Raw genomic sequence first — 576,716 nt, 5'->3', positions numbered from 1 at the left:
ATCGGCAGGAAAAAAACAAAAAAAAGGCCAACTTGATAGCAGGTTGCCGCACTACGGCACGACACCGAGGTCCTGTTTGAACAGAGATAAGGCATAAGGCAAAAGGCAAAAGGCAACGTGCCGTGATCATTTATGGCCAAATACCCTATAGCGTCATGTTGCTTCACGAAGTAAAACACAAAGCCGTAAAGTTATACAAGCGCCGGCTCTGCCAAGGTGCTCTTATGAGGTTCCTTATTCGTGCCTTTTTGTACAAAATAAAACATTTAGCAATCCTTTAAACTGCCTGCAGATGTTGTAAAGGAATATTACCCACACATGCTCCCACACCCTGACACAGATAGGTGACAGATGTTGAGTAAGAGAAGGTCACCGGGTGCACCGTGTCATTGTCTGCTTGCTGCATTCGCTGCATTGTTCACATCGCCGCATAAATCATGGAAATTTCCTCTGGAATGAAAATTATGTCCGACTCCTTTTTTCTTGTTTTCTTTACGTCCCGCACACACGTGTACGCACACACTCTTTTCATATGTGCATCATCTAAAACAGGGGTCTCAAACATGCGGCCCGCGGGCCAAATGTGGCCCGCAGGACACTAGTTTGAGGCCCCTGTCTTGATATGAAAGTTTAATGTTAAGTTTGATATGGATGCTGTATGGTATCATGTACACAGAAAAAATTATTACGTTTAATTAATGTTCAGGGTGGCACGGTGGTCGAGTGGTTAGCGCAGAGACCTCACAGCTAGGAGACCAGGGTTCAATTCCACCCTCGGCCATCTCTGTGTGGAGTTTGCATGTTCTCCCCGTGCATGCGTGGGTTTTCTCCGGGTACTCCGGTTTCCTCCCACATTCTAAAAACATGCTAGGTTAATTAGCGACTCCAAATTGTCCATGAGTATGAATGTGAGTGTGAATGGTTGTTTGTCTATATGTGCCCTGTGATTGGCTGGCAAAGACAGCTGGGATAGGCTCCAGCACCCCCTGCGATCCTCATGAGGAAAAAGCGGTAGAAAATGAATGAATGATTAATGTTCATGTTAAAGGTTAAATAACTGTTCATAGTTATCCTCCCTATCCGTGTGGAAGTGGTAAGTTTTTGGCTATTTAAGTTTAAAGGAAATTAATGTTAGTGCGGCCCGCGCAAGTTTGATATGGATGCTGTATGGTATCATGTACCCAGAAAAAATTATTACGTTTGATTAATGTTCATGTTAAAGGTTAAATAACTGTTAATAGTTATCCTCCCTATCCGTGTGGAAGTGGTAAGTTTTTGGCTTTTTAAGTTTAAAGGAAATAAATTGAAGGCTACCGTTTAGGTCGCTAGCTCTCTAGTTTGCGAGTTAGCATGTGTCTCAAAACCCTGCAGTTGCGCAATATGTTGTAAATAAAAAGAGTATAAATGTGACTATAGTCGTGTTTTGTCATGTCTACAGGGCTCTAATAATGCTTTGTTCATTTTAATCTGAAAAAATTAATTTGTCTACCCACCAACTATATGTGGTTTCTTAAGTTTTTATTATTTGCTGTTTTATTGTTATTATTATATTTATTTATTTATTAGTGATTGATTGATTTTCTTTATTCTTGATTTGTTTATTTATTTTTCATCTTATTTTGTGCACTGAAAAAGCGACACTGTTCCACTCCTGATCACTGTAGATGTGATAATGAGTGGAAACGGGTTACATCAGGGGTCGCAAACTCAATTGTCTGGACCGCATCAAGTACTGGGAAAGGTGTGGGATAGGCTCCAGCTGCCTCTAAGTGTATCGTCTCTATTTTTGCCCATGCAGTCCAGTGCTGATGACTGATAATGTCAATGTTAGTAATCCTATTATTCCCAACCAAACTAATCCACCTGCAGGGATGCTAGCGGCTGCATGGACTCATTCATTCCACATACATGAATGACAACAGAAGGTGATACATAGATTTGAAATATAAATGATGTCAGATATGCAGGACTCACTGCTGCTGGGCTTAGAGGGCATCAGGAAGACCATCCAGCATGGAGGAACTGGACAACTCCCAAAGTTCATCACTGGTGCGAAGGTAAGAGATTTTCCATGAGATGTTCACACGGACGGTGAACGCTCAAAACCAGTTAGCATCTTAGAATATTAATTATCAAATGGATTTATGGCAAGTCATGAAGTGATTCGAAGCTCAAAGAAAGGTTCACTTTTTGAGGCATTAAATATGTTAATGCCTTTTTTAATTATACAGTAATTAGGGATGTCCCATAATTATCGGTACCGATAAATATTGGACCGATATCAGTATCACAATGTGTTATCGCTCGATATCGGTATCAGATTTGTTCCCTATCTTGGTATGAAAGTGAGTGTGAATGGTTGTTTGTCTATATGTGCCCTGTGATTGGCTGGCGACCAGTCCAGGGTGTACCCCGCCTCTCGCCCGAAGACAGCTGGGATAGGCTCCAGCACCCCCGCGACCCTTGTGAGGAAAGCGGTAGAAAATGAATGAATGAATTAATGAATAATTAGGGATGTCGCATAATTATCGGTACCAATAAATATTGGATCGATATCAATATCACAATGTGTTATCGGTTGATATCGGTATCAGATTTGTTCCCTATCTAGGTATGAATGTGAGTGTGAATGGTTGTTTGTCTATATGTGCCCTCTGATTGGCTTGTGACCAGTCCAGGGTGTTTCTCTCGCCCCAAGACAACTGGGATAGGCTCCAACATGACCCTCGTGAGGATAAGCAGCAGATGGATGGATGGATGAAAACGTTAAAAATGCAGTATAGGACACATATGTGTTTATTCCACCATAGGAGATATGTCATGTTTATACATATTGGTATCGACTGATATCGGTATCGGAAATTGGGAGTTGGACAATATCGATTTTCACCAAAAAAGCCAATATCGGGACATCTCTAATTATAATACAAGCTGAATTTATGATGCCTGAACCCATCGGGAAAAGCTGCATTTCACACTTAGAGCCACTAGAGGGCGACAGCTGCTATTTGCAAAGAATGTAAACATTAAATATCTATTTTGTAACATTTTCAGACTTGCCAAAGGAATAGTATGAGCCTCCCAGCAACCTAATGACTGTGGGACAGTTTTATATATTTGGACTATTTGTAAATAAAACAAAAAAAACTCCCTTTTTGTCACTTTTGCGTTTTTTATGTGCAGATGCCAAGAAAAAAAACACTCCACGGGGCCACATTTGAGACCCTCATAGAACCTAACTGACCCTAAGCTGTAAATAAGCTACGCCACAATATGCTGGCATGACTCTCCTGTCTTTTGTTTGTTTTGGCTAATTCTGCAACGATGTCAGCAGGAAGTCACAGCACGCTGCTCGTTTGATTTGTTCAGGTGACGTTTCACTTCCGCACCATGCTGTGTGACGATGAGCGCACCGTGATCGATGACAGTAAAGTGGTGGGCACCCCCATGGAGATCGTCATTGGCAACATGTTCAAACTGGACATCTGGGAGACTCTGCTGGCCTCCATGAGGATCGGTGAGGTGGCAGAGTTCTGGTGTGACACCATTGTGAGTAGAACCGTATCAGACCGCTTCTTTCCATGTGTGTGTGTTTTGGGAAACGATACACGCCTTCATAAAATCACTTTTAGCTGTGCTAATACAAAATGTTATTAAACATTTTGACATCATTAACTGTCATATAGGCTGCATGGCGGAAAAGTGGTTAGCACACAAGCCACACAGCTAGGAAACCCGAGTTTGATTCCAGTTTGCATGTTCTCCCCGTGCATGCGTGGGTTTTCTCCGGGTACTCCGGTTTCCTCCCACATTCCAAAAACATGCTAGGTTAATTGGCGACTCCAAATTGTCCATAGGTATGAGCTGCAACGGTGGACGAGTGGTTAGCACCCGGGCCTCACAGCTAGGAGACCCGAGTTCGATTCTCTCATCTCATCTCATCTCTGTGTGGAGTTTGCATGTTCTCCCCGTGCATGCGAGGTATGAATGTGAGTGTGAATGGTTGTTTGTCTATATGTGCCCTGTGATTGGCTGGCCACCAGTCCAGGGTGTACCCCGCCTCCTGCCCGAAGACAGCTGGGATAGGCTCCAGCACCCTCTGCGACCCTTGTGAGGAAAAGCGGTAGAAAATGAATGAATGAATAATTAATTTACATATTTCATCTTATTTATAACTACTAGCTACCAACTACTTAAATTACAAATAATATTTTTTCTGTGTGACCTCTTTCTATTTTAAAAGCTGCTGTCCCACACATTTCAAATATTTGGGTGGAGGTGTAATATTAGAATGTGTGTGTGTGTGAGAGAGAGAGAGAGAGAGAGAGAGACAGATGGGTGGAACAGTCATACTGTCATTAATCTGCACCAGTCTCACTTTTGTCTAATCGGCTCGAATTCCTGCTGAATCAGCACGATTGACTCCCCTCCACTCTGATTAGATTTGAAGGGGCTCAGAGCCTTTAGTCCCTCCTCTGCCCCCCCCCCCCCCCCCCCCCCACACACACACACACACACACACTGTGTGGCACAGTACAAAGTGGTGGAGGGCAAACATGTTGTTGTAATTGAACACTGCAGAAAGAGGTGCAAACTCTGGAAGATCTAGAAAGCTTATCGTGTGTAGCTGCTCTATAATGGTGGAAATAGTCAATGTTCTTTCACCTTTATAACGCTTTTCCACCCCTAAAGCACTCAAACAATATTCAACTGGGGGTTCAGTATCTTGCCCAAGGATACTTTGGCATGATTATGGAGGATCGAACCCGCAACCTTCAGGTTGGGAGACGACCAGGAGTCCCCTAGGAGTCCACAGCTCAATACACAGCGCTGAAAATGAGCATAATAGGTCCACTTTAATGAATACATCATGCTGTTTCACGGCTAAATACAGCCTATTATTGCTCAAAAATGTGCAGATTTAAGCAAATTTTATGCCTGAAAATTTCTAAATTACTATATAGTACTATATATATATATATTTATATATATATATATATAAACCTTTCCTGACACAGAGCACATCTGTTTAGCATGTAAGGGCATTTAGATCAACAATACTATCTGCCCCAATGGCTGGACGGGACACACACACAAAAAAAAAAATTAAGTACAATATAAATTTAACGCGTCAAAAGACTTGATCACCAGAACAACAGGCTTTTATTGCAGGTATGTATTCTTTCTAAACAGGCACTTCCTGTCCACCCCTCACTCTGCTGCCTCAGGTACACCTTTATAGCAACAAACACAAAGCATGAGTCTAATTTATGTCTTATATGTCTTATTATGTTTACTATATTGAGTAATACAAGTGTAGAGGTAATTATGGGGTGTTATTTCATGTCTAGAGAACTATAATAATAATAAGAAGAAAATCTGTATTTAGAAGGTCTTACGCAAGTTATAGCTTGATGTTGCTGAAGGATTTAAATGCCGCAAATAATTCATTCATTCATTTTCTACCGCTTTTTTCTCACGAAGGTAGCGGGGGTGCTGGAGCCTATCCCAGCTGTCTTCGGGCGAGAGTTGGGGTACACTCTGGACTGGTGGCCAGCCAATCACAGGGCACATGTAGACAAACAACCATTCACACTCACATTCATACCTATGGACAATTTGGAGTCGCCAATTAACCTAGCATGTTTTTGGAATGTGGGAGGAAACTGGAAACCGGAGTACCCGGAGAAAACATGCAAACTCCACACAGACATGGCCGAGGGTGGAATTGAACCTTGGTCTCCTCGCTGTGAGGTCTGCGCGCTAACCACTAGACCGCTGTGCTGCCCCAAATTGATATTATTTAATTTAATATGATCTAATTAAGATTTAGGGCGGCATGGTGGTCTAGTGGTTAGTGCGCAGACCTCACAGCTAGGAGACCAGGGTTCAATTCCACCCTCGGGCATCTCTGTGTGGCGTTTGCATGTTCTCCCCGGGTACTCCGGTTTCCTCCCACATTCCAAAAACATGCTAGCTTAATTGGTGACTCCAAATTGTCCATAGGTATGAATGTGAGTGTGAATGGTTGTTTGTCTATATGTGCCCTGTGATTGGCTGGCGACCAGTCCAGGGTGTACCCCGCCTCTCACCCGAAGACAGCTGGGATAGGCTCCAGCACCCCCGCGACCCTCGTGAGGAAAAAGCGGTAGAAAATGAATGAATGAATTAAGATTTAAGAATACATGTAAACATTATATATCCCGTACAAACATAGAAAATAGATATGAAAATGATTACAATATAAATCAATGTCAATAAATTATATTATTATTAGAGAGAAAAATGGAACCACTCTACTGTCTCCAAATGGAGGCCATTTAGGTCCCTTAACTATTAGAAGGGTTAAAATGATTTAAAAGCAATTGATAAGCGGAAATCGTGTTTAATTAACTAGTTGGTCCTTTGATTGGCACTTTGACTGCAATAAGCGTGAAAGGTCAAGATCACAGGCAAGCGGCGCCATGAATCACTACATAAACACAGTCCATCAATTCCATCGCTGCTCGCCAGTAAGTGAAGTGTAACGGCTCATTTAATCGCCCCTTTTTTTTTTCTTTTTGCTGTCTCCTCCACAGCACACTGGTGTTTATCCTCTGGTGTCCAAGAGCATGAGGCGCATCGCAGAAGGCAAAGACCCAGTGGACTGGCACATCCGTACATGCGGCATGGCCAACATGTTTGCCTACCACACCCTCGGATACGAAGACCTGGATGAACTGATGAAGGAGCCTAAGCCGCTTCTCTTCGTTCTAGAGCTGATCCAGGTTAGGAGCGGATACAACATGGGGACTTGGATGTTTGTAGGACAACGCGTACATGTCCATGTGACAGGTGCTGCAGCCCAGTGAGTACAACAGAGAGTCGTGGGCTCTGAGTGACGAGGAGAGGCTGAAGGTGGTGCCCGTGCTGCACGGTCAGGGCAACAAGCTCTACAAGCAGGGCCGCTACCAAGACGCCACTTTGAAATACAAGGAAGCCATCATTTGCATCAAGAACGTCCAGACAAAGGTGACCACACCTCCAGAACATGATCGTTAGAACCAATGTGACATGAAGATTGGGGGTGTTAGGAGAAAGCATGGGAGGCTCCATGGCTGAAGCTGGAGAAGATGGCCCACACCTTAACGCTCAACTACTGCCAGTGTCTTCTACGCATGGAGGAGTACTATGAGGTCATAGAGCACACCAGTGACATCATCAACCAGCACCCAGGTTGGACACACAAACACATTCACACACGTAATAATGATACGAGTTGTAGGACAATGTTACACCACTAGATGGTGCTGTTGTCCATTTTCTTATTTAATACAGCACCTTTTATATAGCAGCTAAGCCTGACATAACAGGTTGTTTTCTACAGTGCAGCTATTATGTAGTCTACAAATCTCTACCTGGCAACAAGTACAAGGCATATCTTCTGATGGGACAGCACGGTAGGAAGCAAATTAAATTTAGAGAAGTCAGTGTGCAGCTGGGAAAGCCATATGTATGAGTCAAACCATTATATCCATTATATATATCCATTATATATCCATTATACCATAAATCCTACCCCTCCATCTGGTACTTTTACAATCAGTAACTGTTACATTTGTTCACTTCCTGCTTTCCTAATATAGTTTAAGGTTTTGTTTTGTTTTTTTGTCACATACCGAAGTACAAGGTGATATGAGCATCCAATGCCATAATGGGTACCATAGTAAGTGTCAATATAGTGATATATATAGCACATCATGACTGGTTCAAGACTCTTCATCCTTGTATTTAGCAAACATCAACTGCTTGTATTGTTTCTTGAATTGGCTCATCGTTGTGCATTGTTTGAGTTCCTTACTCAATCCATTCCAAAGTTTGATTCCAGTATACCTCACAATGAACATGTGTGTTCTGGGCCACCCTTCATCTTCAGCTTCCTTAGCAAAACACTTGGATGTGTATTGTTTGTTCCTTATCATGCTGGAAAACATTTTCGTCATGTCACAGCACATGTTGGAAGTTTCCTGCAATTAACCACAGCTCACAGGGGTTGGCAGCACTCATGCAGCACTCACTACCACCACCATGTTTGGCACAATTATATTGGTACTCAATTGTGTTGCCTTATTTTCAGTGAATACTAAATATATACAAGCTGCACAATGACTACTCGAAAGTATATCCAGGTTTTATTTCTGTAGTATTGTCCAAATAGAAGATATACTATAAACAAAAATGGCTCCAAATGTATAAGCAAAACATGTACATGAATGAGGGGTTAAAAAGCAAGTATAGCACCACTATCATTTTCTATTGCAAGGAATTAAAGTGAAAGGAATCCAAACATTGGAAATTGTAAAATATCATTTTAGTCGCAGAAAGGCGGGGGTGTCAAAAGTACTGCAGTTTATGACCAAGAATGTCGTCTAAACACCTATGAGTGAAAACAACACCTTCCATAAAAGGTGTTTATATTGTTCCCCCTCAGGGGTAACAAAGGCCTTCTACCTGCGTGGAAAAGCCCACGTGGAGGTGTGGAACGAGGCCGAGGCCCGGCAGGACTTCAGCAAGGTTCTGGATCTGGAACCTGGCATGAAAAAGATGGTGAAGAAGGAACTGGCGGTGTTGAACATGCGGATGGAGGAGAAGAACCAGGAGGACAGGGTCAAATACAAGGGCATGTTTTGAGCTAAATATTCATTTTTTGTAAGTAGTACTGGATCTATCCGACTATGTGGGGTACATTTCTCTCTATTTTAGATATTGAACCTTTCCCTTTTTCCCCACAAGGTGGCACTAAATCCACATGTACTGTCTTGTCTCAGTGTGCTCTCAGCAGGGATTCTGCAGTTGAGTAATAAATCCAAGCTGCAGCACAACTTCCAGACTCCTGAGGCTCGTAAAAGGAAATCATGTGAGATGTAGCTACTGTTTGTCTGGCTACATTTGGTCTTCTGTTTTGGAGACAGGGGTGGGCTAACTGCGGCCTGCGGGCCACATCGAGCTCGCCAAAAGCATTTTAATCCGGCCTACTTGATGTTTTCCAAAAGTTTGTACAAAAAGGCCATCTAAACACAACACATGAACAAAGTAACCTATGTACTACACCATAAGGCAATACAAATATTTACACCAATAGAATATACCATGCCAAAAAATATAGTCCTAGCTTGTGGTACTCTTACATGTTTGATTGATTGCAAAATATGTTGAGGAAGTTGTGAAGTGAAGTAAATAAGGAGGAGTAAACATACTCTTGATTGCCAATTTTGTTCATAGTTCAAATTGTTGTTGCAGGTCTACTACCCAGCATGACTTGCGTCCATTTGGAAATAACAGTTTTAAGTTACATGTTATGTTTAGCGAGGTGCATTCCTACAATACTGCAAACCGTATTAACCGTATTAAATAACGTCATATTAAAAGATGATCTTTGTCGCTTACATTGAGGGAACCCCCACTGAGCAGCCCGTAGTGCAGAGAAGCATCACTCAGGGAAATGGGGCTCACTCTAATGCAGAAGTCTAATGATGACCAAAATCAATGGGAGTGCATCAGTGGGGGAAAAAAAAAAAAAGCAAAATGCAAGCCACCACCTTTGGGAAGACAGCCAAGCAATTAAAGGAGTTGCTGTCCATCCATATGTGGCTAAAATGTTTTATTTTGTCGTTTAAACATTTACGCCACCTATTTATCTGATGCAGACCGTTTGTGGTGCTGAGGATTGATGACATGCCATGGGACTGTGCCACTGGAACATGAACAGAAAGTCAATTCTGCACAGCAGCACAAAGCACTACTGGCTTCCCTCCATAAAATACTGGTGCTGATGCTGAGAAAGGGAGGGGAGCAGCAGTGTGTGTGTGTGTGTAGGAGAAAGGGAGGAACTCCCTGCTAGGCTGCCCTGCTCCATCGTGAGTAGCATCAAGTTAGACATAGAAATACAAAGGCATTGCAGACAGCAAAGGAAGTGAGGACTTCAAAATAAAACAGGGTGTGGTAGATGATACAAAAAAATGTCCCAAAAATGTAATTTCCAACTTTGCAAATAAAGAAAGCATAACGTGCAAAATGTTAAATTGTTACTGAAACTAATTCAAAGTCACAAACTACAATAATAAGAAAAATTAATGCTGTACTAAAAAAAATGCTTCTATATAAACACAAATGAATACAAATTCTGCTGAACAATAATTTTAAAAATAGCTATATAATTTTCTATAATGATATATAAGGTTTGTCTTTTATTACCAACATGTACTTTTTTTAATTTAATGAAAAAGTATTACTATTTTGTTTTGGTGCTTCTGCATTGCTATTCAATAATATAATAACAATAATAATAATACACCAGAATAATTCTTCCATGTATACTTGGTTTAGAAAATGAATTTAGGATATAAACATGCATTCATTTTCTTCAACTTGATGCTCTTATTTTGTTTCATGGCCGGAAACAGAAAGTGTTTAGTATGCGCCTCTTGATAGTAGTTGCAGCCAGTCTGTTACCAGCAGCAGAGTGCAGAGTGGAGGAGCAAGAAGGTGTGATGGAAGAGAGAAACTAAGTCTTATTATCAGAATAGGAGCAAAGAAAGACTTGAAGGAAGGAAGGATTTCATGGATCTCCTGTTGGGATCCGGGGCATCATCTCTGATCTTGGAGATGACTTGAATGGATGTGAATGAAGCAAAGTGATTGAAGAGGTGGAAGGAAAAAGACATTAACCGTTTTTCACTCACTAGAAAAAACTTGTGTCCATGTGAAAATGGCCCACAAGCAAGATTAAACTCGCCAAAATTGGTGTTTTTGGGGTTGGAACGCAACAAAGAGCATGGCCATCAACACGGACGTAGACTTCCTCAAGTCCAACCTGGGAGAAGGCGGAGAAGGGGGCGCCCAGCTGGCCGACTTCCAGGAGACCGAGAAGCTGCTGGCGGTGACCACCGAGCCCGGAGGACACGGGCTCAAGATGTCCTCCTCCTTCTCGGTCAACATGGACCACCAGGCCAAGGGTCTGGAGGGCGACCACAACGGCCACGGCATGAACGTGAGATCGGGCTCCGCCGGGCAGCTGGTGGCCGCCGCGCCCCTCTCCCCGTCCAAAGTCAGCCTGAGCCGCTCCTCCACCGGCAACGCTGCCGTGCAGGAGAGCCCCAAGCCCCGGGACTACCTGATCCTGGTCATCGTGTCCTGCTTCTTCCCCGTGTGGCCCGTCAGCATCGTGGCTCTGGTCTACTCCATCATGGTGAGTGACAGCTGAGCCCGCACATCTTCTCCAACGCGAAAATGCCACATAAGCAACTTTACAAGTCGGGTATCTCTCAATGCATATATTGTACAAGTACACAATATTGCATATGTCTTCCGTAAAAGTACATTATGATTCCTTTATCTTACTGGAAAAGTACATTATGATAATGGAATTTTACTGTAAAAGTACACTATAATGACTGCATCACATTGTAAAGGTACACTGATCTTACAATAAAAGATGAATGTACCTTACTGTAAAAGTATGCAGAGTACATCTCACTGTAAAAGTACAAAAAATGCATGCATCCTACTGCAAAAGTACACTGTAATGTAAAAATAGAAGAATGCATCATCACATAACTATAAAAGTACACTGTGATGAATACTGTATATCCTAGTATAAAAGTACACTATGATGAATATATCCTAGTGTAAATGTACACTAGGGTCTTACAGTAAAAGTACACCATGATGTATATATATCCTAGTATAAAAGTACACCATGATCTTACAGTAAAAGTACACTATGACGAATATATCGTAGTGTAAAAGTATACTGTGATCTTACAGTAAAAGTACACTATGATGAATATATCCTAGTGTAAAAGTACACCATGATCTTACAATAAAAGGTACACTATGACGAATATGTCCTTGTGTAAAAGTACACTATGATTTTACAGTAAAAGTACACTATGACAAATATATCCTAGTGTAAAAAGTACATCATGATCTTACAGTAAAAGTACACTATGACAAATATATCCTAGTGTAAAAAGTACACCATGATCTTACAGTAAAAGTACACTATGATGAAGATATCCTAGTGTAAAAGTACACCATGATCTTGCAGTAAAAGTACACTATGACGAATATATCCTAGTGTAAAAAGTACACCATGATCTTAGAGTAAAAGTACACTATGACGAATATATCCTAGTGTAAAAAGTACACCATGATCTTACAGCAAAAGTACACTATGATGAATATATCCTAGTGAAAAGTACACCATGATCTTACAGCCAAAGTACACTATGATGAATATATCCTAGTATAAAAGCACACTATATTACAGTAAAAATACGTGTATGTGCCTTACTGTAAAAAGTACATTATCATGAATATATTTTACTGTAAAAGTACACAGTAAAACAAGATTATTAAATAATAATTAGCATTCCCCTTCCCCTTCACTTTTATTTTGGTTTTGAGTCAATGTTGAAATGTTTTACTGCACTTCCTCTTCGCCTCCAGCGAAAACATCAGCTTTACAGATGCCACATCTGTTGAGCATGCGGCATCGTTGTAGTCATGTAGCTGACTTTCAAGCAGTAGGGGTAAAAATCATAAAATCATCACTTTTTTTATTTTATTTATTTTTTACAATGTGTAGTGTACTATATACCGACATCCCCCATGCGTTACTTGATGTAGTACCGGGACTGACCTGTGAGAGGCAGCAATGTGCTGTTGACCAGCTAGACTACTGTAAACTAAAAGTAATTAGCACTAGCTAGCCTATTGCTAATTCCATCACAGGGGAAATGTAATTTTTCTTTTCTTTGTTGTTTCTGTCCTTTGATGACATGATGAAGGGCTGGGAGCATAAATTCATGGTAATGACCAGAAAATCTGGTGTGCTGGCTACATTACATTACAAGCATCATCATCCAATGGAGAACCCACTGACATTCAGAAGTCAGATGTTTCTTACTAGCTGAGTGTGTGTGTGTGTGAGAGAGAGAGAGAGAGAGAGAGTGATTGAGGCACTGACAGAGAGCCGCTGGATGGAAAGTGAAGGAGAAGGAAACAAGATCGGGCCAGTAACTCAATAGAAGGTGAGAGAAGTCAATTTAGTTTCTGTGCTGCTGAGGGCAGATTGCAGCAGTTTGCAGGCAGCCGAGTACAAGCAACATTCCCTACAAGGGACAGACGGGCGGGCGGAGGAGGAACAGCAAATGGACCATGATGCAGTTCCTATCACAGGAATTGAATCAGATAACACAGTGGTGTCCGATCCAGTGAGGGAGAACACATGTTTACAACACTGCAAATCAGTACATCTAAAAGTAACGCGATTAGCGTAAAAAAGGGGCTCCAATTGCAGGTAGCACTGAATGGTCATGCAGGTGGAACACACTCACAGTGAGCATGAGTGCTCCATAGCATGAGTGCTCTATGCTCCATGGGCAAGGTATGTTGGCTCATGCACATGCACATGGATGTAGAACATAGGAAGGTTTATTTTCTTTCTCTGTAATTCGCTACATCCTACCTACATACTCCATAGTAGAAAAAAAACACAAGCCTGATCGGGCTTTACACAACCTAATATTAGAGCTTAATGGAAATGTAACCTGACAACATGACAGAAAGACCCCCCCCCCAAAAAGAACACAGACATCTGTGTTACATCTACTGGCAGCGGGACCACCAGCAAACGGCAACCTTGCATTGTTTCAGGCGGCAGACAGATGCTCTCTGGTGGTGAAGCTAACACTGAAGATGTGCAGCCAATTACAGGATTAGTGAGGCGGGGGTGATAGGTTTTAACTGCCAAGTCCAGCCTATCCCAATAATGGCAAGGGCCGAGCTGCAGTGGGGCGTTATTGCACGCTCTGCAGATTTTGCCGGTGAAATATGGCTTCAGTGGATAGATGTGTGTGTGTGTGTGTGTGAGAGAGAGAGAGAGAGAGAGAGAGAGTCTGTGTGTGCAAGTGCAGGTGAATGAGTTCTGAGATATTTTGAGGTGGCTAGAAAATATTCATTCATTCATTCATTCATTCATTTTCTACCGCTTATCCTCACGAGGGTCACGGTGGGTGCTGGAGCCTATCCCAGCTGCCGTCGGGCGAGAGGCGGGGTACACCCTGGACTGATCGCCAGCCAATCATAGGGCACATATAGACAAACAACCATTCACACTCACATTCATACCTATGGACAATTTGGAGTCGCTAATTAAGCTAGCATGTTTTTGGAATGTGGGAGGAAACCGGAGTACCCGGAGAAAACCCACGCATGCACGGGGAGAACATGCAAACACCACACAGAGATGGCCGAGGGTGGAATCGAACTCGGGTCTCCTAGCTGTGAGGCCAGAGTGGTAACCACTCTTCCACCGTGCAGCTCATACCTATGGACAATTTTGAGTCGCCAATTAACCTAGCATGTTTTTGGGATGTGGGAGGAAACTGGAGTCCCCGGAGAAAACCCACGCATGCACTTGGAGAACATGCAAACTCCACACAGAGATGGCCGAGGGTGGAATTGAACTCAGGTCTCCTAGCTGTGAGGCTAACCACTCGGCCGCCGTGCACCCATCCATCCCAACATATGCAAATAAATATACAATTGTTACTTTAGTGGCTACTTTTTGGCTTATCCATTCATTTTCGATGCCGCTTATCCTCACTAGTGTCGCATCATATATTGTAATCCAATTCAGTTCAGTTGCTTTTGTCGCCCATGATAACTTATAATGTACAATGATACGAGTTAAATGTAAGCTTATGTGCTTTCATCTAATTAAGATGTACTGCTGTCTGCACTTTGTTTCAACTTCTCAAATGAATCAGCCAAAGTTTCCCCGACAGAAGCTTCCTTTCCCCACATTAGTGTGACAAATGTGCTTTGTACTGTCAGATGCATTCTGTGGTTATTATGAGGACATTGCATTAGGTTACTGTGAAACGTGATCATCTAAACAAGCCTGCCTGACTCTTAAATTTGGTTGGTATGTTCCTACTGGAGTAAGGTTCCATCATAATTTACCATTAGGCTGACAATTAGCGGCCCACCCTATACAGACCTTAATGTTATGCAAAAGAGTTTTGGTTGCTTGAGTTTTTTTTTTTTATGGTAAAGTTGTGTGATTGTATGCGAGGAATAGGGTGTGGGGTCAGATGGAGAATGGATAGTATCCGGGGAGCAAATGGTGTGAATGGAGCTGACTCAGTCCCATCAATGCACCACAGTAAACTCTGAGTCCAATTATAATTTATGAGCTCCAATGCATTTTATTGCTCCCAAGAATGAGAGCGGTGCCATCGTGCGTCGAGCAGATTTGATCATCAGACCACAGAGTGGTTTGCAATTTTAATGGAGGTTTTAATGTAACAACAGTGAGCCTGAAAGCCCTGCTTGCGGCCCCTAAAGGCTTCTCAACACCCAGCCAGAGAAAATACGATAACCAACTTTGGGTGTTCCTCCAAGACTATATTTACATTATCTGTCCTTCAATAAACTGACAGCTGTTTTTTGTCCATAGAGTTTACTAACTTTCATAAACTATCTACACATTTAGACAGACATTTGCAGAATATATATGCCAATTGATTTAAAATCAAAACAGACCAAGCAGAAACAAACTAGCCTTTTGCTGTGTTCCTTCCCACTAACCAGGCTGCTGCTGGACTTCAATTATTAATGACAAGAGAGAAGAGGAACATTTACTCACTTAGCCGCCTCCCCCTGCTGCAGCCACATGACCGTGTGTGTGTGTGTGTGTGTGGGTGAGATGTGTCTAGATCAATACACACTCCTTTGGGACTGTCTTTGCACTGTTCATGTTGCACAACTGCAGGTGAGAGGTTCTGTGACTTTACAGAACGTCATACTTTTACTGCCCTACCTTCTTCCAAAATGCATCAATGATTCTGGGCCATAATAATACAAATATTGTGAAATGAATACTTACATATATTGTTGGAGTAGAGGTGCCAAACTAGTCCCCTCCTGGCAACAAAAGACCCCCAAGGACACACATACACACACCACAGACAAAATATGGAAACTTCGCCAAAAATGTAGAATTGAAAAAAAAGCATAAAAAAAGCATTTTGAAATGTCGGTGAAATGTATAAAAACAACAAAGTAGTCCAGTTGTCGCTCTTCAAATGTTGTGGACTACTATGACCTGGATTCCAGAGACTCTCTACAGACATATATAATGCATTTACTTTGATAATTCATCATTTCTTTTAAGCACCACGGACAGTTCCCGTAGTCTTGCATAACAGGTGTACTAAGCACATTAATGGGAGGATTACTGGTTTTCACATTGGGTTACTTAACTAGACAAATAAAATAAAGCTACTAAATCAATCAAATTTAATTACACAACATTTCACAACTATGTTTCCTGAACTTTTGCGATCATAGCATTGCTTGTTGTGGTAATACCTTGTGTTTTCATGTCTTACCAGTCCAGAAACAGTCTGCAAGCAGGGGACGTGGACGGGGCCAGGAGGCTTGGTCGACTGGCTCGTCTGCTCAGTATCGTTTCCATCGTGCTGGGTGTGGTCGCCATCATTGTCTACGTCTCACTTTCAGGTACAACAAGAGAAACAAAATAAAACATTTGGTGAGGCACAGTGGAAAATCTGTTACATGTGTAAAAATGTGGATAGCAATGAGTAAATAAATAATAGATTATAAATTGTGTATTCTCATGGAAGTTAAGTGATGACTGATTACTGAATGCCAGTTGACACTTTTTAACTTCAACGATCACAAATGTAAACATATAAAAACAATACATTACGTAGTCACCGTCAACTTGAATGACACGTGAGAGAGTCGCTTGTGTGATGTCAGAAGTTGAATGTCATAGATCAAATTTTGATCTGTAGTTCTTCAAGGCAAGAGGAGATTCCACTGTGCATGACGGATAGTTCCCAATGATGTATATGTTGGCACTCACAAAGCAAGTGTTGAACAACAAATGATAGCTGTTGCATTATGACAGCAGGGTGATATATGACCACCTTACAAGCATGTTTTTGTCAACTCAGCACGTTTTTTAAAGCTTGCAACGGTACGTGTGTGTGTATGTGTGATATTTGATTTATCACTGAGTAAGTGCAATGGGCTGAATGCGCAGTTGTTTTTAGTTAATCGCTGTTTTTCCCCTCTCTTTTCTTTTGACAGTTTTCCAGACCTGAGGGAAAACCAAAAACAGCCCAGTGAAGGCCAAAGCACGAATGCAACAAGAAGAAAAGCCCCTTACAAAAAATATATCCATAAAAGATGATTACTTCCTTTATTTCTACCATATTGTAATTATGACATCATGACGTTCCGGAAGCAATAGGCAACCAATGAGATTGATACTGCATGCATAACAATCCACTAACATTTGCTTGAGCCAAAAAAATGAAAACATAAAAAAAAGACTAATGCAACACTGTCAAGACGAGAAAAGACAAGATACTTCAGAAAAATAGGGGCACAGGATCTGATTTTGGATTCAACTCCTAAATGAAGCTGATGATGGATGAGACTTTTTCTACATCTGTGATGGAACACTTTCTGTTGGGACTTCAATATATGGACGGCAGCATATAATCCTCCTATATTCCTGCTGCATTCAAGTCATCTGAAACACGGACGCATTAGAGATGTACATTTTATAATGCGTTATGTCAAGTAGCGTCTGTTAAGATGACCGAGGTTGCCTGCGAAGGGGGAAGTGGACGATAAACCTGAAGGTGGACATTGAAAATTGATTGACATTGAATGAAAAGTCAGTTTTTCCTGAATGGCTGACTTGTTATCATCTCTATATTATTCTTGCTTTGTGCTTGCAAGGACACATGCACCATTGACTAGTTTTCACCTAAATTCTTTTCCAGCATACATGAGCTGCACCTAACACCATTTTCTTGCTCCACTTCTTCACCTTGTGCCCTTAATGTACGTTTATGACCTTTTTACTTGTCTTATATCACCACTGCTTTGTGTAATATTGTTACCATGGATGTACAACCATTACACTGAATGTTTTTCTTAGGTAGGTATGAAACCTATTCATAAGCGGGTAATATATACGCAATATGTATGCATGATGTATGTATTTTTTTTTTAAATGAATGGGTTTATAAGGTTTACCTTGATTTCAAAATTCCAATTCAAGAGATAGTGTGTTTTACATCACTTGGGACACACAAACACACACATACACACCATATGTACAACAAATAAAAGCACAGGGTCAGTCTTTGGTACACTCATATGCTTTCTCAGCAGGAATAATTATCTCAGATCCTTACAAATTCTATTTATAAAACTATGCAACCAATTCCAGAATGATAAGTTATGAAATACTGACTTTATAGCTATGTTAACTCCTGAATAGAACAGACTCCATTGCAATGTATTCTTAATGAAAACATCCATAAATAGCCTTAATCCAAAGATCCACTTTGTTTAGTGCAAAACGTATGGTATACATGAATCCTAAGTGGAATTTAAGCATTTCTAAGATCATATTGGTGGTGTTGTATTTGCACCGATGCAAATATTAATGCACTGGTAAAACATTTTTAGTTGTTTTTTTACATATATTACCTTTCCTCATGGTGTACTGATTGTGTCCGATTTCATCTTTGTGGTGTACATTTTGCATGTTTGGAATAAATGTTACCATGCATGGCTAATGTTCTCTGGCTTGGAGCTGTTGTGAAGCTATCAGAAGCTGTAACCTAAGTATAAAACTGAAATTCTTGTACTAATATAGTCCCAGCAATCTATAATCTTCATTTTGCAGTGAGTCACTGCTTACAATGCATGTGTATGTTTGTCCAATCAAAATGTGTTTCCATTGCAATGTAAAAGCCCTGCCCAGGGCTTTCAGAAACAGCAGTGCTGGCCCATGTCATGTAAACGCAATTATCAATTGACCTGTTTCTTTATCCAATCAGATTTCCGATTGGCTTCACGAGTGACATCAGCATTTTTCCATGCTCTGATTGGTTTATCTGCTTGTTCAGAATTCTGAAAGCGTATGCCTAACACTCAAAGTTACCAGTGCACTTGAAGGCATCATCACATGAACAGTGCAGTGCTTAATTGATTCTAGCCATGACACCCTCACTGCATTTTAGCCCACATATAATAATACTAGTATTTGGTGGAATCATTGTTGCCAACTACTAACCATATGATAAGACGGTTATACAGGAAACAAATCAGATTCTGTTCTTTTTGCCAAATTACAAGTTATAATTTATTGCCGTATTATACCCAGCAGCCATGAGAGCAATGTGTGTACTGCCGTCCTTTGTCACAATTAATTTATGGTCATCATCACATTTTTCCTCTTTGCCATCAGTGGTAAGGAATGGCAGTGATGGTGTTGTGAATGTCTCTGCATGTGTGATCTCCAGCTCACCCTACACAGTGAATGGGACAAATGGTATAGACAGTTGGAAGAATGGATGGAAAACTTCAACGACACTCATAATTAAGAGTGCATAACGGATAGGCAGATGCAACAGTTGACCAATCAACAAACATATGTGGTCCTGATTGATTTGTGTCATCTATGATGTGGCCCGAGGAACCCAGAACAGAATTTATGAAGTCTCTTTGAAAGTGACTGACCTTGCCATGTAACCTGTCACCTGGAGGATCTTCATCAACTCAGTGAACAGCTCCAAAAGAATAGCTGATACAGTATTTGTGACACTGTGACGACGTTATCTGGTAGAGTGGAGACAACTGGTTATTCAAATGGCACAAACATGCAGGAGATGATTTGTAAAAAGGGGAAGAAAATATAAACAAAAGGTTGTAAGGCACCTAAATGACTTCCTGTGACTGACAATGGATTCAGCGTGGAAGAAGTTTTGAATGTGTAGTCTTCAATAAAATGTAGGAACATAAAAATACTTGGTATAATGAATTATGATTGCAACATCCAACATTTTAGGTGATGGGTTTCACATAATGTTCAAAATAAGTGGATATGAATAATTTATTGAGTCACATTTAAAAGCCCAAAATGAGCTTTTCATCTTGCACCATCAATTAAAAAGGACCATTCAAATAAAAATAATCCCAATGTGAAAAAAAGAAAAAGAACACAATCGGATGTTTCCTCATTCATTTCTCAGTACAATGTCTCTTTGAGAGTGTTATTATAATATAAGTTTTTAAAATTAGTACTTTTGTTTCCCGTGTCTTGTTGCTGGGAATGATCCACCCAAAAGCCAGTAGTCCATCTGCCCCAAAGCTAGATACAAAGTTCAGTAGCTCCTGTTGGTGGAGTTTGGTGGTTGAATGAACCTACTGTCTTTGTGCTCAGGAGCCTCCAGGGTCCTCAACCACTGAGTCACTATCCTGGGAGGCCTACACTACAATGAACTGATCCGTCCTCTCTTTAATTATATTCAGTGAAATGCGTAGAGCAAGAGGAGAATGGTGCAGACGCCAATCACAGTGCCGAGGATGAGGGAGTCCCGTCTCTTCCGGAGGTTGATTCGCTGGATGAGATTGTTGATGGCTGGGAAACGGTCTTGGGGAGCAAGAATTAAGGACGATTTCGAATGATCACGTTAAAAACAAAACAAAAGCACAATTTCAGTTTCACATACATCCAATCATCATTTGAGCAGTTTTTTTAGCAAGGCAGCTCAGAGCATGTTATTCCTTGATGCTATGTTGATCATTAGTACATTGTACACGCTGTTTCTACTGACACCTAGTGGCCAGTAGACTACAGTTCATCAAAATCTTGAATTGCCTTAAATAGTTTTTGCATTTTTGTACTTTTTTTGTGCTTGAAAATGCTTAATTCAGGCCAAGACTATGTAACATTTGCTTAAATATGCATGTATTTTAACTAACAATGCACAGTACATAATCACAAAACATAATTTATTCATTAATAATTTTTTGAAACCCAATAGAGTGAGGGAGCAATTTTTGAACCGCACGACTGTACTCCAACTAACATAAAAATGCAGAGGTGATTCAAGCACTTGGAATTGGGAGTTGAATATTTTAATTCAGCCCCAGATTAAAAAAAATATATATATATTTATATATATATCAGGGGTGGGCAAACTACGGCCCGGGGGCCACATATATAATATTATTGTTATATTTGCATATTTTACATAATAATAATATAATAATTATTATTTAAATTTTATTGTAATTATTATAATATTTTATTATTTTTAAAATGTTTAAATATAAATATAAAATAATAAATAATAATAGCAGATTGCATGACAATTTTACAGATACAATAATACCAGGTGGACTGTTACGTGTAAAATATATAGTCTGCCCCCCCCCGTAAATTTTGTCATATCAATGCGGCCCGCGAGTCAAAAAGTTTGCCCACCCCTGATATATATGGAACTTGAGTCTCTACAGCATAAAAAGGATACTCGCAAGCGTGTTGACTCGGCTCTGTATGGACTTCAGCATGCCCCTTTGGGATGTCATATTCTCCTTGGTCGCCATGGCAATACTACCAAGAGAAATGCAAAAAAACATGAATTACTGTTAATCAAATAATATTCACTTTAGTTTATTTAGAAGCCAAAAGACAAAGACTTAGTCTAACAGTTTCACTACAGCTGTTTTGAATGCAAAGTGGACAGACAGTCAGCACTGAACACAGGGGACCAACTTCCACCCCAGCGAGGCGGCCTCCCCCAGGAAGCATTAAAACAAAGTCAAAGTAATCTTTACAGCGTTCAAGAGCAGCATGTCAAAAACAGTGGCAGTAACACCTGTGTCGTGTTGTGTTATGCAAGGTTGTGTATCTTCCTGAGGGTAGCAGCTGCTGAGGGGGACAGTAAAGTCCCCAGGCAATGTGAAGGAGGGGAGGGATCAGGTTTTCCTCAGTCAGGTAGTGACACTTGCTGACAGCAGCAACTTCCAACAGGATTTCTTTCAGTATGGACTGCCTCATTGAAATTGGAGCTGAAGCATGCTTTGATGGAATCAGTTACCACTTTGTTTTCAATGGGTACCGAAATCAATGCGTTCAATTTAAATTGCCATAATATATTGTTGTGAACTAACGGTTGGAAGGAATATGAAACGGTAAAAAGAAAAGTAACAAACATGTAAAAATCATTAAAATTTTAAGTGATTTTTGTAGAGATCTGTACAAAATGCAAAGTGCACTTTAACTTCCAACTGCACCATCTTCCAGCAACATGACCTATCAAACTATGTAGCCAAAAGAAATCAAATATTGATAGCTAGAGATACAGTATATAGTTAAATTGTTAAAAAATGATGTGCAGTGTGTGTGTGCGCTAGCAGTTTGCTATTTCAGTGACAAAAGCCACTAATCAAGACTGCTGTAGAACCGAGTCCCATAGGAGCCATCACTTCCAAGCTCCAATGTATTTGTAATTTGGGCAGGCCCGAGGGGAGGAGAAAGGAACGAGGACTGGGGGAGAAATTTATGATACCGCTACAAAAGTGAAATGACAGGAGCTATTTATTGTATCAAGATACAAGTAACATTCATTTTCAGCATAGACAACATAAGGGGGCCTGCATTTTGAGCACTTTGATAGTGGATGTGTATAAAAGCTTCCCGGCTCAGGATCCAGGTCTCAGTTGATTTCAAAAAATAAATAGCAGACTTGAACAATAATATAGGATTTGAGAGTTAATAGCATCGTGCTTAGGTCATGCAAACAAAATTTAAAATGCACCTGCATTGTTTTGAGACTCCGCTAAATTAAAAAAGTGTGTTTATCCAGTCCTGCCATTGTAGTTTTCTATGGTCAACTCAATATTGTGTATAATAAAGTTGTTTATACAAAAGCTAAGCCGTTTACTGCATCAAAAATGAACTAACTGTGACCTTAATGCTGGGGTAGGTACCAAACCATGAGGATACCCTACCGTTACGCCCCTACTTGTAGGTATGAAATACTGATGGACTCATCACTTACCTTATTGTGTCATCCATCAGTCTGTCCGAACTGCAGATGGAAGAGAAGACGTGTTAGTCATCAACAATAAGCAGAGTTATTTGTTTCCAGAGAATATGGCAATCCATGCATGTCCAAAAAAAGACCCAACTTTTGTGTTTCCAACAGTGGGTTTTGCCATTTTAGGTTGCTCAAAACAGTCTATAACCTAATTGGAATCTATTTAGGTCAAGTAAAACCAACATTGCACATATTGTATTACGTGGATGATCAGTAATTTGCATTTAACAACTCCTCGATGTCATGCTTAATGTGCAGTTCCTGTTACGCGTCTAATGTGATTTTGAGTGTAATTAAAGGCTGGAGACCTCTCCCATTTCTAAGTAACGACATTATTTCTATCCTACACCAAACATCTTTAACTTTTGACTTGAAAATTAAGAAGTCACTGTTGTACTGTTATCGTATGAAAATAAAGAACTGGCTAAACAGTTGTCTGTTTTGGAAGTCTACCAACATCATGGTTGGTTCCATGTTGATTTTTGAAATGGTCCCGCGGGTTGGATGAAGTAGCAGTCTGGCATGAACGTGGAACTTGACACCTGTGACATAACTGAACGTTTGGAATTACGACATAAAAGCCAACTTCAGTCATCCATCTCAGGGGGCAATTGTGCAACATATTGGAAGAATATGTAAAAAAAACAATGCTGGAAAACATGAATGTCCTCTTTTTGACAGGAAGTAGGACCACTATCATTAAGCTGTTCCGCCAGGAACCTTTAATGGACCTACCTCTTCTTCGCTCTGGTTTATTCATGAACACTAAGCTTTACAGCCAAGAGATGGAAAAACAGATACAAAGGACGGAAGCCATAGATGAGAATCACAGATTAAGGTACAAGGATAGACAGCACTTAGACTCAGTCTAATAAGTAAACACCACCACTATTGAAGTAAACGAGCGTGGGTGAATCTTACTTATACTTTTCTCCTGCTCTACATACACGTGAGACTGTTGTTCAGGCTAATACAATATTTTAGATATCATCTCTCCAGGCATTAGTTCCTGTATAATGGCATTAACAGGATCAATCAAGTGGAAATCAATCCGCATCTTCAATATCCTATTTCCTCTCCCCTCTATGGTCTGGGGAAGCCCTATAAGACTGGATGTGGTTCAATGACATCATTTTATTATCAGAACTCTGATACATTGTACTGGCACAAGAGTTTGGCCAATGGAAAAACTGTTGTATCATGATCAGAGGTTATAATACTTTTTTATGTGGTAGATTTGGCTGGGAAAACTTTACAGACATACACAATGAAATATGAATTCGGTTAGTAGACAGAATATCAATTTTGCAACACAAAATTATTTCCAGCGCCCCAAAACAATATTTTGAAAGAGTATCCAGTGGTTCCCCACACATTCATGGTCAGAAATATACAGCAACCCTCCAAAAATGGGTTGTTTTTCTAGCAGAACACAGATCTCATTCACCATAAGTTGGTAAAAAGTTCTTAAAACATGATAATTCAGGGAAAATACAGCTTGCACATTGACAGCTCACAATTTTGACATGTTTATGAATTTATGCTTCACTGAACCTGGTCAAGTGTTGAGTTTTCGCATTTTGTTCAGTGGTCCTTGAAAGCATCACAGTTGTGTGCTGTGACTGGCTACACCGTGACATTGTTCATCAATCTGTTAATCAATCATCTGTCATTACTAGGAGTGTCACAAGACACTCGGGTTACGAGACAAAACGATACATGAGATGATATATTAACATTATTTTTCAGAAAGGTACAATGAAAAAAATATAAAAATATATATATGACACTATTTATGTTACCTTGCATTGTGCCTCACAAGATAAAGAAACTGAAGGAGTGACAAAAGGGCTCACTCCGTTCTTGCCGTTGCTCTATGTAACAAACATGTCAAGGTGCTGAAACAAATGCAGTGAACTCTCTTCTTGCCGGTTTGGAGGTGGGAGATGAGGAGAACAGACACGCATACACATGACTAACTATCACGTTCATTTTCATTTATGGTGTGATAAATGCATTCATTATCACTCCAGGCCTAGTTTTTTTCTGCATTAAAAATCTTGTCACGTTTTTTAGAAAATCGGAACAAAAGCAAAGTTTAATAATTTTTCTGTTTTTAATAAATGCGTTTTATTTTATTTTTTTTGAAAACCTGATGCGGCCCAGCCTCGCCCAGACCCTAGCTCCAGTGGCCCCCAAGTAAATTGAGTTTGAGACCCCTGCTATAGTACATGGTGGGAACTTACTTTCTCAGGTGCTCGTGTTCCTTCAGAAACAGCTCTGTTCTTCTGTTGTTGACTCCAGAGCCACTTTTGTACATCCTAAAACGGAAGCAGACATATTAGACACATTTCTGTCATTTAAAAAAAAAGTAAAGACAAAGTCATTGCATGTCCTCTGAGTCAAAGACATTGAACAGATGTTTGAATCCCCAAACATCTCAAACAAGAGACTACCCAAGGACACATTAAGTTGACTGTGTGTGTGTGTGTGTCACTACTGAGAGTCGTTTCCTGTTGCCACTGCATGATGCTGTGAATAATTAAAGAAAGTGGCATGTGGATCTATTCCGTGTGGGGTCACTATTATACACAAGAAGTTTTGTGAAGATTTGACCTTGTGGAGCTTCCATTACAAATCCTCAAGTGTTCATGCCGGATAAAAAAGATCATATGTACTAGACAGCGGACACCTACAGCTTTATCTTACATTATCATTGTGACCTTTTCTTTTAACATCACTTAAACCATTCCTGACAAAAAAAAAAAAGAAGCCCTGGCATAACTGCTGCGTCGACCGGTTTCTATCAGATAGCAATCGGCGCCAATACCACTGCACTTCCTTGCATCTTCTTTTACAGTAAAAGGCTTCGAGTGGTTCACTGGTGACGCTTTAATGTGAAGCAGGGAGCAAGACCAAACGTCCACTTGCATTAGCAGTGACTTTAAACAAAAAAGGAGCAGGATTGAAAGAGATGCATTTCGAATGGCATTCCAATGGCAGTGCGGCACTAGTGCTTCAAATACTCACATGAGATTTGCTGAAACTGTGGAATGATGCTTTGCAGGCTGAAGCAATTTGTCGATATAGTCAACAACTTTGATTATAAAGATTAGTCGACAGAAATTTTTAATCGTCAATGTGTCTCTTCATAAAATTGACAGAACGCCATGGAGTCATTTGTTTATAAGAAAATGTATGAGGGCAAAAGGAAAGAAAAAAAATAGTGAGTCAGGAGCGAGAAGCGGAGTTACCAGAGATAAATAAGTAGTGGCAAGATTTTAATGAACATAAGCAAATCAGGTCAGTGACATGTAACTTTGCAAAGCTGAACTCGGGTTTGATGGCAGCACAACAGATTTGCATTAAAACGTGTTAAATAATAATAATAGTATTAATAAAAGTATTTTACAGGAACATATTTCACAAACCACCACTAGCAACTATTATATAGTTCTGGCAGCTGATGGAGATACTCACAAATACGGTGTTTTAATTGGTTGTTTGGGTACAAACTTTTAACAGGGCATGCAGGACAACAATGAGACTGTTGTTATAAAACAAAAAAGTCAAAATCCTCATAAAGTGAAGATATGGGATTTTTTTTATCATGTAGAGATAAAATTGTTAACAAGTCTGTGCCAAGCATAAAGAATGACCTCAGACCAAAACCGTTCAAATGTGCATTATCATCAGGAAAGGCATCACAGTAATCTGATTGGATTTCGCTAAGTGCTGTAATGGTCACCACATATTTTATATCGCTTTTTGCTGAGAAAGTTAGACACGTGTTTGGCTCGACATACATACTTTAAATCTTTCATATTAACACACAAGTGCTCTGTAAAAGAAAGTAGACGTGGATAAAAAAGGAATGATGGACAGAATAGTGCAGTTTTTCTGTGTGCACAACGGTACATCTCTGTTAACAAGATCACCCTGGTTTATATTCCCCTCATTATAATGATCCAAAGAATTTAAAACACTCATAAATAATAAATATGAGGCACAAAGGAGCACAGCCTTTAAATCAAATAGACACTGATTTTGCATATTACCCGTGAGCAGAAGATTAATACGGTTGAATTTTTTTCTTTTTATTATTGTCCTCCAAGAAAAAAATGCAAATCCATGAAAATAGTTACTACCACCATCGTGGATTAACATAAGGGGGGGGCTTACAATGGTGCAAATATTGTGAATGACGAACAGCGAACCAGACACACCCATTTCCATGATGCAACTCATCCATCAGCATCCAGCATCTAACTCATCCATTAAAAGCTGATAGGCACTACACTCTGATTGGTTTATGGTCATTTAAAGCAGGCCTACCCGCCTGCCAAATTAGAGCAAGACAAAAAGCAAGCAGAGAAAAAGGTGGTTTGGACGTGTGGCAAAAAAACAATTCTTTAAGTGGATACTGTACAGCAGGGGTCTCAAACTCAATTTACTTGGGGGGCCACTGGAGCTCGGGTCTGGGCGAGACTGGGCCGCATCAGGTTTTCCAAAAAATAAAAAAACGCATTTATTAAAAACAGAAAAATGAATAAACTTTGCTTTGGTTTCGATTTTCTACAAGAAAAGCTCTGATAAAACATTCCACTGTTCTCAAATATCTTACTTTTTATTTTTCTACACAAAATAAGATGAAAAATAAATAAACAAATCAAGAATAAAGAAAATCAATCAGTAATAAATACATAAATATAATAATATAATAAAACGGCAAATAATAAAAACTTAAGAAACCACATATAGTTGGTGGGTAGACTAATTATTTTTTCAGATTAAAATGAACAAAGCATTATTAGAGCCCTGTAGACATGACAAAATACAACTATAGTCACATTCATACTCTTTTCATTTACAACATATTGTGCAACTGCAGGGTCTTGAGACACATGCTAACTCGCAAACTAGAGCGTTAGCGACCTAAACGGTAGCCTTCAAGTTATTTCCTTTAAACTTAAATAGCCAAAAACTTACCACTCCCACACGGATAGGGAGGACAACATGAACATTAATCAAACGTAATAATTTTTTCTGGGTACATGATACCATACAGCATCCATATCAAACTTGCGCGGGCCGCACTAACATTAAACTTTCATATCAAGGCGGGGGCCTCAAACTAGCCGTGTGTTTGAGACCCCTGCTGTACAGCAATTGCATCCATTTCATTCCCAGCAAACCACCCAAAAAGGTTCTACTATTGTCGTACACTCACTGTAGTTGGGACATCCAACAAGCGGGACTGAAGCAAGGCTTCCTAAAAAGGGCAGCGATGCTGCCATTTAGACAGCAGCTACCCAGAATTCAGCTCTGCTTCATGCCGCTCTTATGAATGGAACAGCACGTGATTGATTTTGCTATTACAATCAGCCGTTGTCAGATGCGAAATACTGATGCAGTGTTTGCTAAACTGTCCAGCCGCTAGAATAAATGACACTGTGGCTGGTTTCTAAATCAATATTAGGTTGAACTGCTCTGATACCTAAAAGAAAGATTCCTGTGAAATGCATCTCTATTGCCATGATTTCTACTGCCCCCTGTCGAACAAAATAATAACTGCAGCAATAAAATTAAATACTGTCAATGCTGCCGCAGGAGTCCACATTTCTCACTCTTAATGTATCAGGCAGAGGTTTGAATATTTTGCTTGAGTTTTACTTAGTACATGAGCGGAAGACAACCTTAAAAAGAGCTCTACACAATCCTACACCGCCGCAAACTGAAACCACAATAATGAAAAATGCAGAATGATCATTACGTTAAAATGCCAGAGCTCATCTGATTGTGCCAGCGTCCCTATAGTTACCGCCAGTGCGCTTATAGGGTTTGTTTGTTAGCATCAGCCCACTACATTAGTCATCATTAGGCGGGAACACAAGCTCTTTTGTCTGCATTACATTCATAAGCGCTGACCTTATTAGCGGACTCTGTGGTACACCTCAGTAATGTCATTTAATGAGAATATCGAAGCATTGTATGTAGTGCTGACCTCGTGAGACGCCGTTAACGACCAGGTAGATTCTGATTGCTTGTGTGTATTGACCACCCATTAGCATGGACCGTGCGCTGATCAACAGTTTAATTACTTGTGTTGCAAACAGCGAGTCGACGTTACAATTTGGAATTATTTTGCATTAAGCCAGAGCAGGCGTGTCAGGCGGCTGCAGGAAGTCTGCATACTAAATGGATGGAGGCGATCGATAGGAATCCCGCAGTGTTCGCCGTATGTTCGCCACTGTGCCTTCCAGATCAATAAGCCATTACAAAGCAAATGACAAGAGTCATGGTCTGAGGGAACTCTCCAAACCATCACATTTCAATACACTCACTCACAACTGAGGCAATCTGGAGAGAGGACACGTTCTCAATACAAGGCCAGACTGAGTTGTGGGTTTCAGCGGGGGAAACATTCGTCAGGTGCACGCCTCCAGCAAGTAACATATGCAAGCACGAGGTAGCATCAGGGAGGAGGGTTAACTCACTTGGACATGTATCATATTTCCATCATTTCGACAAAAAGGCGGTGGAACTTTTACTTACTCGATGTCTTTTCTGACAGATCCTAAAAGGTCTTCTCTTTCCCGAATGGCTAAGAAGTTTCCTTTGGTTTTGTGGAATTCATGTGTGTAATCCTGTGTTGGGAAAATGAAGAGACATGGAATAAACATGAGTGAAAATTCAAGCATTGAATACATCCCACTTTACAAATGTCAAGGCCCTTGATTTGTGAATTTAATAGGCTGACAAACCTGTAGGATATCTCTGTGCCTCTGGAGTGTGTGCATTAGCGCAGCATTCAGGGACGCAGTGCCTGGGGCGTTAGTGTACTCCACCATCTTGTCATTTATTGCCGTCAGCTGACAAAAAAAATTAAATATGAACAGTTATGTAGTAATGTACCAATGCAAATGTTAAAGAACCATACAGAAAATTTGCATCAGGTAGCAGCAGATGTGCATTTTATACTAGCATCCCTATGCTTAAAAATGCTTAAAAATGCTAAATTCTGATCCAGTTCCCGAACTTTCACTTAGTAAAAAAGCTTGGGCAGAAATAACATGCTTATGAATAGTTGGGACTATGTAATGTATGACTGTGTATGATATGAATGTACTGTATTATACATAGCACGGCATATTACATCCCGCACACACATGTAGTAAGCTACACGTACAATGACATCGTGTCACATGCAATTACATTGCTAATGTGCTAATGTGTCCGTACGGCCAGCAAGTGTCTCTCATGGCAATTTTTACGTGTTTCAGTTTTTCCTGTTACTTTATGCTTTTTTGTTTCATTTTTCCACTGTAATTTTATATTTTTTTCCTACAGTGTGCTGTTCACGGGTCAATAAAAAATGCAGTCCACAAATGGCCCATGGGCCGCACTTTTTTCACCGTCAAGCAGGCTTCCACAGTGGACTCTTGTGATGACGAGTTGATGTGAACAAAGAATAGTTGCATGAGACTTGTATATTTATATACTGATGTGCCAAAATTACTCTCATTTTGTTCACTTTGTATGGACTTATTTCAGGAGCAAAGCAAAAATTTACACACCAGTGGTGCTTTTTTATTTTTCCTACTCGCAAAGTCCAATTTCTAGGCACATATGCAAGTGAATTAGTCACACTGTACAGCTCTGACATGAGATAAAAGTATAATGCGTGTAGGGGTAGTGTCCTCAATAGCCCAGTTTATCCCTGTTAAGGTTAATCTATGAGATTTTTCCCATGGAACGCTTCCAACTTGCCATGTTTTTTTTTTTTTTACATTACATTACTTTAATTATCATTTTCTAGCCTTCTACTTACCACAAATAATTCACTTACTTTAGCCAGCAGCTGCTCCATCTCCACTGACATAGTGTCAAACATCCTGTCCTGGGTAGAATTGTTGAGTAACGGTGTAGTATCAGATCTGGTAAAAGAAAGGTAAGACTAATAAAGAAAAATTGTAACTTTTATAACCTGTGATAAGTTATAATAAATCAGATCTCCTGTAAGCGCCCAATTAAATAACCACACTGTTACTTTTTTAGTAGATCCCATGTGAAACAATACAAACAAAATGCTATTGGATTATAAATGTGGATTCTACCAAACTAGGACTGGCAAATAAAATACAGCAGAACTGCGGTAAAGTGATGTTAAATGTTCATTTTTACATCCATCCATCCATTTTGTGTACCACTTAGCGTCACTAGGGTTGTGCTGCAGTCATTGTACATTTAAAACTGTAATTGTAAAACTATGATAAAGTGATTTGTATTAACATTTTTGACTATCTAGAACAAATTAACTGGATTGACATTATCCAGGTTTAGAGACAGCTACTTCCCCCTGGCCATCAGACTGCTGAATGCCAAATAAGCCCCTCTACCTGCCCACACGCAAAACTTAAATTATTGTTATTTATTCTAAATTATTTAAATTATTTGTACAAATTACTGTTTACACTGTACATTGTTCATAGTTGATGTCATCTATTTATTCTCCACATTATTATTTATTATTACATGGGAGCCAGGCAACGACATTCATTCATTCATTCATTTTCTACCGCTTTTCCTCACGAGGGTCGCGGGGGTGCTGGAGCCTATCCCAGCTGTCTTCGGGCATGAGGCGGGGTACACTCTGGACTGGTCACCAGCCAATCACAGGGCACATATAGACAAACAACCATTCACACTCACATTCATACCTATGGACAATTTGGAGTCGCCAGGCAACGACATTTTGTTGGCAATTTCACTGCTGTGTTATTGTGCAATGACAATAAAGAAAGTCTATATCTATGTCTATGTCTAAAATAACAGCAAAGGAAAGGAAACGACATGACAACTAAGGAAAACTAAAACTAAAACCAACTTAACATGCTTCACACCTCAGGAAAAATCATTGAGTCAAAAGCATAATTTTACAATTTTTTTGTAGAACTTGAATTGGTCTTATTTTGCACAAATAGTGTGTATTTGTAAAATGCATTCAGTAGAAGAAGCATTATATATTTATTGCACAACATTAGTTTGAGGCCGACATTGGTTTTGAGGACAATATCCATATGGGAGCCAATATCAAGCATCTCTACACATTAAACAAACGTCAAACAAAAATCCTTTGTCTATATTATAATATTATAATTATAATGTTATCCCCATCATCCATTGAACATCTCTGATCACCCTTTGGGACTTTGTATTCACATAACAACCTTGTTGAATATTCAGGGCCAAACACAGGCAATCATCCAAATGAGAGGAGCATCATCTTACGTGTCTCCTCGTCGTCCATCCCTGCAGCTGGTGTAGCTGGTGCACAGTTTGCTGAACGATACCAACTTCAGGTCCAGTTCGTTCTCCAACTGCCTGGCCTGTTTTCGTAGATCTGAAACACAAGACACCTACCGTTTGAAACTCGAAGATACTTCAACTAATAAGGTGTTGTTTTTATAAAACACATGCTATATGTTAGCTGATAGTCCGAATATCAAATCTGTTGATGCCCGAGTCTTTTATTCATTGACTGAAAAGAAATACGTTCAAGTTTTTTAGCGATTCGATTGCTAGCTTGTGGGCAGCAGCTATTGGAGACACGTAAGTTCGACATGTTAATACGCTAACACACAAAAATAAATGTTAATTCAATCGTGGGAGCGTTGATGGACTGTATACTTGAGTTTAAAGTCAAAATCAAATATCTTACCTTCCCAGTAGTTACTGCTTCCCATTCCTGCCATCTTTGTTTTTCTGAGACGTCATCAACTTCCGGATTTGTCATCAGAAGACAATTAAATAACTTATGCCGCCCTCTATCGACCATGTGTGGTAACACAGCCCTCCACTGAAAAAATGTACTTTCTTTTTGTAGTCAGAAAACAGTTTACTCAATATTTTTAATTTTGATGTTTATGATTTCGGGAATTGTTTTTTCATCATCTTTATATTCGATATATATATTTCTTTATACATATATACTGTATATACACAAACACACCTTGTAAAGGCTATATTAATATGTATTTAATTACCCAATCCATTTTTGTAGACAAGACTCCACAACCACTGCATATTGTGAGAGACGTTTTATTCATGTTCTATGAGGCTGAGTGCACATTGTCACACAGAACAACTGCCTCTGTTCCAATGGCGATTCCGGATTCACCTCAAATTGCATTTGATCATTTACAAGCGACCGACATTTAAATTAGTTTATATAAAAACTTCACACCGACACTGCATGACCGACTTGACCCAAGTTCACACATGCACGCATTCAGACATTGTAAGAAAAATATACAAAATCTCTCTGCACTTTACCAGCTTTACCATTACTAATGACAGCTGCATTTCTTTAGAGAAACTGGAAATTAAGGCAAGGTCTTAGCTTTAAAAAAAAAAAAAACTTTCCAGTTTAATAAAAGATTGTGAGAAACATTTCATTTTGGTTTTAGGCAACCTCCCAATTTCACTAAGTTTTACATGAGAAACTAATTGAACAATATTCAGATGTAATCAAATCACCACCTTGCACTGGACTCTTAAAATGGAAGTTAATGGGGGAAGCATAAAAACAGTGCTTAAAATAGGGAAAAAAATACATTCTTTTAAGTTTATTCATTAAATATTGTATTGTTCCTTGGCCAATGACATGAGGATTTTTTCCCCCTCCCAGTGCAAGTCAGCCAACAAAGTGGTGCACAGCCTGCAGAACCAGCTTAATTCTCACACATTTCAGCTCAACTTTCTTTAGCGTCTCTCCCATTGAGGAAAAACAAACATGAATTATTTATACAGAAAATGTGTAAGATGAGAACCGAGGAGCCTAATTAATTGGTATCACTCTTTTCCTGCCACCTGAGAATAGTATGGATCAAAATCTTGGCAAAAGCATGGCCCAATTGTTCTATTCACTACTTTTGCTGCTCTAGAGAAGCCAAGGCACAAAATTGGACGCACTCTCCAGAGGCGCCGGACGCTTTTATGCAGCAAAGCCACTGTAGAAGAAAAACATTCCACATCTTTGTTGAGCTCATGGAGTATTCACAGGGATTTATAATGAACTGGGAAGTGGGGAAATTGTGTTCTTGTGACTTTGGAACTTGAGTTAACACGGAAAGGGTTTGACTCAGGAAGGACAAGTTGGAGCAATCAAAACTTGCCGAGAGGCGAGGCGGGACGGGACGGACGAGTGGTCACAAAAGATTATGTGACTGATGAGGTCACTATGGGATTACAAGTTGAATTACTGGTGAGTGCTCAGAACACACAGCAAAAGAAATAGCCTTCCCCAGTTTTAGATCAGTCTGAACGAGGAAGATATATAATGCATCGAGTTCAAGTGCACTGGTATTGCTGTCCCTGGCTTATCGTTCCAACAGAAAATCCAAATAAAAGCTCAGATTTTGTTGGCGTACAACGTCTCCTCATCGCTTTCGCTTTCATCCTGAAACTCATGTGCGAGAAGAGACTTCTTAGATCCCATTGACGTGAGGTGGATCTCGTCGTCGTAATCGTCTCGGTGCTGGCGCAAACGGTGGAAGCCATCTTTCTGGTGATTTGACTTGGCAGCGCATACACACCAGATGATGCATGCAGTCACCACCAACGCCGTCATGGAGGCGGCTGCAGAACGGAGAAGTACAAGCAGTTGGGACATGAATGTCAAATCACATTTTTTTTTTTTTAACCAAATGTCCAAAGTATGAAATAGAGCTGTCCGATACTGGCATCAGTTCATAGCGGAATCAGGTTTTCTGATAATATAAAGCACGGGAGTGGTGACGCCAGCAACAAAGCTTGCTAGCCGAAAATGTCTAAAGTCTGGAATTATTGCTAAATTACAACAAGGGGAGTAAAGCATCATCCTTCAATATCACACCTCAGGTAGAATCACTGACTCGCATGGTGGAGCTAAGCTGAATGAGCACAGCTGACAATTTCACAAATTGCATAAATCTAGAGTTTCATACATCGCATTTTTTAATACAGATATTTGTGCCACCTTCTAATTGTAAAGTTAGAATTTTTACTACCCAGTTAAAGAAATTAGACTTAAAATGTGTTTACGACATAAAAAAAGTCGTAGTTTTATCTACACAAGGCACACTCTTCGGTCATTTTCATTGTTGAGGACTTACCTGCACTTGCCACCACAAATTCTCTTGGCAGACCAAAGATGCTATTGTCCATGTCAAACTCAATGATTACAGAGCTGGCAGCTTCATAAGACGACACCACCACCTGCGTAAAAGCAAAAGTGCTCATTCAGGGTGTGAAAACTCTCACATTGAACCATAATTCTCCAACTGTCAACACGCTCTTGTGTCATTGTCCGACAAAATGCCTTCCAATTAAGTCAAAAATTGCGACATGCACAGTACATTCGTGATGCTCTCCTCTCTTAGTTCTGTCAAATAAAACGAAAAACAACAAACAGACTTTGAAAACTTCCGCTCCATTCCTGCCTGCTCCTGCATCAAAGTGCACACCGAGCTCCTTAAAGAGCAAACGCAACCTCATTAACAAGCCTCCCCTGCAGGTGTGACTACTCAATATAATCCGCCGCAGGTTGCCTGGCGGGTCTGAAACAGGATTAGATCACCTGCTCATCAAAAAATGTAAATTCCTCAGCTTTTGAGATATGAATTTTCAGAGTCAGACTTCATCTGCTCTTTGTGGCTAATTCATTTTTCTGTGTCTCATTGGTTTAGACAAATACTATGGTGCAGTGAGGGCTTCCCATTGCAGAGTCTCAGTCTCAATTCAGTGATGCTGTCGGAATACACACTCCAAATGTTGTTTGTAAAACAGTAAGTGCACCTCTTGATCTTAAATTATCTGTATGGATGTCTAACGCATTTACAGTGATCCGTTTAAAAGAGGTATTGTTTTTAACTTCTAGAGATGCTGCATGTGAGATGAGTTCCTATGGCTTAAGGCGCCGTATTAGAGGCCCAAAGAAATATGGAGAAACGACAAAGGAAAGGATTCACATGCTAGCACCAAGTCATTTGGATGTGTTGAGTGAGCAGAAGGAAGTGGACTGTGCAGAGAGGAAGCTGGACGACCGATACATAAGGAACGCTGCAATTGTTCCAGAACTCTACGTGAACTTCTGTGAAAAAGCACAAAGTGACTCAAACAGTGTGTCGGTGCATCAGCCAGATCCAGGACCTTCATTGACAATCCATGGCTTTACAGTTGCAGAGTACCAACAGATGTATCATTCGGTGGTGGATCCGCTGCTGCTGAGTCCTTCCGGGAAGCTAAAAACCTACAGTCTGGAGCTGGGGCGCGCTATTAAGGAGCGTCTGTTTACAGAGCTGGCCTACCCGACAATTCAAATTTCTGAGCAGTCAACAGGAAAAGTGGAAGTGCTGGAGAGATTTTGCTTACTCCGCTCTACACCTTGCATAGATGTGGACTGTAATGGACACTTACCGTAATAAAATCATGCAGTCTTTTGTGTGTCAAATTATTGAAGGCATTTTTGCTTGATTACTTGTTTTACTGCTATGTATATTCAAGCATAGATGCTCCTAGTAGTATTCCAATGACTGGATGTACTTATTAGTGAGTGATTTAGGTGTACCTGATAAACTAATTGGTTCACTTCTTACCCCATCAAGCAGAAAAATACATTTCCATATCTACTGTATATACCTCTTGTCGTTGTTGCTGGTAGCCATCAGCAACTGCTTCAATGTTGTGGTTCCCTGGAGCCAGCAGCGCGTGAAAGTAGCCACCCTCTGCAGTGAACACTCTGGCTCCCCCATTCAGGATGATAATGGCGCCAACAATGGGCTTCCCGCTCTTATCCCTCACCACACCTCGTACCCCTTTATGGACCTAAAGTGAGTAACAAACATGGAGTGCGTATCATCTACACACCGTTTAATGCAATATATAAAAATCAAGTCAGCCTACCTCCACTAACATGCTTAGAAGAGGCTTCTTGTTCTCTGCCCAGAGTGTGGCCAGCTGATCAGCTGGGGGGAACACACAGCAGCCAGTGTATACGGTGATTTCCGGACAGTAGCCAAAGTCCATGCTGAAGTCCTGGAAGGCACATAAAAGAGCGTGAATCCAACATTTATTATTGGCTCACAGTCGCCAGGTTTATTTTCATCCTGAGCCACATCAGCAACGCCCATTCGTCCATTTTCTATACCACTATTTTATTGCCACCATAGGTAATAACTAAAAACCGACCTCTAGTGGCTTGATGCAATAATTGCACAAATCACTGCAGGGTATGTAGACAAGACAACATGGAAAAAAATCAGTTTTAAAGCTACCATGGGCTACATAAAATGACAGTCTAAGTTTTATGCCATTTTACTAAACATTTATGTGTAAATAAACATTTAAATAAAGAAAAAAAATGTCCAGATGGAGGCTATTACCTTCATGCTGCCCATGTGGCTCTGTCTCTCCGCTGCTCTCATCACTCCATCGGGAATGTTGCTTGCTGAGAGACGATAAATTCTCAGTTATTGTTATTATAGAGTGCCACCTCACAAAACGTTTGCCTCATTGTAACGAGTAGACATTTTGCAATTACAGATGAAGATCAAGAGAATATCCAAGGTGCATACTCTGCCCGTTAGTTGAACATCCGGTGTCACCGAGGTGCATCTTGGGATGGTTGTTGGCATAAACACTTGCCAGGTATTTCAGAGTGCCTTCATTCTCCACTGAAAGATGAATACAACACAAGAGAGTCGAGATGAGTACCATCCAGAAATAAACAACTTTCAGGTGGTATCTTTATCAGAGTCTTTCAGACTGGCTGTTACGTAACCTTCTGTTTTTAGCTTGTCAAGTCAATCTGTAGGCTGCGAGGACACGGTGACCCAGTTGCTAATATGACGTAACAAAAAAGGTCTAGAGTTCTGTTTGCGGCATCAGGAAACATCAGTAGAAATGACTATTAATTTGTGTTGAAGTGATAGAAATATTCAATGAATTGAGTTACTGAATCCAATCCAAGATCTGTCTGACAAATTGTCTCATCTATTGACAAATTTCCTCTGTGATGTAGTGAAGTGAACCTATTTTTACGCTCTTGTAAAATCACTAATAATATAGTAAGTCAGTGAATACATAAGCAATAGGATACAGTCACCTGATTGGACAGGCTTGTCGTATGGATAAGTAGCCACAAGGGAGCCTCCATCGAGGGCCACAGACAGAGTGTAACCTTTATCTAATATCATATCCATCATCGTTCTGGTCTCGGGCTGAGGCTCCACCACACGCTGCGATGCATTGCCTAGAAGTAGAGGCACTATAATACAAGTTTGTGTATCTCACATGTGTTACATTCAAACAAAACTGTACAACTGACCAAAGAAATCGGTGTCCAGGTCCTTGCCGTGAGCATTGGTGAAACCCTGGGTGGAGGTGCACTGTTTCTCCACTGCTTGTTCTCGTCCATCGGGGTTGATTGACGGCACAATCACAATTCTTGTCTCGTTGATGAGCTGATGGAGGAAAATGGAGAGACTATTTCCCAAAGGCACTACTTGTTTTATTTTTCCGTCAAGACGAGATTTTTAAGATTCATTCATTCATTTGTTTTCTACCGCTTTTCCTCACAAGGGTCGCGGGGTGTGCTGGAGCCTATCCCAGCTGTCTTCGGGCGAGAGGCGGGGTACACCCTGGACTGGTCGCCAGCCAATCACAGGGCACATATAGACAAACAACCATTCACACTCACATTCATAATAAATAAATAATAAGAAATAGTCCTACCCTTGTAATGGCTGGGTTCTTGCCATAGTTGATACATAAGAAGGCAGCAAACTCAAGCAAAAGCTCGGTGCCCACTGGGGCGTTACCATGGATCCCTGCCACAAAGCGGACTTTGGGCTCAGAGGGTTCAGCCTCTCCTGGGTTGTTGGAGATTTCCAGAGCCCAAATAGTTCTAAACTCAACACTTCGGCCCAAACTAAAAGAAAAATAAGGCAGATTACTTTTAGCATCTGTATGAACTAAAAGTTCCCAGTAGCATAAAATGGCTTGAACGCCACAAACCTGTGTAAGAACGTAATTTTGGGAAAGTTGAGTGTAAGACCTCGGAGGAACGCCGACAGCTCCTTGTACCCTCGGAATCTGAAGCTGTTCTCAGTGTCTGTGCTCCTGACCAACTGTTCTAAGCCCTGACCAAGAGAGAGGTCCTTGATTAAGTTCTCAAACTCCTCCTCAGACGGGTTTTGGGTCGGGTTGGTTCCAGACGGCAACTGGTTATTCAGGTCCGAGTGAACCCGTGTCAGTCTGAAGTCAACCACTTCTGCTCCGTTCTTGGACACTGTGGCGTATGTCCTCACGGGTTTGTATCTAAACATAGCAGGGGTGGGGTTAACTTCATGCTTGTGAAGGACTGGCCCTACTTGCCTTTGATATTCAGATCTTACCCATGAGCAAACGCAGTGATGGAATAGGTCCCTGGGACCAGCAGTCTCCAGTAATCACCAGTGAGACCAGTGGTAATGTTGTGGTCTATGTCCTGCACATGAATGGTGGCATTGGGTATCCCCACACCATCTCTTATATCGGAGACCGTACCTTTTATCCCAATGTGAACCTGCAGGAACAAAGAGTAAATTGTGATAACAAGGCAAAAATATATATATATCACAGATTTGATTGTTTGTGTGCTACCTGGTGGATAAACTGAAGCAAAGATTGTCGATTTTGCTCCCAGTAGTTTGGCAGATCCTTGGCCCAGGGGTACTTCACGCATCCCAACTCGATCGTCACCTCAAAGCAGTTGGTGTTTAAGTAGTTCCAGTCCTGCATGCCACCTGGCAAGAAAACAGATTTTAACATGTGTATGCATTACTATCATCAAATGAGTTCTTTACTGTATGATATTGTCACACTTTTATTATTTTAACATGAATTATTTAAATCAACCTACCAGCAACGTTGTACCAGCTGGCACCATTGGTGATGCCTTCCGCAAAGTATTCGTTAGGGTATAGTTTCACACAAGGGTGTCCGCTGTGCATCAGAGGGTTTTCCTGCAAACACATAAAGAAAAATTAACAGAATGCTAAACTAATGGACCCTTCCCTCATCAAATATTCCTTAGGGCCAGGGTGTTTCATTCCATGTACAAGGCTCCAGTTGAGGTACCTGAGAGTAGGTTCGAGCCAACTGCTGAAAAACCTTATCATCAGGAGACTTGCTGTACTTTGTTTTCCCCTCTTTGTCGTCATCGAAGGGATAGTTGACCACCAACGAACCTAAACTCAAATCAAAAACAGACAAATCTAAATACCTGACATAAGCAATTGGACGTAATCTTAAAGAATGGGACTTTGTACATGACAGCTAGAAATAAAAGAATACATTTTGAAAAAATAAATTGTCCGTGCCTCCGTGGAGGTTAGCTGACAGGACGAAAGGGTTGCTTTTCAGCCAGTTCATCACAGCAACCGTCTCTGGCTGCCTGGGATCTTTGATGGTGGCAAACTGGTCTGGGAAGTTGCGATTCAGGTCATAATTGTTGCTGTTGTTGCGCCCTCTGTAGCCTCGAACATCACCTGTGACGAAAAAAAAACCACTTGTGGTGATTTGTATGCATCTGCGAGAAGTAACAACACCATTGCAATCCAAACAATCTAATAACTATGGGCTTAATAAATTATACATTTGCGTCTTACCTTCACTGGCTACCTCGTAGCCGTCAGGGTTCATGGAAGGCATGATGTGAATACGTGTGTTGTTGATCAAATCTGTGACCTCGCGGTCGGTGCCGTAGTTAAGGCATAGGTACTCGATGAGGTTGAGCAATAACTCCCGGCCCACCACTTCATTGCCATGCATGTTGCCCACATATTTAAATTCTGGTTCACCTGGGAGAAGCAAATCAAAATCCAGATAATGCATAAGAGTACATGCTTGTTTATAAATAAACAAAAGCTGTTTTTACCATGTTCATGAATGGTCGGGTTGTCTGAGATGACCATTACATAGAGCTCTCTACCGACCACTGAGCGGCCAATGGAGTAAAGATGAGCAATAGACGGGAACTCGCTGCTGTACTTGCGTAAGAAGAGCTCCATGTCGGCATAGTTATGGTGTCGAAATTCCTGCGGTTGAATGGGCAGCGGTGGAGGTGGTAACACAGAGGAAGTGCTTTGAGTTTCTACTGAAGGCACCACCTGTGACGTTGTGGGTTCAGGGGTGTTAATGAAAGTGGAGGCATCGGAAGAGGCAGTGGTTGATGGCGTGAAGGACGTGGTCAGAGAGATGTTGCTTGCAAGATTTGGCTCGATGGCCAGTGGCTCTAATGTAAAATTCTGCGTGGCGGCTTTTCCTTCTAAGACCTGCACATTGTCGAAGGTCAATGGTGTGTACCTAAACAGAAAATAAAACAATCAACCTTTAAAATCATAGAAAAAAATACATGTATGAATAAAATGAGAAACACATTTTCCTGTTCTCATTACAGTGGAAACTCTACATTTATGGAAGACTCATAAAGAAGGAGGGGCTTTCTTTTGTTTCTTTGTTTTTTTTCCTTTTAATTTTAATTGTGGTAATTGTTTTAATTCTGTAAAGCACTTTGTGTTGCATGTCTTTGCAGGAAAAGTGCTATACAAATAAAGTTGATTTGATTTTGATTTGATTATGCATACCCGTTTCACTTTGTTTGATAAGGTCCTCAAGGTGGGCCAACTCAATGATGAAATTGCAGTGCAGGCTGGGCTCTTTCGTGCTAACCTGCTGCTAGCACTCAGCTAACAATCCACTCTAGCCAGCTGCTTTGTTCAGGTAATGTTATCATTACGCTGTACAAATATCATCAACTTGTTTTATTAGATGCATTGTATCAATCTGATCCTTGTTGTTCTGCATTTGCATTGCATAATAATTCACCAAGTAAGCAATCAACAACATTCTTTGGTTTTCCTCACCCTGCGGCCACAGCGGTAATGTTGTAGGCTCCTGGGAGCAGGAGTCTGTAGTAGTCTCCGTAGTTTCCGGTGGTCAGATTGTGGCGGATGCCTGCCACCACAATACTGACATTGGTGAGGGCCGAACCGCTGACGTTGTCCTTTACATAGCCACGAACGCCAATATGGACCTAGGAACAAACAATCTTATTAAACAGCAATTAATACAGTCTGATCAAAATATACAACATATTTCTGTCTTCATACGTTTAGAAAATTATATCATGCTCAAACTATCCCTGTTTGCTTAAGTATTTCAGAGTGTTTTTGTGTGTGGCGGTGTTGCGCAAATAATGTGTCACACCTCGTAATGAGGTCAGCCCCGCCTCCTTCCCAAGATAAAAGTTGATGTCTTTGCTTGGATTTGCTATGTTAGGAGCCCGTATAGATGCATTGAAGCTGCTCGTGAGCAAATACGATGTGTACCTTTTCCATGTAGGCCAATAGAGACTCTTTGTTTAGTTCCCATTCCTTACGGAGCTCAGTAGCAGGAGGATATTTGCAGCAGCTCAGCTCCATGGTGATCTCCAGACAGTTCTCATAGATGTAGTTGTAGTCCTGCATCCCTCCTGCAATAAACGAAATAATTATTTATTCACCATCTTTTTGTTTTCCTATTAGATTATCCCACTGGAACAAAGCAGGTATCAAGAGTCTCTTGACGCCTGAAGCGTTGTCATGACAGCTCGCTGTGGCTCATAAGAACCTTAAAAATGTCACCTTGTCCAACTAAGCAGGTGGGAAGGGCTATCGAAACCAAGCATCAACTGCGACCTCACCTTGGTGGTTCTTTTAAACATTAATATCACACAGTGCAGAGGGTGCACAAGTGTGCTCTAATGTGTCTTTGTAGTGAAACGCAGTCCAAACAGGGTGGGATTTAGAACCTCGGGGTGAAAAAGGATCATCTGACACAGAGTCACTGTTATTTTTAGAAGAAAAATATAGGACCTGACAATTTAACGGATAAGTCATGCTTCAAAAACCTCTTTAAATTGGCCAATTATTACGTTTCAAGCCCTATGGGCTCATTTTGATGTGCCAGAGCAAGTCGCCAGAGGTTTACCTTCATGTGAGGCAGCCAAGACAACAGGGTGCTATGTAAACCCAGCCAAACCTAAACTATGTCCTAAATGATGATCAAATAACAGTGGACTAACAATGTGGCAATTCAACCATGGTGGCCACCTGACAAAACTTTAATTGTTTGCCGGGTGTGAACAAATGTTTTAAATTGAATGGGGAGAGATTGTAAACAGATTAGGCAAAGTAAACATTCCTCCTGGAGGCTGACAGAGAGCTCTAATCTTAAATATCCCGTCTATGTACCGGATCCAGAGTCAAAAAAAAAGAAGAAAAGAAAACAGTGTGGATGAAATGTGTTTTCTGTGGATTAAAGGTATATTTATAATGATATAGATCAGTGGTTACCAAACTTTTTTTTTTTTGCAGCGCCCCCCTTTTGAAGATGAAATTATTTCCATTTCTGATCCTAGTGTCATGCTGATGATTTTATATATTCATTCATTCATTTTCAACTGCTTATCCTCACAAGGGTCGTGGGGGTTGCTGGAGCCTATCCCAGCTGTCTTCGGGCGAGAGGCGGGGTACACCCTGGACTGGTGGCCAGCCAATCACAGGGCACAGAGACAAACAACCATTCACACTCGCATTCATACCTATGGACAATTTGGAGTCGTCAATTAACCTAGCGGGCGGCACGGTGGTCTAGTGGTTAGCACGCAGACCTCACAGCTAGGAGACCAGGGTTCAATTCCACCCTCGGCCATCTCTGTGTGGAGTTTGCATGTTCTCCCCGTGCATGCGTGGGTTTTCTCAGGTTTCCTCCCACATTCCAAAAACATGCTAATGCTAATTGGCAATACCACCTACCATAGGTATGAATGTGAGTGTGAATGGTTGTTTGTCTATATGTGGCGACCAGTCCAGGGTGTACCGCGCCTCTCGCCCGAAGACACCTGGGATAGGCTCCAGCAACCCCCGCGACCCTCGTGAGGAAAAGCAGTAGAAAATGAATGAATGAATTAACCTAGCATGTTTTTGGAATGTGGGAGGAAATCCCACGCATGCACGGGGAGAACATGCAAACTCCACACAGAGATGGCCGAGGGTGGGACTGAACCCTTGTCTCTTAGCTGTGAGGTCATGATTTTATATATGATATAGATAATATTTAAACTTTAAAAATCATCAAATTTTGTGAATGCTCAATCATGAAAGTACAAGAATTCACTCTACACCAAAGTACCCAGGTTGAAAATTATGCAAGATTCTTCCCTCTGTGCATCATGGCGAGTATATAATGTTATACATTCTTACAGTTCTCCAACTGTAACATAACCCTGCATCACAATCTCCCAATGGAAAAAAAAGAACACTGTGCAGCTCAAGTTTCTTTGCAGTTGATGCAGTGCAAACCATAAAAAATATGATATACAGATTGACAGAATACAGATCCTTCAAATGCGTACTACACACATCCGCAAACACTAGTAAAATAAAACACTGAACCCGAGTGAGCACTCCAAATATTTAATCGAAGAACCCTAAGCTACAGTTCCGTTTGTGTGTTCTGCAGGAAACCAGATCAACCAGTTGGATAGACTTCAGAAATTAATTGTAGCAAATCAAACAATGTGTGTTTTGCCCTGCAGCATGTCACGTAAATACATTAAATCCTGGATTGGTTCAAAAATATACATATCTGCTTCCATTGATGATTTCCCTGGCTTCTTACCTGATACATCGTACCACTGTGCCCCATTAGTGATGCCATCTGTAAAGGTCTCTTCTGGGGAATTGGGACAGTTGGGCTGACCAGTCTTCATCACTGGGTGGTTCCCGGAGTACACCAGGGCCAGGTAGCGGAAAAGGCTGTCATCTGCCGATTGGCTGTAATGACCTTGTTGCTCGTGCGAGGCCGAGTCATCAAAAGGGTAACTGGCAACCACAGTTCCACCATGCAGGTTACCGGACAAAACAAACCTGTAAAGCCATTACAAGGATTATTCATTCATTGACTTTGTACCGTTTATCCTGTTCAGGGTCATAGGTGAACTGTCAGCCGACTTTGGGCCAGAGGTAGGGTTCACAATGGCCTGGTCAGCAAGGCTTAGTTTAATGTTCTTAAAAGGCTGCAGTGGAACCTTTTAGGTTAATGCCCCTGCAGCAATTCGGAATTCAAGTGAAATTTCAAAGAAATCTATAAAACCCCAAAATCCAAAGTCTCGGTTTTTACTGATACACACAAACCTCCAAAAGCTCAGTTTTTAAGGTTTACCTGTAGATAATAGCCCAAAACAAGTCTTCATTTGTGTAACAAAGCACTTATACAATATGTCATGGCCACAGATAGATTGCAATCATTTCACATGAACAATGTTCAATGTCAGAAGTTTTTTTCAAGGGACATTTTAACAGCTAAAGGGAAGACAATATTATTGTATCATTTCAATGTCAATGTGTACCGTGGCTGACCAAGACAAACGCGTAGCAGCATTCAAACCAAAACAGAGGTTTGCCAGGGGACCTAAAGAGGCCCGATTATGCTTTTTCAATTTTTCTGACCAATAGGTATTATTACAATGTTGTACTCTGGTGTGAAACGATACCAGAGCATCAGATAATGAGGTTTACGCATTTGGAAGCAAGCCCTGAAAGAAGTTGAAAAAGCTCGGTTATACCATTCATTCATTTTCTACCACATATCCTTACAAGGTGCACAGGGGTTGCTGGAGCCTATCCCAGCTGTCTCTGGGCAGGGTACACCCTGGACTGGTCGCCAGCCAATCACAGGGTACATATAGACAAACAACCATTCACACTCACATTCATACCTATGGACAATTTGGAGTCGCCAATTAACCTAGCATGTATTTGGAATGTGGGAGGAAACCGGAGTACCCGGAAAAGAAAACCCACACATGCACGGGGAGAACATGCAAACTCCACACAGAGATGGCCGAGGGTGGGATTGAACTCGGGTCTCCTAGCTGTGAGGTCTGCACGCTAAGCACTCGTCCGCCGTGCAGCCTCAGTTTTACCTAGTTTTTCTAACACTGAGTTCTACTGACATCAATGGGCTACAGGTTGCCAGAGTGTGACCAATCACAGTACAGTGGGCGTGTCTGAAGGCAGGCTGTGGGTGGAATAAATTAAACAGGTTCGGGTGGAGAGCAGCAAATCCATGGAAAGGCTGCAGAATCTGGAAGATCTAGAAAGCTTTCTGTGTGGGTTAGCATGTGTAGTCTTTGTAGACCGTTGCATTTGTTTGTGTTTGTTTTTGGGCGACTTCTGATGTTGGAGCTTTTGGACATCGGTGACTAACATTACAGCATTTTTTTTTAATTCTGGGATTATTCAAGGACTTTATTATGATTTCTCATGTGAGGAAAACTGAGGTAGCCACAGTCAAAATGAAATGCAAGACTATTAAGTGGGTTACTGAGTGACAGGAATGTCTCTCTACACTGAAGAACACAGATCTTGAGATCTATTAGTTTATGAATGTCACTTCAACCTCAGAGCTGTAAGACCTCAAAGTGTGGTGACCTGTGGAAATGTGTGTGTGTGTGTGTTACACTCACTTTTTGTCGTGCATCCATCTAATCACAGCCATGACTTCAGGGATGTTGTCCGTGTTTAGCAGTTTTTCACGTTCTCCATCATACTGGTCTGGAAAGCTCCTATTCAGGTCCATATTTTTAGCATTGTTCCTCCCCCCGGTGTGGCCAATGCAGTCTCCCTCCTTGGACGCCTCAAAACCATCAGGATTCATACTGGGCATGATGTATATGTCTGTGGTGTTCACCAGCTCCGTTATACGCGGTTCCTGGTCGTACTGAGTCAGTAAGTATTCCACCAGATAGACCAGAACCTGCCTGGAAACTGTCTCGTCACCGTGCATGTTGCCCACGTACTTGAACCTGGGTTTACCCGGTGAATCTACAAGGGGGTCCCTGGTGATCCGCATTACCCACAGCTCCCTGCCTTGCACGGATTGACCTACGCTCGACAGGTTTGCTATGTGGGAGTATTTCTCGGCTAACGACTGTAAACGACTAGTTAATTCTACATAGTTGTAGTATTTGTTGTAGTTCTCTACCGTTTCTTCCGTCGAGACGCTCCGTGTCCGGTGTAGCCTGGCGTCAGCGTCGCCGAGGTGGAACACAAGACAGACAAAAGAGACGAAAAGTGACACCCGTAAACTCTGCGTAGCAGACTCCCTCTTCCTCCTATGTTCCATGTTTCTATCTCTACAACATTCGGGTATTACAGAGAGAAATGAATGTTAGTTTTGGCTGCGATATAGAAGCTGTGTTTTCGTTGTCAGCTTCTCCGGCCTCCCTGTAGTCCACTTCATGAAGGAGGCGGGGCTTCACATCGAGGAAGCGTTTTTTTTAAGGTGGACCAGACGATTTCATTTTAAATTGACGTCAAATGATTTTACAAACTGTATTTATTACTTTATGTATTGTATTGTATGTATTGTATTGTATTGTATTGTATTTAAGGAGGCTGGCCGAACAAGAAAATTAATGTCAGTTAATTAATTAATTTAACAGTCACATATGTTAAACATTTGTTTGAGTAACTTTTGGGACTCAATAAAATACACTAGCGGTGTCCAAAGTGTGGCCCGGGGGCCATTTGATGCTCTCAGCTCGATTTTTATAATATTTATATAAATTTATATTTATAATAAATTTATAACTTTTATTAATTAATTTATATTTATATTATTTATTATATTTTATTCAACATGAAACATTAGAAAGGGAGATAATATAAATAAAAAGTGAATGGTAAAAATAAAATATTAAAAATACAAAAAATTAATAATCCCATAGTGGGCTCCACATCGTTTAGTTTTATTTCTACAATATGTCGCTAGCGAACAGAATATGTGTGTGTGTCCATATATTTCTATATGTACTGTATGTATATATGTATATAAAGTGTATATTTTAAGGTGTCCAAAACTGGGGCCCTTTGCAGTCTGAACTTTTTTTCTGCTGGTTCTCGACATATTGTAGAAATAACAAATAAAAATTATGTCGTGTGTATGTATGTAAGTATGATGCATGGTTAATACACTCAATACAAAACATTCATATGTGACTTTTACTCATCTGTATACACCATTCATCATTGCACTAAAATTAATATATCTGCAATATGTCTGCAATACATATCTGCTCCTGTGCAATATCATGTGTATATCTTAGATATCTTGTATATATCTTGTTAAACTGTTTTTTTTACAGTTGTTACTATTTCAGTTACTATTGCACTGAAAGGAGAAGCTCTCCAATCTTGTTGTACATCTTGTATAATGACAATAAAGGCCATTCTATTAAAGTTAAAATGTTTGGTTTGCATAATGCAGGTGTAGCTAATGTGTGTGTGGGAATGAACACCGTATTGAAATATACTTAACAAGCATGAACTTATAATCTTTATTTGGAGTTGTCCATTTTCTTGCCCTCATAACTTGACAAACATCTCAAGACACTTTCATTTTCGCTCTCAGTGGGTCACCAGTTTTTCTCCACTGCTGCTCTCTTTCTCTCTCTCACTCCAGTTCCATTCAATCCTGTCTTTTCATTTCCATCTCGCAACACAACAAATCAGTAGTAGACATCTTGGAAGAGAAGCATTGGGGAAGTGCTGGAATGATTATAAAGGAGGGATGAGGAGGAGGAGAAGGAGGAGGAAGACTTTTAAAGAAGAGGAGGTCTCATTGCTGTATGCGACGCAGCGACTGCACCTGAAATGACTGAGCATGGGAACCCCATTCTCTGTAATGTTTGTACTCGCCGCCATGCCGATCGCACTCCATGATGTATTGGTAACCACGATAACCAGGGAACTGGTAGCACACCCACCTGGAAGAAGAAGAAGATGAGGTAACTGGTGTTTGATATGTACCGTAGGCCTTACATCATCAACTTACGCCCCGCTCTGAACGTGCATGGATCCAATCTCATTGGTGCCCCAGCCCATAGCCTGCAGTGACGGGTAGTCGTCGCTTATCTCCCACTGGCGTCCCATGAAGTTCTCTTTCTCATACACCACCATCTTAGAACCCTTGTGGTTCTACACACACATGTATGGCTCATATTAGTAAACATCATAAAAAGGCCTATTTTTAGCGGTTCGCTCATCTCTAATGACAAGTGAGTCAGCTGTTTAATCTTTGAATCAACGGTATAGACTCACAGCAGAGCAGATGGGGCGGAAGGACATCATCCTCTCGGTGTGGTAGGCGTTGCTGCCACTCCATGATTCCCAGTGCGGATATTCGCCTCTCTCTAACACAAATTGCTGTCCACAGAAGCTGGAGTGCTCATATCCTGTCCAACTGCTCTCCACATGAAATGAATAGATATTAGGAGACAAAATTGCATCCAAAGTCAGCTGTGATAGGCTCTAGCTCAGGGGTCTCAAACTCAATTTACTTGGGGGCCACTGGAGCTAGGGTCTGGGCGAGACTTGGCCGCATCAGGTTTTCCAAAAAAAAAAAAAAACCCAGAAAAACGCATTTATTAAAAACAGAAAAATGAATAAACTTTGCTTTGGTTTCGATTTTCTACAAGAAAAGCTCTGATAAAACATTCCATTGTTCTCAAATATCTTACTTTTTATTTTTCTACACAAAATAAGATGAAAAATAAATAAACAAATCAAGAATGAAGAAAATCAATCAATCAGTAATAAATAAATAAATATAATAATAATAATAAAACGGCAAATAATAAAAACTTAAGAAACCACATATAGTTGGTGGGTAGACAAATTATTTTTTCAGATTATAATGAACAAAGCATTATTAGAGCCCTGTAGACATGACAAAACACGACTATCGTCACATTCATACTCTTTTTATTTACAACATATTGCGCAACTGCAGGGTCTTGAGACACATGCTAACTCGCACACTAGAGAGCTAGCGACCTAAACGGTAGCCTTCAAGTTATTTCCTTTAAACTTAAATAGCCAAAAACTTACCACTTCCACACAGATAGGGAGGTTATTTAACCTTTAACATTAATCAAACGTAATAATTTTTTTTGGGTACATGATACCATACAGCATCCATATCAAACTTGCGCGGGCCGCACTAACATTAAACTTTCATATCAAGGCGGGGGCCTCAAACTAGTGTCCTGCGGGCCACATTTGGCCCGCGGGCCGCATGTTTGAGACCCGTGCTCTAGCTCATCTTTGACCCTAATGAGGACAAGCGGTATCAAAAATGGATGCATGGATATTTATTACTCGTGACTTACGCTCCACATTCCACCTTCAGGGAGCGAATGTTGTCCATGCTGGACTCCATAATATTGGGACAGGAGGAGGTAAACTCCACCCGCTTCCCCTGGAAGTTTTCCTGGTCATAAACTGTGATCTAGGAGAGGACATAAATGCATACATGTCGTATGCACATGCATGTGCAGATACACACAACAGTGTAAAAAGTATAAAGGATTTAACACTGGTTAGCTATAAATCATTCATGAATATACTGTAGGTAGGTATGACTTACCTTCCATGGTCCCAGTAGGTTGGGATTATTCAGATCCATGCTATCGAGTCTTGTGGTTGGGATTTAGCTTCAAAACAGAGAAACAAAGGAATATTGTTATGTATGTTCAATAATATTGGTAATGGTAATGGTAATGGTTTTATTTCATTTGAACATGCATCAGATTACAATTGAATGCATCACATAATCAGTTCACAGTTCCACATGTCCAAAAGGAGTAGGAAGAAGCAAAGCTTATTAAATCCTACCCCTCCATCTGGTACTTTTATAATCAGTAACTGTTACATTTGTTCACTTCCTGCTTTCCTAATATATTAAAAAACATTTGTAACTTTGTTTTATTATTTTTTTTGGTCATGTACCAAAGTACAAGATGATATGACCATACAATGACATAATGAGTACCATAGTAACTGTAAATTTAGTGACATATATGTATGTATGTATAGCTTATTAAAGCTTATAGCTTATTAAATCCTACCCCTCTGTTACATTTGTTCACTTCCTGCTTTCCTAATATAATTTTTTTTTAACTTTTTAAAATTCTTATTATTTTTTTGTCACGTACCAAAGTACGAGGTGATATGACCATACAATGACATAATGGGTACCATAGTAACTGTCAATATAGTGATATATATATCTATATATATATAGAGAGATATAGGAAGCTAAATATTATATGTAGCCAAGAAATGTAATTATATACATATAATTAGAGTTAGATTGGGCTCAAGACTTGCATTTTTCTTGTCTACATACAGTATTTAGCTTCCTGTGTAGAAGGGAAGCTTGATCGATCCATTTCAAAGCCGATCACCTCTGACTCGTACTTTTGCAGCCTACAGCTTGTGCCGATCCCCGTTTGCAGCGTAGTGGCTTGTATAGTGGAATTATCCGACTTTAGCACTCATAAATCAATTTTAAAAAATGTATGCTTGATTCATGTCATCGGAATCGCCAGCATAAAACTCTGACTTTGATTGGCAGGACCCTGCTGTGTAGTACTAGTGAACAACGGCGACTGAATCGTCAGAGAGATATCAGTGAATAGTAATGCATACCATTTTATTGGTAACGGCACTGGAACATTTGAAATACTTACTAGAAGTAACTGGAAAGCAATATCAGCATTATTTCAGTACAGCTAATTCAATTGAATCCAATTCAAGAATTGCATCAATATTCAGCCTTTATATACACTACTGCTCAAACGTTTTACAACGCCCCAATTTTTCCAGTTATATAATGAAATTCAAGTCGCTTAAGAATTCTAAAAATACGGCCTGTTTCGAGGACCCCAAAATGGGTAAAAAATATAAAGCTGGAGGTACAGTTGGCTCTGGAGTACTTAGTACCGCCTCTGTCTGTGTAGAAACAGTGTTCGGAACACACTGTGGTACTTTTCCCGTGTTAACATCGGTTAGCAGCATTGTACTAATTAGTAGTAATTTGTTGCTATAAACTTTTGACCGGTAGTGTATGTACTGTGATTGTATATATTATTGCCATTGCACATACTGAAAGGTGATATTTTGGTTCCCTTAAAACACCAGAATGAGTGGCACAATTCTTCATGTTGCGGCTACGTAGCAAGAATTCTTTTTGCCAATGTATGGTGCATGTCTGACCTCACTTATACACGACATGTATGTGACTCAGCAGGAACAACAAAGACCGGACACACAAATGTAAAGCAACAATGCTCTGCTATAGTCTGAATGCACTGACAGGGAGGGCTTACCTGACCAGGCCCCAAAGAAAGACGAGGCGGTCTAGTGTTCACAGTGGGGGGCTCCACAAAAAAACCACGTCCTGACCCCAGAGCAAACAGGTCTATTTATACATGGCGGTGCTGAGAAGTAACGCTGCCTATGGGTCCGGACCACCGTCAGCACATTGCTGCTGCTACCATTGTTGGATGGTGAGCTGCTGGATTTTTATTTGCCACAGTGGACCGAGATGGAGGGCAATATGCCCAGTGCAGATAAGCACATGAGTTGCAAAAGAAAAGCAGCGCAAACACCGCATCGGCCAGAACACGAATCACCACCGTGGTGCATGTTCTTGGTGGTTAAGATGTAAGAACATGTCATTTAAAAACAACATTTACAGGGTCAGGCATAATGATCTGACATCTTTGTAGGTTAAATAAAAGCAAAATAAAGTAAAAAAAACAAAAAAGTGGTTTTATTTCTGATAAGTACATATAATGCCATTCTGTTTCATTATGTTTTAGACATTAAATCAGTTCAGTTCATTAAATCAGACGGTGTTTCGAGCTGGTACGGGATCATGTCTACCAAGATTGAAGTGCAAACGGAACGCTCGTTGTGTTGCAGTTACAGATTGGTTTGTTTTGATAAACGCTACTTTAATGAAAGCGCCATGCTCACCAGTCCAATACATGGAAGCAACTGAAAAAGAAACAAAAAACAATGAAGAAACAAAGCAAAATGGCATTATATGTACTTTTTGAAAATAATAACCCTTTTTTGTGTTTTTACTTTATTTGTCTTTTATTTAACCTACAAATTTTTGCCTGACACTGTATAAAACCTCTCCCATTAAGATCAAATGTTTCTCTAGACTCACAAAAAGCTTAAATGGTATTACAAGAATGCATACTTACTGGATCTGACTGAGTCTATTCCATCTCGGGTCCTTTCACCTCCTCTTTGTCACTTCTGTTTGCACACATGCTCCGTCATGCACATACATACACTATGGCGGACGGTGCATGCCATGCACACAAAGAAAGCCACTTACCTACACACAACCATTTACACAACTGACCTTGTCATATGACTCTGTGTGATGAATCGCTCAAAAACAGGAAAGATTCTATCACTTCACTATAACCTCACTTCAATGTGCAATATATGATGTATTGAACATGTACAAAGTTTGCACCTTCATGGAATTACAGCACTGGTTCTGTTCTTGTGTTGATATAACGAGTTTTAGAATACAATAATTGCTTTCTTCCAATTAACACCCCATTCACATTCGTTTTATTCCCCTGTTATAATTACAGCATCTACAGCAGCTATTTATGACTTTCACCTTTTTTTTAATGGACTCTCAGCACAATTTAAAAAACAATTAAACAAGGAAAAGCAAGAACAAAAATGAAAAAAGCAATAATTTTTACAAGAATAAAGACAAAATATTAGGATAATAAAGTCATAACATCAAGAGAAGAAGTAGCATTAATGTGTAATATTAATTATTTTTTTAAAAAGTACATATTTTAGTCTTTGATGATATATTATTATCATTATAATATTGTTTTTTTAATTAGAATGAGAAATAAACAAAACAAATAATATGCTGCAATTTGTGGATAAATGTGTATATAAATATTCAAATAATACTGTAATGTTATTATATTATACTATTGTAAGACTCATAATACACCGAAAACACAAAGCTGAGATGCAGGCTGTTTTATCCTTGAGGAATATACAAATATTTGTGCATATCTACATGGGTTGGTTTAGAAAATGTAAAAGTGGCCAATCACCATACCCTGTGGATCATAATGGCACAACCCGTCTGGCGCAAAAAGTTAGTTCTCGAGCCTTCACGAACCTGCTTTACCAAAAAGGGACCAAAAAAAAGACTGGAGATGAAGCCAAGAGATTAAAGTAGTGAAAAGATGCTGAACGTGACCGTGTGTGTGTGCGTGAGAGTATGTTTAACTTTATGCTGATGACAGTGAATGTCCGTTCTTCTAACAATAGAGCTGCACAACAAAACAGTCAGCCAAGTCAGCACGACTTGTCCGCCACAGATAAGCATGGTGACCTTTGACCCCTGATTGCAGGAGCGGCCAATGAGGACTGAGCAATCCTCCCTCTGTACTCTGGCAGTGGATGTAAATGTATATATATTACCCTCTCGCTCACACAGTGCCCATCACTTTCTCCATAGGTCGACCCATTTCTGCCTGCCTGTGTTACAGTAAGTTTTCACTGTGGAACCTGCAGAAAATAGCAAAAAGGATTAGTGCTGTTTTTTTCTTCTCATCAGCCTAGAGTGAGCAGATGGAATATTGTCATGGGTGTGATTTATTACACCGGGGACGTTTTGGCAAATAGGTTTTTCTCTGGCTGGACAAATTGGAGAGGTTATAACTGGAAACTGACTGAGAAGTCCATTAAGATGAAACCAAGATTAGATTGCATTGGTGATTTAAGCGTTAAAAACAAATAGCTTGTTTTTTTCAAGTAAAAGTGCATCCGGAATACTATTTAAGTGTATGTGTTTCTCCCTATTTCTCCGTAGATCTGATCATGTCTCACTCGGGTGCTCAAGGCAGCATTGGCAGCCACTCTGCCATGGGGCTGCGTAGTCACAAGGTAACTACGTAAAAGACACACAGATGAGGTCAGGGTGCAAGCTAAATATTCCAAAATAAATCCCTTGTATGCTTGTTTTTTTTCAACAGATACACCTCTTTGAATTTGAGAACTTCCAGGGTCGGAGGATGGACCTGTTTGGAGAGTGCAATAACCTGTGCGAGAAGGGTTTCGAGAGAATCGGCTCCATCCGGGTAGAGAATGGACCGTAAGTCATTAGAACTGCTGTCAAGATAGGATAGCAAACTGCAGTCAGAAAACGAAAATCACAGCCCACAAATGGCATCAGATGTGTGTTTACTTCCTACAAGCAGTTTCGGATCATTCCGGTTCACTGTCAACATCCGTTTTGTTCATTTTGGTCAATTTATCGTTAGCCTGTGATCTCCCCCTGTGTATAGACCCAGTCAGCCATATCGAGTCAGTCCGTTCACTCATGTTCACATTCGTTCCGCCTCAACAGTGCAACAACACGTGATGACGTACCGTGAAATCTGAAGTATTACGACCCTCCGGATCAGACCGTCTCAGCTCCCCAGTCCGGCGTTATGAAATTGACCGACAAATTGATGGACACACCGCTATTGCCTGTATTATCGTATACCAGTCATATTATTCAGTCAATTTGATATTGAAGATCTAAGAGTATGGCCCCAGGTCCTTAACTTTCTGAAAATTTGGATAGCAAAACAATTAGTGGTAAAGTACAGTCCGTTGTAGTAAAAATAGATGTCATATACGTGTTGTCTTGTATGTCTCCATGCAGTTGGGTGGGTTTTGAGCAGCAAAACATGAACGGTGAGATGTTCATCCTGGAGAAAGGAGAGTACCCCCGCTGGGACACCTGGTCCAACAGCTATAGGTGTGACCGCCTGATGTCAGTCAGGCCAGTCAAAATGGTAAGTTCAGGAGAAGTACCGGTACATACTGTACATATCTACAACATGTGCATTTCCAGACGCAGTCAACGATATGATACATTTAAGACAACTTAGCTTGGCTGAGAACTTGATTAGCACATTTTTTCACAGCCTGGGGGCTCTGGATTCAAATCTAAGTGTGGAATTTGAATGTTATCCTCTTGCTTGTGTAGGTTTTCCTCCCACGTTCCAAAAACATGCATGTTAAGTTATGGTTGAGACTCTAAAATGTCCATAGTTGTTACCGTGAGTCGGCCAGTCTAAGGTGAACCCAAAGTCAGCTATGACCCTGAACACGATGGATAGATTTTTGTTCTTTACGTATTCATGTTACATGACGTAAGACACACACTAAACCATGAAGTGTTGTGTGTGTTTTTAGGATCCTCAGGACCACAAAATTTGCCTGTATGAGTGCACAAACTTTGAAGGTCGGAAGATGGAGGTGTGTGATGAGGATATTCCAAGCCTTTGGTCTTACGGCTTCCAGGACCGCGTTGCTAGTATTCAGGTCACTGGTGGAATGTAAGTATTTTCTTTTCTAAATGTGTCTAACTATGAGAAAATGACGTGTAAAGATGAACAAATTGTTTCATGTAGAGTACACAGATTTTGTTAGGACTACAAATTTGTACTCTATTGACGCAAATATTGTATGAGACCACACTTCTTTTTCAAGATCACCTTTTTGGGAAAACAACTGATAGATTGTAATGGTAAAGGTAATGGTTTTATTTCATTTGAACATGCATCAGATTACAATTGAGTGCATCAATTGGTAGTCTGGTATCTGGTAGTCTCCATCTGGTAGTTTAACAATCCGTAGCTGTTACATTTGATCACTTCCTGCTTTCCTAATATATTTTAAGGTTTTTTTTTGTCACGTACCGAAGTATGAGGTGACATGACCATACAATGTCATAATGGGTACCATAGTAACTGTCAATATAGTGATATATATACATGTAGCATGACTGGTGCAAGACTCTTCATCCTTGTATTTAGCAAACATCAACTGCTTAACTTGTAACAAATAGAAAATCACAAACAACAGTTTTGCAAACTAGCCCAACATATCAGCCAGTTTTATTTTTATCCTGGTGGTCTCTGTGGCTTCAGGTGACCGGTGTGACAGGAGGAAAAGCTCTGCTTGTTTGGCGCCGCCAGTTGCTTTGCATGCATAAAACTCTAGATGATGAGTCTTTTTCAGTTTAATATTGGCACATATGTAAGGTGTTGATGTTTAATTTAAATCCATAAGTGTGTCACAACACCTCAGTGTGATGCACTGCAGTCAGCATGACTGATAACAACTATTTTATATTATTCTATTCTGATTTTATTTAATTTTCTTGACTTTCCTTTATGTAAAGGTGTATTTATGTTATGAGAAGCAATTGACATATTGATCTTCTTCATAGGTGGGTGGCTTACCAGTATCCTGGCTACCGTGGTTACCAGTATATATTGGAAATGGGCGCCTACAAGCACTGGAATGAGTGGGGAGCCCACCACCCTCAGATCCAGTCCATTCGCAGGGTGAAAGACATGCAAACGCACCGCAGAGGCTGCTTCGAGATGAGCGCATAGACTCGGACAGGCTTCCGTTGGCAAAAAAAAGGTCAAGCTTATCAACTAGCAGGACCTTTCAAATTCGTGACCACTTTCCTGCACAAGCAGATTGCTTCTGAATATTGTTACTGATTTTGTCAGCACAATTATGGGAGTATATGTGAAGTTCACAAACTTCCAGAGTAGCTGTACTATTGGTAAAAAAAAATTAGTAGGTGGCAAATGCTCTCTGTCTCCAGACCTCATCCGAAAAAGATCATGTTTTCTTCATAGTTAGCCGTTTGTGTTGAAAATATGTTTCGGGGCTATTTCAACCCTTTTATTGCATTTACTCACACCTCTGTGTTCCAGTTACAATGATGCCAGTCAGCTTTACACATCACAGCAGTCTCCCTTAGAAAAACATAGTATTTCATATCAACACTGGAGGTATCGTGTCATGACATCCACACAGGACCTCCGCTCCAATGACATGTCATCATTGAACAAGAGGAAGCGTGGATATGCAGGATTGTACTTCACGCAGACATGATCACCTTTTGGCTGGTCCACTTGAGCTCATCCATGGGCCCGTCAAGAAGATTTAGATTTACACCTTCTCAGGGATGCTGGCATCTGGAAACTTTCCAATGGAAATAAATACACATTTTAAACAGTACTGTTTTTTTTCTTCTTATTTTGTGTGATTCTGTTGCAGTGTGCAATTATTTATTTCCTTAAAATGTCATTCTATCATTGGCTTCACTATGTGAGTGAAATTACAGTCTCTTTTTCCCGTTGATAAAGTCTAGTGCAGGCTGCACGGCGGTCGAGTGGTTAGCGTGCAGGCCACGCTAGGAGACCCGAGTTCAATTCCACCCTCAGCCATCTCTGTGTGGAGTTTGCATGTTCTCCCCGTGCATGCGTGAGTTTTCTCCGGGTACTCCGGTTTCCTCCCACATTCCAAAAACATGCTAGGTTAATTGACTCTTAATTGTCAATAGGTATGAATGTGAGTGTGAATAGTTGTTTGTCTATATGTGCCCTGTGATTGGCTGGCCACCAGTCCAGGGTGTACCCCGCCTCTCGCCTGAAGACAGCTGGGATAGGCTCCAGCACCCCCGTGACCCTCGTGAGGAAAAAGCGGTAGAAAATGAATGAATGAATGAATAGTGCCCGTCTCACCTAACAATTACTGACACCTAGTGAATAACTAGGACTACTACATCCACGATATGAATTTTAGGCAATTTAGTTATTTTATGTTTAAAAATGTTTAATTTAGGCAAAATGTACATACAATTTACTTGTATGTGCATATATGTTTGAAAAAAATGAAAAAAAGCCGCAAACTTTGAACAAAAATGCGGCGAGCGATGACTGTAGAGCATTTAAGGTTCATTCTGATTTGTCAACCATAAGCCAAATATAAAATTGCTCAATAAAGTTGGTTTTAAAGGTAAACAACAGATGCAAAAATTTCACGAAAATAAAAATAAAGACTTTTGCACTGTATATATTGTATATACACTGTGTATACTGCATTACTAATAGATGAAATTGCTTATATGCTGTATGCTGTAATATCAATAACCAAAGGCACAAATTCCAAACAGTTAAAAAAAAACATCACAAAAATAATGACGCATGATATTTCCGAAACTTCAATTAGATAAACTCTTACGAATCAACATGTTTTGCTTTTTCTTTGTCTTTTTGCATATTCAAAATAGCGGCCCACGCTGCAGCCTCTAGACTTGTATGTGAATATATGAAAAACGTAAAAGCCGCAAACTTTGAACAAAAATGCGGCGAGCGACGACTGTAGAGCATTTAAGGTTAATTCTGATTTGTCAACCATAAGCCAAATATAAAATTGCTCAATAAAGTTGGATTTAAATGTAAATAACAAGTGCGAAAATATCACGAAAATAAAAATAAAGACTTTTGCATTGTATATACTTTATATACACTGCGTATACTGCATTACTAATAATGAAATTGCGTATATACTGTATATGATGTTAATACAGTATATTAAAAAGAAAGCTGAATAGCACCATCTGCCGGATTTAGTGGTGCACCGCCCCAGCAAAGTGTGTGCAGGTCAGATATTAAAGACATGTTTACCTGAGGAGCAGAGAAAGAGAGAGAGGGAGTGTGTAAAATGGTCACAGTGTTGACGAGACGAGTGCAGACTGCCAGGCGTGCTCAGTGCTCCCTCAAAGCTGCGGGATTTGGATTAAATAGCCTGTGAGAGAGCCGATGAGCCTTGAGCGAGTAAAGGAGGGAGGGAGCTAAGGGCTGATTGTGATCTTTTACCGGATCGAGAGGAGAAGGGGAGGTGCGAGACGCGGAGAATGGGCTATTTTGGACCGGGGCACTGAGCCTGTTCTCAGCACGGTGGCGGCGGTGGTGTTGTATTAAGGCAGCATTCGACGCAACCAAATCGCCTCCTGCGGCCACGACGACGCCGACGGCATCGCACGGCTCTCCACGCATCCTATCAGAAAAGCTCTTCGTTCCCGCCAGTGTGTTCCTGCTTCACGCGCAAGTGCTCCTCACCGGACATGAAAGTGCAGCAAGGCTGCAACTCATCAGACATGGGCATCCCTGTTACCACCGAGGAAGAACTGCGCAGAAACAGCGTCATCACGCCCGAGGATGTGCTTGGCTTACAAAAGATCACCAACAGTAAGTATAGTCTGTTCGAACCTGGCAACCTGGGACCTGCCGCTGCATGAAGATCAGTGGTGGCCATCTGTGACAGATATGATGCATTGTGCATTTATCCTGCAACATTTGCATTCAAATATGAATTCAGATGGTATGACAACAAAACTCTACACTTTTAGTATCCTACACAAACAGGACTAACAGCATATTGTACTTGAGTTCTATGTGACTTTACTTGTGCGTGGATCCTCTCCTCAAGACACTGTAACAGGTCCATAGACTAATAGATTAATCAATTACAGTATTAGAGGTCATCAAAAAGTCTGTGCAACCATTTGTTATTTTTTTCCTGACTTGAATCCCATATGCCTATTCATAGCGGTATTTATTGCTTTACTTATGTGTTTTAATATGGCTTATCCAGCCAACATAATAATTGACAACGGTTATTAGCTTATTAGCTTTGAAATGTTCACAAATTCTCATAAATATGTGTTCCACCTGACGAGGGGTACGTCATCTCCTCGGTGGAAAAGCTTTATCAGGGCTGTATCAGTGAGTTAATACTTAAATCAGTCATGATGGTGCAGTAATCTCTACTCATCACTAACGTGTAATCTGGATTACGTCAGGAGGTCTGAAACACCACGGACATGACACACCACAGGTACTTAATGCTTCCAGTGTCAAAATGTAGGACGTGAAATAAATAGTCAGTAAATTGGTCGGGATAGTTTTCACAACAATCGTCAGGGATGTTGATCCGTTTATGACCCGGGTAGTCACCCACAACAAGAAGGTCATAGTGGAGGGACCTGGCAGAGTAGTTTAAAAGTTCGAAAGACTCCAATGATGAGTGACAATTTTGGAAACAACCAACCACCACTTTGAGTAAGTTGGCTCAGTTGGTGGAGTAAGATGCTGGTTAGACCTGGCAGGCACTTAGCAGGAGCTTCAACCCTCACCTGGGGGACAGCCTTAACCATGTTGACATTGAGTCTGAGTGGGCCGTGTATTGTGCTTCTTTTGTTGAGGCTTTGTTGTGGTGCCTGTAGTGGCAGTAATCCCAGAACCAATTGGTAGTGAGGGATGCTGTCAAGTTGAAAAAGAAGTCCTAGTTGGACTTTTTGGTCCATGGGACTCTGGAGGTAGATGGCATTGGCAAAAAAACATGGACATGGAAGGAGTTTGGAGGAGCCATGGAGATGAACTTCAGAAAATCGTAACAGTTGATCAACAGAATGATCATTAGGTATGAGTGAGGGGGTACTCATGGTATGACAAAAGAGCTCCGGGGATACAAAGGTTGGGAAAAACTGGTCTGCAAACCAACAGGTGCCAGAAAGTCAGAGCTTTTCCTCTGGAGAGATGCAGTTGCGACACAAACACGCTGCCTTAAAAAACATTGTTCCAACAGGGTTCTTATTACAGTTGTCCCTCTTTTATCGTGGTTAACTGGTTCCAGACCCGACCACGATAAGCAAATTTCCCTGACATAGGATTGACTAAAAATAAAGTGAATATAAGCTACTGAGCTAACCAGTTAGCCTCCCCAATTCATTTATTATAAAGAAAGTGTTTCACACAAAGTGAGGAAGAAGGACAAGGAAGACAAAAACATACCACTTCCACACAGAATGGGAGGATAACCTTTTTTTTCATTCGATCTCAGCCATGGTCGGTTGGGCAATGTAATCTAATGTCATGTCTCAGAACATACTGATGTCTCGCGACCAGAATACTACATATAACTTCTCTTGCAATACTTTTTGACATGATTATTAATTAAGTTATTAATTTAGGAAAAACTGCGATATAGTGAGGGAGCAATATTACAACCCCGATATTATTATACTGTATTGTGGATTACCAATACCTTTCTAGTCTTACCATTGTTTTTTTTTTGGCTTTCGTTAGTTTTTCTACATTTTCGATTTAGGTTCCAAAGTACAATATACAGACAATTGGCCTTATTCAATAATAACTCTTTTTCTTCAGTTTGACATTCTTTGGAAAGTCAGCCAACCTCTGACCAATCACAACAGAGTAAGGGTGTTTGGAGGAGTAGGCTGTGAAGTGTTTTGGCCTAGAGGAGAATAATTTGTATATTTATGTAGTATTTATGTATCTCCCAGCATATTGCAGGTATGTGACACTTTATTTACAATGCAGATGAAAATTCTTAAGTACCCTTGTCACCAACTGTCACCAACAAAACCATCGAGTATTTTAGCCCCCCAAAGAAAGGCTATACATCTGGAACCGATGAACCGATCAGTATGCCTAAGCAAAGACATAATCAAATAATACTGGAAGTTTACTCAGAGATGCCTTATAATTTCAGTCCATCTAAAATATGCTTCTTCTGTATGAAAATTGTTATATTACAGAATACTATCAATAACCAAAGACACAAATTGCAAACAGTTCAAGAAAATATCACAAAAATAATGACGCATGACAATTTCACAAAACTTCAACTCAGCAGCATCAGAGGATTAACTCTGATGGATCAACATATGTTTTTCTTTTTCTTTGGCTTTTTGTGTACTTATTCAAATAGCGGTCCACTCGGCAGCCTCTTCGGGATTACGTCACATACAGTAGACTTCCCTAACGCTAGTCAATTTAATGTCCGAATGAAAAACAGCACGATCAGGACAGAATGTAGAAACATGATGTATCCTGGGAAAATAGGAAGTTCGGTCACCACTGAATGTGCGCTGTAGCATTTGATGGTCGCGTCATGATAATATTACCAGCTGCCCCAGACTATGGATTATTGTGACCTGCATTCAGAAGATGATGATGATGATAGGAGAGTCCGACAGAAGGGAATGTGTTATGTGAAGTCAATCCCTGCATCTGAAAGTCTGTAATTCTATGCTAATCTGTGGGATTAAAGCGCTATAAGTGGCATCGCACTTGCTCTTTAGGAGTGTCCCTTTGGTTACATCCTGTCGGTTTCTGCAAATCAAGTTATTTTTCCTCTCGAAAGGTGTCGGACAGTCTTTGCATGAAATGTATTGAAGTCAAATCCATTCATTCAGCAGATCATAACAATATATTGCATGCATTTGCTGCTAGCTAGTGCCAGGATAAAAAAGCTTGCTTTTTCTCTGTGGAAGGACGACAGTGACAAGCACCTTCCAGCTCACATACATCTCCACATTTCTGTATATTGTATTATCTGATCAGCAAGAATAATGATGCCACAATTACATTAACATTGCACAGGCTGTAAAAGATGTGGTGTATAATAAATGTTTCTGCAGCACCAGAATTCTGAATACTTAAAGTGTTTTTAAATGAGGGCCTGAAGTCTGAAGCACATGGCCATCACCATCTGGGGGGGTTATGGTGTGGGGTGTGGTGTTCTCACTTATGGCCTGAGTGAAACAGCTGTCCATGAAGTAGTGAGAGTAGAGCAGCAGTGAGTCTGTAGTTAGCGCTTTAACTCTTTCAAAAACATTGCTGCCTTACTGCACTTTAGATATACATAATTCTTACATCCAAAAAATGCTCACATGTCCAGTGAGTGCGCTGGTCATGCAAGAACTAGTACGGTTTCAGCTTCCAGGAATTGTATACTGAGTTTTGTAACATAGGGATGCATTATTATGCATTATCATTATTATGTGATGGTTGTGGCTCAATGGCACAACAATGGACCTCATGATCTTGTCAGAATATCTCCATGCATTCAGAAAAAAACTGCTTATAGCAGTCATTTATTCTCTTAATATTCATAATATAAAGAAATCTGGAGATTGCCTTGTGTTGTAAATGTCCATGTAAACACCTTCATCAACTCCTTGAAGTGAAACACCTCATTTCCATAGCCTCACTGCCTCCCTCGCCCGGAATTGCCTTTGATTTGCTGCTGCACACCAAGTTGAGCAGAGCAGCCAGGTGGATGAAGGCAAGGAAAAAGCTAATTCATCTGCCATACATATCATCAGGGTTGCTAGGTGACAACACTAAAGGAAACCAAGGAGCGCTTTTTCTTTGTATTAGTTTAGCATGACATATTTCTTCACCTTTATGCCAAGCGGTTGGTTGTGCATGTTAGAACACATACACCGCTTTCCGACCTTTAATACAAAAACTGTATCTAAAATTCTACACCTTTAAAAATGGTGCTGAGTATTGATCATTTGAAAAGAGGCTAATGGGGTAAAAGCATAGAAACGTCCAAACAATACAAAAACATAAACAGCTGGCCATAATGTTTTACAAAGTCAGCCAATTTTCTCTTGGGTATCCCACTCAGGTCTGACTCCCCTGGAAAAATTGATCATGAGGTGCGTGGTCTTGTATGTATATTTATCAGTTAGTATGCAAGATTCGGACTTCCTTCCGAGAAAGCATATCTTTTCCATGCTCCCAGCACAAACTGACTTATCAGTCAGTTTTTACATTGTGATACTTTTGTCGGCACACAGCACACATCTCATTTTGTAGCCACAAGCGACTGTGAAAAAAGAGCAGACCGTGGCTCCAAATGTCTAAGCTGTGACTACACTCCTGAACATTGAGTACATTGTTTCTTGGGTTTGCATTACACAATTAAAGCCAGGGAATTATGAACCATGTTTTTTTACTGGAAAATGTGTGGGTCACCAACCTCTAAGGGGGCCACTTTCATACTTTTTGTACCTTGACATCTTAGATTTTGTGTCATAAGTGACAAAGCAAATAACTAGTTAATAATTAATATAATTTCTGTTGGATGGACACCTATTTTGTAATGATTGCCGTGGAAAAGCTCATTAAAACAATAAAATGAGTGGTGGACTTTTGCATAGTACTACTGCTGAAACTACAGTTTCAGAACTAGCTATACATTAATTTGTTGGTGAAATTCCTAATAATCAAATATAGGTGCGATAATGTGATGATACGATGAGGAGGCTATTCATGCAAATGGATTATGGGGGCTGGATGAGGCCTGCGGAGTTCTAGGCACGGTGTTAAGAATAGAAGAGTCAGCAAAAGCTTATGATTTGGATTAGCGCCCCAAATTAAAAACACAGACACAAACATGATGCCGGCGTGTGATAGATATAACTTGCTTGATACCATTCTGTTTGAATACATATTTAACATATGCATTGGTATGTATTGTAGATGCTCTGTGTTGTCATGCAATGAATTCCGGTGTTTAGACTTGTGTGATGCTGCAGAAGACTAGACAGTGTAGTCTCATCAGTGGCGGGCGATGCATTTAGTACCTCGGTGATCAGTGATAAATTTGATGCTCAGCCAAATGTTACGAGTGTAAAAAGAACGCCTCTGTTATAAAGGGCTCAGACAAGTACGAGACTACAAAATGAACACTGTTGGGAATAAATTAGTACAATTTCATGGAACTAATACTACAATCTAAGTTATAAATGTAGGTCAGTGCTTTTGATAGTGTTTAGGCCAGCAGAGAAGGCCCGGACTGTACACCTCTGAGTCTCTTAGCTGGTAAGCTGCTCACATGCCCCCCTTCAAAAGTGTTGCAAGTCGGTGTTGTATTTAAGAGAGACCGCTCTTAAACCTCTTACAAAGTTTTTCAAGGCCAGAATAATAGAGACCTTGTGGGTTTAGGAGCAGAAACGAAAAAAATCAACATTCCATTGGAAGAAATACAGTATATTTTAAGTAGGCGTTCATAAACATGCATTAGTTATGTACTAATTATACTAATATTATATAAACATAAAATATTGCAATTGCTGCTAATGCAGTGGCATGCAAACACACATGTCCAATGTATTAGCCAAAATAGCTACCTTTAAATAGTCGGCTCTAAATAGCTACAGAATAGTGTGCTTTACTTTATTAAAACCTCTATAAATATCCTCAAGCAGGTGGCAAAATCCTATGTGGGCCATCTGCTCTCTAACCCCCCCACAAACAGTAGACCATGCAATGTGTGTGCATGTACACACAGGTGCACACACACTGTTGCTGCCCTGTGTGTTACACTTGTGTTTTGTATGTCTTTAAGTGTTGTGTGTTTAATTATTCATGTGGTCAAATGGATTACGTAACATTGGACTGGTAACATAGACTTTCCAAGGTGTGTGTGTGTGTGTGTGTGTGTGTGTCACTGGTCAGTCCATGTGATGGTAAAACACAATAAGCCTCTTACATTTAATCCTCCTCCCATGTTGACAAAGTAGCATCTCACACACATGTATACACACATAGTGTGGTTGTCAAAGAAGTTCATTCTAGATTTTTTTTTTTCCTGTGTAGATCAGAAAAACAGTCAATATGTGTGGGGTGACATGTGTCCTGTTTACATTTTTTGTGTTAATTGGGAACAATCAACACTCTGCATTACATTATTCTAGTGTATGTGAATACGGTCTTATTTCCTTTGTGTTTCAGACTACCTTTGTTCTCCAGAGGAAAACGTCCACATGATCGACTTCACCAGATTTAAAATCCGTGACATGGAGACGGGGACAGTCCTGTTTGAAATCACCAAACCTCCACTACCGGGTCAGCTCAAAACCTGCAAATCAGACCACAAAGGGAACATTTGTTTTGTGATGTTTCACTTTTTTTCCTTTTTTACATTGCATATAACGCCATGTATGACATATGACATGTTTTAAATTTTTAGTAAATGTATCAATTTAGAGAGGAAAACAGATTTGTACATATATAAGCCGCACATGTCCACGTCATAAAATGTCATTTTATGCCACACATGAGCTCTCAAGAAGGTCATTACTCATTATATAAAAACCTGGCTCACAGTGTCATCTTGCAAAAAAAACCCCGCTAAACTCATCACACTGCAACTTAACACTCAAAAGGTAGCCAAGAAATACACCAATAGTACCAATACGATATAAAACAACCTGCAATGCATTTTGTCCCAGCAAGACATTCAATTGGTAATGGCTGCCAGGGCACTGCAATGACATCGGCCTCCCTTGGGGGCAATGCAGTGGCCTGACAATTGCTTTGCTGGAACAAAATGCACTGTGGGGAAAAAGTTTCAATTGTTTATTTTTAAGCGGTATTGGTACTTGTATATTTCTTAGCTACCATTTGAGTGTTAAGTTGCTGTGTGATGATTTTAGCTTTCTTTTTAAGATGACACCGTAAGTCAGACTGACCTCTTGCGATTTCCAATGGGTTGACAAGCTCTTGTGAGTTCCCCTCTAGCTGGTGATCGGCTCGTAATTGGCTCCTGCCAAAGCACAGAATTTAAACGATTAGTAGTTACAAGTAAAGGAGATGTCACAAGATTAGAACAGTCATGAGTTAGCCACACCGCTAATTAAGGAGTATAAGGTATAAGCTTATACACCGGAAATTACTGTATATTTCTTGAAAATAATGGTGAACTGTATCTTTGGAAGCTCCATTGTTTATATAGTTAATCCTTCTTTAACTATGATTTCTTTCCTTTGCTTTTTAGCAGGGGGCAGAAAGCACTGTGACCCCAACGCTGGGCGCTTCGTACGATATCAGTTCACCCCAGCCTTCCTGCAGTTGCGGCAGGTCGGAGCCACGTAAGTCAGCGTTCAGTTCATGTGAGAAAAGATGGGAATAAAGAAGAAGAGTAAGGGAGAAAGAAATAAAAGCTGAATGATACACTCAGTCCTGCTGCTCCAAAGAAGAGTCAGACAGGATGTAGGAGGTTGTGTGGGCTGACAAGTGAGAACATACAGAACAGGCAAGCTGTCAATGTTGGTCAACGCAAAAAACAACTACAAGTTTTTAGCACACAATCACTGCCCGCAATATTAAATCCAGAATCCAGTACAAAAAAAACACCCACATGTAGGATGTCTGAGGAGATGAAAGTGGCTCTAGAATGGAGATAAAAGCATCCGTATGTTGATCTTCAACAAAATTGACCTAATGAGGGCTGTGCTTGCTCTTGCCTCATCAAGGTTTCCTCTTACCAGCAATAAACAGCACCACAGGGATAGAGTCAAAACTGGTCTGAATTAACAGAACACTCTAACCATACCGAAGCTAATCATGAAGTGTGGGCGAGATTGATTTTGGTATCAACCTGCAAATACAGGGCTAGCATTTCTTGTTTTTTAATTTTATTTGGGCTAATATATTAAACATTACAGTGCATTTCTTACATCAATCAAAATATAATTTTCCATTATTTACATTTGTATTCAACTATCTGATCACAAGCCCAAAAGGAGTAGGCTGAAGCAAAAGCTTATAAATGCTTTTTGCAAGATATAATCATGTTCATGCCACAGTCTTGTTTTCCCCTGTTATTATTATCATTGTAATATTATTATTGTTATTATCATTATTGTTACAATCTTTATCATTATTACCATTATTATTGTTATTATTATCACCATTATTATAATCATCATTAATATTACCATTTTCATCATTATAGTTGTAACAATTTTTGGATTTTTTTTATTATTATTTAATTTTACAGACTTCATTGCTTCTTGTAGAGTGCTGTATCATTCAACCTGTTGTTTTCTGAAATCCGCAGTATTTGTGCTTTTATTCTCAATTTATTAGCCTACTTTTTCCCCCTAAGTGTAACATTTAAATATCATTTTCTGGATTGCATGTGTCTAATCTTGTGCATTAAAAAACTTGAGACTGTGTCTGGACAGGTGACCAACTCAAACATCAGTTTCTTCTTGTTAAGCCCTACCTTGAAGTTTTTAGACGTGCTTTTAGTTTGTGTGTGTTAAAAAAAACAAGAACATTTTGATACTTGTCACAAGATTGTTGAAGGATTTTGTGGTTTTCCCTTGAATTTGTCAATCATGGGTGTCTCACAGACAAGTCGTTCTGGCTTTGAATTCAGCCTGGACTTATGTGGGGAACTACTCCATTTTCCTCCCACATCCCCAAAATATGCATATTAAGTTCACTAGAGACTCTAAATTGTCCTCAAGTGTGACTGGGATAGGCTCCAGTTCAGGATTAGTAGTACTAAATGACCAAATGAATGGAAATGCAATGGATTTAATGCCAAGCATTGAGCAGGTCCTCTTGTGCACGTATGTACAGGGTGGAGTTCACAGTGGGCGACACGCCCATCAACAACTTCCGTATGATCGAGAGACACTACTTCCGTGACCAGCTGCTCAAAAGCTTTGACTTTGAGTTTGGCTTCTGCATGCCCAGCAGCAAGAACACATGCGAGCACATCTACGAATTCCCGGCGCTGTCAGAGGACATCAGTAAGCACAGGCGCACACTTCACATGCATCTTTATCAAGATCCCATCGTGTAAATCCCAAATCTCTTGTGTTCTCTCTCCGAAGTGCATGAAATGATCCTACATCCTTATGAGACGCAGTCTGACAGCTTCTACTTCGTGGATAACAAGTTGGTGATGCACAACAAGGCAGACTATTCCTACAGCGGGGGGCCGTAGAACCGCCATTTTATCCTCGTCCTGCGTTAGACATTTCCCCACACAACTACAACTTCAGGATCACAAATGGAAGAACCCCAATGGACGGATCACTGGCATTAATCAGTCTCTTGTGTAGAAATATACATCGGTGTGTGTGCACGGTACACACGCAGCGTCCATACAGTACAGTACAGTACATATCAGTCAACCTCAGTGGGCTCCACTCGTTCATTAGATGGGCATTGTGTTTTATAGCCAATAATAGTGTTAGAGGCCATATTACTATTTGTCTTTACTGAGTCTAATATTTACTATATAGTTTGTACTACTGATGGATTCTATTTCTGATTGCACACTTGTGAGTGACTCAATTCAGAATGGCAGACAAATGTTGAATTTTTGTGTGTGTGTGTGCGTGTGTGAGTGTGTCATATTTTTTCTTTATTTTCAGGTTAATAGCGCTGCTGTGTCAAGAGTATTTTTCAAAGGAGTAGCCATTTTGAAGTGTCAGACAGCATACATACAGTATCAATTTTGATATTCAATACATGCACTATAGCACTGACCACTCTAAATACAGTTGCACTCAGAATTATACAATCCCCATTGTAAATTATTTTTATTTTGTTTTGAGTTTGCATTAAACAAACAAAATAAAGCAAAATTCACAATGAGGGCTTGATCAATTTCAAGTGCAACTGTATACATTTTAATTGCGATAAATGTAAGTAATTTATGTCAACAAATTTTGAAACTTCATCAATGCAATAAATATGGGACTTTTTTTCCGAAATTCTGTGTTTTTTATTCTCTTTCTCTTGCACAAACATTTACTTCAGTGGTTGCTGGAAGTATCCAACTAAATAAGAGTGTTTTGATTGCTGGACAAATGAGATGAAGCTGCACTGCACTGCACCCAATGAGCCTGTGCTGCCATCTTTTGTTCGAACTATTATACTGCAGTAATACCTCGTGTGTTTCCGTCTGCTACAATGAAAGCGAACGGATGATTTTCAGAATAAATCGAAGTTATTATTATAGTTTTCACTCAGTTCAGATGCATAAATAGTGTATGTATAGTGTAACACTATTGTGATAAGGGAACATAAAGTTATATTTCATTACATTTAATTGAGAAAAAGCGGTAGAAAATGAATGAATGTAAAGTGAAAATTGAGTCAAGATGGCCGCCCAGTAGATACAATTGATGAAACTCTGTACGTGTATCACCGATAGAGGAAAAAAAAACATATTCGGGTTATTACCATATTTCTCAGTATGTTACAGTCTTCTTTCAACTTGCTCTCACTTCCTAAGCCTCAAGCTTGAAAGTGTTTTCTGTAATTCCTCTTTTTTTAGCAGCTCACCTGTGTGGGTTGTTGTATGTCTTCCCCACTTCCTGCTTTTTGGTTGCACTTCCTGGTGCACTTCCTGGTTTCCAATGCTCTGTGGCTACTTGAATTTGGAACAGAAATTGTATGAGACAAACCCGATGAAAAATATGGGTAACAGTGTTCAATAATTATTATTATTAAATATTATTGCTTTGATTATACTATTTTATCAATATTGCCCATTAGTGTTTTATATGGCATTATTTTAATTTTTGGATAGAATGGACAACACATGCCAATTTTCTAAGAAAAGAATACAACAAATAATTCAAAATAATATACATAGGATTAAGTAAATATATATTAATAATAAGGGGGTTGCCAAATTAAAATATGACAAGATTTCTCATTCAGAAATTCATGTTCATGGGAACTAGGCCTGGGACAATAATAAAATGCTTCCGGAACACTAGTAGTGATATTTTTCTTGGTTTAGGTCACTAATTAAAAAAATGTAAGTCAGAAGTGCAGATTGGCAATAGTTTCCACAATACAGTATTGGGTCAAAATAGGATATTTATGAAAAATAAGGCAAAACCTGTACTTTATCGGAACGTCTTTAAGGTATTTCTTTTATTTCTTGACAGATAAAGAAGTGCAATTTAAATCTTTTCAAAATATAAATATAATTTTTAATCGGTTGTATAAACAGATGTGATTTTGTTGTAAAATAATATCATTAAATATCTTGAATACATGAGCTAACCAGCACATTAATGAATGAATCAAACAATAAATGTAAATGAACTGTCTGCTTTCATTTCCTGTCTCCGAACAGGAAGAGAGGGTTTCATCAGTTCCATAGAACAACAACAAGAAAGGAGTGAGCCCTTTTGTCAGTCATAGAGTCTCTTTGTTCCGGTGAGTGGAGGCAGGGCCGCTGGCACACAAACAGAGTGCCGAAAAGCGTAACATAGGAGAAATAAAATTATTATATCGCACCCCTACTAACTCTTTAGAAAATGTAGCCAATAAAAAATTACATCCCCTCAATATCCAGCTATACATAAGTCTTGATGATAAATTATATTTATATACTTTTCCCCAAAAGAAATTGTGATGTTGTTCACACTCGAGGTAACATTGATTTGAGGGATTCATGTACGTTTCATTCAAACCACAGTCATTTCTGAAGGGTCGGTAGAAGAAGAAGCAGAAGAAGAAGAAGAAGAAGTCTCTATGTTAAGGATGCGATGCAGCAAGTCAAAAGCACCAAATAGTCCAAATAAACTTCAGAATCTGATTCACTTGAAGAGCCTGATTGCATCCTCGTACTCCACTATACAATGACCAAACACAGCCACCGGTGAGGTAGCGGCGCTAACAGTAGGGCACGTCTACGTAGCTCGCCGAGACACAGGGCGCCTGCAGGACAGATGGGACGGTTGTCATCATGGGAAGTGTTGGCAGCTGTGATGTTAAACTGTCTTCTTGCAGCTCCTCCCACAGGTTACCTTGAAAACACAAAAGTGTACGGTAATAAACTGCAGTGAAGAATATTCAGATTAATACAGTAGAATCTCCTATAATGCGGAATGTTTTGTTTTTTTTTTACCATGTCTGGCATATTTAACATCTGTTGATATGTATCATAATATCAATATCACACATTCTCCTAACCTTCTGACTAAAACATCATTTTTTTGTAAATTTTGTTCATTTTTATATTCATATGGAGTAATTTGGCCCCGCAACTATACTTACTTTGCAGCTAGTTTGTGTTAAAATCCAAACAGAAGACGTTCAACGCGCTTCCCATGCTAATTAACGCGTGTGATGGCGTAGGACACGAAAGGTAATGATTGTTATCAGATATTCAAAATTCATGCATTTGCTCAGGTAGCAGAAATTGTGTATTTTGCAAACAACACATAAATAATGTAGGTATTTGCAGGTTTGGGGAACGTGTCATATATCATACATACAGTAGATACTGTGTGTACAGTACATCGCATATACTGTACTTATGGTAGATGCTGTGTCTACAGTACATAGCATATACTGTACTTATGGTAGATAGTAGATACTGTGTGTACAGTACATAGTATATACTGTACTTATGGTAGATATGGAAGTACATAGCTTGCCAGCGCCTACCTTGCAACTGCAGGTCAGTCAGACTGGGGTTGAGCACATCCACATCATAAGTGGCATCTCCGTCTAACAACAAGTCATGCAGGCTCTTTAGACCCACACTGAACTCGGCCTGTGGGGCGGCGCTGTAGGCTAGTGGAAGCTTCCCACTTGAATTAGAGTTTGGTTGGTCATCTGTGGATTGTTGACCGTGGGGTTGATGCAAGGAGAGGAAGGGCTGTGAAGGTGGATAATAAGTCTGTGAATACTGTGGACGGCGACTGGGTGCGCTGTGTGGTTGCTCCTGTGTTGCTTTGGTGCCATAAACATCTGCAGATCTGGTGTAGGATGGCATTGATCGCAACTTGTTGGGCCTCTCTCCAAGAAGACGATCGAGGTCCTCTGCAGAAAAGATAGCATGATTGGATTTGTGTTCTTTTCTTACCTGTCAAAATGGTAATGGTAATGGTAATGGTAATGGTAATGGTAATGGTAATGGTAATGGTAATGGTAATGGTTTATTTCATTTGAACATGCATCAGATTACAATTGAATGCATCCCATAATCAGTTCACAGTTCCACATGTCCAAAAGGAGTAGGAAGAAGCAAAGCTTATTAAATCTTACCCCTCCATCTGGTACTTTTACAATCAGTAACTGTTACATTTGTTCACTTCCTGCTTTCCTAATATAATAAAATATTAACTTTGCATTATTAATTTTTTTGTCACGTACCAAAGTACGAGATGATATGACTATACAATGACATAATGAGTACCATAGTAACTGTAAATTTAGTGACACATATATATATATATATATATATATATATATGCATGTATGTATAGCTTATTAAAGCTTATAGCTTATTAAATCATATCCTCTGTTACATTTGTTCACTTCCTGCTTTCCGAATATAATTTTTTTTTTTAAAACATAAAAAAAAAATGTAAAGTTTTTTTTACTTTATTTTACTTTTATTTAATTTTTTATCACATACGAGTACGAGTACAAAGTACGAGGTGATATGACCATCCAATGACATAATGGGTACCATAGTAAGTGTCAATATAGTGATATATATAGCACATCATGACTGGTTCAAGACTCTTCATCCTTGTATTTAGCAAACATCAACTGCTTGTATTGTTTCTTGAATTGGCTCATCGTTGTGCATTGTTTGAGTTCCTTACTCAATCCATTTCATAGTTTGATTCCACATACTGAAATGCTATGGCTTTTTAACGTAGTCCTAGCATATGAGTTTTTCAAATGTTTCTAGAAGTCACCTGGTCTTGCCATGCTCCTGCGAACAGTGATGGGATCTTTACGGCGCCACTTGTGGAGTTCCTCCTGCATCTTTTCCACTTTTGTGGGATTGAGAGCCCACAAACAACCTTTTCGGGAGGAGCTGCCATTTTTGCTCTCCACCTTCTCAAAACACTTGTTCAAGGAGAGGTTGTGTCGCACCGAGTTCTTCCATCCATCAGGGGCTGTCTGGAAAAATGGGGAGAACCATAATTGACTTATAGTGGGAATGTGTGGGAATGATTGTCACCCTGACATGGTCGCCCCTGGCCAAGCTGGGGCCCTAAACTGACATTAAAAGGGCTGCATGGCGGGCGAGTGGTTAGAGCGCGGTTCAATTCCACCCTCGCCCATCTCTGTGTGGAGTTTGCATGCGTGGGTTTTCTCCGGGTACTCCGGTTTCCTCCCACATTCCAAAAACATGCTAGGTTAATTGGCTACTCCAAATTGTCCATAGGTATGAATGTGAGTGTGAATGGTTTTTTGACTATATGTGCCCTGTGATTGGCTGGTGACCAGTCCACTCCAGCTGGGGTAGGCTCCAGCACCCCCTGCGACCCTTGTGAGGAAAAGCGGTAGAAAATGAATGAATGAATGAATGACATTAAAAGCTATGTTAGGGATTAAACCTGCACTCTCTTTCTTAAAGGGCAGCAGCTGTACCATTACACCAGCAGGAACGGACAGGTAAATGGCTTAAACCAATTATTGCAGCAGCGAGTGCAGTCTTAGATCACTTAGTCTTTTTTTTCTCTCCTGAGGCTTGGGATTAAACCTGCACTCTCTCTCTTAAAGGGCAGCAGCTATACCATTACACCAGCAGGAACGAACAGGTAAATGGCTTATGTCAATTATTGCAGCAACGAGTTACAGTCTTAGATCACTTAGTCTTTTTTTCTCGCCTGCCTCAGGCTGACATTTGCAAACAATGCGCAAAATGCTGCTTAGAATCATAATAATTTAACAATCACATTATCAAAGTTATTAGGTTCAAACCATAGTCACGGATTTTAGATCGGTGCATGTCATGTTTCATCTTAAAAGATTTATGCTCCTTATTAACTTCAGAATGATTATGAAGCACATGCAACTATTTTAATTGGAACTCTTTTCCCTGCAGGAAATATGAAAACATGTCATCGTCTGCCAAGACTACTATAGATATATACTGTCGAGTACATATCTATAGTATGCAGTTGCAGGTGTCCACTGGCCTGAACTGAACTGATATTAAGTATTTCAACGTATGTGCTAAAACTCCCAGACATGAAGAATACACCCGACAACCTGTTACTGAGCTTTCTCATTTTCTGGGCCTGCAGCTATTTGGAACACGGCCATTTAAGATGCAAAGTTCGCAGTAAATCTTTGAGCTCTTTCCATGTCTGAAACTGAAATGAGTTCTCAATCTGCAACAGGCTTTTTAAAAAGTCAGAAACTCTCATAACTTCCGGAAAAGGCCGTATGTTGTTTTTAACCGAGCCCTGCAACAACCCACTTATCCAACACACAAACAACCTTTATTAAAGCCTCCCAAAACAACCTTACCCAACGTCCCGAGTCTGTCTTTCAACCGTGAAATATCACTGCCTAAATCTCTCCAATGAGTCATGCATCATCATTACAGCACAAATGATTAGTGTCATGTGGAACATGGAGGCGGCAGATGATCTTTAAACTGCAAGAAAGCCTGGCTAAACCCGTATCCTGCAGAAAAACATTAGCTAATCAAATAAGAACAGTAGAATTCACGTGTTGGGTAATGCTTATATAAAGTCTTATAATCATCCCATCATCTTGCTCAGGGGTGGGTAAAATTTTGACTCGTGGGGGGCCAGGACATATATTTAACACACACACTATTTTATGCTTCTAATTAAGATCTAGATTAACAAGTCATCCTATTTAGTCATAATTACCAAAGCCTTAATACCTTACAGGCTGTCAATCATCAGTGGGCACTATTATCTCATTATTTATGACACAGCTACTTCTCGTTCAATTGGCAATTTTTGCCCATCAGACTGCTCAATGCCAAATAAGCCCCCTTATTTATTATTTATTATTTATTATTTATTATTTATTATTTATTATTTATTATTTATTATTTATTATTTATTATTTATTATTTATTATTTATTATTTATTATTTATTATTTATTATTTATTATTTATTATTTATTATTTATTATTTATTATTTATTATTTATTATTTATTATTTATTATTTATTATTACACGGGAGCCAGGCAACGACATTTCGTTGGCAATTTCACTGCTGTTAAATAAATAAATAAATATAGTAGAATAATAATTTAAATTATTTGTACAAATTACTGTTTACGCTGTACATTGTTCATATTTGATGTCATCTATTTATTGTCCTCATTATTTATTATTTATTATTTATTATTTATTATTTATTATTTATTATTTATTATTTATTATTTATTATTTATTATTTATTATTTATTATTTATTATTTATTATTTATTATTTATTATTACACGGGGGCCAGGCAGCGACATTTCGTTGGCAATTTCACTGCTGTGTTATTGTGCAATGACAATAAAGAAAGTCTATGTCTAAAAACAAATACTATTGAGAAAGTGGTATGTATTTATTCATCCGTACTGTACAGACTGAACTGATACTGAAAGCAGCAAAATGCAACAAAAAGCAAAGCAGTAAAGCGTATTGAAGCATCAAATAGCACGCCGAGTACGACAACCTCATACTGTACATGTTGGCATGTCTACAATGATATTGAAAGTCCACCCTGCCCCTCACCCGCCCCTGACGGGTCACCGCGCCACGACTTGAGAAGCAATGGTGTCGTGTGTACGTGTTGTACCTTAAAATAGGGGAAGTTTTCAGTCATGAAGCTGTAGATCTGACTGACAGGCAGACTTCCTGTTTTGCTATTCTTTAGGGCCATGAAGATGAGAATGCTGCAGGAAAAAAAGGAAAGGTTTCATTTGAAGTTTTCATAAGATTCCTCATGGAAAAGATGTGTGTTTCCACCACTTCACAAAGATAGCTTGGAGAAGAAAAAAAAAGCGGCCTTTGCTACACGTCTTAAAATAAAGACTGGAGCTCTGCCAGTTATCCTCCAGGCTAACCTAGCATGATGTAAACAAAATCAAATATGATTGCATCTTACTGTGTTGTATCAAAGAATGTAAAATCATATTGCATATTGTAGGGAACATACAGTGTAGTGGCTATTTGTGGCTATCTTAAACTATAATCAAAAGGTCACTGAAGGCACCACAGGTTGTGTTTTGTACGCAGGCAAAGTAATTCTCTATACAACCTTGTTCCGTTTCTTCTTATTTCTTTTTATTACCAAGCAAGCAAACAAAAAGAGAACAAAGTCTCCTGTTGCCTCTCTTGCTGTGGTACAAAAACCATAGGCCTGCCCCGGTGCATGCTGGTCCTGAGAGCACTGCCTACATAAATAGATTGCAGGTGCCCAGCGTGGTAGGGTGTTATCCAATGGAATAAACCCAAAATAAACTACTAATTAACCCCAAAGATAGATAGATAGATAGATAGATAGATAGATAGATAGATAGATAGATAGATAGATAGATAGATAGATAGATAGATAGATAGATAGATAGATAGATAGATAGATAGATAGATAGATAGATAGATAGATAGATAGATAGATAGATAGATAGATAGATAGATAGATAGATAGATAGATAGATAGATAGATAGATAGATAGATAGATAGATAGATAGATAGATAGATAGATAGATAGATAGATAGATAGATAGATAGATAGATAGATAGATAGATAGATAGATAGATAGATAGATAGATAGATAGATAGATAGATAGATAGATAGATAGATAGATAGATAGATAGATAGATAGATAGATAGATAGATAGATAGATAGATAGATAGATAGATAGATAGATAGATAGATAGATAGATAGATAGATAGATAGATAGATAGATAGATAGATAGATAGATAGATAGATAGATAGATAGATAGATAGATAGATAGATAGATAGATAGATAGATAGATAGATAGATAGATAGATAGATAGATAGATAGATAGATAGATAGATCGATAGATGGATAGATGGATGGATGGATGGATGGATGGATGGATGGATGGATGGATGGATGGGTGGGTGGGTGGGTGGGTGGATGGGTGGATGGATGGGTGGTTGGGTGGTTGGGTGGGTGGGTGGATGGGTGGGTGGGTGGATGGGTGGATGGGTGGATGGGTGGATGGGTGGATGGAAGGATGGATGGATGGATGGAAGGATGGAAGGATGGGTGGATGGGTGGTTGGGTGGATGGGTGGATGGGTGGAAGGATGAATGGATGAATGGGTGGATGGATGGATGGGTGGATGGGTGGATGGATGGATGGATGGATGGATGGGTGGATGGGTGGATGGGTGGATGGGTGGATGGGTGGTTGGGTGGATGGGTGGAAGGGTGGAAGGGTGGATGGGTGGATGGAAGGATGGAAGGATGGGTGGATGGGTGGATGGGTGGATGGGTGGTTGGGTGGATGGGTGGATGGGTGGATGGGTGGAAGGGTGGATGGGTGGATGGGTGGATGGAAGGATGGAAGGATGGGTGGATGGAAGGATGGAAGGATGGGTGGATGGGTGGTTGAGTGGATGGGTGGATGGGTGGATGGGTGGATGGGTGGATGGATGGATGGATGGATGGATGGAAGGAAGGAAGGAAGGATGGATGGATGGATGGATGGATGAATGGATGGAAGGATGGATGGATGGATGGATGGATGGATAGATAGATAGATGGATAATAAATGAACAGATATTATAAACCAAGGAACATACTACTAAATAGCTCCTCCATACAGTATTATGCTTGATGTATGGAGAAAGTGCATGTGTGTCACCTGTATGAGTAAATGGGCTTGGGAAAGAGGCTCTGTGAGGGGATCCTCTGATGAACATGAGAGGAGAAGCTCTGAAGAGAATGGACTGGCCTGTTTGGATGCTCCTCAGGTGTGTACAACCTAGATGTCACCTGCACAAAACATACAGTATGAACCACTGATATCCATCACTTTGTTTGTGTGAGCTTCTTCCACCTGGAAGCTGGTATCTAACCTCATGGACTGAAGTGAAGGATCGACCGCCCAGGGATGGGGAACAAGGACTCTCAGCGGGGGCGGCTGGTCGGTCTGGGTAGGAATACTTTGGAAATATCAAGGAAATGTCACTACTTCTGTGCAATACATTTGGAACCTGTATTGAATGTTTATTTTGCAAGCATCCAAAGCCACAATGTGTGGTACCATCACACTAAAGCCACTGTGCAGCCTTGGATTGCAGTTTTCTGTCGATGGAAATTACTTGATGCGTCATAACTCGGTAGATGAAGAATGAAAACGCATGCTGGGCCAGTAGTTGGTGATGTCACTTTATTCATTCATTCATTTTCTACCGCTTATCCTCACGAGGATTCCACCCTCGGCCATCTCTGTGTGGAGTTTGCATGTTCTCCCCGTGCATGCGTGGGTTTACTTTTCTCCAGGTACTCCGGTTTCCTCCCACATTCCAAAAACATGCTAGGTTAATTAGCGACTCCAAATTGTCCATAGGTATGAATGTGAGTGTGAATGGTTGTTTGTCTATATGTGCCCTGTGATTGGCTGGCAACCAGTCCAGGGTGTACCCCGCCTCTTGCAACATCCTCGTAAAGAGAGATAAAACTTTAGTCACCTGATTGCCGTCGCATTGTTCCCACGGCGTTGACACGTCGCTGCTCGAGCTGTTCGGAAGACAGCATGTTTGAGTCCCGCACGCCTCGAACAGGCCGCTGAAGGGAGACGAGGCATGTTGAAGACAAACTGGGTTTGCCGCCGCTGCCTCGCTGAAGCGTCGTTGATACGGGTGGAAACGAGAGGCTTCAACCAGGCCGTGTCCTGAAACTGAAGTGAGGGTCCCGTCCACGCTGTGCCTCCTGTTTACGGGGACGGTCCTGGTGCTGGTCCTTGAGCTGAAGGTGGTTCTGGATTGCAGGGTGAAGCAGATATCACTGCCGTCTTTTATCTGTGGACATGCAGTACTTCAGTACTTCAATTAGAATTGCAATTATATAAGAAATATGAAAGCTAAACTCCTCCAAAGTTGAGGTTTAAAACTCCGGTCAAGCATCAAAACACATGTTGACAGAAGGATTATCTGTTCATGTTTCACTTTCTCTTTGTTTTTGTTTATTTTTTGCAACACTTTCTTGAGAAGAACCGGACTCCCAGGACAGCATACACCCAAACCTTGATAGTCGACAAAAGTTTTCGCCCAAATGGTCTCTATTCTCCTACAATATTGAGCAAAACAAACGTATTCCAGTGCTGACTCACTGTCCATACATTTATTCTATTGCGTGCTAAATAACCCGCCATGGGGCCAAAAAAAAAAAATGTTGTGAGTGCCATAAATTTAGTAAAGAAGGTGAGGAACAAGTCTTCAATAAAGGTACAAATGATGTTTATCAATGTCATTGATCATTTATAGTTTTGTTATAGCATTGTTTCCTGCATTCATTCATTCATTTTCTACCGCTTATCTTCACAAGGGTCGCGGGGGTGTTGGAGCCTATCCCAACTGTCACCCTGGACTGGTGGCCAGCCAATCACAGGGCACATATAGACAAACAACCATTCACACTCACATTCATACCTATGGACAATTTGGAGTCGCTAATTAACCTAGCATGTTTTTGGAATGTGGGAGGAAACCGGAGTACCCGGAGAAAACCCACACATGCACGGGGAGAACATGCAAACTCCACACAGAGATGGCCGAGCGTGGAATTGAACCCTGGGTGTGAGGTCTGTGTGCTAACCACTCGACCTCCGTGCAGCCTGTTTTCTGCATTTAAAACTATAATTGTTATCTATAATTAAAAATTGTTAATATTTTGAGAGGGTGGCACGGCGTACGAGTGGTTAGCGCGTAGACCTCACAGCTAAGAGACCAGGGTTCAATTCCACCCTCGGCCATCTTTGTGTGGAGTTGTCCTCCCCGTGCATGTGTGGGTTTTCTCCGGGTACTCCGGTTTCCTCCCACATTCCAAAAACATGCTAGGTTAATTGGAGCCTATCCCAGCTGTCTTCGGGCGAGAGGCGGGGTACACCCTGGACTGGTGGCCAGCCAATCACAGGGCACATATAGACAAACAACCATTCACACTCACATTCATACCTATGGACAATTTGGAGTCGCCAATTAACCTAGCATGTTTTTGGAATGTGGGAGGAAACCGGAGAAATGTTTCCTTTGTTTTCTCAGGGAAAAATCATGTCAGAATCCAACAAACCAATCATCCTCAGTACCTGTGATTCTTCCACCTTATGTCGGGTGGAAGTCCCAAGGGGCTCACATGTGAGTGATTTGGCCTGGAGGGTGGATGCTTTACACTCTCTGGGTGAAAAGGACGGAGAGTCTGACATTCTGCACCAGGCGCTGCTCCTGAAATAAAAACATTGGCATTGCATCAACTTTAAAGCCACGGTTTGCTTATCTTGCTATCGGTGTGTTAAACCGGGAATGATAAGAGGTGACACAACCATCCGTGTGTTTTGACAAAGCATTTCTCGTCATGAAATGCAGCCAGGCGTGGAGAAGGCATTGGGTACATGTTCCAGAATGTGTATATAATATGCATTTAGTGGGAGCGGGTGTTCTTTTCACTGCCGGTAACTGAAGTTGTACAGGTGGGGCTTAGCGTGGAGTAAAAAGTGGACGGACGTGTTATCTGATCCCAGACTGGAGACACGTGGTCCATCCAGGTAACCTCACCCCTCACACGAAGCAAGCCCATTAAAAGTGGCAACAAACCATCATGTGATGCCAAATAATGCTGAGGCAGGCACAATGAAAGCGCTTTCTGTTCTCATTGCAGCAAGAGGTCAAAGTTCAAGCGGAGAAAGAAAGAAAAGTGAAACTAAAATAATAAACATAGCGTTGAACTAATAACGCTGACAGATTTAATACTGATCCAGAGTCAGCCTCAGCTGACTCGGAGCATCACCGACTCCACCCTGGGCTGCTTGCCAGTCAATCACAGGACTCATATAGTGGAGACACACATAGGAAAAGCACAATAAGCTGGTGTGTGCACACCCTATAATTAATACTTCAAGTGTCTATTATTCTTGGTGACAGCAGTCCGTCGTATTTGGGTAGGAGCCTATCAGCAAGGCACATCTTGACTCTATTCCAGGGGTCTCAAACTCAATTTACTTGGGGGCCACTGGAGCTCGGGTCTGGGTGACGCTGGGTCGCATCAGGTTTTCCAAAAAAAACACAAACAAAACTCATTTATTAAAAACAAAAAAATTAAAAAAAACTTCGCTTTGAAAAGCTCTGATAAAACATTCCACTGTTTTTATTTTTCTACACAAAATAAGATGAAAAATAAATAAACAAATCAAGAATAAAGAAAATCAATCAGTAATAAATAAATATAATAATAATAATAAAACGGCAAATAATAAAAACTTAAGAAACCACATATAGTTGGTGGGTAGACAAATTATTTTTTTCAGATTAAAATGAACAAAGCATTATTAGAGCCCTGTAGACATGACAAAACACGACTATAGTCACATTTATACTTTTTATTTACAACATATTGCGCAACTGCAGGGTCTTGAGACACATGCTAACTCCCAAACTAGAAAGCTAGCGACCTAAACGGTAGCCTTCAAGTTATTTCCTTTAAACTTAAATAGCCAAAAACTTACCACTTCCACATGGATAGGGAGGATAATTATTACCAGTTATTTAACCTTTAACATGAACATGAATCAAACGTAATAATTATTTCTGGGTACATGATACCATACAGCATCCATATCAAACTTACGTGGGCCGCACTAACATTAAACTTTCATATCAAGGCGGGGGCCTCAAACTAGTGCCCACGGGACGCGTGTTTGAGACCCCTGCTCTATTCCGCGAAAAGCCTTTTAACTCAGACTGAAAGTTGGTCTGTTGAGGTTTGGTTGATAGGAGAACAAAACACTGGGGTGCATTTTAACAGTCTGTAATCCCACCCTTTGTAGAATTCCATTAGTTTACTGCACAATTCATATTAACATTAATTTCATATTAATACCCCTCCTCTTGGAAAAGAATCAGCTTTACATGAAACGGAATCTTTATAGGGAAAGGAACGGTACAGTATGTGGAGTTGAACTTAAACCATTTGCATCACAATAAGTCTGTAGTTGGGAACTCCTCAGATAATGACAATAATGAATAAGTTATTATGTGTAATGAAAGAAAATTATATGGTATGGTAACAAGTATGCATGAAGTAACATGATGTAGTTTAATAACTATAATAATGAGAATTATTGATTAAAAATAATATCAAAATAATACAAAATAATTTTGTAAGACTTTTGTATATTTTATTTTTTATTATTTGTGTCATAATACAAATAAAAAATATATAATAACAAAAAATATTTATTTTTGCACACCTTTTTGAATCCAAAAGTTTTACACATTAGCTCATTATTATTTTATTTACAACAGTTTTTTAAATGAAAATGACATCAGTGGAATAGTTCCATTATTTCTTAATATGATTTTTTTCATTATAATAAAATAATTCATTTTTTTTACATTTTCTTGTCCTCAGTAGGGTAGCGATACAATGCTGGAGCCTATCCCAGCTAACTTCGGACAATAGGTCTTGGTCGCCAGCCAAGAATGAATGAATAATTCATTTGTAGTATTGTAAATAGTATTGTTATAAAATAAGATTAAATAAAATAAATAATTATAAAACACATTATAATATTTTTTTGTATTTTAATATAGTAAATTAATTTAAAAAATACTATTAAGAAAACCTGAGTCATAATGATGATGTAAAATGATGAGATCATTTTTGGATAGTCCTCTATAAAAGGGGTACCATACATATGAATATGTTGTTGTTTTGGGTTTAATACATTGATATAAATCAAAGTGTTCAGTGATTATGACAACAAGATGGTACTGCATAGTTAAGGAAAAATTGTACTTTTAATTATTTTGTTTACCTTTTTTTTTTTGCAGAAGCAGAGAAAGTCAGTTATTTGGTGTCTAGTCAATTTGACATGAGAAGACCACAGCTTTCGGCCATATTTGGTGACACGGATGCTACCCTGTGTCTCACTATTATTATTAAAGTAATAATTAAATGATAATGATTAAACACTTTCAAAAGGTTATTAAGCATTCAGTGTAATTATTCAAATTACGGACAATAACAAAGTAGAAGTATTAGAATGAGTGATCATTAAAGGGCAAGTAAAGAGAAGGCGTGCTCGAGCACCGCTGATACTGGTAAGTAAACACTCAACAGCACATAAGGTGATCACACAATCACGACATGCCCGAAAGAGCGTCACAAAGCACAATTCCAATCGGAAACTCACCCAAAATATGAACTCAGTGACCCTTTTTTCTGGCTTTACGGTTTCAAACCTCAACACATCCTTGAATCAGTTTCTCCTTCTTAGACGTGCGCTTCTGTGTTCAGATTTCTCCAAATGTGAATTGAAGCAGTTGATGGGCCGGTTTCAGATTTGACTGCACGGAATATCATCCTCATTCCGTGTGTGTGTGTGTATGTGTGTGTGTGTGTGTGTGTGTGTGTGTGTGTGACTGTGGCACTCGTCCAAGCAAAGACAGGAATGAGATAGAGAATAAGAAGAGAATACAACCTGCTGCGACAGGTTCTGATGGATGTAATAGTGCACACACTGGCGAGGCTTCCATCATTGTGTTGAATAGGATATAAGATACACGGAACAGTAGGATCACACGCAGCCAATGGGCGCTTTGTTGGTTTTTGGGTCCTACTGCAAAAACACCAGTCAAAGATCATCTATACTTTCTAGTTTTGTCAGTAATTACATAGAATTTATGTCAATGTGCATCTATTTTGGGCCAAAGACAGTTGAATATCTACGCTGGGAGTATGCAAATATGCAGTTGGACTTCTTAGTATTAGTTTCCCAATATGACTTTAGGAGTTCCATTGTACTCCCACACAAATAATCGACCTCGAACACACCGTGCCCTCGGCAGAACGACTTAAGAGAGACTAAAGGATTTAATGACACGTTGAATAAACGCTTGTGTTATTGAGGGAAGTCTCCTGCCCGTGGCTATTTTCTGCCAAATATTTCAAGACGGGGTGTAATGTGGGAAATGTCAGTGAAAGTGTCATTGTGTTCATACAGCGTTCACATATTAATAATAATTGCCCCATTTCACAAGTCTTTAAAGATTTTGCAAAAAATGTTGCTACAGGGTGTCTTTGTTTTCATGCATGTGTTTTTTGATATGTTATTTAAATATTCGCAAGAGGAGTTTATGGGCAAAAAAAAGGCAAAGGATTTGAATGAGAGATAATATAGTGAAATCGAGGTTTTGTAAGATTCGGTTTTCACCCTCGGTTTTCATACACTTTCTTGGTTATTGTACGGCATTGCATGTAACAAACTAGTTTTACTGCATTGTTCTGTGAAACTGGATGAGACCCCAAACAAAGCTTTCTATGCATTGCTGACTAACTGTCCGTGCCTTTTATACTCTAAATAACCCGCCATGGGGCCAAAGATAGTTGTAAACAGTGCAAGCGCTTTGAGAAAGAAGAAAAACACTATTGAGTTTGATCTCTCCAGTGCATCTCGAATAGTTGGGGGCGGGGGGGGTGATAGGCGTTCATTTTCAATGCAGACCTACCAACATGTACACATTTCTAGTACTCAACATGTACTAATTTGACTCTTTTAATATGCTTGTATGCTCACGATGTTGTTGCATTTTCCTGAGTGGGGGGGTGAAAGGCGTTCATTTTAATTTGAGGTGGGGGGGGTGAAAGGCAAGGCGTTCATTTCAACGTAGACCTACCAACATGTACACATTTTTAGTAGTCAACATGTATTAATTTGACTCTTTAATATGCTTGTATGCTCTCCATATTGTTGCATTTTCCGGGGGGGGGGGGGCAAAAAATGACATGAAAATAATTGTACAGGAAGTCCACATCAAAGATAATCCATCCATTTATCATTTATAATTATTTTGCATATAATTTTGCATAATTATTTTGCAAAGTAGGATACCTTATCAATAAATTGAATATTTTCATAGAACACAGAGTCTGGTTACAACCTTCTAAAGACAGATTTTAATCAGTTTTTAATTAGTCATCTTTATACTTGTATTTCCTAATATATACTTTACTTGCTTTTGTTTATTATGCTGATTTTCGGCTCCTGTATTGATTGTGGACCAGAAAGCTTTCTAGAGCTTCCAGATTCTGCACCTATTCTCACGGCATCCAATTGATGGCAACTGGTCAACAGGTTGGTCAGCAGGCTTCACCAATTCATGCTCAAACACTAGGTAGGACAGCTTGGTGTGAGATCCAAGGAGGAGGCAGGTCCAGACAGGAACGGTTGGCTTTTTAGTGGTGTCAAATGATTGCCGATCAGCCTGATAAATTGTTAAAAATGCCATTTTAGACATTAAACGGTGCTTTGAACTTGGACTTGAAAATGTCAACCTGGACCTGTCTTGTCTTGTCTTGGACGTTTTATACTTCAGACTTGATTCGAGACTTGCAAAACCCTGACTGATGCTTACAATTATGGAACAATTGAATAACAATGTTTGATGATGCTGATGATGAGTACAATTTAGACTTAGAAATGGAACTCTATATTTTATGTCATCACAAACATGTCTGGGTGTCTTTTCATGAAAGTATTCACAGTACCCCCCCCCATCACCCCCCCAGGCCAGATAGTGTATACTTGTCTTTTTGGCTGAGGGAGAATCGGGCTTATAAGAATTTTTCAATTACTTTCCTGTCCTAAGGGTATGTACTTGATGATAAAGACACAGCTGTCTACTCAAATGACGGTATGGTGTTCTTCTCATAGTCACCACGTCAGATAGATATATATATAATAGATTTCATTGACAAATTCTTATTTACTTCGAGTTATACAGGTCAAAAATTACACAAGAGAAAATGATGGAAAAGATGTGGTCTTACCTCAAATAACACACTTCCATTGCATCACTGATGTCACTCAGTCATCACCAGAAGGAGAATGACCTCCAAGATGAATCAAAGCTCTTTCAATTTCAGAACTATATTCTCATTTTGACCCCTGTATGATATTTGAACCCCACCCCCCCCTTGCATGTAGCAGCTCCATTGCCAAGGATGTCAATGAAATGATCCCAATCACTATATTCCATACCTAATTCCCATCCAATCAGTTTGTCTCCCATATTGACCTCTCTGAAGAGATTTACAAACTGACCAATGGCTCTTTTTAAACCAGTCCGAAAACTCTTGATCATAATCCTCAGGTTCCAGGTTTGGTTTTTGAGCTCAGCCAGAATTCATACGTGTGAGGATTCCTCTCTTACAACAAATATTTATTGTTTTGGAAACATAACAGACATGCAAACAAAAAAATGTTACAATCAACTTAGTCAGGACCACATTCCTCAAAATAGCAATTGTGTATATTGTCCCATACAGTCAAGTTGAGGGCCTCCGTAGATTATGGAACATACATACAGTAAACCCTCGTTTATCACTGTTAATTGCTTCCGACCGAGATATATGAATCAATATTTTTGTACTTACAAGCATCAAAAACATGTTGAAAACATTCTAAATACGCCATTTGACATTATTAGACATCCCATAATCACCAACAATAATAAACATAATACTCTACTGTATTGTAAGAGAAATGATGATGTCATTCCAATAAATAATATTAAAAGTAGCTCCAATAACTCCCCAATTAGGCGAGATTACCCATATTGTGTTGGTGTTGCTGGGCTAATGTGAGCAAATCAAGCGCTCCTTTATGCTCATTATATATAAACAATCATGGCATTGATCGTTCGGGGCTTATTTTCCCTATCAGCCACCTTGCTGTCTGGATAAGGACTTCGAACTACAGCCGTCCCTCGTTTATAGCGGTTAATTGGTTCCAGACCTGACCGCAATAAATGAATTCCCGTAATACAGGATTCAGTGTTGATAAATAGACACAGAAAACCTTTTTATGACTTTCTAACTGTGTTTTTAACATCATTAGAGCCCTGCAGACATGAAATAACATCCCTATAGACACATTTCTAAATTGTTTACATCATGCTGCGTAACTCTTTTGCAGCAGGGACTTGAGACAGCCGCTAGTTGGCGAGCTACCATCAAATTTCATTCTTGTCAACTTAAGCCTAACACTTACCACTTCCACACAAGATGGGAGGAGCACTTTTTTCCACTCTGTCGTGTTGGACGTGCCATGGCTAACATCACGACTTTATGTGGTGTTAAGGTAATGTGATGTCAGGTAATGCCATTACTGCCACCTAGTGGCCAGAATGCTACATATCCCTTGTATTTTAATAAGCTTGGACTAATAATGGACCACAGTCTACTGTAAAATCATTTATTAATTTTGAAAAAATGTGATAAAAATAAAAAAAACACCCATTTCTAGAAACATTATTACTTTTGTATTTGGTTCATGTCATAGTTAAGTAGGACAAATCTACTGGTAAAGTTGATCTAATCCACCTTTGACTTTCTTACTTCCAGGTGTGCAGAAATTACAGTTAAATCGACTTTTTTAAAAAATGCGAGCGATAAATAAGTCAAACGAAAAGCTATAAATAAGTTATCAGTTATCATATGGGTGTCGGCCTTGAGAGGAAAAACATTATCGGTTTGCAAAAAGTGTTTCTAACATTACGACCCTCACATGAAAACTAAGCAAATATAACACCTGTTAGCATGACAGTGCAGGGTCCCAACACAGAAAGCACAATAATAAACATACTGGTCAATCATATTTTTGGTAAAACTGTTCCTACCGTATTGGATCTCATGAGGTTGTGCAGGAGGAGCTCGGGAAGGTTGCATCAACGTGTGGTCGGAATACTCTACTTACATTTAATTTAAGACTTTAGTAGCATCAAGTTATGACCTGCAGATCCAATGAATTGAGCTCATTTGAGTGAAAAACGTTTGAAAACGGAGCTTCAGTGTTGACAGGCCAGCATGTCCATTTGGCTTTGAGTGGCCGCTGTCTTCAATAAGTTCTATTGATCACACATCGATCATCTATTCGCTGGTGTGGTTTTGTTCTCCGTGGTCGTATTTAAGGATTTTTCGTAACATTTGCCCAACTGGGGAATGTGTTGAGCTGGAACATGGCCACGCCCCATGTGTTAATACCAATGTTGATGGTGACGACTCCAAGCAAGTTGAGGATAAATCCAGCCTTGGCCTGAAAACAAACAATGAAGCTGAATGGGGAAAGCGTGTTGAATACTGGATTATTATTATACTATACTTATTATACTATTATTATTATTATTATACTCAACTATTCAGGACAGTCCTTCATTCATTCATTCATTCATTTTTGGGGGGTGCTGGAGCCTATCCCAGCTGTCTTCGAGCGAGAGGCGGGGTACACCCTGGACTGGTGGCCAGCCAACCACAGGGCACATATAGACAAACAACCATTCACACTCACAATCATACCTATGGACAATTTGGAGTCGCTAATTAACCTAGCATGTTTTTGGAATGTGGGAGGAAACCGGAGTACCCGGAGAAAACCCACGCATGCACGGAGAGAACATGCAAACTCCACACAGAGATGGCCGAGGGTGGAATTAAACTCGGTCTCCTAGCTATGTGGCCTGCACGCTAACCATTCGTCCAACGTGCAGCCCTATTCAGAACAATTTGTGTATAAAAATACATAATATGATATTATCAGACGTAGGATTAATATAAGCTGCTTATCTCCAAAATTGGATTCCGGATCCTTCCACAAGAGATTGGATGGATCAATCCCAATACCGATTATCATTATTGGATCAATACTACCGTGATGATATAGATGTTTTTAAGTTCTCTTTCGTTTTTGTGTTGTTCACATATCGTAAATGTTCTTTCATTTGTATTTATATATTGTTCTCCAATCGGTATTGGTGTCACCATCTGTATCGGTGATCCTGGCCTTGTTTTTAGCATTTGATCGTTCCACCTCTACGTTCCATGCAAAGCAGTGTGTGCTTGTCAATACACACACACAGTTAGACAATGTTGTGTAAGGTCTCACCATGTCCATGACTTTAAGGTTGCCGTAGGAGAAAGCAATAGCATTGGGGGGTGTTGCTACGGGCAGCATGAAAGCCAGGGAGGTGGCGATGGCGCAGGGGAACATCACGTACAGAGGATGGATCTTAATGGCTGTGGCCTAGAAAGCATACAGACAAGGAGTTGATGTTAAATACTGGCTTCACTAAACATGAATAAAATGTTGAGGTAAATAAAATATGAATTTATATACTATGAGTATTGGCTCTCACCATGGCGCCGAGTATTGGTAGAAACAGAGTGGCGGTGGCAGTGTTGCTGGAACATTCAGTGAACATGGCCACCAGCAGACACAGCACAATGGAGATGGCAAAGGGGGGGATGCTCTGCAGCGGGATGAGACTCTCCCCCAACCATTTGGATAGTCCAGACACCTTTAGCCAATGAGAAGAAAACACGAGTGAGCCCAAACATATGTAGACAGAATGATCGTACGTTCAGATCTTATCCGGCTTCCATTACCTCGCTGCCGTGGGCCAAAGCGAAGCCTCCTCCCAGGAGCAAGATGATGCCCCAAGGCATCTTTTCATGGACGATATCCCAGGTTAGCAGTGGCGATGGAGCTTCATCGAGCCCCTCTATTTTTACACAGAGATCATATAAAATATCTTAGATAAATATATCTAAATAACATGCATAGTTCATAAAAAGTCATAAACTAGTAAAAGATCAGCTAGCGTTGGAACATCACATGTGCTTGTATTTTTCTATTTTTTCCATTAACGCTCCATCTGATGTGGCGAAGCCCTGATTTATTCATTCATATACAGTAGAAGCCATTTCGTGTAAAGGAGCGGCGTGTACGGGTTGTCTAAACTTGACCTTGAAGATATCAGGCTACGAGTCAGGAAGGAGATCCGATAAGGGTTATTTGAAAACACGGAATCAGCTAAATGTCTTCTAACGGGCAGTAAAAGTTAGTGGCGATATCTTTATGTGTTATCATTCACTGAAGATGAGGAAAGACGATGACTGTAAAACTCCACACATCTTTCACGTGACCAAACCTGCTGGAAATGTCCCTCACCAGAATGATGAACCAGGATTAACTCATTTAACAGATTAATCACACAAAAAATATATATATATTACATACATTAGATAACATGGTTAGCATACCGTCATCAGATCTGCTGCCCCATCTGGGAAGTTTGGAGGGGATGCAGAAGAACAGTGATGACAATAACACGGCCACGGTGCCATCTGTCACGTACCTGATGAGTAAAAAAAGGGGAGGAAATATGCCCCATTATTAGTCTAGTCAACAAACTTTACATATTTACATAACATATATTTGTTTTTTTCAAGCACAATAATAGCTAAATGAACTAAAATACACATTGTACAATATATACGGCATTCAGAGGCATTGGGAATGATACGCAGGGGGCTACTGTTTGCCACCGTAACCCACGGCAAGCTGAAACTGAACTCTGAACTCTTGTCACTTCCTGTCCACCACCCACTTGTTTATAGCAACACACACATGCAGAAGTCTTAATTAATTAAAAGTTAATTAGATGTCTTAAATGTCTGATTTACTCTTTTTATGTCTGTAAACGTGACTATAGGGGTGTTAGTTCATGTCTAGAGGGCTCTAATAATGTTAAAAACTATATTTACGAGGTCATAACCAGCTTTCCTATGTTCTACCTGCAACATTTTGAAGAAATTCACTCATCAGGGTCGGTCTTAAATGGCTTATTTACTCTTACCATGTCTGTAAAGGTGACTATAGGGGTGTTAGTTCATGTCTAGAGAGCTTTAATGTTAAAAACTGTATTTATGATGTCATAAATAGGTTTCCTGTGTTCTACTAACCAAATTTGGCAGAAATTCACTTATCAGGGTCGCTCCTAAATGGCTTATTTTCTCTTACTATGTCTGTAAATTTCCCCACTGAGGGACGAATAAAGGCATATCTTAATCTTAAAGGCGACTATAGGGGTGTTAGTTCATGTCTACAGGGCTCTAATAATGTTGAAAACTATATTTATGAGGTCATAAACAGGTTTCCTATTTTCTACCTACAACATTTTGAAGAAATTCACATATCAGGGTCGATCCTAAATGGCTTATTTACTCTTTCTATGTCTGTAAAGGCGACTATAGGGGTGTTAGTTCATGTCTACAGGGCTCTAATAATGTTAAAAACTATTACGATCATAAACGGGTTTTTTGTCGTATGCTAATGGGTCCAGGTTCAGACTTTGGACAGCCCTGCCTCTAAGGTTCTGTTTTTGAAGATTGGCAGGTGGATTTTTGACCCTATAAAACTAGCAAGCACTTCCACTAAGTGCTGTGAAGTATCCCATGAAGACATTATTTCCAATCCTACTCACATTGTGGTTTGGTTGAAGAGAACAGTGGCCCAGCCTGGTATGAAGCCAGGCTCCCTGGTAAACCACAGAAGAACCAGCAGCGTGAAGATAACCAGCACACTGGCCTCAGCGAAGCTCATCTTGCCCAACTTTTTGTACTCATCTTTGATTACCTGGTAGGCCTCTTTGTCACCTGCACTTTTAGTTCCACATCCAAATGATTGTCTGAAGCTGGAAGAGGACGGTACGGTGACAATGAATGACTTTGCAACGGTCACACGGCTTATGAAAGACGACGAGGTGGTGGCTTACTTCAGGCCCAAAAACATCAGCTGCAGCCAAAGCCAAGCTAATGCTAGCATGAGAATCATGTTGGGGAATGCAAAGCCAAACCAGCTGGCAAAATTGATGATGCCACCATTATCTGGATATAGTCTGTGGATGAATACAGGAAATAACAGTTGAGAGTACATAACATACAGTATACGTATACACATAGAATATCATTTCACTCATTTCACAATGTGAAACCCATATATTATACACATTCATTACACATTTTTTTGATGATTGTGGCTTTTGGGAAAACCCAAAATGCAGTGTCTCAGAAAATTTGAATATTATGAAAATCATGCAGTCAAATAACCCTATCATAACTGGAATATTAGCAATAACCCGGTTGCACACCAATAACCCTTTTGGAAAAAACCCAATATGATCATATTCTGGGCTGCAAGGTGGAAAAAGTGGTTAGCACCCAGGCCCCACAGCTTGGAGACCCGAGTTCAATTCCACCCTGTGTGGAGTTTGCATGTTCTCCTCGTGCATGCGTGGGTTTTCTCCGGGTACTCCGGTTTCCTCCCACATTCCAAAAACATGCTAGGTTAATTGGCGACTCCAAATTGTCCATAGGAATGAATGTGAGTGTGAATGGTTGTTTGTCTATATGTGCCCTGTGATTGGCTGGCCACCAGTACAGGGTGTAACCCGCCTCTTGCGCGAAGAAGACCTTCGTGAGGATAAGCGGTAGAAAATGAATGAATGAATGTTCCATTAGAAAGGAATCTAGGATAATGAATTAAAGTATTGAAGTATTGAAATTGAAAACATGGTGGCAGGTTGTTCATTGTATGCCTTGCTGGTGTTTTTGTATACAGGAAGAAGAAGCGGAAATCAAATGCACTGCGTCTGGACGTTCTCTGTGTGTCACTGTTTTGATCAAGATATCCCGATTGTTTCTAATTACCATGTATACAGGAATAACTCTGTAAACGGATTATTCTGAATGTTTCAGAAACCGGAATATTGACTGTAATATTGTAAACTTAAGTGTCTGATCGCTTCCATGCCATGCTGGATTGATGCAGTAATTCCCCCAAAAGGAAATGAACATACTTCTCAGAATTTTGAGAAGTTGCAACAAAGAGGAACACAATAAAAAGCAACAGAGGAGATGTGGAGAATTTGCATATTGCATTATGCAAACACGTACTTATCAATCTGGCCCTTCAGGATGACATTGGGTGTGGTTCCGGTGAGAGTGGCTGTGCCTCCGATGCTTGCGGCGTAACACACACTCAGACTCATGCCTTTGGTCAGGTTCATGTACCTCTGCTCCCTCTTGATTCTACGCTGGTCCATTGTCTCTGGGATACTCGCACCACCCTCTGGAGGAAGACAGTGGAGAGTCAGAGGAAAAGTTCTTAAAAATAAATAAAAAAATCTGCATCTTTCCATCAATGGTGGACATGCTGTCTCTTGTTACATTTAAACAGTTACAGTTAAAGAATGAATAATTCAATACAGTAATGCATGTTTCCATGTGGCACAAACATCTGTAAGAACAAAGTGCAAAGTATGATTTTGGTGCAGGTACGTTACTCTTCGTGATTTTGTTGAAAAAATTCCAGATCATGGACATGCTGAGCTACCTAGCTTGTTGTGTGGAGTATACTATACATTAAAAAACAGTACAAATATTGGATGATAATAATATTTTCAGACATCTGTAATGCTAATAATTGAAGAAAAACAATCTCTACCGATGCCTGCCTCCAGGCCATAATTCCAAAACGAAATAAAAAACCTACTAGAAACATCGTTTTCTGCCTCATCCATGTCGACTACATCTAAAAAGACACCAAAAAAGAAGAGTATTACTGACCGATGACAAGTACTTTCTTTAGTAAACTTAGTGTGACGCTCACCCGTGTTGACGGTGCCGCCCTTTAGTTGGAGTTCCTTGCATTCATAACGGGGATGCATCTCAAATCCCTGGTTCTCCAGGCCATCCTTGGCATTGAATTCCTGAGCTCTCTCTTCGGCGTTCGCCTCAGAATCGTTGAGCTGCTGCAGCACGGCGTTGGCGATGGGCAGCATCATGGCCGTGGAGGCTGTGTTACTGATCCACATGGACAGGAAAGCCGTGGTGCCCATGAAGCCGATCATCAGGCTGGAAAAACCAATTCGTGGCTGCAGGTGAAACTGTACCGTACTTCCACTGTACTTTAGGACGACTGGTCTTACAGCGAAGGTTTCACCCCGACAAGAAGCAGAACCTGGAGGGCGATCCTTTTGTGCAGATTCCAGTGCTCCACAGCGATGGCTACCAGCAAACCACCAATGAAGAGCATGTTGGAGTCCTTTAAGTACTGGATACACACCTGGGTCAGAGGGAACACAGTGTTACCAAACTATGGATTCTTGGACGCAAGGGTTAGACTATTTAGAAGTAGAAATACCTCATCTGATTCCATGATCTTCATCATGGGGAAGAGAATGACTGGCAGCAGGGACGTAGCGGCCAGAGGGATGCACTCTGTACACCAGTACAGTGCCATCAAGATGATCACAAAGCCACATTTTGCCTCCTGTAATGATAACGATAACGATAACATCAACACTAGGGGTGCCTTGAAACAGTCACTTCAGTAGACGATACATGAGATTGGGTTTACAGTACAACAAAAATTGCAGGGGTGCTGGAGCCTATCCCAGCTATCTTCGGGTGAGAGACGCTGTACACCCTGAACTGGTTGCCAGCCAATCACAGGGCACATATAGACAAACAACCATTCACACTCACATTCATACCTATGGACAATTTGGAGTCGCTAATTAACCTAGCATGTTTTTGGAATGTGGGAGGAAACCGGAGTACCCGGAAAAAAACCCACGCATGCACGAGGAGAACATGCAAACTTTTCATCAATTCTCTGATGGCAACACCAGGTCCCATAGTTATTGTAAAAAAAAAACTAAAAAAAAAACTGGTGGAATCGAACTCAGATCTCCTAGCTGCGTGACCTTCACGCTAACCACTAGAACACCGTGCAGCCCAACAATATATTCTAACTTACTAATTTAATTTCTACTACATCACGTTGGATTCGCTCTGTGTGTATGCTAGCAGCCCTACCTCCACCCACCGAGACAAAACGACTAAATACGACTGACAAAAGGTCTCACTCCGTTCATGTCGTTGTTTTGTGGAACATACACACCGCAGTCCTGAAACTAATCCCAAGTGAACCCTATTCCTGCCCGTATGGAGGCAAGGATGTGTGATTAATTGATTATCATCTTGTCACGTTTTAATCTTGCTAGTTCATACCACCGCTAATAAATATTACATCATTCAATACAGCAATAAAACATGACCAACACCTGATCCCGAGGATAAACAACCACGTGGAAGAAAATCACTGAAATTACACGAGTCACATGAGGAAGCTGTCATTTTTAATTAGGTTAATAAAGGTAATTTGGTTAGCGCGCAGACCTCACAGCTAGGAGACCAGGGTTCAATTCCACCCTCGGCCATCTCTGTGTGGAGTTTGTATGTTCTCCCCGTGGGTTTTCTCCGGGTACTCCGGTTTCCTCCCACATTCCAAAAACATGCTAGGTTAATTGGCCACTCCAAATTTTCCATAGGTATGAATGTGAGTGTGAATGGTTGTTTGTCTATATTTGCCCTGTGATTGGCTGGCGACCGGTCCAGGGTGTACCCCGCCTCTCGCCCAGAGACGGCTGGGATGGGCTCCAACACCCTTGTGAGGAAAAGCGGTAGAAAATGAATGAATGAAAAAAAAAATAGTATTTGTATTCAAAGATGGCGCACTGCAGATTTATGTCAGACCTGCTGCTTGATCTGCTCAGACCATTTAGAACCAGTCATCAACTACAACCGGTTCCCTGTTATGTCTCCATTTTCTAAACTCCATAATAGTTATATTACCACTGGAGGGTGAAAGATGCATGCATGTTCAACTGTCACCATAAGTAACATGAGCATAATGTCATACACCTAAACCTCTACGGTAGCTGTTATCTTGGGAGATAATCTTAACTGTATACTGAAGCTACCAGAAATCGTATACAGCACAATTAGCACATTGTTTAGAATGTAACAATGATTGGATTTTTATTTTTATGACAACAATATATTGTATTTTAATCCAAAATGTGACAGACATCCTCTTACCGAAGTGGGGACGACAAGAGGCAGAGGCAGCAGTAGTAGAGGCGTGAGAACTATCACAATATAATTCCTATACCTCCACAACCATGAGAGAAATCCAGCCATGATGGAGAATCGGTGATACACATTCAAAGTATGGAACCAAGACAGCAGGCGAGAAAAAGATGAAAAATGAGTGACACCGCTGTTGTATGTAAAGGATGGTATTATATGAGGTCACGGTTTAAATAGCAGTACACTTCACCCTGAGAGACATTAAAAATTAACCCCAAAAGGACAGAGGCGGGTTGCGTGTGCTTCCATGTGTTTTCAGGTGATCAGATAAGGTGACAATAAAGTCCAGAAAACGAATCGTTATCTTGCGTCTTAGAAGTGGCCGCCGCAAAGTGTGTATCAATGCAAAAGAGGTGAGAAGATGTTTTATCAGCAATACGGCATCATACACACCGAGATGACTTAAGGAAATAAAAAGCCAAAATAAAGCTACTTGATAGTTATTGTTTTTTTGATAGTGACAAGTCGGAGGGAACATGTCAGGCCAAAGTACCATTAGATAGCAAGGTTGATGGCCTTGCGCATGCATGGCTGGTGTGGGTGTGACTTCCAAAAACAATGTTGTGATTCCCAGTCAATTCTGCACAAGGAAGAAATGCAGACAAACCAGATCCACTTCCTCCTTTGACACAGTCTGTGCATGCAGGTGAGAGCATAGGCAAGGCAACGATAAATGCTTTGTAATTATCTCTATAAACATTTAGCACACAATGACACTTTCCGACTAATGACTGAGAAAGTGTAACAATGAAGCGCTGACGCAGATTTGACTTGATTGCGCACCGGTTCAAAAACCGCTTAGGGTTTAATGAACGTTCACGTCGGTGAAATACTGTACATGCTTTGCACAACAAGTGAAAACGTGTTTTATTACGTGCAAAAACCCTGAGTTTGTATTTAATTGCTGTCAAGCTCAAAGTCCCTCACAGGTACATTGTAAAATATAATCACTTGCAGAAGTACATTTCCTCAATGAAACTTGGTTATGGCAAATGAATATAAAACTAGATACTATGTGACACTTGAGAGTAGTACTTCATTGTGATTGCATACAAAAACATGTGCTGGAGAGTCAAGCTGTCAAAGTGATGTTATGTGCAATTCTTGTGTGAGGGAGTGAGGTTTACCGGCATACTTTCGCACTTCAGGTTGTGCAGGGGTGTCAAACGGCGGATGGATAAGTGGAGATGTTGCTGGAGGCATCCCTCATGACTGTGTGGTAATGACTGGCTGCAGTTCACTTACGTCATTCATTTGGACCGTCCTGCATGTTGAGAACATTTTGTGGGTGGATGGCAAGGGAACTTTACAAAAATGCATGGACTAGGACATGAGTTTCGGAGAGTGCATGCCCTCCGTGAAGCCATCTTCACCAACTGGAGCAACCTGCTATGGGATGTTAAGCTCCAGTTGAAATGCAACGGTGTCACTATTAGCAATGGTTGAATAGTATGGAATATGCACTGTTTTGTAATCCCACATTTTCTTATCACTCCTTTTTTCCCCCTCAACTGTGCTGTGCTTTTCCACTGACCTCCTAACACTTTGCAACCTGCAAGAACGGTTAGATACTGTAGATAGGACTTACTGATTGCAGGCCAGAAAACCACAGTCAAGTAAATGTAGTATTATCGGAAGGCAGAGGATTCTAGTATTGTGCAATTGTACACATTCAGAAACTGTTGAAGTGAAGGACAGCCAAAGAACTAAGAGATTGTGTAGCAATCCAGTGACTTTTATGTACTCACTCTGCACACAAAACCAGCAGAAGCATAACAATAGTTAATGTCTGTTCCCATTGGTAATTACGCAATCATTAACTGGCCTGGTGTGAACAGGGCGTGTAAGCGCTTCAAGTTACAAATTACTGCATTCTAAAAAGGTGCTAGGAAAACACAGCCTTTGTTAAAACTCAATGATGCCGTCGTCGAGCCATCAAGTTGTTACTATATGAAGCTTGTTGACCTTTAATTGCATATATTTACAAATGCTTTACTATCATGTGTAAACACTTACCTTCAAGTTTGTGTTTCCTTCAGATGACCATTTGGCATTCACATCCAACTTGGTACCATCTATAAAATAAAAGGCAGGGATTAAATAAACACTAATTGCATTCAATCTGGTATTATCTTTGTTTTTGTTATGCCATTATATAATCCCCAGCCATAAAATACAATTTCTTGTCAAGGATTAAGGTAAGGAAATTTCAATTTGAGTTTTTTTTACAGGTTCAACACTACTGCATACTACCATAATTATCAGCATTAGTCATACAAACCAGCATACTGTCAATTAAAAAGTGATTAGTATATTATATAATTATGTATTATTGGTAATAACCATTGTAGTATAATAAGTCATTCCAAAAGCAAATATATATTAAAAAATATATATATATTAATAAAAATAAATAATATTTAATAAAAAATTATTAATAAATAAAAATAAAAATAATTAATCAAAATAAAACATTTGTTTCCCATTACCTCGTCATAGTATCAAATGTTATGGCTGACATATTGGTGTAATTCTCCCAATTGTCCAGTTGGTGTCGCCAGGCTGCCACTGACAGCTTTGCTTCCTGTTGAAGTGAGTCAAGCATTGAAGCCGTTTGAAAGATTTTCACCAACTTTTAACCATCAAAAACACAAATTGGCACCAAATAGCGTCGTTGTAATGTGTTAACAGAGCGGTTAGCAGCAAGTGAGTCGAGTTCACAGTTTTTTTTGTGTTTACTCGTTCCGCTTCAAGTCATGTTCGAGCCGGACACCGCAGCTATCCTTCCCGGTGACGAGGACACGAATTCTGGCGTGAATGAGAATGACGCCAAGGCCTCCTTCGGCGGAACAGAGGACTCATTACCGCCACTGACCACCGGAAGAGTGGGGCCACCATTTACATGCCCGCTGCCTGTGTCCGTGGAGCCTGTCATGTTCCTGTCTGTGTTTGCTGTGGTTCTCCAGGCACCGCTGTCCACTCAGTATCTGTGGGACAGAATCAGCGAGGACCTCGGCTACAACGCCTCCAAGAGGCCGGCGTGTGGAAACAGCTCTGCTGAAACAGACCCTCTTCAGAAGGTATACTTTTAATAGTCTATTTTATGGTTTAAAACAACCTTAAGTTCCGTTAGTTGCATATTTTGAGTCGTGCTGTGGTCAGACATTAAGCTAACATGCTAACCACGTGCACCACGTGATTCCAATTAACCTTAGTGGTACACATGCGCACGTGGACATGTATTGTTTATTTGCCTTTACAAAGATAACAATTCAGTGATATACAACTATACTGTAACATTCTAAGGTGTATTTCTACCTTAATTGGCAATAGAGGCAAAGTACAATGACTATTATATACATTAAATACAATTATTTGTGTGCTATAGTGCAATTATACACCACTTCCTCTTCCAGGAAGTGGAAACCCTGACAGCACACTGGAACCTCTACATCAGTCTTGCAGGCTTCTCTGTAGGCTTGCTGGTGGTCCCACTCCTGGGTTCGTGGAGCGACTTCGCAGGTCGCAGGCCAGTCCTCATCATCCCCAACTTGGGCCTGGCTGCTCAAGTGGTGGTGTACCTGGTGGTGATGTACCTGAAGCTGCCTGTGGTGTACTTCCTGGTGGGCAGACTTCTCAGTGGACTGCTGGGTGATTTCAATGCCGTCCTGGCTGCGTGCTTTGCGTATGTGGCAGATACCAGCGATAGAAGGACCCGCACTTTCAGAGTAGCAATCTTGGAGGCTTGTATCGGACTTTCAGGGATGTTTGCCAGCATTATTGGAGGACATTGGAGGCGGATGCAAGGGTAATTAGAATGTTATGTAAATGTTAGCATAGTTCATACACCATCTTGTTTTTTTTTACTGTTTGCAGCTACATCAACCCCTTCTGGTTGGCTTTGGCCACTAGCCTGGCATCGGCTTTGTACGCCTTCCTGTTCGTCCCTGAATCTGTTGTGAAAGACCCAAGCGCCAAGCTTCTAAGCCCTCGCCATCACAAGGCCGTGTGGTACATTTTCTCCACCGGAGGCAGTGAGGATGGTGGAAGGTTCCAGAGGTGCAAGCTGTGGCTCTATATGCTCTGTTTCTTCCTGGTGGTCACCGTGCACACGGGGAGTCGCGACCTGTTTGTTTTATACGAGCTGAGCCCGCCGCTGTGCTGGGGGTCGACCCTCATCGGCTACGGCTCTGCTGCTCTACACCTGGCCTACCTGAGCAGCCTGCTGGGGTTGAAGGTCATGCAGTATTGCCTGGAGGACTCATGGGTGGCTGTCATTGGGCTGGCCTCCAACATCGCCGGGCTGGTGGTTATCGTTGTAGCCGACACCACTCAACTCATGTTTGCAGGTTAGAAACCCTGAACCCAAACTTAGATCTGATCTACAATTCATAGTAATGGTTTAATTTCATTTGAACATGCATCAGATTACAATTGAATGCATCACATAATCAGTTCACAGTTCCACATGTCCAAAAGGAGTAGGAAGAAGCAAAACTTATTAAGTCCTACCCGTCCATCTGGTGCTTTTACAATCAGTAACTGTTACATAATTTTTGTTTAATTTTTTTTAATATTTATTTATTTATTTGTCACGTACCGAAGTACGAGGTGATATGACCATCCAATGACATAATGGGTACCATAGTAAGTGTCAATATAGTGATATATATATACGTATATAGCACATCATGACTGGTTCAAGACTCTTCATCCTTGTATTTAGCAAACATCAACTGCTTTGTATTGTTACTTCATCCATCAACAGGTTATGGTCTGCTGCTGTTCTTTGTGACTTCTACACCTGTGCTCCGGTCCAAGCTGTCCAAGTTGGTGAGCCAGTCCGAACAAGGTTAGTCTATAGTCACGAATCACGTGCTATAAATGCAGAATCTATGGTCAGATTATATACCAAGTTAAATTAGCTTTGTCACTTAATTGCACTCCATATTTGTTTTGGCTGTTGGTTGTTCATGCTGAAATGTGTGCTCTCTACCAGGTGCGCTCTTTTCCTCTGTGGCCTGTGTGGAGAGCTTGTGTTTCCTGGTGGGTAGTGGTCTTTTCAACGCCCTCTACCCGGCAACACTGCACTTCATGAAGGGCTTTGCTTTCCTGTTTGCCGCTATCATCCTCCTCATCCCCGCTGGAATAATTGGGTGAGTCTCCACTCCACGCATCAAGCAAAAAAAAAAAAAAAGTCAACTACTGTAGATGTATGTTGATAACGTACGCCACCGTCTCTCCAGGAGGCTGCAATGTTTGGAGCGGAGAGAAATAAGCGAGTCCACAGCATCCTGACAATGGCAAAGATGTTTATTGTGTGTTTATATCCAGAGCATACTGGACACAGACTAGTCATCATCCCCAGCTTTACTTGAAAGTGGGAAGAATCGACCATTTAGTGACTGATTTCACTAAAAACCACTTGACCATCAAAAGCACAATGAAGGGAAAACTTTTAACTCCACACTTGTTGCATATGTAAGATGTTTTTATGCTTTTATTCCTTTGATCTCTACAAATGTGTAAGGTGCCTGAAAGTGTTACTCAGTTAATAAATTTTTTTTTTCAATTAATACAAATGTCAATGCAATATTTAAGTAATCATATCATAGACGAGACTACTGTTATTAGTTTAAATGATAGTCATTAGTTATCAGGGTATAAAATGCTAATTCCTACTACATAACAGTACCATTTAATTTAATTGCAATATATTTACTTAGCTACATCCTTATCTTACTGTAATAAATACATGAAGATGTGAATAATTGACAGCAGAACAAAGGGAAACGGTAGCAGCAGTTAGGGATTACTGAGTTACAGTTCCACCCCCTGCTGACCTCCTCAAAGCAGATGGTCCAACACTGGATAGTCCCCAAGCACACGGACAGACACAACATGACTCAGGGGTCACATCCTAGAAGTACTGTGGGCGGCCTAATCGCCGTTAAAATGCACTCGGGGAAGTGTAGGGGTTAAGCTTGTTTGGATTAATCTGCCTTTTTTTTTTCTCTTCGATCTGTCAGTACTGTTTTTGTATGTGTTTTATTCATTTCATTTTAATGTTTGACTGCGAAGTCAAGTGATGAAGGTTATGATGCCATTAAAACAATTTCGACTGAAAAGAATTGCACTTTGATAGTATTTCCTATCTGTATTTGTACTGGTAACAGTTTTACGCATACATCTTTACTTCAAAATAATGCTGAACAATGTCTTTGTGAGGCTGTACTTCCTTTATTGAATAATAAAAGATGGCGTTTGACAAAGATTAAATCCCATACCCACCTCATTACATCGACATTGTCCCTGTGCTTCCTGTTTGTATTCTCTGTTGCTACATGTATTTTACTCCTTTAAGCTTAAATACATAGAGAATGCGTTTTCCTCCAGCTGACTAATATTTGCTTAGTACCAATACATACCGAACGCAATGGAGAATATGAATCTTAAATATGAACCAGTAGTTTCACAGATTACATGACATTCCAAAGCCAGTGTACATATGTATATATATGTATATATATAGCAATAATTATGCTATGTAAACTTAAAAAAATGAAAAATTGTGGTATACAGTAGCATACATATGAGCATGTTGAACCTTCTACTGTTCCTGAGACACAAAAGGCGTATTCTGTACCTGATAACCCATACTCACCTGTATGAAGCTATTGAGATTACGGGGGTCACAGTTTTTATAGGCAGTCCATAAAGTCTTAACATCATCGGGTTAGCTTCACATGCGCGTGGGATGAGCAGGAGAAGACCGCTGGCCAGTTCAGTGGATTTTTGGCATCACTTGGGAGTTACTTCAACCTACCGGTAGATGTTTTTATTTCTTCTTCTGCTCTTTGGAGCTATCCAGTAGGTCTTGGTTTCCCTTAAGAAAGCGCAGGATCTTCTCAATTGTGGCCTCCTGATATTCATGGGACCACCTGTGTGTCAAGAATAGTTTTTCAAGGAGTTTTAATTAGAAGTTTAAACTTCATTGACCTTCCCGGAGAGCGTACGAGAAGAGAACATCATAGAGTCTTACTTGATACCATTGAAGTTGAGAATTGATCTCATGTCCTCTGGAAGAGACACTGGATCAGGCCAAGCGAAATTGTCTGTGACAGGAACAATGTTCTTCTTCCCCGCCAAGGCTGTGACTATTTCCTGCAAGGTCCAGTCATTAAAGACGCAGTGTTAAGGCACACAAGTACAGACTAAATGATAAATAAATGATAAATAATGCAAAATAAAATTGACAAGATACACCAAAAGTGGGTTGCACGGTGGTCTAGTGGTTAGCGTGCAAACCTCACAGCTAGGAGACCCGAGTTCAATTCCACCCTCGGCCATCTCTGTGTTGAGTTTGCATGTTTCCCCGTGCATGCATGTTTTTTTTCCGGTTTCCTCCCACATTCCAAAAACATGCTAGGTTAATTGGCGACTCCAAATTGTCCATAGGTATGAATGTGAGTGTGAATGGTTGTTTGTCTATATGTGCCCTGTGATTGGCTGGCCACCAGTCCAGGGTGTACCCCGCCTCTCGCCCCAAGACAGCAACCCCTGCGACCTGAGCATGGCTGAACAAACAATGTCTTTCCAGATAGCAATGCACGGTTGCAGATAACCGCCATGTATCCCACTGGACATCCTCCAATTTGTTTCTATTGACTTTTTCATTGGCGTTCCATAATCTAACAAGATTCCCGCTGTGGGAATATTTCGGTTTTAAACAGGATAAACACCGTCAAAAAAACACGGACAGCGAAGCCATCATCCAGACAGTCAACGCTGGCCACCAGTCCAGGGTGTACCCCGTCTCTCGCCCCAAGATGGCTGGGATAGGCTCCAGCACCCCCAGCGGTAGAAAAAGAATGAATGATTACACCAAAACGGGTCACCTGACCTTATGCACCCAGTCCTTCATGGCGGTGTCTCCCATGCACTTGTCCAGAGCGTTGGCAGACAGGACCAGGATGAAGTTCCGTGCACGTTGCACGCTCTGAATCAGTTTGTCCTCAAATTTCCCGGCCTCCAGCTTCTCCACATCGATGAAGACGCTGAACCCTCGAACCTGCAGGTGAACCTTCAGGAGGCTTTTGGTGACAAGCAGGAATAAAGATGAGTCATTTACGTCATTCGTCTTCACCATCCCGGTGTAGTTCAGACCTTGCCAGTTGTGATCCGGTGGTGCGGCGGTAGCTGATGAAGACATCGGGCCCTGCGGGTTGGGCGTCTGTGTTGCAGGGTCTTAGCGGCTTGCGACTCACCGCCAAGATCTTGGCCCTGTGGACTCCGTTGAGTATGGAGCAGTCGTTCAGGAGCTGCTGATCCGTCAGGCTTTGGATGTTGTTGCGGTCCACGCCAGACTGGACCAGGCCGTAGGTGTACTGGCGGAAACGAGGGTCCGCTTCCGTCAACCAGTCGGCCATGTTGTGTGGGTCGCATGTGGCGTAGTTGGCGTAGGTTTTTAGCACACGTAGATCTCTTAGGAACCTGCAGGAAGGACGGTACAAAATCTAACCACATCATTTCTATATTTGGGGGAGGGGGGGCGATACATATATATACATACATATATACATATATATATATACACACACATCTATACATATATATATATACACACACATATATACATATATATATACACACATATATATACATATATATACACTCATATATATGTATACATATATACATATATACACACATATATATGTATACATACATACATATATATACACATACATACACATATATACATACATACATACATACACACATATATACAGTGAAGAAAATAAGTATTTGAACACCCTGCTATTTTGCTATTTCTCCCACTTAGAAATCATGGAGGGGTCTGAAATTTTCATCGTAGGTGCATGTCCACTGTGAGAGAGATAAACTAAAAAGAAAAATCCAGAAATCACAATGCATGATTTTTTAACAATTTATTTGTGTGATACAGCTGCAAATAAGTATTTGAACACCTGTGTATCATCTAGAATTCTGACCCTGAAAGACCTGTTAGTCTGCCCATTAGAAGTCCACCTGCACTCCATGTATCATCCTGAATCAGATGCACCTGTTTGAGGTCGTTAGCTGCATAAAGACACCTGTCCACCCCATACAATCAGTAAGACTTTAACTTGTAACATGGCGAAGACCAAAGAGCTGTCCAAAGACACCAGAGACAAAATTGTACACCTCCACAAGGCTGGAAAGGGCTACGGAGCAATTACCAAGCAGCTTGGTGAAAAAAGGTCCACTGTTGGAGCTATCATTAGAAAATGGAAGAAGCTAAACATGACGGTCAATCTCAATCGGAGTGGAGCCCCATGCAAGATATCACCTCGTGGGGTCTCAATGATTCTAAGAAAGGTGAGGAATCAGCCCAGAACTACACGACAGGACTTGGTCAATGACCTGAAAAGAGCTGGGACCACCGTTTCCAAGGTTACTGTAGGTAATACACTAAGACGTCATGATGTGAAATCATGCATGGCACGAAAGGTTCCCCTGCTTAAACCAGCACATGTCGAGGCCCGTCTTAAGTTTGCATATGACCATTTGGATGATACAGAGGAGTCATGGGAGAAAGTTTTATGGTCAGATGAGACCAAAATAGAACTTTTTGGTCATAATTCCAATAAGCGTGTTTGGAGGAAGAAGAATGAAGAGTACAATCCGAAGAACACCATCCCTACTGTGAAGCATGGGGGTGGTAGCATCATGCTTTGGGGGTGTTTTTCTGCACATGGGACAGGACGAGTGCACTGCATTAAAGAGAGGATGACTGGGGCCGTGTATTGTGAGATTTTGGGGAACAACCTCCTTCCCTCTGTCAGAGCATTGAAGATGGGTCGTGGCTGGGTCTTCCAACACGACAACGACCCGAAGCACACAGCCAGGAAAACCAAGGAGTGGCTCCGTAAGAAGCATATCAAGGTTCTAGCATGGCCCAGCCAGTCTCCAGACCTGAACCCAATCGAAAATCTTTGGAGGGAGCTCAAACTCCGTGTTTCTCAGCGACAGCCCAGAAACCTGACTGATCTAGAGAAGATCTGTGTGGAGGAGTGGGCCAAGATCCCTCCTGCAGTGTGTGCAAACCTGGTGAAAAACTACAGGAAACGTTTGACCTCTGTAATAGCAAACAAAGGCTACTGTACCAAATATTAACATTCATTTTCTCAGGTGTTCAAATACTTATTAGCAGCTGTATCACACAAATAAATTGTTAAAAAATCATGCATTGTGATTTCTGGATTTTTCTTTTTAGTTTATCTCTCTCACAGTGGACATGCACCTACGATGAAAATTTCAGACCCTCCATGATTTCTAAGTGGGAGAAATAGCAAAATAGCAGGGTGTTCAAATACTTATTTTCTTCACTGTATATACATACATACATACACATATACATACATACATACACATATATATACATACATACACATATATATACATACATACACATATATATACATACATACATATATATACATACATACATATATATACACATACATACATACACACATACATACACATATAGTATACATACATATATACACATATATACATACGTACATATATACACATATATACATACATATATACACATATATACATACACACATACATACATACATACACACATACATACATACATACATATATATACATACAAACACACACACATACTATATACATACATATATACACATACATACATACACATATATATACATACATACATATATATATACATACATACATATATATATACATACATATATATATACATACATACATATATATATACATACATATATATATACATACATACATATATATATACATACATACATATATATACATACATACATACATACATACATACATACATACGTACATACATACATATACATACATACATATACATACACATACATACATACATATATATATATATATATATATATATAGTTTTTGCTCAGTTCCTGTAGAGGAAAGTTCCACTTACCTTTTTCGGCAGAGGCCAGCAGTCATGCCAAGGTCTGTAATCAGATCCTGCTCTGTGATGTTCAGCAGGAGGTCTCCATCCACCTGGAGCTCCTGGTTATGGACAAATAAATAAATAAGTAAATATACCAAATGATGATTTCATGAATTAGTAGCAACTGACCTGGAAGCGATCGCAGAAGGTACTGAAGCCGACCTGCTGCAGCCAAGTCTGCACCTCGCAAGTCTTCCAGTTGGGCACACATGACAGGATACGCTTGGGTACTTCCTCTCCCATCATTCTCAACGCCCGCTTGGCCAGGGAACTGGCTGTTCCATTACTGGAGTACATGACAATCCTCTTGAGGCTTTGTACCGCTCCAATCTCTTGGAAAATCTGGACGTAAGGAGGAGAAGGTGTAAAAAAAAAAAAAAAAGGTGTTGGACGTAGGTAGACTAGATAGCGTGTACCTTAGTGTTGCGTTGACGGGACTTGATGCTGGTTTCAACACAGAGGTAGAAGGCCGCGATGCACTTCCCCTCCAGTCTAGTGCCATCCAGCAACGGCAGGAGGTGCTGCAGGTCGGACGCCGTCTTCCCCTGCATGCAGTCGGCGCTGTCGGAAAGACTGCGGGCAAAGTCGTCTGGATCCAGCGATGCAATGAACGGCTCCACAAGCTCCAAGGTGCCGGATTTCACCACCTCCTTTTCAATCTCCCGATTGGCCGCTAAGACAGTAACGGCCAAGCACGCGTGGAAGCGGATGAGTTCGTCCTCTTTGGAGAAGGCGAGAGGGAAGAGCCACTCGGCCGCCTGCTTCTCAATCATCCATCTCTGGCAGCGGTGGCCTCCGTACATGGCGCAGTTGGCCAAGGCCACGGCGCAGTGACGCAGCACGGTGGGGTCTGTGCCTCTGCACCAGTACAGGAGAGCATCCAGGGCGCCGTTCTTGATCAGGTGCACCGACGTCTCCTCTGTGTGTTTGAACATGTGCTCCAAGATCCCCGACACGCTGCGAGCCAGCTGGGCGTCTTCCTGTTGTCGAGTCAGGTTGAGGATGACCCCCAACCCCAGACGGGCTACATAGTCTCTGTGGAGATAAATATCATATTTTACTACTGAGCGGGCGGCACGGTGGTCGAGTGGTTAGCACGCAGACCAGGGTTCAATTCCACCCTCGGCCATCTCTGTGTGGAGTTTGCATGTTCTCCCCGTGCATGCGTGGATTTTTTTCCCGGGTACTCCGGTTTCCTCCCACATTCCAAAAACATGCTAGGTTAATTGGCGAATTCAAATTGTCCATAGGTATGAATGTGAGTGTGAATGGTTGTTTGTCTATATGTGCCCTGTGATTGGCTGGACACCAGTCCAGGGTGTACCCCGCCTCTCGCCCAAAGACAGATGGGATAGGCTCCAGCACCCCCTGCGACCCTCGTGAGGAAAAAGTGGTAGAAAATGAATGAATGAATGAATGAATGGTTAGCGTGCAGACCTCACAGCTAGGAGACCAGGGTTCAATTCCACCCTCAGCCATCTCTGTGTGGAGTTTGCATGTTCTCCCCGTGCATGTGTGGGTTTTTTTCAGGGTACTCCGGTTTCCTCCCACATTCCAAAAACATGCTAGGTTAATTGGCGACTCCAAATTGTCCATAGGTATGAATGTGAGTGTGAATGGTTGTTTGTCTATATGTGCCCTGTGATTGGCTGGCCACCAGTCCAGGGTGTACCCCGCCTCTCGCCCGAAGACAGCTGGGATAGGCTCCAGCAGACAACCGCCGTGTATCCCACTGGACATCCTCTAATTAGTTTCTATTGACTTTTTGATTGGCGTTCCACAATCTAACAAGATTCCCAATGTGGGAATATTTCGGTTTTAAACAGGATGAACATCGTCCAGACAGTCGACGCTTACTGAGGCGTTTGGTCGGCAAAGTAAATATCAACAAAACAGCACAAAATGGTGCACGCTCACAGACGGTGTCCCTCGCCACATTGCAAAAGAAACGCAATCGTTCATTCGGGTTATATGGCAGCTGTTTCTAATAATTTGGTCTACACACCCCAGTAGGGTAGGCTCCAGCCCATGTCTCTATTCATGACACTGAACAGGATAAGCAGCATAGAAAATGATTTGTTTTCTTGTACCCGTGGTGTACATGGACAGGAAGTGCTTCTAGAGTTACACTATTTTTATTTTATATATTATTAAAAAATTATATTTACATTATATATGTCACATATTGTGACATTCATGTACATTTCCTCTTTTAAAAGGAGCCAATAAATACATAAACACTACATCCCATTAGACTTGTCTGTGGGAGGTTAATTGATATAATGAAACTGTTTATGTTTTGAAGGTCTTTGTGGGGCGTTCAAGTGCATGTTCATTAGTATTATTACTATATTTAGTCGCATTAGTGCATTGGCGGGTACCTGTTCTCTGACACCAGTATCTGCTCCAGCAGCTTAGCGGACTCGTAGGTGATCTCCACGGCAGGTGTCTGTTGGAGCTGCAGCAGGAGCTCCAGGCCTCCATCCAACCGGATCCTGTTGCAGATCTCTTCAGCCACCTGACGTCCGACGCCGGGGAGGACCCAGGCCTCTTCCACCAGCTGGAAGATCTCCGCGACTGCTCTGCGAGTCTCATTGGAATCGGACGTTCCCTTGGCGGATTTAAGTCGTTGGATGGCGGAGCGCAAGGCGGGGAGTGACGTATCCAGAACCGCTTGCACTTCGGCGTGGATCCCGGGAGACACCGGTCTTTGCTCTCCCCCAGAGCCGCTCCTGCCTCGCTGTAGCCGGCTGACGTAGTCCGGGACTGTGAGCCGGTCTGAGCTGAACATGGTGGTCCAATGCTGGTAGATCCTCCACAGGAAAAACGTCAGAGACAAGAACATCTACCGGCGGAAGCGCTGGTTGCAGGTCGTCTTTGTGTACAAGAACATGAAATGGTTTCCAAACAAGGCCTCAGAGTGACACCTCCCTCCTAAAGCATCATAATCACCTCTGCATCCTGCGAAGATCTTCAAATAATGACAGTATAATATGATACTTTCAACCACCCAACAGCTCCTTTTGTCTTCATGACAAACAAAAGCTGTTGTCTTAAAGTGTAAACACGACGGAGTCTTTACTTTCTCATAAACCCGCACAGAAAACACCAAACAAAACACGCTAAGAAAAAAAATAAGCTGTCACTTCATTTAGCATCCGTCCTCCAGAGAGCTGCTCCGTCCGTCTGCACCAGGGGTGGTGGATCGATACAATTATCTATAGTATCGATACCAAGAGTATAAACCGAATCGGATCGCTATTTTTCAGTAATTCCGTTTATACAGGAGAGCCTTGAAGGACTTCAATGATATTGTTATATCATCTTAAATCAAAGTAAATCTACATTATTAATAAACTAATTATTCATTGTTTGCCTTAAGTATTTGTTTACTATGATTGTAATAATAAAGTAGAAGGTACTGTATTGTAGGTACTGACCATGTATTTATTTGGTATCACATCAGTGCTGAAATTTGCTGTATCGGACCACCCGTACGTCGTCTGTTCTTTGCACAGCCTGCGGTTACCGGATACAAACGGACATCCTTGACAACGAGAGCGGAAGCCCCTCCTTCTCCATTTTGTAAACAACGTAGGCCCTCTGCTGGACGGGGAAGGAAATACATAATTCATTCCTATTAATGAGACTCCCAGTGTCAACATGCAAAGGCCATCTTGAATAACTTTATAATGATTATAATGATTATAATTACACTCATTGTGTTGTTCTTGCGTTTTTTACTGTCTGCTGATGTAATAGAAAACAATCAAAAGTTGAATCCAAAATAATCCAAGTCAATAGAGACAACACTCAATTATTTAGTAGAATTTAAAATAGTATTTAAGGTGATTCATCAAAATATAACATTAAAAATTACTATTAAAAATTATTATTTGCTATTTAGGGTTTATAATTACCACTTACAAGTTTAAAGTAACAATGAAAATTATTTCAATAAAAAAAATTATAAAACCCCTAAAAGTTACAAGTAACAATTACTAGTTTGAGCTACAATTACCAGTTAAATTAAAGTAAAAGTTAAAGAAAGTTAAAGTAAAAATAATTTCAATAAATAAATTAAATGCAATAAAAAGATACTTATTATGAAAATACAATTACAATAAAATTAAAAGGTATGTTATTACGTATATTTTTTTGCATTATTGTACACAGAGATAAATAACTACAGGCAGTTTTTTTATACCGTGCATTATTGCGTCTTCTTGTTTTCTATATATACACACACAACAGGAAGTGAGACCAGCAATGTTGTTTGGTCTAGAGACAGTACCACTGTGGTAAAGACAGGAAGCAGAACTGCAGGTAGCAGAGAAGAAGAGGCTGAGGTTCTCATTGGGAGTGACCAGGATGGATAGGATCAGGAATGAATACATCAGAGGGACATTACATGTTAGAGGCCTTAGAGTTAAAGTCAGAGAGGCCAGACTGAGATGGTTCGAACATGTCCAGAGGAGAGATAGTGAATATATTGGTAGAAGGATGCTGAGTTTAGACCAAAGAGAACGTTCAAGAATGTAGTGAAGGAGGACATGAGGGTAGTTGGTGTGAGAGAGACAGATGCAGAAGACAGGGTTGGATGGAGGAGATTGATTTGCTGTGGCGACCCCTGAAGGGAAAAGCTGAACAAGAAGGAAGAAGAAGACACAACAGGAAGTGGGCCATATCCGAGTTCCGTGGGGGTGTGATCTTGAAGTGTCTATTAGAATTCTTTACAGCTTAACCCATTAAAGCAAATAGACAGAGGAAAGTGTTAGAAGGCTTTCAGTGATTGAACAATAAAAGGACTTGAGTCCTCATAAGATAGTCCTGGTGTCAAACTGAGCTTACAAACATTATTTTGTAGCATGCAAGTACTACTTTGTGGCAGTTTTAGATTGGAATGTATTACAACCCACAACCCCCCCAAGTATACTGGTGTAAAAGCTCAAAAACAACTTGCATGCATGTTTCTCTTGTATTGATCTCCTCTGTGTCTCTGTTTATTTGCTGGAGTAGAAAGAGCGCTGTAAAGCAAACAAAAAAAACAGGGTGACTGACACATGTTTCCAATGATTGGGAACACATGCTGCATGCTTTATTTTCTCATTCCGTCCTCTCATCCCGCAGAGGAAACATCATGAGGTTGTGGGCCGTGCTGCTCTTTGCTCTCATCCCTCACACTTCAGCTGCAGAAGGTGAGTACGACCTAAGCTTCACGTTTGATCCCCTGATCCTAATTCCGTCAATTTGAGCGATAGCCATTTTTAAATGTAACAGTTTATTATTAAGGGGAAAAAAATATCCAAACCTACAGTATTTAGCCCTGTGCGAAAAAGTGATCGCCCTCTAAACCTAATAACTTTTGCCACCAAACAACTGCAATCAAGCATTTGTGATAACTTGCAATGAGTCTCTGAATTTTGGTGCACTCACTTTTGCAGAATTGTTGTAATTCAGCCACATTGGAGGGTTTTTCAGCATAAAGCAGCAAAACAGTCCCTGACCGTCACACTACCACCACCATATTTTACTATTGGTATGATGTTTTTTATGAAATGCGGCGTTACTTTTACACCATACTTAAAGGGGCACGCAGCTTCAGAAAAGTTCAACTTTTGTCTCGTCAGACTACAGAGTATTTATCAAAGTTTTTGGCGTTCATGAAGATTTTTTTTCTGGCAAAATTGAGACAAGCCTTAATATTGTTTTTGTTCAACAGTGGTTTTCGTCTTGGAACATTTTCCCCCCAGTGTCTTTTTTTATGGTGGGGCCATGAGCATTGACCTTAACTGAGGCAAGTGAGGCCATCCAGTTCTTTGGATGTTGTTGTGGGGTCTTTTGTGACCTCTTGGATGAGTCGTCGCTGCGCTCTTGGGATAATTTGGGTTGGCTGGGCACTCCTGGGAAGATTCACCACTGTTCCATATTTTCGCCATTTTTGGACAATGGCTCTCTCTGTGGTTTGTTGGAGTCCCAAAGCTTTGGAAATGGCTTTATAACATTTAACTAGACTGATAGATCTCATTTAATTTCAGTTATGTTATGATTTAGCACTTTTTCACACATTAACTTGAACATGTAGGTTTGGATATGTTTTTCTTCCTTGATAATAAACATTTCAGTTTTGTAGTTGTGTTATTATTGACTAATGTTTAAAGTTGTAGAGTATGACAATAAGCGGCATAGAAAGTAGATGGCTGGATGGATGACTGGTTTGCTGTACATATATCCCAGATGTAGTACATGTCACTTAAAATAAGCAACCTAGCCTAAAAAAATGCATTGTATGTATATACAGTATGCATAAAGTACACTTTGTTTCCTTAGAGTCGTGCATGGGCCGCTGTGACAATGGCTTCGACTCTGCGAAGAAGTGCCAGTGTGACACCATGTGCAAGTACTACCAGAGCTGTTGCTCCGACTATGAGGCCACTTGCGGCAAGATAAGTAAGAAACCTCTCTTGCGGTTAAACTGTGGCGCCTGTTTAAAAAAAAAAAAAACACACTGCATAATTCAAAAGTATGCTTTCCCACTTAGCCCGAGGAGATACATTCGAGTTCCCGGAAGATGACGAGGAAGATGATCTTGAAAGCACCACGCCACCGTCAGGGCGTCCCACACATGGGCAGCAGCCAGAGGACATCTCGGACTTTGTGCGCATCCCACACCAACATCCAGAAGCCACGTTAGAAATGAACAAACCTCCACACAGGCCTCTGAGAACAACCGTCGCACCGTCGGTGACGCTTCCCAGTAGCACCAAAGGCAGTCATACAACTGATGAGACCACCACATCTCCAACAATACCTCCAAAGACACCTACTACCACTACTGTGGTTCGAGACCCTGATGCTGATGTGTGCAGCGGCCGGCCCTTTGACTCATTCATGCAATTAAAGAACGGCTCCATCTATGCCTTCAGAGGTGAGACACACTCATTATCTTCTTCTTATCTCCTTGCTGATCTTCTCCTTGTTTGCAGGCGAGTACTTCTTCGAGCTGGGCCAGAAGACAGTCCTGCCTGGTTATCCCAAGCTCATAAAGGACGTGTGGGGCATCAGCGGGCCCATCGATGCTGCTTTCACGCGGGTCAACTGCCAGGGCAAGACGTACATCTTTAAGGTAAAGGCTAGCAGGTGTAAACAGGTAGTGAGCGTTCATGCTGAGACAAATCCAAACAGGGTAACAAGTACTGGAGGTTCGACAACGGCGTGTTGGATGACAGCTACCCTCGGAATATCAGCATCGGTTTTGATCAGATTCCGGATAATGTGGATGCAGCGTTCGCTCTCCCCGCTCACAGCCACAACGGCAAAGAGAAGGTGTATTTCTTTAAAGGTGAGGCAGGATTTTTGGGATCTTCTTGCAGTTATTTCATTCGTTGTATCTTTTTTCAGCGGATCGCTATTACGTCTACGAGTTTTTGCACCAGCCGTCACACGAGGAGTGTGTCACCATGTCGGAGATGTCTCCCTCCACACTGTTCAGACGCTACACCAACATGTACTCCAATAACTACCACAGATTTTTCAGCGACCTCTTCTCTGACTGTGAGTTCCTCTCAAACAGCCAAGGTGGGTCTTTTAAACGGAGGCCGTGCTCACATTCAATTTGCCGCCTTCAGTGCCGCAGCATCACAGCAATTACCACTTCATCGACAAAGACTGGAAAGGACTCCAGTCACCAGTGGACGCCGTAATGGCTGGACGGATTTACGTCTCTACGCGCCGTGTCCAGCCGGACCAACAGTGGAGCCAACAGTACCAGCAGTATGGACAGCAATACAGAAGACAGTATGGACAGCAGTATGGACAGCAGTATGGACAGCAGTATGGACAGCAGTGGGGGCGAAGGAGGCAAAACCGCTCACCCTTCTGGGAATCCATGGCTGAGCGAGGCATGAACATGGGCCAACATTTTGCAGAAAGAGGGATGGAAATGGGTCTGAGACTGGCTGAGAGGAGAATGGAGATGGAGGATAGGCTTGGACGAGACTGGAGCAGACAGTGGGATCGGGACTGGGACCAGGACAGGTGGAGAGACAACAACAGAGACAACTACGACTCCAGATACAGGAATGACAGATCCTATTGGGACCTCCCTGTACAGAGCGTCTACTTCTTTAGAGGAGGTAATTTTATTTATCTTCTACAGCTTCACCAGCCTATCCCAGCTGACATTGGGTGAGAGACGGGGTACATCCTGTACTGGTTACCAGTCAATCACATATAAACAAACTACAATTCACAACTTAACTTGCATGTTTTTGGTAAATGAGAAGAGTACCAAAGTGTCCTTTTCCACAGATAAATACTACAGAGTGGACCTCAGCACTAAGAGAGTGGACCCGGCCATGCCTTCCTACCCGAGATCCATCGCCAAGTACTGGCTTGGTTGCTCAGACCCAGCTGGAGCAGAGAAGAAGTAACCTAAAGCAGTATTAGGTATTAAAAGGTATATTAGCAGTAGGTAATATTATTGTGTATCAGCAGGACTCAATGTAGCACACAAGCAGTCATCAGAGGTGCAAAGTCCGGCTGACTCACTTCTTTTATTATCATAATAATACTAAAGTTGTTTCTGCGTAGCAAGCATTAGTCACATTCATTACTTTGAAGAGGTGCTCTTTGGAATAGAGACAGGAAATAACTAGAAAATGCAAAAACTGTTAAAATGCCTTGTCCCCCTTCAATTCCAAATACAGTACTTATTCATATGACGGCCTCTTTTCAAAGTGTATTTGATGTGTTACATAGATATAATGATGACCTGACATAAAAAAACCTCATAAAGGTGCTCAATAATCCTTATCAAATTACTTAATTTTAGCAATATGAATGCATACTCTTTTTATGATTACAGTCAATGCTACTTTTTACCTGGGAGAAATAGCATGGTTGTAGCGCCTTATACTTCCATAGCTGTACATGGTTGTAGATATCAAACTGCCATACTGTAGATTTAATCCTACAGCAAGGACATATGAAAGATGAGATTGCAAGTTTTTTTATAGACTGTGGAGGTCGCAAAGCATCCACTGGGTTACAGTGCCAGTATTTTACAATATGACAAATAAACGTTCTTACGGCTGTATCCGTTATTATTCTTTAGCCATGGTGCTTTTTATTTAGGACAAATAAAATATTTACCTTTATAACCATTTATACACTGGAATTTAGTCAGCTGATCCCATCTGGTATTATGTGGTATTACTGATAATATATAGTATTTCCCTTTCTCCCCTTTATTTTTAACAATCAATATAAAACAGTGTCTCCCAGGGTTTATACTGCCAACCATACATGGTATTACAGTACAGTATTGTTTATGAGGTTGATGTGATTTGTGAGTGTGTAATCATGATGTTTTCATAGCAAGGTTCATCTTTCACACTCACCATTGCATCTTCATCTGTGAGAGCCACAGCGCCCCCTGCTGGGCTGACAGTCAAGTAAGTTTGTCCCATGCTGGCGTCATCTCCATGACCTCTGTCAGCTGACAGCACCTCCGGCACGCTCTTCAAAATGGACGACAGTGGTCTTTTGAGGGGGATGTTCTCTGACGGCGGCATGTTGTTAGGAGCTGCCATGTCAGGGACACTGTTGGAGGAATGTTTCCTCCTTACAGGTTTACTGATGGAGAGCTCCTCTCCTGAAGGCCCGCCCTGCTCCCACACGCTCCTCCGAGCTCCGAGCTTCCTCCGAGGAGGTTTAGCGATCCCTTCTGCCCCTTCCTTAGGTTTGCTTCTGCCAGGGTCCTGCTCTCTATGCCTCTGGAGGCTTCCAAGTCGCCTCAGCATGGCTTGAACGGGGCCTTCTGAGCTCGCCTCCACCTTGGACGTGGGTCGACCCGCTTTTCCCACAGTCACGTACACTGTGGTGACCTTGTTAGAGCCTGTAGATGGATGATCGGAAGCAGACCCAGCCACTTTGTGAGCCGCAGTGTTGGACATGGTGCGTCTTCGACCTGATGCAGTGCGTGTAGCCGACTTTCTATCCTCTTCCTGTTCGACAACCTCACAGCTCAAATCGTGATTGCCTGTCACTTGAACATCTACTCCATCTTCCCTGAGTTCACCCTCACCTACGTCCTCCTCACCCATCAAACCCCCCCAGGCGGACTTGGCTTTGCGAGGGTGTCCCGATAGAGGGGCGGGGTCTTGAGCCGAGCCACGCCTCTCCTTAGGGCTGAAGCGGGTGCCCTCTGCAAAAGAGACAGAGGGACGCTTGGATTTGGCGATGCTGGAAGTGCGGGGGATGTTGAAGGGGGAGGCGATGTCCTCGCTGCTGAAGCCTGATGGGTCTAAGAGCATGTTGCACTTGGAGCTCATCTCCTGGAAGTGGCTGCTCTCCACTCCAGGGATGTCTGTCCAAAACAAAGAAGGCCAGAACATTTAAAAACAAGGAAGAGTTCAAAACAGTGGTTAGCATGTTGGCTATACATTCAGGAGATCAGGACGACCTGGGATCATGATGGTCAAGTTCAGTACCTTCCCTAGGTGGGACGCAGTAAAGAGCCTCTCCATCCTCCTCATCACTCTCAAAAGAAGACCCCTCTGTCATCCAGCCGGAGGAGGGAGGCTCAATGAAGCTGTGGTTGAAGGTCAACTCTGGGTCATGGTGAGACACTGCACCGCATCGGACGTGAACACGGTTTGTACATTGAACTCATGAAGACACGTGTGCTGACATGTGCAGCTGCATTGATGTCTGACACATACCAGTGACACGAGGGAGGCCAGAGGACCAATCTGAGATGCATGGAAGTGCGGCACCAATGTTAGCCAGGACGCTGTAGACGTGATATTTCATCCGCACGGACAGGCCTCCATCAGCCACCGTCCTTCTGTGGAGGAACGGTGGATTAGGGAGATGATAAAAGACAAATTATTTGTTTTTATTACTGATTCATCCCCAAAAAATAAATCAATAAATAAAGCATATTTAAGCAAATTTTATGTTGTTTTTTTTTTTACTAAATTAAGCATTTTTAGTAAAAAAAAATAAATGTAAAATTTGCTTAAATATGCTTTTTAAAAAATTTTTTTACTAATGCTTAATTTAGTAAAAAATAAATTAAAAAGCATATTTAAGCAAATTTTGTGTTTTATGTTTTTTGCTTAAATATGCTTTTTTAATTTTTTTTTACTAATGCTTAATTTATTAAAAAAAATAATTATTTTTAATTATTTTACTAATGCTTAATTTATTTAAAAAATTAAAAAAGCATATTTAAGCAAATTTTAAGTTTTTTTTTACTAAACTAAGCATTTTTAGTAAAAAAACCATAAAATTTGCTTTATAATATTTAATAAAATTATTTAATAATTATTTAATTATTTAAAAATAATTATTTAATAAATTTGCTAAAATATGCTTAAATTTTTTTTTTACTAAATTAAGCATTTTTAAGCATAAAAATCAGGCAAAGCATTAGGATAATTATGATACTTAATATTCTACAATGGTTAGGTGTTTGTTAGGTGGTTAGGTAATGTTACTGTATTAAAGAACAGCCACAACAATAACATAATAATCATAATCATCATAATAATAACATGGGCTCCTGTTGCAGCCATAACCAATGCCAAGGTAAAAAAAAACCTAAACTCAGAACCCCTTATGTCACTTCCTGTCCTCCACACTTCCAGAACACATTTATTGCAACGCACACAAGCATACAGTTGTGTCTTGAATGGCTTATTTCTTTGGATTAAATCTAAATCTAAGTCCGAGTCAAGTCTAAAGTCATAGGGTTGACATTTTTTAATACTTACAAGTCATAAGCCCTGTTCTATTTATTTGGTTAGCATCTGTTCCAGTTAAAGCCCGACCTTCTGGAATGAATGAATGATGCCAACCCAGGTTCCACTGTACAGTATGTGTTAGTTGGATCCAGACCTGTCTTTTCCACCAGCAGGACCTCCTCCACAACACAGACAGCAGCAAAGGACAGCCAGGAGCAGCACAAGCAAAGGAACCAACAGCCCTGCAAGGAGAGCACCTCGACCACCTAGCATACACAAACACACACATTGAGACAATATACATCAGTCATTTATAAATTCAACCATAATATGTATTGGGTAAGACATACTATTGGGGCAAACACCGGTCACCGGGTGGCAGGAGATGCCCTCACCACAGTCACATGCGGAGGAACAGTTGAGGCCAAACTGCAGGGCGGAGCAACTGCTGTTACAACTAAAATGGACAATGGGGGAAAAAGGAATGATGTCATTTTAACCTCAGCAGTACATTTAAGCGCTGAGTAATGACCTATTTTTTATTGGCTACAATATAATGACTAATGAAAGACCGGACATTACATTAGAGGGGCTCTAATGTGCTGTCTTTGGGCCATAACAACCCAAATACAAATTATAGTTAGTAGTATTGAGTAAGGAACTCAAACAATGCACAACGATGAGCCAATTCAAGAAACAATACAAGCAGTTGATGTTTGCTAAATACAAGGATGAAGAGTCTTGAACCAGTCATGATGTGCTATATATATCACTATATTGACACTTACTATGGTACCCATTATGTCATTGGATGGTCATATCACCTCGTACTTCGGTACGAGGTGCATTATTAAAAAAATAACTTAAACTGTATTATGGAAAGCAGGAAGTGAACAAATGTAACAGTTACTGATTGTAAAAGTACCAGATGGAGGGGTAGGATTTAATAAGCTTTGCTTCTTCCTACTCCTTTTGGACATGTGGAACTGTGAACTGATTATGGGATGCACTCAATTGTAATCTGATGCATGTTCAAATGAAATAAAACCATTATCATTACCATAGTCATAAGCACTAAAAGCAGGATAAACATCCAAGATATACAATTGGACCAAAACCTAAGACATACAGTATTTGTAAAATGTTTGCAATAGGTTTCCAATTCAAATGAATAATGACCATTCGTAATATGAAGTATTAATATGGCTTCACATAAAAGTGATCAGGTTATATTGATTGTGAACTGTGAAATATCGGTTCCAGTCCTCGTCCTGGCTCTACAGAAGTTGCAGAGTGTGCAAGAACTAGAAGCTGTTGTCATGATCATCAATTCAGAGTAAAATATTCAATAGGTGACATGTGTGCTGAGTATGCAGGCACATGTTTTGCAGCTTCCTGAAATTGTGGCCAGGATGTGTGCAACATGGGCCCTGCATCATGCTGCAGTATGAGGATGATGATGATGGATGACCAGCCCGATGATCTCAACACTATTAAATTAAATTGGCATCAGTGTGCTTATTCCAAAAAGTTATTTAATGAAATAAATTGTAATAATGTATGTATTCATATCAGCGTGAATGTGTGCACCGACAATGCTCACCTCTCTCCCTGAAAGCCTGGCTGACAGACGCACTTTCCTGTCACATGATGGCAGTTACCGTGGAAACAGGGGCTGCACAGGAAGCGGCAGGCGTCTCCATATGTCCTGTTAGGACAGGCCTTCTCACACCTGGCAAAAGACTTGAATGAGCAACATAAATGGAGCTATAACCTATTCTATATGATGTATGACAATACCAGATATAGTACATAATTATAGGCAATACTAGAGATATTTTACTAGACATTGTTGGTGAGCCATTAAAACTAAATTAAATCAAAACCTCTTGGTTTGCGTGCGGATACACACCTGGGTCCTGTCCATCCCGGATCACATCGCCAACATTTCCCAGTTTTTGGATCACAAGTCTCATTGTTTCTGCACCGCGGACACGTCTCCTGGCAGCTGTCGCCGTAGTAACCAGACAGGCACAAGCGGTCACATCGTGTCCCGTTCCAGCCGGTCTCACAGGCGGCGCAGGTACCATCAGTGGAGGAGCAGGGCTTCTTGCCTTTACAGTGTCCACAACTGAGGAGGCGAGGGCACCAGTTAATGTCACATGATGACGCGTGATGGCGGCACATGACACGGCACAAACACAAACCTCATTGTACACCAGCTGCCGTATTTTCCGGGTTCACACAGCAAGTTACAGTAGTCGCCCATGTAACCCGGGTGGCAAAAGCACTGTCCAGTAGCGGTGTCGCAGTTGCTGTGTGTGAGGTCACAATTACACCGCCTGTCACAGCTGGGACCCCACCAGCCGGTTTCGCACTCGCACACACCGGTGCGCTGGTTGCACTCCGACAGGTAGCAGTTGCAAGTGGCGGGACATTTCAGCCCCCAGTGACCCCTGTGGCACTGACACCGGCCTGTCAGCTGGTCGCAGCCGGGACCCACAGAACCTCCAGGGACGCACTGGCACGGCTTGGCGCACGTTGACGTCCACCAGCCCTCATTGCAGGTGCAGTTTCCGTAGACAGGGTGGCAGGTTCCATGGCGGGTGCATTTGCAGGGGTACTGGCACAGAGGACCCCAGCGGTTGGGGTTGCAGGTGCACTCGCCAGTGACAGGGTGGCAACGACCATGTGGGTGACATGGGCACACCTGACGGCAGTCTGATGACCAGAACTCTGGAGGACATCCTGGTACAGAAAACAAAATAAAATTATTCACATTATAGACAAAGTCTGCAGTATTTCCATTTCCTTGTGGACTCGGTCAAAAATGTAAATAGATGGTGAGCTCACGTGTTTTACAATGGGCGCCATAGTAGCCTGCTGGGCAGCGACACACTCCGGGATGCACACAGAGCTCATTCTTCAGACATGCCTGCCCCCCCTCACACAGAGCTGTACACATGCATATGACGGAAAATGATAGCGGCAACAACAAAACATGACTTATGGGTGTAGTGTAATATAACACTCACGTATTGTGCACTCTTTCCCATCCTGACCCCAGCCGGTGCAGCATATCAGGGTGGAGGGGTCCCTGCATGGATGTTTAGAAATTGATTGAGATTCTACACCACTTGTGCTCATAAAGGGTCACATAGATACATATGTTGTAGCCTATCCCAGCTAAGTTTTATCTCAGATATTAGATAAGTAAACCGGGGTTCCCCAGGCAGCTGTCTCGGTCCTCTTTTCTATTTTTACCAATGACCTTTTTCTGCCTTTGTGTCTAATTTTGAAAGTCACTTGTGCATAAGGTGGAGCTTTTAGAGCAAGGGTCTCAAACACGCCCGCGGGGCCAAATGTGGCCCGCAGGACACTAGTTTGAGGCCCCCGCCTTGATATGAAAGTTTAATGTTAGTGCGGCCCACACAATTTTGATATGGATGCTGTATGGTATCATGTACCCAGAAAAAATTATTACATTTGATTAATGTTCATGTTAAAGGTTAAATAACTGTTAATAGTTATCCTCCCTATCCGTGTGGAAGTGGTAAGTTTTTGGCTATTTAAGTTTAAAGGAAATAACTTGAAGGCTACCGTTTAGGTCGCAAGCTCTCTAGTTTGCGAGTTAGCATGTGTCTCAAGACCCTGCAGTTGCGCAATATGTTGTAAATAAAAAGAGTATAAATGTGACTATAGTCGTGTTTTGTCATGTCTACAGGGCTCTAATAATGCTTTGTTCATTTTAATCTGAAAAAAATCATTTGTCTACCCACCAACTATATGTGGTTTCTTAAGTTTTTATTATTTGCCGTTTTATTATTATTATTATATTTATGTATTTATTACTGATTGATTTTCTTTATTCTTGATTTGTTTATTTATTTTTCATCTTATTTTGTGTAGAAAAATAAAAAGTAAGATATTTGAGAACAGTGGAATGTTTTATCAGAGCTTTTATTGTAGAAAATCGAAACCAAAGCAAAGTTTATTCATTTTTCTGTTTTTAATAAATGTGTTTTTTTTTTGAAAACCTGATGCGGCCCAGTCTCACCCAGACCCTAGCTCCAGTGACCCCCAAGTAAATTGAGTTTGAGACCCCTGTTTTAGAGTTAACAATTGAATTTGTCTGGTCATATTAACAAGCTAGTGACCAAAATGGACAGAGCTGTTGTGCCATGATTAGTTATCTTAGCTACAGCTCCATTATTTGGTCATGTGCTCCAGAGAAAGACTTCAACTCATAAAACAAAGTTCACTGTGGATCATTTGTTTGTTTTTTTTTACACTATTTGTACCACTGAGGCTTAAAATATTGCATTGCAAAACAAATAATGGCTATCAAAGAAACAGCCACTCAACCAGACAGCAAACAAATGGTGATATAGTTGTTATAGTTGCTATCCCGTGGAACTGTTGCCTTGTTCCTTAAGAGAATCAAATACAAAATGTTCTAAAAATAATCTCAAGAAAGTACTACGAAAAGTTATTTTTTTCTTCATATGAGGAGTTGGTTTTATGTATATGATACAGTTTTAGTTTAGATTCATTTTGGGTAGCTATGTGTTGGACTCTATTTTAAATAAAAATACACATTATGACTTGTATCAAAGATGAGTAAAGCAGAGCTGTACCTGGGGTTGTGGCACACATTCCTCCCAGCAGAGTCCAGCGTGATTGAGGAGGACAGCCAACAGCAGGACAAAGCAATCAGGCCTCTGAGAAAAAGCATCATCTTCTGCGAATAGATCTGTGTCAAGTTTTTTACGTGTCATTTGCTCTGGACTTCTCGTTTATTTCCTCACAAGTTTCTGTTTCTAATGAGAGACACCCTCATTCTCTCTCTCTCTCGCTCTCTCTTTCTCTCTCCAGCAAGTCATTTCATGGCAATAATACCGGGGTCGGAGCCACCGGGTTTCCTCTTCCCATTTCCTGGGGAAGCTGAAGGTACTTCCTTCTATTCAGCCAGATGGAGCTTTTTAAAGATGGGGTCGCACACATCACCGGAAACTTGCACATATAGAATACACACACACGTACAAACACACCTCAGTGCTTCGTGTTCCCAGAATCTACAGTCATTATTCCAGGAGACGATGAGGACAGCCTATTTAGGAAGTGGAAAATGTAGTACAAGGTTTAGTAGTGCACAATACAAAGTCAGTTATAATGAAGTTAGTTAGAATGAAGCTCTTTCCAATGCAAATCAGTCGTAAATGACTTTTAATGATTCTCAGGATGACAGAAGAATCTGCATCTGGTCACATTTGCATTCAATTGTACTCATCTTAATTCATTGTCAAAATCTTTGTCAGTTCGTGCTTACAAAAATAAACTGCAAACAGTATTTTAGGAAACTAAATGGATCACGATCATCGTGTCCCATTCTCTCTCTCTCTCTCAAACAACAGATCTCATTGGCTGACCGAGGGTGTCGTTATCAACCCATATTCACTGTAATAATTTCCCGATTTAAGAGCTGAGCTAAAACCTTTTTTTATAAATGACAGTAAGCCAAATAAGAGGTTCATATACACATTTGGTTATGTGCAAGGACCAAGGCATCACCCACATTACAAACACATGGCCAGTCCAGCCACAACTCTGGGAACGCTCCATTTACATTTTGGCATCATGTCAAAGCAGTTAGGGCTTGTGAGCTAGGGAGTTACTTATTTATTTAAGTATTTATGTATTTACATCACAATTATTTGAAATGCCATTCATACTTAATTACAGTGCATCTTTTTCTGTACAAAAACCACCTAAATTCAAGCAGTTGTTTAAGGCTCATGGAATGAACATGCATTGACTGCTAGAAGAGAGGTAACACCTTACATTTAAAACTCCCCAAATGTAGTAAGTATTAAGTAGTAGTAGTAGTAGTAGTATGTAAGTCCAATTTGAGATATGTGTTCAATTGCTGTTATTATCTATCCAAGGAAAAGAAGTGGTATTCCATACATGTCCTCTACTCATTCAACATAATTATGTGTTCATCTTTGGTTTTAAAACGCAATAAAGGATCCAAAATATATAATGTGTATGAAAAATAACTTTTTTCAGTCACTATAACTACAATGCAATATAACTCTTCCTATAACGGAGAATAAATTTGTTAAAATAAAATTATTGTTTACTTAAAATTCATGAGATGAAAGACAAATGGCTGGGGAGATTAAAAAATGTGTAGGAAGGTGTTTTGTTTAAAAACATAATATTTGCATGTCTGTGTTCGTACACTTTGCATAGTATTTTTGTGATATTGCTGGCAGGCTTGCAGCAGGCATGAAATATTCTGTCAGTAGCAGAGATTGAGGAGTATGAAATACACTTGCAGACTTGTTATTTCTTTCGTAGACTTATGAAGACGTGTGCTCCTGGGACTCCACACTGGCCTCTGAGTCTGCGATGATCTCCCAGCTGGAAGTGGCATTGCTCATGTGGGTGGGGCTACGGCCGCTGCCCGTCCACGTCAGGAAGCCAAAGCTGCAGCAGACAGAGACAGACAGGCCTGACGTCAGCTCAACGGACATAGGATTAAGACTAAAAATAGCAGAGGACTGGCTAAGACCTCATGACAACAGAGGGAGGGATCGCTCTCATGTACAAAAGATCAGGTCACGTGTTTCTTATTTGGGGTAAAACAGGGTGGGGCGCTTAGTCATGTTTTTGGCTATTTACACTTTCGGAAGAGCTTCTAGCATGTTGTGAGGGACACGGCCAAGTGAGCCATGGATGAATGGGCATCATTTTGGTGTAATAACAATTCATGTCTAAATGTGTACAGTTTTACTTACAGGTTTCGAATACGTGACTCTGCTGGTTTTTCAGTACCATCAACTTCCGTCAGGGGACTCTTGTCTTCCTCATCACTACAGGGTTGGGAAAAAGTATTCGTTCAGTAGAGGCTCCATCTGCCTTTGAGATCAACACATTCTTCACAGATTATCCACTACAGCGTCTCTTCAGTGATAATGTGATAGAGAGAGACCTGCTGCAGTCATTCACAGCAGTTCCCAGCATCTTGGCTTTGATGACTTTTCTTCTTTTTGTGATAGCAGATCGCACGGCTTCCAAGAGGAACCCTGGACACCTTTCCTCGTTCAGAATCTCCCTGGGGATATGACATTATGTGTCAGTTTAATTTACAAATAATAATAATAAATATTTGTAATAATATGAATAATAAATAAATACAATTAAAAAATATAATACAATTTGAAACCCTCCAACTAAATTAATGCATGCATGTTTTCAAACAGTGGGAGGAAACCGGAGTAAAACTGCGAGTTGCATTAATAAATTAAAAGTCTATCTAAAGATATATACGATTATTTTCATCCTGAACAAAGAATAGAGTATTTTTTTGGAAAATAGTAGCTATTAAAACACACTTTATACATAGGTTGTTGATGCATTCAACATTCCAGGAATGCATACCATCCACAGATATTGCTCTGTTATCTGTTACTGCCTCCTAGTGATAGGACAAGACATTTGCAATCCCTCACTCACTATTTTCATCTTGTAATTGGGTTGGTCTATGAGGGGGATCAAATGGCTTTATTTTAGTCTCCAGGTCCCCCATTGTGACATACCATGACATTAAATACAAATAATGCTGAGCATTTAAGATGATTAAAAAAAACAAGTTTGAAAAAAATGCCTGAATACCAAAAGACAAATACTGTGAAGCTGACCTACCTTTGATAGTAGTTGAGCTCTTCTTGCACCAGGAAGAGGTTGGTTTTGAGCTCATTCCTCTCAAAAATGATGTCACGCACCTCCTTCTTGGTGAAGCACGGCTGATCAGGATCCTTAAGGTCAACCGAGGGCTCAGTTTTACCATTGGTGTGACCAGGACTGGACTAAACGGGATACAAGAATACACAAAATGTACATATGACTTTTGTTTAACTCATCGTAGTAAGACCAAGTGAACATAAATGATACAAGTAAACCGCATACATGTTGGTTGCTGTTGGTTCGGTCCATCTGTGCTTGAAGCTTTTCAATCACTTTGACTTTTTCTTTCAGGTCGGCCTCCAAGTCAGCCTTTCTCTCCACAGTGCTCTTGAGCTGGGCCTGCAGCACATTCTGCTTATGTCGCAGCTCCGCATTCATCTTCATGAAGCGCTCCAACTGCTCCTGGAGCTGCACGGGAGCACATGTTTGTCAGGCGCGGCACAGTTCATATACACGCCATTAAAAAAAACTTCAAAAATCAAATCAGTGGCCGAACTGGACTTAAGGTTATTGCAGTAAAACACCTTCAGGAACGTAAAACTGTGTCAGACATCTATTTAAGCCCACAGAATGCATTTGTCTATCCTGCCATTAAGGTCACCATTCTAGAGTAAATAACAAATCGTTAACAAACACACACCCGGTTATGACAGCTATTGACATCACATGGTAAAAATACACACACACACTAATGGAAGGGAAAAACCTGCTCAAACATGTCTAAAGTGCAACTTAATCTTCAACCAGGAACTACTTTGACACTGTCTGTCATCTTCTCGACAACACAGTCTCATTCAGTTTCAACGACACACACTGACGTACTTTGGACTCTTAAATTAAATTGAATTGCTTTTCAATAAAATAATATTCTGTATGAGCTAACGAATATCAACCTGATGTCAACGTCTGCCACAAATCCAAACAAAACTAAAATAAAAACATGTGTCTAAACTTTTGTCCATTATGGTAGGTAATGTTTTGTTACAATATATTAAATGAAAGTGAAAATCTTAATTAACCATAATAATTGTTATATTCATACAAGATCTACACAGCTGTCTTTTGGCTTCTTACCGCCTCCACCTCCTTGGAGATGGTGGTGATCTCTTGCACTTTTGCCCTCAGCTCATCTCTCTGCTTGTCCACCACCTGCTTCAGCTTCAGCATCACTTCTCGCTCCTGTCGCTGGACGCGGTCTGCACACAAACACACGCAGATATTTGATGAAGCTTCAATGAAATTAAGCATTGTCATTGTTAGTCGCATAATCTAAAAGTCAATTCACTGAATATATATAGATAATTTTTAAAACATCTTTCCAGAGCCTCCAGTCTCGCTGTCCACTCCATCTGGAACTCCTTGCAACCACCTTTAACTGCCCTTAACTCTTCTTCAAGACACATGTCAAAACCCAGCTCTTCAAACTTTTTTTACATTTTTATTTAGTATCTAGTTGATCTCATATTAAACACAAGGACTGATATATTTGGAAGGTGGTGTTCAACCAGGAACATGGCTACAAAAGCAAACACATGCATACCAACACTGTTTTTATCTCAGTCAACAATGAATTTCTAAACTGCATTTCCCAAAAGCAAACATGCCACAAATATTTTTTTATTTAGCTCCATTGTCCTGATTTACAGGACATTTCAAGCAAACAATACTTGCATGGCTGCCGCATACCAAGCACGAGCCTGCTTAGGTCAAACCTATGGATGTCCATTTGTTGGCAGCAGGGAATATCCTCTTCATTTTTACTGGCATACTTCTTAGATGCCGTGGTCATCCCAAGCGGTCTAGCCCTGCACACTGCCCGGGACCACATATCCCCACTGATTCTGAGTCGAGGACACTAGCGGTATAATATGTCATATAAAGAATATATGATTTTAAACATACTTCAACATGCTACACAATACTGCACTTCAGTGCATCATTGCCCAGAGAAAGCATGATACAGATTCAGATTTCATACGTAAAATAAACATCTGGCTATTTAAATCATTTAGAAGACAGGTTTTACAGCTTGAAAAAAAGAGTTAAAAAAAACCCAAACAAAACAAGTCAGCCAAGCAACCACACCCTCTGATGTAACATTACTGAGCAGTGGTGGAAACATTTGTAATCACTCAAGATATTAAACGATATGATCTGGTGTGTGCACTAAAGCCTAATCATTGCATAGTAAAAAACAATTTCCAAATTTCTCAATAACCATTTTTACAATATTGAACATATTCTACAAAGTAGAACCTTTGTTATTTATTATTATTTATTCTTCTAATTTCTATATTATAAGTCATACTGTCTTGCACTGAAAATGGAGCTGCTGCAATTTCATTCTACTATATGTAAAATGACAATAAAGGGCATTCTGATTCTGATTAATCTACCATTTTACGAATGTTGTTTTCAGAACTTTTTTCTTTTTTTAATTAATGCAAAAAAACCTCTGCTGCACTTTATTCTCAAAACTGTTAATGTCGAACTTACGACTCACAGAGACATTTTGGTCTTTCAATATGGAGTATGCATGTTTTCCACACACATGCATGTTTGGCTAACTTAAGACGTCAGCGGCCGTCTGTTTCCACAGTTGATTAGTCCAGGATGGGCCCTCCTTCTCAATCCAAATTGTACAGGAGAGAATAGAAAAGTGATGTGGAAAATAGTTGGACAAGTATAATTGTTATCTCTAATTTGCCTGTTCAGAAATCAGCTGATCCAGAACATTTTAATACTCCCTCAGGTTTATTAAGGTTCTTGTTGTAAGTTTCAGGTAAGTCACAGGAGGTTTATAATGATAAGATGTGCCATAAAATACTAACATATATTCAAAACATATCTGCCTTCAATTCATGAACTTACCATCCAGGGCATGGCTGCCTTTCAGCCTGCTCTGCAACTGCTCATTGTCCTCCTGGAGATGCTGAACTTGGACCTGCAGCTCCTCACACTTGTTCCTCCACTGCTGCTCCTTCTGTTGCTGCTCCTGCTCCACAGAACAAGACATGGGGTTAAATGAGCGGATGGGGAAAACCAAATTGCCTTTTAACTGCGCCATCACAGCTTCTATTTACTTCTATGAATTTGCATCCACATGTTGGCCTCCAATAGAGGTGTGGTTCATCTGAACAAATGAAACCGAAACTTTGTCCATACAGTATGGATATTTACCCGTAACTGTTTACATGTTCATGTACATGTAATTACAGTTTATCCTTCTACAACTACAGAAGTAGCAGACAGAAGTGTGTCAAGAATTCTGCCCCCCCTAACCTTTTTTTTTTTAAATAAAAAATAAAATTAAATGTATTTATTGGGGAGGGGGCTTGAACTTGCCCCCAACTTACCCCCCTGTAAGGCGCCCCTGGTAGCAGATGAACACAGTAATGTGCCTTAATAGAAGATGATTTGACCAAACCGGCTGTCAAATAAAGGTATTTCCATGAAAATGTGTATTTATTAGTTATAATATAATCCTCATCCTTTTCCTCATTTACTGCTTAAAAAGAGACATGTAATGCTACGTCGTGATAAATATTGCTAGCTGTCCGTGCCAAAACTAGCTAACTGCTCACGTGAACGTAATGAGCGTGAATGTGCACGAGTCAGTGTTATTACTAAGTTATTACCATATGCTACATTCAACACTAGTATAAAAATTATTTCCTCACCCGAATTTCATGTTTCTCGTTGATTTCGTCGTTGCCCGAGCGTCTCTTTTGCTGTAGCTGTAAACTCTCGAAGGTCCTCAGCAGCTCTTCTTCTCTATGCTTGTGTGCGTGGTTCCTGGCCGCGAAGCTCTCTAGAAGCTCCAGCACTTTGACCACCTTAGGCACCAGGCCCAGGACGCTCTCTTTGCCGTGGCTGTCGATGAGCCTCTCCAGTTCTGTACCGATCCCTTTAGCTATCTCGTAGACGTCGTCCACGGTCAGAGAAGAGCAGGTCTTGTCAGCGCAGACGCGGATGGTGTCGGAGGTGGATGCAGGTATCTCCATGTCTCAACTGCAACACGGCAGCTTCTCATGCTCGTTTTCAGCTAAGGACAAGTAAACACAATCCGAGAGACATGGCAGTTTAGGAAAGAAAAGCGAAACGTAAACTTGTTGTACTATTGTAGCTAAATCACACTAACACGAGTCGGGGGTGAACCAAGTCAAGGACAGCCTCTGTGTACTAAACTGTATCATAATGCTGTAGTGGGCGGGTCGATTCCACTATCGATAATAACGATATCAATGGCAGTAGCTGTATTAGATCGATATTTTGGCACAGTTCATGTACACAACAATTCAAAGTGCTTTACACGAAACATTAAAAGCAGACATAAAAACATTGAATGAAAAGAAAACAAAAAATACAAGAATAAAAGTAAGGCGATATCATTAAAAGAGTCTTATAGACGGCTGTACAAATTTAAACTTTATTTAAACGCTGCTGAGAACAGGTGGGTTTTTAAACCCGCTTGAAATTAGACTTTTCTGGGAGGTTGGTTCATACTAGTTAGGACGTCGCTGATTTATTTAGTACATTTTTTATTTTGCACAGCTTCCGGTTAGCTTTGCAACGCCAGGGTAACGTCGGCGGAAAACACACTGTAGCCTTCAAAATCAAAGAAAAACACCCGTAAAATAAGGTTGCATCACAGTAAAGAGTTGGGTCTTTACAGTACAACCCCCTCATTTTCACTGATTTTCAAAGGCAAACGTTTACAGATACACAAATAAGTGTTGGTAAATGATTTTGCTTGCATCTGTCACCTACATTTAGTATTTATATTTTACATACTTATCCTTAGTATAACCACGATCAACAAATTAAAAGGCAAACATTACAAAATCGTTCCATGATCTCAGATTGAAAATTTTCCATGTAAACTACACATAACTGTCGGTAATATTTTCCTTTTACTTAGTATCGGATCGATACCACCATTTGCAGTATCGCCCTCCCCCACTGGCAAAATGTCATGCAGTCAAGTTGGAACCGCCCACTTTCCAACCAATGTGGGTAGCACAAGCACACGCACTACCACCAACACGCACAGGACAAGCCTGACAGATCTGGCACAATGCTTCATGATGCACCAGTGCGTAAACGGTTTCCTCTAAAGAGAGTGGCCTTGTCGATTATCATGTGAATATGTAGGCCATGACTGGGTGACAACTCGCTATATACTGTTAAAAATGACATTAAAAGCAGTAAGTACTTTCAAGTTACAAGTGTATAGCTCAAGTGTGCTGAAACATAACCAAATGGCTGCCACAAGCACCTGCTGACCCCTGACCTTAACTGCCAGAAGCTTCAACAGCTTCATACTTTGTCAGGTCAAACTAAAGTTGTTTTTCCAACACACAAGCTTTTTCGGCACACTATTTTAACCTTAAGATGGCATTATAGTACATGTAAGTTCCACCAACATACATTTAAAATGGGAACTGTAAAGATGCAATACTTACCATAAATGCACCAATTGTTGCATCTATCCAATTAACCAGTCTTCTATAGTCAGTGTGACGCATGTGTGACATAACCATATAATAGCGCCATAAAATACTGCACCTGCATTAGTGTTTATAGACATCAGACGTGATAACAGTGAATGTATAAAAATTGCCAACTTTATTTAAAGTCAAGCTACAATATCACAGAATAGCAAGACACCATGACTAACATTATAGGTAATAAACTATTACTTCTCAAAAGGGGCAGGAGTTCAGTAATTCAGCTTCTGAAACAATCATAAGATATTACACAAAAGTCCTGTGTAGAAATAATCAGACACAAATGCATGTTTCATCAGTAGCTGCTAAAAAAAAACCCAAAACTTTACTGCAACTAGAAGGGACCGTTGAAACCAGACTGGAAATATGTGATGGGTAACAAGACAAGGTTCGTAGGTTTTAACATTAAAATGTCCAAACAATGTGTTAAGTACAATTTTTTACATATTCTTGGCAGGGCTAGCCACAAATGTGTCAACTCAATTAAACATGTCCTCACGATCAGCATTGTAGATTTCACCCTCCTGCAGTGAGGCAAAGTTTAGGAAGTGCGATGGTCGATGGACTTCATGGTAGAACTCCTTGGGGTTGGCCAACTGCAGGTCATACTTCATGTTGGGGTCATGGCGCACACCTAGATGACGGGAGCCATGTGGTGATTACTTCCTATCTCTATAACCTGAAATCTAGCGAATAGCTGCTAACTGAATAGAAATATTCTAATACCGCAATCTTAGAAAAGAGGAAGAAAAGAAAAGTCAAAGCTACTAACCCATAAAGTTGTAGTTCCATGACACTTGGCCTGGCACCATGAAGAAGCCCAGGAAGCGATCGGAAAGCAGCATCTGGACTCTCTCATAGTGGGACGGCAGGTAGCCTTTAGGGTTGTTTCCCTTGTCCGTGTTCTGTCTGCCCCACTCATAGCCGCTGGGTGTCAGCTTGTAGGCCGTGAGCGTGCATGAGCCTGGTGTGAAGCTGCAAATGAGACACTATTAAGTCCTACATTACCTATTAGCCACTCTCTCAAATAATTTTAACCACCATTGTTTCCAATTGCTACTAATTCATTTTATTAACGAAAACCTTTGTATTCTCTCTCTCTCTCTGGTGCCCTACGTAAGAATACCCTGAGACACAATGCCAATTATGTAAAGTTACCTGCACGTAATGATGATGGTCTTTTCTCCATCCCAAGAGGGGTTGTCAGCCATGACCTTTGCGTGGGTGGTGACATCTTGGGGGGACAGCTGTGGTGACTCATTAGGTTGTGTATGGATCCAACCGAGGGGCTCCATTTCCTTTTGAGGGGAAAAAGTATTTTTTTTAGACTATTTCTATTTTATATACTAGTGAGAACATAATTTTGCCTTGGTCTCTTACTTTCAGATATTCATGTCCAGGTAGCTGATTGGGCAGGTGGACAGTCTGGTGAGTCCCCCACTGAGGTACCATGACAATACAACGGATCTCCTTGACTTGTGGGTTGTCAGCTGGGCTGGTGCCATACAGGTAACCTGCAATCTGAGCAAAGAAACAAACAACAAAACTTAGTGCACCGAGTAAATGTTTATTTTCAACAGCTATTTTTTAATACATAAAACTATAATCAAGATTACAAATGTGTCAACTCAATTAACAGGACATACCTGTGCTCGCAAGTCTGAAATGCAGATGAACTTCTTGAGGACATTCTTGGGAAGGATGTAGGTGTATCCTGTCTCCTTAATGTCGTCAGATGACACGTAGATGTGGTTGGTTCGGAGGTGGAGATTAGCAGCAGATATAGCCCTGAAGAATGTACAAGCAGCATTAAATCAACTCAAATTTACCAAACATTGGCAGTCCTCACCACTTCACTGTCATATTTTGAGGCTTAACATTTTTTTTTTTAAATGGCTGAATAAACAAAAACGATGGGTGTATTGTGTAGATATCAGCTACTGATGATAGCTTTTTGGAAAGTCCATATAAAATGAGAACTACAAAATGCTCAACTTTTCAGGCATTTACAGGCATCGTTCAGCTGCCATTATATTATTATTATATTACATTGATGAGACAATAGGTACAGTTGGAATTATGCTGTCCAAAAAAATAACACAAAACAAAGCTAGTGTGTCCTTCTGTTACGTCTTATTTATGTCGAATATGTCATTTCTCTTATGTCTACTTTATTGGGTGAGATGATTGCATTTGCAGAGATGGAGACATACCTGACCCTCCATTCGGTTTTGGAGGAGAAGGTCTGCGTCTCATAGTTGGAGGTGGTGGATGTGATGATCTCATCACCGTGTTTATTGACGGTGCGGGTCTGCGTGGCGGTGAGTTGCGACTGCTCTTTGGTCTGCTTCTCAATCTCAGCAATTTGCTGGCGCTGCTGCGAGGGAGCCGAAATTTCCATACCCAGGATAATGTCACGGATCTCCGACTGGGTCAGTGAAGCAACATTCACACTGGAGGGGGAGAAAACAGATGAGTTGGATGTTACATTTTTTTGTTCTGCTTGATTAACCTCATGGTATAAACACTACTCAAGTTTGGCTACTTTAAATACTGTCCAATCAGCTTGATTATAGCACGCACTTGTTCTTTTTGCCATAGTCGGCCAGAATGAGGTCTTTCAGTTGCACTTCCACCTTGATCCACTCCTCGTCGGTGAGAGTGGGCCAAATATGATGGGGTTCTGTGATGGTTGTTTTGTCAGGTTTGAGGATCACCTTGGCACGGTCATTGTTGACATGGAGCGCTCGGAGGATCAGAATGAGTCGCGAAAAGGCCTAGAGGGTGCAAAACACCATACACAAACTAATTACACAGGTGAATAACTATTCAGTTTCGCATTTCACCATTTTTTTATGTGGGTAAAGAAGCAAGTTGGTGAATAAAATGAACTAAGCTCTGCACATTTGTGGTGCGGACTAAAACTCACTGTGTAAGACGAAATGGTCTTAAGCCAGTCATCGTACAGGTTGAACAACACCATCTGCGGCTCTGTCGCTTTAAGGATCAGATCCCCAAACTTCTCAACCTTCAGGCACGCCTGGAAGGGCAGCTGTAACTCGGAGCCCTTGATCACAATGTTGGGGAAGTCTAGCAAGTGGACCTGTGTAAAGGGAAAGATATTAGAAATGTAAGACATGTAAGCTAGTGGAAGACTAATTAGGCAGTCTTACCTCCAGAGGGTCCAACATTCCCTTCCTTGTCACAATGATCTGCTTTGGCTGCTCTTCCACTGGGAGAGAGCGAATCAACGCAGCTACTTCTTCAGCTGTCTTCCATTTGGCCAGCTGCAAGGAAAAATAAAGTCTTAGTGCAATATCAAAAAAGCAAACATGGCGCAGATGTTTGTGTAATATAGATTAGAACCACTGTGTCACTGCTATATCTAAACCTGCTTCAAATGTGATTCAAAATCTTTTAATTACCACAATAGTAACATGAAGATCAATTTCACAGTGAACAAACATATGGAAATGAAATACATATTTTACAGCAGTTAAGACAGGATCAAGTGAACATTAATGTTTGAATATGGTATACTGAAAATGAAAGTTTTCTTTTGCTCATTTTCCACCAAAATACCAAAAAGCAGTGAGTGGTGTGTTTCCGCAATTTGACCTCCAATGCTAAAAAGGAACTCAGTTCCGTAGCACTTAATTCCAGCATCAGCTTCACTGACACCAAGGTTTTACCTGTCCAAGACGTTTCTGCCCGGCCCACACAGAAGTGTGAATGATCTTAAGGAAGAGCTGTCCAGTCCTTGGGTTGAAGATGAAGATGGCTCCATTGATGGGTTTGGTGGTCAAGTTACCCTCAAAGGTCTGGTGAAAGATGAAAAATTGATCAATAACTTTGACAATCATTTAAAAGCTTCAGAATAAGGAGCTGTGCACACCTTGTGGATGGTGACTCTGTAGACATTGGTATCATCCACGAACCAGATGATCTGGTTAGAGAAGAGTTCACCATAGTTCTGTGAGGACAGGTAGGGCTCAGTGGGCTCTGAGGAGTAGAGTTGGAGACCCTTGCGGATGCGCTCCCTGAGCACATACAGGGCAGGGTTGGCCTTCATGATCTTGGCCATGGCCTGCTGGATCAAGGGCTTGCTGCCAGGGAACCAGTTTCCATAACCACTGTACAAACAGAACAATTGCAGGATGAGTAGTTAGCCAATAAAACATAAGAAAACAATCAGCTCTAATAATCTTTGTTACAGTTATGTCATGCCTATTGAAGTATTAAGGGATCAAACAACCAACAATACTAACCTGTGAAGGTTATAAGCCAAGTCGATGGCAATGAGCACGCCAGTTGGGGAAGGGTAGATACTCATGTTGTCAGTGGTATAGTCCAAGAACTTGGCTCTGGCGTAGCGCTCAATGTCATGAGAGTCATAGTCACCCCAACGCAGCTGAATGTCAATCCAGTATTTTTGGGTGGTGGTGCTGTCCATCACATCCCTGCAAGGAGAGCAGCGCGTTTTACATAAAGCTCCAATAACCACCTCTTTAATTGCCAATGTTCATTCACAACCAAAAGCTAAATATAACGAATACATTATCGCACCTTGATTTGAGATACCTGTTCTTTTTAACTGTGTGGATCAGTGTTTGCTAAGCTGCGACTACCAAAGGTGCACTTCTTTAATGCATAATACTGCTTGTCCATTACTCAAGCTCGCCACAGTACATTTATCTTTGCGTTCTGTATTATTCAGGGATCCATTGCATTCTATAAAAAGAAACAAAATTCAATAAAGAAAATATGTTGAGTCATACTTTGAGTCAGCCAGCAAAGATGGTCGAGAGACGTTCCACTTGTATGATGCAAAGAGGAGGATGTCAGCACAAGAAGAGTTCATCTTGTACGACTTCCTGGGGTGGATGGTCTCCTTCTGCACAGTCTCGATCTCAAGAGCATCGAGCTCCTGGTCGAACACCTGAAAGCAAAAACACATTCATATATGTACCAAAATGAGTTGGAAATACCAGTCTTTGATTCCCTTTTACTCCACAGACACCTCAGTCAAAAACCCTACCTGACAGAGATCCATGACAATGCTCTCATGAATCTTTTGCCACAAGTGAGCCCTAAAGATCTGAATGAGGGAGATCTTCAGTGTGGGAATCTTTCCGTGCATAAAGATTCCAGTCAGGTCAAGTTGCACCTGGAAACCCACATATACCTAAAGAAGAGGGAAACACAGCTTTTAATCCTCCAAGATATTACTTTAGAAATCACTAAGCTGAGTAATAATTCCACTTGGGAAGCCTGGCAGGACTAACGTTGGCTCTGTTGATTGTGGGTGACCACCAGAGAGTGAAGCGACGGTTCGGGATTTGGTTGAGACCAGATCTCTGAGCATTTGTCAGCTTCTTCCACTTCATGGACTCCTCAAAGCCACTGGCCTTCTCCCTGTTGTCCAGAAAAAACAATTGATGCAGTTTTAATCAAATTCATGATAGGAGCAAAACAAAAATCAACCCAGTGGTTAAAAAACAAGCCTAATACACAGTTGGCCATGTTTATTTTCAACAAATATGCATAATTTCTCACCAAAAGAGACCCTCCCATGTGGGGAAATAAGTGCCTTTGAAGAGTGTGTGTTCCAGGATGCCCTCCACACCACCCAGAGCCTGAATCATATCGGTTCGGTAGTTGTTGAGGTTCCACAGTTTCCCATCATGCCTCTGATGGGTCCACCAGAACGGATTCTGCTTCAGCACCTACATCATTCCAGTACACAGATGCAGTAATTTTCAGGCTCACATCACCATTTAGTTTTTAAATGTGTCAATATAAATCAGTCATTAGCAGCTGACGTCAACACACGTCAAGGCTGGCAGTATTACTGTACCTGGTATTGTTTAAAATCTGTCCTGACTCTCCAGCCTTTGTCATAGGCCAGTGTGTGTCTGTCTTTTTGGAAAAGGGTGTTGATACGAGGGATTCCTCTGTCCCACGAGTCCTCCAAATCTTCCAGGGTCAGACGCCTGCAAGACAGAATGGAGCAATTTGTTGGTCTGTGAATTCAAGCACTTTGAAAGAAATGAATGGGGCGCAGTTGTTGACAAGCAGAACATACCTGTTCTGTGCAATGGCTTCTTGCCTCTTGAGGGCATACTCTGCCCACACTCTCTGGGAGTCTATGAACTCACTTTCCCATGGCTGAATGTAACGATACAAGTTTGGAATCAGTTGGTCCTCTTCATGACTCATTCCAGACCTGAAATGGGTGATCCCCACATCTGTCTGCTTGGACCACCTGGTGGGGAAAAAGGAAAGTTTAAGCCCAACTTAATTAGTTACTAAAGGAAATTTAATTTGAAGATCAAGTCAAATATATGGATGCTGACTTACCGCAGATCAGACTGTGGAATCAGCACATGGCCCATGGACAACATGCCAAGGCCTCCTAACTCTTTGGGAGTGTAGAAAACGACAGGTGGGAAACGGCTAGGCATTTTGGAGTTCAGACCGATCTTGATACGTGTCTGAATTTTGTTTTCACATTTGACCAGCAGATCCAGGAGCTCCTGCGTGTTGACCACCGCTTCACGGAAGTAGGTCATCAAACCAATGAGAGCAGTGTTCCACTTGTTCACAATCTGAAGGCAAACGACATCAATTATGACCCACAGTTTGACCGGCACTGCTCTCAACTTTTAAAACTCATTTATATCCTTTGAAATAAAAGGTCCACTGACCTTTGTGAATGTGGTCGAGCCCGAGGCCATCAGGATCTGGCGTACTCTGTTGTGGAAGCGCTGCATTGATTCATCATCCACACGCAGGAAACATTGAGCTGTCCTCTCTTTTGTAACCTACATGTACAAATACAAAACGGCAATTAGTGCAATGTCCAAAAGCATTACTGGCCTATAAAAGTTAAAATCCTGGTAATGGTGTCAATGAGGAGTCATTTTCTCACCTCATTCTGCAAATTCCAGACACCGTCCTTATGGGTGAACTCCTCATAGCTTGTTCGACATTTGGGCAATATGCGGCACTCAAAGCCGCACATGTTAAAGAGCAGGTTGGGGTTGTCTTTGCTGTAGACCGACACAAAGCTGTTCTCCCACTGGACTGTGGTCACAGACCTTGGCAGACGGTTCTTTATGTCCCAGAACACAGCACGGCCACTGAGATCAAAATGAAGAGTGTTAGAGCATATTTTATTTAGCTTAAACTGCATACTAGTGTAAATTAGAGGCAGAAGACTCACAGATTGACATCATGCTTCATCAGCCTCATGCGGGCATCACGAGGCCAGCACTTCTTGTTGTTGTAGCCCACAATGTTCTCATTGTTGGGGTCAGGGTGCTCAGTCAGATACCTCTGAATGAGGTCTCTAGCCTCGTCAGCAGAAAACCTGGTGAAGTAAACAAGAAAAGTTTTACCAAAAAAATTTGGCATACAGGGTAACAAACCGGGGGGAAAAAAGGAAATATACATTCAGAAGGTCCATTTTCAAAACACATGTACAAGGGCTGAGTCAATTTAACCTGAAGAAGATGTGAATGCGGTCGATGTAGCGGCAGTACAGCCTGATAGGGTGGGCGCTCTCTGTTGCTGTATCTTGAAAACTGAGGAAGTCATTGGGCATCTGAGGTGGACCTGCCATCTCGCTGGCACGGTGCAGACCCAGCACTAGTAGATCCATCACTAGACCATAGTACTGTACAATGAATGAGGCAAACTGAAGTCCGCGGATGATGCCGTAAGAGTTTGTGTGGTTCATGTCCTACAAAATATAAAAAAGACAGACTTAATATTTTAATAATACACAACAAAATGCATTCTTTGAAATGATTAAAAGTGACAGATCACCTTGTAGTTGATGACCACATTGTTCTTGGCTGTCATGTAATCAGCAATGTTGTGGTCCACGATAAGACGCAGCAGCCTGTTGAGCAACGTCAGATCTATCTTCTCATACATCTTCTCGTAGCGAGACTCAAGCATCACATTACACTCTCCCTCTGCAGTTTCCCAAACATCTTGCAAGTTGTTGATGCCTGCAAACAACAAGTATAACAAAGTTAGTCTCATAGCCTATAGATGTAAATGCTGCATTCCACATGAGCAGAATTCCTAGTTACAAACATGGGCCATCCTGATTCTTTGAAAATGTGTAATGTAATGTGCAGGGGCTTGACCTTGGCACCACTTGTAGACAAGCAGCGGAGGTGGTTCAGTGTCAGCTGGTTTGATCCAAGGTGGGAACAGACGTCTCTTGTCTGCTTCATACCACAGATACTGATCAAGGTAGGCATCGGTGATCTTCTCCAGTGGCTCCACGTCATACACCGGGACCAGATGGCTGTAGAGGTCCATGAACTCAATACCCACCTGCACAAAAAACAGCATAATTAAGCTGAATGCAATGGAGCATGCAATTACCTCCTGAAGAATCTGTCAAGTATGAATATAAATTGTTGAGTGTGGCTTGAGAACAAAGCACAAATAAATTAGGTCCTGACCTCCTTGAAGGCTCGCTGGGTGAGCAGGTGACGCTTGATTCTGGACAGAGCCTCGTGGGGATTGTCATAAGCCTGCTCGATTAGTCCGAGTTCTTCTCTCTGAGACTGGTTCAAGCGGGACTTCACACTAGGGCACAAAATGTCAATGACACGTCCATTAAGACATCTTATCAAAGTGGAATGATGACAATCGTTGAACATCTGCTTACCTGTAAGCCTCTTTGAGCCTCTCCAGGGCCAGGATGAGCAGCTTGGTGTCATGTTTGTATGACAGTGGAGGGAAGGGGATGGGTGAGAAGCGTCGACTCTCCAGCCAATGAACAGTTGTGGTGTAGATGGCTACAGCTTCCTCAGCTGTGATGTAGGGGCCATCCTGCAAGCAAATCATTACCTCCCTTTTAGAAATGCAATCATCTTTCCCCCCTCCAATTTACCATGTTTGACACCAGATGAAGGCTTTGTAGGAATGTTTGACATTTAAAAAAATACTACAAAAACCCCCCACAAATGAACTTGACCCTTGAAGCAATGTCTGAATGGTGACTGGTGAACTGCAGATGCAGCTACTGATAAAAAGCCACCATTAAATTCAATATTCCTCCATCTCTTACGCACAGGCAAGCAAACCAATGCAAGTGCGCCTTAGTAAGAGGATTTCATAGAAGAGTATTTACTGTTTCTGGTCTCACTGCATTACCTTCAGGTAGTTATGCTGTCTCTCTTGCTCAGCTTTCAGGTACAGACGGGTCAGTCTTCCGAGATTCTTTTTGCAGACTGTCTTGTCTACAGTTGCTCCACGACGAATACGCTCACGGTTGTAGTGTGCCGTGTTGGTCCACCAGTCAGCTTTGGCCTTCACATAGCGCAGGATCATGTTCTCGATGGGTGTTGGCAAGCCAGGCACCTGTAAGAAGAAGATACATTTTTAGCTTTATGATCCTATTATTCCATTATAAGTTTACAAAGGCTTGTGAGGTACCAACCTTCCAGGGGATGTTGGCCTTCCAGCACCTCCAGGACTCACTCAGATGCTGCAAAATAGTCCTGGCTTTGTTCTGTTTAATGCCCTCAGGCATCATGTCCAGGATGTCATGCATCACGGCAGCACGCAACTCCAGGTCAAAGTGAGACTCTACACGCTGCTTGGTTACTGTCTTAGCCACCCCCTTGGAGTGACGTCCTGTTGGCAAAAACAAAAAATTGTTTGCGCTAGACTCGGATGCAGTTTACACACATTTAGACTGAAAACCTGTCACTATGACAACAGCCACCATCCGAGTTCCTCACATTTAAATAACAAAATAAGCAGGATTACAGAAAACTCTGCATGTTTTGGGTTTTCATTACCTATAGCCTTGAATACAAATATTGGTCAAATATTGCATAATGGCCTACCTTCGAACTGCCTGGCCAGCAGATTTCCGAGCCACCTCTCCAAGAGAGGAGTGATGCCCCTCATGAAGAAAAGCCACACCCTCCATCCAGGTGCCCAGAAGCCACAACCTGGTCCCTTGCCTACAGGCCCCTGATTAAAAAAACAAACAATATTCAAAGGTGAATCCCAAATTTCACACATATTGTTTGACAATTACATATACTTAGTTCCTAAAAAAAGGTGATCCTTCCCAATTTGTTGGGAATAATCAGCTCATACTTACAGTATTGAAGCGGTAGTAGATCAGGTGTTTCAGATCTTTGCACATTCGGATTTGTCTCATTAGCTTGTACTTGTAGCGATACATGCCAGTCAGCTGTCCCACATGAGCAAAGATGTACTGCAGTCCATCAGCCAACTACAATACACAGACAAAATCATCCAAGCCAAGAATTGGCTTTTTAGTTCATCAGGTTTGGTCTTAAAATAATGCATTTAATGTTTAAAAAAATAGTTCCATAATATGTATATTCTGTAGCTGCTATGACCTGGAAGGCGTCCACATTTCCCAGTCTGTACTGTACATGGCTGTCAACAACCAACTTGCTGAGTCGCAGCACCTCTCTGCACAAGTGGAAAGCATTGCCAAATCTGGACTTTTTGCGTTCCTGGGGGGAAACGACAAAGTGTCAAGTTGGCAAAAATAAAGTATGACACCAAGAAATGACAAATGCAAAAGTTAAGCGTTTTCGTTTGCACCTTTGTGGTCAGAGTCTTGACAGGTTTCAGGTTGAAGTTGTAATCAAGATGCAGATAGTTGAGGTTCTTTCGATGGATAAGCAGATTGAGCATGTTGTAGCCCTGGCGGCAGACCTGCAGGCCAACCTCCACCCAGTCCAGCTTGGTGGACTGAAAGAACTTGGTGGCCTTGAAGGAACGGAACAGATACCTGGAAACCAAACAGAGTTCTTAACAGCACATCTAAGTTGACGAGTGAAAAGGCTTAAAGTCGAAATATGAGACTGCAAATAGAAAATTCTACAAAATGTCACACACCTCTTCTTCTGGGCCTTGGGTGGTCTGTGTTTGAGCGCATTGAGAACGTAATACTTCAGCAGTTTCTGATAGGACACACGCACTTTCACCGGCTGTCCAGCGGGGCAGTGCTCACGGTACCTGATAAAAATAAAACCCGCCTATTAGTTAAAAACAACCCAATGTTTTGATAACATTGTTTTACCAACAACTTGGCCTACTCACCAGTTCTTGATCAGAGGGATATCAATGGCTCTCCTTGTGCGGCCTGAGCGAAGGTTAAACGGTCTTGGCGCCCAGAGCAGTGCAATGCCATTGGCTGTGTTGTCAGTGTAGAGTGGCGTCTCCTTGAGGAAGGGCTCTACGAACTCGGGAAGCTCAAACTCCTCATCATCATCTGGTAGAGGCTCTTGGCTCTGAATGGAAGTAGGTAGTAGCAAAGACAATGTTTAATGGTCACATGCAAGAGCTAACCAAAAAGAACTTGGTCCTCCTGTTATGTACGAGTTTTGGTGTAAATCGGATATTATACCTAAATTAACTCCCTCCCTCATTAACTCTAAGTCACTTGTACTGTACATAGAACACCAAATACATGAAATAAATGAAGCCAGTATTAAGACAACTACATCATTGCTTATTACGTCCGCTTTCAGAGGCTGAGCTACCTGGTAGTTGTGTACTGCACTGTTAAGAGGCTTGTAATTTCTGAGCTTCTGTGAACATGACATGTGTCCTGACTGTATTTGTGGCTGCAAGCAGGGAGGACAGTTGAGTTTTTTTATGTTTTGTCTTGGTTTGGTTGATAGTAGCTGTGGCGTTATTGGAATAAAGAGAAGGGTAAAGGCTACAATACAATCTTTAGCCCTAATGACTGTCGCGTGGCCGATATTTTGCACATCGCGTATTCTTCCACAGCTCACTGTGCTGCAACTAGTTCTCAAGCGTGTCTTGTGTACCCATTATTGATTAATTCATGGGAGCGTGCATGCAACAATGAAACAAGTTACAGTCTTATGTTATATGGCCAATATTTGACTGATGGCAGACCAAATGCAACTGCATCCGGTCATAAATAAGCCATCATCCATTTTAATATTCCTCCAGTTGTTACGCACAGGCAAGCAGACCAATGCAAGTGCGCCTTTGTAAGAGGACTTAATGCTGAACTTCAGTGAACTAAAAACAACAAGAAAACTGCATTGTGTTTCGCTTTCCTTGTCCATGAGGCAGTGACAGACACCCACCTTGACTGAATGTCTGTGTGAAATGGGGTTGATCAGCGGATCAAAGTAAAACGCTGGAAGATCTGGGTCCTCTGTCTTGATGAACACCACATTCGGCGTATGGTACCTGCACAAGAATCAACTTTTTACAACCAGCGTGAAACAAATTCAGTTATTTTACTCTTAAAAGATAAAACATACAAGCGGTAACATTTTTGAATGAGTCAACATCCCCCCACCACCACAAAAAAAAAAACTAAACAATTCTTACCAGGTGAGGTGAACATGGTGCGGCAGGTTGTTGTACAGGTAGGGGAATGCAATTTTGTACTCTGTCCTTATAGGCTGCCTGATGATGATTTTGTTGATGTCATTGAACTCGTTCCAGTCTTCATCCCTTTCAAAGAAATAAAAACACATCAGCACATAACATTTTTTGTGCATAATACCAGATCTGCTGACGGCTCTTACTGGAGGTTAATGTCTCGAACAAGAGGCTCAAATTTTGGTCCACCGGGGATGGCCATGTTTAAAGCCTTGGATGTAAAGAAGGCCTTCAGGTCAAACAGGTAGAAGTAGTTGAAATCCACCAAGTCTGTGAGCAGCTGGTTGGCCAAGCGATACAGCGTTGACATCATGGGGAGTGTGAACTGCCAGCGACGGTAAGTGGTGCCATTCACAAATCTGAAAAACACAGGCGAAACAAGGTCAGCGCGTTGTTTGCATGTAACACAAAAAGTCATTGAGAGGCGCTTACTTTAAAGTGTCTTTGAGAGGCTGGTGCTCGTAGAACCATTCCGCTACCGAGCCATCCTCTTCTGGGTCTAGCTCCATCTGGATTGCCTCCAGTGGTTCAACATCCAGGATGTTGTCTGCATAATCCAGTGGCGGCTCCTCGTCGTCAAATGGTGGAAAGCGCATCCTTTTGAAGTGTCGACGGTCACGCTTCTCTCGACGCATCATGATCCACATGGTGCTAAAGAGGAATACCAGCAAGTACCAGAAGTTGAAATGTAGTCAAATAATATAACATTCTAAGCTTCAGGTACACGAATCACATGCACTTCAAGCATTAATACCGCCTTACCCCCACTGGGCGATGTAAACTGGCTCAATAACCCATGGGATTTCATTTACGAATGAAATGGCTCCTGTGATGTGGTAGAGCACTGGCACATCTCTGATCTGTTCCCAGGGCATTGGCATGTTCTCCAGCAGTTTCAGAACCGCATGGGGCATATACTTGAGGGCACTATTTAGGAAACAAAGAAACTGGATAAATTTCACGAATATATATTACATTCTAAAGATGTTATTGCAGTAATTAATAATAATCAAGAACAAAAGTGAAAGCTTTTAGAAGTCTTACCCTAAGTACACCCTCTTGTCATGCCGAAACTTTCTGTTGGTCATGTCACCATGGTCCCTGATGATCTTGCGGACATGCTCAGGTGGCATATCTTCCTTCTGAGCATCCACAAAGCCAAACTTCCTTTTCTCTGAGTAGCGCTTTGCCTGCAACTGCTGCCATTTCCTGGCTGTGTGGTTAGAAGACAAACATTTGACAGAATCCACACAGAGTGCTTCACATAAAAAATGCAGGTAGTGACCAAACCTTTCTCTTGCAATTTCTCCTCCGTCATGTAGTCTGGAACCTGGGGTGGAAGGGGTACTCCTGGAGGTGGGATCCCAGGAGGGACTCCTCTGAAGGGGAAGGGAACTGCCATGGCGCCTCGAACTACAAACAATATGATCGAACACAACAATAAACGATCACTCTTTCGGTATTAGTTTCCCCCAATGACTGAATAATTAAAAATATTAGCTTTCAAATCATACAAAAAGTCAATTGTATCTTCATATAAATATATCAAAGGTCTACACATACGAAAACAGTGTTTACTACGTGGTTGGAAGTGTTCGTTTAATAAGAGTATCGAGGGCAGAAGTGCAAATTGACTACCGTCCATCGATTGTTTAGCTAGCGTTAGGTAACAAAATGGCTCCATGTATCAAATACGTACATATCGAACAATCTTTGCCAATATATCGGTTTAAAAATATAATCACCATGTTTAACGGGGAATTAGAATACTACATTATATCACAAGTCTTTGTTTGAAGTTTTTCACTTGGTGCAATAATGGCGCTAGGTAGGCCAAACGTGGCTGAGGCGGTCGGGTAAGCTAAAAGCTAACAAATTAGCATAGCTTGAAAGTTTGTTTCAAAATGAACACACAAAAAACCATCTTACCTCACCTTGCTACCTCAGCTACACCCACGATTATTTATAACGTGGAGGAACTGTTTTTCAGCCACGCTCTCGTTTACCAAAACATGTTTCTTTCCAAGTAGCGTGCCCTCGGAAAACTGCAACACACACGGACCGACGATGGCCACACGATGTACGCCGCCTGGCTCAATTCACGACCACAACTACGTCACAGAGCGGGCGTAGCTGAGAAACATGCGCAAACGCGACTCGGAAAATACCCGGATTATTGTATTTCCGGCTCTTGACTGCTCTCTACAGCATTGGAGGGCAATTACAGCACAGTACATTTCTTTTATTATTATTTTTCGGTACAGTACATGCAAAGATGATAAAACAGTGACAAAAACACCAAAATTGACATAAAAAGAAACAAAGAGTGTATCTGGAGTGAAGCAGTTGTTTATAGTCACTTAATAATAATAAATAATCATCATGAAACACAATTGACTGCAATATAGGTGCAGTTTACCACCTGAGTATAAGTGATATATTGAAATTGTCAGCATTATCATGAGATTGACAACACACTTAACATGAGACTAAACTAAGTTCAAGCAAACAACAAATGTAAACAAAATTATTACTTGCACGTTTCTTGTTTTACCAGATACTAAACCTACAGTACACAGATGCATCTTCAGTACAGTGCATAATAGGAATCACCTGCCAGTCTGAAGAATTAGATCATTGATGGGCTGCACAGTGCGCCAATCCATTCTAATGTATTTGGTAACGGTGGGACAACAGTGGTATCCTTTCTTAGCGAGAGGCAAATCAGACACCTTGGAGCCAGGTGAGGTCTTCAGATCTGAATAGAGAAAGGAGTCATAGAACAGATATTTTATATTTACAAAGTTAATTATTCATGGTATCAAATACTCCCCATTTCAGTTGAATTTTTGTTTACATTTAGTGCGAGGTTAAGATGCTAATTGCGGTTGTGAATCAGTTATGGCATAAAGATCTCTGACTTCATGAGTACAATTTCAGTGACTAGGACATGTACTGTATGTGTGAGTGTACAATTAAACTCACTGAGCCTGTCCTCTTGTAATGCGCTGGCCTGTTGCCATCAATTCTGCGAGTTTAGCCACAGCGGGATCAAACATCAGGCTGGCTGCTGCCACCACCGCATCATCTCTGTGGACACAAGGCCAGATAGGAAATTGGACAGCATATGTCATGTCATTATCAGCTAGTACATCTGCTTACTTAATATAAAACGCCAGGAACTTTCTGTCCTCCACTTTGCCTTTGAATAGGATTTCCGTGTAGCCTTCCCCGTACCCTACCAAAGAAAATAAGATTACAACTTGAAATGTTTAATCTGAATGTAATTTAGAGGATTTAGATGACCTGTACCTGTGTATCTGATACTTTTCCCAAGCAACACAGTCCAAAAGAAAGGAACAGACTCAATTTTGGTTGGTTTATTTAACATATTGAGGGCTGCAACTCTTCCTGAGGCAAAAACAAACAACATGTGTAATGACGTTTTTTTTTAAATTCACTACAACAACTAACAAAGTCCTACCTTGGGCTTGTGACATTTGCCAGTGAGCAACATTGACCATCTGATCTCCTCGAATAGTCAGAGGGAAGGAGGTGACGTCTCCCGCGCTAAAAACATCCGCTACTTTGGTCTTCATGAACTGAAGAGAAGACAAGACGTGTCAGATAAGATTACGTGACGTGGATTTCTTTTCAGTCACTGCAGTGATGACCTTGTCTACGATGACTGCTTTCCTAGAATCCACCTCCACTTCACTTCCGGTAAGGAAATCAGAATTGGGAATCACACCTGAAAACACATTCGCAGTCACAGTCGGTGTCAGAACCATTCTTCATCTCCACCAAGACAGTTGGATTTTTCTCTATTGTGGGTTTTGATTTCTGCCTACACTTTTTAAACAAATCATTCTAGGATTTGGCCACTAAATGTAAAAGGCTAATATTTATAATACAATATTTACAAAACATGTAATATCAAATACAATCTGCTTCAGTTAAAGAGGACCTATTTCCACTTTCTGACCTATAAATGTAGTTAGAATGTTAAACGTGTTAAACAATGCCAAAATTTCGTTAATGAAGTTTGTGCATTTGGAAGTGAGCCCTGAAAGAAGTTTGGGGTGGCTCAAAACGCTCAGTTTCACAAGGCATGGTAAAACGGCCCCTTTGTGGTGTCACAGAAGGGCGGACTTCCTTATATGGTTTATAGTTAGGAAGTACTTTGGGCGTGTAACCAATCACAGCAGAGTGGGCATGGGTGGAATTAATTAAAACAGACCATTTTGGCAGGAAGCACAAATCAAGGAAATACAGCTGGCATAGGTGCTGATTCTGGAAGATCAAAAAAGTTTTCTGTGCGGGTTATTGTGTGTAGCTGCTCTATAGGAGACCACAACTCAATACAAAGGGTCGAAAAATAAGCATAATAAGTCCCCTTTAACACAAAACAAAAATCCCTTCTTTCATACCTTAGAAAGCCAGGCAGAAGCCAGAAAGACTGACATTTTCTCAGTTTAAACGCATGATGTGCTTTCTCTGTTTTATTGTTAATAAAACATAATCAAACCTCGGTTTTTGAATACCAAATTTCACCCAAATTTTGCCCTGGTTTTCGTGCACTGTCTCAGTTATCATACAGAGCAAACAAAGCACCCTCCATATCACTGTAAATAACCCGCCATGGGGCCAAAGAAAATGTGTGTTTAGAACAGATTCATTAAATTGACATTATTTCTTTTGGAAAAAACATGGTTTAGGTTTTCGTCTGACTTTTGGGAAACTAATTAAGGAAACTAGATAAACAACTGTATTACTTCATGAGAATTGTACATTTTTACCATGAAATTCTTTGATTCCATAGGTGATAAAAGTTCCATCGTATCCAAGTTCCTCACAATGCACACCCTGGAGCAATTTCATAGAATCCCTTACCTATTCCTGCAATCACCACGTCAGCTTCCAGAACTATGCCACTCTTCAGCACCACCTCTTTCACCTTCAAAAAGGCAACAGTTTACCTCTAAAACGCAAAATAAATTGATATTCAAATAAGTATAAGTGATATTACTGAGCCGTTTTCCCCTCTGATCTCAGCGATGCTGTCGTTCATGTAAAACGTCACATGATGTTCCTTCAGCATCTTTAAAAAGGGAAGCAACATTAAAAACCCTACCATATAATCATAATTATGTCCCCATTGTTTCTTACTTGCATGGTCATCTGGCCAATTTGGGAACCCAGAGAGCGCTCATAAGGATATCTGGTGGTTCCGACAACGGCCACACTTGACGCTTTGTCTGCTAGATAGGACGCCACCTCCATACCTTCAATTACAGGTAAAAAAAAAAAGAACACACATATGAGAACCACAATGCGGATGTATGACTTAACACTGATAAACCTCTCAACCGATGAAGGATGCTCCGATGACAACAGCCTTGCGGCCCATGCAGGAAGCATGAATCTCTTTAGCGTCGTCGTAGCTCTGCAGTATCTTAACTCCTTTCAGGTCACTACCAGGACAACTGAGTGGTCTCGCTCTGTGGACAGCATGTGTTTGTATAGAGAGTTCATCTTCACAGTTTATAAAGGAACGTGTGCTGTTGAGTAAGACTTGCCTGCAGCCTGTTGCGATGAGGACCTGATCATAATGCAGCAAGGCGCCATCTTTCATCCTCACTGCTTTATCGCGTGTGTTTAAAGTCATCACCTGCATCACAGTATTGGGACCAGAGAACGTCAACATAACATTTGATACATTCTTTCTTTGGTTTTGTGTCTTTGTCACCTCTTGCTGTGTCCGCACTTCTATTCCATATTGTTGAAAAAAGTCACTAGAGCGCAGGAGGATGCTGCTGCTGTCCACATTCAAAGCCTGAAAAAAGAGTCGTTGTTATGTCGGGAAACAGTAAATACAGCATCAACCCAAATAGAAACCCAGACTATAAGACGATCCTCCTTGGACACGACAACATTAGACAAAAATACAACATTATCAAAACAATTATTAAAATTACCATCATAACTTGCTGACTTGCCTGACCTTTGACACACTGTGTTGTAGTGTGTGACAGGAAGAAAAGCTATGGTTCATGTGGGGCTACCCGTTTGTTTGCATTACTCTCTATAGGGTCCTTTCTCACAGTATCACGGATCATTAGGTCCCATTATTACTCCCTCTCTCTAATTAATAAATGCTATTTCATGGTTGACTATGGCATATTGTTAGTCAAAAAATTAATTAATTAATTAAAAGACAAAGGGGGCGGCACGGTGGTCTAGGGGTTAGCGCGCAGACCTCACAGCTAGGAGACCAGGGTTCAATCCCACCCTCGGGCATCTCTGTGTGGAGTTTGCATGTTCTCCCCCGTGCGTGGGTTTTCTCCAGGTACTCCCACATTCCCACAGAACTCCCACATTCCAAAAACATGCTAGGTTAATTGGCGACTCCAAATTGTCCATAGGTATGAATGTGAGTGTGAATGGTTGTTTGTCTATATGTGCCCTGTGATTGGCTGGCGACCAGTCTAGGGTGTACCCCGCCTTACGCCCGAAGACAGCTGGGATAGGCTCCAGCACCCCCCGTGACCCTCGTGAGGAAAAAGCGGTACAAAATGAATGAATGAATGAATGAATGAAAAGACAAAGACATATGTAGTATTCTGGCCACGAGGTGTCATTCATTGTCCATTTTTGAGACATGACATTAGATTACCGTTGGCATTTCCGACAGCTAGGAGACCAGGGTTCAATTCCACCCTCGGCCATCTCTGTGTGGAGTTTGCATGTTCTCCCCGTGCATGCGTGGGTTTTCTCCGGGTACTCCGGTTTCCTCCCACATTCCAAAAACATGCTAGGTTAATTGGCGACTCCAAATTGTCCATAGGTATTAATGTGAGTGTGAATGGTTGTTTGTCTATATGTGCCCTGTGATTGGCTGGCGACCAGTCCAGGGTGTACCCCGCCTCTCGCCCAAAGATAGCTGGGATAGGCTCCAGCACCCCCCGCGACCCTCGTAAGGATAAGCGGTAGAAAATGAATGAATGAATGTCCGACAGAAGAAGTTCTCTTCCCATTCAGTGCGGAAGTGGTACTTTTTTGGCTTCCTAGTCCTTCTTCGCCTCTCTGTTTTAAACCCTTTCCTTCCAAAACAGTAAATAAATTACAGGCTAACCAGTTAGCTTGCTAATGTTTAAAGCCACGGCTGTCTCTTTTGTGCCTGCAGTAATCCCATATACTGCACAGTTGAGCAATATGGCGTAAACAAAGAATAATAGGAGTGTAAAGGAGATGGCAAAGGTAGTGTCTGTAGCAATGGTAGCAATGGTAAAGAAAATCATAAACAGGGAAGCAGGATTTTTATCGAGGAAGAAAGAAGCCCGTCTGTTTGTCGTCCTCCATTAATCAGGATATAGCATAGAGCTGTACTGTACGTTATGACATTCCATTTATTATATAGGGTCACGGTTGAGGTGAAGCCTATCCCAGGTGACATTGAGCAAGAGGCGAGGTTCACCCTGTCCCAGTCACGCTTGTCAATCAGAAGACACGTGTCGACAAACAACCATTCACACTCACATTCATACCTATGGACTTGTGAACACACAAAAATGTCAAGCCTATGACTTGAGACTTGACTCGACACTTGGGATTAAAGACTTAATCGCGATTTTGAGCTGTTTTTTTTGGTTTTGTTTGTGGAGATCATGAAGTTGTGGAGACCATGAAGGAATAAGATCTTGACGACATGAGGTGTGGGGTGAACATGCAGCACATGACACACATAGAAGTCAGGAAGTGCAACATACGCAAAAAGTAACGAATGAACCAATGAATGGAGCCAGTACGTTTATGGACTGTAGGAGGGAACCAAAGACATTTGCACTGCATCTTAAAAGAGAAAATCACGACTGTCTTACCTTACTCAATTTGGGCTTGTCAAACGGCGGTAAAGTGTCTTTAGTGACCATGACGATTCGACCTTGGTAGCAGTTCTGACGCAGCGTCTCAGCACACACCAGAGAAGCAGGGCCTGAACTCACGACACATCAGCACAAAGTGTAGCAGATCCATCCACAGGTTCACGTGTCCATTCCTTCTTACCCCCTCCTATGAGCAGGATAGTGTGGTTGATGTGCGGTAAAACGCTACACATTTCCTTCACTCTTTTTGTCAGCGTCAGAGTCTGAGGGGGCAGACATCGTGTTGATTTAAGAGAAATGTGTTTGAATGACATTAATCACTTCTTATCTGCCATTACTTGCCTTTATGTTGACAGAAACGTACACCTTCCCTTCTTGTATGTTGACCTGTGTCAAAATGGTAAATAATCGATAAAATCATGTTTTCAAATCGATAAAAACCATCACTGTTCAAAGGGTTTTACCTTGTAGCAAGGCAGAGAGTCCAGACCTGGATACTCCTCAATATCTCCGGTTTTCACATTGAAGCAAGCACCATGAAAGGGACATCTCACTTTGTTACCAACCAGTGCTCCTGCATTATCAAAGAATATGCATTGTAAAAGATGCAGGATTTATATCAGGGGTCTCAAACATGCGGCCCGCGGGCCAAATGTGGCCCACAGGACACTAGTTTGAGGCCCCTGCCTTGATATGAAAGTTTAATGTTAGTGCGGCCTGCGCAAGTTTGATATGGATGCTGTATGGTATCATGTACCCAGAAAAAATTATTACGTTTGATTAATGTTCATGTTAAAGGTTAAATAACTGTTAATAGTTATCCTCCCTATCCGTGTGGAAGTGGTAAGTTTTTGGCTATTTAAGTTTAAAGGAAATAACTTGAAGGCTACCGTTTAGGTCGCTAGCTCTCTAGTTTGCGAGTTAGCATGTGTCTCAAGACCCTGCAGTTGCGCAATATGTTGTAAATAAAAAAAGTATAAATCTGACTATAGTCGTGTTTTGTCATGTCTACAGGGCTCTAATAATGCTTTGTTAATTTTAATCAGAAAAAAAATAATTTGTCTACCCACCAACTATATGTGGTTTCTTAAGTTTTTATTATTTGCAGTTTTATTATTATTATTATATTTATTTATTACTGATTGATTGATTTTCTTTATTCTTGATTTGTTTATTTATTTTTCATCTAATTTTGTGCAGAAAAATAAAAATTAAGATATTTGAGAAAGTGGAATGTTTTATCAGAGCTTTTATTGTAGAAAATTGGAACCAAAGCACTGAAAAAGTTTGTGTATTTTTCTGTTTTTAATAAATGGTTTGGTTTTTTTTGGAAAACCTGATGCGGCCCTGCCTTGCCCAGACCTGGCCCTCAGGTAAATTGAGTTTGAGACCCCTGATTTAGATGTAACATGTCACAATTAGGACCATAAACTTTACCTTTAACCAGAGGGGCGTTATAATGAGAACACCGGCTTCCGACTGCATTGTACCGACCCTCAGTGCGGACTAGCAACACCTTTTGGTCCGCCACAGATACTTCTTTCATCCTTAACGCCAACACATAGACATGTAGTCAAAACATGGCATAACATTCTTCTATAAAGTCTCCAATAAATGTTGTTTGGAATGTGACGTACTGGCCATCAGTCAGGTCAGCTTCATGACAAACCAGTTCTGTAACCTCCTCGACATCTTGATGTGGCATTTTGCTCGGATTCATACTGTGAAGACACAGATCACATGACGTGAAAGAACCATTGTTGAACGGAAGGACTGGAATTACAATGTAAAATACAATGACTGAATAGAAGCTCTGTACTTCTCTGAGAACTCAATCACACCTCCATACATTTTTAAGCACAATACATGCCCTTCGTTTACCGTGTTGTACCGTGTTACATTTCACATAATCACCAGGTTAAGGTTTGCATTTCAGATGTGATGCAATTACAAAAAAATACATCTAGTCAAGTCACTAGCTAAGTGAGTTCACATACTCCAAAATACAACTTGTACATGCTTTTTAAAATTGTGTACATATGTGAGCAAGTTTTACAAATTGGTATACCTATGCAAAAATTGTGTACTGCATCTGCATCTCTGAATATATTGAATATATGTTATGATTGCACAATATAGTGATACTTAATTATTTATACAACATAACTTGCATAGGAGGATGTTAAACATGTTTCTTTTCTTTTTTTCTTTAAATTTGCATTCTTATTCTAATCTTGTTACTACTTTACTATCTGTGGATGCTCGTGTAGGTAAAAAAGTAATTTTCAGCAAAACATAAATAAAATATCTAGCTAGCTTAACGTTCTTGCACTATATGTTATAATGTAAACAAATACTACCATTTTATTCCATTGCATTGCTCTCAAACCATATGGTATGTTACGTGCACTACACTATTCTGCAAAACCATCACAAATAGAGTTTTTAACCGCGGTGGACATTTATTTAAAACACAGAAACTCACCTTTTTCTTCCCGGGTATGAATTGATTGACACAACCGGAACTGGACGGTGTTCACAGCAAACGTGGTGCGTTCAAGATCATTCAACAGCGGAGTCTCGTGTTTTCCTCCTGCTTTTCCGGTGAGCGCCATAACAACCCGGAAGTGCCGAGAGCCGCGTGAGTTTAACAATGCCGGCCAAAACCTGATAGCGACGCTGTGTTACCATATTATCGCTCTTCGGCTGCCGGTCACAACCTAGCCAGTGTTGCTATGTGAATTCACGCTGTTTTGATAATACCTTTGTATTAAAACTATAAATGAAATGCTTAATAACAGTTCTTAAATAGGTTTGAAATAGGAACGTAAGCGCCGCATATAAGCATTGGTACGTACACAAACGACATTTCCCACAATTCAATAATACATTGAACCCAATGAGGGTGTGTGAGAGGCTTGGTGCCTTCAGGAACTGTTTGTAATTTGCCGATGTATTGAGTAACAACATGGAGAGTGTATAAAAAAATCATAATAGCAGTCAGCAAGAACCTCACTGGTTCACAAACTCAACCCATATGCCACAACATATAGAAAATGTATTGTTTATTTTTACTTTATTTATTTATTTACACTTATTCATTTCATCCATAGTTAAATTAGTAAATGGTAACAAGTTGAAGTGATGTATTTAATGTAACATCCATCCATCTTCTATGTCGATTATCCTCACAAGGGTTGAAGGTATGCTGGAGCCTATCCCAGCCGACTTAGGCAGGACACATATTGACAATCATTCACATGATGATATTTTTCAGTGTAAAATGTGCATTATTTCTAGCTTTGATGTTGATTACACTTAATAAATTACAGTTTTCTATAGGTGGTTGGTTCTATAGTGTTTACATCTACATTATATATTATCAGCTTTACTTTACACTTGTGTGTTTTATGATGAGAGGTTTATGAGTGGATGTTTACTTGCATTGTTTTTTTCCATCTATTTGTACTTATATTTTTATTTAAGTCTTTCCTTCAGAGTATTGCACAATTGTAGTACAGTATTGTTTTTAATGACTTGTTTTTAGTTGTCTATTTGCTTTGTTGTACAGCACTTTCAACATCAATTGTTGCTCTATAACTAGTTAATTGATTGACTTTTTTAGATCATTACTTTTGTTTAAAGAAAGATTTCAGCAAAGTCACTACATTTTTATTTCAGCACAAAATGTCTGTACTCTGTCCACATCTCGAAATTACAAATCTTCTGTGAGCATTAAATAAGAAGTTTCAAATTTCTGATTACACTGGAACGCTGCACAAGATGAAACGTGCTCGTGGCCGCGCCCCCTTGTAGTAGGGCGGGGAGAAGTGGTTTGTTTGCTTTCTCAGGGTGTCAGAAAGTTGCACAAGCAACATACAGGATTTTACAACACAGCCGTTTCGACGTCACGTTTTTTCTTCCCGTGTCCTTTCACCTTTCACCGGAGAACGAGGACCTTTGTTCACGGCACCAGGCCACACACACACCACCTCCGAACCACGCTGGTCCCTCACCTAATGCATCACGCTTGCCTTCTTTTTCGGACAACATAAGGCTAAATGAGCGCCTTTTGGGCTCTCCGGTCAGCGGTGTGATTTTACCGGTATGTAAATTTGTGGAGCGCTTTTTTTTAAACGCGAAGTTCGCCACGGTGGTCAGGGCATCGCATTGGCCGTGAATCATTCCCGCACTTAACACGCTGTTGGGCCATGGAGCTGAGCTCCGTCCTTCTCACCACCGGGGGAGCCTATGGATTCTTCCGCCTGGTCAACACCGGAGTGGGCAGGCTGCCAGTGCCAGCAAGTGCCTACAAGAATGCAACCAAATGGAGAAACATATCTACGTCCTTCGTGCACAGTCTTGTCACGGCTATATGGGCAGTGCTTTGGTAAAATGACTCTTTATGTTGACTGATTAGAATACAAAGTGTTGGGATGTCACATATGAGTCTGAATTTGTGTTTTCCAGCTTTATCCTTCACCCACACATGGCGGAAGATTTGATAGAAACACATTCAGTGTTTTCTCATTCATTGGTGTCGTTTTCAATCGGTGAGTAAATGAACTTTTGGTGTGTTCCTGTGAAATGATGGAGTACTCAATATTCTTCTTACTGTTATTTCCTGCTTTCGACAAAAAAAACAAACACCCTGGTAAAACCAAGTCCTGGTTAGGAGGGCTGGGTTGGTTTCCAAAGCAATGGTCACCGGTCAATCACAGGTTCACATATATGGTAATGGTAATTATTTCATAGTTATTTCATTTGAACATGCATCAGATTACAATTGAATGCATCACATAATCAGTTCACAGTTCCACATGTCCAAAAGGGGTAGGAAGAAGCAAAGCTTATTAAATCCTACCCCTCCATCTGGTACTTTTACAATCAGTAACTGTTACATTTGTTCACTTCCTGTTTAGAATGACATTCGTCACTTTAAGCTGCCATTACTTGCCTTTATGTTGACAGAAACGTACACCTTTCCTTCTTGTATGTTGACCTGTGTCAAAATGGTAAATAATCGATAAAATCATGTTTTCAAATCGATAAAAACCATCACTGTTGAAAGGGTTTTTACCTTGTAGCAAGGCAGAGAGTCCAGACCTGGATACTCCTCAATATCTCCGGTTTTCACATTGAAGCAAGCACCATGAAAGGGACATCTCACTTTGTTACCAACCAGTGCTCCTGTATTATCAAAGAATATGCATTGTAAAAGATGCAGGATTTATATCAGGGGTGTCAAACATGCGGCCCGCGGGCCAAATGTGGCCCGCAGGACACTGGACACTAGTCCAAAAGGAGTAGGAAGAAGCAAAGCTTATTAAATCCTACCCCTCTATCTGGTACTTTTACAATCAGCAACTGTTACATTTGTTCACTTCCTGTTCAATATATACAAACGACCATTCACACCTATGGACAATTTAGAAGATCCACTTTGCTTAACTTGTGTGTTTTTTTTGGGAGGAAGGATGAGTTCACAGGAAAAAAACACACAACTACAGGTACAGCATGCAAACGTCACACAGAGATTCCCATGGCATTAAATCGATTGCAACCGCACTGTTCAGGTTGTCGTGTTTCGATCGATTTATCTCAAAAGAAACACACCAGAAAGGTGATTCCAACCCTTAGCCAACATCAAGAGGTTTGGAGTTTGCATGTTTATTTCTATTAAAACAATAATCTGTCAAACATGACTGCACATGCCGCCATTCAGTCCTAAAATAGCAACAGGCACAATTTTCCCAATTAATCCTTCAACTGTTTAAGAGCCGGCCTTCACTGCAGTTTTATTGGCCGTGTGCCACACTGCTCGGGCTCCCCCAAGAATTCCCTACATGTTTAACATTCCTTTAAGTAGCCCGGCCCTAGAAACTGGCAGAGCGAAGCGCAGCGCTGCTTTGTGAGCCTGAATGGAAGGCGTTATATCAGTTCCGTGGCACCACGTGTCAACCCCACGCACTCTTGTGACGCCACCCAGGCCAACAAGACTGCGGTTTGTAGTATTTGTTTCCACTTCTGGCGGACTCTTCCTTCAATAAGCGGCGTGTGATTCTGAGGTTTCAGTCACAAGAGGGGTTTGTTCCAGATATCCTTACCAGGACACCGCAACTACCCTTGTTGTAAATCTCCATAGCAAATCTAGTTAGGATTATTGTGTAGCATAAGTGATTGGATTCAGCAAGCATACTTGCAATATTCGCTTTAAGGGGCTTAGGCCATCATGTCAGTCTTTTCCTTTAAAACAACATTTTATACAGTTAATTCCACAAGACCTTGAGGGAAGAAAAGGCAGCATTTAAACCATTTTTCAGCCAACTGTTCCATTCATACTTTGGGTGGATGTCAATGGAAAATGGCTGATTCCTGCATTGATGATGCTCAAAATGCTCCTCAGTCTATTCACAAAGTATTCATTTTGAAGCCAAAATTAACTTTAAGCATACAGTACATGCAATTATGCAATTGATAATAATAATAATAGTAATGATGTTTTTGTTCACAATATTGCCATGAAAGGGCAGCATGTAGTGAAGTCACTACTCATTAAAGGTCATCCTAAAGCAAGGGTCTCAAACACGCGGCCCGCAGGACAGTAGTTTGAGTTTGAAAGTTTAATGTTAGTGCGGCCCGCGCAAGTTTGATATGGATGCTGTATGGTATCATGTACCCAGAAAAAATTATTACGTTTGAATAATGTTCATGTTAAAGGTTAAATAACTGTTAATAGTTATCCTCCCTATCCGTGTGGAAGTGGTAAGTTTTTGGCTATTTAAGTTTAAAGGAAATAACTTGAAGGCTACCGTTTAGGTCGCTAGCTCTCTAGTTTGCGAGTTAGCATGTGTCTCAAGACCCTGCAGTTGCGCAATATGTTGTAAATAAAAAGAGTATAAATGTGACTATAGTCGTGTTTTGTCATGTCTACAGGGCTCTAATAATGCTTTGTTCATTTTAATCTGAAAAAAATAATTTGTCTACCCACCAACTATATGTGGTTTCTTAAGTTTTTATTATTTGCTGTTTTATTATTATTATTATATTTATTTATTTATTACTGATTGATTGATTTTCTTTATTCTTGATTTGATTTATTTTTCATCTTATTTTGTGTAGAAAAATAAAAAGTAAGATATTTGAGAACAGTGGAATGTTTTATCAGAGCTTTTCTTGTAGAAAATTGGAACCAAAGCGAAGTTTTTAAAATTTTTCTGTTTTTAATAAATGCGTTTTTTTTGTTTTTTTTTTGGAAAACCTGATGCGGTCCAGTCTCACCCAGACCCGAGCTCCAGTGGCCCCCAAGTAAATTGAGTTTGAGACCCCTGTCCTAAAGTATAATAAAACATTCCCCAGACGGCCCCTGGGTGCCACTTTGGACACGAGTTCATCTCGCCAGACTGTCTTGGTTTCTCCGGGAAGGCGAGTCTTTGCCAGGTGACAAAGGAGTGTGTCTAAGGTTATGTCGCTGCAAGTTTTGGGCTGCATTGTGGAGGGGTTTATGCAGCTTTCAGACTGGCATTGCACATTGCATTGCACATTATGTCCATTCAGAGGTGCACGCAGCGGATAGAAACTGTCAGGGATGCGGTTTGGGGTCGTGGGCTGAATTCCAAAATGCAGACACCTTAGTGTGAGTTATGAGCATTTGCCGCTCATAGAGTTCATGAATAGGGGAACTCCTCGGAGGACAGGGCAGTGAAACAAGGTAGCAGGGCCAGGCAGGGAAGAAGATAAGAGGAGAAACAAAAAAGTGTTACCACTCTCCTCTCGGAGCGCCAAAGGGATGCCATCAAGGATGATGCGACGATGATCCCACATCAAAGCCATCAGAGGTATTATACTACCGGGTACTCCCTAAAGCAATGAAAGGTGGGCAAGGGGAGGACGGAACATAGGGATTTTGGAGGGGTCTGAGAGAAACTTTCACTTTTAATGCGCACCTCGACTTGCTAAAAATAGCGACCATGCCGTTAAATTGTTAACACGGCTCACTTCTACTTATGAGGTGTGTTATGAAGCGAAACTGGTCATAGCTGGAGCTTGTCAAGTTGGCGTTCAGCCAAGTGTAAACAATCGTAAATACAACCGCTTGGTGATTAAAGGAGCAGACAAGTCCAAAAATCAACGTGGGTTAAGTAACTCTGACCTAATGTTTGTGACTATTGTCACTCATCTATGTAGGTCATTGTACATATATATACTAGATAGGACAGCTCTAGTCCAGACGTAAAACTGACTTTTATTAAGCATGCATCGATTCAATGACCTGAGAATACTCAAATTTTGACAGCTGTTCAACATCGATGGACAAAAACAGTCGGTGAAGAACATCCCTGGGTGGTTAAATAATCTAAATTCACATAACAAGCCAGCAATTTAAACCATCAAGTTACCGTAAGCAGGTTCACCAAGCTCACAATCTAATTTTACATCACTGTTGTTTTAACAAGTCTAGAAGTCGCGGCTATACACGTATATGCATGTACGTAGTTGTACAGTGGAACCGTCTTTAGCGTCATTCATTCATACAAGGAGGTCCGACTCTAACCAAAACAGCCGCTAACCGAATCGATTTCTAACCAAATCAGAAATAATGTTTTGTTCCAGAAAGCCAAAAAGGTCAACACAAAACACAATTTTATATGCAGAAAGTCATTACAAAATTTAATTAGAATTACATTTTCTATATTAACTGAAAAACACACTCGCTCAGGCATAGGCTATCCGGGGATGTCTGATAAAATTGGCAGAGTAATATGTAGAATACTGTACTAATACTATACCATTATACTGTATTTCCCAGTTGGTATATGGTGAGAATAATGGTGAGAATACTGCAAACATGCCACCACATCAGTCCTGTGATCCCGGTGTCGCGTTTCCCAACATAATAGGGTTACTTCCAACCTTAGCAAAGCCCCACGCTCTCCCACAAACCGCCGCCTTCATCCTTACCACTCCATTATTTTTTTCCAGTGTTCTGAAAAGCTGTCGCTATGGATACGGCTGGGTGGGGGCGGAGGCTTGGGTGGGAGTTGGTGGATATGAATAGCCCCTCTCCAAGACGCCTCTTAGTTGCCATCATGGTTGTCATGGAAGCAAAGTCCCCCCTGACTCATGGCAGCGCTTGTGACAATGAATCTGTTGCATTTTGTTGAGCGTATGAAGTGCATATGATATTAATGGTATAAATGTTTTCTATTCTGACAGGTTATTTCATCTATGACCTCTTTGACATGGTGAAGTACCAGAAGATAGGTCAGTCCTGGGAGCTTGGCTTGCATCATGTTGTAGTAAGTCCTTAAACCAAATAAGCTTGTGTGTATTTTAGTTTGGTTTGTTTGACCGTGACCCGACATGAAATGTCAACTTGACATTTTGAAGAGGTCACCTTGACTGTACTCAACAACACGATCAATAAAATATTGCGTATATGGACAGAAAATTTGAGACCTAAAGCGGTCATCTCTATGAATAATTAGAGCTGAGCTTATAGGTTATCACATGGTTTGTCTGGTATCAGGCCCAGTATCATGCTTTGGGGGCATGATAATGGGCCTGATACCAGACAAACCATGTGATTACCTTATTATCACATACCATTTAATCAAATCATATATGTAAACAGTGTAAACACAATAATTTCAACAATTTATCAACAGTCTTATCTTATCAATATGTCTTACAATTAAAGTTCGATTAATCAAGTTTTTTTTTGGCTACTGGAGAAGCATTAGTAATGTTTATATTAACTGATATTTCCTGTCACATGACTGAAGTTCAGAAAGTAGCACATAGTTGCAGATTGTAGACTCTACTGGTGACACACGCTAGTGCGCTGTTCTCTGATTGGTTGTTTCACGGGCCTGATACCACAGCAGCATGCTCTGAGTGGACAGCTATGGGGGCTGATACTGGACATGGTTAAACTCTATTTTTTATCACTTTTTGGCATTTTCTCGTATCATTCATGGGCGGTTTCTAGGGTATAAGGCCGATTAATGCAGTAGTATGTGATAACATCCAGTACTGCTATCGGAATTAACGTATATCGGAAATGGCGATACCACCTGCTTTTCATCTGATAATATCTTAAACAAACATTGTGATTAAATAGCAACTTTTTACTTCAATTTTACCCAGCGTTTCTTTGCGATAAATACACAGATACTGTAGAGCAGGGGTCTCAAACATGCGGCCGGTCAAATGTGGCCCGCAGGACACTAGTTTGAGGCCCCCGCCTTGATATGAAAGTTTAATGTCCGTGCGGCCCACACAAGTTTGATATGGATGCTGTATGGTATCATGTACCCAGAAAAAATTATTACGTTTGATTAATGTTCATGTTAAAGGTTAAATAACTGTTAATAGTTATCCTCCCTATTTGTGTGGAAGTGGTAAGTTTTTGGCTATTTAAGTTCAAAGGAAATAACTTGAAGGCTACCGTTTAGGTCGCTAGCTCTCTAGTTTGCGAGTTAGCATGTGTCTCAAGACCCTGCAGTTGCGCAATATGTTGTAAATAAAAAGAGTATAAATGTGACTATAGTCGTGTTTTGTCATGTCTACAGGGCTCTAATAATGCTTTGTTCATTTTAATCTGAAAAAAATCATTTGTCTACCCACCAACTATATGTGGTTTCTTAAGTTTTTATTATTTGCCGTATTATTATTATTATTATATTTATTTATTTATTACAGATTGATTGATTTTCTTTGTTCTTGATTTGTTTATTTATTTTTCATCTTATTTTGTGCAGAAAAATAAAAAGTAAGATATTTGAGAACAGTGAAATGTTTTATCAGAGAAACCAAAGCAAAGTTTCTTAATTTTTCTGTTTTTAATAAAAAAATTTTTTTGTTTGTTTTTTTTGGAAAACCTGATGCAGCCCAGTCTCGCCCAGACCCTAGCTCCAGTGGCCCCCGAGTAAATTGAGTTTGAGACCCCTGCTGTAGAGATTCATGACAATATACTGTTCTTGACAATACTGTTGTTATACTGTCAAACGTGCAATATATTGGGATAATATTTTGTAGTTGCGTAGTGATTCCCGCCGCATCAGTCATGCAGTTTTAGCAAGACTTTTAGCACAACCACCGGATTGAGAATGGCAGACGTGAAAGACACAGTACCTGTCTTTCTTGTCCAGGACAAGTGAGGGAGGTTCAAAGACACAATCATTGCGAAATGTGACAACCCAGGGCACTTTATATGCCTCGCTCCTTGTTACTCGTTACTTCAGTTGTGGCTTCTTTACAGGAACAGGTTGGATGAGGTTGAAGCACTTCTACGTGCATGTTTTGGAAACACAATGTTCATGAAAACTTAGTTTTCCTGAAAGACGTCTGCGTCTTCCATCGTAGTGTCGGGTTCAGGGACGAGTGTCTACCCCCCTTTAGCCCCTCTTTCTTCCTGCAGTGCCATGAATGGAGGCTTTGGTTCGGCCAGCAGGCTGCAGATTGTCATCAGAGCGAGGGAGGGATGAGACTGTGCTTTCATTCAAATGTATTTCTCTGCTTTTTGCCCCCCCCCCCCCCTACTCCCAGTTTGTCCACAAAAAGACATTCATCTTCGACGGTTTCTCGTCCTAACTTGACCCTTTTCCTCCTTGAAAAAGCCACATTGAGTGTTGGTAATAACACAGCTTCACGTCATAGCGTATATCCTGGGGCCATCTGTGTTTGCCATATCTGGTGCACGTATAAACTAATGTGTTTACTTTGCTATACTTTGGCAGTTGCCTCTGTTCTCTTGAGTATTTTTGCCAACAGAGTGTTTAATTCCTCTTCTTGCAAATATTCAAGTGAAAAAATTCCATGGAATATTTACTCCTTTGCTTTTTTTTTTTACTAAATTGTATCTTATTTCTTTGTGGGTCATGCCACCACATCATCATCGTGCTTCCTTTGGAAAATCAGATGTGTGATATTTCCTCACATAGTTTATGACGATTGTGTTGTGACAAACTGCGGTCACAAATACCACTTAGGTGCGGAACATTAAGTTCATCCATATTTGGCATTCATCTTCATACTATTAACATTTCAAAAAGTTCAATTAATTATTTCTGTGTAGCATTGTAGAGTGTGCATACAGAGAGCATTGCTAATAGCCCTTTTCACCACAATCAGGTGGTTTAACTAAATGTTTTTAAACACGAGTAGTCCCTGTCTGTGTAGCATTATAGAGTGTGCATACAGAGAGCATTGCTAATAAGCTTTTTCACCACAATCAGTGGGTCTAACTAACTGTTTTTAAACACAAGTAGTCCCTGGAAAAAAACATGTAATGACCACATTTCCACTACCGATATGTGCCAAGATTGTCTGCTCTTATTAAATACGGCACCCTCACATCCGGCTTCTGAGCTCCACGGCTCTAGTGGTGCCTCAGGGAAAGTGTGTCAAAAAACAATGAGTGCTCCTCCTCGGGCAGGTGAGGGCAAAATTAGGAAGTGGGGTTCGGCAGTAGTCCGGAGCGCTTCCACCATGGGTGGAATAAATTAAAACAGACTGTTTTGGAAATTCAAGGAAATACAGCTGGAATAGGTGCAGATTCTGGAAGATCTGGAAAGATTTCTGTGCGGGTTATCGTCATAGGAGTCCACAACGCTGAAAAATGAGTATAATAGATCACATTTAACTTATTGTTTTTTTTGTAATATGTTGCGTTGACATCAGCTCCATTGTCTTTTGCATAATCATTTTCAATTCTTGTATATCAGTAATGTTTGATAGCAAATGCTAATTGGATGTAATACATGAACTGTGTCTCCTAATGAACGTCATGAAGCTATTTTGACTAGCTATATTTGAGATATTACCAGTCCTCAGGTTATATACACAACTATTGAGGAATTATGTATAATTATCTTTATTGCCATATTGAATATAATTATGATATCATCTTCTTTTATTACCTGTGAACTTTGTAAATGTGAATACTAATCATTAATATTTAAAATCAATTTCAAAGTTAATGGTTAGATTTTATATACATATGTTATATGTTTTATAAAAAGAGGTAGGTCATTTTAACTTGTATGCTGAAAAAGTTTGTGCACCTCTGATATGTATAACATGTATAACATAAATACGTACTATTTGTTTTTATAAGTATAGCAAATATTTAGGAGGCAGGTCTTTGGGACTTTGTGCCACAAAACATCACCACCTTCCTGTTTTGCCATGAGTGTTTCCCTGAATTCAAAAGTGGTTTTCACCTCAGTAACCCAAAACTGAGCCAAAAAACCTTCCAAGTGCCAACATTTTGTGTTTCAAGTGAGAAACTGACCCAGTTGCACATTGGATTCAGTTCTAGTCATAACTCAGCTTTCATATTCTTCCAATATGAACCCAAACAACATCTTGTAAGCTGCTAGCATCTCCATGCCAAGTACCATAGGATGGCTCTCACTGTCTTGTAGAGTCCACACCCGGGTGGTATGTTGTCATGGTTTCCACACCATTAGGATGTTTTAACGTGTTCAAGGATCACCTACATCTGTTGTAGTTGCTCCGTTTTTCTTCACCGTCTTTGCAAAACATGTTTGTCCTCAGAAATGTGTGTCACTCCCCTTTTTAATTAGGCAAAATTGAATTTTCTCATCGGGATGGGCCAAAGCGCACTCCCCCCATGTAAGCCATATATTCCAATTCTTTTTGAAAGAAAGAAATAAAGTAATTTTTCAATTTCCGTACATTGACACAGCTTTGTTTTTCCGACTTCTGGTTGACATTCCTCCTCATGTAGTCAATATGCAAAAATAGCTCATGGTAGAACCTCTAAAGTCGAACACTGTTGGGGGGGAAACTGGTCGACGGCTGAATTGATGCTAATTAGAATCAGTTTATTGAATGGAAATGTAATGGTACCTCTGGTTTTCGTGATCAACTCGTTATTAAGTGCGACCAAAACTGAAACGTACGAAAACCAAAGCGGTTGTGAATGACTTAACCCTTTCGGTGCTGACTGAGATGAAGATATATGCAAAGATCTCACACAACTGCCTTTTTTTGTGTGGCGGCAGCAATGAAAGGTAGTTACAAACGGTATCGTCGGCGTCCTGATTATTATGCGCTCTGGAATTCGGTGCACGTCATGGATCACCACTATTTAAACAATGAGAACTGATTACCGTGTGCTCTTGTTGTACCCGCAGTATGTACTTCTTGTGCCGCCTCATCTAATACCCAGCTGAATAATATGATGCCTGTACTTCCAAAACAAAAAGAAGCCATATTTGTAACCCCTGGAGTGTCGTTTCATGTAAACAAACAGTATTGTTCAACTTCAGGTGGTACTGTTTCCTGCTCAATTATAACTGGTTCATCCTGAATATGCCAAACAAGTAACCGCTTTTGTCGACATGTTTACTACTAGAAGTCCTCCATAGAACAAAACATTTCATGGAATGAAAGCGATGGAATGTGGACATTTTGGGGGGAAAAACACTGATTGATGTGTGTTTATTTCTCAGCTGTCTCATCCCTTTAGTGCGGAACCCCTAGAGCCCCCCCCCTCCCTCTCATTTTTTTATGTGTGTTGACCCAGACAGAGACGAGACATCTGGTCTCCACTTGAACCTCAGGCTCTTTCGGGAGACAAACACACCAGACGCCAGAACCCCCAGCTTCCTGAGCGGGGTTCCACAAATGCGTGAACCCCCTCCAAACATTTCAGTGTCGTAATCTGTATCCCCCCCCCCACTCTACTTTGTTCTCTCTGATTCATTACGCTCCCAGTAGAGCCTTACCAAGTATTACAGTCCCATTCCACATGGAGATGATGCAAGATATTTGACATTAGGATTATAGAATGACACTGCAGAGAGCGTGTAGCGTGCAGAGAAAAATACAACTTACATTAATGATTGTCTTGTCTATTATTATAGTACATTTTGTAGTACAGTAATCCCTCCTTTAACACTGTTAATTAGTACCAGAACCGACCTTATTTAGTACATTTTTTAATTTATAAATGGAATATTTTCATAGTTGGAGCATAGCAAACATATTTTCAACCTTTTTAACATTATTAAAGCCCTCGAGCCATGAATTAACACCCCTATAGTCACATTTACGCGTGTATTACCCTATATAGTAGACATAATAAAAATAAGTAAACAATTTAACAATCAATAACATGATTTACCATCAATGCGTTCCCTATGGGAGCGGAGTGACTGTGTTTTTAAAGTCACAGTGTTCCATTTATTGGGAATTTTCATGCACTTTTTCAGTTCTAATCAAGTCTAAGAACTTTTGGAAGTATCTAAGATTTCAACATAGATTGCCAGACTAGTTTGTGCAACGTGGCCAAGAGTGGATACACAATGTATGCCAAACTTGCTGGAGGCGGGCAAAGCCAGGAGGTGAATTTTGTTTACAGTTGACCGAAGAGAGTTGCTTGCGGAGGCGAGGATCCACCTGCATCGGAAGCTATGCTGTTTGGCAAGGTGGGGCACATCAACCACACCCTGCCACTTGGAATCAAGCTTTCTCTGAAATGAATACTTTTTGAAGCTAAGCCAGTTTATTTGGGAATGGCAGAGGACCTACGTATGTTTCTTACGTCGATGCAGCTCAGCTAGCTCGTGTGGTTTTATTTCAGTTGAACATGCATCAGATTACAATTGAGTGCATCCCATAATCAGTTCACAGTTCCACATGTCCAAAAGGAGTAGGAAGAAGCAAAGCTTATTAAATCCTACCCCTCCATCTGGTACTTTTACAATCAGTAACTGTTATATTTGTTCACTTCCTGCTTTCCATAATACAGTTTAAGGGTTTTTTTGTTTTCATAATGAACCTCGTACCGAAGTACGAGGTGATATGACCATACAATGACATAATGGGTACCATAGTAAGTGTCAATATAGTGATATATATAGCACATCATGACTGGTTCAAGACTCTTCATCCTTGTATTTAGCAAACCTCAACTTCTTTGTTTTTGTATTGTATGTATGTATTTTTCTTTGTATTGTTTCTTGAATTGGCTCATCGTTGTGCATTGTTTGAGTTCCTTACTCAATCCATTCCATAGTTTGATTCCACATACTGAAATGCTATGGCTTTTTAACGTAGTCCTAGCATATAAGTGTTTCAAATGTAGTTCTTCCCTGAGATCATATTTCCCCTCTCTTGTAGAGAAGTATTGGATGACATTTTTAGCTAATTGGTTGTTTTTAGCCTTATGCATTATTTTAGCTGTTTGGAAATTAACTATAAGAGTCAGCGTTCTTTCTAATACATATGTATATGTATTATGGCTATAAGAAGATGCATGGATGGATCTTGTATTACGATCCCCAAGGTCTACCTGTGATTGAGTCATTTTCAGAACTGATGACGTCCCAAATGGTATAATTGGCCTAATTACGTCTGTGCAGACAATGGATAAACAACAATTAAATCTAATAACTGCTTTTCAACAGACTAAGCCCACACACAGATATTATATTTAAAAAGGTATACCCGGTGTCATAAGGGATTTTCAGAAATCTACTCACATTCTAATTGTCTCTCAATTTAGAGTATTTCTATGTGTTAGATTCTACAGTGATCAAGAAGAGAAGAGAATTAGAATGATAACAGTTTTGTTCTTTTATAGTGGATGATCTTGTTAAGGCTCATGTGAATCCCCCCCCCCCCCCTCGTCCAAATGTCCATGACTTTAATGTGATCTGGAGTCATCCGATACAAGTTAACTCAAGTCGCATGATAACAGTCATGGCCACCATCCCCGTCCCTCCCCATCCCCCTGTCCGCTAGCCGGACCTGTGTGTGTCTTTTCGAACTATGACCTTGAACTGTGTGGACATGGGTTTAATCATTACTGTTTGCTTTTTTTTCCCAAAGGAGAGGCTACATGGTTACCATTTCTTTGTCGAGATGACACACCCTCTTCTTCTCAGGGCCATTTCCTCTCCCCTGATGACCTTTCTTCCCAAAGTCTACTCACGATGCTTTTACGTAGAGCGTGCTTTTAATAGTATAAGACTTCAGGCGAGAAATCTATTAGCTACATTCATAATCCTTACATCGTCAATACGTGCTTATGATTATGTGTGTACCGTACCCGGAGTCATCCATAGAGTCTTCTAGCTTTTGCGCAGCACATCCTTGGTGAAGTTGCTTATGTTCCTGCATGGACCTGTAGACAGGCTGCTGACTTCAATCTTCACTTCCTGATATGCTGACATGTTCAGGCAGCAAAGATGCGGGTCTGTTTACTTTTGAGGGGGAAAAACATGGCGGAAATCTCTTTCTGAATACGCATGCACGCCCAGCCAATAGTGGGTGATGTCATTTTGTTATAGAAATCAGTAAATGTCAGTTAGAAATGCTATCTAAACAGTCTTCATCATCATGGTGTTCACATTTTGACATCATGAGACCAAGACGGGCTGCACGGTGCTAAAGTGGTTAGCGCGCAGACCACACAGCTAGGAGACCTGAGTTCGATTCCACCCTCGGCCATCTCTGTGTGGAGTTTGCATGTTCTCCCCGTGCATGCGTGTTTTTTTCCAACATTCCAAAAACATGCTAGGTTAATTGGCAACTCCAAATTGTCCATAGGTATGAATGTGAGTGTGAATGGTTGTTTGTCTATATGTGCCCTGTGATTGGCTGGCGACCAGTCCAGGGTGTAACCCGCCTCTTGCCCGAAGACAGCTGGGATAGGCTCCAGCACCCCCTGCGACCCTTGTGAGGATAAGCGGTAGAAAATTATTTAAAAATTTTAAATTTATATAAAATTAGCTCGATGGCTTGCACTGCTTAGCTGTCATTTAGTAAAGATTGGTTGACCCAGGAGCTGCATGTCGGACAAGTGGTTAGCACGCAGGCCTCACAGCTAGGAGACCCGAGTTCAATTCCTCTCTCAGCCATCTCTGTGTGGAGTTTGCATGTTCTCCCCGTGCATGCGTGGGTTTTCTCCGGGTACTCCGGTTTCCTCCCACATTCCAAAAACATGCTAGGTTAATTGGTGACTCCAAATTGTCCATAGGTATGAATGTGAGTGTGAATGGTTGTTTGTCTATATGTGTCCTGTGATTGGCTGGTGACCAGTTCAGGGTGCGGCGCCTGAAGACAGCTGGGATAGGCTCCAGCACCCCCGCAAGCGGTAAAAAGTGAATGAATGAGACCTAGACGACACTAACAATTGATCAGCACTACCTCACCATTGCGGGCCTTCAAACAGGATGTTCTCAGAGGGAAGAGGAAGCTTCTTGTCACAGCAGGTTGCAACAGAGAGACTCCATGGAACAGTTTGAAATCTATTTGTCGATTCCTGGCTCACACACCTGTGGTCAAGTCCTTGTTGGAGAACAGCGAGTGGGTTTAAAGGTCTGGAAAGAAGGTCACATTAACCTAGTGGTTAGTGTGTTACGGTGCATTTTAAGGAATAGTGTACAGTCATCCCTTGCTACATTGCAGGTGTAACATCATGGAGGTCAGGTCCAGAACCAGTTCACCATGATAACAAGGGATGACTGTAAATGGTTTGCTATTTTAGCGTGTACATTTAACATGGGATGTTTTATACTGTGAGCACAAACCCAAAAACCAAGCTTTAGTATTAGACCAGGACATCCCCAGACTGAAGTCACACCCAGAATATCATTTCCATGCCAATTTGTTATAAATAGTGTCACCAAAACTGTCCCTGATAACTAAACTATTGCGACTACTACGACTCATCAGAAACAATGAGTTGTGGAAAACCTCAGGTTTGAGTGACAACTTTGTTATCGTACATTATCTCCGTGCCCTTTGAACCCATGACTACAGCATAACCTTGGATTGTTTGCCGTGTACTTTAAGGTGTAGTCAGTTGATCCCAAACATTTCCCACTCCTTCACAGTCCTTGACCCTTGTAGTGTTTCTTTGCGGCTATTGTGGTTGTTAGCTTAGCAATGTTTTGGGTTTGTTTGTTGCGAGGCAGAATTGAAGCCTGAAAAGCATACTAAGGAAGAGTGTAGCGTCACAAACCTTTTGTGAACTTGGGTTTTAGGTTAGGTTTTCATCCTCCCTTACAGATTCACTTCCCATGATCACATTTGAGCCTCATGTTTCCCTGCTGGATGTTGGGAACAAGAATGGCCGTCTCCAGTGCTTCTAGGATACAGTCGATCGTCACTTTTCTTTGGGGTTATATTCCAGGACCAGAACCTGATTTATAGATATCCCTCCTTTTAGCTTAATGTTGATGTTATTTTGGATCAACATTTGCCACAAAAGTGACTGTTAAAATTAGGTTCAGCTCTCTTCAATTGGCATTGTTCACTCACAATCCAGGTGTAAGCCCTAAATATGCCTCCTAAATATGTATAAAATGTCGAAGTACTCATTAATGAATGCTAACATGATTGGTGTTGCCTTTAGCGTTAGCAGGCTACAGATGGCGTTTCTCTAAACCGCATCTACATGATCCACACCGATCCACACAACTTGGTTGCATCTGAGTCATGACCCTCTGACCTTAACTGAGGCAAGTGAGGCCTACACTTCCATGGATGTTGTTGTGGGGTCTTTTGTGACCTCTCAAATGGGTTGTTGCTGCATGCTTGGACTTATTTTGGTTGTCCAACCACTCTCTCGGGAAGGTTCACCACTAACCTTTTCCACTTGAACTCAGGTGGGATAAACCATGTTATGTTTCAACAAGGAGGCTATAGCTAACAGGGCCATGCAGATTTGTTTCTGTCTTATTAATAAGTTTCATTTCAAACTATTTTAGATATGAGGAAAGCTTTGTCACACCTCTGTAGCAGCCTGAGGAATGCAACTCGTTGGCCTGTTTTCCATGTTGACATTGTCACCTATGATTAATGTGTCATCATGCTTGATGAAAGTGCTTGTTTGAAAGGTTTGTTTGTAAAAGCTTTCTCGGTTTCTTTAGCACCTTTGGATGACACTAGCTTTCTGACCTCCTGTAACCCTTCAGGCGACAAATACCGGTTCCCTCTCTCTTTTTTTCCCACTGTCCTTCGTTCTCAGGCAGAGGAAGTAACGATAGTCCCTTCCGCACATCTTGTCTTATTACAGTGGTCTTCCTCGTGGTGTCATCTTAGGAAAAAAAATAGGACAAAAAAACTTAAACTATATTACGAAAGCAGGAAGTGAACAAATGTAACAGTTACTGGTTGTAAAAGTACCAGATGGAGGGGTAGGATTTAATAAGCTTTGCTTCTTCCTACTCCTTTTGGACATGTGGAACTGTGAACTGATTATATGATGCATTGAATTGTAATCTGATGCATGTTCAAATGAAATAAAACCATTACCAAATTCCATACCATTTAAACTAGGGGTCTCAAACACGCGGCCCGCGGGCCAAATGTGGCCCACAGGACACTAGTTTGAGGCCCCCGCCTTGATATGAAAGTTTAATGTTAGTGCGGCCCGCGCAAGTTTGATATGGATGCTGTATGGTATCATGTACCCAGAAAAAATGATTACATTTGATTAATGTTCATGTTAAAGGTTAAATAACTGTTAGTTATCCTCCCTATCCGTGTGGAAGTGGTACGTTTTTGGCTATTTAAGTTTAAAGGAAATAACTTGAACCGTTTAGGTCGCAAGCGCTGTAGTTTGCGAGTTAGCATGTGTCTCAAGACCCTGCAGTTGCGCAATATGTTGTAAATAAAAAAAGTATAAATGTGACTATAGTCGTGTTTTGTCATGTCTACAGGGCTCTAATAATACTTTGTTAATTTTAATCTGAATCGTTTTATTATTTATTTATTACTGATTGATTGATTTTCTTTATTCTTGATTTGTTTATTTATTTTTCATCTTATTTTGTGCAGAAAAAAAATTAAGATATTTGAGAACAGTGGAATGTTTTATCAGAGCTTTTATTGTAGAAAATTGGAACCAAAGCACTGAAAAAGTTTGTATATTTTTCTGTTTTTAATAAATGCGTTTTTTTTTTTTAAACCTGATGGGGCCCAGCCTTGTCCAGACCCTAGCTCCAGTGGCCCCCAGGTAAATTGAGTTTGAGACCCCTGATTTAAACCATATGTGTTTTTTGGTGGACGTGACATTACGCAGCTGCTCTTTCCATGGAGCTTGCTCTCTTAGGTGTGATATAACACCTGCCACATGAGGATACAGCTGATGCTAAATTATTCCAAATGTCGGACAGTTCCAGGAGCAGTTGGGGAATTCCAGGGATTTCCCACTTCTGTTATGGGAAGAAGGAAAGTGAGCCTTTTTTGCTGTATGGATGACTCCCAGGCCTCCGTTTTGGTTTACATTTAGCAGATGAAGCGAGATAAAGTAGTGACAGTCATGTAAACTTTTCTCCTTAGTTGGTGAATCTTTGGCCTCGAGGTGATTTTGTTTGTGACATTTGACTCCTTTCCTACTGGTCCACCGTGTTATGGCGCTGATAGCTGCCTTCTATGCGTGTTTTATGACCAAGATTAGTGATTGGCTGCTGACAACATGCACAAACACCATAATGTGCTCATCTCCCGTCATAAAACTAGGACATATTGCAGGTAGTTACAAATAATAACATACAGTGGGTGGTGTTTTCACACATTTTTAGAATTTAAGCATGACCTATTTTGTTTTCTGCCACAATACATTTTTCCATCAAATAAAACATTTTGAAACAATGTCACTATAAATGATCTGTTACAGTGTCAAACTGTTGCCATTTTAAAATCTTTGTTAATGAATTGTAATGAGTGAGTGAAAATACAATGTTTTTAAAATGTAACTACAGTCAAACCTTGTTTTTTGTACCGCCCGATTTTTGCATGATTAGGCTTTTATCGAAGATTTTGCCTACATGGTCTCTGGTATCTTACAATATTGTATGTAACAAAGAAGTCCCTTTGCCTTGTTCTGTATAGTTTGTAAACAAAGCACCCTATGCATTGCTGATGCACTGTTCTTGCGTTTGTTTATAGTACTAAAAACCCCCCATGGGGCCAAAGAAAGGGATTTATTGTATTGACCGGACTGTAAGTCGCTCTGGAGGATAAGTTGCACCAGCGCAAGGAAGGCGAAAAAAACATAAATACGTCACACTGGACTATAAATTGTATTTTATTTGATAAAATCAGAGACTCTGGAAAATGGAATGTAGAACATCAGGCTATAAATAGGCTTCTGTTAACATAACGTGAATAACGTTCATTCATTCATTTTCTACCGCTTTTTTTTCCTCACGAGGGTCGCGGGGGTGCTGGAGCCTATCCCAGCTGTCTTCGGGCGAGAGGCGGGGTACACCCTGGACTGGTTGCCAGCCAATCACAGGGCACATATAGACAAACAACCATTCACACTCACATTCACACCTATGGACAATTTAGAGTCGCTAATTAACCTAGCATGTTTTTGGAATGTGGGAGGAAACCGGAGTACCCGGAGAAAACCCACGCATGCACGGGGAGAACATGCATACTCCACACAGAGATGGCCGAGGGTGGAATTGAACCCTGGTCTCCTAGCTGTGAGGTCTGTGCGCTAACCACTAGACCCGCCGTGCCGCCATATGTTAACATATTAACAGTTATTCAGATAACTATAGCCCAAACAACATAACATAACTAGTTTGCTTGCAGCTTGTAATCTGCAGAATATGATTTTTCTCAGTTATCTTTGTCGGTGCGTGGGGGAAAAAAAAGTCACTCCCGGGTACAAGTCACAGGACCAGCCCAACCATGAAAAAAAGTTTGACATATATTCCAGAAAATACGGTACATTATGAGGAAAGTTAAAGGAAAGTCAGTTAATTACTACTATTATGTCACTCATGCTTTGGAGCCACACCAAGCACGACTCCTGCAGACGACACCTCATCAGTGCTTCCACTGCCAGTGTTTTTAAACATCAACTAGTGAGGATAAGCTGCATATAACGATGGATGGATGGATATTGGGTAATGTGAGTGTACATAAAAGTGGTTGTAGGGGTGTCTAAAGGTCACTAATGTTAAAAAAACAGATTTACTGTAAAAGGTGGTAAACGTGTACGTGTCAATATGTGTCCTGTGATTGGTCACCATTCCGGGGCTGGGATGATCAATGATAAATGATAAAAACAATGACGGGATATTGAAAGATAACAAACGGATGACTCTACTGGAGCAAATCAGTGTTATTTTGAATTGACCAAAAGTGACATTGCAACAAACACAAGTATTATGAATCGCTTTTCCTCACATGGGCCAGAGTGTCACATGGTTGATGGTTGTATCCCAGAGGACATCATGTGACCTGACATGAAGCAGCTGAGCAGTAAGTGATGGTTAAGATAATGCAGTTACAGTACTGCGTGTCTCGTGATGTCAACTTTAACTGGCTTTTTTTTTTTTTTACGACTTAAAAGTCAAGACTGGACCCAGACTGAAACATGGCGTCACATTCATGTTCATGAAGCTGTGAAATGTTTGGCGAGCATTTTGTGAAGTTGTTCAGCATGATTATGTAATAACAACTACCACATTTATGCACATTAGCTCAAAGTCATCAAATCTTACCTTTATGCATTTGGGAGCAAATATAAGGTGAAAGAAAAAGGGGGAAAATAGTACATCCCTCTGGGCATCGGAGAACGTTGATGGTGCATTCAATGACCGTTAAAAGTAGGACAAATCGCAGCTCAAATGAAACATTCAAAAACTGTGGGATACCTTTGTACTTTGTACCATGAGTTCTTTCTTGAATTCAATAGTGTTTCTCACATTTTTTAGCAAGTGGTGGCACTTGCAACTTTCTTTGGCCCCATGGTGGGTTATTTTACATTCACTCATTCCTTCATTTACTACCGCTTATCCTCACAAAGGTCGTGGGGGGGGGGGGGTGCTGGAGCCTATACCAGCTATCATCGGGGGAAAGGCGGGGTAGTACACCCTGGACTGGTGGCTAGCCAATCACAGGGCACATATAGACAAACAACCATTCACACTCATATTCATATCTATGGACTATTTTGAGTCCATATTTTTGGAATGTGGGAGGAAACCGGAGTACCCGGAGAAAACCCACGCATGCAATGTGGAGAACATGCAAACTCCACACAGAGATGACTGAAGGTGGAATCGAACTATTTTACAGTTGCACTCAATTTCTGGTCCATACGTTGGTATGAATGTGAGTGTGAATGGTTGTTTGTTTATATGTGCCCTGTGATTGGCTGGCGACCAGTCCAGGGTGTACCCCGCCTCTCGTCCGTGACCCTCGTGAGGAAAAGCAGTAGAAAATGAATGAATGAACCAAATCATCCTAAAAGGTTGTACAAAATCCGAGGCACCACTGTATTTGGAACATGGATACATTGAAGTACTTCATGTTTACAGTTTTTGACAGGTATGCTGATATCATGCAGCGTCCTGAAAATGTTGGTACAATTTGGAATCATGGCATTACCTTTCCAGGTTGCACTGTAATAAGACACAAAGTGTGTGTATTTCATTGTAACACGGTTCCTCTCTGTCCCCCTGCAGGTGATCACCTGTTTCGGCCTGTCGGTCGTGACTCACCGCTACATTGGCTTCGCCGTGGTGGCCCTGTTGGTGGAGATCAACTCTGTGTTCCTTCACCTCAGACAGATTCTGCGCATGGCCAACCTGCCCGCGTGCACCGCCTACCGTGTCAACAGCATGATCAACCTGGGCACCTACGTGGTGTTCCGCATCAACACCCTGGCCTGGATGACCCGCTGGCTGGTGCTCAATAGGGATAAGGTGCCCCTCCTGTCCTACACACTGGGCAGCGTGGGCTTGGCCATCATGACGGCCATGAATATCGTCCTGTTCTACCGCCTGCTCAGGACCGACTTCTTGAAGGGTAGTACCCGAGAGGCAAAGAAGGAGAAAGAAACATAAGGAGAAGATCACTCATTTTTGCCCCCCCTTGTGGGTTGGATATGGCACATTTTGTTTTTTTGCCCACCTAATGCAACATCTGCTCTACTAATACGATATATCTTTCTATCTTTAAGGGCGTGTGAAGCCCACACACACCTCCTCTCATTCACTTCATGTTTCCGTTTCTGTATATCCTGTGATATTGCGCAAATGGTTGAATTCATTCATCAAATCTAAATAATAATAATACAAAGGTGATTTTTGTGTCTTTAAAAAAACACAGTTAACTTAAAACCACCTGCTACCTCAGAAAGCTTCAACACTTCACTGCCTCTTTTGAAACACACTTGCAATAAAATCCAACCAATCACCACGCAATGATAAGAAAAGGGTGATTTGTATGATTTTATTTGGGTTACATACAGAAAAATAGTATAGGAGAGTATAGTGTAGTCAAATAAGCTGTACTTTTTTTTTTTCAAATACATGTCTCTACTGTGTTTGAGAACACTAGAAACCTGTGAAATAGATTTTGCCTTTACATCTATTGGCCTTTTGAGGGCAGCACACTCCTCAGCTATCACATCAGTGACTTCAAAACAGCCAAGATCAGCATGAGTGTTTGTGTGTGTGTGTGTGTGTGTGTGTGTGTGTGTGTGTGTGTGTGTGTGTGTGTGTGTGTGTGTGTGTGTAGATTTGTAGCATCCTTGTCATGAGCTTCCTCAGATGTATGAAGACCGCAAACTCACACGCAGATATTTGTATTGATTGTTTTTCTGTATTTCTTGTCTTGGTGGTACAGTTGTGCATATATGTAATTTATTTGTACTAACGGAAGTGTTAAATTGATAATGTACTGATTGTTATAATGACTTCCCCACATTTGAAGCTAATCTTTTTTTGTTGTTGTTTCCTTGATAATATTTTTAGTTATTATTTTCGGCCTTAAATGAAACTTTCGTTGGACATATTCACATAATATACACAAATGAATGCAGTCAGTGGTGTGGGGATGAATATACTGTTATACTAGCAAAATGTAGGCAGCTTTTAGGTACCTTTGCATCAGTGAAGGATGTAAACATCGGGAATTCTGGGCTCCAATGGAAAAAAAATCACTCAATTGCAAAGCAGGGGCCCTTGGAATTGCCCTAACTTTTCCCCGCTATACAGCACCCATGGATGAAAGTATCATTTTGCAACTAAATGTGCCTGTACAAATGTCATGGCACATTTCTTATTGCCAGCAACTGTGATGAGGAATCACGGCCTCATCTTATTAATGTGATGACTTCCTGTTGCCACAATGCCTTACATGTTCCACATCATGCAGTTCACCATTTCATTGGAAGTGATTTACAAACTCATAAGTGTTTTTGGTCACAAGTCGTGTATATTGATGTATATTTAATAAAGAAAAGAGTCACAATAGTGAATAGTGAGGGTGTTGTGAAGCGCAATACCTGAAGGCAACGCCTGCTTTCCATCAGCGGCAAAATTCTAAGAATTTTCTTTTTTCTTGTTTTGTCAGATTATTTTGTATTTCATGCTCCAATTTCTATGTTTAGAAAATAACACTTGTTTCATGTGACAATAAAGTTATAATACAGCACTTCTACATCTTGTATTTTTGTCCTTACCTACACTGACCAGTACAGATGGCACCAGGAGAAGGAGTCCTATCAGGTCTTTTTGGCCCATGGGACTCTGGAGGCAGCTGACTGGTACCGGCAGGCCAAGCTGTCACCTGGGAGGATTTGGGAGAAGCCACGGCCATGGTCCATTACAACAGTAGAATTAAGCACAGTCCATATTATTACTATAAAAAGAACTGGAAAAAATGTCCTAAAACTCACCAAAAATGGCAACTGTAAACTACATTGACTATTTATGCATCCTATAGCATGGGCATGTTTTTCATGATGACCTCTTGTACCATATTTCCTGGTAATCAGACCCTGATCCAAGGTATTTGTCACTCTCCAGTTGGGGGCGCTACTGAGTTTGGACGCCATAGTATATATTATAAGATTTTAATTTGAAATACAAAACATATTTCCTCCCACACACAAACGCATGTATTGTCATATCATACGATGCTATTAATTGTACACTTGATTAATTCATTAATATATTAATTTAGTTACTTTTTATATTGTAATTCAGTGGCTTCGTTTTGTTTGTGCTGTAGTACCAGGACTAACCTGCAGGTGGCAGCAATGTGCTGCAGTCTACGCAGACTACTGAAAAGAAACGGATGAAGAACTACCGGCGGCACTTTGTCGAGAACTGTTCTCTTCAGAATTACTATTGTGGTGAGGCTTTTACGGCAAATTACATAAATATATTGCTTATATTTTCCAAGTAAATCAGTTGTTTGTGTGTTTCTGTAGTAGAACTATGAGCTTCTGTCACTCTTATTTGTTTGCTTCCGGCTTCTGCAGTCAGCTCGCTTCCGGTATTGATTCCCTTCACGTGACAGTAGTTCCTCGTCGTTGATCCATAAAGACAACAGTGCCAAAAATGTAGTTTTATTAGTGAAATTAGCTTGTCACAGTCATGTAACCAGCAATTAAATATGCATAGTCAATCATCGATCATCTGTGCTACGATCATCTCGCGTGATCTCATTACGGTGTTTTGTTGTCTTCCCACCAGCCAATCACACACACCCTCCAGCACAACCATCCACAGCCGCTCGACTCTTCACTCCGTGGGGTCTATCCAGGAGGATGTTGCGCACTTTCCGAGGTGGGCTTAGCGTCGGGCCACCAAAATGAAGCGGTACTGAAGAGGAGCCATGTTGACTTCCAGTGAGAAGACGTCACTATCGGCTTCAGATGAGCACTTTAAATCTGCATAGAGATTTACCGTGGATAACAACATGTCCGTGAGCCTTGGAGTCTCATTTCTTCCAAATGTATGTATACAAATAATATTGTGATGTATTATTATCCAGTACAATCTCAATGTATTAATTTTTATCCCCCAACGACAGCAACAACTTCTTTGTGGCGACATATTTCAATCCGTGCTGATGATAAGGCAGGAGGAGGGTGAACACCCATTCACTACAATGTACGTCCCATCCTTTTGATGACCTGCTTCCTGTGACTGCACACCCACCCATGGCTGAGGACAGCGGCGTGGCCAGGCAGCTGGAGAGCGTGGAGAGGAGCGTGGTGTTCCTCAGGCAGGAGCACCTCACTTTGCTCCATGGGCTCCACTTGGAGATTCTCTCCTTGCAGAGAAGATGCTCAGGTAAGCAAGGCTGATGTGTCCCCAGTGTGTCCCTTTGTCTAATATGGACATATATGAGGTCACGAGTACATTATACATAAATGTTGGCCATGTTCCATCTCTGAAATGATTCAGGTTGATTAATCTTCCTCTGGCGCTGCTTTAAATTAGTCTTTTAAGCTGTATTAAACAAGATGGACGCCTCCTGCTCACCTTTGGTGACACTTCTGAAGGAGGAGGACAACTTCATCACTCTTTTTTTAATTAGTGTGTGTGTTTCATCTTAATTAATTGTTCCTTTAGCATGTCACACACGGTGACTGCATGGTGATGTCATGCTACGATTCCTGGATGTGATGACATCATTTCATGTATTGGATATATTGCCCATTTAATCATGTCAGCTGCACACATGCACTTCAGTAGATAAATATGTGGGACCGTTATCTAACCTTGAATGATAAACTTGAAGGTTATTTATTTGTTAAATCTTTCAAACGCAGATGAGAGCATTAGAAGGATGTATGCATACTGCATACGTCATCATGTTAAATCCACACATATCATGCCATAACGGTGCCTGATACAGAGGCAAGCCTGTAAGGGTGGGGGGGGGGGTGATGGCTTAGAGCCAGTGTCAGCATTTGTTTAGAAAACACCCTCCTCCATCATGTGTGCGCCTTAATATTGAATTGTATTTGTTGTTTTTTTGAGAGTTTCTTGCAAAGAACTCTTCTCGTAGATGTCCTGCCTAAAAACACTTTACTGATTTACTGCACTTGAAGTCCATCCAAAACAATCGGACGGCACGGCACTGCACTGGCAGCACTAAAAAACAGAGCTCAGGTCAGCATCTTCTCCTTTATCACCACCTGACTGCGACTTGAAGGGATTTGTTTACCAGCAGCAGCGGTATTGGGTAATTTGGACTCAGTATTTGTCTCTTTAGTGGGGTGATTTGAGCTTGTGAAGGTCAGCTTGTCATGGATGGCATACCATTCTATATCCTTGGCGTTATATAGTGAATCCGGCATGATAGAGTGAATAAAAGTTCTCCCATTCTGTGTGGAAGTGGTAAGTTTTTGGCGGCTTTAGTTTAGAACAGGGGTCTCAAACACACGGCCCGCAGGCCAAATGTGGACCGCAGGACACTAGTTTGAGGCCCCCGCCTTGATATGAAAGTTTAATGTTAGTGCGGCCCGCGCAAGTTTGATATGGATGTATGGTATCATGGTATCATGTACCCAGAAAAAATTATTACGTTTGATTAATGTTCATGTTAAAGATTAAATAACTGTTAATAGTTATCCTCCCTATCTGTGTGGAAGTGGTAAGTTTTTGGCTATTTAAGTTTAAAGGAAATAACTTGAAGGCGACCGTTTAGGTCGCTAGCTCTATAGTTTGCGAGTTAGCATGTGTCTCAAGACCCTGCAGTTGCGCAATATGTTGTAAATATAAAAAGTATAAATGTGACGATAGTTGTGTTTTGTCATGTCTACAGGGCTCTAATAATGCTTTGTTCATTTTAATCTGAAAAAAATAATTTGTCTACCCACCAACTATATGTGGTTTCTTAATTTTTTATTATTTGCCGTTTTATTATTATTAATATATTTATTGATTTATTACTGATTTTCTTTATTCTTGATTTGTTTATTTATTTGTCATCTTATTTTGTGTAGAACAATAAAAAGTAAGATATTTGAGAACAATGGAATGTTTATCAGAGCTTTTATTGTAGAAAATTGGAACCAAAGCAAAGTTTTTTAAATTTTTTTGTTTTTAATAAATGCGTTTTTGTTTTTTTTTTGAAAACCTAATGCGGCCCAGTCTCACCCAGACCCGAGCTGCTGTGGCCCCCAAGTAAATTGAGTTTGAGACCACTGGTTTAGAAGAAATACATTTGACGCTAACTGCTTAACCCGATTGCTCACTAGCTCATCTTGAGTGCCTGCAGTATAAGAGTTGTGTCATGTGATGTAAACAATGAATGTGACTGACTATAGGGGTGTTATTTCATATCTACAGGGCTCTGATAATGATACAAACTGGTGCTCTAAGTGAACTGGCACCTCTCCAGGAATCTATCCCAATTTCCATACACTGGTCCGCCCCACCTACACCCCCCTGGTCGTTCCTCACAGACTAATGTCTCTCCTTCATTTCTTCCTTCTCTGCCTACTGCCATATTCTTCCCCTCTCCACTTCCAGCTGCATGGGTGTGCATGTGAGATTACTGCAGTGCAACAAAGAATGGGTGTGACAGAGAGATGGTAATCAAAGAGAAAGCCTCCAGTCTTCCACTTTTGCAACGTGCATTTACATTTATTTCCATTAACTGATCACATGCATATGCATACTGTTATCCTAATAAAGTTATTGATGAGTTCATGTTTAAAACTATTTCTTCAGCTTTGAAGTAGGGCACAGTCATTAAGAATTACAGGCTTCTGAGAGCTGTTTAAGGCCCCTTCTGAGAAATACACCAAGTCACACACACACACAATGCTGGAGAGACTGATGGTCTTTGTGGCTAACAACACAGTGTAATATGCTTCTTTAATCCATGGTAATTCTCAAAGGCACAGAGCTTTAGTCGCTGTGGTGAGCATCAGATATAATCCGGCCAAAAGCGTCCCAGATGTTTACAGGATGAAATGTGGATAAGCCGGAGAGAAAATATCAGTTGGAATCACGGGTTTATCCTAACCCACTCTGTCCTATTTAGCTTTTTAGTTGGACCTATCAATGTTGAATTTGGATGGACGTGGGCCTTATGGCTTAGACACTTAGACCAGTGTTTCACAACCTTTTTGAGACAAAGTACATGTTATTGTACATTAGAAAAATCGCCACCAAATAAAAATATAAAAAGTCTATACAGGACACAGGTTAATTACGTACCTTCTACTGTCTTGTGAAAGGGGATGCAATTATTCTGCTTGTAGATATACCTTATTGGTAGTAAATAGATCATTTTTTTAAATCCCTGGTGGGTGTATCCCATGAGGGTGGTGTTACTATGACCCCACAGCTGTTGACCAGCCACCCTGCCTAGCAATAAATCATTAGTGGCCACTTCTTCCAGAGGAATGAGAGATGTCAGCACGGAAGCCTCATTATTGAGTTCAACAGAAAACACAGACCGGAACCTATGCTTTGGTGGTCCCATATACGGCTGGTTTTGTCAGAGTAACTCAAACAGATTTTATCCAAACATACCAAACCAATGCATTTCAGATCCATTAATAAAATCCCAACAAGCAACCTCACCAATGACCTCTACATTGGCGAGACAAAAGAACCCTTACAGAAACGCATAGTACAACATAGGAGGGTGGTTTCTTCAGACTGTGGCTCAATAAACAAGGGGAGCTTAGGCTCCCTTAAGCTGCAGTCTTTAGTCTTGTGTTGGTTCTCTATATTCCACACCATCAGCAGTTTATTTGTTTCTAAGAAAGAAAGGCTCCTCCTTTGAGGACAATAATGGCCAAATTCTGGACAGGGAGGACCACAAGGTGTGAAAGAATGCACTTACGCCAAACTAAAAAGAGGAGGTTTGCACCATCACCTAATGTCTCCTTACTAGAATGTCCTGACATCTCTCCCTCAAATATGTCTGGAGGAGAGTGGCCACTAACGAGTTGTTTTACTACCAGGAAGGTGAACAATTGGACTTTAATGAGTCATTCATTCATTCACGAGGGTCGCGGGGGGGGGGGGGGTGCAGGAGCCTATCCCAGCTGTCTTCGGGCGAGGGGCGGGGTACACCCTGGACCGGTCGCCAGCCAATCACAGGGCACATATAGACAAACAACCATTCACACTCACATTCATACCTATGGACAATTTGGAGTCGCTAATTAACTTAGCATGTTTTTGGAATGTGGGAGGAAACCGGAGTACCCGGAGAAAACCCACGCATGCACGGGGGGAAAACATGCAAACTCCACACAGAGATGGCCGAGGATGGGATTGAACTCGGGTCTCCTAGCTGTGAGGTTTGCGGGCTGCACCACTCGACCGCCGTGCAGCCTTTAATGAGTCATTTTAGCTCAAATGTGATGCTCTAACATGCTTTTATGTGATTCTCTCTATTTTACCATTCCTCAACTTTCTTTTTTGTGCTTTTTTCCCCCCCAGAGTTGACCAGTGAGCTGAAGGTGAAGCCTCCGGGTAGAAGTCAAATTGGTATGTTAAAAAGTATGCATGCAGACCTCCAAATATAATTGTCATATGTAAATATTATGTATTCTTCAGCTTTTCAGTAGTACAGAGTAGCCTACTGTACATCTCTCTGAGCTAAGCGCACCCCCCCACCGCCTCCCATTGCAGCATCAGCAACACGCCTGCCGCCACTGTCCTCCCCATCCCCCCGAGGGCACATCTCTTTCAGGCTTCTCTGTCTGATGACAAAGCATACACACACAGCCCTCCCTTTTCCTTTCACATATACTTAGTACATATACTTTAATGGCTTCCTGGGAGCCGATACAGCAAATGGTTTTATTAGAGCAAAGACACCGTGTCCTCCTGCCGCACACAATCTGAACGCTTTCATTATTGTGTCTTCATGACACCACGCAGAGACGTGCACCATTTTAGAGGGTCAGAAGGCAGCAGGGCCAGTGTAGCTGCATTAGTTAGCCATTAGAGCCATCTCTTCTACCGAGACAGGTTATGTGCCAATCCATCACAAGAATGTGCTCTCTTCCAGCCATTGCACATCGATCCGTCCTCTCTCTCTTTTTTTTTTTTTTTGCCCCTCTCGTCTCCCTTTGTGGTCCCATGGGGGGTGTCTGTTTACAACGCTGAGAGAGGAGGATTATGAAGGGAAAAGAAAGGAGGCAGACGGGGGTGGAGGTGATAGGAAGATCGCATTATGTAGTCTATCGTTGGCATATGAGATGGGTGTGGTGAGGATGGCCGGCATTGGACCTTTCCTGGAATAACTGAGAACTACAGTCAAACATTATGGATTGAAACTTACAAGATTGTAGCATGTCTGGCCTCCCTGCATTGGTTGCCTGTTCGCTTTAGGACTTTATTGTTTGTTTTTAAGGCGTTGAATGGACTGGCCCCCAAATACATCTCGGACCTCATCCTAATTTACTCTCCAGCGCGGTCACTTAGGTCCGAGGGCCAGCTCCAACTTGTGGTGCCCAAGGCGAGACTTAAGACCAGGGGAGACCGAGCCTTTTCTGTGGTTGGCCCCAAGCTATGGAACTCATTCCCCTCCCAAGTAAAAAAGGCCCCCAACATGGAAAGCTTTAAGTCTCGTCTTATTATTCTCTGGCTTTTAACTCGGAGTGAGTTGTATGGTCCTGTGTCTTTTAGTTTTTTCTTTTTATTTAAATTGGTTTTATTTTTTATGATTTTTTTGCTATTTTATTTCTTATTTGATCGTTTTGTTTTGGATTAAATTCAATTTATACCTTTATTTATTGTATTTTATTTTTACTTTTTATTTTACTAGTCTGTGCAGCATTTTGTTTATAAAATGTGCTATATAACTAAAGTGGATTGGATTGGATGTTGTTCCAAAAACAATGGAAAGTAATGGAAGTATGGAAGGTAGAATGACGCCTATGGTGTCCTCTGATGGCGCATTTAAAGGCAATGAGAGGTGTTCATTTGATTGGTTAAGATTACACTTGGCTTTGTTAAACCCTCTCACGCCTTCTCTCCTCCTTCTCTGGAAGCTATGGAAGCGTGGGTGCGCTGCACCAGACTGCGCTACTCACAAAAATTTCAAAGTGTGCTGGCCACACCTCGTTGATGTAGGAGTGGCGCAGGGCAGGTGCGCCGACCTTATACATGGTCTACGAAATTAGAGTGCGGTCGCTATATGACCTACCATGGGGCCAAATTAAGTTTGAGTGCTAGCAATTTGATATCGAAACTAAGAAACACAATTTAATTGAGCCTTAGCAGGATGTACTGGAAGTCTCCAAGTTCCATGAATATATCAAATGTAGTTTTGTTAATATTTCCCGCAGTAATTAGATTTACATTATTTCCTCAGTGGAAAAAAGTACCCAGGTGTCTGTACATTTCAGTTTTTGTTTTGGAACGAAGGATCCACTATCTTAAAAAAACATACCAACCTAATATGTAGGACAAATGACAAAATAGTTAGAACGCCCTTTACACAGTCCACTAAAATCCACGAAGAAAACGTTGACATAGTAACACATAAACACTAAGAGGACAGATTTTGATAATTGGGTCATGTTTAAAGTGTCATGTTACACTTTAAAATAAAGATAATCATTATCTTTAGAGTAGATTAGAGTAAGGTCTGTAGAGTAGTAAAATATTTACTACTACTTGTGACAAGCTCCCGCTTCCATTTCTGAGGTCAGAGGTCACTAATGTTTTTTAATGAGGTTGAGACAAGGCTTTTCCATTTGCACACTAAACACATACCGTATTACATTTAAATCCGGATTCCAGGTTTTATAGATTCTCTTCGAGGAATGACCAACATATCTCCCCACCCTTGGGATTCTCCCCCTCCAGCAAATGTGACCTATTTGTGGTCGTGAGGCATCAGCGCTGGCCTCAAAGGATGTAATCTCCTCCTTTGGTCAGCTTGTGCTCAGTCAGCCCCTGAGGGGCCCCGACTCTGACTCTGCTCTCCACATGCAGCCTCCTTCTTATCCTCATCCTCTCCCTCTCTGGGGAGTTGAACTCCATGAATGAGGATACAAAGTAAAAAAAAATATGCTGTTGTCAGCTATGAATTCATGTGGAAAAGGATGCACTCTTATCTCTTGGGAGAGTATGTATCAGGACTGACTGGAGGGTGGATGAAATTTAGCCAATTGGGTCGCATCCAGAACGCCTTTTTAAAGTCCAACATTGGCTTATTTTTAGCTGTTGGCGCCTGATACGCATACACATTAAGTTGTGCAGAGTTGTATTGGTGTATACAATACTAATACAGTACTACGACTGCTGTTTTGGCCGTACTCCGGCATATACAATACTAATACAGTACTACGACTGTTGTTTTGGCCGTACTCCGGCATATACAATACTTATACAGTACTACGACTGCTGTTTTGGCCGTACTCTGGCATATACGTACAATACTTATACAGTACTACGACTGCTGTTTTGGCCGTACTCCGGCATATACAATACTTATACAGTACTACGACTGCTGTTTTGGCCGTACTCTGGCATATACAATACTTATACAGTACTACGACTGCTGTTTTGGCCGTACTCCGGCATATACAATACTTATACAGTACTACGACTGCTGTTTTGGTTGTACTCCGGCATATACAATACTTATACAGTACTACGACTGCTGTTTTGGCCGTACTCCGGCATATACAATACTTATACAGTACTACGACTGCTGTTTTGGTTGTACTCTGGCATATACAATACTAATATAGTACTACGACTGCTGTTTTGGCCGTACTCCGGCATATACAATACTTATACAGTACTACGACTGCTGTTTTGGTTGTACTCCAGCCTACACGGAGGACAGAATTGTTTCCACACACCCGCTAATTTGAAATACTATTGAGAACCTGATAATATACCTGATTTGTATGAGTTGCTGGCACCACCATTGTTCAAATCAAATCAACTTTATTTGTATAGCACTTTTCTTGCAAAGACATGCAACACAAAGTGCTTTACAGAATTAAAAACAATTACCACAATTAAAAGGAAAAACAATTACTAAGAAAGCCCCTCCCTCCGACCCTCCATACTAGACACACACACACACACACAATCACACACAGTAGGGAGACATGGCATGGCACTGAGGATCAAGGAAACGGCACCTTTGGGGCCGTCCACACCGTGCCATCGGGGGACCAGTGCCCGGGCCCCCCGACTCCGACAGACACGCGGACCCCCACATCAAAGGGAGGAACCCCCTAGCTGGCCGGGTCGAAGGGACCCAAGCATGGCACCCCCTCAGCAGACCCAACACAGCCCCCAGTGTGGAGGACCCCCCCTGATGAAATACTGGAGTTAAAAGCTGAATAAGCCTGAATAAGGACACAAAAAGACCCCTGTCTCTCAGGACCCCGTAACATAGTTTTTCATGTATAGTATTTATTAAGTTATACATTATCAGGATTGAGGCCGGACGGTATGCAGGGCTGGACCATGCAGGATGACCACTCGTAAAGAGGACGGAGCATTAACTGGTCTTTCCTTATGTTTAGAAATACAGGAGGAAGAGGAGCTGCTGGAGGCCCGCTGCAGGGATGTAGAAGACCGTCTAGCCGAGCAGGACTGCACCCTAGGAGACATACGCAAGGAGCTGAGCCACAAAGGCACGTTAGTGGGAGCCCTTCGAGCCAATCTGAAGGAAAAAGAGCGCCACTTCCTGGAAGAGCTGAAACGCCGCAGCCACTGCTCCACCGTCCTGAACACAGAGCTGCAGAAACAAACCGAGGCGGCCGCGTACCTCTCGTTCCAGCTTCACGCTACCAAGCAGAAGCTGCAGCATCAGCGGCTGCAGCAGAGACAGGCGTTCCTGTCCAGAGCCTCAAATCAAGGTCCCCAGTATGGTCCCGAGCACACCCCACCCCTGCAGGTGCCCTCAGGAGCCTCCCCTGCTTCTCCTGTAGTTAAACCCAAACGTAAGAACACGAGAGTCTCCTCTAGGGAGGAACGTGCCCGTGAATGTGTCCCCATCGAGAAAGTGACAGGCCCCGCGGAGCCCGCCGCCATGCCGGACCCCGCTCTCTTCCTTCACCCCTGGAGGCTCAGAGTGCGTTCCAGGAGACAACCTCCGATCCACGTGGAACAAGGTGACGAAGAGGAATCTGGTGACCAAAATGCAGTCAAGCCACAGGAACATGCAGCCAGACTGGTATCTTCAACTGCAGCGCCCCCTACTGCTGAGACCAAGGCAGAGTAGCAAAAGCTTCCGTCGACACTGTTAATATTCTTGTTCAGCGCCTTCACTGAATCGACCGATTTTAGCGACTTAATTACATCTTTTTAAAAATACCATCAACCATAAAAGTCAAAATTATCACTTGAACTAAGTCAGTGTTTGAATCAGCTAGTGTTTACACGGGCGCCATTCCTACACTGCGGGGGGGGGGCTTATTTGAAAGCAATCTCTTTTTTCATTCACTTTTCGCCAGGCCCTGACCACCTGTGACCTTTCAAGGTGAACCCTAATCAGCAGCTCCAGCGCCTGCACTGTTTGCATGACCTCTGCCAAGACCGGTGGCTGAAAATATATACGCCGAGATGTGAGCGTCAGCACATCAGAAATGTTAAAGCCACGGCCGCTGCATTCATATTATACGTCATACACAAACATTATTTCAATATTCAGGGGAGGTCTTTTACTAAAATGTTCTTTAACCAGTCAAGTCTAAGGATTCTATTCATATTAAATGTTGGGATTTTTCCATATACATTACACTTATATGCAATATTATACACGTTTTGTAGAATGCACACTGTAAAATCTCCAACATATCCCATTTATAGCCTCACACATCCTCAAACAAACACTTTTGAATAGAAATACCAGGTCTTCCACAGCAGTAGTTAGCATGTGTCGACATCAATTGCTGTGTTGTACTAAACACAACTACAGCAACTTTGCTTGCTGGTGGGGAGTCAGGAGGGGGGCATCGTCTTTATTTCCATCTCAGGAAAAATGGAGATCTGCTATTTGCTTTCCGTATTATACAAACTCTTAAGAAGCTGAACGATTACAGTCATTTTAATCAGTTTTTATTATTGAATCTTTGATTTGTTTGATTGAATTTTGGCATAATTTAATATCGTTTTCTATAATCAGAGCTCCATTGTAAAGTGAGCCTTGTAATAACCATATAAAAACAGGAAGTTAAGTTTTACAAAAATATTAATCTGTCATTGCAGATTTAATTTGTGATGTTGTGATGCTCATCCAAAGTGCAACACATCTCCTCTTTAGAAGACATGATCATCACGTTTTGTCTTCAATGAAGCAATATATTTATATGTATGTATTGACGGCTATTCTAAATGTTCTAATGTATTTAGAATTGATTGTTGTCTATTTTGCTTAATGTGTTTAATAGTAGCTGTTCACTGAAGGCTGAACATGGAGGAAGGGATGATATGCTGCAGACGTGGTAGCATTAAACATGTTCAACATGCAGCATGTGACTACCAGCTAAAACCCTTTTTGATTGTGTTCTTTAAGCAAACTGTGCACTATTCTTTTAAGAGTAAAAATCACTTCTTTGTCTTTCCTAATACACTTTTCTTTGACAGCAGGAATTGACAATTAAGACTGTTAGATTCGCTAGGCGCCATCCAAAAATGAAACGTCAGGTAGATTAAAGCTGTTGTCGCTCTAAATGTTTATACTGTGTGTATTCGGTTCTCAGCTCTTATTTTGTTTGTGCTTGGATGCAACAAGCCAAAGAGAGCCTCTTTTAAAGTGATGATGAAAGCCTTTCATGTTTCTTGACTATAATCCTCAATTTACTACTTTCAAAAGTATGTGGCAATACATCCCCACATCATCATTAGTCCCCTCCCCAGCCAGAGAAAATGTCTTCCATATTTATAAAAACCCTAAAGCATTATCTATGTCTTCTTTACGTAAATAACTGTCTCTCATATTTGATGTGTGGTCCCCATAATGAACCACATATGAGAGGATGTTCCAAGTATGTCCTTGGGTGAGCAGAAGGTATTGATTGATAGCTGCATCATCTGTGTAAGCTTCTCATAGTGTTGCACTGTAAACATGTTTGGAATAAAAAAACAAGACCTTTCTCTGTGTGTTTGTGTGTTTTTTATGCTTTATTATACTGTCATTGGACACTTCTCCAGGCAGAATTACTATTTTAACACATCATCAGTAGGGTACAACTCTCACGAAGGTTAACAACCGAGCAAGGATCAGAAAACGATGTCGCTATTAACAAAATAACAAATAGTTAAGAAAAAAAGAATTGCTTTGTGCATTTTGAAAATAATTTGAATAAATAATGGTGATTGAATATTTATATTGTACTGCACTTGTAGTTGCACTGTAAAGACTGCTATTGTGTCTTAGTCAGGCTATTTTACCCTTAATTTTATAACCGTAAAAGACATTTGAAGTCATGCCACATTTCAGTTTGAAGGTTGATGGCGTCAGGTCAAACTAGGTCAAAGGTCATAAGTGGATGTGCTCTGTATTTGGTCTGTAGATTTCTTTTATTAAAGTTCGTCTTGACATTCATCATTTTCTGTTGACTATAGCATTAACTTGTAGGCCGTTGGTACAAAATATATACAGTAAACCAAGAGCTTTTTAGTTACAAGTTTGACGCATGTGACTTTCCGTAGCGGGCTGAATGAGTGGGCGGGGCCAAACAACGCAAAGGCAAAGAGGTCAAGAGGAGGAGAGACGAAAAGCACGTGTACTCCATACAGCGTTGTCCTTCCTGAGCACATTTGTTTATCTAAGCCTGTCTTCTGCGCATGTAGCCAGCTAACCAGCCTTTGCACACCTAACCCATACTCAACCCATATACTTTTCTCCCGACTGGAAACATGGTGAGCAAAACGGATGACATCCCCGTGTGTCCAGCTGAACTTGCGGACGAAGCCGGGGATGGTGCTCAGGACGCCAATGGAGGAAGCAGGACACATCTGAAGGAGTCGTGCGGCTGTGGTGAGCATAGTTAAACCTTGACTTACTAGTACAGTTACAGTGTCCTCTTCTATGTGGTAGCATTCTTGTGCACTCATTGGCAAGGTTGCTAATTGCTAATGTCACAAGTTAGCATCTATGCTGACATTAATCTTGAGGTGTTCGCCGTGCGGTTTAAACCGAGGCTGCATTTACTTTCACCAAGTTTAAGTGTCAGCACCAGCACTAAAACATTCGCATATATTCTAAGTATTCTAAACTCATGGCAGACTTATTAGTGCGTACTACACTGTGGGTGTGCGTGTCGTAGTCTGCCACTCAATGTAGCTAACCCAAACAAATTAGCCGTCATGCTAACATTATCCTGCTGTCAGACAGCATAGGATCGCAAAGGGGATCTTGCTACATAAGTAATATGGTAGCCAAAGACGTGCTTTTGATTAATAAACAACTAGTCAACTATGACAAGTGGAACTCCGTTAGTTCTTTTGCGCAAACTCGCAATGACGCACAAGAGGGAGGAAACTGAAGGTCACCTTCAATGGCGTCGCACACTTTCCGCATATAGAAGGGGGGGTCGTTGTTACAATTTTGTCATTACATACGTGTCACATTCAGTATGAATTTAGTTTATACATGGCAATTAAGTTAAATGAAAGGGAACAGGAATTATTGTGAGGCGAGGGAACCCCTGGTTAATGTGTATGCAAGCTATCCCAGCGACCTATCCTCCCCCGCCGTTGAGACTCAAATCGAGCGTCCCTCCTCGACCGGGAAGCGGAAGCTGGTGGTTACGCAGAAAAAGTCATGAAGTGTGTCCACGGTGAGAGGGAAGGTTACGCAGACACAAGGCAGTGTCACAAGGCACCCGGTGAGTACCTACTACCGAGTGAGGTAAAGATCAAGTAGAGGTGGCTGAATGAGAACCGGGAGCACCGTGTTGTTGCTAGTTTAACGCCGAGACAAGGGTTTCTGTCAACCGGCGAAGAAGTTACACAACTTGGGCTGCAACTCACCGCAGCCTGCGTGCATGTCATACGGTGCCTCGACTTTCTGGCACTGGGCTGGTTTAACAATAAAGCTTAGTTAAACGTCTCTATTAATGGAATACTTTGTGGATTAGTATTGGAGATACAATTTAACTTGATGTATTGTATAATCATCCAATCATTCATAATGATTATAATCAAGTAAAGTATTAATTATGTGAGAAGATCACCTTAACAATGCTGCATTACATAGCCAGCATGTTGCACCAGTCAAAGGTGATGCTTCCTGGCTGTAATGCTCCTGACGGGATGAAGGGTGACTGGGTTAATCCCAGGAATCACACCGACACTACTGCTCTGCCCATCAGGTCAGATAATAAACCAGTCCTGTCAGTGTGTGACTATATTATGCACTTTCCCAATGTATAGATGGATGGGATGTATAGATATTCAGTCATTGTCAAGAAAATGCTTTGTAGAGATCTTGCAAATTGTCCTGTTGGTTGATGTTGTCATGACAGCTGCCCGTGTCCCCTGTGGCAAGGGCCTTCCACTTCATAGGTGTGGTTTTTTTTTTGGTAGATATGCTATAGTTTTTATGGAGAATTTTCCGAGTGCCTCAGAGCACAGTTTCTTAGGTTCATAGGCTTGTTTTTACTACTTGGCTGCTTCCAGGTTTGATTAATGTTCAATTCATCATTTGCTTTTGACCTCCTACTTTTGCCTGGTAACAGACCCAAGTCACACAAAGTACAGTTTTGCAGTCAGTTGTGTCATTTATGAACAAATATGAGCACATTGTTCTCTTGAATGAGCTACCACATTATCGTGGTGGAGGACTTTGCAGGTCCCAATGATCCTAGAAGTTAAGATGTCAAGTCGTAGGGTCACCCATGACAAACAGGTCCGAGTTGAGGGATGAGACAGAGAGTGGCTCAATAGACCCCTATGATGAAACCATTAGACAATGTTTTTCCCTGCCCAGACGTGGGTCACCGGGGTCCCCCCCTCTGGAGCCAGGCCCGGAGGAGGGGCACAATGGTGAGCATCTGTGGATTGACTTGTTGGCCTCCTGGAAGACCCAGGACACGTTGGAAAATGTCCTCCCAAACTGGCCTGGGAACGCCTCAGGATCTACAGGGAAGTCTGGGGCTCCCTGCTAAGGCTGCTGCCCCTGTAACCCGACCACGGATAAGCGGTAGAAGATGGATTGATGAATGAGCACAAACTCTTCCTCAAATAGTGGCCTTTGATCTATAAGTTGTCATTACTCATCTTATCACCAGATGCATTGTCTACTTGAATACATTAAATTAATGCCTACCCCCCACAGGAAATATACAGTTATTGATTACCTGTACTTAGGGCTGGGTGATATGGACCAAAACTCATATCCTGATATATTTAGGTTGAATATCGTTATACGATGTACTATATCCCGATATTTTCCCGAAATGTGAATTTAGACAAAAGTCAAATCCAAATATTTGTGAAAATTTTATTAAAATGTAAGATGAAAAACGGTAGTTTCTCTGCAGCTGGGTTGGCGCCATTAGAACGTCCATCACACGTTCCCCATGACCACAGACAGTAAACATGGTTGATACCGTCTTTATACATCAACCTTTATACCGTATGCAGCCTCTCCTCCTCTGTATCTCCTTGGGGGATCTCGGCGCAGCAAAGGGGTGCTCAAAGCTAACAGCCGTTCCCAACTGTAAACAATGGGTGAAGCGGCAAGCTACAAACATGAGATGAACATCCATAGCTGCACACTTGCTTAAAGGGGTTGTTATGACATCAAAAAACAATAGGTAATAAATAAAAAAAAACTGCCACTATATGAGGAAATCCCGTACTGTAAATGTGTTAAATGCTCAAATGATTATCTTTAATTAAATACAACCTTTAGTCCCTTCGGCTAGTACTCTAGGGGAAATTAAGGAATGATGATGTTGTAACAAGTAAAAGACGTATTGTGGTATAGTATATGATTTTAAGTTAAAGGCAAACATTGTTCATCAGAAGTAATGTAAAGTGTATTGTGGCTTGCTAAGCTTTTCATTAGAATGTTGGTTGAATAACAATTTGTTTGACTTGAAGTCTCACCTTATGTACTAGAATTACAAATGAGATGCATGCTCTCGGTGTGTTGTACAAAGACGCCATGCTCTTCTCGGTTTACCGTCTGCTGCCCAGGCAAAGCTTATGGGATGAAGTGTGGGACATGCTAGATCAGATGATGAGTGTATAACAGCGTTATCCGGCTGTGGTAGATCAGCTATTAGAAATAACAGTAGAATCAGCCCATGTCTATTCGTCTCCACCACAGTTGTGAGGCAGTTGTTTTGGTATTCAGAGTGCGACTGCTGGCTGTTCCCTATTGTGACCCCTGCTGCCCTCCCTTCTTTTCAGTCATTTCCAGGGTCTGTTGTGGTCCAGTTTATGAAGCCCCACCTCCTGTCTTTGGCAACCCTGACGCTGGTTTACCCTTGACAATGTACAAGGACACAGTCCGGCAGCAGCTGAGTCCCACAGGCCTAAAACACTGTCTGTAGTTCTTAGTACTGGTTGATTTTAATACTCGTTATGTTTTATGTAACTGTTTTTTATTTTGTCATACAGTAAACCCTGCTATTTGAGAATAGCAAATAATTGAGACACTTATAAGAGGTGTCTGTTTTTGACACCTGGGTAGATTTCGCTCTCTTCAGTTGCCATTGTTCTCTAATGACAAAGGACGCCAGCAGGCAGGCTAATTTAAAGCACAGTCCAGCTTATTTTAAAAAAGGGAAACGTAGCGACACTCTGCACTAATATATGATAATGAATGAATGAATGATAGAACAGTTGAAATCAGATTTCTGATCTCGGCTTTATCCTGGTGATCAGACAAGCACTACAACAAGGCTGTATTGCTGAATCCACCCCCCTTTCAAAGTGCTCTGCTGCTCTGCAGGCCGCTGGGTTGTCCCGGCTCGCTGTCGTGGAAGGTGTTTTTCCCTACAATGACTCGCGTTCATATAGTAACTTGATTGTAAGACTGTAGACCCTGGACTCTAGGGACACCGCAATTTTTCGCTGACGTCCTGCTGCATATGCAGTATGTCACAGAACCCCTACCATTTCTGCAAACATTTTATTATCTCTTTTCATGAAACATCAGTCTGTGTTCAACATGTCAAATAGCTATTACATAACTTGATTGGAAATAATAAAGTTGATGCATTTTGCTGATTGTTACTTGTAAGATAGTAATGGCCGATATTAACAATATGCGATAGAAACAATATAAATTTGGCATAAGATAGAGTTTTAATAATTGTATTGACCAACTGGCACAGACTGCCTCTTACTTACACAAAATAAACACGGAACACTTACAAATGGTTACTTAGAGGTTTGGGTACCTTTTCAAAAATGTCAATTGGGCACTGGTATTGGATAATATTGAAATGATACCCAAGCCTAATATAAGTGTACTTATAATCATGTTGTTAGCATGTGCGTCTCAAACTGATATGCTTTTGTTACGGTACAGTACACAGTGCAGACACAGCCATGGTGAATGGTGGAGGGCCACACGAGCCCGTGGAGGAGGTGGAATCGAAACAGGATGGGCACAGCGAGGCTAATGGGATTGACGAGTCCAACGAACAGGAGGTGATAGTTATCCAGGACACCGGCTTCACTGTAAAGATCCAGGCACCAGGAGCAGAGCCCTTTGACCTCCAGGTACAAACGAAACTAATTAGTAGCTGGATGTTATCTTTGCCCTTACTTGGTATCTCTTCCTCCTCCTCCTCCTCCTTCTTCTCTTCGTTGCCACCCTCAGGTGTCTCCCCAGGAGATGGTGCAGGAGATCCATCAGGTATTGATAGACAGAGAAGACACCTGTCACCGCACCTGCTTTTCGCTGCAGCTGGACGGAAATGTGCTGGCCAACTTTGCTGAGCTCAAGTCCATTGAAGGCTTGCAAGAAGGATCGCTGCTCAAAGTGGTGGAAGGTTAGCGAATTCTACATCGGAGGTTTTGCATGTTGGAGCAGCTTTTAACTGCCTTCTGTATAAAAAGAAAATTCCATTGAGTTGCTATTAGATGGCAAAGCATTCCAAATGTTATTGGTAGAACCTCAGCAAAGTGGCGAGGGATGACCGCAGTACCATAAATTGCTAAAAAAAATGGTAAATTCTCTAGTCAATCGTTTGTCTACTTCATCCAAGAGTTGTTTGATAGCCTTGAAGGTTAGGCTTCTGGGCAAGTTCAACAGAAAAGGTTTTTTGCCAAACTGTTCCTGCATTGTCGGAAGGGTATCTTAACAAGCAGTTGCAGGCTTTTTGTTCTATGAGTTACCAATTTCTTTCATCAAAGTTGATCCAATTAATAGTCTCACTTGAAAAATGTAAATTGAACAAGTCTTATCTGATTAATCGAGACCCGCTTAATAGGGTGAGATCATCTCAATTTATCTCTTATGAATTGTAATGTAGGGGTCCCTCAAGGATCAATCCTGGGGCCACTACTATTTAGTTTGTATACCATTGACCATCCTGAATTCTGAAGTGGGCATTCAAAAAAAGGTTGCAAAAAAGGTCAACTAACCTCGATGTATTCTTAAGAGATGAAGAACAAAGGGTAGTAAATTAGGTTAAATACTTAGGTGTGTAATTAGACTCAGCACTTTCCTCCACAGGTTATATTAAATGGCATCCAAGATTGTAAAATACAATATATTCTACCCATTTTTGGGCTAGTAAGGAAATCTGTGATAGATGAAGCTGCTACAATACGATATTACTGCGTTGTGATCCCCCCCACTGATGTGAATAAACACACCGGTTTGAAAGGTCATTGTACAAATACTTAACTTGCCACAACTGTAACACCCTTGTGTCGCTCATTACCCAGAGCCATACACGGTGCGTGAAGCCCGGATCCACGTGCGTCACATCAGAGATCTGTTGAAGAGTCTGGACCCCTCAGACGCCTACAATGGAGTGGACTGCAACTCTCTCTCCTTCCTCAGTATCTTCACAGATGGAGACCTTGGAGGTAGCGTACTTGGACTAAGGATTTTCTTAGTCAAATCTGATTCGTTAGTAGCAGACTGAATGGTGATCCTGAAAATGGCTCTCATTTGCAACTTTTTCCACCTTTTAAAGAAACACTGGGATAAACAAATAAGCATTTTAGGTGTGTAACAACAGTACCTTTTAATATATTCCACATAGACGAGAAACAACATGGCTTGAAAAACAAACAATTGCCATAACTCTGGGTTAGCAGCCTCATGTCATGCATTCAGTGAACTTTGGGGATATAAAATAAAGTTGGTGTTGCAGCCTTACCTGTTTTTAAATGACAAACTTTTGGTTGTTACTGTGTGACATGAGCATTGACACAAGTTGCATTTCACTTGGGCATCATGAGCCAATAAACATATCATTTTTAATTCTTAACTTAACTTAGGCTCTTTGACGGCAAAATCATTAGTCGATTCATGCTCCTCTGAATCTATCGTCATGACTTTCATCAACATCCTGTGCTTTGGAGTTTGCTGCACCGTTGTTGTAAAACGTTGACAAGAGCCAGATGGACATGTTTTGTCATCCTTGACTGCAGAAAGTGGCAAGCGGAAGAGAAAGGGCAGTGAGCTGGAGCAGATTGACTGCACCCCGCCAGAGCACATCCTGCCTGGCGGTAAAGATCGACCCCTGGTGCCCCTTCAGCCACAGAACAAGGACTGGAAGGTAAAACACGGTTTTGAAGGTTACCGTTACTAACACTGTGTTGGTTTACCAAAAACGGCATTGTTTTTCTTATCAGCCGATGCAGTGCCTGAAGGTCCTGACCATGAGTGGTTGGAACCCTCCCCCCGGTAATAGGAAGATGCACGGTGACCTCATGTATCTGTACATCGTGACAGTAGAGGAGCGCCACGTCAGCGTCACTGCCTCTACACGCGGCTTCTACCTCAACCAGTTAGTCAACTTTTCTCCAACAGTATCAATCACCAACTACTAAGTGCACATATACCTAGCTGTAGCTATCAGGCTAGATTAGCCTATTCATTTACAATGCTGTAGTTTAAAAAATGTGGCTGCCTAACCCCAATACAGTAAACATTATGCACAATCAAGTGAGAATAATTTTATTTTAAAAGCCACAACAGTTACACATCAGATTGTGCACCTTAATGGGAATTAGGCCGAGCGTATTAGAGTTGCAGCAGAGGGTTATGTTGTAAGCAGTGCTTCAAAATCATGCACTTTCTGCACTTTTCCTAATTGTGGATGCCAAAACACTCGGTTGTGTAATTTAGGTCAAATTCGATTCCATTCGGAAGTTGAATTTAGGTCAGCTACTATTTCACATACAACGCTTTTCTTTGTCCTCCTGATATGCAAAATATGTAATGTTTTTTTTCTGGTTTGTGCGTGTCGTTCAGGTCAACTACCTACACTTTCAATCCGAAACCAGCCAACCCGAGTTTCCTGAGCCATTCTCTGGTGGAATTGCTGAGCCAGATAAGCCCTGCCTTTAAAAAGAACTTCACTGCCCTGCAAAAGAAAAGGTAAACATCTCCATTTTAAGACCAAAATAGTATAATATACTGCAAGTTGTGATCACAGCCTTCCTACCTGTGTGGCCCACAGAGTCCAGAGGCATCCATTTGAGCGAATAGCCACACCATTCCAAGTGTACAGCTGGACATCCCCACAGGTAGACCACGCCATGGATTGTGTACGAGCAGAGGATGCCTACACCTCCCGCTTGGGTTATGAGGAACATATACCTGGACAGGTAGGATACATAAGCATCAAATGAGATCCTATATCAAGTAAGATTTTTCATTGACAAATTGATAATGCTGAGTTCTGATGATTGTTTATAATATAACAGTGTTTTCATTATTACAAGCGTATGCTGTACAATTTCAGACTAGAGATTGGAATGAAGAACTTCAGACGACAAGAGAGCTTCCTCGGAAGAACCTGCCAGAGCGCCTGCTGAGGGAACGAGCCATTTTTAAGGTACTGCTTCCTTAGTCTTGCACTGAATAAACAATCCAAAAGCCGTATCCATAGGAGCTTGACGATACTTTCATTTCCAGTCTGACCAGTTTTGTGGTGTAAGGTGGAAAGAGCACGGTTATGGAGTTCATTCCACTTGTTCATCACCAAAAATCCAGTCCACGTATTTCATGTGACCATTTGGTACTAGACCATTTGTAGTTCCGTGATGTGTCTGTACGATTAGTGATCCTTCTAGAACGGCATCAAACTGCATTGGATGCAAATGCTCCTCTTTGACCAAAACTTGGCTTGCAGTCCTTGCCGATGACACTGTTGTGATCGTTTGTTTTTCAGTCTATGCTATGTAGTCCAGCCCACGTTTTCCATGCGGCCATTCCTTATCACAGGGGTGCTGGAGCCTATCCCAGCTGTCTTCGGGCGAGAGGCGGGGTGCACCCTGGACTGGTTGCCAGCCAGACAAACAACCATTCACATTCATACCTACGGACAATTTGGAGTCGCCAATTAACCTAGCATGTTTTTGGAATGTGGGAGGAAACCGGAGTACCCGGAGAAAACCCACGCATGCATGGGGAGAACATGCAAACTCCACACAGAGATGCCCGAGGGTGGAATTGAACCCTGGTTTCCTAGCTGTGAGGTCTGCGCGCTAACCACTCGACCGCCGTGCCGCCTGTGTCTGTACTATTAGCACAATATATATAATAAATTAGTCTTAGTACTGTGCATCTCCTGGGTGTGTGCACATACCCGTACGTCTAGTGACGACTTCTTTAATGATGGCCTGACCTCTCTGTCTTGGAAGCAAGATGATGCGAACAATTTCTTCACCCACGTGTCCCAATTCTCCTCATTCAGGTCCACAGTGACTTTGCAGCAGCGGCCACTCGCGGTGCCATGGCCGTCATCGATGGCAACGTAATGGCCATCAATCCCGGCGACGAAACACACATGCAGATGTTCATCTGGAACAACATCTTCTTCAGCCTGGGCTTTGACGTGAGGGACCATTATCGTGAGCTGGGCGGCGATGCGGCCGCCCACGCCGCTCCCACCAATGACTTGAACGGCGTGAGGGCGTACGGGGCGGTGGACGTGGAGGGACTCTACACCTTGGGTACGGTGGTGGTGGACTACAGAGGCTACCGTGTCACGGCCCAGTCCATCATTCCAGGCATCCTGGAGCGCGAGCAGGAGCAGAGCGTCATTTATGGCTCCATTGACTTTGGAAAGACGGTCGTGTCTCACGGCAAATATCTGGAGCTCCTGGAGAAGACCAGCAGGCCGCTCAAAGTCAGTAACACAACTACAGTATTTCCTGCAGTAGTAGTTGCTATCAAATGGCGTGAAGTTGAAGCTTTGTGTAATTGCCGTTATGGGTAGTCGTTAGTTTAAATCAGTTCAGAGACGTTATGGTGCATACATGAACATGAAAGACGATGAATGAGCCAATTTGTGACATCATGTAAATGACTTCCCTCCTACATCTCAGGTCCAGAGGCACAATGTACTCAACGAGAAGAACGATGCGGTAGAGCTGTGCTCATCCGTCGAATGTAAGGGCATCATTGGAAATGATGGCCGTCACTATATTTTGGACCTTCTTCGCACCTTCCCACCTGACCTCAACTTCCTTCCTGTGGAGGGAGAGGAGTTACCTCCTGAGTGTCAGCGCCAGGGCTTCCCTCGCCAGCACCGCCACCGCTTGGCCTGCCTTCGCCAGGAACTCATCGAGGCCTTTGTCGAGCACAGGTTATTGTTTGTACACTACTGTCAATCCAAATTTGGGCTATACCATGGAGATTTTAATGCCATCATCCTGTTGCGTTGATGCATGATTATGGCAAAATATGGTCACGACCTGCAATGCATCATCATTGTAATAAGCTGAGATTTTTACTGTTGTTACATTGTGCAATACTGCACCAAGTCCATGTGTAATTGAGCTATTTTTATAGTAGTATTAAGGTGGAAGTGACCTTTAATTCTCCGTAAGAGTTCGATTTCATGTGACTTGCAACAATATGCCAAAATTCCAACTTTAATGAAACGTGCTTTATAAAAATGTTACCGTGCTTACTTTTGTTACTTGCTAAAAACATTTTCAGTTTCATAATCTCTAATAGCATAGTCAAAGTATCTGATTGGGGATGAAAATTGGATTGGATCTAAGGCCAAAAATGCCTTACAGGAGATCCCGACAAAGACGCTATCATGACTGATATTGTCGCAACAGGCTGTAATGCTTATTGCATCATGGATTTTAGGTCATATTGCCTTCACTAGTTTGTCGTTTCTGTAATTATCGATTTCCTCCCCTCTTCAGATATCTCCTCTTCATGAAAATGGCCGCCCTGCAACTCATGCAACAGAAAGCCAACAAGAACGAAATGCCCGCCATCACTCAGACCTCAGAAACGGAGACAAACGCTGATGCAAAACCGACTGCTCCCTCAGATTCTAGTAGTGCACAGGTCTCGACCGACTCCTCGGTCCAAACGGACAGCAACCCGGGTGTGACTGAAAAGGACGAAAAGCCCTCCAACGCTGCCACCAACGGGCCCCTGGAGCCCACGGCCACACAGAATGGAGAGTGCAAGAGCCCCCTGGAGGGTAAGGAGCTTGAGGAAAGTATTCCAGGATTAGCCCAGGCCAAAGAGCTGGCGGAGACCTTAGTTTCTGAAGATGGAGCCGGTATTGGTACGTCCAGAAATGCCCCGCGAGCGAGGCCAGGGCAGCGCAGGGACAGCTACTCCGGTGGACCGTTGAAAAGAGAGAAGTAGTATCACGTGTATTTGGAAGATTTCCTCCGATATCACTCCACTCGGCTAGCCACCCCTGCTCAGCCCCGCCCTCTGTGTTCCAGCCTGCTGAATGAAATAACCACATAATCAGAATCGCCACATATTGTGTTCATGAAAATGTGTTTGGAAAATGACAAAACGCTTGATTTGCTCAACCTGTCTGAAATGATGTGCGCATTAATCACAATGATCTAACATTCACTGTTTGTAGCCATTTTAAGGTTTCACCCTTTATTTTTATTATGGATGGTGTTGGGTCTGCACTTGGGCATGTCTGTTGCATGTTTGTTGCCTGTACAATATTAGTAGACACAAGCATCTTTGGTTTCCACTAATGTAACGGATGTCCTTCTCAATCAGACCCTAAAAGCCGCGAGGTCGTCCTTAATGCCTGCAAGGCGGTCGGCTCCATCAGCAACACATCTTTTGACATCCGATTCAACCCTGACATCTTTTCTCCAGGTAAGATTGGAACATTTTTTTCGGAAACCAATCTGTTTACATAATCCAGTACACAAACACAGAAACACTTAACTGAGATTGAATCTGGATTTTTTTAGTGTGAAGCAAACTAAAGTCCCAAAGTAGTAACCATGTATGGTGGTATTTCCAGGAGTACGTTTCCCAGACGACAGTGCAGATGACATCCAGAAGCAAAAGCAGCTCCTCAAAGATTCCGCTGCCTTTCTCGTTTCCTGCCAGATTCCATCACTGGTCAGTGAGATTAGTCGTTCCTACCTCAGATCAGATGAAATCCCAGGTTGTGTGTGTCTGAGTTGGAAGTTTTTATATTTATGTCCGAACCAGGTCAAAGACTGTTTGGACCACAGTGCTCTGCCCATGGATGGAGCCACTCTGACAGAGGCCTTGCATCAGCGAGGCATCAACATTCGCTATTTGGGCAACGTCCTGGAGTTTGTGGATAAGACTCCTGCCAAAGCCCAATTGGAACACTTCTATGTAAGTGGAATGTTCGATGTATAAAACTGCAGCATTCATTGGTTAGAATCTGTCTATAGTGGCCCAACTCTACTCTTAAGAACCACTATCCATTGTTTAGATGCGAAGTCACCAACACATGGATGCTTTTTTTGGGTACTCTATATTGGCTGTATGATAACCAAGACAATGTATGAAAATGAGGGCATATTTTTGTCCAAGTGAGGACAAGTGGTAGTGGAAAACCGAGGTTCCACTGTATGAGATGTATGTTACATTGACTGTAAGCAAACCTGTTTTCATGTATCTTTTAGAGAATAGGAATCATTGAGCTTATCACCAGATGTGCAAAACATATCTTCAAGACATACCTCCAGGTTGGTAGCATACAACATACATTTTATTTTAGCAGCTTTGCTTCCTAACCAGGTTGACATGTTTTTCTTGACTCACGAAGGGAGTGGAGCTATCCGCTCTCTCTGCTGCCGTAAGCCATTTCCTAAACTGTTTCCTGAGCTCCTTTCCGGACGCCGTCGCTCACTTACCGCCTGATGAGCTTGTGTCACGCCGCAAAAACCGCAAGCGGCGCAACAGAGTGCCCGGAAGCGGAGACAACACGGCATGGGCCAGCCTGACACCCAGCGAGTTGTGGAAGAACATTGCCTCTGAGGCTCAGAGTTACTATCACTTTACCATCCAATGGTAATGAATTTGTCTTATTTTAATCTATTGTATGTTTAATGACACTATGACCTCTCTACAGTGACAGTGTGGACCAGGTGATAGAGAAACATGGCCTTCAGAAAATCACTCTGCTCAGAGAAATTTCAGTCAAAGCAGGCATCCAAGTAAGACTTTTTTTTTTAAACCATGACTGATGTTGCTTTCTCTCTTTTTCTAAAAAAAATTTTTTTATTTTGTATGTGCTTTGCAGATTCTGATAAAGGAGTACAACTTTGACAGCCGCCATAAACCTACCTTCACAGAGGAGGACATCCTTAATATTTTCCCTGTTGTAAAGCACGTCAACCCAAAAGCCTCTGATGCCTTCCATTTCTTCCAGAGCGGCCAGGCCAAGGTGCAGCAAGGTGAGGTTTGCCATTCTCACGGTAGGCTTGGGGCTGTTTGACACAAAAAAGTCTGGATTGTTTTGACTAATGCGAGCGGTCTGAAGCATAGTACGATTCCCTGGCCTTGGCACACTTAGAAGAAGTGAACTCCGGCATGGTATACTTGGACGTGGACAAGCTATAATATTCTGTTATCCTGGCAGTCATTTCTTCCTATGATGGTTTATTTGTACTGACATTTATTTTGGAACGTGAGCAACATTTATGTCCTTCAAGTTTTATATACTGGCTGCACAGTGGACGAGTGGTTAGCTCGCAGCCCTCGCAGCTAAGAGACCTGAGTTCAATTCCACCCTCGGCCATCTCTGTGTGGAGTTTGCATGTTTTCTCCGGGTACTCCGGTTTCCTCCCACATTCCAAAAACATGCTAGGTTAATTAGCGACTCCAAATTGTCCATAGGTATGAATGTGAGTGTGAATGGTTGTTTGTCTATATGTGCCCTGTGATTGATTGGCTGGCGACCAGTCCAGGGTATACCCAGCCTCTTGCACGAAGACAGCTAGGATAGGCTCCAGCACCCCCTGCGACCCTCGTGAGGATACGTGGTAGAAAATGAATGAAAGTTTTATTTATCGTTGATCTTATTTCTAGGATTTTTGAAGGAAGGATGCGAGCTGATCAACGAGGCTCTCAACCTCTTCAACAATGTGTACGGAGCCATGCATGTGGAGATTTGTGCCTGCCTGCGCCTCTTGGCTCGCCTTAACTACATCATGGGGGACCACGCTGAGGTAGACGCCACCAGCAGTAGCCATGCATCCTGCCAAAAAAAAAAAAACATTGCAACATGCCAATCATTTCCGATATTCTTCTTCCCTGCAGGCACTCAGCAACCAGCAAAAGGCTGTTCTGATGAGTGAAAGAGTTCTCGGCATCGAGCACCCCAACACAATTCAAGAATATGTAAGCTATCTTGCGTGTTTGTTGGCACGTGGGTCCCACGTTTGACATCCTTCTCCATTTTTCTTCTCTCCCAGATGCATTTGGCTTTGTACTGCTTTGCCAACGGTCAGCTGTCCACTGCCCTCAAGCTGCTTTACAGAGCTCGTTACCTCATGTTACTGGTGTGTGGCGAGGACCACCCGGAAATGGCGCTGCTAGATGTGAGTTCCACGTGTGTGTGCGCAACTTCCTGCTTAGAGTTTTTAATATAAAACCTAAATTTGTATGATAGGAAGCTATTTCGGCAATGATTCACTTATTGATGGCATCATTGAGAAGGTCCCGAGTTCCGATGAGGCCAAACAATCATGTTCCTCCAATGAAAGAGAAGTGCTCACTAACAGATATACCGTAAATTCCGGACTATAAGTCGCTACTTTTTTCCCCAAACTTTCATCCCTGCGGCTTATTCAGTGATGCGGCCAATTTATATAATTTTTCTAACGGCCGCCAGGGGCTCTCGAGTAGAAACGGTAAGATTAAAACCGGTGGAATATATGCGTCGAGGAAGACTGCAACTTCTTGTCTTGTGCATAAATTAAATTAGCGTGAACATACCCTCATGGAAAATGCAAAAAGAAAGGCATTTGACGCAGCTTTCAAGCTATAATAGCAATCGAGCTGTACGATAAAGAAGGAAACAGAGCTGCTGCACGTAAACTTGGCATAAACGAATCGATGGTGAGACGCTGGAAACTACCGTTTTACTGCCGCGTCACAGGCACCGTTTGTGAAGAAAGTTATATTATTATTATTGTTAAAATATATTATTAAAACTTTGAAAACTCTCTCTGTGTACCATCTTTCTTTGTAAATATGTTTACATGTTTTAATGTGGGCACATGCGGCTTATATACAGGTGCGGCTTGTGTATGTACAAAATCGCTTTTCCTCTAAAAATGTAGTGGGTGAGGCTTATAATCAGGTGCGCTCTATAGTCCGGAAATTACGGTAGACAGATTTATGATCAATATTTGAGAGAAGTCGTTTGTGTACATAGTACGTTTTAGATCATTTGAGATCTACTCATGAAAGACGAAAGCAAAAATAGAAGGGTTGCGTTTATATTTTTGCTGAGTACAGTATAAATGGTCATATTGTAATGTCTTAAACACACTAATATGCCTGTCTATGTTTATTTAGAGTAACATCGGTCTGGTACTACACGGAGTGATGGAGTATGATTTAGCTCTGCGATTCCTGGAGAACGCGTTGGCCCTCAACTCAAAGTACCATGGAGCCCGATCACTCAAAGTGGCCCTCAGGTGAGCAACGAGTGAACTAACCATCCACATACACAGGAGATTCCATCGTCTTCCATGGTTTGCTTTCCAGCCACCATCTTGTCGCCAGAGTTTACGAAAGCAAGGCGGAGTTCCGTTCTGCACTTCAACATGAAAAAGAGGGCTATACTATTTACAAGAATCAGGTAAGCCTCTGAGACTCTTCTTCTTGCAGCTCGTCGTCTCTGAATGCAGCCATCTTAAATGTGTTTGACTTTTCAGATGGGCGAGGCACATGAGAAAACCAAAGAGAGTTCAGAGTACCTAAAGTACCTTACCCAGCAAGCTGTGGCTCTACAGAGAACAATGAATGAGATCTACAAGAACGGTTCCAGTGCCAGCATCATGCCGCTCAAGGTGAATTGTGTACTTTTTTTTTTATCTGCACACGTGGCCGTAAAAGTTGTGACAATGTTGACTCCTCCTCCTCCTGCAGTTCACCGCTCCCAGCATGGCCAACATCCTGGAACAGCTCAACATCATCAATGGCATTATATTTATACCGCTCAGGTACATGCATGATTACAATACTAATTTATTGGAAATAACACAATTTGACCGGCAGAGGTTCCACTGTACCTTTTTATAATTGTAGTTTTGACCCCGATTTGGTAATGGTGGTAAATTACAATAGCAAACATGTTTACAATGTCACAATTCAAAGGGGTAAGTAGGAAGATGCAGAGATTCAAGCCTACCACACGTCAATATCTCAGCAATTACTGATGGTCTACTGAATGATTTGTCCCTTTCAGCCAAAAAGATCTGGAGAACCTGAAGGCGGAAGTGCAGCGACGACAGAATCTGCAGGAGCCCGAGAAGAGTGAGCAGCCCACCGAGGACAGCACACTGGAACTAGAGGACAAAATCCCTGTTGATTAATGTCTAAAAAAAAAAAAAAAGCTCTCAACTCACAGCTACTTTTTTCAGTTGCGAAGGGTGGCGGCCGTATTGTAACGGCCTTGTCGTTAAACCCGTCAACCTGGGAACTGAGCACACTTATATCAGCATTGAAATAAGAGGGGGGAGAGAAACAGGAATTCCAGAGAACACACACTATGAACTGTAGGACAGAGGACAATTGAGCAGGAATTCCTACAAGGTAGGAAGACAGGGAAAGGGGTAAAGTTACAAAGATTGGATCATGAAACATGCACAGGGAGGAGCAGGACTAGAGACCAAGGATGTCATTCTAAACCAGAGCCTTATCCACTTCATTGCAAGGCCTAGTTATCCACACCCCCCATGCTTCTTACCCCACCACCACCACCATCACACAGCACTGTTAACCCAGGACCACGTCTGGCTTCCCTCCAGGAAGCCTTGAAGAGCCAAGGGCATGAAGCCTACCTACAACTCAAGGCGACTTTGTACTGTGCACTCAAAATCACATCACACGACATGTCAAATTTCCGTGTTTCAAGTGGGCCTTCTTAGAATGTACTTCCCAGCCAACATACACACCCCTACCAGTCATTCCTAATCATTCTTTAAATTCAGTCGCTTGCGTTGACGCCCTCCTCGTTAGGTGCCTGCCGAGTCCTACAAGCAAACAGCAAAAACAATGCAGCGCTTGTTCTATTTCTTTTTCTTTCTTTTTTCTATCAGCAATTCAAATATAACCAGGAAAGTTAAGAAGGTATTTTAGACCTGTTAAGTTAAGCCCTGTCTGTTTTATAGCAAAATGTATAGAATGGAGGAAAAAAAATATTTATACATCTATCAGATTGAATCATTATTCCACAGAATAGATCATAAACCGTCCTCTGCTATATCCTAGCTGTGTGCAATCTTCTATTTTTACTATTTTTTTTTGGAAAAGACAATGTGCATGTATGTTTCTACGTGTGATAGTGTGAGTCTTTGTGTAATCCAACAGGACTGATAAAAAAAAAAGAGGCGCAACTTGAACATCGGTTTTCCAAATGTTTTATTTTTCTATGCACACTTAACCATTTGGATGCCTGATGCCTCTCCGTGGCCGTGGAGTTGTTGGAAATCTGTTGGCACCAAAATGAACCTTTCTTTCCTTGCTAATGGGGAAAAAAGCTGCTCAACATGGGCTGGAGTGACTGATTCATTTTCTGTCTCTTGTACTATTTCTTGTCACCTTACCCACAATGCAGTTTGTAGTGCACTTTCTGTGCTGTTTTGAATGTCATTAGCACACCTGCAGCCTAAAGTGGATAAGAAAAGTAAGGTTGTACCAAAAAATAGAAAGAAAAGACAAGTTGGTTTGCGCTTGTATACGTGCAATGTGTAACTTCATAGTTGCCGTGTATAAATGTTTGTGATTAAAGCAATATAGAGACGGTGCTGGAAATGATTATTAGAAATGCAAAATGACTTTATGACAAATTTTTTTCATTATCTGCTCACACAATTCACAACAACATAGTGTACCTTTTGATGCCCACAGGCAGGGACAGAGTCGTGACAAATGAACATATTCTACTTTATAAAGGTGATTTATGCAATTATGCCTATATTACCTTGCTGTTTTCTGTATACACGCCAGTCAATATTTGCATTTGAAAATAGGAACTTTTCTCTCACTGGGGAAAAACGGGCGTGCAGGTGCAGTATGTAATAATAATAATTAACCCACGCCCATGATCAATAATGTCCACTAGGGGGCAAGCTAACCCTCCTCCCCAGTAGACAACAGAGCAAGACTTTAATAAATTGACTTTTGTCTTGCAGAAGGTTTTTAAGTGTGTGCTTTTTTGATGGTGTGTGGCAATTGTGTCGTTACTGTTTTGTTTTGTTTTCGTCTGTCTGCTTTTATATATAATGCTGTATTACGAACAAGTTTGGGGGGAAGAAATATTGATCTTTAGCTGTGAACTACAATGATTACTGTTGTATCTGTAAAAAAAATAACAAGAATTAAAGCAGTGAAGTCAAGGTGATTGAGGAAATAAGTTGAAGATGAGTCATTTTGATAATGGATCAATATTTCTCTGAAATGGGGGCTACTCTGGGTCCAAACGAATAAAGTAGTACAAAACCGAGCTCTGCCTTTATGTCATTATTTAAACAAAACATATAGAGCATTAACAGCGGACGTCCACGTGTATAAAGCAAAGATAACATTTAGAAAATTCCCATATTACAGTATGTTTGATTTTAAATGAATCTGCAAATAGTGTGTAGTCATAATAGGTGTATATTGTGACAGTATTTCAAACATACAGTGTATATAATACCTCCAGAGGTTGTGCTATACAGTACAGTATTTTTTTTTTCTTCCTGTCAAGGACGTGCGCGCTCCCGGCTCTCCGAGAACGCGAGTTCCGTGCGCGCTCCCGAGCGAAGGCGAATGCGGTAGCCTAGGAAAAAACAAGCGAGCGGCGCCGGAGACACAAGAGGGGCGCAGTTTACCTCCACAGCTAACAGGATCTCACTTTGGAACGCACATTTTCACGCCCTGCTGGGTTGTGTTGCAGCCAGAGACTGCTGGGGATATTCACGGACCGAGACAAAAGGGTGAGTTCTGCTCGTTTACTAAACCGGCGGAGAGGTCGAAGGAATCCGGCCGATTTAGGTGGGGGAAAATGACGATGTGGCTGTAATTTTTTTGCACCTCCTTTTTTATGCCTCAAAATGGCGGCTAGGCCGCTCGGTCTGGAGCAGCAGGTAGCATGTCAGCACCAGACTAGGTTTCTGTCTGTATTTGCAACCGTGTGCTCATTTGAATAGCGAGGCCTGTAAAGCGATGACGACGTTGAATTTAGGTAATTAAATTAAAGCACACAATGGTGGCGTCTGTGTTGGACGTGTAAGGAGTTAACATTGTTGTAGCTAACTTTATGACCGCAAAACCAGGAAGCTAATGAAGACAATGTATAGATTAGCACAATTTGGCTGCTGTAGTTCACATTTGGTGGTAACTCTCATATAAATGATGTGACAACATGTCGCTGGGCTGGAAGGTAACAGTCGCATTTGGCGTGGTCAAACGCTGAGTGTTGCGGTTTTGACAAGCCCGTCATTACAGCTAAATATCAAATGACATGGATGGGTCATCCATGCCAATATTAGCACGGCTCGTCTCGAAGGCTGCTGGTTGCTTCGATAAAATATGGATGTTAATGTGATTGAAGTCTTTATACAAGACATTGTACATTGTGCGGCCCCCTTTGCTGTCTCACCGGTGGGCGTCCGTCTCAGCTGGCTCTCCTTCGTCATGAGTACGAGGAAGTCAGGGTGGAGCTCATGGAAGGCGATGGGTCTTCTTGGAATTCCTTCTGCTCATTAGCTAACTTGTTTTCTCTTTCCACGTTTGCCTTGTCAGGGTTCCCGGATGCTGTGATTTGTGATTTTGCAGCCCCATGTATGTTTACACAATTGAGGTCATAAATTCTTGCCTGATTGAGATTGCACAGTCGCCAGTCTGCACTGAGGAGCAGAAGGACGGTGACTCACCATTGTAACTGTTTTCAGTGGATCCGCGCCTGTTCACCATTCACAACTACACATATTGTTAGATTTCATCTAACAATATATATATTTTTAAATGTGCATTCATGTCTGTCTTTTGCAGAAATTCACAGTAATACATGCACATATCGACCTAAAGGGATAGTTGATAGTTTTCGGCCCTTTGTATGGCATTGTGGACTCCTATAGCGCAGCTACATGCAATAGCCACCACAGAAAGCTCTCTAGATCTTCCAGAATCTGCACCTATTCCAGCTGTATTTCCTTAGACTTCCAAAATGATCTGTTTTAATTTATTCCACGAACGGCCCACCTCTAGACATGGCCACTCCGCTGTGATTGGTCACACTTCCAATCGTTCCAGAGGCCTTTCTAATTTAAAAAGCTAATTTGCTTCTGTCACCATTTACAACTACACATATTGTTAGATTTAATCTAAACAATATACTTTTTTGGGGGGGAAACGTGCATTCATGTCTGTCTTTTGCAGAAATTCACAGTAATGCATACATAATGAAATAATGATAGTTTTCGGCCCTTTGTATGGCGTTGTGGACTCCTATAGCGCAGCTACGCGCAATAACCAGTAGAGAAAGCTCTCAAGATCTTCCAGAATCGGCACCTATTCCAGCTGTATTTCCTTAGACTTCCAAAATTGTCTGTTTTAATTGATTCCACACACGGCCACTCCGCTGTGATTGGTCACACTTTCTAATTTAAAAAGGTAATTTGCTACAATAAACTTTATTTTGTCAAGAGTATTTAACATTGTAGTTGAAATATAGAGCTTTTTTAAAATTTATTTTGGAATAGATTACGTAATTAAAACTAACCTCAGAGAATATTTATCGCCTTGTGTATCACTATCCCCCATATAAATTGGGGAAATCTTGAGGCGTGGTAAAGTGTAGGCAGTTGACACCAATTTTACTTTGTCTTTAACATAGGAGGACTTTGTTTTTACTGCTTGGAAATGAAGGCAGTCCAGATTCTAGATGTTTGGAATGCTTCATTCTGAAAGGTGATGACGCTACGAGTTGAAAAGGATTCAGCGGCCTGTGTTGTAATGCTATTGGCTGGCTACCAGTCCACGGCGTACCCCGCCTCTCTTCCAAATTCAAATTCAGAGATAGGCTCCAACACACCCCTGCAACCTTAGAGAGGTAGCGTCCCCCAGCAAGTTTTCTGAACTGACACCATCTTGGTTGTGATGTCACTGCCAGACTCTGATTTCGGGAGCCAGATTCACACACATTCAGCCATGAACTCGCTGCATATTCATAACAACTCTACTCTACTGCAAGATAGTCTGCAAGCCATGTTTTTTCGGGCGACACCTGCAAACACACAGCCATGAAAGCACACAAAGAAAGTGACATTTTCACAACAACATTTGCTAACATTGTGTTGTGAGGAGTATATGTTTTATATACAGTGGTAGCTACAACAGATTAGCCGCCTAGCTAGCGCATCAGTTAGGAATTAGCACTGCATTAGCGCCAGCGCTGGGCTAATATTGTAACTAGTGGTTATTTTTAGGTGAAATTTTAACTGGTGTGAATGAATCTGGTGATGTCATTTGCCCCTTGTCATTTTCATCCCACCTTTTCATCTTTACAATTACGTTTATTAATTATGTAATTGTCATACTGATGAACCATTCATACTCGTCTAACCCCCAATCCTGAATGTTACTTGTCCACACTCACAGCCCCATCACCATGTCATAAGCTTGGCTACGCATACCAACAAATATGTGCTCAGTGATACATCGGGTGTGGTCCTGTCCAGTCTAGTTGTGTCTCTGTGGCCGACTGCCTCATTCTTAAAGTGACAGGCGATGTTTGTTTTCATCATCTAAAAAGCCTTTTCAAAGAGATGGTAACCTATTAGGATTCATCAGGAAATTACATGACACCCCCAGAGCGTTTGCACCAATTTCTCTGGTGGCTCCTGCTGCTGTACAAAGACAACAAAATCGATGGCGGGAGGAAAGGACAGATTTATGGATGCATCCTGACTGCATCTTATTCCTTCTTCACTACCACTCTAACATTTTATGCATAGATAGTTAATGTGATTTATTTCATTGTGCAGTACTACACACACTGTAGAGATCAGGTTTGGTGTGTGACAGTGGCAACAATGAATAAAATGACACATGATGTCCCAGAGGTGCTCGATTTCACTCAGGTCTGGGGAAAACAGGCAGGACAGTCAATATCATTGATGCTTTTGTCATTCAGGAATTCGTGGCACACTCCAGCTACAGTATCTTTTCAATCCCTATAAGGAGTTATGAGTAAATGAAAGAACTCCTGAACAGCCCTTTACCAATGTTGAGCTGTGTACGGTAACGGTATACTTTTTATTTTTGGTGGCACTGGCGCTGTGGCAACCTCACAAAAACAAAGCTGTGTTTCCCATACATTAATTTATCTGTGGTGGCCTGCCACAAATATATTTGGTGCTACCTTTTCACAAATAGATTATGATCAGACTGTCTGCAAATGTAACTTGTTGTTCTAACTGCACACAGTCGATGGCATTGTAACTGCTGCTTCACACGCTTCATACGCACCTTGTCTGCCAGAGAATAAGACATGACAGGAGGGATTAGTGTTGCCGGTTTTTCGATTTTGTCACTATATTTAACAAGTATTCAGATGCCCCCAGATTCAGTTTTTTAGAAAAGTTAAACTTAATGAACACTTTCAGAGACTCTAAACATGAAGCATGTATGCCTCTTATAACCAAGCAGCCGGTACCCGCCCTGCCTCCAAACACACACCGTATGAAAGGCGCCAGAAAAGGCTCTCTTTCTTGTGATTTAAAAGAAGAAGATTGTACAACTTAACCACAACTGCAAATAGATTGTAGTGCTCTGGGAAAAACACAGGTTATGTTATGTTGATGTTGTGAATAATTGATTAAATTTATTAGAATTTACAAGTTGCGTTTTAGTTGGGTAGGTTGTGTGGACTGCCATTTTTAGCTTAGTTTACCACAATCTATGCCACTGTGGAATTTTTGTGCCCTCCAACCACAGCAGATTGAAAACCTGCCAAAAACCAAAGGCATGCTGTAATATCCACTCGGTGAGAGGTTAGCTGTCATTTGGACTGCTGTCAGGTGCTGACATCACAGCTCAATAGTGGGTTGCTGGCTGTCACCATCCATGGAATAGGTCCACTGCAATGTTCAAGTGTCAGATACATAGATATAATTAGCTTTATCAGTTCTGTACAATAGATTGCCAAACAGGGAAGTAATACTAGCAGATTTCATTTGTTATTTTCTTAATTTTGAGGGATCAGCGATTGGCCAGTCCCTGCGTATGAAATCGATCTAATCCTCTAATCGTGTCTACCTCCTCAAAGATCTGAAAGTCAGCCACTGTCCTCTTTTGCGCTGCCAGACTGACAGCTCGTAATCGAGCTATCGCCAAAGCTACAGCTCGCTGGAGCGAAGAGCCAAGCAGCGGCCCACTGTTGCCTTTTATGAGCAGTGAAAAGAGCAAAGCCACTTGACTCTGCAACCACTTCTTACTCTGTAATGGGTGTACATCAGTCTCGGCACTGCCCAGGTTGGGCTGTGCAATGAGCGTGCACAGCTCGCGTGGACTGGCGAGTGAATGTTTGTGCCACGCTTGAAATGCGCATTGTGAACACGGATTTCACCAGTGGTGCCAAGCTGACGGACGAGTGCCGGCATTTTGTCTTCTCGCTGGGCACATAAGAGGTAGTTGGCTGCATCTGCGGTTCGGAAGGCAGTGGATGTGGCTGGAGGTGCCCAGCGGAGCCGGGCAAACCTGTTTTTCATTCATGTTTTCAGTTATAATGTGAGAAGACTAGAAATAAATGCATTGCTCCTTTTGTTGAGAAAGTTTCAGAAGCGTTAAGCTGTCGGTAAATAAGAGAGAGATTGTAAGGGCCTGCAAAATAAGTAAATTAGCCTTGTTGTGCCTTTTTATTTACTAGTCGGTTGGAGATTTAGTCATCATGGTCCCAGGAGACTAAGAGGCTTATCATGGCTCACAGTTGGCCTTCCTTTGACTACTTAGTTTGGTGTGTGTGTTTTTTTTTTTTTAACAACACAGTGTGTAAATAGTCTTCATATCTTCCACCATTGCATTTAATGTACTTTACATAAATATCCCACAACTGACAAGTTATTAACCTCCCCACTAGTAAAAATGTGTGCAAATGGCCAACTGCAAGTTCCCCATTCGTCACCTAGCCCGACAGCTCCTAAGGAGCTGCGATAATGACAAGATAGTGTTTTGGAATGTGACAAGTGCACGGACGTTATTCTGGCCTCCTTGATCTTGTCCTGTTTTTCTGTTCCGTCGGCAACCTTTTGAGGAGAAGATTGATGCACTCTGAATCTGGGTCAGCTCTGGCATGTACACGGTGAAAGGAATTTGAGAGGAGTGTTCAGGGCAGTTTATGTTGATATTAAACAAAGGGGACCCAGAATGTGTGATTCTGTTTTACAATGACTAACGGCTGACTTTATGCCTTTTCATTTGGCTCATTAATGACATCTACATATTTTGATGTTTGTGCTGCATTGACCTTCTGTACGAATAATCTTATTGTTTTTTTTATTATTTACTCGCATGATATCCATGTATTTTTATCTGCATATAATATGTTGCAGGCTTAGATGCAACACTTATGTGACCTAAAAATATTTCCAAACCCACCCGCTCTCCATATTATCTTCCATGCATACCTAATGCAGACCTCCATTTCTCCCTTCCAGATGCAGTGTAGACTCGGCTGTTGACTGATCTGCAGGCTGTCTGATTTTCCTGTCCGTGGAGGGGGACCGATTTGTGAGGTCCCCACTTGATCTACGTTTTTGTCTGGACTACATGAACAGCCCGCCATAGGAGTACACGGCTCACCTTTGCTCGCGTTGCTCGGATCCCCACAGCTCATCTCCTGACCGAGGAGAGTGCAGCAGCTGCACTCTTGATTGCCGAGTGTTCCCTCCTTGCCCCGTTTACACCGTCCTGTCACCATGGTGCTTTCACAACGGCAACGAGATGAACTGTAAGTGAGCATTCAACTTTTATTCATATAAGCTATTTCTGAATCCAGTGAAGTTATTTTTTGGTCCTACAGTTGGGATAAGGGACAATACCTTTGTCAAGCACTGTATTTCACACAAAACTATCTGTCTAGTATAAACAGTACAAACTCAGAGTTTAAGGTCATGCTGGCACAGGTGTATCTTTCTTGCAGCACTATTAAAGCCATTTTGAGGAAAAGAAAGGAGAAGTGAGCCATTTGTTGTGATTGCCAACATTTAAATTGCATTTTATTTACAAAGCTCCACTCAGTAAGCTCATTTACCATTAAATACAAATGGCATGTTTGAATAGAATAAAAATACTAAGCAGTGAAACAAATATTATTTAGAGAACTACTCTCAGTTGGCGAGCTACTGCTAGATTAGGAGACACCTGTTGGAGACCCTGTGATAGCGTCAATATATTTAAAGGAGACTTATTGTGCTCATTTTTCGACCCTTTATATTGGGTTGTGGTCTCCCGTAGAGCAGCTACACCCAATAACCTGCGCAGAAAACTTTTTAGATTTTGCAGAATCTGAGGGAATACAACATCTAACTACATTTATAGGTCAGAAAAGTGGAAAAAGCACAAGGTCCCATAGCAAGATCAAGTTTACAGTTTAAAAACATAAATTGGCATGTACTCCATGAACATGGCAGCTACTTGACTCTTGTCCGTGGGACGGAAACAAGCTATCTAGCCAGGCAAAATGTGTAAACTAGGATGCCATTTGGTTGGAACTTGGCAGAACAGTGTTTTCACTCAGGGATCTGTTTCCGTCTGCATGCAACTATTTACTAATCAGGTACAGTGTGGATGCACATTTTTTTCATCCTGCCCCAAAAAATCTCAGCAGCTTTCCCGTGTGGACAGGGCCCAACAGCAACAATGGTTAGATTTCTAGATGGATTGTTTTGCAGTGTCATAGAGGAATGTGTGTTTAACGTGTGCGTTGCATGACAAGGCACTGAACATTCCCAACAATGTGTCTATGTTTTCAGATTAGCACTGTGGGGTGGGGCCTGTTGGTATGGGGAGCTCTATTGGAATGCTAATCTTTCATTAGCTCTACTATTCAGTAGATGCTTCCACGACCCACCCCTTGCCCCTTATTTCTCAGTCTGGCCACACAGCTTTCAGGAAAACTGGTATCAACGTGCTCAAGCATCTGGTGTATTCCCTTTCTGTTGTTTAGAAACGCTGGTTGTTGTTGTTGTTGTTGAATGAATTCTGATTAGGTATTGTTTCCCTCTGTGAATCTCCTTTTCCTTGAAGCTCTTGGGGGACCTCTTGGTCTATTGTCCAATAATATTGTATGGTGCTATTTTGTCAGCAACAAAGTCAGATGTGTGATTGCATAGAATCGGGAAAACAACTTTTTTTTTTTTAAATCATAACCAATGAAAAGCACTTGTGTGTCTTTACAGGGTCAGGGGACTCACCGCCTGCGGCATATTATAAAAATAGCTGAAGAACACAGTCTACTTCCCTGAAAGACCTGGCGGGCACTCGTGTGCTGATGGGTCTTGTTGTTTTTTTATTTATTTATTTTTAACTTTCGTCCTTCTTCAAAAGATATGCCCCCAGCCCTCTCTCAGACTTCTACCCTAATGTGTACATTTGTGTGCATCGTCCTCTGGCTTTGAATGCTAAGACATATTGCCTGGTGAGAAAAGATGAAAGCTGCAGTGTAGCAAGAATCTAAGCAGAAATAGCAATTACTTTTTTCGCCCCTCAGATTTGAAATACTAGAGAAACTGATGTTAATTTATCTGTACTGTACAGACTGAGTTTAAAAATGAAAACAGGAAAATATAACAAAATGGAGAGCATACAAGCATATTCAGGAGTCCTGAGAAGCCGATTTTTATATGTTCTCCAAATACAGTGGATCGGCAGCAGGTCCCAATCCTGCAAATGGGATCGGGGCAGCCCTGCTATTGACAATGGTAGTTTTGAATTTAAGTGAAAGTGTCCAGGTCATTGACTTTCACACATGGCTGTAGGCTGACTGTTCATGTGACACCCAACTATTACATAATTGCTTGTAGATGTTTGTTGAAGTCCAATGGAACCAATATGGCCATTCCCTTTTCTCAGTCTTCCCGAGCCAAGAAAAAGGTAATCCAGGAAATTTTCAGACTGGGAACCAGGCCAACCGTTGAAATCCATTCCAAGTTGTGATTAGGGGTAGTTAGGGATTTATGAGCTCTGGCTAATAGATGAACCGCTTCCTTTCTGTGTGCCACTTAGGAATTCCCTCTCTGTCCTTACTTTCAGGATTAAATGCTCGCCCTGTCCTGGAGAATTTTAGTTAATATCTAATGAGGCAACTCATTCATTTTCTTTAACCTACCTATTTCACAGCAAAGTGATGTAAATTATGCCAGCCATGTCTATAAGAGGCTTTTTTGATTGGGAAAATTTGCAAATCAAAGAGAGGAATTATAGATTTACTGTGTTTTTCATGTGACAATCTTCTTTTGTCATATGCATCCTGGGGCTTCCCTTTGTCGCTCTCGTCAGAAATGCAGTAGATCCACATATTTGGGATTCAGCATTTTTAGTCACAAATTTTCCAAAATTGTTTTCTCATAAAATGTCCCATGCACATGAGGAAATTGTTTTGACTGTTAATTTATGTGATAATATCATTATTATCGTGTATTGCTGTGCTTGCCTTTCTTAGCTTGGCTATACTGTAAATCACCCCACCAGCTCAATATACCTAAGGGTTTAAAATACATCAATAAATGACTAAGATGTATTATTTATGCTATGATCTTAAATACTGTACACTGCTTTTTAAAACGTATCAAACACATTAGGTGAATTTACACATAGCATCACCGCAACCCTAGTGAGATGTGTTTTGCTTTATCGAGCGCAATTTAGGCAGGAAATGACATCATTTCCAGACTGGAATTAGAGCTGACTCACTTGTCTTTGATGACATCATCCCTTTCTCATTTCTCTCTGATTTTTATTGTCCTCCCTGTGAAAGACTCTCAAAGAATTAATTGACGATGATTGTGGAGATCTTTTGGTCATTTTAATATTAACATAGATTTTGTGCACTGGCCTTGTATTCTTCCTCCATGTCTTGAGTCAGTCTTCACTATCTGTCCTCTCACCCTGCCATCTCTCTTCCTCCCTCCCCACCACAATAGTCAATTTAGCTGTAGGCTGCTTGTAGTCATAGTAACCAGCCAGTTTGCCCCTCTTCTGTCTATTAAAAATGCTTTCCCTATTTTCTTTGTCTCTTCATCATGGTCTTCCGAGGCTTAACATTTTTAAAAAATGTTTCCACTGTAGGTTGTATTTCTTTTTCTTTTGTATGTCTTGAGGTGGTAGTGTTTTTTTTTCTTTTTCTGTCAACTTTGACGGCTATTTTGCATCATTATGTTTGATACCACAAACAGTTTCCTGACTTGCTTTGTGGCTATGGGGTTTGATACAAATAATTAGCCATTACATTGTGTAAATAATAAAATTAAATTAATTTGATTTGTCAAATCATCTTCATCTTTTATTATGCTTGTATTTGCGTGATTGGCTATTTTTTTCTTTTTGTTTTTATTTTATGTCAGAAGTAAGACGCCTGCGAGGGCTTTTAGATGAGGGGGTGGCGGACAACAGCACCGCCTGCTCGACGGTCCGTTTTGTAGTGTTGTGAAAGTAATGGGTAGCTATGGCTTCCAAACCAAACAGAACCTTACAGCAAGCTGCAGTGCTCCTGGCAATCCAGACCTATGATCCATGGTGGTCAATTTTTATTTGTGGCGATCCGACACGGATAAATGTGTCTTAAGCATTTTAAGTAGGCAGCTTGTCAAGGAGTAGTTATCCTCCTACTAACCTTGAGCTCTAATGAGGCCCCCTCTTGTTGTCATAAGTATTCAGGTGGGCAGAAGGTGAGGTGCAGGGGGACCAGACTAATCTGACAGATTGCAATTCCCTATCCTCTTCTCATAGCATGGTCTGCCTTACAGCCGGTCTGGCTTTTCCTGGCTTGAGAAGGTGTTTGCTGTGTATATACTGTACACAAGCCATTTGGAATCGAGGCATTCATGGGGTACGATACTGGGCGGGCGGGGAGTGTGTTTTTATTCCAGTAATGAAGTCAGTGTCCTTGTTAGGTTTCTTGTTACAATAGTCAATTCAGTGTTCTTGTTTGGTTTCTTTAGTTCACTTTTACTGAATGATTTGAGTAATTCTAATTACACATATTTTTAATATTGTAGCCTACTCTAGAGGAACACAGCACACACCATTAGTGACACACTGAGACATAAGCAAATGTGCTTAGCTAATAAGACTTGCCTTGCTGTGCCTTGGTAGGAATGAGCCTTTGACTAAATTAATCCCGTCATTTTTATGTTGTATTGCATATGTTCAGAACACTTAACTTGAGCCTTTGACTAAATTAATCCCGTCATTTTTATGTTGTATTGCATATGTTCAGAACACTTAACTTGTTTTTCAATGCCAGTTTTGTTTTGAGCAGGTTACCGTAATTTCTGGAACAGAGCATATCCATATATCATAAATAAATCATAACATAGGGCTCATATGTTACCACATATGTCAGCAGCCAGTTGAAGGGGAAGGGGGGGGGGGCATTATTATTACATGAACATGTGTCATGATGAGTTACTCAAATTAGACGTTGTAATCGACTCCACTGACACAGTTAGACTATAGCCTTGTGGGGAAACACTGAATACCTTACTTAATAGGCGTCCGGTACCCTAGGTGGTGTTGTAAATAAACTATTTGGCCGCAATTGGTGGACATTTGGTAGATGACGTTAATAATACTAAGTCGTTTGACTGAATACATTATGTTGTGAGTAGTTATTGATATACACAAGACTAAGTGTTCCAGGTTCCTCATGTGTATTTTCTTTTCTTTGTGTGTGTATATCGGTGATGATGGGATGATTGCCTCTCAGTCACACCCCATCCTCTAGTCACACCACAGGGATTTATTCTGTGGTGTCTTATTTGCCCACAGCCACAGGAGCTCATTATAGACAGCAGACAGACGTGATGTCCAGGGGCTTGTGGTTTATGTCTGATTCCATACATGCAATGTTGTTCTAATATACAGGGCAGAGAAAACATTGAAATGTTGAAAGCACATCTTATCATACTATACTACACTATATCATACTATATGCTGGTTTCCTCAATGCACTTTGTTGTTTTACAGTGTTGAATACATACTGTGTTTGCCTAGCGCGTGACTTGCATTCTGCATTATCTTGTTTGATAATCAGTAGAACTAATCAAGGGCCCTCTGTGTGTTGCAGAAATCGAGCCATAGCTGACTATCTGCGTTCCAATGGATATGATGGAGCATATTCTACTTTCAAGAAGGAAGCTGAATTAGACATGGTGAGTACACAAAGGGAACATAAACATTCATACAACCACCAGCACACAGTCCGTCATTCGTGTTTCAATTTATTTAAACAACCTTTGAGTTACTCACTTCTGTAGCTGTTGCAGACCTGTCCAGAAAACCGTCTGTTGTCTTCCCAGTTCTCCCTTCCCCCATCTACCTTCCTAATGCACACACTTGCATGAACCTCCCTTCACATGACACCTTTTGCTTTGTGCTTTTATTCATTCCTCTGCCAGACGTTTTCTCAGTGCAAGCAGGGTGAATAATAGATGAATGGCACAGAGAGATCTGTGCACCCTGTTGGGTTTTTAAAGCTCTGCCCAAAACAAACCTTTGTAACACCAACATGCTAGGTTCGTTAGGTTAGGTTCGTTTCCTTGAGCATGCAGGGTTAGTCATAAAGGTCTTTCCTTTCCTGTTAAATGTAGTTAAGGACTACTTCTGACTGAATTCAACACACACGCCAACATTTGGATCCATACTACCAACTGGCATACTGAACTGAAGTCTGGCACTCCTCATGTGCATCAGTCTCATGTATGCTGGTGAGGTTCCAGGCAGATGGTCCATTTAGATGATGGCAGAGTTGTTTAAAATTAGGCTCCCTGTTTGCTTTAATGTTATCGTTCCTCTCCATTGGCCTAGTTTTTTAGTTTCACATTTGTATTCCCTTTCAAAACTGAGTATTAGGGTTGGCTGCATCTTTTCACTACTTCAGGATGTCGGCTTTTGTTTCCTGGCAAGGATGAGGCGGTAGCTGTGAAATTGTAGGGGGCATCCAATCATCACCCTTGCACTGATGGCTGCCTGTCATTCAGGCTTGTCAAACAGAGACAGACTTGCATTAAAATGCTCATGACACTAAAAGCAATTAAAAAAAACAACAAATGCTCAGAAAAGACAGTGACATATAACAATAACACAATAATAACATTCACCGATATTGTGTTGTGATGGCAATGACATAACACACAATTATGTTTTTGGTCCGTGAGTGACACCATGACAGCTGATATGCATACGCACAAAATACAATACCAGTGAGCAGCAAATGCTGCTTATGCAGCCCTGGCACGACACTCCATACTATTATTCTAAGATTTGTAGAATAGATATGCTTCTTTGGCATGCTTTTCCACAGTCCAGAGTCTTACTTTGTGTTTCCAACTGCAGGGCAGTGATTAAACATTTGTCCCGAATGTTGTCTTTTGGAAATGTGAACAAGGTTACTCGGTCTCCTTGAGTGTTCCAGCAAAAGCCTTCAACGCAACAAGTGGGAATAATATTAAAAAAAAAAATCTGCAGAAATTCACGTACATCTGGATCATAACAATAGAGAACACATTGGAGTAGAGAACAGCTTCCGGGTGGATCATCCTCCAGTTCCAGGAAGAGGAAAATTGTAAACTGAGTTAAAGCACACATCTAACACAGGCAAGATGCCTTTCAGTGTTTTCAGCAAAAATGCAAAGATTATCATGTGTTCTGGTATCATGAGCACTTTAAGTGTTTTGTTGGCGGGCAGCATTCAAAAATTATATATCACAGAGGATAAGGTTCATCAAGAATGCCAATTAAGTAATGTAATACTAATTTCCATAGTTTCATCTTCTCATACGTCATAATTCTTTGTAGAAATAAAAATACTCTCTGATAGCAAAGGACTTGGAAAGAACTCTTGTTAGCATGCAGGTCTGCCACAAGTTATTTTCCTCAGTTTCCCACACTGTAAAATACACGAACATTGTTGTTTGCAGCAGATTAGCCATCCTGAGGAGGATTAAGACTAGAGTATGTGTTTGTACATGTGTTGTACAATAGGGTGGTAGCGGCACGTCGGGAAGTCAGTGTTAGCTTGTGTAAATAATTCTGTCCTTTCATATGACACCCGAAGCTGTCTGCTTGCCACCCGAGCTAGCCGAATTCCACTGACCTGCGATTATGATGATTCTTCAACTGTTTGACTTATGTTGCTATATTTGCCCCTCTCCCTGCAGAATGAAGAATTGGACAAGAAGTATGCTGGCCTTTTGGAAAAAAAATGGACTTCAGTCATCAGATTACAAAAGAAGGTTTGTATCCCACCCTTTTTTTTCCCTTTAAAGGCTTGTGGGGATTGCAGTCTTGTGAATGGATCGTGACATCACCAATGGATCCACAGTACTTTGCCTGTTAATGTATGATAATCTACTAAGAACACTAACTGAAGCTAAAATGGCACCAGTAAAGCTTCTGACCAATTATGAATTTCCTCCTTAAATTAATAACTTCATGTTCTGCTCCTTTTGGACATATGGAACTATGAATTGTATTATGTGGCGTGTTGTACTGATCAAATAAAATGAAACTATTAGTACCATCATCCCGTACTCTGCCAACATACATGTTTGATCTGGACAGGTTATGGAACTTGAATCCAAACTGAATGAAGCAAAGGAGGAAATCACCTTGGGTGGACCAGTCAGTCAAAAACGTGACCCCAAAGAGTGGATTCCACGCCCCCCGGAAAGATATGCGCTAAGTGGCCACCGTAGTCCAGTTACCCGTGTCATCTTCCACCCAGTCTTCAGCGTGATGGTTTCAGCTTCAGAGGATGCAACAATAAAGGTCAGTGCTGCTGCATGGCTCACAGATCTTTTTTTCTATTGTCTTCAGTGTAATGTACTTAAAATGTGCTGCACTGCACTTTTCTAAATAGATTGTCATCGATTCACCCGTTTTGAGAATCTTGTTCAGAAGCTTGCACAAGCTTTGCCTTTTAAAATGGTGCTTAAATGTGCTTTTTGTATTAAAATGTGCTCGTATAGACTGAGGGTAAATGTTTGCTTTAGACTGGAATGGTAATTTAAATAGCTAATGTTGACAGTAGCCAGAAGGTTACTGTTAGAAGTCTGGTTTGTAATTAAATAGAAAAGGTATGGTACTGATATTCCGCAAACCAGACATAGTTGGAAAATAATTCAAAGATGTTCAAAGTCACATGTTCCAGTATGCCTTGCGCAGCCATTCCATTATGTGGAAGAATAATATGGTGATAAAATAAATTTGCTGTGAAAAGTTAGCCACTACACTAGACCTGATGATGAATGCTGGGATAAATTTAATAGAATTATTGTAATCTTATCAGGCAAATTGCCTCTTCTGCATTCCGTTTTCCAATTCTTTTGGCTGCCAATATGCTGACAATGTTGTTTTTCATTTTTCTGATGAGATGATAGACAGAACATACCTCCTCCCCCTTAATCTCATTATTTTGAAAACAAATTTCAGTGCACCATGTCCTGCTCCATGCAACGTCTTGGGGCTTGCTGTGTTCTCTTCTAATTTTTTTGTTTACCTACACTTTGCACAGTATAGTGTACTGCATCTTGAACATTTCATCTTTTATGTTTTCCTTTTTGGACTGTGACTTAGCTTAATCTTTCTGGACACACCTGTATCATCTTTATATGCCTAGATTCCTTATACAAACTCCACCGTCTGCCTCTCGGCTAAGAAAGCGACTCTTTGCCTCACTAGACAATTCCAATACGCTATTAAGCTGTTTGTTCTGTATACTTTATTCATGAAGCACATGGACATCCTCTCCTTGGCTAAATCCACACAGCATGGGGTTCAGGTCCCTGTTTTGGCATCTTCCTCCCTTCTCAATGCCACCCTTTTCTCCGGTTGCACCCCCTGCTCTCGGCATTGTGCCACATTTATATTCCTCTTAAGCAGCATCTGCGCCACCATGGCTATTGGCTACCCGCCATTAGAGCCCTCCATCACCCCCTCTGGAGCAGCACAGCTATGGGCAAATCTAAAATTCTGCTCCACCCTCATACTCGTGCTCCTCTGCCTGTCTCTCGTCTGTGTCCTACTTTTCTACCTCCTAACAGGCCTGTTGAATTTTTAACAGAGTAGACCTTGCACGCTTGAGATTGTTTTGACAAAGACCTCAATCCAATGCACCTTCTTAGAACGATACCATTACCCTGAATGAATGTTAAAGAGCAAATCTTTCAGTCATTTTGGGGTACTATCCAAAAATCCCTGACATAGCTAGAAATCACCACTACAAAGTATTTTATCATATTGCAAAATAGCCCTAATTATGCTATCTCCATATATTACCATTTAGCTAGCTCATGGTTGCTTGGGTTCTAAAGGTTCAGTCGACCTTGTGAACTAGAGCAGTTATTTTCATCAGATGTTCTTGTTCAGTTCATTGCAGTTGTTTTTGTGACAGACATACGAGTAGATATGACGAGTATGTGAAAGTGTAAGTTGGTCCGAGACATTTTCTGCTCTATCTGAAGATAGATGAAAAACATATTTGAGTTACTTTGGCACACAATCAGGCAGCCAAGATTAAGATGTGTGTGATTAAGATTAAGTATGTAGGGTGTGTATTGAAGACATATGGCAATTGATGTATGGAAAGAGAAAATCTGAAAATTTTGTGTGGAAAGTCTGTAACGGGAGGAGCTTACTATCCAAGCTACCACCCAATTAATCATCAGGAACAAAAAAAGAAGTTCCTGTTTTTGCTGTAGGACTTTCACACAGTTTGTGGGTTGACCGAGCCAGTGTAAACACAGTCTGTCATGGTAGTTTTAATACAGGTTGCTGTAATGGATTATTTGCTGAAGATGCTGATGAAATTCTTAAATGTGCCGATCCAAACACATTAGCGCTGTTGATCTCCTCCAGGACAGCCCCCTTGTGCATTTTGTACCTCACAACCATCTGGCATCTTTAGCCGTTCTATAAAGGGGAGGGGGAAGAAGCACCAGTGAGGTTTTTTTAATGTGGGGGGGGGGGGGTCTCTTTACCGTCTGCCCAAAATCCTCCACCACAAGAAACAAATCAAGTGGTGTTTATCCTTCTGTGGCTGTTTGAATTCAGACATTAGCAGCTTAGGCTTGAAAATTCACCCCTCTTCTTTGAACAAGTCTTACTTTGTTTGTGCTTTGAAGTAATAGTAGTAACCTTCTTTGGCATTCTGGTTCATGTGTAATTGAAATACACAAGATGCGTCTGTCAACTGAGGACAGAACGGTCTGAAATAAAGAAGTTGTGCTCTTGATGTGGTCTAAGTTCCTGTATGTGTTCTTCAGGTGTGGGACTATGAGACAGGAGACTTTGAACGCACACTTAAAGGCCACACGGATTCGGTGCAGGACATCTCTTTTGACCAGACTGGAAAACTGCTTGCATCCTGCTCTGCAGACATGACTATCAAGCTGTGGGATTTCCAAGGTTTTGAGTGCATCAGGACCATGCATGGTAAGTTCTTGTAACATGCAAACCTTTCATCTTAAAAACAAACAAAAGAGAGAGACAATAAAAAAAACCCATTTATTTTAGCCCAAATTTTTGGATCCATCTCAGTGGTCATGACTGAGTCATACACCCTACCTGCAAGGAATATTATGCACACTCCTGATTGAGGGGGGGCGCCACAGTTTTTATGTTCAGACAGCAACACTTTCTGCTCACACCTTCAAGACTCCAATTAGCCGATCATTATTATCTCACGGATAATTATAAGCGATTGCAATTAAATGGACTCAATCCCATCTGTTAAACCTAAAAATAGCAGACTGACAGTTACTTTATCTGGTCCTGATTTTTTTTTTTTTTTTTTTTACAAGTGAGCAGTGCATTTCAGTCTTTTGTTTTTGTGAGACAAAAAATCCTTTGTAGATAATGGCTTGGAACATTTAAAATTCAAAAGGCTTCACTATTTTCCCTGCAATACATTGGCCCACATTTGAGTTCTCGTTCAATTCACCCTTCTCCACCCTTTGTGAATCCCACTGCTGAATATCAGCGTTGAATTGCTTAATTGTTTAATTATACTCTTCAGCTACTTCCTGTGGCGTTCCACATTTATTGTAACGTTATGGTGTATGTTGATGTCTAAACAGACACAAATAAGCAGGGTTTTTAGAGTATACTTGATCTATTTGTGTTTTCAGCAGCTTTAATAAGGCTAAACAACTTGGTAATTAGGCACTTCTTAAACCCTGCGAAAGAAACTAATACCCAACAGGTTGCTTGTCTTTCAGCGCATGTCAACATGAGAACAATGTGAAACACAAGTTTATTTGCATTTTTGAAGAATTCAGCATCCATTTTTCCCCCGCACTATCCATTCAGGTGGAGCTGTAAATGACACTGCAATGTGTATGCCATGCTAGTTTATTCTGCCTCTCATGCAATATGTATTTTTAATGCTCTATACAGCGTATATTTGAGTCACAGGAGTAATGTTTCTCTGTTGATCACAGTAAATGTACACTGAGCTGGGGGGAAGCCTTATCAACCTCATTATCTCGAGAGGCACACAAGCAACAGCCCTGCCGTTCATGAACGGATGTTGTGCATGCACACATCCTCATTTAAAAGATGCATCTTTCAGCATTTAAACAAGAGCTCTTGATATCAAATGCTTTCACTTTGGGATCATTTTTTAAAATGTTATTTCTCTCCAAATTATCCTACCAAAAAATGGCCACTTTGTTAGCTCATTGTGCCCAAAGAACCCATCGTTATCTTGCCCTTTTGGTGCCTGGAGTCTTTAAAATCACATATGTACAGTGCATGATTTCTGACTGTATTTCCCTCTCAGATTCCCATTCCAATGATTCTTTTAATATTGTTTTTAGGACATGACCACAATGTTTCATCTGTAGCCATAATGCCCAATGGAGATCACATAATTTCTGCCTCGAGGGACAAAACCATGAAAATGTGGGAAGTGGCAACTGGGTAAAGACTTTAAATCTATTCTTAAAACCCAAAAAAAACCAAAATGTTGTCTGTCTTGAGTCCCATTTACTGGGTAATAATTCTCTCCATATATTTTGTCCACTAGTTACTGTGTGAAGACCTTCACAGGCCACAGGGAGTGGGTCCGCATGGTGCGACCCAACCAGGACGGCACTTTAATTGCCAGCTGCTCCAATGACCAGACAGTGCGCGTGTGGGTTGTGGCCAACAAAGAGTGTAAAGCTGAACTGCGGGAGCATGAGCATGTGGTGGAGTGCATCTCCTGGGCACCAGAGAGCGCCTATCCCACCATTCTCGATGCCACAGGCTCTGAGGTAAGGACTTGCAATACAAGTCCCTTGGAGATGTTTAGGTGTGGACAGTCTGTTGTGTGTTGCAAAGTACAGTCGTGTAAAGACTGACAACAGCCACCCCCAAACCATAACTTCAACTTGAAGCTCAGGCATTCAGTTTGTTTTGTGTCCAAACAGAGCAAGAAGAGTGGTAAGCCAGGCCCCTTCCTGCTGTCTGGCTCCAGAGACAAAACCATCAAGATGTGGGACGTTAGCATAGGCATGTGCCTTATGACGTTGGTAAGGATCATCTCAGTCTAATACAGCTTCATTTATCGTGAAAACATCCTGCATCCTTAATGAATTCTGTCATGTCGGTTATAGGTCGGCCATGACAATTGGGTGCGTGGTATCCTTTTCCACCCTGGAGGCAAGTTTATTGTATCCTGTGCAGATGACAAGACCTTAAGGATCTGGGACTACAAGAACAAGCGCTGCATGAAAACCCTGAGTGCCCATGAACACTTTGTTACCTCTATGGGTAAGCAGCTCTCCTGCCGTCTTATCCCTTGTTATTATCTCATCAGCTGCTACAAGCAAGGTCCAGTATTTCCGGAATTATCTGGAGGGTTTCAGTCACTTGAGCTATTGTAGCTTTTCTTTAGATCTCGACTGAAGAGGTGTCCTGAAGAGTTCTTTCACCAGGCTGAACCACAGACCAAAGAGAATTGTTGAGCATTTTGGAAAACAAACCTTTTGTTGTGATTGCCCATTTTCCCCTGTGGCTGTTTGCTGTTGCTGTTTGTTAGTCAGTGTGCCTGATGTCCTCAAATATGTTGTTCTAGTAGATGTTGGTCCTCCACTTGAATAAACACGACACCTCCCAATGCAATTAGGTACATGGAATAATATTTACTAATGCTATAATGTAAATGTGGAAGTCTTCTTTTGTATTTCACATTTTTGAATGGTGTTTCTCTATTGTTTTTCACATGGTTGACAAATGAGGAAAAAGGTATTGATTAGTTATCTTTGTTTGTTCATTTCAGATTTCCACAAGGCTGCTCCTTACGTGGTCACTGGGAGTGTAGATCAGACAGTAAAAGTGTGGGAGTGCCGCTGATTCCAACCTCTGAAGAATGGACCACCACAACCACCACCCCTGACAACCCAATTGCTCTTTGGGATCCTACCTCCCTCCTCCCCCACCTTGTCATTCCACCGCCCCACCTCACCTAAGCTAAACTTCACCCGCACATCTTCTTCGGCTGCACCTACTACCACCAATGGTTACTTACTTACCCATTATGCTCCCTGGTCTAATAACCTTTGCCCCCCCTAGCCCCTTATGTAAATTATTCCTGGATGTAGATCAAGCTATTAAATGTTACACAAAAAAAGTATTCTTGCATGGTAATCAAAACTTGTATACTGTAAATTTGCATAACGTCTAGAAGTACAGTAGGTTTAACACAGGGCTGGCCGTCTGTCATGCAGCCTTACTGACCACCGAAGGCAGATGTTTTTGACTGGGTGTAAAATGTAGGGCACTAAAAAAAAAAATAATTTAAGAATTGACAGTGTCTTTATGTGTAAGATTATTTTTGTTTATTTTTTTATTTAGAACTTTTTTTCTCCTCCTGTTTCTTTCCCTTCCTTTCCGTCTTCGTCTGGTGCCTAGCTTGGTAAAACCTTTTGAGAGATAAGGCAGGAAAAGCATATACGATAAGACTGTCTGCCAGCCTTCGTTATTGAAATAATCTGTAGCTTTATACCATCACTTCTCAAGTGTGAATACCATTTATCTCTTCATGTGGAACTAGGTAATATTTTAATGGTTGTGTATATACGAATGCTTAAAACTGTTCCTGGTCCTCGGGGTTGGGGGGCGGGGGGATAAACTGCAGCTTTGTACTTTTGTCATGGTCGCACATGAACAAATATTAGACTCCCATCTGCAATTTGAGAATGGCAGCGCTAAAAACTTTACACTGAAGCTCAACGTGGCCTGCTTGGTGGAGCCTGCCAGTGTGCACCATTGAGATCAGAGATTACTCAATTGGTAATCTCAAGCATTTGATAAAGACCCTGGCTGTGTTCTCCTTTGCGGAGATCATTTGATGTGACCTTCCTGTGTCCTCCTCAACTGCCGGCCAATCTAGGGTTTTGGTGTAACGTAGGAATGATGTATAAACTAAAGATACTTGGTTGTCTCTTGGCACCTCTGAAGGCTACAAACATGAACCTTATTTTAAAAAGGAGAAAACGGAAAAAAGCAAGATGACGAGTCAAAGTGAGCCCCTGGGTTTGATACCTGGGATGTGCAAAGAGATTGAATATGTGAGGGGTGCATTGGAAAAAAAGTTAAATCGGTTTTCTGTGAAAATATGAACTGTAAATTTAGCTTGTTAAGAAGCCATTTGGCAGTTTTGTAATGTGCAAAAAAGATGAGCTGGGGGAGAAAAAAAGTAACGTTATCAGCAGCCACGGCGTATGGTCTGATGCTGATGTTGGCTACAAACACGCTCTATAATATGGTCCTCTCCACTGAAAAAAAAAACCCTCAGACCATCTCATGTCTTTTTGGATAGCATGAGAAGACAAAAAAATATACACACAACCATTATTTTACGGTTTAGGAAAACAATGGTTTATACATCCCTTGGGCTTTAACAATGACACAAGTTATTGTAATTGCATAAACCTATTTTTCCCCAATCCAGTTCTTGAAGTTCATTGCATAAATAAACTTCTTGGCTTCTTTGCTGCATTGTTATTTTCACGTGTGTACTGGATGTGGTGCTCTGCTGCTGAAGCTCCTGCTAAAGGTGTACTATGACCTAGCATTGGAACATACACAAGGGGATGGGTTGTCTAAACACCATTACTTTAGGAAAAGAAATGCCTTGATGGACACAAACTGGAAAATGATTGCTTGGTATGCCTCTGTTATGGGAGGGACTGATTTTGTTGGGACTGTTGACTTTTTGAAGGCGGTTACTACATGTTCAAGAGTATTGTGTCTGGCCGTGACGTCCCAAAGGAGATCTTTAAAGGGAATATTACAACTCTCCCTCTGGTGTTCCTCATACGTTTTGCGTGGTGAGCGTCTCCTAAAGGTCTGACTTTCTAGGGTAAAGATGGAGGGTGGCGATTCTGCGAACTTTGTAGTTAAATTTGGCATAAGAATGCCAAAGTTCAAGCTGATGCCAAAAATGAAGACCGTTAGCTCAAGATACTAGCCCTATTTGGTCCAGCATTGTGACTAATTTTAGAAAAAATATGCTCACTCCCTCAGGGCTACACTATGACATGTGAGACTGAAAAGCCCTCATTCCTCCTTTTGCTTTTCAAAGAGCAATGATCTGATTTTATGGGTCCCTTTTTCTAAGAATTTGTGGATCAGAGCTGCTTGTATTGTATGCAAGTGTGTCTCCTGTAGGTTAACATTTTTTTGCAAGTCCCAAACAATCCTTTTCCTCTCTGCTTTGGCTTGCGAGTGGGCCCATTGATGAAATTTTGCTCTGTCCATCAGGCCTCTCTAACATGCCTGTGAACCTCACTGAGGGCTTCGGACTGCACAACAAGCTCTTACAGGAGAGTTCATGATGTTTTTGCCACTATGGTCTCACTCTACATTGAACAAACTGTTAACAATATACCTGGATGTCATTATTGTTTGCAATATAATAAAAAGAAATCTGCATAATTGCTGTCTGTTAAATGTGTTTTTTTAAGTTGACTGTTTTACTGCACAACATATACGTTTGTATATATATGTGTGTGTGTGTGTATATATACACACAAAATAAGTCAAGAAAGAAACAGGCCGGATATGGACAATAAGTAAAGAGGATACCACATCGTTTTTCAAATACTTACTTTCATAGCTTAAATATAAAGTGTTGATTTCATAGTACATTGAAATTGCTATAATGTAGCAGAATGTAGGTGTTACAATAAGATATAAAATAAGTTCATTTTAAGCGTGTTACATTCGCTCTCATAACGGCATCATCAAGCGTGGTCGCACAATAATGACGACACACAACCAGGAAGCACAAGCGGGAGGCTGGGAAACGTTTGGAGAACGCGGTTAATTTAGCATTCAGTCACAAATTATTTAGGTACGTTGAACTAAGTTGTTGCTGTAGCTTCTTTTTTTTTTTAGAATAAATCGAATTTCTGTCTTTCCTACGTAATGTTTCCTTACGCTAGAATACATTTAGCTATTGTGTAACATTTGAAGCTACTCGCATTGAAGGCACAGCGTGTTCTGGTAGCTCTTAGAAATTAAACTTAAGATTTAATTTTTTTAAAGACGGGAAAACCGAATATAACTTTCGGTTTTGTGTTGTCGTAATAGGACTGGGTTATGTCTCTGAACAAGTCCATGCATCCCAGAAACCGCTACAAAGACAAACCACCAGACTTTGCTTACTTGGCTTCCAAATATCCAGAATTCCAACAGCATGTCAACACCAGTCTAAGTGGACGAGCCGTGTAAGTACTACAAAATATATTATTCATCCACCAATTTCCCTCGCAGCATTGTTTGATGTATTGAAACAGGCACTAGTAGTGCAGTCTGTAACCACTATTAGCCCTCTAAACACGTTAATGCTACCACTTGTGGACAGTGTAGAGACAATTTGCTCTTTTCCATATTATTCAAATGAGTATGAGCCTCTGCATCATATTGGTGTCAAGTCATCTACCTGTGCTTGTCGATCGGCATTATGGAATATGTAGTGTGCTTTAAATGTGTTGGCATGGCACACAACATGCACATTCTTATTTACTGTTACTTTTGTCACACTCCATGTGGAGTTTGCATGAGCTACCTGTACCTGCCTGGATCACATACAAAGCATGTACTGTATGATTATTAATTGGCAGGCTCAAAGAAAACGGAATTTAAAGAAACAATTTTGCCATCATCCACAATCCTTATGTGAGACATGAACACACGTCTTCCACTTCTACCTAACAACTTTCATTCATTTTCATTCATTCATTCATTCATTTTTTTACCGCTTATCCTCACGAGGGTCGCAGGGGTGCTGGAGCCTATACCAGCTGTCTTCTGGCGTGAGACGGGGTACACCCTGGACTGGTGGCCAGCCAATCACAGGGCACATATAGACAAACAACCATTCACACTCACATTCATACCTATGGACAATTTGGAGTCGCCAATTAACCTAGCATGTTTTTGGAATGTGGGAGGAAACAGGAGTACTGGGATAGGAGAAAACCCACGCATGCATGGGGAGAACATGCAATTTCTGAGGCTGGAATTGAACCCTGGTCTCCTAGCTGTGAGGTCGGCGCACTAACCACTCGTCAGCCGTGCTGCCAACTAACAATTTAGTCATTTTCATTTACACTCTGGCTGCGTAATAACAGGCACATTCGTGATAATGCAATTCTTGCCAGATTTTGGTCTATTTTGGTTTGTTCATATGTGCCCTGCCATTGGGTGGTGACCAATCAGTTGTGTTGTGTGTGTCCAAAAGGTTTGCCCTGTACTGTATACATATTGGTAACAGTCAATGCTCAACACTGGTCCATCACTTTTATGACGTCTGTTGGACACAAACAACTATAACAGTTACTATAGTTACAATGACCAGCATAATTCCCTTAGTCATCCATTAGAGCAGACCTATTGTCTTTGTTATGGTAAAACAAGATATTGACACACATCAGCTTTGACTTGGGGAAAGCACTAATCAACATGTCTGCCACTTTTCTGCTATGTTGCGAACCAAACCATTCATCTCAGGCCTAACCCGGGGGTCCGCTAATGTTTTGGTTCCTCGACAATATTCAACAGTAAAAGATACTGTAAAAAAAATGACATCCTCAAGCTTCAATTTTCTGCCAGTAAAATTTAGTTTCTTACAAAAAGGGATGACCGAGATTTGGAAATCTTGGTCAGCAGGCTGTCATTCCATCAGTGGAGGGAAGGGATTAGGTTTTTTGTGGGTGCTTGCAGTTAGTCTACTGGGTTTTTAAGTCAAGAAGTACGGGGATCACAGTAATTTTGGTTGGGGGTAGGAACTCTTTTTGGGGAACGGGGGGATAAGCCTCCTGTCATTTTGTGCTAAGGACTGATAGCAGACTGTGTGATAAGCTTTGGATGGAGAAATTGATTTTAGTTGTTTGGGGTGGGTAATGAGTTATGTAGCAGAAGGCAATGATGACAATTAAGAAGGCAACATTGAATTTACATATTTTTGTTGGGGGGGGGTGCTGGGTGGTGATTATATGTGAAAAGATTTCCATGCTTTCCAATTCCCAAAGTAGGGATAAGGGATTGAGTGGTTGCCTAGCAATTGGAAAAAATGTTTGTTCAACCTTCCAGTATGAATTGGAGTAGGTATGAGGTAGTTTAGTAGTATTTGGTGTGAAATACCTCACATGCTAAATGATGTATGTATATTCCCACGCATATATTTTCAGTACATACATACATATATATAATATATATTAGACAGTGAAATAATAACCATCAGTTATCATTGTCAAATTAGCTTGCATTTTGCATTTTTAGACCCTGTTTGCTTCTAAAAATGTGCAGTCTCATATGCAAATATACTTACAAGGTCATCCCTTCAAATAAAGTTTGGTAACAATACATTGTCCAATGTCATATTCCCTCAGCCACAACCAGTAAGAATGCCGCCGTGCACCCACGTGGCAGCATAGACGTAAACTACGGGCACGCTCACGCTCCATCTGGCGTCGGCCATTGCTCCAACGTGGCCGGATTTGCGTGCTCTCCCATCTTCTGTTCAGTAGGTGGGGTTGCCATGGAGACATACAGCGCTGCACTTGCTTTTCAGTGCACAAGCGCACACATACACCCCAGGGCTAAAAATAGAGGTTGGTCTGAGCAGGCCCGCTCCTTGAATATTGATCTTTTTGTGATGAAGTCACCGAGGAAGAAGCAAAGATGGAGACTGTGAGACTGTGGTTTTTCTTCTTTTTATTCTAGTCGGGTTTATTACATGTAGTAATAATAATAATAGCGGCATCATTTGACAAATCAATCACAAAAAGGTGTGGTGTTCGATATCCTGAAATGCAAATTGGTTACAAAATACTGTGTAGCGAAGTTATAATGGTGATGTTCACAATTATGAATGCACCTTGACTGTGAATGGTGGATAATGAAGTTTTACGTTGCTGATGGGTGATAGAACTCAGCAGTAAAGTTTCTAAAGAACATCAGACTGTGTGTCTCTTTACTACAAATAAGGATATATGATTAGTATTCAAGAGAAGTGAGCTAGTGTACTATGAGAGGATGACTACCAATGAAAACGATTTTTCCTTGTTTGGGGCGGCTTTGTATTTTGTTTGTTTTAATGTCCTTGTATTCCATTCAGAACCGCTTGTGTTGAGCTCTGAGGGTGCCAGACGCCGCCGGCACTGGGATGTGTCTAATTACATCTGCCAAGGTGCAAAAGCACTCAGCAAAGCTTTAATTATTCGCATTTACGCCCCCACTCCCTCTGTCTGCTGCAGCCGTGACAGCTGCAATGGTTCAGCATGCTGCAGGAGACATTGTTAGGGGCTGAGAGTTGACAATAAAAATGGAAGGGAGGTCTTAATTGCAGTGAAAATGTGAATTTCATTGTCTTTATCAGCGGACGGATTATTGAGTTGCTTATCTATGGTGTGTGGTATGGTGCAGGGAGTGCACAAGGTTGGATGGTTAATTAGGTGCAGTTACAGAGCAAGTCTGGTAAATTAGTGCAGTTGACACAGTAGAATTGTCATTTTCGTGCTCACCCATCTTTAAATAGTTGGGATCATTTTCTTGCAACCCTGCAAATGAGACATATTTGAGATCACACATAGGTGGTCTTACTAGATTTGCCATCAGTGAAATATTTATGTAAAATATGCTTAAAAAGTGATTCCATGGAGCAACACTAAAATAGATCCTCAAGGCAGAGTACCTCATTTGAATAGATAAATAGAATTGACTTTGAAACTTGCACTTAATTTATTATGGGCCCTCTTCTGTAACTTTAAGAGTAAATTTCAAAGAGCCGGAAGCTGTGAGAGCTTTGACCTGCACCCTGCTGAAGGAGGACTTTGGTTTGACCATTGAGATTCCTCTGGAGCGCCTCATCCCCACCGTGCCTCTTCGCCTCAACTACATCCACTGGGTGGAGGATCTCATCGATGGCCAGAAGCAACCACGCAGAGGCATTGACATCGGTACCGCCACATTCTGATATTTTGTAGTTGTTTGTGTCACATTTAATTCATGTTATATTGAATTGCTAATAGTGACTTTAAATATATCCCCCCCCCCCCGTAGGCACTGGTGCATCCTGTATCTACCCCTTGCTGGGAGCCACAATGAACGGCTGGTACTTCCTTGCCACCGAGGTGGATGATATCTGCTTTGACTACGCTACCAGAAACGTGGAGCAGAACCATTTGTCTGACCTCGTTAAAGGTGAGTGTGCACTGCTGTCGCCGCTGTGTCTATTTGTGTCACTAATCTACCTGCACAGTGTGTGTGGCTGTTTCTGCACAGTGTGGGTCGGTTGCTTGGCACACTGGTCAGATGGTGGCGTTACTGTGAATGCACGATACTCAGCTGATACCCTCATACTTTACACGATGGTGGTGTTACTGTGAACGCACGATACTCAGCTGATACCCTCATACTTTACACGATGGTGGCGTTACTGTGAACGCACGATACTCAGCTGATACCCTCATACTTTACACGATGGTGGTGTTACTGTGAACGCATGATACTCAGCTGATACCCTCATACTTTACACTTTTGTTATTCTGCTCACCTCAGTGGTCAAAGTTCCCCAGAAGACTCTGCTGATGGACGCCTTGAAAGAAGAGACTGAGATTGTGTACGACTTCTGCATGTGCAACCCTCCTTTTTTTGCCAACCAACTAGAAGCCAAGGTGATCTTCTTTTTTCCCCCCAACCGGTTCACCAGTAGAGGGTTGAACTTTTCGAATGAAATCATTTGATTGGTCGAGTTTGAATATAACGCCGCCTTAAACAGTATTTGTTTACACATCCAGTAACAGACATTTAATAGGATTTGATCTTAAGCTCTGTCTGTCTTGTTGCTCACTGCAGGGGGTCAATTCAAGGAATGCACGGCGGCCTCCTCCCAGCTCTGTGAACACGGGCGGGGTGACGGAAATCATGGCGGAGGGTGGCGAACTGGAGTTTGTTAAGAGGATCATTCATGACAGTCTGCAGCTCAAGAAACGCTTGCGGTGAGGAACAAAAGAAAGCATCACCTTCTAAATGTCACATTTTTTTTCGAAAGGTGCGGGTATGTGCTGCATGAAGTCAAATTACAGATAAGAGTGGTAAAAATGTGTTAAATGGACGGTTACATTTTGGAGAGGTTGAAATTGCTCCTGAGAGCTCCACTGTAGAGGAGACTCCAAAGTGGGAAATGGGCATGCCCATTGATGGAGCTGTCACTTATAGTGGCTTTAATGATTTTGGCACATAATCACCCAACGCTGAAACTGGGAGCCCACGGGGAACAGCTGTGTTTGGGTGGGAGGGAAAGACTCCAACCGGCGCCACTTCACCACACCCCCCTCTTTGTCCCAGTGCTGTCACCAGGGTAGCAGAGGGTGAGGGAGCTTCAGCATTTAACTATTAAAATAAATACACGTGTGTGTGTGTGTGTGTGTGTGTGTGTGTGTGTGTGTGTGTGTGTGTGTGTCAGTGACTATGATGCCTGTTAACAGGCAAGATGGAGCGTAAAACCGAACCCTTCATTTTGAGGTTTTTGGCGTTCAGGCTAAGCCAAGCGCAGCCGGCTGTCACTCCCAAAAAGCATGTTGGGACAAAAAGAGCCAGCAGGTGTCCATGGCAACACTGTCGGCTTCACCAATTGGCCCTTTGAGACTCAACACCCTCACCACCCCGCCCCCATTTTATCAATACAACATGTGCGAAAGCGCACTTTAGAAGAAGATATTCATCTCAATTTATGGGCTCTTCTCTGGTTAAAAAAAAAAAAGTCACATTGCTGCTCTTCAAAAGACTGGGCATGTAAATCATCAGCATCTTTTTGCAGCTGCACACTGAAAATGTTGCACATCTGGCACTATCAATGCTGTTCAATATTTCATTGTGTCACCTGATGCATGCATCTGTACACTCAGACACACCCAACTCAGCATTTTCATAGCAAATGGGTGTTATGACCTCTATTTTTTTTATATGGTATGTTGTATTGATGCTGCTGATTAAAAGTACAGTTCCACAGAACACTACGCCATGTAGTAAAATGATGGCTCACTATCATTTATTATTCGTACTGACATTTATTCACAGCCATTTCACAATTCTTAGGTAAGAAAACCACTTTCTGTGTTTGATATTATGATTTTCCAGATCGGGAAAAGTATGGAAACTGCAAATGAAAAATATATTTACATTTGCGATGAATCGAAAACCAAAATAGTTTTTGATTAATTGGATAATCGATTACTAATTGCTTCATCGAGCATGTTTAGGTAAAAAAAACAACAATCATGTGTTTTACTTCTCTGGACGGGTCTTTCTGCAGGTGGTACAGTTGCATGCTGGGGAAGAAATGTAGCCTGGCACCTCTGAAAGAAGAGCTGAGGAAGCAAGGGGTGAGTCGTCCATCCAATGCAAATGTTTTCATTGGGGCGTCTTTGCACCAGCGCTTGAGGGGACGTAGCGCCACCTATGGACGAGGAGCTGGATATACTTAATAAACAAAAGTAGCTAAATAGTATGACTATGACTGTACGTGTTAAGAACAACCATGTTAGCGCCTTCTACTGCTGATGTTACACGAACCAAAATGTGCAAATACTTGTGTCTGATGTGTCAGTCGAGCTTTGTCACAAGCGAGCCGCGAATGAGCTGATTTCTGCTCGCAGTGCATGACCGACTCTCTAAACAGCCGTGAGTGACATTAGCCGGAACTAATAGCCCCACTCATGACTCCTGAAAGCATAAGCCTTGTAGTCCCGTGCCAGTCACCTCGCTCACATGCTAGGAAGATGAAGACACCCAGTCCTGTGGTACCCTCCATCTTCACCCTCATGAGGTTTCCGTCAGCTTTGGCAAGCGTCCAGGGAGGAAGGAGACTTGTATCTAAATATGCTAAGTCTTTAATCACTTCTTAGTGCCTTTTTGAGTGTCTTCATGTCACCTCGTGTGTTTCTCCACAGCAAATGTTTTCTGCCCTTTTTGCCCACTTGGTGGAAATGTCACTTTAGTGACGCTAAAGCGGTTTTGTCAGGCTGCAAAGTGCTCCATTCGAACATGTGTTGCTTCGTCAAATCAAAACTCCACACTTGTTACTTCTCACCCACGGTTAAGAAGCGTAGAACTCACTGACCCCGATGGGCGGATGACCGAGCACGTCCAGTGGTGGGTCATCAAGCAGTGGTTGACTACACGCTATTATGCTCAGCTGTTTGTTTAGACTGGAGAGGTTGTCTCTTCCGTTTTTCGTTGTGGTTTTATGTGGACAAAGAAAGTCTGTTATGATACAAAGTAGATGACTTGGGGGTGGGGGTGGGGTATATCTTCAAGGTCGGCAGGTATGTTGGGTTGTAGCATTGATGTAGAGCTAGCATGAGAGTGGTGACATCTTTGTCTGTTTCCAGGTACCCAAAGTGACGCACACAGAGTTCTGCCAGGGACGCACCATGCGGTGGGCGCTGGCCTGGAGCTTCTACGATGATGTCATCGTTCCCGTAAGTCTTTGCAGGCCCGGAATGGGTCACTTGAGTGCTCGGGCCGGTCTTCCCCTGCTGGTTGGGATGTTCTCCAAAATCCCAAATCAATCTCGTCTGTAACACACCTCCTTCGACTGCGCCTTTCACTCCTCCATCACACGCTCTTATTCCTCCTCCAGGGAGAGCTTTATGAGCTTTTAGTTTTGCAGTAGCCTGGCAACAGTTGCTAGGGCGAGAAATGTGCACGCACACTGGCTTTTGTCTTGAGTGGACAGTGTGAGTGTTGGGGATCTAACAGTAAACAGCATCAGGAATGATGGGGGTGTCGCCAAAAAGAAACCATCGGAGGTGAGTTGTGTGTGAGGGGACTGGTGGTGTTTTTGTGTTTTGTTCCACTACGCTATTTTATTTTGGCCTCTCTAGCTAGCAGAAAAGCAGTTGAGCAGAATGATTGGCCTACATTCTTCCTGTGACGACCCCCCCAACACATTCACACGTATGTTTACTTGACAGAGGCTGCTGCATGCAGAATGCCATACCATGGTTGACTAATTCTGCCCACTTGCGTGTCTTCCTATGGATGTCAGCCATACGTGTCTATACGTGTGTGTGTGTGCACGTGGCAGGCTCATTAATATTCCATGTGGTCTTAAAGGTACGTGTAGCCAATGCAACCGTGACCTACTTAACCCCTTTAGTACCATTCAGGCCAGTGGACACTTAGCCATTTATCTATCCTTTAATAACTATAAAGCATATAAACCATACATCTATGTATTTATGGCCACGCATGACGTTGTAACTGTACATGTACACATGGACATCTGAGCCCCGAGGCCGAACATTGCTGTGTCTGTGTCTGTGTGTGTGTGTGTGTGTGTGTGTGTGTGTGTGTGTGTGTGTTATGGCCAAGATGGTCTATTGTGTTGCATATAGATGGTAGGTTTATTAACGTCATAGAAAAGCAGTGCTTGCATTGGCAGCATATTTTATATAAATGTCAAGGTTGCCTTTGACAAACAGGTTTTGCTTGAGAGATTTGATTGATTTTTACGTTTATAATGACATGGGCAGCTTTGAGGGTGTGTGTGTGTGTGTGTGTGTGTGTGTGGAAGGGGTTGAAGACAGGTGAAAGAAGCACATTAACATAAAGATAAGGCACCATCCATCACAAAGCCCCTAATTAAACATGTCAGTGGTGTGTACATGTACTGTATGTCTCCAGGGAACATCATTGACCTGAAACCAACAGCATCAAATGATGTTCAGAAAAAAAGAACCAGATCAGTAATTCCGGCTTTGATTGACACGGTCTGAGAGGTTTCCATTGATTACTTTTGTAGTTTACAGTTTCCAGTGGTGTACCATTGCATTTAGTCATCGTGAAACATGTTCAATTCTTCTGTCTCTAAAAGACTCGGAGAGGAAATAAATACTGCTGACTTTATTCAGTCTCCCCGCCTCGCACAACAGTGGCGACCTGTGAAGGTCACCGCCTGCTCCTCCACACTGCTGGTTGTAGGTCAGTCAGCCATGCCGTCTGCTCCATCACTGCAGACCCTCCTGGCCTCCTTCCCCACCCTCCTGCCGGCCGACAGAGCTTTCCGAGTGACGTGTAACACCCACTCTGTGGCCGTGCAGGGCTGGCTTTCATGAACACAAGCGCCATTACAGCATAGACATGAGAGGGCATTAGAAGGAGCAGCTCGTCCCTGCACGTCCTGGGGGTGACCGTGGGGTTGGAGCGCCCTCTTGTGTCCATGATGGATATAGCCCTCCATCCTATTCTAATTGCTTTGTGTGGTTAGTTGGTTCAATGCAATATTGGACAAAAACTAAGGCAATCTTTTGGTGGACATTTTCACTGAAAGCCAGGGAGTACGAAAATTCAAGTTTGGCTATATAACAACAACAAAAATAAATTTCTTGATGATCTTAAGTGAAGAATGTATTCATGCTTTCTCTTCTTTGTTGGTTTCTCCTTGGGTTTAGTCGCCCCCCAGTAAGAAGCGTAAGCTGGAGAAAGCGCGGAAGCCTCTGTCCTTCACACTCCCAAAGGTGGCTCTTAAAGAGCTCCAGGTCAAGGCCCGTGCTTTGGGCTGCACTGGATGCCATCCTGCGGACGCCATCGCAGCCCTGCTTGAGAAAACGCTTACTGAGCTTCGGGTGAGTTAGTTGTGGTGATGACTTAGTCCAGGAATTGACGATGTAGAAACTTGATTGCTATGCACTTGTTTATCGGATGTGTAGGTGCTACACAAACGTGTTCCTTGCCAAGAGCAGGAGCAGAGCCTCCTCCTGACGGCTGTGGAGAACACTTGGATCCACGGACGGCAGAAGCGACGCGAGCAAACTCGACAATTACGAGAGCTGCCCAGAGCACCTCAAGGTGCTGCCGCCGCAGCAGCAGCGGCTGCTAACTCCACGTTGCCGCTTAGCCAAAACAAACAGGAGGATCCCTCACAGGAGTCAGCTGACCAGCGGCCACCTGCGGAGCATATTGGTAATGGATCCCCTCCAGCTGAAACACACACCACAGGTGGAGCAGAAAAGGAGCCGGTGGAAAAGATTGCAGGTGAGCACAAGGAAATGGAGTCTGGGGCATGCCCTGCAAAAACACGCGAGCCCCCGTTAAAACCATCAGGCAGCCCGGGGTCAGTGGAACACTTCCTGTTTAAGTGTCTGCTCAATGTGTTGAATGAGGACAGCGATGCAGTGATCGAGATGCACTGGGTGGAGGGTCACAATAAAGACCTGATGAACCAGCTGTGCACGTTCCTAAGGAACACTCTTTTAAAGTCTGTTGCAAATTCCTAATCAGTCATGGTGATTTTTATACCGCATTTGCCGCCATATTCTGACCACACATTTATTCAAGCTTTGTAGCAATCACAATTACACTTATACTTTATGCTTTAAAATTGCCAAAACATTTGGAATAAATTTGTTTTTATGAAATTGTATGGCGTTTTTCTGTAATAGTTTGCTTGTTATAAGCAGGATTTCATAATGTACAATTTTCACGACCTAATAGTGAACTGTGCAAATGTCCCCACTGGAATTGTGACTACGTGTTCCACATTCAGTACCTCCGAATGCCCACACGAGGGAGACAATTGTTTAGCTTTGGTGTATTTGGTTTCTATGTTTTTGTTGCTATAATTCCGTCACACAAAAGTATTTTTTACGCGATAAAGCATATCAAAGCGTCGAAGTGCGTCACCATAGTTACGTGAAATGCTCCCAGACGTACATTACGAAAGAATCTCCAGAGTTTGTCGATACTACTTATGATGGGGTTGTGAAACGACGATTAACTGTAGCAATACTTTTGACAAAGTCCCGTGTGGCCAAGCTTCTGTTAGCGCATCGCTAAAATCTTTTAAATGATGTATTTTTCGTAACATCCGTCGTCCATCCATTCCTGGATCAAATTTCCGTGTTTTGTAGCAGTCCCTCGGCGTGCTCACAGAGGGAGTGTTGCTGTCAGTGGGCGGTTACTAGCGCTGCGTGATTCACAAACCTTATTTGTTCCTACTACTTTGAGCGCCATCTTGTTTGGAACTTCTCCCCCCTACTGCTAGTTTCCACTCGGGGGGTGTCCGGTTACCCCGTTCCTGCCTCCGAAGCGCGGGGATCTCTCCCTTTCTCCTTCACAGGCGTTCACTGCATCGTCTCTCATTTATTTGTTTTTTACCTTAGATTGTATTCCTTAAGGGGACCCGAAATGAGCATCGAAACGCTTCTGGAAGCCGCCAAGTTTTTAGAATTGCAAGCCCAGCAACAGAGAGCAGGTGGTAAGATGCTTTCATTTATTGGCATTTTTGCCTCCATACGTTTACTCCTTAAGTTTGTTTTCACTATATGGTTTTATTGACAAACACTTTGTATGGATTGTTTTGTATTTGCGTGCAAAGCAAATGTGTCGTGCTTCTAGTAACGTTGTGAAAGGGGTAATAATGCTAATGGGGCGGTGTCACCGGAGTGCCAAGCTTTTTTTTTTGCTTGGCCGGGATCAAATGACATTTTCCTGTCATGTTCCCGCCACTTGTGTCCGTGTCGTCTCCCACTCACGACGTGGACGTGAGCTTTCAAACAAGTCAGTGCGCCACAATTTGCAACCTCGCTTTGTTTTGTATTTAGAGAAAATAAATAAAACTCAGCCGAGGGCGCCGTCTGCCGATGACGTGTACCTGACAGACACGCCCCTATTGCTTAAGACTCCGTTAAAACCACGCCTTTTTCACCACGTGCGCGCGGGGCAAACCCTCCGCAAAGATTGTTTACGAGGAAGATGAGTCACTACCTCACAGACTTGAAACCTTTTGAAGAAAACAGCTTCAAGCCTGCTTGCGAACAGTTGAATATATCGAACTGAATTCAAATAGCTTATTTAGGTGCTCATCAAACCAATAATACGTAATCTAATTTCTATATAAATATAGACATTATGATGTGGCATGAATCGAGCATGTCTTGGAGTGACACATCATCGTCCTCGCCACATTCTGCCATTAAAGAAGCCATCAGCCTCCTCAGAGCTGCTAGCTACGGGAGCAGGTCACTGCATGTAGGAAATTAGGACAGCCTTTCCGTGTACTGCAGTTATATAATCGTTTTTATCTCGGAAATCCTTGGATTCTGCCACGTATGGAGACAGGAGGCATATACACCAAACATTACCCGATATTCACACACGCATTGGATCGGATCGAAAAGTGCGACACCGGGTGCAATTCCAGTTACCATGGCCCATGTTTGACATCACAGCTGCCATAGCAACCAGAACCAGGCTTTCATCAAATCCATACGTCACGAGTGCACGTGAATGTGATTGGATAGTACTAAATTTAACATGAAGCTGATCTTTCAGTTTTGTTTGTGCAGTAAAAACTTCATTCCTGGGGTTTTTAATAGTGTAAACAAGTTGATCACAGGACTGCGTTTGTTATTAATCACCTGAGCTTAACTCCCTAATTCATGTGTAGCTGCTGTGTGCGCTTTGAGCTGTGCTATGGCCCAGTAAGGCGATTAGGAATAATGTTATTGGACAGACAACAGGGCAGGTGCATGCCAGTGGTGGTGCAATTCCTGTAAGGAAGTGTCAAGTGTGTAACAGAGATGACGCATGCTTTCGCTGTCTTCCACAGAGGATGAGCTGAAAGAAAAACTGCGACTGGATCAGCTGACGGAGCAAAGTCGCATTCATCTGAACAACTACACCTCCATGGGTTACATCAACAATGTTTTTAAAGCAGATGTGCTCCCCTCCGAGCGTCCTCCGGCCCCCGTGCCCCCTTCTCTGCCTCCCCCATCCATGCCGGTCGCAGTCATCCCCATCCCGGTGGTCACACCCAATCCGGCAGACCCACCTGCCCTCCCAGTGGCGATGCTGTCTCATCCGGCAGCTCCACCAGCGGTCTCCCCCAAAAGGGAACCGCCTTCTCCTCAAGAGCAAAGTGTCCCTGCTCCGCCACGCTCTCCCCCATCCAAACCCGACGACCTGAACCACAAGCAGCCCAGAGAGAACCACCAGAATCAACCCTCCCAGATTCTGTCCCAAGCCGCTAACACTAGCGTACAGCAGCAGACGCTCCTACAAGAGTATTGTGGCTCCATCGTCTCATCCCCGCAGCAGCCTGCTGTAAACCCCCAGGCCCTACAGCAGGCCGCCCTCGCCAACAGCCCCACTAGCCGGGGAGGGAGTCCTGACGACGGACGCTTGCTGGACCTCAAGAAAAGGCCCGGAGGGTGAGAGTTTTTACACTGAAATAGAAATAGTTCCACATGATAATCAGCCTGTCTATGGTGTGCATGCGTCTGTGATGACGATCTAATCTAATCCATAAGATCATCAGACAAGATTAGCATTTGGCAAGATCAAACACAAAAAACTACTTTAGTTTGAAACATTCTCAGCTATTGTGCAAGTGTAAAAAGAAGTCAACCACTACTGTGTAAAAATAATAATCACGACAGAATGACATCTTATTTAATATTCTATAAAGGAAAATTGGGATTTTACCCATCATCCACAATCCTTATGGGAGTCTCTCTTTTCTGTGCATTTTAAAGATATAAAAACAGATAAAAAGGCAAGAAAGAATTGGATGAAAAGACAAAAAAACACCAAGATTGCTCCATTTACATAAGATGACCTGCTTATTAACCAAGCTAACCAAGCTAACCAAGCTACAGCTAATGAGCTGGGTCTTTTTAAACGTTTGTATATCTTTACCACGCACAGGAGAGACGAAGGTGTGTGTTCAATTCTCACATAAGGATTGTGGATGGGCAGTTTTCCTTTCACTCATGCAAGTGATTATTAAGAAAAAATAATAAATAATGCAAGTGGTCCTGTTGTAATGTGTTATGGTATATGATCCCGCAGGGCAGGAACAAGAGAAGTGCATAACAAGCTGGAGAAGAACAGGTGAGGTCAACCTCCTCCTCTTTATTAGTGCTCCTTTTATTAAACGCACGTGATTCTTGTAGGACGTGTTTGAACTAGAGCTCAACTCAAATCCCAGCGGTGTGTTGTTTCAAGTGTGTGTTTTGTCCGTCAGGCGAGCCCACCTGAAGGAGTGTTTCGAGACACTGAAGAAGAACATTCCCAACATCGATGAGAAGAAGACTTCTAATCTGAGCGTGCTGAGAAGTGCTCTGAGGTACATCCAGGTAAGAGCATATAAGGTGTACATTATCATACAGTATCTGGACAAGTATTATTCTACACACTAGTGCTGTGATTTAAATAAAAATAATCTCCACATATAAACACATTAACCGGCTGTCATGCGCATTTTGGCCAATCAGAAACCTGAAAAAGCAACAACAACTGACTTGGTTACCAATTAAAACATAATCATTTGTATCAAAATGATGTATGTTTTTATAACTCAAGCTAAAAGATAAGACGTCTGAAAATCTATTTGTCTAAATTTAACTCCTTCAATTCCAGACATTCTGATTTTTTAAGGCACACAGAAGTGTGTTCTTGGGCTATATAAATGGTATATACAAAAAAAATGATTAGACTTATGTTTTATTTTTTGCTTTAAAGTGCACCAAACATGCTCGCTTCTATTGTGGAGTTGCATCAGCACCTCCCTTTGCTGCTCATGCAAACAACCGTATAAGTAAGTCTTTGGCAGTGAATGAGTTAATAGCAGCACAGCATTTGATATTACACTTTAACCGTGTTATTAGGAGTCATGAAGAGTTGCATTCAAAGGCACCAAGTTTATTTCACATTTTCAGTGCTGTATTTTCTGGGATTTCCGAGCACACTTGAATGCATACTATTGTACTAAGTAGTAACAGTTAAATTAGTGAGTGATACGTTTATCCACTTTTGGTTTTTCTTTGTCATTGTTTATTTAGACCACACATACATGCATGGTAAACACTATTCTGAGTGTCCCTGAATGCATCTCACGTCTCTAATGACAATAAGTGAGTGTGATTTGGAAGAGGATTGCAATTGAATATGGTGTAATTACACATATTTCCTCAATAGTTGTCTACATAAGCTATTACGTCCAAGTTAGCATTTGCTAGCAAACACGACCGATGCAATATGACATCTACTAAGTGACGTTCACGGCACCACACACAGTACCTTGATGGTCGACCCACGTAAAGGGCACTCCTGATGACTACAAGAGCTGTATTACCCAACTCCCAACATGATGTTTATGACTCATGAGGTGTGCAACAGCTGGTCCAAAGGTTCACAGCTGGGCTTTTTCTCCTCAGCTTTCAGACCACAAAGGTGCTGTGTGTAGTGAGGATCATGCTTGTATCCTATCTATAGGTTGTGTGGGGCACGGCTTAAGTCTGACACACATCTTCTGTTTCTTACACACGATGTTATCTCCACAAAGACAGTGGAGTTGTGGTGTCTATGCACGCAATAACAATAAGACTCTTAATAAGGACTTGTGGGAAAACAATCAGGCAAGAAGCTGCATGTGAATATGGAGTGAAAGTAGGGCAGTGTGGGTACACAGCTTGTCACCCTATCTCTCTCCCTCTCTGATGAGGCAGCACGGTGGGAGGGCGGTGACCCCCCCCCCTTTTTTTTTTTTTTTTTTTTTTTACAACTGAACACCAGAGATTCAAAACAAAATAGTGAGGGGCCAGAAATACGACAGCCTAGACACCGTTATTGCGTGCGTGATGAATAGGAACTCAACTTGTTACTTAAAATAGAAGAACATGTCATTTTGTGTGGATAATTTCACCAAACCAAAATAAAAGATTTTGATAAGGATCAACTTGACGAAATTGCATTGCAGTCTTCGGTACGGTGAGAGGCATCAAGATATAACATGGATGCCAAGATACCATACTGTCTACCATCTCACCTTTAGCTAGCCAACCTTTATTATTAAGATATTCTGCATCATATTCATATATTTGAACATGTATGAATGTTTATCTGAAAGCATTCACACATGAATAACACATGTAAGCCCACAGTTAGTAGCTCAGGTGAGGTTTGACTTAAGAGGCTTTAGGCTCAGCTGATGTGCTTTCTTATCTCTTCTGTTGGCAGAACTGAGATGGTCACAAGAGGCCACAAGCCTCTTTTACACAAATTCCTGCAAAATGACATAACAGAGCATTTGTTTCTTTCCAGACACGTGATGATGATAATTTATCAAAAAATCAGTGCCCAACCCTAATATTTCCCCCTCAAGAAAAATATCTCGCTGAAGTATTACACCATATACAATTCCAAACATGCCATCCATGGACGTGTGCCAGTCTGCTGTGTTGCCTCCTATTAGCATGTAATGTAAAAGAGTCGTCCAAAAAGCATACAGGTCTCTAGAAGCTGTAAAACAGTTCTCGCTGCAGTAGAAGTCCTCCCACCTGCTCCGCCCCTCCCTCCCGGCCTCACTGAGCTTTTAAGGCCACATGAAGAGTGAGCACATGGCTAGTCTGAGCCGCGTGACGTCACCCCCCCGTGCTGCTCCCCCCTTTTCCGGTGCTGCTGCAGCAGCAGAGTAGGACCCGGCGTACTCGCGGGCTTGGGCAAAGCAGAGCGGTAAGCACGAGGTTGGCTTTCTCCTTCCTCCCAACAACAGTAAACGTGTTTCTGCTGCACAAATTACAAAGATGTGTTCACTGGGCTCTGTAAAAATTACTGTTACTACTTTATTACTTTAAGGCCTGACTGTAAAAGACAACGTTTAACAATGCTATCATTTCACAGCCTCAGCATTAGCATACAATCACACCAAATAGCCTATTTTAGAAGTGACGTGTTTAGAAACACTACACTGCACTTTTTTGTCGCATTTCGCATACCAGAGCTGGTGATTTTACACACAAAGCTTTAATTGTGAGCTGTCAGTGACCACGTGAAGTGTTGTGCTGGAAGGCGCAGCAAGAGGAGGCTTTAGGGTCAGCACACAGTCACAAGACCAGCCAAGCCGTGGGCCGAGACGTGAGGCTTCAGCAGCATGTCTGCAACGTGGCCTCACGCCCTGCTGCTGCTGGCCCTTTAAGAAGAGCCAGACGCACAGCACAGTTTGTCCTCTACACAAGTTAAGTGGCCTGCCTTGCCCCTCCCCCCTCTGCTTCTCTGTGAGCCATGTGCACGCCACTTGCGTTGCTTGTGACAGCAAGTGTGTTTACCTTTACACACACACACACACACACACACTCTCAGCCTATCCCTGTCTAGATCTAGATTTACACACACACACACACACACAAGGTAGAGGTGGGGCGGCGTGTCCGTCATGTGCGCGGAGACAAAAGGTACTTGGAACCTGATGTCCCAGCAACACGGTGACACGATTAGCAGGACGCCTTGTGGGAGCCATCTGCTTCAAGAGCGGCTTCTCGGGTTGCGTGCGTTTCTGTGGCGACGAGAACATTTGTTGTCGTACGCTCGGCCACGCGCGCATCAATGTTTGCGTGTGCGTACACACCAGCTCAGTGGGTCTCTGTGTTTGTGGAGCACCTCGACCATCTCCTGACTCGTAGCCTGTTGCACGGTGCAGAGAGGGAGGGCCATGTGTCAATCATTTTGCAAACCACGTTATTGTTTGTCAAGGACAATAATTTTGTCACTATTTGCTTGACATGAGGAAAGCTTTGAGCTGTTTCTATGACAACAAGCGATGACAAATGTGTCATGTTGGGGACTGGAAACACAAACCAGGAAACGTTTGTATTTCTTTCCCTTTGGAAATGAGGAAATTGAAATAATTCCTGTTGCCTTCAAAACCCAAAACCTTTATTCTTAAGTGACATGTTAACATTTGTAAACATCATACAAGTGCAATTGTATATACACAGTATATACTGCATATGTTATATAGACATAACATTGTAAATGGTACGCACAACATGAGGGGTTGTACTGTGTTGTGTTGAGCATGGTACCACTAATCCACTAAAGACAGGTGCCCGACTGTTTTTCTATTGACTCCCCATGTGGTCGCGAGTACGTGCACAGCCTGACAAAACGTGGCCTTTACTTCGACAAATACTGACTCGCACATGCACTTTACCATAAACCTGATGTGCGCACACACACCAATGAAGAATGAGCACAAGCAGGAAGTCCATCCGATCAGGAAATGCTTTTATGACCCTGACTCATCATCGACTTGCTGCAACTTGACTTCACACTGTGCTGTTTTTGTTCTCTTCAGCAAGGCACATGGATGTCGATGTGTAGTGAAATATATTAGTACCTTTGTGTCACACTGGAGGTACTCTCTGCTCTTTGGGGAATGTTCTTCCAGGTTTTTAACTTTGATTGAGGAAGTGTGTTTAGTTGTGTGTCAGATGACCGGCCTGCTTCGGGGGAAACTGGGTCAGAGAGTCATTGCCTGGAAGCACCACCCACTTTCCATACAAGCTCAGCTCCTCCCACCACACCTCCTCTTGCCTGTGTGTTGTTCTATTAGGTTATGCCAAAACTTAAATGTCATTACATGGACAGTCCATTCCCGAGGAAACCACCCTTTACAAAACCTACGGTTTCAAAATGGCTGATGTTAGAACCCAACTAGTAGGACAGCTAGTTAGGAAATCATGGTGAGTATCTGGATAAAGATACAGATCCAGAACTGTCCACCCTCCAAAGAATCATAATGACCCCACCCATCTTTATTGTCCAGGGAGCAGGTTGCAGCCAAATAATCAACCAAATAATCTAAAGTCTTTTCCACGTTGGCTTTCTTGCAGACATTGAAGCGTAAGGAGAAAGAGTACGAGCACGACATGGAGCGTCTCGCCCGAGAGAAGATAGCCACGCAGCAGCAACTAGAGGAGCTGAAAAACGAGCTGAACCAGTGGATGGATGTGGTGGAGATCGACCGTGTGCTCCGTCAGACGGTGCAGCCTGAGGAGGACCAGGCCTCCACCTCCACTGCCTCAGGTCAGCCTCCACATCCTGCACCACATGTTGCCATGCTACCATTGTCATCATGGGCCAAATAACAACATACTGTCAAGATACTATTACTCTGTAAAGTTAAGTATATAGTGTATATACGTACTTACCCAATATAACAGTAGTATCACTATTGTGGGCCTAATATTGTGATGCTATTGCTACCATGGGGCATGTACCGTGATACTGTAATTGGTGTGAGCCAAATAATGATACAATTATTATTATGGGCCAAATATCGCCTCGCCTATCATTATAGTCCAACAAATATATTACTGTCGTCATGGGAAAAATATTACCATACTGTCACAATCGTACTATTGTTTGGCCAAATATCGTGAGCTCCCATTATCACGCACCAAACACCGTACCATTGCTGTTGTAGAAGGTGAAGATGTCATGGATGAAGACGAGGACGACGACGTTCCCATGAGACCTCAGAGCCCCTCACCCAGCGTACCTCAAGTCCATAAAGCTGAGCTCCATAAGATGCCGACACCCACCCAGACCTTGACCCAGACCACTCCTGCCCCCTCCTTCATCAACCAGCACATCTCCATCCAGCACAAAGCCCCTTTGCAGCCTTCACGCCAGCTGACACCCATTCCACAGCCGCCATCCAAGCCTGTGGCCCCGCCCATTTCTACCACATGTGGCGCTGTCACCCCCACTCCGGCCTCCATCCCCGCCCAGCCTAGCATACACCCCACAGTTATTGCCCACGCGTCCGTTTCCCACCCGTCTGTCATCCAAGCGGTCAACCACGTCATCCAGACGGCAGGACCCAAACACATAGCCCACCTTGCCCCCACGGCTCCCACCAACTCAGTGCAGTTAGCACCTGGCCAGCCACCCATCAGCCACATAACCGTGCACCCGGTGGCCCACCTGGGCCGACACCTGCCCGCCCTCTACCCTCAACCCGTGGCCGTCACTCAGCCCGCCTTGATCAGCCACCTCGCGCACACCCTCGGCCACGTCAACGGTACGGCGGCGGGCCAGCCGACCACCATCGTGGGCAAACAGACGATGGTGGCGCATCACCCACAGCTGGTGGGTCAGACTGTTCTCAACCCCGTCACCATGGTGACCATGCCCTCCTTCCCCATCAGCACTCTGAAGCTGGCCTGAATTTAAACACTCTTCGAAGCAGAAGGACAACCACGCGCAGGCCGCCTCATTAGCCATCGCTGCCTGGAAAGATCCACAGAATGTAGGAAGAGGAAGAGCATGTCCACCAGCAGTCTGTGACACACACACCGCTCATTATTGTATAACAGTGATGTTTACTGCTTCATACAGTGAAACTGTACGGACACTTTGGGAAGGTCCTGGTGGAGGTAGCCTGTTGAAGATGAACCAATAGCACATTTCTACCCACCACTAGCTCTGTCCCTTCCCTTCCTCTGAACACACCCATGCTGCTGGGCTACATCGAAATTACGGACCAAATGCTCCTTGATGCACTGGAGCTGCAGTCCTCCGGGACGTGCATGCTGCAATGGCTCCCCCTGCTGTCCCCTAATGGCATAGTAACACCTACACTGAAGAAATACGGAGTTTGTCACATTGTGATAAATATTCACCAGCCACAAGTCACCAGTACAATCAAAAACTGCCTCTACAAAGATACTTGCCCACCTTTCATCGACAAGAGAAATTTATTCTACAGTGGAACCTCTGTTTGTGTGTTTTTTTGCTCACCTTGAAAATCTACACCATCATTTTGCCCCAGTTTGTGTACATTTTCCGGTTAGCATCCAAACCAGCATGCGTCTTGTGTTTTTAATACAAGTGCATTAATGAAACTGCTTTTTTTGTCAAAAAAGTAGTCTCTCACCTTTCATGCAACATTCCTGGGCTCCATTTTGGGTTATTTGCAACATTGATCAAAAGAAGTGGAATTCAAGAAATAACTCTCAGCAAAATGTGAAGGTGGTGTATGTATTGATCTTCCTGCCACATCATGTCTTTGTTTTCAATGAAGGTAAAAGTAACCTTAAATGTTAACTTATCCCTTTCATTCATTGTTTATGTATTTACAATCGTCTGGAACGGATGAATGATGCTAACCAAGCATCCACTGTTGTCTGGCTTGCACATTTATCCGTGTATGATCCAGTGCAGTTGTACATGATGATAAACCTCCCGTGACAGTGGTTATTAAATATGGGCATTATTATTATTAGAACTAGCTTCAAAGTGAAAAGCAAGTTAAACGTAATGATTTTCAATGTAAATACAAATTTGGACGATTAGAGTCGTAGTGTCACCACTGACAACCCATCAAGCAAGGAGTCGTGTTGCATTTAAGGTCAGATTGACGATGGCAGTTTCATTTCATGTCCTTTTTTTGGAAAGGACGCCACTCATGCTGTTTATTATTGTCCAGTATTAGCACTGTGAACCTCCATGATGAGCATCCAACCTGTGGTTATCATAGCACTTAACGGCATGCTGTGCGCTCTCTATTGAGCTCTATATTGTGACTCGTGACAAGATTGAGGACAAGACCTATCATTTTTTTTATGAAAAATATATTCAAGAATCATGTTAAGTAACTTTAGTTTTTTTGGCTGTTGCTTGTAACTTCTCATGTTGAGTGTACATTGATGTGATGTGTTTTATTGGGACCATGTATGTTAAATGGAGCAGAGGGAGGCAGCAGTGCAGACACCCACGTGAGCACTGTTACTCGTGCTAACTGTGTAGGTTTGTCTTTGTTGTGATTCCACAAAGGATTGGAAGCGCAAAAACAAACGGTCATCCTTGTTGCGCTTTACATACGCAACCAATTCAGTTTGAAAACATGTTGGAGCTCAACATAAAATGTCTAAAAGTTGTCAGAGGATTCTGATACATGGAAGACATTAACAACATACCCGTTTTTTTCCCTATGGAGAAAGTTATACTGCTAAATAGCCTCTAAAAACTGGGCTCAATTAACATTTCACTATGATGTAAAAAGCTGGGAAAATTATATGAAAAAATATATAAACATGACTTAATAAACTTGTTTGCTAATGTCTGCTTCAGATTGTTTTTGTTTATATAAACGTGATGTCAAGAGATTTGTCTCTTTAGTCATTCACCAGAGCATTTGAATGCATCACCTTCAATTTATACAGGTTGTTATTCACTAAAGTAAATCTTCCAATACATTGGAAGCTATGCTAGCATACATAATGTATATTAATACAGACATCCTCAAAGCATTAGACCAGGGCTGTACAAACCGACTTTGGCCTTTTATCAGAAAAATAACAGCACACTACACGGCACCTTTTTGGGAGTTAACTTATACATAACACATAGTACATACATACCTGACAAAATAATGCCTACCATAAAAAAACTCAAATAAAATGTACAAATGGACACATTAAATGATGCAGTGTCTGTATTTTTATTGTCATTAGAATAGTTTGCATATTTTCTTCAGCCATCCAATTTGCATTTATACATTTCGAACATAAATATGCTCCAAAGAGGCGACGGACATAAAAAGGGAATGATATCAATCCACACCAAAAGTCATGTCTTACTTAGAAAGCGAGAGAAAAAACAAATGAGGTTTGTACTCACAATGTTTCTAAAATGAAGCATACAAAATGTTAACTCAATATCATAATGCAAAGTATTCCAGGATGATGACAAAAATGTTAGTATTAGTGTACGTTAAGGCGGAAAGTTAATTTCCAATCAAGCATAGATTACAGAGTCCATTGCCCTCCATACATTGAAGCATATAATAGTTAGTTTCAATGCCCATAAATAACGTTGTGGCGAGCAGGAGCGGCCTTCAGAAGACATATGACATAACACAAGAAAGCCTTTTCACGTCACCAGGCTCTGTCATGTGTTTTTTACAGTAACAATGGTCTCTCTTCTGACATCATGTATTTTATATGTAATACAGAGCGGTGATTGCAAAACTCTTGTAATCTTTACAGTTTTCTTTAAATTCAAATCAGTTCATTGTCTTATTTTTCTTAATTGGCCTAAGTGGCAGTTATGATATTCTACCTAACAAGTGTCCAATGCAAACATGTCACATGACCGGAAAGAACGTAAGACGTTTGTGTTGATCTTACGCTGCTGCATCTGCTAGATTTGTACAGTTGTATTTTAGTGAAGTTTTAATGAATGATGCACATCTGTTTAGTTTCGTACAAAAGGTTGCCATTTTTGTGTTTGGTCCCCACTAATACATCAGTCCTAACGTTCAACTTATATAAAGCAGGTTGAAGTGAGGAACAAATAAAAAGACAGATTTGGATATCCGTCATATAAAAATGTCATTTATATATTCATATTGCCCGATATTGATAAGTAAAAACTGCACCATGAAAGGTTTGCTTCAAAATAGCAGCAGACCTTCGAATAAAGTTTTATGACTCAGATGACAGACACACTGGTTTGTGTTTTTTTTTCCTTATTCCTATTTACAAGGAGGGGGGGTCAAGCGTTCTCACCTCATCCTCCTGAGTGCATGATGGGCAGCTGATGAGGTCAGTGGGACAGGACAGTACAGGAGGTCAAAGTTCAAGCGTAGGACACAATGTGTCAGTAGGCGTCCTTCTGAGTGTGCATTTGATCCTGAATCCTCTGCAGCATCTCCTGCATCCGCCGCAACTGATCAGACAACACATGGCGTTAGATGATATGCTTCTCTCATGGTCACAACACAGATCAATCACCAAATCATGTGACCTATACTGATATTGGAAAATAAGCACTACTATTGTTTCTCCAGCTCATCATATCAGCTAAACAACCACATAGGATGTGTGATGACACTATATAATGGATTGGTTATTCAAAGTAATTGTCCTTATTTAATGGAATACATGTGATTAATGTGGCGATAAAAGGGCATTTCCTAAATAAATAGCAAATATAAATCACTGGTCACAACATTAGGTATTCCCAATAGAAGAACCCAATATTTTCAAGACTATACAGTACTGCTGACTGATTACCGATGTAGCATATTAGTATACTACGGTAGTATATTACGGTAGTTTGTAGTGTGCTAGCGTTACATCGTTTCCAACTGAGAACTCTTTTGTGAATTTGGGTCACACTAAATACCTATTAGAGACAGTTTAACAATGTAGCTATTGGGTCACACTAAATACATATTAGAGACAGTTTAACAATGCAGCTATCACATTTAAAAATGTGGAAGTGGACGACGTTACGTCCAACAAGTGGTCAAGTGTTAGCTAGTCACCTCGCGGACAAAGAATGATGGCGGAAAAAGCTAATATGTCAACTCTGGACTATATAAACGGAACTATTTTAAATATCAAAAGCCGGTGCTCTTTGTTTGGATAAATAGACCCGACTCACCAATAAATTCATGAGAATGTTCTTTAAAATGATCTAATTTGCATTCAGACGTAACTCTGCCTGATTGATTTATTGATTGATTGATGGCACCTCCGCTCAACTCGGAACTATGCTAGCGGCAGCTAATTAGCATAGGTTACGCCCCTGTTTACCATATAAGGAAATGACACGTTAAGCTGGTGAAAATAGTGAAAATATTAAAAATCAAAGTTAAAAGTAAAAATATGACAAGATGGGGGTTGACTTGCCAACATTAAATACAATGTATAATGTGCACAAGGCACTCGACTGCCATGCCCTTATAAGGCAACAGAGCACGTTAATTTATGTAAATTAGGACCAACGTGACTTAGTAATGTAACACATTAATTAAGCAATAAACGTAATAAGTGACTTTATTAGACACTTCAGCAGTTTCTTAAGAAACATAGCAAACTGGCGGGAGCAGAACGTTACTGTAAATGCATGTAAGAATTCTGTGGAGTAGTGAAAAAATGGTCAAGGACGATTCATTAATGAGGGCCCACTTATTCCACTCACATTGTGGGAGTATTAATTTAAATTGTACATAATTAATATACTAAAAAAAATGATGTTTCCATGCCATGGCAACAATTGCTGACTTTAACTTTGCTGACACAGCAAATATTCAGCTCCCATTGATTCATAATGTTAAATAGGCCAGAGGCTATCAATGCTATCAACATTCACAGAATTCTAACAATTGCTTTTGTAGATGATGAGTATTGCTGGTAGAGTGTTAAAGGTTAAAAACTCAAAATAGCCCAGTGAGAAGACCACCAGTGAGGAAAATGAGCAGTGACAACAAGATAAGTGAGAAAATGACCAATGACAATCCGACCAATAGGAACACATTTAGTGAGAATGAGCAGTGACAAGATGACCACCAATACAATAGACAGAGAAAAAGAAGAATAAATAAATAAATAGATAGATAAATAAATATTGAGAATACGTGCATGTCTCGTGAGGACAAGTGAGTAGAGTAGGAGTAGGATAAAAATGAGTAGACGAGTGCTTGTGGCTAAACGTGTGAAGCTAACGGCACTTAAAGGGCCTCGTCTTCCAGATGCAAGCGTGGCTCAGGGTTGGGTTGAGGTTCAAAGTGTCCGTGATGCTCAAAAGCATATTCAGACTCATGGTGCTCGTGGTGATGCAATTCCTTTTGGTGGTCGGTGTGCTGTACCTCCTCATCTTTCTCGCGGATCAGCTTTTCCGTCTCGCTGTCCGTGACGTCGCCCATGCCGGGGATGGGGAAGTCGGTGCCGCTCTCTCTGGTTAGCTTACTGTGCACAGATACAGTACATGTTACACACACACACATAATTCTTATTTTGTTGTAACTGACTGCCTAGCATGTTATTACTAACAACATGAGACAATCATCTTTGGTAATGTTTTTAATATTTGTAAAAAAAAATACTACGGGCCAGCAAAAAGCAAGCGGGCCACAAATGCCCCCAGTCTGGATGTTGGACACCCTGGTCAGAAGAAATGAGTGTCATACTTGCGGTTGCGCTCCTTTACAACCATGCGGGTCATGCTCTGGATGCACTGGGCCCTGTAGTTCTCGTAGTGGGTCTCCCGGGTCACGTCCTTCAGGTCCTGCATGTGGGTGCGTACCAGCATGTTCCTCAACTTCACAAAGTCACAGTGTGCAGAGTTTTCAACTGCAGACCAGCGGGAAGATTAGAAACTCATTAACGCGTGAGCATTCTCTGATGGTAAGAGCTTGACGAGAGTCCCTACCTTCTACGATCCCCCACGGGTAGAGACGCCCTCGTACCCTCTTCCCTTTGGCTTCCACTACCGTGTTGCTGCCAATGACGGCAAATGGAATGCTTTCCTTATAGTGGGAACATGTACAATGATTGTCAGGAAGTAGAGCAGTACAGAACCATGCATGCGTGTCTACATTTTCTAAGCTACAAAGGACAAAAGTATTGGGACACCTTGCTGTTACAGGAAATGAAAATAGAAAAACACGTGATAGGATGCTGCAACACACGGAATGCATCATCACAGCCAGATTAAGACGCAAGCAGGGGAGGAGGAAGGCTGACTCACAAATCCTTGTCAAGGTCATACATTTAAAAATGTCCTTCATTATGGGGCCAGACTAAAATACATTTCCCACTCTCACCTTCAGCTCGTGATCCTGCTGCTTAAAGTCATCATCCTCATCCGAGTCACAATCAGGAAACTGGTATATTTTGATGCCATACTGATCAATCTCTTCTCTGATCTGCATATACATAAGTAATAAGAGTGTGTTCATAAGAAAAGAATCAAAGATGATCTCAGATGTAACAAATAGATGACAGGAAGGAGCCTCGCCTTTATTTTCTTCTTCTTGACCTCACTGGGGGTGAGTGTGTCTGCTTTGGCCAACACCGGGACGATGTTGACCTTCTCGTGCAGGGCCTTCATGAATTCCACATCGAGTGGCCTGAGACTGCAAAATAAAAAAGACAATATATGTGCAAACTGGTAGTTTGTGATGCAATGCAACGTGCAAGGGCCAACGGTTGTCAAAAGGGGGAGCAGTTTCTCCACCATTGCAGCGCTATGTGCTTAAAAAAATAGCACGTCAGCATTGAGTGGGATTAGATTGAAAGAAGACAAGACGTAAATTCACCTGAAGGCTAAAAAGGTGCTGCATTAACTATTTAAGAGGAGAGTGAATTCATTAGAAATGAACAGTCACTCAAGTAGCAGCGCTCATACAGAATTCATCCCGTGGCATGCAGTAGCAAGTTGGTCAACTGTGACCAGAGGGGGGTGGGTTGAGGACAGCAGTATCTAAAAGAGCACTGCAGCGTTATCCTACCCGTGGCCGAAGGGGGAGATGAAGTAGAGGCAGCAGTGCACGCGGTTGTCCTGGATGTTTTTGCGGTTCAGGCCGCTCTCGTCCCTGAAGTATTGCTCGAACTGCTGGTCGATGTAGTCGGCTACTGGCTTCCAGCTACAAAGAAGACAGTCCCACAGCTTGTGAGGACACGCTGAATGTAGAGTGGACATCGAACACTATATACAGTACCATTCTGTGTTGTTGACAGCATCCCCAAACCCTGGAGTGTCCACGATGGTCAGCTTTAGCTTGACTCCTTTTTCTTCTATATCCACAGTGTGCTTGGTGATTTCTACGGTTTGCATGATTCGCTCTAAAAGGCAGAGACAAACACAAGCGCATATAACATGAAAAGCAGAATCGTAGACGACCACAATGTAGCCCACCGTTTCCCTGCTTGTGTAATTACGGTATAACCTCTTTTTCCATGGGAGATGGTACCTACTTGGATTGGTGAGGCTCGAATCTGTACTACCAAGTACTATTTCTCGGACAACATATAGGCTCCAAAAACCTAACCCAATATACTGTCAATTAAATGGATGGGTTATTTGGTACACAATAACCAAGCACTAAATGGATTAATAATAATTGAGGCTGTGGTGTTGTCACCTTCAGCGTTGAGCAGCTTCCTATCTTTGTAAAGATCTGTGAGGAACAGACTGTTGACCAGGGTGGATTTTCCAAGGCCAGACTCTCCTGTAAGAACATAAGAACATGAGAAGACAAGCGAGGTACGAGAGTGGGATTCATTAGTTTAGACTGCAATGGGATTGTTACCTGCCACCATTAGTGTGAAGTCAAATCCTTTCTTGACCGATTTGCGATGCACCTGGTTTGGCAGCGTGGCAAAACCTACGTATTCCTTGTCATGATCCTGAAAAAAACACAACATACAGATAATTGTGTGCTTACATGTCTTATTATATATCATAGTGTGAGATTATGTGCACTTTGTCAGGACAAATATGACAACATTAGCACAGCAGCACAAAGCATCACTCCCCGTTCCACCACAACAGCATTAATGATCGGTTTTTCTACTACCAGGGTTTAGAATTTTATGTAGCTAAAAAGTGGTCTACCATGTATGTCAATGTTGACCAGCTGCTTAACAGGTACAAATAAACTATGCATTAAGATGACACACACAAGTACAAGCACACACACACATACAGACACACTGACCCCTAAATGTCTCTTCGCTGCACCTCCATATGTTACCTCATTATTGCTGTAAGGGTCAAAACGTGCCCATGGACTTTTGGGCCTGCAGGGACTGACCGGGGAGGGTAAGTCAAACTCCACACTTTTGCTCAGCGGCACACTGGCCTCATAACCCGACTCTGGCTGCGCCCTACCAGCCTCAGGGGGACGTAAATTCGATGGTGTGTGGGGGTGGTCTTGGCCCGTAGCTTCCGATTCTGCATCATGGGCCTCGTGGCCATGATGCAGCTGCTGTGGACTGTGGTCACAGTCAAGATCAAGGTGGTCATGTCCTACATGATGGCAGGGGTCTTGCATAATGTTCTCCACCTCAAAGTCATCGGAGTGGCTTGAATGCTGGACATGTCAGGATTGAACGGGATGTATGAGGCGGTGAGAAAGAACAGGAGAGATAGGGTGAGGGAGGGTGAATGATGAAAAGAGTGAAATCCTGAGAGCAGATTATGCAAACTTTCACAAGCAAAAGTACAGTTGTAGCCTCAGTAGCTTGCTAATCACCAAAGACTGAAGGCTCTCTGGCAGCCATGCAACCATAAAGATAAATAATGTAAGGAGAAAGCCATGTGACTCTCAGCTGATGACTTCCATGCGCATTAACTGTACATTATCATCTGTGTTTGTGATAATGCAAGCTTGCAAGGCAAAACTCTGTTGAAACTCCTTGATTTTCTAAGTGAGACTATATATTATTAATCAAAATCATAGTACAGACAAGTAGATACACTTGTACTGTGCAAGGGACAAGTCAGAAAGTGAATGGTACCTGGTCAGCATCATGACCTCCACTGGGATATGGGGAGACAGGACAGGAGTCCCGCTCATCCGATGAAGACTGAACCTCATGGTCACTGTCCTCCATTGCAAGTGGGGGCTACAGTGAAGTCTGTGATCTCAGTGATCACCGGGAGTGAGCATGAGAATGAGTGGTTTAGTATGAGGAAGAACAAGAGTTGGAAAATGAACCGTAATCAGATATGACAGATTAAAAACAAGGAGAAAGATGCAAAACCATAAATAAAGCTCAAAGTAGCAGCAACACACCATTCACAAGAAGAATGGTATATCATTTGATACAAAACGTGTTGATGGAGGAAAAAAGAAAAATGGACTGGACTTGAATAATGGCTGCCTTCCCTCTTCTATACATTAAACGTTTACGGTCATTCCTTAACATAATTATATAAAACCCCCACGGCCTGCACTTGTCATTTAGATTTAGGGTTAAGCACAATTGACAGTTGTGACCTGCTTTGCTGTGCTACAACCAAAGTGTAGAGATCAATGTCCAACAAACTCAGTTGTGCGACCTACATAGAAACATGAAGAAGTCGGTCCATCGAGGAACCTTTGGAGAACAAAATTACCCTTTACTTTGCTTAATTTTACAGCAGAAAACTCATTGTGGGTTTAATAGATAATGACCTTTACTGTAGAAAATATTCTTCACTAGAAAAGTCAACAAAGTAGTTCCACAACCAAAAAGATGAAGCTCACCGTCTGTGAAGAACCACAGTGTTTCTCATGCAGGGTTTCACCAATGGCACAGAAGGTCAACCACAGAGTGTCTATTTGCTTCTGCTTAAGGCCGCTCCGTTAGGAAAAAGGAAGCAGAGGGCACAAGTCCCGCACATTTATGCACCCATCACCGGATGCCGTGTCCTACTTCGATATCGACCCACTAAGCACCCCCAGGATACTGATCAGCCACATTGATGAGCTGTATCGCTCGTTATCACACAGCCTTTACACAAATTCATGACACTGTACTTACATAGAGGTTGGTGCACCCAAACGTGTGCAATAGTTTTGTTTAAATGTCTTGCAATGAATTCATATTCATTACCTATAAATTATAAATTACTACAATGCTAATGAGTTCACTAATTACCAACAAACTATTTATGTCAACTTACTTGTCTCATACATTAAGAATTAAGGAGGTTTTTCTCATTGATATGTAAATGGGTTCTGCGTTTGTCTGCAATATTGTCTGACTAAGTTCTGAGTTGGATTGAAATAAATAACTCCACTTCTCCACATTACATATGGTGACATCAGTGACGTGCAGTCAGGGGAGGCATAGTGAAAAAAAAATATCAATGTCAATATGGACGATTATACTGTACATCCGAGCTCAACAAAAGGTGATCACACTTTTACAACAAAGTAGCAGAGCTTTTCCTGTAGGATAGTGTGCATGTGCTGCATACACAAATAAAAAAGATATATACGTTTCAGTTTATAAAATATAAAAATGATTGAGACTAAATATTTGAGCAACCAGTGCATGATGTGATGAATGTATAGACATAAGTCTGTGAGGAAAAACACAGCCATGGTTGAAAGGGAACAATGGAAGCATGACTGAACATAGCTTGTAGCAGCTTTACTGATGACATCATGACCTCCAAGACAAAATAGTGATTGGAACAATTGTTGTTTTTACTTTGCCCGCCTCAACGTTACATCATGCACTCACGTTCCCTCCGTATGGAAAATGCATCCAAACACAAAACCAATATTTTTGGTGTGACTCTAGCACTGCCAAGTTTGGGTGTAAGCAACCGTTATTACCATTTAGACAATAATGGCTGCATGTCATTTTCAATGTTAGTAAAACTATACTGCTATACAAGCTGTACACTGATTACTCTATAGCCAACCAAAACGTTGCAAATTGAGGGGCCATGAACCATAAATGATGAATTTTAAATTTACAGGGATCTACTATAAATACGAGTCACCAGAAACCGAGTAATGCAATCTAAAGTACATCAAACTATACTCAATCGACTTAATGGCTGACCAGTATAGTAATCTCTGACATCAATTCCAAGCATTTAAATTAGGGCATGACATACAGGCTCCCTCAGGAAACAGCCTCATCTCAGTCCTGAACCAATTACATTTCTCCTAACTGGACCAGCTGACATTCCAGCTCTTTGTAGTTAGTCTATATAGTGGTTCCCAAACTTTTTACAGTGGCGTACGTACCCCTTCAAATACTGGACATGTGTCCCCTACTCCTGCATTGATTGGGATTGGAACACCAATAGAATAAACCCTACTAATGCACAACATAATCATTAGATTTACTTATTTGTACTCTCGAAGAGCAATGAAGAACTTCATGGTCTGTCTCCTTCCTTCTTTATGCTCTGACTATGTCTTGAGGATGTGGCATATGATTCTGTATCAATCAAACATGACATGTTTTGCAATAGCCACACCCCAGTACAAAATGATAATATATAGCGAGGTTCTCTTCTGTAGCTGTGTCTTAATGTGTAGATGAAGATGGAGAAACAGTATGATGGTCCTCCCCTGTGGCCCCTGAGAAACAATGGAGGGACATGTAGCCCAACTGAAAAATAAACAAGTTGCGAGGTTGACTATGCCGTGTTGTTACTCTTGGATGGTGGTAGCTGCCATCGTGCTGATGGATGATGATTTGTTGCAGCTCTCAAGGGAAAGCCCGCATCAAATGCTCCCTTGTGACATGGGAAATGCAACCACGAGCTGACAAAAGTCATTAGTAAACTATATAATGTTGTGATTGAAGGTCCATGATGAAAGTAAATTTCAACTCAGGAGGAAATGCAGTCGACAGATTCGTTTACAATCCAAAAACATTATTCATTTACCGCTAACATATTAAGAATAGTTTAAAATCAACATAGCTCACTTAGTGGACATCATATTTTTCATGCACACTTTTGACTATAGCTTTGATTTTATTATAACCAGTAATATGCATGTTGATGTCCACCGAATGTGAGGAAAATCTATCATCTTCCTCAGTTGTTTGCTCCATCCGAGATTTACAAGAAATGTTGAAAAATAGAATAATATGGGACCCGTGTGTAGTCACCACAAACAATTCTGTGTAGAATCCCTTTATAAAACATAAAATAAATTGCACTTCTTCTGTGGCGAGGCCAGTGGCAGGTGGTGAAGTAAGCGCTCTGTGTGAATGTAGACGTTGTTTGGATAGCACTAGCAAGGCTCTGTGTGAAGTTGGCTCTGAGCTGAGGACGGACCTTCATTCGCTGAACACAAATATAGAGCTCTTCTACTGTAGTGTATTTCCATGTGACTCAATGCATGTATATGTTTGTTAGACAAGGAATGAAGAACATTAAACTCAATGGCGCTCAGCAACAACCCATGTGCATATAGATATCAAGTAATAATGCTCAGTTTTAATTAGTACACTGTATAAAAAAGGTAATAATTTAACACTACGGAGGGGTGTTTCTTAGGGCAGCACAAAAAAGGGAAAAATGTGTAATGTTATGAGACTAAAGTTGGAGTTTCACAAGTACAGTATGTAAGTAAGTGAACAATAAGGCTCTAAAACAGGGGTCGGCAACCTTTACTATGAAAAGAGCCATTTTACCCCATGCCCACTGAAGAAAAATAGCCTGGAGCCGCAAAACATATAGTATGTTTAAAACAACATTGGAGGGAATTTGGGGGTATCAAAGTAGTTCAGATAAGAAAAGACGAGTTGGAGTACTCTTGCTAGTTTTGGAGATAAACTTACATAAATGTATGTGTAAACTACTGTAAACGTAAAAACAAGTTCCCATGCCGCTGTTTTTAAATTATCTCGAAATTATTTTTTAGATTTGTAGGTAAGTATTACCTGTTTTTCTTCATGTACTGAACTGGATAGCAGTCAGAACTCACTCAGGATGCATTCATGGTCTCAGACAAAGTTGGATTTTTTAAAACTCATTACAAAAGACGTGCATTTTCCCCACTCGGGTGTTAAAAATATTCAAGCATCGCAAAGGGAGCCACAATAAAGAGTCTGAAGAGCCACATGCGGCTCTGGAGCCGCAGGTTGCTGACCCCTGCTCTAAAACATCCATCAACCAACCAAATCAGCACAAATCCAAAAAGGAAAGCTTTATAGTATCAGAATGTGGCAGCAATCTCCTACAATGGTCATCACATCTAACACAGACCGCCCAGCTGGCAGTGCCAGGCCCACAGTAGCACAACAACTTTTTTTGTGTGTGTGTGTGTGGAGGAGAGGTGACATGTGGCGTGCACTGAAATAAATATTTGCACTCGAAACACACCACAAACCTTCACTATTAAGCACAGTGCATCTCAGTACTTTGCAAGGCTCAGTGTGGTGCTCTTACTCTTAATATAAGACCTCTACCAGCGGCAAGCATACCAATAGAGGTTAAAAAGGACAAATTGGACAAAGAAATGGATATATTATATATATAAATGTTGCAATAACACTGGGCATGCGAGACATAAAACACTACATGACAAATTCAGCTGTGTGACACATAACAAGACTAATTGAGAATGTCTTGATCATGTCGTAGCACAGGGACAAACAAAGCAACAGAAGTCAGCTGAGAATTAATTGTCAGCCCATGGGAGGAAGAACCGAAACAGCAACATGATCCCAATCTTAATAGCCCTCCCAAGTGTGCCAAGTGCACTAATGTAATAGCTTGCATAGGGTGTAACACAAATGAGATGGAGTCAGCACAGTAAAGCGCACTGCAAAGCAACCACAACTCAGATTTCTGACAAATACAACAACCTGACATTGAAGAGAGAACATGTACGAGATGTTACAAGCCTCTTGTGGAGGTTACTGCTTAGAAGGACTGGCCGTGCCCGCACACACATACACGTACACGCAAACCGGTCTAAAATGGAAAAGACAGTGACATTCTATGTCTGCGGCTGTGGGGGATCAAATTTCCTCTTGTGCACTCTGTTAGACGATGTGGCTGTGTATCAACAGGGACAGGGAGTTCTACAAAACCACAGCAAAGCCCAACAGGCTGAATGTGCCAACGTTCCTAAACGTCCAAGAGTCCAATAAGGAGTCTAACTGGATGTGTACCAGGCCATGCTCTCATTCTGTAGTCTGTGGACACCATTGCACAGGTTACAGTGCTGTCACTCATTGTCATCGGTGACCTCAGGGATGGGGAAACAGCGCCACCTGCTGCTCACAATGCAGGCTCTGGATAGATCTGTGAAAGGGACTGTTTTTGGTGAATATGGCCTCAACTGAGCTCATCAACCAATGATATAGTAACCACATTGCATCATCGTAATACACCCTAGGTGAATAATAACACCAATGGTAAATCTAAATGCAAAGTTAACATGCTCTAAATATGTTAGATTTAGAGGTACATAGGCCAATAAATATAATCAGCCCAAGCCAACTAAATGGTAAATCATGTTTAAAGATTGTACTATTTATTTATTATTATTCATATGAGTCACATATGAAAAATATGTATGTATCTATGTATTTGGCCATGACCACATTGTCACTCAATGGACCTTCACTAAGCCTGGAAAAACTTAACAAAAAAGCGGAATGCTGCATTTTTGTGTTTGCCTGTTCTTTAGCAGGGTGGACGGGTGGTGGCATTACGTCCATCAATCAGCGGGAATGGGAATGAACATGCCTGTGACAGGTGACAGCAGGGTGTTATTGCTGACGACCTTTTCTTCTGTCAAAGTAGCAAGATAGGATATGCCTTGCAGCAAAGTAGCATGCAGTTGATGTTGAAGGTGCTCTCAACAAGACTACAAGCATCTCTGCAGGAAAACAAATATTTTTATACAATAGCAACAAGTCAGGAGACGCTGAGCCCCCCCAACCCCCCCTGTACTTACACTTCCTGGACTTCCTGCTCTATTCAATTAAGCCCCTTTATCTGACACAGAGAATTCCTGTAGGAAAGTTGCTAAAGTGGTTTCTCACATTGTTTCTTTCCCTTTTCAAAAGGTAGAATGGGTGCAACAATGGATGGCTCATGCCGAGTATGGAGAAGCAAAGTTCCGCTGGATGACTACAAACTATCAATGGAATGCCTTTCTTTTAATCTCAATAAAACATCTTTCCTCAGATGGCGTACATCTGGTTTTGTGGTTATCACCTGCGAATGGTGTAGCCTTTGGTCCCAGTGACACTCCTGTGCACCCTGCAAGCCCGGTGTGATCACCTGCCAGCACGCAATCTGTCCCACGCTCATTTAAGCAGCATTCACATGCAATTAACTGTAATCTTTAATGTTATGCTTTTCTCACTGCTTTCAACCGCAGAAGCATACGCAGAATGTCATGTGGCATATCACTGTTTAGCATGTGAATGTGCAAATTTGCACTTACTCATACAATAATAAACACTGAAATATGACTAAAGAAGCAGAATGAGTAAATAAAGAGTGCTTTACCTACTGGACTGTTTTAGCGTATTGAGGGCAGTAATGTTTATCCAATGATAATAATAATAATAATAATACCATTCAACAAATGGAGCAGAGAACAGGGAACACCCTACAAATGAAGGTAAACCAGACAAAACAAAAAGGACCATCTGGCAGAAGGAAGTCAGTGGTCGGTTGAGTGGCCTTTCCCAATACCAGCCATTCTAAGTCCCGCATTAAAGCAACACAAAACCACCGTGTGTGATGTTTGGCTCCAGCTCCAGTCTTATCACAACGTGACTGAAGTCTAAAAATCAGAGACTCTGATCTGCTGAAACAGTGTTTGCATTGTGCCTTGAGCAGATTCAATATGAGAAATTACATCATTGTCTGGAATGAGCTTCCTGCCTTGCACAAGGTGCCAAGTTGAGTGGAAACAAACATTAAGCAGCTAAATTATTCTCACATTCATTACTTTTTCAGAAGGAGATTAAGAACGTGCAGTCAGCAGTCCTTAGGGCAGGCAAAGCTGGAGGTTTATGGTTCATTAGACTAAAAGAATAAAAGTTTCCACCTTGACGTTCTTTTTAAACAGTTGGAGTTCAATGCCTTAACACAGATGGGGACTGAAAACATGCTTTGGAACAAGGAAGATGGAGATTGTGGAGATTGCTGGGCAGACGCCATTAAGCTTCCTGGCTCTGCCAAGGTGCATTTGAGCAAGGCATCAAAGACATGAAACCGGCATATCAATTAAGGGCTCCACCATAATACAGTTTGTCTCATACTGACCGTTGTTCGTTGGTAGAATTATCTCCACGCAGCAGGTTTAAAAATATGTGTCTACGCTTGATGTCGAGTTACAGTAAAAATTTACACCAGTACCATGCTGGTAACATCTTTACTTCACATGTTGATGAGTCAACTGGGGCCGATCCACCCACTTTTGTCCGAGAAAGTCTGTCCCACATGTGATGAAACAAAGCGTTTTTCACTCACGTCAGTCTGAAATTCACCTTCAGACTATGTATGTATTTTCAAATTAAAAGGTCATATAGGAACATCTGTTTCACAGAAGCAATCTCCGAACTCGCTACAATACATAAGCTTGTTATCAGCCATCAAGAAAACCCCATAGCCAAAATATTCATACTGAGCTCAGACATCTAAAATCTACAAGGTAGAAATTGCTGATCAAATTCAAGAATAGTATTGACGCTAGCAATTCTCTGTTTGTTGCATCACATAAAAACTGAGACAGGATAGTCAGAGAAGATATAATTAAAGTGAGTTTGAAGAGCATATTTAAGGCTTGAAAATTATATTATAAAACAGCCTCTTTTTTGGGTTTGTGCCACTTTTGAGAGAAGGTTGCTCGACAAGTTCTGGGTTTTCGTGCCCCCAAACCAGATGAGCTAGAGGACAGCTTTGGAAAAATAAGTAAGCCTTGCTACACATCTTCAAGGGAACCTACTATGCTCATTTTTTCGACCCTTTGTATCGAGTTGTGGACTCCTATAGAGCAGTTACACACAATAACACACACAAAAACTTTTTATATTCCATTCCACCAAATACAAAACCTTAAAATAGTACTATAGTAATATAATAAACAGTAGTATAATAAAAAAGGACCTTGAAAGTGTACTAGAGAGACGCAAATGACTATGTATTGCACATGGATTACATCAACAGGACTCACGCCTCAAGTGAATGAGGTGTCTAAAGGAAACAACGTGCAGTGTGACGTTCCACCCTGGGGCAAAAAGTGTTTTAATATTTTGGTCTATGCATAGAGATACAGATATTAATGCGGTCAAGAAGTGCAAAACATTTCAACAAACTGTGGACTACTATAATTTTCATTTTCTACATTTAGTATGTCTACTGCCAAAGATGAGCTTCGGTCGCCTTGTTTTCAACTATTTTATGTTTTCATGCAACACACCATGCACACTCACACATCGAGATCTCATCGTTATCACCGTGCACCATTATTTGCTTCTATTTTGACAGTGTTTTTCAAAATGCTAAATTGCTTCATCTTTGGTTAATTTGTTTTCTAAAATATTCATTTTGGTTTCAGATATATTACACAATTTAAATGTTTCGCACTTCTCGGCCACCGTAAGATATACAGAGCCACGGCTAATTTGAGGAACTCTTCAATGTGAGGAAATGATTATACGTATGTTATAAATGGCAACTCTGCATGAACAGCTTTAAAAGGTGCTGCATCACAAAACTGTTTATTGTGGAGAGTGGCTTGGCACGTCTAAATGACCTGAACACATAAGCATGAATGTTGAAACTGTTGATTTGTGTGTCTTTTCTGCGATTTGGTCTGCATATGTAGTTTTACCGTCTTTTGGATCTATGCATTATTTTATGTTCTTCTCTCTTTCTTGCATTCTGGTTTCATTCACCAGACCATGTTTCATAGCCTTCCATGATGCTTAGCCGGCTACACATAACAATGATGTGACAAGAAGTACATGAGGGAAGGACAAGCCACAATCACAATCAAATGAGAGAGGACTGGGACGTATATTCCATGACAAATGTTTTCCCCTTGGGCTTGAGACACTCACTTTTCTCTGCAAGCATGACCCCAAAAGGACAAAAATGATTGGCTTGCCTATGAAGAGCACCCATAAAGCATACATTCCATAGTTTCATTCAGCCCTCCAGTTACAAAGTTAAATATGGCTATAGAGTAATCGTCAGTAAGAACGACAAGTGTAAGTAGCAAAAATCTTTGCATACATTAACTGAAATGGGAAAAAAATGCACATTTCCACAGAGCCACTTTTCCTACTTATTTTTCTTCCACCATATTGGAACAAGAATTTGATTGCTGACCTTAGTCTGAATTCTCAGGCTAAATCTAATAATAGTCCACACACTCACAAGCGGAAGACTCCCAAGTCAGCAGTCGGTGCTTATTCACCAGGCTCCCCTTTAGTTTGGCCCAACATGGACAACATTGTTGATTAGAAAGAAAAACAAGACTCACAAACGGAGTTCTCTATCTATTTCAGTAGCTTCAGTCAAAGTATTACAGTTTAGTTGCAGCCCGATAAAAAAATGACAATTCCCATTGAATTCCCATGCTTTTGACGTTACAATTGCATGCTTTCAAAATGATATAACCAAGCATTCTAGGCTTGCCTCTCATGGCGATGCTGCAGAGAGAGGGGCGCCCCTGCTGGCACCAGTCCCAGGGAGATCGGGCAGCAAAACAAGAGAGATGTGTGAGAGAGAGGAGGGCCGTACAACACTATGACTGCTCATTCAGAACAGTGACACAAGGCTTTTGTCTCCACAACACTTATCAAGAAAATATTGACATGACATAATTGGAAATCAGTTCAAACTTGCCTTAATATTGGAAAAAAAGCCCCATCATGTCATAGCTCTATCCCCTTTCTATTAGAGGGGCCCTGAGATGACTCCATATGTGCAGTGGGACGCAGTAAAAACATAGGGACACCTGCTGTAAAAAACAAGGTTCCTGTGTTTATCAAAACTTTTCATTAAAAGAAACCTAAAAAAAAGAACAAGGCTGAAAAAGAGCTGTCACAACAGATCAAGCCGTAAAGTGTTGCTAATGGCAACTGGTTCATCTACTCCAACTATCAGATGTTTTTCCCCAACTCAGCCTCCTTATAACTGGGAGTCTAAAAGGAGACGGGAAGGGGATTTCAAATAGTAAAAATAAGGAAGTCATTAGCTGCTTATGGCACTTAAGTACTGGAGGTGGCTCCATAAAGGAGTGGGTTAATGGGCAACCATGCTCTGTGCACACTTATTTGGGAGTTTGCTATGCGTATAGACGACACATATGCGCGCAAAATAAAGCAGACACCTGTAATTAAAACCATACCACACACACAGCAACAGCTAATGAGTATGTGATTTTCTGAAACACACAGGTCCTTAAACACAGCAATTTGGGTTTGGTTGTATCTTAAGTAGTATCATTGCTTTGCGGTTCAATTGAAAGCAGCTGCCTTTTGGAGAGTCGGGGAGGAAGAGCACAACCAGTCATAAGCTAAGCTGGATCCAAGTCTGAGCCACACTCTTGTGTAGTTATCATTAGTTAAATAGTTTTATATATATATATAGCGTGAAATAAGCCAGTTTCCAGCCCCATTTTAAGACAGACTGAACAACCTGAATCAGAGCTGGTTTCAATTGTCATCAGGCAATGTGTTTTTTGCAGTGAATAGGTAAAAAAAAAATAACTGAAACCGTTTTGGTCGCCTATTATGATGATAACAGTATATCATTCATCCCGAGAGCCTTTTGACCACTGACCATGAGAAAAACCATTTCCTTCACTTCTGCTCCACCTTTGAGAATTCTTGGGGAGAGTCTTAGAAAAGGTAACATACCAACAGCATACGGTTTTCTTCTCTCTGACAACGTGTTTGGTACTTTCCAATCAGGCTGTAGGCCCCAACGCAGCACTGAGACAGCTCCCATTCTTTATTTACACCACAACACAAGTGAGCATCCTAAAACCCTTGGTTACATTGGCAATCTTGTGTCACACAAACCTGCCAGGTTTACAGTTGAGCTGTAAACATCACAATACTAAATTGTTATGTTAATACAATGTAGGTGCTTATTGGTGACTTTTACTTTGAATTTGTCATACTTGGTCAGAATTATAAATGAAACTATTTTTAGTCTATGTTTTATTTAAGGAATTGAGGGCGGTGCGGCTTCAGCCTTCGGAAAAAGGATGAGGTCAAGGTATGTAAGCGTGTTTTTGTGGACAATAAAGAAAGCACCCAGAAACCTAAGGGAGTGATCCCTGTAAGTGTGATAGACTATTTCAGACAGGCCTTGGAACAACCATAAAGGAGACACCAGCAAAGGCCAGGAGGAGAAGAAAAACACACCGGAGAGAAGGTAGGGCTCAAAGGCGGCGTGCGCTAGTACGGCCTGAGCCACATGCTCTGCTTTGATCCTTCAATGAGACCCATATGTTGTGGTTTGGAATTCTCACAGAAGCACATTTTGGAGGCTTCCTTGTTTAACTGCTGCACTCATATCTCCTTTTTCTAACACGTTTCAAAGTATTTACTGAACTACAGAAGAGAATGGCCACAAACCAACACAAACCATCCAGATTATGTCAATCAATGCAAAACAGGGTTTTACAATAAAATAACAGCTAAATTAGATACAGAAATTGGGACATGAACCTGCCTCAAAAGTTGTTGTCAAATGTTTGTTTGTGTCTTTCACTTGCCAGCTCTCTTTATCAATCATCATGTCTCCAAGTTACGTACAAGTGCTTAAATTTGACACCGCGGTACTACTTGCTTTGTCTGCGATGATGCCGACGATGCCGACAGTGTGCATACAACAAGATGGTAAGCTGAGCCTTCCTAACTAATTGCACATATACGGTGTATAAAAGAAACCGGGTGACTGGGTTCACCCATATTCATTGCTTGAAATACTCACAGATCTTAGATGTAGATATGATGTCAATTTGTCCTGTCTTATCAACTGACAGAGAAATGGAAGGGATGGTTTGTGCTCTGGGGACATAAACATCTTTCACTACATCTCCGCCATCTCTTCCTGCTCTTCCTCTAGGCTTGCCTGGCATTTCCTCTGACTATCCAGTGGCATCTGGACATAATTTCTTAAGGGAGTGAAAGGTTGAGAAGCTGAGGACCAAGCACAAAACACTTATTTTATCATTCTGCATTTTTTGCATTATAACACGACTGATTTTTTAAATGCATAAGTCACGTCTAAATAGTTAATACTATGTGCCCAGACTTTGATATCATATTCAAAAAGTAATCTACTAGTTTTCACCTGCCTATTAAGCTCAGGTTGATGCATGGAGCTTCTTTGCAGGAGTAAAATTAAATATTATCATATATCATATATATCAGCACAATATGATTTTAGGTGTGTACTAAACTGGGCATGCTTCCTTACATTGCGGTGATTTAGTGACACGGTAGTTTTACATTTTGTATTCCTACAAACATTCAGTGCTGAGATACGTCAATGACACATACAGTATCCAGTATTGCAAAAACGCCATACTTTTCCACTGCAGTACTAACTCTCCATTACTGTCTGTTACTGATGAAAATGTCTATCCATCTTCCAGCATCAACTCCCCTTGCCAGACAGAAATACTCAAGGAAAACTGAAAGCGGTTAGAGGTCAGGAATGGAATTCCACTGTAAATATATCCTCTGAATACGTGAACACTGTAGACATGGACAGTGGGTGTGAAGTAAAATAAAGCAAAAAAAAATGCTAGAGGTGTAAATTTCAGTGTGATTAAAGCTGTGAAGTCAGTTGTACCACTACGTAAGAAAAGAAAAAAGCTCCTCAGCTCGAGAGATGGATGAGGAGGGCTTAGTTGTCTCTAGTCATGGTGGTCAGACTGGGTGGACGAGTTTGAAAGCTGCTATCATGACCTCAGATTGCTTTCTTCCTTTCTCCTTGTCTTCTGTAGAAAAAGATAATCTGCTTCTCTGATGTGGCCTGAGCATTTGGGCTTCGCTAGCAGCGGGACCCGATGGGGGGCCATGGGAACTGGGCTGACATTATTTATAGCGGTTTGGGGGCTTGGCAAGGTCCACATCTATGAGGCTTTGGAGGAATTTGTAAGGTTGCTCTTTGACCAAAACGTCTGCAGAGGGCTGAGGCTGGGCTTTTACAATTAAAAATGTTTAAAAAAATGGTGTGTATGGCTAATCTGTGACATAAGTCATTACATTATGCGTTCATCTTGATATTTTAAAGTTAAGATGAGTCTGGATGTTAAAATGTGACCAAACGTACTGCATCTTTGAAATGGTGTCATGAAAGTAAGCAATGGTGCTGCATGCGGATGCCCCCCCCTCTTTAAACATTCATCTCTCACCATGTGTGTTGTTACAGTGGCCGCGTGTTCATTGAAGTGTTGCGTGCCTGCTCCCTAACCCAATTGTTTGTCCTCTCATCAAACTGTAAAAGCCCACAAGGCCGCCTGTCAGAGCCAGTCCCACAGGCCAAAACCCCATTGCCACTGTCCTCAATGTCTGCATCTTGAACTTTGCCTCGGGCACTCGAGTCCATACTTGTCAATGACTATGACTCCATCTATGAAGGGACTTGACCCTTCAGATCAGATCACAGATTCCACCTTTCTTTAAATCTGGGTGGTGTTCCTTTCATAATAACACAGCGGTTGGCTCAACAATGCAGTGTCAATCAAGGTTGATGGGGTGTGGCCTTGCATATCTGCAAATTCTGCTATTCCAGTTTGAAGGATGACTGTGGTCTGACAGTCATCAGTCATGAAATTCCAAAAACAGCACTACGGAGAACGAAGCTAATAGACAGGCTAATAAAGTCCAAGTATAGCCTGGCATACGCTTTGGATACAGTGGCCAGCTGCAAATGAAGGCAGGGAAAGTTAATGGCTAGTTGAGCAAAAGCCACAGCGGAACACACCACTCTGGATGTGTGGGTGAGCAAAGAGACGAGTACTTTCCTTCTCCATGCTTCTCAGTGCAAAGCTGGTACTGTTCATATAGAAGATGAATACTACATGGACAAATTTTTGGGGCACACATACTGTATCAGTGCCACAGTGCACAAAGCGAGGTGCAGAAATAGAAATATTGTGAGGTACACCCTCTAAGTGACTTCACAAATGTAAATGTATGAATGCACACTTCCCACAAACACACCCCAAAATCTATTAAAAAATTCCAACATCATATCGTTGATCATACCATGTACAGTACATGTGTGTTTAAGTGATCGCTGCGAGGCATTTTAGCAAATCCCAGCCACCCCCTTGCTCCACCACACCCGGAGTCCTGGTTTTCAGCCACAGGGTGTTGGCATCAATTATGTCAGGCTGGATTGAATGATTGTATTCCGGAGGAAAAAGACGGCTCATTTAATGACAGAGCATTTTGTTAGATTTATGCAACCTTGGACATCTATTTGTGTAATCAGATGTCAAACAAAACAAGTGTCAAACAGTTTTGAGAGTGTTCATCACACGGCAGCATGAACTAAACGGATTTCAAAAGTCCATAGAAATGTAGCATCTTTCTGCTGTTGCATATTTTAATTAAAAATAAAAACAACAATGGTTGTGCCAAACCACAAATGAGATAGACCTTTTCTAGAATGGCGCCAAGAGGGACATCTGACTTTGAACAGCCAACCTGTTATTTCTCCACCTCAAACAGGCGTACGCGGCGAGGCTCAGAGGTGTGTAAGTCAATAACACTAAAAAGGTTGTGTGTGTCGTGTGTCACTTGGCAGTCTCTCACTCAAAAGTCTGAGGTGTTGATTTCAGTGTTGCTGGTGTCTTGTAACAGTAATCCATGGTCTGTTTACTCTTAACTGCTTTCTTTACTTGAGTCATCGGTTCATCACACACCTTCTAGCAATTGTAGCGCTTTTCTACCTTTGAGAGTGTGACCTCATTCACTCGCTGATGACGCGGCATCAGGAGCAACCGGGGGTTCGGTATCTTGCCGAAGAATCGCCATGTGAAAGAGGCTCACGTTTGCCAAACCCACCCACCCACCTGTGAAACTACGAGCACTCGAAAACAAACACACACTCCCTTCATGGTCATCCAGGGGTCAAATACAGCTGTCAAGTTTTGAGATCATGGAAAGGACGAGAGAGGAAGGGTAGATTTGACAGGGAGAGAGGGTGACAGTCAGCTGTTAACCCCTGACGGAAAAATGGACTTCTCTTCCCAAACAGCAATACATCTCAATGTCAGACTGGTAGAGGATGGACGGGTTGCTTAATGTTAGCACCACCTCATACACACCAACAAGGCAGCAGGAACACAAACACCGACGTCGCACCCACAAACAGAATGTCGCCTCGTCTAAAGAAGAACAAGAAAATCTGGGCTCTGACAACACGCCTTTTCTACGTGCAGTCAGCTGAGTAGCACAGCTGGCGTTTAAAGACAAAACACCAATTGACACACACAATGAAAATATAATTGAAGGAAAATACAAGATCTCTTATGAAACACAAATATGATATATACATTGTCTGAAGATGCGCTACAGCAGGGGTCTCAAACACGCGGGACACTAGTTTGAGGCCCCCGTCTTGATATGAAAGTTTAATTTTAGTGCGGCCCGCGCAAGTTTGATATGGATGCTGTATGGTATCATGTACCCAGAAAAAATTATTACGTTTGATTAATGTTCATGTTAAAGGTTAAATAACTCTTAATAGTTATCCTCCCTATCAGTGTGGAAGTGGTAAGTTTTTGGCTATTTAAGTTTAAAAGGAAATAACTTGAAGGCTACCGTTTAGGTCGCTAGCTCTCTAGTTTGCGAGTTAGCATGTGTCTTAAGACCCTGCAGTTGCGCAATATGTTGTAAATAAAAAGAGTATAAATGTGACTATAGTCGTGTTTTGTCATGTCTACAGGGCTCTAATAATGCTTTGTTCATTTTAATCTGAAAAAAATAATTTGTCTACCCACCAACTATATGTGGTTTCTTAAGTTTTTATTATTTGCCGTTTTATTATTATTATATTTATTTATTACTGATTGATTGATTGATTTTCTTTGTTCTTGATTTGTTTATTTATTTTTCATCTTATTTTGTGCAGAAAAATAAAAATTAAGATATTTGAGAACAGTGGAATGTTTTATCAGAGCTTTTATTATAGAAAATCGGAACCAAAGCACTGAAAAAGTTTGTATATTTTTCTGTTTTTTTTGGAAAACCTGATGCCCAGCCTTGCCCAGACCCTAGCTCCAGTGCCCCCCAGGTAAATTGAGTTTGAGACCCCTGCACTACAGTGATCATATGACCCAAAGTCACCATTCATACCATCATATCAGTCAGCATGTTTGGTCACCCCCCCAACACCGACCTACTTCCCATCTAGATGCGGGATCAACCGGCTTCTTACCTCTTCGTCTGGTCAGAAGGTGAATCATCAGCAAACGCCCAGATGTGAGAATCCACGTCCAGTGGAGTGGGGACACATGGGTGAGAAACAAAAAATAATGTCAACATGTTAAACAAAACAGAGGGTTGTTGGATTCATACAGTCAAGTTGCTCTAAGTTGCTCTTTTTAAGTCAAGAGACAAAAAGTCCCGAGTCATGTCGAGTTGCAGGTCTTTGACGATATTGTCGAGTCAAGTCTGAAGTCCTGAAAAATATGACTCAACATTCAGAGAGTGATATTCCATTTCCCATTAAAAGCAATATATGATTTATTTTGTCCGTAGTTGATCAAAGACAGTCAAATGCCCATATACAGTACATTGGGACTATTTTGCCTTGGGGGAGGTTTGTTTTATTACATGAAAGTTCAGGCCTTGCAGAAATATCACCAGACTTACGGCATTTTATGATAGCTGACATGCAGCGCTTTAGTTACACAGACTGTAGTTACATAAATAATATATGAGCTGCATAATTGCTGCCTTTCTTTAAAAACATCCCACAATGCAAACATACTTTCCAATTTCAAAAACAAGATCAAATCTTCTAACAGAGCTGCAACACACGTGGTCCGCCTGACATTCCTGAGCTGTTCTCCGATGGCAATTTGCTTGACTTGTTCCTTTCTCTAGCGGTCCCTCCCTTGACCTACATGCCAAGATCCTCCACCAGTGATGCTGTCAGGCAGCCACAGACGGCATGCAAGGATGGTTCCGTCTCAGAATGCCGCTGCTCGCTTGTGCCACCCATCTACACCGCTCTCCTTCCTTTAAGCAGCCGCATTTCATTTTAAAAAAAGATTCTAGGCGGATGCTGAGAAATGTGATGCTTTATTCATTTAAAAAGCTTCCAGGTTAGAATGTTCGACTGCGCTACTACTGTCTTGATTGCAAGTATTTCTTGGCTGGTAGACATAGCTCGCCGGCTGATTTGTTTCTTAACTAAATGTCACGTTTAATCATCCTAAAAAGCTTGTTTTCTGGGATAGTTCCAGTATTCACACTCAAAAGCCTGGCTTGTAAAAACTAACATATGAACATTTTAAATATTGAAACAGTTGACATATACTTGCAAATGTCGATTTGTTTGATACAGGAGATGACTCATGCAATGTAAAAGATGACTAAACTGATGAATAGCTCCAGAAAGAGCACATCTATACCCACTCATCTCCCACATTTACCTCCATGCAACCACCATCTCCCTCGGCTGTGGAGGATTCAGTGTTTCAGTATGCCTCTGGCCGCCTCTGCATCATGAGACTTCTCTTCCCCAAACAACTTTACTCACCCAGATAGAGAGCCCATGACACCGGGCAGAGAGCTAACACAGTTTTCCAATTTAAGATGGAGTTGATTGTCTTTTTGTACAGTCTAAATTCTTTGATGACAACTTTGCCTTCATGGATAAACTGGATAAACTAATAAAATGGATAAACTAATAAAATAGCTGAAATGTTTATACTAATTAATAAGAAACAATGTCCTATGCAGGGAAGCCCAGACTTCCCACTTAAACGGAACAAACCCTCTGAATATTAGATGGTCTGATACTGATATTCCTGGAGAACTCCGCACAGAATTCCTCAAGAAACACTGAGGAATGCCTTCTCCAAATCCACAAGTCACATGTAGACTGGTTGGGGCTAACTCCCATGCACTCTCAAAGACCCTGCTAAGAGAGCAGAGCTGGTCCACAGTTCCACAACCAGGATGAAAACCACACTGGTCCTCCTGAATCCGAGATCTGGAGGATCCTCCTCTTGAACAGACCTTACCACAAAGGCTGAGGTGTATGATCCCACACAAAATATTTATATTAAAATATAAACGTTAACATATTAAAGTGGTCCTCCACATCCTTGGTACTTTCAGTATGCAGCCCTCTGTGGAAAATGTTTGGACACCCTGCCATAAATGCTCCATAACCCCTCTATTCAATTAACCACTGAGTCTCCCCTGGTCCCCAGGGTGCTGGTCTACAAAAGCAAATAACTGGCAGGATCTCAAGGTCAAAAATCCTTTTGATGTTTATTAGTACCGTTTGAAGTACCTTGAGTGGTCAGTATGAAAAATCGGAGTTGGAGTTAAGCTGTTGCTATTTATTTATTTGACAAGTACCAATCCTAACGGTATTTTTCTTTCAAACTGAATGTGGTTGCCTGTTACTTGATCTACTGCATGCAAACTGCAAACTTGTGTTTTTTTTTTTACACTTGCAGTACCTCTGTTTACTGTGAAGACATGAGTGGTATTAATGCTGGCTGAGCAGTTGTCACCTTACTACTATTACAACATTTGTTCTGGTGCTGCTGTGTCATACAATACACAGTAGTTGGTAATAAATGACCATGTGGTCCAACATTTTTTCCCCCAAGTTCTCATACACTCCAAAACTTTATTCAAGTTTTTTTTTTTTTAATTACCACCTGCTTCCAATTAACGCCCCGTCATCTTTGTAGTTCAGGCAAATAAACTCAGAGTGTTTACGGTACACACATAATGCATGCATCAGTCGAAAAAGTAAACTAGATACTGTGGGTGAAGACGTCAAAGTTGGCTGCTGACATGACAGACAGGGACTCTTACAACTACCCCAAGTTCCACTACAACTAATGTATTTTGTACTCACTTCTGTGTTTTTATTGTTATTTTATTGTCTAAAAAGTATGTTTTGAGGGGGATTTTAATTCTTGTAATAAACTACCTGTTTGTTAATTCTCTATTCAATGTTAGAGTAATATATTGACCACATTGACACATTACCCCTGTCCTCCAAAACCTCCACTGGCTTCCCATTCCCCAATGCATTCACTTCAAAATTCTTCTCATCACCTACAAAGCCCTCCATAATCTGACCCCCCCATATCTCACAGACCTGCTCCATCCACACAATCCCCCGTGTCCCTTTTGCTCCTCGGACTCAAACCTCCTGGCACTCCCCTGTAAGACCAAGCTCCGAACCTGGGGTGACAGAGCCTTCTCCATCGCTGCCCCCACCCTCTGGAACTCTTTGCCCCCTTCTCTCCGTGCTTGCCCTGACCTTCCCACCTTCAAAAAACAACTAAAAACCCGCCTCTTTAAATCTGTTTTTAATGTCTAACTTTTTATATCTGACTGTTGTGCCCCGCCCCGCTTTTACTCATGTTTTAACTGTGTATTAACCAATGAATGTTGTATTTTGGTGTGTCTTCTATTCTGTTTACTTGCTTTATTCAACTCCATTCTTCTGTAAAGTGTCTTTGAGTATTTTGAAAAGCGCTATACAAATAAAATGTATTATTATTATTATTTCTGTACGATAAGGTCCTAGGAGGAACCACCAGATGAAACATTTCGAGGAAGCCTGGTCTACTCCACACCACAAAGCCATTGAGAATATTTAGGATGTTCTAGAAGAGACTTTCTACAGCAGTCAGCTCGTTTGCAAAACCTTGCAAACATTTATTGCGACTATAGATGGAAACAAATGTGCCTTAAAGCAATGATGACTGATTATCAATCATGCCATAATAGTGAATTAGGATAGTGAATTAGTGTTTGACAGATGTAGACATAGTACTATCGACCATCTGACCATCATCAACAATGCATTCCAGTGAGGTCATGAAGAACAACAGTGGGACAGCAAAGTCAACATATTTGAGCGAAGACAACTCAAGTCATTCAGTGCCTGCTTGTAAAAAAAATAAATAAACAAAAGGGGGTCAAATAAGTGAAAATCCCTTATTGTACAAAGCTGAAAGCTTCTTAAGTGCACATACACATCTGCTTGTGTTCAGATTACTGCAGACTAAACAAGCATGCACAGTATTCCAATGCAGTGCCCCCCCCCCCCCACACACACAGTATTCTAGCTGTAGAAACAGTTTAGTGTGGTACCACTATTGCATAACTGCAGGAGGATTAAAGGAAAAATTATTTAAATTTTTTAAAGGATTTAGACTGAGGAGACAGGTGAGAGTCTGCTAACACCTCAATGTAGTGTTGACACTTCATTTACTCTAGTGACGTCTTTTACTCCGCCACCATGATGACACAACTGAAAGGGAACATGAACCTATGAGAGGGGACTTGATACGAGTTCCAACTTACCGTGGTTGAACATCGCCGATCGAAGGCGGTTGCGGCTGGACGAATATTCCATTTCGACAACTTTCACTTCACGTCAGCGGTCGGAACCTTCTTCTTCTTCTTCTTCTTCTCCCTCTTCTTCGTCTCCTTCTGGGTCTTATTCTTCGTCGTCGTTGTTGTTTCCCTCTCGGTGTCAACAGAAGGCGTAATGGAGGTTGACAGCTGTCGTGTCCGACCAGACAAACCCGTCCTTTTCTTGTGTCACCGTGTCGTGTGTTTTAATTGTGTAGGTGCTTGTGTGTGTGTGTGTGTGTGTGTGGATGATGACGTCACAAGGCAGGCTCTTGCCGCAGCTGCGTCGGAATGAAAACATTCGCACGTGCATAAGACGCTAGAGGAGTCACGTGAACAAGCAAACCAATATTTACCCGCGGAAATTAGCAATACCGTTGTTATTTGTCCAATGATAGTATAAGCATTCAGTGTTGTTAGTAGTTAATATTTTTAACTACACATTTTCTAAAAATATAAACGTGAATACTGATACATACCATGGCTAATGTGAAATGCTTAAAATTGCTATGAATTTAGGCGGGTCTCCAGCAGGTAGATCAGAGCTAGCCGGAATAAGGTCAATAATACATGTATAAACTATTTTTATAACTGTGTAAATCGGATATTAAGCCGGCTCTTTTTTAAAGTCCAGTCACGACAGAATAAGAAAAAAAACAAAACATCATTGTGTTTTTGTTGCGAGCAGCTTCATAAATATAGTGAAATGTTGCCAGTAACACAAATGTAACACAAATAGCTTACCCATCTTTTCATTTTGTCAAAATAGCTTGTGAAAAATTAATAGATCACAATTTACACATTTTATACAGTGTCCTTGGTGGACAATGATAGGGAAATATCATCTTAACTCGTTTGTAGCTCTACTTGTACATGGAATTGAATGATTTACAGAAAGGGTATTACATAATTGTTTTTTGACGTCCATGATATGATTGCTTAATCTGCAAATGCGGTGGTAATTTTGTTTTCAATCAACAGAAACATCAAAGTATAATATATTGGTTTTAGATGACAGATTTGGGTCCTGTCCATCACAAGTCACCCGCCTGCAACAAGCTGTATGGTCACCGAGTTTGTATAAGGTTTGAAATAGTGACATCTTGTGGTAGAAGTACTTCATGACAACTTTGTTGCAAAATGTAATGATGATCCAATACCGGAGCTGTATCAAAGTTAATGTATTATTGTTGTAATTTTATTTTGTACAAGTGTAATGCCTTACACCAGGGCTGTCCAACCCTACAAGGATGGGGGAAAAGATTAAAAAAAAAAGATAATAGGTGTTGTCACCTATAACACAAAGTTTTGCCTGTAAAAATTACATATTATATTATATTATACATATATCATATTGTTTACTAACTCTTTCTTAAGCCTTTCTGCCAGAGTTGGCTGATGTTGATGTCTGGATGGACATTACAACACAATCAACAAATGAGAGTCTTGTGTTTTCAGAGCTAAGTTAAATTTTGTTCAGTATTTCCTTGTCGTGTTTATCATAAATAAACATAAACACCGGTTTCTTTCAGGAGTAACAATTTTATTTTTAGCCGTGACAAAAAAGTAAAAACAAAATAAAACATCTCCTCAAGAGTCAGAATGTTCACGTTCAGGATTAAAGTGCAGAATTGCTTTCACAGCTTGTGTACAAATTAAATAAAGAGAACAAAAGAAAAACTATAATATTAATAAAATATCAAAACAGTGAAGCTCAGGAAAATATAAATATGTTACAGGAATAGAAGAAAAAACTCATAAACAGTATCAGCGATGATATTCAGTCCACTGAAATCCACTTCATGTTGATACATTAAAAAAAACAAAAAACAACAAAACATCAGGAAATCAGGTCACGATTCAAGTCGTTGGCAAGGCTAGCTTACAACAAAGGCACAGCATTGATCAGAGGTATTGATCCTTTGCAAAGAAGTGCTGCGGCAACATTCTAATTGATCATCACAACGTCCTCACGGAGACATCCAACATGCTCACATGGCTCGAAGAGGAATTAAGAGAACACAAAGAACACCTCACCCGGGAGTGGTTGTCTTTACAGAAGCCTACTTTTGTATATCAAGCAATATTAGTGATCACATGCGTTGTACATATTACTGTTACTAGTGGATTCTGAACTGGGGGTGGGGGTGAAGGAACACCAAGAAATGATGGCCCTGAGCCAAAAGAGTGATAAAGAGGCGAAGATAGTCCAGGTTGATGGTTGCAGCCAAGCCACCAGACACCTACACACTACATGGTTGACAAAGGACCATTGAGCAAGGCAGCAAGCAGAGCTAGGACATCACATCTTCAAGAGAAGCAAAGACCAGAAAAAGTTGATCCTCGGGAGCATTGAAACTGGACGCGCTTGCATAAAATACAGTAATTGTCATCACAGTTGTATGATGTTGCTGAGAAACAGAAATTGACACCAATTAAGTCCAGTTTGATGCAAAAGAGGAGACGTTTTCCAGAACAGGCTTGACCAGTGTCTTGCATCATTATATCAACCTGAACCCACATTATTTCCTTAATCACAAGTAGCCCAAGAGAGGAAATAAAATGATGGCTTAAACCAGCCATTTGGTTAATAATAGTGCAAACGAAAATCTATACAAAAGAGTTCAGTGGTTCTATATGCCGTATATATATATATAAAACAGATGCAGTCTTTTTCTTTTGAAATCTTCACATTTCCCTTGTCTTGTTAAAAAAAGGTCTTATTTAACAATATCACAATACTCAGGCTTTTTAGAAGGCAAACATACTGTACTGTAGCTATTGTACCATGCAACTTGTGAGAACATAAGCCAAAAATAAAATATGTTTTCTATACAGCCAACTGATTTTGAAAGGTGCAATATATATACTGGAGAGACATTTGTTGAAAATGGAAGCAATTATTTTGCAAAGCCGTGTCATTGCACATATTATCGCACTGCACATAAGAAAGTGGTATTTACAGATAGAATGTATACATGTAAACAAACAAAGAGTGACATTACAGTAGGTGGGCAGTCACTATATTTGGTACCATTAAGGAGAACGATAAAAAGATACACTGTGTGTATGTATACTGTATATATATATATATATATATATATCGCTTATATTAGAATTTGAAGGAGATGTCTATCTTATTCCAAACGCTACAATTATGAAAACTGTAAAAGGACCACCAACCAGACGACAGAATGAGATAAAATGCAGATGTTAAGATTCGTCTATCAAACGCTGACCCCTTCACAAACTGCAGTCAAAACTTTTCAATCTCCGTTATTCTCAATAGGTCAGCCATAGAAAAATATGGCAATGCTGCAATATGTATAGAAAATATGTCTTTACATTTTACAATATTTCACACATTTACAATGTTGCCCAGCTTTGTACAAACGTAGTGCAGGTTGCACATCACGATGAAGCAGGAAATTTCAGCCAAAAGTTGTGTCATGATGGACTCACTTGCTACACAATCACAAAGGAGGCACTCCAGTCGGATCTGAAAACGATTCTGAAACGTCACAAAGCAGGATTTGGACCTGAAGTATAGTACTGTACAATGCATGCACTCTCTAGTAAGCTGTATAGATGGCTATTTCTATTTGCATTATGTGACATTTGTTTCAGCCCGAGCTTGAAGACTTAATTTATGCTAGACAACTGCTAATGTAAATCTACATTATTTTGAAAGATGGATCTGATTGCATACGCCATGCTCTAGTTTAAGCATCAGGTACAGCAGTCCCCCTCCCCTCCCCCCCGAGTCTACTAGACCTGGACTGAGCCAAGCTGCATCCACCGTGTCAGCTTGGGACATGGAAGTGCGATACCAATAATAACACCACACGAGGATTCCTTCAGAATTCCTTCCTCTGTAATCCGGTCTTATTCTGGTTGCTCGGGGTGGGCATGCAGGCCGTTCTCAGACCGTGTGACGCTGTTGTTCTCCCAGAAGGTCTTGTGGAGCTGATCCACTTCAGACACAAGTGGCAGGCCGATGTCCAAGTGCATCTTCAGGTTCTCCAACCACTCCTCCAGTTTGGAGAATGGAGGGCTGAGGATAGAAAAGTAACAAGTTTTCAAACATAATCGGTTGTTTTGTTATCATTTTTGTAATCTCATCAGTAATAATATCTAAATATGTGATATTACAGCATAAAATGTATTACAGCATATATGTACGACATCACCGCAGGATTGTGCTTTTGAGTGTGAGCCGATTTAGTGCACAGTGGTTATTAGTGTCATTTTTCTAAGCATTACCGGTGGGTGGTCTTAGATCATAACCCCCCCGCGTGAACAGTGGGAATTCAACCCCAAGTTGTTACATTCATGGGATATCTAACCGTTTGTCAGCATCAAGGTCGCAGCACACAGCAGCGATGGGGAAGAAAGCGCGGGGACAATCTGGGGGACAGTAATGCTCCAGGAAGCCCGACACGTTTAGCCCAAAGTCCACCGCCCTGGGGAGGTAGTCTGGATCAGCGTTGACCCTGCCAATGATCTAAAAGGAACCACAAACAGAAGCGTGAGCAAAAAAAAAAAAAGAAGAAATCATGGCCTTTACTTAGTGGCTTTAAACCAATAAAAGTTCTAGACCCAAGTTGATTGTTTCCAGCAGACCACAGCTGCCTTTTCCCTGCCTGGCAGAAACCACATGAAAACTTTCAGACTCCACCATTCTCGTTATAATGATCCATCTGGAAAAGACCTTCAGCGACTGAACTGAGCCCAGATTTAGGTTAATGGCGTGTAGCCTGAGGAGAAGCCACCAGTTGGAAGGTTTCTTTGAAACCTTGAAATAATATAGTCATTCATTTTTTCACAAGGGTCGCGGGGGTGCTGGAGCCTATCCCAGCTGTCTTCTTCAGGCGAGAGGCGGGGTACACCCTGGACTGGTGGCCAGCCAATCACAGGGCACATATAGACAAACAACCATTCACACTCACATTCATACCTATGGACAATTTGGAGTTGCCAATTAACCTAGCATGTTTTTGGAATGTGGGAGGAAACCGGAGTACCCGGAGAAAACCCACGCATGCACGGGGAGAACATGCAAACTCCATACAGAGATGGCCGAGGGTGGAATTGAACTCGGGTCTCCTTGAAATAATATATATATATATTTTTTTAATTTCTCAAATTAAATCTCTGTTTGGTCTCTGTTTTGGTCTCAATCATATACCAAAAAAACATTAGTAATATATAATATATTATTATAATATATTAAATATATGATAATAATAATTATATAATAATAATAATAATAATAATAATAATTATGTAAAGTAATAATATAGCAAAAATAAAATAATTATTCTTATACAAAATAATAATAATTGTATATAATATAATTATATAATAATAATACTTTCTTTTTAAATTAATAATAATTATATTAAATAATCATAAAAATAATAATAATTATTTTTTTATGAAAAGTATTATATAATATTAATTAATTATTTAATTATTATTATTTTATTATTAATACTAATAATAATTATTATATAATATATATATTTAATTTATTTCACTTTTTATATCCAACTATCTGCAAACACAGTATGTGACTTACCTCACACAGCATTATGCCGAATGAGAAGATGTCCACTCTCTCATCATAACTCTTTCCTGCACAGGACAAAAAAAACAAAATAGGATTGTCTGACTATTTTTCACAAAGATTCGTCACGTACAAAAATATTCCAGATCTCTCTGCATTCATACCATGGATCATTTCAGGAGCCATCCAGTAGGGGTTCCCCACCACGGTGTACCTCTTCCTGCGATCGGGCCTCTTCAAACCTGACAGTTTACCCTGTGAAAACTTCTCCTCGTGTTTGTCGTCCACCATGAGGCGAGCCAGGCCAAAATCTGCCACCACCACTGTGTTGTTCTTCAGAAACACACAAATTGCATTCATGCCACAAATGTTCGCATAGGTTGAGTATTAGCTTTTATGCGTTCACAGTGTTAGTTTCCTTTGTCTATTGTTTTGTATTTTGAGAGCTCTAAACTATCTTTGAGAGAGTTAGACCAAAGGAATGCATTATTGACAAAGCCCGCTCCTCAGCTGCCAGGGTTGAATGTGCAAAAGAAAACATGCCCGTAAAAGTTCTTACCTCCCGGACAAGACAGTTGTGAGAGTTGAGATCCCGGTGGATGATGTTCATGGAATGAAGATATGACTACATGACAGATAAGAAAACAGAAGGTTTTACTATTAAGAGTGAACACAAGTGCCTTATTTCACTACAACAAGCCGGCATTGTGTCATGCGTGGCATTGATCACTGTGCTAACCTAAACGGAAAAACCACTCCACAAACGATGAACTCATCCTGAAGGAATTCATGCACTGGTTTCAAAGGAGATAAGTAGCTGTAGTCATCTTTGTGTCTTTGAACTCACCATCCCAGCAGCTATGTCCTTGGCGAAACTGACCCGCCGGTTCCAAGGGTAGTTGCTATCCTGTGAGATGAAATTAAACTATTATATACAGTGTATTTATTTATTATTTTAAAAATATTTTATATTATTATATTATATATTATTATTTTTTATTTTTTACAAGGACTCTATCCATTGGTATAGACTTGAAATCTCACTTCCAATTACTGATAGGGTGGATTCTGATGCCTGCAGACGCACTCAATCATCTCACCATTTTTTTGATGATGTCCCTCAAGGTGCCTCCCTTTATGTACTCTGCTATGAAGTTGAGGCGCTTGTCTTTGTAGAGCACCCCGATGAACTTGAGCACGTTGGGATGATCCAAACATCGCATGACCTTCACCTATGACATCACAGAAATGTCAAATGACTCAGCCCTCATCACATTTTACACACTTTTAACATTGTAATTATAGTAATGTGTTACTTGTCACTATAAAGCAGCAAGGTAAGGAATCACTAGACAATTTTGCCAAAAGGGGCAATGGTCTTTCATTGGACAACCTGTTATCTATCATGGACAACCCCACCCACCCACTCTATCGGACAATAGAGGGGCAGTGGAGCTCATGCTCTAACAGACTCCTCCTGTTCCGTTCCCACAGTGAATGCTACAGGACTTCATTCATTCAACATGGCATCCGACACAGCACTATTGGGCTTTACTGCCTGTCCTCCCTTGTATAAATTGACTTGTATTTACTTATATTTTTACACACTATTTATAAATATGCAAATATTGTTTTATAATTTATTGATATTGCATTTTATTTAAAAGTGTTTTTTCTGCACATAAGCTACTGTACCCAAGCAAGTTAAAGGTTTAGTAAAGAATAATATTGAAGGGGGAGGAATGAGAGCTGATTTAAGCAACTGACGCCGGAAAGTAGGCCGACTAAGATGATGGGGATGATGACCACATGACACAGTCACTTCCTGCCTGCTTACCAATGAATGAAACATGGCAGAGGCAGTTTTAAGTAGAAAAGATGTTTCATATTCACTTTCACAAACAACCACAATGTAATTAGGAACATTATTAATCAATTCATCAAGGTCAACAGCAAGGTCTGTACGTTTTTTTTGTTTCCTCAAGGTGGTTCCTTTTTATTGCAAATATGCAGGAAATTATTCTGGGAGGTTCCATCCTGTGTTCTGACTTCAACCCGTCATCGTTAACATTTCAATCCCAGAAGACCCCCGCCTACTGTCATCAGTAGGCGGGGCCTGATATTTATTACCGAGCCATTTCTAGTCATTCTTCAAAATAAAATCCCTGCAACTTTGTGCAATGACGACAGCATGGATTCTTTTACGAGCGGAGGTCAGAACACAGCATCACACCTACGGCAGTTAACAGGAGGAAAAAGGGAGGCTGTTCACATCCACTCACCTCTTTTAGGAATGTTCTTTGTGTCTCGTCATCAAAGCGGATTAGCTCTTTCATCACCATCACCTCCCCCGTCTCCCTGTGGGTCACCTGGAAGTGGGCGCAATTGGAAATAGTCCTCAGAATTAAATCCTCCCACTTCGACACGTTTCAATGTCTCCCCCTGGTGGAGATTGTGAGTATGACGACAGATAATGAATCAAAATAGCTTTATTTGTACTGTACCTTGATGGCCTGTCCGAAGCATCCCTTCCCGAGCACTTCTCCGTGGATTAGGTCAGATGGGCGAAAGATGCGGTGCGTCCGGTTGGAGACGACTCGAAGAGACTCGGAGCGATTGATGTCCTTCCTCGGTGAGATTGGGGACCCTGCTTTGCTGGACCCTGGCGACTTGTCTATGCTGTAGCTCCGCCTGGACAAATAGTATATAATAAGAGATGTAAGTATTTGGTAAAGTACATTCACACATGAACTGAATAAGATCAGCAGTTAAATATGTCTTACGTGACTATGCGGGATTTCAGGTTGCTGATGTCAGGGAGGGGGGGTTGGGTGATGGGGAGGTTGGGGCTGGGGACCCCAGATAGCGGAGTGGACAGGGAGCCATCCACTTGCTCTCCAGTCTCGGAAGAAGAGCATCCCTCCTGGCTCCGACTGTGAGGGTCGTGTTCAATGGTGAGCTGGAGGCGGCGACTCGTCTCTTGGATCAGCAGGTCAATCTGGAGAGGATTAGAATAAAAGTTAGTGCTAAATCATGCTAGCTAGTTAGTGCTAGTTAGGCATGCCTCGCCCATTCAGAGTACAGATACGGATACAGATAATTTAGTTAAGGTAAAGTAGATCGGTCCCTCACTCTATTTTCAAACATTAATGAATAATGATCGCTGTTTTGTGGCTTTCTATGGCCTTTTATTAGCAAAAAATATACACATATAAGAAAACTGTGTATTTTTTCATCCAAATTAAGCATTATCAAGCATAAAAATGGCTACATGAACTAAAAAATACATATTTTATAATCCATGATGACACGAATAAACAGGTTTTCTATGCCATAAGTATAAAAATATTCCATTTATAAATAAGGAATCCTATTTCGTGAGAATTCACTTATTGCGGTCCAGTCCGGAACGAATCGGAATTACTGTTTATTGAATTCATGACTAACTTTGTCAATTGTGGCACATAAATGACCATAATTCAAACTCCGGTGGCATAAAATGTATAGATTTAATTTTCAAGTTTGCGTGCTGTGTAGTGGATACCTCATCCAGAGGAACGTTGTGAATTGGCGTCCCATTGATTTCGAGTATCCTGTCGCCGACATGGATGGAATTTTTCACATCTGGACTGATGCAGTCAGCATCCACCCTTAAAAACAGGAAACAAAAACATTTGTACCGGTGACAATTCAATTCATATAATGGTGCATTTAGCTAAAAAATCAACTCACTGAGAGACCCGGACGGTGCGGCCATGTTCTGGACTGCACTTGTCGGTCGGGCTGAGTGGCTGATCGATAGCCACGGAGAAGCCCCTTCCCCGGTGCCCGGTGCCCTCTTCGGAGGCAGGGATGGACACCAGCGTGACGGTGTGAGGGATGTGCGAGCATGGTGAGTCAGGCAATGACACGGGGGTGACCACGGTCTGGTAGTAACAGTGACCACTGGTGGAAAAGAAGAGAAACACCGAGGTAGAATCCCTCTAAATATGTACCATGATGAGGGACTAGCATGACTGAAAATATTAATTATACAGAACTAAAACACAAAAAAAATCCCCCCACATTTGTCACCTACATCCTCTCAGAAAAAAGACCTTGACAGTCGCTGTGGCTTGTTCGTTGTAATTTCACATTGAACCAGCATTTTCCTTAAAACAACCTGAGGCTAATGACATTCAACACAAACACAAAGCCATACATGCCAGCCTGCAGGGCGACTTTGCTCAGATTGCAAGCCCAAATCAATTATTGTCACATTGAAATTACATCCTGATGACTGATACGGATTGTTTTTTATGTTTCCAAAAACATCATAATCACTAAATGTGTTTGGTGCCTAATGGATTTGGGAGACAGAAGTCAGAAAATGTTCTGTTCTGAAGTATGAGTTCATGTATTATGCAAGCTTACAGCTCATGAAAAATGTATTTTTGTTTTCGGTCTCTCATTTGTGGTTTTGGATGCACTTCAAACGGCTCAGAAATATTTTAAAGTTTTATCATTTATCGTTTCATACAGCAGCCCAGCACTACCTGATAAGATCCGATACAAGTACAGTCATCCATTGCTACTTTGAGATTTGACCATTGCCCGCATACTCTATCATGGTTTTCAAAAATTAATACATAGTCGCTGTTTCGTAGTTGACTATGACTTATTATTAGTCAAAAATGTTTAAAGACAAGTCATGTTACATTTATTATGTTACACCTTATAGAGTCAGCCATGGCATGTCCGAAAACAAGTTATCCTCCCATTCCATGTGGAAGTGGTTTTTGGCTTCTCACTTTGTCCTTCACCCACTTTGTCTGAAAACCTGTTTTAAGTTTAGAATAAATATATTTCTAGTACGGCATGCTCTCTTATCTCCCTGCAGCAATACCATAACCAAGTCATAAGTGTCGCTAGTGGTGTAGACAAAGAACAGGAGTGTAAATGTGACGACAAGGATGTTATATCATAGCTACAGGGCTCTAATAATGTTTAGATAATTGACTTAAATTGGTGACAGTATGTTTTATATGGTGTGGGAGCTCTTCTGCATCATACTGGCTGAGCTAAGGTTAGCATTATTATCATCTTTGAAATCAAATCGTGCAAAAACAAACTCACCAGTAGAGTTTGGATCTCTCCACCAGAGCGTATGTGTCTCCATCACCGATGAACGTCCTGCAGTTCAGACAGGTGAAGCATTCTGGATGATACTTTTGTTCCCCTGCAACCTGACAGAAACAACAACAACAACATTCAATGTCGGCTTTTTGCCTTTCTATCACATGTAAACAACACTAATGAACATGAAAGTAATCACATCCAATGAAAATGTGAGAATGGATACAAGCCACAGCAGTGTTGTGCACAAAAAGGATGCAACAAAAGGCATGTTACTGGCTTGAGAAGTAGGGCGAGGTCTGGTAGATTAGGTTTGATGCTGCCAGATTTCCTCTAGAGCTTAGGGCCATTGGAAGAATTGAGTTATGGCCAAAAACAGAGCAGGCAATGAGCAAATTAATCAATCTGTCCAGCAAATCTGGCAGTACCATTTCACTACAGTGTGCATCAGACTGATGGAATAACGGGATAAAGAAAAAAGATGCAAACACTGACATCTTATGTTGTTTTTTTCCAGTTGCTCCATCCTTTTATTCATTTGTGAGAGAGATTAATTGGGTATCACCACATCAATATAGCCCTTTTTTAATTACTGCAGGTAATTATCTGCTCTTTATGCAAATGGTTCCAATACACTGCACCTGCTTAGATTAAACCTAAGTTTTCCCAAGAGGTTTCAGTTCCTTTGATTGTCTAAGACACTCCCGCTATCTTGTTTGTAGGATGAAAATGAAACTTCTGTTGGACAAATTGAAACCACAAAGTCAAGTACAAAAAAAACCAGACAGATATTTCACTTCATATGAGTGGTAAATTATTTCTGAGGGGTTTTTACTTCAAGAAATATTTTTTTTTTACCATTGTTTTAACAATGCAAAATAATGAACAGCGCCTCTGCTGGTTGTAGACAAGTAGTGCACTCTACACCACTGGAAACTGCAACCGTAATTACCCGAAATATGCTTAAGCATCATAAAATAGGTGTTAATTTGTGTAAAAGGTGTATTTTTGTCTTGAAAATAATGACTGGTGAGTCTCATCGAACTGACCCTAAATGAAAACGGGAACCCGAGACAAAGCGGAAGAAACATGTGCAGCATCATTACAAGAGCAATCAATTAAATCAATGTCCACAGCCTCCTGCCGCACCCTACTGGGGGAGAGCAGCACGGAAAACATGAGCCAGCTCACACACGCACAAGTACATGCATGCACACACATCGCAAAGAAATAAGATTCATATTTATTTATGGCTTTGGAAGTCAAATTTGCATGTAAAAAATGTCTGTGACTGAAAAGCTCTGATCGTTTAATAATCAACCAGGAGCCAAAAAATGTTATTATCTTCTCCTGAACATTTGAGTGAATGTAAACACCATATCAGTACAAAGGAGTCATATCATGGATAGCAAATTAATAATTTTATAGGCTGTTGAGTAGATATAATCTATTATGGGATATTAGGATAACAAACCAGATCCAGGGTTCAGGAAATGAATGTACACAGTGTCTGTGTTGTGAAGGAAACATGACACGTGTGTGTGTGTGTGTGTGTGTGTGTGTGTGTGTGTATCCCCAAATGGGATACAGGAAGAAGAGAGGACAGCTGGACAAGGATGAAAAGGGTGTGTGACTTTGTATAATCTGACACAGTGGCTGCCATTTGCTTACACACACACACACACACACACACACACGCACACGCTAGAACCACATATGACAGACGGCAGCTGTCGTCGTTGTGTTTGGGAAACGCATCCACCCCAAGGTGGCAATTACAGGGGAGAAAAACATTAACGGTTGAAAGCTGCTGTAAAATTTCACAATAAAAGCATTATTCCATTATGCGGTGTCAAGCATGTGACTGTTGACAAACATCACATGTATTTAATACACCACAGGCTTAATATATTTCATCCACTGTGTATGATGAGCTCATCAGTGTGTGACCGACTGAATGCCGGACGACCATGAAGCCTTGTGGTTCCTTCTATTAGCAGCAAAACAAAGTGAGACCAAATGTACCCCCCCTCCCCAGGGGAAGGCTGGATGGGTTCAGGAGAAAGCTTGTTATTTTGCAACAGAGCGTTCTGTTTCAACGGCTGCAGGCCTTAAGGTCACATGGACAGGATATGATCATCTAACTGTTTACTTCAGCTTGTTTTCATCAAAATACTGCACAATGTGTTAACAATCCATAAAACTACTACTTTTCTTTGGAGAATGTTTATTTACTAAACTAGATGTCAGTATTAAAACATAAAGACTTTAATATATTTATTACAATGGCGTTTCCAGTCGAATAGGAAATATGTGATGGTAACCATAGAACCAAACATTTGCAGGAAAACAGTATAGCAGTCTACGTCTCTAGGTTTCTACATAGCTCACAATTGCACTCTCATTTCAGGAAGAAATGACTGAGTGTCATTGTGACACTTAGAAACCACAGATGAGGTCAACTTCACGTGGAGAAGGAGACCTGAAACTTTATTTGTTTTGAAATGATAACCATGTATGACCTATTCTTGGAATGTGAATAGACCTGACTTTTAACTCACGACTCATGAGAGAAATGAGCTTCCCCATTGAGGAGAAAGATTGTGAAAAATCATGTAAAATTAGTAAAATGAAACAAAATTTTAAAAAAATGTTGAGAAGTTGAGAAATATTGAAAAAGTCAAAATAAAATAAAAATTAAAAATCATAAAAACAGCACAAAAATCACTACCTTACATAAACTGGGAAAGGGTCAATTAAAAAAACGTGTATAATAAGAAATGTATAGTATGTCATACCAATGAATTTGTATCTAAATATAATGAATATAATATTTGTAGTACAAATAACAAATAATTTGAAGGAAAAATTATGTAAAGCCTACAAGTAATTTGGGGTGAAATTTTATTTTCAGCTTACATGTATTAATTTGAATTTTGGAATATCAATTAATCCTATATAAGAGGTTAATGTTGCAAAATATTGCTGAATAAAAAGAAGATTTAAAAGCATTTAGGATGTATCCATTTACTGAATATAAATAAACAAACATGATCTCATCAATCTCTTTATGGCCTCCACAAATTCAAGTGCTTAAACGTGATCTTGCTGTAATCGACTTTACAAACAAAAGTCCACACGCACAACCGATGCATTTGTGCGGCCATGTCTTCAGTAACATCCTGCTGCTGTTTTGACATTAAAGCCAAAACAACACACGCAAAGTGGTAACAGATACTACCTCCTAGGGAAAGCTAAAACTACACCTCAGTCGTGTTTGACAAACATGTCAAAACTATATCCTGCTAGAAAAAGTAGAATTTGACCAAGAATTTGAGACGTCACCACCAAGTGATGTACAGATGACATTATTTAGGCAAATGTAAAAGAGCCAGGAAGAAGACAGTAGGCGACATTGATGCTCAGCATGGAAAGCCCCTTCTGCCTCTAACAGTAGAGCAGCATAGTGCATATACAGGCCTGGCTTTAAAGACCTTGCTAATGTATTCATGAGTCTTTCGTACTGGAGAGCTCGCGTCCAATGTGAGAATATAAGAAATTATATTATATATAAGGAATTATGGCCAGACGAAGCAGAGAAACAGGTTAAAGATGATGATTAATGAATACTGATACAAGCATCCATTCTCTCTAAAGTGCTTATCTGCCATGTCTCATCAGTTTTACATGAAGAGAGCGCCTCACTGAAAAGAGGAGAGCTACGGAATTACACAGCAAAAAAGTGACCCACATTTCAATGACACATATACTGCACGAGCTTGAAAAGATGGAGGACTATGTACGCAGCAACCGGCGAAACAACGTCGGCCACTTCTTCTTCTTCTTCTTCTCGCCGGCTCATGCATCCATACTGTGCAACCACATCAGCACCAGTGCTCCCAACTCACCTTCTTATCCCTTTTCCACAGCCTGAGACAGCAGAAGCTCCAGAAAAATAAGTCTCCCACCATGACAGCCACCGAGAGCCGGAGTCTGTGCGCTGTTCTATTTCATTCTAAAAAGAACAGTCGGTCACAACACACAACGTACACAGGCGGGCAGCGGTCACAGTGTGGTAGAAGGCTGCACAGGGAGGGCGGGAGGCGAGCAAACCCACGCCTCTGCAGCTGAGCTCATCCCCTCCTGTCTGCCCTCCTACACACACACACACACACACACACACGCACACACCCCTCCTCTCCTACTTTAGCAATGACCTCATCGCTTCCTGTTTGGCCCCGCCCCCTCTCCAAACACACACACTCCTTCATATTATCAGCAAATTCCTTTCTTGTATTCCTCTTCTAACCTTCTGAAATCCACATTCTCACCACTTAGCACTCATAAATGCGGAAGTGTAAACCAAAGGTCTTAAGCAATTTTGTTAAATTTGTTATTATGCAGTCATACAGTCAAGCATATGTTTGGAAAATGACACTCATCACTACACTGTTAATATCTAAATATATGTTTGTTTTCTACTGTATTGTGATGCAATATGTTATAATCGTTGTACAAATATCTGGTCATTAATGCCTTGTAGTAAGGATGGGTTTTTCAGATGTCACTTCTGAATATTTTCGGAAAAAATATTCTGATGGTCAGGGTGATCAGGGTGTACCCCGTCTCTCGGCTAAAGACAGCTGGGATAGACTCCAGCATACCTGTGACCCTCGTGAGGATAAACAGCATAGGAAATGGACGGATGGATATTCATTCATTCATTTTCTAACGCTCACAAGGGTCGCAGGGGGTGCTGGAGCCTATCCCAGCTGTCTTCGGCCGAGAGGCGGGGTACACCCTGGACTGGTGGACAGCCAATCACAGGGCACATATAGACAAACAACCATTCACACTCACATTCATACCTATGGACAATTTGGAGTCGCTAATTAACCTAGCATGTTTTTGGAATGTGGGAGGAAACAGGAGTACCCGGAGAAAACCCACGCATGCACGGGGAGAACATGGAAAATCCACACAGAGATGCCCGAGGATGGAATTGAACCCTGGTCTCCTAGCTGTGAGGTCTGCGAGCTAACCACTCGTCCGCCGTGCCGCCATGGATATTCTTATAGCAAAATAAAAAAAATAATAACAAAAATATATCAACATAAAGTAATAACTGGTCAATTTCAATATAAATGTAATAATATTTCTTAGCCGCTCAACATTTCCAGTAATTAGCAATCATAACATTTCCTAACTCGCTTATGTGGGTCTCTCAATTGTCGTGTATGCATCCAGAAGTAAGATGACTGTTGAAAAATATTCAGGAGAAAAAATACCGTCTTATATTCAGGTCAAAACTGTAATTGTTGATTAATGGTGTCATGAAGGATCCAAAATGGAGCGTACTACTCGGCTGCTACAAGAAGAGGTACTGGCGATTCCATCTCAACAAGATTGTGGTGAGATACAACCACGTCATACGGTACCAACACTGGCATTGAAACAGTACCAAGGTCATTTACCGGGAGTCAAATGCTAATAGAACATCCTTTTACCCTGTTGAACCTTTTACTATTTACTATTTACTTGTTATTTTTATCCTTGTACTACACTGACGCACACAACCTGTGTGTTATATGGCAACATTGAGTGTTTTTAGAAGAGCAGAAATTAAAATAAATAGGTAGTAAAAGGAAGGAAGTCTCCCCTAACCACAAAAATACAACATGAGCCAGAAGGAATTCACCGTATTAGCAAAGAGAGCCGAAACAGATAGTGTTGATGGAGTTTATCAATGATGTCAACAGACATGTGATATACAACGTGTGCACTCTTGGTAATCTCGTTAACAGCACTTCCGCTTTTTTTCCCCTCTCACCGCATGCAGCTAAGGTTCACTCAATCCCTTCGCTGCTGTGTCACTCCTACGCCAGCTCAGTGTTTGTCGCTTGTCCTTGTCGTCACACATTGTGCTGACCCCGCTCCGTGTTACGTGCATGGGATCAAGGCTATGACTGGTGAGATATTCATAGGCAGCCATAAACACCGTAGGTTGCTTCAGCAGACAGCGAGGGACGCAGAGAATTCTTTCCCATACATTTATTTATTTGTAGCAGCTCGGAACTAATACATTTGACTTGGTACGCGTTAAAAGTGTTTTTTTGCATCAAGCATTTACTCTGTAATCAAGTACACAACCCATTGAGGGAGTCACGACTATGTAGTAATAATGCTAAGACGACAGAATCCTAACAAATGCATCTGTTGTTTGGTAACACTTCGCATTCCTGGTGAAATTCGTAAAGCAGTGGTGTCCAAAGTGGGGCTCACGACCTTTTGTGGACCGTTACAATTTAGATGAGCCTGTTCATTCATTCATCCATTCATTCATTTTCTAGCGGGGGTGCTGGAGCCTATCCCAGCTGTCTTCGGGCGAGAGGCGGGGTACACCATGGACTGGTCGCTAGCCAATCACAGGGCACATATAGACAAACAACCATTCACACTCACATTCATATCTATGTGAAACATTGTAAAAATAAACAAAAAATACAGCAGGGCCACATGGGACAGCCGCTGCTCCAAACATATAGCAAGTGAGTGATGTCTGTATAATTACAATTTTGCAAATTAAAACAATGACCCCATCCCACACACAAACATACCACGTCACCACAAATAGATTGCAGTCCTGTAAAAAAACACTGTACTAGGAATGGCTTTAGACGTTTTAATACAGTAAAATAAAAATTACTTTATTGGAAAAGCCATATCATAGCAGAGAGTTCAAAATAGAAACACAGTAAATGCTTAATATTTCACTTCTATATTGTAAAGTAGAAAAATACTTAACAATTCAGAAGTGAAACCTAGTAGTCTGCTGCCAAAAGAGGGGATTTCCTATATGCTAATAGGTCAATGATTCCTCAGAAAAGAGGAAATGCTATGAATTATGTATTACGGGTCACTACAGGTGACTCGATTAAATCGAGAACCCAATTCACTTTAATGAGGGACTCATAAAAAAAGAACATATTTTTCCCATCAAGAGTAAGAACAATCGTGTTTTCTTTCCTATGGTACTACTGTTCTGATATACAAAAAAACAATGCTTTCAGCCATTGTTTCATTCCTGCCGTGTTGCATTCACTGTCTGATGAGCTCACCACGTTAACATGATAGCCAACCACATTTCAGCACAATTAAAAACAGATGTGTCTTCAGTTTATCAGGCATCACTAACAGGTTTTGCAAAAACACAAATAAGGACTCCCTGCCGACCAGCAGTTAACGTAGTTCAGTATCACATGTGGAACTTTCCATTGTTTCACTGTCCTAAAAATGTTTCCCACTTTAACCACACATTTGCGTCTGTGTCTGTGTCCCTCCCACTAAAACAAAGTTTAGTGTTTTAGATAATGATGGTAGTCTGCTTTCTCAGTACTGTTCCTCATAATACTGTTTAAAATGGCCCACGTACCTCTGATGTTATTTTTATTATTTAATCATTGACTGATTGTTGTCAACTATGTCTTATATGTTTTTTCTGCATCTTTAATTTGTAGAATGATACATTTTACAGGCATTTTTTAATCCTACTGTCACCCAGTGATGGTTATTTTTCTTTTGCATTTTGGACATGAGGTATTTTATCAGAAAATGTTCAAAATCACAGATTTACACTTAAGAACATGTTTAAAATGATTGGAATGATACCAAAAATACATTTACAACACAGTTCAATGAACAAATATGTATTTTATGTTATGACCGTATGTCACTGATAAATAAAATAGTGATTTATTTCACTTTGTATTAACATTTTCCTTGGATGATCAATTACTTGTTGTGACACACACGAGACGCTGCGGTGAAACGGGGTAATTTTAGATACATATTTCATAGTGAAACAGAAAACAAGCTTCAAACCCATGATGCAATGTTTACCTCAGATGGTTTGGATATTGTTTTATTCCATTGTGGTTTCCCCCTCCCACTGTTTGGGGCTTTCTTACAATGACATAAACCAAGTTAGAGAATGCAATACCCAGCTAACAAACAACGGTGACCAGTGGAGGTCGGTACCTTAAAATCATTTAATTATGGCACAAGAGGAGTGAGGTAATTCACCATCATGAATCAATAACAAATGTCTATAAGTGGTGATAGTGGAGTTACAAAAACCATAGCACAGCAGTATTTTAGAATCCCATCCTCCTGCAGCTTTTTTCATTGAGTTTGCAGATGTGTCCGTTAAAAGATTGGACAGAACAGAGTGAAGATGGGGTTGGGTATACTTCAATTACAGGAGTGGAAGCCTCAGCTTAGCCCATAAATCCCCAGTAAAGGTTATAAATTACTTAATGTCTGCAAAGTAAGTTTGTACCAGCGTTTGACAACACCAAATATATTTCACATACATCTTTTTGCAGGGACACATGATAGAGATAGTTATTGATAACTTTGTAACAACACAGTGGTTTAAAATGTTTTGTGTATGTACTTATGTATAAATACATCTCCAAAATATTACAAAAGGCATACATTCCTGTCCTTGATGAAGGACATAATGATCTACTGTATCCTCTATGTGCTCAGCATGCAACATTACATTGGTGTGGTATGGTAGAAAGGGCAAAGAACGTCATCAGTCTTTACGTTGTCAGAAGAGCAATAAACTCGAGAAGGACACAGAAGTAAATGTGCCCCTCCCAGCGTTTCATTACTGAGATTGCACTGCAAAGAACACGCACGTACAAAACCACAGTCTCTTTGCTGCAGTAAACCCTTTGGAGTCACGGTTGGACTTTTTTGGGGGGGGGTATTGTTTAAGCACCGGGACCGTTTTAAACATAACCATTTGTCACCATTGGATGATATGTAAACAATACCAAAGGAGAAGTTCATTTTTTGGCACATGAAAAGGCAGAGCTGCAAATTGTGCAAAGCAAGGCCACAGAGGTAAGGGAAGATGAGCGTTAGCGGTTTAATCCTCTTACCATAATGAGGCCAGTGGTGATAAGGTCGTTGCAGCCGTGGCACAGCTCCCCAAACTTGGCCCAGTAGTCCTTTTTGCAGAAGAGCTGTCCATCTTTTTCATAGTACCAGTGGGCCAGCGAGCTGCTGCACTCACAGCACCTATAAAAGACAATAATAGAAATATTCTTATTTTTTCTTATGGATGTGTGACATGTTTTAGGAGGCTAGATAGCATGCTTGTTTGTCGTTGAGCTACGTTAAAGTGACTCACTGCAGCATCTGACTCAAAACACAAGCAGGTTATACAGTAATCCACATGAAGCTACACTTTAAATGTCCGTGACCTTCTTTATATATTGACAAACTACAGAAGTTTCGATGCTGTGAGAACAATGTTCCAAATGATAGTCCCCATGGTGATAATGAGCGCCTTTGTAAGGCTGCCCCTAATGAGGTGGACAGACAGACAAATGAGATCACATAAAAACACACAGCTCTGACTGGGCCTTTGTGCCCCTGTTTGCCTGCACTGACTGTTTTTCAAAGACAAAGCCATGCTGTCATCTGCAACATCATCACAACTAGAGTGCAGCATCGTCCATTCGATGTAACATTAACTGGGTTACATTCATACATGGAAAAGTTGTTTGATGAAGCTGTACGCTGACTATTACCAAATGTCATTTAGTACTGACCCTTGACCCCATACAGTGCAATAAAAAAAGCTTGCATTGTGGTTTGAACACATTCACTGCCAGCCATTTTATTTAATTTCATTTTCATTTTCCACCGCTTTTTCCTCACGAGGGTCGCAGGGGTGCTGGAGCCCATCCCAGCAGTCTTCAGGCGAGAGGCGTGGTACACCCTGGATTGGTGGCCAGCCAATCACAGGGCACATATAGACAAACAACCATTCACACTCACATTCATACCTATGGACAATTTGGAGTGGCTAATTAACCTAGCATGTTTTTGGAATGTGGGAGGAAACCGGAGTACCCGGAGAAAACCCACGCATGCACGGTGAGAACATGCAAACTCCACACAGAGATGGCCGACGGTGGAATTGAACCCTGGTCTCCAAGCTGTGAGGTCTGCGCGCTAACCACTTGAGCCATGACACAGTAAATATTTACATAAACGTTGAAACAATATAAAGAAACTGTACACTCTTCTTTCATCAGAAAAAAAGAGTTTGTTTCTAGCCTTTTTAGGTCTTTATAAATCAGCAGCAGAACATAGGGTGGATACAGCGTAAACACCGGATTTGGATGGAAATTCAAGCAGAACAATGATTGACGTCCATATTTTTTTTGTGACACCTCAAACACAATTGCTGACTTCGATGAAACAACAAAAACAACACTAGAAAAAAAGATTCCAGTGTGCTTGTGAATAGACCCTACTGTCTACTGCGGTGCATCTATCAACTCTATTTTTGCTATCCCAAAACCAGCCAATAGACAAAGACGCCCATCCCACAGAGTCTTCTCTTGTCATTTATGAGTGCCACATGTGTAAAATGCCTTTGTTATGATTTGGCGTTATGTTATATTATTATACATGCAACTGAATAGAACCAAATGTGAGTTGTGCTATTGTAAATGTGTGCTAATCCCGGTTATTTATGATACACTATTGCATGTGCATATGCAACCATAGCCAGTGTTTTATTATTTGTAATCTGTCTAAATCTGTGTGTCTACCAGCTGTGACTAAGTGAGGGTCTCCCCCACTTCCCAGCCGAGGCTCCCTCTTATCAGCTGGCCGTCTGGATCAATCCCAGACCTACTTTCCAAATGCGTCTCATTTCATGGCATTCCTCAGCTTGGTGTTTTTGGCTCTAATGTAACCATTTTTAAATATTATGCAACATAATTTTCCAGGTTTATTTGTAATGTTGTGATCTCACATTAAGTTCAAAAAGATGATTTATTCTGTGAATATATGACACAAGTGTTGTTGCTAATTTACACAGTGTATACTGGTAAACCAGTAAAGGATTTCATACACTTTGCAAATGCAGCATTTTTGAATGACTTTGACCAAGGTCGTCTCTCTCGGCAAGCCTGCTGGCACAGTCACCTTGCAGTGCCTTGATTCACTATTTATTCATCAGGCACTGGCACAGACACACCCTTTCTCCTGAGCATCTGCATGCAGTGCTTTAAGGCAGACTGTAGCAGAGCTGTTTCAATATGCAGCATGTTTGGGTGGGGGAAGAGATTTGGAAGTGGGTCAAGGCTTTCAGGAGATGTCAGCAGCATCCAGACAGGAGATATTTTGCTGTCCTTGCTCTGCGTCATTTAATAACTACAATGGAGACACACAAACACACACATACACTCAACCTTGAAAACTGTGCAAAGTCATACCTAGTGGGGATTCACACATGCACACTATATGCAGTTGGGGGGATGGGAAACATATTTAATATACAGTATGATTAAATGTGTTATTGACACCCAGATCAAGATGTACACAATAAATAATGTGTACTAAGATTTACATGCTCAATTAAAAATAGCAGAATGGTGGTTAGTGCGTTAATGCACTTCTAGAAGCTCATTTTGGGGGATTTTTTTTTTTTTGCGTGACGGAATTTGCAGTTGCATGGACTGTAAGAGGATTATCAGCGTGAAATACTCTTTCTTTGCCTGCTTATGATTGCAAGTGCGCACACACTCACACATGCATAAGAAGTATGTGCAAATATCAACAAGAACTTAGGGTTGGGGGGTAGAAAGACGGAAAGTAGCACACTGGGATGGAAAAAAGTGAAAGGAGAAAGACACCCAGCTGGAATCCACCAACATGGTCTGGTATCAGCCAATAGCAGAGGAGATAAAAATGGAGGAGTTGAGTTTGTAAATCTAAAACTGTCGCCTCCCTCCTGTTGAAATCCTCAGTGGAATTAACGGAAAGTGTCTGACAGAGTAATAAATTCCTTGGCTCCCACCATTTTCTGTTTAAGACCACAAAACAAACTGGAGCCCCCCCCCAACCCCCCCCAATATATGAGTTTTGTCATATACAGTAACTAAGGTAGTCTACTGTATGAAGTGCCATTTTAAAACTTCCCTGTAAGTTTTTTTTAATGAAACAATAAGCATATGACATCATGTTCTCTGATTACTTTATCGTTTTACTATTACATAATGTTTGCTGATTGCTTGAATGCTGCCAGTGTACATATTACGTCCCTGTGTCAGTGAGAAATGGCCAATCAATCAATCAAGCAGGCGCTTACCAAAGTAGCACAACCACATTTATACAGATTTTACAGAGGGGCGCACAAAGGGCGCACCATATTATAAGGCACCTCGTCAATTTTTGAGAAAATTAAAGGCTTTTAAGTGCATCTTATAGTGCGGAAAATACGGTATATTTTGAGCATCATTGCCATGGTGACCTTTTATCGCTTACAAACAAAACACTGGCGGACATAACCCCATCTAATGATATACTGTAGCTACTCCTGACAGACAACGCTAAACCACAATCAAGATTAGACGTAGATGTGTGTTGCTTTGGTAAACCCATATGGTTCTCTTTATCGGTTCTCCCATTCATATTTATTACAGCCCCTGAGGTAATGTTTTAAGACAGTTCCGTGACGCAATATATTGAACATCTGTCCATCCTGTTAATCATTAGGATAGCAGGACTCAGGTCAATAGCAAACATGATTCATTTGTCCCAAGTGCTATGGTTGAGCGATGGTTGAAAAGATGAAAAAAAACAACGAAATAAAATGTCCATTCATTGAATTTAACTCCCAAGACGATATTAAATAAAAATATAGAATTTTAAAAATCCCTTTCAAAGAGTTAAGAGAGCAGAAGAGGTTTTTGCAAGAGTTTGTGAGTACAGATGTTGGCCTGCAATGACGTGCACAGTGCCACGGCCACAGGAAGGGGAAGGAACTAAATGGAACTGGTATGGAAATGTGTGGAAAGGATCGCGATCAACTGACAGATGCAAACCTGAAACATTTATGAGGAGACACACTTGTTACACATGCATACAGTAGAACAAAATGTGTGTTATCGCCAACACACCCCCGTAAGACAAACTAGGAGTTGACCTGGCCCGAGACAGAAAATCAAAAGGCGATTGATCGATATAATTATTGATTAAATGACACCGAAAGAAATTTTAGATTAGAATTACTATTCCTGAAACAATTGAAGCTGTGAGGGAGAGAAATTGACTTACATCCACAAAGACCTCTGCTATGGCGCAACTCATTATTTTACTCCATATAACACTGGCTTGGAAACAGGAGTTCAGAACGGTTAAAGAGATTCTCCAAACCTGATTGACAAAAATTCTGGGACGTTATTTGCCTTAAAAGATGTTTCTCTTCAACAAAATCACCAGAACATAACGCATAACAAGACATGCACACACACACAAATGCAGCTGCTTATTAATTATTAAAGCCTCCATCATCTTCTATAAAGCTCACAGGGACATCCATGTCTTCTCAAACTGCAAGGCATGTCGGAATGCTGCTGAGGATGTGTGATCAATATATTAATGTAATCCAACAATATGACATATGATGTGTACATATAAAGGATGTATACTATACATTATTTAAATGATGTTAAGATTTAATTTATTTCAAATATGCATACAGTTTACATTGAAATGTTACATTTCACAGTTCCACATGTCCGAAAAGAAGTAGGAAGAAGCAGCACTTATTTAATCCTTACTTCCTCTCCATTTCATATCCATTGCTAATACTTCCTTTATTCAGCATGTACATATTCACTATTTACACAAGCTTCTATAATATGGAAGACTATTTTTTAAAAAGAAAAACAAAACAATTATTGCCCGGATCAATACCATTGCCCAGTCCAATCAACTGTTGTGTGGATCGCTAAAAGGTTTGCACTAAGGGTTCCTAATTCCAGTACTTCTTGTTGAGCAGGCCCTTGCAATATGGTATTGATATCAAATATACTGTAATTGAATGCAATGGTTGTATCCTCCATTTTACTTGTTGCCATTGTAATATTATTTTTCATATTCATCCAGATTGTTGATATTTTTGACAACAAGCACTTCTGCTTGTACTGGTTCTCCATTTAGATTGATTTTGCCCTCGGTGCTGCGAGTGCTTTTTATCTGTCCCTGCTTCCTCAAGTCTCGTCCTTTGTGTTTTGTCCGATGTTCAATCATGTAGACGTTTGTTCCTTTCAGCTTCTTTCCCTGTTTCAGCAGTGCGGTTTTGAATTCCCTGTTGGTGAACTTAATGATGATAACAAGTGAGGTGTTGTTTCTGGAATACAGTGGGATGCACGTATCGATATCTACATCCAATTCCTTTGATTAAAGGAAATTTCAAATTTGTTGCAATTTTGAAGAATCATCTGGTTCTCCCCCCGTTCACATCATTTGTGCATTCTGATTCATCTCATGACTTATATTCTTCATTTGCTCAGTGATAGTTTCCTTTGCTTCTTCTTCTAGAGCGGCGCACAAGGAAGCAGTATCTTCCAACAGTGCCTCAATATCATCCTGTAGAACCATAATATAATTGCGTATTGCTCAATTTTCTTCCATGGGGTTTTTAACATCCTTAAGAGCAGCTTGCAAGGCGGCATTATCATGTTGTAGTACCTTGGTATCATCTTGTAGTGCCTTGGTATCATCTCTTAGTACCTTGGTATCATCTCGTAGTGCCTTGATATCATCTCTTAGTATCTTGGTATCATCTCATAGTACCTTGGTATCATCTCGTAGTACCTTGGTATCATCTCATAGTGCCTTGGTATCATCTCATAGTACCTTGGTATCATCTCTCAGTACCTTGGTATCATCTTGTAGTGCCTTGGTATCATCTCATAGTGCCTTGATATCATCTCTTAGTATCTTGTATCATCTCGTAGTACCTTGGTATCATTTCGTAGTGCCTTGGTATCATCCCTTAGTACCTTGGTATCATCTCTTAGTACCTTGGTATCATCTCATAGTGCCTTGGTATCATCTCGTAGTGCCTTGGTATCATCTTGTAGTGCCTTGGTATCGTCTCTTTGTACCTTGGTATCATCTCGTAGTGCCTTGATATCATCTCTTAGTATCTTGGTATCATCTCATAGTACCTTGGTATCATTTCGTAGTGCCTTGGTATCATTCCTTAGTACCTTGGTATCATCTCTTAGTATTTTGGTATCATCTCGTAGTGCCTTGGTATCATCTCGTAGTGCCTTGGTATCATCTCGTAGTGACTTGGTATCATCTCGTAGTGCCTTGGTATCATCTCTTAATACCTTGGTATCATCTCTTTGTACCTTGGTATCATCTCTTTGTACCTTGGTATCATCTCGTAGTGCCTTGGTATCATCTCGTAGTGCCTTGGTATCATCTCGCAGTACCTTGGTATCATCTCGTACTGCCTTGGCATCCTTGCTCAGTGCTGTTTATGTCATTCTGCGATTGCACATATCCAATCTGTAGTAGTTGGCCTCTTACATCTTGCTTTGTTTTGTTCTGCAGTTAGCTGTTGTTGTCGGCCACTTCAAGGGGTGAATAACATCAAATTATTGCTCTCGAGAATATCTTCAATTTCAAATATTTTTACATTCAAAGCCAGACCGGTCCTGGTTTTGAACCCCGATTTCCAGGGCCGCTATAATGTCGCTTTGTGTTTGGTATTGTTACTAGGCAACATTTGTTGACAAAAACAAATGTGTCTGCTCTTGAGAATGTAGCATTGCGTGAATGGCGTTTCTTTTAAGCAAAGATCAAAACCTCACCCACATATGCACACACAAAAACACACCCTACCCGGATGACCTTTCTTCCCCCTTTTAGAATCATCTAAATTACAGAGGATTAAGGCATCAATTCCAAAATATCCACATTAGCATAAATACAGGGAGGATTCCGAAACACAGACAACAATATTCCCAACGGGACACCATTTAGCTAAAAGAATTCAGGTTTAATGTCACTCGGCTCTCACACCATCCCAAAGATTCACCCCCAAAACACTGCGCCCCTTTCTGCACCCCATCTTTTATCCCCCTTTTTTCTCCTCTCTCTCCCCATGGCAACCAGAAATGCCACAGCAATGATGTCACCCCCCTCACTGAGAAAAGGCATTAGCTAATCATGCTTTTTTTTCCCGACTGCATAGCTTCAAACCAGAATATCCCTCAGCCAATGAGTTGAGGACTCCTGTGACCTTGGCACATCACAAGTGCAAATCTACATTCATGGTTGGAAATGTGCATTATTTCAAGCATTGAGACCAAGCGAGAGGGAAATAGCTGGTGCATTTGAATCAGTAATGCCTTTGCCCTGGGGAAAACAGGAACAAACGCTTCAGGGTGACAATGTCTGTAATTGTGGCGCTGTAATGCTGGTTAACAGAAGCATGGGTAAACTGCGAGTAAAGGCTGTGCACAGCAGCAGTTTTCTTTGTGCGAGTTAAGCTGTCGGTCAGTCTGGGTCCTTCTCGTTTGTTCCACTGGCAGGGGGGGACAATAAAACAAGCTCTGGAAATTGTGATTGTGGTTCAGCAGGATTCAGGAACGACAACGGAAGTCAAAAATGTCAGTATTTAAAAAGGTAACACGACGGGGCTGACTCATTTTTACCCTGTACAAATGTTATCAGACATTACGGACCTTGGGACGTAACAATGAGGAAGAGTAGAATTTGAGAAACTGCATATTTGCATATAATCCACTGTGGTAAACAGAAAACAACACACTAGCAACAGTTATCTTGGTTATGTCACCATGTCTTGGAGTAAATATTGTACATCATTTTAGTATAGGTCTACTCCATTATGCAAAACTGAAACGATGTTAATTTTAACTTTTAAAGAGGCTGTAACACATGCATTTGTTAAGTTTGTTGTCAGCGAATGATAGCAATTGGGCAAAGTTTGGCTAGTAATGTCATCATTTCAATGCCATCATTGAAAGTACGTATATCATAACAATGCAATGAGACATTTCCGTGTATACCACACAGCTATAAAAGCCGAATGAAAATGTAAAACAATTTTTAGTCAATTTAATTGGCAATTGTGAAAAACAAACAACTTTGTAAAATCTGTTCTTTTAAACCACTATTGGTAACATATGCTCGTTGGTGGTGCTGTTCTTGTATTTTTTTAGGTAAAAACAAAAAATCCAATTTGGAGCATGTTGCATATAATCTCTTTAACTAACAAAACTGGATTATAATGTGAACGCACTTTAACATTGTGTTCCGTTAGGAGACAACTATGTACACAACATTTAATTACAGCCACGGAACAAGTTTTAGCAACAATGAAGAAATCACACACAATAACACATTACAAAATATATAAGGGGGGTAAAAAATATTCACTACATCTCTCTGAAATAACTCTATTATTTTATACATAAGCATACAGCATAACCTAAGTAAGTAGTTCCTGAAAGTGTAAACCCACAAAGGGAAGTGAGAGACAGTCAGCTGTATCACCTGAACAACTTTTATATTAGGATATTTTATTTTTTTTTTATTATCAGTGGCCAAATTATATGAAATATGGTCACGGACAAAAATATGGCCATGAATAAATTAAGTTGATTTGCCACCCCCCCCCCCCCCCAAAAAAAAAAAACAAACATGGACATCTTTGGCATGACTGTAGTATCTGTGTTGCCTATGAGGAACATTTATGGAATACAGTTTTTGAATAATGAGTTTAATTTAATTTTTGATTCAGTGAATACTCATTCAAAGAATTAATGAATTAATTAATGATTTAATTAATGAATAATGCATGTTTTTACTCCGTTATGTTGAGATATACGGACGATGGGATAATATGGAGTGAGTCACGATTGTTCTAATACATTTAAATGTTTTCCACATTTAAACACACTAGTAAACCATTAAAATTATACTATTAAAATGACATTGGCAAAAAACAAATAGCTAAATATCATGTTCATATTCCTGGTATATTACAATCTTCAACTCTAAAAACTTTCCCAAAGTATCAAAAAGTTTACTCCAGGATTCCATTCCACTTACTTGGTGCGCTGAAGCCGCTTCTTGCTGTGCTCAGTCTTTGCTGACATTTCACCCACGAGACCAAGGGTGTTATTTTGGCACTTAAAAGCCACGCTCATGTCCGCCATGCTGATGCTGAACTCACAAAGCGTGACGAGTCTCACAGCCTCGCTGTCATCAATAATACTCTTTGCTCTCTGCTCTATCTCTCCCTCCTTTTGTTTCCTCCCACAGAGCAGCTGCCTTTTTGTCCTCAACTACTTCCTGTCACGGCCCGGTCCAGTGGGAGCACTTGACTCTGTGACATCACAGGCTCGGCCAATGGAACATACATTTTGGAACATCTTATTTCCTTCTTTCTTCAGTCCTTAAGTGAGGGAAAATATTCTCTCAAGTCCAAGACGTTTTAAATAAAGAGTGATTTAATAATAAATAATAAAGAGAATTTCCAAGAAATTTGTTGAAATCTATTCATCATCTGAGAATGGAACCAACAACCATCCACAACCTGTGCCATGTCACCCTGTGGAATAAGTCAAATGCTATGCTAATGTAAAATGTTTTTTTTCTCCAGTAGAGAGCACCTTTTCAATTGAAGGGAGCCATAAAACCGCATACATTTTATGATAAATTATTTTACGATAATAAACTCACAATATTCATTCATTTTCTACCGCTTTTCCTCACAAGGGTCGCGGGGGTGCTGGAGCCTATCCCAGCTGTCTTCAGGTGAGAGGCGGGTTTCACCCTGGACTTGTGGCCAGCCAATCACAGGGCACATATAGGCAAACAACCATTCACACTCACATTCATATCTATGGACAATATGGAGTCGCCAATTAACCTAGCATGTTTTTGGAATGTGGGAGGAAGCCGGAGTACCCGGAGAAAACCCACGCATGCACGGGGAGACTCACAATATTATTAGGAAAAAACATAATAATAATAATAATATAATAATATTAACACTTATTTTCTAAAATGTAATTTTTACAAATGTTTAATATCATGAAAAGACTATGCAATGTACGAAATGTTGAAATTATTATTGGAGGTTCATTGTATCATCACATCTTCTTCAGTGAGTTGTTGATGTGCTGCAGCTCGTGTTGCCAGGCAGAGTTGGTGCGCAGCAAAAAACGGCTGAGTCACTGCTGCCTCGACTTGGGCAAACCTCACATCAGCCAGGTTCCGATGAACATCACCGTCTTCAAACATGCCGTGTTATTTTGACATCGAGTCACACGGAGACTGAAATAAATATCCATAAGATAACACTTTTTTTTGTGTCATCTTTTTCTCTATGAATCAGCAGTACTTGAAATGCAATGAAGACAAAAGTGCAAACACGGCACAGTCCTATTGGATGAAGGTCAAAATGCTGACTGGGGAGATTGCTTACTTTTATGGAAGCAGAATGCTGCAAAATGGATATTTCTATACACCCCTAAATAGGTCGCACCGCAGGACTGCAAACTATCATGAACAGTATCAATACAAATTAGACCATGCAGGTCCAATTTCATAACATTTCATATTCATTTCGTAACAGTTTTTCCCATAGAAAAACATTCAGAACAAAATGTCTCTGTTCCAGGATCAAACTACAGCCAAATGTTGGGGCCTAATTTTGTGCAAGGGGGTGCATTCTCAGCAAATGCCCTAAGGATGTGCATCTCTGTCGTGAGGCATAGAGCACCATATCAGCCCAAGGCAGGGAAGGAAAAAATAAAAGAGACACGTAATCTGCTGGAACACAGCACAGAATAAAATGGCAAAAATGGCCTCCAAATAAAATACTGCTTATTTCATGGGTTGCATCATATTATGTATGTAAGAGAACATTAAAATTAACTCTTGTACTGGATCATCTCACAGGGTGTGCCATAATTCAAAGATTTCACTCCAACCCTGCAAGAGGAAGTTGGGATTGAGGTACGTTTTTTATGAAAGCTCCTGAGCCTTGCTAAAACAAATGTGTGTTTATTTATTATTTAACATTTATTTTTAAAATGCATGCATGCCATAAATAATCCAATAGATCAACTGACAGCTACAGAAAATGACAGTCAATTGACAAAATACTTGCTAGTACCAACTCATCTTTGCTGACTTGCACATGAAAACATATCCATCACCCGACAGTGCCCTCTACTGGGCAAACTATGCAATGGCATCACTGAAAAAAATGAAAACATCCATCTTGGCAGTTGCAAAGACTGTATAAGAATGTTTAATTTTGGTGGCATAATACAATACTAGCAACTTATTATAACACAAGTTGTGTACTGTCATTAACATTTACATAGAAGTTTTTTATTTTAAATAAAATGTCTCCCCTCACTTCCTACTGTACTAAGATCCCTTTAATTACTATGAACTATTTAAAATGCTGCACTTCAGTACAATACAGATTTTTCAATCATTTAAAGAATTAGACCGCCGCTGAAATGTCAAGATACTGTAGCTTTCCCCATACTAATCCATGCAATCCCTTCCATCGTATTACAATAGAATGAACCCACTCTCCAGCCTGACACCTGACACCTCAAACGAGTGTAAAGGAGCCGATGCAACACTCACACCGGGCAACACCAGCCTGTTGATAAAAGGCGGTGATGGAGAATAATGGCTACCAATAGTGAAGCCACACGCCTGCTGAGGCTCACACACAAAAGCAATGCTGCCACGCGTCCATGCAGACACCCTCCTCGGATTACCTTCCATGTTGATGGAAGTCACTTATGATGTAATGAGAGGTGGTTGTCCACAAAGCGAGTCGTTTAGATGAGCGGCTCAGATGAACAAGGTGAAAGGAGAAGGGAAAGTAGTATGGGGAGGAAGAGGAAACTGAATCGGAGCTGGGAAAGCAATACTGTAGATAAAACATGGGATTATATACAAACTCCAGGTTCTCGACGCTTTGATGTTGCACCAGAAAAAAAAAATGTTATTTCTGTATTTTAAACGCCTTCATAAGTGAGCAGGACTTGATATCAACAATAAAAGACGACCATTTGTAATTAAACAGCACATGAATGAACATAGTTCAGTGTGCTATTCATCCATTTTGCTACCCGTAGTGTGTGTCCTCATTGTAGTGGTCACAGGTCTGCTGGAGCCTATCACAGCATGTACTGTACTCACATTCACACCAATGAACAATTGAGCCGTCAAGTAATGGAATGTTGGAGGACGACAAATTACCAGAGTAAAAGGTTCTCCGCTCGGAGAACATGCAAACACAGCTGTTCAAAACCCGACTCCCCCTGACTGGGAGGTTAGATGTACGAACCCCTCGCCATCAGCACGATTGATCTAACACAGTCTTCTGCGTTGTGTTTCTGTGTTCCATACAGATTAAAAAGCATGAATACATGTCTTTCACACAAAGCCACACGTGCACTCACACCGCCCACACGTGCACATGCACTCATATATCGGGATCCACATCATCAACAGACACTCTTCAAGTGTCGAAATGGTTCCAAGTGTGTGTGTGGGTCCCTTGCTGTGCTGACCATTAGTGTAGAACTAAAGTGCTTTGGACAAATGCATTACATAAACGCAGCCAAAACACAACAACAACAACAAAAAAAAAAAACACAGAAGCTTGCAAGTTTGCACAGTACCAATCGCAGTACCAAGTGTATAATCATGTACCTGAAGCAGAAGGTGTGCCAATCAGTGTTGAGAGCTTGAAGGTACTGCTCATCATAGATCATTTGTTTGCAAGCTGTACACACGGGCAAACTTCCTCCAGCTGGAACAAGAGGAAGACATTAAAAGCACAATCATGAACATACTGTTAATGCATACCTCTCTGACAGCGTCCTCGTGATTCCCTTCATTGACAAAAGGGAAGCGGTTAAGTTAGTAAAGAATACAATTAGCCGTGTTGGGAAAGTTTGTTTCAGAGTTGCATTAAAGAAATGCTGATGTAAATCTGGATGGGAAAGAGCCAAGAGACAGCAAAGCAGTATTTACTGAAGCACATTTTAAAGTTCATTGAGCTAAAAGCACATCACACACCCTTTTACATCTGAGGCCTTGTGGAGGCATAAATGCTTTTAAAAGGAAGGTAAGAGATGTTAGTGTACTGCATCACTCAATAAGTAGTTTTGTTGCAAATAGTGTAGTCCATATAGTCTAGAAGAGTTTTAGTACTGAATACATACAGTATGTTACTACATGCTGAGCACCAACATAATAGTATGCTACTGGCCTGAATATAGAAATAAATAAATACTCAAAATGCATTTAAAAGGGTTTAAATCATGCTTTCGACATCAGTGAAATCACAACTGGTAGATGGCAATCTTTGTCATGGCTGCACCTTGTCAAGATCATTGGTGTGTGAATGACAGGAAGAAAAGCTCTGATTCACTTGCGGAAAAGTCATGTGGCACCACCCGTTGGTTTGTGTTTATAAAGCTCGAGACAGCAAATATACCGTGAAACAATCTGTCATCAATATCAAGATCATTGGTGCGTGACTGACAGGAAGAAAAGCTCTGATTCACTCAAGAAGTCATGTGGCACCACCTCTTGATTAAGCTCGAGACGGCAAATATAACGTGAGACAATCAGTCATCAAGATCAAGATCATTGGTGTGTGAATGACAGGAAGTAAAGCTCTCATTCACTCAAAGAGAAGTCATGTGGCATCACCTGTTGGCTTGTTTTTATAACGCTCTAGACGGCAAATATACCGTGAGACAATCAGTCATCAATATCAAGATCATTGGTGCGTGACTGACAGGAAGAAAAGCTCTGATTCACTCGAGAAGTCATGTGGCACCACCTGTTGGTTAAGCTCGAGACGGCAAATAGTGAGACAATCAGTCATCAGGAGCAAAAGCATTGGTGCGTGAATGACAGCAGGAAAAGCTCTGATTCACTCGAGTAGTCATGTGGCACCACCCGATGGTTTGTGTTTATAAAGCTCTAGACGGCAAATATAACGTGAAACAATCAGTCATCAAGATCATTGGTGCGTGAATGACAGGAAGAAAAGCTCTGATTCACTCGTGAAGACATGTGGCACCACCCGATGGTTTGTGTTTATAAAGCTCTAGATGGCAAATATAACGTGAAACAATCAGTCATCAAGATCATTGGTGCGTGAATGACAGGAAGAAAAGCTCTGATTCACTCGAAGAGAAGTCATGTGGCACGACCCGATGGTTTGTGTTTATAAAGCTCTAGACGGCAAATATAACGTGAAACAATCAGTCATCAAGATCATTGGTGCGTGAATGACAGGAAGAAAAGCTCTGATTCACTCGAAGAGAAGTCATGTGGCACGACCCGATGGTTTGTGTTTATAAAGCTCTAGACGGCAAATATAACGTGAAACAATCAGTCATCAAGATCATTGGTGCGTGAATGACAGGAAGAAAAGCTCTGATTCACTCAAAGAGAATTCATGTGGCACCACCCGATGGTTTGTGTTTATAAAGCTCTAGACGGCAAATATAACATGAAACAATCAGTCATCAAGATCATTGGTGCGTGAATGACAGGAAGAAAAGCTCTGATTCACTCGAGAAGGCATGTGGCACCACTCGTTGGCTTGTGTTTATAACGCTCTCGACAACAAATATGCCGTGAGACAAGTCTTTTTCTAGATAGCCTTATACTGTATTTGGGTCAGTACAATAACTACGTACTACTACGTGATACGCAAATTTCAGCCAAGTAAGGTTGCTTCTTTTCCAGAAATGGAATAACATCATAGTAAGATCATAGAAAACCTGTTAACAACCTTCTAAATATGTTTTTCAACATCATCGAGCCCTCTAAACAATAAGTAACACAGCTATAGTTACCTTTAAACTCATATTACCCAACATAGAAATATAATAAGCCATTTAAGACATTAATAAAACTTGTGCTTGTGTGTTTAGGCATAAAAAGTAACATTTCCTTGAATATACATATTTTTTTACAACTAAGAGGCTGTGTTCAACCTCAAAACCCGCATGATTTATTAATTAGTATACATTTGAAAACCGTGATAAAGTGAATCCACAAAATTCAACGTGTCAATAGTACTGCGATATTTTATATTATGGTGGGAAGACATTAGTAAAAGACCTTGTGCAACACTTTTGTACACACAGCTTATGGCTTGCCGTAATAGTTTTATTGATCTGCTCGACAAGGATGGTCATGCTGATGCCCACTAATGTCTCTCCATTGGCATAACTCCATTCATTTATGTTTATCACCTCATCTCTTTATCAGGGAGCACTTCACTTGCTCATTATTGCAGATTCACGTGCCTGCGAAGGCCACTAAAGACACTAATAGCTCAGTAAAATGCAAACAAATACACACCAGTGGCAACATTTCATTCCTCCTGACTCATGAAACATTAGAGTGAGTCATCACATTCAAGTTGGTCCAGCCTGAGTTGTAACCACTGCAGGACAATTACTCACGATGTGGTGTTCTGGACTCACAACATGCAATGGGGTGGGGGGGAGACTTATATTTGCAGATATTTGCAGTAAAATATTCTGGTGAGCGGGTCGTAAAGCAGATTGTTACAATGGTCAGGCTGCTGTATGGGAATGTAGGGGATAACTAGCCGGACAATAAACAATAGATAAATAGTATAGCTAGTAAGGGTGTCGGGATTTTGTGCTCCGAAAAAATCAGTCTTGCGATAATTGATAAATTAATTAATCACAACATAAATTAAAATGAATTTAAATTTTTTTTAAACAGTCAGGAAGAGAGTTCACTCTCAGCACCTTGACGCGTCATAGAACAACTTAAGGCGTTGTGAGCCAGAGTGAGACCTCTTGTCGCTTTGTCTCTGTGGGGAGAGGCGGGGCCACTTTGCACAGCAAAACACAGCCGAGATGTGAGGAAGGATGCAAGTTCATTCATTCATTCATTTTTCTACCGCTTTTCCTCACGAGGGTCGAGGGGGTGCTGGAGCCTATCCCAGCTGTCTTCGGGCGAGAGGCGGGGTACACCCTGGACTGGTCGCCGGCCAATCACAGGGCACATATAGACAAACAACCATTCACACTCACATTTATACCTATGGACATTTTGGAATGTGGGAGGGAAACCGGAGTACCCGGAGATGGCCGAGGGTGGAATTGAACCCTCGTCTCCTAGCTGTGAGGTCTGCGCGCTAACCACTGCACCGGGCCGTGCCGCCCGCAAGTAGAAGTTAGTAAAAATTATGATTGCAAAGCCAAATGCCACAATTTGTGGTACATTAAACATTCCAAAACACGCCTGTATTGTTTTATGACTGGTATAAATAAAAATGCTTGTTAATTCTGTCATATTTTTTGGTGCTTTTCTTAAAATTAACAATGTAATCAATCTTGTGCATCTTCTCATTGAATGAGTTGGGAGTACCTACTGCAAGTAGTCAAGATGTTGGGAAGACAAGCATCCTGTAGTTGCAGTTAAGGCTACAGCAACATACAATTGAAATCAAACATCCATCTGTCATATACTTCATTAAAAAATATAAATATACATAATTTTGTTACTCTTCTGGATCTCAATGGCTTGTGCATGCATACCTAATGAGTGTAAATAACCGTTCAGTCATGACGACCAAGGAAAACAGTGTATGCTTGACAATCTGCTTGAGAACGATGAGTGTGTATGACCTGGAGGTAAACACTTGCACGCAAGCATGGCGAAGGAGACAACATGGCCTCATTTAGACAACCATATGGAGACTCTTTGCAAATAAATGTACAGAAATATGTACAGAAGAAGCTAGCCTTTTTTGTTTTTCTAAAAGTACAATCTCAATTTTGTGTGCAAGTTCCGCCCTAGCGGCGCATGCAGGCGGCACATTCCAAACATCCTCTTTTTTTTTTTTTTTACCTTCCTCCTCTCCCATTCGTTCGTCCTTCCAGGTGCAGCAGAGCAGCATCAACCGCATTCACTCTCCGCTAGAGAGCCAGCTGCCTCTAGTAGAAGGATAACCGGTGGTTGCCTTACCACCTCCGGCTGGCGGTATCTTGACGGCGGGTCGCTCGCTTCTCACTTTGGCGAGCCTTTCCTTCTGCTGCCTGGTTGGTGTATGCGGAGTTTCATTCAAGAGGGCCGCCGACCAATGAGGATGCTCGGTCTGCCTCTGGACAACTTTGATTGGTCAAAACGGGAGGCCTTCTTCCTGGTTTCACGAGGCGGGGGCAGTTGGCTGTTAACATAACTAGGAGTTAAATAGTTACACTTTTTGTGTATTTACTGAACAATTGACACACTGTTAATGGCTCTATTTTAAGATAAGTCAAGGAAATCAGTGTCGCTATTAAGGTGATACCAATTAACACAATATCAATATTAATATTGAGTATTGTGTAATCGTATATTAGTGTACACTAGCCTTTAGCAATTTTTTGGAAGGAAGGAAATGGAAGGAAATGATCACAGTTGTACCATAGTCTATTTCAGCGTTTACAATACGTTTACAATGCATTTTAAAACAGGTTAAGGATAGACTACAGTGTGTTTGTATGGGGCATTATGTACATGACGTTATAAAAACACAACTTCAATTGCAACCATTTTAGCACCTCCTCTCTCAAATGAGAGAAATTATAGATTTTTCTCACATTCGGTACTACAAACAAAGACAAGGGACTCATATTACTTTGACAACGTAGTTGAAATGTCAAAAAGTACAACTACCTACCTTCAAGCCTTTGAAAACCAACTGACGAACTATCTCCAATGTAAGACTGTATATTATAAAGCTTTTACCGCCCCCTTGTGGCTTGTTATCGCCATGTACTATGCATGCTGGAAAGGGCAAGGATACATGTAAATCCTGGTCACGCCCTCTTGTGGCCTGGCTTAACAAATGTTTGAAATGTGTCATATTATACAAGTAGACCTTAATTAAAGAAGCAAAAAGATATCTTTGTTTTTGAAATGAAACAGGAAGACATGTTTGAACACATTTTATTTAGTTAAAGCAAATACAAAGGCAGGATATATCAAGTTGTGTGTGTGTGTGTGTGTGTCATGAAAACAAATTAAAAAGTGCAAAACCACACTGTTTCCTCCTTACAGAAATAGTTTTAAATAAGATGAAGCGTATCCCATGGCACATGCTTGACCCAGTGAGGCTCAAAGACAGTTCTCACACAGCTCAGAGTGGATGAACCGATGATATGCCAGCAACCTTCATATTAGTACAAAATACAGTACACAATTACAGAAAGAAAAAGGGTCACTTGGCAACAGCACCCATGATGAACCTTTGGTCAGTTAAGCTTTTTCTTCTTTTTGTAATTCCCTAAAGCAGCTCAAGTAAATGAACAAATGAGGCGTCGGTGCCCTCATTAAAAAAATGATTCTATGACAGTGAATAAATGAAAGGATACTTCATAAGATATGAGTCAAAGCATGGTGAATAAACCTGTAATGACGTCACATACATGTAAATAAGTCCTGAAGTGGGAAAGTGACACATGACTGAGCCTGAAAATCAAACAATCTAAGGGACAAAAATATTAATGGCAACATTAATTTATCTCATTAAAAAGCATGGAAGTGCTGAGAATGGCTTCAGCAAACAGAATCAGCAAAAAGTCAATGAGAACAGATGGGCTGGCCGGAGTCCCATTTCCCACTGCTTTATACCCAATGGGGCTAAAAATAGCAGCGTGGAAGAAGGAGTGCTAGAGACTATACTCAAATTGGCCGCAAAAACAAAACAAAAAAAGGCATTTTCACGGGTCAAAGAGGGGGTGTGCTTTCAGTTGGCTTGTTTTAAGATGGAACACAGAGAGGTTCGATGCACAACAGCATCACTATGTGTGCACGCCGCATGAAGAACACACAGGAAAGACAACACAAAGAAAAAAGGGAAATAAGCCAATTACTTTTACACACTTATGAGTAAAGGCACAGTCGGTAATAAATGTAAAAAAAAAATTACTTAATTCTTGGTCGGTGGGTTTGCATAAGAGCAGAAGTCAAGTAAGTAAAAAAACAAAAAAAAAAACACTGAATGTTTGTGTATAAAATGTACATTCTAGTTCATGCAGTAGCACCATGGTTTGTTCAGGTCACACCAGGATGTCATCTACTTCCTCCTGCCGCAGTATTTCCCCTGGCATGCTCCCGCCCCCCCTGGAGCAAACAACCGACATGGACACAGCATGTTAGTACTTTATTTTTTCCCCCACTATAGCTCAAAATGCATTGAGGGTCAATGCATCTAACTGGTGCCCCTGCAAATATATTTTGCTTGTTTTTCAACTAATCAATTTGCACTTTACTTTACTTTTTCTAGTCAGCAACCACTTTGTGGAATGTACATGGTAGCACAGCATCTATTACCTCTGTAGGCTCCTCCTCCTGCCCCACCAAGGAAGCCTTGCAATGGATTTCCGTTGTATTTGGCTGCTTTGGCTGCAAAAGCAACAAATCATAAGAACAAGTAATCCCAATTAGTACATACAGCTCAGTATTACTTATTTGACTGCTTGTGGCAGTATAGTACACATATAATACAACGTACCCGGTCATTAGCATAATGCAAATGTGCAATATTTCCATCACTGCCTCTGTTACTACCTCAATCATATTTATTTATTTAACAACCCATTACAATACACTCATATGTGACTTTTACTCATCTGTATACACCAGTCATTATTTGCACTATGACCCATTTATCATTGCACTAAAATTAATATATCTGCTCCTGCATATGCTCCTGTGCAATACTATGTGTATATTTTGGATATCTTGCATATATTTTGTATATATCTTGTTAAATTGTCTTTTTTACTCTACTTTTATATACTTTTTTTTTTAAACTTGACTACTGCACTGAAAGGAGACGGTCGCCAATCTCGTTGTACATCTTGTATAATGACAATAAAGGCCATTCCATTCCATTCCATTCCATTCCAGTACACAGTGTGATATTAATAACAACAACTTTTAAGACTGCAAGTCAAGCTGCACAGTTTGGTAAGTTTGGGGGCAACCTTGTAAAATATCAATTGAGAAAAGCAAGAAAGCAGACGTGCTCTACTCTAAATAATCCCACTAGTTAATCTCCAATGTTCAGGAAAATAGAGATTACCATGCATTCACACTGACTGATTGTGTCGTGCCATCTGCACTGTCTTTGGCATTATGGTGGGTTATTTTGCAGCTGTACTCAATAAAAAAAAAAGCACAGACTGTCTGAAAGCTGATTTGCCTAAGACTCGGTTACACAGTGCACTCGAACGCTTCATCGCATGAACAGCCATATTGACAGCACAGGGAGGATAGTGCCCGATTGATGCCAAGAAGACAGACAAACTTTTTGACTCGCATTGGTTTAACAAAATTGACGAGGGGCCAGACTATATATTTTACACGTAACTGTCCACCTGGAATTATTGTATAATTATTGTATGTATATTATTGTATAATTAAATTAAATTAAATTAAATTAAATTAAATTAAATTAAATTAAATTAAATTAAATTAAATTAAATTAAATTAAATTAAATTAAAATATGTGCTTGTGTCCCTTTTTTCAGGAGCACTTTGTAAACAACAGACCGCATCAAATAACAATATTGATATAACAGCCACTTAAACTATCAAAACGTTGGCTCAAGCCATGATGCCAGGTTGTATGTTAAGTTTAAATGACATACTATAGAAAGAATAGGCGGGCTGAACGTGGCCCTCGGGCCGTAGTTTGCCCACCCCGTGATAGACGGATTTCCTGGCCAGATATCTGTTTAGTGTCTAAAAGAACCACCGTTCATTATTCACAGTGACTGAGTAACCAATGTTGACCAGTCAGAGGAAAAACACAGAAAATGCAACATTAATCTGACACATTGCTAACTGAAAGTGGACAATAAACAAACATTAAACATTAAACAAATGTAAAATGAGGTACCTTGTTGAGGAGTCAGTGGGGCTGGGACATATCCACCTGGGTGCCATCAGGGAGACAAAAAGGACATTGTCATTAGTCCATGACTTAAATGTTACCTGTTGGAGTTTTGCATCTTAATTTATTCCATCAAAGAAGTTCTGAACACAGTGGCGTTTGTTTTACTTTGAAGTTTCACATACAATTCATGAAATACATTCACCTCAAGTCCTGTAGTTGTCAGTAATGCATTCCCTCTTGTATTGGCTCTCAGTATGAATTGTTTGAACATGTTGTTTTAACAATCTACAATAATACATAGTGTAATAGGGCGTGTCCACAAATGACAGACAGCTTATTGATCAGTGTCAGCTGATGGGACAACATGGAGAACATTGCACAAAACCTGGGTAGTGGTCCTCACCTGGCTGAGGCTGATATCCTCCACCACCTCCAAGATTCCCATAGCCTGCAAAACAAAGTCAAAAGGCTTCAAATTCAGTGCCTTAAATCTATATCATGACATCTCATGCATAAAAGTGGAAAAATTAACTAAAATATAATATAAGAAGACATATTCAATATGCAGTATTCCATACTTTTCTTTAGTGCTTTTACAAGGGGCCTGTAAGAAGAATTGCATTGTGGGAAGTTGAGTGTTATAGTCTCCTACATTATGATTGGCTGTCTTCCTGTTGTGGTCATGGCTAGCTAGCTAGCTAACTACTGTTTGCTGTATTGGTGGCCAGCCGTTGCTCTCCGCCAGTACAGTAAACAATAGCCAACTGTGCGACTACGAACGTTACATGGCCGCAAGCCCTTCCTGTGATAGAACCCATAACCCCGACGAAACACTCTGCACCCAAACGGCATAAGAAGACAGGTGGACCCCCGTACAGAGTACAACGGAGAACGACGCAGGGGGATTTTTACACGACGGTAGATGCAACACACTTCAATAAGGACACAAAAACACCACAGCCGAACGGCGAGGAGCCACGATCAGTAAATCAGTAATTTCTTGCGTCCATCCAAGTATGTTGTTCATTAAAACTCAAATGAAATTTGAACTTTGAGAGTGTTTAAACTCTAAACTCTCTAAATTCACTTATTGCAGGCTATCTGGGGGAATTTATCCCCTGCAATAAATGAGGCAACAACATTGTGTAATTATTATGTTTGTTGTGTTGTTATCTTAACTGAATTGACTTAACATGAGTCAAGATTTGGCTAATTTAGGGCAGGGCTTGGACTAATCTTCAAACAGTCACACTTTGATGATGTGCCCGATCTAACAGATATCCTTGTCCGCTGGGAAAAGTGTTGATGTCATTTTTAGTTTTGTCCAAACTAACACACACTGTAATGGTTCAGGAATCTTTGGAAGAGGCGGATATTTGAAAAAATATTAAGTTACATCAATGCAAAACTATTTAACTACAAAGTGCATTTTTAAGACATTTTCTCGGTATATAATATCAGTATAAGAGCTGCAGTACCTGGTTTTGGTGCTTTAGCTCCTCCCCCGGCACCACCCAGTCCAACCGCAGAGGGGTATGGCAAACCGCCTGTCAAAAAACAAAACAAAACATCATTACTATCCTGTTTAGGATATGGAAATATGTAAAAGGTTCATCTAAAAACCTGACATGCATAGGAAATACCAAAGTGATGGCTTCCTGACCAACTGTCACTTTACTTAGTGGGTAGAACATTTTTTTCCTCTCCTCTTTCATACACCCCCTGTCCATACCCTCGTTGATAAGGACTGCTGAATCATAATATTTGTGACTCCCTTACTTACTAAAGAGATGATACATTTCTCATTAGAAGGTCAATGTGTTTTGTGTACAAACAAGAATACACTTTAGGCATTAAATAAATCTCCCCAACTTCTGCTACAGTACATAAATGTGACATCTAACCTTGATAACCTTGACCCCCTGACAGTGGGATTCCTGCACCGCCCCCTGCTCCACCGACAGCTTTGAAACACCAAATAAAACAAATTAGTCGAAAATCTCCAGTTCATGCAGCAACATTTTGTTTTCTTGTTTCATTAAAAAAAACAAATGAGCAATAGCTTTCATGTTTATCTCGTATGCGTACACACCAGGAGGTTTCAAGGGCTTCGCACCAGGGAGCACCGCTGCTCCTGTTCCAGTTCCGATACCAGTTCCAGCTCCATAAGGAACTAACAGGAAGAGGAACACACGCATAATCATTAATCAAAGGGTACATTTTGAAGTGAAAATACAAAAGGTAACTTGCCTCCATAAGGATAACCATCCGGACCAATACCTGTCCCAGCACCTGTGGAGCAGAAGAATACAAGTGTAAAGAAGCGTGTATATCAGTGCTACTATTGGGGGGGGGGGCATTAGCATCCCACAGCCCACAGCACGGCCTATTGTACAAATAAAATTAAACCAATAAAAAAAACAGCAAAAATACAGGTAGAATAAGAAGAAAAGAAGCTGAAAAAATAAAAATAAAAATAAAAATAAAAATAAAAATAAAAATAAAAATAAAAATAAAAATAAAAATAAAAATAAAAATAAAAATAAAAATAAAAATAAAAATAAAAATAAAAATAAAAATAAAAATAAAAATAAAAATTAAAATTAAAATACATTTTATTTGTATAGCGCTTTTCAAAATACTCAAAGACACTTTACAGAAAATACCGCTGCACAGTAAAAATAAACATCACTCTGATGAGTTAAACGCATGCACCCATATTTTGTGTATGTATGATACTGTACTGAAACATGAGATTATTTTCTAAATATTGTTCTTCTGTACCTTGTGGAATTGGTTTTGGCCCTTTCCCCGAAGCACCAACACCAACGCCTGCTGGAAGCCATCAAGTAAACATTAGTCAGCAGACAGAGCAGTTTTTTATTTTTTTAAATATGTTGCCATCATGAGGCCACGAGCATGTATTGCAGAGCGCTGACTGTTCAGTTAGTTTATCAACATCAATCAGCATCAATATTGTTAAATGCCAAATGCCATTTCAGTGCAAACATTTATCCATCCCAAATAATACTGATCATGCATCTAATCTCTAATGGAGAATATTTGCGTAGTATCTGGCAATTGTTGTGCTATAAAGTACTGCAAAGTGTAAACCAGTTGAAGGTCACTGCTTTATATTTTTGAGGTAACTGTAATCTCTCACATGAAAGAAATATGTTTTATATATTCCAAATGTGTTTTGGAATGAAAGGTGTACATGTACAATGTACATATACACTACTACATACTACGCAGTACTGTTATTGAGTATTGTAATGACTCTTTCAACTCAGTACAGCGAGTTGGTTCACACTTACCAGGCAGACCTTGACCTTTTGTACCAGCTAAACACACAGATAAAAATCACAGTTAAAAATCAAGCAGTATTAAATATGGCCCTTGGTAGAGATGATGCATGATGTTACATGTACATTTAATAGGGGTGTCATGAGGTTGGCTCCACGACAACAAAGCAAGATTACATTCATTTTAATTTAGTGAGTAAGTGAATGAAAAAAAAAGACTATAGAAACAAACTTTTTTGACAATTTTTTTTTTCTGAAATACCATAAAAAAAGGCAAAAAAGGCATTTCAACACAAAACAATGTTTTGAAATGTTTAGTGTTGACGCCAAATGACACCCCTAACATTTAAGGACTACATTTGTAAAAGGAACAATTAAGAACATTAAAATTAAGAATTAAAAGAACATTAAGAACAGTGCTTTCATAATAACAATGTTTCAATTTCATTCATTCATTCATTTTCTCCCGCTTATCTACCACGGGAGTGCTGGAGCCTATCCCAGCTATCTTTAGGCGAGAAGCGGGGTACACCCTGGACTGGTGGCCAGCCAATCACAGGGCACACATAGACAAACAACCATTCACACTCACATTCATATAATATAGATAATTTGGAGTCGCCAATTAACCTAGCATGTTTTTGGAATGTGGGAGGAAACCGGAGTACCCGGAGAAAACCCACGCAGGCACGGGGAGAACATGCAAACTCCACACAGAGATGGCCGAGGGTGGAATTGAACTCGGGTCTCCAAACCACTCGGCCATGTTTCAAGATGTTGAATAAAAAAAGTAAATGAGTCAAATTATGCACAGTAAGGTATAAGTATATGGTATATGGTACATAGTAGGTATACATATACCTATGTAAGGTTAACAACCCGCTTTAACTTAGTTTGCTGCAAGTACAATGATTGTTTGTTCCACTCACCGCTTGGTTGAATAATTCCAGCACCAGCTGTAACAAAAGGAAGCAACTATTAACTACCACTATTACACAAATATAATGAATAGAGCAGAATTATGAACCTACCGCCTTGTTTTTGTCACATCCATCACAAGGGTGCAAAACAGCAAAACAATAAGAAAACAGAAATTAGTCAATTTATTATTATATTTTTTTTAAATGGGCCTAACAAACAAACACAGGCAGTATACTGTATGAGTAGCTTTTAAAATAACATAAAGCAAATAGTGCAGTATCCTTCAGCAGGGACATCATATTTACAGCAGCCATCCAAAAATATTTGTTTTAATAGATGCCTACTGGTGCATGAAACTGAAAGTCATGAATAGCCCTGCTGTAGAATTGTAAAGATAGCAGCTTTTGAGAACATCTGTTTTGTATTTGTAAGTGCAAGCATCCTCATTGTCAAACCAAACTTCAAACAATCAAGTACTTACTTTAATTTTTAACTGGAGAGTATACTGTATATCTAATAGGTTTTGTTATATATTTGTCAAATGGTTGCATTTCAAAATCAGATTAATCGTAGTTTGCTAATTAATTAATAATGATGAATCACCATTTGCAACTATGTCTGACATGTGCCAATTTTTACAGTATTTTATGAACATTAAGGTAAATGACAGGACATGATTATAAATGATTATAAATTATTTATTAATCATACTTGTCGTTCTCAGCTCCAGGCTGTTGTTTTTTATTTAAAAGTCATATTGGTACCTGTCTTGTATATTTCTTAGCTACCATTTCAGTGTTAAGTTGCTGTGTGATGATTTTAGCCTTCTTGCTGACCCACCATTGTTTTTTTGTTTTGTTTTTTTTTTAACTAAAAACATCATTTGATTGGTGGTCTATGCTAATTGAACTCCCTATTTTGCACAGTGCACAAGCTACATACAGTTGCTGGTAGAAAATATACATTGCATGTAAATAGATGGTCTTACTGGGCTGTGGGAGGTCTGGTGCCTTGCCATTTGTGGCAATAGCTGTGGGCCCTGCCAAAAGAAATGGAGCACAGTTTGGTTTGACTACAAAGGTAGAAAGCGGTCGCTGCCACAGCTGCGAGGCTGTAAACTAAAAGGTAGTCAACAAGTGGGAAAAGAAGCAATACAAAATACAAATGTGAGTTCCAGCCAGTGTGGTAGTAGGCCAAGTGGGTGTGATACTGCATGGGTGTTTCCCAATGTGTGGAGCTAGAGTACAGTAATCCCTCGTTTATCACAGTTTATTGGTACGCTCGACTTAAAACACCACTATAGTCACCTTTACACTTATATTACCAAATATAGAAAACATAATAAACCATTTATAGACAATTTAAGACATTGTGTTGATGTAAATTTGAGTGGGAGTTGAGTGGTGGGTGGACAGGAAGTAACTTGGTGGTTCAGAATTCTTTCACCTTAGCGTTGGTAACAACCACAACAGTAGTCTGTGTTTTTATTGGGATTTTTTTTTATCGGGATTACTGTGCCTGTTGTGAGAAGTTTCAAGGCTGCCATAAAAGCCTGTTGTTCCAATGATCCAGTCTGCTGAATATTACAGTAACATTAATAGTTAACTGTTAATAGTTATCCTCCCTATCCGTGTGGAAGTGGTATATTTTTGGCTATTTAGGTTTAAAGGAAATAACTTGAAGGCTACCATTTAGCCTAGCTCTCTAGTTTGTGAGTTAGTGTGTCTCATGTGTCATGTGTCTCAAGACCCTGCAGTTGCGCAATATGTTAAATAAAAAGAGTATGAATGTGACTATAGTCGTGTTTTGTCATGTCTACAGGGCTCTAATAATGCTTTGTTCATTTTAATCTGAAAAAAATAATTTGTCTACCCACCAACTATATGTGGTTTCTTAAGTTTTTATTATTTGCCGTTTTATTTTTATTATTATATTTATTTATTTATTACTGATTGATTGATTTTCTTTATTCTTGATTTGTTTATTTATTTTTCATTTTATTTTGTGTAGAAAAAAAAAAGTAAGATATTTGAGAACAGTGGAATGTTTTATCAGAGCTTTTCTTGTAGAAAATTGGAACCAAAGCAAAGTTTTTAAATTTTTTTTGTTTTTAATAAATGCGTTTTTTTTTTTTGGAAAACCTGATGCGGCCCAGTCTCACCCAGACCCGAGCTCCAGTGGCCCCCAAGTAAATTGAGTTTGAGACCCCTGGTTTAGACCATGAAGATGTAACATTTGCTTAAATAGGCATTAAATAGACATTAAATAGACCAATAATAAGCCGTATTCAACCATGATCGAGTAAAGCTACTAAATTTAAATGTGATGTGGCGAGGGATTACTGTTTATTCATTATTAATTTAAATAAATTCTGGTTTCAAATGTCTGTTAATAATGTGCAAAAGAAAGAAATGCAGGTTAACAGTACCTGGACCGCTGGTTCCAGAAGGACCAACAACCTTCGCTGTAGAAACAACAGCAACATTATTGATAAAAAATAAATAATAAAAATATCCATATCAGAAAACAAGTGAATCTCCAGGATGCCTTACGTGGCTTTCCAGCAACAGGAACACCCGTGCTACCTGGCAGCACACCAGCAGAACCATCGGGAACACCAGAACCACCTGGATACGGCGTTGCTCCTGGCAGATATTTGGCAGCTTTTGCAGCAGCAGAGTACTGACCACCTCCCGCTGGTCCTACTCCTCCTGGTCCTACTCCTCCTGGTCCTACGCCTCCTGGTCCTACTCCTCCTGGTCCTACGCCTCCTGGACCTACGCCTCCTGCTCCTGCTACTCCAACCCCAGCTCCAGCTCCTGTTGAAACCCCCAATTCAGGAACTGTTAAAATAATAAAGTATATTCTGATACATCTTGAAAGGTTAGTGTGTTTTATGTATTGTACCATATTTGGCAGCTTTTGCACCAGCAGGGTATTGTCCGACTCCGACTCCTCCTGGTACTGCACCAGCTCCACCTCCTACTCCTGTTCCTCCCAGCCCTCCTGCTCCTAACCCTGCTCCTGCTCCTCCTGTAACCCAATCAGGCATGCATGTTGTTACCAATTGTACATACATGATAATCTATAAACAGTGTATTATTTTTTTATTTATAGTACCATATTTGGCAGCTTTTGCACCAGCAGGGTATTGTCCACCTCCGACTCCTCCTGGAACTACTGCTACTCCTGTTCCCCCAAGGCCTCCTGTTCCTAATCCTGCTCCTGCTCCTCCTGTGACCCAATTATGCATGCATGTTGTTACCAATTGTACACGCATGACAATCTATGAACAGTGTATTATTTCTTTATTTATAGTACCATATTTGGCAGCTTTTGCACCAGCAGGGTATTGTCCACCTCCAACTCCTCCAGGACCTAAACCAGCTCCTCCTCCGACTCCTGTTCCTCCCAGCCCTCCCGTTCCTAACCCTGCTCCTGCTCCTCCTGTAACAGACAATCGAATGATGATATAAACATTTCATTTAAACTTATAAAAATCGATTGATGTATTTATTGTACCATATTTGGCAGCTTTTGCAGCAGCAGAATATTGTCCTCCTGGCACCAAGCCAGGTCCTCCTCCTACTCCTGTTCCTGTTCCTGTTCCTCCAAGTCCTCCGCCTCCTAGCCCTGCGCCTCCTCCCCCTGTAACTCACAATTAAGGAGGAGGAAACATGACCATTTATAATTTAATTTAACAATAACAATAACAATAATGCATGTGTATATTTTACTAAATTTACAATACATTGTTCATACTTTACCATATTTAGCAGCTTTTGCAGAGGCAGCAGCACCAGCAGGATATTGTCCACCTCCAACTCCTCCTGCGACCAAACCAGGCCCTCCCCCTACTCCCATTCCTGTCCCTCCTAGTCCTCCTCCTCCTAAGCCTGCTCCTGCTCCTCCTTTAAAGATAAAATGAATCACACATTGTTTAAAATATTAAAACTAGACCAACTGAACATACGTGTTGTTTATATGATTTGCTGTACCATATTTGGCAGCTTTTGCAGCAGCAGAGTATTGTCCACCTCCTGGTACTAAACCTGGTACTCCCCCTACTCCTGTTCCTATTCCTCCAAGTCCTTGTTGACCAAACCCTGTTCCTGCTGCTCCCGGACCTCAAAAAATGAAGGGAATTAACAAATGTTGCATTAGCTTTAAATTGCAGCAATAATTCATCATTCTGAATGTTTTGATGTCCATGGAGGTGTACTTAATCTTATTGGTACCATATTTGGCAGCTTTTGCAGCAGCAGGGTATTGTCCACCTCCAACTCCTCCTGGTAATAAACCAGCTCCTCCTCCTACTCCTGCTCCTCCAAGTCCTCCTGTTCCCCCGAAGGCTCCTGGTCCAAACCCTGCTCCTGCTCCTCCTGTAATTCACAATAAAGATACATCAAGGATGTTGTTTAAGATTGTAATGAGAAAAAAACTGTTCTACTAGTTAACACGACTATAATGGTGGATTTTGTGTTTTATGTATTGTACCGTATTTAGCAGCTTTGGCTGCACCAGCAGGGTACTGTCCACCTCCAACTCCTCCTGGTACTAAACCAGCTCCTCCTCCTACTCCCATTCCTCCCAACCCTCCTGTTCCAAACCCTGCTCCTGCTCCTCCTGTAATTCCAAATAGAGAAACAAGCATGCTGTTTAAATATAAAATTAGACAAATATCTCTACCACTAAATATAAGTGGAACAGTGTATTATTTCATTATGTATTGTACCATATTTAGCAGCTTTTGCACCAGCAGGGTATTGTCCACCTCCGACTCCTCCTGGTACAAAGCCAGCTCCACCTCCTACTCCTGCTCCTCCCAGCCCTCCTGCTCCTAACCCTGCTCCTGCTCCTCCTGTAATCCAATCACGCATGCATGTTGTCACCAATTGTACATACATGATAATCTACGTATGAACAGTGTATTATTTTTTTATTTATAGTACCATATTTAGCAGCTTTTGCACCAGCAGGGTATTGTCCACCTCCAACTCCTCCTGGTATGAAACCGGCTCCACCTCCTACTCCTGCTCCTCCCAGCCCTCCTGCTCCTAACCCTGCTCCTGCTCCTCCTGTAATCCAATCAGGCATGGTATGTTGCTACCAATTGTACACACATGATAATCTATGAACAATGTATTATTTCTTTATTTATAGTACCATATTTGGCAGCTTTTGCACCAGCAGGGTATTGTCCACCTCCGACTCCTCCTGGTACTAGACCAGCTCCACCTCCTACTCCTGTTCCTCCCAGCCCTCCCGTTCCTGCTCCTCCTGTAACCCATTCAGGCGTGCATGTTGTTACCAATTGTACATACATGATAATCTATGAACAGTGTATTATTTCTTTATTTATAGTACCATATTTGGCAGCTTTTGCACCAGCAGGGTATTGTCCAACTCCGACTCCTCCTGGTACTGCACCAGCTCCACCTCCTACTCCTGCTCCTCCCAGCCCTCCTGCTCCTAACCCTGCTCCTGCTCCTCCTGTAACCCAAACAGGCATGTTATGTTGTTACCAATTATACACACATGATAATCTATGAACAATGTATTATTTCTTTATTTATAGTACCATATTTGGCAGCTTTTGCACCAGCAGGGTATTGTCCACCTCCCCCTGGTACTAGACCAGCTCCACCTCCTACTCCTGTTCCTCCCAGCCCTCCCGCTCCTGCTCCTCCTGTAACCCAATCAGGCATGCATGTTGCTACCAATTGTACATACTATACATGATAATCTATAAACAGCGTATTATTTTCTTATGGATTGTACCATATTTGGCAGCTTTTGCACCAGCAGGGTATTGTCCGACTCCTCCTGGTACTGCACCAGCTCCACCTCCTACTCCTGCTCCTCCCAGCCCTCCTGCTCCTAACCCTGCTCCTGCTCCTCCTGTAACCCAATCAGGCATGCATGTTGTTACCAATTGTACATACTACATGATAATCTACGTATGAACAGTGTATTATTTATTTATTTATTTATAGTACCATATTTGGCAGCTTTTGCACCAGCAGGGTATTGTCCACCTCCAACTCCTCCTGGTACTGCACCAGCTCCTCCTCCTACTCCTGTTCCTCCCAGCCCTCCTGCTCCCAACCCTGCTCCTGCTCCTCCTGTAGTCCAATCAGGCATGCATGTTGTATGTACATACCAATTGTACATACATTATAATTTATGAACATTGTATTATTTGTTCATGTATTGTACCATATTTGGCAGCTTTTGCACCAGCAGGGTATTGTCCAACTCCGACTCCTCCTGGTACTACACCAGCTCCACCTCCTATCCCTGTTCCCAGCCCTCCTGTTCCAAACCCTGCTCCTGCTCCTCCTGTAGTAAGTCCCAATAAAGACAAATCAAGCATGTTTAAAGATGAAATTAGACAAATGGCTCTACCACTAAATACGGCTCTAAGAGTTTATTATGTGTTTTATGTATTGTACCGTATTTAGCAGCTTTTGCAGCAGCAGCAGGATACTGTCCACCAACAGCCCCTCCAGGCAGTAAACCAGCTCCACCTCCTACTCCTGTTCCTCCTAGCCCTCCTGTTCCAAACCCTGCTCCTGCTCCTCCTGTGGTAAGTCCCAATAAAGACAAATCAAGCATTATTTAAAGATGAAATTAGAAAAATAGTACTACCACTAAATACGGCTGTAAGAGTGTATCATGTGTTTTATGTATTGTACCGTATTTAGCAGCTTTTGCAGCAGCAGCAGCAGCAGGGTACTGTCCACCGACAGCCCCTCCGGGTACGAAACCAGCTCCACCTCCTATCCCTGATCCTCCCAGCCCTCCTGTTCCGAGCCCTGCTCCTGCTCCTCCTGTAACACAGAATTAAGAGCAAGCATGATTTAAAACTTAAACCAATAATAATAATATTAATCATCATCAACTGTATACACAAATGACAATGCAAGTGTCTGTTTGTTTTGTCTACCGTATCTGAAAATACACATGTCCACCCATCAGTGGAAGTGAGCCGAGTGTATGACTACATTACCATTTACGAGCACAACCACTAACACATATGTTATATGTTCCATGTACCATATTTAGCAGCTTTCGCAGCAGCAGAGTATTGTCCACCTCCAACTCCCCCTGGCACCAAACCAGGTACTCCGCCTAATCCAGCTCCTCCCAATACGCCTGTTCCCCCCAGGCCTCCTGTTCCAAATCCTGCTCCTGCTCCTCCTGTAAGCCACAATTATTATGAATCAAAACATGAACCTAGAATAGCTGACTCTAGGATGGTACAGTATATGTATTAGTAGTACATTTGTGAGGGTTACAATTCAAGAGTATCCATGAATAGCTGTTGGTCCAAGCCTACTGCTACTTCCCTGTTGTAATTCAAGGTCCGACTTACAATCATATATTAACTGGTGTTGACATTGCTGCACGTTGGAACAAATTGTCAAAGGTAGTGCTGCTGAAGACACACACTTGCAATGATGTCACGTTGCATATGTATGCTTTACTATCATGTATTTATACTTGATTACTGATTTCAGGGGAAATTTCTTAAAAAAAAACATCCTATTTTTGCAGGAAAAAAAATAAAAATGTACAATGCTGAATATATGAATGTATAGTTACTCCACTAATTGTTATCAAAATAAATAGTGTTCTCGCTTTGACTAAAAGTACTGAGAAGTATAGCTGGTAGACAATGCCCATACCATATTTTGCTGCTTTGGCTGCTGGAGAATATGTACCAGTCCCTGGTCTTGGATATCCTCCTGGTACTGCAAATGGTGCTCCGCCTGGAACACCACCTGGAACACCACCTGGTACTCCACCTGGTACACCACCTGGTACTCCACCGGGCACTCCTCCTGGTACACCACCTGGTATGCCTCCTGTCAAGCAGAGCCATGAAAGATGGTATTTGGTAATAACAAAAACATGCCTATTAAATATTACACTTTTATAAGAAATGTAATACAATTTTGACTGGGGGGTGGGCATAAAAGAAAATAATTTGTGAACCACTGCAATACGGCAAATTAAAAAAACAACTGCTCAAACACCAACAGCTGTGTCTACTAGAGCCCATACCATATTTAGCTGCTTTGGCTGATGGTAGATATCCACCACCAGGTACACCACCAGGTACGCCACCAGGTACACCGCCAGGTACGCCGCCAGGTACGCCGCCAGGTACGCCGCCAGGTACGCCGCCAGGTATGCCACCAGGTACACCTCCTGTCAAAAATGTTGATTATTCATGCATGATTGTTATGCATTATACATAGAGGTGTCTGCCTTGGCTACAGTGAAGGTCCCTGCCAGGCCCACCAATTGTCCCCCACCTGCACGCTGCAGCGACTTTCTACACTTCAACTGAGGTAACACAGAACGTTGTAAAAATGCTGATTCCCCACATAATAAACAATTTCCTACATGACTACAATTTACAGTAGTTCACCTGTGCCACCTAAACAACCAAAAATGGCAGCAAAGCTGTAAATTGCAACTGTTAGAGCAGTGGCTCATACCATATTTAGCTGCTTTGCCTGCTGGCGAATAACCGCCAAATCCTGGCACACCACCGGGAACACCACCGGGAACACCACCGGGAACACCACCGGGAACACCACCGGGAACACCACCGGGAACACCACCGGGAACACCACCGGGAACACCACCTTTATGGATATGTAAGGTATCAATGCTGACATGATTTCTACACATAGTACATATTATATTACAATACAGTATATGACCAGGATATATCGTGTAACTCTTTCATCAACAATACCAGCAATGAAAGCAAAACTGTAAATTGCAACTATTAGAAAAGTGTCTCATACCATATTTAGCTGCTTTGGCTGCTGGGGAAAAACCACCATAGCCTGGGACACCACCGGGCACACCACCAGGCACACCACCCGGTACACCGCCTGGAACCCCACCTGCATTGATACACAAGGCTAAACAAATGCTGATACACTTTTCAACACGATATATGACACCAACAGCAGAAATGCCAGAAAAATGCAAATTGTAACTGGTGGAGCAGTGGCTCATACCATATTTAGCTGCCTTGGCTGCTGGTGAATAACCACCAAACCCTGGTACACCACCTGGTACACCACCTGGTACACCACCTGGTACACCACCTGGTACACCACCTGGCACACCACCTGGAATTCCACCTGCAGGAGACACAGAAGGCTGTATGAATGCTGACATAATTGCTACTGATCATTGAATAGATCAAAGATGTAAGTCTATAACCCTAATGCCAGCAAATATGTACGTTCTGAATGGCAGGGTAGTGACGCATACCATAGTTAGCTGCTTTGGCTGCTGGTGAATAACCACCAAGCCCTGACACACCACCTGGCAAACCCCCTGGTACTCCACCAGGAACGCCACCGGGCACGCTCCCTGGTACACCACCTGGTACCCCACCTGACAAGAAGATACAAGAATGTGTGAATACTGACATGATAGCACCATACCCCAACACCACTAAATAAAATATTCAATTATTAAATATTACCATATTTAGCTGCTTTGGCAGATGGTAGATATCCACCCGCTCCTGCTACACCCCCTGGAACACCACCCGGAACACCACCAGGCACACCACCTGTGAAAAAGATGGTGAATCTTTACATTACACATGAAACGTGAAGTCATCTGCCTTAGATACAGTAGACCCGCATCACCAAAGCTATCACAAAGCTATAACAATAACTGCTACCAGGAGGGACAATTAAAAATGTTACAGCATTCCCCATACCATATTTAGCTTCTTTGACTGATGGCTGATACCTACCAAACCCGGGTATGCCGCCTGGTACGCCACCGGGTACGCCACCGGGTACGCCACCGGGTACGCCACCGGGTACGCCACCGGGTACGCCACCGGGTACGCCACCTGCCAAACGGAAAGAAGACAGATGGTGTACAAGTGTACACATGATACTTACTGTACATCTTTCTGAGATGCAGTAACAACTAGCAGTACAGTACCCATACCATATTTAGCTGCTTTGGCTGATGGTAGATATCCACCGGCTCCTGGCACGCCCCCTGGTACACCACCAGGCACGGCACCTGGAAAACCACCTGGTACACCACCTGGTACACCACCTGGTACACCACCTGGTACACCACCTGGTACACCACCTGGTACACCACCTGTGAAAAAGATCAATCTTTACATTATTTTTAAACATGGATCATTAGGGCATTTGCCCTTGATACAGTTCACTCGCATCACCACAACTATCAGCAATTCCATCCACCCTTCCATCTATTTTCTATGCCGCTTATCCTTACTAGCTATACCAATTCCCATACCCATATGTGTACCCATACATGATCAACATTGGTAAATCACACATAGCATTGCTGTACCCATACCATATTTAGCTGCTTTGGCTGATGGCTGATATCCACCAAACCCTGGTACGCCACCTGGTACGCCACCTGGTACGCCACCTGGTACGCCACCTGGTACGCCACCTGGTACACCACCTGGTACACCCCCTGGTACACCCCCTGGTACACCCCCTGGTACACCCCCTGGTACACCCCCTGGTACACCCCCTGGTCTGTAACCAGCTGGTGAAACAGAGATACCTCTCAGTGTATGAATTCAAAAACATAAGCCTTGGTTATATATCTCTTGAGCCAAGTAGGGCTTTTAAATATTGTTGTAATTCCATATGGGACATGGTACCTGGAATCTGACCGGGATATAGTCCACCAGTGCCACCATAAGCACCAGCACCACCAGCAACAGCTCCAACACCACCAGCACCACCCAAACCTACAACACAGTAAACACAGATTTAACACATACTCATAGATGGTCCGCAGCATTTGGGACTGAAGATTAAAGGTTACCATATTTGGCAGATTTAGCCTGCCCAGGTGAGATGCCCCCAGTGCCCACTCCTGACAAAAATAAAACACAATATGACTTTCTTTTACGGTCTTTTTTGCACAAACATGAACAAATGAGACATTAGACTACACACCAGTTCCAACAGGATACCCAGGCTTTGACCCAGAGGCACCTTTACCTCCTGGGAGTCCAGCCCCTTGATTACCAAAGCCCCCGTAGCCTGAGAAAAATTACAAGGTTACATCATCATGAACACCCAGTGTGAATAATGCATATTATGCATAAATGAAACAGAAGCGTTTGTACCAAAGGGAAGTTTGCCACCTCCAGGTTTTGCCCCGTAACCACCTGAGGACAAAGAAAAGCAAACACAAAGCAAATACAAGAAATTAGGCCATAATTTGTAATTGCATTCGTCCATAAAGCTCAATGCATTCCCATAAATCAGAATCACACCTTGTGATTTTGGTGATTTGAGTGGATATCCATGGAACACTCCAGGCTGCATCTGGCCACCATAGCCTGATCAGGGAAAAATATAGTGTATATTTAAATACATTCAAAATATACACATGTGGCACTGTATATGAATTTGAAATGCTGCAAGAACTGACCTGCTCCTGGACCACCCTGCCCCCCTCCTCCAACTGCAGAAGGAAAAACATGCCATCCAAATGGCCTTGTTAAATTAACAAACATAAAAAAAAATGCTGTAATAATTATGACCATATTAGACTTTTTCGAGCTGTAAAAAGGCATCTGGTGCCCCAAAATGCTGCAAAATGAATGTGCATCCATAAGAATATGTGATAAACATCTTTAATGGGGGTGAAACAACCTCCCCACCCCAAACTTTATGCTATGTCGGCTAGTCAGAAGTTCGGCCTAAACAGTTTTCATGTGGCAAAAAAAGATTGGAAATGCCAGCTTCATACCATTTGTAAAGCTGCCAAAGTCCTTGCGTTTTTTTTATGCCAGCTCTGGAAATGAATAGTTGTTAAATTCTTACGTGATTTTTGACTGAGGCCGCTGCCAGTAGCAACTCCTGGTAGAACTCCACGACTACCAAAGCCTGAAAGAGCATATTGCATTACAAGGGAGAAGACCGCATTTAACATCTCCCGGTGAAAGTCACATACCATTTCCAGGTACGAGTCCACCTTGGTAAAGCCCAGGTACGCCCACACCTGCCACACAGCCACACAACTCCACATTTATTATATTTTCTCATAAAAATGCAGAAACAGAAGTTGACAGATTTGGTATACAATAGTATCCAGTACATAATATAATATATTCATTCATTTTCTACCGATTTTCCTCACGAGGGTCGCGGGGGTGCTGGAGCCTATCCCAGCTGTCTTCGGGCGAGAGGCGGGGTACACCCTGGACTGGTCGCCAGCCAATCACAGGGCACATATAGACAAACAACCATTCACACTCACATTCATACCTATGGACAATTTGGAGTCGCTAATTAACCTAGCATGTTTTTGGAATGTGGGAGGAAACCGGAGTACCCGGAAAAAACCCACGCATGCGCGGGGAGAACATGAAAACTCCACACAGAGATGGCCGAGGGTGAGATTGAACTCGGGTCTCCTAGCTGTGAGTTCTGCACACTAACCACTCGACCGCCGTGCTGCATCCAGTATATAATATATCGTAAAATGCAATAACATCCTGTTTGCCAAGAAGATTTGAAGTAACTTTACAGAACCTGGTACTTTGGAAGTTTTCTTTCCTAATCCTGCACCAGCCCCTCCCGGAAGACCTGTCTGGGGAATAACAGGGCCTGAAAACAAGCACAGAATGTTAAAACACTAATGTCATTTCAAATGAAACAATATACAAAGTCTTACCTCCACCAGGCAGAGTTCCAGCTCCGGTTCCAGCTCCTGCCCCTGTGGTATAACACGATGCAATGCAGTATAGTCAATAAAGTCATAAATCCTGCCGTTTCTACTCAGTACTGTGAAATCGGTAAAGTCAAATTGCCTGAAGATAGTCACGGTTTTATACATTCATTCATTCATTTTCTGCCGCTTTTTCCTCACGAGGGTCGCGGGGGTGCTGGAGCCTATCCCAGCTGTCTTCAGGCGAGAGGCAGGGTACACCCTGGACTGGTGGCCAGCCAATCACAGGGCACATATAGACAAACAACCATTCACACTCACATTCATACCTATGGACAATTTGGAGTCGCCAATTAACCTAGCATGTTTTTGGAATGTGGGAGGAAACTGGATTACCCGGAGAAAACCCACGCATGCACGGGGAGAACATGCATACAGAGATGGCCGAGGGTGGAATTGAACCCTGGTCTCCTCGCTGTGAGGTCTAACCGCCGTGCCGCCCTGTTTTATACATGTATGACTGTTTTAAATGTAAACTACGTCTCAACCGTAAACATTTGACTTCGGCAAGTTTGACTTTGAGACAAATTATTATTATTTCCTTTATTTTCACCAGGAAATTATGCTTTGTAAATGAAAGAAATGCAAGCTGCATCACCCATAAAAGGCCTGCATACCATCATTTTGTGTGTGTGTTTGGCCACTAGAGGCCCCTGGAGTGCAGGTATGGAAAACAAATTTAATCACATGACTGTAGCCTTCAGAGCCTGTCATCACCTTTAAGTAACATGGCTGACTTTTAATCTGACTATGAGAGGCAACCACTATAAATATCATTAGCTTTGCATCATCAAATGCCTCATTTCATTTGGCGAGCCTCTCATGCAGGAAATGAACCGTCAGCCTCACATAGTAGGGAGTTTGGCCACAGCGCACGACACAATCATTTATTTGTATTTGAGACTTTATTCTTACATTCCTCATACTCTACTCAGATAGACATTGCGCACTACCTGTAAGTATGTGAGCTCTGGAGATTTGTTGAGGGAAGTTTTGGCAAAGGAAGTCTGTTTTATCTACGCTGTTTGGGGGGGGGGAGGAGCTGTTATTCTGAGTATCGTGATGAAAAAAGGCCAGACTTATTTGAGGGAAGTTTTCTTCCTGCCAACCAATTTAAGCGTAAGTTGTTCGCCAAAGCCCTCATCATGAGTGGACCCATGAGTCCATGCCTCATCAAGCTGCCTAATTTAAAGTAAATCATATGGACATAAACAGCACAGACAGTGAGGTCACAATAATCTCTGTGGGAGTATGTTTGTGTCCGATGCATTATTTTTCCATGCTGATTGTGATACATTCATTTTGGTTTTTGGTTATTGACAAAGAAGTGTGCATTAGTCCGTCTCACCTCCAAATGGTAGCAGTGGGCCTCCAGCACCTTTGAGGGCGACATCACCAATTTCATTGGAACATGTTAATCGACATTTGGCAAAAATATCAAACCGTTAACTTTATACTAGTGCCCTAAATACACCAGGAAATGTTATTTTACAAATAGGCAATATCAATCAAAAATATATATATTGTTACTTAAAACCTACATTGTTGTATAGTTACTAAAACAATACAGTGACAGATCATTTTTTGTAATTAATTTACGAAACTGCACTTCCTAAATACACCAGGATATGTTATTTTACAAATAGGCAATATCAATCAAAAATATATATATTGTTACTTAAAACCTACATTGTTGTATAGTTACTAAATCAATACAGTGACAGATCATTTTTTTGTAATTAATTCACAAAACTGCACTTCCTAAAGTGCATTTGTATAACTTCAGCATGGTCATTTATTAGTAGTATATTGTACAACATGTATACTACTATATCAAACATTTTTTTGTATGAAAACTGCAACTATAAAACTATTAAAAAAATACGTTTTATGTTAATATCTTTTACTTTCTGCAACAGGTTAATTGGATTTACATGATTTCTTATGGGAATAATTTATTTGGTTAACATCTGTTTTGGTTAGAGTCAGACCTTCTGGAATGAATTACCACATTAATGCTAACCAGGGTCCCCCTGCATTGCTAAATCCCCTCTCCCTATACCAGACAGTGTCACTCCAACAATGTTTTAGACAGTCTCAATTTGAATAGATGCACCAAATGATGACTGAACAATTGCCACAAGTTACCTCTTTTACCAGCCTTCTGTCCTGCTCCTGGGAAGATTCCACCTGGGCCTGCACCGTATCCTCCATAACCACCTATTTGGAAAAATGGCACCAATGTTTCTTAGCTTCATGCAATGCGTTTCAATCCAAATGAAGCCAATACTAACAATAATAAAACAGAACATCCCAACAAAGTACTCACCACCACCTAAGACCCCAGTTCCGTAACCACCACCTCCAAGACCGCCAGTGCCGAGATTACCATAACCTGGTAAAGAAAGTATCAGAAATCTCTGAGTTTAAATAAAAGAGCAAAATAGTTAGAATGAGAATTCAGTTTCTGCATTGCCATAGCAACCTCGAGGTGCACACTTTGGTGTTTATAATTAATTAGTTATTATAATAATTAGTGTACCCAGGCATGAACACATACAATATGTCTGTTCTAAAGATATAAAAACAGCTAAAATTAATCCAGCATGCACGTAAATGCACAGAAATTGTTGCTTAAACAAACTTCCATCTTGGCTTGATCTGATTTTATTTTGAAAAAAATATGTGTGGACATGGAAACATACTGTAGATCTAGTATCCTTCATTGGCAAATGCTACTTTGGGAGAACACCGTTTTAGGAAATATGCACGTTGTATCTTCAAAATAGCTGAGCAGGAGCAAGCATGCCGCAACAGTTTTTGGAACTAGTTTTTGGAACAACGACAAGAACAAGAACTCCAAGTGAGCATGGGAAGCAAGTCAAACAAGGGAGCGAGACAGACAGGATGAGACCTTGGAGTTCATTCAGTAATGTTCAGAGTGCAGGTAATGATACTGATGATGACCAAGAGGAATGTATTCAGAGAGCAAAAGTGCACAGTGGTCCTTGCCAAGGTCTTGACAAACACACAAAGCATGCAACGCAAGCCTCGGCGCTGAGCTAAGAGTTCCTCAGTAATCTGCTTCTCCCAGGCTTGAAACATGGATGTGTAGTGTATCTACCCACGCTCCCCAAAGTGCCTGTCATACGAGGTTCAGGGGTAATGCTGCATTCATATCAGAAGACAGCAGTGTCCCAACATTCATTCATTTTCTACCGCTTTTTCCTCACGAGGGTCGCAGGGGTGCTGGAGCCTATCTCAGTCTTTGGGCGAGAGGCTGGGTACACCCTGGACTGGTCGCCAGCCAATCACAGGGCACATATAGACAAACAACCATTCACACTCACATTGTGTCCCAAAATATGGTGCAGTTTTTCATTCATTCCTTCATTCATTTTCACCTGTACACTGGGGCCTATCCCAGCTGACACCCTAGACTGGTACCCAATAATGTCAATCACAGAGCACATATAGAAAATGAACCAGACCCAATTGTGACAAATACATTTGATTCCTTACTTATGAATAGAATATTTATGGAAAATCTGTTCATGACATTGCCCTTTTGACATGAAATAAAACCCCCATAGTCAATTATACATTTCCCCACTGAGGGACGAATAAAGGCATATATTATCTTATACACGCCTATTACACAATACAGTAATAAGGCATTAAAGACATTCATTCATTCATTCATTTTCTACCGCTTTTCCTCACGAGGTTCGCGGGGGTTGCTGGAACCTATCCCAGCTGTCTTCAGGCGAGAGGCGGGGTACACCCTGGACTGGTCGCCAGCCAATCACAGGGCACATATAGACAAACAACCATTCACACTCACATTCATACCTATAGACAATTTGGAGTCGCCAATTAACCTAGCATTTTTTTGGAATGTGGGAGGAAACCGGAGTACGGGTAGAACATGCAAACTCCACACAGAGATGGCCGAGGGTGGAATTGAGCATTTAAGACAAAAATAAGACTAATGCATGTCTGTGTCTGTTTCCTTTTTCTTTCCTTTTCCATCCCTCCCTGCTCCAAATATGCAAAACAACAAAACATCAAATAAAGTCTATATTTATACACTTTCCCATGGTAGAGCTGATGCCACGTGAGTAGGGCTGTGACAGTCCATGTATTTTTAACCGGGGACAGAATCTCCAGTTCGGTACAGAGGCGTACTGATGTCTCACATGGTACACATTAAAGAAGGAACAGGAAGTGTTTCTCGTGTCAGGCGTCCAGTCAGTAAACAAATACATTACAGTGAAGCTTTTGGTAAATAAGTAGTGCCAAACAAAATCATGAGGATGGAGACCCTCTTCCATCATGACAGTCTCCTGTTTCCTCCACTTGGCCTACATAAAATACATAAACGAACAAGTGGATACGATGGAAATATTGTGAAGATACAACTATTCCTTATAGTAGCAATTAAGGACGACATTTGAGCATTATGACTATACATACACATATACAGTGCTGTGATCATGACTGTGATATCACACAGTTACACAATTACTTTCACAAATTGCATTTGCAGACATGCGATGGCTTGGATGATCTGAGAGATGAAGAAGGCTTCGGGTTTTGAACAAAAGTTCTCTTTTTGACCATATTTACAACACCTTCTCAGCCTAAACTGCTATGTTTTTGTTGGACGTGTATTACAGCAGGACCTCAACTCACACATACATAGTATATGCAGATTAGATTGGAAGTCTACACCAGTTTTGTTTGTTGTCAAAGAACCACAGATGGAAAATCTGTACAATGACCCTGATATCGAATTATCACCTCAATTTGGTTCTTTCCGCCGGTATTTATTTAATTGCTGACAAGTTGAAGGATATGTGTATATCTGCGTTGTAGATACATTTCTCTGTAACCCCACAATCTTTGGACCGTGGACAGAACAACTCAACGAAAGGTCAATGATCCAGTATGAGATGTAACGAATGGAAACGCGATATTACACCAGAGAGTGGGGGGCCAGAGAAATGAGAAGGTGAGTGATAAAGTACAGCGATACACAAAAAAGAACATCAGGTTGCAAAGGCCTTCAAGGTAACAGGTTGTACCTTTTCCGAAGTACTGTAAAAGTCATGTAAAAAGATGGATCGTACCACCCCAGTGACGAGCCACTCCAGCCCTAAAAGTACAATAGTCTACTTTTTTTTTCATTGTTGTATCATAAAAGAATGATGCTGTCCAGACAAATGTAGCTAACACTCTCAGTCATTGGTCGTGTCCTCAGCCTAAGTGATGGATATGAGCCAGTGTGAACAGTAATATCTGGTTTCAATCTCACTCCTCAAACGCCTTGCTCATTCTCCATTGGGGCGAGGTCAGACAATCCTGTTTGAGAACCGTAGGGATACAAAAGCCATTAATCAAAACACTGTCTTCACGTTTCACTCTCGATTTTTTTTCTCGATTATTCTTCTCCACTCTAAGGTATTGGTCGAGAGCAGACGGGAGGTGTTAACTGCAGCAGGTGAGCGTCCCTTCTCCATCTGGGGCAGACCTCTGTAATATCTCCGAAATGTTCTACACACATTTCTGTTTTATATTCTCTGTTGTTCCTGTTAGCTTACAGGGAAGCAGCGGGAGAGCATTTGAACCCGTGCCCCTTTCCAGCTGTCATCTTGTGTGAAAGTGCAAAAGGGAAAAAGTACGACACATATGTTGACTTGACATCATCGCCGCGCCAAAAGGTGCACAAAATGCAGAGACGTGCTTTGGCAAAACACGGTGCGGCAATTTTTTTTGCAATAACTTCATCTTCTAAGACTTGGCGAATTCCCTAAAGAGTCAGCATTTTTCTTTGATTGACAGGTTGCTTCGATTCTTTTAGCTGTCGTTCCCTAAAACATTTTTTACTTTGAAAAATCCGCTCATCATTATATCCTTCGTCGTCATGACACCAGATTTTTATCAGTATCAAATTATTGCAGCGTTTCTCTTCCAAGTCAGTGGATGCATTGCATTTTTGTGAGGTAATGCAGGGAAAGATGGATGAAAGTAGAGTGATGTGTAGTAATTCCACGTTGCGTGAGACAAGTGGACGCACTGAAGCTTTTCCCTTGCTTTCTCTCTCCTCCCTTGACCCCGTGACCTCCAATTGTCCTTGTCACTTCTCGGTTCCCCCGTGCTGGGCATCGAACACTGAGGTGCAAAGTCATGCACATGTTGGACTAATTATGTGTTCACACTCTACTGCACACATCTCTCCTTTACTTAATGGTACGAGCCAGTCAACTTTGGCAGAAAGCCTCCTATTGTTTTTGTTTTCATTTTTCCATGGAGTCATGACTCTAACAATGGACTTCCAAGATCCTTCAGTCTCCCTGTTTGTCAGGTGATCCCGAGTGAGTTCCTCCTGAAACAAATGTTTTTGGGGTTGCCTAATTTTCTTTCAAGATCTCTAGTAGGGGGCTGCACGGCGGTCGAGTGGTTAGCACGCAGACCTCAGACCTGTGTGGAGTTTGCATGTTCTCCCCGTGCATGTGTGGGGTTTCTTCGTGTACTCCGGTTTCCTCCCACATTCCAAAAACCTGCTAGGTTAATTGGCGACTCCAAATTGTCCATAGGTATGAATGTGAGTGTGAATGGTTGTTTGTCTATATGTGCCCAGTGATTGGCTGGCGACCAGGCTGTACCCCGCCTCTCGCCTGAAGACAGCTGGGGTAGGCTCCAGCACCCCCCCCCGCGACCCTCGTGAGGATAAGCGGTACAAAATGAATGAATGAATGAATCTCTAGTAGGAACAACTCTTATCAATGTAAGTAAATGGGACTTTCAAATTACAATGTTGGAGTATCTCATTGGATTATACTTTACTATTCTTCAGTTTACACTGTTATTTGGGTTGGATCAGGGTTTTTCAAAGTGTAGCACGGTGATTGTCACCTCAGACAATATAATATGACTAGGAGCCAGTGCATGGTACTACAATGGAAGAGTAGCAAAAATTTAAATTGAATTGCATTTTTGTATGCTTTCATTCATTCATTCATTTTCTACTGCTGATGCTCGCGAGGGTCGCAGGCATGCTGGAGCCTATCCCAGCTGTCTTTGAGCGAAAGGCGGGGTACACCCTGGACTGGTCGCCAGCCAATTACAGGACACATATAGACAAACAACCATTCACACTCACATTCATACCTATGGACAATTAGGAGTAGCCAATTAACCTAGCATGTTTTTGGAATGTGGGAGGAAACCGGAGTCCCAGGAGAAAACCCACGCATGCACGGGGAGAACATGCAAACTCCACACAGAGATGGCTGAGGGTGGAATCGAACTCGGGTCTCTGTATCCTATCATAATACAACATAATTATATACAATATAATCAATACATGAATGACCAAACGGGTTGATATGGGGTTTAAAGATTTACATTTCAAGCTCTGACCTCAACCCCATCAAACAAGTTTGGAATGAACTATAAGCTCGATGTGAGCCAGCTGGCACTCCTGAACCGAACACAAATGACTCTGGATGAATGGACAAAAATTCCCACATATTTACTTCAAAATGACTAATTTCGCAGCAGATTTTTCAAAATGAAGAAATTGTTATTTTAATAACATTGCATCAGCTTGTGGTATTAATCATTTCTTATCAGTGTTCTTTGTAACCTTAATGTCAACTCATCTAAAAAAAAACATGATTTATTTGCATATAATACTTAAGCTCATCACACATTTTTTTAACTTTTACTTTTTGAACAATTTACCTGGTCTTGCAGGCCTGTTTTGAGATACTTGATTTCACAAGAGTGTTTCCCTATTACTATAGAAATGACACTTTCTATACCAGTTGTACACTGACTCCTTATTGGTTATTGTTGAAAATCATCATCTTTGCCTAAAACTGTTACTTCCAGTCGGTGCAATGGTTCGGTCTCCCAGTATAGTGTACATGGTAAGAATCCGAACTTATCCCCTGAGGAATCAACTGAAATCTGGTAATGAGCAATACTTTAAAATGACCTTGACACCATACGGTCGTTTAAAGCCTTGCTACTGTGAATTACCTTTAATTACCTCCGGATTATTTTGTGCCCTTGTTTGTTAGTCTGACTGTCTGCAGCACTTCGACAGGTAAGTGTTCTGCGTGCTGCTTTCCATGCCAAAACTAAAAAAAAAAAAAACAAATACACTTGAGGTCATTGCAAAGTGCTGCTACTTCTCACCCACGTTAGGAAAAACTCACTTCCAGCAACAAACATCCGCAGAAAAACAGAAACACTCGAATTGATAAAAAATGCTGCCAAAATTAATGTTTAAACATAATATTTGCTCAAATATTTCCTGAAAGGCACAGTAAAATATATTGCTAAACTCCACTAATATTTTCTTCACATGTAGGATGGACAACAAGAAGTCTGTTTTCCACCCAACAGTGTCGTTCCATCTGTGGTGACAGTTGTTCTTCCTGTTTAGATTTGAAAATACTAATTTGTAAACCGAGCATTACACCATTATCCAGTCTATGATGTCAGTGTTTACTTTTCAAAGCAGACCAAACGCTTTCAACCGCACCACACCGCAGCGTTTTCCTGCTTTTTGTTAGAACCTCTGAGAGCCTCTGCTACTCTTTATCCACTTTGAAGGAATGTCCCAGCTGCTCTGCCAACTCCGAGCCCCTGAAAATATCTGAGCAGTATCTCCAACACGGTGCTCATCAACCATTTGAGCTTGGCACACAAAACATGCAGCATGTTCACCAAAGACATTCAGACAAGGCAGAAACACATTGCAAGCATTAGATTATGGAATACAGAAAACATGTGGAGAAACATCACATATCTGAGCAAGATTAATTGTACAAACTATGAATCGGGTTAGAACTCATGTCAAAACGCTAAGCCTGGAGGCATGGTATGTACAGTTGGGCCAAGTGTGTTTCCTCTCCCAGATGGTCCACATGTGCATCTGACTGCCATTGTGCTGAATACTTTTCTGACAAGTCAGGGTTGAGACAAGAGAGCAGTGTTGGATAGGTCGCTTCCTAACGTGCACATTGGAGCATTGGCGTTCCATGCACTGGCTCCAAAGCATTTTCCAAGTTCCTCGCTCATTAGAGAGGTTGTGAACACAGCGTAGCCATCTGTTGCATGTCACTGCTGCAATCACTGGGAGTACAATACGAAGGGAAACAATTTCAGATAAATAATGTCACTGATGGAGAAGTTCTTATACAAGCAAACTGAACTGGCTCAACCGCCAGGGACACCTTAAAAACCTGCACTGCGGAAGGTTCAAACTTCGTCAACCTTTCAACCTTTTCAGTGCAAATAAATTCCTGACCAGAGGCAAAGAGGACACTGGGAGCATTGGGAGTTTTCCCAGCTGGCTGTGTTGCTCTTTGGGTTGTCAAATTGAGCAGCTCCTTTGGGAATAAAACAGTCATCCCGCATTGCATCTGTATCTGCGGACTGTATAATCATTCATACATACATTTTTATCCACTTATTCTGTTCAGGGTCACGGCAGGGGCTGGAGTTGATCCCGTTTGACTTAGGACAGAAGGAAAACTACGCTATAGAAAGGATTGCAAGCTAATTTTGATCAGGGTATTATCAAAGTGAGTCACTACTGCACCAATAGCCCCAGCACACACTCCCAGAAGGTCCCTCTTCCCTTTGTGGCAATAGAAATTTGACAACACAAAGCATAAATTGGGTGTACAGTCGTCCCTCACCACTTGCACTCTATCATGTTTTTTCAAAAGTAAATTAATGAATAAATAATCACTGTTTTGTGGTTAAAAAAAACATGCTAGGTTAATTGGCGACTCCAAATTGTCCATAGGTATGAATGTGAGTGTGAATGGTTGTTTGTCTATATGTGCCCTGTGATTGGCCGGCGACCAGTCCAGGGTGTACCCCGCCTCTCGCCCGAAGACAGCTGGGATAGGCTCCAGCACCCCCGCGACCCTCGTGAGGAAAAGCGGTAGAAAATGAATGAATGAATGAATGTTTTGTGGTTGACAACAACCTATTATTATTATTACTACTACTATATATATGCATATTTAAGCAAAATTTATGCATTCTTGGCCAAAGTTTACTTTTTTCGAGCCGTCCGTCCCTCTGGGTGCCGGACAATTTCGACGATTTTGACTGATTTTTCAAAGCATACAGATTACTGTGTTCTTGGGCTATATAGACATGGTAGGTACCAAAGAAGGCCTTTTGAGAAAATATATATTTCAAGCATAATTTTTACTTTAACACAAATTTAGCCTTATATTTCTAGCCAAAATGACACACAAAAAAAATATTTTACATGAAAATACTATTATATGTGCCCTGTGATTGGCTGGCGACCAGTCCAGGGTGTACCCCGCCTCTCGCCCGAAGACAGCTGGAATAGGCTCCAGCACCCCCGCGACCCTTGTGAGGATAAGCAATAGAAAATGAATGAATGAATGATACTATTTTTTTTTTACAACAACACCATGAACTATTTACGATTTTCAAATTTGCAACTGAAATGTGCATACGTGTAAATGTGTTAAAATTTCCCTTCAATGCGTAATCTGCTTCACACAACACAGGACCAAGCCTTTTCACTTCCTGGTTGCTGAACACTGCTCTTTTAAAATGCACTTCTGCCACCTTGTGGTCGTTTTTTCAGCCTGCACCATATATGCTCTCCTCTATTGTAGAGTTACATCATCACCTCTTTGAATGATTTTAACAACAGGCACAGTAATAACATAATAATGACGCTAATCATACAATATGCACCAGAAGAACATGCAAACTTCACACAGAAATGCACAAATGGAGATTCAAACAACCGATCTCCTGACTGTGCAGCCGACATGCTAACTACTAAGCCACCAAGTAGCCTCATATTAAACTGACACAAATACTGTATATGGGTCTCTCTTTCATTCATATTTAATACCTTTCATATAAATATAAAATCTAAAAAGTACCTTGGTCACCAGAGCCAGCACTAAATAACATTGTGCATCAATACTGAGTGCAATTAAACCGGGTTTGTGTTTTGTCTAAATCCTGTTGGCTGTAAATATTTTTTTCATCGTCCTTTTTTTTTTTTTTTTGAGATGATGTTGCCAAATGCACAAGGACAGAGTTTCATACTCCAGACTTACTGGAAAACAAAAGCTGGGATAATTTGTTTGACTTTGCCAAGGGATGGCTCATCAACTCACACAGAGAACATTAAAAAAAACAAATAACAACTGTGGCAAGATGCTCGGTTCCACATGGGGATAATATTAGTTTGAGACATGTAGCATGTGTAAATGATTAGACACCAACAAAAACTAATAAAAGCCGTGTCTTTTCGATCATTGCTTTTCAATTACCGCACCTTTTGAGAATATTAGGTAGGATTATGACGATGCTAAGGAAATCTGATTACATCATTTAAGAAAACCTTTTAGGAAATGTTTCCAATGAGAAGAAACAGGCTGCAATGTGTACATTATTTATTGCTCATTATGGTATGACTAAAGTGAAAATCTGTCATGTATATATCCTCCATCGTCAATACCTAACATGATTTATTGAACTCTATTTTGTGATATAAACCTACCACCTATCTCGTTTTTTTTTTTTTTTTTACTAACTACATGGAACTATATGCTTCACATTCTGAATAAAGGCTGAACACCTAAAGTTCAGATCCCAGAGCTCTGCATTATGTCTTCAACTTATTCATGATTGATGTTTCTGTGTGTGCAGATGTGCTGACAAATTATGAGGCCTGTGAGGATCATGTAGATATTTAGGGAATGTTTGCTGTCAGTCAGCCGCATTTACATGCAGAGGATTTCTGGTCTGCACAGGTCTGAGCTCCACTAATGAAAACCACATGAGCTCCAGGGGTCTCACATCCTGGGCAAGCTCATCTTCTTTTGGCTAAACCGGAGGTCTGCAACCTTTAGCATCAAAAGAGCTATTTTGCCTCCTTTTCCATAAAAGAAAAATGGTCTGAAGCCGCAAAACATGACTCAACTTCAATAAATGTCCTGTGTTTATGTCAAATTCAAAGAAAAAGTAGACCACTTTAACATAAAAAAGCCCATTAGAGTCCACATATGCGTATATATATGCGTATATACCAGTCTGCAGTCTACTATTCAATATGCTTTCACTGAATCAATGTCATCAATATGCCTACTGGTGATGTTTTTTTTATTTTTTTGGAAATGCTGTGATATTTTATCAGTGATTAAATGAACAATTCTTTCATTTATGCATGGGTTTTCTTCAGGTATCCAGTTTCCTCACACATTCCAAAAACATTCATGTTAGGTTCATTGGCGATTCCAAACTGTCCATAGGGATAAATGTGAGTGTGAATGGTTGTTTGTCTATATGTGCCCTCTCGCCCAAAGACACCTGGGATAGGCTCCAGCACCCCTTGTGAGGATAAGCGGCATAGAAAATGGATATTTCTGTCTTTCTACAAGGGTTTTGTTGCACGTGTTAACTTCTAGCACTATAAGAAGATCAATGTGACCAACTGAAGTGTAGTTTTTGCACCTGATGGGGATGTTGAAGAAGGGCAACACGATTTTATTCATTCTAAAAATGTGTTTCAGCTTAAGTATTTGATCATTGGTGTAGGTGTTTTTTTAGGTTGTGACCCGTGGCTTATGTACTATACATCATATGTGCAGGATTTGACATTTATAATCTCCTTGTCTCTTCTCATTGTCATAACCTTCACGCTACCTTTCATTTGGCCTGTTGCTAAACAGACAAAGAAATAACCCTGACATTAACTAGCAGGCTTAAGTAATCAAAGCAGGTGCTCTGGGCTTCAAATCAGAGAACGCCGCTCACAAAGTTTAACACGATCCAAATTTTGCAAAAGAAAGAGTTTGATGATAGGGTTGTGATTCCAGCTGACACATGGATCTTCGGAACAGATTAAAGTGTGGAAACTGGCTGTCCAAAGTCCAAAGCGATGCTCCAGCATTTGGTTCCAGTGCAGACTGGGCTGCCCCCAACTAGAAGGTGAAGGATTACTCCTCTCCGTTATAAACTTCTAACTGACATGGATATGGCAATTCTCACATTAACATCATTATTATAAATATTTTAACCTTTAACCAAAAAGTTAGTATGTTTTGGTTAGAATCTGACCTTCTTGAATGGATTAATGACGCTAACCAAGGTTCCACAAAGGCAGTGATTCAGTTTGTAAATCAGTGTGGAGGTAAATGTTAACTTGGAAGTTTCCTATTAACTTCACACAGGTTAAAAGAAACAGAAAGCTATAAACGCCAAGTTTCGGCACTCTCATCATCGGGGGTTGAATCTACCTTTGAAGGAACACAGAAAAGATGACGGCGTGCAACCCCTGGTCATAAAAGGAAAGTTTCCAGGGTTCAGAGCGGTGTCAAAACTAGATATTCAAAATAAGTGTGACGTTTACAAGGTTTTGCACAAGCTCGACTGAAATTCACTGTAGTCACGCTACTTACTTCACCAGCTGTTGCCCCGCATTACAGTCCGGGTCAAGCAAGGTGCTTGCTATTGGAATGAAGCATCACTTTTTGGCAGCTCTTTCTATGTGAACATGTATAGTATATATCTAAGAACAAAGAAATCAGAAATCACTCCACACTCTTTATTGCTCTCTGGTTCTACCATATCTTAATTATTGTGTGGAAATATGGGGTAATAACTATAAAAGCAATCTTCACTCGCTAAATGTACTGCAAAAAAGGTCAGTAAGGATAATTCATAATGCCGCCTACAGAGAACATACTAACTCCTTATTTCTAAAATCACAAATACTTAAACTTGCTGATATAGTTCATCTTCAAACAGCTAAAATAAAAGGCTAAAAATAACCAATTACCTACAAATGTCATCCAATACTTCTCTACAAGAGAGGAGAAATATGATCTCAGGGAAGAACTACATTTGAAACACTTATATGCTAGGACTACGTTAAAAAGCCATAGCATTTCAGTATGTGGAATCAAACTATGGAATGGATTGAGTAAGGAAATCAAACAATGCACAACGATGAGCCAATTCAAGAAACAATACAAGCAGTTGATGTTTGCTAAATACAAGGATGAAGAGTCTTGAACCAGTCATGATGTGCTATATATATCACTATATTGACACTTACTATGGTACCCATTATGTCATTGTATGGTCATATCACCTCGTACTTCGGTACGAGGTGCATTATTAAAATAAAAAAAAACTGTATTATGGAAAGCAGGAAGTGAACAAATGTAACAGTTACTGATTGTAAAAGTACCAGATGGAGGGGTAGGATTTAATAAGCTTTGCTTCTTCCTACTCCTTTTGGACATGTGGAACTGTGAACTGATTATGTGATGCACTCAATTGTAATCTGATGCATGTTCAAATGAAATAAAACCATTAGCATTACAAGTGTTTCATCACTGTTTCTATAAAGCCAAGGAATCATGAAGTCATGAATCATGAATCATGAACCAGCTATAGCAAATAGCCCATAAATTGCATGCAACAGATGGCAAAAGCTGAGCCCAAATGTCTGAGGCAGCCTACTAGTTGAATGCATTAATTTGTGACAGTCGCATAGCTGAAGCGTAGCTAAAAACTGAATCCGTATTGTAACAGATTTGCACAAATTCCGGGTCCATGTGTTTTTTTTTTTAAACACCGACTTTAGCGATGCATAGCATCCAGCAGCATATCCTACACTGTCTTCATTACAGTTTCTTTAATCACTCGAAAAACACAACATTTACCATCCATCCCTTTTCTATGCCACTTGTCCTGACAAGTTCAAGGGGGTATGCTGGAGGCTATCCCGGCTGACTTTGGCGGGGATAGAGAGGCGGGGTATACCCAGGACTGGTCGCCAGCCAATCACAGGGCACATATAGACAAACAACCATTCACACTCACATTCATACCTATGGACAATTTGGAGTCAACAATTAACCTAAGCCATACATTCATTCATTTTACATGCTTTTTCCTCACGAGGGTCGCGGGGGGTGCTGGAGCCTATCCCAGCTGTCTTTGGGTGAGAGGCGGGGCACACCCTGGACTGGTGGCCAGCCAATCACAGGGCACATATAGACAAACAACCATTCACACTCACATTCATACCTATGGACAATTTGGAGTCGCCAATTAACCTAGCATGTTTTTGGAATGTGGGAGTACCCGGACAAAACCCACACATGGAAACTCCACACAGAGATGGCCGAGGGTGGAATTGAACCCTGGTCTCCTAGCTGTGAGGTCTGCGCGCTAACCACTTGACCGCCATGCCGCCTAACCTAACCCAATGCTTCTCAATTTTTTCCATTTCCCCACAAGGGACATAAATTTGCATCTGCATCATTACTGTTCCGTCCATGATGCTAACTCATAGCAGCAATAAGCATTGTGAAACAGTGGCAGGGGCTACAGTACATATATGAAAAATCTCAGTCATTGCTTTCCAAATAATCCCTGCCAAAATCAACTTCCACTTCCATCCAGCGCTGGAAATGCGGTCATTTTCACAGAGTGGCTGCCCTGCCAATCTCAGATGAGGGCAGGGGTGTGGCACTCCACAGGGACCCTTGTGTTATCAGGCCTGTACGACATTTGCTTGCTTCCTTATCTTTCCAAACACATAGAGGTATGCTGAGATCGTATCAATACGTGCTTGCTGAAATTAAACTACAGCCAAAAACCTGCAACCGGTGAAGTGTAGACACAAATACAGCAATGGAAAATATTTATTGTACAGTACTGGAGAGAAGGGGGCTGTGGCAAAATTTCAACTTGGAGGTTTCCAGATATTGTAAGGGTCCGACGTTACAAAAACACCAATCAGTCCTCAGGCACCATTGTTACACAGGCGTTGATGTTCATTTATACTCAATCATCACTCTCTACTGCAACATAGTTGTAGCAGGAGTACAATCTCTGTACGGACACACCCCATCAGAATGTCTAAAATATTAACCACACTAATGCAAACTTATATCACAGGGTGATAAGAGCATAAAAGTGTCCACCTTTGTTTGTCCTGTGTCTGGGCAATGACTTAAGATGTCAGAACAGAATGCAGTGTAAACTGTAAAGTACTTCACCCTTCCATTACCTTCCCAATATGTTAGTTTAGCCTCAGAGCAGGCATCACTGAAGAACACACTGAAGGAACACATGCAGGTTAGTGATGATTTACAAAAAAAAATCCCAATGCAGATGTTAGTTCTCTCATACCTGACAAAAAATTAGGTACCCCACAAATATATGTGTATCAAAAATATCTTACCTGGTTTCGGGCCTTTACCACCTTGTCCTATTAAATAAGTGAAAATAAGTAAGGTTATATTTTGCTCAGATTCTGATTATTGATGGGCAATACTACATTTTGTTTTCAATACAATATCGTTTTTTTTGGCCTATTTAAGATATCAATATCGACACAATATTAACACACGTTCCTGAAATACAATTGATGACAAGTAATCCATGGACTTCCGTCACCCACGGATATTGTGGTATAACACAATAAGACAAGAGACAAACTAGATAAGATATCAATATCGAAAACAACTTTTATGTGTACTTTTCATAACATATTAGTAGTAACAAACTACAATATTTTTACAAAGTGTGGCATACTTTGCATATGATATCGCAGGTCCTTTCTTCCTGCAGCTGTCAAAATGTACTCAATAGACTTCAACACCACTATGTACATCTGTGCAATACTTTGTTTTTTATGTGCAGTATAGTTACTCCATTCTCTGTGCAATATCTGATCAACCTTCTCGTGCAATATTAAGGCTCTAAATGCAATATATTAAGTTCTCTGTGAAGTATTTCTATAATGCCTCATATTAACTCACTAGCATGATCTCAGTGTATAGACTGGTCATATATTTCATCTCGTTTCATATTATCTGCATACTGTATTTGTATATAACTCTGGGTAAAACTGTTGATTTTGTTAATACTTGGGTTGCTTATATTGTTTATTTTTCTATATTGTGTATTTTGTACTGCTTAACTGATTCTGTACTCTTGCTGCCGTGTAATGCAAATTTCCCCACTGAGGGACGAATAAAGGCATATCTTATCTTATCTTATGCTGGCAGGTTGCTGCAAAACAACCCGTATTCAGTATATTACTTTAAAAGATGTAGAATGCTCTCTTTTCATCTATGAATGAGTATGGATACTTAATGAGAGTCATTGATACTCATGTGAGAGTAAAACCACTGATACGCTCATCACTAATTTGGATTGACTTGATTTTGTTGTTGTTGTTATCGTCATACCTGTTCCGAGTCCTCCAAGACCATAGCCAGTCTGGCCGACACCTCCAGGGACCAGACCTCCAGGGACGCCTCCTTGCCCTCCACCTCCGTAACCTCCTTATGCAACAAATAAAATAAAAATAAAATTAGTCAACATTTTATTGTCATGCTTACAGCGTAATGCAGTGTTGTAATTGAGTGTATTTTAAGTGTTGTATTTTATCCGATGCAGACAGACTACTCCGATCGAGAACCGCTTGTTTATTCAGAAATCTTGGATGACAGTGTCCTGTAAGGCACATTCATTTGGCAAACTCGAATGAGACTGTTACACAAACCAGTCCCTTTTGCGCATCAACAGTAAGTTCCATACTAGTGAAGACAAAAAGAATCTAAGCTAATAGCATAAATAAAAGTCCATGAATAAAGTACAATAATTAGGCATTCAAACGATGCACACAAAGTGGTGATTTGGAGTATTCTACAGTGGTCACTAGATGTCAGCCATGTGACTGTAATGTTTGGTGCGACACACAAGCACCAGAGTTGACCACCGTAATAAGAGGTTTTTATTGGAGGTTTGAATTATCACACAATCGGCACAATAATCCCTGATAAAAACACTGTTAGGTTTGTAACCCACAGCAAGCTGAAACTCAACTCTGAACCCTCAATGTCACTTCCTGTCCGTCCCTCACTGGAACATTTGAGTCTTTTTTTATATCTTAAATGGTTTATTTACTCTTATTACATCTACTATCTTGGTTAAGACGTGAGTAAAACTGACTATAGGGTTGTTATTTCACATGTAGAGAGCTATAATAACATTTAGAAGGTTTTAAACAGGCTTTCTAGGGTCTACTGTAAATACAAAAATATTCCATCTATAAATAAGGACTCCTTATTATCACGGTCGATTAACCGACCAATTAACTGCGATAAAAAAAGAGATAAATGGTTTTACATTAGTTAAGAGGGAGAAAATTGCTTCAGTTTTTGTAAGTTTCTGTTTTTACCTGACCTTTTGTCATAAATTAATAACAAAAAATCCTGCACAAACAAAACCAACAACCTGAAAGCATCTTTTTCATAAAATGTGTATTATGTTCCTTCAAATCGGATTTCTTTATACGGCATTGTATTACATAATACAATGAAAACGAAATCAAACCTACAGGAGAGTCCATCTTATCTTAAATCAAATTATTTCAGGGAAAAGAAAAAACCTCAGCAAATTTGTTCTTCGACTCACCTGCTGATTTTGCTGGTTTATAGCCGGCAGGCACTCCTCCACTTGACCCTTTTCAATGAAACATCACACAATGCATGTCACAATAAGATACACTGGTTTCATATTCCATCAGTGTGTAATAATCTGGTACCATAATACAATACACAGATTTAGATGGATTACAAACGCATGTATATTCGATATATATATTCTATTACTTTTAGAAATATGCTTTTTATCGTAAGGGCAGCCCAGGGGCCATTTACAGCCCAAAGCCTGTTTTAATTGGGGCTAATTAACCTGAAATTGCAATTCATTCATTCCCGTTTATTGCCTTATTATTGTCAGAGCGCACACTGCTGATTGTTGAAACTGACACAAATACAACAATGCATGATTTTCACCCCTTAACTTTGTTAACAGTAAAATCATGGCAGATGTCTGCCCCCTTCTGCCGACTGTTATAAATATTTTGTTATAGTTTAGAAGAAGGTCTACAATGCAATGGTGCGTCCATGTGTCTTTTACTACTGGGTAGGGGCAAGCGTGTATAAAGTACAAACAGATGCCACACTGTGTGGTCAGTGCAGTTATCAATCTTGGAAAACGTACTGGCATTTTTTCACATTGCTCGATTGGGAACTATGTATTATAAGAGGGAATAGTTTTACTTTTAACATTGCCAAATCCTTTGCCTTCACTACATTTCTACATTAGTTTCATTTGTACTACTTTTACTGCAGTCAGTTGCGGTTGCTCTAGGTTATTATTCCAAACTCTTCCAGCAGACTTTAGAGTATTTGTTACCTGGATAGAATCCAGTTCCTGGTCCGGTGCCTATCCCAGCACCAGGTGGTACATACACCCCTGCAACACAAACCAGAAAATCAAAAGGTCATTCTTGGTCAGCAGCACTCGCAAGCTAACCAAAAATAGATCCAAAAAGATAGTGATGAAATATGCTTTTACTGCAAACAGAATTTATGAAGCCCATTGCATGACCCCATTTATTATCCACACATTTTTCTCACATTTGACCCAGACAGCAAAATAAAACAGTATCTCAGGTCATGACTGTGATGGGTTTATAGTGAAACATGATCTGTTGCAGTGAGGATCCCCGTTATAAAAGTTTATACAAAAATATAAGTCAAAGTTCAGGAGCTCCTTGACATCCTTCTACACCCTCCCATCATGTGAGCTACAACAACGGTGGGAAAGAAAGGGAAGGATTAAAAAAAAAAATGACGCCAGTACAGGACAACTGAGGACAAAATCCTAAGGAAGTGGTGAGCTAAGGCTTAAATGACAGCTTTCTATGTTGTGAGGGAGAAACCTGGTTTGCATCACCACAAACACAACACAATGGAGAGAATTGTACTAAGGGGACCACAGTGGTTTTGTTTAATGGTCCTTACATGTGCAAGCGGGCCAATTAATTTAAAGCACATGTCAAAGGCGTCTGCGTGTTTATTAGCACATTCTGTGTGAACGCTGCACTTTGTACTCCTTCTGCGTGGACACTTACAAGGCAATATACTGTCTGAACAGGCAGAATGAAAATGTATGACATAAGCCACCCCAAATGTAAACATATCATCTATGGCACTGCAGAAGGCTTGCACTAACAAGTAATGAAATATTTAATGACTTTCTGCCATAATAACATCAATACAGTTGAGGTTAGGACTAAATGTCAACACTTGAGAAGGAAACTATTGAAGTGCCTACTTGTTAAAAAAAAAAAAAGTGAGAAGGTGGGGTTGTGAAGAAGTTGTAATATACCGTTCACTGGATATTATTATTATTATTATACAAAGAAAAGCATATTCATACTACACTAATGAGCATATATTTCCATTGCTTTAATATGCTGTTGACAGGAAGCAGAACTGCAGGTAGCAGAGATGAGGATCCTGAGGTTCTAAGTGGGAGTGACCAGGATGGATAGGATCAGGAAGGAGTAACATTACATGTTAGAGGCCTTGGAGATAAAGTCAGAGAGGCCAGACTGAAATGGTTCGGACCAGAAGAAAGATAGTGACTATATTGGTAGAAGGATGCTACCAGGTAGGAGGCGTAGAGGAAGACCAAAGAGGAGGTTTATGGATGTAGTGAAGGAGGACATGAGGGTAGTTGGTGTGAGAGAAACAGATGCAGAAGACAGGGTTGGATGGAGGAGATTGATTTGCTGTGGTGACCCCTGAAGGGAAAGAAGATGTCTTTTCACCAACATGTATGCCAATTACATATAATGTCATTAAAGTTTGGACGGATTGGCTTATGCTAGGGAAAGAGGGAGGATAGTCCAAAGTTTAGACTGTTTTTGAAATTTCTTCATTCAGTTTGTATGATAAATTATTGATATCATTGCATATTCTTACTGGCCATAATGTTCCTCTCAGTATAAAGTAGTGTAGTTACTATATACCACAAAGTAGTAAACTTCATCTATCAAACCAAGCATAATTATCTTGAAAGGCACACAATTTGATACAGCTCTTGTACTGCATCCCCTTTGATCAGGGGTCTCAAACACGCGGCCCGCGGGCCACACTAGTTTGAGGCCCCCGCCTTGATATGAAAGTTTAATGTTAGTGCGGCCCGCGCAAGTTTGATATGGATGCTGTATGGTATCATGTACCCAGAAAAAATTATTACGTTTGATTAATGTTCATGTTAAAGGTTAAATAACTGTTAATAGTTATCCTCCCTATCCGTGTGGAAGTGGTAAGTTTTTGGCTATTTAAGTTTAAAGGAAAGAGCTTGAAGGCTACCGTTTAGGTCACTAGCTCTATAGTTTGCGAGTTAGCATGTGTCCTTGCAGCAAGACCCTGCAGTTGCGCAATATGTTGTAAATAAAAAGAGTATAAATGTGACTATAGTCGTGTTTTGTCATGTCTACGGGGCTCTAATAATGCTTTGTTCATTTTAATCTGAAAAAAATAATTTGTCTACCCACCAACTATATGTGGTTTCTTAAATTTGCTGTTTTATTATTATTATTATATTTATTTATTTATTACTGATTGATTGATTTTCTTTATTCTTGATTTGTTTATTTATTTTTCATCTTATCTTGTGTAGAAAAATAGAAAGTAAGATATTTGAGAACAGTGGAATGTTTTATCAGAGCTTTTATTGTAGAAAATTGGAACCAAAGCGAAGTTTTTTAAATTTTTTTGTTTTTAATAAATGAGTTTTGTTTTTGTTTTTTTGGAAGATGCGGCCCAGTCTCACCCAGACCCGAGCTCCAGTGGCCCCTAAGTAAATTGAGTTTGAGACCCCTGCCTTAGATGGTGTTGGCGTACCTACTGTTTTAGTAAGATTTGTGCATGTGTGTTCAGTGTGTCAGTGCCACTGCCACCATGACAGATGTGTCAGGTGCTGGCAACACCCAACCGGGGTGGAGAGTTTGTTCCTTTGTCGCACAATTAGAAGGATTTCCTGTCTGGGCTTTGCTATAGCGAGGCAAACTGGAATGTGTCTGCCCCACTTTTCCTCTGTTTCGGGGTCACGTCATGCTACTGTGCCACTTTTATAGAGGGCATCAAGTTCACTGTCAGAGGTAGGTACACACACTGATCTCTGACATGTAGCCTATTCTGTATTTCAGTATTTCTTCATGAGTGGGGCAGCGGCTGCTGGTGTTTAGACCAACTGCTGCAAATCGTAGGTACTAGTACTGTTTATCCACTCTGTTTATCTCCAAAGTCTAAAAAATATGCACGTTAGGTTAATTGGGGACTCAAAATCAGGGGTATTCAAAGTGCGGCCCGGGGGCCATTTACCGCCCGCCTCTGTTTTATTTTGGTTCTCACCACATTCCCAAAATACGATTACACAACAGTAAAAATGGGAAGTCATTTTAAAATGATAAAGACAACATTTTTAGGAAAATAAAGTCATAATATTAAGAAAAAATGTAGAACTCAAATTAATTAACTTTTAAAATATTATACATTACAAAAAATACTGCATACTTGTGATTGACTTGGAATGAAGTAACACATTACAAATATGGATTATATTCTTGACAAACAAATATACCATATTTTTTGTGAAAAAAGCATAAAGTCATAATATTAAGAAAAAATGTAGAACTTGAATTAATTAACTTTAACAAATATTATAATAATAATGACAAAATATTATGAAAATAAAGACACAATATTACAAAAAAATACTGCATACTTGTGATTGACTAGGAATGAAGTAACAGATTACAAATATGGATCATATTGTTGACAAAGAAATGTACCATATTTTTTGTTAAAAATATTCAATATTTTGCCTCGGTTTTATGACTCTGTAGGTTTTATGACATCATTGATTGTAACTGCTACTCTCAAACGTTCTCTCATGTCATCTCCTGTGGATCAGCTGTTCGAATAAATGTTAATTATTTTCTGACTGAGCATAAATTCAGACAATAAAACAATCAACATCTAACTGAGAACAGAACAATTAAGTCAACTGTGTCCGTGTATTACATGAATGAGTAGCAGAGGAGTTAGGAAATATGAAGTCACAACTTGTTTTGTTTTTATGAATCAAGTCATAGAAATGATGTTTTTTTTTCCGTAGTTCCTCCCAATGCTAAGAACAGTTTTTCACAATTGCGCTTTGTGACCTGTAGGAGTGCGGCTTTGCTTCATTTGAAACAACAAGCGAATGCATAATGTGCCATTTCCACCAGCCTGTGCTGTGGTTGCTCACATAACTGCTCGTATATTAATGCTCGCAATCCCCTTCATTACTGGTAAATGCCAGGTCAACATCATCATAAAATGGAACACCGCACTTAATTTGTGCAACTGTTTATACAAAATAAAAAAAAACGTTTGAGCTGTAAATGTACCTACTTTGAGCAAAACTCACACAAATCCAAAACTGTAGTCCCATGGGGAGGGGGGGCAGGTTTATGGAAATCTGTCAAAGCAACAGCATGGTTCCTGGCCCCCTAACATTATAAAGCATGTAACAGTCCCTACTATCACTGTCACTCCTTCCACTGCATGTTGGATGAGGAGAGAATGAAGAGCATCTAATAATGAAAAAAATGCCCTCACTTATCTTATCGTGACACTCTAATATGACTCTCCATTCTGACTTGGTCTCAGAGTCACTTGAGGCTGAGTGTCAGCATGAGGAATGCACTGGAAAAGTAGACCTTGTGGAAATGGTGCTTGGTCAAGAAGCAGATCTTGGTGGTGTTGCTCAAACCACGAGATGAGCTGATACAAAATATTGGGTTCACAAGAACAAGACAAGACCATATTTGAATATTGCATTTAAGAAAACTAAATGTAGGACGAACAAACAGACTTTCTTAGTCAATTGAGTCGTCACAACAAAATGCAGGAGTCAGCCCTTTTGTTGTCTCTGTTGGGGGAGACGGGGCCGGTAGCATACACACAGAGTGCAGAAGAGTGCAACGTAGCAGAAATTAAATTAGTTTCACCATATTGTCACGTTTTTAAAATATGTTTTTATTGCACTTTTCAAAAAAATAAATTACAAATACATAATAAAATCGTTTTCGTAAAACCTTATCTCGTGTATAGTCTTGTCGTGTGTCTTGTGACATCCCTCATGCACTCATGCCCCAGACCATGATACACTTGCGTTGCCAGATAGTTACACAACAATGGCTGTGTGGGTAGTAAATCTATACTATTACACGAGTTGTACCTGGACAAATCCAAAGTATATCCAGGTTTCATTTCCATAGTAATGTCCCTTGAGAAGATACGTATACTGTAGTAAAAATGCAAGAAATGTAAATAAAATGTGAGGAGTGTACTCACTTTTGTGAGATACTGTATCTGGGTCGAGCTCAACAGTACTTTCAAGTGGACGCTCTGATCTTTCTCATCCAATGAAAAATGAAAGAACCGGCGTGATGCACACACCTACTATGTTGCAAAACAAAAGCATGCCAGTGGACTTCTATGCAATTGATTCATGCAGCCAAATGCTGCAATGGCGGCCAATCTTTTGCGATTTATTTTATACAGCTATAGTTACAACTAAACTATATGTACAAAAACATCATTATTTATATGTGCTGCTAGGTAATATGATCATTAATATTGTATGAAAATCCTCATAATTGCTGGGAACACTTTGTGAATTGCCACTAACATATAGAAATTCTATTATGTGCATTTTTTATGTATACAGAGTTGAATAAATCGGTAATAGACATGTTTTTTTTTTAATCCCAGACAGTGAAACTATAAAGTTATATTAAAACAACTCAATCCAAACCACTGGTCTAAGCCCTCCAACGCTTTTCACAGTAGTCTTGGTGGCAAGAAATTCAGTTTGCCAAAAAGTTAAGTGCTTCTGGCATCTGCTTTACAGAGACTTCAGCCAGCCCACATACGCTTTAATATAAAACTGCAAGCGGTGGATAAACCTGTCAAATGTACAAGGACTTACCCAGTACACAGCCGGTGCCAGAGAGACATAAATGCTCATAACTGTTTCTTTCTCAACAGCCAATCTAAGTCATTCAAGGCTTTTAAGCAGGCTCCCGGCCACACGGGTGAAGTCACCTAGCCGCTTAACGTCATCAAACTGAAATGTATTCATGAACGCAGCACTGGAAAGCTACAGAGAAACCTGTATCGTGATCAGATGATTCCTCTGATTGCAAAGTGGAGTTGATGAGCACTGGGATCCCAGTCCGTCACTTGAATCCAACAAATCGCGGTTGCGCCACTCACGTGAGCCAAAAAAGGGATTGAGACCTGGATTCACAAGTCTCTGTCTATAAAATCTGAAGCACTGACCTTGGAAATTGAGACAATCACTTTGGGTATCAACCAGCAGTCATGAGCTAATGTTGGAATCCCTGACTGTTTCGGACAGCAAGGTCATGCCATGCAATCTACATTGATTGAGTTAAATGAGCCAATTGACTTGCAGCAGTGCAAAGAGAACCCACGGCCACTTTAATTTCATTAGGAGAGTGAAGTCAGTCAAGTGGTATTTTCATTTTTTTTGTCCGCTGACTGGTGCCATGCACAAAATGTATCCATCATCAATCCTTTACTGGCCAAGTGCATAGTTTTTAATCAAGACTGATTGGTTATTAGTTAGCAAGGATGGGACCATTTCCTGTTCTAGTCTACAACATTCAAGACTTTAAATTCATCCAACAGCTAATTACTGAGACTGTCAGGATTGTACATCGATTGTGAGCTACCGGTAGAACGCCAAGGTAGTTTGGGTCGATCGTGTTAACGTCACTTTGTATATGTCATATGACACCAGTCAGCTGACATTAAGTTTCGTTACTGATTCACTTCCCTGCAGTATTTCAGGGATAAACAAACTCAGCAGTAAAGTGCCTATATCTATGGAACTTTTTTTCTATTCATTCAACCATTTTCTATACCGCTTGTCACTCACTTGGGTCATGAGTATGCTGGAGCCTATCCCAGCTCACACATAGACAAACAACCATTCACACTCACATTCACACCTATGGACAATTTAGAGTCTCCAATTAAGCATCATGCGTAGTTTTCGAATTTGGGAGTTAGCCAGAGTACTCGAAGAAAATGTATATGTACGGGGAGAACATGCAAACAAAGTTAAACAAAGTCAAAATTACTTTAACAAAATGTGTCTGTAAAGGTTTCGCCTTCTGCCTTTGCTAATGTTTGTTTTCTACTTGCTAGCTTAGCAGACAGAGACCCCACTTGAAACTGAACATACAGAAATAAAGTCTTTCAATTATGACATACATAAAAAACTAAATAATGTCTCTGTGGGATTCAACATAAAAGATGCATTTAAACAAATAATGAACAAATAATTAACACTTCAGTGTTAATTAACACTGAAAACCCAATTTACACGGTAGCGATTAGCATTAGCTATTTTACATGGTGATTTCAAACATTCATTCATTCATTCATTTTCTACCGCTTTTTCTCACAAGGGTGGAGCCTATCCCAGCTGTTTTTGGGCAAGAGGCGGTACACCCTGGACTGGTCGCCAGCCAATCACAGGGCCTATATAGACAAACAACCATTCACACCTATGGACAATTTGGAGTTGCCAATTAACCTAGCATGTTTTTGGAATGTGGGAGGAAACCCATGAAAAAACCCATGCATACACAGGGAGAACATGTGGGTCGAGGGTAGAATTGAACCCTGGTCTCTTAGCTGTGAGGTCTGCGCGCTAACCACTTGACCACCATGCCGCCCTAATTGAAACATATAAGCATAAAATACAGGTAAACACTTTCTAAAGCTCAACAAGAGACAGGTCTGCCACATTCAACATCATAATGGCAGAAGATTACTGAGAAACCGAGAAAGATTAAGACTGCAACCCACCATTTGGGAACCCCTGGTATAAACAATACAGTTTTGTTGTTTAATCGTCCTGGCAAGGCATATCTACCTGTTTTTTTAGAGTGTTGCAAACAAATCTTCAGTCCAACCATATGGTTCTGTAACTCAACAGGAGACATATTTATCAACAACCTCCTTTGTAGTTGTTTCCTTGAGGACCATAACTCATTTAGACTTGTCAAAGGAAACATTCAGATGCATGATATGAGTGAATGTAGTGCTGATCATTTTCACGTTGTTCACAGATACTTGACCCTTGGACTACGTTGAGTTCATTTTTTTCTTCAGGTTGTAGCGCACACACAGATGGAGCTGGTTTGAGAACCATATGATGTTATGGGTGGATCTAGTAAGGACTTTGAATAAATTCAACCTAAGCCAACACTGATAATTATTGTCCCCTGACCTGTTACATAGTTTGATGGGAAAACAGCAATGGACTCAAGGCCGTCGTCAGCTTAGAAAAATGATACTTTATATGGAGAATAATGTCATCTCCTTGCATCTGAAATGCCACTTGCATGAGGAAGGAAGAATACTAAAACAAGCCCTCAGAGAATGCAAATCTCCACCAAGGAAGCCCTGTTTCCACATAATCCCTCTAATCCTACTGGGGAAAAGGAAGGACCACCATATTCGGTGTAAAAAAAATGATTGATTAGCTGCAAATGTAATGGTTCCTTTCTTGGCTGAGCTTACGTACCTCCACTGAGTTTGGTGAAAAGCATCCAACTGGTTTTTATGATTCCCACAAAGACACTCACAAATAAATGCTTCTTTGAAGAGATGTTATATTAATGGCGTAGATGACTGACGTTTTTTTTTTTTTTTTTTTGTGAGCCGACAAGCACATCTTGCCCAACCAGAGATTGAAAAAAAAAAATCAAAGTAGTGAAAAAAGGGCTAAAACGTAAACACAGACTGAGTGAGAGTGGGAGGAAAGGCATGCACACACAATGTCTCTCTGTGTCTGTAACAGATAAGCTGTAAAGTCAAATGGCTCTTGAAATGAACCTATCAAATAAACATGTCTCCGCCTTATGGTGGTTTTACGTTCAAATGAAAGACCGGGTACCTTCATGCTGTCAGTAGAGACACTCAAATTCTCATTCGCTCCTTCACGTTATAGCAACACACGTGGTCAACATACTCTGTCCGCATATGTGTGAAGACATTTTTCTGAGGTGAATACCACACATGTATCCTTGTTAAATGTAAAGTTTATAATAGAAGCACTGGCGATGCTATATGTGTGATACCAGCATGGGAAGCAGCTGCTGCTTCTGTTTTACATTAAAGTGGTGATAAAACAGTAAGTGAGACAGATGGTAGTTACAAGAGATAAGAGCCAGAAAACAAGGCATTACAGACTCAATCTATTGTGAAGTTCGAGTCAACACAAGCCACAAAATTAGGGAGACGTGCACAATTCAATGAGATATCTAATATAGGAGTTGTATTGATTGACACCACTCAATTTGATGGAGTGCACTTTGTGGGGAGGTTTCTATTTTTAATCTCATAAGATTGTGCAGGCGTACCTAATGCTGTGTCCATGTACAGTTAGAGTCGGTAGTAGTTTTTTTTTTGTCTGTTTCTCTGTTAAAGTCACACGTGATTAGTATAAATGTGTATGTGCCCACACTCAGTGGGGGAGGGAGTGGTTGCATACACACGCTAGCTGGGAAGGTGAGGATGGATGAGCAGCAGGAAACAAAATTTGAGGCGCTTTGACAAGTATCAGCGGAAGAAGATGGATGGATGTTTTTAATTTTGTCGGTTTTTATTTATATTTTATCGTGTAATGTTTTGTTGATGTGTTATTTCACTGTAAAAAGTTGTATATTTACAAATTAATTAGAGGGAATTGCGCACAGGTTGTGAGAGCATGCAAAAGAAGATGTAGTCATGCTAGAATTGCACATCTGAATGAACCCCTGCAGTAATTCATCCGGCATATCAATAGTCAAGTCAATAGTGTGACAAATATTTCCCAAGCATGCACATATACTGTATATTTTATCCGTGATGAGCATATTAATTTGCTATTATGCTTCATATTGAGAACAGTACACCTAAATTAAAGCAGGGAAGGCCAGCAGGGTAGTACCGAGCTTCATCTTCAACTTATTAGAACTGTGTATATGAATCCAGTGCCAAGAATGTCGTCCAATGTATTAACAGGAATGTCCTCAACAGAGGTTTGATTTCACAACTATTCAGGGTGATTTATTAAGTGTGCAGAAGAAAAGCCTGGTAAAACAACTTTTACAAAAGCTGCATTATTGTATCAATATATTGAAATAAATCCTACTTGACATGCAAAAAACAATTAAAAAAACATATTCTCATTTTGAAGAAATGATGTCAAAAAAAAGGGTCAAACATGCAGAAAAAGCCTTGCACCTGCTCTTAGTATGACAGATGCAGCTAAGTGTTCAGTTGAGCTGTGACACACACTTACCTCCTTGCAGAGAGGGCTGAATCACTGCTACGAGGAAGAGTCCATGAAGGAGCAGCCGAACCTTCCCGTTAGCCATCTCGCTCCCAAATGCACCACCTCTCTCCAGATGAGCTGGTTTTATTCTCAGCTACCTAATTAACAAAAGCGTGTCGTCTTGAAGATAGATGAGGGAAAAAAACTTTTTTTTTTTTTTTTTTAAGGAGAGACAGATATATGATTAAAACACGGCAAGAGCTCCGTTTCAATGGATTGCTTTGCTTTTCCTCTCTTCCCTGTCTGTTGTTGCTGTTTTTATTCTGGTCACTGTTGCCAACAGTATTAGAGCTGCTGCCAGCAAGGACAGGGGGGGGAGAGAGAGAGGCAAAGAGACACGTTTAGTGGGAGAGAGAAAGTCCCCCATCAAGAAGGAATTGAACTACTTGCCAAACACTTGCATGGATACAAAGCATACTTATCTGAGAGCGTCAGCTACAAGACAGAGAAAAAAACAACCCACACAGCCAGACAATTAACTCTACATTTTCAGCTGCTTGAATTTGCAGTGTTAACACTTGTTACTAAGGAAAAGTGACAACAGGTCACATGAAGTCATCGTCGGCACAAAGATGCTCCAAACAGAGGGACATAGTGAGTGGCACGTGCAGGGGGGAAGCAGTCTTGGAAGTGGTGGTAAAAGAAATGAGGACACCATTGGCATCGCACAGAGATAAGCCAGCCAATTGCATGAAACACCAACCTGTTGGTCTTAACCTGCATCTCAGAGATAATGGCAACTGTCAGTGTGGTCACAAGAATTCAATGTTGAGGCTGTTGGTCTGTTGTCATATTTACAGGACTCTCGAGATTGTCTGAAAAGAGAGCAGAGCATAAACACATTGTTCTTATGACTCATTTCTCAAGTGCAGAATGTTCCGTGGAGCCAAAACGTGATGGCCCGTGTCCCTAACCTGTACATCAGTAGACACGAGTATCACCAAAACAAGCAATGAGATCGAGGAGAGAACCGGGCATTTGGCTAAAAAAGACAAATAGTCTTTGCATGAGTATATTGTTTTATGTATCCACGGCAGATCTTTTTGTGCATGGATCAGGTCATGAATCCCAACCTTCCAGTCCCCAAGCTGGGTCTTTCCAAAGGAGCCATATGAGGCAAGGGGGAAGAAAAAGTGACAGCTACAGATGGATCTTAAAGTGCACAAGTTTTGTTGGAAAGACAATGTCTTGGTGCTCGTAGAACTCAGTCACACCGGCCACATACGCTGCATGTTTGAGTCGGGCTGTTTCATTTGTGCCTTGAGGATGGCGTTAATGCAAGTTTCAGACTGCCAACTGTCAAAAAATCCCCTAAAAGTCATAATGTCATAATGCTAATTTAACAGTGGTCTTGCAGAGTTCTTGAACTCTTTCCCCCACTAAGTGCACCTACATGGATGACCAGCATTGTACTAAGTTTTTGGTACATTTGACATGTTTGACAATTGGTAAAAGGTTCAAATGCACATTCAACCAACAAAAGCAAGGGTTTTTCATAATGTGGCACAACGAGCAGAGTATAATACTTTGGGGTCGCCCCTAGTCTCCGAAAAACTTTATTTTTTTGCTCATTGTAGGAACTAAAAATCTCTTAATTTTGCCGTTGATGCTGCACGGTGAGGAGTGGTTAGCGCTCAGACCACTCAGGTAGGAGACCTGGGTTCGATTCCCCGCCCAGGCGTCTCTGTGTGGGGTTTGCAAGTTCTCCCAGTGCATACCTGGGTTTTCTCAAGGTACTCCTAGCTTAATTAGCTTAATTGGTGACTCCAAATTGTCCATAAGGGGGCTGCACGGTGGTCAAGTGGTTAGCAGGCAAGACCTCACAGCTAGGAGACCAGGGTTCAATTCCACTCTCGGGCATCTCTGTGTGGAGTTTGCATGTTCTCCTCGTGCATGCATGGGTTTTCTCCGGATACTCCGGTTTCCTCCCACATTCCAAAAACATGCTAGGTTAATTGTCGACTCCAAATTGTCCATAGGTATGAATGTGAGTGTGAATGGTTGTTTGTCTATATGTGTCCTGTGATTGGCTGTTGACCAGTCCAGGGTGTACCCCGCCTCTCAACCGAAGACAGCTGGGATAGGTTCCAGCATGCTCGCGATCCTAGTGAGGATAAGCGGTATCGAAAAGGATGGATACATAACTGGCATTAGCTTAGCAGGTTTTAAACTATTTGTTTTCTTTATTTTTCTCAAGCCTCCCCTGAAGTATTCTGTCACCTTTAAGTGTAAGCACCGATTCGAATGCAAACGGGGCACATTTGCTTTTCACTTTCTGAGCACGTCTAAAATCATCCACATCTACATGCCTAGCTTAAGATGCCATTCAGACTCACTAGGGCTACCAAAACATTGACACCATGTCTACAGACTCGTCTTGGCTCAAAAACCTCTACGCATTACTCTGGAAATATCTCAGCGCTGACAAGAATGTCGTCCTCCATATTTTTGTTATCGTTTCGGGACTTAAAATAGAAGAGACTAGGAGCTGCAGGGAAAGCCATTACTCTAACTGACACCAACCTGACAGACCTGCATGTTACACCAAGGCTAATGGGATGTGCTTTCCAAAACATACAACATTCGTCATAGTAGTGACATTCACTGTTAGTGTTCATACTTCCACATGCTGATTTGTGTAATGCCGGGGCAAAACTCAGCTGGTCAGACTAAATACAAAGCAAGTTTCACTTGGACCCAGTAAAATCAATTCCATCACTTCAATTGCCGTGTCTGCTGTGACAGCGAATCCCATCCTTCTAATCTAAATATAATATCTGGTGTATATAGTGCAGTTGGGAATGTTTATATTTCATACAGAGTAGCGAATCAATATGTTATTGAGTTTATACATAAACTTGCCTCATATTGAGACTGATATTAGCTGAGCCCTAAGAATGTAGTATGTCAAAAGGGGCTATGACTAGACTTCAGTTATTACTTTGTAATGAATCACAAATTAATTGTGTGATTTCTTCTATATACTGCCATCCCTCATTTATTACAGTTAATTGACTTAATTGATATTTATGACTGTCTAAATATGTGTTCTAACATTATTAGAGCCTAATAGACATGGCATAGCACCCCTATAGTCACAGTTATACTCCTATTTTTTTGTTTACACCACACACATAGGCTAATCGACACGAGACAGCCATGACTTTTAAGCATAGGATGCTAGTTAGCCTACAATTAACTTAAGAAAGGAGAACTTTTTTTCTACCCAATCATGTTGGACATGGCATGGTATACTACATGCAGTCTAGTATGCAGGCTAGCCTCTTGTTGTTTTACTAACAACAGCCCATAGTCAACCACAAAACAGCAATCATTTATTGGCTAATTCATGTTTGAAAAACCACAAAAGAGTATGGGGTGACTGTAGTGCAAAAACAGTGACAGTGTTTCCGTGCAACATAACAGTAAACAGATTTTTTGGGGGGTGTGTCTGACAAACAGTGACACTATTTTAAACTCATTCAGAAAACACATCTTATGTCTCTCAAGTAGATCAAATCAAGTAGAAGCATACAGAAATAAACTATAAATAAAGAAAGACTATTCTCCCCATTAGCAAATTGCCAAAATGACTCTAAAGATGTTTATTTGAGGTAAAAAAAAAACCCCAAAACATTATTTATTGTTGCCTTAAGAGTAACTGCTTCTAGTATGAATAAACAGATCCGCATTTATTAAGTTTTGTTTGTTTTATACAGATTTTCCTGTAATTTGTCACTGCAAGTTTTTCTTAAAGTGAGACATACATACATACTGAAGGTGACACCTCACTTAAACATACCGAACATGACATAATTGCATGAAAGGAAAACAAGGTGGCAGCACAAGTACATAAAAAGTGTTAGCAGACCTGCTTGTTAACTTTCCCTAAGTGTTATATACCTTTGCAGAATTTATGACGTTTAATCGAACAATTCAATTCATTTTACAGGCTAGGTCCCGCTGCGGCAGGTTACCACATCCAAAGCCAATCACAACTTACGTGCGCAGTACGATATTCCGAACACAAACATTACATTCAATAACAAACCACCTCGAAGCTCATATGATTGCAGTAATTTATGAATTAGAAAACAAAACACAGTGAGGGCACTGAGCTAATGTAGTCTGCATGTGACCATTCTTTCCATGTTTGACTAGTGACAAACTGGAGGCACAAGTGTATTCTGGACCTGAAAAGTGTTTGTCTTCTTTCATTTGGTCCCTATTTGAGCTCCGTCTGGTCCCCTTCCTTTGGACAAAGTTGAATGTTGTTTTTGTCAAAAAGGCAGTGATTGAATGCTGAAGGATTGGGAGGGCGGACTTTACTGCACTCCAAATTGGGACTTCTTTATGGTCATGCTGCTGTAATGGAATATTGGTATTTACATTGACCATATCCTGGAGAAAGGTGGATTATTTTGTTTATGTTGAAAGTATGAAACTCCATTCTTCATTCAAAACGGCATCTCATTTTGACCCAAGAATAATGCATGAACATGAGGTCACATAGGAAGACGCCAACATCTGCTTCCTGAACAGAAACACATTATCTTTATTGGTAGCATCTACACTACAGTCATCTGACTTCCTCGCCTGTGTTGGTTACTTGTACTTGTTGTCCAAATGTCAAGTACGTGTGTGCAGATGGTGTCGTTTTCGTCTTGGTTTTTCTCTGTCGTGTACTTCTTGTACGCATTAGTGGCAAATTGGTGTGTAACAATCAACACGTGGATGACATTGGTACAATGAATCCTTGTTCATTGGATACGTGTTTGCATCTTCCCATGGGGTGCTGGACTGGATATAGTCATTTGTAGACTTGTATTGCCCACTATATTGATAGTTACTATGGTAACCATTATGTCATTGTATGGTCATATCACCTCGTACTTTGGTACAGGACAAAAAAATTAAAAAAATTTAATTAAAACAAACCTTAAACTATATTAGGAAAGCAGGAAGTGAACAAATGTAACAGTTACTGATTGTAAAAGTACCAGATGGAGGGGTAGGATTTAATAAGCTTTGCTTCTTCCTACTCCTTTTGGACATGTGGAACTGATTAGGTCAGGGGTCTCAAACACGCGGGCCGCGGGCCAAATGTGGTCCGCAGGACACTAGTTTGAGGCCCCCGCCTTGATATGAAAGGTTAATGTTAGTGCGGCCCGCGCAAGTTTGATATGGATGCTGTATGGTATCATGTACCCAGAAAAAAATATTACGTTTGATTAATGTTCATGTTAAAGGATAAATAACTGTTAATAGTTAACCTCCCTACCCGTGTGGAAGTGGTAAGTTTTTGGCTATTTAAGTTTAAAGGAAATAACTTGAAGGCTACCGTTTAGGTCGCTAGCTCTCTAGTTTGCGAGTTATCATGTGTCTCAAGACCCTGCAGTTGCACAATATGTTGTAAATAAAAAGAGTATGAATGTTACTATAGTCGTGTTTTGTCATGACTACAGGGCTCTAATAATGCTTTGTTCATTTTAATCAGAAAAAAAAATTTGTCTACCCACCAACTATATGTGGTTTTTTAAGTTTTTATTATTTGCCATTTTATTAATATTATTATTATATTTATTTATTACTGATTGATTGATTATCTTTATTCTTGATTTGTTTATTTATTTTTCATCTTATTTTGTGCAGAAAAATAAAAATTAAGATATTTGAGAACAGTGGTTTTATCAGAGCTTTTCTTGTAGAAAATCGAAACCAAAGCAAAGTTTATTCATTTTTCTGTTTTTTAATAAATTCGGTTTTTTTTTTGGAAAACCTGATGCAGCCCAGTCTCGCCCAGACCCTAGCTCCAGTGGCCCCCAAGTAAATTGAGTTTGAGACCCCTGGATTAGGTGATCACTCAATTGTAATCTGATGCATGTTCAAATGAAATAAAACCATTACCATTACCAATATAGTTGACATAATGGAAAATAAGGCATCTTAGACATAAATAATACATTAGATAAAGTCACACTTTAGCAGCTATTGTTTCATCAATGTAAAAACATTTGCGCAGGAGCTGCTGTCAGCCACAACTCATGCCAGTCACTGGCTCTCTCCACAATGCACACTGCTTTTAATTTTCATCAAAGTCCTTTGACAGTTCATTACTGGAAAGATGTGATGAGTCATGTGTCAGCAAATCAAAATACTAGCAAATATGTCAATCTGCTTGGTGAATAACTTAAAGCTTATGTATTTCCACATGGGCAAATTGATCTACAAGTGAAATACATTGCCATAAGTTTACTTAAGCAAGTATTCACCAAGCTGCTCCTGACAGCCGCAGTGTTTAGCGAGTGGATACCGCATGCTGGCAGGTGACAAGTCCCATGCTGCTGTCTTTACAGTCTTCTTTTAATGCCCACAGACAAGCAGACTGGCCCACTTCCAAAAGTGTGATACATTCCCCCGGACTACGTTCCAGATGTGGTAGTGAACATCAGGCAACCGGGGGGTGGGTGGGGGGGGGGGGGTTGGCTGATGAGCTCTTGTAAAGGCCAGACCAGTCTCACAGAGTGACTCATGTTTGGCATCCATGTTTTTAAAAAGCAACCTGCTGGAGAGCAGTCCGTGCATGCGCTTGAGCAGAACATCCAAGTGTCAATGTGCCCAATCGGATTTCATGAATTTGATTACGTTTTTAATGCAGCCAAGAGAAAAATAACTGGCCTGGAACGTATGCACTGTCATAACGGATATTATTAATTATTTATTTTAGTCCTAACATGGTTTCATTGTTTCGATTTGAGATCTTTTGGGTCCTTGCCCTCGGGTCTGTCATGTATCAAGTACATTTTTGGAAGTAAAGTCACACTGTAAGTAGGCACATCATTTGTCCTCATAATGAGATGGTCCGTGCCAAATTTTGGTTTTCATTTACATGCTATGGCTCATTTGAATCTTAAGTCATAGGATTTCCTAATCTTCATGTGTGTGATTTCATAAGCATTACAAACCATAGTTGGAATTTTACACAGTAGAAACTACAGTCAATCAGCCCTGGGGTTGTACAATTCATTTAAAGTCACATACACACAAACTTGTTCTGGTTACTCAGTATAATACTAAGTGGAAAATATGTGGACAACAATAGCAAAAGAGTTATCTCAGATTTAGAAAAGCAATGCAGCTATACAGTAGAGTTTGATTATTTAATACTTGTAGGATGTTAGATTTCAAGCTTATCATGGTTCTCAGGCTTTTTGAGCAATCAGCCAGTAATCTTTGATACATCCCTGAGATTGTCTGAGAGAAAGCCAGAGCAGGAAGCTGAATTCTTAGGCCACATAAGACACTGATGACACGACTTTTCACCATGTCACTTGATGTCCAGTGAAAGACAGACTTAGGGGACCATAATCATTAAGTGAGATGGTGACAAGCCATTGTGGGCGGAACTTAAGACATGGGAAAACATTCTCTTATCATCGGAGGATAACAGTGAAATTTCCTGCTGTAGCATAATTTGGGTGCTTATATTGTGTGCAAACTATACTGTAATATTGGGCTAGCACTTCTCAGCGATACTTAAGTACTGTGACACTCATCTCCCACATGCACACAAACACACTTCCTTAACATTGTTAAAACTTCCTTATGGCACCCCTGACCGGGATTCTTCGAGTAGATAAAAGGGGATTTACCATATACAGTAAATAATGTGTCAGCTTTTAGTGTGGGATATTAAGCAATGGGATTTTTATAAATACAACAAAATGTGTAAGCTGGAACACAATCCATTCCTGGACACTGTGTAGGAAAGAAATAAATATTTAATTAATCTGTACTCCACCTCTCTCAAGTCTGCTGGGATAGGCAAAATGGATGGGTGGATGGAATGGATGGAACATTTACACTAGGGGTGTTAAAAAAAGAATTAAATGTTCTGAATTAATTACAGTCATGTAGCGTTAACCTCATTTTTAACTTTCAACTTTACAGTTTCTGTATGCAAGTTGCAGTTTTATCAGTCAGTGGTCAGTCACGCTGATGTGGATATTGATTGGCTGTCATTGTTAAGCATAAGCTGGTAGGCTCCCAATGTAGTTGAGAGGGCGAGATGAGAAACAATAAGTGGCGGAGATGAGACGTGAAAATGAAGGAACTGAAGGAAATGAATGTCAGAGTCGTTGGTCCGGTGAATGGGAAATTTTACATTTCAAAAACATTCCGGTGGTACCATTGACAAAGGTGGAGTGATTAGAAATCTACTAATTTAATTTCTACCATGTTACACTCTACTGCACCTTGTGTGTATGCTAACAGCCCCGCCTCTACCCACTGACACAAAAAGACTGTATGACTGACAAAAGTGCCAAGGTGCTGAACCAATGCACAGAGGGAACTATCTTCCTGCCTGTTTGGAGGCAGGAGACAAGAAAACCAGACACACACACACATTGTCAAGTGCATTTTCAAGTTATGCACTATTCAACAGTAAGGGCCTTTTCCTGGCTCTCCATTGACTACATTGTTTTCACACATTCAAATAACTTTGGGTTGGCATGTTCATTTCTGTGGTTGTGTGGCTTTTGGCATGAAGATATGGATGCTTAATGACACACAACCACTGCGTCATGTCTGCTGTGAACAGTACTCTCAAAGTGTTTCAGGAAGGGTTTGGCATTATTGTTCTGCACTACATCTAATTACCTGCATGCCACTACAGTGAGATTGTTGTGACTGGAAAAACAAAAACATACCAGCTTTTTATGCATCTCGTTTCAGGTCTCATTAAACCATTGTATTGCAAAACCCATTGTTACGTTTTTTTCCCCCCCGCTGTGTCATGTTTCATCAGGGTCACTATCAGATTTCCAGTAGCTTGAAGTGATTTCAATCACTCATTTATCTTCTACCACTTAACCTGTTCAGAAACGGGGTACAACTCAGACAGGTTAAGGTCAAGAAACCAGAGTGCACAGATAAGCCCAAACAAAGATGAGAAGAACATGCAAACTTCACACAGAAACTTGCATTATTGGTCACAAAATTTGGATATTACTTCACTAAAGGGGGATTCAATATTTGCATAGAAAAGAATTGCAAGAAAAACAGAAGAATGGCCTTTCATCAAACAGTTTTCTTAGCTTCAGGAGGTCTTATTCAGAAAACAGATTTTGACTTTATAGCAGTAAGGGGACTTTTTCTGTTTGCAAATCCAAATAAACTTGCAATAAAATTTGGGTAATGTTTCATTTTCTTTTTTTTTTTGTATTTTAAGATGTTGTCAACATGAGATAAAAAAGGAATGCTACCCTCGAGAGCTGTAATTCAAGATGTGGCCTGCTCAGAAGATTTTTAATACTTGATGTTAAGCACACAAGCCTGAGTGGAGGACAAATCTCATACATGAAAACGCAAAGAAGCCTTTAGGAAAAGTTAGATAATGCAGTGAGGATAAGGTTCATCTCTTAAGTACAGTTTTAAAGAATTTGCTAAAAACACGTCACTTTATTTAGGTTGGCTTCTTTGGCAAAGTAAATGTCTGGGAATATAACACGACTGGGGTCAACCCCTACTCTCACAAATGATTTTTGGAGAATATTTCTGGGGAAAATCACTTCATTTTGCCTTTAAACATACTGTAACTGTAATTAGCTTAGCAGGATTGAAAATTGCAAATAAATCATAATAGTCTCAAACACACACAATTACTTAAGATGCTGTATTTATACAATATTTACCATAAAAGTTACACTGACTGACTACACTTGTGTGACAACCTCAAGACATAATGCCATTTTTGATTGACTAATCTAACAGTATGTTCATTATTGTGGTTTGCAGTGGTGCAGAACTGCAGTACTACAAGTGTTATTACTGATGGGAAAAGTATAGTGTAATTAGGTTTTACCGTTAACAAGCTTCGGCTCTCGTGGTTCCATCATGACAGCAGCTATTGTCCAAGGCCAAGCATAAATCTCTAGGAAAGAAAAGAAAGAGGATATTACCACGGTTCAAACAATGCACTAGTGTTTATTGCAACAAAGACTGACAGATCCTAAAACATGAAAAGCACCAAATGTGTCAAGGATGTTGTTTTTGGACGTCATCTCTCTGACCCCACAGTTCTCCGATACCACACCCTCGACAAGACGGGATCTTTTTACTGTTTTGTCATGATCATGATGATCCCCACTGATTTCATCGGTTTATGAAGTGAGCATTTTCCCCCACCAACATTGTGTCTGAAGTCAGAAGAATACGTTAAGCAACATTTAAAGACCACGTGTGTGGTTCAGAATCGACTGTTGCTAGTCACAAGTACAGTGAATGGAAAGGTCTTCCAGTTGAATTTATATCAGCACCCACAGCACCAGCCCCCGGGTTATGGAAAGACCCCTGCTGTCTTCTTTTGGCCTAGCTTTATTGGCTACATGATGTCTTATGCCGATGTGGACTGGAAGCTGTGCTCCTCTGGCAAAACTGGAGAGGATTTTTTTTCCCCGATAGTTACAAAATGTTACTAAAGTGGGGCAATATGGGACAATATGGGACACCGATATTATCGACCGGGTAAAACTTTTTCTATGTTATATAATATATAACGATACCGGCTGCATGGCGGCAAGTGGTTAGCGCGCAGACTTCACAGCTAGGAGACCCAAGTTCAATCCCACCCTCGGCCATCTCTGTGTGGAGTTTGCATGTTCTCCCCGTGCATGCGTGGGTTTTCTCCGGGTACTCCGGTTTCCTCCCACATTCCAAAAACATGCTAGGTTAATTGGCAACTCCAAATTGTCCATAGGTATGAATGTGAGTGTGAATGGTTGTTTGTCTAGATGTGCCCTATGATTGGCTGGCAACCAGTCCAGGGTGTATCGGTATCCAATATCGGAATCGGCAGCATGAAACCGCGATCAGAGCATCTTTACTTGTATTGCATATTATATTGCATATAATACCTCATTTATTGTAGTTAATTGGTTCCAGACCCAGCCGTGATAAGTGAATTTCCGCAAAGTAGGATTTCCTATATATAAATGAAATGTTTTGTACTTTGAGCAACTACTAACTCTTCATTTCTTTCACTCTCACAGTGGCTCAGCAGACCCTAATAAAGAGGAACAACATTAGACCTAGAGTTCCCTCACACATGTTACTGGGGTACTGCTTTGGAGCCAGGTCTGGAGGTGTGGCCCGATGGCGAGCGTCTGGTGGCCGGACGTGCACCCATGGGGCCCCAGCCGGGGACAGCCTGAAAAAGGCAACAAGGGTCCCCCCTCTGGTGAGCTCACCAATCATAGGAGGGGCTAAACGGGGTCGGGTTCAGAGTCAGCTGGGTGGCAGCCGAAAGTGGGACAGTTCGACACGTGCATTGGTGCGGCATCTGTCCGTTTTGGTGAAGGATCTAAGCAGAAAGCATAAGCTCTCAATTTTCTGGTCTATCTACGTTCCTACCAAAAACTATGGTCATGAACTTTGGGTAGTGAAGCATAATATGTTCAGTTTTCGGTTTATAATCAGCCTTTCCTTGACCAGCTCTTTTAGCCAACCGTGTGTTTGGGACGCAGTTGCATTTGGCCGCAGTGTGCTGGTCCACAGAGGTCATTCCTGTCATAACAAGCCCAGTCAACAAAACGAAAATGGAAATAGACAACATCATTTTAGCCTTTTAAGTTAAAGACATACTGGGTACTAATATTAGGCATACAAAAGGCAGTACTGTCTTACATTTATTTGCTGCATTTACAGCCGTCTCTTGCAAAGTTCAGAGGTGCTACCATTTTCTGCCAGCTGCAATGACAGAAAATGTGCGCTTTGTTTACTTTTGGCAATCCAATGCCTGACTAAGGAGGTCCCTGGCTACAGCACAAGCAAAAACTGTCAGAGCTTTGTCACCTCACCGAACAAGGTGCAAAACAACAGTGGAAAGCTTGTGGCCTAATTTAAGGCCCCTGTTTCCTGTCTTTACATCATCACTTGGAAACCTCGGTGTCCGCTCATACCTCAGCTCTTAAATCATTACACACCAGGTCCGCTCCAGGCCAGGCAAGTGGCATAAAACACATTAAGTGCTGTTATTTTATTTAATGTCTGGGAGGATACCAATGAATAATAATCTCGAACAGTGGTTCCCAAAATTTTTACAGCCGCATACACCTTCAGACGTTTGACCTGAAGTCACGTACCCCCTATTCCTGTACACTTACATACACCTGTCTATTTTAATCCGGGTCAAAAATGTGTGTTTTGCATGGTCGTATTTAGGTAAAGTTTCCCATGACCACTGCTAAATAGATAAGTAATCATCCTACATATATTTTAGCAGGGTGTCTATTTTCGCATTTAAATTCAGCAGCATAGTCGTTAGAGAAACGAAATAAACTTGTCAACCATTTATTCATTCATTCATTAATTTTCTACCGCTTATAGTAATGAAGGTCGCAGGGGGGCTGGAGCCTATCCCAGCTGTCTTCAAGAGGCGGGGCACACACTGGACTGGTGGCCAGCCAATCACAGGGCACATATAGACAAACAACCATTCACACTCACATTCATACCTATGGACAATTTGGAGTCAACAATTAACCTAGCATGTTTTTGGAATGTGGGAGGAAACCGGAGAACCCAGAAAAAATCCATGCATGCATGGGGAGAACATGCAAACTCCACACAGAGATGGCTGAGGGTGGAATCGAACTCAGTGGAAAGGTTTTTTGGAATATTACTTCACCATTCTTGAGAGCAATATTTTCAGACTTCAGCTGTCTATTAAACACAGGTACTATACAAATCCTGACTTATCAGTTTTACAATAAAGATTTTAGTTGACTGAGTTTAAAATAAAAATATGTATCGGCAATCAATTTACATAACATCATGTCATTCAATAGCTAATTTTACCAGCACATATGTGGAAGGAATAAATATACACGCAACACAATGTTTACATTCAATGAAAGATCTGTGGAAAAGAAGCCAGTAAGATTCCAGGAAAAAAACAAGATGTAATGAAAATAAACATTGATGTTAATACGTCATCTAACTTGATGACAAATGTTTATCAGATAAACACGGTTATGTAAAAATATGAATAAAAACATACACTGAAATGATTACCATCTGGGTAACATTACAATAAAGACTCTGTATTTTATTTCAAGGTTGTGTTGAACAGGGAAGACTTGGTGTGTTGAAATGTTTGGCCTTTTAGATGTGGAGACAAATGCCCACTGCACAACCAATAAACATCTCGAAACTGTATCCCTAAAGAATGTTGTGTGTTTTGAGAAACTTTATTACAATAGGCTTACAAGTTCAGTTGAAAAAAATGGTAAAAGGAGTGTGCACAGAAATCCCTCATGCCCATTAGCTGCTCTAATGTGTGCAGGAATATAAACATCATACATTCCCTGGCTTATACTCTAAGTCAGGGGTCTCAAACACACGGCCCGCGGGCCAAATGTGGCCCGCAGGACACTAGTTTGAGGCCCCCGCCTTGATATGAAAGTTTAATGTTAGTGCGGCCCGCGCAAGTTTGATATGGATGCTGTATGGTATCATGTACCCAGAAAAAATTATTAAGTTTGATTAATGTTCATGTTAAAGGTTAAATAACTGTTGTGTGGAAGTGGTAAGTTTTTGGCTTTTTAAGTTGAAAGGAAATAACTTGGAGGCTACCGTTTAGGTCGCTAGCTCTCTAGTTTGCGAGTTAGCATGTGTCTCAAGACCCTGCAGTTGTTGTAAATAAAAAAAAAGTATAAATGTGACTATAGTCGTGTTTTGTCATGTCCACAGGGCTCTAATAATGCTTTGTTCATTTTAATAAGAAAAAAAAAAATTTGTCTACCCACCAACTATATGTGGTTTCTTAAGTTTTTATTATTTGCTGTTTTATTATTATTATTATTATATTATTTATTACTGATTAATTGATTTTCTTTATTCTTGATTTGTTTATTAATTTTTCATCTTATTTTGTGTAGAAAAATAAAAATTAAGATATTTGAGAACAGTGGAATGTTTTATCAGAGCTTTTCTTGTAGAAAATCAGAACCAAAGCAAAGTTTGTTCATTTTTCTGTTTTTAATAAATGCGTTTTTTTGTTTTTTTTTTAGAAAACCTGATGCGGCCCAGTCTCACCCAGACCCGAGCTCCAGTGGCCCCCAGGTAAATTGAGTTTGAGACCACTGCTCTAAGTCTTTTTTCAATGGCACCTCTTTTCTGCAATAATACACTGGAACCTCTAAAGTCGAACATGCTTAAAGTTGTACAATTTGGAACTCAACCAAAATTTGGGGTCCACAAAATAGTGGCCTACAAAACACCATCATGCATGACATCGCACAACATGAAAAAATAGTACCACTTTCACACCATATCTAGTTATAGAAGTTTTGTTCTGCTTATGGATAAACTAAAATGTCTACATTAGTAGCAAGAAGCAGCTGTTTGATTCCCATTGAATACATTTTAATAATTTCAGTAAGTAATGTTATTCCATGAAGTTTGTAATAGCTGACTAACATGATTTGACATTATATTTATCTATGATCACCAGGGAAAGAATATAATAAAGGGGGTCTTTTCCTTAAAAGCTGCTGCTAACTTAAAGCAGGAAATCAGGAAATCACTCTCATATGGAGGTATTTTTTTGCCATAGTCTGTCAGATTATTTTCCACGATATTGACACAATCATCTCTTATGTACCAGTCTTTCATAATCTTATTGGAACACCCTGTTGGTCCAACGATGCATGCATAAGCATAATAAACATGATGCGCTATGAGACATTTATGGAACGAGAGCACAAGTTATATAAAAATAAATCCGACAGGATTTCCTCTTCAAGTAAAACCATGTGTTGTTATCTACAACACAGAATGGATAACTTACATCACATTTTTGTTTATTATGCATTTGTAATACCTTACAACTTAGGTGCAACATATTACAAACACATTTCTAGTGTTAAATTAATGCCTTTGTATTGTATAAATCGCAACAAAGCATTGCTATATTTGTATATGTAGATTTTTAAAATATATAACTCTTATTTAATCTCATTCAATTGTACAGATGTACCTAATGAAGTGTCATGGGCTGAAACTTGATTTGTGTTCTGCAGGTTTTTGGGTACTAAATTACCAGCTAACTTAAAACTACCAATTACCAAGTGTCTTTGACTGACATAATCAAGAAATGACTCATTACATTGGCTTTCCATTATATAGTCAGGCCCTTGCTTCTATTCTGCCAAGTTCCACAAGAGAAGGTAATTACATTATACCTAATCAATCACTGTGGGGATCAACACTATCTTTTTTTAATCTGGCTCCAAAGTCAGAGCAGCTATACAGATCTAGTAGTTTTTGCCAAGATTTGGAGCCTGTAAAGAAAGGTACACTATGAGTTGACTGGAAAACAAAAACATGACGCACAAATTGACAATGCATGAGCATCAACCTCATTAGGGCCCCTATTGGATCGATCCTCTTTTCTACCAAAAACTCTGGTGTTTAATGTCATGACACCAGACGCATCAGTCAATTTGCTGGAGCCGGCACATTCAAAGGTCTGGAACTCAGCAATACTCCCTATACATCTTAATTTCATTCATGGAACCTGTTTTGAGGTAATAACATTCAGATGTGTCTTACTCTATGTTTTGGAAAAGCCTACTGACCTACAGTACTCCTAAAAACACCAGACTCAGTGGAAGGTAACATCGATAAAGTGCTGACAGGCCAGGACATACATTAGTTTGTTACTTTACAATAAATCAATGATAGAACGATGAGAGAAATGAATGATAGAATAAATAGATTGATAGATAAATAAATGGTTCTAGCATGGGACACTATAAATCCTAACTAAAAACCTCTTCCTTTGAACAAAAAAATACAACTTGGGGTGCATGGATGCACAGAAGGGAAAATTGACAGATATCCCGGGTGGTCTACAAGTGACAGTTCTCCAAAATTGTGACAGCCATGAGCAAGGTATAGTTTAGCATCTGTATGAGATTTAGGGGACTGTCAAACAATGTGATAAAAGTCTTAATCTACAAAGCCTTAGAGATTGCAGACCTCCACAGTGGCCAAATGTCCACTCTTCTATCAAATGCAAAGCTACAACCGAAACCACATGATGTATGACACATAAAAGATATTCTATCGGTGCAAACTACCAATGTGACTGCATATGTCCATCCAAGATCCACCTTCAGGCACCACTAGTTGCACAACGTATAACAATTCACTTTAGGGTTGAATTCCAGTACAGATTCCTCGTTTCTATTCTGTTTCATAAACTGGCCAGCCTAGTGCTCATGGCAGCTAATGCAGTGCTAATTCCTATCTCATTGGGTCATTGTCTCGTTGGAAGTCTCCAGCCCCAACTCAACTTCAACTTTGTCAGTGATTCTTGAACACTGTTGGCAAGAATCTGTTGATACTGACTGGAATCCATGCAACCTTCAACTTAAACATCATCGCCAGTACCTGCACTGGCCACACAGCCCCACACCATAATGGAACCACCACCAAATGTTACTGTGGGTAGCAAGTCTTTGTCTTGGAATGCTGTGTTCTTCATCTGCCATGCATACCGCCCCATTTTATGTCCAAAAAACAAAATTTTTAGTTTTGTTAGTCTACATCATCTTATTCCAAAATGAAGCTGGCTTGTCTAAATGTGCATTAGCATATCTCAAGCGACTCTGTTTTTGTCATGTGCGCAGAAAATCTCTCACCTAGCTTTTGTATCCTGCCCCTAAACCATGATTGATGAGATAATATAAAGTAATAAAAATGGTTGTTGAAATGTAACACTGTATATATAGATTGACAACTTGAAGTTATAGCCACAACTGAGCAGCCATAATAACTGTTCCATACTTTCACAATAAGGTACACAAAAAGTTCTAATCACACTCACAAATGTTTTGTAAATGATTTGCTGGTTATTCAGGAAATAATATGTTTCAGACAAATCTGAGGGATCTGGGAACTATTCTCGCAGAATGTCCAAGACTGAGTTGACATTTGCCAAGGTTTTGTCTTTCAGTGTTTGGCTTGGTCTTCCAAAAATGTGTTGTGTTGAATCTGGCTGGGATTAAAGCGTTTATTATATACTCTATCTTTTGCTCAAGTTAAACCACAAAGGATGTCAAGCTAAATAAAGGATTTTTACAAAATGATTAGGGCTGTCAAATTATTAAAATTTGGAATGAAATTATCCCAATCATGTTTGTATCTAGAAAGTCATGAACAGGTTTTCTATGTTCAAACCACAAAAATGCAAAAACAAAATTTATTAATGTTGAATTCTACTTTGCGGAAATTCACATCATGGTCGGGTCTAGAATTAATCGTAATAAAGGATGGAGGATTGTAGTGACCACGGTTAATGCTCTATTTTTGACAACCCTAAAATTGACATGAAATTAGTCGAATGGCAAGCATCAAGACATCATAGAAATTTATTTATTATTATTTACTTTGCCTACATGGGTGAGTACCTTTACCCAAGTCTTGGGATCGTACTATTCACACTGACGTGAAAAAAATCAGGTCATATATCAGCAAAAAATGTGTATTGACCTGCAGTGTGAACATAGCCTAGATGAATAATTTCTTCAAATGCAGGAACAGGTGTTCAACTCATGCTTGCACAACCATAAATTCCCTCAGATTCCATGAATTCTTTCATTACAATGCCGCAGATGGTGAACTATACAAATCTTCTGAAGCATTAATGGAATTACTGACGAACATTGCTGGACAAGCTTAGCCTTCTCTCGAAAAAAACATTTGTGGTTGCTGCTTTTTGGACTAAATGATGACAGCAATCACCTGTTGCCAACATCTGTTTCAATTCTAATGATTTGACAACATTACTGTCTTTATGCTGCAGAATCCTATTTTGAATATATGTTGACGTTCTAATGTTACAGTATTTAATCAAGTATGAAACAAGACTGGACAGACTGAACATTAATGAATTATTAATGGAACAATCCTGGATTTGTACCTTTTTGGACGGGCAACAAAACGTGTTATCGTATGTTGTCCCATCAAAATTTCATACACATCATAAGAATCTAGTACTTTTAGCAAAATCCACAATAAAAAAGGAATGGACACATAACCTGACAGTTTCCAAGACAATTTTCCCATGACACTTCTAAGAAAGCTTGGGAGAAAATATTGAATTCCCTTTATGGAATTCATCCGTCATATCTTGAAAACATATTCCCGAAAAATGTCCACTTTTTAGTCGTGTGACGACAGCCTTTGCACTTCCATTGCCATTGGGTTGGAAATTTAAGGCTGACCTCAGTAGTGCCTGGAAGGAAAAACAGCAGCAGTGCGTAGATATCTTTGTGTGCCTTTAGATGTGAGGTAAAGTTTGAACTGCTTCCAGCCAAAAATTAAGGTAGAGGGGGACTGCTTCCAGCCAAGTCAATGAAAGAATACCAAACTCAAGAGGGCTGTTCTCAGTTCAGATTTTTAGTCTAATACATTGATTGATTCACACCTACATTTACCACCATGTATATGTTGCATTTACTGTATGAAGGACAAGTATAACACTGAAACAAAAAGGACAATATCAATATCTAAATCCAATATTTTAGTATTTCCGGTATATAGTATCGGTATTTCTCACTGTACCCCAACATCATGTATATGCTCACTGGCGTTCAATGAAATACCTGCTAGCAAGTTGGGCTTTTTAGTGCGATAAAAATCTGAGCGTTCATCTGCATCTTCTATCAACACTGCAAATCTAAACACCCAATGAAACGATTTGATTACGTTGTGTTTGGCTGCGCTACTTTTCAGGCGGATAAAGAGCTCTCAACACTGTTAAGAACGGGGTTGACTGTTATTACGGTATTTTAACAAACCAAGTCCAAAGAAACCTTGCGTTTACTTGCACGTTAAATGCCTTAAAATTTATCTTTGATGCGTAAACTTGTGTGTTGGGTGGCGGTCAAGGGCGGGTGCCTGGGCGACCTAGTCTTCGGCGGCCAAATCTGGTTATTGGGACATGCCCCGGACGCCTCCCTGGTGAGGTGTTCTGGGCATGCCCAGACGGGAAAAGGCCCCGGGCAGACCTAGGACACGTTAGAGGGATTATGTCTCACAGCTGGCCTGGGAACGCCTTGGTGTCCTCCCGGTGGAGCTGGAGGAGGTGGCTGGGGACCGGGAAGTCTGGGATTCCCGACTGAGACTGCTGCCCTCACGACCCGGACCCGGATAAGCAGAGGAAAATGGATGGATGGATGGCGTAAACTTGTGCACGCTACACACCTCGATGCTGTGGAGTGGTAATTTTATATGAAAGATGCATGCTGAGCTCTGATAAAATGCACTTCTGCTACCTTGTGGCCATCTTTAAACTAAACATGATATGTTATGCAGTTGCACCGTCACCTCTTTTTGCCTCTTTGGCAAAAAAACGTAAAAGACATATTTTGGATTGGGCATTCAGGTTGAAAAATACATCTTTAGTAGCGAATGAGTTAACCATGATAAACAATGGCCGAATGTATTGTTTGACAGTTTTGATCTTTTCTCCCCCTCCAAAAAAACTTTAAGAGACGCACACAATCGTCATCTGACGACATTGATTAGTCTCTAAAAATCAGTGATGTGGCGATGATGTCATTTCATGACCTCACTATCAACACTTTCTAAGGATTTACTTCAATGGGTTTGATGTAATCCTCTATGCTTCTTACACCATAAGATTGCTATGTTTTAAACAGCAACATGGACAATTGTAGTTGATGGCATCGTTTTGTTTTGAGCCAACTCAAAGAGGACCTGAGGAAGAAGACAAAATTTATGGATTGATATATAAGCCTTTAAAAAATGGTTTCTTTCTTTTTATAGGAGGGACTGGAGACTGCAAAACATGGATTATAGCCCGGACTGGTCAGCAATCAATCAAACATCTACTGTGAATTGCACCAAGAGTTAGAATTGCATAAAAGTCGGCTATAAGAACCATTACACTAGCAATCGAGCCATGGTTCTCTGATTCCAAAGCTCAAATCCTTACGAACGAGACTCTGTATTTGGCTCAGTATTATATTACACTGAGCAATGAAGACTCACACGGTCTTATCAATCGATGCATTTTTGTAAAACATGTCAGATCCGACATATTCTTGTAATTCTTGGCATATTCATATCTAAATTACATTATCCAAGGAAAAACATTAAATGTTTTCAGCATATTAATCTGCTCTATCAGATATAATAAATGTCTCAGTGCCACTGTGGTACTTACTGAGGTACCCAGACAAAATAGGGAATGGAGACACTACACAAAGTATTTTCTCACAAGTCACCAGTGTTTCTTGGAGAGCTTTCTATCCCATGCATGGTCGCTGTAATGCCAAAGATAATAAGAGAAGGCAGAGGGTGACTGCAAGATTAAACTCCCAAAGATCAGAATTTCCCCATCCGACAAGATTCTCTACTAGCCTACTTTACTAAACAAGCCAATGGATTTTGCATTATTTGCATTTCAAGAGTCCACCATTCTCATCTTTCCTCTAGGAATAAACTGTGAATTCAGCTCATTTCAAGCCAGATTCACAGTTGGTTGGTTCATTTAGATCAGGGCTGATTTTAAAGCTGGTTGGGCGTCTGAGGTCATGCAGTGCATTGGGAGGAAACAAGGAATGATTGACTGCTCCTGACCAGTCGTAATGTACAATCATTCAATTAATTTATTGCATGTCAGACAGTGACCTTATAAAACTGAAGGATAGTTATGACTGGAATTCTTAATCCAAAGTCCAACTTTTCAGACTTATGTATACTGTATGTTTAAAATGTTGTAGTCTTGTTCTACAGTACATGATGTGGATGTACCTACTCTATTATCCAGTTCTCAGGTTCCACCATCGCAGGGGTGGTACCGCTCCCCTACGTGGATAGATAACCCTACGTGGTTATCTATCTGCGCCGCACCGTGCCGGACTGCACCGTTCAGGGCAGGTACATCGCAGGTATGAAAATAGAGTTCTACGTTTGTATGCACTTTCATTCATATTCTGTTACTTGTCCTTGCTAGGGTTGCAGGGGTATGCTGGAGCCTATCCCAGCTCATCTTTGGGTGAGAGGCAAGGTACACACTGGACTGGTGGCCAGCCAATCACAGGGCACATCAAGACAAACGATTATCCACACTGCCATTCATAACTATGGACAATTTAGAGTCACTAAAAGTCTCACTTAACATGCATGTTTTTGGAATGTGGCAGGCGGCCGGAGTACCTGGAGAAAACCCACACACGCATGGGAAAAATATGCAAACTTCACACCTAGTGGTCCAATGGAGATTCAAAACCAGATCTCCTGACTGTATGGACAACATGCTAACCACTAGGCCACTGTGCTTACAATACTACGTTTACTTGTAGAAGAACACAGCCTATGTCATCTTCATTTTTGTCAGAGACAAAGGTGGACACAGTAAAGACAAGCCAGCTGCTTTTGTTATTAGCATTGCCATTTTATATTATACAATATGACCACTTCAGTTGTAAATATTGAGTTTCTGTCATAGGCAATACCCTTATAGTGTGAGTAGAAATGCAAGACTTGTAAAATCGTACAGTCTATGCCCATTTTAATATCTATTATCTTGTCAAATAAGCCCAACTGTTGAATTTTCATGTGAACAGAATTTGCAGATGTCTGCAGAATTGTAATAATATGGCTTGAGATATAACATTTGATCCGCAATGAGAGGCTTGGGTGAAGGATTTATCCACAAAGGTTCTTAACTGATGAATGGTATTCATGGTGTTCTGCTGCATTACTGAAGGATTCATGTCTGCTGTTTTCACAGCTGCTCTTCTTTAAGCCTTGCTTTACACAAAATTATTGTGTCCAAAAATGAAACCTGAGAATATATTAAGGGACTGCAGAGTAACAGGAAAGCAAATTACCAGTTTGAACATGACATTTTATGAAGAAATCCCACAAACGAGTAGAGGATGTTCATTATCCAATAGTAAAGTGTTCTCCATGACATAATTTCTACCGAGAAATGGGATACCTGTGATAAAATAAACGTAATCACAGAAATCCACGTTTGTGTTCCAAGGTCAAGAAGCCTGTGAGTTTTACTTTGACCTTGTTCTTAGTATAATTTGGAACAATTTGCAAACAATCCCAAGACACCTCTACGCTTCGTATATTCCGCTTCCATTAACTGCTACTTCCAATAACAAATCTCTTGTATCCATAAAAGGCTCCATCTTAATGATGTGTTTTAATGACTTTATAGAGGTCAAAAGAAATGTTACATGCTAAGATTGTTTGGTAATTCTGTTAAAAGCATGATAATATGCCATTATATGCCTTATGTACAGTATGCCTTTATCAATAGCTTTAGCAGACTTGGCTGGAAATGGAAGCGTAAATGCGTACGGTTGAGCTTGCAAATATTTGCTTGCCAAAATACACGCCAACATGTTTAATGTCCCATTAAACTATCTCAACAAATGAGCAAATTTTAGACTGAAGAAAGACTGAAGTCTTTGGGAAATGCTGAAGTTTGCTCCTTAGTGTGTGTACTTGTGCCAGTAATGTTACACAGTATATGCACTGTGCATTAAGACTGCTTTGTTTTGGGCTGACCTCACTTTTCCCATTACTAATATGAGCCCCCCTTGTGAAATGTTTCCACACCCAAGTGCATACTGATCAGGCCATTCAGATTAATAGCGATGTTGTGAGCATGCTGCTCTGTTTGTGTAGTTTTGTGAGGTGCAATTAATGACATAATAACACTGGAAATAAGTACAACAAGGCACCCTTTTAGATGCTGTTTCAACTCCTGAAATGCAGAAGTAAAGTGGATGTTCCTGCCGAACACAAATCACTCCAAAAAAAAAAAAAGCAATGTAGAATTCTTACAATTCCCAGACACACTGACAAATTACTTTTTCAAAAATGTTTCACTGCTCTGTGATTCATGTTTTGGAACTTCAGACAAAGACATCTACTAACGTCCATATGGCATTTCTCCTCAAGACAATAAGGCTTTGGAAATATGAACCCTGTTAGTTTCACCGTCATACTATCAAATAATAAATCAATCTTAAATGTGCTGAGTTTTATGCAGCCAATACCATCATCCATGACTGAAATCGGTTGATACCAACAACGATCACATAGGTGAAGTTTAAATGTTGAAATTAATTACTGGTTATATTAGGAAGCTACTTTTGTGAGAGCTACTTTTACTAAATAAAAATGGCCAAGTGTTACTCATATTTGTAACATTTATTTTCATAGCTTATTTCAAGCCAAACAAAACCAATATACTTGTTTTACCAGAACATTAACAAAATGCGGGTATCCACAACTCACATATTGTATTTCACAATGCATTTATTTCAAGTATATAAACTTATAACCTGACCTCGACTTAACTATGATTCAGTTGTCGCTGGTTTTGAGCACGCCATTTGTATGGCTGCACTGCAGGAATGACCGCTGTTACATGTGTAGGTCTACTTTTAAATAAAATTACTAAAATGATTATTATCATTATTATTATTATACACATATAATGCATATACAGTAGGTCAGCCAGCCTCGTTAGCAGAGGAGACAAAGGAATCTGTCCGTGTAGAATCTGGATATGTCCCTTCCTTCCCTCCTCCAATCACCAGTCAGAAGACAGAGAGGTCAGCTAGCATCCCGGAATGGTTTGCGTTCAACTTCAGTGTTTCAACACTGCGTATAATATTGTACTTTTTTTAAATCCATGAGGGTTTACTGCCTTGCTCAAGAGCACAGTGCTTAGAAAGCAGAACAGCCTTCCTGTCTGTATATCCACAATTCATGGCTTTAGTTTCATTGCCATCTATGAATCTATGTTCCATGTAAATAATCTACAAATCTATAAATCTGTACCACATACGTCATTGGTTATTGTATGTGCTGTGAGTTAAACATCCATTTCTCATTTAATATTAATAGACAGATACTAAGTGATGAGCGTTGACACATTGTGTAGTGGCGCCCTCAGCTGTTCATTTGTTGTTTGTGGAGTGATTGTTGACCTGAAGTCTTTACTGTGCAGTACTGCGTATTGTGGTCAATATTGGGCCTGAAGTGAGTTAAATCCAGACTGTATTTTAGAATGAGTAAAAAACATACCTTTTCCATATAGATAACTGTGAAAGAGCAGCACAGTTATGACAGTGAAGGCCTCCTCGGGCCTCCTCCTACCTCCCAAAAACATGCACGTTAGATTAACTGGAGAATCCGACCATGCAGTCAGCTGGGATAGGCTCCAGTTCACCTGTGATCCTAATGAAGAGTTAAAAAAGAGGAAAGATGGATGATTATCTGAAGTATAATGTTGTTTTAAATGTGAACACTTTTAGTATGCAGTATATCTCTCAAAGCAAATAAGCACAAGTGTAATGGATAACCTGAATAAAACACCACTTTGAGTTTATCGTCACGCTTCGTGACTCACTTGCATAGATCACAATCATGATTATTTCTATCAATTCTACCGCTGTAAATGAGAGGCCCTGTGCATGAAGTGGAACAAGGTCAGCATGTTTTTCTTGAACAACTTCCAGTGGTAAATGAGACATTTCCACATGTACAATGAAATGATGTTGTACACTGTTCAAAAGAGTGCTGCATAGTGAGCCACAATAAATCAAATGAATGTACATGTTTTTATTGCAGATTGTCTGTAAGTACTGTCATATACTATAGATTCCGTATACTGTGTAGATACTGTTGTCCACTGCAAAGGGCATTGCATAAAAATAATAAATATATATTATGGCATAGTTTTCACCCATGACAATTATTTAATAAAGAGACACATTATGGAAGAAAAAAACTGACCTTTATCAGGAAGGGACATCAGTGAAGGGTGGCCATCTGCCTCGACTGGATACGGCTACTGCTAGCATAAGCACTACTACTGTATTAGTGATGCTAAACCCAGGGTATCCTATAACTTTAAGCTATGACAAAAAGCAAATTTTATATCTGCTCTTAAAAACAGAGAAAATGGAACTATAGCACTAGAGTGTCTACATGGAAGGTGTGTGTTTTTTTAATGCAGTAATAATAATAATGATTAGTTTTTTTAGGCCAACCGGTGACATTTGTCATACGTCACAGAATTGTGGTCCACGACACACGCTCTCCTTCTACGTCAAATAATGAGCGCTACGGTGCTTCACTGCCATCTGGTGGTCAGTGTGTGAACAGCATCTGCATCCTGCTTGAAAGATGGCGTCAGGAGTCCTTCAGAGAGTGAGCGGCGGCTTGGGCCGGGCTAAAAGCGGAGCCCACACAGCCGGACAGCTTCTCCTTTGGAACAGGTCGGCTTGGTCATCACCGTTTATGAAACACTTTATTGTTTTATGAAGTTTGGTATGGATTTATTAACATCGACGGCGTATAGGAGAAGTGTGAGGGGGGGATTGCAAGCTAGCTGCCGGACGTGCTAAACAATCTCGAATAGCGGTCCATCTCAACTAAACTACATGAAAAACACTTCCATTTGAATGACATATTGCTAAATTAGAAGATTAACTGGATGTGGTTGCTGGCTCTGTATAAACAGTAACAGTTTCAGTTCTGCTGTTATTTGTCAGATGCTCAAGGTCAATTTGGTACATGAAAAATGACTATGGATGCTACAAAGCAAACACTGGTGATTCTAGTGAAATAGTCAGTGGACTGCTGTGTTTAATATTTCATATTTAACATGTTTTGTTTTTTTTTTGTTGGTCAACATTTGTGCATGTAATGGTGTCATAAAATGTGTCTGCCTTCCAGCATTTGACTATGACGACTCATGTTTGTTTGCAGAGTGTTTTCCACATCCGGCATCAACAGAGAAGACAGTTGGTTCAAATCGTTATTTGTCAGGAAAGTTGATCCTAGAAAGGATGCACATTCAACTCTACTGACCAAAAACGAGGAAAGTAACCTCTACAAAATCCAGTGTAAGTGTACATTTCCACTAAACAAACCCCATATCCAAGTACCCTTGGGATAATAATCATAGCTGTCCTTTGTTTTCAGTCCATAATGTAAAGCCAGAGTGCCTTGACGCATACAACAAGCTCTGGTAAGTGTTCATCTATGATAGTTGAATCTCAAACGCGTGTACCTTAATTATGTTGCTGAGTGTTACTTAGAAGTGCCAGGAAGAGTGGGCCAAGCGCTGCAGTCAGTAAAAATAAACCGGTGCAGTCTATTCTTGTGAAGTGTTTAAGGAGCTGCTATGTCACAAGCCATCTGCACATACCGTAGATGTCTGTAGAGCAAGAAATTATAGTTGGCTTCTATTTAGGCGCTGAAATCTTAGCCGTGACTAGACATGTAACAGGAAGACATGTTATTGTGAGTTTAAAAATATAGCTGTAAGGTTATTCTAACCTAATGCAGGATGATACATTTGTGAATTGTGTATTGTTTGTCACAGTGAGGATGTTTTGCCCTCCATCCATGCTGATAAGTACTACCCCTGTGAGCTGGTGGGCACCTGGAATACTTGGTATGGAGAACAGGACCAGGCTGGTAGGATTATTTACATCAGCACCACCAATTATACTGTGTAATATACTGTAGGTATTTTACACGCTTAGCATGCAACAGTTTGTTTTAATGAACAATCTACACAGCTATATGCATGAGTGACAATTAGAATTGTAGATAATAAGCGGACTAACTTTCAGGTAGGACCAAATTCAGACCAATACGATGATGTTTGTGTTAATAAAAATAATTTTTTGTTTCTCAAAATGTCTACATTATTGGGGAATTTGAGCATATAACATTATTTTTGGCGAAGCTATTTAGTATTGTATAGACTAGGGGTTGTCAAACCTGAATTTAATTGTATTTAAGTCAAACCAAGCAGATGTATTTTTTTATTTGTTTTAAACATATAATGGTGTTTTTTTTTTCCAGATTTTTTTTCCCATAATGTTGAGGCCATGGCGCCCTTACCGTATTGACCATTAGGCAATATACCGTATTGCCTACGGTAATATACCGTATTGCCTAATGATCCAGCTGGCTTTGCAGTTAATGCATAGATTAAAATTAAAGGTAAACTCACACTAAAATAAAATGGACTAAAATATTGCTTAATATTACTACAAATGTACATTATTTCCAATATATTTGTAATGCTGATGTAAATTGTGAGTAACTGTTGGTTGAGAATCCCTAGTATAGGGTCTATCATGTCATGGATTTCACTATTTGGCAGCAACCAGCAGAGGGAGCTATTAACTATTAATTCAGGCCTTATTACTTTGCTTTTAAAGAAGTGAACTTGCATTAGTATAATCTGACATCTAAAAGTAATATGAACATATAACAATCAAAACACATGCATGTTAGAGTCTAATTTCTAAACTGTCCATAGGACTGAATGGTTGTTGTCTAGACTGCATGTACCCTATGACTTACTGACTAGTGAGCAGTTCAGGGTGTACCCCACCCCTCACCCATTTAGTATTTGTTCACATTCCCAGCCTTAGGGTGCAGTCAATTTCCTGACTAAGACACAATCACTTTCAGTTAACATGTTTCACTCATTCTATTTTGTTCTCTTGCTCAGTTCATTTGTGGCGTTACCGAGGTGGTTACCCAGCTTTGACTGAGGTGATGAATAAGCTACGCCAGAACAAGGTCAGAGGTCATGCTCATGGTGTTTTCCATTGTGTCAGTATCACCCAGATGTTGGATTGCACTGATGAATATTTGTCACTGATGCAGGAGTTCACAGAGTACAGGAAGGAGCGTGGTAAAATGCTGCTGTCTCGCCGGAACCAGCTTCTGCTGGAATTCAGTTTCTGGAATGAACCGGTACCCAGAGAGGGACCCAATATCTATGAGCTCAGGTCATACCAACTCAGGGTGAGTGTTAAAAGAATAAAGATGAAGTCCTGCTTTGTTATTTATTGTCACTGGTCCTATCCGTGTTTGTGACGCAACACATCCAAATACCTAAACTCAGAGGTCATTAATAAAACAGTTAAAATGTCATTCAATGTTATAAAACATTTCAAAATGTACCTGCATTGTTTTGTGACTCAGGTAAATAAGTCTGTTATGTTGTGGTTTTCTTAAAAGTCATGTTAAAATATCACGTGTTGTTCTGCGGTCTGTTTTACAACACTGTGCCTTTAAATAATTGTCCATTAACTACTTTCCATTGAACACTACTAATTACTAGGGATGTTCCATTCAGTGTTTTATGCTGCTGATTTCAATACTGATCATCCATGAGTGAAATCGGACGATACCAATCCCATGGATTAACTGTAAATTTTTCAATACTTGATAGTGCTTTGTCTGGTAGAGCTCTGACAGGACTTCCAGTAGCATGTAGCTGTCTTCCAATCACATGCACATACTACCTAACACACTTCCTTATAGTAGACTGAGATCCTGGCGTGCTGGCAAAGTCCCACTGCTCAAGAAGACTCATGCACAATGTTTGTGCATGATCAAAAGATCAAAATTGAGCTCTATAGATATGACTGCAACAACACCATCTCTACTGTCAAACATGAAGATCGAAACATCTGATCAATATCTCCTCTAAAATGTGTGTAACCCTGGTGACTAACCACAAAAAAACTTAAGGGTTCCTAAGCCACTTTTTCACCGGATGAAATACTTATTCCCCTCAACCAAATTGCAGCAAAACCATGTATGAGTTCTAATCCCAATGTATTTTCTTTCCTCCAGCCAGGAACAATGATTGAGTGGGGCAATTACTGGTAAGACAGCATGAATTCATTGCACGTGTAACATTACCAAGAACATTTAGAACAACGTTTAATTACCAAACAAATGAAGGTCCAACATTCTGGCCAGAAGGTCACCATTTATGTAACTGTGTAATGCAATCAGTTGTAAGAGAATCGAGTAAGGAGGTGAGCAACTTTTGCTTTCTGAAACATGTTAAACATTATCAGTTGTTAGCCAATAATGTTGTCAATTATGATGGGATTAGCATTGTCTATGGACATTGCAATGGAAGTGTTCAGTATTTTTGAATGCATTTAGGCCATTTTCTGCACACACGAGGTGTGGGAGGATGACTTGAGGCATAAACACACACATTACAAACACAGTTGGACTCAGGGTATTAATAACGACATAAGACTGAGTCACCAACGCAAGGCATTCTTTGTTTGGGCACCGAGTCAACAGAATGATACGTAGTACAGGGCTGCACAGACTAGTTTGTCAGGTGCCGTATGAGAATAACCGTTTTTTTTTTTCAAGTTGATACATCCTGCTTCTTAAGACTGTTACAAATAACCAGTTTAACTTTTTATTGATAGTTGTAAAATTTTAACTGTAGTTTGTGCATACCTGGGGGGGTCAGAACGACTCAAAGTTGGATTTGCCAAACAATATGACATAACTATCGAAACATAAGTCGTGGTGACTCGAAAACGAAGGTGTACCAAAATAGAGGTACCGCTGTAGTACTACTATAATGACACAACTTAAACCCTACTCTCTAATAAGCGTCTTACCTTGATGAAATACTGAGTACTTTTTGCAGTTAAGCCTTACCTTTTGCAGAGTAAGAAATTGCTCTTGTTCACTGAGAAAAAAAACAATAAGTATAAATTTAGCAGGTTTGAAAAATGTTTTTCTCCATTTTTGTCAAGCTGCTGTGCCTCACAGGTGTGAGACCCACCAAAGCAGTGTCAAGTTTAATTTCTGCACCCTAAAAGGTTATCCTATAGTGACTCATCAATGAAAGAGCATTTTTACGTCCTTTTCAGCAAATCCAGTACAATCTACTCCAAAGTTTGAGTTTTTGTTTGGATAAAACTGTACTCTGGTTTTGTTGGTCTTTGCAGGGCAAGAGCTATTGGGTTACGCCAGCACAACAGGGAAGCTGTAGGAGGATTTTTCTCACAGATCGGCAACCTTTACATGGTTCATCACCTCTGGGGTAAAATCGAGACACATGCTCCTTATTATAAACATAATTATCTCATTATCACAGCAATGTTGGTAATTGCTTTTGTTGCTTGTAGCCTACAAAGACCTTCAATCCAGAGAAGACACAAGGAACGGTGCATGGCAGGAGGAAGGTTGGCACGAGGTGGTCTATTATACAGGTGGGTAAAAAAAACAAAACTGCATCCTCGATATTTAAGTACTTTTAGTTCCAGGCACCTTCACATTTTAGTGCACGGAAAATCAATGTTTGAAGACTTTGAGCCCAACTGACAAGAACAAAATTGCTGATACTTGTTGCTTATGCTTTTCCCCCCACAGTCCCTCTTATCCAGCATATGGATTCCAGGATTATGATCCCCACCAAGGCGTCGCCACTGAAGTGACGAGTCACGTAGTGGCCCCACATGAACGAGAGCATCGCTTTACGACTTAAACAACCCCTTTTTCTTTATATCATTGTCATTTGAGGATCGGTCAACCCAGTGAACGATACCGCTTATAAGCAGTAAGCGCTACATTTTCATTGATTGGCACAGTGGCGTAGCATAGCATGGGGTGGAAGGGCTTTAAAAATCAACAGACATGAGTAACTAAATACCGTTTAGTGTCATATTACTATGACGCCTTAGAGATAGAGTTGTCATAAGGTCAATAAATCAGCTACGCACTGAAGAGCACCGAGTTTCAAATCTACCAGTGTGTATTTGAAATGTAAACAAAAAAACTGTCTGATGCTCTCAATAGCATGAGAACTGCTGGTCCTCACTGGGCAACACCGTGGATTTTTATTTATTGTCACCTTCATCGCTAAGACCTCAATGATTATGACTTTCTGTTGCGAAGTATCAACATTTGTAACATATCAGGAAAAAGTTTATATTTGACTGAAATGTGTTTCTTTTGCTACCCCCCCCCCCTTCACCCCCAGTTTCATTTTGTTATAAGAAGTTCTTGTGACATTTCCCTGTGTATGTAAATCTCGTGTGAGCTAAGCATGCCTTGTTTAACAGTTGTAATTATCGTAATTACGTAATTAAGCCGAGGTCGCAACTGGATGTAGGATTTTTGTCCTGATTCGCTGAGTTTTTTTTGTTTTATTTTCTCATTTTTTTGCATGACTATGAAGGAGTAAGTTACATCTGAAATACCTGAACGTGACTTGGCCGCACTAATTACGTATATGAGGTGCACGGCACACATAAGGAGTCTGCAGGTGTGACGTACAAAAATATCAACGTTTTGCTGTATGGACGACGTGCAAAGGCATATGAAAAGAACAAAAGCACCTGTACATTTTGACATCACAAAGAACCTTTGTAGCCAGTCCACAACTCACACGCACTCTGTGCTTTTTCTACCAGTAGGAACAGTTGTGACCAAGGCTTACGATATCATTGGGGGGGGGGGGTGTTGATAAACCACATCATGGGCAATCATGCCACTACATATTGTAATATCCAATTTTTGCCAAAAAAGAATGCGCATGTGTTTTGTTTGCTCGAATGGGCAAAGAACCACACCTCAGATTAAAAGAAGTCCAAGCAACAGTTTTACTGTTTAATGCTTATGGTCTTAATTCGCTGGAGCCTTTCCTTCATTGGCTGACTACAATTCAGTTCATATTTAAAATCTCATTGCACTTGCCGTCATGTCGGAGTCTCTGATGGAAAAGAAAAAGTGCATGTACTACTAAAATAATCTTCTAAATCTTCAAACCGACAGTCAATATTTTTAGTATGTTCTTTTAGAGACAAATGAAGACCGTGAAAAGCACAGTAGAAAGAAAAAACAGTCTCGCTAAAGTACACGTGGTCCGTAATTAAACATCTTTTAAACGCTGTATGCACAATGGATAAAACCATCAGAGACACTCGTAGGTGCAAATAACATTAGTAAATTAGTTAAAAAAACTAAACAACACCATCCTTAAATCTTTTCCAGTTCTTTCAGCAGCTCTCCAAAACTTGTGACGTACCACATACTCATCTCTTTAACCTGTGGCCTCACCACATTGCCGCCAAATCCAATGAAAGCGCTCTGAAGAAGAACAAACATTGGAAGTATCTGTCATGATCTCGTCGAACATCAATTTATGAAACGCAAGAGACATAAAATAGGAAACTTACAGCTGGGGGGCAGGCTTCTAGATCAGTGGCTCCGTCTCCTATCATCACTACCGTTTTGAAGCCATACTTTTCTTTCAACATGCTGATGACTTTTCCTTTGCCACCACTCTCGGCTGTGGGTTGGCTCTCGTCAAATCCGGCGTACTCGCCTAAGAACACACAAATATGTATTTAATATGCTCTGCTTACAGATGAGAGAGGAATATATATGCCAAAATATACTGTCGATGCGACATTAGTTTTTGCGGATCTAGTGACCTATGGTGGCAGGGTTATGATATGGTACTATATGGTATAATTATCGCTGTTGTGTGGTTGAACACGGCCTATTAGTAAAAAAAATTATTTAACTAAATCATTCATTCATTCGTTCATTCATTCATTTTCTACCACTTTTCCTCACAAGGGTCGCGGGGGGTGCTAGAGCCTATCCCAGCTGTCTTCGGGCGAGAGGCGGGGTACACCCTGAACTGGTCGCCAGCCAATCACAGGGCACATATAGACAAACAACCATTCACACTCACATTCATACCTATGGACAATTTGGAGTGGCCAATTAACCTAGCATGTTTTTGGAATGTGGGAGGAAACCGGAGTACCCGCAGAAAACCCACACATGCACGGGGAGAACATGCAAACTCCACACAGAGATGGCCGAGGGTGGAATTGAACCCGGGTCTCCTAGCTCTCTGCATGCTACCCACACGACCGCCGTGCAGCCCTAACTAAATCATATTGTCCTAAATTAAGCATTCATAAGCATAAAAATTGCTAAATGAACTAAAATACAAAGCATTCTAGTAGAGGATGTAGAATTCTACATTGGCCACAAGGTGTCAGTGATTGAAGACAAAAGACGTTTTATGTTGATAAATGAATAAATAAGTGATCGCTGTGATCGATTATGAATATCAATATTTGATAGAAATGAGACATTTTCTGTATGCGTGTAAGTTGTATCTAAATCTAAAAAATATATATTAAAAAAAAAGAAGAGGGCAGAATAAATCCTCCATGTTGCTGTTGAAGCCGTGTGTGTGTGTGTGTGTGTGTGTGTGTGTAAAAGTGTACAAAATTGCAATGTGTAACATAAAAAGCCAAAAACCCAGCCTTAAACCTTGCTTATCCTCACTTGGGTCGCAGGTATGCTGGAGCCTATCCCAGCTGTCTTTCGGCGAGAGGCGGGGCACACCCTGAACTGGTCGCCAGCCAATCACAGCGCACATATAGACAAACAACCATTCACACTCACATTCATACCTATGCACAATTTGGAGTCACCAATTAACCTAACATGCATGTTTTCCAGGGTCATTGTTGAGCTGGAGTCTATCCCAGCTGACCGAGCGAGCGATGGGACTGGTACCGACCAAAAAGGAAACTTACCATTGAAGTAGAACTTGAGTCGATTGGCGTAGACGTGATCTAGAGGAATGTTAAGTTGAGCGGCCACGTGTTCAACAATGCAACGGAAGCCGCCTGAGATGAGGAACACCTTGATGTTACGCTGATGTAGCCGGTCCACAAGCTCCCTGGATAAGGACATTCATCATGCTGACCTACATTTCACTTCTTGTGGTAATCCCACGGATGATAGAATACGTCGTTGTATGATTTCAATCATCAAACATTCATCTTAACGAGTCAATTTTCTGCTTCAAATTCTGCGGGAAATTGTGCACAAAGCAAAGTCCACAGTGTAAAATTGTTGTGAACTCTTACCTGATACCTGGGGTCAGCTGTGGTGGGTGGTCTGTGATCAATTTGTTGACTTGTTCTCGAGAACATTTGATAATAGCCAGGCGCTCAGTCAAGGCTGTTTTGAAAGTCATCGAACCCCCCATGGCTTTACGAGTCCTAAAATGTCAAAAAAAAACATAACATCATACAAAGCGGGCCAAAGTGTACTTCTACACCTAGTAAATACTTTGACATACATTTCAGTGACGGCATCCCCCACGCCGCAGAACTTGGCGAGCTCGTCTATGCCTTCTTCTTTGATGACGGTGCTGTCGACATCGAAACAGACAGCGTCTGCTCTCCTAAATAGTTCCATTGTCTGTGACATTGTGGACATGATGCTGTGAAAAGAACAACAGTTCATACTGGTGAGTTAAAGACCACACAATTATTATATTTACACTTGGGTTTTTTCCACATCCTAAAAATATACGTTGTTTTGTGGCCATATTAATGCTTTACATTTTATATTGTGACTGGTTGTCTATGTCTGTCCTGTTATTGGCTGGCCTCTTGGCGAAAAAGTCAGCTAATGGTAATGGTAATGCTAATGCTAATGGTTTTATTTCATTTGAACATGCATCAGATTACAATTGAGTGCATCACATAATCAGTTCACAGTTCCACATGTCCAAAAGGAGTAGGAAGAAGCAAAGCTTATTAAATCCTACCTCTCCATCTGGTACTTTTACAATCAGTAACTGTTACATTTGTTCACTTCCTGCTTTCCATAATACAGTTTAAGTTTTTTTTTTTTTAAATAATGTATGACCATACAATGACATAATGGGTACCATACATTATGTCAATGGTGACAAACAAAGAATATTTTTGGTTAAACAATTGGTGGATTTGTATATCCATATAAAAAAAAGAGCTAATGCAATCAAATACTATTAACTGAGTGCTATTAAATGTAAAAAAAATATATATGTTCCATCTTCCTTTGAGTAGCAATTACTGCAATTGATGCCTGGTGGCAAAATGTTTAAACAAAAAAGACACACAATCCATAACATGCTGTGCGGACTGCCTATGCAAAACATATGAAGGGGGCCCGCGGTGGACATCAACTGCCAGTATTGCGTCACCCCCCATTCACGCCAGTTTGCACCTATTTAGGTGGCAAATCCATACAAAAGGAGGAAAAAAGCACATTTGCACCACGAGATGTTGCTCTTACAACCAGCCTTGACTAATGTCAATCAGTAAACCGCCATCCACTGCTGCAAAACAGCTGACAAAGTTACCAATAAGCCTTGAAGCTTGCTTTTAACTCCATAACCGCCAGCCGTTGAGACGAAGATGGCACCATGAGGAAAAAAAACACAAGACATGAACACGCAGTGTTGTAGTACTTACGGAAATGGGCAGCGATTGTTTGCAAAATACACAATCAGCAGGAAGTGTGTTTAGTCGCACAGAAACCGACATCAGATAGCTGATGGAGCAATGCAGAAGAAGAACTGTTACATGATGCTGCACCAATCACAGCAAAGCCGGTGAAGGACTGCCCCCTCTGTCGAGGGGTTGTTTTGTGACGTCATAACATCTGGCCAATCACGTATCACCTTGTTGGCAACGTGCACCCCCTCCCAGTTTAAACAGGAAACTATAAGATTCAATTTTGCTAATATTTTACAATTAAACTCTGAACATTTTTATATAATATATATTTAAAATATTTAAGAAAAACTTGACTTATGACTAGATTAAAGGATTCGATTTAGATTACGTCCCTTACTCCTGTTCAGAAGGTGGCGGTAATGGGCACCAAAAAGCTGCTTGCCAACCGTCAATAAACAACAGAAGAAGAAGAAGATAGTAGGGGAACCATGGCGTCTCCACGTGAGACAGGTACGTCGGTGAATGATCAATTGAACGTAGAAAATAACGACTTCCTGCTAAATTTGAGCTCTGAGCAACAACATGGGATTTGTCCACTACATATTATCGGAGAGGAAACAGAGTAAAATGGTCAGTGAGGGCTGTGGTAGGCTACGATGAATCTCGGGTCCGGGGTCTGCAGCCGACTCTTCCGTATTTGTGGGCCGCAAGTGATGGACGACGACCGCCATCAAACCGAAGAAGGAGTCAAATAATAGACAGCAAAGCGACGAGGAAACGAAAACTATCTTTTGGTTTCAGGTTTGTGTTAACACTCTACAGAGACAAAATGAGGTTTGAGAGGGGGGAAAATGAAGAAACTAACTTAAATGTCCGCCGACGATGAGTCCAGTTAGCTTTAGCATATGCTACCTACTTGCCACATTGACATTATTAAATACAGTTGAATTAGTTTAACTGTTTACTTCAGCTTGACGACACATGAACGCATGGCCGAATTCTGATTTACTTGAAGTAGTAAAGTCAGTCAGACACCATGCTAAATTAACTCTTCACATGCTGACTCAGCAATGAAAAGGGCCATTGCGTGGCTCATTCTGTCGTCAGAGTGAATACATTCTCACTATCAAACAGCAACTGCTGTGTCATCCATTATAGTTGGAACATCATTTGCTTTTTGTTTTGCCACAGATATGCTGCAAGATTGATTTGTGATCAAGGCATGGACCAAGGACAACGCTTCAGCTTGTGAAACAAGATTAGGTACACATCCACAATCCAATTGGATCAAATAGTACAGTAGATCCCCTGCTATTAGGTAATCGAAATGCCCATATGTATATTTTTTAAAACTTGTCTCCAAACATGATCCAGGTTTAAGCCCTTGTTTACTTTGTAGACAATCAAGGGACAGATTTATACCGCTTTACCTGTATAGTTCTAAACACAACTCACATTCTCACTAGAAGCTCAGACAGAAGTATCTCATCAGTCAACAGCACTAAACTTAAAAAGATGAATCAAAGCTATACGGCGGGTCCACTGTAGTGGGAGACTGCAATTAGGCTGCATGGATGAATTCTGTTCCAACTCTGTGGTGGACACAGCCAGACACCATGCAAGACTAGTACCTCATATCTATGAACACGTATGTGCATGTTCTGCCCTCAGCTTCATCCACCTACATGGGTATGAGTACAATTCTCCAGTGTTGATCATTGTCATGCCTCCATGTTTGATTTTAATGTATTTTTTGTATGAATATCATGTATTCCCTGTTACACATTGTGTTCTAGTAATCTTGTAATGGTTTTTTTTGTGTTTTATACAGGGCTTCATGTGGATGAGCTGTCAGTCTAAGCCACCCCTGGCGTGACGTGCCATTATATCAAGGGAATTTGTTTCAACTTGTACAATAAAATTTTGAGAACTAATCTCATTGAGTTCATTTATTTGAAAAGGTTGCGCTAAGGTAAAACAGATGGCTTTATTTTTATGGTTGTATGTCATCTCAGTGCAGTTGGAGCATTGAGACACTCCTGTTTTATCAAGTGGAGCAGTGTTGCCATGGTAGTGCCTGAGGCTTTGCTCGCGTAGAGATGTCACAACATCCTTAAAGTTGATTTAAGTGACATTATGGCAACAGAGTCCATGTGTTTGCATAGAATTGCAAAATATAATGCCTTTTAATATTCATTTTAAAATGCACTTTGGTGGCTGAATCAAACCATGGAAAGGTAAAGCAATGAAAAGACATGGTAATACTTATATTTACTTTAAAAAGACATTTCATATCAATCAATGAAAGCCACAAATACACAATGCAGAGGTTGGCTCAGTAATACTGTAATGGCTTAAGTTGACATACATTTTGACTCATAAGTTTTAATGTAGCTTTCCCGAACAAATCTCATGGCATTTTTTCCTACTATTACAAAAACATTTGCATTGGCTCAATCCTTATTGTAAAGTTTTTGAGTATTGTATGTTCATATGTTTGTTTTTTTTAATGAATGACTTGACATCTGTATTGTTTAGGCCAATTTAAGTGGTTGGTAACTCACCATTTTTTCCCCATACAATTCTCTCAACAGCAGAGCTCAGATGACCAGCTTGTCATTACCAGATGTGATGGACAGGCTCGTCTGCCTCGGCAGCTATCGACAGCAGGATGGCTTTGGGAGTGTTCTCGAAAAGTGCCGCTCTGTTCTGTGTCTGGCCCTTCTTGACCCAGTGGCCATAGATCTTGAAGGCGCACGCGTCAATGAGCTTGCGAATAGGCTTGAGTGCGTATGGATCGCTCTTGATCACCTCCTTGGTGATGGGCTTTGCTCTGCGGTAGTTACAGTAGATGCGCATGGTGGCCAGTACAGTCATACAGATGACCTGATGAGAAGATAGAGTTAAAGGCATTGGCGTCATTTGGGGGGGGACATGGGGGTGTAGCATTGTGTTTGCTTTGGAAGTACAGTTTCAGCTTCACTCTTATCAAAATTAAAAAATATATTACGTCATGTTTAGTGGTTGAATACAGTCATTTTCAAGAATAAAAACTGGTAATGAACTGAAATGCAAATATTAGGAAGAGACTATTTGTAAGCGCCATCCAAGGAACCCAAGGACACTGTACATACACACAGTTAATCATTCATTTTCTACCGCATTTCCTCACGAGGGTCGTGGGGGTGCTGGAGCCGATCCCAGCTGTCTTCGGGCGAGAGGCGGGGTACACCCTGGAATGGTCGCCAGCCAATCACATGGCACATATAGACAAACAACCATTCACACTCACATTCATACCTATGGACAATTTGGAGTCGCTAATTAACCTAGCATGTTTTTGGAATGTGGGAGGAAACCGGAGAAAACCCATGCATGCACGGGGAGAACGTGCAAACTCCACACAGAGATGGCCAAAGGTGGAATTGAACCCTGGTCTCCTCGCTGTGAGGTCTTTGCGCTAACCACTAGATCGCTGTGCAGCCCCAGTTAAAAGCAACGCACACATAATGTTAAAACCCGGAATTAGAATTTGGTATTTTAAATTCATAAATACGGCGGCACGGATGTTGAGTGGTTAGCGCGCAGACCTCACAGCTAGGAGACCAAGGTTCAATTCCACACTCGGCCATCTCTGTGTGGAGTTTGCATGTTCTCCCCGTGCATGCGTGGGTTTTCTCCGGGTACTCCGGTTTCCTCCCACATTCCAAAAACATGCTAGGTTAATTAGCGACTCCAAATTGTCCATAGGTATGAATGTGAGTGTGAATGGTTGTTTGTCTATATGTGCCCTGTGACTGGCTGGCCACCAGTCCAGGGTGTACCCCGCCTCTCGCCCGAAGACAGCTGGGATAGGCTCCAGCACCCCCACGACCCCCGTGAGGAAAAAGCGGTAGAAAATGAATGAATTAAATGAAATTCATAAATAAGGAATATTACTTTGCTTCACTTACAACAGAGTTCCAACCTTACCTTGAATTTCCTGTATGGACTGAACTGCCTGACCTCGTCCACAACATACTGTGAGAAGAACGAATGGTTTAGGGCGTCGATGGCTGTGTAACGCTGCCTGGGGTCGACCACAAGCATCCGAGATATCTGACAAAACACCAAAGTGTCTACCCTTCTGTCGTTTGGGTAATGGAATAGAGGAATATAAAAAGCAAACATAATGATGAAGGGAATCAAATGTATGCCTAACCAAATCTTTGACAGTGTCTGAGCGGTCGTCCCATTCGGGCGATGAGAAGTCGTAATTCCCTTCTAAGATCATACGCAGCATCAGCATCTGTTTCCTGTGCCAGAAAGGTGGAGAGCCGGCGAGGAGCGTGTACATGATCACCCCTGCGCTCCATCTGCGCGCGTCAGACAGAAATTGCCTTGTCAGAATGTATTTATGATAGCGGCAGCTCACATGAGTAAATAAAACTTGCCAGGAATGCAGACTAGTTGAGCACAGGCTGGCTTTTAAGCTCATGAGACTTATGGCGGCATCTACAAATCTAATTACACTCGTCATAGGTAACATTCATTGCTCGTCATGTAAAGGTAATATACAGTCTTTCAATCATGAGGGAAGTCATTCTCACATGTCCACAGCAGTTCCGTATCCCTCATGGCCAGGGTCCATGGAGCACTGAATAATCTCAGGAGCGAGATAAACAGGAGTCCCACACACCTCTGCATGAAAGATAATGAAAGCCTTTAATATCAAACAACAACAAAAACACACTTTAATACGACTATTTGTTGGAAAGCAGGGGTTACGAATCCTGTACAAATGCATGGTCGTAGATGACCGCAATGTACCCCACTCGGTATCCTCCAATTAATAATGGGTCAAAAGAGTTTTGTGACAGCCGTCTTTGAATTGATATACATTATGGCTGCATGGTGGACGAGTGGTTCGAGTGCAGGCCACACAGCTAGGAGATCCGGGTTCACCCCGCTCAGGCATCTCTATGTGGAGTTTGGCCACTCCAAATTGTCCATAGGCGTGAATGTGAATGGTTGTTTGTATATATGTGCCCTGTGATTGGCTGGCGACCAGTCCAGGGTGTACCCCGCCTCTTGCCTGAAGACAGCTGGGATAGGCTCCAGCACCCCCTTGTGAGAATAAGCAGTAGAAAATGGATGGATATCCTTTACATCACATGTCAATGGAGGGCCAAAGCAGTGCAGGTTTTCTCTCCAACCAGCTTCTCCATGAACTGATTTAATTGATGAGCTCCTTCCCTCCAATTGACCAGCTAAAAAGAAAACCTGCAGTGTCTGAGCCCTCCATGGCACGAGTTTGACACCCCTGCTTGACATATTAAGCTCCAACCTTTGAGTTTCTGTCCTGATTGGATTTGCACAGCAAAGCCAAAGTCGGTGAGTTTGATGTTGGTCTGGTCATCCAGAAGAATGTTCTCAGGCTTCAGATCTCGATGGACAATGTTCTGGTCGTGGAGAAAGTGAACCACTTCCAGCAGAGCACGCATGATCTTCCTATAGCAGACACAGGAAAAAAATATATATTTTAATGCTTGTGAGGACTAATGTATGAAGATTTGACTCAATGACCTTGTTTCCTTCTCACTCAGAGTAACTTTCTCTGTGAGGTAGTCAAAAAGTTCACCCTTCTTCATCCTGGATTATAGAACATAAGTATTCAAATAAAGTCACAACATTCAGGACAGCACATACGTGTGAAGAACACTCTTGCTGGAGCTTACGTACAGGTCAAAAACCAAGAAGAAGAAGGCTTTGGATTCGTAGCAGTCTTTTAGTTGTACTGCAAAGAAACAGTTCACAAAGTTGTTTTATATCATTAGATTAGCAACCAAGGACTACTTGGAATAGATCAATGGGACAACAACCACCACTAAACAAATTGAATTGAATTGAAGGACATTTGTAGGTGTCTTCAAAGTGGGCTTACTGATGTTCTCCTGCCCCAAGACTTTCTTGAGTATATCAATCTCCTTCAATGTGGAATCCCTGAGCTCCTCGATCTCCTGCAGAGTCATCTTATCTGAAGGGGTTATGTCGATGATCTTCACAGCGTACTCCTGCGACGTCCGTTTGTCGACACAACGACGCACAACACTGCTTACTCCCCTGAAAAGGAGAAGACGCCTTAGATGTTTGTGTTGGTATTGCAGTAAACCCGTAGCAGCTCTCAAAAGTCAACCAAAACAAACTCAAGTTAACAAAAGCATACCTCAACTAGATCGTTGCTGGTGTAACAGTGTTACAGAGTGATTGATTTTGGATTGTAAAAGCAATGTTGTGATGAAAAATCACACACACACACACACACCTTCCCAAAATCTCCTTGGGCTCATACGTGTCATAGAACTCCTGGGCCCCCACCCAGTCAGGGATCTCGTCTTCTTTCGTCATGATGGAGTGATCAACAGCTCTTTGCTTGCACTCTGCAGAGAAGAGATTTGTGTTGATTTGTGATCATATTCTATACTGCTTGGAAAACATGGAGTTAGTTTTTGGTGAAGCTATGGTAGCTTTTAGGATGGCTTTGAGACCATGGACCGGCTTCTTTCAAACCTCATAGTAGCCTGATACTTTGATGTGTTAATGTACTATAGGTAAAACAAAGAAAGCTAAAGTTTTTTGACCGGTACAAGACTGGTTGTTGTGGGCCTTACCTTCAGATACCACAATGTACTTTTAGCTATGCATTTTTTCAGTATTTCATCTATTTTTATTCTCTCACCTTGAATAAATGTTCGCCTAAAAAGTTATGAAACACCGATTGTGAACTGTCATTGGCTTAATTTTGGCACAGTAGTCCGGTTTAACGGCACCAAAAATGACAAATTTAAACGCAGTCGCAAGCTCCCTCCACTAGAGGGGGGTATTGTCACAACATGCCGGAATAGTGCTGAGTAACGCAATGAATGTAATCAAGCACTTGTTGCTCACAGGTGTTAATGCTAGCGGCGGAAACACCATCTCGTTGCTGAGAATAGATTGGCACATACATTAAATGCGGTTTTAACATTATGTCCGTGTAACGTTTACTGGTAGAAACTACCACTTAAACAGTAACTGCGGATGCAAAGCGCGTTGAAGGGAGAAAGACATCCAGCTTTTACTCTAGTGTTTCCCCTGCAATACAAATGGGCAAATCATTGACAAAGTAGTTAAAATTACACGACAGGAAACCCCGTCACAGTCCGAATGGACGGTCCACTCACCGTGTTCCGTCCTGCTCAGTCCCTCATATAAAGGTTATCCATCATTGAGACGAAGAGGACGAATAACAGCCAACATCATGGTGGGGTCGCTGCCATGACAGAGGAGCTCTAATGTCAAGGCACCAAAAATAAACGTTGCGTTCACGGCACCCTCTCTTTATGTGTTGGAGTGTCCACTGTCTAGCCCCCTAGACGTCAATACTTTATTGTAATAAACCGTCCTACGTCTTAAATAAGCAACTTAATTTGTAGAATACAACTTTATTTGAATGATTGTGTATGTCATGAATGTAAGACTACATTAAATGACCACCATGTAAGACTGTACTGCAGTTCAATACTGTATAGAAAGTCATTTGTATCAAGTCAATGTTTAATATCAGACTGTCTTCAATGTAAGACTATAGCTTTCTATACTTTCCTACATTAAGTCAGTAGAACACCGTCCTATGACTATATTTATTTGTGACTTACATATTTCAATTAGTCTATTAGTGTTTGTATATACTTATATGTCATCCATTGCAGCCTTCTCAATGTTTCTTTTTTCAACCCAAATGGGTTTTAGAGTTTTTCCTTGCCAGGATGGTGGTTCAGATCAGGGGATGTCGTTGATTGTCGTCACCTTTGAGGCTCTTTTGTGATTAAGGGCTATATAAATAAACTTGACTTGAATCTCTTACAATACAATTCCAGAAGTCATCTAAGATTCAATGTAAGACTGTCCTTGATCGCTCAATACCTTCTGCAGACATTAAATTTGTTTTACATTTAACTTCATAAATTTACCGTCTATATATATATACACACACACACACACACTGAAGTAAATTTTCTATACAAACACACACAAAACTTCATATAACAGTGTCCTCAACTATATTTAATAGACCACAAAACTGAGTGTGTCATGATCCAAGCGTTTTAATGTTTTCAAACACTAACAGGTCAAGTAATTATGATCCAACAATGCCGTTGTCCCACAGAGGTCTTTCCCCATGAAGATTCAATTCAAAACAATAAAATATTGGATAATATAAACATTTATGATTACAAGTTCTGCTGCACTCTCCTAAATGCATGGATTTAACAAATTCCTGCTGATGAAAGTCGATTGCTAAAATTAAATGACACTTTGATCAGTTGTTAATTAGATCATGTTGACATCCGGCAATCCTTTCAAGGTTCCTGGATCCGATTCAAGACAGACCTGCAGAGAGAAGATTAAGTATTAATATAAAAATACCAAAACCAAATGTTAAAAAATTTCCACAAAAGGCCTATTGCTGTTAAATATTTCTTACAAATCTGTAAATTTGTTAGTGAGTATTCATCATTCATGATTCCTAATCTACCCAACTCACAGATGTGGAATATCAAGATGCAGCATGATTATTGCACGTGTGTACCTTAGGTTGGCCACAATAAAAGGTCACTCCAAAATGTGTAGTGGTCCGTAGGGGTCTTAAAACCAGTCAGTATCTGGTGTTACCACCATTTGTTTCAAATACCATACACACATGGAGAATGTTTCGGAATTTCTTAGTTTCACTTATGACAAAAAGTGTTGTGTTTATATTTTTGTTGAGTGAAAACAGACTCATCTCAAAAAGATGACTTTTCTAATGCAAATCTAAACTTGTGCTTCCATACTTACCGTTAGCAAACTTGCACTGTTTGAGCACTTCGCTGAAGCCTTCACAGAGTTTCAGATCGCTTTGGGACTGAGCGCACTCAATGAACTGTTTAAGTTCATAGGAACAGGCCTGCTGTTGCTGCTGCTGTTGTTGGTATGGCTGTGCCTGGTAGGGCTCCTGGCAAACAAACAGGGTTGACGATAAAATACATTCATCTACAACCTAATTTTATCTTTCACATATTATTTTTTACTATTATATCATTTTTTACTATTGTAGTTTGCAGTGGGATTCAACTGCACGATTAAACGACTGGATATAGTAATGAATACCTGGTACGTGACATCAGGCCGTGCAGGCTCTGAATTCCCACCACCACCGAAGGCCCCAGTCATTGCGTGGCCAATGGTGTGCCCGACCGCAGAGCCGACTGCTACCCCAGCAGCCGTAGTTGCCATCTGGGCAAATAAACCTGGCTGCTTGGGTGCTGCGGCTGGAGCAGCCAAAGCAGATGGAGGCGCCTGAACTGGTACGGGTGCATGAGAGGGAGGAGGTGGGGGTGGTGGTGCACTTCTGTGAACAGATTGAGAGGAAAGGTGAAAAGAGTAGATGGATACATTTGTCAGGAACTGACTAACTGAACATAATAGCATCAAGAGGACATTCACAACATCTATTATGTTAAGTACAAATACAGAGGCAAAGGAAATGAAGTAAAGCTGTGGAAAATAACTCCACTGTGTCACTTAAGGTTGTGTTTTCATTATCTCCAACGTGGTGGTTCTCATTAATGTGGTGAGGTAACTAAAAGTAGCAAAGTCAATTACTTATGAGACAGGATTAGTCAAATAGCATCCAAGTAGGGAAGACACTATAAAAATCTGGTAGATTATATACCATTTAAAAATGTAAAGCTTGTTTTGGTAATGTTGTACGATTTAAAAAAAAAACAGCAATGGCAAATCCTATGTTTGTTATGACATTAAACATGTTGACATGTTTTGAGAACAGTGTGACCTTGATTGTACAACTGTTTCAGTTTGTCATATAGGGCCAAATCCCACTCACATAAAAAACAGTATAGTTTTAAAACACGCATGTCCATAAAATAGACCTTTAAAGCGGGTTAAAGGTAATTTCTATAGGAATGACAGTCGAGCACGCTGCTGTGCTAAAAGAGCAAACGGCCACGTTTATTTCATCAGCCCACAATAGAAAATGTTACCTGGCTGGAGGAGCCATTCGGCTTCTGCGTCCTCTCGGCATGGTGAATATTAATTTTAGTCTTGCAAATGTAGTCTGCGAAAATTCTAAATAGACTGCGCCACGGATCTCCGGCTAACGCTTTATGAAGCGACCTTTAGCTATTCCGGAACTTTCTGTGTTGCATCATTCATCTTCCGGGTGACTTCCGGTATGACACCGGCAAAAGGACACTCGTCCTATGTAACTTACGGACATAGTGGAAACATAAATTACCACACAATAAAGTCTTGTTATTTCTTTATTAGATAAATCTTATGTGCACAAAACATGCCAACGTTGATAACACGGTAATTCTGTTTTATACATTAATCCATTTAGTGTGAAAATAGAATAGAAAAATAATAATCCTCGTTTTCATTTTAATTCCCTCGAAGATGACAAAGCATATACCTGCACACTTCAGATTTGACAAGGTTTGAAAAAATTCATAAGTGCAACATGCAGTTTTACAACCAATAATCATTTGTTGCATTCCACTGGTATTTTTGAAGTATTTTTCCCATAAAAAAAACTACAAAAAAAACACATTTACATACTACTCCCTCTTCCCCTTTCTCTTTTTATTTGGATTTTTCCGCCATTGATGGCGTCCACCTCCATGTCCTGATCTTCTCTCTGCCCAGGTCGGCATAGGTGCTTCAATTTCCCCGGGTCGACCCCCTCTGTCCGGTACGTGGCCCATCATTTTCTAATCATCAGAGAAGAATTACAGAGTCTTCAATTCCCTGCCAGGAGACATTATAGTTAATATATATTATACCTTGTAAACATTTGTAGTTGTTCCAGCTTTAATTGGCTCAATGCAGGACTGATCCTCTCTGGTAGCTAGTAGGAGAGGGATGGACACTCGGGATGAAATAGCGATGGATGCAAGCGGTGGGACTGAGGACAGCGCTTCACGACGCTCCTGTGTTAAAAACCACCCAAAAAACACCATAAATCAGATTGTCAGAGGAGTTTTGTGTAAAAAAAATAAAATCAAGTAGAGAAAAAAATGCTAAAACATGATTAACACAAAAAAAATGCTTGTTTACTATAGAAACAAAACATTCGATACACATCAAATTATATAAATGCACATTGTAAAATCAATGATAAACAATTAAACTTTACTGTTACAGGAAGTGATGTGCTTTATTTGTGTACTGTCATACACAAACAGTTACATTACTTAATGTAGTGGCTATTTCTAATATTCTGACTTCAATAAGAACCAAATTAGCTGCAGGCTTCACAGATATTATCTGTACTTGGATTAAACCTTCCTACCTTCTGCTTGTCTCCCCATGCAAAAGACTCAAGTGAAACCTGAAAACGTTTGATCATCATTTGCTGCCGACAGCCGTAGTCATCAGACATAACTTTATTTATTTTTTCAAGCTGCATCTGAGGAACAGAGAAGATGAGGTTGAATTCCCAATACAGTAGCAGGTTACTGGAATCAAGCACAGACAACATACCCACTGCTCTGCGCTGAGGCTGGCGTTAAGAAGAGGCTTTGTCATGGCCTCACCAGGTAAACGAGCAATCCTCGACTCCACCTGCATTACAGCAAGAGGAATATAATTATTATAGAGCTTTACAATCTTCAGTAATTCATACGGAGCCTGCTCACCTCATGCAGCACATCAGGATAAGGAGAGAACGCATCCATGTTTAGAGCGTGAAGCAGTAATATCCATTCCGCCTGCATCTCAGCTGTACTTTGGTTGTTGTTTGAATCATTGTCACCATATTCCTGAGAAAGCGCCACGGTATTCACCACCCTTTGCTCTTTTTCAGACTCCTCACCACTTGGATTATCTTCAGGATGAAGCTCTTTGTATTTGATGATATGAGCTGCTTGCAATTCTGATACAAGGAACTCTAGAGAAGTTTGACACAACATTTTAAAGGTTCTCTGCCATTTGAAGCCATAGAGCTGCATATGTAACAAATTTATGGGTTGTGTCAAGGCCTCTATTACCTTAAACACAAAACCTCATGGCTCCCTCTTATTGTTTCTCACCAGTGACTTTGTTGAGGATGGAGGGCCCCAGCATCTCAGAGGTCAGCCCAGTGAGGGGAGAGTGCAAGTCTGAAAGCATGTTTCTCAGCTCTCTCACCAGCAAGATGGTACTTCCTCCACCTGAATCTGCAAGTAGGGAAGACATTTTTTATATGCTAGAGCAGGCAACACATTCACTGCTTGATTTATGCCAACACTTAAAAAAAAATAAAAACCTTCCTCTTGTGTTAGCTTTCTGGTATCATCTCTTATGTTAACGGGTCGGTTTTGACCCATTTTGACCCCATCAGCTATAAAATACACTAAAAACAATAAGTTACCATCGAATTTGCTTCTCATCTCTTGGTTACCTTCTTAGGTTTCCTCATCCATGAAAATTAATACTTTTGGTTTGGGCATGTAGGCCTTTTTTTGTCACTATACTCCTCGATTGTTGTCATTTTGATGACATTTGCAGCATCTGCCCTTCCACGTACATCATGAGGTACTGAGCTTCAAAAGATCTTGCCATTTCTGGACTTGAATGTTCTAACAGGAGCAGCTTCACCACCAGCAATCTCTTCACCTGACTCGCATCATCTATGTCTTCTGGATCATACTCCACTGCTCATCTCATTGGCCATGCTGGTCTGTCCTCTCTCTCATTGCACCAAAAATTTGGTCCAGATCTTGGTTCACTGTACTTCTTGTCATTCTTTCCATGATCCGAAGTGTAAATGTGAAATCAGCCAGTCAAATGAGTGAATTCACCTCACATGTCTGGACATTGTTTTTCTGCTGGTATATTGAAAAACCGGTCAAAACGAGAATCCCCTGAAGCTTACATGATGAGAAGAGGAGCTGGTTGTCATTGTGTTGGCTAATTGTACACTTGCGATTTCAGTTTTGGCTCAAAATATTGCTTTATAGTCATATTATTATAACTGGGTCGAAACCGACCCTAACAATACAGTGGTCATAATTTCAACCAGACCATTTTAAAATGTAGTAAAAATTATTTTTTTGGTTTTATTTTGTTGATATAGAGTTTCCTGACAAAGTCAAAAAGCCTTGATGCAATAAACAAATGTTATGTGATTATTTTTATGCATTAAAACCCTAACACAAGAGGAGGGTTAAAAGCTGAAACAATTCTGATTGCAGCTTTTCAATTTTTCTACAGGTCAGTAATTGGACTAACATGGGTTGCAATTGCGTTAATGTTTCATACCCTGAAGCTCCGGACACAGACCCTTCAGTTGGGATGCAAGCCAGCTCAGCAGCGGGCAAGGGAGTTCATCACATGTGCACCTCGATATGCAGCCACCCCCCGCATACCTGTACAGTAAAAAATAATAACTCGGTTTACACAATGTGCTTCGTTTTCGTACAGCGGGAAGAGACCATAGGCATACATTAAATACATTTAGTCACTGCACTGGTATACAAACATACACCTTAGCGCGATAAAATGACCAATGTGAATGAACTACTTGACAAACAAGCTGTTAAATGTGACTTACTCTAACGCTTTAACTGCAGAAACTACTCCGCAACTCCTTTCCATCGTTATTGATATTTTTGCTGTAAATGGTCGAGATTAAAACGAGTCTATAACTAGAACGCACGAGTGTGTTTGTGTTTATGTGCTACGTTTCCGTATTTGAAGGAAAAGAACGTCAAGTCTGTAGCACACTGCCACCTACTGTCTGGAGGGAGAAGTGGCGCCTCCAGGGTCGAATTGGGGAGAATGGACAACTAAGCTGCATTATTGTAACGTAACACTCAAAAATAATACAAACATATGAATAAATACAGTGAATGCAATATTTGGAAAATAAGGAAAAAATATATAGTGGATCTAAAGGTTCAGCCTTCCATTGCACTATGTATTATGTAGAAATGTCTATATTAAAAAACAAGTAGAAAAAATGTGAAAAAAGTGTTTTATTTTGATCCCACAAACTGCCTGTAGAGATCTTAATAGCTTGTGTCTAAATATTTTATATCTACTAGCGACAAGTAATTGAGGATAATAGATGTCATACCTATGAACACAATTCCATTAGAATTTACTGTTAGAAATTAAGAATATAAACATCAGGCCCAATCTGGACAAAACAGCAGCATAAGGCCCCGTCATGTAGTGTACAGTGTGTTTTATGGCTCCCTGCTGGGGCCATACTGCCATATGGGCTCACGCTGTGGTCCTATCCACAACAAAACGGAGCCATGCGTCAGGATGCGCTGGTTTTATTCCCCTGACATTGCCCTTCTCAATAAAATTCTCAGGGGGGGTCAACCTCTGACCCCTGGCAGCAAGCCTAACAATGCAAGCAATACAAAGAGACGCTCTCCCTCCGCTTGGTGGTCTTGATCATGCAAGGAAACGCTGACACCCTGCAGGGAAGTGAGATAAATTTATTGTCATTTATTTATTGGATGTGTTAAATTTAAATGAATAAATACAGCACTTTTTACATTTGTGCTGCTTGTGTACAGTATACAGTATTGCTTTTACTTATCCTGTATTGTGTTTTTAATATAAGACAAGGACTGTATACAGAAATGCAGTACAATAACAATAAAGATAAATAAAACTCATAATAATAATATTTTCTTTTTTCTAATTTTTAATATACAATCATTTTGTAAATTATTTTTAAAGATGTGAATCAAGTATAGAATATTAAATGTGCCTGTAAGGTGGGGAAACGGGTATTCTTGTGTCCCGGGCCTGAGTTTGACACATGTGAGTGACAGAGCTCACAGAATAGGTGTTACCTCACTACCTGGGACATGACGAGTCATGCTGGATACAAAGTTGACAGTCCAGGCTTTTAGCTCGACGGCTAGTGCTCTTGTCTCTCCTTCTGAAGACTTCGGATGGAGCCCAGAGCATCATAACGTGGGACTGACTGAAAACGGTGGGTTGCATTTCAGCAACAATTTCATTGTACTTTATCTTGAGTAGCTAAACTTTGCCAAATCACAATCAACACTTTGCGTACACACAAAGCAGGAAGCAGGAAAATGTTGGAATGTTGGCTCCTTCTCGGTACCTGTTGCGTACTGTCCCTTTAACTGCAGGTACTCACAACCAGGGGTGCAATATAGGGAGGGAAAGTAACCTCCCCTCCCCTCCTATTTTCAGTGGGCAGCAGATCATCACTTTTATATCTATTGTATTGTAATAAAAAGACAATATAATATTTTATACAATATGTATAAAAAGATAATATCCTCTTCAAGGATGAAGAGTCTTGAACCAGTCATGATGTGCTATAGTATATATCACTATATTGACACTTACTATGGTACCCATTATGTCATTGGATGGTCATATCACCTCGTACTTTGGTACGTGGCAAAAAAAATAAAAATAAATAAAATAAAAATAAATAAATAAATAAATAAATAAAAATAAAAAATAAAAAATAAAAAATAAAAAATAAAAAATAAAAAATAAAAAATAAAAAATTAAAAATAAAAAATAAAAAATAAAAAATAAAAAATAAAAAATAAAAAATAAAAAATAAAAAAAATAAACTATATTATGGAAAGCAGGAAGTGAACAAATGTAACAGTTACTGATTGTAAAAGTACCAGATGGAGGGGTAGGATTTAATAAGCTTTGCTTCTTCCTACTCCTTTTGGACATGTGGAACTGTGAACTGATTATGTGATGCATTCAATTGTAATCTGATGCATGTTCAAATGAAATAAAACCATTACCATAATATTACTATTGCCCCCATTGCATCTGTATGTGTGTTTTCATGTATGTGATGTGACGCCGGCGGTTGCCAGGTGACCCAAGCCGCCGCCCAGTGTTTGCAAGTCAGCTGCTGGTGACACTGGTTCGGCCTCCCTCCTCCCCCTCCCCTCCCCTCCCCCCACATACAGTACTGTAACAGGGCAGGCAGGTGTCATGGTACCTACAAATGATGCCTCCAGTGTATCACTTTGACTAGTGTGAACCAAGCAAGCGACAGGAATCATGAATCGGATACACGAGTGGGGCTTCACGCCCAAGCAAATGAGCCTGGAGGAGGGCTTCTTCATCGACTACGGCGAGGAGGAGGAAATAGTCTCTTACCAAGACCCCGGTCAACTTGTGGCGGCTTTGAAACAAAAGGAGGAAGAGGTTATTTTGGCAGCCCAGCTGGGGAACGCGTTGCTCCTGGAAAACCGACAGCTAAAAGAGCAGAGCGACAAACTCCATGAGCAGTACGCCGATAAGCTGGAGGTAAGACTTTTACTTTCGAGTTAAGGGCTAAATGTTGACTTTTAGCTTTATAAAGATGGCATAAAATGTTTAAGGAAAATTGGGGCAACTTGGAATGACCCCTCCTCGTGCAGTCATGTTTTATTCCGCTTCGAAGCAGACTTAAAGTAAATAAAGTACATCCATCTGTTTGCTTTCAAATACACTTGTGATTAGTTTGACATTATGAATTAATGTATACCCAATGGCCCCCTACATATTATATAATAAAAATCTCGTCTTACTGCAATATTACTCGGAAGACACTCAACTCAACACAAAACTTTACCAATGTGGAAAGTTTGAGGTCTGAATCAAAACAATTCAATTCACATTACATAAAAGTTTAGGAAAAAGTAGGGAAAAGTGTAAGAATCAAGGAAAATGGTGATGATTTGTTATATTCATTTGTACCATCGCTTCATAACACTGCATTGTGGTAATTGTTTTTAATTCTGTAAAGCACTCTGTGTTGCATGTCCTTGCAGGAAAAGTGCTATACAAATAAAGTTGATTTGATTTGCATTACTGCAAGTTTCTGCATTATATTTATCTGTATACTATGACCAAACAACAACAAAACAATGCTGCATTCTAATACCATGTCCCAGTCCAAGTTGAAAATCACTTTCTCATAAAGGAATCCAGTTCTGCACTGAAATGCTTGCTAATGAGCCATGCTCTCACGTTTTAAAGATGTTATTACATTCCATTATTTGTAATGAACTCCGCTTAAATTCCTGTTAAAATGATGTCATTCTTGCAGTGAAGTCATACAAAGCATCAACACTACTTGTCAGACATTTAATTAAGTTTACTTGACATGCTTAGGCTTCATGTGGTATGCCCGTCTCGTGCAGGTGCTGGAGCAGGGCAGGCATGAGCTACGCTTGAAGCTGGAGAACTGCCAGTCCCAGTGGGAGAGTCAGGTGGGCTACCTGGAGAGGGATGTGAGGGATCTGAGCTCTCAGGTGCAGCATCTCGCTCAGACCCTGTGCAAAGCCGAGAGAGACAAGACACGAGCTCAGTCGGAGAACAGCGAGAACACACAGAAACTGAGGGATCAGCTAAACACTGTGAGTCCAAGCAAGCACACACAGGGAAGCCTGCGAGTGTGTGTGTGTGTGTGAGAATAATTCACTTCTGTCCATATGAGAGGCCCTCAAGGTGATCAAGTTACCACACAGGCTACAAAGAAGATAAGGCAGGCACTGACTCTATCCACCCCACATAGTGAAACTGTTCTTTATAAGCCCCTGGGGTATTACTTGAAAACACACTAAGCCTGTTTGTGTGTCATCTGAAAGACAATTTAAACAGTTACTCAGTTGATGCAAAACACAGTAGGACTTGGCAGCTAATTACTGTATTTGTGTTGAAACCTTTCCGCTTCAGATTTTTAACTCAAATGATGACATTCAATTTTTCAAGATCCGGTCCCAAAGGACACTAGATGTGGGAATTGATACTCACCGATATCATCTGGACTTTTACTCATCGGTGGTGTGGCACGTCACTAACATACACCACTTTTGTGTTTTGCAGTGACTTATTTCTTGAATTCAATAGTGTTTTACACTTCCTTATCATATGTTTTTTTACTTTAGCTCCATTGTGGGTTATTTTGCAGCAGTGATCCATCTGAAAAGCCCATCTGATAGTTTGCAAAGAACTACAGTCAACCTCCGCCCATAGACAGAGGTCGATGCTGGGGGACAGCTTTAAATATGCTAACAAGCTAATAGGGACATCTTGTAGTACAAACACAGTTGGACTCAAGCAAAATACTAATAACACGACATAACGTCATATTGTACGCTCATGGGAAATTTTTGAACCGAGGCAAAATTTTTGTGTACATTTGACATAAACCAAAAAATACGGTGCGTACCTTAATTGACGTTCCACTGTAATTGCATTTTTTTTTCCTGTGCCTATGCTCCGCCCTCAATTTTTGTGGAATTTGGTTAAACAGGTTTTCTCAGTCATATCAACAAATAAACACTGATCAAATCATAACTGTCTCTGCTCAGATAATGGCTGAGAAAAAAAGAGAACCGTTTCTTGTAAAGCTAGAAGTTTTTTTAATTGTAGCATTTATATTGTATTGAATACCTTTAATCACTACTCATAAATAACAATCATACTGACAAGTGATTAGTTACTTTGAGTATTGGTTTCCAGATTAGAGTAATTGAGGTTAAGCACAAAACTCTTTGGTCACACAGGTGATCTTGTCTTCTTGTTTGTTATGATAATAGTTTTTAGTGATAGACTATTCAGATAATAGATTATTTTAAACAAAAAATAATAATAAAAACGGTAAAAGTCTACATCGTATTTGTGATTTGAGTTATATTACAGTGTCATTTTATCCAGCTTGTTTGGTAACACCAAGTTAATGTTTAGTCGTCTTTGCTGCTGAGTCAGTGATATGACATCATGGAAAAATATCAGCGACTGCACATCTGATAGAGCATCATCAGTTCTCAGTCACATATAAAGTATATTCACTGTGAAGACAATCAAATAGTGACGTAATTTAGGACTTCTTATCACCTCATTCGGAGCAGTTGATAAGACTTTGTGAGCCTGAGAAGGAAGGGTTGTATTTTTCCTTTACTACATTCAGACATGATACTGCTTTTTAAGATACCTTGTGTAGTATAAACAAGCAACCGTTTAGTTCCTGCAAAGTTAAAATGAATCCCAAACAGGATTGCATTCCCTCCCATGTGTCAAGGTCCACAGAATAATGGACTGTGACTGTCTTTTCACCTGAGGGCTGACTGTGGAAAGACCCCCTTGAAGAGCAGGAAAAAGGCAATTTAGATAAAACATGGTTCTAACTCGGCTAAGGCTGTTCAAGGCAAAGCAAGAACTGTTTCTTTTGGTGTTAGACTTGTTTTAAAACTTGGAGAGTGTCTAATGACGTCTTTTTACCTGACCTGATGTCTTCGGTGAGTATACTGTAGTTTTGTGTGTACAGATGGGGTTGCAATTCCAACTACAAGAGGGAGTTTTTGGTCTATGTGGTCCTAACAAGTGTTTTTTATGAACTTTTTTAAAGAAGCATTTCTATACTGGTGGAGGTGAATGCAATAATATGCCACACGCTGGGACAGTGACTGTTTAGATAGTCACTCGAGCGCTTCAAAGTATGCAGCAGGACATGAGGGTAAGTTACTGACGTCACTGTGCTGTGAGGCGATAATTGTTATCGCTGCGGCAACATGAGAACACTACATAAATACGCTGATGTACCTCTCTTGTACAGGATTCTTTGTGTGGATTTAGAAAGAGCTATGTACTGTACATTTAATCAGCTTTACATGACTGAAGTGGAATATATACTGTAAAGAAATAAGGCTGAGGAGAATAATATGATTAAAGAGGAGTGTAGTGATCGAAGATAACAATGCTGCTGGAAAAAGTAACTGCTTATTTGATGAAGGCCACACTACAATGTATAGTCAGTACATAATGAAAAGAAGTGTGTTGTATTATAAATGCACAGTAATGGTAATGGTTTTATTTCATTTGAACATGCATCCGATTACAATTCAATGCATCATATAATCAGTTCACAGTTCCACATGTCCAAAAGGAGTAGGAAGAAGCAAAACTTATTAAATATTACCCCTCCATCTGGTACTTTTACAATCAGTAACTGTTACATTTGTTCACTTCCTGCTTGCCATAATACAGTTTAAGTTTTTTTTTTTTTTTTTTTTAAATAATGTACCTTGTACCGAAGTACGAGGTGATATGACCATACAATGACATAATGGGTACCATAGTAAGTGTCAATATAGTGATATATATAGCACATCATGACTGGTTCAAGACTCTTCATCCTTGTATTTAGCAAACATCAACTGCTTGTATTGTTTCTTGAATTGGCTCATCGTTGTGCATTGTTTGAGGTCCTTACTCAATCCATTCCATAGTTTGATTCCACATACTGAAATGCTATGGCTTTTTAACGTAGTCCTAGCATATAAGTGTTTCTAATGTAGTTCTTCCCTGAGATCATATTTCTCCTCTCTTGTAGAGAAGTATTGGATGACATTTTTAGGGAATTGTTATTTTTAGACTTATGCATTATTTTAGCTGTTTGAAGATGAACTATATCAGCCAGTTTAAGTATTTGTGATTTTAGAAATAAGGAGTTAGTATGTTCTCTTGTAGGCGGCATTATGGATTATCCTTACTGACCTTTTTTGCAGTACATTTAGCGAGTGAAGATGGCTTTTATAGTTATTACCCCATATTTCCACACAATAAGTAAGATATGGTACACTGGTGAGGAAGCCGTTAGAATTATAGTTGTCAACAATGTTCCCTTTGAAAGTTGTACTGTCTGTGCTTTTTTGGTTAAATCATTAACTTAATCAAGTGTTACCTCGAGTACACTTGATTGTTAGGTTGTATAAATAACACTTATAAATAGGTCAATAGGGAGTTTCTATGAAAAGGAAAAGCAGGACATCTGATTACAGCCAAGGAGATCTTTGCTATGACACGACTCCTTCAGGCAACATTATGGCAACATTATCTTCTTTTTTTTTGACTCTGTTATCCTCTATTTTTTTACTGTGGATTTCTCTTGTTGTGTCAAAAGAGAAAGGCAAAGTCCGGTAATCTGTTTGCTACCCAGCATCACAGAGCTAGAGAGAGGAAGAGACAATATATATTGCTGAGAGATATCCATCTTTCATTTGCTCTTTTTGATGTTGGATGCCCCTTCCCAAACATCCCATCTTCCCCAGGGAAAGCCATCTTTTCAGTGTAAACCCCCGAGGGCCTTAGCTATAGCTTGGCTTGTCAGCTGCCAGATACCTCAGCTTGTGGACTCGGGATGGCCCGGGGGCTCGGGGGGCCATATGAAGGGATATCATCTCTGGCTTTGTGTCTGGAACAAACAGAGCGTTCTGCTTCCACTCGTGTCTCTGCTGATTCTCAGCGGGTCGCTGCCTCCATTGTGAGACTGGTCTGTGTTGATGAGACCAGCCGGTAATTATGGCATCTTCACGATACAAGCTTCTCTTCTTCGTAGTGCGTCTGCAAGCTCTGTTTTGCTTTTGTTCTGTATGCTCTTTCTTTCAATACACACACACACACTCACTTCCTCAGTACACTCATTCAGACACGTACACACAAGCTGTCCCTTTTCATCCTCCTGATGTTTTACGTTTAGACTGTTGAGGAACATGTCAATTATATGAGCGAGAAGTCCTCCGCTCCATCTGCTGCATGGCACACTTTTCATCATTTATTCTTCGGCTGTGATGGGACTTGACAGGGACCCCTCTGAACTGTTGAATAACGCCAATGAAGCACTCCAGACTTAAAGAGGGGCGTTGATGTGACTACTTTTTGTGTTTATGTGGGCTCAGAGCTTCAGCTTCAGATCTTCAACATGGGGTTTCTGTTGATTTAAGGAACGTAACGCTAACAACCAATTGCTAGGACCAGGGAGGAGAAAAGGCATGTACACTAATCCCTTGTTTATCGTGGTTAATTGGTTAATTATTCCCTAGGAAGATAGAATGAGTGGCAGACAGAATGGAGTGCAGTGGGTTACAGCGGCATTAGGCATTTTTATTTGGGATTATAGTGCTCCCTGCACGATAATTCACCTGCAATAAAAGCTTATTGTTCCAACGATCAAGTCCGGCACTTGCGTGCGACACCAAACTTTACAGTGACACTCTTGAAAGCCTTATATATTTGTATTTTTATTTGTTTAGCCATTTTTATACTTGAAAATGCTTAATTTCTAGGAAAAAATGTGTAACATTCGCTTCCTTCTGCTATCCCTTCCTTTACGCACACCCATCTTTAAAAAAAGCAATAATAATTGTATGTTATCTACGGTACGAATTATTAATTCCAACTGATGTACTGACTGTTTATAGGCGATGGAGGTGGAGAGGGTCATGTCCAGTGAATTACAGATGCTAAAACAGGACCGGCAAGAAAAAGCAATCCATAGTCGGCCTCAAGATGAAGAGTTGATCAGCGCCATGAAGGAGCAGGTAACTATGCCAATTATCCATATATTTACTTTTTGGCCTCCTAAAAAATATGTTGTGTTTTTTTTTATTGGAGAAATAAAATACAATTTATTTATATGTATTATTGTAGAATTTGGAAATTTTAAAAATGCAATTTTAACAATTATTATTAAGATTCTTATTGTATTAAATTTCGCATGGAAAGAAAACAACACTGAAGTTAAAGGGAATATATCATGTGTTAATTTAAAGAAAATAAATTTCTGTGATGTGTGTGTGTTTGTCCAGGTTTTGCGTCTCACTCAAAGGGAACAGGAATTGGAGGAACGTTTGGAGAACCTCTGTCAGGAGAACACTGAGCTAAGAACCAACTTGGCCTCTTTAAACACACGTCTAGCCTTGCACGACCAACTCAACCAGCAGCACAGCCAGCAGGTACACACACACATACGTACACTGTATATGTACATAGGTACACTCACACGTATACACGTGCACATGTTTTCCAGCAGATGACTGACTGAACACATGTACGTATGTACTGTAAATAAAGTCAATTAAAAAGAATGACATGCAGGTTGAAAGTGTTTCTTCAAAGCTATTTCATCCAAATGCTTAATTTTCAATCAAGATGAGCAGCCAGCAATGTGGTGATTGAATGAACGGAAGACTTTCAATAACAAAAGGAATTTAAACTCTTTCAGTGGGATTTCAGGATGTGTGACTCAATAGGACGTACTGTACCTACCAGTACTCACTTTAGTCGCGCCGACTTTTTACCTGCAGCTCTGAATTCCTCACATGTTCGATTAGTTTCATTGTTCACTGACAGCTGGAATCTGGCATGTCAGGATGCTTGTCTCACGCGACGTGGATGGATGCGAAACAAGTTTATAAAAGGTCCTGATGGCCTCGGGTCAGGCAATTTGACGGTTAAAATTGAAGGCAACATTTGTTATTGTTCTCCGCATTTGTGTGTTTCCAGTTAGCCGAAGCGCAACAGGAGGTGGAGCTGGCACGGGGCTGCTCACAGCGGCTTCAAGCACAGGTGGATGATCTTATGGAGCAAGTGGCCCTCCAGGAATCCAAGAGCCTCGGAGATGCTTCTCTCCTGTCAGAGTTAGATATGGCTGACTTATGCGTCAGTAAAGAAGAGGTACCAAATTGTCCATAGGTGTGAATGTGAGGATAAATGGTTGTTTGTTTACTTGTGCCCTATATGATTGACGGGTGACCGGTTTCTTTCTCAATCAGCGGGAATAGGCTCCAGGTCAACTAGAACCCTCAAGAGAATAAGGGGTAGATCATTTTGAGAAATGAGAAAAGACATTTTCCCTCATTTTTTGATAGCGCTGATAATTGATCTATAATGGATAAATCATGCAGGTGTCCTCTTATGTGCCGCTTTCTTTCACTTTGATGAATTTACAATGCAAAGAAAAACAAGTGTAAGAGTTTCAACATGAGACTCACGTGTATTTTGTATGTTCTGCTGGCTGGAACGTGATGAGAGCTCATTGCATTGCATGCATGTTGTCAGCCACGATGTGACTCGCGTATGCCACCGCTCAGGTGAGGGTGTGAAGACAGTGAATCTTCAAAATTGAAAATTCCAAATGAATTCATTATAACATGAGAATAAACAGCTGGTTAATGAAGTTTGGATGTTAACAGAAGAATTCCAAAACAGTCTTAATCACTTACTGCAGGGAAATGTCATTTAACTACACTTGTGAGGGATTCAATACATTTCCTGTTTATCAGCCTCATTGTTGCAGCGTTTCCTCGTTTTAGACCCTCCAGCACACAAACAAGCAAGTTTTGCAACTTACTGTATTACGTTGGGGATTTTCTTTTCTGCCATATTCAAATGGAAGCCATATATTGTCCTACCTAGGTGTGATTGGGATGTGCCTGCTAGTCTACATATTTTGTGTTACCAAGCAGGATAGCGACACAAAAAATAAATGTATAGTGAAATTCATATCCACTCTTCTTACGGATGTGGGTAGCGACTGTGCAGCCCCGCGGACTGAATCCGGGTTGTAGTTGAATCCCCCCTGGGGGCAAAACTGAGATGTACCCATGCAGCCCCCAAAGACGGGAATTGGTAAACCATGTGTGTAATGTACTTTCTCTCCTGTTTTATAGCTCACAGAAGAACTGGGTTGTATCCTGCAAATACTACTGCCACTGACGCAGGAAGAGAACAGTGTAAGCTGTTCTGATGATACAGATCAAGAGGAGAACTTGAGTCTTGTTCTACAACAGTTGAAGGCTGTGGCTCAATCTCTGGTACAGGCGTCTGGGTCAGAGGTGAGAAAAATAGAAAATAAATGACAGTATTGCAGTATTACAGCTAAGAGTTTGGGTGATTTGGATGTTTATCCTGGCCCTTTACTTCCCCGAAGAACCGTGTAAATAGGCCAATATGTCAAAAACCCCTTTTAGGAGGGCAAATCGTGAACAAATGCATGGATGCTACCTGATCCCTCTTTTTTTCCTGTATGCTGGAGGAGCTGCATTACTCTTTTGTTGTCAGGACGAGTGATCAGTGTGGGAATTTGAGCACAGCGTATGCCTTGAGAGATCAGGTGACCTGGTGCTCCCGGGGAGGGATGTGACCCAAGGGGTAGAGGACTTGTGGGTGCTCTGAATGCAGCCTATCGTTGTGTCGAAGTCTGCTGTATTTTATGCTCCATAACACAAGATAACATAACTTCAAGAAGATGAACTAATACAACAATAAACATTACTCAAGCAGTTGTTGATGCTCCTCTTCAGACCTCCCAACTGCGGCAGGAGAATACTGAATTGAGAAAAAGTCTGCAGAGCGCCCACGAGCAGAATGAAGTCATCCGACAAGCCATCAGAGACAGAGATGAAGCCATTGCCAAGTCAGTAATCCTTAATGCTTAATCTTCTCATAACAAATACCAATACTGTATGAACTTATTGAATGGACATTTACAGCTTTAGAATTGTGTTTTTCTGTGCATGTGACTGATGTGAATGATTTGTTTTCAGGAAAAATCTGATGGAAGCTGAGTTGGTCCGAAGTAAAAATGACATGATGTCTCTTAATAATCAATTATTAGATGCTATCCAGCGTAAACTGGAGCTTTCACAGGAGTTGGAAGCCTGGCAGGTAAGGACTCAGTATTGTAAATTGAAAAATGTACAGTAATAGAATAAAGAATAAAGTCATAAGAGTGAGAGAAAAAATAGTGTCAGTTTTTAAAAGTCATAATTATGAGTTTTTTTTAATTATGGAATTTGTTTGAGGATAATTCTATAGGAATTTTATAGGAATAAAGTTAAAATATTATGGGGATAATATCATATTTGCAAGATAAAAATGTAAACATTTTGAAAATGCCACCCCCCCCAAAAAAAACCCAACAGAAAAAATGTGGGGAAAAAGAGCAAAGTCCATACAAATAAACATTGTATAAAAATCCTTCCATTGTAAATTGCCCACCACTAGTCAGTTACAAATATCAGATTTGTATGTCCATTTTCCACCATTGCTGGTTCTGATTCATTGTGTCCATTAATATTATTTTTTATAGATTCTAAAATAAAGACGTATGGATTGTCTGTAAAATGACATTCCATAAACAGGAGTTTATTTACAGTGTGCACATTTCCCTTTTGAAAGTAGTATTGAGTAGTTTTTGTGTGGGAAGTGTCATGTGCTCCTTTTGCTGATTCAGCATTTATAAACAAGACTGGACATCACATGATATAACGTCAGACACTTATTTTTGGAGTTTTTACTTCACAATCTTCTTATATTCAAAAGTTACTGTAATGAAGTTTATGTTAAAAATGTAAACGCTTTGACCGAGTAGTTACTAAAAAAGACTAAATTAATTTTTAGAATTACATAGAATTTACAATAAGGGTTGACTGCAGCTGTACTTTTTTTTGTTGTTTTTTCCTGTTCCCTGTAAATGGACTCATACTGTAATAATAAACAAACATCCTGCTGAGAAAATTGTGTTCTAACAACACACCTCTAAAGGATATCATATATCATCACCTACTGGTTATGACAAACAAACAGCTTTTGCTTCAATTATCAGTCATATAAATTAATTAAAATACAAATCAAGACACATTCAAAGATGTTGAGGATATGTAGTATTCTACACTGGTCACTAGGTGTCAGTAATGTTGTAGTGAGACACACAATGCTCAGAGCTGACCACTGCAACAACAGGGTTTTATTGCAGATTTGAATGATCTCACAATAGGAACAAAAATGAGTCTCACTTAATGGCTTATTTACTGTTATTTTATCTACTATATTGGGTATTATAAATGTAAAGGTGGCAATAGGGGTGTTATTTAATGTCTAGAGGGCTCTAATAATGTTAAAGAAGGTTGTAAACAGGTTCTCTATACACTAACTGTGAAAATTAAGAAAACCTACACCTCACGGAAATTCACTTATCACGGTCGGGTCTGGAACCAATTAAAAACGATAAACGAACAATTTTTTTCCATTAAGACTCACTGAGAAATGGCAAAAAATTGGCATTTTGGCATAAAACATCCCAATACTCCCAAGCAGTGTCCTGCTCATTGCTGATTTCTCTCCACATTTTCCCTCAGGATGACATCCAGATCGTCATCAACCAGCAGCTGAGGTCCCAGCAGCAGTCAGAGCAACCTCAGAAGAAGATGACCCCACACGGCATGTCCTTCTTTCGTAAGCCCAGCAAGACCGTTTTCCCTTGGAGTGTAGATGCCAACCAGGACAAGGTCCAGTCTCCTTGGAGGGACTGGTTAAGACGAGGTAAAGGAGTATCATATAGCAAATAAAACTGTACCTCCTGACTGCTTGTCAGGACAAGCGTCAGAAAGTCATGGAGGGAATCGTGTTTGGTGAAATGTAGCCATAAAGACACTGAACAACAGAGCACACTTACATAAAGCTAGTCTTCTTATACTGTGACAAACCTGCAATTTATTTTCCTTATTGGGTTTGCTTTAAGATTGTAAATATTTTGTAAATGTTCGAGGCTTTATATGATGTAAGACAGAGGCAGCTGTAAGGTTTTGCTGACCTTTATTACAAAAAACAGATGGGGAAGGAACAAAAAAAAAAGATTCTTTTTACTGGACTGTGCTTTGTTTTTTTTTTGTTTTTACACACAAGTTAAATGTGCACGTTGCATTGTCGAATTTTCTTAGTTTGTCAAGAAGTAAGGTGAGAAATTCTGGATAAAGTGTGCATTGAGAAAGCACCGTTTTGTTGATGTGGGGTTATTGTAAAAGAAATACAACATGAAAAGTCATCTGCATTAGATGTAATGGCATCACTTTGACGAAAATACTAAAATGGATGAAATATTGATTCAACTTTTTAAATGTGGTCATCATTAGATGAGAATACACTTCCTGTTTATCTTGTGGCAACTGATCTGCAAATAATGACAGTATCATCACGATAATATACAGGTATGTCATCGCTGCATTTATTTGATACAATTGTAAAATACATTCGAGGACTGTGGTGTTTTGACCTCTATTTTGATATTAATCATACTGACACGATAAGATAACCCTAAGTATGAGACGACCCCAAAAAAACATTCATTTTAAAACCATGTTTTCATTATCGGTAAAATAACTGATAGGTCACAATAAACTGATGATGGATCATGAATTTGTTATTGTGTTATTTTGACATTTGTAAGCAATTTTAGCGCAGGAAGGTAGCTGCTTTCAAAGCAAACCTAAAAAAAAAAAAGCTTGTCGTCAATTTATCTAATTTAATCCCAGACATTTTAGATTATTTTCATCACATCTTTCATCAGAAATAAAGGTTGTTTCTTTCTTTTTTCGTTCTATAATAAGCAGCAGTAGGACATAGGAAAGTTTCAGGAAAATATCAGTTCTACGGGTAGAAATATTTAATATCAGGCCTCTGATACAGATATTTTTTTTTGCTTTTGTGACAGTTCAATATGTAAAAAAATGCATTTCTGCCACCTAGTGGCCGTTTTTATGGCTTAAAATGTTTCTGAAGGCAAAGCATCATCTCCTTTTAGCCTCTCTCGCAAAACAAACATAAAAGATGAGCAAACATGTTGTTTGGATTAGGCATTCGAGATTATAAAATTGTATAAATCCATCAACTGTGCTCAAGATTTCTCAGTTGTCTTTAGAAGTTTGTAATTTTATAAATGGTACAGGAGTGATCGGAGTAGAAGATACTGGCACACAAGCCTAGAGCGCCCTCTTGTGGCTGTCACAGTGAAAAGACAAAGATATGTAAAGTGCTCCGGAGTATAAGTCACAGGACCAGGCAAACTGTGACAAAAGTGTGACTTATAGTCTGAAAAAAAAAACGTAATTATATTCAGTCTTACGTATATTCAATGCAATACTTCATTCGCACAATTTATAATTAAAGGAGTTGCAATTCCTAGTTTGACTTTACGATATTACCAGATTAACAAAAGAGGCAGTGACACTTCAAAGATGTCTGGCAATTATAATCCTTTTATTTACATACTTCTATTTCATAACAAATGAAGTCATAGGTGCATAGTCATGAGGTGAGCATGGGAAGCAGTGTGATTACAGAGAGACAACCAGCTTGACATTCAGAGAAACATTTGGCAGTGGTGATAATGTGTACAGACAGTATATATTTGTATACAGATAATACAGACAATTGCTGCAAAACTTACAAGTTGGACATAGTGTGTATATGTGACTATCATTTAGATAATATGTTAAAAAACTACCGTCGTCTTCTTTTATTTATGGGTTGAGCTTCCTGTTGAACTGCATTGATCAGCGATTTGATCTTTGGATTTGAGTGGAATGTGGGAGATGTCACATTCTTGACTCGGCAGTGTGGCCATTAATGACGTATTTCAAGAGCAGGGGTGCCCAAACATACTGTTTTGTTTTTTTTTTTAATATTTGGTAACCCAACCGATGCTCATAAGTGAATGTAGCCCCCAGTTGAAGATTTGTCTAATACAGTGGTGTTTGCCCCCATCCCGATTTGTCACACTTGAATGTTTAAAATCAAACAAATTGAAATAGTAGTCATTGACAACACAGCTGAACACAAAATGTTGTTTTTGAATGAAATGTTTTGTTAATAAGGGAGAAAAAAATATAGTGGCAGCATACATATACATATACAGTAAGTACAGTATATGTATGAAAAAGTGACCCTAAACCTAAAAAGGCCATTCAGGCCGTTTTTGTCCAATGTCTTTCTTCATGAACACCGACTTTAACTGTGGGAGTGAGGCCTGCAGTTCTTTGGATGTTGTTGTGGGGTCTTTTGTGACCTCTCGCATAAGTTGTCCCTGTGTTCTTGTGGTAATTTTGGTTGGCCGACCATTTCTGGGAAGGTTCTCCACTGTTCGGTGTTTTCGCCATTTGTGGATAATGGCTCTCACTGTGGTTTGCTGGAGTCCAAAAGATTTATAAATGGCTTTAAAATCTTCTCCAGACTGATAGATTTCAATTAATCTTAGTTAAGTTATGTTATGTTTTAAGTTATGTTTTAACGGTTGTGTTGTCTAATATTTAAATTTGTTTGATCTGAAATGTTTTGAGTCTAAAAAAATTAGAAAACAGGAAGGGGGCAAACACTTTTTTACATCTCTGTAGGTGACAGTGTATTATTTATATGATCTTTTTCTGCTTACAATAAACTTTTTATCATTTTTTTCATACTGTGTATTATTATAACTTAATTCACCTAATATTTTGGCCTTTTTTGCCTATAAAATGACTTCCATATTTGCTGTTTTTAAAAAAGTCTTCATGTTCAATTTTATTTTTAGCATTTTGGACACCCCCGTTCTAGAATTGTTACAATTTTACTAAAGAAATGTTGTCAATACAATACATGTTTATTTTTTTTTATTGTAAATATTGGTTTAAAATGTGTATTCAGCAGACACGAGACTCCTGGACTGGCAGTATGAGTTCCAGCTGCTGTGGCAGTTTAAACTTACTCTAAAAAACATAGTGGTCAATCCCCATTTATGATAGTTTTGACTTACTTTAATACCATTATGGTATGGCTGTCAATTTGAAGACATTTGATCCGTAAGTTTGTGTGGTCCCTCCTCCAATATCTTTACAAATTAGTATAAATGTTGCTAAAACACCCATGTAGCACAGATGAGATTTTTTTTTGTTTTACTATTGATTTGAGTCAAAATGCATCTCAGGTGCATTTGACTACATGAATAATAATTTTCACCACTTGGTGGCAGTAGTAGTGTATAAGTCTAAAGTGTCTGTATGGCGCAGTACTGCAGCAATGAATGTAAACAGATGACCATGAGGGTTGACAGACAGGTCAGAATGAGTCAAGAAAATATACTTCAAAGTTCATCAACTAGTTCTTAGTGTTGTTTTCCACATTCACTTTTGTGTCAGCATCTCATCCAGAGGCTCGTCAACTTTGCTTTCACACATGACATCAGTGTTATTAATTGGCAGATGTAAACATTGGCCTTCATCATAATGCAGCACTAATAATCTATGTACTGTATATGATAGTATATTGTGTTTCGGGTTATTTTGATGATAATTACTGTGTGCAAATCGATACTGCTACACAAACTGTACACTGACAAGAATAGCCAAGTTTTCTTTTCTGTGGCATTGTACCATGAGGACATATACTGCAACAAAAATAATGATTTTCTATTTAGTATCGGACATTTTCGGACAAGGCATTACGCCCACTCATTCATCACCTACCATACACCAGGAAATATCTGTCATGATGAAAAAATGCCATTTAAAGAAGTTTCCAATACACTATCATTCCAAAAATATGATCGTCAAACCAATATTGCACATAACAGGCTACTATATTTGCCCTGTAATGTTGTATTGTACCTAAACAAAGCACGCCATGCGTTCCTAACTGCATCTTTTTATCAAGTGCGATTTCTAGATAACCCTCCATGGGGTCAAAGAAAGTTACGAGTGCGAGGAAACTTGCTAAAGAAAATTGAATCAAGATGTATGGGGAGTAGCCTGCACAGTAAGTTCCATGTAGAATTATTTTGCATTGTTTTCTGCATGTAAAACTAGAATAATTCTCTATCAAATGTATTTTTAAAATATTTCTGGGTGTCGAGAATGGATGAATTTGGATTTAGATGATTTCCGACTGGAAAAAATTACCTCGGTTTTTGTTTGTTTGGATTTTTGGTGGACCCAATTTTGAGTAATTAAGGCAAATGATTAGACATGCTTGGAGAATACATGGCGCACTATTACAATATATACCATAGATACAAAAGTATTGGGACACCTTGCCATTATGGAAGTCTTCAGTCCACATATGGAAGCATAGAATTAAGACATAACCAAATGACGGATTTTGTTATAATACTTAAGTGTCCTTAAAGTGTTTCTACGAATAATAATTGCAAGTCTAGACTTGCAAGTTTCACTGATTTATAGTTACAATTTTATATTGAAACTGCCAGTGTTGTATGTTCGATACTGTGGTTGTACACGGGAAAGTAAGGGGTCAGCATGTATGATGTATGATTTATGACGTACAATAGCAGGGCGCTCAGAAAATCAGTATGGAATTCAGTACAGATACATTATGTCTCATATAAATGTATGAACCCAATTCAATGTATTAGCCTACACAGTGTGGATGCACACATCGGTACAATGGATCTATAAAGTGCCTTTTAACAGGTTATTGCATAATAATGTCTAATATTGCTTCTATTGAAAGCAAGAGGAAATATACAGTACATAACAAAATCGAAAGCAGCAGGCCGACCAGAGTGAAGCATCTGAATACTAAAATAAATGAAACATATAATTGATTTGTGCAGCCACTCTGATAAGTGGTAAAGTGCTGTATTGTTTGTTCGCACCACTCTCTGCTGTGAGTACTCGGATGTGTACATGTGTGTGTACGTGTGTGTGTCCGTGTGTAGCACTCAGCTGTCCCAGCTATCCCAGTTATGTGTGAGGGTGTGTGGCGGGTCATGTGTGCCAGCTTCTCAAGTAACCTCTGGTAGAGTTGCATAGAGGGGACAAGGTGGAGCCGTTAATGGCAGGATGGCGATATCTACAGTATCCCTTTCTGCTTATTTTGGGACACAGCTACAAGGTAAGGATTTAAACTGGATGTTTTGTCTGGAATAAAAGGTTGAAAATAAGAGCTGTTGAAATTTTACATCTCAAATCTGTATCTTTTGGACATACGACATGAATTTACTACAAATGAGTATTAGGGCCATACTGAAAATAACATTAGGAAAAGGTAGTAATGTTACGAGAAAATATCCATTTTCAACTTTTATCCATTAATCCATTTTCTATACTGTTTGTCCTCATTAGAGTTATGGGAACTTTAACTTTTATGTTTCCATATTTTTTTTCTTCATAATATTATGACTGTTCTCTTAATGTAACCACATTTTTCTTGCAATATGACCTTTTCCAAGTTACAGTACAAATTTATATACAAATACACCTTTTTCTCATAAAATTATGATTTTTTGTAATATTCTGACCTGTAATAGCGCAAAGTAATTACTTTTTTGTGTATAATTCAGACTTTAATTGATTAATATAAAATAAAAAATCCTGCAAAATTTCTACTTTTTAAATATTCTGACTTTTTTTTGGAATAGTATAGTGGTGGTATAGTAGTATAGTAGTAGTATAATGGAGTACATCAAAATGCTAATGTGCCATTTTGGCTACAGTACAAATTGAATAAATTAATAAATGATAGCTGTTTTGTGGGTGACTATAGACTATTATTAGTCGGAAAATATTGAAAGACAAGTTGTATCTCGTATTCTGGTCGCTAGGCATCAGTAATGTTACATTGGATTAGATCAGATTAGATTACTGCATATACTACGTAGTCAGCGATGGCATATCCAACATGACAGTGAAAACAAGTTTTCCTCCCGTTCCATGTGGAAGTGGTAAGTTTTGGGGCTCTTACTTTGGTCTTCTTCCCCACTCTGTTTGAAACCTTTTCTTAAGTTTAGAATAAACAAACTGGAGGCTAACTAGTTAGCTTTGTAGCATTGTTGTTTCCCTGCAGTGATCTTGTAGCCAGTGCTTTGTGATGTAAACAAAGAATAGTAGGAATGCAAAGATGACTGTAGAGGTGTTATTTTATGTCTATGGGGCTCTAATAATGGTAACAAAAATTAATTTATCAGCTTTGTGTATTGAAACAAGTAACCGAGATAAATGAGGGAATTGTTGGAATATTACAATGTTATTTTATTAAAATTATGATTTTTCGCTAATATATATATTTATATATTTATGATGTTATTACTATAAAATGAAATGTTTTTATATTGTGACTCCATTATTTTTGCCATTATCATTTTGCCATTATTACTAATTTTCATTTTTGTATATTGTGATAAAATTATTGAAATGATAAAAATATTCTTCAAATTGTTATTTCAGTCTTTTCAGTGTGGCCCTGATACTCATTTATACTTACAGACAGTACATACAGTACATTCATACATACTACAGTGCCTCCTTATGATATGCGTAGAAACAAAACAACATTTTCAGCTGTCATCTTTAACATTCCTAAAGGTGCTGAGGTTAATGTGGATATTTGCAAGAAAGTAACACAGCAGTTCCTACACTGTGCTGTTGACGCCATGTAAATGTATGAGTTTTATAAAATACGCACATGCTAACAAAAAGTAATAGACTACAAGTCAGAAGCAGCATGATTAACTTCATTCCTCTCAGTGGGGAGCTGGGGGGTCTTGGGGTTGTCTTGGGATGAGGGTTCGAGTTCTTTGTTTTTGTTTTTTTTTTAAATTATTTTCTGTGATTTTATCCTCCTGCTAACAGAGGGAGCAGAAGCAAAAGCAGGCACCTGTGTTTTTTTTTCTTAAAGCTTAAAAAAAAACAACAAAAAAAATGCAGAAGAAGATCATTCATTTGCGTTAGGAAGCCCCGTTGCCAGCCATATGATCAAATCTGCTTTTGGGGTTCATGAACATTCTGCTTTTGGCTTCAGGAACCATTTGGCAGATATTTCACATTCATGTTCACAAAAACTGACCCCATTTAAAATTCCGTTTATAGATGAAAATATTTTTCTCTTGCTGGGAATCACCAACTCCAACTGCTTCTGCCTGAGCTTGCCTCGTAGAAAGATTTCCTGGGAGCCATAGCTAACAACTGGAAACACAGTGAAACAGAGCTGCGGGGAGGGCACTCCTTGAGCGTATCTGGTCTACAGAGCATGCCCATATAAGGAAGCCCAGCTGCCTGTGATGTCACAAACTGCAAGTGTTAGAAAACCTCTCTGAAACCGAGGGTTCAGGGCCATCTCAAACTTCTTTCAGGGCTCACTTCTAAATGCGCAAACCTCATTATCTGAAACTTTGGCATTGTTTAACACGAGAATACAACATTAAACTACATTTATAGGTCAGAAGAGTACAACAAAACAGTATTTTTGCAGTTTCCCATTCATCTTGAAGGTTCCAATTAACCAACATTAATCTTGCTTGTTGTTAATTTAATACAACACTACATGGTGCAATAAATACCAAGTGTTAAGTCCTTTAAAGGTCATTTTTGAAGAACACAATAATTATTTCCATTCACGTGAATGAAGGTTGGGTAGCGACATTTTAGCTACCGTTTGCACTTCACTGAATGCGATCCATTATTTATGCCATCAAAATGAGCATCTTTCCTCTCGTTTATCCAGGTGTCCCACTTCCACCTAACTTAATAGGGAAAATCTATTAGTACCGGATCAATATATATGTATAAATACTGTGGGGAAGTTGCTGTGATGGAGTAAAATGTGAAGCAGAATTCGACCATACAGGCTGTGAAGATTGCAACTAATGGGGCTGCCAGGTAGGCAAGAGTGACTCAGCCTTCTGCACGCTTCTTCGATTTCAAGCAATGATTTCAACTATGCATTTGCACGGTGTACTATTTAGCGACAAGATAAGACAGTCCATTCATTGAAAGTGTACATTTGTTGTAACATATATACAAACATACATACAGACGTAACGCTGAATTTTTGCTCATGCCTTTGGTGTTCCTTTGTTGTCTGCTTTGGCTCCTGTAAGTCCATTTTCTGTATTGTCGTTCCCTGAGGCGTTAACCAGGCACTCCTTACTGCAGAGGGGGGTGGGGGGTGGGGGGGGGGGGGGGCAAACATTAGCATATGCAGCAAATCAGAGCTAATTAATACTGAGATACATGCCACATGGATCAATTTACATTCCAGATTCCTTTTGACTGATAGATTTAGCAATATTATCCAGCACTTCATTTCCTTTTTGTTTCTTTTTTTTTTTTTTCATTTTTTCATTTTTTTCTCATTTTTTTCACTTCATTTCCGATACTAGAAGCAGCTCAGATCAGGTCACATCTCATCTAATAAATGATTATAATAAATTATCTGTTTACAAGGAACACAGTGCAAAAAAAAGTGGCATTTTTATTTTAAACATTTTGTCTCACTAAAAAGTAAGAAAAAAAAATCATGACTTTTAATCAACTAACATGTTCACCCTTTGGAAATCGATTGGGGTCATTACTCAATATAAAGGTCTGAGTCATGGTGTCATCTTACAAATAAAACTTAATTCATCATACAGCAACTTAACACTCAAAAGGTAAAGAACTATTCAATAAAAGTATGAATAGAGTTAAAAAAAACAACAAGAACAACAGTTATTTTAATATCTTCCCATAATGCATTTCATCCCAGGATGGAAATGCATTATGGGAAAAAAAAATACAAGGGATACCTCTAACAGCACATTAGAGCACTTACTTCTTCTCATCATCCTTCAGCAGGAAGTGAACCACCAAGGCCTTTATCACCATTACAATGATAACCAAGCCAATCACTCCGCCCAACACGGAGACAATGATCACTGTTAAAGTGTTGTCATCCTCTTTCACTGAAAGTGTGGAAAGACAGAAAAATACACTTGATGAGAGAAAGGAGAAATGGCGACATTCGATGTCAGCCGGTGTCACTCACTTTGGCTCACCACATTGAGGGTGAAGATAGCACTGTGGTTGCGGCCCTTCTCTTTTGGGTTTCTGGCAAAGCAAGTGTACTCCCCATTATCTTCAAACGTGATGTTCCACAGCAGGATAGAGATATTGTTGCCCTTTGAGGAGCCCACAAATTCGACTCTCTCGTGGTTCACTTTCACCCTGGGCTCCACACCTTCAATAGGAATCACTCCTTCGCATAACTAAACACACACACAAATGCTCGGCTCACACAGCAGTAGAAGATCTACAAAAGTGGCGACGCTTGGAGGTGTGTACCTTGATCATGGTTCCGTTGTCATTGAAATGCCAGTTGAAGTGCAGGTTTCTGATGCCAATGCAGGAGGAGTAAGTGCACGGTATGAGCACCGTGGAGCCGTTCATTGCTTCGATTGATGACACCTTTCCTGTTGACACCTCCAAGCCATGAACAGGCAGTACACCTGAATGACAGGGACAAAAAAAAGTATTGGGACGCTTGCCACAAATGTAGAAACAACAGAAAGAACATTGCTGAGGTGAGAGAACTTTGTAGTTATTCCCAAAGGTGTTTAAGGGCTTTGAGGTTGTTTTTTAAATTCTGTTATAACAGTAATATGTGTCCATTAATCCAGTTTATGAAAATTAGAATCTAGATCTATCATCGCCCTCATTTGTTTACTCCACATTTGAGTGAGGAGACCCTTTTCATGACATCATGATGATAAAAACCCATATCACGCAAACAAAAAGGCTTCGCCACACATCTTAAAACAAAGTTTGGCGTTCTGCAAACTACCCATCAGTCACATACAGACATCATTTAATCATTTTGCTTTCTAGATCTTCCAGAATTTTAGCTGTATTTCCAAAATGAATGTTATTCCACACACGCCCACTCCACTGTGATTGGTCACAGTCTCCGCCTCAATGGGTGCACAGCAGCAGAGTGGTCTAACACGCGTCAAGAGTGCGGATATTTCAAATTCATTTTCACAAAAACTGACCCATGTGAAGTGAAAATATTTTTCTCTTGCTGGGAATCACCAACTCCAACCACGTCTACCTTAGCTTGCCTATTAGAATGATTTCCTGGGAGCGAAAGCTAACATCCGTAAACGGAGTGAAGCAGAGCTGTAGGGAGGGAACTCCTAGAGCATATCTGGCCTACAGAGCATGCCCATATAAGGAAGCCCAGCTGCCTGTGACATCACAAATTGCCAATGTTAGAAAAAGCTCTCTGAAACCGAAGGTTCAGAAAAACTTCTTTCAGGGCTCACTTCCGAAGGTGCAAACCTCATTATCTGAAACATTAATACAACATTCTGACAACATTTATAGCTCAGAACATTGGAAAAATGCCCCCCTTTAAAACAAAACAGTATCTTCCCAATGAGAGTTTTAAACTGTCTAAATTCCAGTATTAACGCTAGATTTTGCTTTAATTGATGAAGCATATATGTCAGTACTACAGAAATGATGAAAGTTCTACATCATGTGGCATCGATCTTTGTTCATTGACAACTGCAGTAATCCTCATAGAGTTTTCTGGCTACACCGGAGTCCTATTTATAAACACTGTCCTTTACACTCCCCATCACTGGGATCACTTTGCACTTGGAGTTGGTGCAAACTGTGTTAATCACACACTTGATATTCTGGCAAACTACTGTTTTAAAGCTAAAGTGGTCTGCCACTTTAAACGCTTTGTATTGCAACGCACAAATTTTGGACCAAAAATTATTTCTTGATGTGCCGACATCTGTCAACAAATTTCCTTGCTCTCTTCTACAGTGTAGAAATCCTCCCCTCTAAGTGGGTTTCGAATAGAGGATAAGGGAATCTTAAAGAACCAAATCATAGAATGAGAACCAGATTGTTTATTCCCGACAACAATACCTAATACAGATGTCCAGGCTTATCTGCAGTCCCTGTATGCCTACAAGTAAGCGGGTCTTATTACAGCACAGCTGCAAAAAGCACCCTTCCTTTCCCTGCCCGGCCTTTTATGGAGTCCTGGACCAATCAGCTTTCGCCACTGCCCTTGCTTGAAAGATGTCCGGGCTTATCTACAGTCCCTGTATGCCTACAAGTAAGCGGGTCTTATTACAGCACAGCTGCAAAAAGCACCCTTCCTTTCCGTGCCCGGCCTTTTATACACTCAAGATTGTGTAAGAGGCTGGAGTTCTGGACCAATCAGCTTTCGCCACTGCCCTTGCTTGAAAGACGTCCGGGCTTATCTACAGTCCCTGTATGCCTACAAGTAAGCGGGTCTTATTACAGCACAGCTGCAAAAAGCACCCTTCCTTTCCGTGCCCGGCCTTTTATACACTCAAGATTGTGTAAGAGGCTGGAGTTCTGGACCAATCAGCTTTCGCCACTGCCCTTGCTTGAAAGACGTCCGGGCTTATCTACAGTCCATGTATGCCTACAAGTAAGCGGGTCTTATTACAGCACAGCTGCAAAAAGCACCCTTCCTTTCCGTGCCCGGCCTTTTATACACTCAAGATTGTGTAAGAGGCTGGAGTTCTGGACCAATCAGCTTTCGCCACTGCCCTTGCTTGAAAGACGTCCGGGCTTATCTACAGTCCCTGTATGCCTACAAGTAAGCGGGTCTTATTACAGCACAGCTGCAAAAAGCACCCTTCCTTTTCCTGCCCGGCCTTTTATACACTCAAGATTGTGTAAGAGGCTGGAGTTCTGGACCAGTCAGCTTTCGCCACTGCCCTTGCTTGAACCGTTTCTTTCATGGTGTTTCTGCTTTCGTTTGTTCGCAGGGGCATCAAGAAGACATCTTTTCCTTTGTTTGCAGGGGCATCAAGGTGTTTCCTTTGTTGCAAAGCAAGCTGTCATATGCATACTCGATGTTTCCACGTTAACTGTCAGTTGTTAGTCCTTTTTTTGAGACTATGTGTGAGTTTTAGCTTTTATCTTTAGCTAGTAAAATTGAGCAAATACCTTCAACAGTCTTAATCTTACCCTTTCATCTAGACTTCTACCATTTGGATATTTTTATCGCAGTCAACTTGACACGTCTTCAATAGGAATGTGAGCTGGGTTCTCTTGTTCTTTTCTCTGTGAGGATCTTCTTTCTCTTAATGGACTTTTACTTTTTTTACGTCTGGTCACTTTTCCAGTCTGGTCTTTTTTTTTGTTGTACTGCGAACCCATTCAAAGCAAAATAGGAGATGAAGGCACACAGAGGTGGTCTGCTGGTGTATTTTTAGTTTGATCCAGTTGTGTAATCAATGGCTATTAATGTTTCCCATAGTGAGGAGTGCTTTGAATGCCGGTGCTGCCATTCAAAGTCTGTAGCAATAAACCATGGTGCTGTTGGGCGTGACCATCATTTGGGGGAAAACACATGCTTGACATCATGCAAGAAATGCAGGAATAAGATGTTAGTTCATCAAGCATCAAAGCCAGACCCCCCACCCCCCCGAACAAACTGTTCAATAATTTTTTTGTGCAAAATGACAAATTAACAGAATAAAAAATAAAAATTGTCAACAGTCGTCTCTTGTTCATCATGGTTAACTTAGAGCAGAGAGAACTTGTTTATGACTTTCTAAATATGGCTTTTAACATGATTAGAGCCCTGTAGACATGAAATAACACCCCTACAGTGAGTGTGTTTCCTTCGTATTTCTTTTTACAAAGGGTTAGATGGCTTGCAGCACCACACGATCGCGAGATGTCATATCATGAATGACATTTTAAGATTTTTTTTTAAATGGTTAACTTATATTTACCCTTCAATCAGTCAATGAAGTATGTTAAATAATTAAATAAGACATTAGCATTATCACCTTATCATTTGTAATGGTAACTTATTTTTACATTTGTATCCCTGTTTAGAGCTGGAGACCACACAGCTAGGAGACCCGAGTTTAATTCCACCCTTGCAACCCTCGTGAGGATAAGCAGTAGAAAATGAATAAATGAATGAATGAATGAATCCCTGTTTGAATGTTAAAATGTCAAATATATTTAACATGCAGCTGATGTCTGATTTTATATTTTGGCAGTACATTTTTCTTTTGTCTCTCCAGTAATAAACTGTATTTATTATAGTTTCCAAATAATTGTCTACAGCATGGTTGCTTCGTAATGTGCTGACTATATGCATTTCGATTTTCGACCATGTGTGCATGCTTTCAATGAGTGTACACGCATGTACTGTATTTGTATGATATTTCAGCTCATGATCAAATAGCTTCCCCCCAGCAGGAGAACATCAATACCTGAAACAGCGGACCTAAAGTAATGTGAGGAAATGCAGCTGACTGTATGTATGAGTGTCCTTGGATGACAGCCAAGGTGATGTGTTTTGTTTAAGTAGGCCACACATTGAAGGTTTCATGTATTTCGGAGTGAACCCACAGAGAACAGACCGAGGACAGCATTACCTAGAGAGGGAAGGAAGGAGGAGTTATGGCAAGAACGGAAAAGGAATGGTCATGAAGGTGGAGAATAAAGAGGAGAGATAAATGGGAAAGGGGAGACACAAGCGATGGTGGATGTTCCCAGCATGCAGGAAGGAGAAGAAAGGAAGGATAGAAGTGATGAGGTGACTGGACCGAGAATTCCAAGAGCAGTTAAGCAGTGGCGGACATGGTGGGGGTCATGTATGCATCCCACAGCTTGCACAATTTGACACCCATAAACAAGTGCATCCGTTTACTAGAACTTCCTGCAAGTTGTACTACAAGTACTAAAGTATTGCATAACACTTAGTGAAAGGGGATATGCAGTATCTCTTCATAAGGCCAGCGACAACATTTCAACAACATTACATTGCATTCATTCATTTTCCTCCACTTATTCTCAGGAGGGTCGTGGGGGTGCTGGAGACTAAACCAGCTGGTCACCAGCCAATCACAGGGCACATATAGACAAACAACCATTCACACTCACATTCATACCTATGGACAATTTGGAGTCGCTAATTAACCTAGCATGTTTTTGGAATGTGGGAGGAAACCAGAGTACTCAAAGGAACACGGGAGAACATGCAAACTCCACACAGAGATGGCCGAGGGTGGAATTGAACTCGGGTCTCCTAGCTGTGAGGCCTATGTGCTAACCACTCATGTACCATGCAGCCTTGGTTTGTTTCAATTATTCTAAATATACATTTTCTCCGGAGAGCCCAGAGAAAACCCACACATTCACAGAGAGAACTCTACCAGAGAGTGTGGAATCAAACTTGGGTCTCCTAGCTGTGTGGCCTGAGTGCTAACCACTCATCCACCATGCAGCCCTCATTATTTTCTACCGCTTATCCTCATGAAAGTCGCAGGGGTGCTGGAGCCTATCCCAGCTGTCTTCGGGCGAGAGGCGGGGTACACCCTGGACTAGTCGCCAGCCAATCATATTAAAAGGTCAAAAATTTTAAAACTACTCCATTTCATGTATTGCGATATTTAACTGAAGTATCTCAATGAGTATCCTGTAAAGGGAATAAAACTTTAAATTACACTCAACACTAACTAACAATAACTTGCTGGATATAGCGACCATTTTGTTCAATTGTCAACATGGATTTCTTCTACGCTGATGTATGAGGTGTGTTATGAAGTCGATGATCGCCGGTGCTCGGGTTGATAGGGTTAGGGTAACCCTATCCTAACCCTAATCCTATCCCTATCCCTATCCCTAACCCTAACCCTAACCCTAACCCTAACCCTAACCCTAACCCTAAGTAAAGTAACATTAGCAAATGCTGAATTCCTGCAGTTTCTGATGAGACGTGAAGGAGAGCAAGCAGCTGTTCAAATCCGTTGGAAAAAAAAAAACGCAGACACGTCACTGGCTGACGCTGAAAACCTAGGAAGGTTGGATTGCAAGGTGTGCCTTCCAATAATGCCTTGCACACTGGCACTTCCATATTATGTTTCTCATCATTTATAGCAGCAGCATCTCGCAATATAGTGTCTTGTGACTCCTCTTGTGGTTTCTGTTTGATTAATGAAGATTTGTTGTTTTCATGATAGGGAACGTCTGACTCACGACTATTTCTGTTCATGCGTTCTTTTTTTTTAGTTCCTATTACTAATGCTGTGCAGTTGGAGGCATCACTAAATGTTCACTATGTATTTCGTTTGGTTGAAATGTGGCAAATATAAACCGGCATTGCTGTCATTATTTGTTGTTTTTTCCTAAAGGGAGTAAAGGAGGCGTCACGGTGTGTAGGCCACTAAAGATGGACGGATGATAAAACAAGTCTTTCAGTTTTGTGCAGCACTCAAACTAGAAGAATAATCCAGAGAGAAGTAAAACTATGCAATAATAAAGTGCAGCCATTTAACCAAAGCCATCTGGATCACGGAGTGAGCTGAGTACTTTTGAGCAGCATTGTGAGTCACTTGAGCACACACAGATATGCATGGTATCGAACCGGCGGTCATAATTTCAAGTAGCGTCATAACGGATGCTACGGACAGTGATGCTGTCAGTACATCATCATCATGTGACATCATCACACCTCTGGACGTGAAAGTGTGGGAAGTGAGCGTCGGGATTGATTTAGTTGGATGACACAGACTTAGTAAGACTTAATGCTTGGGCATGGAGGTATGGATTTTTTTGGGCCAGCAACGAAGCCCCCATTAAGGACTTACACATTTAAAGGTGTACACACACTTAAATCCATTAGCAGTTTAAAGTGTAAAGCTGTGTTGTCATGTAAATATGCAAAGTCTCGCTCACCCAGCAGCAATGCAACCAGCAGACCTGGCACACTCCAGCCGGTGTTGTCCAATGACGCCATGGCACCACCTGTCTTGTCCAAGCCCTTGTACGTCTCCCAATCCTCAACGTTGTCCTCGACTAAACCTGTCACAGGCAAAACCAAAATGTGTCTGTCTTAAAGGTCTCGGGCTAGCAAGGCGGTCCTGCTTTCAGTCCCTCCCTCTTCTCTCTCCTGTCCCAGGAAGGAAGCGCAAAGAGTTGTGTCCAGGCTGTGTCCTCCTCTCTTTTTCTGTCCTCAGTGGTGATAAAAAAAAGGCAGTGAGGTAGAGCAGAAGCAGTGTGGCGACGTGGTGCTGGTGTCAGACAGCCTCACCACTCTTGCAGCAACGTTATCAGCCAGGGAAGCAAGCTGGCCAACAAACCCCGCAGGGGGGGAGAGAGACGTAGGCTGGAGGAGGGTTGATTGGCGCATGGGAGATAGAGGCACAAGAAAGGGATGCTGGTGCAGCAGCCGGGCGGAGAAGCAGCAAGCCAACGTCTCCACAAACGTCCAATGGAGAAATGAGTGCGGGAGGGACTGCAGAGGAAGAGAGAGAGAGAGAGGGAGGGAGAAGAGAGGGGGGCTTGGAAGGGATGAAGGTGATTACCAGTGCGTCATATGCACGCATGGCAATCCGGGACAATTTGGCTGAGTCAGCCTCACTTTACGAGAGTTGGAGACAGGATGAGTGCTTTGCTTCAGTCATATCCCTCACTGTCTCTTTTGCTGCATTCTATATTTATATTTATATTTATATTACTTCATGTTCACTCCCTCTACCTAACGCTGCCACCATCTGACCTTCGTCAATGGCGATGGAGGTCTAGCTCCGGAGTGTGTAGTGTGAGTCATACGCATACCTTTAACAAACTACACTGGAACCTCCAAGGTCAAACACACATCACACTCATTTCCCACAGGTAATATTGGAGATAGAATTCATCTGTTCCAGGGTCAAACTATCTCCATCATGAAATCTTTTTTAACTATCAAGCTGTCACACTCTTAACTGTGAAGCCCGAAGTTAACTACTAATAATATTAAAACAGGGCGGCACGGCGGTCGAGTTGAACCAGGGTTCAATTCCACCCTCGGCCTCGGCCAGTTCTCCCCGTGCATGCGTGGGTTTTCTCCGGGTACTCCGGTTTCCTCCCACATTCCAAAAACATGCTAGGTTAATTGGCGACTCCAAATTGTCCATAGGTAGGAATGTGAGTGTGAATGGTTGTTTGTCTATATGTGCCCTGTGATTGGCTGGCCACCAGTCCAGGGTGTACCCTGCCTGTCGCCCAAAGACAGCTGGGATAGGCTCCCGAACCCCCCTCGCGACCCTCGTGAGGAAAAGCGGTAGAAAATGAATGAATATTAAAACATTAATATAACTTTCACACCAAACTTCAGCATTTCCGACGTACCACATGATGCTGTATAATGCTACATGCATTAAGCTCATTGCTTCACACACACACACACACACACACACACACACACACACACACACACACACACACACACACATGCTGAGAGTGCATTAGCATCTAACACAAGGGAAATGAAAAAGGTCTTAACATTAATCGATGGATGACCATGAGTCTGTTTCATAGTAATAGCTATAGCTCACGTTACACCACCAGAAATATTATTATTAGAAATTGTATTTTTTTACTCACAACTGAAGTGCACTGTGTTTTCCATTGGATACTGGTATATATTGTTTTCTGCATGTTTTGATCTGACAAATGTTAAGTAAGTTTAATCAAGTGTAGAATTACTACAACTTTTGCTTGGACCAAGGTAAATATTGAAGTATGAAAAAAAACCTCTCCGGAGGTAGCGAGTGATGCTGGGAACACAGAGTGCGGCTGTGATTGCAAGGTTTATATTGTGTCTTTCAGGGTAAATATCCCATGTGACAAAGTGGATAGCTGTAGCTTATAGACAAATGCGGTGTATATATATATATATATATATATATATATAGTATATATATATGTGAGTGCGGCTGTAATTGCAAGGTTTATATTGGTATATATATATATATATATATATATATATATATATATATATATACCAATGTCATACCAATGTCATTTTTGCACTGTGATTGTCGTTCGTGTTCTGTTTAAATGCTATGCTAACTGAAATATACCAATATAAACCTTGCAATCACAGCTGCACTCGGTGTTCCCAGCATCAGTCGCTAGCTCCGGTTAGACATGAGAGTTGTTTTTTTTATATACTATATACTTCAATAGTTACCTCAGTCCAAGCAGAAGCTGTAGTAATTCTCCACTTGATCAAACTTACTTAACATTTGTCAGATCAAAACATGCAAAAAAATACATAGAAATGACAAATAAAATGGATAAATAAACACTTTATGTCAATTTTGGTGTTATAGAAGACCCTTGTTAGGAAAGGAGTGCTGAGGTAGGAGGGGAAAGGGACCACACAGACACCAAGTTTGTACTTTGCTCGATGGCGGCTTATTTTGCAGCCATACCTGATTAAAAAAAGATGGACTAATGCAGCGTAAAGCATTTCTAGGGAAAACAAGGCCGTTGGAAAAGCGAGCTTTGACTTGAACTTGACTTGTACTTGAAAGCATAAGCACATTTGCCCTTCACAAAGATTACACCATACCATCAATGCTTCCATAAATCTCATCTCAGAAACCTCCAGTGGCAGTGAGGGATGGCGGCTCACACCCTCAATGTGCACACTGACCTCCTCGGCTGATTCATCACTTCCTGGCGAAACGACCTCCAGTATGTGTCATCGTCAAAATTTGAGCCGAAGAGCCAAAGTGCAGTCCTTCAAAGCAAGGAGATGGTACTTAACAACTTATATGTGAGGCTAGCATTTTGTAAAGTAGTAAACACTGCTGACAATGTCAACATCCGCCATTAAAGTAGGTGTCATTAATAACAGTTCAGAACATAAGTAGTTTTTATTTTATTTTATTTGGGCACATATATGAAATATTACAGTGCATTTCTTACATCAATCAAAATATAATTTTCCATTATTTACATTTGTATTCAACTATCTGATCACAAGCCCAAAAGGAGTAGGCTGAAGCAAAAGCTTATAAATGCCTACCCCTTTTTGCAAGATATAATCATGTTCATGCCATAGTCTTGTTTTCCCCTGTTATTATTATCATTGTAATATTATTATTGTCATTATCATTATCATTATTATCATTATGTTATAATCTTTATCATTATTACCATTATTATTGTTATTATTATCACCATTATTATAATCATCATTAATATTACCATTTTCATCATTATAGTCGTAACATTTTTTTGATTTAAAAAAAAAATTATTTAATTTTACTTATTTAATTTTACTTCATTGCTTCTTGTAGAGTGCTGTATCGTTTACCTGTTGTTTTCTGAAATCTGCAGTATTTGTGCTTTTATTGTCAATTTATTACCCCGCTTTTTCCCCCTAAATGTAACATTTACATATCATTTTCTGGATTGCATGTGTCTAAGCTTTAAAAAATTAAAAAAAACAAGAACTTGAGACTGTATCTGAACAGGTGACCAACTCTTCAAAACATAGGCTTCTCTTACACTGATTCTGGCTTCCCGGCATGCTTTGCGGCTCTAGTTTTGTAAAAAGTTGCGACAGTTGTTGTGTATTATTCCCATTGTACTAGTAGTTAGTTATTCTATTACATTTGTAAGTAAGTAAGTAAGTTTTATTTATATAGTGTATAGTAGTATAGTATATTTGTGTTAATTTTGCACTGTGATTGTCGTAAGTGTTCTGTTTAAATGCTACTGCTAACTGAAATAAATGAAATGAATCAAAATGACACCACATTTATAGAATCTTGTAGATATTTTTATATGAATTGCATACGGATACATGATTATTAGGAGGTTACATTAGCTGAATTTGACTGGGGGAGATTCTAACCCCGTCCCCCCCACCATAAATTATACCCTTGGTTCCGTGCCAGCAATATGAGCCACTGCACTACCAATGAACATTTTTATTTGTATTTATTACAGAAGAATTTATTCATCTTAACGGCAAACATTACATCATTTACAGTAGATGGGAGGTGTAGAAATAAATTTTGTGCACGGTGCTAAGTGTTATTTTAATTACAATGATTGTCAAAACATAACGATGTCTCACTCTCGTTCGTTTATTCACCTCATGTAATAGGCTTCATATTTCAAAATAGTAATGACAAATCCACATTGCCGGTCGGTCGCCATCCATCATTGCACATACGAAAGACGTGATGCTTGACCTTCACACACGTTATAAACACGTGTGTCGATCCCAGCCAATGACATACTGTACATGTTTGACAGATTAATTAGACATCTTTAGTATAAAGGGAATAATCTGCAAATATACTGCCTTTTTGTCACATGACTCTGCACATGCACTCCGATACATAACAGCATATGTGCACCCACACCTGCTCCTGGACAGGGTGACCTTGGAACGATTGGAAGGAGGAGCAATCGGGAACGTTTCACTGATGAGAGAAGAACGTTAGTGAATAATGCTGAGAAGGAATTCATGGAAAAAAAAAGGAAGAAAAGGGACGACAAGAGGCAAAAGGGAGTAACATGAGAAAGGGGGGTGTGGAGCGTTCTGGGACGACCAAGGCGATGAAATGCTGCAGTGAAGCCACATTGCTGAAATACACACACACACACACACACACACACATAGCTAGTAACCCTTTGTTTCCCACACGTACATCATCTTCCTGGATGGGCCACTTTTACTACGCTGATTAACCTTCATATAACCTAAGAGCTCGGGCCTGCTTGATCCTCTCTTTCCTCTCCTTTCTTTTTCCTCCCTCTCTCTCTCTTTCTCTCTCTCTTTGCAGTAGCCGATGAGTGAGCAGATTTCAGAGAGAGCATCCTGACTGGAGGACCAAGTGAGGTTGGCCTGTCTTTGCCTCATCTTTAAATCTGTCCCAGTCCGAGCATGTTCTTCCATTACTAGCCTCACATTTTTTTTTTTTTGTTATGATTTCACATTTTTTCTGTGGTTTGAGCTCCATCTTCTGCTCAGGCTGTCCCGTCAGAGTGTTGGCACGGAATAGGACACAAAAAAAGGTGAGTCCAGATTTAGAAGTACGTATTTGGAGTCAATTGGTCGCACACTTATTGAAGTTTTTTTATTATGAAGTGTTGGTTGTATGTTTCAGACTTCAGTGCTGAAAAATACATGAAATGAGATTTTATGTTGTCAGCATGCATGGACTTGAAATTAAGGACGCTCTTTTCAAAATGCCTTTATTCGGTTCGGGTAGAGGGGTTGCATTTCGGAACATGAAAATGAACTCTTGCTTATGTAGTGTATAAAAAATAATAATAATATCAATAGAGGGCAAAAGCCAGCAGTTTTTTTTGGACAGCAGCACCAGCAGGAGAGATTTTTTTAATGCTTTTCTGAATGAATCGTGATCATAGGTTTTCCTGAATGTACTTCATACATAAAAGGTATACTTTACTCAAATACCGTTTCCCATACAGTAACCAAAATTCCACTGTATATCATAATATATTGTAATTACAATATTACATATCATTCATTCATTTTCTACTGCTTATCCTCACGAGGGTCGCAGGGGTGCTGGAACCTATCCCAGCTGTCTTCGGCCGATAGGCTGGGTACACCCTGGACTGGTCGCCAGCCAATCACAGGGCACATATAGACAAACAACCATTCACACTCACATTCATACGCTAATTAACCTAGCATGTTTTTGGAATGTGGGAGGAAACCGGAGTACCCGGAGAAAACCCACGCATGCACGGGGAGAACATGCAAACTCCACACAGAGATGGCCGAGGGTGGAATTGAACTCGGGTCTCCAAGCTGTGAGGCCTGCGCGCTAAACGTTCGACCACCGTGCAGCCTATTACATATCATAACAATGAAAAATATGTCATCCGTTGTAAAGTTCTGAAATTGGCATTTATGTCAGGTGTTTCCTCACTGTTTGCAGCATTTCACAAAATGGTGGATTTTAAACAGTTTTAAAGGGCAGCATTTCTCGGGCAATGTAGCAAATTACAATTTATGTGCGCGTACAACATTTTGCACTGTTCCATCGAGCAAATGCCTGAGTGAGTGTAGACTATCGTGATGAAGGATATGCATCTTGAGTTGCTGTTTGTGACAGGAAAATCACGCTGTCTATCATACATTTGGTGCATTTCTTGAAATGCTGCTTTCATTGGTATTAAAGAGCAGCGTATTTTTTTTGTGATATTAAACTAACTTTGCGAATGCACACTAGTGTGCGCTGACCAAACATCTCTGTGAGTGTTGACTGTCGGTGTTTAGTTTTCTTTTTACAGATGAGAAAAGTGGGTCGGGTGGCTATATTTGAGGTATAGTTGAAGATTGTTATGTTGCCACACTTTCCAACGAATTTGGCATTTTCATTCGAGTTGATGGGCTCCTTGCTCATTCCCATGCGGGAGCTGTGGCATTTGGCTTTGCCACCATCCTTTTTTCGTCGACATTACCTGGCGTTGCTCCTTACGATGGTTCACCTTTTGCTGTGTGAATGCTAGCGGATGTTCATAATTAATTATTATAGCGACTATTGTCCCAGGCTGAGACAGTGTGTGTAAAACAATATTAACTAAACAATATACTGTGGATATAAAAAAACATTAGTGTATAGGTTTACTATCCATTGAAAATAACTCAATGGCAACACGAGTACAGCTTGTAGTGAACATGACCAAAGTGTGTCCTACATGTCAATATTTAGTGTGCCATTGTAATCCAGCCCAGCTTTACTCTCTTGGGCATAGAATTGACCAGAGCCGTACGGGTTGTTACTGGAATCCTCTTCCACTCCCTCATGATGACATCACAAAGCTGGCGGATGTTATACTTTACCTTTATTCCACTTGAGGTTGCCAATCCGATGTGCAACTGAGTCCATAGATATACTGGGTCACTGCATCTTCAGCAAGGCACTTGTTATTGCAGAGGTGTGTTTGGACTCATTGTGTTGGAAAACTGCCACATGGACCAGTTTCCCAGGGGAGGGGGCTCATACTCTGCTTTACAATGTCACGGTAAATGTTGGAATTCATGTTCATTCATTCTTGGAACCCACTTCTGTTGCTAGATAAGACATTACTGGCTGTGGGTTGACTTATTTTCAGTGTATAGTTAAGGCTTGCAGAGATGACATACTGTGGTTGCTGAAATGTCACATGTGTGCAGTAATCCCTGGTAATTACTGGTAAAACCAAATGTGACACTTGAATTCCAGTCGCAAATAGTCGTAAAACTGTTTTCGACCTTCTGAGTATGTTTTTTAACATTATTACAGGCTCAAATAGCACCCCGGATTACCCAATATTTTTGACCTAATGAGGGCAAACAATCCATTTAAGACATCATTATGAATTGTGCTCCTGTGTGTGACTATAAATGTGATCCTTTTGGGGTACCTGTGTGAGAGGCGGGCAGGAAGTGACATCGGGGTTTCAGAGTTGAGTTTCAGCAATGTGAGATCACTCAAACCTGAAACTAAAAGCTTAACTACATGCTACATACATTTACTAAATATCATTAATGTTACTGAATTTGAATGCCCTATGTTTGTATTTATTCTTCTGCTGGCAGAAAATTTGCTTCAATACGGCAATTTTTAAAAAAACTGATATGATGTATTAAACCACAAAACAGTATGATTTATTAATTAATATATTTTAGAACAAGTGAACAGAGCGAAACTGCAAAATTTCAAATGTAATATGATGAGGGATGATTGATTTTACTCACTTTTTGTAACTTTTTTTTTGTTATTTTGGACAAAATAAGGCATATTTGGCCGTGAAAAGTTGCTGTAAATAGAAATAATCAGTAATTCTGTCCATTCCGAATGCAGCTTAGCTCAGACTACTGTCACATTCGGGCTTGAGAGCTTTGCGATGCGGCCCCAGGATGCAGAAAACTGGCCCAAATGCAGGTAAAACATTGAATTTAATGAAATAATGGCAGCAGCAGGATACAACAACAACCACTACCAAACAAGCCAAACAAAAGACAATAAAGCCACAAAAGAAAGAGCACACACCTGAACTAAATAGGGAGTATGAAATTAGAGGCAGGTGCGTGAAATGAGCAGGGATAGAGGAAACGGAAGGGAACAAGAAAGAAAGTAGTTATAAAATAAGGGCACGGACACCGGAACAGAGGCAAAGAAGGAAACTAAAAGAGCTGTTACGAGGGGGTAACGCCCACATAGCGAACACTACACTGCTAACATGCAATGTGGCATTGAAGTTACACACTTGTTTGTGGGCATAATATCTAATGATGTCATCGTTTTTCCAGAAATGAACTTTTTATGCATCCGTATGATAGTAGTCGATACTGGATGAGCCCGATGTAAATAATAACCAGAAGCAGAAAACATTAAGCTATTAGATGACTGTAAATGGGGCACTTTGGAAGGACGAAACTATCACAACATATTACGGCATGCACTGATGGTATAATTGTGCATCGTGATCTAATAATGACAGACTAGTGAGTTTTATGGTATTAACTGTAAATGTTATGCCTGTTTACATTTATTCCTTTTCTGGATACTGTAATCCACATATATTCATATTAAATTATGATGAGAATTTTAACCTTTTATTTGTGATGATTTGAAAGCCGCATTAGTAAATCAAGAGTGGTCATTCATAGATTAACACATGTAATAAAAACAAACAAAATGATGATATACTTTCTTAAGTTAATTTTTAACATTCACAATGTTCAAATGACAAACATTAAAAAAAAATTATACAATCACCATGCCATGTTTTATTGTAAAAAGCCACACATTCTAGTATATCATATCGATCCTTTACAACTTTTATGGCATGCTCTCAAATATGATGTACAAAATCTTTAAAACACACACAAAAGAATGTTTTTTTTGATGGATATCATTTATGCTTGCAATATAAGACTTTGAAAGACACATGGAATATCGATGTACATTAAAGTATACATACTGTAGGTGCCATATAGACGAGAAAGTGCCAGCAGTGTGAAAGATTTTGCAATCTTTGATATGCTCATGTTGGTTTTCTGTTTTGATTTTGTAGCTGACTTGAATGGTGACACCAGTGGTGTGATTTTTTTTTTTTTTACATGCAGGGAAATATACTACACTGTTCATGCCTTGATCTAATAATAAACGTCACTTGTGGAAAAAAACACAGGCAGGCACCTACTGAGAAACGATGCATCACACGGTCATCTAGTACAAACGTTTTTAAGCTCTCCTTATTTTTGTTAAATGTATGTATTTCTGAAATGTTATCTAGCGTCATAAAGGGATATGATGCTATAACCAGTTGTGGCTTTCATTGGTTAGTATAAACTGGGCAGTTGTTTAAATAATTTACAGACGCGTATGGGAGACATGATGCAGCTGAGAGACATTTAAGGCAATGCAGAACACTCAATTCGGCATGTTCATAAGGATAAGTTCTGAGAAGTGCAAGAAAAGCATATTAATCTTTTCTATGCACCGATAAGCCTCTTAGCTTCTAACTTTACATCCAACATTACAGGGGATTGTAATTGTAATTGAATTAGGCTTAATGAGTTTGAGACAATAAATAGCTTTTGGGTCACATTTTGCACACTCTGTATTCAAAGGCATAATAAAGATTTGGGACGCACTCCTCACCGATGAACTAACCAAGCGATACATTGCAAAAACTGAAATCAATGAAAGCCAATATCATTTTTGTTGCTGATATCAGGCCGATATTACAGACGGTAACACTGCAGGATCGCTAATCCTTTGAAAACGACAATAATAGTCAATCAGTAGCCACATTTACATGGACCAAAATATTCCAATTCCATTCGGGTTATTTGCTCAAATAATGTAAACTTTGTATACACCTCATTCCGAAAGAAAAGTGCCAATCCGAATGAATATATAATCGGATTCACAGGGGTGGAATATTCCTTTCCCCAATCCGATTGAGGTATCTTGTACCCGCTCAATCGGAAAGTTGTCAGGGCGCGTTCTTTCAGCGCATGCTCAGCTGTGATGTAACACGCAGATGTCAAAACTACGGTTTTGAAAACGGCGGTTTTGCCGTCACACTGTACTACAGCGGGAAGTTCGTTTTTGATACAAACTTTAAAAGAACTGAACGTTCAAGTTGCTGCTGTCCCAACAACCGCGGTAATCACACTCTCGTCCGCCATCTTCGATGAATCACGTGATGTTGTTTACGTTTTACTGCGCATGCCCCATTGACTATTCAGTTTGATTGTAGCGGTGCATGTTGACAGGAGATTGGAATATTCCTATCCATGTATACACTGTTTTCTGGTACGTCATTCGGAAAGATTCCATTCGGAAAGAGGAAAATCTCCACATGTAAATGTGGCTAGTATAGTGGTTTTATTATTGACTGTTTCATTCCATTATTGCATTTAGTTATTACTGTATTACTGTATTTTATGTCCTTCAGATGTTCTGGGTACTAAATATACTCCAGAGAACTATTTGAGCAAAATGTGATTGTACTTGTTTCAAGCATTTTATGGCAAGTCAAATTTCATGATTGGTAAATTGGTTAAAAAGGTTCATTCATTCATTCATTTTCTACCGCTTTTCCTCACGAGGGTCGCGGAAGTGCTCGAGCCTATCCCAACCTGGACTGGTTGCCAGCCAATCACAGGGCACATATAGACAAATTCACACTCACATTCATACCTATGGACAATTTGGAGTCGCCAATTAACTTAGCATGTTTTTGGAATGTGGGAGGAAACCGGAGTACCCGGATGAAATCGGACCGGAGAACATGCAAACTCCACAAAGAGATGGCCGAGGGTGGAATTGAATGGTCTGCGCGCTAACCACTCGACTGCCGTACAGCCCCTTCACCTTGAATTTTGATCTTAAATTTCAGTTTTTGCAGTGTAAAGCCTTTAGTGTCCCAATACTTTTGTGTACGTAACATGCTGGAAAATTTGCATACGCGAAACAAACTGCTCAGTTGACCTTTGGGCATTTAACCAGAGAAAGAAAGACTGTTGACAACAGGAACCTGACACAAGTGTCTAGTGTCTAAGTGGGCCTTGCATCCCGTCGTATGTGTTACCGCACATGTGGGCTATACAATTTTGGGGGGGTGTTGCCAGGCAAGGTGTACAAGTCGGGATCTAAGGGCCGCTTAACCAAAGGACTTGGAGGAAGTCCAGTTAGTTATACAAAGTCTATCAGAAAGGGAAATCTAGTGCAAGGTTAGCCTAAAGAACACAGCCATAAGAAGTGGTTTTGAGGACTGAATGAGAGATTTGTTCAACAGACAAAACATCTCCAGCCTTTAGCCATGAATCAACACATTATTCCTCATAATAAGCCGAGGTTATATGAATGTGAAAATCGGTGTACACTGAAAATTTGATTCATACCACCCAGCCCTTGATATTAGAACTTGCAACTGAATATAGCAAATAATGGCACAACACTTGAGGGGGACTTTTATTCCTGTGCACCCCCCCCCCCCCCCTCTCTCTCTCACACACACACATATGCACACTGTACATACAAAACACACACACACAGACATGCAGGAATAACACTTTATAATTCAAGCAGTGTTTCCTATGGACAAGATAGAGATGCACATATCTTTTGAAATGAAGTCAAATGATCAATTGTTTGTGTATGTTAGGAAAAACAATATTGGGAATTTATTTATTTTTATGCCGCTTATCTTGTTCTGGGCTGGCCACCAGTCCATAAATATAGTGTAAATATAGATGACCTTCCATTCACATTCACACCGATGGACAATGTGGAGTCTCCAATTAACATGGATGTTTTTGCGTAAGTCAAGAAACATGAATGCTGATCTTGAAATGATGTATCTTGTCTACAGTATCATCCATCACATAATTTCCCATCCCATATTTTTATTGCAGGTCCACATTATAACATCACTCCCTTTATGTTTATGATGACAAGGCAAATGCTGTGGAAGATGAGTTTACCAGGAGAGGTGCTGGGTGATCAGCTCTGCAGGCTACTGGTTTAGACTGATGGACCATATGTGGTTATCTGCGAAGGACAGAAATCAAAATGGGGCAGTCAGTGTGAAGCTTGGTTAAGAAAAATGATTGTAGTACATATATCATCATTACATTCAACAAGCATAAGTCATCTTTTTCAACAATTTGTTGGTGAGTTAACAGAAAAATATAACGAATTTCCTTAATTCTCTAAGCAGGTGGAGCATAGTCCAATGTCCAGTGAATTTTCATGGAAATACAGAAAAGGCAGACTGTGGACCCTGAAGGGTGACACAGGTTGGGAACAAAGATTTCCGATTCCGTAACAGGGGTGTTAGCAGCCTGTTTCACAGTTGGACTCACACAGTGTATTAATAACACAAGACACGCATCATATTGTACACTTAGAGGCAACATTTATGAGAATATTTTCAAGTGAACCGAAAAATACACTAACCGGGGGCGTATGCTAACCAAGGTTCTAGTACTGTATTTTGCAAGTAATCTGGCATTTGGATTATGTTTTTCCACAATAACAAGTATTGTGGAAAAAAGGACAAACAAGGGCAATTTCTGTGAGTCTCCTGCAGAATCCGAGAGCGTTTGCATCTGTAGTAGCGGGTTGGTTTGTCTTCACAAAATGTAAACCAAGACCTCTGACTTGGTGTGCTATCTGGGAATGATATGCTATGGGTGGAATACAATAAGCACCCTGTTTTTAACCTGTGTGTCCATTTGAGGTGTTTACCGTAAGTGATTAGCAGTATCAAGTAACAAGCCAGGTAGGACACAACATTAACTGAGTACCTCTCTTGGTACTCTCACCTCTTCAGTGGTGAGTACGCTGCCATAAGGAAGTTTACTCATTAACGTTACAATTTTGTTGAATTTTGTTCCAAACAACCCCGTTACTGACAGAAATACCAATTCTAGAGATCCAACAAAGTGATGTATAATATGGACGATCGTGATTCCATTTTCTGAATTCTTACTTTGTTCCCTCTTCTGTGGCACCTTCAGCCTCTAATTTCCCCTCCTCCTCCATCTTCTCCTCTGAGATCAGTTCCTGTTTGAGATGATGACGAAGAAATTTCACGACCACCATGGAAAGTATTAGAAGGGCAAGCACTCCGCCCACTGATGCCCCAATCACAACTGCAATGGTGGAGTCCCTCGGTGGGGGAACTGTGGGGAAAGGAAATGATAGAGTTAAATACATTGTATAGACAAGAGAAAGAGAGACAAGTGCACTGCTGGCTAAAAGCTTGACTGGGCTGATTAAACAGAGTGGAAGGAAAGTGCTGCTGAGTTAGCCTGGCGATGGTGTGAGTGGGAGAAAGATGCTGAGGGACTAAGTTCAACCTCTTGTTGGCCATTAATAAATAAAAAGCTGACTCATGAGCGGAAGGCCCACAGCATCTAGGAAACAAACCATGTTATGTATGATTATTACTTGGCACCAGGGGTGCTGCCAGGAATTCTGGACCCCATATGTGATACAAATATGATGTACTAACTCCTTATTTCTAAAATCACAAATACTTCAACTTGCTGATATGGTTAATCTTCAAACAGCTAAAATAATGCTAAAAACAATCAATTACCTAAAAATGCCATCCAATACTTCTCTACAAGAGAGGAGAAATATGATCTCAGGGAAGAACTACATTTGAAACACTTATATGCTAGGACTATGTTAAAAAGCCACAGCATTTTAGTATGTGGAATCAAACTATGGAATGGATTGAGTAAGGAACTCAAACAATGCACAACGATGAGCCAATTCAAGAAACAATACAAGCAGTTGATGTTTGCTAAATACAAGGATGAAGAGTCTTGAACCAGTCATGATGTGCTATATACATATATCACTATATTGACACTTATGGTTATATTGACTATGGTACCCATTATGTCATTGTATGCTCATATCACCTTGTACTTCGGTACCAAGTGCATTATTAAAAAAAACAAAAAAAACAAAACACCTAAACTGTATTATGGAAAGCAGGAAGTGAACAAATGTAACAGTTACTGATTGTAAAAGTACCAGATGGAGGGGTAGGATTTAATAAGCTTTGCTTCTTCCTACTCCTTTTGGACATGTGGAACTGTGAACTGATTATGGGATACACTCAATTGTAATCTGATGCATGTTCAAATTAAATAAAACCATAAATATCACAGCCTTTAGTGTTGGTCAATACTATCGGTCAATACTCCCTGGTATTCGTTAGTCATCGCATGTTGTTATTGTGCTCAGGCTAGATTCAAGCGGTGCAGGATAGAAGTGCTGGGGTGAAGTTTGGAATGGACTACTTGAATTTGAGTGCTTATATCGAAGACTAAAATTAACATGGATATGTATTTACTAATGTCTAAAAAGATGCAGTTCAAGATTTACATGTTTGTTTTTGTTCATAAGGGAAGTTTAGTAGCTTACGTTTCGTAAACACATTGAGCTTTATGACCCCATGTCCATGTATGCGGTCCGGGGGATTTATCACGTAACAGTGGTAATACCCCTCATCATCCTCCTGAACATCTAATAAAGTGATTGACAGGTCATTCTTTTCCAGGTTCCCCGCAAACATGACTCTGTCTGCAAACCGCAAAGCCACCATTCCTCTCTTCTTGTAGTACGCCATAAACTACAGAAAGAGAAAAGAGAGATTATATGCAGCAGTTGTACTATAAGTTCCCCTTTCAAATTTGGCTGTGACATTCTTACCATCTGTTCTGTATCGTTGACTGTTTCTTGGTAGGTCCAGTTCATGACAAACTTGGGCGCAAATATCTTATAGCAGGAAGTAAATGTGCAAGGGATTTTGATATCTGTCCCATTCTTTACATTGATTTTACTGGGCACAATAACGTCCATGCATGAACAACCTGCAAAGAAGAACATTTCATTAGTGGTGGCATTGCAAATTGTAGGAATTAAAGCAACTAAGGTGAGCAGTTTTGACAGTAAAAGACTTTGACAAGCACCAGTGTTATACTAATACAATCATCATTTTTTCCACTGTTGAAAAAAAATGTTTTAAAAAAGCTTCAGTCGGGTTCTTTTCTATCCAGAAAATGCTGTTGTGGCAGAATCCATGCTAATGTCTCTGAGGGCTACCGTCGGTTAAAAGCTTACAGCAGTTATTTTTGCTTTCGGGACGTCTAAACCACGCCCTTATCTTTTCCAAAGGACAGATTGGTCCTGTCATTTCTGACAAGCCACCATCGATCGAGCCTGAGGTCGCTAGAAGCGAAATGTGTTTGACTGGCTTCAGTTGAATTGGCTGGTAAACATGTTTGTAACATGAGCTCAAAAACAAACAAAAAATCACTTACGTTTGTTGTTAGTCATTTTGAGAGGCACTTTAGTGCACACTTGAGTGTGCTAAAGAAGAGTTGACTGTTTGCAGACATGGATAAAAATACATTCTCGCTCTTGAGTCATAAATGCCAGGAAGACCTGTGTAGTTTTTTTCACACACTCTGTTTTTATTGTTGCTATGCTAATTGAGCTGATAACTATATTACACAATAGTAATTTAGAAAAGCATGCATTTGAAAAAAAAATTTACAAAGCATGATGATGAGTTTTCAGTCATATGGCAGCTAATGCAACCAAAACGCTGTACGTGCGTGACAGTCAGAAAGCTAAACAAATAACCTGAAATATCATTTCATTCATCCGACTAGATGCAAATGGAAGTCATCGGGTTGCGCCGACTGCCCAGATACATGCTACCCGGAAGTCCTGCCAGGGGACCATCAGACAATGTACTCTCACATCGAAAGTCTCCTTGAAGTTTCACAACATATGTTCACTTGAAAAAGTAAGTAAAACATGTTTTTGTCAAAATTAATGTGAGTTAATGATTGCTTTTTTTTAGATAATATCGCCAACAGCAGGGGTGCAGCCAAGCATTCAAAATTACTTTTTTGAATTATTTAATAATTACCTTTATTTTTGGAACAGTCAGGGGCACTTGGAATTACCCTTGCCTTCTACCCATAAGGCACCGTCATGGCCAATATCCCCCATTATGAATCCATTTTGAAAAATACATTTAACCCAGGCTGCACGGCGGATGAGTGGTTAGTGCGCAGACCTCACAGCTAGGAGACCAGGGTTCAAGTCCACCCTCGGCCATCTCTGTGTGTAGTTTGCATGTTCTCCCTGTGCATGCGACCATTCACACTCACACCACAACCATTCACACTCACATTCATACCTATGGACAATTTGGAGTCGCCAATTAAGCTAGCATGTTTTTGGAATGTGGGAGGAAACCCACGCATGCACGGGGAGAACATGCAAACTCCACACAGAGATGGCCGAGGGCTAACCACTCGGTCGCCGTGCAGCCCACTTATAAACAAACATTGAGCTCCAACACAGCAAACCTTATCAGCCACCTGAAACGTCAGCATCACTACGCAACCCGGGGCTTGTTCCTTTCGTTTGAAAATTGCCAAAAAGGTTTTACCAGAGACAACCTGAAGGCTAAAGCGAACTGTGATTTAATTATGCAAATGGAACCTTTAAATGTTTTTTCCCTCATCAGATTGTTAACAGTTTTTATATATAGTTGATGGGATTTTCTGGAATTTGCTTTAGGATTCCGTCTCTCACTGTTACCATAAAACCTGCAAAATCAGCAATGGGTGAAATACTTATGTCCCTCACTGTAAATACTTAATTACAATAAAATAAATGACTATGGTAAAAACTTCATGTATTTCGATAATATAAATTTGCTCAAAAATGATATAAGGCTTTCCATAAATTGCACAAAATATCTGTTTCAGGTCCACTTTCAACTTAATTGACTTTTGAATTGGAGCCAATTTAAATCATTTGTCATGCAGTGTATACAAAGGGGGCTGCACGGCGGAGGAGTGGTTAGCGGGCAGCTGCCACAGCTAGGAGACCCGAGTTCAATTCCATTCGTGTATCCCTGTCTCAAACAAACAGAAATGTTGTTGATTTTAAGTAAAAGTCTTCCAGGAGAACATCATGTGGATGAGACATATTTATCAAATACTTGTCAAGATCAATCAGACTATTGAGAAACACAAGAGTTATGTATTATTTATGAATCAAAATGATCATATAGACTGAGAAAATCCTCCTCCTTTCAAACTATTTGTCCCAGCTTGAGTTTGCACCCTGCCAGACTCCGCCACTGTGTGCGTGCGTGCGTGCGTGATGTGACTCTGCACCATTCTCTCCTCTGCAGTCGGGTGTTACTGGCTCACTTCCCACTGCTGCTGCACCACTCCAGAGGCCTGCCTCTCTGCACCACACACACCTATGCACTCTCTAAAATGTCCACCCACTGTCCTATATGTATTATTTACTCATAAACTCACAAATTGCTATGCGCAACATTCCCCACCGTCAGGCGTCTTTTGGTGCAGCACAAACTCTTCGTCTTGTACCCCAAGACTTCACACACACATGCATCCACACCTTGAAAGTATGTGCGTTGTCAGCAGTGAGCAGAACGTGTAAACCGTGCTTTGTCAATGTCATCCCCACACGCTTGACCTACAGTATCTGCTTACACAGCCAAGATCCGACACAGTCGAGCATGTTCTGCAGTTAGCACACACTTTTACACTGTAAACACACACTCTTTGCTGCCCTATCTGCCACATATATATATATATACGTTTAGAGAATCGTCCCTTGCTGACTCAGCAGTCCTGCCATGAGAGCAGCAGATGCAATATGAAACACACACACACGCAAAGAGATGAAATACTGCAGTGAAGCAGCCTCATGCATACCTCCAGTCCCCGTACCCCCCCCTCCCATTTGTCCATCTGACTTGCCTCCTCTCGCACCTCCTTGCAACTTCACCCAGACTTACAAGGTCAATGCAGGAAAACTGAAGGTGAATGTATATTGTGCTCTTGCTTGTCCAGTAGTACTCTGTGTTATATGATGTGTACTTTTAGTGAACATTGTTACGCCAACATGACATTCCTTAGTGCTCTGAGCGATTCTAATTCCTGGTGCAGACTCACTGCTGTAGAGACTGCAAGATGTATCGCTTTATAGTGCGAGGGAACACACTCTATACAGCACATGCATCATTTTAAGGCAGTACAGCCATATGATTGTCCACAGACAAGGTTGTTCATTCATTCATTCATTTTCTACTGCTTTTTCCTCACAAGGGTCGCGGGAGTGCTGGAGCCTATCCCAGCTGTCTTCGGGCGAGAGGCTGGGTACACCCTGGACTGGTGGCCAGCCAATCACAGGGCACATTCATACCTATGGACAATTTGGAGTCGCCAATTAACCTAGCATGTTTTTGGAATGTGGGAGGAAAACGGAGTACCCGGAGAAAACCCACGGATGCACGGGGAGAACATGCAAACTCCACACAGAGATGGCCGAGGGTGGAATTGAACCCTGGTCTCCTAGCTGTGAGGTCTGCGCGCTAACTGGAAAGATTGTGATAATGAAAAAGTTTCAATATTACATGAAACAAATACAACACATGAGTAATATACAGTGGGAGAATACTATGTATTTGGGCCATTGCTGATTTAGCAGGTTTTCCGGCTTGCCAAGAGTGCAATGGTGCATAATTTTAGTGATAGCTTCATTTTGATAGTGAGAGAGACAGAACATCACCAAAAAGCGGACTAAGACATTATATGCATTTTAGGAGTTTTGTTATATATTTTGGTCGGAAATATGTATTTGACACCCTGGACAAACAGCATGTTAATATTTTGTAGAAATGCCATTATTGCCCAGCAGAGATGTTGTTTTTTTATAGTTGGTGACAAGATTTGTGCACATTTCAGCAGGGATGTTGGCCCACTCCACTCGTCTGGTCGGCTGAGTTTTAAGCCCCCACCCCCCAAGGATTTTCAATTAAATTCAAGTCTGGAGACTGGCTAGGTCACTCCGGGACCTTGATGTGTTTCTTTTTCAGCCACTGTTTTGTGGCTGTGGTGATGTGTTTAGGGTCGTTGTCGTGCTGAAACACCCATCCTCGGCTCTCTCAGTAATGGAAGGAGGAGTCTATAATTTCATCCTCCCCTCAATGTAATGGAGTTGTCCAATCCCCTTGATATGATATCGTCACCATCTCAATGGTGGGCATGGTGTTCTTTGACCTTCAAACATGATGAGTTGAACCCATAAAGTTCTACCCCATCACCTTCTTCCAGGCCTCATTCAGGTGGTTAATGGCAACCTTATATGCCTTCTTCAGCCGCGTGACTCTGCGTGAGCATCAGCTAATCATGATGGAGTAGTGTGTCACCAACCGTCCCAGCTGAGGATTTCTCACTGTTGGCATGATCAGGGCCACCCCATGAGGAGAGATCTTGTATGGAGGCCAAGGCCAGGAGAGGCTGGCGGTGGTGTGATGATTCTTCCATTTCCAGATCTGTTTGTTTTTTACAGTTGGCTGATTTAAATGTTTTTTCCCCTCATCTAATGGTTAACAGTTTTTATATATAGTTGTTGGGATTTTATGGAATTTGCTTTAGGATTCCGTCTCTCACTGTTACAATAAAACCTGCAAAATCAGCAATGGGTGAAATACTTATGTCCCTCACTGCAAATACTTAATTGACTATGGTAAAAACTTAATGTATTTCCATAATATACATTTGCTGAAAAATATTTGTTTCAGGTCCACTTTCAACTTAATTCACTTTTAAATTGGAGCCAATTTAATTCAATTGTCATTCAGTGTATACAAAGGGGGCTGCACGGTGGTCGAGTGGTTAGCGGGCAGCCGTCACAGCTAGGAGACCTGAGTTCAATTCCACCCTCGGCCATCTCTGTGTGGAGTTTGCATGTTCTCCCCGTGCATGCGTGGGTTTTCTCCGGGTACTCCCGTTTCCTCCCACATTCCAAAAACATGCTAGGTTAATTGGTGACTCCAAATTGTCCATAGGTATGAATGTGAGTGTGAATGGTTGTTTGTCTATATGTGCCCTGTGATTGGCTGGCGACCAGTCCAGGGTGTACCTCGCCTCTCGCCCGAAGACAGCTGGGATAGGCTCCAGCAGCCCCTGCGACCATTGTGAGGATAAGTGTTAGAAAATGATTGAATGAATGAATGTTTGTTTCAAGATATCTGAATGGATAGTAAACTATTCCCGAATGACTTGAACGATTTGATGTTGAATTGGTTGAAAAATGGCGGACACTAATAAAAGATGAAAGCGACGAAAGCACATTCGAAGTATAGATGAAAGACATGAAAGCACACGATGAAAGCCCATGCAGAAATAAAAGCATTCACAGAATCAATGATGAGGTTGATGCAATGTAAAGTACTCCATTTGCCAGGCCATCCATTATGAAGGTTTGATGTCCAATATTTGCATGACATTTGACACTTTTTTTTTTAGGTTGCACAACAAAATGTGATGACTGTGTAGTTATGATACAATGTTAGAAAATACAACTTAAAGAGAAAGTATATCTAATGCTTACCACTCCCATAAATGAAAACATTGAGTATGTGAGGTATACGATATTTCTATGATAAAACATGTCTTATTGGTCCATTATTGAGGATTTTGTGCCTGAAGCAGTCAATTCAATGTTGACAAAGCCCATGAAAAATAACGAATTTTTTTACATTCTGCTGCACTCTAGTGGTTGTTTTATGTAACTGTACATGTGCATTTGTTGTTTAATGGTTGGATGAGAAAAACACAATCTGTGATGGTCTACCACAAGAGATACATATTACTTTATTTAAAAAACACAACTGTACAAAACAGGGCTGCACAGTATTCCAACATAATATAGCTCCTTTTTTGGGCTGCTCTCTTGTTGTCATGGAGCCAGAAAAGGGTGTGGCATTCTATTTGTTGAAAACAAATAGAATGGCTAGTTAAACAATATGCATTAGACAATTAACCAATACCACCTGCAAGGCCTTAGTCTTTGGAGGATGATAAACAAGCCATAGATGACTTGTTCGTGTTTACATATACATGTGAAAGATGGATTTAATTTATGGGAGTGGGAGACGTCTAGGTAGTGGTCTTGGAACTGGATACGGTCTGATGTGGTCTACATGCGAGAAAAAAACGTATACATGTGTATATATTGCATTTCACATATAGAATGAAGGTGTTACAAACACAATAATGGATGCAGGTAACGGTAATGTCTTATGTACATAAAATGTTGTGTCACAAAAACAATCATTAGTTTAATACCACCTTAAATCGAATATGAGGCTAACTGCAGCGTCGTGGAGGATAGGCCTTAAAATAAAAAAAATAAAATATCAAAAATGGCGAAGGCTAGCCGCGCGAATGTTTATTATAAAAGATGTCACGGTCGGGTTGACGTCATTTATTTACATTTTATAAAAAAGCTGTGCTAACAGGTTTGTGAAGTGGAGCCAGCTGTTATCAATGTGAAGGCTGCGGCCGGTGAGTTTCTTACCGGAGACCCATAGCAGGAGCAGCATCAGCAGCCGAGCACCACAGCTTTTCTCTCCCTGCGTGAGGAGACACATGGCCGCTGCTTCAAAGCACACAAAACGATTTTTTCGCCGTTAGAAAATGGAGACAGGTACAAAAACAAGCAAAAATATGATTTGTGGATAGTAAAAACGCAAAAAAGAAAAGAGTATATGTTTAGAGGCAGGACATAGCTGGCAGTGTCTGTAGCCTTATGTTGGTTGGTTTTATGGTTCTATGTTTACGACAGAGGCGAGCGGGCGACACAGAACAAACACAGGGCATGGATTACCTCACTCAAATGAATTTGAAATCAATTTATCCATAAATATATGTATTGAATTCCATAATATAAGACAATAATAATTTATTCCAGTGGATAAGAGGACATAACTGTTGTTTATTACTGTATATTTAAGGCAAAAAAAAATGTTGCAGCTATTCATTGTGACTGCAGATTATGCATGAATGGAAATGAAGTTAATGTTTAACATGGTATAGTCTACAGTATAGTCTAATAAATGATGCTGCCGTGCAAACCAAACAATAAATTAACTCGAAGACTGCCACGAAGGGGATGCTGCGGGAATCTTGGGGAATTTAAGAGGCATACAGTAACTGCCAGTCACAGTTATTAGATGTAATTAACTGGAATTAATAGTGTCTAAATATCCATTGTGAGACCTGAGTTTGATTCTCCGCTTTGGCATTTTTGAGCTGGAGCCTACCTCAGCTTGCACTGACTGCAAGTGGGGTACACCTTTGAAAGGTTTTTGGATTATTCTATTTTCACTGGAAATTTTTGCAAAAAAGTTGCCATGTTTTTTGTACACTGTCTCGTATACTTTGCAATTTACTGTGATTGCTTCCTGTTAGCCACTTTTCCACTGCGCACCGAGAACACAACCTTTGGTGTGCTGTTTTATCACAGAATTGTCACTGCACCAAGCTGAAAATGTGGAAAAATGTGATGGCTTTGCTGGTCTTTCACAGTGTTTGACACCGAACCACTGATCCTGTTTCACAAAATATATCAACACTTCCTTGAACTGCACTGCATTGTTGAACAGTTGTATGTGCACATGTTGTTTTTCTGTTTTGCAGTTCCCTTTTATGGAGGTTCCTGGGGTGAAACCACCTGCTGTCAATTGCTCATCAGGGCCTGATCAGTCTATTGGTTGACACACTCAGACATCGGACTCTTGGTGTGGAGAATCGTAGCAGCTTCTTACTAAGTTATGAACTTCATATTTGCACTATAGCATGTTAAAACCCCTGCGGCAGATAGTATGGCCGCAAACTAACAGCCAACAGCTCAATATCCGGGCTATATTGCTGTTCTTTAATAGTGATGTGCAAAGAAAGGTAAGAAAGTAAGCAACATTGTGTTTGAGTGTGTGTTTGTTTACAAAAATAGGTGCCGGCGATCTACAGAAAATTAACTCCAGCAATGCACCATCGGTCATGGAGGCAGAGCAGAATTCAACCTCACGCCTCAAGTAAATGCTAATGCTGACCCCATGACGCCACATTCAGTATAGGCTAAGTGCTTGTTTTGACTCTGTTCACAGGCCAAGAGGAGCCATCCAGTGCTGCCGATCTGCAGTTTGTGCCCTCAAAGCAGTCATGTCAGCTCCCACTGCACACTGAGGAGCAATGCCACCCGGGTGGATCTCATTCTGTTTTACAGAGCGGGATCTAAAATGTAAAGATGTCTTAATCGTCATTAAATTGCAGTCAAGTCTCTTTGGGATTTATACCTGTCAGTGTGTCAGAACATGTAATGGAAGAACAATGTGTGATAAGTTAAACAAAACTTCAAGGATGCTTATATATCGGCCAAACAAGTAATTTGAGGCCAATTGATGGCAGATTGACAGCCACATAAACTGGCCACAGTTATCATCCGGTCACCCTTGTGATGGCCGAGGGTGGAATTGAACTCCAGTCTCCGAGCTGTGAGGCCTGCGTGCTAATTAATCGGCCGCCATGCAGCCTCTCCAAAACATGTCAGCATCAATTCATTAAAATAAGTAATCACACAATCATAATAGTCTTGTAACTGCAGCTGTAATGCGGAGTATATTTTGAAATGCATGCTTTTAATTTGAAACGTACCAAAAAGGAAGCCTTAAACTTAACACTGTCTATTAAATATTAACTATTAATATAAATATTTCTCTATTAAATAAGTGTATAACGGATTTAGAGTTTTGCCGTTATAGATAAGTCATCACATTCATAATAGTCCTGTAACTGCAGCTGTAATGCGGAGTATATTTTGAAATTCATGCTTTTAATTTGAAACGTACCAAAAAGGAAGTTGTTCTGTTAAGCCTTAAACTTAACATAGAGACTGCTGGCACGTGTCGTTTCGGTGTCATTTGTTCGTACTTAAGAAGAGAACAATAAGTAAAAATGAAGGTATGTGGCATTTACTATTAAATAAGTGTTTAACGGATTTATAGTTTTGCAGTTATAGTCCTTGTAAGGGTAGATTTTTTGTGGATCCAGAGGATGGCGCTGTACCTCCATGACTCAAACAACTATCCTCAACAGAACAGCTGTCAAAATATCAAATTCCCCACCCCTCCATTTGGATTACATGTCAGCATTCAGATAAAATGCTGTGTAAATAGGCAGGGGGTCTGGTTGTGTTAAATTTGTGATATTTTTTCTATGCAAATGCACTTGTGATGAACCTGGTACAAGAAGAAAACATTTTCTATTGTGTAAACTGTTGAAAATATCTGACATTTATGAACAGAATCTTCATAAACAACTCTTCATCATGTCAGAGGGTGTCATTTGTTGATTAATGATTCAAGTGGTTTTCAGGGGAAATGCCAGTCAGATTGACACCTCTGCTACTGCTGATTAGTTTTCTGTATTGTTTGTCAGAGAGACAGACTGCACACAAGGACAAGGACGGCGCATAAAAGACAGAGGTTTGTTCGAAGACTGGTGGTCATGCAGTTGGGCTCTTAAATCCACTGGGATAATACTGGGATGTGTTTTCTATTTCATTTAAATGTTTAAATACTTCTTGTCTTGCCTTATCTTTCTGCCACACACATTCATTTCATCTCTGAACAACTACATGGAGAACAATTAAGGGGGAAAGAGGATGACAAGAAATGTATCTGACACTTTTTTTTTTCTCAGTCTTCCTTCTCCTATTGACTTCTATTTGCGTCATAATGATATGCTGCCGCACACCAGCATTTAGTAACTAATGCAAAGAAATATAGTGGGACATTTGTCTCAGAAATTATGTCCCAAAAATCATCATCTTGCATGAGCTCACATGAGACATCATGTGACAAGTCATCATCTAAATGGATTGTTAACTCCATGTGAGTTTTGGTTATTCTTTGTCTTTTGTGTTGCCCATGAGCAACACAAAACATATACATAATATACACATATACAACACATAATATAGGCAGATGCTCAGGGTGCAGTGACCTCTAGGGGGTGCCAAAACATCAGAAAATTTTTTTGCATTTTCAAGCATAAAAGTGGCTAAATGAACTAAAATACAAATATAATTCAAATACACTGAAAGATATGTAGTACCCGCATGCAGGGGGAAAACATGAAAACATTAAAACTCCACACAGAGGCACGTTCGCAATAAATGAATTTTTATGATATACAATTCACTAGGTTTCATAGAAAACCTGTTTGACTTTCTAAATACAGTTTTTAACACCATCAGAGCCCCGTAAACATGAAAAAAACATGCCAATACACTCCTATCATCTTATGCTGGAGGGACTGCTAGGTAGTGACTTACCACTTCCACACGTAATGGGAGGAAAACCCTTTCATGTCGGAATGGGCATGGTGAACTTCATGCAGTGTTAAGGTAATATAATATAAGGTCGCAATGTTTTCTGTCATTATTGCCGCTTAGTGACCAGGACACTTTGTATTAATTTTTCTTTGACTTTTCAAGGCTTTTTAGGAAGACTAATTTAAAAATCCAGTCACATGGCAGCCTGGGGTTACGTCACATATAGCAGAGTGTCCTAATGCTGCTCAATTTAATAGCCCAGTGAAAACAAGATAATAACACAGGACGTCTAGGGCAGCATGTGAAAACAGGACTGTTCCCTTATTGACTTGCTAGAGGCATAGTATTTAAACGATTAGTTTACTGTACAAAAAAAGTATAAGATATATTGTGAGAGTAAAACACAGTTATACTAAATTAGCCGAATAGCTGTGTCAGTACGCAGGGTTAAGTTTAAAAAAATGTGGGTAATTACGTTACATATATAGTAAATACAATAATTCTACCACTACTGACAATAATAATAATTGATTTAATCGTGATTTAATGTCACATGAGGTGAAAAACTTTGGAAATCTAATTTAACAGGCTGGCATTTTCACATTGTTATTGATACTGTCAGTCGAATTAAATAAATTTGTATACTACTACTATATTGACATACTGTACTGTACTGTATGCCGATCACTGTCTTTGTGCACCACTTTTTCCAAAAAAGAGCGCTAATTATTTTTTTTTCATTCAACAAGGATAAAACCAAGACTACGCAGCTTTGTCAATTTTAGAACTGTACAACATCACACTTTTTTTTTTTACACTTTAACTGTAAAAAGGATAGCTTAATCTTATTAGTGGTTGGATTCCAGTAAGCCTAATTTGCTGCATTGTAAAACATGAAGGGAATCTAGCTGCTATTTAAAGGATTACACAACAAGGATACCAGGATTCCGATAAGTACTGCAGAAAATAATCAAATGAATGAAAGAACAGAATGTTTTCTCTTCGAAAGATACACGCATAACATACAAAGAAATGAACTCTGTGTACAGTGCAGATGCAGTACCAAAATCAAAACAAACATCTTCTCTACAGGGCCACATGCATACATAATAGACATGTAAAGTGCCTGCAGCCTGTCAGTGGAGATTTGCGATTCAACGGAACTCCTTTTTTGAAAAAAAACTGTGCCTCTATCAAAGAGGTCTCTGCAGGAATTGGCCAGCGCTTGTCTCTTCAGTTCTTTCGTCCTTCTTCCTTTATTCTTCTCCAGGGATTTTTTTCCTCCACAAAATTCAAAGGAAAAGGATTTCACAAGCTAACATTCAAAGCTTTGTTTGGTGATTAGTCAAGGAGAAGAAACACTGAAGCGTGTGTTTGTGGGTGTGTCATTGCAAGTAGTGTGTACACTGGGGCTCTTTGCTGACAGCTACGGCAGAGCTAATGTCATAATGACACCTTGAGATGAGCCGTCGGGATCATGGGGTCAAAAGGTTGGCAATAGAATGCACATTAAAGATTTCATGGTAATTATAAGCATCCCAGCACTCGATATCAACACTGAAAAAACACATTGATGCCTATTTCTTCCGGTATTGTATTAAATAAGTTGTTGCATGCTACATCGCGGTTGTAACATCGTTCCCTTGCATGCATAAGTAAAGAAGAAAGAGAAAAGACATTGCGGAACATTACATTAACTTCACTTATAGCCACATATGAAGCATTTCTGAAAAAAAAGTTCCCCCATTCGGTGTGGAAGTGGTACATTTTTGACTTCTTTGTCTTTTTTCTCCACTCAAACTCAAACTCATACGTAAAGGGGAACGGCACTTTTTTGGATTTTTTTCACGTATTTCTTTTCCCTTTTTGAGCATTATAACACAAGAAAATGATATGTTAAAGTGCAGTTCCCCTTTATGTTAAGAATCAATTGGAGGCCAAATAGTTGGCAAAAAGTGTCACAACATAAATGTTTTAGGTTCATGCAAAAAGGAACTCTTGGTGGCAATAACAGGACTGCAGTAGAGAGGGCAAGCAATAGCTCATTTGCATGAAATAGGACATCCCTAAAACTGGCGACTCTTTTTCTTTATTTTTGTCTCTCACAAGGCTGTTTTTAGAGGGCTTTAAGTGCTCTCTAATGGAATCTAATGGTAAGAGTCCACTGGGCCGGCGCCAGTTGGTGCCAGTTTGCGGCAATGCAATTTGCTGTAGCGCCTAGTGTCGCCAATAAGGTGCCTTGTGGCGTGCAGTGGCTCAAACTGCCTCCCAACTGGCTCGTAACAAAAATGTAGTTTGGCGGCAAGAAAATGTCAAAATTTTTTAAATCTTTGTTGCGCCGATTGCTTGATGCAAGTGGTCACCAAGTGGAACCAAATGTCTCAAACAATCCGCCTATCAAAATCAAGTCAAGTTGCACCAAAGATGCTAGGAGTCTACTGGGCGGGCGCCAGTTGGTGCCATTAACGGCAACATGGCAACATGCCGAGCGAATATTCATTTGGCGCCACAGCGAGCCACTATGCGCCAATCACTTAATCTGGTGCCAGCCCAGTGGACTCTTAGCATAATATAAAGTATTTTGAATGAAGCATATATCACAGACATGTTATATAAACACCTGTGGACTGTTTTAAGCTGGGGAAAAAAACATACGTCTCTTTTCACTCGGATCAGAAAAACAAATTGTGTATGCTCACATTGTTGTTGTCCCACAGCTACAATTTTTCCACCCTGTGAATATGAGGAACAAGCGCAGCTGTCTATCATTAACATCCATTATACTCCCATATTCCATATAAACAACCTCCCACCAGCGCTCATCATAACACATTCTTTATCCATTCCCAGGTTTTCCATTCCAAAGAAGACCACGGGAGCTTTTTATGATAATTTCACTTTTATGCAACATTACAAAAATAGATCTAAAATAAACATCTTAGCCTCTGCCAGTCAGAGAGTAATTGTTTGCTTTGAAACAAAGCAAATGTCCCCTCGTCTTTTCTATTCTGGCAGCATTTCTGTAACGTGTGGTTTTATACAGTGTGCATATATAGTGTATGATGATATCAGTACAGTATGTCGCCCCTATTCATGGGGTTTACATTCAAATACACAAAAATTAAGATAAATGTCGATTTATGGATTATGCTGCTGCATCGAGTCATCGCTGTATCGATACAACAGATGGTCACGGTCTAGCCTTTAGCCTGGTCGCTACAGGCGCACTTCCATCTCCTGTGGTGCTGCCTTCATCTTCCTGTAAAGCATCTAGCGATGGTATGTGTATCCACTCCTCTGCAGGCCGCTGGGTCGTCCCGGCTTGCTGCCGGTGAAGGCATTTCACCTCAAGCCACCTCTACATAATCCACACAGCTTGCCTGCTGGAATTCTAGTAATTTACCATCATATTTTAGAGGTCTATTATTATCAGACTGTGAGCTATGGCATTGCTACTGTGAATGGTAATACATGTAATATGGAAGTGTTAGTGCACAAGGAAGAATTGGAACCGCGCATTGCGTGCTTTGTGCACACTAAATCAAGCAATCCAAGCTGGCCTCGGTTTTTCCCGGAGTCACTCGTTTCGTTTCACTCGTTCTTCATTGGAGTTCAACAGCTACTGCTGCAGGAACTGTAGTAAAGCTGCACTTGATCAAACTTATTTGTCAGAACAAAACACGATCATTGCATAAGACCTCTATTAAAATGTGATACTATGTCGAAAATTCATTACTTAACTACTGGCTCCATACCCTAGACATCAAGGGAACAGTAGCTCTATTAGCATAAACATACAACTAATCTACTGCAATCTATTTTACATGTGTCTTTACATAAGTACACATCATAATCATAATCATAACAGTAGCAGCTACAATTGCCCGTTCTTGTTTTAACTTTTATAGTTTGTTTTTGTTTCAATTTGTGGAAAACATTTCAAAATGCACCTGCATTGTTTTGTGACTCGGTTAAATTGAAATGTCTTTGTCAAGTTGTAGTTCTCTATTATAAATTATTATTATTCTAAGTAATTATAAAATATAATAATATATCTACAATATCATGACACATCATTACACAGTTATATTGGGATGGTTTTTGAGCCACCACCAGTCCAGAGTATGAATCTAGTCAGGACAAACGGATGGGTGGAAAACATCAACACCGTGTCATTTTTGGGTGATTTTGATGCATGTCTGGGTCACAGATACTGTATCTGAAACTTTTGGGCAAAAATTAACATGTATTTGGGACTGTTCATAAACTCCTAAAGGAGGACTAACTGAAAAAAACAACAACTCCAAACAATTCCAGTTATTTATTATTTTCTCCTCCAGTTATGTAGGTCCCATTCCACAGCAAACACAATGAGAGATGATGAAAGAGTGCATGTACAGTCCAGCATCATCATAGTAACTCTCCCTCCTGCATCAACCACCAGTTATTAGCATGTACTGTATATATTTATGAATGTTTATTTTGTTGTCTCCTCCTCGGCTTGACTGTATGGTAAACCTTGTTGAATATTCTGTCTGATCAAACAGTATGAATAAATATATGTGTGGGAAAACAAAAGCAAACTAGACTGTCAAAATACATTAGATAGGAGTCTGATCAGGTTAAATACATCACAGTTAGAAAAGCCCCGTTTGGAGAGACTCAACGACTGAATGATAAAACAAAAATAAACCTCTGGAACTAATTATTTCCATTGTTTCAGAATTCTAAATTTCAACAAACTGGAGGTCAACCAGAATCAGGGCTGTGCTCGACATCAAGAGGTTCCAGTGAAATGAAATATTTAATATTATACCCATACCATGCCTTTTTGGACGACAAAATTAGCACGACAACATGACAAAATCACTCACGATTCTGCATGAATTTCATATCAGAAGATACAAAAGGTGATGGAACAGGTCAACAGTAAATGCAGGCTAAACTAAAGTATATGATGGATAAATAACGGAAGCAAAAATACTCCTTTGACAGTCAACACCACAAGAAGGAACAGGAAGATGTAGGAAAAAGCTCAGAAACCTTTTCCTGCTGAGAAGTACTTTGTCATCTGTGCTCAGAATGAGATAATCAATGCTACCTGTAGTGAGGACAGTTGCCACATCGAAGGCACCAGACATCAGAAAACACAACAAATTGTGACACCACGTCACACATCCTTACAACAAACATGGAGGTGAACCAAATATACTAACTGAGGAACGGTAATTCCTTGTTTATCACAGTTAATTGGTTTTATTGGTGACCTTTATAATAATTTATTCTGCACGTTCTCCTAGAAAAAAAGGCAGTGGTATTATCTGCAAATAATACCAACTTTAAGTCTTTCCAAACTTTGCAGATGTCAATGTACAGGTTCAACAGTTTTGGTCCCAGTATTGACCCCTGTGGTGCTCCGCAAGTAATATTTAAACTTGTTCTCCGAGCTTTACATATTGCTTCCAGTCAGCTCGGTAGCTTTTGACCCAGTTCAAAACGAATCCTCTGATTCTGTACCTTCATAGGTGATAGGAAAAAAAAAGATAGAAAACTTCCCTTTCAAACAAATCCCTTACCTACCTGTCCACAAACATCTTGACAGATATCAGTCACATCAATACAAGACCTCCTAACTGGATCATGGTCTGTGCTGCAGTATACTGATCTATAACATATGCTGCTGGCGGAAAAGGAGTGCAGAATTGGATTTCTCAACAAGAGGAATCGTGATAGAATTGGCAACCCCAGACTCCTTAAGGGAGAAACAAGAAGCTGATCCTGGGATGCCCAGAGTCACCCTTCCACATGTGTTTATGTATTGTAAAGACTCACTAAGCTGCTGTCAATTTCAGATTCACCGTCTTAGAGTTATTTCACAATGTTATCGATTGAGGCAAATATATACAATACCAAGCGGCCTCATGGAAAAGGGAGAACATCTTGGTGCATCATGGCTGCACCAAGATCCGTTCTGGGTTGTGAGCATACACAACGTCCTTAGGAGATGGCATTTCTTACTATTTCTCACACAGGCAAAATATGAACATGGACATGGTATTGCAACACTTCTATCACATATTTATGTCTACATCTTCACCAACATAACATCTGTTCCATCATTCTATGCAACATGCATCAACGTGCAGCCAGCACCGGTCCAGTTTCTGTCAGTGAAGGTTTGAATGGTAGCCTGTCTCTCTATGTGCCTGAGGGTTGACTGGTGATTAGCTCAGGGTGTACTTCAAAGTAGCTGGGATAGACTCCAACTCACCTGTGACCATGAACAGGTTCTGTTCAGAAAATGGATTGATGCCAATATCACGTCCATACATCTAAATACGACATGCCGGCTCGATACGTGTAAATCAACATGTTGTACTGCCACGGCCTTAGAAGTTCAACAATCAGTCCTTCCTACACAGATGCCAATAGAAGGCGCTAATACCTCAGAGTCAGCTGTCTTCCCTTCAGTTAGGCTGCCCTGAAATAATGTGGAATCATAAACACTGTTACACAATTATTATATTACATTTTGCATTGTTAAAAATTGTGATAAAAAGTTTTCAGTTTTCATTGCCTTTGATTGGAGAACTTTCAGAAGCACTTGCCGAGATAAAATATTACTTATTTCATATTTGATAAAATTATGGACAATTTCAAATTAAAAAAACAATAATAATTTTTTTTGTTCTAAAAGTAATTAAGGTATGTTTACTCACTTTTTTGTCTCTCCTATGAGATTTTGCTTTTTTCTTACAGCATTAGATGCAAATTAGATGATGACATCATGTAGCAACTTCCAGAACAGTCAATAGCTATTTTTCTTACTGAAAAGTTAGCATGTTGGCCACAAAGTCAGGAGATCGGGAACACCTAGGTTCGATTCCCCGCTCTGTGTGTGGGGCTCTGTGTCTGGGTACTCTGGTTTCCTACATTCCAAAAACATGTTGGGTTAATTGCCGACTCCAAATTGCCAATAGGTATGAATTTGAGTGTGAATGGTTGTTTGAGTACCCTGCCTCTCGCCCAAGGATAGGCTCCAGCATCCCCCAGCGACCCTTGTGAGGACAAGCACTATAAAAAATCAATGAATGAATTAAATATTGTTTATCACGGCAAAAATAACAAGATTAACGTGTGCTTTAATGTCATGAGCACTTTCAGATAACTAATATTCAAAGGCAGGAAGAGATATATTATCCTGCAAAAAGCAAATAACAATTTGCATATCCATTTCCTCCTTGTGGCTTTGAATCTACCACTGACTGATAACAACTTTTTTTCCCCTATTCTGTTTTTCTCTCTGCACCACGATAAGTGTACATGTGATCATTACTCGGCCGGTTCAAATTATTCGACATTTGGCATACAAACATGTCCGCTTCATTCGACATTAATAGATTATTGATTAATCTCGGAAGCAAGCAATTGAACTCTTCAAAATGTCTTCACCCACATACCTTGATTAATTTCTTCTCTCTGCAAGGTTAAACCTTTGATATTTCATAGTGCAATGGTACTCTGACTCTACACCCTCCCATGCATTCATATTGATATGTCGTATACAGTAAATGCATCAGTGTTTTGACTGGTGTGATCGCTTTTCTGTTAGATACGTATGCCTGCCGGTGTTTTCTAGAGCTTCCTGCAAACAAACACACAAACAGTGAGCAAGACGCAGTCTGACAGACAGAAAGAGACAGTGACTGAGTGGGATGTCTTGAAGTGTTTAGCTGGCTGCCAATGGTGGTATTGGTCTAACATGTAACCTGTAGAGGTCCCTGTTGCACTATGCTTGTGCTGCACCGGTGTTTGGGGGCTGACATGGCTGCTGTAATGTGCATCTGACTTTCCTTGCATCACTAGCTAAAGGTCAAATGTCTTTCATCTTAAAATGTTAGGAGGTAATTGCTTATATTTGAGCAAAAAAAAGACAGTCAGAGAAAGACCATGGGTGATAATTTACAATTACAGACCTGCCACACAAACCTGACCTTGAAGTCAACCTTAGGCTGGCCACAATAAAAGGTCATTCCGAAATGTGTAGTTTTACATCTGTAGCATTGTGTTTTTATTGTGTGTAATACATTGTCTATTCATTATCTTTAAATGCCACATCTATGAGGTGGATGGATTATTTCAGCTCACTAACACAGACTTATAGATTTGTTAACAATATTTGAGAGAAATAGGCCTTTTGTGTACATAGGAAAAGTTTTAGACCTTTGAGCTCAGCTCGGGATCAAAAGCGAAACTGTTGCGTTCATTGCTTTTTTGATGAGTATGTAAAAAAATAATTTATTTTCAAATCCTATTTTAGAAAGGTATGTAAGTATGTAATACGGATATCCTCCAGACAAACCAGAAGTTTTATAATCACTAGACAAACGGTCCCTGACTTATGGGTAATGAGTTACTAATCCCTTCTGATGCCCCTGCAAAGACTGCTTTACGGTGGCCATGTTTATCAACCGAACTAGCTTTTGGGGCAAAATTTGGGGGTGATAACGGCGCCACCATGTGGTGTATTTGACAGAAAGATACTAGCGAGACACAAGGGATATACATATGTTTTGCCAAAATTTCACCCTTTTGTGCACAATAGTTCAGAAGTAGCAGTTAAATTACAGTGTACATGTTGTTGTTCAAACACCAAGTCTACCATTGTGTTATTCATTATTCATTGTGGGGGTGCTGGAGCCTATCCCAGCTGTCTTCCGGTGAGAGGTGAGGCACTCACAGCCAATCACAGGGCACATATAGACAAACAACCATTCACTCTCATTCATACCTATGGACAATTTGACATAGCATGTTTTTGCAATATGGGACGAAATTATATGGAAATATGGGGGAGAACATGCAAACTCCACACAGAGATGGACGAGGGTGGAATTGAACTCAGGTCTAACCTGCTAACCACTGTTCCACCGTGCAGCCATCAGCAATATAGCTTGTAAATCACATAGCAATGAGTTGACTGTACTTGAACAGCCTCTGCAGTCTACAGACCAAAATGCACTAGAATATCTTTTACATAGAACTTATAATTCTGTCTCTGCAGTTTACACAGAGCAGAAAGGTCCAAAAAGCTTTGCTTTTGCAAAATTAATACATAAGTGCAGCTATAAATTGTTGAACACAACCCTGAGCTGTTTGTTTATATGATTAGAATTCCATTCTTTTTCTTTCATTGGCATGTATTTGTGCAGTTTTGAACCAAGACGACGGTAGTCAATAAGAACTCTTCGAACACTCTAGGGCACGTACACAAGCTTGTGAGGATTTGGACAGTTTTGATGAAAATAAATGGGCTGCCATCTTTGAACTTGGTCTATGCAGTGTTGCTTAATGCATTCAGATAGGGCATACCCGCATCAACATGTTTCCATAATATTGACAAAGTATGAGAAGGGTAAGAAAATACTTCCTTGTGCTTGCCTGTGTGTGAAGATGCTCCATGAAGTGTGACAGAGTGTGACCCTGTAAATGCACAGAGTGCCAGAGGTTTTACGGAGATAAATAAAGTAGAACAGCAGCCCTTCCTCCTCCTCGTCTCATGAGTTCTGCTGCTTTGCCTCCATTTACTAGCCAGTACAAACTATGTTTAGACCAGAGAGAAATCAACCAATCCATCACATTTAACCCCCTTTATCAGCTTTAGAACAATACCACGTTAGGGCATTAAAGTGTACTTTGTAATTGGAAATGACAAGCATGGACACCCAAACCAAATGACTCTATTGCCTAATAGGCAAGCAATACCAAAGTATGGAATCTCGAAACTGACATTGCCTTGTAGAATAGAAGCCGTAATGCTGTTTCTCCTGCAAGCATAAACCGATTTTTATAGATTTTTACTGATTTTCTTCAACACCATCCGTGGGCTATAAAAATACTCTAGAAATGTATCGAATAACTGTGATGGACATGGTGACAGACATATGAAAATGGGAGCTTTAGAATAAATGGGAGGCATCAGGCAAGGCTATGTGCCTAATGGCTGACATGTACATTTGATCGTAAAGGGGCGGGCCGGACGTTGAGTGGAGATGACACAGTAAGTTGTGCGGTAGCCAAATAAGCCATTATCAGTCCCTATCATGCACCCTGCCTCTTTTTAGCCCCCCTCATAGTTTGTCAGTCTTCTGCTTTCCGACATCAGTCACTCTCTTCCTCTTTTTTTTCCACGGCATGTCATCCCCACTTGGACAGAGAAGCCATTAGCCAACGCCCATGTGCTTTTATACAGATTATACTCCAGGCAGTCAGCAAGAAACCAAATGTGACTGAACTCTCCCTGAGTGTTTACTAACTCTATTTGACTACAGCCTTATCCGTTTTGAAGTTTGCATATGCAAGTATGAAGTCCCGCATGGCCCGAGGATTTAATTAAGCTTTATTCTGTCAGATGTATGAGTGTCAAAGTCAAACTACACAGTGATTTATTGTCCAGTTTTTTGTTGTTCTTCAGGAGCTCACATATCTTCTCTGGCCATTCAATCACTGAATATGATAGAAATGTAAGATAGACTCATTTCTAAAACATTATGCAGCACTGCAGTTTTTCCTGTCCAAATGCTACAGCTAAGCAATTTACCAGTGATTGTGCTGAGGGAGCTCTATGCACTCTACTGGTATATTCTGAATTATAATAGCTCTAATAAAGATGCATTGTCATGATTTTGCTTGTATAATGAGTGTTGTAGTTTTAAGGCTAATTGGTGCCCAATGCTGGTCGTATGGTAATAAAAAATGGATTATGTGGTGACAAGTGTCCAACACCCTGCTAAAAAATAACAGTGAAATTTGCTAAAGAACTTTGAGTATTACATACTGAAAATATTTCCACAGAATTGTATTAGAGGTTTTTTATTTCCCACAAAGTTAAATCTGAAAACTGAAACCTACAGCCACAACTATATGGTTAAATAGTATGAACAAGAACCTGATGAATTTTGATGAGGATCTAGTTAAAAGTGTGAATACAATAATTCAAAGGTGTGCCGTCAGGCCTGGCAAACCCTTGTCTGCTGGCCTAATCACTGACCTACATTTACAACTTCAATTCTATTATTGGTTCAATTAAATTATATAAATTTATTCTTTGCTGCACGGCGGTTGAGTGGTTAGCCCGCAGGCCTCACAGCTTCCACCCTCGGGTGTCTCTGTGTGGAGTTTGCATGCGTGGGTTTTCTCCCACATTCCAAAAACATGCTAGGTTAATTGGCGACTCCAAATTGTCCATAGGTATGAATGTGAGTGTGAATGGTTGTTTGTCTTTATGTGCCCTGTGATTGGCTGGCGACCAGTCCAGGGTGTACCCCGCCTCTCGCCCGAGGACAGCTGGGATAGGCTCCAGCACCCCCGCGACCCTTCTGAGGATAAGCGGTAAATAATTAATAATTTATTCTTTGGCCCACTGCTTCCAGTAGTCTGTGTATGTTGACTTCTGATTTGCCTCTCAGGGCCTGCTAGCAGGCCTCCACTTCTGAAATTCAAATGGCAGCAATCACATGTAATTTTTCTCAAAAAATACTGGCTCTTGAAAAAAAAAAGTCTTTTCAAGTCTTTCTAAGGCCCTGGTGTCAAATGCACCACCCAACACCGCAATAAATAATTTTCTCTTTTCACCGTTACAGTCCACTTGCATTGGGGTCAAATAGTGCAATGAAAAACCATGTCCAGCCGATAGAGCTGCACCCACTGACATAGTGAAAATGTATAGCCTTGCATGGTGTAATTTTTCAGCAAACAATGATGACATTTCGAGTTTTTTAGCCTTTATACTAAGTGCTATTCATGTAAACAACCAATTATTTTTATGTCAGCTGGCCATGTCTAGCTAATTTAAATAAGACCGCCCTCAACCCAAGGCTGAGGTCTGGAATGTCTGTAATGGCTTCACTTTTTTTTTCTCGCTCTCTCTCTGGTGTAGACATGGGCTGTAGTTGTCTGGGTGAAACTTTCGATATGCAACATGCGCTCACTTAGAAGGCTCGCACATCACATGGGACAGCTACTTCACTAAAATCATTTTAAATGCATATAAATGACAAATGAAAGGGATGAATTTACATTTAAGGTTACTTTTACATTCATTAAAGACGTGACTGATGTGACACGGACACCATTTCAATCGTGTGTCTCACCTTCTTTATCAAAATGCTAGAACTTGCAACGTTCTTTGGCTCCATTTAGGATAATTGAGGTGAGAAAGACGAAAATAACTAACGACACAACAGGAAGGTGGTGTCCATATGCCGTCTCGCTGCCACATCATGTCTTTGGGAACACTCGCATTTAGAACCACTTCAGTGAAGATAACATTAAATGTTAATTCATCCTTTTCATTCATCATTGATATGCATTTCAGCGTGTAAAACTGAAATTGTAAAACATTTTTGGGCTTTCAGGAACAGATTTATTGGATTTAAATTATTTCTCATGGGAAAATGTATCTGGTTTGTGTCCGTTTTGGTTTGATATGGACTGTCTGGAACAAGTTAATGATGCTAACGAAAGTTGTACTGTATATTTTGGGTTGTCACTTTGGTTTTAGTAGCACTAATATATTCTAGACACATTCATTGTTATAGACTGCTCTCTGAATGCAAACAGTTTTTTTTTTTTAATCTATTATTGGTTTTCTTACGGGAAAATTGTTACACGGCATTTTGATGATGCATATTGAAACAACTCAGTCTGACAAAAGTCATAAAGAATGATTTATAAACAGCACTCCACGGAACAACACACATCATTATTATATATGTTTGTGTCTGAGTGGGAGAAAGGTGCTCTTGTAGCTCAAAAGCGACAAAGTTGAAATGACTGGTGTTTTTGTAAGATAGAGGAAAAGTGAAATATCGTATAGCACTGGAAGACAAGATGTGCAAAACAAACACTACAGTGAAATTAATTCAGTGTATAAACCACAGACTGCTGTCTTTAATTTTTCTCACTTTGACCTTGTGCCTTTCATCACAGGCGAAGTCGCAAATGTCAGCGAGGTGTTAATTGATGCTGCCTGCCCTCGATATTGTGAAAAAGCACTCACTATGTGTGTATGTGCTTGCCTGTGGCTGTGTGGAAAAAGCACTAATGTAGCTGTGTCTTCAGTGGAGTAAGTAAAGCAACATAATGTAATTCAATGGCATAATTGCACTTAATAAGCCGTGATCCTTTTATGAAAATTAATGGAAAACATATTATATCACTCTCCTCTTGCACCCACTTTTACTCTGCTTATTTTATATTGAAGCCAGTGCTTTGGGTCTGTCTGGTCTACTGAGACAATCTTTCCAGTGACCCGGTGTGTCATCAGAATAACAGCGTTAGGTGATTACTCCACGAGGAAGGGGGGGATGTATTGGCGTGGAAAACATCACGCAGCACTGCCTGATTAACAATCTGTCTGAGACATGCTCTGCACTGGCTGCACTCCTCCAGGGACTTTGGCTGCTGGCTCGGAGCTCAGCAAAGAGGGACAATGACTGAGGTCCAAGTGCATTCATGGAATCAGGTGCAGTCAGGCATGTGAGTATGTGTGTATGTGTGTGTGTGTGTGTGTGTGTAGAAAGAAGGTGGAAAATTTAATTCCAGTCAACAAACAAGACTTTGGTAATATTTTCTTCCTTCCCACAATGCTGTGTCACTCTTCCTTTTTATTTGCATGTGCATACAAGATATGAGTGGTGCTGTGTTCAGGTCTGATGTGTTGGAGTCACATTTCCGCTCTCGAAAAAGCAAAACAATAAACCTGAGCCAAAACCAATAATATTGTATGCTTGACATTCCCTCTCACAGACCCAACCCAACAGCTTCAAGAAGTTCATAGCTTTATTGGAGAAAAGTTTGTTTAGAAATCTTTAGCTCGGTCTTTGGATTCAGGACTGACAGGCAGATAGAAATGAAATAAATAGAAGGGAATGAAAAAAACGAGAAGGCTGAGGATAAACTTTGCCTCTATAGCCAGTTATGAGGTCTCTGAGGGTTTGCTTTATGCGTGTATGGGAGTAGAACTATCACTTTTTATGACATACATACAACTGTTTATGTATGTATGAAACAACAAGCTTACATTGTATGTTCCAGCGAATGGACTTAACAGGTGCTTACATTATGTATGTGAATAAACAGGCAGAATTTGAATGGTCAATTCAGTTTCATGTGACTACACATACACTGTATGTAAAGTTATAATATACTCCTGATTACATTTTGAAACCCAGTTGAAAAATTGCAAGAAGTTATATTTGACACTGATGAATTTAAAGGAGGTTCTAAGTAGAAAAAAAAGAAAGAAAGAAAGAAAGAAAGGGGAGTGAGACAAAACATGTTTTGAGTAAGGAATTTATTGCAAACAACCAAGTGTAATAAGCTGTTCATAGCCTTTAAAAGCTAAAATCTAAGCAAAAAGATGGATTCAATATCATTTTTTATTTAACATAATAATATCAATAACTATGATAATTCATATATGTACAATTTCTTTCTCTTCAGGCTTTCCCCTGGCATCTCTGACTTGAAACTTGTACTCGTTCCTGATCCTATCCATCCTGGTCACTCCCAATGAGAACCTCCACATCCTCTTATTTGGTACCTCCAGTTCTGCTTCCTGTCTTTTCCTCAGTGTGCACCACCTAAGCATGATGCTTTAACTGTTGAGCATCCCCCTGCCCCCTCCCCAAAATGATAAGTTAAAATAATGATTGTAGTTGTAACTGCAATTGTAACTAATAATCAGTTATGTTGATGTGTACTTATGTGTTAAAAACATGTAAAATAGACTATAAATTGTAGTACAGTTGATTATTTTTACGTTTATGCTAAAGAACTAACGAGAGAGGAGAGGTACACCCTGTACTGGTCGGCAGCCAATCACAGGGCACATATAGACAAACAACCATTCACACTCACATTCATACCTATGGACAATTTGGAGTCACCAATTAACCTAGTATGTTTTTGGAATGTGGGAGGAAACCGGAGTACCCGGATGGGGAGAACATGCAAACTCCACACAGAGATTGCCGAGGGTCCAAATAAAACATATGAATCATTAAAAACAGAAAGGAAATGTCATATCTGAAAGTCTTAAGGAATAAACACTACATGATTACTTATGCTTTGGTTAAACATTTGTCCTGGTGCAACAAGTGAGAAAAACAACAAAGAGAGGTGCACAAAAAATCCTACAAAGAGCTCATTTTTCTTTGCACTCAATTAAGTGATACACTTTATCAGTGGCTACCTCTCACGGACTAAACCCTTAAGCTGTTAGCCTGCCGCAGTGTTTTTACACGATTACTGCCTGAAACGGATGAAACCAAGCCTGTTTATTGTCACCATACTATTTTCTTGTCAACACTAAGAACTAGGAACTTTGTCTATGGGTGCTTGTATGAGAAGCTTCCACTATGGAGACTGCACAAATTATAACTACAACCATCGCTATTATATGTAATAACAAGTAATATTATAATAACATAATAACATAAAACATAATTTTAATTTTTTAATTTTATAATTGTTTAAAATTAAAAAAATATATAATTATTTTTTTAATCAATTTTTAAAAATTAAATTTTTTTTTTTACATAAAATAAGTAATAACATGATTGCTGTTTTACCACAAACAAGAAAACTCTCCACAAATGTCCACTTGCTCTTAAGTAAAGCAAATGCACACCAAACCACAGAGATTTACTTAGTTGCTTAAGTACTGAACGTCTGCATGTAATGTTATCGCAGTAGCATATCAACATTTTGTACATGTGTTTGTTTGACACATACACAGTAAATGTTTTTAAGACTGTAAATATATGAATGGTTTTACAGTTATAGCTTAAATATGTGTTACCTATAAGCGTAAACCAGTGGCGAAAGGGTGCTTACAATGCAGTCCCAGGTGGTACAACTAGGTGTCAGTATGCTGTTTATGGTATTTTTGGAAAGTGGTGTGAGAGCAAATACGTCAGGGTTGTACCAGAGCCAAGAAAATGTGAGTGTGCGAGCTTAAAAGGTCAGGAGGTAAATATCCATAATAAATAGGCATTATGCGGCATATAAAATGTTCTGCAGTGAAATAGCATTCATGCATGGGGTTCTTACAGAATGTGTGGATTTTTGCACTCATGCTGAAACAATGCTGATGCCAGCAACTGAAACATTGGTTTCTACAAATAAATATTACAGATCCTAAACAGCCGTTTCTTGCCACATTGTGGGTCGAATTTAACGGCTTCACTCACATTTTTTCAAAAAAATATTAATTAATGAGTCATGCTGCTTTATGGTTGAATACAACTTCCAAAAATATACATCTTTGATCAATTTTTGTCTAAATTAGGAAAGCAGGAAGTGAACAAATGTAACAGTTATTGATTGTAAAAGTACCAGATGGAGGGGTAGGATTTAATAAGCTTTGCTTCTTCCTACTCCTTTTGGACATGTGGAACTGTGAACTGATTATGTGATGCATTCAATTGTAATCTGATGCATGTTCAAATGAAATAAAACCATAACCATAACCATAAAATAAGCAGTTTCAAGCATAAACATGGCTGAAGGATCTAAAATACAAATATAAAGTATTCATAAGATGCATTCAAAGACCTGATGCTATGTAATATTTTACACAGGTCACTAGGTCTCCTTTTCAATCACCAACCGGCAGTATCAATTTCTTCAATTCTGGCATGTCACTATGTTGTGATTGATTTGCACATCTAATACCACCACCCCAGTAATTCCACTGTCACCATTAAAGCTGCATCCACCCATCTGCTCATGTATATTTAACTGTGTTTAGGTGAGTCTGCTTCCTGTTTGGATCATTAAGGAGTACATGTGTACATCTCATTTGTGTGAGACACCATATACTGTATGTAGAGAACAAGCCAGGTCTAGTGTTACTGTCACTACTGACCCGAAGGGTGATGCGGGTCTAAATGGGGAAGTTCTATTGAGTTGACAGATTGATTACGCTCGTCTTGATGTGAAAGGTTAATCTCCACATTTGTTTGCGTCAAATGTGTGGATGTGTGTGTTTTCAGGGTTACAGCACCCATTAGAGAATCCAAGGAAGTCACTTGGGATGGCACAATAACCTGGTCTTTCAAAGCACCTTGGAAGGTTAAATAGAGCATCTCCGTATCAACAATGTGTTACCTCATTATATTCTGACAATGACGTTTCCAAAATGCATTTACAATGCAATCTGATACAATCCCCGGGCGGAATCTGTCTATAGTGTCCCCCTTTTTTTTTTAGTGTCCCAATTCTAAACCGCTATACAGCCTTAGTCACGCAACAAGTTTGTTCGGTGCACTGTTTGGCCATACGATAACAGCTGGAGTGGTTGCCAGCCATACACACACACATTCATACGTATAAAATGCGTGTAAAAAAACTTGTTTTAAAAGAAACGACAATGAAGAAAATGACCCAGAAATCAAACCCACAGCTCGCTCGCTCACCTGCGACTACATTTGTGTGCATAATAAAGATGTGCTATTTAATTAACATGATTGCCCCTCTCGCAAGTAATTAATGACGTCTTTCACCATTCATGGTAAGAATAATCTGAATGATTCACAATAAGACAGGAAATTATCCACATTCTGGGAAATTGCAGTAATGCAGCAGAATGGAAGTGATGGGACAACAAGTGAATGTGCTAGTAATTAAAGTTAAGATAACAATTCAATTACTTATTGTGTGAAGTATGCATTATGTGAATACTGCACACAATATTCTGTTAATTAAAATGAATGGAAAAGTGAGTTCAGATGGAATGGAATTTGGAATGAAAAGTAGCATGTTTATTTATTTTTTTATTGAATTTTTTTATACTGTAGGTGGCGACAATGCTGCTGTCTTAGACGGAGACCAATGAGTCTATTGGCATTAATGTGCCAGTCTTGTCTCTTGTTGAACCTTAGAAATTATTTGGCTGTAATCAGTGGCGGTTCTAGCTATGGGCGACATAGACAATCGCCCATGGCGGCATTCTGTCAGGGGCGCCGCAGGGGGGAGAAAGAAATAAAAAAAAAAAATCCTATTTACTGATGCTCACCACTCATCATATCCTAATCAAGTCAGCGCATATGTATGGCAGATGGACGTCCTCGACAGGCGTGATACCCGCGCCCCCATGCTGCTCCTGATCAAAAGTCCACCACGTGATGCGGATCAAAGCTTCAGCTTCAGTCCGCTCAGGGCGTCATTCAAGCCAATTATTTTAATTCACCATGTAAAATCGCGACTGGTAATTGCTAGCACATATATAAGATTTTCAAGATTTTCATTCATTTTAAATGCATTTTGTTTGTCGAATGTTACAGCAAAATTATTTTGTATAGAATGTTAGCTATAATTTACATGCTTTATTTCTGAATGCTGAGTTTTACAGCGCTTCAAAGTAAAGAATGTGAATTGGAACTCAACTGGATTCTTCATTGAGATCCTACAGTATCTGTCGACTGAGCTGGCAAATAGAGACCTGAGTGGAAGAGTGTCGAAACGTTTTCCACTGGGGGCCGCATACAGAAAATATCAAAGCATGCAGGATGGGGGAGGGCTCTGATACTTTTATGTAGGGTTTATAATTTTGTAAAAGGGTTTTAAAATTTGTTTTTTTAGGTAGAATTTTATTTCTACACTGTACTGCAAATAACAGATAAAGTTGGACACACCTAGAGCAGAATATAAAACCCCCAAAAGACACTTTTTGTTCAAATAAACCAGTCAAACCAGTTGAGAACCATTAAAAGTTATAAACTTAACTAATCAACGACTTCATCAGACTTAATTTCATGGTTGGGAGTCTGTATTCACTGAGGGAGAATTAGAAACAAGTGAGCAGCGAGTGAGCATCCTTTTGAGCATATTTGGACCTGTAACTTAATGTAACTTGACCATATTACTATAAGCATCTTTAAGAAAGACAGAAGTAGTTACAATTAATTAGATAAACAAACTGTATTTATATATTTTGTTACTCTTATCTCGAAGATGCCTCTAATGAGGATAAGCGGTATAGAAAATGGATGGATCCTGATGACGCTATGTGATTCATTGAAGAACAAAAGAATAAATACATTTCTTATTATGCAGCTCCTTTCTGTTAGAGCTTGCTCATCTGCATGTATTAAGCAAATACTATCTCAGCATATAGATCACGAATCCAAACATAGACGACTATTGTTGCGTTCACACTTCACAACACAATCTCATTTATCTGCCCTAGTGGCCATAATATAATTGGGAATTAATGCAAACACTTCTAAAGCACTATTAGCATTAAAAGCATGGCTACTAATTATACAGTAGGTTTGTGCAGTCTCTTATCCACCATATTGAATGGAAAGAAAACACAGAATGAGCCAGCTTAACTGATTCTACGACTGAGTGTACCTGCAGAAGAGGAAACACAAATCATAATGCACTGCAATGTTTTTTTTTTTGCACATCCGGAATGAACCACTTGTGTCTGCTGTTTCTGTGGGGAAAAACAATTGTAAACGAAGGAGTGTAAAAACGTCATGCTGGATGCAGGTTGCTAAGGTATCACCGTGCTCTTGTGTACCAAAGGATGGCACTCAAAACACACTTATTCACGCTCCCATTGCTATGTTAACCCTCTTTAAAAGAACACAGAAATAGAAGGACAAATGAAGTAAAAACGACAGAGATGTATATAAAAGGGATACAAAGAAGAGAAAGACGGCAAGGTTAAGTAGTTGGCTACAAAACCTGCATGTTGTGGCATAACAGCCTGATTTAGCAGGTAGTATAATTGATTTAGAACAGCAGAGTGAGCAGAAGCTGTGCCCATTGCTCCAGCAGGAACTAATCTACTGCCAGTGGGATCATTTTACAACGTTGCTACCCTGTGGACTTCTTCATACAAATGTGAAGTGACTCCTCATCTACAATATAGCCAACGCAGTGGAGTGAAGAAGGACAATCCTACTGGGCTTCTGCTGTCAAACTTTGTATTTTTGACAACACTAAGTGATTCGGGGGATGGCTTCCAGGCTAAGTTGCTTTTTTTTTTCTAATCTAACAAAACAAAGTATTTGGGTGCGTATTGTATCTGGTATCTTAGTATATAGGATATATATATATATAGCTAAAATAAGGAGGAGAGGAGAAATATGATCTCAAGGAAGAACTACATTTGAAACACTTATATGCTAGGACTATGTTAAAAAGCCATAGCATTTCAGTATGTGGAATCAAACTATGGAATGGATTGAGTAAGGAACTCAAACAATGCACAACGATGAGCCAATTCAAGAAACAATACAAGCAGTTAAATACAAGGATGAAGAGTCTTGAACCAGTCATGATGTGCTATATATATCACTATATTGACACTTACTATGGTACCCATTATGTCATTGGATGGTCATATCACCTCGTACTTCGGTACGAGGTACATTATTTAAAAAAAAAAACAAAAAACAAAAAAAAAAACTTGAACTGTATTATGGAAAGCAGGAAGTGAACAAATGTAACAGTTACTGATTGTAAAAGTACCAGATGGAGGGGTAGGATTTAATAAACTTTGCTTCTTCCTACTCCTTTTGGACATGTGGAACTGTGAACTGATTATGTGATGCATTCAATTGTAATCTGATGCATGTTCAAATGAAATAAAACCATTACCATTATCATTACCATAGTATTTTCACAATTTATGTCATGGTTTGGCTGGTACTAAGACTTTTTTTTTACAGTAACCTTGTCTGCCAGTACACGCTACTTCTATCACTGCTGTACTACTGAAAATTTACAACTACAAATACATGTGTACAAAATAGCAAAATAAGAGTAGAAAGTGAGACATTGGTAAGCGGTGAGCTTGTCTCCGTGTGCTTTAAAAAAAAAGGACACTTACAAATTCTTACTTACAGCTTGCACTTCAATACGACTGCAAGATTTTAGTTGTAAAAATGACCTCTTACTAGCCCGGGATAGCCATAGCCTCTGAAACGCACACCAGATCATCAGCTTTAGAGTTCTTCAAGTTTATTTCACCAGACAGTCCAGCAGTATTTCCCCCAGCACACCCAACAATTCACCCAGTCTCTTTTACCAGTGAACGGCCAACCATAATTTCCCAATGAGAAGGTGATGGAATTTATCTAAAAAGTACCATATTTACACTTTCAACACCCTTCCTTTAGGTTATAAAAGCCTTTCAATATTACCACACCTAAGTTCCAATTTCTGTATTACATTTAACTAACTTTACCCAGAAACTACCCTGTTAACCCCCCTCTCCTTCAGGTGACACTTTGGAGAGTCCAATCAAGGTGATAATATGCCTCTGACCTGCACTCACATGGGCAAGCCTCCATGCTTGTGCCTCGACCAATCACCTCAAGGAAAGGAGAAACTGATGAGAAATTAACAAAACCAATGACTTCTAAATGAAAAACTAACTAACTAAAGTGGCAATTAAACAACTTAAATGGCAAACAAATATAATTAAAGTACTAACCAGAATGTCTGTGTAAATAACACCTAGAAAACATGAGTGTGTTGGTGGGGCATACACCTGATCAGCAAGGGAGGATTGGCAGCTCCCTCACAACGACCAAGTAAAAAGCCATCGGACTTCAGCAACAGTTTTCCGGATAGTCCAGCTACGTCCTTGTGCACAAAACAGAACAAAAAAAGTCAATTATTTTTCTCTTGCAACTCCAACCACTTCTGCCTGACACCAGATGCTTTGGCATTACTTATATCACAAATTAGGAACGTAACTCATACGTAACTCAAATTTGAATATGATTGAGTCAGAAACAAACATTCCGTTCTCAAAAACTCCCTTTTGTATGTAACATTTTAGACAAAAACCAAACTTTCTTGCAGCAGTTTTTATTTGTTCGGAAACAGGAGCAGAGGCCATTTAGTTGAGTCTTTTACAAAAACAAGTGCGGCATGGTAAGAAAAAACTGGCATTTGTTAGCTGAGGATTATAATGACACTTTAATGGCTGTGATAATGATGATCTAATTTGAGGAAGCAATCATTTGTGACTGTAGAGACAAGGTCTCTTTCTTCCTCATCTCATCTTCTCCTGGAGATGATCCTTATCACGATTGCATCCCTGCTGTTTGCTTATCTTCTGAAATCCCCGTCTTAATTTTTTTTCCTTATCAAGGTTTCTCCTTGACATTTACAGACAATCATTTCCCCTTATGTTATATCTGCTACTTATGTGTGGTTTAAAGGCGAGAAACACTCTGCAGGTAGAAGTCAAAGACGTTCTCTTTTAAACACAGTTCTAAACAAATGTGGCCTCTGATGAACGCTGTTGTTATGTAACCGTTCCATCATAAGAAGGCGGATACGAAAGTTGTTTTTTCTTACTTTCAGTGTGTGCTCGTGTGGGTGTCTAGGCGTGTACTCAAGAGGCTGTTTGTAGCTGTCAAAATAATGAGTCTGCTGTTCTGTTTTTCGCTGTTCTTATAATGAACTGAGTCAATAACTATGACAAATTCAAAGTCCATTTGAGTCTCACACAACAATGTGGACATGTCATACTTCCGGCTTCAAGCCAATTGATTGTGCTGCTACTAGAACTCATGTTAAGGGTTTTAGGTCATTTCTTTCACCATTGACAAACGAGGGAGCTGTCATGTTTTTTTTTTTTTCCCCTCCTCCTTAGGCAAGACTGTGCACTGGACCTTTTGTGCACTGGATTTTAAAGACACGTTAATGACTTTCAAGAGTCAAAACAAGAAGCATTTATTCTTGAGGATCCAGCAATCCTGAAAGGCTGGTTCAGTAATCCCTCATTTATCACTGTTAATTGGTTCCAGACCCCGTTTTCCTTATTTATAAATATAATATTTTTATAATAAATGTTTTTTTAACATTATTAACATTATTACACCCCTATAGTCACCTATTAGAGATCAACATGACATAATATTTACTCACATGTTAGCATTGACAGAGTTCTTAGTTTTTTTTTCCCTGGACAATGTAGTTTTGATCACTGGTTTATATGGTTTATATAGCAATAAACCATATTTGGTCTAATATAATCCAATAAATAGAATGAAATATATACTGTATATCAGTGTTCGCGGTTATTTTCTGTCACCCCCCCTTACCCCAGGGTACAGATATATATATCTTCATGTATGAATTTGTGTTCAGTTTGTCCTTTGGGACTTGGCGTAGTCGGGATGTGCATGATCTTTCAGACCTGTTTCTCACTGAGGCGTAGAAAATGTTTGCCTCAAAGTGTTTTATGCTTATTATTCATTTTTTTTTAAAGTGGTATCTGCATTTAAATGTCTAATTAGTTGTCATATTTGGAGGTATAAATGGATAATGCCAGATTGTTACTGCGTATATGGGATTCACAATGTAAATTAGTGCTGCACGGTGGTCGAGTGATTAGCGCGCATACCAGGGTTAGCAGCTAGGAGACCAGGGTTCAATTCCACCCTCAGCCATCTCTGTGTGGAGTTTGCATGTTCTCCCCGTGCATGCTTGGGTTTTCTCCGGGTACTCCGGTTTCCTCCCACATTCCAAAAACATGCTAGGTTAATTGGCGACTCCAAATTGTGAGTGTGAATGGTTGTTTGTCTATATGTGCCCTGTGATTGGCTGGCGACCAGTCCAGGGTGTACCCCGCCTTTCGCCTGAAAACAGCTGGGATAGGCTCTAGCACCCCCAATGATCCTTGTGAGGAAAAGCGGTAGAAAATGAATGAATGAATGAACAATGTAAATTAGCATCAAGCTAGTGCATTTGTTTTAATGTAAAATCAAAGAAAGAAGAAGCTGGCCTATTCGAGTTAGCATTGACAGAGTTCTTTGATTTTTTAATGTTTTTTTTTCTGGACAGCGTAGAGTAAATCAACTGCCAGCTTTTCTCCTTTTGGTTTCATTTGAGGTAAGACGGCATACTTTACGCCTTCACTATGAACAATAAATTATTCAAAATATATCTCACACCATCAGGATCATCTGTAAGAGCCAACAGGTAACTTGCCTTTTGCTGGCTGCCGGAGAATCATGCTCATAATCAGCTAGATTATCTTTATGTATATTGCTTGAGCCACACAAATAAGTTTTTTTTCTCTTATAATTACATGACACGAGAATAATAGCTATCCTGCAACTTTTCAGCTTTTTCGAATAGATCAGTGGTGATGCTGAAGTGCTCTGGTCACAGTGTTGTTGCAGATTGTGTGGTCAAAAGACACAAACCGAGCAACATATCCAAGAGACTCAATCCTTTATTTTCTGCCAAATGAGTGTGGAGGACTGTAATCCAAACAGACCGCATGTGTGTGCGTTTACTTGAACACAACTGAATCGGCGCTGCTTGTTGGATTTTTCTTGCACCATTAAAAGTGATGTCGGTGTTTCTGGGGGACTGACATGAAAGGGGTGTGTGTGTGTGTGTGTGTGTGTGTGGATGTGAGAAGAGCACAGAATTTGTTGATTCAGCTAAATTTTTGATCTGAGGGGCTCTCTTGCCAAACTCAATCATTAATGAGACAAATGCAAGTGCACACCCCCCACACCCCCCATCTACACCCCTTCTAGTCCATGCAAAATCAACAAAATTAAACTTAATTCTTGAATTATTCCTTAATAGATTTAATTATGTTATGATCGGTGATGTGCATTTCGGTTTGTGGTTGGTGAGGCGCCGACCCCTTTGAGTTATTTCTTAAATGTGATAGTGTTTCTCATCTTCTTTATAAAAGGGCAACTTTTAAAGGCTCCAGGTAATGGTTTTATTTCATTTGAACGTGCATCAGGTTACAATTGAATGCATCACATAATCAGTTCACAGTTCCACATGTCCAAAATTAGTAGGAAGAAACAAAGCTTATTAAATCCTACCCCTCCATCTGGTACTTTTACAATCAGTAACTGTTACATTTGTTCACTTCCTGCTTTCCTAATATAGTTTATTTTTTTTTTTTTTATGTGCCAAAGTACGAGGTGATATGACTATACAATGACATAATGGCTACCATGATAACTGTCAATATAGTGATATATATAGCACATCATGACCATTGTGGGTTATTTTGCAGCTGTGGCCAATAAGAAAAGCACCTGTGGCGTAACTGTGTTAGTAAGCAAAGAATTACAGAATCAACTGCTGATGACATAGACAGCTGTGGTTTCCAGTTTAAACGTTACATTTGTACTTTCTCAGCCTGGAATTTCAGCCTTCTATCTCTCCTCACTTCATCATTCACTCACTTCTATTCCTTGCAATCTGACCAGCGTCTCTCCTTTTCTCATTTTCCTTCTACCGCCCTCTCTGCTTCTCTCTCTCATAAGCACTCATACTGGGCGGTGCTCCAGGCAGATCGTATGTGGTTGAGGAGTTTAATTCACCCTGACAGGGCATTCATCATTAGTCACACGGAGCTAAGAGTGTTGTACCACACTCGGGGATTTTGTTTCTCCTCAAGAAGCTTGATTATTATCAGTGTAGGCATGCAGTAACGAGGGGAAAGACCCAAAGGAAGCCAAGTTTGATGATGGTAAATAAACTATGGCTCATGCAAAGCGTGGGAATTAACAAAAAAATCTTTAAACTTGACAAAGGCAAATAGTTTGGTGAGTCATGTTATGACCTATGAGTTCAGTTGCAAAATGTCAGTGCACGAGTCAGGGCATCATGCTGAATGAGTGGTTTGCACTGTTGCCTCACAGCAAAAAGGTTATGGGTTGATTTACAGTGTATTTACAGTAGCTGTGCATGAGATTGTTTGTCTACCTGTATTTGTTAAAAGGGAACTGCGCTTTTTGGGCAGTTTTGCCCATCATTCACTGAAACATGAACACATATTTCATTCCCTTTTCTGTGCATAGCACAAGAAAATGTGTTAACTTGAGCTAGCTTACAATGCTTGTGTGAGAGGTGAAACAATGCACAACGATGAGCCAATTCAAGAAACAATACAAGCAGTTGGTGTTTGCTAAATACAAGGATGAAGAGTCTTGAACCAGTCATGATGTGCTATATATATCACTATATTGACACTTACTATGGTACCCATTATGTCATTGTATGGTCATATCACCTCATACTTCAGTACGTGACAAAAAAACCCCCAAAAAACCTGAAACTATATTAGGAAAGCAGGAAGTGAACAAATGTAACAGTTACTGATTGTAAAAGTACCAGATGGAGGGGTAGGATTTAATAAGCTTTGCTTCTTCCTACTCCTTTTGGACATGTGGAACTGTGAACTGATTATGTGATGCATTCAATTGTAATCTGATGCATGTTCAAATGAAATAAAACCATTACCATTACCATTACCAAAAGTCTTCTGAGACAACCAATTGAATAAGAATACAATTGTTATGTTTTGAAATAGTTGTGACCCCAGTATGCAGACACAGGAACGTAGTGCAGGTAAAAAGTACTAATTTTAATAATGAAAACACGGCAACTCGACAAATAAGGCAAACAAACCGAGGGAGCACACACCTGAACTAATTAGGAGGAATGAAATTAGAAACAGGTGTGGAAAATAGGAAACGGAATCCAGGCAGGCCAGGAAGTGAATACAAAAATAAGAGCATTCAAAGAGAAACCAAACTAGAAAGTTAACAACAAAGGAAGTAGTGACAAAATAAGGGCATGGACACATTCCCACATCGTGACAACAATAACTTGGATGAATGAGAATATTCACAGGTATATTTATTTGACCAACCATAAATGTCCACTTGGCACAAGAAGGCCAGTAAAAGTAAAACCACAGCACCAAAAAAGGAACCAAAAAGAAAGCTACAACAAAAAGGCTTGCAACGTACTGAACCTACAAGAGTCCAACAAAGTGGATGAAAAAAAGCGTCGAGGCTCAATGTTGAACAGCAATCTGGCAACTGCAGGGAGAAGTCACTGAGCCTAAGGCAATGTCCACACAAACACGGATATTTCCCCCAGTTCTCTATCCGATGAGTGCAGTTTTTTTAAAAAAAAACATGAAAGCTCTCATGTGCATTTTTGGACATTCGGAAGCCTGCCTCAGTTTATCAGTACACTTAAATAAGAGATGTACAAAAACAACACTCATTTACAGAGGCCAGGAAAGATTGTGAATGTTTTTTTTAATTGCCTGTGTGAGTTGTAAGACGCAACACATCAGTCAATAAATTCAGTTTTTAAATACGGTTTAAAACGATGAGATAACGTTTCACATTTCTTATCATTCAAATAAAACTCCGTTCACACAAATGTAAAATTTTTGAATGTGGTTTGAATGTGGTTGAGTGGACAAATATGTATTTTTAAACCCTCCGCATTCATGTGTACATTACCAAAGATCTCTGACAATTAGCAAATGGCGTCTTGTGGCTCCACCTATAACCGGAAATGGGAAAGTCTGCGACAAGACAGGGAAACAGTTGACGGCAGCAAACAACAAAATAAAAGACATGATGCAGCGTGGAGAGATGAAAACTAGGTCCCACAAAGCTCCACCTCCGCTTACTGCTCGTTATTGTTGGCTCTGCTGTCAGGCCGCTTTGTCTTCTCCATTTTCCCTGTCTACGGATTATACACTATGGCATGCAAACATCTCCATGCCTAATTAATTTGAAAGGCATATTCTCCTGCCAACTTCACATTTGTGTTGGTTTCCATTGAAAAATGCACAAAAAAAACATAAAATAGACTAAATAATCAACTATAGACAGCAGAACTATATGCAGTAATGGTAATGGTTTTATTTCATTTGAACATGCATCAGATTACAATTGAATGCATCCCATAATCAGTTCACAGTTCCACATGTCCAAAAGGAGTAGGAAGAAGCACAGCTTATTAAATCCTACCCCTCTATCTGGTACTTTTACAATCAGTAACTGTTACATTTGTTCACTTCCTGCTTTCCTTTCATTTAAAATGTTGTATTATTTTTTAAATTATTAAATTATTAAATTATTAAATTATTAAATTATTAAATTATTAAATTATTAAATTATTAAATTATTAAATTATTAAATTATTAAATTATTAAATTATTAAATTATATTATCTATTTATTAATTTTAATTAATTAATTAATTTATTTATTTTTTATTTATGTTTTTATTTTTTGTCCCGTACCAAAGTATGAGGTGATATGACCATCCAATGACATAATGGGTACCATAGTAAGTGTCAATATAGTGATATATATAGCACATCATGACTGGTTCAAGACTCTTCATCCTTGTATTTAGCAAACATCAACTGCTTGTATTGTTTCTTGAATTGGCTCATCGTTGTGCATTGTTTGAGTTCCTTACTCCATTCCATAGTTTGATTCCACATACTGAAATGATACGGCTTTTTAACGTAGTCCTAGCATATAAGTGTTTCAAATGCATTGCATGCATGGAGTGCATTTGAAATGTGTGTCATGCCATTCCTTCTTTCTTCCTTACATCCTTTTCTCTTTCAAGGTGTGACAAAATAGAGGAAGGCTGAACATAGACAACAGAATAAAATAAGGACCGTGGAAAAAATGAAATAAACTGGTTGAGAGATGGCCCCTTATCCAATAATGAGGTTGTGCTAATTTAGCAGTTCACATGTCTGTCTCTCAGGCACTGTTCATAATTTGACATAATGATTGGCTATGATAAATGGCCTCCATGCTCTGATCCCACCACAGGTAATGAGATTAACTCGAGATACATAGAGATGTGGCACAGCTACAGTACATACAAAACACCTAGAGTAGAAATGTGTTTTTTATTATTATGTTAATCATATTGAACATTATCTCATATGAAATGTCCTCAAGTCATCCCAAAGTAGGCATGGACATGTATGCCATTCTTCATGTCATTAATTAAACGATAAGCGGCCATGCTAAAATACTTAACTGGGTGAGACTGATTGCCCTGAGACTGCAAAGTATCTGATTATTGCTGGAAAAGCTTTTCCCCCCAACTATGTCTAGACAGTTTTTTGCAAATTTAAATATGACTAGTGAAAGTGACACCTTAATGAGGGACTCTGCAACAGCACAGAACACAATTGCAAAAGGAATGTAGTTAGCTATTATTTAACAGTCATTTTATAACTGTATTTTAAATATTTTATTCAAACATGACAAAAATATATTTGAAACAGTTTTATGCAGTATAATCAGTGACAGTCAAACTGTGTCAATTGCTTTGTAATGACAAAAATAAGAAAAGGAATCATGATAACATGATGAAAAATCCTAGAATTTTCCCACTGAACTGTACTGTATCATGAATATATTTTGGGAATATTTTCTTTTGAAAAATTGCTGACTTTACACACTTCCTGATATTACAGGGCAGAAACCGAGCATCTCTTCTCTTCTCAACTCAGTGAGTGCACTGATTTGGATTATTTTCCGACCAATTTGTCAGCATAATATGTTGCAGAAACATTTATTATTATAACATATGACTTTCTACTGCCTGTGTTATGTCTTTAATGTAAGCGTGACATCCTTATTCTCGCTAATCGGACAATAAAATACACTAGTGTCTTGTTAAACGCAGTTAATTGGTTCCAGACCCAACCACCATAAGTGAAATTTAATGTTTTATTGATTTATTTTTATTATTATATTATTATTATTTTTATTATTATTTATTTTATTACATTTTATTTATTTTATTTATAATTTTTTATTTAAATAAATGTTTTATTAGTCAGAAAATAGAAAAACTGTTTATGACTTTCGAAAATCTATTTTTACCATCATTAATGCCCTGCAGACATAAAATAACACACTTCCGACCACCTTTGGACTCCTAATAACACATTGCTGAACCGCAACTCAGTTGATCACTGTAGCGACATAAGAGACGTCTCTCTTTGTATTAAATATTAAATCTTTTGCAACTGGATTTGATGTCCTTCATTTCATATTCTGTGTACATTATGATTTATTTAGGTTGAATTTACTTACTGATAATTACTAAAGTTAAGACCACCTGCGTTAAAAAACACCCAGTCTACCTGTATGCTAATTCGATGTAATGCCAATAGACTTGGCAGTTGATGGTACATAACCCAAAGAAAAGTGGCATAGACTATATGCGTCAAATATCGTCGTGGTATTCAGAAGAAACAAAACAGAGAAGAAACAAAGTGTGTAAATGAACTAAGCGGACAGGCAGGTTGGAATGTAATCAAACCAAAAACACTTTACTGATTGCCTTTTTCCAAGAAAACAAGAGTATGAGAATTGTTTCCAGCCTGAAGGGAAGACTGCAGTAACAATAAAAATGGTTTCGAATGTTTCCGGGCTGAAATAAAAGAAGCTAAAACAGAAATGACTGATGATTTGTTCACAAGCCTCGGTAGGGATACTACAAGTGGTTGATCCCATGGCATCAATCCTGTTCCCTACTTCTGTTTCTTCCCCCCTCCAAAAAATCTGTTCATCCTTCAAAAATCTTATTCCCATCAACATTTTTTCTGTCAAGTACTGTAAGGAGAAAGCCTCTACACGATATATCTGCTTCCAAGTTGGGTTGGCAACAACACCTGGGAAGAGATTACTCTTTTCAGTTGCCCTGCAGAACTTTCTAAATAATCACAAATCTGGACAAAGTTTCATAATAAAAAAAAAAAAAGTAGGACAACGTATCATAAATCAAGTGTTCAAAATTCAGACATGTTATGAATGAGCGTACTGGGAGTTGGAGAGTCAACACTGATGCAAGGAGGAGGAGATTGATGGCCTCTTCAGTACACGGTTCTCTGCCAAGCACAACCACCAACTGCATCAGAAATGACAATGAACGCCAGCAACAAGGACATCATCTTCTACATAACGTACGCCACCAGATAATTAAAACAAAAGTAAACCATATCTTATTGACTTGTAATTGTAGTCAATGACTTGAATTGTCCATGTACTTTGTCTAATTGGCTTCAATTGCTGAAATAATGACAAATGATTACTTTTAGTTGCTGTTTATAATGTATTCCCAATGTATTCCTATTATTGGATTGTATGGGAGATACCTCTTATGATTTTACTTAAAACTTAGTCATAATTTCAAACCCACAGTATGCAGGATGCATTTCTTTATGTCCCATTTTTTAAAACTGGAAAGGCTACGGCGGACATTGATTGATTTCAGGTGTCTGCCTTTTACCAAAAAAAAAAAACACTTTTAGTGGGATGCTATTTTTTTTTACATTTTGACAAGGTTTTGCCACTAGTGGTAGCATCCTTACTTAATGTGCTTTAAAAAAAAAATTGGATTAATTATATTTTGCACACTTAAATGTTTCAGATATGCGGTATGGTGGTCGGTTAGTTTCCACCCTCGGCCATCTTTGTGTGGAGTTTGCATGTTCTCTTCGTGCATGTGTGGGTTTTCTCCGGGTTTCCTCCCACATTCCAAAAACATGCTAGGTTAATTGGTGACTCCAAATTGTCCATAGGTATGAATGTGAGTGTGAATGGTTGTTTGTCTATATGTGCCCTGTGATTGGCTGGCCACCAGTCCAGGGTGTACCCCACCTCTCGCCCGAAGACAGCTGGGATAGGCTCCAGCACCTAGGAAAAGCGGCAAAAAATGAATGAATGAATGTTTCAGATCATTCAAATATTAGTTATGATTATTTTAACAAGGAATGCGGTTTTTAAATGAAACCTTCTATTATTAAGGGATAAAAGTGATTGAGACCTGTCATTCTGGAACAAATTATGAAGCCATTTTTAAACTCCAGTGAACTCCACAAATGGCAAAAACAGTGGTGAACATCGCCAAGGGTAGCCTGCCAACCCATTTTTAGTGGGATGCTATTTTTTTTACATTTTGACAAGGTTTTGCCACTAGTGGTATAACCCTTACTTAATGTGGTTTAAAAATATTACCCCCCTTCCGGATTTACTATATTTTGAACACTTAAATGTTCAAATATTAGTTATGACAATACAACTTCTCAAGGAATGCGTTTTTTTAAATGAATATTATTAAGGGATAAAAGTGATTGAGACAAATTATAAAGCCATTTCTAAACTCTAGTGAACTCCAGAGAGCCATCATCCACAAATGGCAAAAACAGTGGTGAACATTGCCAAGAGTAGCCGGCCAATCAAAAGTACCCCAAGAGTGCAGTGGCGACTCATCCAAGAGGTCACAAAAGACCCCACAACAACATTCAAAGAACTGGGACATGGCAGAGATCCAAGATGAAACATTAAGGATCATCTCAACTTTGCCAGACACGTGTTGATGATCCTAGAGATCTTTGGGAAAATACCTTACTCAATAGGATGAGTTTGTTTACGTTTATGTTTATGTGTCTTTGACTTGTCATGCCAGACTGGAATTTAAGTGAGATTATGTCCTCAAGATACAAAACTGGTAGATGCGACCTGCATCTATTGGCATGCAGGCACTATCACACAAATACTGATAGCGCTGACAGACAGGCAGGATTTAGGATTATTATATAAAATGAGTTGGAATAAGTCCTACATAAAAGACACAAACATTTTGATAGGGGCAAAAAATTGCACACAACTGGCAAAAATAGGAAAACATTTTTTCATTTGATGTAATTAAAATATGTCTGGAAGTGTTTTAAACAGAAAACAGATCTACAACACTGAATTATGTATTATTTGGCTTAATAGTTTCACGAGATGAGTCCAGCCGTGAGAGTCATATTTTAGCTTTCAGGGTTACATCAAAGCGGAGAATTATTTAGTAAATATGCACAGAAATGTGTCGACTTCAGGATTCTTTGGGGTTCTCTTTTGTAGTTAGCTGACATAACCAAAATATTACATGGCTCTATGATGCAATGTTGCTTTTCACCACAACAAACAAAACCTACCAGAATACAAGTGGTCCTTAAGGATACCAACAAGTTCCATTCCTAGTCTGTGTGATGTAAGTTGGATCTTATTCTTACTTGAGGAATATTAAATACACGCTTACACCTGCAAACGTAATAACTGCCCACAAACGTAATAAACTACAAACTTAATACAAATCTGCAGCTTTGACTGTAATAATCCCGCAAATGTAATAAATTTCCCACAAACGTAATAAAATTTGCCTACTGCAAACGTAATACTGAATTTCCTGCAAATGTAATAAATATTACATGTAATAAATATTACATATTACATACATTACAATATTACATTTGCAGGAAATTTGCAGGAAATTATTACATATATGTGGGAAAGTGAAAATCTATAAATGTAATAACTTCCCACAAATGTAATATGAGACAAAATAATGATCTTTGTGGTTGTTGTTGTTGTTTGTTTTAATGAGGGAGAAGGTGTAGATGTCATTTTGAGGATTTTAACAAGATAATTCTTATTTTTCTTTTTTTTGCGGACAAAATATTATTCAAAGAGTATCATTTGAATACATTAAAGGAATCTTTAATGTATTTAAATTATTAATATAATTTATTTTTAATTAAAAAAAGATAACAATTGTGATAATTGCAATTGTTTTAATAAAATTATTATTACTATTATTATTATTATATTTGATTATTTGTTTTGATTTATTTATTTCTATTTTTATTTATTTCTTCCCCATATTAGAATAATATACTGTAACTAAAATGCACATGTAATGTAATAATGTAAATAATTAATGTAATAAATAAATAAATGAGAAATAATAAATGTAATAATTTCCTGCAAATGTAATAGTTATTAGATTTGTAGGAAATTCAGTATTACGTTTGCAGTGGGCAAATTTTATTACGTTTGTGGGAAATTTATTACATTTGCGGGATTATTACATTCAAAGCTGCAGTTCTGGGCAGTCATTACGTTTGCGGGTGTAACATACATTAATAGAACACGAAATGCAATAATTATATTTACATTTTGCCTTTTTTCTCTAGGTTTACCATCTTTGCTGTTTTTTGTTGGGTTATTTCTGCAATGTGCAGCGGGCCACATGTTGGATACATTGCTTTAAAATCACGACAGCTCTTAACAGCTCTTAACAGCTCTAACTTTTTTAACATGTAGGACCAGGATATCCGTCATTAACGTGAACAGAATTGAAGGTGATACCATATCCCAGGCAAGTTGATCTTTTTGCTGATAATGCTGAATATCTAGCTCCTGCAAGCCTTGAGGAGAAATATGTGACATCAAGGCATACATCTCTGCACACCTTTGATAAAAGCTACCTGAACTATGATTCTCTAATCGATGCAGATGTGCAAAGATAAAAAGAAAAAAAAAAGGATTTGTACGACCTTCAAAAAACAGATTATCAAGATTAAAGAAGCAATCGTGATACTCATAAATATGCAATGCTAATGCAAAGTTTTTAAAGTTTACAGAAACCTTGATAAACACTTTAATTTGGGTGCAAGCCATTAATAACCTGAGATAATCTTTTATCTATGAACATAAAGCTGATTAGCTCACTCTACTGCACTTGCCTGCACTTTTCTTAGTCTTGTCTTTTGCTGCAAGCATCACGAAACAAACAGACTTTGACAGAAATAGCTAGTAAATATTGGCGACGGAAACGACAAGGGAGTGCAACAAATGGGATGGGAGGGCTGGAGGGCTAAAAATGAAACACACTTGATAAAAAGCCACTGCATCACAAGCTTTCTGTGCAGTACTTTTCATGAAATCAATGGCCCACCCTTCCATGCTACCCCCCACTCCACCGCCTGTCTCTTGTCTTCTTGTAATTGGATTTCAATTGAGAGCTAAGGCTCCGCACTTTCAGAACTTTGTGGAAGGTCAGAGGTGACAGGGCAACACAATGTCACAGTTAATCTGTCCCTCAGCTCGAGGTCAGTTGAGGGAAGGGATGCTGCAAGTATGTCGCTGTGTGACGGACAGGAGAACTATCAAGAGATGTGTCAATGTGTAGCGGCCGGGAAGGGTTGACCTTCTGGTTAAGGCAGATAATAGAGGGAAACGGAGAGAGATATTTTGTCTTTTTCATTTATTCGAGGAAGTGAGCCTTGAAGAAGCATTCCCTCTCCAGACTGCTGAGAAGTGCTGAGGAGGAACGTTGCCCACATGATCAACTCTGGTGTCATATTTTAAAAGTGATAGCTAGATAGATAGTAGTGGTGCAACAATACAAAAATACACACTTTGGTTCTGTTTGATACTTGAGTGTCATGACTGACATTTTTGTATTTAATTGAAATGACCAACATTTGTTTCAACCCAAAAGTTCAGATCTTAAATTAAATTAAATTAAATGTATCTGGGGCTGCACGGCGGTCGAGTGGTTAGCACGTAGACCTCACAGGGTTCAATTCCACCCTCGGCCATATCTGTGTGGAGTTTGCATGTTCTCCCCGTGCATGCGTGGGTTTTCTCCTGGTACTCCGGTTTCCTCCCACATTCCAAAAACATGCTAGGTTAATTAGCGACTCCAAATTGTCTATAGGTATGAATGTGAGTGTGAATGGTTGTTTGTCTATATGAGTCCTGTGATTGGCTGGCGACCAGTCCAGGGTGTACCCTGCCTCTCGCCCGAAGACAGCTGGGATAGGCTCCAGCACCCCCGCGACCCTTGTGAGGATAAACAGTAGAAAATGGATGAATAAATGAATGAATGTATCTGGTGCAGCTATACCTGCCTCATTTTCTACTGTGCAGACTAACTATATAAAACCCATTTCCTCCATCACGATTTTCTGCTAACTGCATGCTCCATATTGATAGATTATGCAAAAGTTGCTCATTTGCTCACAACTTTGAAACCACACAAACATCCTCAGAAGCAGCTGTAAAAGTATAGTTTTAAAATCAAGGCCGAGCCCCCACCACTAGAGAACCACCGGCCCCCTGAAGTGGGGGAAACAGTGAAAACAGTGCAGCAGAGAACGGGTATGGCAAGCATACAGCTTGTGTCTGGGAATGCCCATTTAAGGAAGTCCGGCTCACTGTGATGTCACAGGGAGTCGGTGTTAGAACTAACTCTCTGAAACCGAGTGTTCAGAGCCATCCCAAACATATTTCAGGCCTCACTTCCAAATGCGCAAACCTCATTATCGGAAACTTTGGCATAGTTAAACACGAGAAAACAACATTCTAACAACATTAATAGGTCATAAAAGTGGAAAAAAGGTGGTACGTGTCGAGTGGTTAGTGCGCAGACCTCACAGCTAGGAGACCTGAGTTCAATCCCACCCTCGGCCATGTCTGTGTGGAGTTTGCATGTTCTCCCTGTGCATGCATGGGTTTTCCGGGTACTCCGGTTTCCTCCCACATTCCATAAACATGCTAGGTTAATTGGCGACTCCAAATTGTCCATGGGTATGAATGCGAGTGTGAATGGTTGTTTGTCTATATGTGCCCTGTGATTGGCTGGCCACCAGTCCAGGGTGTACCCTGCCTCTCGCCCGAAGACAGCTGGGATAGGCTCCAGCACCCCCGCGACCCTTGTGAGGATAAGCGGTAGAAAATGAATGAATGTATCTGGTGCAGCTATACCTGCCTCTCGCCCGAAGACAGCTGGGATAGGCTCCAGCACCCCCGCGACCCTCGTGAGGATAAGCAGTAGAAAATGAATGAATGAATGAAAAGTGGAAAAAGGACAATAGTTCCGATTTAAGACATCCCACAACAATACCATGTTGCTCAATTCAACATTTCATAGATGAGAAAAGCAACTCAGTGAGAAATACAAAGTAAAACATTTGTACTATTTTCATAGCTTTGTCACTATCACAGTTAGTATATTTTTTATTTTTTTAATCATCGTATGAAACGTCATGGCCCCGACCTGGCATTCCCTGGCTGACGTGAAACTTAGTTTGATGATGACTCCATGGCCTTAAGATTTGTTTTGGTCTGCGTGTTTGTCTCATTAGAAAGTGAGCGCAATCTTCAGGAGGACCAGAGTGATTTATCATACTAATGAACACTGTCCGCAGGGGGAGCATACTAGATTTTGGACTAGGAAGGAAGACAGTGAGAACACTCATAGACTGGAGGGAAAAGTGAGAGAATATTAAAGGGAATAAATATGCGATGATGGAAGGCATATTGTATCGTTATTTGAAGTCACACCAAGGTGAACCTTAACAGTCAGAAACATTTTATTGTTCTTATGAATACAAACTTTTTCTTACATCACACTTTAAAAGATGTTTCACTTAACTTTGTTTTTAGCAGCATTTATTTATCATTTGTCCTGAATATTGGTTCACATTAGTTGCAGTTAATTGATTACAAATTCAGATGTGATAAGTTCCACAATTATAATAATTAGGATTTCTTATTTATTAATTGGATATTTTCATAGTTAGAGCATAGGAAGTCTTTTTACGACCTCCATCGGTGTCACGTCACGGAGTAGATTGGCCCTAAATTATGCACGCAGGCAGGAGTTGTGCTGATAAAAGAAAGCAGTCTTTATTGCTCCTTAAGCAAGTGGTAGTGGCAACAACAAAAGGCACCATGAAAAAAGTTAGCGACGCCACACAAAACTAAGGTACGGCTGCTAAGTTACAGGTAGGGAGCAGCTACCTGGCTGGCAGGAAGGCGTCGTGCTGAGAGAGAAAAAAAAGCACAATGCGACAGCCGAAAAAGTTGGCAAAAGGTTTGGTCAAGCTGGCGTGTGACGTGCGTCCATGAGGAGCAATACAACCGACGCCCTCCTGCTGCCACAGGTGTGCCTAAATGATAGAGGTGGTGATGGAGAACACCTGTGGCTGGCCGGGTAGCTCCTCCCATCAGGGCGGACCAAGGTCTGAGGAGAGAGAGAGAGCATGAAAGCAAGTGTAAACCAGGGAGAAACCAGTTAGCTGCTCACCAGGAACAGGAAAGTGGTGTCACGGTGGGGCGTGACACATTGTTTTTTTTTTTTTTTTGACATTATTAGACCCCTCTAGAAATAATAACACTCCTATAGTCACTGTTACACTCGTGTCATCCAATAAACATAAAAAAACATAAGAGACTCACAATTTAGCATTGACAGCGTACTTCCTGTAGCAGTGATTGTCTCATTAATGTAACATTAATGACAACTAGAGATCGGTCACTGTAATGCAATGTTTGTGGATAAGGAAAAACGATTCACGTCAATCGCTTCATTAACAAGCAGAGAACACACATGTATTGAACAATCACACAGGGGATACTGTTGGCCACAACTCACTCGCAGATTTTTTGGCTGGTGTGGAAAAGTCTGTACTTATTTTTTACTCATTATTATAGTAGTATTATTCTTGGCAGAGTATAATTTATCAATGTGAAAGAGCTCTATAATATGTTACACACAAACAGCCATGTATGTAATCATAGTAGGAAGCCAGAGAAATAGTCTGGAATATTTAAATGAGAACTATAATCGCAGAGAGAGGAAAGCTAGCTGAGTTATGAGACAATCAATCGCTAACCCTGCTCTCACCTCCAATTTCCTCCGCACTGGGGCTGGAATCTGGCAATGAGTCATTATGTGTGAAGCAGCATAGCAGGTTTATGCTTCGACATGGCCGAGAGGTTTGCTGCTTGCAGACAACTCTACATTAAGTGTAAGTGATGGTACCGCAGTAACACAAACTATCTCTGGAATTAAATACATACACACACACACACAGAATTTGGACCATTAAATCAATGGCCAGGGTACTAAGAATGTACAGTAAGTCATATTAAAGTGATATTAAAGCTCATGCTCACATGCATATTATGTATTATTATGTATATGTTGTATGTTGTTTGGGTTATCATAGAAGTACAGTGGTACTTCCCATGGGAAATAACGTTAATATATGTATGTGACAGTCGGAAGGCTAAACAAATAGCCAGCCTTTCTCATTGGTGCCACCAATGTAGTCTCACGTCCAAAGTCTCCTTAAAGATGGCGTCTCATCCACTAATTAAACGTTCTCTTGAAAAAGTAAGTAATATCTGTTTTTGTTTAAATTCATGGTAATGGTTTTATTTCATTTGAACATGCATCAGATTACAATTGAATGCATCACATAATCAGTTCACAGTTCCACATGTCCGAAAGGAGTAGGAAGAAGCAAAGCTTATTAAATCCTACCCCTCCATCTGGTACTTTTACAATCAGTAACTGTTACATTTGTACACTTCCTGCTTTCCTAATATGGTTGAAGTTTTTTTTTTCATTTTATTTTTGTCACGTACCGAAGTACGAGGTGATATGACCATCCAATGACATAATGGGTACCATAGTAAGTGTCAATATAGTGATATATATAGCACATCATGACTGGTTCAAGACTCTTCATCCTTGTATTTAGCAAACATCAACTGCTTGTATTGTTTCTTGAATTCGCTGATTAAATTCAGGTGATTATATTGTTCTTTTTTTCATATCAGGGAGCCAGCAGCAGGGGTGAGGCCTGGAATTTTGGGTCCCAAAATACTCTGTTGTCTTTGATTATGTCTACAATAATGGGTAATGCAAGCATAAAAGTGACAATATGGGTGTTATTTCTTGTCACAAGGGCTCTAATAATGTGGTAAGATTGTAAACAGATTACCGTATTAAGTACAGTGGTGTAACTGAACTGTATCAAAATACAATATTACTTTATTTGCCTTGATTTTTAACTTGATCGGCTGAGATCACTCGTCACATGGCAAACATAGGATGATAGTGTATGATATCACTGTTCCATCTGTTCATCTTAACAACCCTGCAGGCATCAACCTCCTCTTCATAAACCTTCCTCCTTTACTCATTTTTATAGTACGTATTTTTCATCATTACCTTATTTTTCCTCTATTATCTATATTTTACCCAATTTATCAAAATCCTACACCCAATTATCCACCTTATTAATTCAATTTGTCCCATTGTTCCCAGCATTATTCACATCTATCATTACTCACACTCTATGCTGCTGTCAAGGGGGACTACTATTTTTTCCTTTGTTGTTAGAATAAAGAGATTGCACATGAAATACCTGAACTGGTTATCACATATTCTGCCAGTTTTTTGGTAATAACCCGATTCCTGTCAGATTTAATATGATAAAATAAGGAGTACTTTAAAACTTGTCAAAAGAGCGAGATAAATGAGCAGCAGACTCAAAAACATTGTATTTTAAACATGGTTGTCAAATCTAATTATTATATGTATATGATTAATTTATTAAATGACATAAAATTTGTTTGTGCAATGTGCATGTGCACCAGAGCAAACACGTCTCTCTGTTTTGATGGCAGACGGAAGCACGGTGCAGCGTCCCCGCACAGTTATACAGTCTGACGCTCTTTTGTAACCTTGAACACATCAGCAGCAGTACAATTCCAGCACCATGTAATGTATGTATCTCCAACTCACACTCATCTGTAGCCCGTTCATCCGCGGAATAACACTTCCTAATTACAAGAACGCAAGAAGCTTTCAGGGACACTCCAAACATCAGAAAAAAACGGCTTTACAATGTGCGTGTAAACATGTAGGAAAATAGAGAACTCTTAATTTGGATGCTAAAAATACACTGAAAACAAGTAAATTTACCTTAAATTACGTGATTGCAACCCCTCATTGCTCATTTAAAGTGTATTCCAATGTTCTGCTACAACTAAAGAACCTAGAATTAAAAATAAATTTTAGACTTGTGTGGTATATTTTAGCTTGATTGACATATTTGGTTCATTTGGAGCTCTTTATACATAAAAACATCATCTTGTCTTGACATTTATCTTACTCTTAATCATATAAGTAAAAATGGGCATATTTCAGACATAGTTGCTAACGGTGATTAATTATGATTAATTAATCTAAAAATTATCATTTACAGCCCTAATTTAAAAAAAATATTCAGTGTTTCAGTGCATTGGAAAAAGAAATTAACTTCTTCCATCAGCACAGATGGAAACGACTAAGTTGGAAAGACGTGTGAATATTGTATCAGGCATGGAAGGCAAGTTGTTTGTCTTGGTTCTATTCTGAAGGAACCCCGCCTTCTCCTTGGGGATGCTGCAAATTAACTGGCCAAAATCTCTTCTCTGAGAAAAAAAAACTGACATGCATGTGTGGTGGTCTTTTTTTAAACAGCTTTGTTACGACCCAGAGGAACATAACACATTTAAAGAGGAAACAGGAGGCGGGAAAAGCAAGTCACCAAAGTTTATTGATGTATAAAGTAAGAAAAAAGGAAGAAAAAGTCCTGATTCGCCAACTCAAACAAACATAAGAACAGTGAGTTGAACAGGTCAACCCGATGCAGGGCTGTCATCCTGTCACCTCACGGCTATTCCTAAACAAGAAAAAAGACACAACTAAATCCCTAAATGAAACCAAAACAGGAAAGACGGTCACACCACGACAAACAAAAACTAATAGAAAAACACAAAATAGCAGCAAGCAGTTGAGTGGCCCTGGAGCATGCCAAGGTGGAACCAGTGCGCGGAGTGAAAGGGTAGGGTCAATCAGCTGCTTCCTGCACAAACAAAACACAAATATCAAGCACAACAAAACAGTGCTCAAAAAAGCCACTTAGTGCTAAAAAAAAAAACACTGCCTCAATACATCCATGAATATGGTAAAAGATTAATCTTTATAATATATAATTACAGTATTTATTATGGGCTGCATGGTGGTCAAGTGGTTAGTGCGCAGACCTCACAGCTAGGAGACCCGAGTTCAAGCCCACTCTCGGCCATCTCTGTGTGGAGTTTGCATGTTCTCCCCGTGCATGCGTGGGTTTTCATGCTAGGTTAATTGGTGATTCCAAATTGTCCATAGGTATGAATGTGAGTGTGAATGGTTGTTTGACTATATGTGCCCTGTGATTGGCCTCTCGCCCGAAGACAGCTGGGATAGGCTCCAGCACCCCCACCCCAACCCTTGTGAGGATAAGCAGTAAAAAATGAATGAGTATTTATTATTACTTACTGCATGGACTTCACATGGTCTTTGACCTGCATGACCTCCTATCAGTGCAAGACCATTGGCAGAACAGTGTCACATTACATCAGGAACAAGCACAGCAAATCAATAGATAATAAATAATTGCCAAAATGCTTGTTGTAAACCTCGAGAAGCATTTCATCATGTACCCACACAGAAGTCACCCTTTATGGTTTGCTTCTGACATCCATCATAGCACATCCTGTCGCACCAAGGAGTCGGCACATCTCTTGCTACATCATCAAACACAAGCTACTGGGAAAAATATATTATATTTTTCAGACATAAGATAACTTTCATGTCAAGCCCCTAACTTAGTAGGTAACCGTAACAGTAGGTCTCCGGCCTACTTTTGCGAGATCTTGCAAAAGTTATTGCGTATAAAAAAAAAAAGACACACTTTTGCAAGAGCTTGTTTTGTGAGCTCTCGTAATAATTAAAAATTTGCAAGCTCGGGTTCTCGTGTTATTTAAAGGACACTCTGTCAACCGATTGCTGTCACATGTCTCCACCATTGATTAGTCTAAGGTTTTATGGCTGATTTTTATCAATACAGGAGGAGTTCGCTTGTCAAAACGTCCATCCATCCTTTTTCTATACTGCTTCTTTTCACTAGGGTCATGGGAGCCTTAGCTGTTTTCGGGCGAGAGGCGGGTACATCCTGGACTGGTCGCCAGCCAATCACAGGGCACATATAGACAAACAACCATTCACACTCACATTCATACCTATGGACAATTTGGAGTCGCCAATTAACCTAGCATGTTTTTGGAATGTGGGAGGAAACCGGAGTACCCGGAGAAAACCCACGCATGCACGGGGAGAACATGCAAACTCCACACAGACATGGCCGAGGGTGGGATTGAACTCGGGTCTCCTAGCTGTGAGGTCTACATGGTAACCACTCGACCACCGTGCAGCCCCAGATACATTTAATTTAATTTAAGATCTGAACTTTTGGGTTGAAACAAATGTTGGTCATTTCAATTAATACAAAAATGTCAATCATTCACATCACACTCACATTCATACCTAAGGACAATTTGGGGAAAGTCGTAAAATCGTATTACAGCTTGTATCCACCATCTTGGTGTTTCGGTCAAGACTCAAGCTCATGACCGTAAGTGATGGTAGGAACGAAGCAACCGCATTACTACAAATGTCGCCCAGATCCGCTTAGCCAGAGTTCGATCTTTCCAATACCATCTTTCCAATACTACAATTATTTTTAAAAAATGTTATTTTTTTCAATTTTTTTCAGATTAATCAACAAAGTGGTTGAGTTAATTCAGGTCAAGATTAGCATCTACGATCCCAAAACATGTTGTCAAGCTCTTGTAGATGTTTATACTAGCAATTCCTTAGCGTTTCAAACAAAAGTGCATGCAACTTCTATCAACATCGTTTTCATTTTTCTTTTTGACTTCTGTGTGTACCTTTGTCTCTCTCTCTCTGAGATAGATGAGAAGTGACTGCGCCGTCTCCAGGTATCACAGATGGAAAAAGAGGTGATGACTCTCCTAAATGGACAGCCTGCAGCATCCTTCACCCTGATGCTCATTTGCATTCACGCTCATAACTTGTTTGTCTACTTGCGTGCTTGATGACATTAGTGTTTTTGGTCAGTCATGCAAGAACGTAAAGTCAACTGTAACATATATAGTATACTGATGCATAATCCGGTATCATATGTGAAAGTTAATATGCGATGGCTGTGTAAATATTAATATTTGGGTACATTTAGTATAGGTACGCACACACACACACACACACAGGTGTCACATGGTGTCAGCTTGTAAATTGGTTTGTCTCCTTTGGGCTGGCAGAGCTGACAAGCTATTTATGACACGCACACGCTTCCCGACTTGTTCTCTTTTGTTTCAACATAAAGCTAAAAATATCCCTTTAAAACTAATGAACATTAATATTATTCACTTCCACTCAGTGCCTGTGAGACTCACTTGATTGGTTTTATTTTCCCTAAATTCAATCATTCATTCATTTTCTACCGCTTATCCTCACGAGGGTCGCGGGGGGTGCTGGAGCCTATCCCAGCTGTCTTCAGGCGAGAGGCGGGGTACACCCTGAACTGGTCACCAGCCAATCACAGGGCACATATAGACAAACAACCATTCACACTCACATTCATACCTATGGACAATTTGGAGTCGCTAATTAACCTAGCATGTTTTTGGAATGTGGGAGAAAACCGGAGTACCTGGAGAAAACCCACGCATGCACGGGGAGAACATGCAAACTCCACACCGAGATGTGTGAGGGTGGAATTGAACCCTAGTCTCCTAGCTGTGACGTCTGCGTGCTAACCACTCGATCGCCGTACAGAACCTTCAGTCTAATCAATGGACTGTGATATCAACCATGTATCAACCATCAGAATCAATATCACGGTGACTTACTCGATGGACAATTTCCTGTCTGGTCCAGCTGGCTTCTTTTCTAGTTGATTTGGGTGCAAAAAGTGGAAAAAGATGTCTACCACTGGAGGGTTTGTTAATGCTAACAATTCTTCCTTGGTTGTGATGCAATGTCTTGGACCAATGTCCTCCTCGCCATATAGACGAAGCCTTTCTCGATGCTAACAGTGTACGCCACTCAGTGCAGCAGAATACTCCATTTTTCTGTCAGCATGACTTGGCAAGCTCCCAATTTACACCACCAAGTCATGCTGTTACTGATTCTCTCGGCCCGCATCCGCCCCCGACATTTTACTCTTTCTTCTTGTTCACTCAGCTTCTAAAATCTGTACTTTAAGTTCTGAATCGGCGTTTGTCCAAAAGCTAGTCACGGCGGCGGTTCTCACAGAGTGCTGCTGTTGTTGACGGAAGTAGTTAGTTGCTATGGGATCTGTGAAACCAGAATTTCCAGTGATGTTTAACCCTTAGATGCATAAGTGGGTCAAAAGTGACCCGGTCAGGTTATTTTCTTGAAATATCTTTGTAATGAAAAATGTTATCATTTCATATTCCAGGTATTCCTCAAAAAAAGTGTTTTTGATATCATGCCATTCACATTTTTAACTTATCTTTGATACATTTTAAGAAATTTTTGTTTTTATGTTACTACCCCAACCTGACCCGATCAGGTTGTTTTCTTGAAATATCTTCATAATGAAAAAATTGTATCATTTCATATTCCAGGTATTCCTCAAAAAAAGTGTTTTTGATATCATGCCATTCAGATTTTTAACTTACCTTTTATACATTTTAAGAATTTTTTGTTTTTGTGTTACTACCCCAACCTACCATAAGTGGGTCAAAAATGACCCGGTCAGGTTGTTTTCTTGAAATATCTTCGAAATGAATTTTTTTAATTTTTTAAATAATATACCTCGTACCAAAGTACGAGGTTGTATGACCATCCAATGACATAATGGGTACCATAGTAAGTGTCAATTAGCAAACATCAACTGCTTGTATTGTTTCTTGAATTGGCTCATCGTTGTGCATTGTTTGACTTCCTTACTCAATCCATTCCATAGTTTGATTCCACATACTGAAAAGCTATGGCTTTTTAACGTAGAATGTAGTCACAGTGCAATTAGATAACCTTTCGAATGCCGTTTGATATTTTTCTTATTGGAATGCACCTCAAAAGATTTAAACATTCAGGTTGGCCACAAGAACGGGCTCAAATGAGCATTTGGGAACAGGTATTTTTATTCTGATGACATTCCTGCTTATTCTGCCTCCAGGTGACTAGGGTTTTATCGAAGTGCAACATGGAAGAGAAGGTATCTATATGTAAAACCTTTTATAACATTTCTGTAACATTTTATATGATTTACTATGCTTTTTGCATATTGGATTTTATATTCTACCGGATTTATTAGTTCTAAATGTATCTGCTTATCTGTTTATTGGCTGAGTGTGTGTGCGTGTGTGCATAAGTGTGTATGTGCTGGTATGAGTGTGTGTCCATTCCTCTATCCATCAGTAATGAACAGCCAGTTAATGAAGGAGCCCTTGGTCCTTCAATTCCACCAGCCAGGAAATAATTACCTTGTGTCTGAAGCCATTCTCCATCTGTACCGCACTCCACAGCTTCATTTAGCTGACATCTCTCGAAGAATCCAATTCCATCTTTTCCCTTCACTCTCTCCCTCCCTCCGCCTTGCATTTAACTACATCTTCACTCCTACATCTAATAAAACCACTTTTAACCCCATTTCTTTCTTGTTTTAAATAGGAGTACATGATTGTCTCCAGACGATTTTATAAGGGCTCTGACTTTGAAACTTTCAAAAAGTCTTTTCAAAGTCAATTTTCAATCTGCTGGTCGCTGCATGTTTGTGCTTGTGTGTTTTTGGCCACATGTGGACTGTCTATTATGGAACATGGTCATAGCCTACTTCCTCGATGCACAATATGTCTCTAGAGAGGATCGGGTTGGAGGAGTTACACATAAAATTGACGGTACTTGGGTCCTCTGTACCGCAGCTGCACTACTTTCAGGTCATGGACCTTTTCAGAGCGACCGTTTATACATAATAGATAGTGTAATAATAATTTATTGTTGAATGGAGGCAGCTATTAGCAATGCCATTAAATAGGATTCCATACCATATGGAATGTTTATACTAATTATCACTCTACTGCTATCAGAGTAGCTTTTTTCTAAATGTTGCAGTGTGGAATTGCTCATAACATGTTCCATGCACTACATTTTAAAAAGATATTAATAGGTGTGAGTCAATGTTATGTCTTATTTAGTATTATTATGTCAACTAATTTGGGTAATATGAGTGTAAAAATGACTAGGGGGTTGTTAGTTCACAACTAGAGGGCTCTAATATTGTTAAAATGATATTTTTTTAGAAAAAAGGTAAACAGGTTTTCTGTTCTATCACACCAAAAATATTCAATTTAAAAATAAGGCTTCGTACTTTCCAGAAATTCACTTATCACAGGAGCCAATTAACCACCATAAACGAGGGATTGCTGTAATTGAATTTAACAAAAATCAAAATTTCAACTAACAAATGTTAGTTCACAACTAGAGGGCTCTAATAATTTGAAAAATGATTTTTTTTTTAAAACAGGTAAACAGGTTTTCTGTTCTATAACACCAAAAATATTCAATTTAAAAATAAGGCTTCGTACTTTCCAGAAATTCACTTATCACAGGAGCCAATTAACCACCATAAACGAGGGATTGCTATAATTGCATTTAACAAAAAACAAAATTTCAATTAACAAATGTTAGTTCACAACTAGAGGGCTCTAATAATGTTAAAACTATATTTTTTAGAAAACAGGTTAACAGGTTTTCTGTTCTATGACACCAAAAATATTCCATTTAAAAATAAGGCTTCGTACTTTCCAGAAATTCACTTATCACAGGAGCCAATTAACCATCTTAAATGAGGGATTGTTGTAATTGCATTTAACAAAATCCAAAATTTCAACTAACAAATGCAAAATTTCAAATCCAAAAAAATGCAAAAAATGCAAATCCAAAATTTCAGCTAACAAATGCAGGTTGTACTGTGACTACTCTGAATCATTTTTAAGTTTAATTTCTATAATATTGGGGGGGGGGTACTTTTGTGAGACACTGCCAATAAAGAAACAAAAAAAACATTTGAAGTAACCATCCAAAATTGTCTCCCTATGAATGAATCTCCACTGCCGTCTTGTGAGAACAGGCGTGTGCTGTTCTTCAGCCTTCGGGGAACACAAGCTGGTGGTGACTTATGACCGCAGAGAACTTATAAAATTTTGATAAGGGCGAGCTGGGTGAATCTTGTGATGGTGCCCTGATAGTTTTAACATCACTATCACAGGTTGTAGTTGGCAGCACACTGAATTTGCTATGCTGGAGTCATATAACAGAAGAAAAAAGGTATAATTTATGTATAGTCCATACAGCCTACCTTATATCATAATTTAAAATGTTATCAACTGCATGTCTCTTTTAAGATCATGATCATTTGTTCGAGTTATACCAAACCCATTTTTGCCCGCAAGACCATCCCTACTTTCTTCCTGCTGAAATTGTATTGCCAATAAATTATGAAAATCTGCAGGAAATTATTATTGAGATTCCATAATTTATCATCAGTCAATATAAATAAATATAATGAAACAATGAGCATATTATCAACTGACCACATGTTTTGACTCATTAGGCTTTCATCTTTAGACAGTTTGTATTGAATTGGTGGTAACAAGATGGGAGAATGAGATATAAGTAGTGGGAATTAGTTTTTGCTGAAAATGAAAATAAAAACTAATGCATACATGAAGTACAGAGCCCTATTCTATAAGACGGGATGACCAAACAGAAGGTGGCAGTGGTGCTATGCTAATAGAGAGGTGAAGTGAAGCTCGTGGGAGAACCGGTGCTTGCTTTAACGGCTGTAATAATGCTCATTTTAGAGGGCAATCAAAGCAGTCATGCCCATATTTTGTGTTCTCTTATCATATTGTCACAGTATAAATATCTTGTTAAAAATATATATATTTTGCCCTATATTTTGATACTTATATTTACATCAGGACTACAAAGACTTTGGTGTGCTGCTTTTCTTACTTCTTTATGTACAACCACATGTTGTGTTTCATCAGAGGATGCACCAATTTTTCTACTTCCAAGCCGATGCAGACACCTGATTTTGCATATATTTGCAGATACTGACACAATTCCGACCGCAGAGCTCTGTTCATATGAATATGCAACCATGCCAAAAAAGTATCAGCAAATGTAGCTAGAAGAATATCAGCATATCAAGTGGAATTAAAGTGAAACTATTCTTTTGGAACTTTTGCATAGATTTGTTTTTTTCTACTTCATCATTTTTACTATAAAATAAACAATTATGCTGCATGGTGTACAAGTGGTTAGCGCGTAGGCATTACAGCTAGGAGACCCATGTTCAATTCCACCCTCTCTGTGTGGCGTTTGCATGTTCTCCCCGTGCATACGTGGGTTTTTTTTCTCCCACATTCCAAAAAACATACTAGGTTAATTGGTGACTCCAAATTGTCCATAGGTATGAATGTGAGTGTGAATGGTTGTTTGTCTATATGTGCCCTGTGATTGGCTGGCAACCAGTACAGGGTGTACCCCGCCTCTTGCCCGAAGAAGACAGCTGCGATAGGCTCCAGCACCTCCCATGACCCTTTTGAGGATAAGGGGTAGAAAATGAATGAATGAATAAAGAATTACTTTTGATTTGCAAAGCACTTAGGTTCATCTAAATTGTACCATCCATTTCCTGTCTGGCCACTTCGTATGCTGAAGCAACATCTGCAACTAACATGTCACCCAAGTAGGGCTTGGACCCGTAAAAGGTGAGCTGGGATTTCTGACAGATATGGGGGGCAAGGTTTCCCGTGCACCATGATCAAATGACAGACTATTTTTGACAGAAGTGCCATAAAAGATCTAAAAGTGTGCACCAGCAGTGACTCCAACTGTTGAGTGGGGTAGGGTAAAATCAACCAAAATTGGAGCCAGAGTGAGAGCAGTAGACGGTCAGCCACAAACGTCTGCGGCATCTTGGAACGGGTGGGTGACCAGAGGGGACACAGCCTTTTCCATTGCTGCTGCTAAAATATGGAACCATCTCCCCCTTTTTTATTTCCAGTCATTGTTATGTTATGGATTTTTTTTTGTATTTTATGTATCTTTTTATGTTTTTCCTGTATTATACATATTTTCATGTCTGTTGTTTTCTGTGGTTGTGGTTAAAGATAAATAAAGTTGGTATGATATGGTAGGATTTGTTATGTGTGTAAAATGTGCACCGTCTTTGTTATGCTGTGTATCTGCAACAAAGTGAAAACTGTTGAATTTTTCACCATTGGCCTTTTCTCTTTGTGTCTCATCTCCTGCTACGCTTCCACCTACATAACCTTCTACAATAAGTCTACACAACCTACCACCAAAATTAAACTCAGGGGACGTCCATGGTGGAGGGCTTTGTGTTTGAGGTAGGTGTGCTAGTGTAGGTGTGTTGTTCACGTTTCTATTTCAGCACATGATTTATATTGTATGCTTCCTTGGATCTCTTTCTGAGCAAGTGTTTGTTGACAGTCTTTGCCTTGAAAATATATTGATTGTTGTGTACTGAAAAGAAGCATTTCACTCAATTCTGTTCTTTGCCAGATTCACAATTTCTTCCGATGAACAGAATCTTCTTTTCAAAGCAGCATTTAAAAAAAAAAAAATACATGTATTGATGCATGCCATTTGTCACAGCTCTATAATTTTCAAGCAGTGACAGGATGGAATCAATAACCGGTCATTTGATGTTTCCGTGGATTTTCTGTGATTTGAAGCCATGAAGCGCAGGCTCTTCCCAAGGACAGCTCAGGTCAGTTGACCTTCAAATCAACCTGTTCAGTTCTGGCTCAGGAGCTCTACAACTCAGCGTGAACGTAATAGTTCCTCATCTACTGAAGGACGGATGATAATAAACGTACTTTATGTTGGCCTTTAAAAACATAACAAGGATACAAGAAACAGTGCAGCTGAAAGAACATGAGCTGCGTTTCCTTGATCGCCTTTTAATGTCTTGAAGACAATGTTTTTTTTTTCATTTACTATTAATATTTCATATTTTAACGATAGACTATACTTCATTTGTCTAATCAGCATTTTCCAAAACCAATCAAAATGATCACTGAAAAAAAATGTTTCTTTTGGAGCTTGCTGAACTTGTAAAATACCGAACAAAAAAGTGTGAAACTGTGTACATGAGTAATCCGACTAATAATTATAAATAATAATCCTTCTTCCGTAGTGGAATTAAAACTAAAAGTCAGTCAACAGGTTTCCATGAAGACTATAGTGGACCAGGAACAGGTTGAGATGATGTCATTCTCCTTGCTTTGCTGCAGGCACTTCAATGACCTAAAAGACCATCTGGCCTCATCTAAAAACACATAAGTCACTCATACTGTACACAGAACGCACCAAGAACAGCAATTACTGTATAATAAGAAACAGAATGAAAGGAATCAGTGATTTTAACAAAAACACAGAACAGCGCCTGACTCCTGGAGGGACAGGCGACTGGGAAGAGAAAAACCATTAAGCTGTTAGCTATCATGATCAGTTTTATAGGAGCAGATCCTTTCACGTTCCATGCCAACATCTTATCCGTGATTGGGAATGTTGTCCTTCCTCAGTGTAGCATGCAACTACTTCTAGTTATCTTTCTTTTTCTACATTATTGATAATTTATAGGGCTGCATGGTGATTGAGTGGTTAGCATGCATGACACACAGCTAGGAGACCCGAGTTTGATTCCACCCTCGGCCATCTCTGTGTTGAGTTTGCATGCATGTTTTCTCCGGGTACTCCGGTTTCCTCCCACATTCCAAAAACATGCTAGGTTAATTGGCGACTCCAAATTGTCCATAGGTATGAATGTGAGTGTGAATGGTTGTTTGTCTATATGTGCACTGTGATTGACTGGCCACCAGTCCAAGGTGTACCCTACCTCTCGCCCGAAGACAGCTGGTATAGCATATACCGCGTACCTGCGACCCAAATGTGGATAAGTGGTATAGAAAATGGATGAATGGGATAAGATGGGAGAGTTCTTTATTTTTTATTGGACAGCAGTGGCTATGATCTCATCAGTGTAGTAGATTCAACCAATTGCAATGCCAATGCTGGAGAGAACAGTCAGCCCACTACCCAAGATATTGGGAGGTCCAAATTGGGACCGCCTGGGTGACAATGCCAATGACCAAGAAACTTCCCATTAACTGTTTGTTGGTATATTGACCCTATCTGATTCCAGCCAATTCTTGGATGGAAAGCTGAGCGTCCCAGCTAGGAGACAAATAGGATGACTCGGAATATATCTGTGTGCATGTGTGTGAAGTTAATTAAAGAAGAACAGAGTGTTATTGTTTCAAGAGAGGTCTTAGCATGTGTTTTCTCTTTGTTGCAGATAAGGCCTACTTGGAACTGTACTCCCACAAATGAGTGTTGCCATCTCTAACGGCACTACACACGTCGATGATCACGCTCTTCATGAATGCAAAGAGAAACCAACGGAACCCTAGTTGAGTAAGCATTTGGTGATGGAGGCAAGGAATAACTCCCTTGAACAGAACCCAGGTTGTGTGGAGCTGCTGTCTGTCTCAACTGGTTGGGTTGGAGCAGGGGTGGGTAGTCCTGTGACGATATCAAACTGGTTATCAAACTGGGTCACAGGCAATGGTGGAGCCTATCCCAACTGTCTTCAGGCGAGAGGCGGGGTACACCCTGGACTGGTGGCCAGCCAATCACAGGGCACATATAGACAAACAACCATTCACACTCACATTCATACCTATGGACAATTTGGAGTCGCCAATTAACCTAGCATGTTTTTGGAATGTGGGAGGAAACCGGAGTACCCGGAGAAAACCTGGGCATGCATGGGGAGAACATGCAAACTCCACACAGAGATGGAATTGAACTTGGGTCTCCTTGCTGTGAGGCCGACGCAAACCGCTAAAAATTATTTCAAACAGTTTAAATAATAACTCTATCATAACCTTTCAACTAATGCAGATAAACCTTAACTTTGTTTAAAGTACTTTAAAAAAAAAGACATTTTCTGCCAAGCCTGCTATTATCCAGTCACATTCAGTCTGAGGTTTGAAGTAAATCAACCTTTTTGAGGCTGCAGAGTTAAAGAAGAAGCCTAAGCTACACTCTGAGAATTGATTGATGGCTTAGCATGAACACACACACAAACACACAGTGTGCTGGCACACAGCGATGCACTAACTCACACACATGTGCACCCGTATTAAACAGCAGTGGTTCAGCCAGAGGACAGCTGACTTGTTTGGGAAAGATGGCGAGAAAGAGATGGAGGGCAGGATTGAAAGAGTCAAAAAAGAAAAGAGAGAAGAGACGCTTTTCCCTAACGTTCAACTCTTTCTGGCAAGGCGGGCTAATGACGTATACTTCGGCTTTATTTACCGCTCACTTCTCAGCTCCAGGATGTCCTTGGATCATCACAATTCAGGGAGGAGGAAAGAAAGCGGAATGTTTGGGACCATTGTTTATGTTTTCTAATGGACACTGACAAAACGTGCAAATGTTTGTCTAGTCATGGCCATGACCTCAATACACTCCTGGGAGTTACCAGTGATATGCATTACCTTCTAAATTCTCCTCAGCTGAGTTGACTAAACTATGTACTATTACCGACAACTCCACAGAATCTCTGTGGAATGGTAATCCTACTAAATCAAATTCGCCAAAGGTTATTATTAATACACTGCGGGACTCCAACTGTCTTTGTAACGTGTCTTTATTACAAAACGTGCCTGTTAGCCTACTTTCAAATCCCACCTGGAAGTAATTCTCCTGCAGCTCCGCAGCTCACCCCTTTATTATGTTATCACTGGTTGACTGTTTTTTGATTGAGTATGGCTGCAAAACATGAAGGTGGGGTCTGTGCATCTTTGCCAACAATAGTCTTCAATCTATAGTCTTCATTTGTTATTTTTATGTATTTTGCATATTTGTTTTCTGCATATAAAACTGTAATTGTTCTCTATAAAATGTGTCTTCTATTAATATTTTTGGGTGGAAATTATTCTGTGGATTTTCTTATGGGGAAAAATTATTTTGTTTTCATATGGTTTTGTTTCGAGCGCGCAGACCTCACAGCTAGGAGACCTGGGTTCAATTCCATCCTCGGCCATCTCTGTGTGGAGTTTGCATGTTCTCCCCGGGTACTCCGGTTTCTTCCCACATTCCAAAAACATGCTAGGTTAATTGGCGACTCCAAATTGTCCATAGGTATGAATGTGAGTGTGAATGGTTGTTTGTCTATATGTGCCCTGTGATTGGCTGGCCACCAGTCCAGGGTGTACCCCACCTCTCGCCCGAAGACAGCTGGGATAGGCTCCGGCACCCCCGCGACCCTCGTGACGAGAAGCAGTAGAAAATAAATGAATTAATGATTTTGTTTCAACTGACCCTTTGGAGCGGAATATTAAATAAAAATGAGTTACCCCTGTATCCCTCTGTATTGGGACTCATTTTGATCGTTCGAACATGAGTACCACCACTGTTTTTTCAGTAAATTAAGTGCTTAGTGGCAGGCATTCATGCAAAACAGCAAAGGGATCTTGAGAGAGTGAAAGAAGTTCATAAGATAATGTTTATTGATTGACTTTGATGAGTGAAGTAAACAAGTGTTGGTGATCATCATTACAGCGCTTTAAGTGATGCTTCTACGTCCCCAACTAATACAACTATTGCCTTTGGCTTTGCCACACTACGGCGATTGATATCAAGCTGCTCTTTATGAATCTGGGAAATGTACACACAATTAGTGCTCTCAAATTACAATACATTAGGATTTATGACATTAGGTACACATGCATTAGAGACATGGGATGCAAAAGCTGTTTATTATTGTGGTTGTAGTTTTAAGTGGTGGAGAACTGCACAAAACTAATCCCTCGTTCAGCGGGGTAATTGGTTCCAGACCGGATAAGTTAATTTCCCCAATGTAAGATTCCCTTATTGATGAATCATATATTTTTAACATTAGAGCATAGAAAATGACAGCTTTCAAGCCTTCTAGAGTATATAAGACATAAATAAGACTCGTGCTCAGGTTCAAGGTTGAGTTTACCTTGTAATACATTATTGCAGTAACAATAGGTTGCGTTATTATAATGATGATATCGTTAAGTTATTATTATTGTGCCTTTTGTGATATAATTCAAACCTGCAATAAAAGGCTGTTGTTCTGGCGATCAAATCTGGAGCTTGTGTGTCTCGCTGAACATTACACTGACAACTAGTGACCGGTGTAAAGTACTACAAAGCATTGACTGCATCTTCTGAATGCCGTATTGTAATTTTTATGATGAAATGCTTAATTTAGGCCAAACATATGTAAAGTAAGCTTAAATATGCATATTTTAAGCCATATTATACCACAAAACAATATGATTTAACAATTATTATATTTTGATAGAGTAAAGTCATAAAATTTCAACCTGGTGAGGGCTACTGTACGCCTGAGAAGAGTTTGTAATATTTTGCCTCTCTCAAATACGTAGCTTATTAAGCTCAACAAATTAATACAAACAGCTATCAGTATGACACCCTGCCACAATGATAAATATATTGTCACACATTATACCTATATTTATCATTCTTATTCTCCATCTATCCATCATCCATTTTCTACACTGCTTGTCCTGATTTGAGTCATGGGTGGGCTAGACTAGTGGCCAACTAATCAAACAAGGTTATACACATTCATATATTCAGTTATTATGGTATTCGATCCGATTCTGGAATGCTTTTTTACCATAGAACATAATGGACATCAAATATTCTTTTCCAGGGTTAAACAGTGGCCATCATAAAACCATTGTTTCAGTGAACAAATGAGAAGAACAAGAAACAAACTAGATGGTGGTGCTAGGGAATCTGCTGTGTAATAATAAAAAGCTAAAGAAAAAGCACCTAACAGGTTTCTGCAACTTGGCACATTTTTGCAACCATGCATTTGAAGGGGCCTTCAACTTCAGAGGTGTATATCGTATATCAATATTTCCTCAATACAAACCTCAGCTATTACTGTACAGTACAGTACCCACGAGAGGCATAAAGACAAGGGGAAGAGGAGCGTTAAGCAAAAATTAGAAACATAACAAACACTTACTAGCAAGTTCAAATCAAAATTCACAAAAAGACAAAACGAATGTGAAGTCTTCATCAAACCTCACAACCCCCCCGAAATCTTTCTTATGCCTCAATTGTCTCTACCCTGGGGGCACTTATGATCTCTCACTGTTCATATCATCAGCCTCATACCAGTTTTTTTTTCTTTTCTCACCTCCTCTTAGCCTGACTCCATCATTTCTTTTCCCTTAAGGCCAAAGATAGCTGTCTCTTTGAGTCTGTTTGCCTTTTACATCGTTTCTGCCCCTTCTGCTCTTTCAGTCAGCGCCTCTCAACCATCCCTAAGGCCTTTTTAGAGTGGCTGAGAAGTGCAAAACAAATTACAATTACTCTACCCTAAAGAGGAATGTACCAAATACCGGCATTAGAGGAAGTGATCATTTTTTTTGACCAGTCAGCAACAAGGTGTTGGTGCATTTCTTTTCTGGTTAGTGTTGGTGGCTCTGAAGTACAAAACACTTTAATACAAAGTACAACTAATTACAGTTCGACCACCCGAAAAGTGAAATCAGATAGGAAACAGTAACAGTTGGAGTTGTGACGGACCTTGGCATCATGTTTTGCTCGTTTTGTGAGCCGCTTGCTGCAATTTTGTTGCAAACTTGGCCGACCATTGCAGTTATGAAATGCTACTTACCAGACGGAAGGAACAGATGAAGTACAGGAGTCCATCAAATATTTTAATGAGTTTAACGGGTAAAAGCCCCTTCCAGGCGGTCTAATTTGTTTTGTAAAAGTGCTCACTCGACTGGTCGGCAGCCAATGGAAATGGACAAACAATCATTTACACTCACATTTATACCTATGGACAATCTATGTGGCTGTTTAATACATTGTTCTCTCCATTATGGTCTTTTATAACCATCATGTGGCTCATGTAGTGTGGTTTGTTTTTGTTCTAGTCTTCCCCTCTTGTCCCCGCACTCCCTCAATCTGCTTACTTTTTCTTATTGTCTATCCCCTCCTGCTCCGGTTCAGCCTCTCCAAATTTGCACAATAACAGAACATCAAATAAAGGCAAATAATACTCCATATAGCAGGGAAGGTGTTTAGCATTTAAGGGCATTTAGATCAATAATATTATCTGCCCCAGTGGCTGACAGGACAAACAAAAAAAGGGAAAAAATAAACCTAATTAACGTAACAGTGAAATGGAATATTACAGTATGTAACTGTATTGACTATAGTTATTATTTCATAACCAATATATTTATTTTATGGTCAATGTATATATTTATTATACATTTTCACTTATTCAGTTGCATTTGTATTTATTTAATGGGATTTTAAAAAATTATTTAATATATTTTTTCATTATTTAAAATCTTAAATACCATAAAAATACATCCAGCTGTGTTAAAAAATAGATTTTTTTTCTTTTTTTTGTCAACCCTGACAGGTTGAAATTCCCAAACCATCCATCCCATTCAGAGTTACTTCAGATGACTGAGTCTATCCCAGCCGGTGACCAGAGAAGGCCAGCAGTGTGAAAGTTACGTGAACCGCTGCTCTACTGGTGGATCAATCTTCAATCCCTTTGCAGACAAAGTAAAACGATTGATGAAATTATATTTCAGCAGCAAAGCATCATGGTACATGACTTTCTTTTTTAGCAGTAGACTAGTGTTTTAGCTGCTTTATAATGAGCTCAAGTCATACCTTTACAGAGGTTATTTTTAACACTGGGAAAATCTGCAGTGCTGTTTCATTTTTGAGCAACAGATAAAGCAGCAAGAAACCAGCATGAAAGTCTCTCCGCTTCTGCCAGTCGACTGACTGTGGAAGTGAGTTGACTTTTTAGAAGCACTTCACTCTTCTTAATTGGATCTCACTTTCCTCCGTGTCCAACTCTCATCAGGTAATCAATCTAAAGTCCTCGACAAAAAAACTGCTCCATGTCAATGGACAGATTTCTGGATCAGGCCTCTGAAAATGTTGCGCTTGCGGCAGTATCACTTTCTCACACCTCTTCCTTCTCAGAGTCTGTCTTGCACGCTTATCAAAGAAAGTGAGCGTGATCTTCCTAAGCCTAAAAAGAAGGTTCAAAAATGGACGTGACTGTATCTTTCTTTCGTGCAGATAGAGCTTCTTTCCTGCTTTAATTTAGTTTTTATTGTCACCAATCCAGCTCGCTGCTAAAAATAAATGAAGAAAGGATCACAGCTGGCACGAACAAGACAAACATGTGAGGGCTTTTAGCGTTGGCATGTTGACTGGCTTTTTAAAATAAACCTTTAATAAAAATGGAATGACTGATACTTAAATGACTAAATCCACTGAATCTCTTTTATTATAGTTGTTGATGTAATTCACTGCACTTTCCTTTTAGCTTTATGAACAAACCTTTCACTTTGACTCTGCCTTGCATATGAGGACTTGTGAGAATTCAATATTCACTGAGGACAAATACAAAGCAGTCTTTCTTTAGCACTAATTTGGCAGCTGTCGTTGCTATTTGACTCATCCACCTCAACCACCAGCTACAAAAGGAACATTGCTACGGATGCAAATGATGATAAAGCATAAATAGCAGCCGATGGTTGCCAAACACCTTGAGGTATTCGTCTTTGGTTGTTTGAGGCTTTTTTTTACCACGCATCATGTCAAGTTGATGAATGTAAAACGTATTCATGGACCTTACCTGAAGACGTGCAAGAAGGTAATGGGATGTGAAATGTGTTTACACATGCGCCAGTGGTTAGTACAGAATAGATAACAGGGTGCGCTTTATGTTGTGTGTGTGTGTGAGTAGTAAAAAGTACACAGGTGGTCCTCGGGTTATGTACGAGTTTGGTTCCTTGACTGTGATGCAAGATGAGTTTTGGTTAGAGGTTATGCCTGAATTCTAATGTAATGGTAATGGTTTTATTTCATTTGAACATGCATCAGATTACAATTGAATGCATCACATAATCAGTTCACAGTTCCACATGTCCAAAAGGAGTAGGAAGAAGCAAAGCTTATTAAATCCTACCCCTCCATCTGGTACTTTTACAATCAATAACAGTTACATTTGTTCACTTCCTGCTTTCCATAATACAGTTTAAGTTTTTTTTGTACGAGGTGATATGAGCATCCAATGACATAATGGGTACCATAGTAAGTGTCAATATAGTGATATATAAAGCACATCATGACTGGTTCAAGACTCTTCATCCTTGTATTTAGCAAACATCAACTGCTTGTATTGTTTCTTGAATTGGCTCATCGTTGTGCATTGTTTGAGTTCTTTATTCAATCCATTCCATAGTTTGATTCCACATACTGAAATGCTATGGCTTTTTAACGTAGTCCTAGCATATAAGTGTTTCAAATGTAGTTCTTCCCTGAGATCATATTTCTCCTCTCTTGTAGAGAAGTATTGGATGACATTTTTAGCTAATTTGTTATTTTTAGCCTTATGCATTATTTTAGCTGTTTGAAGATGAACTATATCAGCAAGTTGAAGTATTTGTGATTTTAGAAATAAGGAGTTAGTATGTTCTCTGTAGGCGGCATTATGAATTATCCTTACCGACCTTTTTTGCAGTGAAGATTGCTTTTATAGTTATTACCCCATATTTCCACACAATAAGTAAGATATGGTAGAACCGGAGAGCAATAAAGAGTGTGGAGGGATTTCTGATTGAGAACAAATTTTGCTTTGTTCAATACTGAAATATTTCTGGCCACCTTCATAATTATGGATGTCAATAGGAGAAAACTTTTTTGTTAGTTTTTTTTTGTAAAAACAATACCTCAGTTAATAACTCTGGCCATACAGTCAGAGTAATCGGCGACTATAAATTGTTTCTAGGTATGAATCACTCACAATCGCTCACCTGTGATATTTTAGCTGAGGGTTTTGACTTGTTTGATGCCAGATTGTTGCGCCGTGCACACCATTCTTGTTCGCCGCCTTGTCGCGTGTTGATTGTATGGCTGGTCATTCTGTTCTTTAGTCCTGTTAGTACTTTTTCCATGCTGCTTGGTAGTTGCAGCAGTGGTTGGCCTCTTACCTTTAGTGTAGTGTTTTTTCCTGCAAACATAACACCATCAACTATTTGGAAGTGAAATAGTGGAGTTACATCATCACCTTTTTTTTTTGCCTCTCGTGCAAAAAATATGTCATAAATACATTTTTGGGAATTATAAAAACATAATAATACGTCTTTGGTATTCAATGAGTGAATTAATTTATGGCAGCGTGGAACCCAAAGACCAACTGTAACGATGAAATGTAAAATATAATCATAACCATGTATGCAAGAAAGCTATTAAATGAAAAGTTATTGGAATCACATACACAATATATTTAAAATCATGTTAGGTGTACAAATATTTATTTATTGTTTTGTTTTTTTGGGTTAAATACCGTTTTAAACTGTACTGTCAACTGTAACTGCCTCACAATGAGTATAATATTGTTTTAACTCAACCCCCAATTATAACATTCACCCTCTATTCATAATTTCATGAACTTGCTTTGCTCATGGACATGTTTATTACTGTTACAGTTGTTATGACTATAGCGTTTGACTTGTTCATTTATAAAGTGATTCAAATTAAACATATCCTCTATTTCCATCGCCCCAGACGCTGTTAAGCATACCTCCTTAATTTACCACATATTACAGAGTCATTTGTAATCTCACCTTGGCAAAACACACACCTCTGTATACCTCTTTAGAACATGCATACATAATAGCAATTTTATTTGAAGCCAATCTATTTGTTGTGATGGGCGTTTTTTTTTAAAGTGGTTTCCATGGTGAGAATTAACCAGCCAAACCGCCTGCGTTGATTACCCTTTCAGAGATATGGGAATACAAATAGCAGGAGTTAATCTTGTTTAGAGCACACAAATTCATTGTGACAGCTCAGCTGCTTCAACCCTGCAGTCTGTCCCAGAGTAAATTGAATTGACTGATTGTAAGAGAGAGAAATAAAAAACAAAAAAAAGAAAGCAGCAGTCACTGTAAACCAAAAAATAAATTAGCGGGAGGAGTAGGTGCAAGGGAATACAATAAAAGTATGTTGGGGTCGTGTTAAAATGGAATTTAAATAGTTTGCTGAAAGTAGCTTTATGAATTTAACTTTTAGAGTTAAAAAGTGTTGTTTTGTATGCAAGTGTATGACTTTGGCCAAACTGTTTCATTGTTAAGGTGGCTTTAGGAGAATTACAGTCACTGTATTTTTCATAATCAGCCAATAAACATGCAGGAAGATACTGGATTCATTAAAAACCCACTCCAAGTGCACAAACAAACTCTAGGGCATCTATAGCAATCCATTGATTAGCATACAGTTTGTGGCTTCAAAGTGTACACTGTGAGCAGGTGTATTGATTGGTGGGGTTGGTTAAAATAGGGTAGTAATTGAAGAGAGTTTTGTGGAGTAAGTGGAGTAAAATCTTGGCCTTGATGAAAATTATAACTACAGTTATCCCTCACCATTTCAGTGCTTTCAGTTGTTCAAAAATATATTGATGAATGAATAACTTTTTTGTGATTGACTATGGCCTGTTATTAGCAATTTAAACAACTTTTTCACATTTTTTTGTCTAAATTAAGCATTTTCCATGTAAACATGCGGATAAGGTTCATAAGGCATTGAGAAGATGCATTCAAAAACATGCAATTGGGAAGTCACTCCACTCCACTTTATTAGGTTTTCTTCAGCTCGCCTCTATTTTAGTTTCTATCTAAAGTTACTTGTTAAACTTGTTACGTAACATGCACGATTGCATGTTGCACAGCGCTGCAACGCTGCGCAGACGCTTAAAATATTAATCCCTCTCAATATGTTGCAGTATACACCTTGCAATCTTAAACTTGTTTCATAGCTACACCGTGCATTTTTGTTAAGATGGCATGCACGATCGTGCATCAGTCACTGATAGTGGGGTTTTTTTTGACTGCTTGTCTCGGGTGGTGACTTGCCTCTTTTTTGGTGTCTATATAAAGTTACTTAGTAAACTTGTTCCGTAACATTCACTACATGCAGACACTCAACACCTCAATACATTTCACCTGCATTTACTGGCCACAACATTAGGTACACTTGTACAGGAGCACAAGACCGTGTATGGCTGACATGAGCCGTACATAAAATATTACTCCCCTCTCAATATGTTGCAATATGCACCTTGCAATCTTAAATTCGTTTCATAACTACAATGTGCATTTTTTTCAAGACAGTGGGCACGATCGTGCATCAGTCACTGGGGGTGTTTTTTTTGACTGCTTGTTTCAGGTGGTGACTCGCCTCTATTTTGGTGTCGATATAAAGTTACTTAGTAAACTTGTTCCGTAGCATGCGCTATTTCACGCTGCAGTGCTGCGCAGACACTCAACAACTCAATACATTTCACCTGCATTACTGGCCACAACATTAGGTACACTTGTACAGGAGCACAAGAGCGTATATGGCTGACATGACTCATACATAAAATATTACTCCCTCTCAATATGTTGCAGTATACACCTTGCAATCTTAAAATTGTTTCATAACTACATCGTGCATTTTTGTTAAGATGGCAGGCACGATCGTGCATCAGTCACTGAGGGTGTTTTTTTTTGACTGCTTGTTTTGGGTGGTGACTTGCCTCTATTTTGGTGTCTATATGAAGTTACTTAGTAAACTTATTCCGTAACATGCACTATTTAATGCTGCAGTGCTGCTCAGACACTCAACAACTCAATACATTTCACCTGCATTTACTGGCCACAACATTAGGTACACTTGTACAGGAGCACAAGAGCGTGTATGGGTGACATGAACCATACATAAAATATTACTCCACTCCCAATATGTTGCAGTGTTCCACTTACAATCTTAAATTTTGATTCATAACTACAATGTGCATTTTTTTTAAGACAGCGGGCATGACCGTGCATCAGTCACTGACAGTGTTTTTTTTGTGTACTTTCAGGTGGCGGCTGCTGATATAAAGTCAGTTGGAAAGCTGCTTGTAATACTGAACTGAAAAATACAGTCACCAAGACTGACACATGTTATGTTTAATTGCCATGTTTGCATGAATCACGCCCTGCCTACATTTAGAGCATTTGGGGTAACTTTTTAATGCATGTAAATCGCCACAAGTGACTTTAATGTAAATTATATTTTATAAAGGTATGGTGAGTGATGAAGCAACTCATAAAAAAGAAAAAGAAAATATTCTCCCACTACTTTAATAAGCAGGAGGGGAAAAAACATCATAAAAGAACATGTAGTGACTGACTTGTTTGTAATGATTCCATAGGTCACATGGGCTCATTCTCTGGGGTACAAGTGTCTAAGTGTGTAAGTAATCTAAAGTTTAAGTGGATCAGCAGCAGAGCAAGGCAGTAAAGTGGATATTTAATCATAAAAAGTGTCTTTGGAGATTGCACCACAGGTATCCAAGCGAGAAAAACACATAACATAAGTACTGTAAGGTACATCGTCAACATAAGTCATTCCTTTCCATGTGGAAACAAACCACAACGGCGACTAATCAATAAGTAGGCCTTTCTCTTTGTGATCCTTTTCAGACTCTGCAGTAAAAGAGGGTTGTTTTTTTGTGTGTATGGAAGAAAATTACTGCAGCCATTACAGTTTTGAGCCATAATGTGTTTTTCGGTGGGTTCACATTGAATACTAACTGAGCCAGTGTATTTTTTAAGTTCACAGACGCAAACTGATTTTTGTACAGCCTCAGACCTGCCGTCAAGCACGCATTTTTCCTGCTCAGGACATTTTGACCCTTTAATACATTTGTACGTGTCGCTGCTCTCCAGGTACGCATGTTGTTCCATTTCATCAGTTTCAGTTTCAAGTTCCATCTCTGAAACCTGGATTATGCTTTTGTAGCAAAGTACTAGTGGCAATCCCTCTTATATTGTGGGAATCGCACCTCCAAAAAAATGTAACCTCGCTGACCATCAAGACTGTGATTGGTCAGCTTGTACAACATTATTTCCTGTCTGTATACAAGTTGTTCAAGAAGAGTTGTGGTTGCGTTCCCTACAAGTAGGTGTGTCCCAAGTGTGGCCGAGGGGCCTTATTCGGACAGTGACTCACTTTTTTGTTGGCCCGTGGCACACTGGAGAAATAAAATAACCAAACACCAAGAAAACGAGAAAATTGAGAAATGGGCATGATATAACAAGAAAAAGCTAATACCCAATAATACATAAAACTTCAAAAAAATTATATTGCACCTTCTGTATATGTATATATGTGAATATTTGTACATTTCTTCAAGGTTGCCAGGTAATGTTGCAACCTTTTCCTTTATTTTCCAGTTTGTCTCCTGTCAAATGCAATCATATGTTTACTACACTGGTCTCCAAGCATTTTTTTTTGGTTTAGGTCACGAATAAAGAAAAAATAAGTCAGAAGTGCAGATTGCCAATAGTTTCCAAGATACAGTATTGTGTCAAAGTAGGACATTTATGCAAAAATAATACGTTAGTTTGTCAGAAAACACAGTGTGTCTACCAGCAGCCAGTTCTAGAAAGTTCTGAAAGCCTGCTTGCAAATTCCGATACATTCATTTTAGTATGCTTAGAGTTTTTAACATAAAATGTTTTGTTTTCTATTGCAGAAATCTCTTTCTTGGAAGTGGACAAAATGTCTCCTGAACGGTAGCAGAAATTGACTTTTGCATCAGAGTTTCTTATATTTATAAGCAGCTGGTGGCCAACCTCCTGAAGTCCTACAAAGCCATTGGCTGTAATATGTCACTGAAGATACATGTTTGCATTGTAAGTGATGAGCATGGAGAGCGATTCCATCAGGACATTGCAGCTATGGAGAAAAGATATCAAGGAATGTTGAATCCATCTATGCTTGCTGACTACTGTTGGACTACTGCTGAGTATAAGAGACAAGCCAAAAAGCGTAGTTTGGATACTGAATAAAGGGAACTTAGTGGTTATATTTCTTGACAGATAAAGAAGTGCAAAATATAAACATAATTTTTATGTTACACCTAAAAATGCCTAAATCTATCTGCAACTTTAATATAAAACAATATAACTGTCCTCAATACATTACCTAACCAGCACAGTTACCAATTGATTTTCAATGCATCTTCTCAAAATAAATGAGATTTTGCCAAAAATGCATAGACCGGTGTAATTTACATAGTCACAGTCTAAACATTTGGCCATATAAAATGTGAGCAAATTGTGTTCTGTCTGACAGGAAGAAGATTAAGCTAGAGGAGCCAACAGACGTGTCAGGTCAATGAAAACGTTCCATTTAAAAGACGGAGTGCTTTAATAAGTTACATTTAATCCCCTTTATGGATGCTGTGATCACCCAGTGACCCTGATAGTGACCTATGACCATGCAATCAATACAGTTATACAATAAAAGCACATTACAACAGCATTCATTGTGTAGTGCACATAATTCTCGGTTTCAATGAGATTGGCAAAGTGAACAAATCAATACAGAATCGTTTTAAAAAATAGTGTTGAATGTTTCTTAATTGAAAAAATGAACAAAACACTAATCAAAGGAACATCCTTGAGTGGAATCTGTTAATAATATGTAGAAAAGTCACACTCTGCATGATTTGTTGGGCTTTAATTGTATTTCCTTTTCTTTTATCAGTGATTTCTTGATTGAGCCTCTTATGTTTCTTTTTCCAGCGACTTTAGTTTTGTGAGCTGTGAGAGCACCTGTTGCTGATTAGTATCTCACACTAATTAGTTCATCTGGTTCCGCCATTTTGCATGTACAGTGATTGTTCAAGCATCACTTAGGCAATGTCCACACAAATTCAGATCATTTAAAAAACACACAACTGCCTCACGTTTTAAAACAATTTTTATCCACACAAACAGACAGGCGCAGATGACATCATTTCTGTAAGACGTACATGTGTGGTCTGCTCGTGAAGTAGAACTACTTTTCAGTAGTTTATTTCACATTTGTACGCACAATGCATTGAATATTCATTCATTTTCTACCGCTTATCCTCACGAGGGTCGCGGGGGTGCTGGAGCCTATCCCAGCTGTCTTCGGGCGAGAAGCGGGGTACACCCTGGACTGGTCGCCAGCCTATCACAGGGCACATATAGACAAACAACCATTCACACTCACATTCATACCTATTGACAATTTGGAGTCGCCAATTAACCTAGCATGTTTTTGGAATGTGGGAGGAAACAGGAGTACCCGGAGAAAACCCACGCATGCACGAGGAGAACATGCAAACTCCACACAGAGATGGCCGAGGGTGGAATTGAACCCTGGTCTCCTAGCTGTGAGGTCTGCGCGCTAACCACTTGTCCCCCGTGCAGCCTTGCATTGAATATGAAAGTAAAAATGGATGAAATGTCCCACTACCTAGAGGCCCGATTAGGTCTTGTCCAAAAAGTAGCAATATCGCATCCTCAGAAGGCTACAATGGCGTCTTTGTTTTTCAATGCAAAGCGAAAGCATACGTTTACCCTTGCTTGTTACGTTTGCCATTGCACACATTAAATTATACTTATCTAATATGGAAATAATTACACTTCATTGTTACATCATCTGAGCTCAGTTTTCGCCATGCATACAAAACTGGAGTTTTGAAAAATCTTCACCCTGGCAGGATTTTTCAAAAAGCTACTTTTTAAAGGACAAAAACGAATGAGAGACCAAAAAAATATGTATTTTTAAAATATCCGTATTCAAGTTGACAGGGCCAAACTGTCTGTGTTGCTATAGCTTCCAATTGGATTTTTGTTGCATCACGCTACACTTTCTATTTTTCATGTCGACCTCACCTTTTTCTGCTCATAGTGCTTTTGTCGTCCCTCTCGTACGCTCGCCTTTTTGCCACTTTTGAACTCAACTCTGCTGTTGTGAGCATTAGCACCTGCCTGCAATACAATTAAATCATTTTTACCTGTACCTTGCTACTTTGTCTGCATCCTGGGTTGCAGAAAGGGACAATGAGAGCGGTGCACATAACTTATGATAGGATGCACTGCAAAGACTTCTATATAAAGATGCATGTAGTAATGTACAAACACTTGCTTATAATTTTGTTCCATTTGTTACGGGATACAGTATAATCTGCAGTGCACCTGCAAATTAAAATAATATTAAAAAAAGTAATGTCTTGAGTTGAGCTTTGAATGAGTCCAGGTTTTTCGTAGCTGTTCAGGGAGGTCGTTCAAGAGCCGCAGTGCAGCTGCACAGAAGGCTTGATCCCCTCTAGGGGAACCTAGAGGAGCATGCTGCCTGTTGATTTGAGGGAGTGGGCAGCTGTTTGGGGAGTGAGTAGTTTTTGGAGGTGGGTTGGTGCCTGCCTGGTGATGCATTTATGGGTGAGCAGAAGGATTTTGTATTGAAGACAAAAAGCCAATGCAGGTTTTGGCTGGGAATGATGTGTAAATCTTTCCTGATTTTCACGAGTATTCTGGTGGCCTTTCCGAGGATTCCAATGAAGAGTCAATGGTAATGGTAATGGTTTTATTTCATTTCAACATGCATCAGATTACAATTGAATGCATCACATAATCAGTTCACAGTTCAACATGTCCAAAAGGAGTAGGAAGAAGCAAAGCTTATTAAATCCTACCCCTCCATCTGGTACTTTTACAATCAGTAACTGTGACATTTGTTCACTTCCTGCTTTCCATAATACAGTTTAAGGTATATTTTGTTTTTTTTATAGTGATATATGTAGCACATCATGACTGGTTCAAGACTCTTCATCCTTGTATTTAGCAAACATCAACTGCTTGTATTGTTTCTTGAATTGGCTCATCGTTGTGCATTGTTTGAGTTCCTTACTCAATCCATTCCATAGTTTGATTCCACATACTGAAATGCTATGGCTTTTTAACGTAGTCCTAGCACAGGGGTGGGCAAATACTTTCACTCGTGGGCCGCATTGAGGAAACAAAATTGTCCGGGGGGGCCAGAACATATATATATATATATATATTTAACACACACACTATTTTATACTTATAATTTTCCTTGAATTTTTTTTTGTCTAATTTTATCTGTAAGTGTTATATACTATCAGCTGTATGTTTTCATGTCCCTTTTTTTCAGGAGCACTTTAAACATCACACCACATCTAACTACGTCATTTAATTTGACAGTTTTGTTGTTTTTTTTTTACTAAATAAGACTTGCAAGTCATGTTGCCAGTTTGTATGTTAAAAGTTGAAATACTTAGAAAGCAACTGGCGGGCCGGATTCAAACGCTTGGTGGGCCGCATGTGGCCCCCGGGCCGTAGTTTGCCCACCCCTGTCCTAGCATATAAGTGTTTCAAATGTAGTTCTTCCCTGAGATCATATTTCTCCTCTCTTGTAGAGAAGTATTGGATGACATTTTTAGGTATTTTTAAATTTTTTTTCCTTATGCATTATTTTAGCTGTTTGAAGATATAACTACGTATATCAGCAAGTTTAAGTATTTGTGATTTTAGAAATAAGGAGTTAGTATGTTCTCTGTAGTTGGCATTATGAATTATCCTTACTGACCTTTTTTGCAGTACATTTAATAGTCAATAGTCCAGTCTTGAGCAGATACAGTAAAGGCATGGGCAGGTTTCTCTGCATCTGCATCTCTCTGCTGTTATGATTGGAGCTTGATTTGTGGAGGTCAGGAAGTGACATCAGAGGTTCAGAGTTTTTGTTATGACCTCAAACTAGCTTTTGTTATTATGATTATTATGTTATATTTATTGTGCCTGTTGTGAGATAACTTCAATGCAAGCCTGATGGACTGATCAGAACTAGTGAGGTGCATTGTAATCAATTAGTTGATACATTTTGGCAGTAGTCTGGAGCTGATTGGGGATTAACTGCATCTGTTATGCAACTGGGGCAAAATAGAATGCACTATTTTGCTTCATCTAGCAGCATTTGAACCATAAAAGTGACCCACTTGACATATGAATTATGTTCACTGACAAATCTTATCATCTATACTATTTAGAAAAACCCTTCGTGTTTCTTCATTTTTTTTGCTGTTAATTTTCTTTTTTTTAATCTATTCTCTCCGGCGAACTGGATCTGTGAGCATGTTTGTTTGAGTGAACAAAAGTGCTTGTGTATGCGGCAAAGGCCTATTTCTCCTGAGATAGGTGGAGATGGAAGGGTATTTTTCTTTATTCTTCATCCCTTTTGTCTGCGCTTAAAGAAGACAATAGTGCACAGCACCACTTGCTAATCAGCCATGTTTAGATTAACTCCATGGAAAAGCTTCAAAATATATGAAAGATTGTTTTTTTTTTGGTCTGAGCTTGAAAAACAATCCCTTCTTCCCGGGATCCCTTGTAGCGTGGTCAGATGGAAATGAGAGGGAGAGTAAAACAAAGGAGTAAGCATCCCTTCGTTGGGATTAGGTGAAAAGAGAAAGCCTTTTGTCTTTGAGACAGTGGGCGCGTGTTTCCGGTCTAATTTAATAAAGTGCCTTTGAGACCTCTTGTGTTTTTATATTTTTTTCACTTGTGGTTGCGTGTGTTGAATTGCAACCTGACACATTTGAAACATTTTGATCTCACTGATGTCTAGATTTAACACTATAAAAACCGAAGTATGAACACACTTCTTTATCAATTAATCAATCAGGAATTGGGCTATCTCAACCGGAATCTTAATTTTTCATCTTACCTAAACCTTAGGAACAGCTTTATGCTTCAACCTTTGTAGGAACAGTCTGAGAAATTAGGCATTTTATGTTCCAGCATGACTTTCATGAGGTTCAGAGACACTCCTGATCAAAATTTTAAGAAAAATTGAAACAGCTGGGATAGGCTCCAGCACCCCCGTGACCCTTGTGAGGAAAAGCGGTAGAAATTGAATGAATGAATGAATGAAAAATTGCAATAATTTACATTTTGCACTGTTGGATCTTGAGGACCAGTGTAGGTTGTACCCCGCCCAAAGTCAGCTGGGATAGGCTCCAGCACACCCCTGCAGCTCGAATGAGGTGAAGCGACATCAAAAATGGATGGATCTTCAGGAGGTTTTTAAGTCGGGAGTGAGACAAAAAGCTATCAATTTACTGTTAACCATTTAATTGAAATAGATTGTTCATTAAGCTAATTCAAAATGTAAGGTTGTTAGTGTGCAGTCTAATAACTTTTTAAGAACAAAAAATGCCTTCCAAGGCCTCGGCTCCTTAAACGCCAAAATGTATCCTTTATGGTCCTGATGACTTCCAAAGGTACTGGCATTAAATGGAGATCACATGGCACAATGGAGGGGAAGCCATCATGATGCGGGGTGCTTTTTCCTTCAATAAAACAATGGAGCTTCAGCTTGTGCAGGGGTGTCAAATGGAAGATGGCTACATGGAGGTGTTGCAGGGGGCATTACTCATGACCGAAGGCCCTTTTCCGTGTGGTAATGATAGGATAACACTGCAGTTAAAATGCCCAAATAACAAAGAATCACATTTTTGGAACTTCCTGCGTGTTCCTCTGATCTCAGTCCAATTGAGAACTCAAGTTTACAAAAATGGATAGGAGATCGGGGTTCAATTCCACCCTCTGTGTGGAGTTTGCATGTTCTCCCCAGGGTTCAATTCCACCCTCTGTGTGGAGTTTGCATGTTCTCCCCGTGCACCCTTTTCTCCGGGTACTCCGGTTTCCTCCCACATTCCAAAAACATGCTACCTCAAATGGGAAGAACATTAGTTAAATGTGAGAAAAGTGAGTTAAATCTTCTAAATAGTTCAGATAAGTTCAGCGGGCCATTGTTTTGTGGTAAATAACTACTAGTTATGAGCGTATACTCGTTAATAACGAGTGGTGAAATGATGGAAATAACCAGTGCATTCGGTAATGGATGAGTCAATAGTTCACTCTGAGTGTTTCTAAATGAACCTAAAAGCATATTGCAAAAGGAAAATGCATATATAGGCCTCTGGTGTAGTGAACAAAACATGTTAATCATCTCCCAGCAGTCTTTAACAATAGCCTGACCTCAATCTGTCTTATGTATGTGTATAAATGTGCTATATGAAGGACAATGTGTGCTACTGCGTGTCACTGCACATACATTCTGTTAGAGCCCGTGCCAGCTAATGAATTATACAAAACCTATGTGGGAGTCTCTCTGTGGTGTGTTAAATGCTGCAAATGTGCTTCATATGCAAGACAATCTTATCTTTGTCTTTGTTATACACCTTGACTCGCAATGGTATCATTACCTTGCTATTCATTGGCGTTTTGCTGGCCAAAGTTAAGACTACAAACACTTATTTTGCAGGTTTTAGACATTCATTATATACATTGTGCCATTAAATGTCATGGCTAGCATTCGCGGACTCTGCTGTATTTGGAAAAAAGGCTGCAAAAAGCCAAAGAAAAAGGAAATCATCTGAAAGAAGTTAATCCTCTGATACTTGCTGAGTCGAAGTCTTGTAAAATTGGGAACATCATGCACAATGGTTGTTGACTTTATCAAGTTTGTGTGAATTTCGGACATGAGGACATGTGTTTTTTTTTTTAAACAAAAAGATGGTTACATTCCAAAAGTGAACAAGTGTTTGACCTCATATTTTAGTGTTGTTATGTGTTTTTTTATTATTTTTGTTTTAGTTTTAGTTTTAATTAATTCTTCCTTTGGAACTATCTTTGGTTAGGTAGCCGTTTTGAGATATATTGTCTATCCATTAAAAGGAGTCATACTTCAAATGTACTGAAATTATAGTATGTCATATTTAAACTTTGAGTACCATTTGAGTATCTCATTGCTGAGATTGCTGTCTGGAATCGAACAAAACCTGTAGGGCTCTATTTTCGTAGACAAGGTGCAGGCGTGGCGCACCTTCCCTGTGTTGCGGCAACTGTGTGTGACCTGTGAATAAATAAAATAAAATAAAATCAGAATAAATATTGGGACTGGCTCTACGTTAGGGCAAAGGGGGGCACAACACCCCCAAAATCAAATTTTTTCAAGTGAAAACTGACACACGACAGCTCTCATCTCCATGGTCGGGCTGCGTGTGTTTCACGTGCCAAATCACCTCCCCTCTCCTCAGTTAATATCCAATCACTGTTAGCATGCAAATGAGCCAGGAGCAGCGCTAAAACTTACAGTACATTTATTCAAAGAACTCTCTTTTTTCATTTTTCTCATTGTTCTCTTTTAATGACAATAATGAGATGCGATAAGATGGTGAGGATACATACTTTGTATGGGTTTGCCGGGTTAGCTAGCATCATCCTTTCAGCTGCTGTCAGGTTGAGTTCTCATTATGAGTGACATCTTTGATTTGATATCAGATGCAATGAATACAAAAATGTACATGTTGGTTCAGACAGTTACATTAATTAGTGGTTGATGTGATTGCTTATTGCATTGAAATAAATGTGCCTGACACTCTGAAGAACCCGCCTGTGAGGTTTCGGTGACATGTGTGCCCTGTGCGCCTGTCAGCCAATTTACCACCGTGCAGGGTGTGCTTTGACTGCACCAAGAATAAACCAAGTCGGAGCTGGCAATCTTACTTGGCACTTTTGGCGTGTGGTTTTGTCACAAAAGTTTCATTGCATCAAGCTGAAAATGTAGACACCCCCACGGTGCGGTCAACCAAATGACCAAATTGGCTGCCCACAGTGGTGCGCTGGACAAATTGGCGCAGTGCGTGGGGTGCGCCAAGCTCGGCCACCCTGTGCTACATTACGTTGCACCACATGAGAACCAATAGTTTTCATTTGTCCACATGCACTTGATCACTGTCCACACATCTATAAGACAACGGTGCACAAATTCACAAGCTCAGCAGGCAAATGCAGAATCGCGCTCTTCTTTATCCTGACCCTGTGAGCTTGTTGAGCTGTGTGATGTGAATGTGTTATGACACTCTCTGCAGGCATGCAAAATTAAACATGGACTCCCACAGGAGGGGCCATACATACTTAAGCTGTGATTTGCAACTGCTTCATATACGTCAAGATGTGAAGAGCCGCTGCTTAAGACACTCACGCACGCCCATGCAGACAACGACGCTACCTTGTATCATACTAGGAAACCTACTGAGCTTGCATTATGTATACTTGCTTCTTGCATACTAAACAACCAGTCTGGCTTATTCACAAGACCTCATTTGTTTAAACATGAACTTTTTCTGTGGATATTTTCTTTTTCAGTCTTTGTGTAGAGAGCTTCAGTCAGATGAGCTAATTTGTATAATTTAGTCCAGGTGGTCCTTTGGTTATGAATGAGCTCTGTTCCTATAACCGTGATGTAAGTTTTAGTGTAAGTCGGAACACATACATCACAGAAAAAACAAAAAATACGGTCATAAATACAAGAAGTCAATGAAACGGCCACAAACATGACAGAACTTCTTACTTTTAAGCCTGTGGTTGTCTTGTCTTGCACACTGGAAGGGGCATGGCAAGGGAGGGAGACACAGACATATTGGGAGGAGGAGATCTCAATAATGAGACCACTACACTGCTTACGTAGGTATCACTCTCCATTTCAGATCATTTCACATATCCAAGAATACCGTCTTATCATTGATGATGGTTGAAGCGTTTGAACAGCTTGGACCAGGCTTACAGCCAATGTTGATTTATCCACTGAATGATTTCATTCATTCATTCATTTTCTACCGCTTTTCCTCACAAAGGTCGCAGGGGGTGCTGGAGCCTATCCCAGCTGTCTTTGGGCGAGAGGCGGGGTACACCCTGGACTGGTGGCCAGCCAATCACAGGGCACATATAGACAAACAACCATTCACACTCACATTCATACCTATGGACAATTTGGAGTCGCCAATTAACCTAGCATGTTTTTGGAATGTGGGAGGAAACCGGAGTACACGGAGAAAACCCACGCATGCACGGGGAGAACATGCAAACTCCACACAGAGGTGTCTGAGGGTGGAATTGAACCCTGGTCTCCTAGCTGTGAGGTCTGCGCGCTAACCACTCAACCGCCGTGTCAAGCAAGTTTGCATCCACAAAACGTTGTAACGCAAATGTTGAGTAGAATCCAAAAACTATGCATTGAAAACATTTCCATGCGGTAATAAACGCTGCAAAAGCAGTGGCATACTACGAGATGGCAGTCACTCTCCGGCCACCCCATTTGCCATGTAGACAATTGAGGTATCAACTTGTTGCCACTCTTATGTGAGTAATTGTCACCTTGGCCACCCCAGTGAAAAATGTCTGGCTCTGCCCCGGGTACCAAATTGTTACCTTTTCAATTGTCACACAAAAGCAAGTCTTTTTATAATAAAATATACATATTTTATGCAGTGATGGGCTTTAACTGCTTTAACTGTGTGTAAATGTGTGTTCATGTGGGAAAAGTGTGGCAATAAAGAGTAGAATGTTGACCCTTGTGTGAGGTACACTGATGTCCTTTGTGATTCCAATTTTCTGTGAGACTGCAGCTTTGCTCCCAGCATGTTTTCATGACCTAACTTCAATAAGATGGAAGGCAGACATTTTTTTATTCTTGAATAGGTGACTTGGTTCCGAGCGAAATGAAGGGAGCCTAACAAGTAGCTCCAGACAGAAAACATCTCACAAGTGTTCCAACTAAAGGACCTTATCAAAGCTGAACAACAACCGTGTTTCTGAAGAGTCCTTGACCAAGACACTAATTCCCTTCCATCTTTATGAGCGCTGCACTTCTCTTCACGATGCTCTTACCTCCTGTGTCAGGACAAGCATGACAATTTTGTAGTTCTAATTCACACACAATTTCATTTTTCTTAGAGAGCTGCTCAATTAGTTATAGCAGTTTTATTCTGCAATATGTATTGCGAGACATTATTATTATACCTATACAGTGGTGGGTGGCGCGTTTCATACCTTAGCTGTCAGTCGTCCTTATAGATTGTTTTGTGCCAAACAACATGAGGAGAGGCAGTCTAAAAGAAATAAACTTGATAATACATATGTTATAGCACAATTTTGAATTAAGGTCACATGTTTGGTGCAGCATAGGTGTTTGCAATATGGCACATGCCTCAAAATGTCTCACAGGGGTGGCACTTTGAAAAGCTTTGGTCGCCAGCCAATCACAGGGCACATATAGACAAACAACCATTCACACTCACATTCATACCTATAGACAATTTGGAGTCAACAATTAACCTAGCATGTTTTTTTTTTTAATTTTCAATTAATTATTGTGTTGCTATTGGTCATTTTTATTTTGTAAATGTAGCTCTCACAAGAAAATCCTCAGTGACCCCAAAGTCGTGGGTGTTGTTAATTCTGCCTCCAGGCATGCCCACTCTGCTTTTGATTGGTCACACGTCTACCACTCTGTGACATCACAAAGGGGCAGTTTTACCACGCCTTTTGAAACAGAGCATTTTGAACCGTGCCAAATTTCTTTCAGGACTCACTTCCAAAGGCGGAAACCTCCTTATCTGAAACTTTGGCATCGTCTAACATGAGAATACAACATTCTAACTACATTTATAGGTCAGAAAAGTGGAAAAAAAAGCATCATTTTCTTTCCTTCTGTTCCACTTCTGAGGTTTTTAAAGAACACTGTGGAAAGGACTAACTTGTCTTGCTCAAGATGAATGACAGCAAGAATGCATGTAAACATTTTTAAACATGCAAACAAACTCCCTTTGCCTCATAATGTGCATATACAGGCCTATACAGCAAAAGGCAAATTCAATATTCAAATGTTTAATTTTTTAAAAGTTATGAGGCATAGGAAACATAATGCTTGGTGTTGGAAAATTGTTTTTTCTGTGTCTGTGAAAGAAGAAAGTGAAAGGGTTATACAAATTGAATGAAAAAGAGAAATGCACATCAGTGAAAGGCGTTTTACTTGCTCCCCACGACTCAGTGACACGTTGAACTTTTTCTCACCTGTGATGTGTTTTGCTTCTCGTGAAAGCAGACAAGCCCAAAGCAACGGACTGACCTACTTGGGGTCGGCTGGAGAAACGCCGGTGGCACAAAATGTACACACATTTCATACATGTTGACCAGTCAAGGTATTTCGAATTCTCAAAGGAAGTGAAAGTGAAAAATCAAGAGGACAACACGAGTGCGTCATGGCACTTCTTATTCAACGAGACCAGATTTCACATTTAAACTCACCGGGATTTTGGGCGAGAGCTGGAATATTACTTATTTACTTTTATTTTGTCTACTGCATTGAGTGAATTGTAAAGCAATTTAAAGCTACCATTACAATACTTATTACAATAATAATAATACAATACATGCTGCATTGTGACTTCTTAAGCTTGTCTGAAACAAATAAAACATACTTTACGAATAACATACTGGTTATTAGAGGCTGGTATGGGGTATTACATACATGATGCTTATTGTGCTCTACTATGCCCTGTGTATATTGGTAAGGGTAATGGTTTTATTTCATTTGAACATGCATCAGATTACAATTGAATGCATCCCATAATCAGTTCACAGTTCCACATGTCCAAAAGGAGTAGGAAGAAGCAAAGCAATCAGTGAACTGTTTGTTCACTTCCTGCTTTCCATAATACAGTTTAAGGTTTTTTGGGTTTTTTTAATAATGTACCTCGTACCGAAGTACGAGGTGATGTGACCCTACAATGACATAATGAGTACCATAGTAAGTGTCAATATAGTGATATATATAGCACATCATTACTGGTTCAAGACTCTTCATCCTTTAATTTAGCAAACATCAACTGCTTGTATTGTTTCTTGAATTGGCTCATCGTTGTGCATTCTTAACAAGTCAATTTAAAACACAAGTGCAGTGCGTTTTAATGCCTAAATCTGTTTTCTGCACTAAACAAAGACGTACAAATTTAAATAAGAAATCCATGATTTTGTTTCCTACAGCAACCTCTGCTAAGAAAGACTTTTCCAAACTTCAGTCCTCAGAAATTCCCAGTAGAGCACTTCTCAGCTCCATTTTGTCAAGTTTGCAGCTGTATCAGGTCTCTGTGGACCACAGGTGCTAGCGCTTTACTTCATACTCATTAGCCATCCAAATTCAATGAGGTAATAAAAAGGCTCAGGTCCTATCAAGTTGAATGGGATTGATCTTGATAAAGAGCAGAGACCCGTGAAATCTACAGGGTGAGCGACCCTCAGACCAAATAATCAGAAACATTGAGAAGATAGATGAGGCTGCCAGGAACAGGAGCGCGTATGAGTGTTTGAAAATTTCTATCATTATTTTTTAATAGTACAGATATGCTCTTGGGAATTCAACTTGTCTGATATGGTTTCGCATTAAGTGGCCCTGGACTTTCAACTACCAGGCAACTGATTGAACTAGTTAGCTTGCATTTGAATGCATTGTATATTAAGTGTACATGTGTTCCTCAGGTTACATACAAGATCACTAGCTTTGTTTCATTTAAAATGCTAATTATGGGGATGACAGGTCTTAAGTTGAGCTGTGGATGGATGGCAATTAAAGCTGACAAAAATGGACATCAGTTGCAGACTCTGGAAAACTCTTCACAACCTCTTCAAGCCATCTCCACAACCTGGAGCCCCATGGAAACACTGGCATCAAGTGTGCCCAAGCCATTTTTTCAGCTGATTGACAAGAACGGTGCAGCTACTCATTACTGAGTGCTTTTGTGGAAAAATATATTTCTATATATAAGGGCTTTAGGGTTTTTTGAGCCAGAGCTCAAAAAACACTGGAATTAGAGGACCACATGTATGTACCGTATTTGCTCTCTGCATTTTCTTTGCTGATCTCACAAGAAATAGTGAGGACTAAGCAGCATAGAAAATTAATGAATGAATGTTTATATTTATAGTCTAATGAGTTTTTACACTTTAGTTCACAGTTTATACTGTCAATTTCTATGCTTATCTAGACCTGCAGTTGGTAAATAATCCCCAACGTAAGTCCTCACAGACTGACTTACTGCAGTCACAACACTTACACACATACACAGTACACATATGGCTGGATCTGATCATTCATTCGGGGGGTGCTGGAGCCTATCCCAGCTGTCTTCGGGCGAGAGGCAGGGTACACCCTGGACTGGTCGCCAGCCAATCACAGGGCACATATAGACAAACAACCATTCACACTCACATTCATACCTATGGACAATTTGGAGTCGCCAATTAACCTAGCATGTTTTTGGAATGTGGGAGGAAACCGGAGTACCCGGAGAAAACCCACGCATGCACGGGGAGAACATGCAAACTCCACACAGAGATGGCCGAGGGCGGGATTGAACCCCGGTATCCCTAGTCAATTTCAGACTTAATATAGACTTAAAATAATGTACATATTTAAGCCCTGCCTGTTTCCGGTCCAACCTTGCCCACGTCCGGCTTATGCTCCGCCCACCCAAAGTATGAATACGGATTCAGGTCATTTAGATGGGTGAACAGACCCAGGTACAGATAGTGGTGTACTCGCTCATCCCTACTACAGACTTCACAGCCTATAAACTAAATTGTGATAGGCAATAAAAGCAAGCACATAATCAGCGACAGACGCTGGTAAGTCTTCGGGCCTGGACGGGTAGAGAGGACAGATTTAACAGACATTGGGAAGTGAAAAACCCAAGGCTATTTTTTGGGCCAGTGGAAGTGGATCAAGCCCGATGAGTGACGAAGGCAGAAGGGGGGCAGGATTGATGTAAACAACAGTCACAAGCAAGTCGAAGAAGTGAAAGGCTGTTGCTGGACCACCTGATAAAGTGTCTATGATCTAGCTGTGAGGCGAATATTGAACAGCTGCTGGAGCCTGGATACTATTTACTGAATGTATAAGACAAGATGATGGAAGATCAAGCAGTCTGACATAATGAGCGAATATGTCATTTGTGAAAATAAACATAAACAAAAGTTATACAAAAACATTTACCAATAAGTCAGTTAGAAATTGCACCACTTATTCAGAGCATTCTGCATCCTTTTCTCAATAACATGAACAATAGTTTCCAAAATAATGGACTTTTATGGAGGCAAGGCAAATGCGGATACCAAGCATTGGGAGTACTGCTTGTTATCTCAGGCTCACGATAATGACAATTTCTCGATAGGATAGATGCTCAAATCACTGAGAAGGAATGGTGATAGAAGTTTACAGTAGCTATAGTTTAATAATAACTATTATTATCACAATATTCATAATAATAGATACACTGCAAGGTTGCACGGCGGTCGAGTGGTTAGCACGCAGACCTCACAGCTAAAAGACCAGTTTGCATGTTCTCCCCGTGCATGCGTGGGTTTTCTCCCACATTCCAAAAACATGCTAAGTTAATTGGCCACTCCAAATTGTCCATAGGTATGAATGTGAGTGTGAATGTTTGTTTGTCTATATGTGCCCTGTGATTGGCTGTGATTGGCTGTGATAGGCCCCAGCCTATTCCTACTCCCCGCGACCCTCGCGAGGATAAGTGGTAGAAGATGAATGAATAAATGAATGAAGATACACTGCAAAAGGTATCAATAATCCAAAGTAGGGTTTCGTATTGCAATAGTTTGAGATATTTTGTCACACCCCTAATCTGGAGCAATGCCGGCTCCCAGCATGCATTGCAGGTATTAGGTTTGTAAAAAGTTGCTTAAATTTTGTGTTTAGAGTTGTTAATTATTCCCCATAGTAGTCGTTGACCTACATTGTACTGTTATTTTTCTTTGTGTGTGTTAGCACTGCAAGCGTAGGTAGTGTTTATTCATTGTCTACCTTGTTCATTTCTATTATGTGACAAGTTTACTGTTAGCTCAGTGGAGGCTTATACTTGCTTGATCTGTGTAACATTGGCTCATCTTAGACCTTGTCTTCCATGTCAAGTCACGGCCGCAAGATATGATCCGGCACACTACAAATATCCTGCTGGCCGCAGGTTTGAGACCACTGTCTTACATCGTTTATTGTTGTTTTTTTCTGCGCCGGTTGACCAGAGCAATAACCTTTCTCATTTACTGAAACGAGCAACTTTTGTCAGAACAGTTGAGAAAAAGCTGCACATAAAATTAACAGCAAAGAAAAACATATTCAAGATCAGTTTTCTGTGTTTCCAATGTTCCATGTTCCAATATTTATATTCAACAAAATGGTTCACCTTGCTTTCTGTCATTTTTGCACATACCCCAAACATAAATGAGCTTTAAGCCAAATAACATGGCCATTGAACTTGAATTAAAACCTGTTCCATTGACAAGTGAAAACCAGAGGGAATATCTTCCTGCCTGCTCAACTCTGAGTAACAGCAGGTTAATAGCAGGGACAGCTATCTGGTGAAGCCCCCTTTTTCCCTTGAGGTGTGCTATCCCCAAGCTGTCAGACATGTTTCCCAAAAATGTGCAGAGAGTCAGTGACTTCCATAGAACACAAGCACTACCTCAGGGTCGTTGAAGAAACAGATACAATTCCTTTATGAATGTGTAGGAGCGGAAACTTTGTGAAATCACTCTGTTACGAGACATGCTGCATCCACAAGGTCATGCATCCATATACGCATGTGATTCTATTGACTGAAAGCCATTAGTGCATGAGTAGATAGGGATTCTAACTCCATATCATGTGACAATGTGATAACAGAAAAGCATTTTTTCTTATTCAAGCAAACATCAATGGTGAGATTCCATGTAGTGTTTCCATGACCTTGAATCAGATGAATGCAGATTCAATACAGGAATTGATTCATTGTGTTGATTGTGTCAACACACGCATAGACACATTTGTGTTGTTTTTTTGTGTTCATGTGCATGGAACCACTGTGTATAAATGAGCACTCAAATCTGTCAATTAGTCAGATTGTGTTTGCAATGCTCGTTAAATCAAGAGTACCAGCAAGTTCTCTGTGTCTGGTCTTAGAGGTCATTCTGTGTCACTCCTCCACTGCCTGTGCATACACATGCACAACACGCACACACACACAATAAAGTATCATTTACTTCAGCGTCCAATGCAAAACAGCAAGAGATTGAAAGCCATAGCTCAGGATGTACTTTTTAGTGTGCTGTCAAAAGTGTTAAAAAAAAAGCATTTCGTCAAGTCAGATGTCAATCGGGTTGCAAAGAGATATAGCAATGCAGACATAGGGAAGGGAAAGCAAGATAGCAATATGAAAAGCAGAAAATAGTAGCATAGTGATAACTGTGACAATAACAATGACGGTCAGGACGTTGAATGACCATTCAGTGGTGCATGGGACGCTAGGGAAGCACAAATATAGTATAAAGATGCATAACAATACAACAGGCTACAATGTTAAACAAAAAGAGTAGGATAGCTTCCACTCACATTATTTTCCAAACTTAAGACAAGTATTGCCCCTCTGCATAATCACGTCCATCTACAAATCTGACAAGGCTATGTCTATAAAGGGCCATATATTTCTATATTTCCTTATTGTTCAAAACAGAAGTCTGCTATGATGATTGCTGAGGGAGTATCAACTTTCACTGAACACGCTGAGGTAGCTACAAAAGGTGCACAACCTTAGGCACTGTTTGAACTGTTTTGGGAAGTTATTGAATCCACGAGGTCCACCCCGGACCAATAGCCCACATCATAAATGATGTACGTGATTAGTATCAGCTGATCTCCCTCAAGGATGATCGGTATCGGAAGTGGCAGCATAAATCAGACCACCCCTAGTTTTGATGTTTTTGTTTAGTATACATAATTAACATAATAAGTGGTAAACAATACAATACAATACACTCCTATACAAAATACGACAGAATGGAATTCAGATTACCGCAAGCTGTCAGGTTTTGGACAGGTGTGATACTAAAGTGTGTACATCTGATGGAGCTCACAAAGATTCAAGGAACGCCCGGGTCATCTGTTTGTATGCTCAGAAACTTGGGGGAATTAGGGGCAACATTGCATCCCTCCCCTCCTTCTTCCACACATGTTTGGTAAACACAGAGACCTTTTTCTAGATAAAGGTTGGGTTAAATGTTCATTCATCCATTTAATTTGTCCTTTATGTGGCTTAGTTATTATTTTAATCATGAATGTGTTTTGTGTTAATATTTTTGGGTGTGGTTGCACGGCGGTCGAATGGTAAGCATGCAGAACTCACAGCGAGGAGACCAGGGTTCAATTCCACCCTCGGCCATCTCTGTGTGGCGTTTGCATGTTCTCCCCGTGCATGCACAGGTTTTCTCCGGGTACTCCGGTTTCCTCCCACATTCCAAAAACATGCTAGGTTAATTGGTGACTCCAAATTGTCCGTCGGTATGAATGTGAGTGTGAATGGTTGTTTGTCTATATGTGCCCTGTGATTGGCTGGCGACCAGTCCAGGGTGTACCTCGCAACCCGCCAGAAGACAGCTGGGATAGGCTCCAGCACCCCCTGCGACCCTCGTGAGGATAAGCGGTAGAAAATGAATGAATGAATGTGTCTGTAATGGATTAATTGGATTTATGTGATTTTTGATGGGGCTGCACAGCGGACGAGTGGTTAGTGCGCAGACCTCACAGCTTGGAGACCAGGGTTCAATTCCACCCTCGGCCCTCTCTGTGTGGAGTTTGCATTTTATCCCCGTGCATGCGTGGGTTTTCTCCGGGTACGCCGGTTTCCTCCCACATTCCAAAAACATGCTAGGTTAATTGGCGACTCCAAATTGTCCATAGGTATGAATGTGAGTGTGAATGGTTGTTTGTCTATATGTGCCCTGTGATTGGTTGGCGACCAGTCCAGGGTGTACCGCACAAATCGCCCAAAGACAGCTGGGGATAGGCTCCAGCACCCCTCATGAGGATAAACGGTAGAAAATGAATGAATTAATGAATTTTTGGGTGTCTGTAATGGATTAATTGGATTTATGTGATTTTCTATGAGAACAATTGATTTGGTTTTCGTATGTTTCTTTTTTTGCCACACCTTTTGGAATAGACTCATGACAAAAACTGACCTTTCACTGTAAGACAAATCAGAAGTTGACCAGCGTCCTGGATGGATTGTGACTACTCTTTATTCCAGACTAATTCCATGACCTGAAGGCTACATGCATCTCAAAGGCACTGACTGCCCTTCTTAGCGGCAACAGTTCCTGACAAATGGGGCACCTGTTGTGGCATTCTAAGCTGAGGAATTGCAACAGAGAAGATAGAAAGGACGCGAAGCTCCTTTCAGGCATGATGAATCAGAATATGACACCATGGCAATTCCGGTATTCAGAGATGGGGCACAAACAACATTATGGAAACTGTCTCATCTGAGCAGAACTATGACAGATTCTCTGCCTGGGCAATGTGACAAGTCCGATCAAACATGGAACATTAAAGGGTCAATAGCATGAATATGCACAACTACTGTTTATTAACGTCAGTTCGTGAAACTGACATATTGTAGCCTGAAGAAAAACAAACTTTTGAAGAAATAAAACAAGTAAACATGCTTATTTGTCTTGTTTTTGTCTTTCTCCCACCCCCACCACCATGTTGATACAAACCCTATGCTTTACCAAGACAGCCAGTCATTTTTTTCTGAAGAAACCAGATGAGATTTAGAGACGGATCTGAAGAGAGGCGGAAAGAAGAATGGATTTTTTCCCTCCACTGACACCTCAGAGAAGGAACTACTCCGTCCGATTTTCATTTTAGAGGAAAAACTCAGGGGAGTGTGAGTTATGGACATGACAACAAGCACTGGTTTACTGCTCAAGATGCGCTCTGCTCATCCACCCCTGCTCTTCCTCAATGATACTTCTCTCCCGACCCGTCTGGCGGACGTGTCGTCTGCTTGTGAATCGTTGTATCTGCCCACCCATCCATCTGCCTTATTGCAACTCTGTTTGTCTTTTGCCTCGTCCTTTTGTTATTGTATGCACCTTTGCGCCTGTCACTGGCTGAAGAAGTATGATGCAATTTGCTTGCCTTTGCCATCAATACCCACCCTAATCATGGATCCGACGCTCCAGTTCAACGGGCAATGTGACTCATTCCCATGATCTATCCATCTGCTCTTTTGAACAACCACCACCATCTCCCCTCGTATTCCATCCGTGGTGGCCAAGCTTAATGTTCTCCTTTGTGCCTCAGACTTGGCTTTACTTTTCCGGTGTCATTAAAGGCCTTTTGCTGGCAGATCATTTGTTCGATCATTGTCTGAGTAGCATGAGCTCTCCCTTGGCTTGTGCAGTAGTCATGCTTATGATACATGCAGATAATTATCTAGCAGCTCTCAGTCTCTCAGGTGGTCAATAATAATGTGACATTAAGCTGATGGAGTGGAGGTATATACAGTGTTATTGCAACCCCATAGGGACTTACACGAAGCCATGTACTGTACTTGGGCTGTGCTTCCTAAGTTGGAAAAAAAAAAGCAGGATGATTGTGTAATATTACATTGAGGTTTGAAAACAGAAGGGAAGCCAGTGCTTGTGGCCATGGGGACAAACATAAAACCACATACCCGTGTAATTTATGAGACAAGGAAACAAGGAGATCTAGAGTATAAAATGGATGATGACAGAAAATGAAAGTAATAATGCATTTCTGGTATCCAGAGACATATATAAACTCCTATGTACTATACTATATATATTTTTTTGTGTTTCATGTTTAGTGCACTTAGGGGATAAAAGGAAGGCCTGTTAAGCAAAAACTGTGATCTATGTTCTGTATATACTGTACGTACTGTATATATATATATATATATATATATATATATATATATATATGTACGTATATCCACACACGGTATAACTCAAATCAAGTGACGGTATACTTGATGCAAATGAGCTGATGTTTGCCTTCACACACAATGTAAACTGCAGATTATTTGAGGGTTTCAGACAATGACAAAAGTGATAGTGATTCTGAATCACAAATATGGTGTAATAACCATATTTCATGTTAGCTTCAGGATTTCTGCTGTGCTGTTTTTCAGTACATGTTTTTTTTTTTCACATTTCCACGGACGATAAAGTGTGTTATTGTACTGCAAACTAACAATGTTTTAAAGAATGCTGCCAATGTATAAGCTTATCTATGAGCTTATTTTCTATTATTTTGTCTACTATGATGGGTAATACAAACGTATCAGGGGCTCTAGGGGTGTCGTTTCATGTCTACGGGGCTCTATTAATGGTGAAAACCATATTGAGAAGGTCATGAGCAGGTTTTCTATACTCTAACTAAAAAAATATTAAATTTAGTAATATTGAATCGTACTTTGCATAAATTCACTTCACATGTCAGGTCTGGAACCAAGTAACTGGAATAAACTAGGAATGACTGTACTAAAATCATGTTTCTTAGCACAGCCATCTTTCGTATATTTTATATATATATATATATAAATGTTTTTATTATATATATTTTCGTATATTTTATAAATGAACACACACATAAACATTCTTCAGCCTAAATATACAGTATATCTAAAACAGCCATCCTTTATGTGATGACAGCTTAATGAAGACCCTAAGTAACAAACAAACCCCCAACATAGGCAATCGTATTAATGTATAGAGATCTAATCTATCTTAATGATTGTTCTTCGTGGGTACCCATGTGTTGACTAGGCGCTGCTCTTTGAACAAACTAGACAAATACAATGTTATCATTACTGCCATTTGTGAAATTATATTTATGTATTGATTAATTCATGCCATTGGTTAGTCTGTAGTTCTTGATTCATTTATTCTGATTAGTATGGAGACAGCCTCCTGGGATAGGATGGGATCCATTAATTGATATTACTTTTTAAGAGCAATTACGTCACAATCAGAAAACAAAAATAGAGGAATGGAGGTTTGACTTTTGACATAAACTGTTGCAAATTTCAAATTGTGGTCCACACTCAACTTTATGCTGTTTGTCAACAGAACAGTTGGTTGAGATGCCTGAATCAGGCACAGATTGTAAACACTGATGAACAGCATATGTGCCTTGAACCTGCAGAGACCGATCTTGTAAAGTGTGTGATATTTACTGCAGCAGTTGTCTGTGCATGTGTGTGTGGGTGTGCACATGTTGTAGTTCCATCTCAAAAAGTACCAGATGGCAGAAACTGTTCTGGTGGCAGAACAGAAGGGAACCCTGTCATTGATGTAGGCTCGGTCTTTGCACTAATTCACTTGGTAACTTGTGTATGTGTTTACCTATAAACAAAACAAGCACAGCGGCATACAAACAAAAGTATTTAATGCACAGTTGGTCCTCGGTTTTATGGTCTTCCATGTTAGGGCATTTTATGGTTATGTACGCTCTCCCACAAATGAAGTAAAAATTCAGTTTTGGTCCGTAAACACGAGACATACGTATAAACTGTACACTGACATATCAAAGTTAAATCAAAGTTTCATTTCTATTATTTTATATGAATGTGTGCACAAATATTAGTAAACACACGTCGTCAGGCAGATGTGCTGCTCATCATGTCGCTCTCCTGAGTGTTGGAAATAACATTTTTCCATAACATGTTGTTTGATATAAAGTTCACTATCAAACACATAAGATGGGTTAACATCTGAGAATCATTATTATTTTACCAGTGAGTCTGACTGTTACCATAACAATAACAACAATGTCACAATATTATCACAACACATCCCACTAAAGTATCATTTCCACTGACCCTAAATGATTGCCTGATATGGTAATGTTCATTCAGTAAGTAAGCTTACGTCATTTTAGTCAGAAAGTGTGTGAAACTTGAAATTGACACTACTTTTCCAACAACATGCTGTGTCCCATAAGCACCGTGCAAATGTGAAAACAGCAGCAACACATTGCACTAAATTGTCATGCATGTGCAGTCTGAAAAATCAATACGTTGCCACTCAAATGGCATTTACTGGAGTACTTAAAAAGTAGTTAGTTAAAAATAAATAACCAATTAACCAAAGCGTTCACAGATGACTCCTTAGTTTGCTATTTGAATGGTGTTAGTAAAAAGGCTGCCGACTTTTATCTGAAATTGTCACACCTGCCTGAAATGAGTAATCACGACTGCCGCAAGAAGCCTGATCTGGCGTCAGCTCCTGAAAGATTTGTCAAGATATGTACAGATCTCCAGCCCTTTGCTCCCGCCGACCAATCCACCTGTCAGAGTTATCAATTACTTCAGTCCGTTTTAGATAGAAAGCTTGTTTCGCTTTTTAAAGATTGGCTCAATGTTTGCATTGTCACATGTCCTTAAGCAAGGCACTAAGCGTGCACCTCATTCTGTGTGACGTATACCATATAAGCTACGAACCACAGAGCGTCACACACAATTCCTACCCGTGTTGCCAAAAGAACTACACAATGCAATAAGTGGATAAAAACAGAAAATACATTACCAACGTATAATGCAGAATATTGGGACTTACATCGCTACATTATTGAAGTCTAAAATTGACATGGATTGATCAGAAGTTGCTATATTTGTTATTGTGTGAACATTTTTGCCTTTTAACTAATATGACACCATGAGTCGGACTATTATATTGACTGATGACCTCTGGTGATTGTCGATCGGTTGATAAGCTTCTTGTGAATTTTCTCATAGCTTGTGTTGTTGCCTGGTTCTCACTGACTTGTGCGGAAATCACAGTGCTTATGTCAAGCACAATAGAATGATTTATTGATTGGCATTGATTGGCATTGGTTGGTTCGTCCCAAAGATCACACAGAAACTACATTAGCGTTTGCTATACTGAGGAGGAAACAAATCAAGTTTTGTGCAAGTTGCCCCTCTCACCCAGAATACCAATGGTAGTGTAGAGTTACACTTGTCTTTTCCTTACGTCATTCTTTATGACACAGAATCTAATTTTAAACGGAAATCAAAAGTAAACCTCGACAAGCATGCAAATGAAAATTGACTAATGGTCTCCTCTTCAAGGTCGTTGCTGAGCTTGCATTATCCTCTCTCCTGCCACGCTTGCACTGTCTTGTGTCGATTAAACGCTGCATTTTTTTGTTTGGGTATGTAAATGTATGGGAATGTTCCGATCAATAAGTGCACATGGCTTCTGTTATACATATATATATAAAAAAAACATCAACAATGTATTCTGCATGCACATTTTATCATGGAAATATCAGTGATGTTTAGTTACAATCCACTGTTCTCATAGCTTATCTTCATCCTTGCATGCAGGTAAATTAATTAGGCTACTGAGGAGATAAAATATTAACTCCGGACAGATGTGAGGAATTATCTACCTAATGTTTCTCTACAGAAATATGTCTGCACCACAAAATAAGGGAAAAACAGCAGAGGATAAAAATTGCTGCAACTCAGTCGTTTTCCTTTATTTTCTTCCACTCATAGGGATCAAACATTTATTTGTATTTTATTTTTATTGTACAAACAACTGTATGGGTTGCAGGCACCAGCATTGTTCAAGCGTGACTGAAGACACTAACAGACCTGCCAACCTTGGGGAACTATTGGTAAGTAAAGTGTGATATTCCTGTTAAATAGCGGTAGTGTAAAGTTGGTTTTGATAGCGAGGTGTGACTTGAGGGACGGTTGGATGGAGGATTAACCATGCGGTGATCCAGGGAGGTTGAATAGGGAATGAAGTAAGAATGAAGAGCCAGTAATGCATGAGAATAGAACAGAGGGGCTTAACAAGAGTCGTGCAGTGCATTGATTACCGCTATCTGCCATTAGTTATAGTCCCCATACCTTGAGGTGTGATGAGTTGCTTGCCTGATAGGTGGGGGTTAGGTGAAGGAGAGGAGACAGTGGAGGGAGAAATTGAGTGCTGAGGGTTAAGTACCCTGAGCGAAACAAAAATAATGGAATGGCAAACACTTAAATAATCCATGTTTGTTTCATATGGTGGCCGGACTGCAAATTGCTGTCATCCATGTGTGTTGCTGCGAGTTGCACAGTAATGTTAAAGACAGCTGTAAATCTAAATAAGGGAATGGAGGACGGCTGCTAAAGGGTCAAGTTGTGCAGTGGATCAATTTGACGTTTATGTCTGAATCGGTATGTATAGTTAAAGAAGTATTATATCCTCAAGGGCATTATTAAAGTCTAACATACAGTATGTATTGAAATGTGTGTTACTTTGTAGTTATTTGTGTTTTATTTACACCATGTTATTTAAATGAATGATGCTAACTACCCCCTGAAAGTCATTTTTAATTGATTAAAAAGAGTGTATTCGACAATTAAATCAATTTATAGGGCAATTGCCCGTCACTCAGTAAGCATACGAGCAATTGCTGGCTGGGTACAAAAAGGTATGGAAATGGTTTCTAGTAAACTGCCAGTTCTTCTCACATGTCATTAAGCAAGGCACTAAGCATACTCAGTCTGCACCTCATTCTGTCACTAATTTTGCTGGTCAATAATTATGCTATTGACTATCGACCAATATTAATTTTCAACCTTTTTAAAAATATATATATACCTCATTAAGATTACCATTCAAAGATAATTGTGCCATGTCACATGTCATGTCTAACTGTTTGACGTATACCATATAAGCTACGAAAAAGAACTACACATATACCGCGATGAAAACAGACAATACATTACCAACGTATAATGCAGAATATTAGCCAACTACTATGTGAGCTCCGACCATGTGCTTTCTAGACATTTTTTTTACGAAAACTGTACAGCAAGGCACTCTGGGAAACAATAAATAAATACAAACAATAAAACTTACACACGTGCAGGTATGTAGTGTATTGTTACACTATCGTAGGGGATCATATTCGAGCTGTGTAAAATAATGGATACAACAGACTGCATAATTGGGGTGAGTTTAGATGATAACCATCCTTTCACATCATAACATGCTTAAATACAACACTGCGCATCATCGTATCTTATTTATTACAAGGTCGAACACAGAGCGTGACACTGTGAACGTGCATTATTTTTGCGCTGTTTCGACATTACATTTCAAAAATGTAAGACTAATGTAATGATTCTGTAATGATGCTCCATCATGAGAGGGGGTTTACAGTAATTACTATGATTTTGAAGCCGTTTCTGATCATGCCAAGCGGTATAAACATGAAGGTCAACTAAGACAATAGCCCATAATGGGAAACATACAATCTTAGAAGCGGATATCTTCCCTCTGCCTAATGGACCTGTGCTTCAAAAGGATTTTTTGTGCAGCAACGAACAGAAACACATACAATGAAGAGTTCAAATACTTTTAAACTGTCTATTGCTCAACTTACTGAGCATGTAAAGGAAGCATGAAGACAGTAGACGATTACCACACCAATGTCCCTCACTTTGGTTGAACACTAGTTCATGCAAAAGTTGTTTTTTATTTTTTTAAATACCCTCAACCAACCCAAAATAATTGAATAATATAAGTTACCATATCAATGCCTACATTTGTGGTCACATAAAACCAGACTACTTTGGATAGTTTGTCCCTGCAGCCCAAGGCTTGATGTAATTCATTGATATTTTATTAGGAATTATTGCTTCTCTCTTTATCTCTCTCCAGCATCCCCTCTTTACAATATGCCTGCCGCTTTCCCTACTTTGTCTGTCTCCCTTGTTTTTCCACTCCGTCCCAAATTGCCAGGTTTACTGGACGAGATTTAATCCTGGAGCTGTCAGGCTGGCGGCTGATACCAATCAATCTCCAGAAAGCTGGGAAGCAGGAGTGAAAAGAGGCTGGCTTTTGCTGAGGGTCCCCTAAAATGTTTACCCACAGAATCCTGGTCTACAACCACAAGGATGCTAAAACACACTTTAATCTATATGATGCGGAAGGTATTTATGACAACAAATTAAAGTAAAGTCAAATTTCCCAATCATAACAACTGTCCAAATGAGCACATTTATGAAGGGGAACACATGCATAAATTGCTGAAACTTTTTTATGTCAAAATTAGAGGTTCAGGATTGCATGCTGCGTCAGATTGCGTCATCAGTTCTGATTCTGGGATGCTATCCACCCAGCAAGCCGAACTAGGATGGTCTGCTGGTAAACAGGAAATGAACCGTAAGTGCCGTGCTGTGCAGTTGGGAATAAATCCTGAGCTAAGTGGAAACTTACTCCTAAAGTCAATATACAAGCTGATGGGAAACATTGCAACAGACTTACCAACAAAGTGGCACTCATTCCTGCTCACAATACCTGTCGGTGTACTGAATATTGGTGGGATTATCCAAAAAAATCTAAAAAAAACAAAGTGTTGAATTGAAATAGGCTCGTTATGCATTGCATCGTGATGCATTGTGCTTTCTCTGGATGCATATGCACCCATTCACAATGTCCATCCCAGAAGGGCTATAAAAAAGTCTCCATTGCAAACTAGCTATCGATTGGTCATTAGTTACCAAAACTAATGTGTAACTCAGGATGCCGGTTTAATCTTTAATGTATTTATCAAGCATAGATTATCTGTTCATTAATGTGATTGAGGGTTTGGAAAAAACCCAGAGGAAAAGCTTTTCTATCCTTAGTCACGTTCGCTTTCTTCACGGTATGTTGACATATAAATACACTTTTGGTTAGCGCTATGATTGGGCAATTGTAACAAGTAATGTAATCAAGGAGGGGTTACTGTATTGCTGCATTAATCTGAGAGATTCCAATCTCTTCTTGCTCTTATATTGTATCAGCAAACAGAGCGATGTAGAGAGAACACCAAGGGCATTTGTTCTTATTAAAATGATTCCAGAGCAGCAATTAACCAGACCGGTGACACTAAAACCATCCCCAACTAATCAAATGGCCACTATTCCAGGCCAGTAAAATAATCTTTATTCATGGCTACACAAGAGGGAGTTATTAAGTAAGCCAGGAAATAATTACTGAGGGTTCTAGGTAATTATGGCCAGGATTTGGTCACAACTTTCAGAATCATTAAAGACCCAATCAGTGTCGTTTTCAACCATTTACAGTCAAGGTAGACGCACATATAATTAAAGAACCCACTTTACGGTCTAGATTAAAGGTACGCCGACAGATTAGGGACAATAACATTACAAACACGGTAACTGCCCACTGAAACATTACAATAAATCAAAGTAAGCAATCTATCAGGTATTGTCTGATTAGTTTACTTACTGTAGGAGAATGCAACTTGTTTTTAGCCCATTTAAGCAAATGCTGCAGTATTTCAAAAACCAAACAAATTATACTCACAAGAGATGTGATTTTATTTCTTCAAAGTACCTAATTTATGGAAAGCAGTGATGAGATGTTCTGACTGGCAGACTGGCACTAAGATTTGGGTGGTGGAGCCTTGCTGGTGTGAGCTTTTTATCTAAGTTTATCATTCAGTCACATAATATACTTCCCAAGGGGCCGATCCATTGGTTTAATTGGCATTTAAGGGGTTGTGTTCACATACTCTATGTTTACAGTTCTGGTTAATATATTACATATTTACGTAGATATTGAATTATATCAAAGGGCTGCACGATTGTCGAGTGGTTAGCACGCAGACCTCACAGCTAAGAGACCAGGGTTCAATTCCACCCTCGGCCATCTCTGTGTGTTTGCATGTTCTCCCTGTGCATGCATCCCCACATTCCAAAAACATGCTAGGCTAATTGGCGACTCCAAATAGGTATGAATGTGAGTGTGAATGGTTGTTTGTCTATATGTGCCCTGTGATTGGCTGGCCACCAGTCCAGGGTGTACCACGCCTCTTGCCCGGGGATAGTACCACCCCCCGGCGACCCTCGTGAGGATAAGCGGTAGAAAAAGAATGAATGAATGAATTATATCAATACCATTACCTGGGAGCCCGAGAATTCCAGGGGTCGCACAAACGTCTCATAAAAACTGATGATTGTTTGTTTTCTTCAATTTCATTCATACTATCCTTTAATTCACATGTTGAAAACTACATCAAAATGTATAATCTTTCATAAGTGTTTCAACCGCCGCCCCCCCTTTCTCATGCAATGGACTCTTCCATGTTAGTGCTGATGTCCAGAAGACGTAAGCAAGCAAATACGTTACCCCAGTAGAGCAGAGAAGAGGCGAATGGCAGGGCACATATAGACAACCAAACTTGTTAGAAATTAATACAAATATAGATTTAGACAAATCATTTTGGGGGGGTATGTACACATGGATTTGTGACTACCAACTTAAACTGACAGATAACTGTAACAGATTTCAAAAGCAGGAAACAAAGTAGCCTAAATGACATATGTAGCTGAATTCGGGCGAGAGGCGGTTGATATTAATGTACCCTAAAAAATAGAAAGGTGTTGACAAAACAGCCAATGACACAAGTTAACTATTAGTGGTTCCCTCATCAGCCACACAGCTTCTGGCAGACTCACAAAAAAGCCATCAGGAAGCGCTCTTTCTTTTAAAACAAAAACAGAGAGGAGAAGAATGAACTATGAACATTCATCAATGACAACCTCCAGTGGACAGTGCAAATGCTTATTTGGAAAAAAAAGCACAACAGGGACACTTGAGTCCTTCTGCTGCTGCTAAATAGATACATAATAAACATGATGGTATGCAAACAGAGGGTCATAAACATAGCTCACAAAATCATCTCTCTTCTTTTTCATACTGGAAACAATCTACAGATTAAACTACCTTATCAGAGCTGGCTGTATTATCAAGGACCACACTCCCTTGTGAATGGGTATTGTTTCCATTTTATCCCATAATGGTAATGGTAATGGTTTTATTTCATTTGAACATGCATCAGATTACAATTGAATGCATCCCATAATCAGTTCACAGTTCCACATGTCCAAAAGGAGTAGGAAGAAGCAAAGCTTATTAAATCCTACCCCTCCATCTGGTACTTTTACAATCAGTAACTGTTACATTTGTTCACTTCCTGCTTTCCATAATAGTTTTTTTTTTAATTTTGAATTTTGTTATTTTTTGTACTTTACCAAAATCCGAGGTGATATGACCATCCAATGACATAATGGGTACCATAGTAAGTGTCAATATAGTGATATATATAGCACATCATGACTGGTTCAAGACTCTTCATCCTTGTATTTAGCAAACATCAACTGCTTGTATTGTTTCTTGAATTGGCTCATTGTTGTGCATTGTTTGAGTTCCTTACTTAATCCATTCCATAGTTTGATTCCACATACTGAAATGCTATGGCTTTTTAACGTAGTCCTAGCATATAAGTGTTTCAAATGTAGTTCTTCCCTGAGATCATATTTCTCCTCTCTTGTAGAGAAGTATTGGATGACATTTTAGATAGTTGGTTATTTTTACCCTTATGCATTATTTTAGCTGTTTGAAGATTAACTATATCAGCAAGTTTAAGTATTTGTGATTTTAGAAATAAGAAGTTAGTATGTTCTCTGTAGGCGGCATTATGAATTATCCTTACTGACTTTTTTTGCAGTACATTTAGTGAGTGAAGATTGCTTTTATAGTTATTACCCCATATTTCCACACAATAAGTAAGATATGGTACAACCAGAGAGCAATAAAGAGTGTGGAGTGATTTTTGATTGAGAACAAATTCAATACAAAATTCAATACTGAAATATTTCTGGCCACCTTATATTGTATATTTGTAATATGAGGTTTCCAGCTCATATTTTCATCTATTGTAATCCCCAGAAATTTATTTCGTTCACCCTTTCAATGTCCACACCGTCTATTTGTATTTGCTGGTGCATATCCTTTCTGCTGTTTCCAAACAGCATGATTTTAGTTTTACTTAGGTTCAAGGACAATCTAATGGTGTCATATCGGTACTTTTGGCCCGGTTACTACAGTTTACATCAGAGTTTTGGTACCCTGCAAAGTACTCTACAAACTCACAGTCCATTTTTTTGTATGTTACCAAGATGGTACCTAAACACTCTCTTAGCTGCATTGTCAGAAATTGATGTAATGTTTCAAATTGACCCAAAACACCCCCCTCTGCCTACCCCGCCTCCCTCTCTGTATTCAATATCCCCTTCTCTCAGTTCCTTTCTCTTTTTTGTGGAGGTGAGCAATTTTAAACCCTGCAAAGTGATTCAATTTTGCAGGGGCAGTTATTAAATTTGTTTGCAAATCTCCATCCATGCCCCCACTCACAACTCCTCCCTCATTTTCAAAGTCTTCTTCTCTAGCCTGTCTCCGCTCCTTGCTTTTTAGTCTTCTGCCACAGACTTGAACATTATCAAAATTCAAACTGGCAAACAGAGGAACAGAAAGAGAGGAGTCTAAGCCCCCACAAAAAGAAAGAGGGGGGAATAATAGATTATTTCTTTGAAAATAGCACACTGCAATATTCTAACACATAGGGGCTTCTTCAATAATGTGTTTTATTACAGTGTTTTTTTTTTTCTTTTTCTGAGCCCTTCATCTTTCACTGAGGTGGCAAAAAGTGAGAGACAGACAGTGGATGGTAGACAGAGAGCAGGGGGTGGAGATGACTTGTGGAAGCCTGGCCTGATAACACTAATGAAGGTGACTGGTTGAAGCCAGCGCATCGCTTATATCTAATAAGTTCACTGCAAAATGAATATTTATACTCCTGATAGAGTGAAAAGGAGGGTAGTGCAGGTTCACAGCAAGCACATTAACACTTTGTCACATATTGTGCATAAATAAGTGATTTGAAGTATAGCTATGCAATGGTTGGTAGCATGTTGGCATCACAATCAGGAGATTGCGGGTTTGTGTCTCTGTTGGAATATCTCTACTCCCCACATTCAAAAAAAATATATATATACAGGAAGTGAACAAATGTACCAGACGGAGGGGTAGGATTTAATAAGCTTTGCTTCTTCCTGCTCCTTTTGGACATGTGGAAGTGAGAATTGATTTATGTGATGTATTCCATTGTAATCTGATGCATGTTCAAATCAAATTAAACCATCACCATTACAATATTAACATACACATTAACGAAAACACAGTGAAAGTTTTCAACAGCTGAAAGTTTGAAATAGTATCATAACGTTTGCCAACCTATTGGATGGCGTGTGAGCTTGGAAGGGTTGGTTTCACAAAGCAGACTGAAAACTGCACAGTATGAACCTCACTCAGCCAAGTTCAGTTTTATGCTGTGTTACGCCCCCCCACAAACGTCAGCCTGCCCGAGTCTTCAAATGATCCAGCTGACAGATGGACAAACAGACAAGCCAAAGCTTGGCAGAGATAGTCTCACGATTGTTCCTACTCCGTCATACCACCGAACATTCCCAAATTTAGCACCCCTGGTGGTGTCAAGAGACATGCCACAGATATTTATTGGCAATGTGCTGTGGGGTGTGCTCCAAATTATCTTTATTTTTGTCACATCAAATAATATATTTTTATTATAATATATATATTTTTAGTAATAGTCCTCAAAATGTACCTTGAAATGACCTTTAAAATTATATTGTACATTACACCAAATATGGATCTTATTAGTTAACAGTATGTAACTCACCAATGCATTGCTCAATATTTCTAATATTGTACTTCTTATTTGAGGTGCAAAAGGCTAATTTGTGACGTGTAACGTGTCAAGCCTGTGATCAATAGTACATACTGAATTATTTTTAAATTAATTTTGGGACAAAACTTTTGTTTGTCCCACCATGCATCTGTCTGTCCATTCACATATATATATATATATATATATATATATATATATATATATATGTGTGTATGTATGTGTGTTAAATAATGCTAATAATAAAAATAATATGCATTAACTTTTACCCTACTCCGGTTTCCTCCCACATTCCAAAAACATGCTAGGTTAATTGGCGACTCCAAATTGTCCATAGGTATGAATGTGAGTGTGAATGGTTGTTTGTCTATATGTGCCCTGTGATTGGCTGGCGACCAGTCCAGGGCAGGGGTGCTCATTAAGTCGATCGCGATCTACCGGTCGATCGCGGAGGTGGTACTGGTCGATAACTGGTTGATCGCGGCGTGACATTAAAAAAATATAATCCTAGCATCAATGCCGTCACTTGATTGACATACAGGGCAGCCATTCAGATGACAACTGAATGTTGCCCTTCGGGTGACCAATCAAATCAAACAACGTCTCTAAGTGCAGCAGAACTTACGATGTCAGCCTATCATCCATCCCCGTTACTTGATTGACATACAGGACAACCAATCAGATGACAACTGAATTTTGACCTTTAGGTCACCGCTCATGCGTAAACAACGATGCAAAGTGCTAAGCTAGTCGGTGAATAGCGTCAGATTTTAAGCCCTCGCTAAAGTTTATGGTCACTAAAATGAGTGAAGTAGCTGGACCAAGTAAAAAGGCAAAAACATATCACTTCCATACGGAATGGGAGATGGACTTTTTTTTTCACAATGTCTTTTTCGAAGTGCGTTTGCCTGGCTAACCTGGCTAACCTGGCTAACCTGGCTATCAGCAGCTACTGTCCGGACTATGCATCCCTGGCTGATTCAATTCAGTGCAAGTCATCAAAGTAAACTCAGGTAATTACAAAAAATGTTAATAAGTAATTATGTGTGTTTTACAATATTGGCTCATTTGGTTATGTAAGGTACATCAACATACATTGTACGTACAAATAATCCTCAATACATTTGAAAATAGATAGATGTTTTGCATTTTTGTAGTGGGTAGATCATTTTGACTCGGTCATTTTAAAAGTAGCTCGCATGCTGAAAAAGTGTGAGCACCCCTGGTCCAGGGTGTACCCCGCCTCTCGCCCGAAGACAGCTGGGATAGGCTCCAGCACCCCCCTCGTGAGGAAAAAGCGGTAGAAAATGGATGAATGAATGAATGAACTTTTACCCTGACTGAGAATTTTATACAGTACGCCATCAGACGCTTACAAACACAATCACTTGAATTATGTATATGTGATGGTGATTTTTACAACCATAATAAATAATGATCATACATATAACCAGCAAAATGGTGATATATAATAAGAAAACATCAACTGCTTGTGTCGTTTCTTGAATTCGCTCATTCTTGTGCATTGTTTAAGTTCAATCAATCAATCAATCGATCAATCCGTTCCATAATTTGATTCCACATATTGAAAAGTTTCAAATTTAGTTTTCCACTGAGATCATATGTCTCCTCTCTTGTAGAGAAGTATTGTATGATGTTTTTTATGTTCAGAAATACAGAATATTTCTGTATTCAGTGTGTTAAATTAAATGAATTGTAAATAACTACTTCCTCATTAAAATCCAGCTCAACTTCCTCAAAAACAAACTAGAATTTTAACAGGGTTACCAGTTGATTTTGACATTCTGTCTTGCATGCTGCACTTTATAAATCTAGTTTAAAGCAGTCCTTTAAAAGTTAAAAACAAGCAAGCAGGCGATGAGAAGAAAAGAGGGCCTAGTTGAGATGTGGATGTTAGAATGAAAGCAGACAATGTGCAACGAGGGTAAAGTCAGAGAAGAAAGAAGTCGGCATAGCTGGAAAAGGGATGAGGAGTTGTTAGGTAGTGCAACGAGGCATGGCTCCGAGGCCCGGAATTGGTAGTAAACATTTACTCAGCCACAGATGAAAGACTGGGGGATTTTTCAACTGTTGATTTTCTATCCTTTTTTTGAAATGCACTGACGTGCCCTCTGCCTTCTGTATCTGCCAAATTGAATCGATAAGTAATTAACACTTTGACTCTATACTGGCAAGATTTCTTTCCTCTTTTCTCTGCTGCTACAAGTTGTTGTAAACAGCGATGGAAGCCAACAGAACTGTTTTGCACAACAACTCAAAAACACACCAAGAGTGACAGAAAGAGCGTGAGACAAAAATTGGCCGGGCACCGATCCACAAGCGTACGCATTACTTCTGCGCTCTCAGCTTTACTCATGGGGGTTGCGAGCACGGTCAGCTGGCTATCAATCTCTAATTTCCTGGAAAAGGCGCTACATTTCATCTGAGTACGGACGGAGACACTCCCATTCCTCCAGTTTTCCCTGTGACACACACACAAACCGAATCTTTTTTTTCCAGAGTGACATTTGCCACCTGTTGGTGTTAATGTGTCTTTCGAAGGACAAAGGAACGCCATTGCATGAATAAAGGAAGTTCTGCAAGCACGAGAGCAACTCAGGTACAGAAGTAAAGACTAGAAAGAGGTAACAGAAAAGGGCAGAAACAGACAGAATGAGATAGACGACAAAATAATAAAACACAGAAGCGAACCAGCAAGCCTGGGGCTTAGTCAAGGATTGATGCATACATGTGAGGATTCAGTGCAAAGCTCCATCATCAATCCTATTGGCTAATCAGATGTATTGCTGAATTATTGATAAATGAAACTCATCAATAATTACATGGTGCCTCTTGGTCCACCGACCAATCGTGAGGGAGGGAATGGACATTTATGCAGCTCATAAGCATTACACAAGTTTATGAACTCTAGAGAACAAATTAACAGGGACAATGAGGAAATATTGAAAACTTATTACATGTTTACGCCAAACCATGACGCACACAAATGCACACGCACTGACACAAAGAAGCCCAGACAGACACAAATACATATTCATGATTTGTCTATAATTCATGCTGTGCCTTTATGCACTTCTCATTCATACACAAGGTTACAGAGATTTCTCTTGCTCCAGAAATTATTATGCTTAATTGATGTATGTCATTATTTTTTAAATTGTTGGGTACCATTATAATTGTGAATGCTAAATAACATTTATATAAGTTGTGTTTCAGAGAGACATTGATTTAACACAATAGAGATGTGTTTGTGTAAAAAATATTATATTCATAATATTCATTTTCTACCGCTTTTTCCTCATGAGTGTCATGGGGTTGCTGGAGCCTATCCCAGCTGTCTTCGGGCGAGTTGCGGGGTACACCCTGGACTGGTGGCCAACCAATCACAGGACACATAAAGACAAACAACCATTCACACTCACATTCATACTTATGGACAATTTGGAGTCGCCAATTAACCTAGCATGTTTTTGGAATGTGGGAGGAAACCGGAGTACCCGGAAAAAAACCCACGCATGCACGGGGAGAACATGCAAACTTCACACAGAGATGGCCGAGGGTGGAATTGAACCCTGGTCTATTATATTATTTAATAAAAAAAACAATATCTGATTGACACAGCTAGGTAATGATACAAGGCATGTGAATGGAGTATAGCAGACAAACAAACAAACCGAATATGCTTGTTTTACCATAATATGAACCAATGGCGGGGGGTGCTACCTGGGCACCACGTTGGTGATTAAGGACGGTATGTTTCTTCATCAGAACCGCAATTCCACCTGGAAGAATCGTCTCTTTTTCTGACACACTCACTTCAGTTAAACCCTACTTTGCTGTACCTATTTTGTATTAATCTCCCTGCTTGTTCTCCTGGTTTCCAAATTGTTTCACCCTCTATCTTAAGTGATTTTTGTTCTTCAGGGTGCAATCTAAGAAGGACTCATGAATTCAACCATATTTTTCCAGCCTTGGGCTTCCTTTAACTGACATTCCATTTGTGCAAGAGCCTATCTTTGAAGTAGCCTTCTTTCTGTATAATATACAACCATATTTAATGGTCTGTGTGCCTACTACATCCTTCGGTGTACATTCTGATCTCAAGGACTGTGACTTTTCTTCCAACAATAAACTTTAAAAACTTAGAAGAGGAATAAAAACAAGGCAGTACATTGTACAGTGCACATACAAGACGGAATTACATTTTCTTTCATTTTACCATTCATTGACATGAGAGGGTTTTTTGTAAATACAGGTTGCTCATAACAGAGGATAACAAGAAAAAGAATAATTCACTTTTTTGTGAAAAATTTGTTTCCAAATCCTTCTTCGTCCCATTTTTATTGTTTTAATAAACTGAAAAAATATGTGGTCTTAAATAGGACGTATTATGATTTATTCTTATAGTAAACGATGTCAACGTTTCAGATAATGAGGTTTGCGCATTTGGAAGTGAGCCCTGAAAGACGTTTGGGATGGCTTTGAACGCTCAATTTCAGAGATTTTTTTTCCAACACTCTCCCTGTGATGTCACAAGAAGCCGGACTTCCTTATATGGGCATGCATTGTAGGCCAGATACGCTCTAGGACTGACCAATTCCAGAAGATCCAGAAAGTTTTCTGTGTGGGTTATTGTGTGTTGCTGCTCTATAGCAGTCCACAGCTCAATACAAAGGGCTGAAAAATTTGCGCAATAGGTCCCCTTTAATTTTTCTTTTCATATTAAGTCTATATCCTTCTCCAGGAAAAGATCCAATACTGTCTTGTAAAAGTAAGAGTTTGGATTTATAATCTTCAAACTTGACAGCAACTTAATTTATTCATTCAACAGAGCATACTAATATCAAAATAACTGTATTTTTCTTAATTTTTAATAAACTATTGCAATTATACAATTGTGCTGCCAATAAATAAACAGGAGAATTGCTCAAGTACAAGTTACAGTGTGCACAGAAAAAATTACCCAAGTTCACAGGCTCTCTGGTGGCAGTGAAAGTCTTCACCATGGAAGTGGAAATGAACATCAGAGGAAAAACGCCCATCAACATTGGCTGCACTTTTGGTCTCAACATTCTACTGTCGGGACCATCATAAAGTATCAAATACATATTTTTTAGATTTAGGCCACTTTTAACTCAGGAACTACCAGTACTAATATTTTTTCCTCCCACTCCTGCAGTCAAAACTGTCCTCAGTCGAAGTCTGAAGTTCACCAACTTGAACAGTTTGCTGCTGACCTTCAGGTTTTCATAAGCTGATGCGCTGGGACGTATTTAGATAAGAAGTCATAAACACAGCAGTGCTTTGACCTACACAAAGGAAACTCTCAAGACAAAACTTTGACTTTGGTGCGCAAGGAAAAAGCAATAATGATGAATCATAACAACTTGAAAACTTAAACGTAAATAATACAGAATAAATTATTATGTGTTAATTTTCTTTACAGTTGATGTGCGCTGAGAAGACAAGATCACTGCGCTTTCATCTTTGAATGTCTTTTCAATAGGGATGTCCTGATCCGATATTCTGGATCGGCTGCCAATCTTTTGTACGATGAAGGTTAGACAATATCAGCTTCCGCCACAACATCGTACCAATGTAGTTGTCAAATCAAGTCCCATCATGTTCATAGCACAAGTGCTACACACCAACATGCTTGGTGTCACAATGTGCCTCAAGGCTGTCTGCCACTTGACTCCCACTACCCTCTTGAAGAAAATGCAACACCACCATGTCGGTGGTCTGTGGTGAAGGTAGTTTCACTTGGGACATTGGATATTAGGCTATGTAGCTTCAGCGG

The 576,716-nt window shown here is 40.4% G+C and overlaps 33 protein-coding genes, 5 long non-coding RNA genes and 2 other non-coding genes across 58 annotated transcripts; 20 read left to right on the top strand and 20 right to left on the bottom strand.

Moving 5' to 3' along the window:
* The first annotated feature begins 1,890 nt into the window (after nucleotides 1–1,890).
* aipl1 (aryl hydrocarbon receptor interacting protein-like 1) lies at nucleotides 1,891–9,553 on the top strand. The gene is made up of 6 exons (XM_058080074.2): nucleotides 1,891–2,057; nucleotides 3,370–3,549; nucleotides 6,579–6,767; nucleotides 6,835–7,011; nucleotides 7,074–7,215; nucleotides 8,471–9,553. The coding sequence occupies exons 1-6, from the start codon at nucleotides 1,950–1,952 to the stop codon at nucleotides 8,668–8,670; spliced, it is 996 nt and encodes a 331-aa protein (XP_057936057.2). The 5' UTR covers nucleotides 1,891–1,949; the 3' UTR covers nucleotides 8,671–9,553.
* A 290-nt stretch (nucleotides 9,554–9,843) lies between these two features.
* trarg1a (trafficking regulator of GLUT4 (SLC2A4) 1a) lies at nucleotides 9,844–18,674 on the top strand. 2 transcript variants are annotated; one of them, XM_058080078.2, is made up of 3 exons: nucleotides 9,844–11,227; nucleotides 16,443–16,569; nucleotides 17,167–18,674. In XM_058080078.2, the coding sequence occupies exons 1-3, from the start codon at nucleotides 10,814–10,816 to the stop codon at nucleotides 17,178–17,180; spliced, it is 555 nt and encodes a 184-aa protein (XP_057936061.2). In that variant the 5' UTR covers nucleotides 9,844–10,813; the 3' UTR covers nucleotides 17,181–18,674. The 2 variants fall into 2 exon arrangements, with proteins under 2 accessions (XP_057936061.2, XP_057936060.2); XM_058080077.2 differs by lacking the exon at nucleotides 17,167–18,674 and having other exon boundaries at nucleotides 16,443–16,592.
* Nucleotides 18,675–19,979: 1,305 nt separating this feature from the next.
* gosr1 (golgi SNAP receptor complex member 1) lies at nucleotides 19,980–32,824 on the bottom strand. Its single transcript, XM_058080076.2, has 9 exons — nucleotides 32,710–32,824; nucleotides 32,280–32,391; nucleotides 30,838–30,925; nucleotides 29,753–29,860; nucleotides 29,544–29,635; nucleotides 25,235–25,309; nucleotides 22,950–22,979; nucleotides 21,417–21,499; nucleotides 19,980–20,533 (listed from the first exon to the last, which is right to left on the bottom strand). Exons 1-9 carry the CDS (start codon nucleotides 32,741–32,743, stop codon nucleotides 20,409–20,411), a joined length of 747 nt encoding a protein of 248 aa, XP_057936059.1. The 5' UTR covers nucleotides 32,744–32,824; the 3' UTR covers nucleotides 19,980–20,408.
* Nucleotides 32,825–33,073: 249 nt separating this feature from the next.
* Nucleotides 33,074–47,375, bottom strand: cpda (carboxypeptidase D, a). The gene is made up of 21 exons (XM_058080308.2): nucleotides 46,582–47,375; nucleotides 44,733–44,980; nucleotides 42,401–42,543; nucleotides 41,936–42,105; nucleotides 40,948–41,375; nucleotides 40,679–40,870; nucleotides 40,391–40,558; nucleotides 40,149–40,258; nucleotides 39,931–40,033; nucleotides 39,672–39,814; nucleotides 39,425–39,594; nucleotides 39,045–39,347; nucleotides 38,763–38,958; nucleotides 38,356–38,491; nucleotides 38,134–38,280; nucleotides 37,604–37,702; nucleotides 37,412–37,476; nucleotides 36,933–37,064; nucleotides 36,669–36,854; nucleotides 35,144–35,246; nucleotides 33,074–34,628 (listed from the first exon to the last, which is right to left on the bottom strand). Exons 1-21 carry the CDS (start codon nucleotides 47,238–47,240, stop codon nucleotides 34,402–34,404), a joined length of 4,128 nt encoding a protein of 1,375 aa, XP_057936291.2. The 5' UTR covers nucleotides 47,241–47,375; the 3' UTR covers nucleotides 33,074–34,401.
* LOC131134740 (uncharacterized) lies at nucleotides 35,516–36,469 on the top strand. The gene is made up of 3 exons (XR_013628001.1): nucleotides 35,516–35,623; nucleotides 35,717–35,815; nucleotides 35,908–36,469. It is a non-coding gene; the product is annotated as an uncharacterized LOC131134740 (long non-coding RNA).
* A 1,064-nt stretch (nucleotides 47,376–48,439) lies between the features above and the next one.
* Nucleotides 48,440–52,386, bottom strand: cryba1a (crystallin, beta A1a). The gene is made up of 6 exons (XM_058079921.2): nucleotides 52,288–52,386; nucleotides 50,544–50,610; nucleotides 50,287–50,405; nucleotides 49,217–49,358; nucleotides 48,951–49,093; nucleotides 48,440–48,882 (listed from the first exon to the last, which is right to left on the bottom strand). The coding sequence occupies exons 2-6, from the start codon at nucleotides 50,580–50,582 to the stop codon at nucleotides 48,735–48,737; spliced, it is 591 nt and encodes a 196-aa protein (XP_057935904.2). The 5' UTR covers nucleotides 50,583–50,610; nucleotides 52,288–52,386; the 3' UTR covers nucleotides 48,440–48,734.
* Nucleotides 52,387–54,387: 2,001 nt separating this feature from the next.
* Nucleotides 54,388–58,057, top strand: crybb1l3 (crystallin, beta B1, like 3). Its single transcript, XM_058079882.2, has 6 exons — nucleotides 54,388–54,509; nucleotides 54,834–54,907; nucleotides 54,997–55,115; nucleotides 55,674–55,806; nucleotides 56,210–56,352; nucleotides 57,249–58,057. Exons 1-6 carry the CDS (start codon nucleotides 54,428–54,430, stop codon nucleotides 57,415–57,417), a joined length of 720 nt encoding a protein of 239 aa, XP_057935865.2. The 5' UTR covers nucleotides 54,388–54,427; the 3' UTR covers nucleotides 57,418–58,057.
* Nucleotides 58,058–59,553: 1,496 nt separating this feature from the next.
* Nucleotides 59,554–70,223, top strand: unc119a1 (unc-119 lipid binding chaperone a1). 2 transcript variants are annotated; one of them, XM_058080641.2, is made up of 5 exons: nucleotides 59,554–60,072; nucleotides 66,439–66,552; nucleotides 67,487–67,577; nucleotides 69,079–69,251; nucleotides 69,336–70,223. In XM_058080641.2, exons 1-5 carry the CDS (start codon nucleotides 59,949–59,951, stop codon nucleotides 69,446–69,448), a joined length of 615 nt encoding a protein of 204 aa, XP_057936624.1. In that variant the 5' UTR covers nucleotides 59,554–59,948; the 3' UTR covers nucleotides 69,449–70,223. The 2 variants fall into 2 exon arrangements, with proteins under 2 accessions (XP_057936624.1, XP_057936623.1); XM_058080640.2 differs by having other exon boundaries at nucleotides 59,557–60,072; nucleotides 67,484–67,577.
* Nucleotides 70,224–71,465: 1,242 nt separating this feature from the next.
* Nucleotides 71,466–79,578, bottom strand: foxn1 (forkhead box N1). The gene is made up of 7 exons (XM_078793020.1): nucleotides 79,567–79,578; nucleotides 79,321–79,407; nucleotides 79,107–79,237; nucleotides 77,059–77,155; nucleotides 74,187–74,394; nucleotides 72,922–73,299; nucleotides 71,466–72,278 (listed from the first exon to the last, which is right to left on the bottom strand). Exons 1-7 carry the CDS (start codon nucleotides 79,576–79,578, stop codon nucleotides 72,145–72,147), a joined length of 1,047 nt encoding a protein of 348 aa, XP_078649146.1. The 3' UTR covers nucleotides 71,466–72,144.
* Nucleotides 79,579–79,984: 406 nt separating this feature from the next.
* On the bottom strand, nucleotides 79,985–84,795 carry LOC144899634 (uncharacterized). Its single transcript, XR_013627925.1, has 3 exons — nucleotides 84,654–84,795; nucleotides 81,552–81,687; nucleotides 79,985–80,265 (listed from the first exon to the last, which is right to left on the bottom strand). It is a non-coding gene; the product is annotated as an uncharacterized LOC144899634 (long non-coding RNA).
* Nucleotides 84,796–88,780: 3,985 nt separating this feature from the next.
* LOC131134640 (solute carrier family 13 member 2-like) lies at nucleotides 88,781–97,561 on the bottom strand. The gene is made up of 13 exons (XM_078792948.1): nucleotides 97,244–97,561; nucleotides 95,502–95,630; nucleotides 95,287–95,423; nucleotides 94,968–95,212; nucleotides 94,851–94,889; nucleotides 94,253–94,427; nucleotides 93,073–93,195; nucleotides 92,782–92,991; nucleotides 91,559–91,653; nucleotides 90,902–91,017; nucleotides 90,652–90,813; nucleotides 90,402–90,539; nucleotides 88,781–89,555 (listed from the first exon to the last, which is right to left on the bottom strand). The coding sequence occupies exons 1-13, from the start codon at nucleotides 97,343–97,345 to the stop codon at nucleotides 89,427–89,429; spliced, it is 1,800 nt and encodes a 599-aa protein (XP_078649074.1). The 5' UTR covers nucleotides 97,346–97,561; the 3' UTR covers nucleotides 88,781–89,426.
* Nucleotides 97,562–99,842: 2,281 nt separating this feature from the next.
* Nucleotides 99,843–103,413, top strand: slc46a1 (solute carrier family 46 member 1). The gene is made up of 6 exons (XM_058080133.2): nucleotides 99,843–100,374; nucleotides 100,711–101,102; nucleotides 101,171–101,643; nucleotides 102,063–102,146; nucleotides 102,294–102,450; nucleotides 102,541–103,413. The coding sequence occupies exons 1-6, from the start codon at nucleotides 100,051–100,053 to the stop codon at nucleotides 102,590–102,592; spliced, it is 1,482 nt and encodes a 493-aa protein (XP_057936116.2). The 5' UTR covers nucleotides 99,843–100,050; the 3' UTR covers nucleotides 102,593–103,413.
* An 86-nt stretch (nucleotides 103,414–103,499) lies between these two features.
* Nucleotides 103,500–111,535, bottom strand: sarm1 (sterile alpha and TIR motif containing 1). Of its 3 annotated transcripts, XM_078792946.1 has the most exons (9): nucleotides 111,306–111,535; nucleotides 110,735–111,228; nucleotides 108,770–109,388; nucleotides 108,483–108,695; nucleotides 108,321–108,412; nucleotides 105,461–105,787; nucleotides 105,198–105,387; nucleotides 104,344–104,458; nucleotides 103,500–104,235 (listed from the first exon to the last, which is right to left on the bottom strand). In XM_078792946.1, exons 2-9 carry the CDS (start codon nucleotides 111,196–111,198, stop codon nucleotides 104,117–104,119), a joined length of 2,139 nt encoding a protein of 712 aa, XP_078649072.1. In that variant the 5' UTR covers nucleotides 111,199–111,228; nucleotides 111,306–111,535; the 3' UTR covers nucleotides 103,500–104,116. The 3 variants fall into 3 exon arrangements, with proteins under 3 accessions (XP_078649072.1, XP_078649071.1, XP_057936111.2); XM_078792945.1 differs by having other exon boundaries at nucleotides 110,735–111,535; XM_058080128.2 differs by having other exon boundaries at nucleotides 103,501–104,235; nucleotides 104,337–104,458; nucleotides 110,735–111,535.
* A 1,866-nt stretch (nucleotides 111,536–113,401) lies between these two features.
* vtna (vitronectin a) lies at nucleotides 113,402–117,073 on the top strand. Its single transcript, XM_058080393.2, has 8 exons — nucleotides 113,402–113,551; nucleotides 114,684–114,803; nucleotides 114,895–115,281; nucleotides 115,340–115,479; nucleotides 115,539–115,695; nucleotides 115,755–115,907; nucleotides 115,982–116,488; nucleotides 116,664–117,073. The coding sequence occupies exons 1-8, from the start codon at nucleotides 113,440–113,442 to the stop codon at nucleotides 116,783–116,785; spliced, it is 1,698 nt and encodes a 565-aa protein (XP_057936376.2). The 5' UTR covers nucleotides 113,402–113,439; the 3' UTR covers nucleotides 116,786–117,073.
* A 582-nt stretch (nucleotides 117,074–117,655) lies between these two features.
* On the bottom strand, nucleotides 117,656–124,959 carry scarf1 (scavenger receptor class F, member 1). The gene is made up of 11 exons (XM_058080392.2): nucleotides 124,741–124,959; nucleotides 123,139–123,200; nucleotides 122,957–123,058; nucleotides 122,311–122,851; nucleotides 122,016–122,234; nucleotides 121,707–121,835; nucleotides 120,454–120,560; nucleotides 120,258–120,369; nucleotides 119,078–119,202; nucleotides 118,847–118,984; nucleotides 117,656–118,722 (listed from the first exon to the last, which is right to left on the bottom strand). The coding sequence occupies exons 1-11, from the start codon at nucleotides 124,839–124,841 to the stop codon at nucleotides 117,683–117,685; spliced, it is 2,676 nt and encodes an 891-aa protein (XP_057936375.2). The 5' UTR covers nucleotides 124,842–124,959; the 3' UTR covers nucleotides 117,656–117,682.
* A 359-nt stretch (nucleotides 124,960–125,318) lies between these two features.
* Nucleotides 125,319–132,050, bottom strand: rilp (Rab interacting lysosomal protein). Its single transcript, XM_058080394.2, has 8 exons — nucleotides 131,536–132,050; nucleotides 130,727–130,850; nucleotides 128,930–129,051; nucleotides 128,078–128,263; nucleotides 127,814–127,977; nucleotides 127,101–127,223; nucleotides 126,907–126,981; nucleotides 125,319–126,595 (listed from the first exon to the last, which is right to left on the bottom strand). The coding sequence occupies exons 1-8, from the start codon at nucleotides 131,857–131,859 to the stop codon at nucleotides 126,469–126,471; spliced, it is 1,245 nt and encodes a 414-aa protein (XP_057936377.2). The 5' UTR covers nucleotides 131,860–132,050; the 3' UTR covers nucleotides 125,319–126,468.
* Nucleotides 132,051–133,464: 1,414 nt separating this feature from the next.
* Nucleotides 133,465–147,936, bottom strand: prpf8 (pre-mRNA processing factor 8). Of its 2 annotated transcripts, none has more exons than XM_058080598.2 (43): nucleotides 147,739–147,936; nucleotides 147,100–147,222; nucleotides 146,854–147,022; nucleotides 146,572–146,736; nucleotides 146,242–146,460; nucleotides 145,956–146,168; nucleotides 145,756–145,881; nucleotides 145,506–145,611; nucleotides 144,484–144,674; nucleotides 144,280–144,399; nucleotides 143,983–144,172; nucleotides 143,772–143,891; nucleotides 143,507–143,641; nucleotides 143,244–143,373; nucleotides 142,832–143,028; nucleotides 142,546–142,752; nucleotides 142,058–142,221; nucleotides 141,849–141,975; nucleotides 141,525–141,717; nucleotides 141,196–141,383; nucleotides 140,871–141,109; nucleotides 140,591–140,737; nucleotides 140,297–140,507; nucleotides 140,073–140,189; nucleotides 139,726–139,973; nucleotides 139,451–139,630; nucleotides 139,223–139,358; nucleotides 138,922–139,091; nucleotides 138,651–138,780; nucleotides 138,404–138,550; nucleotides 138,144–138,304; nucleotides 137,634–137,825; nucleotides 137,261–137,498; nucleotides 137,058–137,186; nucleotides 136,539–136,652; nucleotides 136,295–136,468; nucleotides 135,949–136,142; nucleotides 135,579–135,818; nucleotides 135,012–135,153; nucleotides 134,746–134,886; nucleotides 134,524–134,663; nucleotides 134,138–134,340; nucleotides 133,465–133,999 (listed from the first exon to the last, which is right to left on the bottom strand). In XM_058080598.2, exons 2-43 carry the CDS (start codon nucleotides 147,209–147,211, stop codon nucleotides 133,845–133,847), a joined length of 7,020 nt encoding a protein of 2,339 aa, XP_057936581.1. In that variant the 5' UTR covers nucleotides 147,212–147,222; nucleotides 147,739–147,936; the 3' UTR covers nucleotides 133,465–133,844. The 2 variants fall into 2 exon arrangements, with proteins under 2 accessions (XP_057936581.1, XP_057936582.1); XM_058080599.2 differs by having other exon boundaries at nucleotides 147,744–147,936.
* Nucleotides 147,937–148,068: 132 nt separating this feature from the next.
* Nucleotides 148,069–156,315, bottom strand: aifm4 (apoptosis inducing factor mitochondria associated 4). Of its 2 annotated transcripts, XM_058079966.2 has the most exons (19): nucleotides 156,178–156,315; nucleotides 155,330–155,413; nucleotides 155,130–155,239; nucleotides 154,157–154,266; nucleotides 154,035–154,079; nucleotides 153,874–153,955; nucleotides 153,690–153,802; nucleotides 151,559–151,645; nucleotides 151,389–151,480; nucleotides 151,180–151,310; nucleotides 150,979–151,094; nucleotides 150,839–150,910; nucleotides 150,703–150,766; nucleotides 149,484–149,560; nucleotides 149,294–149,411; nucleotides 149,122–149,220; nucleotides 148,972–149,047; nucleotides 148,795–148,899; nucleotides 148,069–148,567 (listed from the first exon to the last, which is right to left on the bottom strand). In XM_058079966.2, the coding sequence occupies exons 2-19, from the start codon at nucleotides 155,410–155,412 to the stop codon at nucleotides 148,534–148,536; spliced, it is 1,614 nt and encodes a 537-aa protein (XP_057935949.2). In that variant the 5' UTR covers nucleotide 155,413; nucleotides 156,178–156,315; the 3' UTR covers nucleotides 148,069–148,533. The 2 variants fall into 2 exon arrangements, 1 of the variants encoding a protein (XP_057935949.2); XR_013627924.1 differs by lacking the exons at nucleotides 148,069–148,567; nucleotides 148,795–148,899 and having other exon boundaries at nucleotides 149,122–149,216.
* A 1,190-nt stretch (nucleotides 156,316–157,505) lies between these two features.
* On the top strand, nucleotides 157,506–180,137 carry tlcd2 (TLC domain containing 2). The gene is made up of 4 exons (XM_058080364.2): nucleotides 157,506–158,082; nucleotides 158,163–158,245; nucleotides 162,909–162,991; nucleotides 178,169–180,137. Exons 1-4 carry the CDS (start codon nucleotides 157,904–157,906, stop codon nucleotides 178,547–178,549), a joined length of 726 nt encoding a protein of 241 aa, XP_057936347.2. The 5' UTR covers nucleotides 157,506–157,903; the 3' UTR covers nucleotides 178,550–180,137.
* Nucleotides 180,138–180,767: 630 nt separating this feature from the next.
* On the top strand, nucleotides 180,768–192,541 carry ccdc92ba (coiled-coil domain containing 92Ba). Of its 2 annotated transcripts, XM_058080786.2 has the most exons (5): nucleotides 180,768–180,846; nucleotides 181,190–181,451; nucleotides 181,530–181,792; nucleotides 185,915–185,962; nucleotides 189,976–192,541. In XM_058080786.2, the coding sequence occupies exons 3-5, from the start codon at nucleotides 181,660–181,662 to the stop codon at nucleotides 190,674–190,676; spliced, it is 882 nt and encodes a 293-aa protein (XP_057936769.2). In that variant the 5' UTR covers nucleotides 180,768–180,846; nucleotides 181,190–181,451; nucleotides 181,530–181,659; the 3' UTR covers nucleotides 190,677–192,541. The 2 variants fall into 2 exon arrangements, with proteins under 2 accessions (XP_057936769.2, XP_057936770.2); XM_058080787.2 differs by lacking the exon at nucleotides 180,768–180,846 and having other exon boundaries at nucleotides 181,008–181,451.
* Nucleotides 192,542–193,131: 590 nt separating this feature from the next.
* Nucleotides 193,132–210,770, top strand: cluha (CLUH binding protein of NUMT mRNA a). Of its 3 annotated transcripts, none has more exons than XM_058080587.2 (27): nucleotides 193,132–193,436; nucleotides 197,946–198,139; nucleotides 198,240–198,411; nucleotides 199,313–199,456; nucleotides 200,027–200,154; nucleotides 200,231–200,385; nucleotides 200,853–200,978; nucleotides 201,061–201,208; nucleotides 201,346–201,438; nucleotides 202,300–202,734; nucleotides 202,934–203,193; nucleotides 203,768–204,054; nucleotides 204,606–204,707; nucleotides 204,859–204,959; nucleotides 205,053–205,205; nucleotides 205,499–205,561; nucleotides 205,642–205,886; nucleotides 205,948–206,032; nucleotides 206,119–206,272; nucleotides 206,907–207,046; nucleotides 207,138–207,218; nucleotides 207,293–207,418; nucleotides 208,401–208,522; nucleotides 208,593–208,686; nucleotides 208,763–208,897; nucleotides 208,977–209,050; nucleotides 209,296–210,770. In XM_058080587.2, the coding sequence occupies exons 1-27, from the start codon at nucleotides 193,316–193,318 to the stop codon at nucleotides 209,420–209,422; spliced, it is 4,065 nt and encodes a 1,354-aa protein (XP_057936570.2). In that variant the 5' UTR covers nucleotides 193,132–193,315; the 3' UTR covers nucleotides 209,423–210,770. The 3 variants fall into 3 exon arrangements, with proteins under 3 accessions (XP_057936570.2, XP_057936568.2, XP_057936569.2); XM_058080585.2 differs by having other exon boundaries at nucleotides 203,768–204,141; XM_058080586.2 differs by lacking the exon at nucleotides 193,132–193,436 and adding an exon at nucleotides 194,176–194,286 and having other exon boundaries at nucleotides 203,768–204,141.
* A 1,065-nt stretch (nucleotides 210,771–211,835) lies between these two features.
* pafah1b1a (platelet-activating factor acetylhydrolase 1b, regulatory subunit 1a) lies at nucleotides 211,836–234,230 on the top strand. The gene is made up of 11 exons (XM_058080397.2): nucleotides 211,836–212,029; nucleotides 217,751–218,043; nucleotides 223,381–223,465; nucleotides 225,473–225,547; nucleotides 225,876–226,082; nucleotides 228,578–228,746; nucleotides 230,132–230,234; nucleotides 230,341–230,569; nucleotides 230,726–230,827; nucleotides 230,912–231,068; nucleotides 231,577–234,230. Exons 2-11 carry the CDS (start codon nucleotides 218,012–218,014, stop codon nucleotides 231,648–231,650), a joined length of 1,233 nt encoding a protein of 410 aa, XP_057936380.1. The 5' UTR covers nucleotides 211,836–212,029; nucleotides 217,751–218,011; the 3' UTR covers nucleotides 231,651–234,230.
* Nucleotides 234,231–234,559: 329 nt separating this feature from the next.
* mettl16 (methyltransferase 16, N6-methyladenosine) lies at nucleotides 234,560–245,230 on the top strand. 2 transcript variants are annotated; one of them, XM_058079932.2, is made up of 10 exons: nucleotides 234,560–234,654; nucleotides 234,894–235,030; nucleotides 238,578–238,765; nucleotides 238,869–239,009; nucleotides 239,367–239,482; nucleotides 239,664–239,806; nucleotides 241,123–241,192; nucleotides 242,201–242,290; nucleotides 244,265–244,438; nucleotides 244,523–245,230. In XM_058079932.2, the coding sequence occupies exons 2-10, from the start codon at nucleotides 234,903–234,905 to the stop codon at nucleotides 245,087–245,089; spliced, it is 1,617 nt and encodes a 538-aa protein (XP_057935915.2). In that variant the 5' UTR covers nucleotides 234,560–234,654; nucleotides 234,894–234,902; the 3' UTR covers nucleotides 245,090–245,230. The 2 variants fall into 2 exon arrangements, with proteins under 2 accessions (XP_057935915.2, XP_078649069.1); XM_078792943.1 differs by lacking the exon at nucleotides 234,560–234,654 and having other exon boundaries at nucleotides 234,822–235,030.
* Nucleotides 245,231–245,788: 558 nt separating this feature from the next.
* mnta (MAX network transcriptional repressor a) lies at nucleotides 245,789–257,063 on the top strand. Of its 2 annotated transcripts, none has more exons than XM_058080864.2 (6): nucleotides 245,789–246,066; nucleotides 247,423–248,023; nucleotides 248,664–248,705; nucleotides 248,839–248,950; nucleotides 253,487–253,679; nucleotides 254,080–257,063. In XM_058080864.2, the coding sequence occupies exons 1-6, from the start codon at nucleotides 246,000–246,002 to the stop codon at nucleotides 254,823–254,825; spliced, it is 1,761 nt and encodes a 586-aa protein (XP_057936847.2). In that variant the 5' UTR covers nucleotides 245,789–245,999; the 3' UTR covers nucleotides 254,826–257,063. The 2 variants fall into 2 exon arrangements, with proteins under 2 accessions (XP_057936847.2, XP_057936846.2); XM_058080863.2 differs by having other exon boundaries at nucleotides 245,793–246,069; nucleotides 254,080–257,060.
* Nucleotides 257,064–257,081: 18 nt separating this feature from the next.
* On the bottom strand, nucleotides 257,082–284,773 carry septin4b (septin 4b). 4 transcript variants are annotated; one of them, XM_078792940.1, is made up of 13 exons: nucleotides 264,643–264,761; nucleotides 263,912–264,031; nucleotides 263,146–263,484; nucleotides 262,702–262,798; nucleotides 262,534–262,620; nucleotides 262,111–262,234; nucleotides 261,901–262,035; nucleotides 261,408–261,525; nucleotides 261,214–261,315; nucleotides 260,820–260,916; nucleotides 260,578–260,740; nucleotides 260,257–260,356; nucleotides 257,082–258,329 (listed from the first exon to the last, which is right to left on the bottom strand). In XM_078792940.1, the coding sequence occupies exons 2-13, from the start codon at nucleotides 264,005–264,007 to the stop codon at nucleotides 258,261–258,263; spliced, it is 1,527 nt and encodes a 508-aa protein (XP_078649066.1). In that variant the 5' UTR covers nucleotides 264,008–264,031; nucleotides 264,643–264,761; the 3' UTR covers nucleotides 257,082–258,260. The 4 variants fall into 4 exon arrangements, with proteins under 4 accessions (XP_078649066.1, XP_057936848.2, XP_078649065.1 ...); XM_058080865.2 differs by lacking the exon at nucleotides 257,082–258,329 and having other exon boundaries at nucleotides 259,533–260,356; nucleotides 264,643–264,762; XM_078792939.1 differs by lacking the exons at nucleotides 257,082–258,329; nucleotides 264,643–264,761 and having other exon boundaries at nucleotides 259,533–260,356; nucleotides 263,912–264,246.
* Nucleotides 284,774–285,994: 1,221 nt separating this feature from the next.
* limk1a (LIM domain kinase 1a) lies at nucleotides 285,995–321,278 on the bottom strand. 3 transcript variants are annotated; one of them, XM_058080860.2, is made up of 16 exons: nucleotides 320,991–321,278; nucleotides 316,785–316,884; nucleotides 304,124–304,262; nucleotides 295,173–295,282; nucleotides 293,790–294,002; nucleotides 293,602–293,707; nucleotides 292,841–293,055; nucleotides 292,562–292,748; nucleotides 292,340–292,426; nucleotides 291,158–291,289; nucleotides 290,905–290,964; nucleotides 290,617–290,682; nucleotides 290,222–290,390; nucleotides 290,070–290,125; nucleotides 288,835–288,992; nucleotides 285,995–288,542 (listed from the first exon to the last, which is right to left on the bottom strand). In XM_058080860.2, the coding sequence occupies exons 1-16, from the start codon at nucleotides 321,046–321,048 to the stop codon at nucleotides 288,374–288,376; spliced, it is 2,025 nt and encodes a 674-aa protein (XP_057936843.2). In that variant the 5' UTR covers nucleotides 321,049–321,278; the 3' UTR covers nucleotides 285,995–288,373. The 3 variants fall into 3 exon arrangements, with proteins under 3 accessions (XP_057936843.2, XP_057936844.2, XP_057936845.2); XM_058080861.2 differs by lacking the exons at nucleotides 316,785–316,884; nucleotides 320,991–321,278 and adding an exon at nucleotides 313,143–313,636; XM_058080862.2 differs by lacking the exons at nucleotides 304,124–304,262; nucleotides 316,785–316,884; nucleotides 320,991–321,278 and adding an exon at nucleotides 299,081–299,331.
* A 779-nt stretch (nucleotides 321,279–322,057) lies between these two features.
* elna (elastin a) lies at nucleotides 322,058–372,117 on the bottom strand. Its single transcript, XM_078793010.1, has 56 exons — nucleotides 371,403–372,117; nucleotides 361,368–361,427; nucleotides 360,582–360,629; nucleotides 359,351–359,446; nucleotides 358,339–358,365; nucleotides 344,377–344,442; nucleotides 344,196–344,267; nucleotides 343,396–343,425; nucleotides 341,994–342,035; nucleotides 341,852–341,926; nucleotides 341,271–341,318; nucleotides 341,141–341,203; nucleotides 340,746–340,778; nucleotides 340,588–340,653; nucleotides 340,438–340,479; nucleotides 340,265–340,351; nucleotides 340,131–340,181; nucleotides 339,964–340,053; nucleotides 339,622–339,845; nucleotides 339,258–339,419; nucleotides 339,060–339,156; nucleotides 338,776–338,865; nucleotides 338,559–338,684; nucleotides 338,300–338,425; nucleotides 338,081–338,182; nucleotides 337,766–337,915; nucleotides 337,326–337,472; nucleotides 336,947–337,126; nucleotides 336,315–336,458; nucleotides 335,954–336,088; nucleotides 335,711–335,839; nucleotides 335,547–335,597; nucleotides 334,623–334,694; nucleotides 334,208–334,333; nucleotides 333,991–334,107; nucleotides 333,753–333,881; nucleotides 333,494–333,637; nucleotides 333,254–333,382; nucleotides 333,023–333,166; nucleotides 332,778–332,903; nucleotides 332,577–332,702; nucleotides 332,376–332,489; nucleotides 332,163–332,288; nucleotides 331,808–332,074; nucleotides 331,684–331,719; nucleotides 330,244–330,294; nucleotides 328,347–328,373; nucleotides 327,814–327,864; nucleotides 327,280–327,321; nucleotides 327,122–327,202; nucleotides 326,934–326,993; nucleotides 326,508–326,576; nucleotides 325,433–325,477; nucleotides 325,033–325,068; nucleotides 323,460–323,531; nucleotides 322,058–323,249 (listed from the first exon to the last, which is right to left on the bottom strand). Exons 1-56 carry the CDS (start codon nucleotides 371,476–371,478, stop codon nucleotides 323,203–323,205), a joined length of 5,172 nt encoding a protein of 1,723 aa, XP_078649136.1. The 5' UTR covers nucleotides 371,479–372,117; the 3' UTR covers nucleotides 322,058–323,202.
* Nucleotides 372,118–396,637: 24,520 nt separating this feature from the next.
* On the top strand, nucleotides 396,638–402,965 carry nipsnap2 (nipsnap homolog 2). The gene is made up of 10 exons (XM_058080117.2): nucleotides 396,638–396,787; nucleotides 397,281–397,417; nucleotides 397,497–397,542; nucleotides 397,900–397,994; nucleotides 399,046–399,116; nucleotides 399,204–399,344; nucleotides 400,182–400,213; nucleotides 401,315–401,409; nucleotides 401,495–401,578; nucleotides 401,739–402,965. The coding sequence occupies exons 1-10, from the start codon at nucleotides 396,696–396,698 to the stop codon at nucleotides 401,801–401,803; spliced, it is 858 nt and encodes a 285-aa protein (XP_057936100.1). The 5' UTR covers nucleotides 396,638–396,695; the 3' UTR covers nucleotides 401,804–402,965.
* On the bottom strand, nucleotides 402,949–406,768 carry psph (phosphoserine phosphatase). 2 transcript variants are annotated; one of them, XM_058080120.2, is made up of 6 exons: nucleotides 406,649–406,768; nucleotides 405,484–405,627; nucleotides 405,269–405,403; nucleotides 404,933–405,078; nucleotides 403,547–403,695; nucleotides 402,949–403,457 (listed from the first exon to the last, which is right to left on the bottom strand). In XM_058080120.2, the coding sequence occupies exons 2-6, from the start codon at nucleotides 405,621–405,623 to the stop codon at nucleotides 403,347–403,349; spliced, it is 681 nt and encodes a 226-aa protein (XP_057936103.1). In that variant the 5' UTR covers nucleotides 405,624–405,627; nucleotides 406,649–406,768; the 3' UTR covers nucleotides 402,949–403,346. The 2 variants fall into 2 exon arrangements, with proteins under 2 accessions (XP_057936103.1, XP_057936102.2); XM_058080119.2 differs by lacking the exon at nucleotides 406,649–406,768 and adding an exon at nucleotides 406,537–406,602.
* A 321-nt stretch (nucleotides 406,769–407,089) lies between these two features.
* On the top strand, nucleotides 407,090–408,585 carry LOC131134632 (uncharacterized). The gene is made up of 3 exons (XR_013628000.1): nucleotides 407,090–407,434; nucleotides 407,825–407,896; nucleotides 408,465–408,585. It is a non-coding gene; the product is annotated as an uncharacterized LOC131134632 (long non-coding RNA).
* Nucleotides 407,621–407,753, top strand: LOC131135144 (small nucleolar RNA SNORA15). The gene has a single exon (XR_009131534.2). It is a non-coding gene; the product is annotated as a small nucleolar RNA SNORA15 (small nucleolar RNA).
* On the top strand, nucleotides 408,202–408,336 carry LOC131135145 (small nucleolar RNA SNORA15). Its single transcript, XR_009131535.2, has one exon. It is a non-coding gene; the product is annotated as a small nucleolar RNA SNORA15 (small nucleolar RNA).
* A 287-nt stretch (nucleotides 408,586–408,872) lies between the features above and the next one.
* phkg1a (phosphorylase kinase, gamma 1a (muscle)) lies at nucleotides 408,873–413,990 on the bottom strand. Its single transcript, XM_058080115.2, has 10 exons — nucleotides 413,836–413,990; nucleotides 412,938–413,052; nucleotides 412,557–412,735; nucleotides 412,355–412,409; nucleotides 412,199–412,264; nucleotides 411,960–412,123; nucleotides 411,223–411,313; nucleotides 410,835–410,988; nucleotides 410,606–410,731; nucleotides 408,873–409,519 (listed from the first exon to the last, which is right to left on the bottom strand). Exons 2-10 carry the CDS (start codon nucleotides 413,018–413,020, stop codon nucleotides 409,253–409,255), a joined length of 1,185 nt encoding a protein of 394 aa, XP_057936098.2. The 5' UTR covers nucleotides 413,021–413,052; nucleotides 413,836–413,990; the 3' UTR covers nucleotides 408,873–409,252.
* Nucleotides 413,991–414,743: 753 nt separating this feature from the next.
* On the bottom strand, nucleotides 414,744–416,875 carry chchd2 (coiled-coil-helix-coiled-coil-helix domain containing 2). Its single transcript, XM_058080122.2, has 4 exons — nucleotides 416,698–416,875; nucleotides 415,805–416,045; nucleotides 415,493–415,649; nucleotides 414,744–415,045 (listed from the first exon to the last, which is right to left on the bottom strand). Exons 1-4 carry the CDS (start codon nucleotides 416,736–416,738, stop codon nucleotides 415,035–415,037), a joined length of 450 nt encoding a protein of 149 aa, XP_057936105.2. The 5' UTR covers nucleotides 416,739–416,875; the 3' UTR covers nucleotides 414,744–415,034.
* Nucleotides 416,876–416,963: 88 nt separating this feature from the next.
* On the bottom strand, nucleotides 416,964–420,371 carry LOC131134628 (protein FAM98C). Its single transcript, XM_058080116.2, has 8 exons — nucleotides 420,249–420,371; nucleotides 419,957–420,063; nucleotides 418,747–418,872; nucleotides 418,354–418,604; nucleotides 418,199–418,279; nucleotides 418,008–418,124; nucleotides 417,499–417,645; nucleotides 416,964–417,426 (listed from the first exon to the last, which is right to left on the bottom strand). Exons 1-8 carry the CDS (start codon nucleotides 420,290–420,292, stop codon nucleotides 417,274–417,276), a joined length of 1,026 nt encoding a protein of 341 aa, XP_057936099.2. The 5' UTR covers nucleotides 420,293–420,371; the 3' UTR covers nucleotides 416,964–417,273.
* A 2,255-nt stretch (nucleotides 420,372–422,626) lies between these two features.
* On the top strand, nucleotides 422,627–434,689 carry LOC131134760 (BICD family-like cargo adapter 1). Its single transcript, XM_058080348.2, has 9 exons — nucleotides 422,627–422,974; nucleotides 423,853–424,068; nucleotides 428,914–429,033; nucleotides 429,301–429,447; nucleotides 429,998–430,168; nucleotides 431,164–431,328; nucleotides 431,797–431,909; nucleotides 432,040–432,160; nucleotides 433,633–434,689. The coding sequence occupies exons 1-9, from the start codon at nucleotides 422,726–422,728 to the stop codon at nucleotides 433,840–433,842; spliced, it is 1,512 nt and encodes a 503-aa protein (XP_057936331.2). The 5' UTR covers nucleotides 422,627–422,725; the 3' UTR covers nucleotides 433,843–434,689.
* A 2,136-nt stretch (nucleotides 434,690–436,825) lies between these two features.
* Nucleotides 436,826–450,299, bottom strand: LOC131134761 (sodium channel regulatory subunit beta-4). The gene is made up of 5 exons (XM_058080350.2): nucleotides 449,773–450,299; nucleotides 443,362–443,525; nucleotides 443,066–443,285; nucleotides 442,853–442,982; nucleotides 436,826–442,188 (listed from the first exon to the last, which is right to left on the bottom strand). Exons 1-5 carry the CDS (start codon nucleotides 449,831–449,833, stop codon nucleotides 442,095–442,097), a joined length of 669 nt encoding a protein of 222 aa, XP_057936333.2. The 5' UTR covers nucleotides 449,834–450,299; the 3' UTR covers nucleotides 436,826–442,094.
* A 4,438-nt stretch (nucleotides 450,300–454,737) lies between these two features.
* Nucleotides 454,738–472,761, top strand: LOC144899670 (uncharacterized). Its single transcript, XR_013627999.1, has 4 exons — nucleotides 454,738–454,902; nucleotides 465,563–465,699; nucleotides 472,433–472,563; nucleotides 472,746–472,761. It is a non-coding gene; the product is annotated as an uncharacterized LOC144899670 (long non-coding RNA).
* scn2b (sodium channel, voltage-gated, type II, beta) lies at nucleotides 460,788–471,563 on the bottom strand. Of its 2 annotated transcripts, XM_058080179.2 has the most exons (5): nucleotides 471,312–471,561; nucleotides 464,598–464,758; nucleotides 464,310–464,517; nucleotides 462,859–463,051; nucleotides 460,788–461,915 (listed from the first exon to the last, which is right to left on the bottom strand). In XM_058080179.2, the coding sequence occupies exons 1-5, from the start codon at nucleotides 471,382–471,384 to the stop codon at nucleotides 461,912–461,914; spliced, it is 639 nt and encodes a 212-aa protein (XP_057936162.2). In that variant the 5' UTR covers nucleotides 471,385–471,561; the 3' UTR covers nucleotides 460,788–461,911. The 2 variants fall into 2 exon arrangements, with proteins under 2 accessions (XP_057936162.2, XP_057936163.2); XM_058080180.2 differs by lacking the exon at nucleotides 460,788–461,915 and having other exon boundaries at nucleotides 462,855–463,051; nucleotides 471,312–471,563.
* A 15,346-nt stretch (nucleotides 472,762–488,107) lies between the features above and the next one.
* LOC131134672 (uncharacterized) lies at nucleotides 488,108–489,769 on the top strand. Its single transcript, XR_013627923.1, has 4 exons — nucleotides 488,108–488,253; nucleotides 488,392–488,468; nucleotides 488,580–488,666; nucleotides 489,633–489,769. It is a non-coding gene; the product is annotated as an uncharacterized LOC131134672 (long non-coding RNA).
* Nucleotides 489,770–576,716: the final 86,947 nt, after the last annotated feature.

The sequence above is a fragment of the Doryrhamphus excisus genome, linkage group LG8 (assembly GCF_037039965.1).
Source record: "Doryrhamphus excisus strain RoL-2023G ecotype Guam linkage group LG8, RoL_Dexc_Guam_v1.1, whole genome shotgun sequence".
In the NCBI taxonomy this organism is placed as follows: Eukaryota; Metazoa; Chordata; class Actinopteri; order Syngnathiformes; family Syngnathidae; genus Doryrhamphus; species Doryrhamphus excisus.
The sequence above is the reverse complement of the archived record's forward strand: the minus strand, read 5'-3'. Positions and strand labels throughout refer to the sequence as shown.

Bases quoted from the DNA above. Each gene is read 5' to 3' on its own strand.
- nipsnap2 (XM_058080117.2), top strand. From the start codon at position 396,696: ATGGCGTCAGGAGTCCTTCAGAGAGTGAGCGGCGGCTTGGGCCGGGCT. The intron at 399,345-400,181 runs GTGAGTGTTAAA...TCTTTCCTCCAG, and splicing joins TCAGGTCATACCAACTCAGG to CCAGGAACAATGATTGAGTG. The intron at 400,214-401,314 runs GTAAGACAGCAT...TGGTCTTTGCAG, and splicing joins ATTGAGTGGGGCAATTACTG to GGCAAGAGCTATTGGGTTAC.
- cpda (XM_058080308.2), bottom strand. From the start codon at position 47,240: ATGGAACATAGGAGGAAGAGGGAGTCTGCTACGCAGAGTTTACGGGTG. The intron at 39,348-39,424 runs GTAAGATCTGAA...TGCTATGTTTAG, and splicing joins ATCACTGCGTTTGCTCATGG to ATACAAACCCGTGAGGACAT. The intron at 38,281-38,355 runs GTCAGTTGTACA...CTCTACTTCTAG, and splicing joins CCTGGACACCGATTTCTTTG to GCAATGCATCGCAGCGTGTG.
- trarg1a (XM_058080077.2), top strand. From the start codon at position 10,814: ATGGCCATCAACACGGACGTAGACTTCCTCAAGTCCAACCTGGGAGAA. The intron at 11,228-16,442 runs GTGAGTGACAGC...ATGTCTTACCAG, and splicing joins CTCTGGTCTACTCCATCATG to TCCAGAAACAGTCTGCAAGC.
- mettl16 (XM_058079932.2), top strand. From the start codon at position 234,903: ATGTCTCTGAACAAGTCCATGCATCCCAGAAACCGCTACAAAGACAAA. The intron at 239,483-239,663 runs GTGATCTTCTTT...TGCTCACTGCAG, and splicing joins CCAACCAACTAGAAGCCAAG to GGGGTCAATTCAAGGAATGC. The intron at 242,291-244,264 runs GTAAGTCTTTGC...CCTTGGGTTTAG, and splicing joins ACGATGATGTCATCGTTCCC to TCGCCCCCCAGTAAGAAGCG.
- septin4b (XM_058080865.2), bottom strand. From the start codon at position 264,007: ATGGAGGACAGTGACCATGAGGTTCAGTCTTCATCGGATGAGCGGGAC. The intron at 262,621-262,701 runs GTAACAATCCCA...ATGTTCTTACAG, and splicing joins CTTCACACTAATGGTGGCAG to GAGAGTCTGGCCTTGGAAAA. The intron at 262,235-262,533 runs GTGACAACACCA...TCTGCCTTTTAG, and splicing joins GAAGCTGCTCAACGCTGAAG to AGCGAATCATGCAAACCGTA.
- vtna (XM_058080393.2), top strand. From the start codon at position 113,440: ATGCTGCATGCTTTATTTTCTCATTCCGTCCTCTCATCCCGCAGAGGA. The intron at 113,552-114,683 runs GTGAGTACGACC...TTGTTTCCTTAG, and splicing joins TCACACTTCAGCTGCAGAAG to AGTCGTGCATGGGCCGCTGT. The intron at 116,489-116,663 runs GTAATTTTATTT...CCTTTTCCACAG, and splicing joins CGTCTACTTCTTTAGAGGAG to ATAAATACTACAGAGTGGAC.
- tlcd2 (XM_058080364.2), top strand. From the start codon at position 157,904: ATGGAGCTGAGCTCCGTCCTTCTCACCACCGGGGGAGCCTATGGATTC. The intron at 158,246-162,908 runs GTGAGTAAATGA...CTATTCTGACAG, and splicing joins ATTGGTGTCGTTTTCAATCG to GTTATTTCATCTATGACCTC. The intron at 162,992-178,168 runs GTAAGTCCTTAA...GTCCCCCTGCAG, and splicing joins TTGGCTTGCATCATGTTGTA to GTGATCACCTGTTTCGGCCT.
- foxn1 (XM_078793020.1), bottom strand. The intron at 77,156-79,106 runs GTGACACACATG...TTTTTCCTGCAG, and splicing joins AAGCCCATTTACTCATACAG to CATTCTCATCTTCATGGCCC. The intron at 72,279-72,921 runs GTAGGCGCTGGC...TGTGTTTTCAAG, and splicing joins GACTGACCTGCAGTTGCAAG to GTAACCTGTGGGAGGAGCTG.
- LOC131134640 (XM_078792948.1), bottom strand. From the start codon at position 97,345: ATGGCTGGATTTCTCTCATGGTTGTGGAGGTATAGGAATTATATTGTG. The intron at 95,631-97,243 runs GTAAGAGGATGT...TTATCATTACAG, and splicing joins CTCTTGTCGTCCCCACTTCG to GAGGCAAAATGTGGCTTTGT. The intron at 90,540-90,651 runs GTGAGAGCCAAT...TATGCTTTCTAG, and splicing joins TACCAATACTCGGCGCCATG to GCCACAGCCATTAAGATCCA.
- LOC131134628 (XM_058080116.2), bottom strand. From the start codon at position 420,292: ATGGAAAGGAGTTGCGGAGTAGTTTCTGCAGTTAAAGCGTTAGA. The intron at 418,605-418,746 runs GTGAGAAACAAT...AAACTTCTCTAG, and splicing joins CATCCTCAACAAAGTCACTG to AGTTCCTTGTATCAGAATTG. The intron at 418,125-418,198 runs GTATGTTGTCTG...TCTGTTCCTCAG, and splicing joins GCCTCAGCGCAGAGCAGTGG to ATGCAGCTTGAAAAAATAAA.
- crybb1l3 (XM_058079882.2), top strand. From the start codon at position 54,428: ATGTATATATATTACCCTCTCGCTCACACAGTGCCCATCACTTTCTCC. The intron at 54,908-54,996 runs GTAACTACGTAA...TTTTTTCAACAG, and splicing joins TGGGGCTGCGTAGTCACAAG to ATACACCTCTTTGAATTTGA. The intron at 56,353-57,248 runs GTAAGTATTTTC...TCTTCTTCATAG, and splicing joins ATTCAGGTCACTGGTGGAAT to GTGGGTGGCTTACCAGTATC.
- aipl1 (XM_058080074.2), top strand. From the start codon at position 1,950: ATGATGTCAGATATGCAGGACTCACTGCTGCTGGGCTTAGAGGGCATC. The intron at 6,768-6,834 runs GTTAGGAGCGGA...TCCATGTGACAG, and splicing joins TCGTTCTAGAGCTGATCCAG to GTGCTGCAGCCCAGTGAGTA. The intron at 7,216-8,470 runs GTTGGACACACA...GTTCCCCCTCAG, and splicing joins CATCATCAACCAGCACCCAG to GGGTAACAAAGGCCTTCTAC.
- cryba1a (XM_058079921.2), bottom strand. From the start codon at position 50,582: ATGGATCTGAATAATCCCAACCTACTGGGACCATGGAAG. The intron at 49,359-50,286 runs GTAAGTCACGAG...TGTGGAGAGCAG, and splicing joins CTGAAGGTGGAATGTGGAGC to TTGGACAGGATATGAGCACT. The intron at 49,094-49,216 runs GTGAGTCTATAC...ATGTGTGTGTAG, and splicing joins TCCGCCCCATCTGCTCTGCT to AACCACAAGGGTTCTAAGAT.
- psph (XM_058080119.2), bottom strand. From the start codon at position 406,601: ATGGTGCCATCTTCGTCTCAACGGCTGGCGGTTATGGAGTTAAAAGCA. The intron at 405,628-406,536 runs GTAACTTTGTCA...TTCTTTTCACAG, and splicing joins GCAAGCTTCAAGGCTTATTG to CATCATGTCCACAATGTCAC. The intron at 403,458-403,546 runs GTAAGTTTCCTA...GTTCTTCTTCAG, and splicing joins TAGAAGCCTGCCCCCCAGCT to AGCGCTTTCATTGGATTTGG.
- phkg1a (XM_058080115.2), bottom strand. From the start codon at position 413,020: ATGACGAAAGAAGACGAGATCCCTGACTGGGTGGGGGCCCAGGAGTTC. The intron at 412,410-412,556 runs GTAAGCCCACTT...GTTTCTTTGCAG, and splicing joins CTTGGGGCAGGAGAACATCA to TACAACTAAAAGACTGCTAC. The intron at 411,314-411,959 runs GTTGGAGCTTAA...TCTTTCATGCAG, and splicing joins ATCAGGACAGAAACTCAAAG to AGGTGTGTGGGACTCCTGTT.
- mnta (XM_058080863.2), top strand. From the start codon at position 246,000: ATGAGCATCGAAACGCTTCTGGAAGCCGCCAAGTTTTTAGAATTGCAA. The intron at 246,070-247,422 runs GTAAGATGCTTT...TGTCTTCCACAG, and splicing joins CCAGCAACAGAGAGCAGGTG to AGGATGAGCTGAAAGAAAAA. The intron at 248,706-248,838 runs GTGAGGTCAACC...TTTGTCCGTCAG, and splicing joins AACAAGCTGGAGAAGAACAG to GCGAGCCCACCTGAAGGAGT.
- unc119a1 (XM_058080640.2), top strand. From the start codon at position 59,949: ATGAAAGTGCAGCAAGGCTGCAACTCATCAGACATGGGCATCCCTGTT. The intron at 67,578-69,078 runs GTAAGTCAGCGT...ACGTATGTACAG, and splicing joins TTGCGGCAGGTCGGAGCCAC to GGTGGAGTTCACAGTGGGCG. The intron at 69,252-69,335 runs GTAAGCACAGGC...CTCTCTCCGAAG, and splicing joins GGCGCTGTCAGAGGACATCA to TGCATGAAATGATCCTACAT.
- limk1a (XM_058080860.2), bottom strand. From the start codon at position 321,048: ATGCGGTTGATGCTGCTCTGCTGCACCTGGAAGGACGAACGAATGGGA. The intron at 316,885-320,990 runs GTAAAAAAAAAA...CTCTTGTTCCAG, and splicing joins ACGAATGGGAGAGGAGGAAG to CTGGAGGAAGTTTGCCCGTG. The intron at 290,683-290,904 runs GTGAGTTCAAAG...TCTGTCATGTAG, and splicing joins AGGACATAGCTGCTGGGATG to TCATATCTTCATTCCATGAA.
- LOC131134761 (XM_058080350.2), bottom strand. From the start codon at position 449,833: ATGGCGTCATTGGACAACACCGGCTGGAGTGTGCCAGGTCTGCTGGTT. The intron at 443,526-449,772 runs GTGAGCGAGACT...CCTGTCATTCAG, and splicing joins GCTGGTTGCATTGCTGCTGG to GTGTACTGCCTGTTCATGGC. The intron at 442,189-442,852 runs GTAAGTGCTCTA...CCCCCTCTGCAG, and splicing joins CTGAAGGATGATGAGAAGAA to TAAGGAGTGCCTGGTTAACG.
- chchd2 (XM_058080122.2), bottom strand. From the start codon at position 416,738: ATGCCGAGAGGACGCAGAAGCCGAATGGCTCCTCCAGCCAG. The intron at 416,046-416,697 runs GTAACATTTTCT...ATCTGTTCACAG, and splicing joins CGAATGGCTCCTCCAGCCAG to AAGTGCACCACCACCCCCAC. The intron at 415,650-415,804 runs GTATTCATTACT...TTTGTTTGCCAG, and splicing joins GGCCTGATGTCACGTACCAG to GAGCCCTACCAGGCACAGCC.
- rilp (XM_058080394.2), bottom strand. From the start codon at position 131,859: ATGGAGATACCTGCATCCACCTCCGACACCATCCGCGTCTGCGCTGAC. The intron at 130,851-131,535 runs GTGAGGAAATAA...TCTGTGGAGCAG, and splicing joins ACGAGAAACATGAAATTCGG to GAGCAGCAACAGAAGGAGCA. The intron at 129,052-130,726 runs GTAAGTTCATGA...GTTTGTGTGCAG, and splicing joins AGGCAGCCATGCCCTGGATG to ACCGCGTCCAGCGACAGGAG.
- scn2b (XM_058080180.2), bottom strand. From the start codon at position 471,384: ATGTGTCTCCTCACGCAGGGAGAGAAAAGCTGTGGTGCTCGGCTGCTG. The intron at 464,518-464,597 runs GTAAGAATGTCA...CTCTTTCTGTAG, and splicing joins TCAACGATACAGAACAGATG to TTTATGGCGTACTACAAGAA. The intron at 463,052-464,309 runs GTAAGCTACTAA...CTTTCCCCACAG, and splicing joins GCTCAATGTGTTTACGAAAC to TTCCCCCACCGAGGGACTCC.
- LOC131134760 (XM_058080348.2), top strand. From the start codon at position 422,726: ATGAATCGGATACACGAGTGGGGCTTCACGCCCAAGCAAATGAGCCTG. The intron at 429,034-429,300 runs GTAACTATGCCA...GTGTTTGTCCAG, and splicing joins TCAGCGCCATGAAGGAGCAG to GTTTTGCGTCTCACTCAAAG. The intron at 429,448-429,997 runs GTACACACACAC...GTGTGTTTCCAG, and splicing joins ACCAGCAGCACAGCCAGCAG to TTAGCCGAAGCGCAACAGGA.
- gosr1 (XM_058080076.2), bottom strand. From the start codon at position 32,743: ATGGCAGGAATGGGAAGCAGTAACTACTGGGAAG. The intron at 29,861-30,837 runs GTAAGTGAATTA...TTTTTTTGTCAG, and splicing joins TGGAGCAGCTGCTGGCTAAA to CTGACGGCAATAAATGACAA. The intron at 22,980-25,234 runs GTAAGTTCCCAC...TTCCATCTGCAG, and splicing joins GAACACGAGCACCTGAGAAA to TTCGGACAGACTGATGGATG.
- ccdc92ba (XM_058080786.2), top strand. From the start codon at position 181,660: ATGGCTGAGGACAGCGGCGTGGCCAGGCAGCTGGAGAGCGTGGAGAGG. The intron at 181,793-185,914 runs GTAAGCAAGGCT...TTTCCCCCCCAG, and splicing joins CTTGCAGAGAAGATGCTCAG to AGTTGACCAGTGAGCTGAAG. The intron at 185,963-189,975 runs GTATGTTAAAAA...CCTTATGTTTAG, and splicing joins TCCGGGTAGAAGTCAAATTG to AAATACAGGAGGAAGAGGAG.
- aifm4 (XM_058079966.2), bottom strand. From the start codon at position 155,412: ATGAATCCGAGCAAAATGCCACATCAAGATGTCGAGGAGGTTACAGAA. The intron at 151,646-153,689 runs GTAAGACAGTCG...CTCTTTTTTCAG, and splicing joins ACAAGCCCAAATTGAGTAAG to GCTTTGAATGTGGACAGCAG. The intron at 149,561-150,702 runs GTAAGGGATTCT...ATGTGTTTTCAG, and splicing joins CGTGGTGATTGCAGGAATAG to GTGTGATTCCCAATTCTGAT.
- scarf1 (XM_058080392.2), bottom strand. From the start codon at position 124,841: ATGATGCTTTTTCTCAGAGGCCTGATTGCTTTGTCCTGCTGTTGGCTG. The intron at 120,561-121,706 runs GTGAGCATTGTC...TGTCCATTTTAG, and splicing joins CCAGGCTTTCAGGGAGAGAG to TTGTAACAGCAGTTGCTCCG. The intron at 120,370-120,453 runs GTATGTCTTACC...TGTGTATGCTAG, and splicing joins GACCGGTGTTTGCCCCAATA to GTGGTCGAGGTGCTCTCCTT.
- cluha (XM_058080585.2), top strand. From the start codon at position 193,316: ATGGTGAGCAAAACGGATGACATCCCCGTGTGTCCAGCTGAACTTGCG. The intron at 198,140-198,239 runs GTACAAACGAAA...TGCCACCCTCAG, and splicing joins CAGAGCCCTTTGACCTCCAG to GTGTCTCCCCAGGAGATGGT. The intron at 198,412-199,312 runs GTTAGCGAATTC...CTCATTACCCAG, and splicing joins GCTGCTCAAAGTGGTGGAAG to AGCCATACACGGTGCGTGAA.
- slc46a1 (XM_058080133.2), top strand. From the start codon at position 100,051: ATGTTCGAGCCGGACACCGCAGCTATCCTTCCCGGTGACGAGGACACG. The intron at 102,147-102,293 runs GTTAGTCTATAG...GCTCTCTACCAG, and splicing joins GGTGAGCCAGTCCGAACAAG to GTGCGCTCTTTTCCTCTGTG. The intron at 102,451-102,540 runs GTGAGTCTCCAC...CCGTCTCTCCAG, and splicing joins ATCCCCGCTGGAATAATTGG to GAGGCTGCAATGTTTGGAGC.
- sarm1 (XM_078792945.1), bottom strand. From the start codon at position 111,198: ATGTTCTTGTCTCTGACGTTTTTCCTGTGGAGGATCTACCAGCATTGG. The intron at 109,389-110,734 runs GTACCCGCCAAT...TTATCTCCACAG, and splicing joins ATACTGGTGTCAGAGAACAG to AGACTATGTAGCCCGTCTGG. The intron at 104,236-104,343 runs GTATCAAGTAAG...CTTGACACACAG, and splicing joins ATCAATTCTCAACTTCAATG to GTGGTCCCATGAATATCAGG.
- pafah1b1a (XM_058080397.2), top strand. From the start codon at position 218,012: ATGGTGCTTTCACAACGGCAACGAGATGAACT. The intron at 223,466-225,472 runs GTGAGTACACAA...CTCTCCCTGCAG, and splicing joins AGGAAGCTGAATTAGACATG to AATGAAGAATTGGACAAGAA. The intron at 225,548-225,875 runs GTTTGTATCCCA...TGATCTGGACAG, and splicing joins TCATCAGATTACAAAAGAAG to GTTATGGAACTTGAATCCAA.
- elna (XM_078793010.1), bottom strand. From the start codon at position 371,478: ATGGCTAACGGGAAGGTTCGGCTGCTCCTTCATGGACTCTTCCTCGTA. The intron at 340,352-340,437 runs GTACAAACGCTT...AATTTTTCTCAG, and splicing joins AGGTGGCAAACTTCCCTTTG to GCTACGGGGGCTTTGGTAAT. The intron at 332,075-332,162 runs GTACAATACATA...GGGTTTCAACAG, and splicing joins TGCAAAAGCTGCCAAATATG to GAGCTGGAGCTGGGGTTGGA.
- prpf8 (XM_058080598.2), bottom strand. From the start codon at position 147,211: ATGGCAGTTCCCTTCCCCTTCAGAGGAGTCCCTCCTGGGATCCCACCT. The intron at 136,653-137,057 runs GTAAAACCTTGG...TTTTCCTTGCAG, and splicing joins GGCAGAAACGTCTTGGACAG to CTGGCCAAATGGAAGACAGC. The intron at 134,887-135,011 runs GTATGTCCTGTT...TTCTTTGCTCAG, and splicing joins TTTCAGACTTGCGAGCACAG to ATTGCAGGTTACCTGTATGG.